Source organism: Pseudorasbora parva, chromosome 14 (assembly GCF_024679245.1).
Source record: "Pseudorasbora parva isolate DD20220531a chromosome 14, ASM2467924v1, whole genome shotgun sequence".
NCBI lineage: Eukaryota > Metazoa > Chordata > Actinopteri > Cypriniformes > Gobionidae > Pseudorasbora > Pseudorasbora parva.
This window is the reverse complement of record NC_090185.1, coordinates 31,746,383-32,323,098: the sequence shown is the minus strand read 5'-3', so window position 1 is coordinate 32,323,098 and position 576,716 is coordinate 31,746,383. Positions and strand designations below refer to the sequence as shown.

Below are 576,716 nucleotides of genomic sequence, written 5' to 3'. Positions count from 1 at the left end.
CCATCACTGGTCTTTCAAAGATATAAACACTACGATCAGTTTTAACCGTATATCGACATGAAATATCAATTCAAAATCACCTACATGCATTATAGCTGCATATTTATAATCGAAAACGTTTTTACTCGCGATCACAGCGCTTGATGCCTAAGGGAACGTCTGCCAATTCCACCAAACGGTTGAAACGTTTAATTTTATTAATTAAATTAGTTTGTTTTGTTTAAATGTTCAAATTCCAATGTTTTGCATTCAGTCAGTTTTTTAGAATACAAAACAAACTGTGGGATTTTAACATGTCTGTTTTTAAATGTTAAAAGTAATTATAATTCATAAAAATTACGTTTCAACCATAGACCGTAAAAAAATAGGGACGACTCGGCATCATCCGTTTCCGCTTGCCAGATTTGAAGCTTTCAGGCAGCCTGCACGGCGCTGACATCTTGGGGCAGAGTCTGCGCAGTATGGATTTCGGGACCGGAGTTGCGCAGTAGAGCGCAGGAAGTAGAGCAGATATCAAAAGCCCGCCCACACTCTAGCAGATGCAGAACAATTAATTATGTTGGTGTGAAATAATAAGTTATGGAAATGTAGAAATTAAAGTTAAAGCTCCAGTCTGCTCCCAAAATATCAGAAAAAAGTCCGTTCCAGTCGCACAAATGTAACAGGATATTCAGTATGCTTCATTCTTCGTTAATGTTTTTCAAAGATTCGCTTTCGCAAATCGTGGATTGTGAATGCATTGCCAAAGATTTCGCTTATGTTCCTTAGTTTTTTCCGTTTGCTGTTTCGACACAAACCTCTCGTGGGGGCGGGCTTAACAGTGATCTACTCTGATTGGATAAAGAGCTTTTGATGGACAGGTGCTCTCTGACCTGCACATATGTGAATTATCTCGCGGTGCTTTGTATTAGTTCGTAAAGATGAGCCCTCAGGAGAGAAATGGAGCGGCGACGGCTTCATCTTTATCATCTTCTTCACCTGCTTGTTCTTCAAGGCAGCAATAATTTGTGTTATTAAAGTAACCAATAATATATTTACTCATAGAAATCAGGTTTTAACGTACTACAATTAAACAATTTTATTCAATTCATTAATTCATATTTATATAGTACTTTAGATTAAGCTCACATGGCAAAACATTTAAACATAGGTTATAGCCTAAAATCGCAAACAATTTAAATTAGAAACTTACAATGGGCTATTTAAAAATAGCCGACTTTCATCTTTTCTTTCGTCTTTGAACCCTTTAAAAATAAATCCTGCAGGTCATAAAAACTTTGTTTTTCACCTCCAAGAAAGGACGAGTGCTATCTATTATGGCACTTTCTTTTTTTTAACCTAAATGCCAGGTAAGGTTCATTTGTATTTTTGTGTGTGTGTGTGTGTGATTGACAGCGGGCGCAGGGAATTGTGTTTTTGGGGAGGGCTCCTATTTTATTTTTTTGTTTTTGTTTTCCGTTTGGTGTATTATTTTGTCTTTGTAAGTTTAAATTGAAAAATTCAATAAATATATTAAACACTAAATGCCAGGTAAGGTGTCGTTTCCTTGCTTTAGTCGAGACAAAAAGCCATGCGTTGACTTTGAAACGAGTATATTTTAAATTATATGCATCTGTGGTGAATGCATATAGATTTTCGCGTCAGTACATGTTTATTTCAGTGTTCTGTCACTTTAATGCAGCAGCACAGGCACAGCAAAAAATAGACTCTGTACGGAGGAAACGATCGCCGCACTGCTGCAGACACACCGCTCCTGGAACGGACTGACGGACCGCATCCGCGCGCAGTGCGAAAGCTGTAATCCGTTAACATGGGAACGGGAAAAAATATGCACTGCAAACGGAGTATGTGTGAAACAGGCATGAGATGCCATTCTGCTCCAGCGTATCAACAATGGCGGACTGTGATGATGACAGAGCTCGCTTAGGGCTGGTCTGAGGTGAAACGCTGACGTGGGAGTTGTGTGTGTGAGACGTCACATGGTCGAACGGCTCGATTTGAGACAGGGGAAAACATATAAGGAGATTAATGTTGTTGTTTTTTTTTTTTTATCATTGTAGGATGGTTGTGTACAGGCACTGCCAACACACATTTCCATACAATCAACCTGTAAAAGTGCATGTACCATAATATGACCCCTTTAAGGATGTTATATGTTTTTCAAGGCCTTTGATTTCAAGTTTTATGACAATTTCTTAACCCTCTGGTGCTCTTTGGTCACTTAATTGTGACCAAAATGTATTACAATTAATTGGAACCATGGCCATGCACTATTAATAGTGCACAATTAAAAAGATAATATACTATAAATGTTCTTAATAAGTTTGTGGTGTGGCGAGGGACTGCGAGAGCGGGCCGGTGACGAGTGGTAATGAGTACCAGCTGCGTGACGCACCGGTCTCGTCTCGCGGCCAAGGGACGGGAGCATAAAAGGAGGAGCAAAGGCAGACGAGACGAGAGAGGACCAGGCCTGGATTTATGTTATGTTTTGTTATGTGTGTGCGGGCAGTCGTCCGTGAGGGGCTGCCCGCGGTTTACTTTCGTTTTGTTTATTTTGAAATAAAAGTTGTTAAACGTTTGCCGGTTCCCGCCTCCTTCCTTCCCATCAACGAACTTTATTACAAAGCTGTATCTTACAGTGGCACAACGGGGCTAAATGAGAATTAACAGATGTTTAGATGTTGATGCTTTATTGAAAATGTTTGGTCACCATCAGTGTTTCCTTTAGTTGGGCAGTTTGACTCTTGGCTTTTTATGTCAGTGTGTGATTTTTGTTAGTGTTTGCTAAAGCATGTAATTTGTTGCAAAGAAACTCCTACAGTGTTTATAAAAATGAAAATTAAGAAAGTGGGATCTGGGCTCACAAAATCGTGTTAGTAAAAAAGTATTAATATCAAATAATTACTTTTAATCAGTTATGAGACTAGTCAATAATTTTTTTTCTCAAGGTAATACAAACTTTAATACGTTCTTTTGATCGTATCATGGCTTCCTTTGCAACAAATTATGTTTGTTTTTTTGTAAACAACGTTGCAAAAACCACAAACTCAAAAAGCCAAGTCAAACTGCCTAACTAAAGTAAACACTGATCCCCATAATGGTGACCAAACATTTTCAATAAATCATCAACATCTAAACCTCTATTAATTCTCAATAAGAACTGTAGAGAAAAGACAGAAATAAAGTCAGTCTGGTTTGTAATAAGGGAGATTTAATGCTTCTGCTGATTACATCTAAAGCTGTGCCTGAAGTCAGTATTTCAAGCATGAAAATCAAGCATAGCTTTGTGTCATTACATCACATTTATAGCCTTTTCTCACTAAGCTTATCTAAAACACTAAAATAGACTGGAACCAGGCCCATGTGAAAACATGGATTAAAAGGGCTTTTGAATGGTGGCGTGAACGCCGTATTTTGAAGAGGTTCAAAACGGACGCAGAGACTGTTTTTTTCTGCTGGACAGGTAAGACATTAATGGTTATGTAACAGCATCACACTTGTTCGCTTAATTCATGGAGTTACAGAGTTTTCTTTGTTTCTCTCATTTTGTGCATTATGGTAAATGTCTATTATTTTGTGATAGCTATGAGAAGGAGCTATTCACCTCTCCTCCACATTAATTTGTTGATATTTGAATTAGAAATTAATTAATAGATTCATCACACTGTGCCGTGGCACAATTCATGTGAAGTAATAGTTCCACGAATAACTGCAATTGCAGAGGGTGACAGAAAAAAACATGGACTGCAGCTTTAAGCTATTAATTCTTACTCAATTCTTATTTGTTGAATTTAATTGATATAATATTGCTTGCAATCTGTTGCCACAATTAAGTTAATACCAAGTTTGTAAAATGTTCTGTTTATTTTAATAAATAAAATACTTTATTATTGTTCAATAAATATACTTTCATTAAAATATGTTGAAATAAAAATCTAAAAAAAAAACACTAAAGATTCTGAAAACATTGAAAGAGACCCCAAAATAATATAATAAAGTTTTACAGTAGTAACAAATAAATATATTTATTGATTAATATATATTTTTTTAAATATGATGGTTTCATTATGAATAATGGTGATTATAGGTGTACACCAGATTTACCATCTGAATCTAACCATGTCATGTCAACAAATGGAAAAGTCAGCTGGCTTTTGTGATTTATTCTCTGTATTAAGAGGATACTCAACTGCCTTATAGTGGCACTTTTTTTGGTTTGGGCCACTGAACCTCAAAATGTCTGTGCATGACATTGATCGGAATGCTATGAAAAGTGACTTTTATGGCACTTGGTATATAAACGAACACACACACACACACACACACACACACACACACACACACACACACACACACACACACACACACACACACACACACACACACACACACACACACACACACGAGGGCATGATTTGAAAAGGCTAGACTAAAGAATGTACAGGAGAATTGAGATCTGTATACAGCAATTACATGGTTTTCATTCTTTACTCTCACCAGATAGCGATAATCTGCTTAAAAAAAAAATGTAACCTGTTTAGCAAATCTGGCCCTTAGTCTCGAATCTTAGTCACAAAATCTATTAGATTGATTTGACTGGGGTGACAGTTACATTTCAGGGGTCCTGTCACTTTTGACCGCAAATACCACATAAGTGTAACTCACACATGAGGAGAACCAGAATTAAAGGGTTAGTTCACCCAAAAATGAAACTGATGTCATTTACTCCTCACCCTAATGTCGTTCCTCACCCGTAAGACCTCCGTTCATCTTCAGAACACAGTTTAAGATATTTTATATTTAGTCCGAGAGCTTTTATGTTCCTTCATGAAAGTCCATGCACAATATACTGTCCATGTCCAGAAAGGGAATAAAAACATCATCAAAGTAGTCCATATGTGACATCAGTTAGTTAGTTAGAATCTCTTGAAGCATCAAAAATACATTTTAGTCCAAAAATAACAAAAACTACGACTTTATTCAGCATTGTCTTCTCTTCCTTGTTTGTGTTCAATCCTCAAATTAAGATTCAAACTGTCAGCGTATTGATTCATGATTCGGATCACCAATGTCATGTGATTTCAGAAGTTTTGCAGTTTGACACCAGATCTGAATCATGAATCAATCCGTTGATTCATAATAGTTCAAATTTTTATTTGAGGATTGAAAACAAACCTGGAAGAGAAGACAATGCTGAATAAAGTCGTCGTCGTTTTTTTTTTTTTTTTTGACCAAAATTTATTTTTGATGCTTCAAGAGATTCTAACTAACTAACTGATGTCACATATGGACTACTTTGATGATGTTTTTATTCCCTTTCTGGACATGGACAGTATATTGTGCATAGACTTTTTCATGAAGGAACATAAAAGCTCTCGGACTAAATCTAAAATATCTTAAACTGTGTTCTGAAGATGAACGGAGGTCTTACGGGTGAGGAACGACATTAGGGTGAGTCATTAATGACATCTATTTCATTTTCGGGTGAACTAACCCTTTAAAGGAAGTAAAAAGGGAAACCTTCTATAATTGGGATTACAGTGAATTGTTCTGGCTCTGTGAAGATGAGATTTACCCAGAAATCAAAGTAACGTTTAAGATTAACGTCCTTAGAATGAAAATGTATTCAATGTTTGCTGTCATTTTACCAATTTGTTACAGCAGGAGAATACTAACATGGTGACTTCTGACCAAAAGACTGGGAAATGATAATACTGATGTAGAACTTGAAGAAAACATTCTCAGAAAAATCTGCCCAAGAATAAATTACAAGGGTAAAATCCATGAACAATTTTTTAATGGAGTTCTTTATGGATTTAAAGTTTGTGAAGAAATTCATACTCCATTTAGATCGGGCTTTATGGAGGTTTCTTTGAGTTGAAGAAAGAGTATTTATTATAAAGAAGTCATTGCATTTCTTATCTAAAATATCTTCATTGATTGCAAGTGTAGGGATATAACTGTTTAAACAGCCATATAAAGTGTATGTAAGATTGTGGCCAAAACTGGTACTGCAATCACTATCCCTCTCCCCCTCACCCCTGACTCGAGGTTGTCAGATAGGCTGCAGGATCAGCAGGAACATTTGTAGCTGCAGCTGTGGTAACTAGGGATGATCTGGCAACCCGGACGCCCAAACACCACTGACTTCGTGATTGGTCGATTAGGTGGAGGGTGGAGCTTCAGCCCAAAACACAACATGTCAACATAAACATCAGTTGAGGGCTGAGACAACAACTTTATAATGACAATATCCTGGCCGGACTACTGTTGTCAGAGATATAAGTATCTGAAATTAACATGATTTCTTAATGTCTAGTGACATATCAGGGCCATTGTATGAGTCATTGAAATACATTCACTGCAGTTCCTTTAAATGTGATGTAATCAAAAAAATAAAAATAAACTTACAGGAATACTTTTAATCCCCTTACTTAATCTTTTACTGAAATTGTAGCATCTTTCAAACACAAAATCAGAAAAAGACAGAAGTTCCCCTTGGAGTTCCCCTAGACAGATGAATATTTTGATTTACCCATTCCTTGAATTTTTTTTTATTTATTACACGTTTTCATTATTCCAAATAATATATGTGTGGGGGAAATTATGCTTGCAAGTAATCTTTCAGGATTCTAGAGCTTGTTTGTGAAAATGAGTTTAAAGGTGCCCTAGAATGAAAAATTTTATCAACCTTGCCATAGTGAAATTATAAGAGTTATAAGAGAGAAATTATAAGAGAGTACATGGACATCACATACTGTGAGTCTCAAACACCATTGTCTACTTCATATGTACATCTTGTGAATCAAAAACACCACGGAAAAATAAGTGCTTCTCAACATAAGGCCAACCGTGACGCAAGTGTTGGGGATCATTTATATGCACGCCCCCAACATTTGCATCTGTCCAAACATGCTCGTTGTCAGGCGGAACTGACGGAGCCGAATCATCAGGAGTGCAGGTAAACAAGACACTTGAAGATAGTGAAAATGCAGATCATGGTGTTAGGGGTTAACAGCTTATGACCCAGGACCAGTAGTGAAGAAATGAAGACAGAGTCAGGATTGCAATTAATTAAAAGAAAAATTTACTTAAGAATATTTTGCAGTTTCAAAAGCAGAAGCCAGCTTGAAGTCTCACAAGGAGTTCGTAGGCCGCGCTCCCTTTCTCACCGTCTCGTTGCCTCGCCCTATCGTACATACAGTTGTCCCAACAGTTATACCGTTTTCAAGGTCTTATCCACGTCATTACTGCAATGTGGATGGTTCTGATTGGCTCAGAGACAATGCACAGTCATGGTAAATTTCCACTCGAGTCAGTTAATCTGATGCAAGTTTCCACTGACGTGTCACTTGTTGATGCTTTCACTCAGAATTAGGCCCGTAGTGACCTTCCCGATCTGGAGCAGGCGCCAGCTTGCCCAGAACAACAAGTCCACCCATCTCTTAGGGTGCCCATTGAACACCATTCTGATCTGTAACACAGAATATTGCGCACATACACAGATACACAGTCTCTCCAAGGTTGGAGCTGATTAAGCTCCAGTTCTAACCAAAACATACTGATAACATGAGCTCTCTTTCAGTGAGAGGGACACACAATAGTACAGGCAATATTCATCTTGAGTCTTTAGTGTTTCATTAAAAGGAAATATAAAAGGAATAAAACATAAATTAAATGAAAGACAAATCCATATTCCATATCTGGAAGCTGGGCTAAGTGAGCAAACGCTGTTACTGCACTCCTGACATGTTAGGGGTGTGTGATACCTCAAATCCAAACACACGACCTTGTTGCCAGTGTTTAGTGACACATCACACATCTCTAGGCCAGACCCTCAGTCACTCCTCAGAGACCAAATACACACTTTAGAAAACAAGAAACAAAGCAAAATCATAACTGGATAGAATCATTATAATAATATAGGATAAATATTGATTAAAGTTTTGATTAAGAAGTTAATTAGGATATAAATATATACAGGTATATTGAAGCAGCAGTGGATTTCAACCCCCCCCCCCCCCCCCCCCTTCAATGGACACATAGGCTGCAGGAGACGTGAGACTTTTCATATGTCAACAGTCATGGTTGTTGTTTTTTATAATCCAATACCACAACAATTTAATTCAAAATCATTCGTTTGTTCGGCCCATTTCAAGCAAGCTTCACTCAGCGTCTTAAACTGAAGAAAGGGGCAACTGTATTCCTGCAAGCAGTATGTAGCGATTTATCCTCTTATTAACTGTTTAAACAAGCTTCTGATTAAATTGAAAGTTTCTTAGAGAGACAGCATTGTCTAGATAACGCAAGATGCTAGTACAGTAACAATAGGAAACTCCAAGTACCATACCAAACTAAATACTGTATCTAATGACAAAGGGTAATATATTGTATTACAAAATACAACCGTAGATACTTTGCTTACCTGATCCTTCTAGCAAACGTCACCTTTTCCACCATATAGCAGATCATCTCAAATGGAGATTGATAAAATGCAGCTTACTTGTTTATTGGTGTTTTCAGATCTTCCGTGCGCAAGAGAGCTCGCGTGCATATGGTTGCCATGTTTGGACATGTTTAGGTAAAACACCGGATAGTATACAGGTTTCTTTTCACAGAAAAGCTCTGATTGGGGGATTTATTTACTGAAATCTGGCAACCGTACGGCGCGAGCTCTCTCTCGCGCGCAGATGAGCTGAAAACACCAATAAACAAGTACACTCTAAAAAATGCTGGGTTAAAAACAACCCAAGTTGGGTTGAAAATGGACAAACCCAGAAATTGGGTTGTTTGTACCCATTAAATAGACCCATTCAAACAACCCAATTTCTGGGTTTGTCCATTTTCAACCCAACTTGGGTTGTTTTTAACCCAGCATTTTTTTTTAGAGTAAGCTGCATTTCATCAATCTCCATTTGAGATGTTCTGCTTAAAGTGTCATTCAGTCGGTCTGTGTTTTGTCAGGACGGTCAGGGCGGCAACCTCCCGCGATCTCTCTTGAAGCCAATACGGAAGTAATGTAAACTGCAATTCCTCAACTGGCCACTAGGCACAGGCTCCAGAAGGGAGCAGAATCTCATTGAGCCCCATGTTAAAATTCTCAACTTTAATGCAGAAAAAAACATGTTTACAGCCTGGAACCAATTGTGGTTTTGGCTTATAAGGCTAATTTTGATCTTCATGACAACTGTGAGGGAGGTGAATTTTTTTATAACTCATTCGGAATCCTATGGGTGACGTCACGGACACTAAGTCCATATTTTTTTACAGTCTATGGTCAGGACTCACGAGCCGCGTTGCTGAACAACTGAACTGCGGTGAGCTGCTGAAATAAGCCAATCAGATCAAGCTCAACATTAATATTCATGACTCTTCCAAATAGCCTAGGCACAATTTATAGGGTTATAAATGGACCTGTAAAACTGTATCTGGACAATTTTTGCCCTTAAATAAGCCACATACCTTATGTAGATATCAGAGAACATTTTAATATATTGTTTCAAATCATTCTAGGGCACCTTTAATATGTAATTTGCTGCACTTAAAATTACTAATTAAGGTAATAAGAATTTAAGGTCACCACAAGTAATCCAAAATCAGGGTAATCCATTATACACCAATCAGGCATAACATTATGAGGTGAACAAACACAGATGATTGTGACCAGTATCATTATTTACTTCTACAAACTGATAGCTGTCAGATAAGTACCAATTAAACCATGCCACTGCAATTTCATCATTACCAACATTTTGAGAGTCTATTCAGAAGAATGTTGTGGTCGATAGTATCGAATGCAGCGCTAAGATCGAGTAACAGATCGAGATATACAACCACGGTCAGATGATAAGAGCAATTAATTTGTCTCTAATGAACGCAGTCTCACTATCAGAGTACCTCCCAAACTGCAGCTCTTGTGGGCTGTTCCCGGTCTGCAGTGGTCAGTATCTATCAAAAGTGGTCCAAGGAAGGAACAGTGGTGAACCAGCCACAGGGTCATGGGCGGCCAAGGCTCATTGATGCACGTGAGGAGTGAAGGCTGGCCCGTGTGGCCCGATCAAATAGACGAGCTACTGTAGCTCAAATTGCTCCAGAAGTTAATGCTGGTTCTGATAGAAAGGTGTCAGAATACACAGTGCATCTCAGTTTGTTGCGTATGGGGCGACATAGCCATAATGACCCCCGTCCACCGCCGAAAGCACCAACAGTGAGCATTAGTGTGATGCTTTGGGCAATGTTCTGCTGGGAAACCCTGGATCCTGCCATCCATGTGGATGTTACTTTGACATGTACTTCCTACCTAAGCATTGTTGCAGATGCACACCCTTTCAGTATTCCCTGGTGGCTGTGGCCTCTTTCAGCAGTATGATGCACCCTGCCACAAACAAAAAAACTGAAAATAAAGAAATACTAATCTAGAACTGACAGAAGGACTAAATATTAATAGGACTTGAAAAGGACTGCAAGAGGGAAAGGAGCTCAATATAAAGGGATTAGCACATGAGGAACAGGTGAGCACAATTAGTGAAACAAGGACTAGACCAGACTAAGGCCATGTCCACACTAATACGTTTTCATTTGAAAACGCATATTTCTCTCTCCGTTTTGGCCTTCCGTCCACACTGAGACAGCGTTTTAAGTCAATGAAAACGTATCATTTTGAAAACGCTCTCCAAAGCGGATACATTTGAAAATGCTGTTTTCGCGTCGTAGTGTGGACTGTGAAAACGGAGGCTTTTTAATACGATGACGCATTTTTAGTATGATTTTTAGCCATGTGATGCAGTCATATGACCAATTCACGCCGTATTTATTTTGGCACATCTCCCAGTCTACATTTTCACTTGCTTTTAGCACTTTATATTCACGTGTTACTCGCAGCAACAACTCCACCTCACTGTCGACCCATTTAAAAAACTCAGTGCCTTCTCTCGACATTGCCGCAAAATTTCAAAGAGTAAATAAACGAGTAGCGGAAATGACGCAAGTCGAAGCGTCTTGGATTTGCTCATGCGCAGTACGGGGATGTAAGCGTTTTCAGATGTTTCAGTGCAGATGAACATTTTTTGGAAAACGATTGAAAATGATAGTGTGGACGAGGAGCGCTTTTAGACGAAAACTCAGTTTTTAAATTTATCCGGATTAGTGTAGACGTAGCCTAAACAAGCGGGCGTGGTAACGGCAAACAAGGAGGCCAAGAGAAACACATGAAAAACACAAAGAGAGACAGATCCATATGCTAAGACACAACACAAAGACTCAAAATTAATCCTATTAAAGGGGTGGTTGCATGCGATTTCACTTTTTTAACTTTCGTTAGTGTGTAATGTTGCTGCTTGAGCATAAACAGTATCTGCAAAAGTTACAGCGCTGATTGTTCAATGCAAACGGAGATATTGTCTTTTAACGTTTATTGCCTACAAAAACGGCCAGTTTGGACTACAAAGAGCCTTTTCCTGGGTTGGTGACATCATAAACCCTTACTAGTCTATGCAGATGTGACTTCTGCCTGTTATGGTAAGGGCCGTGGGGTTTCTGGCAACCTGTGCTTGGCACTTCAGCCAATAAAAATACAGGAAACTACATTTGGCCATCTAACCGATCTAAGAGAATTGCGTTTTTCGGAGGGATGGGCTTCATAGAAGCAGGAAGCAAGCAAGCCGTTCAAAGGACAGTGGAGACAGCTGTGTGGAATAAAGGTCAAATATATAATATTTTAAAAAAACGGAGTATTAAGACATCTTATACTGTGCCCCATAAACACAACCAAGCCTAGAAAAAACCCACAGAACCAACCCTTTAAAACCCCTAATCCTAAAAAGTAAAAAGTACATTTAAAATCTAAAAAGTACATTTACTTCAAAGTAAACTTCTATAACTTTTTTACACTTTTATTTTCTTAAAAGCAATTTCGCTTCATCAATAATCTGCTGAGTGTCTTGTTTAAAAAGAGACCAAACTTAGTTCTGTTAAAGCATCACGGGTTTGAACACCTGATGTTAAAAAACCCATTGACTATACTAAGAATGTAAAAGAAAAATACAACCTATGCACATGCATTGAGGATAAACATGGTTTGTGCTGACCACAATGAGCTAGTGGTGTATCGGCTGCAGAGAGCAATTAACCACCAACATTCAAGAGACGCTTAGAAACAAAAACACAAAAAATTCAGTTTTACTGTTCAGCTTTGACGTTAACAATTTTGTGGATCTATGCAGTTATATCAATAAATGTCAAAGTTTGATTTTAGTTACTTTTGTATACGATACAATCTTTTGGTTCAAAATCTGGGTTCTGAAGTAAAACCAGTTGTGAACGATTGATATAACTAACGTAACTACAACAATGTAATAGTTCATTGCTCACTGAAAGCTAATTGAATTGCAAATATATATGAATAGTGTACAATTTGGCTAATGCACAGTGGAATACTCTACAAAATGTGGTCAGTGCAAACATGACTCTCAACTTCCTCTTGATGTGGCTGAAATTCCCCTATTCAAAGTTCTAGGTTAAAGCTTTAACTCAGTCACAGCAGAAATCAAGACTGCATCATGCTGAAGTGCTTTACCATCATGAAGATCATGCAGCTTCACGTCTGTGAGTTTAACGTGGTTTGTGAATGTTTTGTACGTGCTTTGTATGAACTAATGCCATGATTTATAATGTTTAATGGCATAATCATGTTAAAGGTGTGTGTGTGTGTGTGTGTGTGTGTGTGTGTGTGTGTGTGTGTGTGTGTGTGTGTGTGTGTGTGTGTGTGTGTGTGTGTGTGTGTGTGTGTGTGTGTGTGTGTGTGTGTGTTTATTACACAGATCTGCTCATGTGGTGTGAAGCTGCAGAGTCTTTAACAGATCAACTAACAGATTTGGGTCAAAATGTGACTATAAACTGTGATCTTGATGTAAAGGAGGTTAACTGGTTATCACTGAAGCTACCAGATCCTCCGGTTGTTATATTACTCTCTTCCACAACTTCAGCTAATTTTTACTACAGTAAAGAATTTAAGCTGAAATATTCAGTGCAAAGTAAACATCGTCTTTTCATAAGTAATGTCACCAATGATGATTTAGGACTTTATTACTGTATGACGACAGAGCCACCTCCACAATACAGTGACGGCATCAGACTGCAGATCATTGGTGAGTTCACATTCAGTGATCAAGTTAAACCCTAAATCATTGTTAGGTAAAAATAATTTTAAACCCTTTCAATGATGGCACAGTACCAACTCCAACGTCAACTCCAATGTCAACTCCAACTGCAGAGACCCAGAATCATTCAGCGGTGATGTACATTGTGCAGAATCAGTCACATTGGCAGATTATTAGCCTCATATCTACTCTGTTGAACGCTGTTCTGATCCTCGTGATCATAGGTGAGCTCTTTGATACGATTGTGTTATTCTGTCTGTAAAGATGGGAAGACTTAATGTTAAATCTGAATTCACTCTCACTTTAAGGACTAGTAAAGGTTTATGTTCTTGGAAGCAAGAGAACCAGAAACAACTTGAAACAATCTCAAGATACAAACCTACAACCACCTCCAGTTACTGAACCACAAGAATCAACTCAAGTGCAGGTAAAACAATTATGATTAATAGATCAAAACTAGTTAAAATACTAATATGCTACCTTTCAAAGAATAGTTCCCCCAAAATGTAAACTGTCCCTTGTGCCATTCCAAACTTATTTGTTTATTCTGCAAAACACAAAAGATGTTTTTTTTGGAGAACTCAATGGGGTCCAAAACAACACTGGACTCATGAGGTTTTACTGTATGATCAAAACAGTTCTTTACAGTTTATGAAATAAAGTCAGAATTTTCATTGGGGCAAACTATTCCTTTGAGGTGCATGTTACCACAGCTTTAGTATGCGTTTTTAAATGTGTCCCTTTAAGGTCCTAATATACACCCTTCTGGGGTTCCATTAGAAGAACCTGTTGTACACTCTTACAAATAAAGGTTTAAAAAGGTGGATTTCACAGCAATGCCATTGAAGAACCATTTTGGGCTTCCCAAAGAACCTTTCAGTAAACAGTTCTTTAAAGAATCATGTTATTGTAGTGCATGAAGAACCATCTAAATAATCTAGTCTTCCACTATAAAGAACCTTTATTTTTAAGAATTAAAGCTGTTCATTCTGGCGGTGCAGAGTTGTTTGGATTACATTTCAACCAAAAACTGTAACATTTGCATTGAGGTTAAATGGTATTATTGGTTGTTTTTTCAGTACGCTACGGAAGGCTTTCCCACACGGTCTAAAAGGTTTCAGCCCAGAGAAATAAACAGCACATATGCACTTCTAGAGCTGCCACAACCGAGAACACACAATTAAATCTGACACCATAGTTTCCTTTCTCACTGTATTTAAAAAAAGCATCACATATTGCATAACTACAGATATCTTTTATCAGCACATTTAGCTTGCTATTTTTGACCCCAGGGGTTGTGCAAGGGACACAATTTTATTTTAAATAAGCATATAATGAAGTGTGAACTTTAGCTTTGAGATCACATTCACTTTAACTATGACTTTTGCCTCAAAAACACTTAATTTGCTGCTTATTAATGGTTAGTAAGGTGTAGTTTTTGTAGCGTTTATGTTAAGTATATAGGCTATTGTGTAGGATGTAGATCCTACACAAGCAGTCATGCAGAATAAGAATTAATAAATGCTTTATTAGTACTATTAAACACCCATTATCCTAGTAATATGCATGCTAATATTTTAACCTTAAAATAAAGTGTTACCAAACTTACTTATCTTGTAATACTGTATAGTTAAAATATATATTTAATTACTTGTATTTTATTTACAATAAACAATGCTGTAATGTAGGTACATTTTGATTCGAATTGTGCTAAATAAAAAAGTTTACCGGTAGACGTTAAATGTGAATCTATCGAAAGGAAGTGAAACTACAGAACAACTTCAAGCTGTTCAGTTTGCTTTAAAAATGTTTGTTTCGATATGCTTGTTTGTGATAACTTGCTAATTGGGGGCCATTCAGTGTTCAGAAATCTGTGTATAATGACTGATAAACATTAAACTGATTTCCATTTTGCTATATGCCTCTCTATTCTGGATTCCGCCATAACAAACAAATTTTGTTCAATATGTATTTATTTGGTAAGTAGCTTTGTAATGAGTGGGATAATGAACAACCAGTTAGACTGACATTTCATAATATTATTTCAATATTCAGTATATGTGTTTGTGTGTGTGTGTGTGTGTGTCTGTGTGTGTGTGTGTGTGTGTGTGTGTGTGTGTGTGTGTGTGTGTGTGTGTGTGTGTGTGTAAGCACACAAGGGCATGTATAGGCTATAGATGCAATATACTGTTGTATTTGTTCAATAAAGCTGCTACAATACAAACGGAATGTACTCATTATTTATTTCTGAAATGAAATTGAAAGTGTTGATCTCAAACACAGACAGTTCTCAAGCTTTAGATTTAGATTTTAAGCTATAGGGTAACTTCAAATTGGGTCTGTTCACCACATAAAGATAATGTATGGCTTTAGAAGACTAGAAATATAACCCACACATGTTACATTTACTGGAGGGAGAACAGTTTGTGAAACTTTATTCGTGTTTGTTTTGGCTTATAGAGCTTAACCATGTAGATTACACATCATAGATAAAATCTAATTTTGTGTTCCACAGTAGAAAGCCATTGGAACGACATGACAAAAAATTTTGTGAACGCGCTATTAATTTTTTTTATGAGTACTTTGAAATCAAAAATACCTACCTGTGTGTTATGTGTTGCAATCATCTTTAAGTGTATATGTGTTACAGTAATCTTTGTTACAATCATTTTGCTACAATTATCTGTGTTAAAATGTGTTGCAATCCTCTTTGTGCTACAATGTGATACAATCATCTCTTTAAATGTACAAAAATCATTGGTTAAAGCCCTCAGAATTTCTTTTTGCACTTTTGGTCACTCACTGCACAGCTTTGTCCGTGGGTTTAACGCCTCTTTGGTGTATAGTTTACCTCATGTGTGGTAGCCATATGTAAGTTGTTTAGAAATGTTCTTGTAAAATGTTCCACTGGTCTTGCACCTTACAAGAAAATAACCACAAAGTCTCACCTACTTTAAAAGAGGGGGTGTAAACCAATTTTTTATTTTATTGTATTTTTTAATGTTTTTATTTAAATAATTTGTGTTTCATATTCTCATAGATTTCATAATCACACAAATAAAAAAAGTACAATTATGTTGAACATTTTGTGCATTGAGAGAAAAAAGTTCACCTAGGTTAAATATAAATACACATTTAACCACACACACACACACGACCTCAGTTTCCACAAGAGTGATAATAGAACATGATAGAAGTATTCAAACTATGTGTCTAGTTTTTTTGTCTGAAAAGTTACTCCCTTTTTGTATAGAACAATAATTGAATTAGTAACTGTAAGACTCAACAATTTAAAGGAATAGTTCACTCCAAAATGAAAATTCTGTCATTCGTTAGGCTACTCAAACTCAAGTTGTTTCAAACCTGTATAAACAGTTAACTCTAGCCAGAGCCGGCCTTTCCATTAGGCAATATAGGCGGTTGCCTAGGGCCCCGCCTTATCTTGGGGGGCCCCTCAATCTTAAGATATTCATACAGGTTTGAAACAATGTGAGGGTGAGTAAAGGATGACAGAATTTTCATTTTAAAGTGAACTATTCCTTTAAATACCAAACACCAATGGTTGAAACACGTCTCCAGCATGGATAACATATTTTTAATAACTAGATTCTGAATAATAATCCATCGATTTTAACAGTCCTCTGAAATTATTCTAGCACATTACGGGTGAAAGGCTTTACGGCGTGTTTCCCGTTACTTTTCTCTGCGCTATCCAGAGTGGACCAATCACAGACGTTTGTGATTACTGGTGAAGGATTTTTAAACAGTGTTTTTAGAGAAATTGGTAGATCGAATTTCCATTTCACTGTCAGTTATTAGGAGTTAACACAAATACATTTAAAAGGTTATAGAAGTTAGTCGACATACTTCTCACATACGACAAAAACTTTATAGGATTTTAATGTTTATCAAAGGCGGATTTAGTTTCCTTAGCCTTCACGCGCCCTCTAGAGGAACACTGGTTTATCAGGAAACGCTTACATCCCCAACCATGTCCCCAACAGTGTCTGGGTGCGTCTCAATCAGCTCCCTAGTTCCCTAGTCAGGGCACTTGATCAGGGAGTCAGCCCATTGACTTATGTCCTGATCAGTGCCCTGACTAGTGAACTAAGGAGCTGATTGAGACGCAGGGCTAGTCTGCAACCTGCAAGCTTCTCAAAGGCGGATTCAGTTTCCTGAGTCTTCACCGGGTCTTGACGCGCCCTCTGGAGGAACACTTTGGTTTATCAGCAAACATTCATTTGCCCGCCAATGATTTTGGGAGACAAACGAAAAGCATTTTGGGTAATTTTGAAAGATGGCGGACGACGCTGAGCAGGTATGCTATTTTGTTGCCTTTACAAGAGTGCATGTTTTTTAAAAAAATATATATCGTTATATAATCGCGGAGCTGAAACATAAAGTTACCCATTTGTTTTCATGTATGTCTCGGTGTATGTCAAGGCAGTTAATTCAGCAGGTTTCACACGGTGGCTCAACATGGTCATTCAGAAACAATACTGTTATATTTCTGAAATATTATAACGTTATTACTGAAACTAAAACATTTGCAGCAACAAACCACCAACACTGTCGAAGAGCCTCTGGATCTGATCCGGTTGAGTCTGGATGAGAGAATCTACGTGAAGATGCGGAATGACAGAGAGCTGCGCGGCAGACTGCACGTGAGACAAACACACACAGACACACACACACACGCACGCTGCATTAAATGTTTAATTCCTTTTAATATCGGTGTAATACCACAATGCACAACAACACAATGTTAAACGACATGAAACCGTTTTAACTCTGTCTTGCCAGTGGCAATTCTGGCCGAAAGTTCTCAAAAGGATGTAGACAACAAACTGTGATTGTTATATTATGTGTGTGTGTACACATACATACATTCATACATTGTCAGCTATATGCCTTGCGAAATTGTAATTATAAGAGGGATCATACAAAATGCATTTTTATTTAGTACTGTCCTGAATGAGGTATTTTATATGAAAGATGTAAACATATAATCCACAAGATTTTTTTTTTTTACATATCTTTGATTTTTAATGCTGTTGTTACCTAGATTATTCATGGTTATTTGAAGGCATTTTGTAATTTTTCACCCCCAGCTTTAATGCATTTCATTTTTATAAATATTCAGATTTTTGTTTTGTGAACTATATGTAAACATCTTTCATGTCAAATATCTCATTCAGGACAATACTAAATGAAGCAGTAATATATGCATTTTGTATGACGCACAATGCTGTAGATTTTGTTTCTAAACATCAATGCCAATATTAAATGGTAAAAAAAAATAGAATTTATCATGATTATGTGGTATCAAACGTGTATATTTTCCATTAGGCCTATGACCAGCACTTAAACATGATCCTCGGAGATGTTGAAGAGACCGTGACGACTGTGGAAATCGATGAGGAGACGTATGAGGAGATTTATAAGGTAACTGCTGCTGCGTTCCTCTATGTTCTGCCAAAATTGAATTTCAGAATGCAGGAAGTTAATTTATAATAAACCTTATATTGGGGATAAATAGAAAGTAAATCAAATATTAACGTAACAGCAGCAACTTGTATGGCCCTGCTTAAACATTTTGGTTGATCGGATCACAAGTAGACACATTCCCGTTTACATCTGGAGATTTAATCCATCTCATTTGTCCACTTTCAACCACTTCTGTCCTGATTTCTTGGAGGGGAGGGTCTATGGACGGGTAAATGGACGTCTTTTGATCTAATGAATGAAATAAGCTTTTGCAATTTACATAGGCCCCATTCACACTGCAAGTCTTAATGCTCAATTCTGATTTTTTGCTCAGATCTGATTTTTTTGTTTGGCTGTTCACATTACCTTTTAAAATGTGGCCTATATCTGATTCCAGTGTGAACTGTTTGAGGTTTCAAACTAACCCGCATGTGCAAAAGAACAATATCAATGACATCAGACGCAGCACGCTGTTGCACTAAAGTTCGAGAGGTTATAGAGGAAGTAAGCAAAAATGTTTGTGCAATGGAAGCCATAACAGTAATGAGCATGTGCTGAAGAGGAGAAGAACGAAAAGAAAGAGAGCAAAATTGGTTATTTTTTCCTTTTGTCACATTCCTTTGGCACTGAATCCACGTTTTTCTGTGTCCCTGTTCTTCCATTTCGTGTGCTATTTTTTCAAAAACAGCGGTTACGGCAGAATACTTCTAGCGTAGCTTTAATTAAAGTATCTCCCCATATACTAATTAGGTCTAACACCTCACTCTCCCTCCACTGACTTGCTCCATCGCTGTTCTCCATATCTAGTCTAGTTTTTAATGTTACTGTCTGTGTCTGTTGTGTCTAGGGCTAACTCGCCGGCACATAATTGTGACAAATGTCGACATAGATTGACGTAAAAGTCATATCAAATCCACCTTGGTTGTTCACACTGCAGCCGCTTTGGAAAAAATCAGATCTGGGTCAGATTTAGGACCACATATGTATGTGGTCTAAATCTGATTTGAAAAAATCCGCTCTGGGCTAGATTTGAGTGTTCACACCACCTCTGAAGAGGTCTGACCCGGTCACTTGACCCCAAAAAAATCAGATTCGGGCCACTTTTGCCTGCTGTGTGAACGGGGCCATATGAACACCAGTGTTTCCTATAAGATTTTGTTAAACTGTGGTAGGTCCTCTGTCCCTCTCTGTGGGTCTGTGAGCCCCCAAAGATTATTAATATTAATCCTATGACAATAATAGCCATATATTGCAAAACAAATGTAATGGAAAATGAATGAAACTTTTTTTATTTAGTTTTGTTCTAATTTCTATATTAGTGTTTTTGATGTAGGCCTAAACTGCAGTCAAGCTTTTATTTTGGCAGAAAGCATGTTTACAAATGCTCATTACAAATCTAGTAAAATGCGGTAATCGTAAACAATGCAGTTGTGGAGAAGATGCCTACATTCCCAAATGCGCGCTAACCTCACAACATCCACATATGAAGTTCACCAAATTCATTCACTGTGAACTGAGACAGGCAGCTGATCGCATGAGTAAATATGACCACTGCGTTTATCCGTCCCGGTGCACACACTCGTTTAACTCATATTTGGTGCTGCCTATTGTTACGGAAATTTAAACATTGAAACAGTTCAGCTTACTTTAAAATATATCAGTTCTGTGAACTTGGGGAAAAAAGAAAGAGAGCGCTAAATACTTGTAAAAGTTTATTTGACTGAACTTAATTGTTTAATTTGAGTTGGCTCTACTCAAACCAATTAATTATTTTAAGCATTAGGGTTTACAGTGTATCCGATTCTTGACCTCGGGTATCCGATTCCAGAATTGGAGTTCATTCTTGATTCCCAACCCTAGTCTTCAGCCAGCAAATTTTAAACCCTGTCCGTTCCCATAATGTTTACACATTAGGTCAGTAGGCGGAGAGTAGACAGTCTTTTGTGGCTGTTCGATCATATTTGACCACTTGAGTGTTTACATACGAAAGCAATCCAGTCGAATGTGTTTTTGAATGTGTTTTGAAATTGGACACGCTCAATGTTTTAGACCCCGTCTACACCTGTATTTAACATCGCACACATGTAATATGATTGATCAAAAAACATCTTTAAACTAGGTGTAAACAGAGCCTAAGAAAAGGAGTAAAAAATAAATGCCAATCTTGATGCATGATTTCTTTATTATTGAAAAAGAAAAAAAGTTACAAAAAAAAAATCCTTTCTTCTTTACCTGGGCTGTGTCTGAAAACTTACAAATGCTGCCTTTGAAGGACTCATTTCACATCCAAATTCAATGTTAGCTTCACCCTGTCTCCTGAGATAGTATAGGTATATAGGCAGTATAGTTGCATCCTTCGATCTTTTTGATATCCCATAATACTATCCTATTTGGTGACACTTGAGCTAAAAATAAAAATATGGCATCTAAAAGTTCAGTTTGTGTGTAAATTAAGTTGTTGTCCAATGTTTTCCACTTCTGATGTCATTTCTAGTGAGAAATTACTATTGTAGTAACTAAATATTTGCTGAGTTCACACCAAAGCTCGGTTTATTTAGCTGTAGATCATTCAACTGTTACGCTTCCTCAGAAGTCTGTCTGAAATCATGAGCTACATTCGTGCTGCAAAGGTCTACATAGTCATTGCCGGATAGTGCAGTGAGAAACTACGTCTTAAGTTTTCTGACGCAGCCCTTGTTTCCCCCTCAAAATTATGAGACTTTCAATTTTGCTTTTATTAATCTAGGCCATCAGTCATTGTGTTGACATGCATAACCCGTTTGTCTTGCAGTCAACGAAGCGGAACATTCCCATGCTGTTTGTCCGAGGGGATGGAGTCGTGTTAGTGGCGCCGCCGCTGAGGGTCGGATAAAAAACTTCCTTGTGTTGCACTCAACTTACCTACAGAATTATGCTTTGGACTCTAAATTCTTCAAGTGGGTGGACTTTTAAGTGGATGATGTTTTCGTTTGGATGGAACCACAGAGTTGTGAATCTGTTTATTTTGTAAGTCGACCTTGCATTTTACGTTTGGAAACCCGTACTGGCTGTTCATTTGCGCCATGTTTTTTGACTGTCATTAAAATTCTTGGAGTTTGATCTTTTTTTGATTGACTGCTGTTTTCACTAATGTTATAAAGTTCTTAAGTTTTGTCATGCAGAAGCCTTTCTACCAAACATCTGCTGTGTTGGCCACATAATAAGTTCAACATGATCTCGAGAGGAGTTATAATGGGATATTTTTATGGGAGTAAATACATTTTGTGTATATAGGCATACCATTATGATCTAATATTGTGTTGGTCCCCCTTTTGCGTCTAAAACAGCCCTGACCCGTTGAGGCATGTACTCCACTAGACCCCTGAAGGTGTGCTGTGGTATCTGGCACTAAGATTTTAGCAGCAGATCCTTTAAGTCCATTTAGTTCGGAGGTGTGTCCTCCATGGATCGGACTTGTTTGTTCAGCACATCCTACAGATTCGCGGTTTGATTGAGATCTGGGGAATTTGGAGGCCAAGTCGACACCTCAAACTCGTTGTGCTCCTCAAACCGTTCCTGAACCGTTTTTGCTTTGTGGCAGAGCTAAAATGGCCACAAAGCAAAAATGTGGCCATCCTGCTGAAAGAGCCACAGCCACCAGAGGATACCCTTAAAAGTGTGTACATGGTCTGAAACAATGCTTAGGTAGGTGGTACAAGTTAAAGTAAGGTAACATCCACATGGATGGCAGGACCCAAGGTTTCCCAGCAGAAATTGCCCAAAGCATCACACCCTGTCATCCACGTGATGTAAAAGAAAACATGATTCATCAGACCAGGCCACCGCATTGCTCCGTGGCATTCGCGGGGGAAAGGGGTCAGCATGGGCACCCTGACTGGTCTACGGCTGTGCCGCCTCATACACAACAAACTGAAATACACTGTGTATTCTGACACCTTTCTATCAGAAAAGTCGATCACAATTTGACCCTTGTCAAACACGCTTAAATCCTTACGCTTGCCCATTTTTCTTGCTTCTAACACATCAACCTTGAAGGCAAAATGTTAACTTGCTGCCTTATATATCCCGCCCACTAACAGGTGCTGTGATGAAGAGATAATCAGTGTTATATACTTCACCATATCAAAATGGTCATAATGTTATGCCTAATCGGTGTATTTATATAGTATCGTAAGTTTGTAAAAGTAAAATGTTTTTGAAAAATCTTCAGGTCATCAGGGCTGCATATATTACATCAAAAATACAGAAAAAACACTACTATTGTGAATTTGTTTACAATTTAAATAATTTGTTTTCTATTTTAATATAGTTGAAAATATAATTTATTTCTGTGATGTAAAGTTTAATTTTCAGCTTCATTACTCCAGTCTTTAGTGTCACATGATCCTTCAGAAATCATTCTGATATAATAATAATAATAATGCGTTCGATTTATATAGCGCTTTTCAAGGCACTCAAAGCGCTTTACATAGAAGGTGGGATCTCCTCAACCACCACCAATGTGCAGCATCCACCTGGATGATGCGACGGCAGCCATATTGCGCCAGAACGCTCACCACACACCAGCTGATTGGTGGAGAGGAGACCGAGTGATGAAGCCAATCAGGTTATGGGGATTATTAGGAGGCCATGATGGACAGGGGCTAATGGGCAAATTTGGCCAGGATGCTGGGGTTACACCCCTACTGGGATTTTTAATGACCACAGAGAGTCAGGACCTCGGTTTAACGTCTCATCCGAAAGACAGTGCTCTTTCTCAGTATAGCGTCCCCATCACTATACTGGGGTGTTAGGACCCACACAGACCACAGGGTGAGCGCCCCCTGCTGGCCTCACTAACACCTCTACCAGCAGCTACCTGGTTTTCCCAGTTGGTCTCCCATCCAGGTAATGACCAGGCTCAGCCCTGCTTAGCTTCAGTGGGAAACCAGTCTTGGGCTACAGGGTGGTATGGCTGCTGATATGATTTATTATCAATGTTGGAAACTGTTATACAAGTTATAAAAGAACAGCATGTATTTAAAATAGAAATCTTTTGTACACTACTACTGTTCAAAAGTTTGGGGACAGTCTTTTTTCCCCTCTTTTTTTATTGGGCAAGAATGTGTTAAATTGATAAGTAGTGACAGTAAAGATTTTATTGTAAAATATATATATATATATGTTTTTGAATAAATACTGTTATTTTTAATATTTTATTCATCAAGGAAAAAGTGTCACAGGTTCAAACAAATCCAAAATTGTTAAATCATATCAGAATGATTTCTGAAGGCTCATGTCACAATGGAGACTGGAGTAATGATGCTAAAAATGCAGCTTTGATCATAGGAATAAATTATGTTTGAAAGTATATTACAATAGAAAACCATTATTTTAAATTATAATAATATTTCCACAATGTTACAGTTTTTTCCCCCTGTATTTTTGATCAAATAAATTCAGGCTTGATCAGTATAAGCCCTGTTATAAGCAGAAGAATGTAATTGTCTATATGTGTGTGTATATGTATATATATATATATATATATATATATGTGTGTGTGTATATATATATATATATATATATATATATATATATATATGTGTGTATATATATATGTGTGTATATATATATATGTGTATATATATATGTGTGTATATATATATGTGTGTATATATATATGTGTGTATATATATATATATATATATATGTGTATATATATATATATATATATATATATATATATATATATATGTATATATATATTAGAATTTACAGAGCTGCTAACAAGGCTGAATTAAAAATATATATATATATGAATGCTTTTGCATTCTCGTAGATATATTGAGAAACTTTGTGTTTGCTCGCAGAACATTTGCATTCTCTCGCAATATTGCCGCAGAAACTGTTTGCTTGCAGAATAACTGAAATAGGTTTTCCTCCTACCTCATATTTCCATAAAACAAGTTTTCAAACAGTGAACACATTATTATTATTATTTAATCAGAAAAAAGCATTGAAATGCTTTAATGTCCTTTAATGGTCTGCAAGATCTTAATATGACTGTCTGGTGTTACAATTAAAAATACAGGAGCAAAAAAAAATGATTACCAGTATACAAATTACTGGGGCTGCTTGTTGTGTAAATAGTATAGTGTAAGGCCACTCTATCTCTAAACTTTAAAAAAAAGTTTTACGATCTAGGGTGCACCCCCTGCTTCCTCCCCACCCATCTTTCATCTTTAAACAAAAGTATGCAGTCATGTATATTTTCAGTGCATTGTAGTCATCTAGGGGCTGTTTCAGAAAATAGGTTAAAGGGTTAGTTATCCCAAAAATGTTAAATTAACCCATGATTTACTCACCCTCAAGTCATCCTATGTGAATCGATTTACAGCGAGAGTGACCCTTGACCCATGCATATTGATGAGCGTAGAAGCGCAGAGGATAGACCAAAACAAAACACCGGTCATTTATTAGACTCTAAAACGAGTGCCCAGCCTTATCCGCATGAGGCGTCAAAGCTTACTCCTATACATCACGGCAGGGGGTTACACTTTCGCTGCAGGTCGACTTGCATACCGCTGATTGCCAGAAGTTAGTTATTTTAGTCTAAAGTTTTAAATATGGATATTTTTCTTGCACAAACGCGCCATTTCGCTTCAGAAGGCCTTTATTAACCCCCAACAGCCGTGTGGAGCAGTTATATGATGGATAGATGCACTTCTATGGGCAAACTATAATTTTCATTTTTGGGTGAACTATCCCTTTAAGTAAAAACAGTATGTTAACCCTGAAACGAGGGAAACTCACGTGGAAATACGTCACAGCACTGGAGAAAACTCACTCGTTACTTCCGGTTCACTGGGACTTAAAACACCGCTGATGCTTTTAAAAGGGAGTAGACCAAAAGAAACTCTGGGTTTACCAATGAAATCCTGCTCATGAGCAGGTTAAGTTCACATAGTAAGTTACCTCTCTTTCAGAAATGGGGTGCTTTCTCTGGTTTGATGCATTCCATCAATATTGGGATAACACGCAGGCAGAAATCATGTTCATGATGTGATTATTAACGTTACTGTAGTGTGAAGCAGAGCAGGACCGAGTGTTGAGGAGCTGAGCACGGCCGCTGGAGCGATTGTTGCCGAACACACTGCTCGCGAGCAGCGGGACCTTTATTATGACGGGACACAGTCGCCGGCGCCATTCCTGCTTTGAGTATGAGGTAATGCAGCTCTGTTTATCATCATATTAAGATACATTTAAGTGTGTTTAAAATGGTGTTATGACGTTACTCTGTGCGTTCGCTCAGCAGCTGCTGTGACACTTGTTCACACTGCTAAGAGTAAAGAGCTTCTGCCAAATAAAACCAGAAACCAAGAGTAACGCAGATATGATGGCACTGACAGGCAACTCCCTCAGACGTCTCGGCTCCTGGTTAAACAGCAATTTTCTCACAGTTTACAAATAGTTGGAAACATTTGGGATATTTTAAAACTCAACAGAACAAAATGGCCTGGGGTTTTTCGGATATTTTACTGCAAAAATACTACTTTAACTCAGAGTCAACAGAGTTGAAACTAAATTCTTAGAGTTTCCCATTTTAGTTCAAGTTTAAACTCGGAGTTGAATGACTCTTCTTCTTGAAACGGGCCCCTGGTTGACAAAAACACCACCTAAAATGAGTGTCCCCAATGCGATTTAAAAATCTGGACTTCTCTTTTTAGAGACAGGAGAAGAGATCTTATTACTGTGTCAAGAATTTTCCAAACGCAATGGAACGTGAAGATTTAATCCAACCCAAGCCAACCTAAGAAAGCAGCAGCTGTTAAACATGACCGATTATTTCAGGTGAGGATTCTTCATGAACTTCACCCGGGCGAGTCTGTGGCCGGTTCTTCGCGAGTTGTGTTCGCTAAACGCAATTCTCATGAAGACAATCAAACTGATTAGCTGATTAGTTATCAGCTAATAACCGAATGCTAGTAAAGATGCTGGTAAAACGTTTTACTTTTTAGAAGTAGTTTTTAAATGGTGCTAATCTTAGATATGCCCAGCAGAGGGAGCCAACGTTACATTCAGCCCAAACCTCTTTTGTTCAGTGAGAGCCTGAGGCGCTGTTGTTCTCCGTCCCATCAGCCACTCGCCTGATGATGTCTGTTATCATAATCTCATGTAATTATGTCGAATGTACTCTGAACTTGCCCAACAATTAACATTAAACTCACATTCAATCACATGCTAAACGGTCTCTTGAGTCAAAACTAACAGCGCTATTCTTCAGTTACTTATAAATAGAGCAGCTGTTTGGAGAAAAACACCAAAATAACACATTCCCATGATATGGGTCTTTCCCATTAGCGAGACAGTGACGCAGAGTTCTCAGTGAAGATGGCCTAACTTTTCCCACAGCCTAAAATAGCCCTCTGGACCTGGGGGATAACCAAATATAGCTAGTTTTGGGACTGGACCAGAGGGAACACAGAACTGAGCAGCTGACAAATGCACAAAAACCTGCTGAAACTAAATACTGTTATTGTGCCATCAGACTGGTGAGAAATTAATGGGTTAGAGATTAATAGGATGATGAAAAGGTGAAATATTAGTGAACATATCAATACAATGTTATCTGTATGTTTTAAGGATTATTAGGAACACCATACTAATACTGTGTTTGACCCCCTTTCGCCTTCAGAACTGCTTTAATTCTATGTAGCATTGATTCATCAAGGTGCTGAAAGCATTCTTTAGAAATGCTGGCCCATATTGATCGGATAGCATCTTGCAGTTGATGGAGATTTGTGGGATGCACATCCAGGGCACGAAGCTCCCGTTCCACCACATCCCAAAGATGCTCTATTGGGTTGATTTCTGGTGACTGTGGGGGCCATTTGAGTTTCTGCTCAACTGTGAGTATGAATTGACTTGGTGGCGAAATTAAGCTTCATGAAGCTTTGAAGCTTTCTAGCCAGGTGTGTTGAAAAGGGGTTCATTTCTTGAGGCTTTGATTGCACACTATAGACACCTGCTGGTCAATGCAGGACTTTGACAGTGCCCTTATGTGCTCACACATGCTTGATACACACACACACACACACACACACACACACACACACACACACACACACACACACACACACACACACACACACACACACACACACACACACACACACATATATATATTTTGTTGCCATAGCTTGGCAACAAAAAAAAGCTTAATATTTTAAGCTTGGCAACATAAAAAACAGTATTTTAGAGGGTCCTCTCCTCTTTGTATATTTGACTCTGCCATGTAGTTGAGTCTGCCATGACGCCACCTTAGCTGTTAGCTAAAAAAGACAAAATTGGTTATAAAATGCAATAGTTACATGTCAGAGTACAGCATTAAGAACGTGCCTGATGTTGAAGGCTTTAGATGGTACAGCCTGTGTTGCTGGTGGTGGTGTTTCTTTCAAAATGAATAATGCACTCTCAGAAGTGAGTCTCCTAACAGCCTTATTCCCCTTCAATGGGCTGAGGAAACCTAGCATTTTAAAACGGGGGTCCAGAAGAGTTGGCAAAGTTAGGATACTCATGGACTGCAAATGATGCACTTTCTCTCTGAGTTGGCGTATCATTGTTTCTGCCAGCTGTTGAGCCATTACAGATTACTTTTTGGCCATTTCTCAGACAAAGAATGGTCCACCATTTTTAGTAAGGGTATGATTTTGGAGGCAGACACCTGCTTATCTTCACACAGCTCCACCGTTTCCTCATAAAAAGGAGACACACACTAAGACACTCCCCAATGCAAAAATACTCCTCAGGTGTGAGTGGACAAGTATCAGTCTGAAGTAATGCCACAGCTGCACTCACCGGCTCTCTCGGCTCATAAAGTCACTGAAACAATTGAAAGGTGCTGTTCCAGCGGGTTTCCACTTCTTGAAGTAGTCTCAGCTGTGGTTTCCCTAGGTGTGTCTGCATTTGCACAAGCCTTTCCTTTACACAGAACATTAAAACATATGGCTGAGGGACTCAGTGAAGTGAATTACAAGACCATGGTGTGTAATGCATGTCAATATCATGTAACATACCTTAGCAGTGGTGCTGCATCGGAGCAGACTTACAAGCTTCCTAGACTTTGTTCTCAGGTCAGCAAGTCCCAGAGTCTGGCCTAGTGCCTTTTTGACAATCAAATTGAGCATGTGCAATACAGATGGAGTGCTTTACATTGAGCTCCCTGGCATAGGCCATCATATTGGCTGAAGCATCTGTAACTGGCTGGGTGTACATTATCCCTTACATGTCAAAATTCTGTTGAACCCGTTAGAGTAACATCCAAAAAACAAAAAGAGGTGTTACAAAGTTTGCCTCAGACAACCTAACAAATTAAGCCATGCAGTGGTAATGTACAGTACAAGCAGAGGTGTCAAACTATTCACATTCATTAGTCAGGTAGAAGTATAGATATGGGTATAAACATCAACTCAAGCTTTTTACTCAAGTAAAAGTAATGTAAGAGAAAAAAAATGCCATTAAGGACAAAAGCTTAGGCTGTGCCACCCCCACCTCCTCAGTGTTTTCTAAAGGCCATAATGACTATAATATAAAAATGTTAATGTTGAAAAATTTGGGATGCACTAGGCTACGTGTTTCAGCCGCATATAGTACAATGCAAATGTACATTAAAGAACCATATATGTGTTTCACTGAGCATTAACATGTGTTTCCTGGAGCAGAAGACTAGTTGCCTAAGTATTATACTGGTGCCAAAAGTCAAATTTTAGAGGCATGTTATCAGTAATCTCTACTGGAATGTAAATGTACCAACACGATCTCATGGTAATGCGTATCAATAGTACGAGTGTCCAATCTCGTGGAATGTATACGCCAAAATGAGTTTTGGAGTGCATATGCCACGCAGTTTTTCGCGTGCATATGATACGCACTTTATGGCGTGTATATGACACACACTTTATGGCGTGTATATGACACGCTATTGGGTAATGTAAATGTGATCAGTGTTGCCAGATTGGGCCGACAATTTCCAACCCAAAAGCTCACCAAAACCCACCCACTCCAAGAATGTATTGCCATACAAGGTTGACAAGTGCCCTTTTACATGTACATCATTTTTAATGTCAACAGTAAGAATAAGCCAGTTTAATGCACTTTGCAGAACCCACACTGTTGCAGTACTGAGGAGGTCATGTAGCACGAAGGAGCAGTGACCGCCAGTGGCTGCTCGTTGCTGCTGTTCTCCGATGTCCATCATTGTTTTGTTTTTTCATGTTTCCACTGAAATTGCCCAGAACAGTTTGTCCCAGGAACCTTTTCTGAGGAACTGTTTTTTTTCCTTTAGACCTTTTGCTGTCTGCGTTGCTGTCTGCTGTCTAAAGTACCGTGAAGATTAGTCCAGTGATGTAGGATTTTACAGTCTTCCGCATAACCTTAGCGTTTCAGGGAGTTCAGAAACAGTGACACTGATATAGAGAATACTTCCTTTGGAGTAAATTGGGGCACTAGTTTAGCGATCTGAGCACATGGTCTGAAGTGTATGGCTCAGGTGCACTTAGGGCATGTCAGAATCCACTTTTGCTAGTTTAAAGGGGTACTTCAGCGCTGGGAAAATGAATCTGTATTTAAACTAGCTTATCAATGTAGTATAAATGTGAAATTATTTTTGAATTTGGTGCCTTCTAGACTGAGAAAAGACAGAAAATGTATTTTTGTCTCATGGGGATGAAAGACTACAATTCCCAGAATGCTTCGCCGCCCTGTGAGGCCATTCCCAACGCCACCATCTTCATTACTGTGACTGAGTTAGAGAAGACACTACAATTAAAAACTGAACGTGTCTGTTCAATATAATGAGTGAGTCACTGCAGGAGTGAGAGAAATGAGCTAATGAGCTCGTGATGAGAGCAATCGCGACTACACTCGCGGGATACACTCACAACGCGAGTTCAGTCTGCCGCTTTTCAGTTCATGCCTTTGCAAGCTTAACTTTCATAGAAATTAATTTGAGAAGTTAAAACACTTACATTGCTCACCATAGCTCCGTTTAAATGAGTGCCTGCAGCTGCCTGCTGAGCTCTCCCTGCGAGCTGAGTGTGATCTCCGTCCCCCATGCGCGAGTTCAAAACATGCGGAAATGGCTCCCTCTGCTGGCTGTAGTCTTTAGCCTTATTCCAAACATTCCTCCTATGATGCAAATATCGTCAATTTCCATCAAATATCGTCTTTTTCCAGAAATAAAATGCATAAATCTCTTGTCTCAGGGGGATATAAGGGGGGAAAGCACAATCATTTGAATATACTCCAGGGTTTCTACTGATACAAAGCCATATGCTAATCGCTGAAGGAACCCTTTAAAGCAATACTGGGCAACTTTTGCTCTCGGGTCCCCCTACAGTTGTGAAAAAATAATGTCCTCAACAACTGTCGTAAGCTCTGTCATCCTACAACAAGGGATGCCATCGCACGTGAATTTTTTGACATGACAACCCTGATAGCCCTGAACTAGAGATGCGCGGGTCGTCTCATAACCCGCTGTAGGAATATGTATATTCCAGCAGTGAGTCGACACGACAAAGCATTCCTGAGACCCCCCTCTCCGAAACCTGAACCGATCGTAAAACTAATCAAGGATGCCCAACTGGCCCAGAGACAACAGCTCTCCCCCTTATACCTGTGTTATCTCAAAACTAGCACAAGATGAGTCACATGACATGTTTCCTCTTTGTTCTACAAGCATAAGAGCGGGTAGAATCTCACGAAGAAGGAACTCATTTATTACCGACAGACATAAATTCAAATTTTTATCGGGACACAGAGTCGCTAAAAGCTTTTCGAAGGCTGCCCGACATTACCCAGGACCCTTGTTGTCCTCCCTCCTTTCTTGACCCGCGCATTCCAAAGGCTCTTTGAACATCACAGAAAGACCTCACACCAATGCAGACATGAGGAGTTGACTTAAACCATAGATTCAATAACATTAATTAATCCACCCAACGGCAACTTAAACATATACTAAGGTATTATGTATATTTTCATTTAACTTGTAAAGTTTCTCTGTATGCGAGTCGAGACATGTATTACATATGAATCTTTACTAACTGTCTCCTACTCCCATCATGGGAATAGCCAGCTGTTTGATGTCTATGTGCTGGATAAATGATTCTCGTCATTTTGATGCAAGGTAAATTTGTGTAAAATGTACTGTGATCACAATAGGAAAGTTGGGTCCTTAAAAGTGTTTAATCAGACATTACATTAATGATATGCATGAACAGGAGAAGTGGGCAGGACACCCGCCCACAACAATATCTCATTGGCCGGAGACGCTCCCAAGGAGGGATGACCTTGGGGCCGTTTAAAACTCCCGGGCAACAAGATATCTTTGCTTTTTGTTTTGCTTCACGCTTGACTAATTGCCATGGTTTTGCGGTGACTTCTGCTTTGATCGTGCGGGCCTTCCCTGCCTGCACGCAGCGTCCTCCGAGCTACCCAGAGCTCTTCATCACCACACTCCAAAACTCTGTCTGAACCTCGCCGTAAAAAACTTCCTGGAGTCTGCGCAGTGGCGCCACAAAGATGCCCGTCGTGTAGCAACCAGCTCACGCCATCCAGGATCCGGCTTTTCACCCCGTAAAACCAACTATTCGTCCCTCTGACCACAACAACTGACCACCAGCCGAGCAATGCAGTGCTACGAGGAACCCATGCTCGTAAGAGCATTCAAACGCAAGTAACGTTACATGACTCTTCATTCTGGCTAAACTGGTAAAAGTCATATCTAAGCGAGCAAACTAAGGTTGACCTGCTAGTATATTGATCAGGGCCGGCCCGTGGCATAGGCGGAATAGGCAAATGCTAGGGGTGCCACTCGTCCATAGGGGCGCCAAAATGAGTGATTTTTCCGGTTTTATTACTGCTACTTTTTTTTAACATTAATTCAAAATATTACCACAAAAACCTTAAACAAATCCCCAGACTCTTCCCAGACCACCACATCAATCTCCTCCTGCCCAGCGAGTGCTTTAGTGTGTCCGATATTGAACGCGATCAGTTTAACGTTGGGAACTTGTCGCTTCGCCTCTCGCACATCTAAAAGACAGGAATGCTTTTGCTTTTAATGTGCTTGTTTGCTCGCGCCAGACAGTGAAAGTTGGAAAGTTGCCTAATTATTTATGACGGATGGCCAATGTGTCAAAAAGACCGAAGCCCTCTGATACAGGAAAGATAAGGTATAAGGGGATAAAGACAGGTAAAGTGATGAACTGAATGAACAGTTTATCTAAATATGAATGTTTGCTAATTAATTCCAGTTATTTTTATCTTAAACTTTATGTAAGCAACTGTTCTGGGTGATCAGAATCTGTAAAAAAATCACGTCAATTGTTTATAAACATATATAATTTTTTTTAAATAGCCTATAATGTTTTTACTCAGTTGTGCAATTGTAAGGGGATATATGGCGTTTGTAAAATTTATTTTCTGAAATTAGTAATGATATTTATATACAGGTTTATATAAAATAGGTAAAAAAATAAATAAAATTCACACTAAATATAAAAATTTGGTGAAAACATGAGCATGCATAGTTTAATGGAGGATATACACACATTTTTGTATGTGTGTGTGTGTCTGTCCGTGTTTATATTACATTGTGGGCACCAAATGTCCCCATAAGGATAGTCAAATTTCAAAATGCTAATAAATCCTACAGGATACGTTTTTTTTTTTGAGAAAGTAAAAATGCAGAATGTTTCCTGTGATGGGTAGGTTTAGGGACAGGGGCAGTGTGTGTGTGATGGATAGGTTTAGGGGGCAGGGGCAGTGTAAGGGGATAGAAAATACGGTTTGTATGGTTTAAAAACCATTACGTCTATGGAGAGTCCCCACAAAGATAGAACCAGACGTGTGTGTGTGTGTGTGTTTGTTTGTTTATTTTTATTTTAAAAATTATAAAAACACAACCAACAAATAAAAACCTTGATGCAAGGGGCACCAAGTAAAATCTTGCCTAGGGCAGCAAATTGGTCAGGGCCGGCCCTGATATTGATTCTCAGGTTGTGGCTAAGAAATCACTGGGACTTCATTCCTTTCCATTAACAAACATCCCTTTCCCAGTAACTGTATGAATGTGTGTTTTGTTAGTTTGTGTGTGTTTAGAATAGTTCAATAAACCTTTGTTTACCTTTTTCATACAAGTGTCTGCCGCTATGTGTTTATAAGTTACTGCCTCAAACTGACCGATTGTGTTACCTAAGCTCACAAACAGTGAACATAAAATTTATATTACTGCCGTTGTAACGGGTAATATCCCGATTCAGGATTGATAATGTACTCTAATTTCAACGTATCGCTGGGCGAATAGTTGATAAAGGGTTAAAGGTGCACTATGCAGCTTTTGTCCACCGGAGGGCGCCTATGCAAAACAAATGCGTAGTTTGATGACGCAAAGTGTGAGCGCAGCATCTTGGGAGATGTGGTCTTCTCATCACAGCCGGTGAAAAATAGGACTCGGGCAGACATCACGTTCATGCATGCGGTTATTAACGTTACTGTAGACTAAAGCAGAGCAGGACCGAGTGTTATGGACCTGAGCAAAGCTGCTGGAGCGATTGTTAAACAAATACCCGCCTTGCGAATACCGGGACTTTTATTATGACGGGACGGGACTCATTTGCCGGGCGCCTGCACAGATCCGCTCTTCCGGTTATGATTTTGAGGTAATGGAGCTCTGTTTATCATATTAGATACATTTAAGTGTGTTTAAAACGATGTTATGACGTTACTCCGTGCGTTCAGTTGTTCACACTGCTAAGAGTAAAGCGCTCCTGCCAAATAAAAGCCGAAACCGAGGGTAACGCAGATATGACGCAATTGACAGGCGACTCTCTCAAATGCAATGCTGCAACGTCCCTGTCCTTAGTTAAAATAGCAATTTTCTCACAATTTACAAATAGTTGGAAACATCTGGGATATTGTAGGTACTCAACTGAACAAAATATATAACACTGGCCTAGTGGTTTTTGGATATTTTACTGCAAAAATACTACATAGTTCACCTTTAAATATTCATTTTGAATCATTTTATTTGTATCATGGTTACTTTTACTGTAATTCAATACCCCTTTGAGATATTTTATCCGAATCATTTCCTACACCGCGGATCCCGTATGTCTATTTAATGGTCGCGGTTGCGAGGCGGGTTGTAAAAATATATACAGTGGTGCGGTGCGGGCCAAATAACTTCATAAAAGCGAGACCCGCGGGTTGGTGCAGCACTAACAGTTCCCCTGAACACTGCAGGAGGAGTTCACATGCAGGTGTTTTTCTGGCGTGTCGTGTGAAATGTCTTCATCCCAGGTACAGTCAGTCAGTTGATCCTTTTCCTATTTAGCACCCAAACTCTGGAACAGTCTTACTAAAGCCCCGTTTCCACCAAAATTACCCGGAACAATTTGTACCAGGAACTTTTTTACAGGAACTTTTCTCCCCCCCAGACCTGCAACTGTCTGCGTTTCCACCGCAATAAAGTTCCGAGAAGATTAGGCAAATTAGTCCGGTGATGTAGGACTGCGTGCGACTGAGATGTGATCTAAACAAATCTGGTGTTTACATGTGATGACTTTCAATCACAATCATTTTGTCACATGCAGTTTGTCTGCCGCATCAAAAATGTCAACGCTGTTTTCTCCAGCAGCTGGAATGTGTTAACTGAGGCCATAGCAGCTCTTAATGGCATTATTTAAGCTATTTATTTGTTGTAAAGTGTAATAATCATCTCAGAAAAAAAAATTCTTCTGTCAGGCGCAGTTAAAGTAAAAACTGCCTGGGGCAATATACGCTGTGTCATTATTCCAACATTATCTTCATAACTTACGAAATAAAAAGTTTACCCCTCAAAAAAAAATGATCTTTCCTGTCTTGTCAACATGAGCGTGGCGCGGTGCGGCGCGTGCTGTCTCGTCATGTAAGGACGCACACTTAAAAGTAATCCGTCAGGTCGTTTACATGGTGAAAAAAAAAAGAATAACGGAAGAGATTCAAGCTGTGCTGCTTTTGCTGGTTATGTATAGGTTTACTAAGAGGTAATTAACAATGACAGAAAAGAGCACTAATATGCAGATTCAGCAGCATATTCAGAAAGCTTGTAAAGCTAGATTTAAAATGACAATGTATATTATTATCAGCTATTACGGACATTGCACGTGAGATGGCTGAGACGAACGCGCGCCATCAGACAGAGAGCAAGACTGATATTTACTGAACGAAGACCGCAAAAGACTTTTAAAAATGCCTGTTGAAATAAAATGCTGCGTGAGCTCAACCAATCAGCATGTTCAGCGCCCAAGTCCCGCCCTCGAAAGTTCCTGAACTTTGAAAAAGTACTACCTCACGAGCAGGGCCGTATGGAGGGGGAAATATTTACCCGGAACTTTATTTCGACCCTGGTTCCTGCGGTCTAAACACACCGAGTACCACCCAAAGTTCCTGGTTCCTGGGTAAAGTTCCTGTGGTGGAAACGGGGCTTAACATTGTTTGGCAAGCAGACACACTCTGTCAGTTTAAATCAAGACTAAAAATGCATCTCTTTACTATGGCATACACATAGAACATTTTTAACTTTCATTATTCAAATCAATTGACTGATTTTTAGGCTGCATTAACTAGGTCAGCCGGAACCGGGAACACTTCCCGTAACACCTGATGTACTCATTATATCATAAGAAGAGTGGCATCCACACTAATGTTAGTCTCTCTGTTTATCCCAAGGTTTACTGCAGTCGGCTGGATCCAGGCCGTGTCCGGATCGGATGGTGGACCTGCGTCTGGATATGACCAGCACATCCCGGAGTGTCTGCTGAGACCGTGTCAATTGGTGTCTCCTCTGAATTTGCCTCACCGCCACATCATCCTCAATAAACCCGTCTCCGGCGCAATAACACCGATCTTTCAAATATTCTTTTTCTCGTGTAATCGACGCGCCATCCTAAATAAACCCGTCTCTTGCGTGATACCTCAAACTTTCGAATATTCCTATCTAATATGATTTCTGACCTGTAAGGTTGCCAGAATAATAATCATACACTATTTGTTAATAGGCCAGAGGAGAACTGGCACCCCAACTGAGTCTGGTTTCTCCCAAAGTTTATTTTTCTCCATTATGCCCTGGTTGAGTTTTGGTTCCTTGCCACTGTCGCCTTTGGCTTAGCTGGCTCAGTTGGGGACACTAAAATTATTCAACTAAATATACAACTAGAATTAATTAATTGGGTCATATTTAATTCAATAAACTAGCCAAATCAAACTAGCCAAATCAAAATTTGTTGCAATATTGTCCTGTTTAACACTGTGAAGCTGCTTTAAAACAATCGTCATTGTAAAAGCGCTATATAAATAAAGTTGATTGATTCATTCATTTAGACCCTGGTTCCTGTGGTTGAGTACCACCCCAAAGTCCCTAGTTCTTGCGTAAATTTCCTATGGTGGAAACTTGGCTTTTGTGTTTGTTTACTAAGTAATGTCTTTAAACATTCGCTGGTTCCTGCCTCCTTTTTAACACAACAACATACCTTGCTACAGTGCAGTTATTACATTATGATTTGTTATTGCATTATTGTGAGTTGCTCCAGACCTGCCTCTGCAAATCTTTAGTACTTCTGGCATTACTTTTAAATGCTCTTCCTCATTATCCGTTACTTTATCCCTCTTTTTGTCTTTTAATAATATTCTTTTTTTCCTCTTGTTCTTTTTCTTCAAGGAGATTTATAGTTATTTGGTTTTCTTCAGAAATATTTATATCATTCTAGCTATAAGTCTCCCTAAAACTGGGCTCACAGATTGTATTGTCCTTTCCCCATCGGGGTCATGTATTTTATGATCTCCTCTATTTACAGCTTCTCTAATTATATTTTTATTAATCTGGTCTTTTCTCCAGATTACTCTTTGATACATAGATTTGTACTACAACCAGTTATTACTCCAAGAACCTCTTGCTTTTTTAAGGAATGTCTTTAAGGATCTCTTCTCTTAGACATCCAAAAACTGCACCAACTATTCCTGATCCTTTGCTCATCTGTGGATTTCCATTTACTAGCACCATACCTCTTAAGATATGCTCTATCGCTCCTTCATACATTTGCAACTGTACAGCTAACTGCAGACCGTTAGGTTGAGGTTCTGGTATTGTGATAACACTATCTCAGTCATCCTCTACTGGTGGTAGAGTACAAAGAATCTCATTTGCATTTTGAAAGTCTGTCATTGCCTGTCTGTATCCTAACCTTTTACATATCAGAAGTTTTACACTGAGACTTTTTCAGGTATTTTTTCCCCAGGCTTTTGCCCAGTGATCCCCCCAGGTATGTGCCTGAATTAAAGGTGTGGTTGCATGCGATTTCACTTTTTTAACTTTAGTTAGGGGCCAAGCACCGAAGGTGGGCAGGCACCTATTGAAACCGTTCTCGCACTTTTTTCTTCCGCCATGGAGGTCTATGGCAGCCCATAGCACCGTTTGCGGGAAAGTTATAACGATTTGACATTCTGATAGAGGGCAGTCCCATCATTAAATACACCAATTTTGGTGTCTCTAACTCAATCCCTCTAGCGCCACCACCTGTCCAAAGTTGCACTCATGTTTATGCTAATAACTTTTGAACCTTAAGGGCTAGAAACAAAATATTTTTTCCTCAGATTTAGGACCTCCTGCCAATCCGAAAGCACCCTATGACGTCATTTCCGTCATTATATATTTCCCGCCATTTTGAATTTCCCCAAAAACCTACTTTTGCGAACTCGTCTTAGACGGTTCGTCCATTTTGCACGAAAATTGAACCAGATCATCGGCAGCGAGTGACGACAAAAATGTATGGAATTTAAGTTGATTTGTCAAATCGTTTCGAATAAACGCGCAAACAAATTTTATGCAGCGCTTTCGAAAACAGATGTAAGGCTGTATCTCCGCAAACCTTTATTGTATTCAGACCAAACTTGGTACATGTTAGCACAAGCATGTGGTGAGGCAACGTGCTAAGTTTCGGCACAGCACCACCTACTGGTCCGGAGATTGGAAAAAAATCACAACGGTATGAATTTACCGTTTGTCCAAAATTCACAAAAGTGGTCTCGTCAGATTCGAGACGTCATGCCAAGTTGACTGATATCCAATTTTACCATGGCTGCGTTCGGAACCGCATACTTTCCTACTATATAGTATGGAAAAAGCAGTAGGCGAGCGAAAAGTATGTACGAATCCGTAGTATTCATTAAAGAGTAGGCTAAAAACTAGCAGGCGTTTGGACTATTTCTCGCGAGATTCGGACGTACGTTCACTTAAGTTGCGTCCGAATATGCCTACTAACCTATAATATAGTAGGCGAAAACAGTACGTGAAAGGAGTAGTATGTTCGAAACCTCAGTAATCATAAAAGAGTAGGCGAGAAATCACCGGATGGCCTACTGCGCTCCGCCCAGATTGTGAAGCACTCATCGTCGGATACTTTTCTATCCCTGCCTTCCCATAAGGCCACAGGAAAGGATACGTCAGGCGGAGGAAAGCGATGCGGGTGTTTTCAAACGTTAGTATTACAAACTAAAATCCTGATTCTCTTGTGTTCAAATCACATTTGTTGAGCTTCTGTAGAGTAAACTTTTGAATTGTTTAAGGTGTAAAGTTGTCTAAATAGTTGTGATTGTGCTGTAAAAACACGTTTTATTGTGTATAACAGTGGAGCTCCAGTAACACACATACGTCTCCAACGTGGATTACATATACATCTTAAAGATAAAGATACTTACTAAATGTTTATTTAACACCTGACAGGAATTTTTGATAAGTATTGCAGATGAGCACATCACAACATAAAATAGACATCTGATACATCTGAATAGATCAGAATGGTGTGTGTGTGCGCTATAATGTAGAGTTCACTGTTGACAACTCTGCTTACTTTACATGAACCTCAGCAATGTAAATAAACAAATCGACATTAACTAAACATAAGTTATCAATTTAATTTGTCCATTAGTACTGTTGATAAACTGAGGAACATTAACACATCAGCAACTACATTTAAATGTAGTATTGAACATAAGTCACATAGGTATGTTACAGGGACAGAAGAGCTCGTGTGTCTGTTTATCTGGTGGAGAGCGGCTGATGAAGGAATGCTGTCATCAAAGGCTTTGAGTCAGTATACTACAGAAATAAATAAAACATCTATTTAAATCTTAAGTTTGTTTCAAAGAGTTATTTCAGCACTTTTCTGATTCTTGATGGCTTTGCATTTGCAGAGCTTTTGTGATGGAGCAGGGCCTGCAAGACACGGGTGGCATGTGTGGGGAAAACCTGAAACAAAATTATAAAGTAAGATCATTTAGTTACTTCTAATACAGAAATAAAATGACATTGTGCTGTTTAAATGAGTGCTTTTGTATTATGTTTGTGCATTTTTGTAGGATCTGAGATGTCAGCAGACGGTGTGAGCACTGAGGATCCTGGACCCTTCATCTCTTCACCTGCCTTTAGTGCCTCATCTGGGCCAGATATTGCTGTGGTCTCTTCATCCTCAGTAAACCCAGAGCCAGTGTGACATTAAGAAAAAGACCAAAAGCAGTGCACTTATTACAGGGACGATCCCCCTGGAGCTAAAAGCCTTGCTCAAGGACACACTGGTGGTGACGGCTACGGAGATCAAACCAGAAAGCCCACTACACCGCAAAAGTCAAAACGCTATGAGGGCCATAATGGATGGCTAGGACAGACGAAGGTGTTCACGCTGGTCAACTGCTTCATGAATATAAAGCTGCAGAACTGGCACACCTGTGTTGAGACGGGCAGCAGATGTGGCGTTCACCTTCTGTGATCGTTAGAACAATACATTTGAATAAAGCTTTGTTTCATGTGTTGACTTTTATTCATTTCTTGTGATGTTTACTTTTATTAATTCTTTTACTCATTCATTCATGTTTCCTTAGTTGTCAGTAAATAAAATTATTCACATCATATTCACATTGGCTGCATTTGTCAAATGTGTATTCATTCATGGCATGCATCGCTATGTCATATGACAAGTTGCCCTTTGCTCGTTTTACTAAAACGATATAAAAAAAAGTAATATAATTAAGTATTGCTCAGCATTTGTCATTATTATTGTAAGTGTCTGCTGGTGGGCTAGCAGTGCAGTTCATTCTGGGGGAAATCTTAATTTTTCTTTTCGAGTATAAAATCAACAGTTTCCTCCAAAGGCGAGATCTTCGAGCAGCTGAAAGACGTCTCTGAGCAGACATTACAAACACTGAGGAAAACTGCACCGGTCGGGCTGTGGAGTTACTGATGCTGAGCTCTTACTGCACCGGTCACTGATATCTGTTCTTTTATTGTTTTATAATTGCATGGTGGTATATTTAACAATGAACAATCATAGTGATAAAACTAATGGGTTTGTGTACATTATATACAGAGAAAAAAACAATAACAAGGTTAGATATCTTGAATAAATCATCATAATGCATTCATTTTTATTTATTTTTTTGTTTTAGTTGTTTTATAAGCCTGGGATGAAACATGAGTTAAATTTAACAAGAAAAAGGGAAATATAAAGGAGATTTAGCCCACTTTTGCTTGTGGGTGACATTTTTTTGCATATAAAATAAAGAAATTAACAACATATTCAAGAGATCACGATTTTGGGTTTTTGCAAGGATAAAAAAGGATGAAACTGTCAGATTAGTAGGGTTAAAATTTAAGTCTTATACTACAATGACAAAATAAATGGGCAGCTGTTTCTTAAACAAGACCAAAAAAATGAGCACGTTTAAAACAATATACAGATGAATAAACCTGTCACACGAGTTGTTGCGCTTTTGATATCGTCATGGGTCACATGATAACGTCAACATGGCGCATAAAGTGCGGATCGCATTCATACTTAACAAGATCTGGATATATAGTACCTACTCTTTTAGCGCTCGTTAAGTAAGTACACCTACTCAATGAGTATGCGGTTCCGAACGCAGCCATTGTCGGCCTTTTTGGCTGTTGGACATCTTGAATTATGTGCCAAAATGTTGTATTTTATGAACGCATTGTTACGAAACTTGGTATGGGTCATCACCACGATGCCCTGAAGTAGCCTGAGAAGTTTCAAAACAGTGGAGTATTGGAGTAATGACTCCACCTAGTGGAGTTTTTTTTTATAAAGGGCTTATAACTTTGGGTGTGGTTGACTTATTTTCACATGACTCATCTCCTTAGACTCCTGACTCGTTGTCGAGTCCAACGATACCACACTTGCCAGGTTTCGGCATATGGTTTATGCACCGTTGTAATGTAAGAAAATTAGCTGATATCTTCGAAACCGCTGGTCCGATCGAGACGAAACCAGCGTCAGAAGTTCGGAAACATAGATTGCTAGGCACAATCGCAAGCCCAAATCTCAAAATTTTGATAGTAAGGGGTAGTAAAATCCAATCAAAGTCAGGCATCAGTCTGACACCCTATTGGAACTGTTCATTTTCCCATGATGCATCATTCTCCAGATAAACTTTCAGGGCTGGTAGTACTAACAACGACTGCAGAAGTCACCGAAGGCCGCCCCGATCGGCCTGACGATCAAAGTGACAATTCAGCGATCAAAAGTACAAAACGGCGACCAAAAGTACAAAACGGCTCATAACTCCCCAACTGTAAGGCGTAGCCTTGAGTGTCTTATATCGCTGGAATCCTTGGCTCGAGACGGACAAAATGCATGCCACAGATTTGCTCGTCCTTCATGCGCCAATTTTGAGATATTTTATGTTTTTTGTAAAACGTACTTTTGCCAATCACTCCCAGGTTATTTGACTGAAAAGAATTAAACAACTGCAGAAATGTTCTCTGGAGAGAGACTATCAATAATTATATTAAAAAAATTACATTTTGATTCACGGTCGCTAAGGGGAGCCAAAATATTTGATGTGACCAGGACCTCTTTTAATAAAATGGCTATAATTTGTGAACAGAATGAGATATGTTTACCAAATTAAGGTCACATGTGTGAGATCTAGTCTTAGATCACTTGAAAAAAATTGCAACGATTTACCACTTGGTGGCGCTATAACATGGGAAAAACACATGAAACGGGCAATATACGAACCCAAAGTTTAGTAAGATGAAAATGGGCATTCATTTTCTTCATCTTGGATGCCATGATAGTCTATGAGGACACCGGTGTATCACAAACCCAGTATAAGTCATTGGCACAATGCCCTGAAGGAGCCTGAGAATTTTCAAGCCAGTGTTTTTCACAGTATTCACCTCCTTAGACTCCTGAGTCAAATAATACCAAACATGCCAGGTTTCACCTTATGGTTTGTGAAAAGGTGTACTTTAGCACCTAAAAAACATTTGCGAATGTCTTCGAAACAGTTAGTCCAGTCAAAACAAAACCACTTTATATTATATATATATATATATATATATATATATATATATATATATATATATATATATATATATATATATATATATATATATATATATATATATATAGTATTGTTCAAAATAATAGCAGTACAATGTGACTAACCAGAATAATCAAGGTTTTTCGTATATTTTTTTATTGCTACGTGGCAAACAAGTTACCAGTAGGTTCAGTAGATTCTCAGAAAACAAAGGAAACCCAGCATTCATGATATGCACGCTCTTAAGGCTGTGCAATTGGGCAATTAGTTGAATTAGTTGAAAGGGGTGTGTTCAAAAAAATAGCAGTGTGGCATTCAATCACTGAGGTCATCAATTTTGTGAAGAAACAGGTGTGAATCAGGTGGCCCCTATTTAAGGATGAAGCCAACACTTGTTGAACATGCATTTGAAAGCTGAGGAAAATGGGTCGTTCAAGACATTGTTCAGAAGAACAGCGTACTTTGATTAAAAAGTTGATTAGAGAGGGGAAAACCTATAAAGAGGTGCAAAAAATGATAGGCTGTTCAGCTAAAATGGAAAGCAAAACCAGAGAGACGTGGAAGAAAACGGAAGACAACCATCAAAATGGATAGAAGAATAACCAGAATGGCAAAGGCTCAGCCAATGATCACCTCCAGGATGATCAAAGACAGTCTGGAGTTACCTGTAAGTACTGTGAGTGTGGTCCCAAAAAGTAAAAAAAAAAAAAAAAAAAACTACACCAAAGCTGCAAGAGCAATGAAAGACCCTTGCACCTGTGCCAGCACCACCTTGTGGTTTTAGGAACACAGAGCATGGTGTACAATATGCATTTAATTATATAAAAATAGGAGGACTACATCAATCATTTGTATTTGCCACACTTCCTGCTTCTGGGCTGTATTCTGATCAGAGGGTGGACTTGCACCTGGACATGACCAATGCGTCCCTGAAATGTCTGCAATGTGTGCAGAGAGCGTGTCAGTTAAACTCTGCCCTGTAAATGCCAACTCGAAAAGACATCCTTAATAAACCCATCTATCTCAACCCATTGATCTTTGACCAATCTATCAAGTAATCTTACAAATATCTATTTATCTAATATGACTTCTGAACTGTAATGTTGCCAGAATTATAATCATACAACGTTCGTCACCCAGAGGAGAACTGGCACCTCGACTAAGCCTGGTTTTTCCCAAGATTTTTTTTCTCTCCATTCTGGCCCCGAAGGAGTATTGGTTCCTTGCTACCGTTGCTTTTGGCTTGGCTTGCTCAGTTGGGGACACCTAAATTTCAACCCAATTTTGCAAACCTATCTGTTCTCCATCTTGATATTTATTAAAAACCTACTTTTTCAAACTCATCTTAGACATGCCAACTAGACATGTGCCGATTTTCAGTAATGCGATATATCACTGTAACGAGGTTCGTCGATGGAAGGAAGAAGGCGGGAACCGGCGAACGTTCAAAAACTTTAATTCAAAATAAATAAACAAAACGAAAGTAGAACCTTGGGCAGCCCCTCACGGACGACCGGGACGACACCATGAGAGTGAATTGCAGGAACAGCAATCAGGTAAACTTGTGTTCTCTCCTCTCCAAGTTTGATGTCAGCAAATAACAGTACCCTAAAATTAAGTTGATGTGCATCTCTTCTGTTGCTATGCATCTCTTGGTCTGTCTAGCTAGCCAATGCCAGCCGCTTTCAGGGCTGTGTTCTGTGTCTTTGTGCCTCAGAAATAAAATTAAGTTTTTTTTTTTTTTTGATAAACGGCAACAGTGTTTGTTTACTGCAGCTCGGAAATATCCTCATCGCGCATGAACATGCGTTCATATGCGCGTGCACGAAACGAAACGTGTATTTTCCAGCAGATATATCTGTGTATATCTGCCGGATACCAGACCGACAGAACAATATATGGGCATGATGGTCCTCCTCCTCATCATAAGTGCACATAAGCTACATACTTTTAGAACAATACAATGATTATAGAGAATGTTTAGTTAAAACTCTAAACTACTGCACAAATTATGCAAGATGGAAAGCAATGTATTGACAATTTGACATTGATTGACTATTGATTTATAGGCTATATTGAATGTAAAATGTTGATATTAATTAGCTGGACATACTGGTCAATATGGATGCACATCCCTCAGTAAATAATAACAATAAATCAAATATTGCTTTAACATGCATAATATAAAACACAGTAGCATCCGAAGCCATTTTAGCTTTTATTTATTCACAATTTTTGCTTTTTAATGTCAATAAATAAATGTTCACTATTTACAATATGAATTCTTGATATTAGGTATGGAATTTTTACTAGTAACAATGTCTTTTTGATATCAGGGATTAAATATTCACTTGTACAAAAGTGAATTCTTGATATCAACAATGATGTCATCACTCACAGATTCTTGATATCTGAATCACTAGTTTGTTAAACATTACAAGAGCCAAGCAATAGTATAAATAGTATTTTATTTAAACATGTATAAAATAAATCTGGGGGAGCCAGTTTGAATGGGTTTGATGCTGCTTATAAAATGTATCTATAATTTGCAGGTGCTATGCTTAAGTTTGTAAGTAGAGGAGATGCTGGATCATCAGCCAGTACTAGCACAGACCCAGATGATCCACATCCAGCCTCAGCCAGTACTAGCACAGACCCAGATGATCCACATCCAGCCTCAGCCAGTACTAGCACAGACCCAGATGATCCACATCCAGCCTCAGCCAGTACTAGCACAGACCCAGATGATCCACATCCAGCCTCAGCCAGTACTAGCACAGACCCAGTACAGCCAGATTCACCAACAGTAAAGCCGTCTTTAGCAAGTACTATTTTAAGATTATATGGAAAATACTCTTTAATAAATATTGTTTGTTTGAACCTCATTCTTTGATTGTTTTGTTCAAAGGAGGGAGATTTGTATTGGGAGCACTAAGGTGTCAGGTGTAACTGCATGGCGATGGCAAATGGTTTAAATAGCTTACAGGTCAGATAGGAGGGCCCCTTATCAGAATTTCGCTTAGGGCCCCAGGGAGTTCAGGATCGGCTCTGGTCATGCAGCTGGCACTCATTAACACTCGTCACCGGCCCGCTCTCGCGGTCCCTCGCCCCGCTGCTTGCCACAATCATGATAATGAATATGCACGATATTGTTATCGTCGGCACATCAAAATATCGTAAATAGTAATTTATGAACAATTATAATTTTTTTTATAATGCACTCAAGAATACTTTTGCTCATCAACCGTATAAATGCTAAACACCGCTGTTTTCTGAGTCAAAGGGACATGCGCTCAGGTGTAAATGAGAAGCACATGAACGAGTGAAGGAGACGCGCTCAGATGTAAATGAGAAGCACATGAACGAGTGAAGGAGACGCGCTCAGGTGTAAATGAGAAGCACATGAACGAGTGAAGGAGACGCGCTCAGGTGTAAATGAGAAGCACATGAACGAGTGAAGGAGACGCGCTCAGGTGTAAATGAGAAGCACATGAACGAGTGAAGGAGACGCGCTCAGGTGTAAATGAGAAGCACATGAACGAGTGAAGGAGACGCGCTCAGGTGTAAATGAGAAGCACATGAACGAGTGAAGGAGACGCGCTCAGATGTAAATGAGAAGCACATGAACGAGTGAAGGAGACGAGCTCAGGTGTAAATGAGAAGCACATAAACGAGTGAAGGAGACGCGCTCAGATGTAAATGAGAAGCACATGAACGAGTGAAGGAGACGCGCTCAGGTGTAAATAAGAAGCACATGAACGAGTGAAGGAGACGCGCTCAGGTGTAAATGAGAAGCACATGAACGAGTGAAGAAGTCGCGCTCAGGTGTAAATGAGAAGCACATGAACGAGTGAAGGAGACGAGCTCAGGTGTAAATGAGAAGCACATGAACGAGTGGATGAGACGCGCTCAGATGTAAATGAGAAGCACATGAACGAGTGAAGGAGACGCGCTCAGGTGTAAATGAGAAGCACATGAACGAGTGAAGGAGATGCGCTCAGGTGTAAATGAGAAGCACATGAACGAGTGAAGGAGACGCGCTCAGATGTAAATGAGAAGCACATGAACGAGTGAAGGAGACGCGCTCAGGTGTAAATGAGAAGCACATGAACGAGTGAAGGAGACGCGCTCAGATGTAAATGAGAAGCAAATGAACGAGTGAAGGAGACGCGCTCAGGTGTAAATGAGAAGCACATGAACGAGTGAAGGAGACGCGCTCAGGTGTAAATGAGAAGCACATGAACGAGTGAAGGAGACGCGCTCAGATGTCAATGAGAAGCACATGAACGAGTGAAGGAGACGCGCTCAGGTGTAAATGAGAAGCACATGAACGAGTGAAGGAGACGCGCTCAGGTGTAAATGAGAAGCACATGAACGAGTGAAGGAGATGCGCTCAGGTGTAAATGAGAAGCACATGAACGAGTGAAGGAGACGCGCTCAGGTGTAAATGAGAAGCACATGAACGAGTGAAGGAGACGCGCTCAGGTGTAAATGAGAAGCACATGAACGAGTGAAGGAGATGCGCTCAGGTGTAAATGAGAAGCACATGAACGAGTGAAGGAGACGCGCTCAGGTGTAAATGAGAAGCACATGAACGAGTGAAGGAGACGCGCTCAGGTGTAAATGAGAAGCACATGAACGAGTGAAGGAGACGCGTTCAGGTGTAAATGAGAAGCACATCAACGAGTGAAGGAGACGAGCTCAGATGTAATTGAGAAGCACATGAACGAGTGAAGGAGACGCGCTCAGGTGTAAATGAGAAGCACATGAACGAGTGAAGGAGACGCGCTCAGATGTAAATGAGAAGCACATGAACGAGTGAAGGAGACGCGCTCAGATGTAAATGAGAAGCACATGAACGAGTGAAGGAGACGCGCTCAGGTGTAAATGAGAAGCACATGAACGAGTGAAGGAGACGCGCTCAGGTGTAAATGAGAAGCACATGAACGAGTGAAGGAGATGCGCTCAGGTGTAAATGAGAAGCACATGAACGAGTGAAGGAGATGCGCTCAGGTGTAAATGAGAAGCACATGAACGAGTGAAGGAGACGCGCTCAGGTGTAAATGAGAAGCACATGAACGAGTGAAGGAGACGCGCTCAGGTGTAAATGAGAAGCACATGAACGAGTGAAGGAGACGCGTTCAGGTGTAAATGAGAAGCACATCAACGAGTGAAGGAGACGCGTTCAGGTGTAAATGAGAAGCACATGAACGAGTGAAGGAGACGCGCTCAGATGTAAATGAGAAGCACATGAACGAGTGAAGGAGACGCGCTCAGGTGTAAATGAGAAGCACATGAACGAGTGAAGGAGACGCGCTCAGGTGTAAATGAGAAGCACATGAACGAGTGAAGGAGACGCGCTCAGGTGTAAATGAGAAGCACATCAACGAGTGAAGGAGACGAGCTCAGATGTAAATGAGAAGCACATGAACGAGTGAAGGAGACGCGCTCAGATGTAAATGAGAAGCACATGAACGAGTGAAGGAGACGCGCTCAGGTGTAAATGAGAAGCACATCAACGAGTGAAGGAGACGAGCTCAGATGTAATTGAGAAGCACATGAACGAGTGAAGGAGACGCGCTCAGGTGTAAATGAGAAGCACATGAACGAGTGAAGGAGACGCGCTCAGGTGTAAATGAGAAGCACATGAACGAGTGAAGGAGACGAGCTCAGATGTAATTGAGAAGCACATGAACGAGTGAAGGAGACGCGCTGCTGAAGTGCCGCTCAGTGACAGCAGAGGGCGCTGATGAACTGCAGAATGCTGCGTTTACCCCGGAAACCCCGCAAACAAAAGCAACAGCACTAGTGAAGTTTTTAAAACAGCCATTCATTTTTTGTAATCTCAATGTTGTTCATCACAGCACCAAATTTAATACTTAAAGACTTAATAGGCTATTTATTTTCAAACTTAAATTGCTTTATGTTTTAATCTGGACTACAACATGCCCTAATGATTAGAACTGTTCTGATTATTTGTTATTGTTCAGTAAAACTTTGAGATACGACTTCATTAGTTAACATGTTAATTCATTATCACCAAACTGACAATGAAAAATACTTATAAAGAATTAATTATTCAAAGTAATGTTGATTTCTTAGTTACTGTTTAATAACATTAAAATCAAAATCAAAAGAACTTTTTTTAATGGACCTAAGATAAAACTAACAATGATCAGTATTTCTTAACTAACATTACCAAAAACATTATACTTTCTGTAACAAATGTAGCTATTGCTCAATCTTAATTAATGCATTAAATATTGAGACCTTATATTAATTTGTTACCTGTTGTTCTTTATCGCCTAATTCTTTTGCACTTTAATCTGTTTGAAAATTGTATTCCAGCTCTGGAAAAAATTAAGAGACCACTTAACATTGATTTCTCTTAATTTATCCCAGAGCTGTGTATATATTTTTGGTGCATTGTATTATTGTATTTAAAATTAATTTATTTTTGTTATTACAAAAATAGTTCTTAAAGCTGTTATGCTATGACAACACTTTTTTTTGCAACTTATTTCAATATCGTGATAATATCGTACCACGATAATATCGTATGCACTCATTTCTGAATTATGTAAAATGTAGGTGCAATTTTGTATGATAAATGAAAGTTTAACTATTTCTGAAGTGCTTATTTTATAAATAACATTTTTTTTTTCTGCATAACGCAGTGAAACAGCCCCTGCATAGAGTAAATAATCGATTCTTCAGCCATCGATATAAGCCAATTTAGCAGTGCCGTCATGGACAGCACCCGCTAACGTCACACTTAAGAAGGTTTACCTTAAGCGACCTCCTAAGGTATAGTTCGGGGAACACACCTAGACATGGTATACTTTCAGTTAAGTTATGCCTTTAGAGTCTTCGTAGCGTGCTAAGAGACAATGTTATTGGGAAATGCAGCCAAGAACTAGCCTGACAAGCCAGACCCATATCAAGATGTTTGGTCTGGAAACTCACCATTGACAGCTCAATCTGAGGGGCGGGATAAACGGTTGTCTTTCAAACTCCCTCTGCACGCGGATACGGTACACCAACCAGAGCAACGAAGGTGAAACAGAGCTTGTTGACAGATTAAACATTCGCCGTATCCGGTCGGCAAAACTCCGAACACATCTTCCCTTCTTAAGAATGACTTCAGTGCCGTTCTTTGTTCTTTTCTCAGAGAAAAGCTTAACTCCAAGTCTTCCAGAGTCGCGGTCAAAGCTGATTCGAAAGACAGCCGTTCGCCAGTTTCTGTGTTTACTAGAAGCACGCAAACGCAACTCAGCCGTTGTCATCATGGCCCCGCCCACCGACTCTATACACGATATGATTGGCCCGGCAAGAGTTTGGCGATTACAGCTCAGAAAAGGGTATTGAGAGTTGCTAGACGACACTCGCGGGCAGATTAGATTTGCTGCCGCTAGGGTGTGTCTAGATTTCTAGGCTAGCCCAGAACTAGAACTAGGTCAGAACTAACGCTCAACTTGATTTCTGTTGTGATATTAGTACTAAGAGATTTGAAAATGTATAATTTCACATTGTTTGTGTAAATTGCACAAAAGCAATTAAAAAATATATATATATTTTTTTAATTGCTTTTTGCTTTTGCGCAATTTACACAAACACCATATAATATATATATATATATATATATATATATATATATATATATATATATATATATATATATATATATATATATATATATATATATATATATATATATATATATATTAGGGGTGTAACGGTACGCGGTACGCATTATGTACCGAACGGTTCTTGGACTAATTAATTAAATTTGGAAAATAAACAAGTGTGTGAAATATAATAATATGCGTTCAACAAGGTAGCCCAATAACCAAAACGACGTAACAGCCAATGCCCCTGACACCGCCGAAGTGAAAGAAAAAAAAAACACCAAATATGTTTTAGGCTGCTCAGTCAGGTGCTCGCTTACTCAGTAGGCTACGCGCTGAATGCTCGTGGCAAAATGGCTATTGCGTTTAACAAACCAGAAATAGAAGATCCTCCAATAACCAACAGGTCTGGTGTTTGGGTGAACTTTGGATTCTTTGTTAGCTATGATGGTGTTGGCAAGAGTGATGGATTAAAAAAAAACAACGGTATGTCGCATTTGCTGATGGTACAGCAGCAGGAATAATTAATGTCATGTCAATCATCTCATTTACGCCGACAACAAGACGATAAAAAGGAGAAACAGCCACAAACTATCCCCGCAGCATTTAGACAGACATTCCAAAGTATTCAAATGGCAAAAGACATCACCGCGGCGAGTGGTCCATTTATAGCCGCGGATATGAGACCTAACGCCCGTTTCACACACACTCCGCCTGCATCGCGTGTGCAGTGCGTATTTTTTTCCGTAGGCTACCCATGTTAACGGATCACAGCTTTCACACAGATGCTGTCCGTCAGTCCGTTCCAGGAGCGTTGTGTCTGCAGCAGTGCACGGATCGTTTTAGTACCGAGTCTATTTTTTGCTGCGCTGCGTTGCTGCATTAAAGCGATAGAACATTGTTCGCATTAAAATAAACATGTACTGACGCGAAAATCTAGTAATTTCACCACAGATGCATATAATTTAAAATATACTCTTGTTTCAAAGTCAATACATGGCTTTTTTTTCTCATGTAAAGCAACAAAACGACACCTTACCTGGCATTTAAGTAAAAAAAAAAAAGTGCCATGATGTATAGCACTCATACTTTCTTGGAGGTGAAAAGCAAAGTTCTTTTTGACCTGCAGGATTTCTTTTAAAAGTGTGTAAAAACGAAAGTAAAGACTAGAGTCGGCTGTTTTTGAATAGGCTATTGTAAGTTTCTAATTTAAAATGTTTGTGATTTAAGGCTATAAACTATGTTTAAATGTTTTGCCACTTGTATGAGCTAAATCTAAATATGAATAAATGAATTTAATAAAATGTTGTTTAAATGTAATAGGCTACATAACCTGACTTCTATTAAAGAGTAAACAAAGATAATTGGAATTCTGACGAGGCCTGGTCAGTAAAAACTTTTGGATTTTAAATAAAAAATAATGAATCAATGCTGTGTTTGTGGTATGCAACAGCTAATCAGTTGCAGACTGCAAACGCAGCATATGTAAAGCACTACAGGGTGTGGGGCTCCTGCAACGCACACGCACCGCAACACGCACCGCACACGCTAATGTAAAGAGCTAATGTCTTATTCCTGTAACTACATAGAAGATGGGTAAAGTATAGCTCCATCATTGTTCAATGTAAAAAAAAAATCATACTTTGTTAGTTTTAATAAAAAAATAATAAAAAAAGGTAATTTATCTGCCATTTTTTTCTTTTTGCTGTAGGCCTATCTAAAACATACCGAACCGTACCGAACCGAACCGTGACACCAGTGTATCGTATCGAACCGAACCGTGAATTTTGTGAACCGTTACACCCCTAATATATATATATATATATATATATATATATATATATATATATATATATATATATATATATATATATATATATATATATATATATAAAGAAATCTGAAAGTGAAAATGCATATATTTTTCATTAACACAGTGTTAAAGCTAGACTGTGTATACTTTTTTGTTTATTCTTAGCTAAAAACACTTAATTCTTTCAAAAATATATGTGCTCATTAATGTATATTTACTTCTTTCAAGTAATAAAATATTCTCGTAAGTTTATAATATGCCATTGAAAATACATACGGATGAGGGGTTCGAATGCCGGTCGCCATGTTGCCCCTCCATCTTGAAAGTGCATTAGCCAAAGAGGGACACACACATAAATTCAAGCTTCACTTTTTGCGTTTTAACCCTCGATGGCACTCATTGACAAGGTCGAACTGGAAGCCATGTTAATCTTGGACTAAATCGGCCACCGTAGGAGTTAAAACGAAATCAGAATTGAGAGGAACAGAAACTAATATTCACTGGATTGCCATATACCTTTACACCGCTAGATGGGGGAAAATATCACACAGTGCAGCTTTAAGTTTTTTACCTTGATCACATTGCAAAATACTGAGTGCAAGCTACCGAAAGCCAAAATACAAAATACCTGAAGACAGGGCAGGAGCAGGGCTACCAACCCATCCAAAACTAACTTCCGTTATTCCTGTACAAACTTTTGGCAATGACCGTTTAATTAAGCGCTTGATTTACATGGACTGTAGATACAGCATGCAACTATGCAAAGATTAGTAAAGTGCAACGGTACCTTTGGGCTAAGTGCAAATATACCTTTGGGCAAAAATTAAAAACCTGAAGATCAGGGCAGTGCTTATCTTAACACCCTGACCTATAAAAACATCCAGCATTCCTGCAGGACAACAGTGCTCTTACAGGTGCTGTCATTCCATAAAGGAAGCCTCCTCAGGTATGGGTCTCCTTTATTTTAAAACGTTGTAACATTGGTTATTAGTAGAATTAATTCGTTATTAGTGTAAAATCAAACTTCAGATTGATCCAGTGGTTGATCATTGCTGTGTGAGTACTTCTTTACATATATGATATTAAATTGATAATAATAATAAAAAAGTGAAATAGTTATATAGTGTATTCAATTATTTGGAAGTTGCCTGTTATTTTTGGTAATGTTTTCCACTTTTTGAAATCTGTATTAAATATTTTTAAAATTCTGCACCCACTATGGCTATAGTGTATAAAACTGCATTTTGTCTCTGCTCCTACCACAGCTAGATAATAAAGTGGTTACACTTACTTCCAATAGTCCACATTTTACTATCCATAAGTAACTTTGCAACTACATGTCAACTTACTCTCATTAAAGGGATAGTTCCTCCCAAAAATAAATTATCCCATAATTTACTAACTCTCAAACCAGGGTGTATTCTTCTTTCTTCTCTCATTTTATATATACAGTCCTGGCTAATTTAGGCATTTCATAATCAATTATATACTGCAATGTTAATTATAATGACTACAGGATTAAGAATATATTTCTTTAGTATGTATGTACCTTATGTAGTTAATTATGCATTTACTATTCTGACTTTAATGATAATGCTACATGATATCCAGTATAATTAAATATAATTAAGTGAAATATACAATTAAACTGGTATTGATAGACCACACTTGTGAGTTATTTGACACACAGCAAAAATATATCTTTGTCTAAAACATTATCTTTTAAAATTAGTTTTTTCAGTATTCAAAATGATATAAAACATCATTACATTTTTGTTAAGACCCACATGCACACACACTTTTGACATCTGAAGAAGTAAGAGTTCACCAAAAATAACAATTCAAAATTGTGTTATCACTCAACCATCAAGTTGTTCCAAACATATAATGACTTTCGTTCAAACTAAAGCAGATATTTTAACAAAATCGAGAAAAACAAGACATTTCTGTTTTTCAAAAAATCTTACTTTTGAAAAGCAGTCTGAAGCATGTTCATTATATAAATGTTTAAAATGTATTTTAGAAGGCCAACACTTCAAGTTAAGGCCACTAAAAGATTAATCATTTTGCTATGCTTTTACACAAAGTACACAAAAAACAAACTTTGAGTTAGAGTAAAATAAATGTTTTCTGTCAATACACTAAAACTTCACTTATGCTATTGTCAAGCATATTTCTTAAAAGCTTAATTAAAAGTACTTGGTGAAAATATTACATTTTTTTCACCTGGGTCTCCAGGGATAGCATCTTCCATCCCATTGGTATAGAGGACTATTTTTCCTTGGACTTACCACTCAAATAAATGATTGCATGATGCTGTTCACTTTATTTAAGTAACTCATCTTGATTTAACACCATTATATCAGGTTTCTGGTTCAAATGTCACTGATTCATGTTATATTGACATAAAACCATTACTCTTTGACATAACTTGATGTTTTTATTTTAAAATAACATGATTCAATCCAGTAACCCAAACAAACTGGACATTCACTTCCCATCATGCTTGGCAAAGAGGCTAATTTCAGAGAGTAAACGTTTAAATACAGTGCTATTTTATGCATTTTTAACAAGATGATAAAATGGAGACTTTTTAATGTTTAATGTTGGTATTTAAAAGTTTGTGTTATGCTAGTGTTTTGGACATTACCATTGTGGTGAAGTGTAAAGCATGTGCTCAGGGTCAGGACCTGCTAATAACAATTAGAGAAGTTTAATAATAAGAAACAACTACTTTGGGCATGCCATGGATGTAACAACCATCTTCTGGCTAGCCAATACGGTTTTGTAAAAGGTTTTCTTGTTAGATAGCATTTGTAAATTTTTAATTACACTTATAGGTCTGTACAAAGATGAGCTTCTGTTGGTGTGCTCTAGTGCTGTTGACTCTGGTCCCAGTGGTTACAGGTAACCATGTTGGAGTTAAAGTCAAACTAACTAGGCATGGACTTAATTATGGTAAGTGTGAGCAAAATATAACTGTACCCTATGATATTTCAAATAAAACTGAAAGTATAATTATGGCTGATTGGTATATCACTGTCCACAACGGTTCTTATAATGACATTGCAACAATGTAACATCACATCCTTTCATGCTGTTTACATAGTGTAAGTTAGCAGTGAGTTCTCACATACTGTATATGCACAGTCACATCACCAATTGTGGTGAATTCAGAGATGAGGGAGGGTTGAATTAGACTGGGTAAACCCAGCCTGATCCGCTGGCAATTTGATTTCACTCTGCAACTTAGTCTAGAAACCTGTACATGAATTTCTACTGCCTCTTTTACACTTTTGCGGGAACCAATCACAGATTGTCTTATCCACCTCATGCGCTATTAGCGGGTTTAACACATTGACGGATAGAGACCCCAAGTATATGTCTCTGCAGGTTAGTAGGCATTACCACATCAGTGGGTCTGGCCATAAACAGAGAAGCAATGGGTTGTTGCCTGTTGATCACGCCTCTTGTGGTCTGATTGGTTGAAGGATCCAATTGCATACAGAGTCATTTGAATTATGCCTGTTTATCACACAACTTGTTTTCTCATTTGTTGAAGAACTATCTAATTGAGTACAAAGTCCTTTCAATTATGCTCATCAATCACACCTCTTGTGTAGTAAAAAATACATAGCAGACTCCCCAGACCAATGTTTAATCTTAAATTGAGCTTGGTCTGATGATAGCCAGACAAGGTTTGAATACAAATGCAGGTTTATTAACTATTTCCCTGCTGTTGACGGAATTTACCAAAATTTATGACACAACGCTTCCACATTGTTGATTGAATTTTTAGGCAATCCGTATCCATAAGATTCCGAATCCAAGCAAAGAAGAATTAGAAACAAACAAAAGAAGCATTGCTTACACACATGTATAATAAATATTTGAATTCAAATCAAAACTGCCTAATGAAATGTCAAACCTCTACAAGTCTCCACAAGCTTTGGGGGTGTTGATGAACTTGATCTACTTAATCTAATCATCTCTTGAATCCGGTCAAGATGTTGTCTTTGACAATAATTAAATTGTATTTTTTTCAAATGTAAATGTTTCAAAATGTAGCTTTTTAAACTCAATTTGAAAATGTCTATTATAGAAACAGCGTTATTTTAGTAGTTTAGTATTTTAATACTGTTATAAAATACTATAATATCGTTCCCTTTCGATACAGTCTCACTTATACTGCGTTGCTAGACACAATAGGAAAAACACATTTTCTCTGATTACTGAAGCTTATAGAATATCGTAGTGAAACTGCGAGCCTAAGGTCATGCAGTGGAGCTGAGTGAACTAATTGCAGACCGGCGAAGTTGCATGAATCTATTGTATAAAAGTCCACCAGTGCCTGCTGAAATGGGTGGTGCAATCCCTCTATATAAGTTGCCATTCTTCCATAGGGAATTATCGACGATCTTCTTCTCTTCGCTAGAACTCTGAGACTAAAGATGCCTTTCTCGCGTTTAAAAGAAGCCTTGCAGCGGATCAAGCTGATTTAGCAGCACCCTGACTCAGCTATCTGTTGATTAATATAAAGGCGAATTTCGTGTTCACCAAGATGGACGCTCTTACTGTGAGAGCACAAGTCTTGCATCGCTGCACTCATGTTCCGCGGCTCAGCAGCATCCCAGTAGGTCAAGTGCCTCCGCCCGGCCAAACGCTACCAGTTTTATCTCAATGCTGTAACAGGCACTGTTCTCCCACCTCAGCGTGAGATGCAGGATGTAATACTTCAACCTTTGCCACTCAACTCGGGGCATAGCAGGCCACCCCAGGAGTGTTGAGCTGGATTTTGGGGACAATCAAATTAGGTTACACCTGTGGGCGGCAGTGGCTCAGTGGTTCATGTAGGTTGTCTACAAACCAGAAGGTTGGTGGTTCAATCCCCGGTTCCACCTGACCAAGTGTCGAAGTGTCCATGAGCAAGACACCTAACTAACCCCAGCTGCTCCCGACGAGCTGGATGGCTCCTTACATGGCTGACATCGCCGTCGGTGTATGAATGGGTGAATGTGAGGCAAAAATGTAAAGCGCTTTGGATAAAAGCGCTATATAAATGCAGTCCATCCTTCCTCCATATAACTTCCTTCCAGTTGTGCTGCCATCAGACAGAGCAGAGAGGACAATCACACATACCGTCTGGTAGCCTCCCTTTGGCAGAACCAGCCATGGTTCCCAGAGTTGACACAGATGCTCTCAGCAACCCTGTGGTCAATTCCCCTAAGGAAGGACCTCCTTTCCAAAGCGAAAAAATCTGACACCCCAACCCGAGTTGTGGGCTGTTGGTGCACATTTGAGAGTGAAGACCTAACGTCCTGTGACATTTCACTGGTACTGCCATTCCTTCAGGAGCTCTTGGCTTCAGCACACTCCGCAAGTCTATGTGATGGCCATAGCAGCCGGCCGGTCTGTAAGTAAGAACAACCTGGTTGTTCGCTTTCTGAAGGGGTCCTGGAGGCTAAAACTAGCTCGCACTCTCGTGATTCCTACATTGGACCTGTCTACGGTCCTCAGGGTCCTCAAGGTCCTAAAGGGCTGAGTCCTGAGATGTGCATGGCAGAGCAAGTTATTCCATGTAACAATGACACAGAATTGCCGCTAAACCTACAGCCCATGGATACACCCTTCATTTCTGCGGGCTGGTGTTCCCCTAGAACAAGTGTCCAGGCATGCTGTGGTCTCCACAGATGCATGTCACCGGCTGGGGGGCCACGTACAATAGGCTTGCAGTTTCGGGTCTGTGGATGGGGCCCAACTGCAATGGCATCTCAATTGCTAGCAGTCCGTCTTGGACTGTGACCGTTGCGCACATCAAAAAACAGGGTGGTCTACACTCCCGTCGCATATTGGAACTCACATTTCGAGTCAGAAGCATAGAGGTCGCTTCATGCCACTAGCATCCCCGGCCTGCTCAATCGTGCAGCTGACGAGCTCTCACAACAGCAAGGGCTCCTGGGAGAGTGGAGACTCCATCCCCAGGTGGTCCAGCTGATTTGGAGATGCTTCGGGACCTCACAGGGAGACCTGTTTGCCGCCTAGGACACGTCTCACTGCCAGTTGTTTTGCTCCCTGCCGAGGGGACCCTAGGCATGGACGCACTGGCACACAGCTGGCCCCAGGGCCTATGCAAGTATGCATTTCCCCCAGTGAGCCTTCTCTTCTCGCACAGACACTGGCCCTCATTTATCAAAAGTGCATACACCAAATTTCCAGCGTACACATTGCGTACACCCAAACCCACGGTGACTTTGAGATTTATCAATATGGACGTTGGCATACGGCACGCTCCAATCCTAAGCCAGCTCAGGAGGTGGTGTACGCACGTTTTGAGTTAGTGCGAAAATGCACAGAAAAACTATTCCTAACACCACAAAACGCACTGACAAAGATATGCTATATTATGACCCACTGTAAAAAACAACAACATAGTAATTATAAGCTTCGGTGTTTATTTTTGTGCAACGTAGACTTTGTGTGACTATAGGCTACCAACGCATTTGAGGCATGTATTCCTCCAGTTGCGAGCCTGTGCCCAGCTGCGCACGGACTGAATAATTCAGACTGACAAAATAATAAAATTACATTCTTCTTTTAAATAATAATAAAATAAATAATAACGACATTCTTCTTCTAAAGAACAGCGTTAATAATAAAAATCATAGGCCTAATAATAATAATAAAAAGAACCGTACAACTTGTCATGCAATTATTAATGTGAATGAATGGTAGGCTACTCCACATCACATTATCATATCGTGCACCCCAATACATGTGCTGTGATACGAAATTAAATGCTAATTGTTTCAAAACATGTGCTGTAAAATAATGCATTTTGATAGGTAATTTATCATCCAAACAGCTATTTAAACTGCTGGAGTGTTGTGCTTCTCAACCTCCACACTATTAACAGTACTCATAATTTGGGTAGCCTACATATTTGTTTGTTTTTGGGTGCCTTTAATCCCACTCTTTAAACTCCCAAAATAAAACAATTTAATTTTTTTCCACTTCCCTGGTGATGGTCTCGATGACCTCTCGATGGTCTCAATCGTCTTACTAGTCAGGGCACTGATCAGGGAGTCAGCCCATTGACTTATGTCCTAATCAGTGCCCTGACTAGTGGACTAGTGAGATGATTGAGCGTGCCCGATCTCCACGTCGGAGAAGTTTCGCTTCTTTGCCGTCTTCCGTTTGTCCATGGCATAAAATGAGGGCGTGGGGGAGGCAGAGACTTGAATATATAGGGGCGTGTTATTCTAATAACGATCGTTTTCAGCCGCGGGATTTATCAAGGGCAGGTATTGCATACACCTGGATTGCAGAGGTACGCACAGTTTCATAAATCAGGCGGTGAGAGGAGTGTAAGCAAAATCTTACGCCAACATATACACCCGTTTCTACGCAAGATTGATAAATGAGGGCCACTGTGCACCATCACTTCTGCTAGAGCCCCCTCTACGAGGCGTCTCTATCCCTTTAAGTGGAACCAGTTGCTCAAGTGGTGTTCTCGGTCACCCAGAAACAGACTGAGGCTATTAAACACATTCTGCCCCGGAAGCCAGCTGCTGCCTCCAACCAGCTGCCGACTTAGTCACCTTAGCCTGTTCACCGTCGAGGGTGCCCTTCTGTGGCCCGTGCCCTTCCCGCAAGTGCTACTTTGCTGGAGAAGGGTGCGATCGAGAAGTTATACGTTTAAATAACAGTAATGCAACAGTATTTAATAGAAAGTAATACAGTTAAATATTTAGTGTCCCAAACTGAGCAATCCAAAAGCAAAGGCAAAAGGGCAATGATGACAAGGAACCAAAACTCCATCAGGTGACATAATCAAGAAAAAACCTTGGGAGAAACCAGGCTTAGTCGGAGTGCCAAACGAGCAAACACTGATGATTATGATTCAGGTAACATTACAGATCAGAAATCAGCAGGTAACATAATACGAGATTGCCAGCATCCTTCCTTATACCCACAAGGTGGGTGGAACTACGCTTTGCAAATTCTGCAGACCCATGGCATTTCAATGACATTGGCTCGATTTGCAAGAACTTGAAGGGGATAGGCTTCTTAGTGAAACCCCCATTCATCAGGTCACTGACATAACGTCTCTGTTCCCTCCTCAGGGAACGAGGGTTACATACATAACCCAGATGTTCTGAAACTTACAAAACATTCTTATAGTATGATGACCTTATGTCAAAAGTTTGTTTGCTTGTTTGTTTTGACAGTTGCAGACAATGGTATTAAAAAGATGATCAAACACTTGAAATTTCCAGACCTAAACATCGTGTGCAATGAATTTACAGGGTGAGACCAGTGTTCCTACAACGTTCTCCAACTAAATCAAATTTATATTAATTTATACAAATTGTATATAAATGTATATTTTGTATTAAAATGTGAATATTTTCTTGACAGAATGCAGATTCAAAGTTGGGATACCCTTAATTCAGTGCTGACGTTTCATCCTACAACTGGAGTCACCATAACAATTGATAGTACCAATTTACACATCACAGGAAACTGGAAAATTGTGTTAGTATAATGTTCATATCAACAATTTTCATCAAAGAAATCATTACAAAAAAGGAATAGTAACAAACTAGTACAATCCTTCACACAGTTCCATTTTTAATAATAACAACACAATAAGCAGACAAAAAAGGGATCAAAATCAATTTTCACTTCCGAAATGTTGCAGCATCCAATCGGCCATCGATCCTATTAATGCCATGAAAATCAATAGTTTTATTCAATGAATGTTATAGACTGTAGCCTCAAAAGCAAACCAAGATTGCTCACAAAAATGCTGTTGCTTTGTCAATTCATCCCAATCCCACAAAGTTCCATTATAAAAATTAATTTGTCAACAATGCACAATAAGGGCCTTATCTTGCACCCAGCGCAATTGACTTTGTACACCGACGCATGTGTCATTCCTATTTTGCACCTGCGCAAAGCACACTTTTCCCTCCACAGAAGCACGTTGCTAAACTAGTGAATGAACTTGCACATGTAATCTACAAAGATGCAAGTTATTTTTGCAAATCATAAATTGTTACACTAAAAAAATATTAACACTTGAGATGACGGAAATCATTGTGGTGTGCCATGAAGATGTGAAAAAATAGGCATAAATCTAGCTTACAAATTATTCAGGCTAATTGTAGTAATTAAGGATCAGACCTGTTTGCCCAATAGTGGCAAGACATATATGTTTCTCCCATCCCCATACAACACAACTTCTCTGTCTTTCACTGCTCTTACAAGAACATCAGTCTCCTCGGCTGTGAACCGCTCCTGGCGTGCACCTGGTAAATACGCATTGATAATAGCAATCCATAATGGAACTTGCACACCTGCTTTTAAAGGGAATGTTGGATGCCGCTCTGATTGGTTTATTCACGTTACGCCCAAACCACACCTATGAATAATGAAGCTACTTCAGACCAACCCATTTTAGATTTGCGCCGGGCGCAAGAGCCATTTATCCCGCCGGGAAAATAGCAACAGCGCCGAGACCCGCCCACAAAGTTACTTGGGCTTCGCGCTTTGACACTTGTGTTTCAGATCGTTAAAATAGGGCCCTAAATCTCTTGCTTAGCTACATAGTGTCTTCACTTTGTTAATGAGAGGGCTCGCGAGCCTGCATTAATGCAGCACTGAATAAAAACTCTGGCATTTTGAGCGGTGAGATCGGACTAACTTAAATGCCTCCGATTAGACATTGCGTTTGAGAGATCACAACTAATGTTATATCTCTGATTAGCTACATTATTCACCGCTGCAAAAACACGTGGTAATAGATGCATCTGACACTCTCCAATCTGCCAAATCTGTTTCGCCAGTATATTATTACAGTATTAACTGAGGGTGCTTTTGCTTGTGTTTGAGGGTGCTTAGCACCCGTGTAGAACTGGGCCTGGAGAGACTTTTGTGCTGTGATTTGATGATAAAATACTCGTAAATAATTACAGACTCCCATGACACATGATTTTGCAGTTAGTTGGGATTAATGTTGAGATTTTGTAAAATAGGATAAGAATCCTAAATCAAGTTCAGATTTGCTTCTGTAATACGAAAATTGTGAAAAATCCTAAATGAACTGATCTTAAGTTAAGATAGTAAGTTTCTGTAATATGCCCCCTGAACTCTATTCCGCAGAAAAAAAGGTCCGTTTGATCTGACTTTGAGTGCACTGAACATCAGTGCCACTACTGCAGTCCAAACTGATGGAACCGGCCACCTAACACTCAGCATGAAGCAGCCATGTGATGTAAAAATGGGAAGTTTCAGTGGTAACAGGTAATTTTGTTCAGCTCACCACATCATAAATATCAGCTGGCTAACAACTGGCTAAATCAGGATTATATGGTCAATAATAAAATATACGTATATCCATTTGGTTGAATATTCTGCATATATTACATAACATTTAAGAAGAGACCAATTTATTCTGGTTTATGTTCCCAGAGGGCATGTCATAGAAATGTAAACAAATACGTTTACAGCTCATGAGAACTAACACTATAGATATTGTATTTACAGTGGGTGGGAACAAGCTTTAAAAGGCTGTTTAAATGGATTAAGGAGCTATCTTGAGGAACAGGTGAGATACTTAATTAACATTTACTGTTCACAACAGAAACCAGGATTTTCATTCCATGTCAGTACTAACTATCTGCTGTTTCAGATGTGCTCCATCATGGAAAAATCCATTGCTGATGTTAACACCATGCTGGGAAAATTAAATGGTGATATGAACCACAATTAAAGGGTTACTTCAGCGATTAGCATATGGCTTTTTATCAGTAGAAACCCTGGAGTATATTCAAATGATTGTCTTAAATGACCCAGTTTAAATACAGATTTATCTTCCCAGCGCTGACGTATCCCTTTAACCACTGACTGCAATGATTATGGAAATTAATTTCATGGTAGTCTTAATGACATCCAAAAATATTGTTCTTTCTGTTGTGACCCTTTAATTTTAGACAATCTAAGTGTATATTCTGGGGTTTTCTTCTGGATGGGGCCTACTGTCATCTCTAGTGACAGCATTGAGTTCAGTTTAAAGGTGATATTTATTTAAGTCTAAATTGTAATACAGAAATCAACACGTGACATTACTCTGAAACATATTACAAATTATTTGTTGAAAACAAAGAAAATATCTGAATTTGGATGTTTGTTACAATTTTAGGACATGTCGCGCAGAGGACACCAAGAAGAAACCGGCCTCTCCCCCACAGATTTCACATTGCCTTCTGAGAATACACAAATGCTCTACATTGGAATATCTGCTTTCACCATCAACTCATTAGCTGCTGCTTTCGAGCAGTCTGATTTCTTAATCAACATGATCACTGATGACATGGTGAGCTTCAAATGCTGTCACTCCTTAAGATTGTATGAAAAAGTGGTTGAGCTGTTTTTGATGCACACAAAGTAAGGTTTAGATTTCAAATGTAAATGATATTGCATAAGACTTCGGATCTGAAAAATCATTGTCATTTTAATGAGTGACCTTCTGTCACTTTTACTCAAGCGCTATTCTATTGTGATGTGTCTTGAGTGTCATATACACTCTAAAAAAAAGGGTGCTATTTGGCACTAAAAGTTGTTCTTGTCTTGTAATCATAGGGGAACCACTTTTGGTGCCAAATAGCTCCATATCTTTAAAGGTTCTCTATAGCACCTTTGTCAGATGGTGCTATGTAGAACCCATAAGAGGTGCCATATCGCATTTTATTTCTTCCTCAATAATGGTGCTAAACGGCACTAAAAATAGTTCTGAAGAACCATACAGGGGCTTAACAGGTTCTGGATATGGTAACGGTGCTATTTAGCACTTCAGTCATCCCAAAGAACTGGTGAAGAACCGCTGAAGAAACAAAAATTGGTGCTATAAAGCACTTAAAGTGGTTCCCCTATGATTACAAGCCAAATAACCACTTTTAGTACTATATAGCACCTTTCTTTTTAGAGTGTACATTTGGGATAATTTAGAGATAACTGTTTTCTTAATAATCTAATCTGTTTTCTTGCACAGGATTACTTGTTGATTGGAACCAATATTCAATTCCAAAAAAACACCTGAACATAACTGAAGACAAATATGTTTGTAAAGGTGATTTATAGTGAAATAAAATGCATTTTTCTCTTCAATAATCATGTTTTGAAATTTGCATAAATAAATATATGTTGCATTCTCCCCCAGATAACTGCATTTATTTCTTTCCTATGTTATATAAATGAATTCATGCATGCAAACAGTGAACGCTTGGGGAATCTGTTGGTCAGCATGATGCTGTCTAAGAAGGTGCTCAGGGCTTGTTTTCATGAAAAGTATTAAGAGTAGCTCCTAATGGAAAAAATCAACAGAAACTCTTTCCACTTGAAATTAAATAAATGTTAAAGTAAAGAAAAAAAAGTAATTCAGAAAGCATATGATCCCTTAGAGTTGTTTTAGTTCCAAAATTCTTAGGAGTACAGACAAGGACTTTGAAGAGGCTTAAAGTTTCTTTAACAAGCGGAGAAAATGGATGAAAAGTGAAGAGGGAGAAGAAATGTGTTGCAATGAGTTGATAAGACACTACACATTAGATCATGCACGGATCATGTTTGATACTGATCCTATTAGAGACCTCTTATAGGGTCGCTTCATTTCCTATCAAGTACATTAAAGGGTTAGTTCACCCAAAAATGATTTCATTAATTACTCACCCTCATGTCGTTGGACACATGTAAGACCTGTTATGGGAACACTATACTGACAAATACCCCTTTTCCACCAAGGCAGTGCTGGTGCTAAATCGGAGCCAGAGCCTAGTTTCAAATCGGTTCTTTGTGTTTCCACAGCCAAAGCACCAGCTCCGAGCCAGGAAAAGTGGTTCTTAAGTAACACCAAAACATTGCTGGGCTAGAAGTAAGAACCGCTTGCGTCACCGGCTGGGGGCGGCGTTACCGTGATCAACAAGATGAACACAAACCTGTGACCGCCATTTTTTCAATAGCAGCTAATCAAGCTAACAGCTGCTGGATTGTAATCTCCGTCTATACAAATCATGGAGAGCTGCACGAATGCGTTGGATTTGCGGCGTTTTAATGCTGATGTAGTATCATAAAGCCATGAGCCACTGAGGGAAGGCTTGTTCGAGATGCATCGGCGCGCGCTGTGCAGACTGATTGTGTATGACATCAAAGTAGAGCGAGCGCCAACGACTCCTTATGCTTTTGAATCGCTCACGCGGTATTTTAATATCATACACGGATCAGTCTGCGCAGCGCCAATGCATCTCGAACAAGCCTGGTGTGTTTGTATTTCCCGCTGCCTCGCTAGCATTGCTAAAACGCTAGCGAGAAAGATGAGACGTATACAGTGACGTAAGACCTAGCTCTGCGGTGGCTCTCTTACATGTGGAAAGCGAAACCGGTTCATAAAGGCTCTCAAGTCGAACCAACTTAGAACTCACATTAGCACGGGCTCTGAACTAGCACTCGGTTCATTCTGGTGGAAAAGGGGTAAAAGAGTACCATCTTTCGGATGAGACGTTAAACCGAGGTCCTGACTCTGTGGTCATTAAAAATCCCAGGATGTCTTTCGGAAAAAGAGTAGGGGTGTAACCCCGGCCATAAAAAATAAAACAATTTGAATAAAGATAACCGCGACAAACTATTTTTTTCTGTGTATTAACTTGCATGGTTTAATGGTTCACCCTACATTTTGGTTTCATGAGGACTTTTAAGTCCACAAGACTAGGGTGTCCCATTTATCATTTAAAGGTTCCCTGGAATGAGTTGAAACAATATTTTAACAGTTTACAGGTTATGTGGCTTATTAAAGGTAAAAAATTGTCCAGATACAGTTTTACAGGTCCATTTACAACCCTTATTTGGAAGTGTCATGAATATTAATGTTGAGCTCTGCTCTGATTGGCTGTTTCACTCCACTGCTGCTCAATGACAGCTAACACATCTATACCAATCATGACAATGATTTTACAATGATAGCTTCTCAACTTTGAATCACAAACTGAACTGGGTAGCGCGTAAATATGTTGTTTGTACAGAAGCGTTACACTTTGACAGTAGAGTACTGATTTAAATGTCAATTTATTTAGCCAAACAAATGGTGAAGCCACTCAAAATAGTCAGTGTCATGTTTAATACTCAGCCGCTGCAATATATTCATACTTCAGTTCTCAAAAATTTATATTTATTTAACAAATTGACTAAGCCTTGTCAAATGACTGTCGTTTCAACTTAGATGGTGGAGAAGGTGATGTTAAATAATCGAGTGAGCGATCTGTAAGTAACTAAACAGTAGTAGTAAACGTAGTTAGCTTTTGAGTTATGTGTTAATGATGAAATATAGGCTAATTTAGATTTCAATCCGTCAAAAGGGATTAACATATGTATCTACTGTTGTATTTTATGACAACACTGGCAGGAAATAATATTAACCTTTGTCATTTGACAAACTGTTACGTGTGCTACTATGAGTTTCCAATACTAGCATCTTGCATTAGATCTAGACAACACAGGGGATATTATCATATTGTCTTACTAAGAACCTTTCGATTTAATCTGAAAAGGGTTCGACAGCCAAGAAGTGGATAAAATTGCTACTTACTGTTTGCAGAAATATGGTTGGAATCAGTCCTTTCTTCATTATCAGACGCTGAGCGAGTGTTTTTCACAAACAAGATTTACATATGAAGGAGGAGGCAATGGTGTTTGAGACTGTATGTGATGTCCATGAGGTCCATGAACTCTTTTTATTTAACTATGGCAAGGTCAATTACAATTTTCATTCTAGGGCACCTACCCTCTAAGGTACGCAATATGATTTAAATGAGAAAAAAATTATGTGTGGTGTTTTTCCTGCTTAAAATAGGACACTTTAACAATAGCAATAAAAAAATTCATAATTTTTATTTTTATTTATTTTTTAAAAGTTTGTTGCCTCAAGGCAACATTGTACCACAACGGACAAATTTAAACTTTTTACGTTTTCATGTAGAAAAAAAAATAAATTTATTGAAAAAATCAATTTCTTTAACCAGAGACCTGAACAAACACATTTATCCAGTTTATAATGTATTACAAATTTCATATTTAATAAAAAGCAACATTTCAAATTCAGGTGTTGCTCTCAGGCAACATTGTACCATCGTGGAACATGTATTACCAAACCATTACATCAAGCCATCACATCAAGTTATTACATCAAGTTATTATATCATATCATAACCATCTTCATCCTCATTTCCATCTTCGATCTCACCCTCACTCTCTCCCTGCCGGATTGTCACTATGGCCTGATCTTCCTCATCACGACACCTCATCCTCATCCACTTCAGTGGTGTTTTATACCTTTTTTGAGTGCTATAGAAAATGTGCAGATCATAATAAATGCAGTTATAGTATGTGTATTACTATTTTTATACATGCATTACAATATTGTGCAAAAATGCAGATATATTTAGATAATTCTAACTCTTTTCCTTACAAATATGCTGTATTTGTATCCAACCTAGTGTGTCTGCTATGGCCTTACACGATTCCATTATGGTACAATGTTGCCTTGAGGCAACACACAGTTTTTTGTTATTTACTTTAAAACATTTGATGATATATAATGTAAAGTTCTTGAAAATACTTCTTTACTAACCAGTGAAGGTGACTCATATTTTTGTGGGTGATTATCTGGACAGGAAATTAGTGAAAAATGCCATTTTCATTGGAGAAAATATGGAGTCATGTGACCTGTGCACATGACTGAAACAGGACACAAAATGGACCCCTGTGGGTCATGTGACCCATTTTTTTTACACTTTCATTGGTTAGTATTTGAGTTCTTCTTCCCAGGGATAGGTTTGAACAATACATTGGTGTTTCATTTGATTAAGAATAATCTAAAATAGACTATGTTGCCTGGAGGCAACACCGTACCATAGAGGGTTAAGCTAAAAAAAGGGTGCTTGTGAGTGCCCCCTTTACAGCTGCTATGGACCCCCAATTAGCAGCATGCAAGATCGCGAGCTACGCGGAGGAATTCTATCCGACAGTCAAAGAGGCATTATGTCGTAAAAGTGCGGACTCAGAGGAAGACCATGAGGGTTTGGGTGCCATTAGGGACAGGGCTTGGTGGATATGAAGTCTGCCATTTGGGACAGGGCCATTGATCACGGCCTGGCAAAGTAAGCGACGATCGACACGATACAGTAGGCCAACTTGGCCCCCCTATTCAGGCTGTGGTTGGTGGGGGCCAAGAGGTTCTCGAGATTTGTAGTTGTTAAGTAAGGGATAATGTACACCCAGCCGGTTGTTTATCGCAGAATAAACCCCGACAGTGAAGTGGAGGGGTCTTGTATCATTCTGAAGGGGTTTATTCTGCGATAACAACCGGCTTATTACACGGCAACTAGTCTCAAATAATTATTAGACACAAAATATTGTCTTGAGATTAAATATTTTATTAGCTCTTACGCAAAGCTTCCGCGAAGGAAAACAGTTCCAACCTGCTTTAAGCCTTTAAATTGCTGCTAAATGTGGAAAATTAATGCTGAAAGGGTTAGTTCACCCAAAAATGAAACCAAGCCTATGATTTACTCACCCTCAAGTTATCATAGGTGTATATGACATTCTTCTTTCAGACAAATACAATCGGAGTTATATTTAAAAAGTCCAGGCTAACGTTAATCCAAGCAGTAGTTGTAGCTTTTTTTGAAGTCCATAAAAAATGCAGCTGTCTGTCAAATAACGTGCTCCACACGGCTCCGATTAATAGAGCCTTCTGATTCGAATCGATGCGTTTGTGTAAGAAAAATATCTATATTAAAAACGTTATAAAGGAAAACTGACTTGAAGTTAGGGCTGGGCGATATGATGAAATATATCGTCTGGACGATAGAAAATGTCACACCGTGACACCGTGGCACACCAGCCATATATTGAAATATTTTAATGGCAGGTGTAGGGATGGCGAAAACTAAACATTTTCTTGACCGACCACCGAGCCTCATTAGCCGGTTGAAACCGGTTAACCGATTAGTTTAAAATATGCTGCGCTATTTGAAATAACAGCCGCGAGCCGCCCTCCTGCTCTCTCTCTCTCTTACACACACACACACACACACACACACACACACACACACACACACACACACACATACACACACGCACTGTCCTAGCGCTGCCGCCTCCCTTCCACTCACGTCACTTTTTTAAAATCCCCCACAGCGCGAAACACGAGTCCCGCAAATGCGGCGCCGAGGAGCTTGTTTGTGATCGGAGGACAATGGCTCCTTAGTTTTCGAAATGGTTTGGGTACAAGGTGATCGCGTTGAAAATAAAGGCATTTGTCTAGCGTTATGAGCTCATTTGTAACATTGCCGCGGCTCATTTAAGAAAATGACAGCTCCGAAGACACGCCGCTTTAGTTCGAGTTAGAGCTAACAATAATAAAGAAAGACGATCAACACCTTATGTGTTACCGCTGAAATGTAGATCTAATATACATTTCCAAATGTAAGCCCATCTTAAGCGAAATGCACGCTTCATACTGTCGTCTGCTCTGGCTCTAACCTCGAGTGTTTACCCTGTTTACTTTTTGCAAACCTTGTGAGCGCGCAAACCCAAACGCTGTGACCTCGCGCCAAATGTTTTTATTGGTTTATTAAGTAGCCTACAAACAGGCGAGTTATGAAAAATTGAGAGCGAGGGATATGTTCACTTCACACAAAAAGATTTTGGAATGAGATTGCTAACTGTAGTAGCGTTGAGTCCACTGTCTATAAAAGCCTAATTTAGAGATCACTTTTTTTTTTTCAACCGACAACTTTGATCGGTTAACGTTGATACGGTCAACCATCGGTCAAACGGTCATCGGTTAACATCCCTAGGCAGGTGTTAACTTTACCAACTGTCTTGCTTGAAAAAAGGTTCTAAATAAAATAAAAATGTAGTCCATACTACCTTTATTTGTTTTGTATATCATTTCAAACTGCATTTCCACATTGCAATTTTGTATAGACTATTCATAAACTGAATTAACAGAAAAATTGCTATATTGTTATACGTATCGTTATCGGGATATCAAATTAGCTATATCGGGATATGAATTTTTGGCCATATCGCCCAGCCCTACTTGAAGTCTTCCATTGTAACCCACGGTTTATGTTTAAGCCACAAGATGGTGCCAGCGTTAAGCATAGAAGTAGTACCGGTCAAGATAACTCGTACCCGTATGAGCGGCTGTTATCTGGAAATAACATACCGCTGGAATGCGCGATTGACCAATCAGAATCAAGTATTTCGCAGAGCCGTGTAATAATCACTGTTAACACCTGCTATAAACCCCCAATAATGACATATTGTGTTGTTCTCTTTATTCTAACACATATATAGTTATTAGTTATCAGCTAATAACAAAATGCTAGTTAAGATGCTGGTAAAACTTGTTAGAACTCTTTTTAGAAGTAGTTTTTCAATGGTGCTTATCTCAGATATGCCCAGCAGAGGGAGCCAAAGTTACATTCAGCCCAAACCTCTTTTGTTCAGGGAGAGCCTGAGGCGCTGTTGTTCTCCGTCCCATCAGCCACTCGCCTAATGATGTCTGTTATCATAATCTCATGTAATTATGTCGAGTGTACTCTGAACTTGCCCAACAATTAACATTAAACTCACATTCAATCACATGCTAAACGGTCTCTTGGGTCAAAACCAACAGCGCTATTCTTCAGTTACTTATAAATAGAGCAGCTGTTTGGAGAAAAACACCAAAATAACACATTCCCATGATATGGGTCTTTCCCATTAGCGAGACAGTGACGCAGAGTTCTCAGTGAAGATGGCCTAACTTTTCCCACAGCCTAAAATAGCCCTCTGGACCTGGGGGATAACCAAATATAGCTAGTTTTGGGACTGGACCAGAGGGAACACAGAACTGAGCAGCTGACAAATGCACAAAAACCAGCTGAAACTCTAAATACTGATATTGTGCCATCAGACTGGTGAGAAATTAATGGGATAGAGATTAATAAGATGATGAAAAGCTGAAATATTAGCCAACATATAAATACAATGTTATTTTTGTATAGGCCTATATCTATCTATCTATCTATCTATCTATCTATCTATCTATCTATCTATCTATCTATCTATCTATCTATCTATCTATCTATCTATCTATCTATCTATCTATCTATCTATCTATCTATCTATCTATCTATCTATCTATCTATCTATCTATCTATCTATCTATCTATCTATCTATCTATCTATCTATATCTATATATGACTCATTTGAGATTCCTTTGGAGGAATTGAGGAACGCTGTGTTGCTCCACGAAATACTGGATAAAATATTTTGTCCAAAATATTTGGATAAAAATATAACCATGGTCTCAAGATGGTTTAAATATATTTTAACATCTTCCAAATGCGTCTTAAATTTATTGTGCTGTAATATACAATGGAAACCCAGGATGTTTTTTTTTTGAGGATACATTTTTTGCATGCAGAGAATATTTTATACCTACTAATTCACTCACTTTGGCCACCTGTCAGTAACTTTATCCAGTAAATAAACTCAGATTTCTGTGAGAAAGAAAGTCTGGCAGTTTGCATGAATATTTTCTGCCTCTGTACTTGTGTGTTGATTCATATTGCAAACATGTTCCTGGGCTTTGCACTGATTACATAAGAGAAACACTGGAGCATCGGCATGTGATCGTTCCCTGCTCATTCAGTTAGCTGAACCTGAAACAATTCAGCAAGAATGGCCTCCAGGTGAACACGTATAACGGACAAAATACATCCCATATAAAAATGATGAAGGCTAAATGTATATTATTGACCAGATACTGTACTACTGTACGTTACATATAGTGACATCTCAGTTTACATACAACTTGCAGAATCAGCAAAATATAAATTTTAACAAAATAGGGGTATCATACAAAATGCATGTTATTTATTTATTAGTCTACATAGTTCACAAGACAATGTCTCAATCAGCTCCCTAGTTCAGCAGTCAGGGCACTGATCAGGAAGTCAGCCCATTGACTTGTGTCCTGATCAGTGCCCTGACTGATTGAGACGCACCCAATTTGTTCTGAATTTATAAAAAAAATACCCCTTTAAAGAGTGAACATGCTCTTGATTCTTAAAACTATGTGTCGTTCCCTGGATGATTCACTGCTTTTTTTTGTGTGTGACTGTTGTTCTTGTGTCTGTTGTTTGTCCTGAGCAGTTAAACTGTCCAATGCTCTTCAGAAAAATACTTTTTTCCAGCATCTTTTGCATATTTGAAATCTTTCCAGCAGTGAATGTATGATTTTGAGATCCATCTTTTCCCACTGAGGACAATTGAGGGACTCAAACACAACTATTACAAAAGATTCAAACATTCACTGATGCTCCAGAAGCTCCATTTGAAACATATAAATGTCCAATTTTTTCTTATTTAGTTTAATATATATATATATATATATATATATATATATATATATAAAGAAGACAACTGAAGATACTTAGATGTTTCCTGGAAGACAAATTAATTACAATTTACCTTGACTTCAAATTCCAATTGTCCCCTACCCCTTTCGAATTGTTCTTGTGGTTTTTTGATGTCGGTCTGCACAGACTCATCAAGGCGAACACCTTACATCTGCAGTGGTCAGGTGAAACAGCGGCTATGTGGTACAAGTCGTACACGTTGTGCATGTGAAGGCTTTTTACAGTTCAGAATACCTATGGTTATAACAACATGAATTGAATGCACCTATACTACTCTGCTGACAAGTTTTTTGCATACATTACGAGAACGAGACAAGTTTTGCACAGTATTTTTAAGAAATGTAAAAGGTTTTGCCACAAGCTCAACTGACTGGCCTCTCTCCTGTATGATTCCACATGAGTCTCTTCAGATCTTATTGTACATGAATTATGAGCTTCCAGTCCAAAAAAGAGATCAGAGCTAAGAGGCGGTTACAACTACACAGCCCAGCCTAAGATAGCTTTGATGTTCGGAGACAGGCTATTGCATGTAGCCTAATTTGCGCAACATCAGGGAGCTTGCGGTTTAATTTCGCGTACGAATTTGCAATTGCAAATACTCAGTGTACAGGGAGCGGTGGTGCTGTGCGCGCATTCTACAAGATAATACATTTATCAGACGTTTAAGGTTTGTTGCGCAATCCTCTGCCATGGTCGTGTCAGTCATCTTGCCTTACTCTCGTCACATGATCAGTGAACTGCGATTCCTGCTGTACTGTGTGCACGTGTGCGACTCGTGCTGAATGAGCAGACATTTACAAAAGTTTACAATTGAAGCAACCGTTATCCAACTGAATTAAATGGCTTTCATTTCTATATAAAAAAGCTAAACGACAGTGGAGCTAATATAAATTTGGCATTCTCTATGCTAATGTCACCCTCACGCTCCAAAATCAGGAGACAACCTTGATGAGAAATCTTGTCATATTTTAATATTGCGAGATCTAGTTACACCCCGTGTATATAGTAGGGAAGTATTCGATTTCAGATGCAGCATAAATGTGTAATGTTTACAAAATGGCCCCATTCAGTGCTACTGTAAGTATGTAACCTGAAACCATTTTTTGTTGTACTCAAAAACCTGGAATACTCCTTTAACACATAGCTTTCTCTTTGGCTGAGAACTGCTGGGCTTTGAATCCACGCTCTTTTTACATCCTTCAGGATCAGTTTTTCCTACTAACTAATGTGAGGAGCATGTCTCAGGCTGCCGAGAATGGCTTACGGACGTGAGGGACATGACTTCAAAGATCTGCGACTCTAATCTTAGACTGGCTGGAGTGTCCAGCAAATCCTCCTAAGCTGGAAATAGCAGTGCTAAACATAGACACACGGACTGTAAGATGTTATACTAATGTGCAAATAAAGATGTTGGCGAGTCAGTGCAAAGTCCATTTCGGGCCTAGGCCAATATAATGATCTCAGAAACATATTTGCACAGGTGTGTCGATTTACACTCATCTCTGGAAGTGTCTTTATTACTGGTGAATCAATATCGCTGGTTATTCATTTGTTTTAGTGTGTCCATATCTTATTATTGACATAAATTATTCTAAACCTCATATTATTTGATGTATTTAATGCTGTTAAGTGTGTAATGCAACATTATGCTTCTAGCTGTATAAAGAAACAAATTTCAGTGTCTGTGGGATAAACGGTAAACAATTATATGATCAGTAAGTTATGACATGTTTTTACTTTGCTTTAACTTATCAAATTATTAACTTTTATACTAGATACTACTCATTTTCTATTCAGTTTAATGTCATTTAAATTGAAATTACTTAAACATCCAAATTGATTGTACTTACAAATTTAAGGGAGCAACTTTTTTTACAGTGTAAAATATAGTTTTATTCTTCAAAATGTCTTTTTTGTGTTTTAAGGCAAAGCAGCCAAACATACAGTATGTGTTTAGATTTTTTTATATAGAAAAATGAACCTTCTAAAAGGAGTAATTATTGATTTGAGCTTTTAAGATTATTTTAAGCTGATTAAACCTACTTTTTTACCTTCTCCAAGGGCAAAGACTAATCCTTTGTTCAGTATGATTTTGTTGTTCTACATTTTTTGATATTTTCTTTGGAGTGGCATTTGATTGATTATTAATATGCATATGCATTGCACAAGTAGTTCATCACAGATTTCTGACTGCTGTGCTGCTTCCATGTGTTTTTTATTTGTACAATCTGTTGATTATCAATATGTCCATAAAATGTCAGCCTGAAACCGTTAAAGCATCCAGGCAGTGTTTGTATCAGTATCGCATCCAAAGAAATGAAGTAAACAAATTATTCTCTCATAAAGTCAGAGATTTACTTCTCTGCAGTGTCAAACAACAGTAGCTTCTGCGGTCTCCTTGTTTTTTACTCACAAAAAAAAGCCATAAAAACTAATTCAAACAGATTCCTCGACATACAATCGGTTTGAGTTTCCCTGCTTTTATTTCTTCTTAAATAGCAGACATAAAATGAGAATTTTGCTGTTATTGAAAACAGTTGTTTGGCAAACTGATAAACAATGGCACGCTGTTGTTTCAATGATTCTTTTGCTGCTCTGTATCTTAATTTATTTAATTTTGCTTGAACAGACAAACAGGCCTACAATCAGATTTATCATCTTGGCCGGTGTTCAGACAAGATCCTGATGAAAAACAGCCTTGAGATGAGTGCCTTCACAAACACGAAACTTGAACAAGAACTTCATATTTCACTCACAAAAGCACTTTATCAATACATGATGTGTGATTTAAAGCCTAAAGAAAACATGTGAAGCATATACACTTTCCAACTTTTATGAGATTTTTCTAAGCAACCAACACCCTAGCAGCATGTAAATCCTTAAACCTATTTTAATTGAGTTAGTTGCGGCCAGTTTAATTACAATCTGAATTAAAAATGTATAAAAAAAATCAAAAACAAATCAAATCGACACAACAAAATTTATAAAACTTAAAATAAAATAAAAACAGAACCTATTATATATATATATATATATATATATATATATATATATATATATATATATATATATATATATATATATATATATATATATATATATATATATATATATATATATATATATATATATATATATATAGTAAATGGACTGCATTCATATAGCGCTTTTAACAGACCCTATGGCCATCCAAAGCGCTTTACATCTTGCCTCACATTCACCCATTCACCCTCTCATTCATACACCGACAGTATAAAATGAAATTATCTAAATAAGAAACTAAAACTGACAGTAGGTGGCAGTAAACGTCTTAAAGGAATAGTTCACTTTAAAATGAAAATTTTGTCATCCTTTACTCACCCTCAAGTTGTTTCAAACCTGTATGAATTTCTTTCTTCAGCTGAACACAAGGGAAGATATTTTGAAAAATATCAGTAACCAAACAGTTAATTGGAGCCATTGACTTCCATAGTATTTTTTTTTTCCTACTATGGAAGTCAATGGCTCCAGTTAACTGTTTGGTGCTGGCAGATTACATGGTAATGACAGCATGGCGATTGTATACCATTTAATTTATACTACACACATTCATACTATATAGAACATAATTGTTTAGCAGTTGTGAAGTAATTAAAAATTAAAAATACACTAAATTGCCAAAAGTATTGGGACACCCCTCAAATTCACTGAATTTAGGTTCCAATCACTTCCATGGCCACAGGTGTATAAAATCAAGCATCTAGGCATACAGACGCTTCTACAAACATTTGTGAAATATTGGGACCCTCAGGAGCTCAGTGAATTAAAGTGTGGTACTGTGATACTTGATAAGTCTATTCGTGAAATTTTCTTACTACTAAATATTCAACTGTTAGTAGAATTATAACAAAGTGTAAGCAATTTAACAAAACAGCAACTTTGTCACAAAATGGTAGGCCATGTAAAATCAGAGTGGGGTCAGCGCATGCTGAGGCGCACAGTGCGCAGAAGTCACCAACTTTCTGCAGAGTCAAGAGTTACAGATCTAAAAGCAACATGTGGCCTTCAGATGAGCTCAAGAACAGTGCGTAGAGAGCTTCATAGAATGGGTTTCCATGGCCGAACAGCTCATCCAAGCCTTACATTACCAAGTGCAATCCAAAGTGTAGGATGCAGTGGAGTAAAGCAGCCGCCACTGGACTCTAGAAAAGTGGAAATGTGTTCTCTGGAGTATCCAATTACACTTCTCTGTCTGGCAATCTGACGGACGAGTCTGGGTTTGGTGGTTGCCAGAACGGTACTTGCTTGACTTCATTGTGCCACGTGTAAAGTTTGTTGGAGGAGGGATTATGGTGTGGGGTTGTTTTTCAGGGGTTGGACTTGGCATCTTAGTTCCAGTTAAAGGAACTCTTAAAGGAAGTATATGTAAGATTGTGGCCAAAACTGGTACTGCAATCACTTTTAAATGACGTATCCCCTCTCCCCCTCACCCTTGACTTGAGGTTGCCAGATAGGCTGCAGGATCAGCAGGAACATTTGTAGCTGCAGCTGTGGTAACTAGAGCAGATCTGGCAACCCGGATGCAGAAACACTCCTGACTTCGTGATTGGTAGATAGGTGGAGGGCAGAGCTTCAGGCCAAAACACAACATGTCAACATCAACATCAGTTGAGGGCTGCAACAACAACTTTTAAATGACAATATCCTGGCCAGACTACTGTTGTCAGTGATATAAGTATCTGAAATTAACATGATTTCTTAATGTCTAGTGACATATCAGGGCGATTGTATGATTCATTGAAATACATTTTTTACATACAGCTCCTTTAATGCTTCAGCACCAAGACATTTTGCACAAGTTCATGCTTCCAACAGTTTGGGGATGCCCCTTTCCTGTTCCAACATGACTGCTCCCCAGTGCACAAAGCAAGGTCTATAAAGACATGGAGAATTCCTTTTAGCATTCCTGAACTAAACCCGATAGATCACCTTTGGGATGAATTAAAGCAGAGATTGCAAGCCAGCCCTTCTAGTCCAACATCAGTGCCCGACCTCACAAATGCCATTCTAGAAGAATGGTCAAAAATTCCCATAAACACACTCCTAAACCTTGTGGAAAGCCTTCCCAGAAGAGTTGAAGCTGTAATAGATGCAAAGACACCATATTAAATCCTACAGATTAAGAAAGGGCTGTCATTAAAGTTCATGTGCATGTAAATGCAGGCGTCCCAAAATGTTAATAACATTTATAATATACATGTATAATGTATAATATATGGCAATATAGTGAAAGTACCTACTCAAGAGAGTATGCGATTTCGGACACAGCCTGGCTGTCTTTATGAATGGTTAATTAAATCGGTTCACCCGATTGAGTCGTTCAAATTGCAGATATATTCAGAAACCAAGCAATTGCACTGTCACATGGTTCATGCAGTTTACTTTACTTAAGGTTAGTAAAGTGTGTTGACATAAAGATACAACAAAGATTTGTGGTACACATTATCTTTAAGGTATCTAGTATTAATATATAAATTCACAATTATTCAGTTTTGTTGAGTTTAGTCATAGAATGAGTAAAAAATGTGTAAACATAGAATAGGTTGCATTAAAAGGTTGCAATGTCAAAATGACAGTGAATAATGCATTAAAACAAACATTTAAATGGTAAAAATAAGTTACAACATTGATGTTTTAATACTGGTTACTAATATAACGATGTTATGATATATGTTACAATAAAGTAACAATTTTGAAATACATTGATGGTTGTATTCTTTTCTCTCAGTATTCATATCAGTGTTGCATACAGGTTTTTATGTATAATAGAAACCCTAGAATGGGATGAAACTGAGTTTAAAATGTGTTAATAACTGAGCTGAGAATTTTGATGACTGCTGAAATATGTTAATTTAGTAAACAAGTGATAAGACAAATTTTTTCCCACACTTTTCCATAAAAAAATAAAAAAATAATAATAATTGATTATCTTGAGGGGTTACTAATGAAACATAATTTGGATTATTATTTTCATGTCTGTGAAAAATGTGGGTTTAAATGGGTTAATGTTGATTACATTTTACTCTTTTATTTGTTTCATGTCTTTCATGTTTTAAAAACAACAATAACAAGTATTTCTTATTTTGGGTAAAAAAAAGAGAAAGGATTTTTTTATATATAATTCCAATCATCCGCATGTGTGCTCAAAAATTTACCAGCAGCATATTTGTTGACCCTCAAATGGGCATATTTGAGCTAATACCCAAAAGGAATTTACAATTCGAAAACAGCTCCTTTCCACAACTTTATTACACACAACTGCCAGAAGGGTCTGGAGAGACTGCGGACGTTTGCCAGGGATTTCTTATTTAATGACTTTCCTAGACATGCTGAGAGTTTTAGGTTCAACAGTGTCGTTTGGAGGCCACGTTCGGCGTAAACAGAGCAATTTACATTTCTCAGAGAATATTACGGTAATTTTTTTGTTTTCAACGCCTTTAAATGAGTGACTTTTAAGTGTCTTGCCTACGTATAAAATGACCACAATTAACAGAAGCCTCGTTTGTGAGGTTTTTTTTCCACTGTATGTTGTTTTGATGCCTGCACGGGGAGCGTTCTATTCTGGAAACTGACTAACTCTCACCAGGAATAATGTGAAAGTCATATCATTTCCTATTTCGGTCGCAGGTGGCACGTTGAAATGCTCTCCAAAGCCCATAACAAATACATCAGATACTTTCACACTACCAGTCTGTAATGACAGTTTATAAAGCGATTGTCTATTTAATGACGGTACAATGGAGGAAATAGGCCCGAGTCCAGAGAGCTTGACATACAGGCACCTGTGAATTCTCCCTGACTCAATGGACAGCTGCGCTTCCCTTTAAAAGTCACAGTGACGGACTGCAGAAGCTGCGCACTTGCAGCCAAGGGAAAATAAATGGCCTCTGTGACCTTGAGTGGATGCGTGCGTCAGAGATCCTGTTCAAAACGACGAAACACGACACGGCTAGATTTCGGTTACATTTAACGGGGAATAATATCAACACTGCATGGTCTCTCAGAAAAAAAGGGTACAAAAGCTATTACCCTTATTATTACCCTTATAGGACCCTTTTGAAACTTACCAATATGCGCCCTTTAGGGGTAAATAAGGTACAAAGATATACCTTTACCTCCAATGTGACAGCTTTTGTACCTTTTTTTCTGAGAGTGTTGACAGCAGCGCTAGACTAATTCCCTGCATGTATTTCTGGTGCCTTTGTCCAAATCATTAGAATGTGAATGGCAGTGAACAGCACCTTTTGTGCTTAGTTAATCTAGCGAAAGCATTGTTCACATAATATTAATCGTTCCCTGTAGGATGTTTTTCGCATCTGGCAGTGTACCCATATTGTATCTGTGAACAATGGGTAAACATTGCGCCGTATTACTGGAGTACAAACTGTTGCACCTGTACATAACAAATGATTTCCAATGGGCTTTCATTGGTTGAAGTGTATTGTGCTGAAGTGTTAGACTTCTGATCTGAATTACCCACTCAGGTGTTGTTTATCCATGCTTATTTCCTTAACCCTATGCGTACATATAACATGCTCCATCAGTTTGATTTTCATCCAGTATCTTTACTATTTTTAGACTTTATGTTTAGGGTAGAATTAGAAGAGATTTAAAATCAAACATAGGCTGCACTACTGGTCAAAGGTGTGGGCCGGTGATCTTTTAACACTTTTACTGGTGAGAATAGGCGTCATCCTCAATTATCTGAACAAATGTGCATTAATAAAGACATAAGACTATAAGTCTTATAAAATATATAAAATATAATGCGTTTCTAATACAGTGCATATATTTAAAGGATTAGTTCACCCAAAAATGAAATTCTTTTATTAATGACTCACCCTAATGTCGTTCCACACCTTTAACACCTCTCTTCATCCTCGGAACACAGTTTAAGATATTTTAGATTTAGTCCGAGGCCTTTCTGTCCTTTGAATGTAAGTGTGTGCCCACTTGCTGTCCACGTCCAGAAGGTAATGAAAACATCATTAAAGTAGTCCATATGTGGCATCAGTGGGTTAGTTCAACTCTTTTGAAGTGTCGAAAATACATTTTGGTCCAAGAATAACAAAAATACAACTTTGTTCCTCAAATAAAAATTATGTGTTCCTTAAATAAAGAATCAAACGGTCATGATTCAAGATTCGAATCGCGTGTCAAACTGCTGAAATCACGTGAAATTGGCGATACGAATCATGAATCAATCTGCTGATTCACAACCGTTTGAATCTTTGTTTGAGGTTTGAAAACAAACGCGGAAGAGAAGACAATGCTGAATAAAGTCATATGCTTTGTTATTTTTGGACCAGAATGTATTGTCGACGCTCCAAAAGAGTCGAACTAACCAACTGATGTCACATATGGACTACTTTGAGGATGTTTTTATTACCTTCTGGACGTGGACAGCAAGTGGTCATACACTTACATTCAAAGGACAGAAAGGCCTCGGACTAAATCTAAAATATCTTAAACTGTGTTCTGAAGATGAACGGAGGTCTTACGGGTGTGGAACGACATTAGGGTGAGTCATTAATGAAAGAAATTTCATTTTTGGGTGAACTAACCCTTTAAGATTTAATCAAATTGCTTGAGTTATTTTCTTATAGCTAACTAACAAGCTTCAACATTGATGTACTTTCCTGAGGTAAATGTAGGCTAATGTCAGGGGATGTTGTTCACAGGCTGTTTTATTGATGTATTTCCTCAGTTAAAACACTGACTGGGCGATTTTACAAGAGATACATTTCGATAAGTGATGGTAAGGACTGAGGATGTTTGTGTGTTATTGCTATAATCTGTAATGATGAGGAAGATATCATGCTGTTGTCCATTGAACTGAGGCAGCTATAGAGTGGTGCAGGTATGACATCACTTTGTAGGCCAAAATGCGGACGCGAGTTAGCATTTTAGCCCTTCCAGTCCCCTCGTCCCGAAGTCAATGTTTTTTTTGAATGGGATTATTATTAAATGGCTGAAAAAAGATATGTGGTGAACACAAGTTCAATACACTTTTATGTTTTATCCTACAACATAAAATGCATTACCCCACTCATGATTTTGTGAAGCTGTTACGTGTTTTGAAAATGGTGGTTGTTAACAAGTGTACACAACGTACACATTCACGGGCATAACTGCACTCTGCTTACTAGCATTCACTGGAGCACTTTTACTGCATCCCCACTTAATTTGCACCGTACAACTCAGAACTGACTCTCCCACTATACTTTGTTTACCCCTCCCTGACCCACTACGTCACACATACGCATTTTTCCCCACACAGCCACAAGAGGGGGGCGGGGATAGCAACACACGTGACACGTCACTTTTATTTTATATAAAAAGATTGTCCATGTTCTTAATTGTTTAAAATAAACAATAATCTTAAGGGGAATTTTAATCTTGTGTCTGACGTTTAAATACACATTTTAAATAGCAAATTCTTACGATCAAAACATTATAAATTAGAACATAAAGAACCTGCAATGACGGTAATGAAATTACGAGCACGTGACGTTGCATTCACGTTGCCAGTAAGTCATGGAATTACCAATATTTTACGAATTCATAACGTATCTGGGACGTCCTTTGTTATCTAATATAACATTAGGAGATTGTACTGGCAACGTATTTTTACAGTATTACAGGCATGCAATGTCAGTGAGTCATAAAATTACCAAAATATTACGTGTAGAGTACGTATCTGCAACATTGTTGGTAATATTGTAACGTTCAGAGATCGTACTGACAACGTTGTGAGAAGGTCATTTTATGGTAAGAAAATTACATGCATGCAACGTTGTAGTTACGTTGTCAGTCAGTCATACCAAAATATTACATGTAGAGTACGTATCTGGAACGTTGTTGGTAATATTCTGACGTTCAGAGATCGACGTTGAGACTACGTTGTCAGTTGGTAATCTTGAAATGACCAAATAGTACGAATAAATTACGTAACTGTTACGTTGTGTGCTAGGGAGTTTCTTTAAGTAGGTGAGTAGATGTTAGATGAAATGGGGCTCTCCATTCGTGCATAGATGCTATGTGGCGCTGTCCGTTTTTTGTTTGTTTTCCATTTTAGTGTTGGTGTTCGGAGATATATTACAATGCGTCATATTTATAGACTCCCGTATGGGCATCGTTTGGTTAAAATTGGATACAATGAGCACAATATTTCATTGTTAGGATCAATATTAATCTACATATAGTTAAAAATGAATTCCCTCATGGACCGCCACAAACACCATAGCAACCGCACAGCAAACGGCCACTACATTTGCGTTGTACTTGGCGGCAAGCTGTGCAAGGTTAAGCACCACCTTTGGTTATTGCACATTATAAGTTGCAAATCTTGTAAAATAATATACTACTTTGGATAACCACTATTTGCTCTTGTATATCTACTGAGGTAAAGGCCAAAATGCAAACATTGCAGTCGCTCCTGTGATCAACAACAACTCTATTAAAACAATAGTTCAAATGCTCATGCAACAATAAAGCAGACAGACCACAAAACTTGATTATTATACCGACGGGAGAAGCTAGTAAAAGTGTTATTAGTTTTCAGTTCGTGTTATGCCTCCTGAAGAACCGCTTAGTATTAATTTGTTCCCAAGGCGATCCTCATTCCTTGGCTATTTTTGTCCTCTTGTTGCTCATTAACAGCTTGGTTATTTTGCTCATAAAATAAATATTTTATACACTTAAATGCGTCCAGGCAATATTATGATCTCCTTTAAAAAAATAACTATGATCTTTAAATAGCTTTCACTGATGTTTGTGTTGATGAAGGTATTTATAGCAAGCTGTCAAGTGCTCTCCATCTTGATTTGTCCCCGAGTAGGCCTAGTACTACCCTCAATGTATTATCCTAACTAAACATTTAGTCTATGCAAAACCACAGCACCTTGGATCAGCTTTGCTATTTAGAAAACTGACTTGCTTTATGGATAGGCTGACACCTTCTTAAAAGCAGCATAACTGAAATGCAGTGTTTGGATTTAATTGCTTGGCCTAAAATAAAAGAGATGAGTCCCAATATCCACATTTGCGGAATAGGCCAGTTGACACCACATATGACACCAAGAGAGTGCGCTGACTGTCCTAGGTCTTAAAGGGATAGTTCACTTTAAAATGAAAATTCTGTCATCCTTTCCTCACCCTCAAGTTGTTTCAAACCTGTATGAATTTCTTTCTTCAGCTAAACACAGGGGAAGATATTTTGAAGAATGTCAGTAACCAAACCATTGGAAGCCGTTGGGAAAAAAATACTATGGAAGTCAATGGCTTCGAAATTAAAATTTCCTGATAATTTACTCACCCCCATCTCATCCAAGATGTTCAGCAAAACCATCGGTCATTTTCCCCCAAAAAAACAAAAACATATAGGCTACTTTTTAACGTCAAATGCGTGACTTCTCTGTTCTTCACGGTATATGGCATCATCACGTCGGAAAGGTCTTCACACAGGTCTTCTTCACACACACTAAAATATGCTACTTTGCACACTTCATGTCACAGTCCTTAAAGGATGACAGAAAATTTACTCAGATTTGCTATCCTGCGGCAAAACACGAGTTGCGTTTTTAGACCAAAAATAATAATGGTTCACAGAGTGCGACCTGGACACATCAGTGAATGGTGAGATATGTTATCTGCTTATCCCCAGAGTAAAAAAAGTGTTTTTTTTTAAACTCTATTCATTCAAATCCATATTAAACCCTGTGGCGACACATTGATGTCGTAAGACACAAAGCGATCGTTTTTTTTTACCTCATATCACAATAATCTCATCTAGTATTCCCAATGCCATTACTTCCGTAGAGTAAGGTCAAAAACCTGGCGCGAACATAGATTCCTCATTAGTGCCTGCGCAGAACGCGGATTGGCCGAATGAGGCATTTATGTAAATATAGATTCTCGCAGAAACTGATTGATTTGTGTCTTAAGACATCAATGCGCCACAAGTGTCGCCACAAGCCGCATGGTTTAATATCAATCCGTATATGTCTGTGTGTTTTTTAATCTCATAGAAAAACACCCCATTGACATGGATTATACGAGCAACGGTTGGAGTTAAAAATCTTCATGTGTGTTCTACTGAAGAAACAAACACACCTACATCTTGGATGCCCTGGGGGTACGCAGATAAACATCACATTTTCATTTTTGGGTGAACTATGCCTTTAATAGGAGAACTGTTTTGGGTTTTTTCACAAGTTAATTTCCATTACATTTTCAGTTTGTGATGGAATTCTGTTGTGGAAATGGCAGTTTTGTATTTTGAAAAGATGGGCCGAGCACCGAACCCTGAGGCACCCCAGTAATTAGCTAATGGGACATGGGCACTGTCCCAAATAGCAAAGTTGATGTGGACTTGGAGTCTTGTGGCCTTCACTTGCAAACTTCCATTAAGTCCAAGTAACAGTAAATTGTCCCATTTATAATTTCAATTTTGTCATTGTCAAGCTTCAGAATGGTGCTTATGAATGCTTGTACAGTAGAAAATGTAAATTGGTTTTTAAGGTGTAAATACTTGCCGTCATCCATTCTCATCCTGTTTTTCTGGCAGTGCCTGAGCCGAACCCTTTACGGTAACCATAAACACAATAACAGGGCCTGGTCTCAGCCTGTCATTGAAGTCAAACCACAAACTGGCACCAACAAACGTGTAACCCACTTGGTGCCATGGCACATTAACGGTTTTACCCATGTTGGGACGACACAATGCTCTACACACAAAAATGCAATGAGGTTGCTATAATAATGCCATTACTATCTGCAGACCATATGGAACCCATCTAGTGGAAAGGTTTAGGAGAAGGTCTGCGTGCCCAGTGAGTGTCATTTCCCGTACTTGCTAAGAAGTTTATGCCAGTGGCTTGAAAGATGCCTGCAATAGTGTTAGCATGCCATACCGCTAGAGACATGTTTTTCCTCATACACTCCAGTGGCAGTTCTGGGCCCATTAGGAGTTCTCTTCCGCTTGTTGTTGACATGCATTGAAAGTACTTCCTGTCCCCTTAAGTGTGCCTTCTCTTAGTTTGTCTCTGTGGACAACATTTGGTTTCTCAAGGCCCTAATTTAATACAAGAAAGCTTGTTGTCCTCTATTGGTGGTCACAGCAACTATATTGTTTGCTCTTTTCTTAAGCTTGGATTTATTGGTTTTGGGGTTGGGCCAGATGAGTTTCTAAAGGAGGGAAATTTGGGTGGCTCAGGTTGTGTCCTTGGTAACCTGTTTTAGTTATTGTGAGAAATGCCAATGAGAACATGTTGCATGTATACACAGATGGGGAAAAAAGCTTTACATTTTGTTTATATGGAACCTAAATAGATCCGGGGAGGAATGGCAATGGGGTTTTTCTTACAAGAGAATATATAGGCTTGGCTAAGACAGGCTTATAAATATTTCTGTGCCAAATGGGTGAATGATCTTCCCACAAGATTCTTCACATAAAGTTCAAAAGAAAAAGTATAAAGTAACTATTGTGTTCAGTTTCAACATTTACTTGTACGTTTTAGCTAATGCACGGTGAAATAACATTAACAATGTATTTTTTTTACAAACATTAACAAATATTAATAGAGGTATAACGATTCCCGCATGATTCGATACATATCACAGTAGTGAACTCACAATATGATTTTATTGCGATACTCAAAGACATATGAAATAAAGGTTCACAAAAAATGTACTGTTGATTAAAATGCTAAATGTTGGTATTAAATTGGCCAAAGAAATTAATAGGCTTGGACAATGGTGACAGCAGGACTTGATTATGAAGCTGAAAATACTGTACAGAAATATTTTAGATTAATTTGTTTGCACTCTGTCACTGACTATATACACCTAAAGGATCATTAGAAACACCAGTTCAATTTCTCATTAATGCAATTATCTGATCAACCAATCACATGGCAGTTGCTTCAATGCATTTAGAGGTGTGGTCCTGGTCAAGACAATCTCCTGAACTCCAAAATGAATGTCAGAATGGGAAAGAAAGGTGATTTAAGCAATTATGAGAGTAGCATGGCTGTTGGTGCCAGACGGGCCGGTCTGAGTATTTCACAATCTGCTCAGTTACTGGGATTTCCACACATAACCATTTCTAGAGTTTACAAAGAATGGTGTGAAAAGGGAAAAACATCCAGTATGCGGCAGTCCTGTGGGCGAAAATGCCTTGTTGATGCTCGAGGTCCGAGGAGAATGGGCCGACTGATTCAAGCTGATAGAAGAGCAACTTTGACAGAAATAACCACTCGTTACAATCGAGGTATGCACCAAAGAATTTGTGAAGCCACAACACGCACAACCTTGAGGCGGATGGGCTACAACAGCAGAAGACCCCACCGGGTACCACTCATCTCCACTACAAATAGGAAAAAGAGGCTACAATTTGCACAAGCTCACCAAAATTGGACAGTTGAAGACTGGAAAAATGTTGCCTGGTCTGATGAGTCTCCATTTCTGTTGAGACATTCAGATGGTAGAGAATTTGGCATAAACAGAATGAGAGCATGGATCCATCATGCCTTGGTACCACTGTGCAGGCTGGTGGTGTGGTGGTGTAATGGTGTGGGGGATGTTTTATTGGCACACATAAGGCCCCTTAGTGCCAATTGGGCATTGTTTAAATGCCACAGCCTACCTGAGCATTGTTTCTGACCATGTCCATCCCTTTATGACCACCATGTGCTTATTCTCTGATGGCTACTTCCAGCAGAATAATGCACCATGTCACAAAGCTCAAATCATTACAAATTGGTTTCTTGATAATGACAATGAGTTCGCTGTACTAAAATGGCCCCCACAGTCACCAGATCTCAACCCAATAGAGCATATTTGGGATGTGGTGGAACGGGAGCTTCATGCCCTGGATGTGCATCCCACAAATCCCCATCAACTGCAAGATGCTATCCTATCAATATGGGCCAACATTTCTATATTCCAGACTCGTCCATTGGATTGCCAGACAGAGAAGTGTAAGTGGATACTCTAGAGAACACTTCTCCGCTGCTCTAGAGTCCAGTGTCGGTGTGCTTTACTCCACTGCATCCGACACTTTGGATTGCAATTGGTGACGTAAGGCTTGGATGAGCTACTCGGCCATGGAAACCCATTCCATGAAGCTCTCTACGCACCGTTCTTGAGCTCATCTGAAGGCCATGCAAAGTTTGGAGGTCTGTAGCTTTTGACTCTGCAGAAAGTTGGTAACTACACTGTGTGCCTCAGCATGCGCTGATCCCGCTCGGTGATTTGATGTGGTCTCAGCCACTTTGTGCACAGATGGCAACCTATCACGGTACCATGCTTGAATTCACTGAGCTCCTGAGTGTGACACATACTTTCACAAATGTTTGTAGACACGTCTGCATGCCTAGATGCTTGACTGGTGTCTCAATAATTTTGGCAATATAAGCCTATTGCAAGATATTTGGCATTATCAGGACACACACATATTCCCCTATTGCTTTATTATAGATTATATTCAGCATTATATTCATTTAGTAGTTATGTAGTATTGACCATAACACACTGTACACTTTTTTTTCTTTTTTTTACTATAACCTATATTATCACTATCCACGATAGGCTACATATTGTTGCGTTTGTTCATTGCGATATATTGTGACATATTGTTACACCCCTAAATGTTAATTAAAACTAACACATGTATTTCTCTTAATGTTAGCTAATGCAATAACTAATGTTAACAAATTAGAAACAAAATGTTTATACATTTTCTATTTAGGCTGTATTATTTCAATCACCATAACTGAAGGCATGTAAATACCATTATATAAATAATATATCATATCTGTATTCATGATTACAATTATGAAAGTATTTTTTTAAAGGTAATGTCAAATTCAATAGTTATTGTTCTTTTTCAGATTATATTCCTTTTTTCGTGATTGACACCAGTGGAACATTGTCTTAGAACTAATAGAATGACTCATATTTACTCTAATGCACCTGATTGTGAGCAATAACAGAATGTTCCTCTTCTAAGGTCTGTGATGCAGTGTTAAAAATATGTTCTTGTTCAACACAAGCCCTCGATGTTTGCTCAACACAGAACAGTCAACTCACAAGTATGTCCTATTAGGCCACAGTTTTCTGAAGTAAAATGCAGACTGAATTACTAAATGTATTGAGTTGAACTTAAAGGGGGGGTGAAACACTCAGTTTCAGTCAATCTCATGTCAATCTTGAGTACCTATAGAGTAGTATTGCATCCTTCATATCTCTGAAAAGTCTTTAGTTTTATCATATTTATAAAAGAAATATGGGCTGTACCGAGTCTTTCCGGAAAAAACCGAGCGCCTGGAGGCGTATCGTGTGGGCGGAGCTAAAGAATGACGAATGTGCACAAAGCGGTGATGTCCTCAAGCGTGGAGAAACCCATCTATCTCAGCTAATACAGATAATGATCCACAATCAAATCTGAGGCTGAAATAAATTGAACAGGAGAAACGGCAACATCAGGATGTCCGTCTCTGTGGTATGTACTGTATTTAGGGGCCTTTGTGTGTCTTTACGCGCAGTTTATGAGGACATGATTCGGTTTATGGACTATTGTATGTGACTAGACCTTAGAGGTAGCAAGCAAAACGGTTTTGCACCTCAGAGTCAGACTAGTGTGACGTTATACAGAACAACAATGGAGTAACCGTTAGCGCATTTGAATGACGAAGCACGCGATCGTATCGTTTACTGATGTTTACTCATGCGTCGGTAGCCAATAGCAGAGACATTTGAAGTTGATTTACTCACCGGCTGCTTCCAAAGCAGGACCGCTCTGTCAAAAACACACTTCTTTGGTATGATTTGGTGAAGTCCTGTGACAGCAGTGACCGTGGAAATCCACTTTGCGACGCGACTGAAGCGATGCCTTGAAGCTTCCCGTCATTTCTGCGTTCAAATCGGTTAAAATGCAGCGCTGCCTTCCCGGAATGCGAGTCATAAGTGTTCACGGACGACTGGATCTGCACCTGAGAGACTGTTTACAGCGTGCATTTCCTCTCTCTCCCTCTAGTTACGCGCGCGCGCACCCTACCGGGAGAAGAGCCCGTACAGCCCATACAAGGACCTTACGATCTATTTAACGTCAAGTAGACCCATACTCGAAAAAAACTCGCCGAAACTTGTGAGAAACCGGAAGGAGTATTTTTAACACAGAAAAACTCCATCAAACGTCCAACATTAGTTTTTGAAACTTTGTCTATGTTTAGGATGGGAATCCAAGTCTTTAAAGGTGTAAAAAGCTCAGTATGCATGAAACAGCATTTCACCCCCGCTTTAAATTGCAATATTGTCACAGACAGCAAGCATCATAAAATGAATGCATTAGCAAAACAGGAACAACAGGTAAATGAAAAATGTTCATGATTGATTGCTTTGTAAACATTAGGAGATAAATAAATGTATTGGTCCTGTCAAATCAATTAATCATGATTAATCAGACCCAAAATAAAAGTTTATTGTATATATATACACTCTTTCAATACATATTTGCATGTGTGTGTGTGTGTGTGTGTGTGTGTGTGTGTGTGTGTGTGTGTGTGTGTGTGTGTGTTTGTGTATATATATATATACATATACATATACATGCATGTGTGTATTTAATAATTATTGTATACACAGTACACACACATATGTAAATGTGAACTTTTATTTTGGATGCAATTAATCATGATTAACCAAACTGACAGCACTGAATTGTATATTATATTAATATCACTTTTTATAGAGTTCTGTAAATATTTTTTAGGTAGTGTTACATTTAATACAAGATTAAAACACAAATTTTGCAAATTATATGTCTCACTATATGGAAAAAAATAAAAGGAAAATAGGTGTGCTAACTGTATTGAAAGGTCTGATCACATTGAAATTACATAAACTGTAATTTGGGAAAGTTGTAGCATCACACACACACACACACACACACACACACACACACACACACACACACACACACACACACACACACACACACAAATCTATAATGTAGGCATTTTTACCAGTAAATGATAAATCTACAGTGACACTGGTGTGAATGTGCTTTATCTGCCTTCATCGAACGGAGGCTGTGCAAACTCACTCCTAGAGACTGTTTGCCAGCTTGTGAGTTAATATTTGAATAAATCTGTCACCTACCAGCGAGCTTCCCTCTAGGATCTGGGATTTATACCAGTATCCTGAAAACAACCCCGTCTAAGCCAAATAAAAGGCTTTCACTGGGTGTCGACTGATGCTTGCATTTGTTTCCAAGTGGTACAGTTTGCATTACGCATATAGAAAACAACAAGCCGCAGACGGTTAGCGTGGTTCAAAGTTTTCGTGATTTACCCAAGTGTGCCATGTTAAGTGCTGCGCTGGACTGTTTTGAACTGGAGCTTTGCATGCTAAAAAAATGTGGTCTGTGGTTTTAAGGCAACATTTGGGGACTTTCCCAATTGTTAACCAAAACCTTTTGCTTAAAGTCACAGTCAATTGTCGCACGACTCGCGCAGCATGCGGCTACTGGTGCTTGAAATGGATGTTGACTGTACATACACAAGACCAATTGGCAGGAAACTCGAGTCCTGAAAATAAGGTGAAGTATATCATTTTTTTGCACCACTAACTGCACCAAACACAAATAAGCTTCATACACTGCCATCTTCTATTGTTAAAAAAAAAAGGTAGACTTTCCCCAAACTCACGCTTGTTATTTCAAGCCCTGTTGTTCTGTTTGGTGCTGCAGTGACAATGAAATTAAAAACTTCACAGATTGTGACTATTGTCATGTCATTTCTTGTGTACTGTAAATACATTTTTAAGCAACCCTATTTTAAAGGATTGTCCAATTTGCAATTCAATGAGATAAACTAAAAACTCCAAAAAACAAATTCCACTTAAATAAATATCTACTTAAATAAATATAAAATATCTGCATCGACCGTTAAAGGGATACTTCAACGCTAAACTATGTTATTCCCTTAACTATGAGTTAATACATACATAGGCTTTTCTAAGGAGAAAATCCCGGCTGAAAAATTTCCCTCAAAACTCCCCTTTCCCCCTATAAACATAAATGAGAGTGTGAGAAGATGTGAGGGAGGATTTTTCAGCCGGGACTTTTTACTGCATAGTGTCGAAGTACTCTCAGAAGTGCTATTCCACCATACATTATAGTTCTCCTTTTAAATTTTCTTAGAAAAGCACCAATTTTTTTTTTCAGTCACCATACTTGGTCGTCCAGCTATTCGTGTAACTGTATTTAAATATGGGAAACGTGGAGGTGTTTGGTCGCTTCTAACTTGATCTTTGTTTGGTACCACAGTGAATGAACTGGGCTTAGTGGGCTAAGCTAAATGCTATCAGATCGTCACCGCGCGTCAGAGAGATTAAGAGCACGCACTGAGATGAGAGAGGTATGTATCAACTCGTATTACTTAAGGGAATAACATAGTTTAATATGAAAAAGCTGTGAAATATCCCTTTAAGTTTTTCTGACTGGACAATACTCTCCGAACCCAGAGTACCCCCATGAATACAAGTGGTTAGAACTAAAATTGTGTAGAAGGGGTGGTGGAGGGATGCTGATAAACTGTTAACAAATGGAGGTAAGACTGCTGTGTAAATATACACTCCTGAACAAAATCTTAAGACCAGGGGATGCATTGCAAGTTTTACACATTTTGCATTTGTGGATTATAACCGGGTTGTAAGTGCTGCTTCAAAATGCCAAAAGAAGAAACAGGAGCAAGAGACAAAAAATAGAGAGTAGGCAATTTATTGAAAGCTGCATTTAAACTCAAACAGGCCGTTCATCAGCTGATCAAAAGTTTAAGAACATAGCCATAAAAAGGTCAAATCTGCACAAAAATATGGCTTTCATGTCATTGTCCTTCAAGCAGTCATACTGTCAAGATGTCCTGATGGCAAAGGCAAAAAGGCTTTCTCTCTTTGAACGTGGCAGGACTGTTGAGCTGCACAAGCAAGGCCTTTCGCAACGCGCCATTGCTGCTGAGGTTGGATGCAGTAAGACAGTCATTTTACATTTCTTAAAAAATCCTGAGAATTATGGGACAATAAAAGTCAAAGTGGTAGAACCAAAAAGATTTCACCTGCACTGAGGCGCAGGATCCGACGGGTTGTCCGTGAAGACAAAGGTCGATCCTCAACCCAAATGAAGGCCCTTACTGATGCTGACCTCAGCCCAATAACCATAAGACGTCATCTGCTAGAGAAGGGCTTCAAGAACAAAAAACGTCTTCAAAGGCCACGTCTCCTCCCACAACACAAACTTGCCCGCCTGATGAAGGAACATGATCCTGCGTGTTCCCCTGATTTAAATCCCATTGAGATCATTTGGGGATGGATGGCAAGGGAAGTTTACAAAAATGGACGTCAGTTCCAGACCATGGATGCCCTTCGTGAAGCCATCTTCACCACATGGAGCAACGGAACGATAGTCACCAGCCTCCTGGAAACAGTCGCATCAAGCATGCCGAAACAAGTTTTTGAAGTGATCAACAAGAACAGTGGGGCTACTGACTACTGAGTCCTTTTTTGACACTTTTAGTTGTGCGTATATTTTTATGGCTATGGTCTTAAACTTTTGATCAGCTGATGAACGGGCTGTTTGAGTTTAAATGCAGCTTTCAATAAATTGCCTACTCTCTATTTTTTGTCTCTTGCTCCTGTTTTTTCTTTTGGCATTTTGAAGCAGCACTTACAACCCGGTTATGATCCACTAGTGCGAAATGTGTAAAACTTGCAATGAATCCCCTGGTCTTAGGATTTTGTTCAGAAGTGTACCTCTCCCTTGTTGATTGGCTGAGTGCCCTCCCGAGCCTTGTGACTAAAACATCATTAAATGTTATTTTTATTGTGATGACCAAAGCATTATTTCATCATTCTTCAAATACTATCCACATTTTTGAACCTAGACGTTTCAAGATGTAGGAAAACGCACACTTTAGACGCGTTTCCACCGCAGGAGCTTTCCCTCGGATCTAGGGACTTTGGGGTGGTACTCGGTGTGTTTCGACGGCAGGGCTCAGGGTCTAAATGAAGTTCCGGGTACAAATTTCCCCCTCAAAACGGCTTTGCTTGCGGGGTAGTACTTTTTCAGAGTTCAGGAACTTTTCGGGGGTGGGACTTGGGAGCTGAACATGCTGATTGGTACATGCAGTGTAAGAGTCGTTTGCTTTTCAAATCAACAATGAAGTTGAAAAAATATGACAGATGGACCGACGACGAAGTTCAGGCTTTATTACGTGTATTTGCGGAGGACTAAATCATAACGGCTCTGGAAAGACACGTGCAGTTCTATGTCATCGGAATAATCTTCACGGTACTTTAGACTGGGATGGAAATGCAGACAGCAACAGGTCTGGGGGGAAAAAAGTTCCTGGGACAAATTGTTCTGGGTAATTTCGGTGGAAATTTGCCTTTATTAAAAAAATAGAGCAGAGCACCTCTTATTGGCTCATTAACAATTTCCAGTCCCTAATATACACTCAAAAAAATGACTTTGTGGCACTGTTCCTTTTACCCAAATATTTTTTGTTAAAATAACACATATATATTTATTTTGCCACCAAAACACTATTGTATTGCGTTAAATTAACTTAACCTGCATCACTTTACACTATACTTAATTATCAATCGTTAAAGTAATGTAAACGGTTTCATTTCGCAATTCAAAAAAAAAAAAAAAAAAAACCCAGATGTGACGATTTCCAACGTATTGGATGAACTTGAAGACGACGCGCAGCACGAAGGTGGCAAGGTAAGAAAATATAAAGTTTATCTAAAGGCAAAGTCTTTTATTTCTGTTAATATTTCGTTAAGTCTGTTCTGGGATGTCTGTTGTTTAACTATCAAGTATTGTGGGAAATAATGTGCCATTTTTGGGAGTTCATTCATGCGATTGAAAGGTGAGTTTAATGTGCATGTGATTCTCTGTAACGTATATTAACGTTAGTGTATAACACTTATATATGTAACGTTATGTATGGACGTGGAAAAAATGTTTGGACAACATACTAAAATTCTTAAATAGTTTTCAGTTAACCTAGTTTTAAGTTAATGAAACGAGCAGTTAAGTTATCAGGCATTCAAAAACGCTTGAAGTGAAAAACATTTAAAGTGGCTTAATGTACTAAGACTGTAATACTATAAAAATCAAACTCCGGGAAAACATACAAATAAAGCATAGAAATATGAATGCAACGCGTTTAGTTACAGGCATTTTCACGTGGCATGCATGCTGCCTTCACGTGCTATCGTAAATGTATTATGTTACGTTAATTCCCATTTCTGATGTCGTGGTTATTAGCTATTTACGTTGAAATAAGCGACTTCGAAGGACGTGTGTGTGAAGTTTATAACTATGAAGTTAGTGTACACCTTATTAATAAACCGTACTACATGCAGATAAGCAGATTAAGCCTGCTAGTGAATGCATTGCAACACATTCAGTTTACTTAACATTAACGTTACACATCATGTTAAGAGTTCATTTTCTGGTTAATCTGTTTATCTGCGCACAGCCTGTGGTTTATTAATAAGAATTTGATCTTGTAATATTACCCTCTCAGTATTATTAGCCACCTTAAGCATTTATGGGAGGAAAATGCTTAGAAATTACACATTTTATATATATATATATATAATGTGTAATTTCTAAGCATTTTCCTCCCATAAATATGTATTATATATCATATATATATATATATGAATGAATGACAGTATGTTTTTCATCATGGCTTTTCCAGTTCATCCGTACCTATGGTGAAATAAAGAAATGTCACTACTTCATTGATAGAGAGCTACGTTTTTTGGCTAAGGTAAGTGAAGCACTCTATTGCTTTTTAAGATTTTTAAAAAGTAGTAATATTTTTGCTGACTTTTGTTACAATCTATGGTTTGGCTCAATGATAGTATTTAGCCTAAATTTTATGAATTCTGCTACAGTACGTATTGCACTGATATAGTATTAGCTGTGAGCAGACTGTATCAATTAGTGCATTAGAAAAATTGTTAATTACAGATCAATTATTTTGCACTCCTTACATAAATTAGGAAATTAATTTCACTACAACCAAGTTTTATCAAACTGTGGTCAAATATTACTTTAATCTGTCTAATGAGTGCGTTTTAACGAGCAGTGAATGTTGATTAACCATCTGGGGTCATACTTGACAACGATACTTGACAGTAAATGGGTTAATATATATATATATATATATATGGGTGTGTGTGTGTTTGTGTGTGTGTGTGTGTAAAATTTGGTGCAAAATGCAGTTTCATCAGTTTTCCTAAATTAGATCGTTCGAATGTTTTACACAATTACATGTGGTAGAGAGCTGAATGTAAAGGCTATATTTTGTTAATGTTCTTATTTGTATCTTTAGACTGATGACATTGAAGTGAAGAGACAATGCATAATTGAATCTCTCGGTGTCTACCTGAATGAAGACCCTAGCAGTCTGATATGGGAGTATATTGTGAGTATATGTGCTTTTTAAATGTTTTCTGCATTTTTCAGGATGCTAAATGCTTTGTTAAAGTTAATACACAAGAATTTAAGAGTATTGTATTCTTTTTAAATGTCCCCTCTAGGATGCAGACATTGCCAGCACTGAGGAGGCGATCCAGAAGACAGTGATGGGAATTTATGTAATAAGACTTGAAGGTGCAATACATAGAAGACAGCCCAGCAGATGTGGGAGTGGTGTTAGAGGGTCAACATTTCTTCAGGATCTTAGCAGTGTCCCATATGCAACAGCCATGACTGATATATGGACTGAACTTGAGCTACCCTCCTGAACTCAGGTACACATTCAATGTACTGCAAAAGTTAGTTCTGGAGCTGGATGTCAACAAGTTATCCAATAAAGTGCAACACTGAAGACCAAGCTGTTAAACACTGAAGACCAAGCTCTTCTCTGATATGTTTGCGTAAGGACTTCCTGGAATGCCAAAATGTTAATGTAACTGTCTAAATTTTGTAAAAATCATTAAAAGGGTTAGTTCACCCAAAAATGAAAATAATGTAATTTAATTACTTACCCTTATGATGTTCCAGACCCGTAAGACCTCTGTTCATCATTGAACACAAATGAAGATATTTTTGTTGAAATCCAATGGCTCAGAAAGGCTTCCACTGGAAGCAATGACATTTCCTCTCTCAAAACCCATAAAAGTTACTAAAGAAATCAGCGATTTTAAAACCCCGCGATCCGAACCGCTGAATCGATCCGCTAATTCATAACACTCCGAAGCTTCAGGAAGAAATGTTTTCGGCCGTCACGTAGTTATTTAGGGTTTTTTTTTGCGCACAAAAACTCTTCTCGTTGCTTCATAAAATTATTGTAGAGCCACTGTAGTGATATGGGCGTTGTAAAGACATATTTAGTGCCTTTTATGGGTCTTGAGAGAGGAAATGACATTGTGGCCAATGGAGGCCTTTCTGAGCCATCGGATTTCAACACTAATATTTTCATTTGTGTCTGAAGAGGAACAAAGTTCTTAGAGGTCTGGAACGGCATCAGGGTGAGTAATAAATTACATTATTTTCATATTTGGGTGAACTAACCCTTTAATTTAATTGTATTTATCCTTTACCAAGTTTTATAGAGGTTATTATTTTTATTTTTTAACTTTCAGTGACTTTGCTGAAGAATGACTCGACTCTTAACAGTATGACGTTGTAAAAGTCATTTAGCTAATGTTAATGCATTTCCACAGGTGTCTTGAATGTACTTGCAACCCTGTAACAAATACAGTTTGATTCTTTGTTACGCATCTTGACTTTTTTATGACTCGAGAAGACAAACACACACAAACAAAATGCTGATTTGAATGGCATAACTTTAAATAGAAAACATTGAGTTAAAGTAACAAAAACTAATTGGATGGAACCACTGTCCATAATTTAAATGAGTTATTTGAGACAAATCTCCTTGTGTTGGTTGAATGAAACATATTTAGCCAGTTTTAAATGAACTAAAGCAAGTTCACTGAACTTAAAAGGTTTAAGTTACATGGAAGCAATACCATTGATTTGGTTGGACAGTACAATTTCACTTAGATTCTCTCTCATTCAATTGTGTTGTCACAACACAAGGAGCTTGCATAGATTCAAAAAAATCTATTAATGTTAATAAAACATAATTAGCTTGTGTGGAACCACTGTCCATAATTATATTAAGTAAGTTTAAAGAGAATTTTTTTTGAGTGTATCTATATGTTTCACTCTTTTTGCTTTTGAATTAAATTAAATTAAAGGGATCCCTTTAATAATTCAAGTTAATTTTATCTACACACCTCAAGCATAGTGTTTTATTGTCAGCCCCCCAGTGCAACCAAATACTTACTGTAGAACTTGGCACCGGTGCTGCTGCCCTCAAATGTTAATCTGTAGGCATGTGAATGTAAAATAAAACTGCACATTGTAATGTCTGGACGTTAAGTCTATTTATTACCCAGCCATTTGTTAATAATACAATCAAAATGGGGTAGATGTGAATAACTGCGTTGCAGGTCAATTTAAGCTGTGCTGATAAATGTTTTGCTTGTGCTCCTAAAAATTCTTAGTAAGGGGCTACAGGGCTCCTAGCAAAAACACGTTTGCCTGGAGACCTTTGTTTGAAATAATGTTGAATTCAGTGATCAATTCACTGAATTCAGTTTTTTTTAGGCCATTGGAATGGATATCTTTCATGTTGAGTTTCCTGTTGATCAAATGTAATGATGAAAAATATATATATTTTTTTCTTTAAGACTCAGATTATTCCTCGACAGGTGATGCATGATAATCCGCTGAAGAATTGTCTGCGAGCTGACCTGTGGGGGGATTTATATATTAATTCCCTGCTTAACACAGTTATGAATGACTCATGGTTTAGAGCTTCTCATGAAGCGACGCAATCCACTCACTCCACTTTCAGCACTGTGTCAAGTGACGATTTGCGGCCAACAAAACCAGCCAATGCCCAAACTGGCTCTCATTGTTTGCATTTCCCACCTTGTGGAAACTCTGTTCTAGTCGCAATGTTCTTTATAGCTGACTGTCTCACAAGTGAGGACTCTTGGAACAGTGTAGTGTAACAGGAGGAAACGTTACAGTATGTGAGATGTGAATAGTGTCTGGGTAAATCTAAATGATGTGACGAAGAGTTAAAAGAGTGAAAGTTTTAGAAAAATTTGATAGTCGGGAGTTGGTGCTCATTCAAGTGAATTTTAAAACAAATATGCCAAAGTATTTTAATTAAAGTCCATATTCCAAATAATTGTTTTTTTTTTTTTTACTAAAATGTTGTTTTTAATCAAACTAAAGCATCACACGTCTACATTTTTGAAGATTATGTATCATAAAAAATAGGATTAAGATAAATAAATTCTTGTCTGGCTATCACCAGACCAAGCTCAATTTCAGATTGAACATTGGTCTGGGGAGTCTGCTCTGTATTTTCTACTGCACAAGAGGTATGATCAATTGGCATTATTTGAATAACTCTGTACGCAATTGGATAGTCCTTCAACCAATCAGACCAAAAAAGGTGTGATCAATGGGCAACGACCCATCGCTTCTTTATCTGTCTTCGTGATAAACCTGCCAATAGCGAGCCAGGTGGATTTTGAGACAGTCTGTTATTGGTTCCTGCAAAAGTGTAACAGAAGCAGTAGAAATGAATGTATGGGTTTCCTGAATTGCCGGCGAAATCAAATCACCAGCAGATCAGGCTGGGTTTACCCAGTCTAGGATTTTTCCATTTTGGATCATTGAAGAAACTAAGTTTATCAGTCTTACATTTGGTTCATCATGATAGTCTTCACAAATTAACTCAAATTTGATGATTTTTTAAGGTCTAAATATAATAACCATTAGTAAAAAGATAAACATAGGAAAAAACGAACCGTACACATGCTCTCCAAAAAGCTTCCAACAGCTCTTTCAGTCTTTTATTTTAAAAAACATTTTACTTTAAAATTTGATCTTTGAAATCTTGCAAACTAAACCAATACAATCTCATGGTCATGCGTATAAATAGTACGAGTTTGCAATCTCGTGGAATGTATACGCCAAAATGAGTTTTGGCGTGCGTATGGTACGCGTTTTTTTGCGTGCATATGAGACGCACTTTATGGCGTGCATATGACACGCTCTTGGGTAGGTTTAGGGTGGTGGGGTGGGGGGTTCGTATGTATAATACGCCATAAAGTGCGTCTCATATGCACGCGAAAAACCACGTACCATACGCACGCCAAAACTCACTTTGGCGTATACATTCCACGAGATTGCAAACTCGTACTATTTATACGCATTTTCGTGAGATTCGGCTCAACTAAACACAAGAAGACTGTGAAGGTGGACTAGTGGGAAGATACATTTATTTGTTTAGTGTGAATGTCCCCGACAACCTCTGTAGTCCCATTTATCCACTTGATAACAACCGCCTTTTTCAAAGTAAAAGTTTAAAAAACATTAATGATGTATTTTATGTTGTAGAATAACGTGCAAAGATATAGAGCTTGTGGTAACCACTGCACTTTAATTTAGGCATTTAACCCCCCCAAAAAAAACATAAAACTATTGACTTCTATTGAAGTGCTAAGATTCTCGTTTGTTTCCCAGTTTCTCTTTTTCTTTTGAGTCGACGACGGGCGTGATCATAGAAACCGAACATCTATTTTTTTTAATGCTTTTAGAATAGAATGTTCCATCTGACAACACTTGTATTTCTCTGTCAGTGCACATTAATTTGTTTATGAACTGAACTCGCACGAACTCACATGTTGTCCTCAGCAGGCACACCACAGGCATCTCCAGGATTTCCAGGAAGAGAGGTGGGTAAAATTAGTTAGTTTGTGACACCCTGACAAACCAGGTTAACTTGATCTTGTAACTTGTGTTTAATTTAACAGTTTCTCGGAAACAATAAAACTGTGGTTTCGAGATTTCTTAAGATGTCTTTCACAGCTCTTCTCAATGGATATTGTTTGTGCTATCATTCAAGGTGTCAGATATAGGCTTGACAAGTTGGGACAACGGGGCAAAGTAGTCATTCAGGAATCCCAACCTAAACCAAAAAAACTAAATGGAAACATTCAGCATATGAGACCTGTTCAAAAACCTTGACCTTGCGTACATGAATTGCTCCTCGCAGCACACACAATGAATCAGCTGTGGATTGGCCACTCGCTTTGGGGAGCAGCAGAGCGGTTATGGTATCTCTCCCACCAGACATTGATAGTCACTAAGGACCTCTTGTCTTGAATCACTCCTCTGGCTGTCCTCCAGTGCATGATCATGTGGAAAAAAGCACTCAACTTGGCACCGTTACCCTGCGGGGAAGCATGCCTTCCATTCTTCGCAAAGTTTGATTTGCCTCTCCCGGTTCCATTGCGTCAAAATTAGGGCAGAATTGAGGTGTTGCTGGACATAGCCCAACTTGAGTCTAGAATCATGCTTGAATCTATTTTCTGATTTTGTTTGGTGAAAAACTTGGAAGATGATGGGAAATAAAAACACCCCAGATAATATAATCTGTTTTCATCAATCTGACGTTGAATGAGACGGCATTATAAAAGTGCATACATTTTAAAAGTGCTAAATCAGTATTTGCTAATTTCAACTTTTTTTTAATTTTATTTTTATTTTGGGGTGTTTTCAAAATTGGTCTGAAATAAGTCTGATTAATTCAAATATTTAATTATGAACTCTTGCCAAATGCAATCGTGTACTGTGTACAAATGTTCAGATAGAACATCTATCCAGAATATCCATAAAAACAACCCATGAAGTCTTTTTTGGAAAAGCTGAAATTGGATAGGCCTGGGAACCCCGTTGTGGCCAGTCCTAAGATTCTTTGTATTGTTTTGATTTTTTCTCTCTCTCTTACCAAAAACATGTGGGAACAAATTTGTTTTGCCATTAATCTCACATGTTCCGTCTCGCATGTTTATATGTTGGGATTTATCGTATTCTTGCCAATTGGATTGTTTTGTAGCCTAATGATGCTTACTGCAGGAGTTGAACTTTGACTGAATTCCATCATGACTCAATCCATCATAATTGCATAATGTTTTAATGAATGTGCTTACATTTTTCAGAAGATGCTGTTGTGACTTGGTTGGTTGCCAGGGTGTTGTTAGGTGGTTTCTAGTGTTGGAGATTGTTGCTCAGACCTGTGTTGCTATGATGTTGTTGTTTTTTGACCATTACTGCTGTTCAGAGTGTTTTTATTGTGTTGCTGTGATATTCAGGAGTGGTTAAAAAGATGTTGGGAATTTTGCTAGGAGGTTGCTAGGGTGTGGAAGGTAGTTGCTAGGTTGTAGGGACATTTTTTAAATGCATTGCTATGTTTTTTTTAATGTGGTTGCTAGGCTGTTCATGGTAGTAACCAGGGTGTTCTGATTGAATTTTACAAATCTGTTTCCAAAAAAGTTGTAACACTATACAAATGTTGTAAATAAAAACAGAATGCAATGATGTGGAAGTTCCAAATTTCAATATTTTATTCAGTATACAACATAGATGACATAGCAAATGTTTAAACTGAGAAAATTTATAATCTTAAGGGAAAAATAAGTCGATTTTAAATTTCATGGTATCAACACATCTCAAAAAAGTTAGGACAAGGCCATGTTTACCACTGTGTGCCATCCTGGCTTCTTCTTTTTATAACAATCTGCAAACGTCTGGGGACTGAGGAGACAAGTTGCTCAAGTTTAAGAATAGGAATGTTGTCCCATTCTTGTCTAATACAGGCTTCTGGTTGCTCAACTGTCTTCTTTGTCGCATCTTCCTCTTTATGATGCGCCAAATGTTTTCTATGGGTGAATAATCTGGACTGCAGGCTGGTCATTTCAGTACCCGGAACCTTCTTCTACACAGCCATGATGTTGTAATTGATGCAGTATGTGGTGTGGCAATGTCATGTTGGAAAATGCAAGGTCTTCCCTGAAAGAGACAACATCTGTATGGGAGCATATGTTGCATATGTTGTTCTATAACTTGGATATACCTTTCAGCATTTATGGTCCCTTCCAGATGTGTAAGCTGCCCATGCCACACGCACTCATGCAACCCCATACCATCAGAGATGCAGGCTTCTGAATTGAGCACTGATAACAACTTGGGTTAACCTTCTCCTCTTTAGTCCGGGTGACATGGTGTCCCAGTTTTCCAAAAAGAACTTCAAATTCTGATTCATCTGACCACAGAACAGTTTTCCACTTTGCCACAGTCAAAGGCTTTAAATGCGCCTTGGCCCAGAGAAAACACCTGCGCTTCTGGATCATGTTCAGATATGGCTTCTTTTTTGACCTATAGAGTTTTAGCCGGCAATGGCGAATAGCACAATGGATTATGTTCACAGAGAATGTTTTCTAGAAGTATTCCTGTCATCAAATGTTGAAAGTGAAAGTCAAATATTGCCAATGTAAGGAATACAGGAACAGATATACAGTAATGTAAATTACAACATGGGCTATGTTGTAATTTACAATTCTGTATATCTGTTCCTGTATTCCTTACATTGGCAATATTTGACTTTCACTTTCAACATTTGATATGGTATCTATATTCTATTCTGAATAAAATACAAGTATATGAGATTTGTAAATTACAGCATTCCTTTTAATTCCCAATTTGTACAGTGCCCCAACCTTTTTGGAATTGGCTTTGTATCCCATTTCTATGCTGGCAATTTGGGGAACTTTCACACTGCTTTTTTTCCATTGAAGAAGCTCAGAAAAATTTTATTCGGAACTGAGAATGACAGAAATTAGACACACAATTTTTGAGAAGTACATTTTTTAATATCTCCACTTAATAGAAGAGGAAACGTGTTTAAAACAGGGTCTTTTTTAGGCCCTCCAAGAGGTCACCCAGTTTCCCAGTGTTAGTTCTAATATCATGGCTCTGTGGCTTAACAGCTGCACCGAAGCAAATAAATAATTGTTGTGGATCAGTACAAGACATTGTTATTTTTCCATCAGCTCTAGAGAATGTGTGTATTGCTTTTGGTGCCTGAGATACTAATGCTGGACTGGAGCATTTAGCTATTACATCCACTGCGCTTGAACTTGAGTTGTTTTCGTGTGCAGGAGTCACTGGGTTCAGAGGGATGGAAATAGTCTATCCCCCCAGGATCGTAATCATAAAATATGGTCCAAATTTGGAAACTCAGAACTCATTCTCATGGAGTTTGTGTTGGTTATTTGGCATTTAGCAGATGCTCTTTATCCAACATGCAGTGCAGTAATCAAAGAGACAGTCCCCCGGGGCTCAGTGACTTATTCAAGAGAACAATGGTGACGGACAACCTTTGTGTGACTAGCTCAAATCCTTAATTTCTAGACCTCTACTGCCCTTAAAAATCTTAATTTAATATATGCGGATCTGAAACTAGATACAACTTTGTATTATTTCTAGTATTATAAATAATAGTATTGCATTGTTACAAGGAGATGTGATTGGTTCCTGCTTGTGCTAGGTTGCTCTCTGCTGTGAGCGAAGAGGTGGACATTTCAACAAATAATTACATTAACTGCAAAGTAAGGTAGAATTACAAATTGGTTGCCAACAGAAGCTATCAAATGCACTGTTCTTTTGTTGACTTATTAATGCACTTTAAGTCCAGGTTTGGTCTAGTGTTGCAGTATTATATCATAGCCTCCTGGGTTCAGGAATGCAAACACTGGACAGATCTTTATTACTGACCTTGAGTAATAAACTTATCATAGCATTCAAAACCTGAGTCATGCTGACATACAGGTCTCACGTTTATCAATGTCACTGTCCTCGTTTCAACAAAAGAGTCTGCATAGTTACATTTTGAAATTACCCTGATTTTATTTCTCTCATAAATGTAGCAGACAAAGACTTGAACTGCTACAAATATTTTATGACAAAAAAAAACAACTTTTTTCAAAATCCTCTTAGACTGGCTCAGGTCACCTTCAGACAATGCTGGCAAAAAATGTATCAATGCTTTTTTTGACAAACCCAACCCTTCTCGAAAAACGTGAAATTGACGAAGAACATGCCAAATTGGATGCAAGACTATGGGTTTCCTAAATTTTCGAACAGCTTGTGTCAGCTTAAACCGTCTTTTGCCGTTAAAAAAAACTACTGTTAGGATTTACTAAATACACGCAGTGATAAATTAGCGCCGGAGAGGTGTGGGCAGGGTTTTTTTTTGCTTAATACATTTGTAGTATTTTCATGAATCATGCAGGGTGATTTACTAAGGTTTGCGCCCGTTAATTTACTGGTATTTGCATCATTATTAACCTCCCAAAAAATAATGCCTTAAAGGTGCACTATGTAGTATTTTTGCAGTAAAATATCCAAAAATCACCAGGACAGTTATATATTTTGTTCAGTTGAGTTCTTACTAGGGATGCTCATATTGACCATTTAACCGTTAACCGATAGTAAGAATTTTGTGCGATTAACACTATCAGTTAAAGTGTTTTTTTTTACTCATGGGCGCGTCGGCACATGCAACGAACCACCTCTTGGCTTACATTGTTGCAGCCATTAAAATAGTTCAGTTTTGTTTTTAATGCCAAAGTAGTTATATTTCGTTTAGTTTATTTGTTAAGTTGATTTAGAAAAATGTTTAGAGCAATTTGTTATTTACATTTTGTTAAGTGACGACCAAGCGACCAGTGGCTGACAGTGAGCTAACCACATGTTTATTCAATTTAGCCTCTCAAGTCAACTCTTGACTTGTCTTGCCTATAATACAATCCATAGATTTAACCCTTCAAGCATCACAATGTTAGTTAATTTAGCCTAGGCTACTACTATAATATTAACTCCACAGTAAAAGGCATTTTTGGCGAGCTGAGGCAGACGGATAGCCTACAGCTCGCAACGCTGCTTGCAAACGAAACGAGCTAATTGTCTACCTGACTACAACATAACACGCTCTCACACACGTTTATTTTTTAAACCGTTTGCCAGGAGTAAAATTTACACATGTGGTTTAAACAACCAGATGCATTTACACTTGTCCGGTTTTGTCTGAAATGCTTTTGAGTTTGAGTAATCGGAATCAAATACGTCTCGAAAGAATCTCAGTAGGCATTTAGGCCTACTCCTGGTCATTTCGCAATCAGATAGATACCTGGTCAGAGAAAACGAATAAAGGAACCAGTTGTAGAAAGGCCATAACTCTAGCAGCTGAAGAAACACGCGCCCCTGCTGTGCAAGCCTTGTCTTGACAGTCGCGTAAGCTTTTATGGTCTCATGTTGTTTCCACCAGTGCAGCACATTGTTTCTTTTAATTAATAAACTAAATATAAAACTAAGGAGAAGCCTAAAAAAGGTCCGAAGCCCGGCCCGCTTTTAGGTATGACATGAAAATTGGCCTGAAGCCCAGCCCTTTAGGAGCGTAAAAAAAGCCGGGTCCCGTCGGGCTCGGGCATGAATACAGGACTCTAGTGTGAATCTAGGTTCTGTTGTTGCGCTGTTCTTTATTCTGCTGTTTGCACAATAAAATAAACACGTGAATTATTTATTTTAAATGGGTCACAGACACTTGTCAATTGTATTTTTATGTAATGCCAATTATAATCTTACCAGTTAACGGTTAATAATCGATTAATGAGCATCGGTTGTCGGTCGGGAAAATTAACCAAAATGAGCATCCCTTGTTCTTACAATATCCTAAATGTTTCCAACTATTTGTAAATTGTAAGGAAATTGCTATTTTAACCAATGAACCAGGAAGTCTAAAGGGGTCACCTGTCGATTCTGTCATATCTGCGTTACCCTCGGCTTTATTTGGCAGAAGCGCTTTACTCTTAGCAGTGTGAACAAGTGTCACAGCAGCCGCTGAGCGAACACAGAGTAACATCATAACATCCTTTTAAACACACTTAAATGTATCTGATATGATAAACAGAGCTGCGTTACCTCATACTCATGACCGGAAAAGAGGAAATGGCGCCGGCAAATGTGTCCCGTCATAATAAAAGGGAGCTGCTCGCGAGCAGTGTGTTTGTGTAACAAATGCTCCAACGGCCGTGCTCAGCTCCTCAACACTCTGTCCTGCTCTGCTTCACACTACAGTAACGTTAATAACCGCATCCATGAACATGATTTCTGCCCGAGTCCTGTTTTCCATGAGGTGAAGACCACATGTCCCAAGATTCTAAATAGGCCTGTTTAGAATAGGCGACCTCTAGTGGATGGAAAAGCTAATTTGCTCTCGGTAGATGGCATAGATCTCTATGTAGATGATGTGGCTGTGTCTGTGTTCTTTAAAGGGATCCCCTGGTGTTGAGACTTGTATGGCTTAATATAACATAAATGATGTCTCTTACTGAATTATGTAGTAGAAAACCCATGAAAGATCTACGTTATTTTAAAAATCGATTTTATATTTGGACCATGGGCGGCGCCATTTTGTTTGCGTTCTAGGTTGATGACGTAGAGTGGTTGAACTCCTCAATCAGCTGGCATTACCCGTAGCTATTTTTACCACAACGCAACTCGAAAATTGTTTCAGAGTTAAACAAAACCAATGAATTCCTTTGTAATTATACTTAAAACACACTCAAACATACATGTGCACACAAACTCACCTACACAAGTCACAAACAGATCGGCGGGCGCGCACACGACAGGCTCTGTCTCAATCGAGATGTTGGGCTGCTCAGTCTCCACGACAGGGGCTGAATCTGAAATCGACCCTATACCCTTAAATAGGGCATTATTTGAAGGGACGGACATATAGTGTTGTCCGACACCATAGTGGACATGTTCGAGTGCAGTCATTCAGTCTCACGTTCCACCGCAATAACGAGTAAAGCCGATTTACAAACAGCTGTCCGACTTCACGCACTCAAACATACATGTGCACACAAACTCTCTCTCTCACACAGACTCTCACACACACCCCAACAGATCGGCGCGAACACACACACACACACACACACACACACACACACACACACACACACACACACACACACACCCCAACAGATCGGCGCAAACATACACACCCCAACAGATCGGCGCGAACACACACACACACGCACGCACTGCGCGCGCATACATAACCCTCAATCTATTCCCTGTGTTGATATCCTGTTCAACACATCCTGTTCCCTAGACTGTTGATAGTAGATTAACTATAATGCCTAATGTGACCAGCAGAGGGAAATATCTAGGTAGGACGATGGGATAAAGTAACGTGAGGAAGAGAGGCAGGATGTTTTGGTGATGATGCATGCGATTGAGACAGAGCAGTCAGGTGTGTGTGTGCGCGCCCGCCGATCTGTTTGTGACTTGTGTAGGTGAGTTTGTGTGCACATGTATGTTTGAGTGTGTTTTAAGTACAATTACAAAGCAATTCATTTGTTTTGTTTAACTCTGAAACAATTTTCGAGTTGCGTTGTGGTAAAAATAGCAACGGGTAACGCCAGCTGATTGAGGAGTTCAACCACTCTACGTCATCAACCTAGAACGCAAACAAAATGGCGCCGCCCATGGTCCAAATATAAAATCGATTTTTTAAATAACGTAGATCTTTCATGGGTTTTCTACCACATAATTCAGTAAGAGACATCATTTATGTTATATTAAGCCATACAAGTCTCAACACCATGGGATCCCTTTAAATTGGTCAACAGTAGATCACTGCCAGAACTCCCATCGGCACTTTTTTTTTACTTGACTTAAAATACTGTTGCACACGTGCTCTTTCTCAGTGTTTACATTCACTTAAGATGTATCTGAGCATATACGACATTTCGACATATTTGTGTGTTACCTTCGCGGCTTAATGCCTTTTTAATAACAATGTTTAATATCAAGCACAATCCCGCAGTTTAGCAACGGTAGACTGCATTTTACTTCGCTCACTTATTCAGCTGATTTGGATGAGTTTGGCTTAGGGAGGAACGAAAGCGTGCCGCTGTGAAGGAAAGGACTGAACTTTGGCAGAGGCACAATAATCGTTTTACCTCGATTATCCTGTTTTTATAATTGTTGGAAGCCAAAATCGAAATTTAACACAGCTATAATCTCAAGCATGACCAGAACCTACATGCATTTCGGCACAGCGCAACCTGCTGGTCAGGAGATAAAAGTATCATGGCATTCAAACTACGGGTCTTCACAGGTCCAAAAATTCATACTCGAACCCGATGAGACCTGCGATGTTTCACACAGAACCGACCCGGACCCGGCAATTATTTCAAAAACTGGACCCGGACCCGTGCAGATCCGAGAAATGCCAAAAAATAGTACCCGGAACTGACATGGACCCATCCATTACTTGATAGCTGGAACCGAACCCGGCGGGAAGACACAGACCCGACTGAACCCGATTGTCTCATATTACACAATAAACTGCTGTAAACAAGTTAATAAACAAGTTCTCAGTCAGCCTACGTACCTAACGATATATACCCGTTGTCTCCCTTCCTTGTACCTTGATTGTGATGTATTACAATATTCCTCTGTAATTGTTCCAATTACAGTTTCAGTCTCAATTTACACTTTCAATTTTCAGTTTCAATTACAGGGCTCAGTTTCAGTCAATCTCATGTCAATCTTGAGTACCTATAGAGTAGTATTGCATCCTTCATATCTCCGAAAAGTCTTTAGTTTTATTATATTTATAAAAGAAATATAGGCTGTACCGAGTCTTTCCGGAAAAAACCGAGCGGCTGGAGGCGTATCGTGTGGGCGGAGCTAAAGTATCACGAGCGCGCAGCTACTGCACGAGAGCTTCTGAAAGCTGACGTCCTCAAGCGTGGAGATGAAAACGTTACCCTAGTAAATGGCTATCAATCAGATTTAGCTAATACAGATATGATCCAGAATCAGATCCGGAGGCTGAAATAAATTGAAAGGAGAAACAGCAACAGCAGGACATCCGTCTCTGTGGTATATACTGTATTTGGTGGCCTGTCAACATTTGCGTTTGTTTACTTGTGGATTGTGAGGACATGATTCGGTTTATGGACTATTGTATGCGACTAAACCTTAGCAGTAGCAAGCAAAACGGTTTTGAACGTCAGACTGTGTTATAGTGTTACACAGAAAAACAATAGAGTAGCGCATCTGAATGTGCTTTGTGTGAACCCCCTAGGTTTATGTTTGGGTGGTTTTACAATAAACAAACTGACACCTATATTGGTCAGCTAAATGTATTTAAACACACACCATACATCGCATGCTCCATTGATAAATTAACTATACTACCGTGTTGTTTACTGTTGTTTACTCACGTGACGATAGCCAACAACATGGACATTTGAAGCAGTTTTACTCACCGTCTGCTTCCAAAGCACAACCATAAACCTTTATCGTCACCGCTCCATCAAAAACACACTTCTTTAGTGACGTTGTTGATTTGGTGTAGTCCTGAGACAGCAGTGAGAGCAGTGTTTATGGGCGCCGTGCATTTCCTCTGTCGCGTCTAGTCACGCTCACGCGCACCCTACCGGGAGAAGAGCCCGTACGGCCCATACAAGGACCTTCTGCACTGTCGACGTCAAGCCGACCCATATTGGAAAAAAACTCTCCGAAACTTGTGAGAAACCGGAAGGAGTATTTTTAACACAGAAATACTCCATCAAACGTCCAACTTATTTTTTTGAAACTTTGTCTATGTTTAGGATGGGAATCCAAGTCTTTAACAGTGTAAAATCTCAGTATGCATGAAACAGCATTTCACCCCCCCCCCCCCCCCCTTTAAAGTCATTACAGTCACTGCGGAAGCTCGGGTTACCATAGAAACATGACGCGCTTGAGACTGCACTCGCGCGTCAGCTGGAGCAACCTGAAATATGAGCTTTTCTACGCAATTTGAGCATCACAGAAAACATTTATGTGACAGTTCACCTGAGGTCTTGTTGCTGATTTCAAATATATTCTTGAGTACACCGCGCGCATGCATTAAATCTGCCCGCTTTCTAAACGGCTGAGAGAGAGAGAGAGAGAGAGAGAGAGAGAGAGAGAGAGAGAGAGAGAGAGAGCTTGTGTTTTTGTTGTTGTTGTTGTTGTGTATTTCTAAACCTCATTTCCCGGCTCCGGAGTCCGATTGACATATTACATAGTCTACGACGTTAACAGACCCAGGACCCGAAGTAGCCTAATAGATTGGGACCCGACCCGTACCCGGCAGACCATTTAAAATATAGACCCGAACCCGTACGGGTCCCGGGTCGTATCCCGGGTCCACGGGTCCCGGGTACCCTGTGAAGACCTCTAATTCAAACCCTGAGTCATGCCGATACACAGGACAACGGGTTTCAACAAAGAATAAAATACAAAATATACAGTTTGATATAAACCTGTTTTATTTCTCCCATAAATGTAGCAGACAAAAACTTGAATTTCTAGAAATATTTCATGACTAGTGTAAATTGATACTGTAGTAGATGAAAGTCATTCTTGTTTCTCTTCTGATGAGTTGGAGATGTTTCAAAAATCAAAAGTGTATTTATTTGTTCCTTTTAGATTAAAACTTGTGGTCTATTTGCTGGTCCACTCATAGATGTTGTCTAAATTCACTTTTACCAGTATCCTTTGGGCGAAAAAAAGAGAAAAAGATATCAATGAATTTTCCTGGACTATAGATATTTATCCAATAAAATGCTGTATGGAATGAGGATTTTTAAATTTTATTTTATTTTACTGTGTTATTTTTTTATTATTTAGGCTGTTATGTTGTCTAATTTGTCATTTTATTCATGACACTACTTTGTGTTAAGAACAGAAGGCTGTCTACAGTTTTTGCTTTTCATCATATTATATTCATGTATATTTGTATCGGCTTTCTATGTATTTTGTACTGTTGCAATATTAATGTCAATGTCAAGTTTTTTAAGGACATTTTTGCATAGTATCTTCATTATTTAATCACTACTGTCTTATGCTTGCAAACGTTTTGCTGAAATAGTGAGTGGAAATTTACCAAGTTCAGGCACTTGTTTTTTTCCACCTTATCTGTAGCACTGACTCACCCTTTTTACAATAAAAAAAAGAAGGAAAGAAAAGAGCTTATGATTGCCCAATTCAGATGTGTAACGGAGCATGAGTCACCTCATTGTATAATACAGTATGAGATGAATCAGATAACCTGTACAACATAATGTCTCAAAAATGATTGTTTGTGCCAAAGCTATAAAAGGCTGTTACACGTTTGCCTACCATGGAAACCATTGGTTTTACATCCATATATAATGTGTAATACTCAAACATCTAAAGGGAATAAGCTGCACAAACAGCTAACCTTGATCGAACCATGAAAAATGGGAACTTAAGTCAGAGTCCTAAACATCAGTTAATAGCTTGGGGGAGAAAGCACTGAGTCAGAGACATATGCAATAAATATATTCTGACTGCACACAGTGCACATGGGTTCATTTATAGTTAGTTCAGAAAATTCTGATTTGAACTTGCATTGAGTACCATGCAGCTTGCACTAGGCTATGATTCAAGCTTTATCAAATGTTGTACAGTTTTGTACGAATGGACTGTTTTAGAACCTAGATCTGACCTAAGAATAAGATTTACCAAAAAAATGCACTACTTGGTTTCTTTCATTCTTGATAAGCAATCATCTGACTTGATCATGGGATTGTTATACAAATCTGTTTCCAAAATAACAGCTTTCCAAGAGGCACAAATCTACTCGTGATATCTTGTTAGTGTTTGAAGAGAACTTTGATTTTGGTTTTATTTAACATTAAAACCCTTATTATGAGAGCTTGGCACATTTCAGTCAATGGACTTTTGTCCAAATCATCCGTTATGAATGTTCTCAGTTTTTGGAGTTCTTTTCATAGTTACTTTTGTTATCTGTTGCAGATACACCAGATTTATATTGTCCTGTAAGTAAATTCACAACCTGTTTGGCAGGACTATGTTGACTATTTAACAGGTTAGTTTCTTCTACACCCAAAAAAAAAGAAGTGTGTATTTGTTTATCTGTGTAGGTCTGTTAATGTCCTAGACCTTTAGGGACCACCATTCAGTATTAGGAAACCTACAAACATTCCCAATATTCAGATTCTCTGCCATTTCCTTTAATGGCAGATATTTAAACTATTACCCTAAATGCTAAATATGTAGTCTTGCAATGTATGTTACTAAACCTAAAGCTATTGTTGTTATAGTACACTCTAAAAAAGATGGTTCTTATAAATGTTCTTTACACATAAGTTATATTTAGTATCTTGAGGAACCCTTAATATGCTGAAATGATATAGGGTTCTTTTTCCCGCCTTTTTCTTTTTCAAATCTGTAACTGTCAGAGCCTTTCTGGAGCTCAGCTATACAACTGCACAGACTGTCATCACACTCTCACCAGGTTCAATATTTCTTTCTGAAAATATCTATACATTTTAACTTTGAAATTGTTTGGTTACCTACCAACCATGTATTTGTCTTCTTTTAATTTAACAAAATATGAGCAGCTCTGTTCATGTATTGTCTCTTCTCCACTAACAGAACTATTGAATTTATGATGCATATTGTTAGATTTTTATTTTAATTTTTTACGCATAAACACACCTTCAAAAGAAAAAAAGTTGACTTTATATCACTTTTTCCTTTCAACATGGTAAAGGGCATGCATTATTGCTAATTATTGGAAGAGACACACCGTAACTCTAAATTAAATTGTGTATTTCAGATGCGGTCACATACCAAAATATCATCATCTGCAGAGAAACTACCAGAATACTCACACAAAGATGGACGTGAAATCATCATGGAGGATTGTGAAGATATTAACTTGGTCTTCATTACGTGATATATCATGTTCATTGTCATTGTGTTCATTGTGTGTTTATTGTGTGTTTAGTTAAAAACTGTTGTTAGAGCACTGTCATTTTTGCCATGTCAATAACAAATAACAAAACAAATTTTTTTTTTTTACTTAATTGACACATGCCATTTTTAATGTAATTACTAAATTAATGCCACAATATTTTTTAAGACATTATAAAACAATATCAATAAATAATATATAAAAACAATATGAATAAAATGTATACACTAATATTAATGACACTTAATACAAATATTATTTCAAAATATCCCTTGTTGCTTGTTACATACAGTAGTGATAACAGTAAATGATGTGTAATTGCATGCAACTAACTCTAAACCAAACTCTAATTCTAACTTTAACCATACAGCGACATGTAATTAATTAATATTAGGTAGTGCTTAAATGTATAATTACACTGTAGTACTTTTAAAATAAAGGGTTACATTTTATTTTAAAGTGTCCACGTTAAAGTGTAATTATATTTTAGGAGTATCGTTCCATTTCCATTTTTAGAATTATTAAAAATAAAATAAAAAACCCGTAACATTTTCTTTTTTCTTGTGCTATTTGGTGAGAACAATATTTTCTTCTGTAAAATGTATGTGCAATGTTTTTTCCCCTATAACAGAGCGGAAATATAGAGTTTCGCAAGGCCATTGTAAATGTAAACCTCATTAAATACAATAACAAAAAACTAACCATGTAGTTAAAAAATGTGTAATATTAAATGTGATTTCAGAACTATTATTTTTATAGAGGTATGTGACAGCACTGCAGGGTTGAATTAAATATTGTTTAAAGAAAATGCATAAAGAATTGTAGAAAAAAAAACTGTAGTTGATTACATGTTAATTAAAGCTAAATGTATATTTAGTTGTATATATTATTCCCCATACATTTTTGTAACATTTAATGCCAATTGGCTCATTTTACAATAAAAAGTAAATATTTAAAATGTTAAAATTCAAATGTTTATTCTCAAAAATGTGATACAACTCTGTATAATATTAGTCGTAAGTAAAACAGCCCCTTTTTTGCAGAGTTGAAATTTCTGTGTCCTGCTATGAACTGCTGTCTCAGCAAATGTGAGTAGCATCTATTGTGAGAAATGTGAGTAGCATCTATCGCTAATGAAATATTACACCTGTTTACGTAAACTCGCGAATTACGCTGTCGACTTCATTACAGACCCCTGAAGAATAAAGCTAGAAAACCTGGTATTACTATTTCAACGCTCCTCAAACGCTTTGCTTTGTACACTGTACACCAGTCTAGCCCTCTTTGTTGTTCATTGTTCTCATTCTCTGAAAAGTGAAAAATGGGCTGAACGCAGAACACGATCGAGTGGAAAGACTCTCAAGCAGTTGCTGAGGGAGGTTTCGGTTATGTTGTGGGGTAATATGTCTTTTGTAAACATTGCAGCCATCCATGAAAGAAGAGATTTTTTTGTGGGATGTTAATGGTGTTTTGTATAGAGTAGTTTGTGGTGTTACACCTAGTGTTTTTTCTTCTTTGGCTATTTAGATGAATATGCAAGCCTGCAACAACAAGTTTCCAGAGGAAAGACGTATGTTAGAGCCTCAGTAGATGTTCTCAGTACCTACCTGAGGCTATATGTAGCTCCCAACCCTGTTCCTGGAAGTCCCTCAACAGTGCACATGTTGGGTGTCTCCCTTATCTGACACACCTGTTTTTAAGTCTTAGTGTACCATTGTACCAGACTATGGCTTAAATCAAGTATGATAGATTAGGAATACATCCAAAATGTGCTGTTGAAAAGCCTCCAGCAATAGGGGAGGGAACCACTGGCTTAGATTGAGGTACAATGCATGAGAACATATGAACAATTAATTAAGCTATAGGGTCATTACGTCTCAACTCATGCGTTTATATGCACATCAGTAAGCTGATAACTCACAAATATCAGCTTATTGAAATTACCAGTTTTCCAACATGGGCTGGAGTGACCTTTGTATTTGAGTTGGTTCATTGTCCTGCGATTCGGGATCAGACTCTGGGTCGAACATGTATGGCCGAATCATTCCGGTTGCCATTTTTTCACATTGGAAGTTTCCAAAACAATTCCCCAGGTGAACTGACGGGGGAGCCTAAGCTCATTATAATGTGCAAAATTTTATCCAATCATAGCAGTGGCCGTTTACTCCAAAGTCTTCAATGCGGGCCGAGCGTTTCAGGAGCTAGGCTCAAAACCAGGGTAGAAAATAACCCATTACTTACTCATTATGTTTTTGAATGTAAAAACGGCACAAATGTCGTAAGTTGACCTCAGACGACAATATATATATTTTTTTAAAAGCCAGTTCATGACCCCTTTAATAATCAGAATATTCTTGCCACTCTTGTCTTTCACTGTCCTTGCCCCTCCTTTAATGCTCCCATAGTTCCTCCGTTCTCACAACACTCGGCCTCATCCCATCCTTGATCTTTAATAGTTTGGATTTCTTCTTCATTTATGTTTGTCAGACAGAAATTTTAAGCAAACGAGTTTACCTCGGAGGAGCTATACCTTGAAGGGCTAAACGGCATCCACCAGGCATGGCATCAAATCGATTTTATCCAATTTCCCATGAATGGGCTGTTCAATGTTCAGTACTGCAATGTCCAAGAGAGTTTCTCATGCATATTTTCAGTCAGCGCAAGCAAGAAAAATGTCTTGCACAATGCAGTGTTCATCTAGCCTGTCTCCGCCCTCCTTCATACTTCCGCTCAATTTTCATTTTCCTTCAGTACTCCGTCTGGGACTGCAGCAGAGGTAGCAGAGCTGAAGGTGTTGAGGTTCTCTTTGGGAGTGACGAGGATGGATAGGATCAGGAATGAGTACATCAGAGGGACAGCACATGTGAGATGTTTTGGAGACAAAGTTAGAGAGGCCAGGTTGAGATGGTTTGGACAAGTTCAGAGGAGGGAGAGTGAATATATCGGTAATGCTGAGGTTAGAGCTGTGAAGGAGGAAATGAAGGTAGTCTGCCTGAGAGAAGAGGATGAGGGGTTAGGGCTAGATTGAGGCAGATGGTTTGCTGTGGCGACCCCTGAAGGGAACTGCCGAAAGAAAAAGAAGAAGACTTCGTCTGGGACTGTGAGTTAACCACCTAGGTTTGGATAAGATTATTCCCACCCTGGTCCCTTTACCCAGGATCACACACGTCCAAACTTCTCTTAAAATGATGGCCACCCCTGCCCCCCTTTTTACCAGGATTATGTCTCTGCTAGTCCCTTTCACTATTCCTACCCTCCATTATTCTCAACCGACCATACACCCCTCTTTCCTGATACCACACCTCCAAAAACCTTCACTAACCTTCAACCTCCACCCTCTCAACAGGGCCGCATTGGCTCTAAGCCAGTCAGTTCCCCCCAGCCAAATCCAAACATCCCAGAGTTACAATTTTCATCACTCCAGCCATTAGAGGATGACTAGTCATTATCTTAAGTTTTTCTTGTGTTTTCAGGGTAACTATATTGTCAAGTTCAGACTAACCTTTAGTTAATTTATATTTCTGGAGAACATTTTATTTTTGTAATGCTTATTACATTTTTGTGATGTTCAGTAACATTTAATAACATGTATTTTTTTCATTTATATATATGGGTGTCTGCACTGCCAACTGGACCAGCAGCCTCTTCTGGTACGTCAGGAGGTCCATCTGCACTAGAATCTTCACTGTAGGCCTCATTGTGTTTTTCACAGATGTCATTCAGTGTGCAGCATGTGGAGATAATTGTAGGGACCAGTGGTATGTCCATATCTAGACGTTTTGCCAGACACCTCCACTGACCTTTTAATCTCCCGAAAGCACACTCTATCGTCATTCTAGCACTGCTTAGTCTTTTGTTAAAATGACGCTGGCCTTCGGTCAGATTCCCACTCTCCGGGTACCCCTTCATTAGCCAGGACCGAAGTGGGAAAGCTGGGTCCCCCAACAGCAAGATTGGCACTTGTGTGCCCTGGATTTCCTCAGTGGTCTTTGGTCAAGAATATATATATATATATATTCTTTCATAGATAACAGAATTCCGAAGAACCCTGGAGTCATGGACACTTCCTGGCCATCCTATGTTGATGTTTGTGAAACTGTTGGGGCGGAGTTATTGCTCATTATTACAGAGAAAAACACGACATATGAGTAAAGACAGTAAAAAAACAAAAGACAACACGTCCTTACCAGTATTTGTGGTCCGCGACTGCTTGTAAAATTACTGAATAATGTCACCCCTTGCGATTAAAATAATCTGAGTGGATCTCAGGTGGAGTGATAATCGGGATATGACTCCCGTCAATAACCCCAGCACACTGAATCCAAGAAGGATGGTTTGGAGCTCCTCACTTTCTGGCAGCTTGATGTACTCGCGCATCATCTCATCTCGTACGGCATGGGAAAACTCATGGAGTATTAGGCATACTGATGCATCACTTATGCCAAACAGATGTGCCAGTGTTCGATAACCAGCACCTGTTGCAAGCCACCATAATCCAAAGCCAACGCGCTTCTGCACCGAGATTGCCTGACGAAATGCCGTGTCCTCATAAGAAAGCCTCGGTGACAACCGCTCACATATCATATCAAACGTTTCTCATTTCATACGGAAGTTGCTGACCCACTCTTCCTGATCCCAGGTTCCAACAACTCGTTCCCACCAGTCTTGAGACCTTTGGCGCACCCACACATCACTCTGAACCGATGTTGCCGCGATAATTGCTAAATTTGCCCAGGCTGTAACAAGGGTTCCCCTCTTTTTTCTCCGCTTTACAAGTGCACTGTTTTGCTGACCTTATACATTAAATATAGTGTGGACAGCAAAACACATAATCAATTTTTCTGCATCCATTTCATATCGCGCCGTTTTTGGCTGCTTCCTGTTCCGGGTCAGAACGTTTTGCCAGTGTATAGTATAAATGCAAATATCGGATACGGGTCACTTTTAAAAGATGATGTTACCGGGTCGTCAAAAAAATCGGATAGTCACCAAATCGGAATTGTGCATCAAGACCTGCAGTGTAAATGCAGCCTAAGTTTTATTACTAAATTAACTGTATCTTTATTACTGATCTGCCCACATTGTCGCTAAATTGAAATGAGCTGATAACATCACCTTTTTCTCCAGAACAACTGTACAGACAAATCATATTTTGTTGCAATATTTTCCTGTTTAACACCGTGAAGCTGCCTTGAAACAGTCGTCATTGTAAAAGCACTATATAAATAAAGTTGACTTGACTTGACTCAGCAGACAAGCAGACTCTTGCCACAAAAGAGCCAGTATCAGCAGATATCACAATTTGCACAGTACCTCCAATGGATCTAAAACCAATAATTCATTTCTATATTAATAAAAAATGGCAAACAGAATGGGATCTATATACTACGAAGAAACTTCATAAAATTAGCCCTGATGTTAGAAGTCGTTTTTTTCAAATCTCAAACTGATGGGACCTGACTGTTTATACTCATTGCAGAATAGGCCATTCCAGGATGGCACACATGTTTTTAATACTAGGAGAAGATCCACCAGCATGTTTTTTCTGTCACAACTCTTTATCATTGAAGCATATTTTATTAGATTGTGCTGGTTTTAACCCTGTAAGAAATACTTCTGAAGAAATGATTAACAAAGTTAAACCAAATATAGTTTTAAGGCAAAAATAAATGGTAAAAACCTGTTTTACCATAACATTTTCTCCCTATGCAAATAGCCACTGAAGCTGGCATGGCATTAATAAACAAACAAACTAACTAACTAACCTGTTTTTATTTTAAGGTTCAAATATTAAAATATATATTATATTTTGTATTATGATAATGTTGTATTATACATTTTGTGTGTGTGTGTGTGTGTGTGTGTGTGTGTGTGTGTGTGTGTGTGTGTGTGTGTGTGTGTGTGTGTGTGTGTGTGTGTGTGTGTGTGTGTGTGTGTATGTTTGTATGTTAAATGCAGTAAGGTACTTTATAATTTAACTGACTACTTTTTATATTGAATAAATATGTAATAATTAATGTGTACAGTATGCCTCTGCTAGTGGTAATGCAGCCCTGTGAAGAGGCAAAATGGGTCGGTATTTGGATATAAAGGTTAATACAGTGGCATTTAGATTTTTGTTTTTGTTTTTACCTCATAAGTTGTCTCCATTGACTGCTGCTTGCCTGCTTCTGTAGTTGTTTAATTCAAAACATTAAGTTCATATCAAACTGATACGTTTTTTTTAAAAGCATATCTTAATTCTGCACTCTTGCAATGAGGCACGCTGCCAGATGAGATGTTGCTAGCCATGTCCCCGTCTCTCCACCAAGCTCTGCTGTTGAGTAAGTGGCACCATAGAAGACTTTGCTGAAAATGGACATTTAGACTTAAAGGTGAACAGTGCACCAAAAACAGTGCACTCCCATCCCCAAACTCATGCCATTGGTTGAAACCAATATTTCTATTTTCTGCAATTCTGCTTGGTGACCCTAGTGGTAGGAAAATGATACACTACACTTTTACTTTTAAGTGTAATTTACTATTCAGTGACATTTACTATTCCCAAGAGAGTCTTTAACGTAAGACTAAATTTAGACTATCATATCTGTATAATAATAATATAATAATTTGTTACATTTATATAGTGCTTTTCAGGGTACTCAAAGAAGGGGGGAAATCTCCTCAACCACCACCAGTGTGCAGCACCACCTAGATGATGCGATGGCAGCCATATTGCGCCAGAACGCCCACCACACACACACACATACAAACCAGCTGATTGGTGGAGAGGAGACAGAGTGATTAAGCCAGTCGGGATAGGGGGATGATTAGGAGGCCGATGGACAGAGGCCACTGGGCAAATTTGGCCCGGAGGCCGAGGTTACATCCCTTTTTTTTTTTTTTTTTTTAGAAGGACATCCTGGGATTTTTCATGACCACAGAGAGTCATCAGAGGGAGTTGTTGTGGTTCATATTTTATAATTTTATATTAGCCTGACGTAGTCATACTCAATTCTAGTCAGAATATGAGTCTGAAACTGCTCCATTGGGCTGTGATTATGAGGCGTGTTTCAACCGAACCAGGAAAGACCTCAACTGGATAGACCCACAACCAATCAGAGCAACGAAGTGACGCATTGTCAAATGTCAACAGAGCTCAACTGCAATGTGTTGCCAAGTCTGCGTTTTTCCCCCGCGAGTTGTTTTCCATGTCCGCCGGTTGAAGCGACTTTTATATGATATATAGACCCATGATTGCAAATTTTAGCAGGCAACCTTGCCAAAATAACACATTTTACCCCCCAAACACCATTTTTTTTCTGGAGAACCCCCCCGAGAAGCTATTGTTTTGGACTAGTAGTTGGCGGGTTTTGTTGTAAAAACTTGGCAACCTTGTCTGCACGCGCGCTGGAATAAACGATCTTTGCCGGTGTTGTAAAAAAATACAAGAATATAATGATACACAGAGTGCTTACCCAACATGATCATTATTTTTGAGAGAAATAGTGAAGGTGAATGCATATATGAACAAGCTTTCCGTTTAGGATTCGAACAAATATAATCCAAGCCCCTTTGATGACGTGATGATTACGTTACCGTTTATCATCTGTCTGTCATCGTCTAAATCCCGGCGTGATGATTTCATTGGTCTGAACAGTTTCTGTTCGGAGATAATCACTCGTCCATGGAGTGAGGCCAGACCGAACTGCCCAACCTAAAAATGTTGTGGGCGGGGCTAAGTTCGGCTGGCATCCAGGCTAATTTTAAATAAGATGTCAACTTTAAACTAGACTAAGTTAAACTATAGTTTAAATTTATTATCTTGATTATTTATTAACTGCATAAGACTACATTAAGATTTGAACTTAATTTTACATTCATAAAGAGAATTGTTGTGGTTGATTTTAAAAGTTTATATTCTACATTACCTTAAGACTAGACTAACTCTAGGCTACATTAACTTTTTCACTCATATAAATTGGTTATTTGGTGTCCTTTTGCAGTGTTCAACTGAGCTTTATTAGAAAAAGCTTACTGAAAATACAGTTTTATGAGAATCATCATTTAATCTAATGGTTTACTTGAATGTAGTTAATTATGACAAAATGATTTTGTTAAACAAGATGCATGAAAAGTATGCAATTATTAATTATTTTTTCATCTTTATTTTCCAGTTTGTTGTTTCTTTGTCACGTTTTGTCAGTTTTTGCTGTTCACACTGTATCTTCACACCACTCATGGACATGTGTATATCTTAGGTGCTCAGTTGTGTACTTAAAGGTGCACTATGTAGTATTTTTGCAGTAAAATATCCAAAAACCACTAGGCCAGTGTTATACATTTTGTTCAGTTGAGTACTTACAATATCCCAAATGTTTCCAATGATTTGTAAACTGTGAGAAAATTGCTATTTTAACTAAGGACCGGGACGTGTCAGCATAACGTTTGAGCGAGTCGCCTGTTAATTGACGAGTGAACGCACAGAGTAACGTCATAACATCATTTTAAACACACTTAAATGTATCTAATATGATAAACAGAGCTGCTTTACCTTATAATCATGACCAGAAAAAGCGGAAGTGCGCGCGCCCGGCGACTGTGTCCCTTCCCGTCATAATAAAAGTCCTGGTACTCGTGAGCCGTGTGTCTGTTTAACAAGCGCTCCAGCGGCCGTGCTCAACTCCTCAACACTCGGTCCTGCTCTGCTTCACACTACAGCAACGTTAATAACCGCATCCATGAATGTGATTTCTGCCTGAGTCCTATTTTCCACCGGCTGGGAGGTGAAGACCACATGTCCGAAGATACTGCGCTCACACTTGGCGTCATCAAACTACGCCTTTGTTTAGAATAGGCGCCCTCTAGTGGAAGGAAAGTTGCATAGTGCACCTTTAAAGGGGTCATCAACTGGCTTTTTACAATTTTATTATACTGTTGTCTGAGGTCAACTTATGATGTTAGCGTGGCTTTTACATTCAAAAAACGTCATAATGAATAAGTAATAGGCTATTTTCTACCCTAGGTTTGATCCTAGCTTGAAACATGGCATAAGCTTTATTGCTTGGAAGTTCAAACCGGTTTAACTCCACATAGGCCTGTGTTATTTATCTATAACATGCCAGGCACGAGTCAGTGGGCGGGCTACAGAATCAGGTGTTCGTCTTCTTCGGTTAAGGCTGAGTTTCACTGCACTCTGACATCACAGGGACGTCACACATTTGGGACAATTGTTTGCTGAGCGAGCTGTCAATAAAAGCTTTTCTTAAAAGGAGGTTTTCAGCTCTGAATCATGAATCACTGATTCATAACGGTTCAAATCTTTGTTTTGAAATTGACCCATCACTATACTGTATAAGTGGTTATTTAGGGTTTTTTGCGCACAAAAACTATTCTCATCGCTTTATTAAATGATTGTAGAGCCGCTGTAGTGAGATGGGCTTTGTAACGATGTCTTTATGTCTTTAACGCCTTTTATGGGTCTTGAGAGAGGAACTTCCATCGGATATCAAACCATCGGATATCAACAAAAATATCTTCATTTGAGTTCCGAAGATGACGGAGGTCTTACGGGTGTCGAACGACATTCGAGTGTGTGCATGACCAATTGCGCGAAATGTCAGTTACTAATGACGAGTTTTAGGATTGATTATTGAAAATGAAAATCATATTTAGGTCTCGACTTTCAGTTGTTTGTGAACTAAATCTGATCTATAAGGGTGAGCTGTAATGTCAATGCATGTCCGTATGACCATCTCAATGATGTAAAAATGAAATAAGAAAACACACACACACACACACACACACACACACACACACACACACACACACACACACACACACACACACACACAAGCAGAGGTGGGTAGAGTAGCCAAAATCTGTACTCAAGTAAAAGTAAAAGTACTTATGGAAATATTTACTCAAGTAAAAGTAAAAGTAACAATTGTAATAGCTACTTGAGTAAGCGTAAAAAAGTATTCGATGAAAAAACTACTCAAGTATTTAGGTACTAGTTACTTTCGATCTGATTGATAAGAAGCGGAAACCCTGAATTCCAGACTAGAGCTTTCACAGACCTCCATATATATATATGTGTGTGTGTGTGTGTGTGTGTGTTTAATGGTTAAACAATGTAATTTAATGGTGTGCTGGGCTAACCAAAGCTCTGTTTAAAACTTGTTCTTATGTTTTTATAAGTATATGCATTCTTTAGGTAGGAATAAAATACAATCCTGTTTTTATTTGTATGTATACACTTCAGACTGTTGTCTGTCTGGATTTGTGTATAAATGCAAGAGGTCGAATTAGGCTATCTATTTGTTTCGTTTTTAGCATGGTCTCATAGGAAAAATGTAGCTCTGGCAACGGTTTTGCAAACCACAAAATATGTACCAATACTTACATATTGTTTGTGGTTTTATGCAATAACCAAGCAAGGGCTGAATCAACATGTGTCTTTATTGACATGGCAAGAAGCGCCAGAACCAGCTTTATACTTTGCATTAGCCAATTAAACTGCATTCCTGGTGCGCTAGTCAACTACGACCTTAAGCGAATCTCACAGGTCAAGTCTCTGTGGTGGCCGTGATTGACGGCCGCTGCGTGTAATGATAGGGGTTCCGAACTCTGTAGACCTTTCAAACACCTGCTGCTGCCTTCGTTCTTTAGCTTGCTCTGGCTCACATTCAGTGATGTCCGATGTGTCACCTTCTTTGATTGCTGTTTCACCGTTGCTAGACGCTGAGCACCGGCTGCTCTCCTTTCTCGCTGCCTCTTGATTAAACTGGGTGGAGCGCTCAGCTCTCTGCAGATCCACACGGTTGCGCCTGTATAATGTGCCGTCCACATCCACCACATAAGACCGTGGATTCACCATACCCAGACACTGGCCCTTCCGCCACTGTCCCGTGCGGACTTCCAGGCAGTGGTTTCATTCGGACGTGTTCGCCAACGTTAAGCTTTGGGAGGTCTCTGGCTCTTGCATCGTAATGGAATTTCGTCATGCGCCGTTTCCACCGCAGCTTCTCTGAAACTCCTTCGACCACCTTGGGGAAAAGCAAACTGTTTGCCGTGGGAAGTCCTGTCCTAAGTCTGCGGGACATAAGTCGCTGTGCGGGACTGCTGTCCAATCCATCTGTGGGCGTGTTTCGCCAGTGTAGAATTGCTAGCCATGGATCTGTTCCATCTAGTTTTGCCCTTTTGCAGAGTGATTTCGCAATCTTCACCGCAGATTCAGCCTTTCCGTTAGATTTTGGGTGCTGAGGTGAAGATGTGACATTTATAAATCCCCACTGTGCCGCAAATTTTCTGAACTGTTCGCAGTTGAGATCGCAGTTCGCAATGACTGTGTCCGAAGTCAGATCTGGCAGCTGATCAATTTCCCAGTAATCTGAGTAGTGGTCCACTATGATAAGAAATTCTCTGCCACCATAAGCATAGAGATCCATGCTAACAATTTGCCAGGGGCGCACAGGGATTTCATGGGACATCATCGTTTCTTTTTACTGATTGTGCACATACTAATTGCATGCGGGGCAATTAGCCACATAATCCTTTATTGCACCTCTCATTTTAGGCCAGAACAGCGTTTCCTTCGCCTGTCTGTAACAGGCCTCTCCTCCTATATGCGTGGCATGAATGCGATTCAGCATTGCTGCTCTCAATGGCCCTCATTTATCAATCTTGCGTAGAAACTGGTGTATATGTTGGCGTAAGATTATGCTTACACTCCTCTCACCGCCTGATTTATTAAACTGTGCGCACCTCTGCAATCCAGGTGTACGCAATACCTGCCCTTGATAAATGCCGCGGCTGAAAACGATCGTCATTAGAATAACACGCCCCTATATATTCAAGTCTCCGCCTCCCCCACGCCCTCATTTTACGCCATGGACAAACAGAAGACGGCAAAGAAGCGAAACTTCTCCGAAGTGGAGATCGGGCGCGCTCAATCATCTCACTAGTCCACTAGTCAGGGCACTGATTAGGACATAAGTCAATGGGCTGACTCCCTGATCAGTGCCCTGACTAGTGAACTAGTGAGACGATTGAGACGCGCCCATCGAGACCATCACCAGGGAAGCGAAAAAAGAAAAAAAAAACGAAATTGTTTTATTTTGGAGTTTTAAGAGTGGAATTAAAGGCACCTACAAAAACAAAATATGGACACAAATAACGAGTACTCTTAATAGTGTGGAGGTTGATAAGTGCACTCCAGCAGTTAGCTGTTTGGATGATAAATTACCATCACAATGCATTATTTTACAGCACGTTTTGAAAAAAATAGCATTTAATTTCGTATCACGGCACATGTATTGGGGTGTACAATAGTGATGATGATGTGATGTGGAGTAAGATTCATTCACATTAATAATTACATAACAATTTGTAAGATTCTTCTTCTTCTTATTATTATTATTATTCTTAATGACGCTTGTTATTCAGAAGAAGAGTGTCGTTTTTATTGATTTTATTATTATTTAAAAGAAGAAGGTCATTTTTATTATTTTGTCAGTCTGAATTATTTTAGTCCCAGTCCGTGCGCAGCTGCCGGGCCAGCCGGGCCTGAAACGTCAGATAAAGCACACAGGCTCGCGACTGGAGGAATACATATGCCTACAAATCAAACGCTTTGGTAAAGTCACACAAATTAAACATTGACGTTCATGTTGCACAAAAATAAACACTGAATGTTGTTGTTGTGGTTTTTAACAGTGGGTCATATAGCATATCTTGTCAGTGCGTTTTGTGATGTCAGGAATAGTTTTTCTGCGCATTTTCGCACTAACTCAAACGTGCGTACACCACCTCCTGAGCTGGCGTAGGATTTGAGCGTGCCGTACGCCAACGTCCATATTGATAAATCTCAAAGTCACCGTGGGTTTGGGTCAGGGATGGAAATTAGCACCCGCCACCAGCCAAATGCGGGTGATTTTGAGTTGTGGCGGGTAAACTCGCTTCACCTACCGGCCACCGTGGCGGGTAAATAAAAATAGCATACTGTTTCCCCTCTTTATAAACTGTGTTCAGTGCATGCGAGTGCGGCCGTATGTCCGAATATGACCAGTCGTTTTCGCCGTCATTACCTGGATGTAGTGCCAGAAGACGCGAATAAGAACTTGCGCGCGCTGAGAGAAGATCCGTCACTGTCATCCGGAAGCGCGCACCCGTCTCACAGCGCGCAAATATTGAGTTCTCTTTCAAGTCTTGTGCTTAAACAGACAAACTCACACAAAAAGTATGCCAACATGTTCATCTTGATGAGTAACCTAGCAGACATAGTCTGAATATGCCTTAAGTGAAATTTCGTGAAAGATGACGCATATCCTTCTATTAGGTCTTAAAGGGGCAGTAGCCTTTACTGCTGTCTGTTTAATGTCAAACAAAAGGACATCACTCACTGCTCTTGATTGAATAGCTTTTGTAAGTTTAGTAAGGATTAATCTTTCATTTAAACAGTTAAATATGCAGTTATTTTACATTTGATTACTTTATTAAATTTCTGTACCTTTCTGCAGGCCAGTAGACCTGTACATTATTATTTAATGTACACATGAGTGAGGTCGAGTTAAACATTTTAGTTTGAATTTTATTTTATACTGTGGGTTGTTGCAATGTGCTAAATAAATAGTTGCATAATTTGTAATTGATTTATTATTTGAAACTTTAATATTAATTAATGCAATTGCAATACCTTGATTTTTAGTAAAGTTACACAGTCATAGCATTAGCCATAAATGCAATGGATAATTGGCATAATTTCTTTTAGTGCTTCGGTTTCAGCCAATAATTTTTATTTTGGTGCATCCCTACCGACAATGTTCTGCTCGGTATGTCGTCAACACGCTTCAGGAGATGCCAAAACGAATAGTTTCATTGTTGGGACTAAAAACCTAAAACTGGAAGCCATAAAAGACCACGAATCATCCAAATGCCACATCCAGGTAAAAAAAAAGAGCACAGAGCACAGAGCCCTACTCATTTAATTAAATGTATATCAGTTCATGGTTTGTGTGTGTATAAGAGTGAAAGAAAAAATGTCAGTATTTCATTGAGATTTGAGATTAAATGAACAGCTTAAGTATTGTAGAGCTTGTACTATTAATTTTTCACATGCAGTAACACATTGTCGGTTATAAACAAGAAAGTGGCTGGTTAAAACATTGAGTGGCTGGTAGATTTTGAAATCCACCAGCCACAGTGGCCGGTGGACAAAAAAGTTAATTTCCATCCCTGGTTTGGGTGTACGCAAGGTGTACGCTGGAAATTTGGTGTACGCACTTTTGATAAATGAGGGCCAATGTATTCGGTATAACAACGCACTGACATCTGTATAGCACACCGCTCTGAATGTTCAGCTCGTCTCTGAATGGCCAATACTCGCGCACTGAGAGCGACACATCTTCTTTGCGCTCTGGCCAGCCTGTTAGCATGATCTTTACCAGCTCCTGTAGCGCATCATCAGCTTTGGTCTCAGCTACAATTTGACGGAGACTGGTGTCAGTCACATTGAGGTGAAGTGCTTGGTCTATGACTGAGAACACGGCCTCAGCGCTCTCCATCGTGCACACAGTATGCTGTTGTGGTCCGGGCTCGTTGAACACCTGCTTGTCGAGCGCTGCTCTGCCCAGCGTATCGCTTATGTACATCTCGGGACCAGGCTTGTACACAACATTCAGGTTGTAGTTTTGCAGCTGCAACATCATGCTTTGGAGGCGTTTTGGGGCACTCAGTAGCGATTTCTTAAAAATTGTCACAAGGGGTTTGTGGTCAGTTTCAGACGTGATTACCTCCCTGCCATACAGATAGTGATGGAACCTCTGACATGCGAACACGATACTCAGGCAATCCTTCTCAATTTGGGCATAGTTTTGTTCGGTTCGCGTGAGTGCCCGAGAGGCGAAAGCCACAGGTTGTCCCTGCTGCAGCAGACAGCATCCCAAGCCGTTCTTGCTGGCATCGCTTTGTATTATCACTGGCTTGTCAATGTCATAGTACTTTAAAACGGGCGTGTCCGTAATCATACGTTTTATTTCTTGAACCGCTTCGTCGTGCTTAGGGAGCCAATGCCACGCTACGTCTTTGTCCAAAAGCCTGCGAAGCGGCTCACATACCTCTGAAAGCCGCGGGAGGAACTTGGCCAGGTACGTCACGAACCTGATGAAATGCTGAACTGCTTTTACATCCTGTGGTGTCTGCATTGCCAAGACTGCTTTCGTTTTTTCCGGGTCAATGCGTAACCCTTCTGCTGACAATATGTGTCCATGGAAGTGCACCGCTTTCACTTTGAATTGTAACTTTTTCTCGCTCAGTCGGAGTTTCACAGCTCTGCATCAATCCATCAGGGCACGGAGATTTCTGTCATGATCGGATTCAGCTTCTGCGTCTGAATCACCACAGCCAACAACCAATATGTCATCTGCAATGGGCTCTATGCCGCGGAGCCCCATCAACAGCTCGTGTTGCTTGCGCTGATAGATTTCTGGTTCCACCGAAACGCCGAAGGGCAGTTTACACCATCTCATCTGCCCCCATGGTGTCCAGAAAGTTGTCATTAGGCTGCTTTCATTGTCCAGTTTGCAGTGTAGAAAGGTCTCCCAGTGTGAACAGACGTGCTCCCAGTGTGAACAGACGTGCTTCCAGTGTTGGCATGTGATAGTGCGATCTTTGAAGTGCTTGATTCAGGTGCTTTGGGTCTATACATATTCTTACTTTGTCTGGCTTGGCTATGACTACCATATTGCTTATCCATGTGGGTTCAGTGACGCTTGTGATGTGTCCATCTCTCAAGTACTTGTCCAGCTGTTCTTTCACTTTGGCTTTCAAGGCCACCGGCACGTTCTGTGGCACGCATTCCATAGGGGACACGCTACTGTCAAGCAAATGGACTGCATTTATATAGCGCTTTTATCCAAAGCGCTTTACATTTTGCCTCACATTCACCCATTTATACACCGACGGAGATGTCAGCCATGTAAGGCGCCATCCAGCTCGTCGGGAGCAGCTGGGGTTAGGTGTCTTGCTCAAGGACACCTCGACACTTGGTCAGGTGGAACCGGGGATTGAACCACCAACCTTCTGGTTTGTAGACAACCTACATGAACCACTGAGCCACTGCCGCCCCAGTGCAACAAGCACAAACCGGACCTCTCCTGGGACTGACTCGACTGGGTCGTTAAACACATCCTTAAAGCTGTGAGTTAATTTTTGCTTTGTGAGTGGCGTGTCAGAGCATACAACTAATCTGTGAAGCTCCTCTGGAATGGTAAATTTCATAAGACCTAGCCGCTCACACGTGTCACCCGAGAGTAATGGCTCTTGGTCTGCTTCGACCACTTCAAAAACTAGTTTGTGCTTGGCGCCTTTTACGATGCATTCTGTGTGAAATTGCCCCAGAGAAATCATTGTGGCGCCAGAATACAGTTTCAGTCTTGTAGTGCTCGGGTGCAGGGGGCTTTCCGGATCCAGTTTCTCTTTGGTTGTGCGACTCATGACATTACAAGTCGCTCCCGTGTCTAGCTGACAGGCCTGCTTTCTTTTATTAAGCGTCAGATTTACGAACCATCTTGGACTTGGGGACTTTACTGTGTCAATGCATTCCTCTGCAGTGAAAAGTTGACCTTCACTGTTAGGTCCTTGCTCATCCTGACTATCGTCCAGCATAGCATTCACTCTGCCGGACCTGTCTGCTCTGTAGCGGGCTTTACAAACTTTAGCGAAATGATTCGATACACCGCAAGATCGACAAGTCTTTCCATATGCGGGGCACTGCTCTCTGCCTTTCTTGTGACCACCCCCACAATATTTGCACACGAGAGTTCTGAGCGTTTGCTCATTATTCACTCCACCATCTTGGCGTTTTAGCCTTGCGCTTGTGCAATGTTTACAGTGTCAGTGAATGCGTTGTCGATTGCCTTTACGCGTAGCTCAGTGGCTTCTGCCAGTCGGCATATTTCCACAGACTGTGACAAGGTCAGTTCGCGTTCACGCCACAGGCGCCGCCTGGTGTTCTCATTGGCAATGCCCAGGACAAGTCTTTCACGAATCATTTTATCTTTAAGCTCCCTGTATTCGCAGGTCGATGCTCACTCCCGCAACCTCGTGAGAAAGCTGTCTATAGGCTCATCCACTTCCTGCTTGCAACACCCGAACATATATCTTTCGTAGATTACATTTTTCGCGGGCTTGAAGTAGTCTCCTAATGCATCAAGTATGGCTTTCGGGTCCTTCATTTGTTCTTCGCTCAATACAATGTTGTGACTGTAAATATGACGACATTCATTGCCCATTAATTGCCGCAGTGCTGCTGCTCTCACCTCTTTAGGCTTCTCAATTAGCTCGGTAGCTAGGTCATAGTCTTCGAACTCCGCTCTGAAGTTATCCCAGTTTTTTGATATGTCTCCCAACATACGCATGCCCTCAGGGTCAGGAATGCTGTTTGAGGCCATGTTCAGGATCTAGTGTTCACTTCTGACACCATGTTTGTGGTTTTATGCAATAACCAAGCAAGGGCTGAATCAATGTGTGTCTTTATTGACATGGCAAGAAGTGCCAGAACGAGCGCGTGCCAGTGTTCACGTCACCACAGGATACAAACCATATATGGTATTTCACCATAACACATATCACGACAGTTTCAAAGGGAAATGTCCACAGGGTGGCGCTAAAAGCTTAGTTTTTTTCCGGAACACGTGCGTGAATCTGGCATTTGTTACGTTGGGTTTTTAACACACACCCACACTGAACCCTAAACCTACCTGATATTGTTAACAAAAGCAAATGGGACAAATAAAATTGTATTCATGTAATTTTAGCTTGTGTTTTGAACTCGTCTTTGATCTCTTTTTATTTATTTTATATAAATTATTGCACGTGTTCTTCCCCGCGATTTCAAATGTTATAAAACGAATATGTTTGCATAGCGTTCATTTTAACATGTTATGTATTTAACACATTGTTTGTCAACACACATTTAGCATATTATGTATCTGCATCCACTAATCTTCCTTACTGATTAGTGCTGGCTATTGACAACCCAGCAATTCCCTCTCCTCTAGATATATCGAGTAGTAAGATAATATAACATTAATGTGTATAAGTTTAAACAATTACAAAATAAACTTTAAGTACTTGAACATTAATACACAAAAAGTCAAGTACTTTCAAGTAATTTCTTGAAAATATATTTACAAATATATCACTTGAAATATATTATAATATATTGAAATATACATGAAATAATATATTGATGGTATTATACAATATATTATATATTCCTGTAATATATTGCAAAATATACAAATGATTACCGCTTTCATATATTGCAATATATTGGAGAATATAAATATTAAATCCCATATATGTGAATATATTGCCTAATGTATTACATGATATTTCCCAATATACCGCAATATATTTTTGTTTCGTAAGGGTTTGTACTTGAGTAAAGTTGGAGGAATACTTAAATTTTACATGAGTAATGTATCTTGAGTACTTCATTTGTGTTCTCAAAGACAAACCCTCACACTATCCAAAACGGATCTCCAGGGGTCGCTTTGCGGCAGGTTGGTTAAATGACTTTATCTAGATTGTAAAGTATTGAACTACAGCAGAAACACCAAGGTCTGGTTTAATTCCCAGGGAATGCATACACTGCCAAAATGTATACCTCGGAAAAACTTGATTAGGTTTCCTTGTGTAAGAATGCAACTATCCATTTAGTGTGATGATGAAAAATACGTCATGTTACACTTAAAAAAAAAACAAACAAAAAAACAAATCTGTTCTGATTCCAAATAGACAAATACTGGTGTCATTATCAGCACACATATCCTTATTGTCATGAATCAAGAATGAAACGAGCACTGATGTGAACTCGTGAGGTGCCCATGATTTACCCAGCATGCTTCAGTTTGTTTTGACACCCGTTACAAATGAGGCTAGCTTTTTTCGCTTTGTTTGTTGGGCAACAGGCTTGCTGAGGGTAAATTTCCACAGCTGATAAGGCACGTAGCACGTGTTTGACTGCGCTTCTGCCGGGTGTCGCCGGAGCGACCTTGTCTTACCTAATGAGGAGATCCTCTCAGGGAGATTACAGGACGCTAGACATGATTCACCAATCCTGTCACCGCCAATATTCTAATTCACCTTTAAAAACAGGCTTATTTGTGTGTGTGTGTGTGTGTGTGTGTGTGTGTGTGTGTGTGTGTGTGTGTGTGTGTGTGTGTGTGTGTGTGTGTGTGTGTGTGTGTGTGTGTGTGTGTGTGTGTGTGTGTGTGTGTGTGTGTGTGTGTGAGAGAGAGAGAGAAGAATGGAATGCAAGCTCAAATGAATCATGCAAACCAAAAAATGTCAGTGTAAAAGTAGTTACAGAGATGGTGGTCATAACTTCTTTCTTCAGTCAATCATTCAGACTGTTTATGGCTTTGTAGCACAATTTCTGATACTAGTCTTTCTGAAGTATAGCCTAATAAAGGCATCATGGCTCTCTTTCCTACCACTGATGACCTTATATTGAGTTAGTACAGACTTTGACCAACTCCTCCCTATACTGGCCCACTGACACACAAATGTCAGCTTAGCAGATATGATCCATTAAGACTCTTTGAACCTTATGAATGACAAGCTGAGATACTGAGGTGAAGGCTGGGTGAGGGGAAGGGCTTTAGCCCACTAACACAAAGGTTGCAGGTCCCGTTCCAAGCAAGGGAGACCGAGGAACTATAGAATTACATAGATAGCAATCCTACCGTCACCTATGTGGCCTTGAGAAAGGTCACTCGAAACCAGCTTGATACGATATGGCTGTTGCAGAATGTCCAAGACAACAAGCTTTATTTACAAACTAGCTCCTACAGATTATTATTTTTTTAATTTGCATGACCTTCGGGCACTTGACTATATTGAATGTACACTTGTAGTGCACCTCAAATTTTAAAAGTATAAATAATAAAAATAAATAAAAAAAAACACTAGTTTGCAGATATTATTAATTAAATAAAATGGTCACATATAGGTGTATTTAAAGACTAAACTTTCATGAATATTTCTATACAAGTAATGAGAAGGTGCACTTTGAAAGTTAAAGGGCTAGTTCACCCGACAATGTAAACGTGATGTTCATCTGCTTACCCCCAGGGCATCCAGGATGTGTTTGTTTCTTCAGAAGAACACAAATGAGAAACAAACACACCTACATGTTGGATGCCCTGGGGGTAAGAAGATGAACATCAAATTGTTTAATTGTTGGGTGAACTATCCCTTTAATTAAAATTAAAAGTTTGACTGAAAGGTACATTTTAAATCAGTATTAATGATCTTGCCTTTATATATACTCTAAAACATTTTTGTTGGTTTAACTTAAAAAAGTAAGTAACCTGGTTGCCTTAAAATTTAGAGAGTTTATTGAAAATTAAAAAATTTGAGTTGATACTATGAAGGAAATTTGTTTAATAAATAGAAACTCAAAATATTATTGTATCTGAACCAAATAAAAAATGTGATAAATCATGAAAATAGCACTATTTGGCATGTTTTACTGCGTCATCAGAAATAAAACACACAATTACCCAATATGCTTACAAAATCTTTTAATAATATTTTAATAAAGGTTGTCGAATCCCCCCAAAAAATGTATTAACTCAAAATTTTAATTTCAATGAACTCAAAATTTTAAGGTAACCAGGTAAAAAAAAATCTATTTTTTTTTACAGTATATATATTAGTCATAAGTTTGGAAACATTATGGTTTTTTAAATGTTTTTGAAAGAAGTCTTACCAGGGCTGCAGTTATTTGATCAAAAATGCAGGACATATTGTTACAAATGAACTATTATTACAAGTTATTATTTAAATTACCTAGTTTTGGTTACTGTAATATATTACTATAATATAATACTAATATACGGCAAATGTCACATGATCTTTCAGAAATCAATCTAAGATAAATTCTTATTATTATCAATGTTTTTTTTTTTTTTTTAGAACTCATGATGCACTGCAATTCAAATTTGGAGTAAGAATTATTTAAAAAAGAATTAAGACTTAATATTAATATATATATAAACCTTCTATTCATCAAAGCATTCCAGCATAACTTTGTTTAAACGAACTGTATGTAAGAAATGTTTTCAATGAATCCTATAATGGCCCTGATATGTCACTAGACATTATGAAATCATTTAGAAACATTAAGAAATCGGCCAGGATATTGTCATTATAAAGTTGTTGTTGCAGCCCTCAACTGATGTTGATGTTGTCATGCTGAGTTTTGGCCTGAAGCTCCGCCCTCCACCTATCGACCAATCACGAAGTCAGGAGTGTTTGGGCATCCAGGTTGCCAGATCTGCTCTATTTAGCACAGCTGCAGCTACAAACGTTCCTGCTGATCCTGCAGCATATCTGGCAAGTGAGGGGGAGGGGGATACACCGCTTTACAGTCACTTGAAAGTGATTGCAGTCCAGTTTTGGCCACAATCTAACATACTTAATCGTACACTTCCTTTAACATTAATATAAATAAGAAATCGTATTCATTTTAAAGTAATAAGAAATGTTTCTTGAGCACCAAATCATCATTTAAGAATGACAACTTTGTGGGAACATTTTGGGGATGGCCCGTTCTTCTTTCAACATGACTGCGCATGTCTGTGCACAAAAGATATGGATGAGCGAGTTTGGTGTGGAGGAACTTGACTGTCCTGACCTCAACCCGATAGATCACCTTTGGGATGAATTAGAGCGGAGACTGAGAGCCAGGCCTTGTCCAACATCAGTGCCTGAACTCACAAATGAGCTTCTAGAAGAATGGTCAAAAATTGCCATAAACACACTCCTAAACCTTGTGGAAAGCCTTCCCAAAAGAGTTGAAGACGGTTTTAGCTGCAAAGGGTGGGCAAACGCCATATTAAACCCTACGGATTAAGAATGGGATGTTATTAAAGTTCATGTGCATGTAAAGACAGACATCCCAAAACTAAGGCAATATACATGTTATAATATACAGTGTACATGTTATATATTAACATTGCAGCGCTTAACTTTTTCTACATTTTGTTATGTTACAGCCTTATTCCAAAAATGATTCAATTGATAATTTTCCTCAAAATTTTATAAAAAATACCCCATAATGACAACATGAAAGAAGTTTGATTGGAATCTTTGCTAATTTATCAAATAAAATAAAAATCACATGTACATAAGTATTCACAGCCTTTGCTCAATACTTTGTTGAAGCACCTTTGGCACCAATTACAGCCTCAAGTCTTTGAGTTTGATGCTATAAGCTTGGCATCAGGCTTGTGCAAAATTCAGATTTTCAGAATTGGTCTCAATTCAATTAATGAATTGAAATTTGAATTGAATTGACTTCACCCCACAGGAAGTTGAATTGGAATGACAGGAAGTAGAATTAAATTCATGACAATTTAAAGAAATTCCACACAGTCACAAAACAGAAAGAATGTGTTGAATCTCCAACACACTTAGTGTTAGGAAGGTTACTTTGGAAATGTAATTGCTTACTGTTATGAGTTACCCATTATAAACGTGTTTTGGATTACTTTATCAATGCAAAGCAATTTCCTTTTAATATGATTACTAACCAATTGAATTGCACATTTTACCTCAGTAATACAACAATTACATTCATTTTGTAATTTAATAACACAATTGCATTACACACATCTACACTTTAAAAATATTACACAGTATCTACTTTAAAAAATGATGGTAACAATATTACATAATATTTTAGTAGTTTTTATGATATATTAAATCTTATTAGTCGAATGTGCTTTTTTCAATTTAAGTTTTTATATATATATATATATATATATATATATATATATATATATATATATATATATATATATGCATAATTGAGCTAATTCTCTTAAAATAAACAAGTAATCTTATTTTTCTTAATTGTATTAGCTTTATCGGTCCCTCAATTAAAGTCTCAAAATTGCTTACATTTCCTTACATTTTTTTTGTAAGTGTATTACTTGCTTTTATTTCTATACAACACTGAATCACAATTTTCTTTAGAAAAAATACACACTATTTTTAATTATCACCTTCATTTTTTGTGTGAACATTACCCGTGATTCATTTTTTTTTACAGTGTCTCTCCTCAACCCTGCATACATTTTGTTCTAAAATACAGATAATGATACATTTATTTCCAACAGGTCGTTGTCCTGTAGGAAGATGAACATTCGCCCCAGTCTGAGGTCCAGAGCACTCTGGATAAGGTTTCATCAAGGATGTATCTGTACATTGCTGCATTCATCTTTCCATCGATCCTGACTAGTCTCCAAGATCCTGCAGCTGAAAAATATCCCCATAGCATGATGCTGCCACCACCATGCTCCACTGTAGAGATGGTATTGGCCAGGTGATGACGGTGCCTGGTTTCCTCCAGACATGACGCTTGTCATTCAGGCCAAAGAGTTCAATCTCGTTTCATCAGACCAGATAATTTAGTTTCTCATGGTCTGAGAGTCCTTCAGGTGCCTTTTGGTAAACTCCAGGCAGGCTGTCATGTGCTTTTTATTGAGGAGTGGCTTCTGTCTGGACACTCTACCATACAGGCCTGATTGGTGGAGAGCTGCAGAGATGGTTGTTCTTATGGAAGGTTATCTTTCCACAGATAAAGCTGACCATCAGGATCTTGATCACCTCCCTGACTAAGGCTGTTCATCCCCGATTACTCAGTTTGGCCGGGCAGTCAGCTCTAGGAAGAGACCTGATGGTTCCAAACTTCTTCCATTTACAGATGATGAAGGCCACTGTGCTCATTGGGACCTTTGATTCTGCAGAAATGTTTCTGTACCTTTCCCTAGATCTGTGCCTCGATACAATCCTATCTCGGGGCTCTACAGGCAATTCCTTGGACTTCTCTGACATGAGCGGTTAACTTTCGGACCTTATATAGACAGCTGTGTGCCTTTCCAAATAATTTACACATAGATTTAAATCAAGTTGTAGAAACATCTCAAGGATGATTAGTGAAAACAGGAGCACCTGAGGTCATTTTTAAGTGTCATGGCAAAGGCTCTGAATACTTGTGTACATGTGTTTTTGGTTTTGTAAAAAAAATTGCAAAGATTTATTTCATGCTGTCATTTGTTGACATTTTTGGATGTTCTTTTAGGATCAATCTAATCAAATTCAAGGCAGTTTGATGACCTTATTAGCACCAATGGTGCTGGAATACTTTATGGTTTGAAGCACTGACAGTTCTGGAATTTGAGTCAAACATTCCTTCCTGTTTTGGCCGTACCGACTGGCTAAACTCTTTGACTTTGGGCCCAGAGCTTGCCTGCTCTTGCACAATACAAAACCAAAGTTCTGCCTGCCAAAACCCATAGCTTGCCTCCCGCTGAAAAGACAATTAGCGCGTCTCCCGCTGCAGACTCCACAAGAGTTTTTCTAGGAAACCTGATGGAGATATTCAAGACCTCTTATGTTTAAGTGTGTCGGCGTGGTTGCTTTCACTTCTTTTGTTCATAACATGTTTTTAAAGTCCATCACTTTGAATTACATGGAAAAATAGTTAAATATATGGTGCCTGGAATTTTAATCATTATTATTGTACTCTGCTTAAATAATAACTATGTCTTTCTGTTCTGCACAAAGCGGAGGAGACGGCTCAAATGACCCATCCAAACCTCTGGGGAGTAATGAGGGTTTTCTTCATTCCCAAGGATTCAGAGCAGACAGGCCCAAACAGCGTGTTTTTGAAGTACCCATACCTAAATTGTTCCCTTTAATATGTCCCTGGAGAAGCTGGGAAAAAAATATCCTATTAGCCGCAATCTTGCACACATTCAGATAAGCGGTGGTAAGCCATTGCAGTCATTATGTCCAAGAGACTGAACAAGAACAGCAAAACACCATCAAAAGCCCTTAATGAACAGGAGGAAATGCCACAGGCACGCTCGCTAAATGAAAGCACATTTGCTCTTAATATCAGGACATTTGCTCTTAATATCAGCTGGAAATAAAGATATGGTTAATTTCTTTCATTTATTAATTACTTGCATTTTATGTTCGTAAAAAATACATTTCTTGATTACCAGCTATAAGAAATATATATAGTTACACATAAGACATTCCTCATATAAATAAGATCTTGTTCTGAATCTGATTGATAATATATATACAGGTCCTTCTCAAAAATTTGATAAAAGTTCATTTTTTTTCCATAATGTAATGATAAAAAATAAATAAAAAAACCTTTCATATATTTTAGATTCATTGCACACCAAATTAAATATTTCAGGTCTTTTATTGTTTTAATACTGATGATTTTGGCATACAGCTCATGAAAACCCCAAATTCCTATCTCAAAAAATTAGCATATCATGAAAAGGTTCTCTAAACGAGCTATTAACCTAATCATCTGAATCAACTAATTAACTCTAAACACCTGCAAAAGATTCCTGAGGCTTTTAAAAACTCCCAGCCTGGTTCATTACTCAAAACCGCAATCATGGGTAAGACTGCCGACCTGACTGCTGTCCAGAAGGCCATCATTGACAACCTCAAGCGAGAGGGTAAGACACAGAAAGACATTTCTGAACGAATAGAGTGCTGTATCAAGGCACCTCAGTGGGAAGTCTGTGGGAAGGAAAAAGTGTGGCAAAAAACGCTGCACAACGAGAAGAGGTGACCGGACCCTGAGGAAGATTGTGGAGAAGGACCGATTCCAGACCTTGGGGGACCTGCGGAAGCAGTGGACTGAGTCTGGAGTAGAAACATCCAGAGCCACCGTGCACAGGCGTGTGCAGGAAATGGGCTACAGGTGCCGCATTCCCCAGGTCAAGCATCTTTTGGGCTACAGAGAAGCAGCACTGGACTGTTGCTCAGTGGTCTAAAGTACTTTTTTTCGGATGAAAGCAAATTTTGCATGTCATTCGGAAATCAAGGTGTCAGAGTCTGGAGGAAGACTGGGGAGAAGGAAATGCCAAAATGCCTGAAGTCCAGTGTCAAGTACCCACAGTCAGCGATGGTCTGGCGTGCCATGTCAGCTGCTGGTGTTGGTCCACTGTGTTTTATCAAGGGCAGGGTCAATGCAGCTAGCTATCAGGAGATTTTGGAGCACTTCATGCTTCCATCTGCTGAAAAGCTTTATGGAGATGAAGATTTCGTTTTTTCAGCACGACCTGGCACCTGCTCACAGTGCCAAAACCACTGGTAAATGCACTCTAAAAACTAATACTATGATTTACTCAATTTTTTTGGTGAAACATTTTTACACTAAATAAAATGAGTAAATTTTAAAGCAGTGGAATCAATTATAGACACCATATGAACTGAGTAAATGTAAGTAAAAAAATTAAGTAGATCTGAGTAACTGCATTTGTTACATTAACAAATTCAATTGAGTAGAAAAAATTGGGTAAAAAGCATTTTAAAAACCAATATTTATGACTAATATGAACTGTTTTTATTTATGAGTATTACTAACTTGTATAGTATAACTTTAATTTCCTCTAAACCTTTGTAAAATACTCCACAGTCCACACAAACACACTTATAGGCTACATGACATGGCCTTTATTGTCGACGAGTACAGCAATAACGTTACAGCATATAACAGTTATTAGGCTACTGTTTTGACATGTAAATAATAACAGTTATTTTACAACATTTAAACTCATGTAAAAAACATTTTAGAAGTAAAAATTAAACATTTAAAAGTAATTCAAGTGTAATCAACCGGTCTGTTATCCCATTTCCACCGTATCAGCGCTGTTTCTCGAGCCTGAGATGGACTAACGTTAGCGGTCTGCGGGTGGACTTTGAACTTGAGACCACTGTCCTGCGTTTCATTTGTAGCTGAAAGATGCTGCGAGGCGCCAGACTCCATAACCTGACAATAAACAAACAGTGCCCAGTTTTAATAAGATTTTATCGTCCAAATTCATTATATTCATTATCTTTACGAATAAAGTTGTGTGTTTTGAGCAACACAGCAGGCGTTTCAAAGACCAACGCCACACGTTAACTTAAGGTGACTCACACTGTCCCTGTATGTTGTTTTGAATTAAATAAAATGCCTTTTAGCACAGTAATGATTATATAGATTAAAAAAAAAAAAACATACAAACCTGAATTTCAGAGGAAATGCCCCAATTCTGCGACGCTGAGAAGAAGAAACTGCTCTGGTGACTGAGGAGAATTCAAATATCCGCACTCACTCAACCGTCGAGCTGTCGTCACGTCAGAAGGTGGGGGAGGGGCGCATTGTTTTAATCGAGTAAACTTACTCAATTTCTTCAGTGTGTGTTAAATATTAATAATCTTGATTTTAATTAAGTAATATTTGTGGTTCTTGAAACAGATCGGTTTAATTCTCCATTCTCAAATATTTTGAAATAAATTTCACAAATGTATTAAGTATATTTCAAATAAAGAATTGGTTATTTGAATACTAAATTATTTTAGTGAAAAAAACTTAAATATAACTATACATTTTAGACAAAATTAACTGTTGGATTTTTAGTCAATTATTTTGGTATGTTTAACTAAAACCATCAAGTAAATGATATTGAGAGATTTTATTAAGTTAATTAAGTTAATTATTACTGTGATATTTACTAAGCCACTGAATTATTTTTTAGAGTGTGGTTTACTGACCATGGTATTACTGTGCTCAACTGGCCTGCCAACTCTCCCGACCTGAACCCCATAGAGAATCTGTGGGATATTGTGAACAGAAAGTTGAGAGACGAAAGACCCGACACTCTGGATGAGCTTAAGGCCGCTATCGAAGCATCCTGGGCCTCCATAACACCTCAGCAGTGCCACAGGCTGATCGCCTCCATGCCACGCCGCACTGAAGCAGTCAGTTCTGCAAAAGGATTCCCCACCAAGTATTCAGTGCATAACTGAACATAATTATTTGAGGTTGACTTTTTTTGTATTAAAAACATTTTTCTTTTATTGGTCAGATGAAATATGCTAATTTTTTGAGATAGGATACCAAAATCATCAGTATTATAACAATAAAAGACCTGAAATATTTCAGTTGGAGTGCAATGAATCTAAAATATATGAAAGTTTAATTTTTATCATTACATTATGGAAAATAATTAACTTTTATCACAATATGCTAATTTTTTTAGAAGGACCTGTGTGTGTGTATATATATATATATATATATATATATATATATAATGTATGTATGCATGTATATAATTTTGGTTTACAAAAATAATAACAATCAATCAATAATCAATAAATTAATTGCATGACATGCCAATGTATTCCTATTAACCACATTTATTGCTTTATAGGGGCCTTTCACCCATAGCTGTTTTTCCTGCAATGACTATATTTTGGTAGCTTTTTACATATAAATCTAAAATAGTTCTAGTCCTGCCAATGATTTTTTTAAAAATCATATTCATGATATATACATATCGTGAATAAGATGTGCTAATATATTACAAACTGTTTCTTTGCATTTTTTGTATTTTTATTGTTATTTATCCTTAGCACTGAGCTGGCAGTTCCAGAGTAGACCAATCACAACAGACTGGGCCATCTGACCAATCAGAGCAGAGTAGACCAATCAGAACAGACTGGGCCATCTGACCAATCAGAGCAGAGTAGACCAATCACAACAGACTGGGCCATCTGACCAATCAGAGCAGAGTAGACCAATCAGAACAGACTGGGCCATCTGACCAATCAGAGCAGAGTAGACCAATCACAACAGACAGGGCCATCTGACCAATCAGAGCAGAGTAGACCAATCACAACAGACTGGGCCATCTGACCAATCAGAGCAGAGTAGACCAATCACAACAGACTGGGCCATCTGACCAATCAGAGCAGAGCAGACCAATCACAACAGATCGGGCCATCTGACCAATCAGAGCAGAGCAGACCAATCACAACAGATCGGGCCATCTGACCAATCAGAGCAGAGCAGACCAATCACAACAGACTGGGCCATCTGACCAATCAGAGCAGAGCAGACCAATCACAACAGATCGGGCCATCTGACCAATCAGAGCAGAGCAGACCAATCACAACAGATCGGGCCATCTGACCAATCAGAGCAGAGCAGACCAATCACAACAGATCGGGCCATCTGACCAATCAGAGCAGAGCAGACCAATCACAACAGACTGGGCCATCTGACCAATCAGAGCAGAGCAGACCAATCACAACAGACTGGGCCATCTGACCAATCAGGACAGAGTAGACCAGCAGACTGGGCCTCAAAAGCAAAATATCATACTCAGATTTAGAAACCTTTACATCCTGCACTTTAACATCTTGTGTAATCTCTCCATCATGTTGCAGACACCATGTGCTTGTCTTGACAGGATTCAGATGGCATTTTTATCCTTTTCTCCCCTGTGTTCTATGGTTGGCTTGCAACATCCATCTTTTCTTTTTTTTTGATGGCTCATTATTGTTTTTTCTCTTTGCTCCAATTCCAGAGAGTTTTTTGAGAAAATGTAGACGTGTGTGCCAGTAGAGGATGGACGACTGATATCTGACATGTAAAGCTGCAGTGGAGCCAGAGGGGGATACGGGTGACTCCCGGCCGCTGATAAGAACAATATAAGGTCGGGTAGCCTTTCAGAAACGCCGTATATTTACAGGCTTACTCTGTTCACGCAGCATTATCTCCAGAGGAACATTATAGTGCTCAGACGGTGCTCTTTGACTTCTCTTTAAAAGTTTCTAATTCATCTCAATTCCTTTGGAGGAACAAAAATAGAATCAAATCATTTCAATTCATTCGAAGAATAAAACATGGACAGCACGTCTCCTGCTGAGAGCAGAGCTGTCACGCGACGCCCCCTCAGAAGACCAGCTGATGCTCGTGTGTGTGTGTGTGTGTGTGTGTGTGTGTGTGTGTGTCAGAGAACCTGCGCTCATAATAAACGCTCAGATAAACCGGAGGGTCTTGGCTTGTAAACACACGACTGATTATGATTATGGAAGAGCTGAATTCAGGTGAAAGCAGGTGCCAGTAATCATAGCCATTTCAATATAAATATAATATATAAGAAATATAAGAAAAAATCTGGTTTGTAGCCATGATATAACCAGGAAATTATTTGTGGCATTGTTTTAAATATTTGTTGTACCTAAAATGAACATTTATTAAGGTATAGTTAGTACACATTCCTTATAAAATGCATTATTATTATTATTGCTGTTATTATTATGTTATTAGTGTTTTATTTCATTATTATGTTTTTTGCTCTTAAATAATATTTAAATAGCCTAATTTATAATTTAATTGATTAAACATATGAACGTATGTAAGGGATAATGTACACCCAGCCGGTTGTTATCGCAGAATAACGCAAAGCGGAGTCTTGTATCACTCTGAAGGGGTTTATTCTGCGATAACAACCTGCTGGGTGTACATTATCCCGCTTATTACACGGCTACTAGTCACAAATAAATAGTTATTAGACACAAAATATTGTCTCGAGATTAAATATTTTATTAGCTCTTACGCAAAGCTTCCGCGAAGAAAAACAATTCCAAACGGCTTTAAGCCTTTATCTATTGCTGCTAAATGTTAAAAAAAGTTTGCTGAAAGGGTTAGTTCACCCAAAAATGAAACCAAGCCTATGATTTACTCACCCTCAAGTTATCATAGGTGTATATGACATTCTTCTTTCAGACAAATACAATCAGAGTTATATTTTAAAAGTCCAGGCTAACATTAATCCAAGCAGTAGTTGTAGTTGTGTTTGAAGTCCATAAAAATGCAGCTGTCCGTCAAATAACGTGCTCCACACGTGTTAACAGAGCCTTCTGATTCGAATCGATGCGTTTGTGTAAGAAAAATATCTAAATCGAAACCCGCCTTTAAGCTTCCATTGCAGCCATGGCTGTTTAAGTATTTAACAACCACAAGATGGCGCCAGCGTTAAGCATAGGAGTAGTACCGGTCAAGATAACTCGTACCCGTATGAGCGGTTGTTATCTGGAAATAACATACTGCCGGAATGCGCGATTGACCAATCAGATTTCACAGAGCCATGTAATATAATATAATATAATATAATATAATATAATATAATATAATATAATATAATATAATATAATATAATATAATATAATATAATAACGAAAATTTAATAAGTTATTAGTTATTATTAGTTATTAAATTATTAATATTTTTTTATTTGTTGTTGCTGTTTTTTATTTTTTTTATTATTTACATTACATTATTTTTTTATTATTTATCATTTAAAAATGAATTAAACATATATTTTTAAACATTATCATGTTTATTACCAATTATGTTTATTATCAATTAAATATTTTTACTTTTTAAATATTGTTAAAATAAATATAATTTCATAAGAATTATATTATTATTATTATTATTATTTTCTTGTTGTTGTTGTTGTTGTTCTTACATTATTTTTTAAAATTATAATTTATTTACATTTAAATAAATGATTAAATATTTTACTTAATTATGTATTAAATTAATAATTTCATTTGGAAAATTTTTACTACTATTATTATGTTGTAGTATTTTTAATCACTTATATTTTAAAAAACAATTAAATATTTTTACTATTTAAAATGATAAAATAATATGAACCTTTTTACTATTATTATTGTTGTTGTTGTTAAATTATTACTCTTTAAATTTATATTTATATTATTTAAATATATATTCATTTATAATTGAATACATTTATAATTTAATATAATTTATTTATATTTTAATAAATGACTATTCGTGGCTATGCCTAATATTTTAATTATTTCTGATTAATATTATAACATATATGATACTTAACATTACATATTTCATTTTGGCACATTTTATAAGTATTAATGTTAAGTATTGAAAATGTGTAATACATTTTACTGTACACACACACACACACACACACACACACACACACACACACACACACACACACACACACACACACACACACACACACACACACACACACACACACACACACACACACACACACACACACACACACAGAACTTTAAGTGTAATGTATATCTGCGGCTGTGGAGTAGGTTGGTAATATGAACTTGCCACAGGATTTTCCACAAGTTTTGTGGTAGTGTCCAAAAGAAACAAGCGTAAGACTGTTCATACACATCTCTCATGTCTGCCCTATTAATCTCTACTGAGAACTCATTTTGGATTTTATTTTTTATTACATTTTTTTTTAACTAATTACTTTCTTTATAGTTTGCTTCCTACCAGCCAGTAGAAATCTCTACCCTACTGCAGTACAGAAACCGACAGCACGGTAACACTAGCCACCTTATAATCTCACCTTATAAGGGTCCCGCGGCATGACTCACGGTCACAGCTCTCTGACCAGAGATACGTGACAGCCATGAGCTCACCGGGGGCTTGTGAAGAGGTCACACAATGAGCTTTACAGGTTAGCACTGTAAAAGGCAACGCAGCACACCAGCAGATAAAAAACGCACTTGTAAAACTCAGCAAGGGCCCTTATCTAAGGGAAGTGCGCACAAAATAGGTCACATGATAGCGACGGTGTAAAAATGGAAAGGTTTTTGCAGATTCTACTTTGGCTAATCATCAGTGGTTTCTGTGCTTGTTTTTTGTATTTAGTTTTTTAAGATCCTAAACTCAAAGTACATTAACTTCAAATTTGGCAATATCAACTGAAACAATGGAAGGCAACTTGAACTGTGTCAAAACATTACAGAAGCTTTCTAATAGCGTTTATCAGTGCATAACAGATTACAGATGTGGGTCAGTAGTTCCTTGACTAGAGCATGTAATCTTGAGGTTAAAGTGGGATCTCTTTGAAACCAAATGAGCGAGACTGACTAGTGATGGTTGGAATCTGGACACTCGGTACAAAGGGCTAGGCTAGGACAAGCTTTGCATTGTGCAATGAAGTAAGGAGACATTTTAGTGTCTGGTTTTCAGGTTTCTTGCATGGTTTAGTTGAATTGTTTGCATCTAGTCCCAACTCTTATTTGGTTCATGCAAACTCTTAAACCAAACCACGGGCTAAATGGTTGGTTCACTTGAAAATGAAAATAATTCATCATTTAGACCTTACCCTCCTGTTGTTACAAACCTGTGCGACTTTCGTGGAAAGGTCAAATTATTAGAAAGGTTTTGAACTTGACAGTCATTGGTCAGCAGGCTCATCTCTATGACGTAAGTTCCTGCATTTGGTGTTGCTTTGCATGTTGGTCGCACCACATGACTTTGTTTTGGTCGACAAATATCAGGACACTTGTGCCACCTAGATATTTTTGACATTATTAAAGGGATAGTTCACCCAAAAATGTAAATGTTGTTAGCATCTAACTCTCAAGTTGTTCCAAGTGTTTCTTTCTTCGGTTGAACACATAAGCTATTTCGAAGAATGTTTGTAGATGATTGACTATTTTTTTTTTACTATGGAAGTCAATGGCTATCATCAACACATTTTAATGAACTATCTCTTTAAATTCATTTGATTCAGCTGCTTTATAGCTGAATGCAATTTGTTTCATAATCAGTGTTGGAGAAGCTGTAACTGTAGTTTGACAAGCTTCAAGCTACTCATAAGTTAAATTAGTTAAGCTATAGTCAAGCTACCCTTCTGAATAAGTAACGATATATCATGATATATCGCGATATAAAAATGTGCCGATATGTATCGTTGATTTGTGAGTTGTTTTATCCCAGGCTTGACTTGCTGTAGTCACAAGCGCAACTCGGCCGTCATTATGTTAACCCCCGCCCACCGACTCTATACACGATGTGATTGGCCTGAGTTCGGCGTTTACAGCTCAGAAGTGTATTGAGAGTTGCTAGACGACACTCGCGACAGATTCGATTTGCTGCCGCTAGGGTGCGTCTAGATTTCTAGGCTACCACATAGACATAAACAACATTAAAAACTTCACTTCACCACCTTGGCTTTGGGGGACTCATTCCAAGGTAGGGATGTCCGATTCCAATTTCCGAATCCAATGTTAGCTCCACTTCCTGTCTCCTAAGATACCTTCATCTGATCCTTCGCTGTCTTTGATATCCCACAATCCTGTGCTTTCCATTCTGTACAAAATATAAAGATGGTATCCAAAAGTTGCGGTTGGTGGTCAGTTTGTGTGTAAATGTAAATTTTTTAGGCCAAAGTTTTCCACTTTTGATGTCATTTCTAGATATAAATGTCTACTGTAGTAACTTAATATTTACTTCGTTATCTCCAAAGCTTGCTCTATTTTGCTGCAGACCATTAAACAATGAACGTTATTATGACGCCTCAGAAGTCTGAAATCAGTTTTTGTGAAGTTCCTTCGAGGCAACAAGTAAGCTGCCTAAGTTTTTAAACGCATTTTTCAAAAAGCATCATCAGGAAGGACCGCCCCTAACCTCGCCCCTAAACCTACCCATCACCAGGCTCTGGACAAATCATAATTGAAATGCATTAATCAGGTTGTACAAATTAGCTAAGTCGTAAAAACTCTAACAGCTCATAAACATACTTTATCACTAGAACATTTTGAAATACCCTCTTAGCCAATTATTTTAAAAATGTCTCCAGGACCTTTTGGCGTAAAGGGTTCTTTAAAATTAGTGTTATTGAACTGAATTAACTCTGAGCTGAATAATGAAAAGATTGTATTTATAGAGCTGCTTTAGTGCAGAATTTAAATTCAAATTATTAATATGAAACTGTAAAAACTTAAAGTATGTTGATAAATGTTAATAAGCATTGTTTACCTTTTTTTGTGGAGATTTTGGCATCAGATACGAGGAGACGTGCATTAAGTAAGGACTGTTAAGGTCACAAGGAAACCTTCACTTGACAGAAAAGCAAGAAAGCCATGGTTTTTCCTACAAAAACAGGCCTCCAGATTTCCTGGTCTATAGAGCGGAGAAGAACAAGAGCAAGTTTTATTTTCTCGAATACCCTCCCACGGGGACAAAAAGCTGTGCCAAGTCTAATAATTCCATTTTATGGTAGGCATGCATGCAAAGTTTAATTTCACGCTGAGGAGAAATAAAGGAACAAACGGCTATTTTGGGCCTACACATTTATTGGCCCTAAAATATGGCCTGTCCACAAGGTAGTTTTACCAAGAAGAACATTTAAATTTAGCTTCAAAGGAAAATCAACAACCTGGAAATTCCATTCAGCTATCAACAGGTTCTGAATGCGAGGCCTCTTGCCAACGGAGCTGGACTGTGGTACGAGGCTACGGAGCCAGTGTCTGTCAGCAGAAGTGTTAGCCTTCTCCAGTTCATCCACAATAATGCGTGGAATGTATTGTACGAAAACCACTAGCACTGCCTTTCCAAAAAACAACTATTTGATTGTATAAATGTTGACTCAAGGGCAAGGCAGTTGTCCATCTAATAATGGACATACCAAGAGAAATTGATGCAAATTGCTCCTTTTTTTGTTTGAAAGAACCGGCCTTTAGTTTGTGATAGAAAGGCTTGCAATTAGCAGCAAATGAAAACAGGCTATGACCGTTTTCCCTTTACACTTTTTCTGCCAAAATAAGTCCTAATTGTGTTCCTCAGATCTATAATGATCTTTTATAGTGTTGTTGCACTAAAAATAGTGCACTAAAAATAGCTGTTTCTGGAGAGCATTGTAAACTGAACCCATGAAAATTCCACACAGCGACAACAGCTTTGTTTGTTAGATGCTGTTATCTAAAGTGACTTTACTGCTTTGAATAAAACTTCAATACAATTCTTGAAAATAAAGATGATATATTTACATACAGTTAAACATGATGGAATTGAATTACTTTAACTGTTGAACCAATATTGAAATGTTTTTTTCACAATGGCAAGTTAGGATTAATTTTGGGGTTATCAAGGAATAAAGTTTGTAACCAAGTTTTAGAGCTATACATGGTCCTGCATTTTGCATACCCAAAATCCTTTCTCCTTGCTTAATAATTGTATAGAGGAAAATTACTTGCAACAAGAAGCTGAGCACTTTTTTAAACCTTCCAGTGACCTGTTTAGAACTAATTTGAGCAGATACGGCATAATTGCCTTATTGGACAGACAGCTGGGACAAGTGCCCAGTCTCTTTTTTGATTAGGCCCAGAATGTTCCAGAATAAGAGGTTCTTTAAAGTCAATTAGGCCTCTGATGAGGCACAAGAGAAATGTTGATTCATTAAACTGATTAAGTTATGGCCTTTTACCTAATTAGATTAGTTTTACGTTCACATTGAACAGACACTTGGGGAACTTTACTTCCCAACGGTATTATAATAATATGGTAATTTGTCATTTATATATATATATATATATATATATATATATATATATATATATATATATATATATATATATATATATATATATATATATATATATATATATATATAATGGTTACTTTTGTATCACACACTGCAGTAGGGATGAGTTGCATTTTAGTACATCTGGTTCCATTGTCCATTATTTTTTGAATGAGTTTCTGATTAAAAGCCTGACACAAGATCTGTTGTGAATTCAAACTCTAGATATTTTCATATTTTATTCTACTACAGAAAGTACATTAGGAATTCATTTTTTAAAGATGTATTTATATTGAAAAAAAGCTGTTGCTAACAAGTGACTAAATGGGACTACTACGAAGCCTCTGAAGGAACATGATGGGGAAAAAATTGATAAGAGGAAAAATAATAAGTCAATGCTCTTTGCGTTCCCAGAGACACTTTGCGTAAGCTTGCAAAACGTTTGTGTTGCCCTAAAAAACACTGTGTTCACTCGCAAAATGATATGCGTTGCCCTGAGAAACTTAGTTCATTTGGAAAACTTTTGCGTTCTCTATGAAACTATGCGTTTGCTCGCAGAACATTTGCAAAATAAACTTTTCATTCGCTCACAAAATCTTTGCCTTCCCCCGGGAAACTTTGCATTTGCTTTCAAAACTTTTGCCTACGAGCTGAACGCAAAGGTTTTGTGAGCCAATTAAAAGATTGCAGAGGGAATGCAAAGGATTTTGCTAGCAAATGAAAAGTTTACCAGGGGAACGCAAAAGTTTTGTTAGCGAATTAAAACTTTTTCAGGGGAACACAAAATTTGCATTTGCAAAATGTTTGCGTTCCCCATAGAAACTTTGCATTTGCTTGCGAAACCTTTGCATTCACTAAGAAACTTCGCGTTTGCTCGCAGAACCTTTGCAAAAGAAACTGCATTCATTCTCAAAACCTTTACATTCCCCTGAGAACCTTTTCATTTGCTCACAAAACCTTTGCCTTCCCCTGGGAAACTTTGCATTTGCTTTCAAATCTTTTGCCCCCGAGCTAAACGCAAATGTTTTGTGAGCGAATGAAAAGTTTACCGGGGGAACGCAAAGGTTTTGTGAGCGAATGAAAAGTTTCAAAATGTACATTCGCAAAACGTTTGCATTCCCCCGAGAAACTTTGCATTCCCTCGTAAAACCTTTGTTTACCCCCGATAAACTTTGAGTTCATTCTCAAAACCTTTGCTTTCACCTGAGAAACTTTGCGTTCATTCTCAAAACTGTTGCGTTCCCCTGAGAAACTTTGAGTTCATTCTCAAAACCTTTGCTTTCACCTGAGAAACTTTGCGTTCATTCTCAAAACCTTTGCGTTCCCCTGAGAAACTTTGCAGTTTCCGCCCAAAAACTTTGCGTTCACTCACAAAACCTTTGTGTCCCTTTGATGAAACATCATAAAGGCTGGAGGATTATTGCTATAGCTCTACAAACCTTTCCTCCATCGCATAATTGCACCAACAACATCGGCTCTCTTTCATTTCACCATGTTTGAGAGCTGTGTACGGAAGAGCTTCTTTGCTCCTATTGGTCAACTTTACAAATGCGATGGAACTAGTCATGGTGGACCGTACATTTTTTTTAAACATGCTAGTGTTTCAGACGTGACATTAGGTGTTTCTCAATGTCAAGGATGCTTCCTTAGATAGACTGATCCTTCCAAGTCACTTCCTTCAGAGGCTAGACGAGGCTCATCCTTAGCATTCGGAGAACACGTAATTGGAACAGGCTAGCAAGTGCACTTCATTGCGTCATTACGTCAGTGAAAAGGTCTGTTGGCCATCAATAATGTTATTTCACGAGTTCACACTTACATATAATTATATAGAGTAATATAAATGCGTATTTGGCGTGCTGTCCGGGGGGAGGGATTCGAGCTCGAACTTGGCCCGAACCCAGAGTACCCCCCCCCTTCGTGTAAGTGGTTAGAACTAAAAGAGCAAAATGTGGAGAAGGGGTGGAGGAGGGATGCTGATAAACTTTCAACAGAATGGAGGTAAGACTGCAGTGTATATATATGCACCTCTCGTTGATTAGCTGAGTGCTATCCACCTGTGTCAATTATCTGAAAGCCCTCCTCCCGAATCTTTGTTAATTAACATCGTGTGTAATGTTATTTGTATTTTTTTTATATCAATACAGTAGTAATTTGTACCTGCATTTAAACGTTAAACTTTACTCATATTTACTACGGTTATAACAAATGTTTGGTAACGTAAATAAAAGCATTGTGGCAAGCAGGGAGGCGAGGGACCGTGAGAGCGGGCCGGTGGATTGATAATGAGCGGCAGCTGATCGTCCGCCACACCGGTCTCGGCTCACGGCAGAGTCACAGGAGTATAAATGGAGGAGCATGGAAGACAAGAGAGGACTAGGCCTGGACTTTATGTTATGGTTTGTTTATGTTTTATGTGTGTGCGGGCAGTCGCCCGTGAGGGGCTGCCCGCGTTACTTTCGTTTTGTTTATTATTTATTATAAAGTTGTTGAACGTTCGCCGGTTTCCGCCTCCTTCCTTCCCATCTACAAACCCTGATACAAGAATATTTGCCCCATTCACGCTCTGACTCCGGGAACGTCTGAAGATAGCAAAGCTGCGCGCATAGGATTGTGGGTGATTTGAGAATGCGAAGAGCGCGAAGGCTACTCATATTCATCCTTTCCTGTATATGACATTTTTTGAACGAAGGACTCAGTCCTTGGTTGAAATTCCGAGGATCCTCGACATTGGAACAGTCCTTCGTCGGATGTCGATGACATAGCATCCTTGGAATTCTGGCTTCCGAGGATCCTTCCTTAACATTGAGAAACGCCTAGTGTAAAGGACGAGGTGTCGGTTGTCATCCACTATAATACACTATATGAGATTTGGTTTTCAAAGGATACCCTGTGTCAAACGGAGCATGCCAAAATCAGGCTTATATTGTGTAGTTTGAACTCGGCATAAGAATCATATTTTATATTATTTTAAAAGCCAATATAAAAATCATATTTCGAACCAGAATGATGGAAACTTATGGGTTGGCCTACAAAAATACGGAAGATAGAAATGGCTCATTATAAGGTAATAAAAACATAACAGAACATTATGTAAGGCCTACACTGTAAAAAAAAAAATTGTTGGTTTAACTTAAAAAAGTAAGTAACCTGGTTGCCTTAAAATTTTTAGTTTATTGAAATTAAAAATTTGAGTTGATACAATGAAGGAAATTTATTTAATAAATAGAAACTCAAAATATTATTGTATCTGAACCACATAAAAAATTTGATAAATCATGAAAATAGAACTATATGTCATGTTTCACTGCGTCATCAAAAATAAAACACACACAATTACTCAATATGCTTACAAAATCTTTTAATAATATTTTAATAAAGGCTGTCGAATCTCAAAAAATGTTCATTGTATTAACTCAAAATTTTAATTTCAATTAACTCAAAATTTTAAGGCAACCAAGTAACTTTTTTTCGAAATAATTTTTTACAGTGTATATACACCACTGATTACATCGTTATGTATATTATATTGCATTTCTGTCAATAGAGCCTCATAAATACAACACATGGCACCTTTAAAATTGAGTAAATGGTGTTTTAGCACTAAAATAACACTATCTGCTCAAATCTCAATTTGTACACCATCTAGAAGTATAAATCAAACGTATAAACAAACAGAATCAATGAACAATGCAACAATTCAGTCCAGTCAAATTAATACATAACACCACAGCCCAAGAGCGCACACTATTGCACAATTTGCATACATTTGCATCGAGAGTTGCTGATTCACAGGCTGATTTGCAAGCCAGAGACACCAGAAGGAACATCGGGCAGCAACAGCATAAAAACATTGCCTCTGAAATGGAAAAAATCATTGTTTTGGTTCTTGACCCTGTTTGACCTGCTCAGTGAGTCTGTTCATACTGCATTTTCAGCACAGAAATCCCATGAACTGTCATGAGCTGCGTTGGCAGGCAGATCCTGCAGATGTGCTCACGCATGTTCAGGCGCGTATCATCTGCTGGAGGTACCGCCGCGGGCTGCAGTGGTCACTGCATTATGTAACTGGTTATGCAGGAGCACGTGTGCTGCCGTCATTCTCTTCACTCGCTCCTCTGTTAAACCGTGCGTTCTGCTCTCAGGCCCATGGACCACAATCCTGGATTTTCTTTCATTCTGCTGAATCATAATCTAGTTTAAGCCACCGGAGTCTGAAAATAAATAAATAAATAAATGAAATATTACATGAAATTGGTTTTGATAGCAGAGAGGATTAGTGCATGGTGACGCCCTGTGAAATATTCATTCTGGGGGAAAAAAGAGCTTCTGACAGACAGACAGACAGACAGAGAGAGAGAGAGAGAGAGAGAGAGAGAGAGAGAGAGAGAGAGAGAGAGAGAGAGAGAGAGAGAGAGAGAGAGAGAGAGAGAGAGAGAGAGAGAGAGAGAGAGAGACAGAGAGAGGGAGAGAGAGAGAGAGAGGGAGAGAGATTTTAGATTTTTCACAAAACTTTATTACAATTATTAACACATTATCTAGACAATAAAAAAATCATTTAAAAACAAAACCAAAAAAAAAAAAAATCAAATAAATCACACACAAAACAACAACAACAACACAATATTAATGCAGGAACGGTGCAAAGACTAAGTTATTTTCAACGACCTCACACAAAGCCCCACCATAACACCAAATTAAGTCAAAAGAAAGAAGATCTTCCATGGCTTTAAAATAGCGAAAGTCAATAAGTATTCTAGATTTAACCGAATTGAAAAAAGCTGCCAATAAATTGTAACTCATGTTCCGTTCAATTTTGTTTTTCCTAGTACCATAGACAGCCATTTTAGCTTGACCCAATAAAAAATTCAAAAGTTGACATTTAAACCGTTTTCTTCGAGCATATTTAAACCCACAAATAAAAGTCTTGATAGAAAAAGTCTCACCAAAACACAAAAATAACTTTCGTAAAACAGTGAACAAGGTCTCAAGTCTAGAACACTGTGTAAATGTATGAAACACAGTTTCTCTTTGCAGACAGAAAGGGCAATCATGACTTACATCCGGATTTATTACTGAGATAAAGGCATTGACTGCAACTGCCCCATGCAGAATTCTCCACTGCAAATCCCCAAGCTTTTTAGTCAATGGCGACTTATACAACGTACTCCATTTAGGAAACTCATCCTCTCCCAGCTGTAAAATATCACGCCAGGGAGTATCCACTCTATTATTTAAAAACATTTTGTTCAAGGATTTCACACAAATTTTATACAACTCTTTTCCAGAAGCTGGCTCCAGACCAATTAGTGTCACATCTTTACATTGTAAAAAAACACCTTTACAATCATCTAAATTGGGAGATAGTGACAAGACAGGGAAAGGATCGTCGCAGTTTGGAACAATTAGTCCCTCATGATAGTTCTCCAGCATCTTGAGTTCCTCTGCTGTAAGAGCAGCTCTCCATTGCTCAAGAAGTTTAGCGACTGTACGTTTTGAGTGAAGGCCCAAATGTCCAGCAACTGTATCAACATTTTTGAAGTCCTTTCCCGCTGACTGTAAAAGATGCCCAAGAGTTGTCATTCTAGATGAGAGAAGAATCCCATTGAGTGCGTGGAATGGGCCCTTAAGAGACAAGTCCATGCGTGACCCACAGACTAAAGGTTCTTGTAACAACCAGTGTAAGGAACTTATGCTATAGGGTCTTTGCACAGTAAACAAAGTCCAGACCTTAAAAACATTACGATAAAAAACTGGAAGCTTGGATAAATCCATCTTTTTAGGATTCAACCAAAATAGAGATTTGTCCATGTCTAAGCCTCCAAAAGACTGCAAAACCATAAAAGCTATTGATCTCCAGTTCGAGTCAACGGGTCCAGTCAAAAGTCTCTGTACAAAATGAAGCCGAAAAGCTGCAGTTCTGCTCTGCAAATGCAAAAGACCATGACCACCCTCTTCTTTGGGCAGATACAAAACAGCTTTTGGAACCCAATGTAATTTATCCCAAAAAAAATCAATCAGAATTGACTGAACTTTGAATAGGAAAATTGGTGGAGGATCAACACACATTAACCGATGCCAGAGCGAGGATGCTAACAAGTTATTAATAATCAATATACGGCCCCTATATGACATCTTTGGAAGTAAAAATTTCCATTTATCAAGACGACCCTTTATTTTTTCAACAGCCCCTTCAAAGTTTTTTTGTACAACTCCTTCATTACCTAAAAACACTCCAAGATACTTGAACCCCTCTCTAGTCCAAGATAAATTGTCTGGAAGGTTTATTTCTCCATTTAACCATCTCCCCACCAAAAAAGCTTCACTTTTGGACCAATTTACTTTAGTAGAAGAGAACAATCTGAAATCTTTTAACAATTTTAACAACAAATCAACATCATTTTGACAACTGATTAAAATAACAACATCATCAGCATATGCTGATAAATTGAACACATTTGGACAATTTGGAATACGCAAACCATACAAATCCATTCGTAATTTATTTAAAAAAGGCTCAATTGCTAAATCATAAAGCATGCCTGAAAGAGCACACCCTTGCCTAACACCCCTAAAAACCTTAAAAGGAGCACACAAGTCGCCATTGACCTTCAAAATACTCTCAGCATTACTGTACAGAACCTTAATCATTGAGATAAAAGTAGAACTAAACCCAAACGCACCTAAAACATCCCATAAATATTTATGCTCGACACGATCAAAAGCTTTTTCTAGGTCAAGTGACAAGAAACCAACATCCAAATTAAGAGTTTTACACAGATCCAAACCATCCCTAATAAAAGATATATTATCAAATATTTGTCTGCCAGGTACACAATAGGTCTGGTCAGGATGAATCACCTGCTCCAAGACTTCTCTTAATCTATTGGCCAGAGCTTTGGAAAGCAATTTATAGTCATTGCACAACAAACTGACTGGTCTCCAGTTTTTAATGTCGTTCAGGTCTCCCTTTTTCGGCAACAAGGTGAGAATCGCTCTACGGCAACTTGTGGGTAGCCGCCCATTGGCCAGGCTTTCCTTCAGCACCTCTAACAGATCCGGGCCCACCTCTGGCCAGAAAGACTTATAAAAGTCAACTGACAACCCGTCAACTCCAGGTGCTTTGCCACATTCCATGCCTTGAAGAGCATTTTCTAACTCCTCCAGAGTTAAAACTTTGCTGAGCTCAGCATTAGCCTCTTCAGATAACTGAGGCAGATTCTCAAGGAAGACATTACCAGCAGTTTGTTCATGCAAAAGTTCACTTTTATACAAATCTTCATAAAAGCGAACTGCTCTTTTTCGAATGTCAGAGGGGTCTGACAACAAAGACCCACCCTCAGATCTTAAGGCATGTATAAATCTTCTTTGCCCATTTTTTTTCTCCAAATGAAAGAAAAATTTGGACGGTGCATCCATCAATTCTATGCTCTGAAAGCGTGATCTGACCAGAGCTCCTTGTGTAACTGTATCTAATAATTTAGATAAAACATTTTTCTTTTTATTAACGGAGTCCACATGAGCCAAATTACCTGTACTTTCAGCAAGCGCCTGAAACTCTCCTAATTCTTTCTCAATTGTTTTCATTGAACGGGTTATGTCCCTTGTAACATTGAGAGTATATTGTTGACATAACTGCTTGATTTGTAATTTTGCAATATCCCACCACTGCTGTAAACACTGAAAAGAAGTTTTTGTAGCTCTAACATTATTCCAAAACTCCTTAAAAATATCTTTAAAATGTTTGTCACATACCAGGTTACTATTAAAGTGCCAATAAGCACTTTTTGGCTTAATGGAACTACAAGATACCACACACTGTAACAGGCTATGATCAGACAGACCCACTGGTCAAATTGAAGAACTTCTAAAAAGATTAAACTGATGTTTAAAACAATAAAATCTATCCAACCTTGCCAGTGAGAACACATTATCACAAGCATGGGCCCAAGTATATTGCCTTTGAATACCGTGAAAATTTCTCCAAACATCAACAATCTCATGAGTTTTTAATAATTGAATAAGTCGCTTCCGTGAGGCCATGTGTGGTTCAACATGATTCCTATCAAGGATGCTCTCAGTGCAATTGAAATCCCCCCCCAGAATTAAAAAATTTTCAGGATTACAATTACATAATACTTTACCCAGAGCATCCAGAAAAATCATTCTTTCCAGAGCATTAACTGGGACATACACACAAATAAAAATAAAAGAACGATTCTCAAACTGGGCAACAACCTTCAAAAGCCTGCCTTTTATAATCTCCTCTACCTGATACGAAAGAGGAATAAAATTCTTTGAGAAAAGAATGGCAACCCCACCACTGACTGAAGTCAAATGGCTTAAAACTGATAACCCATCAAATTCTTTAGCCCAGTCAGCACTGTTTAATATATCACTATGCGTTTCTTGAGCAAGCAATACATCAATTTTCTTTTGTTTAATTATCTCATATAATTTAAATCTCTTCCCAATGTCTCTAGCTCCATTCACATTCAGAGAAGCCACAGAAATGTCCCCCATAGATAAGAAAGGATAGAAACAAAATAAACACAACCAAAAAAAACAAAAAAGGAGAAAATATTTATGTGCTCTCAGTACTAGCATTGAGTCTTGGTTGGGCATTAAGTTTAGCCAGAATTTTCTTTAGCCGATACACTTCCTGGTTAGTAAAACCTCTATCACTCCGAAAAGCCTTTGCTTTTTCAATAAATTGCAGAACATCAGGAAAGTATTCTTCGACTCGTACTTTTCTGGAATTTTTGGTCACCTTGAGAAAGGACTTTATATCCTCTACAGTATACGTCCGACTAGAGAATCCACTTGTAGGTAAGCTGCATGAAATACTACATTCAGATAGCTCACTTTCGCTCTCTGTATCTGATTGACTCACGTCACTCATAGACCTGCTTGTTTTTTTAGTATGTTTACCGGTATTCTGTTGCTTTAAATGTCTCTTCTGAGGCATCTTAAAAGCAACATCGTCTAAATCCATGTTAGGAAACTGATCCTGCTCTATATTGAGAGAGGTTTGCTCTGCAGCTGTAACAGGGTCATCGGTATCTCGCGACTCATCTTCTAAAGCCTGTGCTGGCTGTTCATCTAACGGGGGAGACCCCTCTTTTTCCGCAGCATTCTTCCTCTCTTCATCAAGCGTATCAATCGGCCTTACGTCAGTAATTATGTCAACTACTGTCTCCGACACCGCTTTCTGAGGCAGACTTGTGCTAGGCGCATCAACAGTTGCAGTCGCAACAATAACATTCTGCGTCTTATCAACACGCGCAACATTTCGTTCTCCATCAGCCGGCAATCGGTTTTCATCCGGCTGATTTAGTTTGCCTGGACAAGCACGGATCAAATGACCAATTTCCCCACACGCAAAACATTTCATACTGTTTGTCGTGACAAAAATAACATAGTTAAATTCATCTTGACGAAAATTTAAAGCCAAATCCAAATCGTCCACATTACCCTGCAAAATCATATAGACATAACGCCTAAACGAGACAACATGCTTCAATAGCGGGGACTTGCACCCGATTGGAATCATTTTTATCGGAGAAACAAGTTTGCCATAGCGAGAGAGCATTCCAGTCAAAACCTCATTCGAAATAAAAGGTGGCACATTGGACAAAGTCACTCTCTTTGAGGGAGTAGAAAGGGGAAGCACTTGGGTGAAAATACCATTGACCACTATTCCACTTTCAGCTATCTGGTTTGCTAAGTCAACTGTCTTTACAAACACAACAATTGCGTTGTTCATGCGGGACGCAGACACAATGTTTTCAGCACCGATCACTTCACATATTGCCAGACTGCATTCTTCCACACTCACAGCGGAGTCTATTTTGACACCATGACGCCGTGTCAAGAAATCAAAACTCCCGCTACCTGGAGCAGCCATGCTCCCGATACAAACCGGGAGCAGATGCTCAGGTAGGCTACGTTACAAAAACTACCTTACCCTTTCAAACTGAAATGTTGACAAAGTTCAAGGAAAGGAAAAGGAAAGGTTAGAAAATATAGAACACTCGTACCTGACACACACCAAACGCTCACACAACGCCCCGCCCACTCACTCAGCACATGCGCACAGAGAGAGAGAGAGAGAGAGAGACAGACAGACAGACAAACAGAAGGATAGACAGACAGACAGACAGACAGATAGATAGATAGATAGATAGATAGATAGATAGATAGATAGATAGATAGATAGATAGATAGATAAACAGACAGACAGACATAAAGATAGATAGACAGACAGACAAACAGAAAGATAGATAGATAGATACACAGACAGACAGACAGACAGAGAGACAGACAGACAGAAAGATAGATAGACAGACAGACAGACAGAAAAATAGACAGACAGACATACAGACAGATAGCTAGACAGACAGACAGACAGACAGACAGACAGACAGACAGAAAGACAGACAGACAGACAGATAGATAGATAGATAGATAGATAGATAGATAGATAGATAGATAGATAGATAGATAGATAGATAGATAGACAGACAGACAGACAGACAGACAGAAAGATAGACAGACAGACAGACAGACAGACAGACAGACAGACAGACAGACAGACAGATAGATAGATAGATAGATAGATAGATAGATAGATAGATAGATAGATAGATAGATAGACAGACAGACAGACAGACAGAAAGATAGACAGACAGACAGACAGACAGACAGATAGACAGACAGACAGACAGACAGACAGACAGACAGACAGACAGACAGGCAGATAGAGAGATAGATAGATAGATAGATAGACAGACAGACAGACAGACAGACAGACAGACAGACAGACAGATAGATAGATAGATAGATAGATAGATAGATAGACAGACAGAAAAATAGATAGATAGACAGATAGACAGACAGATAGACAGACAGAAAAATAGATAGATAGACAGATAGACAGACAGACAGACAGATAGATAGACAGACAGACAGACAGACAGACAGATAGAAAGATAGATAGACAGACAGACAGACAGACAGACAGACAGACAGACAGACAGACAGACAGACAGAAAGATAGATAGATAGATAGATAGATAGATAGATAGATAGATAGACAGACAGACAGACAGACAGACAGACAGACAGACAGACAGACAGATAGATAGATAGATAGATAGATAGATAGATAGATAGATAGACAGACAGACAGACAGACAGACAGACAGACAGACAGACAGACAGAAAGATAGATAGATAGATAGATAGACAGACAGACAGACAGACAGACAGACAGACAGACAGACAGACAGACAGATAGACAGACAGACAGATGTCGTTCAATCTATTGTTCTACTGTTTTGCTGTTCTACCGTTTTATCATTCTATCGTTCTACTGTTCTATCATTCTATCTATCATTCTTTTGTTCTGTCGTTCTATTGCTCTATCATTCTACTTATCTGCCTTTCTTTCATGTTATCTTTTGTTTTACCGCTCGATTGTTCCTATCGTTCTACTGTTCTGTCGTTCTATCTGTCGTTCTACTTTTTTGCTGTTCTATCACTCTGCTGTTTTGTCATTCTAGTTTTATCATTCTGTCGTTCTACTGTTCTATCATTCAATCTATCATTCTACTGCTCTATTGTTCTGTTGTTCTATCTATTGTTCTACTTTTTTGCTGTTCTATCATTTTATCATTCTATCTTTCTACTGTTCTATCATTCTATCTATCATTCAATTGTTCTGTCATTCTATCGTTCTTCTGTTCTAGCGTTCTACTTATTTGCCTTTCTTTCATTCTATATTTTGTTCTACCGTTCGATCATTCATTCTACTGTTCTGTCGTTTTACTGTTCTATTATTCTATCGATCATTCTACTGTTCTGTCGTTCTGTCGTTCTATAGTTTTATTATTCTATCCTTCTACTGTTCTATCATTCTATCTATCATTCTACTGTTCTGTCGTTCTATTGCTCTGTCGTTCTAGTGTTCTTCTTATCTGCCTTTCTTTTGTTCTATCTTTTGTTCTACTGCTCGATCATTCCTATCTTTCTACTGTTCTATCGTTCCACTGTTCTGTCGTTCTATCTGTCATTCTACTTTTTTGCTGTTCTACCACTCTACTGTTATGTGGTTCTATAGTTTTATCATTCTGTCGTTCTACTATTCTATCTATCATTCTATTACTCTGTTGTTCTATTGATCTATCATTCTACTGTTGTAGTGTTCTACTTATCTGCATTTCTTTTGTTCTATCTATTGTTCTACCACTCGATGGTTCCTATCATTCTATGTTCTGTTGTTCTACTGTTCTGTTGTTCTATCTGTCGTTCAAATTTTTTGCTGTTCTGTCACTACTGTTCTGTCGTTCTATAGTTTTATCATTCTTTTGTTCTACTGTTCTATCTACTGTTCTACTGCTCGATCATTCCATGGTTCTATCGTTCTACTGTTTCGTCGTTCTATCATTCTATCTTTCATTCTATCTTGTTCTACTGTTCTGTCATTGTATTGTTTTATATTTTGATCTATCTATCTATCAATCTACTGTTCTATCGTTCTACTGTGCTGTCATTCTATCAGTTGATCTATCTATTGTTCTACTGTTCTATCACTGAAACATTCTATCTATCATTATATTGTTCCATTTTTTCTTCTATCTTTCTATCTATCATTCTATCTATCGTTCTACTGTTTACTTATTGTTATACTAACGGGCAAGTGAAAGCTAAAATATTTTCCAATTGTGACCCCGGTAGTTTTCGGGGTTGGATTTCCATGATGTTCTTTGGATAGGATTCCACTCGTTTGAAGATGCCAATGGCATGTGATGACATTCTTAACTTTATTTACTGCTACTCGATTGCAAAAATGTCAGCTGTTACCCTAAATGACGGCAGGCCCCTCCGTCCTCTGTCAAGCCCTCTTCTCTTACAGCCACCCATTAGATCACATACTGCACGTACATCGGGCCCTAAACATGACACTTCGCTCATCATGTTTTGATTCTTTATCACGCCCGTCCATCACCACTTCCACTATAAAGACAACCATATGGAAATGGAAAACTTACATAAACATGTAAATGTCATGGGAAAAGACATGTAAATTATACTAAATGTGCATTTTACTGCTCGGAAGTATTTATTTTCATTGGCTAGATGCTATCAGTGCTTGTTTAGAGTATTGTGCATGGGTTTCTGCATTGATAGTGTAAAGAATTCATGCCTGTATAAACTGTGACCTGTTTTAGTTCTGGACTCAGCTGCCTGTACTCTTACAGTATTGTGCATTCTGCATAGCTGCAGTGTTATCTGGCCAGTAGAACAACATGTCTTATTATTTACAACACCCATTTGAGTTTGCAAACAGCAGTAGAGCATTTCCATATTGGTTACAATTCAATTGTTAATGCAAACTGTCTTATGTAACCTCACTCCAGTACTGACTTTATAGAGGCTTTGATTTAGTCCCTTTAGTACATTTTCAGCTTTCTGAGTTCATCAAGGAACAGCATAATCCTATTTTAGAAAGCTCAAATGTACCTTTCCACAGGGCATTTAAACCCTAAACATACCATATGATGCATATATTTCTATTTTCACTTGGTCATTCTACTGGGATATTAGAGAAACAAAGAGTTATGATTTCCTCGATTTAAAAGTTTAACCATCATACACTGATGAAGCATGTGTTTGTTATTGCACTGCTGGCTCTGTGGATCTTGGTGAAGTGCTAGACTGCCAATTGGAGTGGGCCACAGGGAGTTGGGCCACTATGGTTACCATGATATATTGCCACCTCCTGTGCATCATTATGCAATAAGCAGTGATGAGTACATGTCCTAACAGAATCCTTCAGTCAACACCTACACACTTACTTCTGCTGATTTATTTTCACATAAAAATTGTATAGGTCTATTGCAGGGGTGACCCAAGCCATGTTTAGAGACCAAAATATCATACACAGTTAAAAACTTAGGGGGGTGAAGAACCTTTAACATCCAATGAAGACTTTCCATTGCACAAAAGGTTCTTCATAGTGGAAAATTGGTTTGATATAGCCTGACTTGGGCTGTGATTATGGGGCTTGTTTCAACCAAACCAGGAAAGACCTCAATTGAATAGACCCACAACCAATCAGAGCAATGGAGCGACGCATAATGTTAGTTGTCAAATGCAAGGGGGTATAAGCACTCGGAAAGCGTTCCACCTGCTGTTAGCATCCCATTGACTCCCATTCATTTTTGCGTCACTTTGACAGTGAATAACTTTACATCTGAGGTGTTTAAAGACTCCATTTGTCCATTGTTTATTTCTAAAGAAACACGACACAGCATAAAAGGCTCCATTACCTTGTATCTTACACTATCGCCCTGTAGAAGCTGTTTTTGTAAAAATAGGCTAACTATTGCGTCATAACCAACGCGACTCTGTCGCACAGTTGAGAAATTACCGTATAGACCTGAGGAGACGCTCGCAGGCAATCTTTTACTGTCTATGAGACAGTCGGGGGGATGTGGAGACATAAAGTCTGATACAGTCAAAGGAGAAGAATGGGGAGAAGCCGATAGTGAGCCAAAAGCAACGGGAGAAAATATTTAAACAACGTGATTCAGATTTCACTTTCCACAACTACTAGAAGACCTGCAACTTTCAGACGGGAGGCTCACGTCACATCTACGCCGTCAAGCTCAGTCTGAGCCTGCGCAGTTCGCTCAGCCATCAGGAAGTGAGTGCCTCTAATTGACTTAATTTTCCGCCGTTGAAGTCTATGGGAACGCTCTGTCCATTTCTTTTACTGTCTATGGTCAAACGTCAACAGAACTCAACTGCACTGTGTTGCCAAGTCTGCGGTTTTCCCGATTGTTGTTTTCCATGTCCACGGGTTGAAGCGATTTCAATTATGTGATATATAGACCCAGGAATGCAAATTTTAGCAGGCAAAATTGCCAAAATAACACACATGTTACCCCCCAAACACCATTTTATTGCTGGGGAGCTCAAATGTTGTGGGCGGGGCTGAGTTCGACTGGCATTCAGACTAGGTTTTATAGTTTTAGTGGTTTAAACTTTATAGTGGTCTCTTTGATTATTAAAATGCTCTTAAGAAAAATAAGAACTGTTGGTAACACTTTAGTTTGGGTAACACATTTTCACTATTAACTACCTAGCCTAGAAATCTAGACGCACCCTTGCGGCAGCAAATCTAATCTGCCGCGAGTGTCGTCTAGCAACTCTCAATACCCTTCTGAGCTGTAAACACCAAACTCTGGTCAGGCCAATCACATTGTGTATAGAGTCGGTGGGCGGGGCCATAATGACGACGGCGGAGTTGCGTTTGCGTGCTTCTAGTAAACACAGAAACTGGCAAACGGTGGTCTTTCGAATCAGCTTTGACCGCGACTCTGGAAGACTTGGAGTTAAGCTTTTCTCTGAGAAAAGAACAAAGAACGGCACTGAAGTCATTCTTAAAAAGGGAAGATGTTTTCGGAGTTTTGCCAACCGGATACGGCGAAAGTTTAATCTGTCAACGAGCTCTGTTTCACCTTCGTTGCTCTGGTTGGTTGTAGCGCTATCCTATCGCGTGCAGAGGGAGTTTGAAAGACAACCGTTTATCCTGCCCCTCGGATTGAGCTGTCAATGGTGAGTTTACAGACCAAACATCTTGATATGGGTCTGGCTTGTCAGGCTATCTTTTGCCTCAATAAACTCCTAATTTACTGCTTAGTAGTTTTTCTAGCGTTTAAGTTTAGGTATTGGGCAGGATTAATGGATGTAGAATAAAGTCATAAAGAATAAGGCAATAATATGTGCTTTATAAGTAGAAACTAATAAACAGCTAATATTCTAGTAATATGCATGCTCATAGACAACTAGCTAATAGCAAGAATTTAACCCTAAAATAAAGTGTTTCTGAACTGTTCAACCAAATTGGACTTTTTTAAATGTCCAAAAACCTCACTGAATTGTTTAAAAGCACATAAAGCATCTTTGTAATGTATAGTTGTTTGCACTTGCTGATCCTTAACCATTATTAAAAAAAACATGTAAAGTCGCTGTGATTCGATTTGCTAGCATCAACAACAGATTTTGCGAACTTTATCAACAAATGAAAGGGTCAAGATTACGATGTCTGGTTGTTACAGTGGAAAACTAAACCAAAACTATTATGGACAGAAAGCACCTTTTTCCAGTGAGATAAATGCTAATGCTAACAGCATGCTAACACCAAGTTACTTTGCAATGCAGGTCTAATACTTCTTACAACCATTGTATTCAAACCTAAGTAGGAATATATGAGTTGACAGCCTTTTAGTAACATAATATAAGTTATTCTCGTGGGATATTGTTCACATTGTTCGGATCTGTTCGTTTCTCTGTGTGAGACATCGACCTGTGGGAATGCTAAAACCAGTTTTGTTATTGAACAAGCTATTAGTTTAGTGGGGATTTTGAGATGTAATTTGGGCAGGCTGTAATAATACTGTTCGCTAATTACAGCGACTCCATGGTGCATTCTTAAAGTGACAGGCTTTGATAAAAAGCCCCACTGTGATACAGCAGGACTGAGGACAAGTTCTCTCTCAGGACAGAACCTTCGACCCCCTACTGTAACGGCTCATTTGTTTTAACCATTATACTGCCACAATCATTTTGTTACATTTAGGTTTGTGTGGATTTTGACTGTTGCTAGTGCAATGTCTCTTTGTCTTTTCTTTAAGATGTAGGAGTGCAATCAAATGCTTTTTACTGTAATATTGACATAAAGGAAGCCTTGTAATGAGTTACATAGTTAATAGTTTAAAAAGCAACATCCATGAATGACAGACATGGTTGTTGTGTGGAAAAATGTTGTATCATAAAATCTTTTCTTTCTTTTTTTCTTTCTTTTTTTAGGTTTCGAATGACATAAGGGTCATGAATGTTGGCTGAACTGTTCCTTTAAGAGGGATCAAGTTTTGCTCTCTATAAGATCACTGGAGAGACATAATACCGTGATTGTCTATGTGCTAGAGGAGGAGAGGAAATCCTTAAGTGGATTTATCAGCCAAACATAGCACTCTCTTAGACGACGCCTCAGTCTGTGAACTTTGAACTTTTTGTTCTTCTAGAAGACGCAGCAGGAATAAAAACCAGGTGCTTTCCCATGCCATGTCATATTATTAGAGTGACATGTGAGAAAATCAAAACAATAATTGTTGAGGTTTGGGAAACAATCATTAATTGCCATGTGCTAAATTGCTTAAATATGATTTGAATTAGACATGAATTGATATTGTGCGTTCCCACCAAACTTGGACAGTAAGTATAAACATGTTTTGTTCTCATAATATACTGTGATGAGAATGTTTTGTCAAATATTCCCTTGACAAAAGGCTATTTTTATTTTTTATTTTTATTTTACTTAATACTAACATACTACTTACTATTTTTACAAAATGCACTATTTATACTGCACACTGCCTTGAAAACTAATTACATTTGCCAAAATGTGCACAACTGGACTGAAGTACAGTCCCTGACAAAAGTCTTGTCGCTTGTGTACAAATTGACCTAAAGTGCCGCTGAAATATATTTCTAATCAAGATTTTTTTTACAAGAAATGGCTCATTTTAATCCCACCAGCTTTTGTGATAATGTTTCAGTGAAAAACTAAACTTTCAAAAAGTATTCTAATATTCACAGCTTGGTAAAGCCCATTGAGTCAATTTTTTGCAAAGACATAAGTGTTGTCACCTTGTCATATGAGCTTCACCTGTGACTAATAATGGATCAATTAGGTCTCAAGTGTGTATAAAAAGAACCCCAGTACACTAGACCTTCACATCAACTGCAACTAGACCTTTGCAAACATGCCTAAGATTCACCCTGAGACTAAAGTTTTGATTATCATGAGGCTGAAGACCACATCGACTGCTGATGTGGCAGACACCTTCAATGTATCTCAGCGTTAAGTATAGAGGATAAAAAAAGATTTGAAGAGACTGGAGATGTTTTTGACAAGCCCAGGTCAGGCAGACCCCACAAGACAACTGCTCAAGAGGACCGTTTGTTGGCTTGAAAATCCAAGGCCAGCCCATTTTCCACTGCAGCAGAGCTCCACGAGACCTGGTCACCTGAAGTCCCTGTGTCAACCAGAACAGTTTGTCGGATTCTGTCTTGAAATGGCCTCCATGGTCGAATCAGTGCCCAGAAGCCAGCACTAAACAAAAGACAATTGAAAAACCGTGTGGCATTTGCCAAGGCCCACAGCCTGCTAAAAGGATGGATGCTGGAAAAGTGGCAGAAGGTGGATTTTTCAGATGAATCTTCTGTTGAATTACACCACAGTCGCCGCAAATATTGCAGAAGACCTACTGGAGCCAGAATGGATCCGTGATTCACCCAGAAAACGTTTGGTGGTGGAAAAATCATGGTCTGGGGTTACATCCAGTATGGGGGTGTGCGAGAGATCTGCAGGGTGGAAGGCAACATCAATAGTCTAAAATACCAAGAAATCTTAGCTACCTCTTATATTCCCAACCATAAAAGAGGCCAAATTCTGCAGCAGGACGGTGCTCCATCGCATACTTCCATCTCCACATCAAAGTTCCTCAAGGCGAAGAAGATCAAGATGCTCCAGGATTGACCAGCCCAGTCACCAGACATGAACATCATTGAGCATATGTGGGGTAGGATGAAAGAGGACGCATGGAAGACGAAACTAAAGAATATTGATGAACTCTGGGAGGCATGCAAGACTGCTTTCTTAGCTATTCCTGATGACTTCATCAATAAATTGTATGAATCCTTGCCAAACCGCATGGATGCAGTCCTTCAAGCTCATGGAAGTCATACAAGATATTAAATTTGAATCTCACAGCACCACAACTTAATTTGCTGATATATTTTTGTATTTGCAGTAAATTTGTTCCATTTCTGTATAGGCGACAAAACTTTTGTCTTGCCAAAATTTGACCTTTCTGTCTTGATTAAATGATAAATATTTTTTCTGTGAAAATTATTTATTTCAGTGCATTAAACATCATTTGGGAGGGTTTTAGCTTTTCATATGAGCTATTTCTAACACCAATTAATTAATTAAAAGTCAGGTTAATATCAGGCATTTCTAGAAAATAGATAAGCGACAAGACTTTTGTCAGGGACTGTAGATATCACATACATGCAAGGGTAAATGTGTAAAATACGGCTAGGAATCATATGCAATCTCCCTATTTAATTCTTGGAGTCACGATTTTGTTGATTTTAAATCAAATTTCGATTTTATATAGTAAAGCTACACAATAAAGTACAATTTCTGGAGGATTTTGTTTTGCATATTACACGATGATAGCGCTCAATGTGACCATACACCGTAAAAAATTATTTAGAATTTTTTTTACCTGGTTGCCTTAAAATTTTGAGTTCATTGAAATTAAAATTTTGAGTTACTACAATGAAATTTTTTTTGAGATTCGACAACCTTTATTAAAATATTATTAAAAGATTTTGTAAGCATATTGGGTAATTGTGTGTGTTTTATTTCTGATGACGCAGTGGAACATGCCAAATAGTGCTATTTTCATGATTTATCAAATTTTTATGTGGTTCAGAGACAATAATATTTTGAGTTTCTATTTATTAAACAAATTCCCTCCATTGTATCAACTCAAATTTTTAATTTCAATAAACTCAAACTTTTAAGACAATTAAGGTTACTTACTTTTTTAAGTTAAACCAAAAAAAAAATGTTTTTTACAGTGTAGGAATGTGCAATATTGACAATTAAAACAAATTGTAATTGTTGGGGGGAATTTTGCCGATGTTTAGACAATATTTTGATAAGTGTGATTTTTGTGCTGCCTTTTTAATTTTACTTAAAATAAATAAAATTAAAGACGCAAATTATCTGAGAGTTTAACCTTGCAAACTAACAGCTAAAACCCAGTGCCAGCATAATAAGTAATTAAAGAAGAACTGCTAAAATATCTATCTATCTATCTATCTATCTATCTATCTATCTATCTATCTATCTATCTATCTATCTATCTATCTATCTATCTATCTATCTATCTATCTATCTATCTATCTATCTATCTATCTATCTATCTATCTATCTATCTATCTATCCAGTGCCTTGCGAAAGTATCCGTCCCCCTTGAACTTTGCGACCTTTTGCCACATTTCAGGCTAATTTTTTGTGAAGAATCAACAACAAGTGGGACGAAATTTATTAGATATTTCAAACTTTTTTAACAAATCAAAAACTGAAAAATTGGGCGTGCAAAATTATTCGGCCCCTGTAAGTTAATACTTTGTAGCGCCACCTTTTGCTGCGATTACAGCTGTAAGTCGCTTGGGGTATGTCACTATCAGTTTTGCACATCGAGAGACTGAAATGTTTGCCCATTCCTCCTTGCAGAACAGCTCAAGCTCAGTGAGGTTGGATGGAGAGCGTTTGTGAACAGCAGTTTTCAGTTCTTTCCACAGATTCTCAATTGGATTCAGGTCTGGACTTTGACTTGGCCATTCTAACACCTGGATATGTTTATTTTTGAACCTTTCCATTGTAGATTTTGCTTTATGTTTTGGATCATTGTCTCGTTGGAAGACAAATCTCCGTCCCAGTCTCAGGTCTTTTGCAGACTCCATCAGGTTTTCTTCCAGAATGGTCCTGTATTTGGCTCCATCCATTTCCCATAAATTTTAACCATCTTCCCTGTCCCTGCTGAAGAAAAGCAGGCCCAAACCATGATGCTGCCGCCACCAGGTTTGACAGTGGGGATGGTGTGTTCAGGGTGATGAGCTGTGTTGCTTTTACGCCAAACATAACGTTTTGCATTGTTGCCAAAAAGTTTAATTTTGGTTTTATCTGACCAGAGCACCTTCTTCCACGTTTGGTGTTTCTCTCAGGTGGCTTGTGGCAAACTTTAAATGGATATCTTTAAGAAATGGCTTTCTTCTTGCCACTCTTCCAGAAAGGCCAGATTTGTGCAGTACTGTATATGACTGATTGTTGTCCTATGGACAGAGTCTCCCACCTCAGCTGTAGATCTCTGCAGTTCATCCAGAGTGATCATGGGCCTCTTGGCTGCATCTCTGATCAGTCTTCTCCTTGTATGAGCTGAAAGTTTAGAGGGAGGACCAGGTCTTGGTAGATTTGCAGTGGTCTGATACTCCTTCCATTTCAATATTATCACTTGCACAGTGCTCCTTGGGATGTTTAAAGCTTGGGAAATCTTTTTGTATCCAAATCCGGCTTTAAACTTCTCCACAACAGTATCTCGGACCTGCCTGGTGTGTTCCTTGTTCTTCATGATGCTCTCTGTGCTTTAAACGGACCTCTGAGACTATCACAGTGCAGGTGCATTTATACGGAGACTTGATTACACACAGGTGGATTCTATTTATCATCATTAGTCATTTAGGTCAACATTGGATCATTCAGAGATCCTCACTGAACTTCTGGAGAGAGTTTGCTGCACTGAAAGTAAAGGGGCCGAATAATTTTGCGCGCCCAAGTTTTCAGTTTTTGATATGTTAAAAAAGTTTGAAATATCCAATACATTTCGTTCTACTTCATGATTGTGTCCCACTTGTTGTTGTCGCAAAGTTCAAGGGGGCCAAATACTTTCGCAAGGCACTGTATATATATATATATATATATATATATATATATATATATATATATATATATATATATATATATATATATATATATATATATATATATATATATATATATATATATATATATTTTTTTTTTTTTTTTTTTTTTTTTTTTTATAATAATAATTTATTGCTGATATCAACTTGTCATAACAAAAATATTAACACATTAAATTAAAAAAGTATTTTATTTACTGATGGTGCTGGATGACTAATCGACTAGTTTTTGAAATGTTTAACATTGCACAATACCTACAGTTTCAGAAGATAAAGTAATATAATGTAATAACGTAATATAGTGTAAACCCAGCATTTAACTGTAGCATTAAGTAGCAAGATTCCATTCGCTATTCCTAATTTACTCCGTTAATATAGTCCCATGAGTGAGTGAGCAAAAACAAGCCAGCGAACCGCTGAGGGAGCCGCAGATGTTATGATGCCATCTGAGTGGACATTGGTTGTACACTTATTGCATTATTGTGTCAAATAAGTGCACTTCAGACAGCACTTCAAATGACTGTCCCCTCAAATAGTGCACTATATAAGAGTGTAGGGGTGATTTCAGACGTGAAACGTTAATTAGACTAGTGTTTTTACTGCAACAAGCGCATTTCACGCCTGTGCCACTTGCTCACACTTTTCAGTAACGCGCTAATAATAATGCTAATCATGTATTGTTTTCAAAGCCAGTCTCTTATTGTGAAATTTTACTTCTGCTTTAATCCTCTTTAGTCTGAATGGTATCCAAGGCACATACTTGGAACTAGAAAGACAGTCTCGGATATATAGGATTAAAAAGAGCACTTTCAAACAGACTAGGGCCAGAAAAAGAATAAGCAAATAACAAACAACAAACAAGTCCATTCGCCTCGTCATAATGCATGTGACATTAGCAAGTATGCTAAGTCCATCGTAATGCTAAATCCTTAAATTAGGTCTTCTTCATATTCTCCCATCTCTGCTGTTCTTTTAACTGACCTTGGATTCAGGGAATATCCTTAAGGATTTAGTTTGCTGCCATCTCTGTCCTTTTTCCTTGCACTTATTTGTTAATTGAGGATTGCCTTGGGTAACTGGAGACATTTCAAACATGCACATGTTGGATGAGTCATTATCAGCAAACTTTTTGACTCGATTAGAGCATCTATTAGCCTTTATGTTTGAAATTTTTTTTCTTTCTCTTTCAACTCTGTTTATTTAGTTTACTAACCATGCCAAATAGAGAAGCCTATAAGAGAATCCTGCAATTTCTTTCTGAAATGTCATGGTCATTTCCAAACAACATGTAATTTTAAGCATTTTGTAGTCAAAATATATATATTTTTTAAACAAAACGGCTGACTGTCTTGTTTTGCTAAAGTAAATTTCACAGCTAGCATATTATGTAGCTTAAATGAGCACACATTCAATTATGCATTATATAATTGAAATTTATATCAATTAAAATTATATTATAATTTTTTTAAGTTTTAAGAGAGTAATAAGTTGGCCAAAAGCTAATAAGGTGGTATGTAATGGTTGACTCCCTTGTGCTGAAGCATATTTCATAGCTAGCATGTTGTTTAGTTTAACTCTTTCCCCGCCAAACACAGAATTTTTCGTTATTTGTAAGAAAACGCTTCCCAGCCAAAAACAGACATTTCTGTGTTATACGCTAGGTGGCGCTATTACGCATCTGCTGAATGAGTACAGATTCTCCTGATCAAAACACATGTGAGTAAAGCACTATTCGCACAGGATTAGTATTATCTAGCGACCTCTGTGATTTAGAAATTACTCCCCCACATCTGAGTTTTGCGTGGCGCATTCGCACGGGATAAGCAAAGCCTGTGATTTTACTCGAATTTACTGACTTCTCCCGGATATGATGTCAAGACTTCGTTATAGATGTAGCTGTATAAAATCATAAACAGGCATCGATATCATTTTGATTATTTTATAGTAATAAATAAACATAATTTCGTTCAGTTAGATAACAGACGCCATGAACTCAAAGGTTCCTTCTTAAGTTACGCAGCACGTTTGAGCTTCAGCGAGAACCAATGAGGTTCATTCTTGTGTTACGCAGCACGCTTCAGCGGGAACCAATGAGGTTCATTCTGGTGTTACGCAGCACGTTTGAGCTTCAGCAAGAACCAACGAGGTTCATTCTGGTGTTACGCAGCACGTTTGAGCTTCAGCGGGAACCAATGAGGTTTATTCTGGTGTTACGCAGCATGTTTGAGCTTCAGCAAGAACCAATGAGGTTCATTCTGGTGTTACGCAGCACGTTTGAGCTTCAGCAAGAACCAATGAGGTTCATTCTCGTGTTACGCAGCACGTTTGAGCTTCAGCAAGAACCAATGAGGTTCATTCTTGTGTTACGCAGCACGTTTGAGCTTCAGCAGGAACCAATGAGGTTCATTCTGTTGTTACGCAGCACGTTTGAGCTTCAGCAGGAACCAATGAGGTTCATTCTCGCGTCACGCAGCACGTTTGAGCTTCAGCAAGAACCAATGAGGTTCATTCTTGTGTTACGCAGCACGTTTGAGCTTCAGCAAGAACCAATGAGGTTCATTCTCGTGTTACGCAGCACGTTTGAGCTTCAGCAAGAACCAATGAGGTTCATTCTCGCGTCACGCAACACGTTTGAGCTTCAGCAAGAACCAATGAGGTTCATTCCCGTGTTACGCAGCACGTTTGAGCTTCAGAGGGAACCAATGAGGTTCATTCTCATGTCACGCAGCACGTTTGAACTTCAGGAAGAACCAATGAGGTTCATTCTCATGTCACGCAGCACGTTTGAACTTCAGGAAGAACCAATGAGGTTCATTCTTGTGTTACGTAGCACATTTGAGCTTCAGCAAGAACCAATGAGGTTCATTCTTGTGTTACGCAGCACGTTTGAGCTTCAGCAAGAACCAATGAGGTTCATTCTTGTGTTACGCAGCACGTTTGAGCTTCAGCAAGAACCAATGAGGTTCATTCTGGTATTACGCAGCACGTTTGAGCTTCAGTCGGTTTGTTCTCGCGCGTCAAGCAGGTTCGGTTCAGCTTCTATTTATGTTTGCTTTTCAATTTTTATATCTGAATAAAAGTCTGTTCATCATAAAAAGCACTCAAGACAGAAATTTTGGACTGAACCGCTCAATTCATATGGATTTGTTTTATGATCTCTTTATTAACTTTTTTTAATTATATTTTTATGCTTGCAGCATTTTCGACCTTTGTAATAAAAAACAGATAGGTTAGTACGTTTTTATTCCTACTTTTCCCAAACGTGTCAAACAGTAGTAGCATTTAGTGTCTTTCAAATATGTTCTTGAGTTTCTGATAAGCAGGACACTTGGATGTTTTGGGAACATGGCTTGGATTAACATTGGTCAAGTACTTTTGAAGAGAAATGAACCAGAGCATAGAGGAGACAGTCTGACAATGTTTGCATGCGAGCAGCAAAGAGGATTACATCCAAAGCCCGAGTGCCTTTTTTAGGCCAGACATAGGACGCAAGGTCAAGGACTCCCTGATTGTTTGGATGCGGGACTGAGAACATTGAGTGTTGCTCTCCATTGTAAAAGAAACTCCAAGAAAATAGAAACTCGAGCCGCTGCAGGTGTGCAACACTACTTTGGTACCTCTATGGTTTGGTATTTGCCCTAAACAGTGTTCTGTTGTATCATGACAAAAGCTACAGGGTTAGTTCACCCCAAAATAAACCTTCTGTCATCATTCACTCACCCTCATGTCTTTCAAGTCTATATGACTTGAATTATTATAGAACACAAAAGGAGATGTTTAACTGATGTTGCGATCCATGGTTTGTTGTTTTGTGAGTGGCTGTCTAGGAACGTCATCTGATTGGTTCCTGCAGTTTGATTGATGCTAGGTCCTGATTGGTGCACTTCCTCTAGAGACATCTTGTTTTCTGGGAAGGGAGAGTTTTTAATTTAAATGTTGTATTGCTTTGTTTGTTGGCGTATTTGACCCCTTTGTTTTCTGACACTGATTTTGGACTGCCCTTTCAATTTTGCCTTCCTAGCTTTGTAAATATTGCATATTTGGGAAAGTGATACCACTTGTGTTTATTGTAAACTGTTTGATCTCTGTTGTTGGTTATGGAGTAGGGTTTGCATATTGTCTGGTTAGGGTTTAGGATAGAGGTGTTAAAAGAAGAAATTAAGAAAATGGCAAAAAGCACTTGTGTTTTTTGCCTAAAGTTTGCCTGCATGTAACTCAAGAAGTATTACAGCTATCCTTTTAGATTGTGGTTCTGAACAAGCTTTCCTTTTGGTATTTTAATTTTAAAGGCCCCATATGGTTCAATCCCAGATATATGGAGATGTCAATGTCTTAATGTGGCTCCATGAGTAAATAGTAGACATTTCCATTGGCCAAAAACCAACTGTGGGTCAATCAGCTGATTTTTGAGCTGCTCTGAACAACTAATAATATAGAAACTAGAAAAGTGTCTTGTGTTTTTCTCTTAACACAATTGCAACATATCTGTCTGAATGCCATAAATGTTATTTTTCTAAAGTTGTCAACCCTGTAACTCTAAACATATTCAAGATATCTTAATATCCTTCTAGACTCTCCTTCTTAATAAACTTTTCTTTTGGAAAATGTATTTTTAAGGTCCTATGTGGTTCAGTCGCATAGATATGAGGATGTCAATGCGGTACGTCTAATAACGATACTGCATATTTGAACTCTTGGTAGCTTTAAATATATTGATTCTTATAAATACATGTTTGAGAGCAATGTTCCTCAATCAATTTTTGGTACTCACAGTTATGTTTTGTGTCATTCTTTTGATTAATTTCTAATTTAAGCATTATTTGATCTTCTTTCCTCTTTAAATTAAATAAGTATCAGATGTGTGCAAAGTGAACCACATATGCTTTTTGATGACTGAAAATCTGTAAAATTTAACCATATGAACATGGAGCTGCTTTGAGGTCCCCATATCTATGGGACTGTACTATATAATACCTTGATTTCAAAATGGAAGCTTATTTAAAAAAAAGAATATAGAAGGATATTAAGATATCTTGAATACCTGAGTTACAGGCAAGTTTAACTGGAAAAGGAATATTTAGGGCATTCAGGCAGGAATGTATAATGCAGTTGTGTTGATAGTAAAACACAAGATATATTTCTAGATTCAACATTATTTGTTGTTAAGATACTCCTCTTTAAAATAAAAAAGTATCAGCTGCATGCAAACTGACCCACATTTGGGTTTTGACCACTGACGTGTATAATTTACTCATGGAGCCACATTAACATCTCCATATCTCTGGGATTGAACCCTATAGAGCCTTTAAAATCAACATACCAAAAGGAAAGTTTGTTCAGAACCAGAATCGAAAAGGATATTAAGAGATCTGTAATATTTCTCGAGTTACAGGCATGCAAACTTCAGGGAAAAAACCACAGTAAGTGCTATTTCTAATTTTTGATCGGCCATCGTTGCCATAATGCAACAAAGATTGCTAAAGTCAACAGATTTAACTCATAGACCTGGCAATCTATGTGTAAAATTAAAACTACAACGCTGCAATCTTTTTAAAGTCATTTTTACACCCTTTGAATTGACTCCAAATCAAATGAAAATTATAATTTTGACCCTCCTCTACAAAATAGTGCATTACTCATCTTTGACATTTAATATGTTGGCTTTCATCACTATGCTGGTCTTTGTACAGAAAATAAATATAAATTAAATCTAAAATTTGCGCTTGGGAAGTTTCCGAAATTGGACTGATTTGACACGGAATGACCCTGTAGTCATTTTAGGTTAGTGTAGGACATTCAACGTACCAAAAGAAGTGTCATAAGCCTGCATTATGGACACTCACTAAAGTCAAGCCTATCTGTGATAAATAAAGGATTTGTCTGATGCTGTCGGGTCAGGGATGAAGTCAAATAGTGTTCCTTGTTGAATTAATGGCTAAAGACCTGTTCACAACAAGGACAACAACTACAACGATAAAAAACATTCTAGGTATAAAATAATAGGTAAGTCCACACCGCAATGTTAATGGAAAAAAAAAAAAACGACATGGTTGGAATCACTTTCACGATTTTTCCAGCTGATGAACGATAAAAACATTGACAGCCAATCAGAATCCATCCTGCTTTAAAGAGCTCGAGCATTTAAAGTGGCACACCACAAAACTGCAGTGTGCTCATTATAAACAGAACAATATCATCCACTGTTGTGGCTGCTTCTTTATTTTTATCATTCTTGGTGTGAACTGGCCTTAATAGTTATCAAAAAACAGAACTAACTGAGTGTGCTTTAAACAAGGCTCTGTTTTACTGGATTTCTGCTCCAACTTCCTCATTTTAAGAGTCATTTCAGTTCAGGTTTACTTCCTCTCTTGTTTCCTATCTTTGCCAATGACATCCATAAATTGCTCAATAAAACATTAATCTGTTAGTCAAACCATAATAACACTATATCCTGTTTTTCTGCTGACTGTTTGTTCACTCAAATGTATGCTTACTGCGATTTGCCTAATGTATGAGATGTTCCTGTGGTGCTAGCCACGCTGAGGTCATGGCTTTAATGAACATTTTGTCTGCAAAAAGCATAGTGAAATTTCCTAAATTGTTTGAGTAAATCTTGTAACGTAGCTGGATGCATTACGTTTATTTGTAATCAAAATTGTCACAATTTAAAAAAAAGGCTACCCTAATTTTAGCCTCTGATTTGTTTGAAGGGGCGTGTCTGCCGTGAGACTTCAGTGTAAACGCCCACTGCTGTGATTGGCTGCTGTGAGACTTCAGTGTAAACGCCTTGGGATTGGCTAATATCTTTGCATATAAAATAGCTAATTTGACTGATTTACCAAAGAATCCATTGTGAAATGTACCGAATACAAATAAATAATGCTCAAATGAGACATTCACATAGTATTAGGATCCTTTAGAAAGTAACGTTATTTGTAGCCCATCCTGTATCGCTCTTCTCTCCTCGTCATCTCACTAACACGCTAGTGGGCGGGGCTAAAGTTGCAATGATGAAGCAGGCGTCAATATTTGTATCTTCTCAGGTGGTCTTGGCACATGTGGCACATTTCACAATTTGTATAGCTGTAGCATTGAATCCTTCATTCAGCCATTTTGTATAATTCGCTGCATTGAATTGTTCATAAAAACCTTTATTAATTTTTTTGTAAAAGCAATCTTATGCAAATATCTGCCATGAATAATTTGCTGTATTGAATCGTTCATATAAACGTTTGAAACTTAAAATGATACATTTTTTTTTTTTTTTTTTGTCGTAAAAATCATGCTGGCATAAATCATAGCATTGAATCCTGTGTCAATAATATTTTTTTTTTCTAAAAACAAAACAAATAAATTGTTATTGATATATAGAACTGTTGTAAGAAAAAACATTCTTGCCTAAATTGTCTGTGAAAGCATGTTTTGTCACGTCATCTTTGCGGAAGTTTTCATAAGAATGGTTTTGTGTACGAACAATGCAGTAATTCACAGTGCTACAGTTTTGCAAATATTGCCAAATTAGATGTCACCATTTAAGAACAAATACTTTCAACATGAATTGTGTCAAATGTCAGGTCAGCTGTATGTTAGTGGTTAGTGTTCAGGCTTGTTATGGTTGTATACATGACCTAATTTTTTCTGTTTAGGTTACTAAATATGGGTGAACCTTTAGGAGCCATATCATAGTTAAATGATAGAACATCGTGTCACTCTTCCCAGTATCAAGCCTAGAACACTACAACATTATTACAGGTCTGATGTTTTACTATTGCAGCAAATTGTGTAAGGAAACAGTGGGCGTTACTGTTTTTCACATGCTATCACATACCACTTTCATCTTTCTACAAAGCAACTGGAGAGGAAATTACATTTTTTTGGAATAGGAAATGTTTTTTTGTTGTCATTGTTTTTCTTTCCCTGTCTTTTCTTTGGCTGCAAACATGAGGAACTGTGCTGCAAATTCTGCTGAAAAGCTGCTGAAACCTTATGAGGTTCTTCGTAGAGTGAACGTGTGAAAGCCCTCGTCGGTAAAATTTTGCGAAACTGCTAAAGGGCTATCATGTAAACACGTTTGATGACAAGCGTTCGACTTCCTCTTTTCAACTTCCCCAGTAGACAGTGGAAAACTACTGAGCAGTTTAGCCAAACAGACAAGCATTCACATGTTTCAGACGCTGCCGCTCTGTAGAGATCCTCTTTCCACACAATACTAGTCTTACTGTACACAAATTCTGCAGATATTTCACTGTAAAAATGTTCATTAATGAGAATGTAAAAATGCTACAGGTTATTAGGTATGCTAATTAGTTGACTTTAAGTTACCTTCCCATATATGGTACGAATTTATATTAGATTTAAAGGGACAATACACTTATTTTTACTGTGTACAAAAAGAAAGAAAGAAAAGAGAAATACAAAAAAACACCCTAAAATAATTAACAGGGTTAAAATCTATACTAATCAAGACAAAGTGTGTGCTTTTAAAGCAAACTATTTTATGTATAAATAGTTGCATGGAATTTTCCATAGAAGCAGTCTTATTTCAAATTAAATGTAAAATATATCTTATACAAACTGCTGTTCTGAATCGTGTGTTAAACCACTCTGTTATAAATTATTTCACTGAATGCAATTCATAAAATCCTTTGTAATTTAATATGATATATGTTTCACGCTTGCATAAATTATTGCATTGAAGCTTTTGTGATACTACATTATGTCAATAGTCACATTACAAAACATAAATTGTCTGAATTGTCTGTAAAGCAATACTGTCCCATTAACTTTGTGACAGTTTACATTAAAAAAATGCGATATAAAAGAATGTTTATTTACAGAAAACTGCTGTTAAAATAAAAATTTTGGTCAGTTTTTAGATGGCCTTCTTTTTTACTACCTGCATTATTATAAAGGTTAGTTAGTTACTACAAAGCAGATTATAGTAGGTCAAGTAGATTTTTTTTATGAAATAATGAAAGCGTGAGCTGTATTTAATAATAAACTGTATATAATAATAAACAAAATGTAAATCTAAATTAAAAAAAATATATAATTTTTGAGAGCCTGACTACAAAACAAGTCTTACTTTTAACCTGTTAACTGTCACCCTCCTTTTTGAAAATGTACATGAAATTCACTATTCAAACTTAAATGGTTGAAATTCAAGAATGCTTTGGAATATAGACATACATTTATAACACTTAGTATATAAACATAAGTTTATGACACTCGCAAATTCCGCGGTACAAGCTCATCTGGCTTTTAAAGGGAAAGGGAGATCTGATTGGTTTATTGCACGGTATGCCCAAAATACACCCATGACTCATTAAGAGACGAGGTACAACCCTTTTGGACCATCCACCAGGTGCGCTGACCGTTTTTTCTGTCGTTAAACTTGCAAAAATCGATTTGGACATGCCCTAAATGCACTTGCGCTTCAGACCATGCGTCCGCATGTGCAGTCCATACTTTTACATTTACACTCTGTAAAAAATTATTTAGAAAAAAAGTTACCTGGTTGCCTTAAAATTTTGGGTTTATTGAAATTAAAATTTTGAGTTAATACAATGAACATTTTTGAGATTTGACAACCTTTATTAAAATATTATTAACAGATTTTGTAAGCATATTGGGTAATTGTGTGTGTTTTATTTCTGATGATGCAGTGAAACATGCCAAATTGTGCTATTTTCATGATTTATAAAAATTTTTATGTGGTTCAGATACAATAATATTTTGAGTTTCTATTTATTAAACTAATTTCCTTCATTGTATCAACTCAAAGTTTTAATTTCAATAAACTCACAATTTTAAGGCAACCAGGTTACTTACTTTTTTAAGTTAAACCAACAAAAACCAACCAAAATTTTTTACAGTGCAGATGTTTTAAGCTAAATTTGAGGGCCAAATTTATCAGGCCGTTAAAAGATTAACACATCGTCCGATAGCGAACTTTGCTGGTTTGAAATTAAAATAGTTCATGTTGTTTTGGTAAATCAATTTTGGAGATTTTTTAAGCTCTCTAGAACATATGTGCTGTACTTGTATTGATTGCTTAGACAATTGTGTCAGTTGTGGTAATGCATAAAAAAAGAAGCAAAAAAATGGTGTGCACATCCAAAATATGAACAAAGAAAAATAATATCTGCACACTAAAATTACAGTATTTCTGTAATTTCAGTGCAGACATTACTTTCCTTTGGTCACTTTTGGTAATGCCACAAAGCAGCTGAGTAAACTTGATACTGCATTAGAATGATGCAAAAACATTCCCACAGCATGTTTGCATCACAATGCGCTTGAAGTGACTGACAGACGATGCATGATTTTGATCACCTGAGGCAATCGGCTGCGCAAGACACAATGTGACGCAAAATGAGAAAAGAAAAAAAGTGATCTTGTGATCAAATGAGGGAAGTGAAGCGCAAGCGAGGGGTGGTGGAAAATTACAGAAACTTTAGTCAGAGGCTGGAAGCTGTTTTGATATGCAGCAAATGTAATGCCGCATATCAGGGTGGGTAGCATCTTAATTCAGTCAAGCTGATGTAAACATGGGCCAAAACACAGGCCATAATCACAGAAACCACAGCAGGACTCACTGACGGAACACCAAGTCAGCCATTGAGTTGTTTACAGTCAATTTGGGGTTGTATTAGTGTTTTTCCCCTGCAGAAGCAGATGTACACAAACAATATTATTACCACTTGGCCTCGCTGTGCATTTTAGCTTAATTGTGTGATTTATCATGTCAAAGTTTTAGTTTTATAGTCTGTCAAACTGTACTTTGATTCCATTCTCAGTCATCTCAGATAATGAGAAATTAATGCTTTTCAAATTTTCAGACCCGGCACAATGTGACACCAGGCAAGTGTTTTTTGCTAGTTTTAGCCCGACGCAGTTATCATTCTCACATCCGGCGTCACATTGTTTTAAATAGCAAATGTACTCACGCCCATCTGTTCACCCATGGGCGTGCTGGTCCGAAAACCAGGTGTGTTCAGGAGCATTGTTGGCGCTGCTTTTTTGAGGAGCTGAAAACGACTGCGCCATTGACCAACAAAAACCTGCTCTAAAGTCAAAAGCGCAGTATTTTGTGTTATTTAAGGGTGTGGTAGTAAAATGCGCCTATTGGGTGGACAAGGTGTGTACACTCTGCTCATTTCACACACAGGGATGCACAGCACACTCAAAAAAAAAAAAAAAAGATTCAGGCCCTTCATAGATAAGACACATTTAAATTATGTTACTTTACTTAATTAAATTAAGTTGTGTCGAAATTAGATATGTTTGTGTTCAATCAGCCTAATATATTTAAAACTGAAGTTTACTTAATTAATTTGCGTTAAAACTACAATAAATATTTGTTCTGTCATAAATAACTGGGCAGTGGATCTGTAGTTCCCAGCATGCTTTGCAAGAGACTGCGCTAGGAGAGAAAATGTATAGATTAAAGTGTTAATGGAAAGATGTTATTAGTTTGTTTTAGTGTTTAATGTCCAGTTATGTTGGACACTGAGAAGTTTCTGTAATTTTGTGGTTACCATTATGCAAAAGAGTGGTGACTGTGTTTAGGCTGTGCATGGGCACTTATATACAAATTCCTTAAATGGAACTATTACTACTATATGCTCTCAATTAAATACTTTTAGTTTGCCCAATGAGTTATTTTTGCATTTTTTTTTATAAATATGCTTGTTGTTATTTAAAAGTTTTAAAGGCCAATTAAATTGATAACAGTGTTTACCACTTACCTTACATAATAAACTTTTATAAATTTAACAAAACATCATTTAGTAAATGGCACATATAAATAGTATGTAACAGTGACAAATTCAAATGGTTTGTATTTACTCAAAGAAATTGTGCCAGCTTTACTTTTTTTGTTTTGTTCATATAACTACATTTTTATTTGTAAAAATTGCTCAATATAGTTGTGTGCGACCACTTACCACATATTTTTTTAAAGTAAATTCAACAAGTCATTTTTTTGAGTGCAGCATACAAACATTTTAAATATTAAAATTATAGGATTCCTCTCTGGAGAAGCATTCAGTTTTTCCACTTGTAATTTCCTCCATGTAAACAGCGATTCCGCCATTGTTGCGAGCACTACTGGCTTTTAAAGGGAATGGGAGATCAGACTCTGATTGGTTTATTGCACGTTACGCCCAAAACACTCCCATGACTCAATAAGAGACCTTCTGGACCATGCCCCTGCGGCGTGCCGACCGTTTTCCAGTCATTAAACTAGCAAAATTGGATTCGATATTTAAGTAATTTCAACTTAAATTTTATTAAACTGACTTAAATTTAAACTTGTATAACTTGTATAAACTTGTAAAACTTATAAAAAAAAGTGTACAATTGGTTAACTTATTTTGATGAGTTAAAGCAATGCAACAACATGTAATAACTTATTGATCATATGATTTTTTTTTAAAGTGCAGTATGTTTTTAGGGCTATCAAAGTTACAGTAAATCTTCTTTAAAATGATTGTTATATATGTATATATGTACAGTACAGGCCAAAAGTTTGGACACATTACTATTTGTAATGTTTTTGAAAGAAGTTTGTTCTGCTAAAATAATTATTTTTCAATTTATTATACTTTAAATGATCATTTATTTCTGTGATCAAAGCTGAATTGTCTGTATCATTCCCCCAGTCTTCAGTGATCATGATCCTTCAGAAATCATTCAGATATGAGGATTCATTTTCAAAGTTGGAAACAGTTCTGCTGCCTATATATTTTCATAACCTGTGATACTTTTTTATTATACTTTGATGAATAAAAAGTAAAAAAAAAAAAAAAAAAAAAGTTTCAAAAATAGAAATCTTTTGTCACAATACACTACTGGTCAGTAATTTGGGGTCAGTCATTTTTTTTCTTTCTTTTTTTGAAATAAATCAATAATTTTATTCAGCAAGGATGTGTTGATGAATTAATAAAAATGTATGGTAAAGGAGATTTATATTATTTAAAAATATGTTTTATTTTGAATAAATGCAGTTCTTTTGAACCTTTTATTCATCAAATATATTAGGCAGCAGAACTGTTTCCAGCACTCATAATAAATCCTCATATCTGAATGATTTCTGAAGGATCATGATCACTGAAGACTGGAGGAATAATGATGAAAATTCAGCTTTGATCACAGAAATAAATGATCATTTAAAGTATAATAAATTGAAAAACAATTATTTTAATTTATAATAATATATCACAATATTAAAACTGTATTTCTGTATTTTGATCAAATAAATGCAGGCTTGATTAGCAGAAGAAACTTCTTTCAAAAACATTACAAATAGTAATGTCCAAAACTTTTGGCTTGTATATAAATAAATAAATAAATAAATAAATAAATAAATAAATAAATAAATAAAATGTTTTCTGACTTCCACAAAGTCAGAACCATTGCATGTGGGGACTGGGACAAAACTTTTTAAGACTAACAATATTGGACCCAGTCACTTTTATCATCTCTGATTCATCACATATGTCTGTTCACCTTCCCCTAACCGATAAAAACTTCATTATTAACACACGCTAGACACTTTTTCCCCCCACTTTTCGAATATTTTCTTCAGTTTTATTGAAAATAAATGCCTTAACAAATTGATGTGTTCATGGGAAAAGGGAGAAGAGGGCATTCGGCAAAAGGCGGATTCGAACCTCGGGTCGATTTGCGTCAAAGCTTTGTCATGCGCCTTACTCCTACACTATTGCCGCTTTAAATCATTCAGGTTCTTCCATAATTTGCTAACAAGACGGGCTAATTTGCACTTAGTGTAAATGGCATCTAATGTAGTCAAATTTTTCTGTTGGAGGACCAACCCAATTTTTTTTTTAGTTTAATTGAACATTTTTTACAAAACTTTTATATTAATGTAAAATGAAAGTACAATCAACTTGCATGTAAAAGCCCTCGCAACTTAAATTACATTGAACTGACTTTAAAAAAAAAAAAGAAGAAAAGTAAAAGAAAAGTTTACAATTGCTGAGTTAAAACAATGTAAAACATGTTGCCATAACGTATTAATCATATAATCTTTTACAGTGTAATTGTGGGTTAAAAACGATGCACTTAATAAAAAAATCAATATTTTAATCGCTTTATTTGACTTCAGAACTGCATTTAGCCTTTTATTAGACTTTTTGAATCCTTCTTTATATTTAAAAATGGTATTTTGCAAGACAATCATCCTATATTGTATAATTTTTTTTATTTTTTTATTTTTTTAAACCTCTAGTTTAGCTTCCAAAAGTAACAGTCATTGCATCAAATATAAATGTATAAGCTGGCTCTTCCTGCAGCTGTATGTCTGAATCTGACCGCAGCTTTAATGAGACTCTTTGTTGGCTTTCAGTTACCAATGGCCTACTTATTCAGACAGCTGAAATTAAAGTAGAGATGTTCTTGTCTGAGGTTCAGGTAAAGGCTGTCCAGCTCAAAATGCCTGAGGTTCTGTAATGGTTCCCCTTACCTATCAATGTCACCCATGTTAGACAGATGCAGCCCACATGGCAAAAGTAAGCACAATTTTGCACTTGCTCTTGAACTGCTCTAGCAGGAATCACTCTGCAAGCATAAATCACAACCAAAACTTATTTTTTTTTTTTTTAATATTTAATATTTATAGACAGGCTGCTGTCTTTAAGTGAAAGTTTTGACCCAGTAGTACTGCTTGCGGACAGTGGCGGCGCTGTTGAGCGAGCAGACGAGGAGCTGCGGCGGTGATGCGGGTTGGAGGCGCGATTTTCTGAACACAGGAAGCGGGCGCTTTAAGAAGACGCTCTGGTGCCGCGAACGGGAGGCAGGCCGGTGTTTTTCCACAGCTGATGTCTAATGGTCACCCATGTTGAGAGACAAAGGTCAGAGAAAAAAAGCTCATAAACTAAATTTAACGCTGCCGCTGTTATTCAGCAGCCAGTCGCCGCACAATACAGAAGGGACACGAGCGTTTCAAAGGAATTAAAGGAAATACACAGTAAAGGTAACGTTATATTTTCTCCTGTTTGCTGTTTGTGGCAGTCTAATATACATTCATGCGAGATCACATAGGGTTTTATTTTCATTTTTGCTTATTTTAGATATTTTAAGAATCTTTTTTTCAGACATCTGAAAATGAAATCTTTTGTTTTAGTTGTCATACATGCTGAAAGGAGTTTGACTAAGCATCCAGGAAGTAGTTTTACAAGATGTTATTATCGTGTTAAAGTTTATATTTTAAACGTTATGCAGAATACAGCCGTCAGTATTATTATTGTATTAGTAGCCTATTATTGTATAATGATATGCTTAGGTTATATAATATATATATTTTTAAATTATTTTCCGTTATTTTATGCTTTATGATGATTCAACAGCCATGTGAGCTGTGTGATCTACTGCTGATTGCGTTTGTGTGGATGCTGTCACTGTCATTGAGTTTCTTTCACTCCCACTCCAGACAGATATAACGGTGCTGACTGCATGCAGTTAAGAATAGACCGCTTATGTCTCTCGGTGAAAAAAAAAAACGGTTCCCTGGGTGGTTTAAAAACACGGGTTTTACCTGAGATGTGTTCACATTAACAGCGAGCGGTGTACCAACTGTTTTCACGATAAATGCACATTTTTGCGCAGACGAAGATGTGATTCTCGTCGAGGACCGTGCGGCAACAACCTGTTGGATGGGTTAAAAGTTTGTTATATCCATCTTACTGATGCGTCTCTTCGAAGTTATCGGATGTTGATTTGTATGACGTCGGTCTCGTATGAGTCTTTAACGACGGTTCGCACAAGGACGCGTTAGAAAGCGAAACGAAATGGAACTGAAAATAGCATCAAGCGAATTTAAAAACATGCTAAGAATGCGTTTGTGTGTAACGTTATATATATGCATGTTCCTCCCGCTAGACAGACTTGAGGCGCGTCTCTGAAAGTTCTAAAAACGCCGTTAAACGTAGTCAAGCTAATAAAACCCTGTCTCGAGAGACCCGCATTCACTGAGAGAACAGGGTTGCTTTTAACTTCACACGCCGAGAGATGCTATGAAACGGCCGCGTACAGTAGCTTTTCGACGGAACCAGCATCCTAATAGAGATGCAACAGGGAACTCTAGCAGACAGGTTCACCTCGTCTAGTAGGCTACTTGGGGTTATGCGGAAGTCAGGCAGCTCACTGGAGCTCTGCTGTCTGCTCAAACAAACACAAAACAGGATACACAGTTTAGGTTTCCGTGCACATGCCAGCGTGCATAGCTATAACACACCGATAAGGGTAACAACATTTGGAAAGATGCCATTTTATTAGCGGAGACGAAAACAGTTTAGTTATTGAATATGTTGTTTGTATCTTCGGGGTGTCGTAAAAGAGGACTGCAAATATGAGACTATCGGCTACGTTTTAATTGATGTCAATAAAAAAAAAAAAAGTCAGACTTGTTAACAAAGGCAATACTGTTTCACAACTGCCAGCCAACTGCTCTGCCCGGAATTTATTTAGGCTACCATTTAGACTTTGAGCTCTTTCAGCATGTTTTTTTTTTTGTTGATCTCATTTATATATATATATATATATATATATATATATATATATATATATATATATATATATATATATATATATATATATACTTTTTGAATCAAATTTCACATCAAAAAATGCAACAAAAAAAATCACATCAAGGCAGATATTATGAATGCACAGGTCATTGACCCCGTTTAACCCTTTAAAGCATCAATTTCACCACTTTTATTTTTTTGTCGTTGACACGCACCAGTCACTGTACCCTTCATTTTCCACCCATAAATGTGCCGCATTGTGGAAAGATACACATTTATAATGTAGTCCAGCTTCATTCTCTGGGTAGGCTACTCAGTGGGATTTTTCAGTGTCTGGCTTGCCGCTTGTTGTTTTGGTCAGGCGACAAATATTCGACTTGAGCAAGCATGGAGTTGTAAATGCACAAGGGTAAAAGTTCTTAGTGGAAACTGGAGACGAATGACAGGAATCTGATCTAGTCTGGCTACAGTATACTGACAAGTTTAACCAATTGACTTGATTTATGGCATAAACCTCCAGTGGATAAATTATGGTTTTCATGTTTTGAATAAAGGTCCAATCAGAAGTCATTCTGACGCCATTAATGGTTATGATAATAAATAATACTTTAAGCCCTTCTTTGTATAGTGAAAATGTCAATACATGTCATTACTTACTTAGACATGACAGTGTTAACAGTAAAGTTGCCAACAGTGAATAATCTTTAATTATTACACAAAATTCTTCCCTTATACTAGTGTTAAGCTCTGTATTATTATCATATATAAACAGCACAATGACCCTGAATCCACTGGGCTTGATTTTATCTTGAGTTGACAAGATAACATGACAGTCCTACACAAACTCAAATATACATGTACACAGGCATAAATGCATTTAAATGTAATTATATTTACAGCATTGCTAATACAATATTAGTAAAAATAGATACAGTCTCATCTTAATACAATGTAAATATTATCCATTTATAATATTTTAATATTTTATAGCTTTAGTTCAGTGAGACCATAAAAAAACTAAAATTTCACTTAGAAAACATATCTGTCTTTCTTACACAAATTCGACCTTTGTATATGAAAGTATATTGCAGTCATTTTATTTTAGGAAGGCCCCTTGCAAGGAATCAACATTTTGCAAACTTCTGCTTTTGAGGACCATAGTGAGCCTAGTGAATGCAAAAAACATCTAGTGAATCAGTTTGGTTGACTAAGACTAGGCAGTGCATGAGAGCACAATGCATCACGTCATAGATCATATAAGTTCAAGTGGTTCAAACTCTACTGTCAACAACTGACTTTAATGTTCATGACTTCAGCTTCATGCATCATTGCTACATTGCGAGGTTTACATAAACGGCTAAGAGTGTGCTTCTAATGCTCTGGACTCAGTTTATGTGGTAGAACGAGTGCGGAAAGGAAGGAATTTAATGTGAGAGCACTCAGGAAATGTACATGGTTCTAAATGGGGAGGTTACGTAATGTGCCAAGTGCCTCGTGCCGACTCTAGACCTGATGTCTCCCTCGATAGTTGGGACTATAGAGCTTTCCTGGCGTTCCTTTATCTCAGCTGAGATGGCCCAGCAAATCCTTGATGCCACAGGCTACGTGACCTATAGATGTGGAAGAACAAATCACTTCCAATTTGGAGCTTCTTGAAGGTTATATAGATTGATGGGATTCAGGAGTGAAGCAACTACTTCTTCCACCAAAGAAAACCTGAGATTCTCGACCAGCTCTGTGGGATTTGAGTCTATTGTTTCTACTTGGGAATTAAACAGACCAAACAGTCAGTGCCCCAAAGTGGGCTGACATGTGTCACAATTTTCACAGCATTCCAACATTGTGCGTTAAAAGGGATCAAATTGCCAGCAGTTCCATTGTTCAGTTTTTTTTTTTAAACAAATTGCCCGATTCAAAATTCATAGAAATGGTCCTGCAAGCACAAATCACCATTGTCCCTTTATCAGGGCTGCTCTGCCAAATGAGAAAGGCTGAGGGGAACCAGCCGTACAATAGCCTTTTGTTACTTGCCACATTTAGCCCTATACAAATGCATTGGGCCTTGAGTTTGCTTCGCTGCTGACTGGAATCTAAGTCAGATTTGTCACTCAGTCAGAAATTGGGCTCTGCATTCAAATCAGTTTACAAAAAGAGCATAATGAAACTTTGAGTCCTTTGACTACATGTCAAAGTATGTTTAGGTAAGCTACTTGTCGAAAGGAAAAGCTATTAATGGCATGAGGCATGACAACAGCCGGGAAACCATCAGCTGTTCAAGTGAAACGCGACAGAGGTGTGGATTGCCGTCCACATGCTCTTGTTTGGCGCGTCTGCAGCTCGGGTTTCCACAAGTGGACGCTGCACATGCAAAGATAAATAGTTTCAGGTACAACTCTGACGCTTCTGGAGAGTGGAAATTTACCATCGAGCTGACTGTCACTCGGGTTATCCGCTACTCTGAAGCTGCAACCAATCTACTGATTGCTTTTAATTGTCTTAGTCTGTGGGCGGGACGTGGTGTCACCTCGGCTTACACTGAGCCCTGGTGAGATTGGGGCTGTGTGGTCAGAGGTATGGTGTCTGCTGAGAGAACAACATAGACCAATTGGATTCAGCCATGAAGGAAATGTAAGTGAAAGGCAGTGCATGAATTGAGGGAATGTTTGGGTTTGTGGATGATGACAAAGTGGTCAAATTTGAAGAATAAAGGTAATGATGTGACTTTGTTTGTGTTTGTGTTTTCAGAAATATTAGACATTTTAGATCAGACAGGTTTTTACAACTAAATTTGTTTATTGTCAGTTAAATTATTGCCGTTCACTCATGGGCAAAATAGTGGGAAATGGCAAATAGGCATTGGAATCAGTTCAACAAGGTTGAGTTTGTGTTTTTCAAACCAGTAGTTTGCTTGCTTTGACTCTCGGCCAGTAAAGATTGTCAACACAGTGTTTTGAGTGGAAATGGAAAGTGTCTGGAGGATTTCACTCTAGTTATGTAACAGAATGCGTTTGAGTTGTAGTGAGCTTCTAAGCCTTTGAAATGCACAGATTTAACCTATCAAGAGGATGATGGTAATTTCTTGAGCTTTTTTAACTTTCAACTATTGTGTAATGTTCTCATGTCGCCAAGTGAGTAATTGTGTGATAAAATTGAATATATAATAGCAGCATCAGTTAAATGGCAACGGTTTAGTGTAGTAAAAAAAACACATTCTTTTAAAGCATTAGACGTTAATAAACCTCAGAAGATCATTAAAATGTCATTGAACTGGTAGTCCTGGCATGCTGCCATACTTCAGGCTAGTTAGCATGTTTATTCAGTCGTATGTTTAGTAAAGCGTCGGAAAAGAGAATGTACGTGTATTTATTGATTGTCAAACACACCATGGATTTTTCCCCCTCTTCTTCCGTCTCCTTGAAAGCAGGGGAAAAAAGCAGGTTTGTGTTGAAGAAACCGGCCTCACAGTGAGGCTATAGTTTGTTCAAGCGTTGCCAGGCTGTAAGGGAGTCTGGAACGGGTAGGGATGTTGGAGCTGACTTTGGTATCTTACTCTCTGGGATTCATCTTAGGGGCTCCATGGCAAGTTTGGCTCATGCTTTGAAACGGAAGACGCCAAGCCTGACATAATTACTCATTCCTTGAATAGAATCCTTACAGCATAAACACTGAGTTGGTTAAAGGGATATGGGCAGGATAAACGCGCATACCAGTTCTGCAGAAAAACCACAGTGAATGACTTGAGTCGTTTTTTATTAAGATGGCTTTTATTTATGTGCGTAATTGCATTTGGGTTTCATTGTGTGCCATAATGCGATGTATTATGGGTAATATGTGGTATTGTATCTATCAGATTGGATTGTAAAAATTGTTCAATAAAGGGCAAAAAATATTTTTCTTACACTTTTATTTTGTCTTGTTTTCCAGTAATATCAAGTACAAAAGGACTAAATATTTTGTATAAATAGGTTTTCAGGGCATTGTCCTGCTGAAAAAAACCCAGCTAAAACCAACCAACCAGTTTAGGCGGGTCCCCCATGGTGGTTTTAGGGGGGTTTTGGACATTGTTTTAGATGACCAGGATGGTCAAGCTGGGAGACCAGCTTAACCAGCTGAACACCAGCTTGGCCAGTCTGGAAGACCAGCTTAAACCAGCTACTTCCACCTTAAACCAACTAAGACTAGCCAACCACTCTCTGAATCCAAGCCTGGAATCATTCATAAATCAGTCTAAACTAGTTTGTGTTAAGTGCTGATTCTACAAGTCAGCTATGTGGTTATCTCTTAGCATCATTTTATGTTGACTACAAACACACTTGACATATAACAAAGAAATCAACAAATCTTATCAGTTTTACGACTAGTTTTATTGTAATTTTGGTCATAGTTAGGCACCTAGTATCATGATGCAATCTATCTGTTGCTTGCAGTTATGTTGTACATGAAGATTTCCTGTGTTCAAACCACACAAAGCATTATTTTAATCACGTTAACCATCACGTTATCCTCTTTTGTGAACCTTTTTACACATGGCAAAGCTGCTGTTCTAACTTAACCATTAATGTTTGGCCTAATTATGAATGTTTTAGAAATCAGGTTCAGGCATCAAAAAGATTGTCTTCATCAACTAAGGCCTGTGGGGTTTAGTCATGAGTTTTGACCCTTTGTTTTCTTCTCCATTAGCATGGCTCAGAAAGAGAAACTCCAGTGTCTTAAGGACTTCCACAAAGACATTCTGAAACCGTCCCCGGGAAAGAGCCCGGGCACAAGGCCGGAGGATGAAGCCGAGGGAAAACACCCCCAAAGGGAAAAGTGGGCTAGCAAGCTTGACTTTCTTCTGTCAGTCGCCGGGGGCTTCGTTGGTTTAGGCAACGTCTGGCGATTCCCGTACCTCTGCTACAAGAATGGCGGAGGTGAGGATGTTTGTTGATACTTTTGGACTTTGACCACTGATGTGACGGTAATAAAAATGTCATTTCTTCATGACATTTTTTTTTTAATCCGCTGTAGATGAATAGATGTTTTATTTTTGGGTGAATTTATCCAATCTGTACAATCTGTCAATCTGACACCATCGTGTTGTTTCAAACCAAAATCATACTCTTTCTTCTTTGAAAAACTTGGAAGCTATACCGAATCTTAAGCTCTCAAGAGTCACGTTATACAGTAAATCATGGGTTTCATGTGTCTCCTGCCCAATCAAAATGCATTTGCAATCCAATATGTGTGCAAATGAGATTTGAAAGTGAACAACAGCTTACATTTTGGTCTGTTATCAAACAAAGTATTATGAAGTTTTTTGGAGTTATTAGTACACTCTCAAACTTAATTCGACTTACAGTATCTTCAGAAATATAACCATTATATTTTGCCTTAAATTTCAGTCCCCAGCAGATAATTGTCATAACACTTACTTTCTTCATAAAAACAGCAGGGGAAAAAAAGATTGTTAGCAAGTGTGAAAGCCTTAGACTGTACTGGGTGAACTTCATGAGGAATAAGAGTTAAACTCTAAACCAGTGGTTAGTAGGATATAATAATTGACAGAATTAAGTGAATCTTCTCTTGGCTCCATTTAGGTGCGTTTCTCATCCCATACTTCATTTTCCTGTTCGGCGGAGGACTGCCTGTGTTCTTCCTGGAGGTGGCGCTCGGCCAGTTCACCTCTGAGGGAGGAATCACCTGTTGGGAGAAACTTTGCCCCATATTTACAGGTGAGTTTCTTGATAAAGTTTTTTCTTTACCAGATAATACATAAAACTAGTAGTACAATTAAAAATATACCTTGGAACAGAACAAAACTGTTAACAGTTTATTTCTCAACTAAAAGTGAGCAATGAATACTTCATAAACAAAAATAATAACTTGTGGTGAGGGACAAAGAGATCTGTCAATGGAGAATGACATATAGATGGTGTAGTTACAGCATCTACCAGCAGGGGCAAATGGAGCCATGCCAACCACCCTGACCCCTTGGTAAGGACACAGAGTGGGGTGTGTGTCACAGATACCACCAGCTGTATCTGAGACATACAGGTTTCGTGTGGGGTGACTGATAGGAAATACATTTCTCTAATGCCAGAGCAGAAAAAGAATATGTTTACAAAAATAGAAGTTAGGGTTAAACCTATCTTTCTCACCACTCAGAGCCACTGACAAGGACTATCCAGTAATAGTAAATCTAGATAAATCCCTACAATTTCGCAACTTTTTAAATTTCTGTGTCTATGGCCATTTTTATATTTAAACAAGGAAATGCTGGGCTTCCAGGTGGGACACCTCATTATCCAGGCATATCACATACTTTGTCCATAGCTAATAGCATTCTTGTAGCATTCATTACAGTCTCAAAGACTCCCATTGAAGCATGGGTGCATCCACTAATTCCTATGGAGATATTAATGTAGACCAAAGCAGATTTAAGTTAACTGAAATATCCTTCTATGAAATTTGACACCATGCAATATACTGACATGCACAAAGAAAGTTGTCTACATATGTCATTGCCGCATGTTAAAGCACTCACTGTTGGTGTATTTTAATGTCAGCTGTCTGTTAATTGCAGCCTGTCTTCTTACTACTCTAGGGACTCTAGGAGAGTAATTTTTAGCCTAGCCTGTAGTAGAGACGCATCAGCAGCTGTCAATGAATTTATTGGCTAGGAAGGCCAGCTGCTCATGAACAGTAGAATAATTACACATCTCTTCAGCTTGTGTGGTGTAGTGGCTAAAGCTGAAGTCTTAACGATCAGAAGGTTGCTGGTTCGAGCCCCACAAAAAGCAAGTAATATTGTACCTTTAAAAAAGTTACCAAAACCCAGAGAGATTTAGAGGAACTGTCCAGCTACGTTTCCACTTATATAACAAAGAACATAATGAGTCTCACAAAAATGTCTTCTGACCTCAGATGCATTACTTATTTAAACAGAGTTTACCAGTGAGCAATCATTACATGCAAACTGCTGAATTACACACATCCCTCTGCCAGTGAATGAGGTGGCAGCTTTGGTCTGTTTTGCTTTCCAGTCAACCTGGCCAACATTGATTTACACAGTTCAGACTCTGAACCAATGTCTTACATCACTTTCCTCCAACTCTGAACAAGATTATTCCATGTTTATACAGCAAGGACAAGAAGGTCTCGTAGAAGTTTGTCACTTATTTAGCGGTTCTCACGCTCCACTGGAGCACAACTTTTTTCATTGCTTTCATTAACGTTATAATAACAAATTACTACATGCTAAGTCTAGTGTGCCAACATCTTAATGTCAGCATTCCTATCTTTGTATAGGTATCGGCTATGCATCCATCGTGATCGTTTCTCTGCTGAACATCTACTACATTGTGATACTGGCCTGGGGCTTGTACTACCTGTTCCAGTGCTTTCAGCCAGAGCTCCCCTGGGCAAGCTGCAACAACAAATGGAACACAGAAAATTGTGTGGAGGATACTCTCCGCAAGAACAAGACACTCTGGGCGGCTGCGAATGCCACTAACTTCACTTCTCCTGTCACTGAGTTCTGGGAGTAAGTATTGAGTACAGATTTGTTATACATTTTTGAAAGCCATCAAAATACAGAGAAGTTGTTGTGGAGATTGCCTCATATAGCCGTACAGTTGTCTTTAGTCGCTCCCAAAAGCCATGTTTACACTACACGAACTTTTACTGGGAACTAGGGACTTTGGGTGGTATTCTGTGTGTTTTGACCACAGGGACCAGGATGAATGAAGTTCTGGGTAAAAATTCCCCCCCTCAAAATGTCCCTGCTCATGAGGTAGTACTTTAGTTCAGGATATTTTGGGTGTGGGACTTGAGAAATGAACATGCTTATTGGTTGAGTTGATGCAGAGTTTTATTTCAACCACCATTTTCAAAAATCAGTTCCTGATTAGTTATTCCCGGTAATTTCGGTGGAAACGGGGCTAGACTTTCCCCTCTTAGTGGCATTCTCAGTGTAAATGTCTATCTCATGGAATTTGCAACATGGTTAATGCTGTAGATTAGTAGCCTAGAAATCTAGATGCACTCTAGCGGCAGCAAATCTAATCTGTCGCGAGTGTGGTCTAACAACTCTCAATACACTTCTGAGCTGTAAAAGCCAAACTCTGGTCGGGCCAGTCACATCGTATCTAGAGTCGGTGAGCGGGACTTAACATAATGACGGCTGAGTTGCGCTTGCGTGCCACTAACAAACACAGAAACTGGCAAACGGCGGTCTTTCAAATCGGCTTTGACCGTGACTCTGGAAGACTTAGAGTTAAGCTTTTCTCTGATAAAAGAACAAAGAACGGCACTGAAGTCATTCTTAAGAAGGGAAGATTCTGAGTTTTACCGACCGGATACGCCGAAAGTTTAATCTGTCAACTAGCTCTGCTTCACCTTCGTTGCTCTGGTTGGTTGTAGCGCTATCCAATTGCATGCACGCTGTAATTTATCCCGCCCCTCGGATTGAGCCCTGTCAATGGTGAGTTTCCAGACCAAACATCTTGATGTGGGTCTGGCTTGACAGGCTAGTAGGTTAAGGGTATTCAACCAAGATACTTGAGCTCCACTTTCCTGCAGATTTTAGATCCAATCCTGCTCCAACACTACTGGCTGTAATTTTATGCCAAAGTAATCCCAGACTTTGGTAGGTTGTTCAGGTGTATTTAACTGCACAGTTGGTCTTGAGGAGCATGGTGGAATATCCCTGAGGTAGACAGCAATGTTATTTCTTTCAACTGACTGAAGGGTCTAAACCAGTAATAGGCAATTTCGGCCCTGGAGGGCCACTGTCTTGCAAAGTTTAGCTCTATCCCTAATTAAACACCTGCCTGCATTTCCAAGAAATTCTGAAGACATGGGCCCTTTATACCTGTTGCGTTTTGGTCGATCGGATCACAAATGGACAACGCTAAATACAGATCTAAACAGGGTCTACAATGTTCTGAGCTTGTCCACTTTCAGCCACAAAAGACTGCCTAATCTTCACATACTGACCTAACGCGAAAACATTATGGGAAGTGCACTAGCAAGACGGGATTAAAACATTGTTGGCTAAAGACCCGAGGTTTAGTTTGAAAACGAAAAATGTACCAAGCACAATGTTCTCTCATCATTTCTGATTTCTAACAATCAGCGATCTGCATGGTCTTGCAAATGTCAGAGCAAAAACTAAAGCTGCTGTTCTCAGTGTGTTTTTCCGTCATCTCCGGACAGATTCATAATGTAAATTGCGCTACCTTATTTTGTCCATTAGATCTGAAGATCTAAAAAAAATGCATACATTTACCTACCCCATCCTTGAAGAATTTAGGACAGAATGGTTGAAAGGGGACAAATGAGACGTGTAAACGGAAATGTGCCTCCCTCGTCTACTTGTGATCCGATCAACTAAAATGCATCTTATCTTAAGGACTTATCAGGTTTAAACAGGGCATGATGGAGCAGGTTAAAGCTAATCTCTGCAGAAATATGGCTCTCTAGGTGCTCCCTAAATGTGGACACATCTTGATTTAGCAGAAGCTAGTGGTACCATTACTCGTTGGTAGTGTTTCTCAGCATCAAGGTGTCAAGGATTAATTGAGCATTGCGGGCAAGTGTTAGGCAGGTTTGGAATTGAAGGCTTCTCCAAGGTTGCCCTCCAGGAGCTGGTTTTCCTAAACTTCTGCTCCATGATGACTTCTTGTTCTGACTGGAAGTTCTAAAACACTTCTTCTTCTGTAGAGAACTCCTCTGACCTTTGCCTATTGTATTTATTCTCTAATTATTTAAATGCTAGCTCCTTAAACATCCTCAACAAGGGCTTCAGAGGGTCTCATTGGCCAACATTCTTTCCACCACAGGCGAAATGTCCTCAGCATCTCCGATGGTATCGAGCATGTGGGTCATGTTAAATGGGACCTGGCTCTGTGTCTGCTCGCTGTGTGGGTCATCTGTTTCTTCTGTATCTGGAAAGGTGTTAAGTCCACTGGGAAGGTGAGCTTGGTTACATTACATGATTTTTTTCAACTTTAGCCAGTTAATATAAGCACTACTAATATTAGTTTTACAGTGTCATTGGAGTTATAAGTAGCTTGGGAGATTTTAATGCTACCTAAGTCAGTGTTGTGAACATAAACATAGCAGCAATTCCCTGGTGATTAGCAGCAATGGTAAGCTTTAGCTTACCTCATACCTAATAGAGACTGTAAAGTCAATCAGCAAACACCTTCTCTTGACTTGGAACACACATTCTCCAAGCAGTTGAGAATCTTATCATGACTTCTGCCAAGACACTGTCACATTAGATTGCTCTATCGCAATGCTAGCATTACCTACTTTCAGCCAGATTTATTTACACATTAAAAGCTGGTTTATGCTAGCCCAACAAATGGAAAAATTTCAAGTTGGATGATGGATTTTTTATTACGTTGGGAAACATTGATCCTGTAAAACCCAATAACCATTGGAATTTGGGGCATTGTGAACTAGCGTTTATTTACTCCTTTTCTTCTACACTTGAAGCCATTCTGATTTTTGTAAATTAGCTTAATTAGAGGTGGCAAGTGAAATATTACTTTGTTATTCATATAAAATTATGCACTTTTGTGAATGAGGTATTTGGCCTGAGAGCTATGCAATTTTAAAAATACTTATAAATATTGTTTTTATGTGCTCTTTGGCATTGTGTTCAACGTAACATTTTTAAATTTACATTTACATCATTTAGCAGATGCTTTTATCCAAACCAAGCAGCTAAAATTATGTGCTGTTTTTCTCTCATCTAGTGCTCACTCTCTGACCAGACAGCATATAACCATTCTGACCACTAAATTCAATATTTATCTGTTAGTGAAGTTAAGCTGTAAATTGCATGTTAGCCTTGGATGTTGTTCTGACAATGTCATCTGCTGTATTTTTTAAATGGTAAAATCACAAACAAAGCTTGTGGGTTTTTCATACAACTCTAGCATTAAATTTAATCTCAGTTTTCTTGGCTTTTCTGCTTAGGTTGTGTACGTCACAGCAACATTCCCATTTGTCATGTTAATTGTCCTGCTTGTACGGGGTGTCACTCTTCCCGGGGCAGCCGAAGGCATCAAATTTTATTTGTACCCAAATGTGACTCGCCTTGGAGACCCAGAGGTAAGATCTCATAGCTATTTACATGTCTTCTCAAAAAGATTTATAATATTACACACACCCACCGATATTTGATTCAACACCATCTCAAGTGCCTCTAACAAATCTATTTGGTCTTCTTGGCTATCAACCTTGCTGAAAAGAACATCATATGCTGTGGTCCTCATTAGGCTTCTTAACCAGCTTAAAAAAGACTACCTTGGCCAATTGTCTTCAACAGAAAGACCAACTGTTGGTTTATCAACTAGTCCACCAGCTACCAAATTAACATTAACCAATATAAATCAGCCCTCTAAGATGAAATATTCAGCTGGAAAAGTGCTGTTTACACTTGTCAACATAATGTACACTAGTGACCCTCTGCAACTTAACACCAGAATAAACTTTGGATGTACAGTTTACAGAGAGAAACCTAAGATGTGCAAAAGAGTCGACATAAATAAAGCTCATGATGGCCTCAGTCAGAAAGCTACAAATCTAAACATGACATGCAGTTGTTGAAACAATTTATATTAGTTCTTGATGGTGTATACATTTGTGGAGGACCTGCGAGAGGCCAAGCGTATGCAAATATTTGAGTTTGGTCAATTCATGTTGTCAGTCAACGAATGGTTTGGCGTCTTCTGTCTAGGTGTGGATCGATGCCGGGACACAGATTTTCTTCTCTTACGCTATCTGTCTTGGAGCCATGACGTCACTGGGAAGCTACAACAAGTACAAATACAACTGCTACAGGTGGGTTTCGACGCCCCGGGGTGGGAGGGAGGCTTAGTCCAGTGAACGGGCAAAGTGGGAACAAAGTTAATTAACAAACTCCATGACATATGTGTGACATAGGGACTGTTTGCTGCTGGGAGGCCTGAACAGCGCTACCAGTTTTGTGTCTGGCTTCGCAATATTTTCCGTCCTGGGCTTCATGGCACAAGAGCAAGGGGTGGACATAGCCGATGTGGCAGAGTCAGGTACGAGGGTCTAGTAGCAGTGATGGTGGGCACTGCTGCTGCAAATAACAACATGAAAAAGTTTGGTCAACCCTGTAGTGAAAAACATCGGCAAAAAACGACGACAATAAACGATTCGGAGCCAACAAAACTAGTTCCAGGACCTAGGACTAAAAAAAAGTAGAACATTCGGAACCTTCGCCATCATTCAGCAGACAAAAAAGCTATATGAATTAATAATGTAGGCGGTCTCTCGTGGGAACTGGAATTCGCTTGGAATCGACTGTAGATCTTTCTTGGAGCCACTGGAACATTAAGCCTTAGTCCACTAATGGTGAAGAATCAACAGCATTGATTTAGCTTTGATCGCTGGTCAGTTGGTTTCCACAGGTGACCCTAATCGAGAAGCATCTTGTGCCAAGTTCAGGATAAAGGGAAACTTGGAGAGTTTGGGTTTAAATCCTAAAGAACTCTTTATGCAATTTAATTAAGTTCGCCAAGTCAGTTCCTGTTGGTTCCTTTTTCTACCCTGGACACACTATACTACATGGCCAAAAGTATGTTTACACCTTCATCTAATTTATGGGTTTGGCTATTTCAGCTACACCCTATACTTACTATCAGGTGCCTAAAATGAAGCATACAACCATGCAATCTCCTTGAAAAAACAATGGTTTACTAAGTCTGGTGTGGAAGGACAGACCTGAACCTTATCGAGCACCGTTTGGATGTACTGGAACCACGACCGTGAGCCAGACCTCTTCACCCATCATCAGTGCCTGACCTCACTGATGAATGGGTGCAAACATCTTCTGGAATGCCTTCCCAGAGGAGGGGGAGCTTAATGTTAATGCTCATGGTTTTGAAAGTAAATGATCAACGTGTGCACATGGGTGAGATGTTCTGGTTTCTACATACTTTTGGCTATCTAGTGCATATTTCATGCTGTATTAGGATGCAGTAAGTATCATGGTGAGAGGGATCAGTTGATGTATAGATTGCTTTCAAGCTCAAGGTTTTCCAAATGTCTAGTCTTCTGCACTGTTCCTGCTTTGGTCCTCCTCTGTGGAGACATTGGTCTAAGTATGTCTGGCTCGAGCGAGATGCAACATACATCTTTATCACTTTGTTTATAAGACACACAAACCTAAACTTTACTTGAACTTCCGTGCATATCAGCACAATTACGGTTAAACGAAGCCACAGGATCCTTATCAGGGAGTCTTTCAGGATGATTTGGTTGGATACATTTCTAAACATTACAAATGCCAAGAAGCTAAAAGGAGCTTTTTGCAAAAGAGAAGTCCATTTTGGGGAGGTCAGTCTCGGATGCATCAACCTGACTCTGCAGAAAGTGCATTTTATTGTACTTTTACATTGATGCTATGTTTCTATTGTTTTAATTTGTTCAGTGGTTTTTATATGCATTGTGCTTTTTCTTATATTTACTTCTGTTTAACGGATTGAAACCCACATTTGATGTTGCAGTAATGGTAGCAAGTGGAGGTGTTTGTATTGGGGATGTGCCCTAAGTTGAACTCTGAATTTTCAAAGGATATAACGGATCCTATGGAGCCCCTAAAGCAGGGGTCCCCAATCTCGGTCCTGGAGGGCCACTGTCCTGCAGAGTTTAGCTCCAACCTCAATCAAACACACCGTAACCAGCTAATCAAGTCATTGAGTTTCAGGTGTGTTTGATTGGGGTTGGAGCTAAACTGTGCAGGACAGTGGCCCTCCAGGACCGAGATTGGGGACCCGTGCCCTAAAGGTACATGGTGAAGGATTTCATTTTCCTTGCCTTTCCTGATTTGAAATTTGGCTTCAGGCACATCCCTAGTTTGTTTTTTGACAAGTCGAGTTTTTGACTCGAATCTCTGAAGTTGTTCTATGTATTGGAGGAGATATTATGCCGCTGATTAAACCTTTTCTAGATTTGGAAACAGCCAAACATCAAGATGCTAATTTTCCAAGAAGAAGTCATTGAACATTGAACCACTGGCAGTAATTTTGCCTGGCTTGATTGCTTTGTCCTGTAGATACTCGCTCCTTTTTTCTTTCATGTCTCTTTTGGTCTGTGCCAACGACGAAACGCACCGCAAAGGCATAGATCAAAATGTGAAAATATCTAGCATTGCTAATTGTGCTCTCTCCACTTCCCCACCTCCCTCTGTTCTCTTCCCAATAGGTCCTGGCTTGGCCTTCATTGCTTACCCTAAAGCTGTGTCTATGATGCCACTGCCTACGTTTTGGGCCGTTCTTTTCTTCGTCATGCTTCTGCTGTTGGGTCTTGACAGTCAGGTAAGCATCAAATAAATAAAATGGTATGCTAAACAGTTTGAGTAACACTAGTTTGGTGTTAATGAGTAACACAGGGTGTTAATGAAAGCCAGATGCTGATGTTCAACCCAGTCTGGAAACCTTTTAGAAAACATTATAAGAATATAATGGCTGACTGCTAAAGCTTATTTCATAGATTACATTTAATGTAGGCTAAATACAATAACTTGTTTTTTTTTTCCAATACTTTTTCTATTGTTTTTTTTTCCAATACTTTTTCTATTATTTGAAGATACATACAAAGTTTTAATGGAAAAAATTATTTACAACTAAACTATTTCTAAATATTTTTCAAAACTTAGGAAGCTCTCTCTAAGTTCTGTATCCTAGAAAACATGGGCTGTGGTGGACACTTTTAATAAACCATAAATTCGTCCCACAAATTTTTCTTCGGTCAAGTGTGTAGATGGGCCAATATGAATGTTTCGTTTTAAATTTAAAGGTTTATGTGTGTTTTTCAAGCCATCTCTGGGTTTTATTTTAATAGCAACTGTGTATATGAATAATGCAGAGCTTATTGACATAGCCTCTATTACAGTAGAAATTATTAAATATAGTTCATGCCTTATTCTGGGATTTAAAAAGCCCCATGTTAAGTGTTCAAGTAGCTTTAAAACACACATTATTACTTTTTTTGTTGTTTTTAAATCCATGATGATTTAATGCACAAGTGTTTGTAGTAGGCCAGCAGAATAAACTGGTATTACACTTGACTTTTCTGTCCCCCTTACTTCTGAAATAAGGGCTATGCCCCTGCCCTAGAAAACATGGTAACAAACAGGAAAAGAAAAACAAAACTTTGTTGGCAGCTTATTGGTCATACAGCATTTGGAGTCCTGTACTATCGTATTTCTCGGCCCCAGTGAAATTAAACACTCTGCTAAATCAGTATCCAACCACATCCAGGGAGTCCTCTAAACAAGGGTGTTGTGCTTGGACAGTTAAATTAAGTATGCTTATCGAAAATAATATTCACGCAGCTGTGCTGGATATGTTCAGTACAGTACTACTTAAAGTAATAGATACCTTCCACTACAGTATGTCACAACCTCATTGACCATTAAACTGAAGCTGAACCATGCATTGAAACAGGGAGATGGTGTGGGATATTACATTATTCTAAAATTGCCAATAGCCTAGCAAAAGCATGATGATGATGGTATTCTAAATGTGCATCTATTAAAAGTGCACTACCATCAAGAACTAAAAGCCACAAAACTTACTAGGTTTATGATTACAAAACATGGTAACTTTTCCATGGCTTCATTCTCAGAAAACCTGTTTGTGCTAACAGTGTTTCTTTCCTTTTCTCAGTTTGTCGAAGTGGAAGGGCAGATCACATCCCTAGTGGATCTGTATCCATCCTTCCTACGGAAGGGTTATCGGCGTGAAATCTTCATAGCTATAGTCTGTTTTTTGAGCTACCTTTTGGGACTTACCATGGTCACCGAGGTAAGTACAACAGTTGAACACAATTTTTTTACTCCTCATTATATATTTCCCTTCCAAATCCATAGTAATCTAGTCTTTACCACTTTGCCAACATATTGGACCAGCTGGTTCTCCTGGCTAAATAAAGAGGGTATCAAATGCAGCTTAGTTGAATGGTCAGGCACCATATGTTTTCCTGTTAGGATTTTAGTGACATTGTCATTTGATAGTATGTGGCCCTCAACCAAACCCACAGTTCCTGTAATCAATATGAACGCCACACTTATGCCAGATCTACTGCCCAAGCTCTTTCCCATAAGGAACACTTGGCAGGTTTACTGTGATTTTGCAAACTAAGGAATGATCCTTAAACAACATTACTGTCCAAAACCCTAACCCTAGATGTAACTTATCCCTAAAATCAGAGGCAAATGATAGATGAATAACATTTATATAGAAGCTCCGTACCCTGGTTGTAAGCCTAAACTTGATATAACATGTAAACTTGTTTCTTAAATCTGATTGGTTGATCGGAATGTTGTGCCAGGATCAGCAAATATGTTGATCCAGTGACATGTTGTACTTGAAATCATGTTCACCTCCCAGCGGTGCCTTATCACTCCCACTTCCATGTCTTTTTATGGACATCCTGACCTGCTTTGAGCAGTGACAATTCCATAGAGGAGCCTTGCTGCTATACTTGGAGATCCGGCCTGGTCTGACAAAGCACATCTAAGATTCCTCTGGCCCCCTTCAAATCACGGCCTCTGATTGCTAATCCCCCACAGCAGTGGATTGGGAATGCTATTCTGTGGCTTGAACCAGTGTCCCATTTTTTTCCATGACATAATGTCTTATGTCACCCTAAATGCATTGTGCAACAAATGTCTTTGTTACCAAAAGAAAATTAGTCAAGTGTTTAGCCAAGCCCTGGTCCTAACAGTCCTCTATTGTGTCAGCTTTGCAATTACAGCATGTATTAGAGCCTACTCACTTTTCCAATCGTTTTTTTGTCTCTTTTTCAGGGTGGCATGTATGTGTTTCAACTCTTTGACTACTATGCAGCCAGTGGCGTGTGCCTTTTATGGGTTGCATTCTTTGAATGTATTGCTGTAGCCTGGGTTTATGGTGAGTACAACGCATGAACACCGATTATAAAAGTCATAATGGTGTACTGTAGCAGGCACTTTCCATGATTAGGGTACAAATTAAGCCGCGTTTCCACCGCAGGAACTTTTCCCAGGAACTAGGGCCTCTGGGATGGTACTCTGTGGAACTGGGGTTTAAATGAAGGTCCGGGTAAATATTCCCCCCTCAAAACGGCCCTGCTCGCGAGTTAGTACTTTTTCAAAGTTCAGGAACTTTCGGTGGGCGCTGAACATGCTGATTGGTTGAGTTCATGTAGCATTTTTGATTGGTCGACTCGACGCAGCATTTTATTTCAACCACTATTTTTAAAAGTCTGTTGGGTGCGTGCAGTAAAAGTTGATTGCTATTCGAATCAACAATGGAGTTTAAAAAAATAAGACCGATGGGACGAAATCCAGTGGATGCACGCAGTCCTACGTCACCGGACTAATCTTTATGGTACTTTAGACTGAGATGGAAACGGGGCAAAGAGTTCCTGGGAAAAGAGTTCCTGGGACAAATTGTTCCTGGTAATTTTGGTGGAGGCTTCAGTGTGCCATTACTTTAAAACAATAAATCCTGTTACTATTATTTTCAACAGTAAAAACATAAGGTTTGGTTATATCCCACATTTTGTGTTCAATCCTGTAACTGGATGAGCCCCCCCCCCAATAACAAAAAAATATATTCTTAAAATTGTGACACCTAAATCTCATGCCACTTTCTCAGTTTTTACACAAATTGAGTGTTGACTTCATTAAATAAACTCAGCCATTCAACCCTGTTACTGAAGTTATTCTTAGAAAAAAAAGATAAATCAAATATGTTTATTTGTGATTATTACAAAATATAAGTTTATGAATAACTACAAATCGACATTTGACCTTAACTAGCTTGCTTCTGCTGAGTAAGAGAGTCATTTTTAGTTAAATCTGCGACCCTGTTATTGCACAATATTTCCCCTCCCCATTAAAAATAATCTTTAAAATTGTTATTTCAAGTCAGTAAACCTCATTTGGAACCTTTCTACAACATGATCTTATGTCGTTTTCTCCATTTTTAAACAAATTAAATGTTGACGTCATTCTTTAAACCATTCAACCATGTTACTGAAGTTAGTGTAAGAAAAAAAAGATAGAACAAAACATGCTCCTTTTTTTATTGGAAATTAGTTTATCAGTAACAACAAATCAACATTTGACCCCCTAACTAGCTCGCAACTGTTGAGTAACAGTAATTCAAGTAAAATCTGCAAAATTAAGCTAAATTGAGCTGTTACAGAAATGACTTTCGACCCTGATAGAAATGTAGTGGAGTGAAAAGTACGATATTTGTATTTCAAATGTAGTGAAGTTAAAGTCATACGTTCCTAGAAACAATATGACTCAAGTAAAGTACAGATACTCAAAAAGTGTTCTTCAGTACAGTACTCAAGTAAATGTGCTTAGTTAGTGTCCACCTCTGAGCAAAACATGCGCCTTTTTTATTGGAAATTAGTTTATCAATAACGACAAATTGACATTTGACCCCCTAACTACCTTTGCAACTGTTGAGTAACAGTAATTTAAGCAAAATCTGCAACCCTGTTACTGCATGATTACCACACTTAAAATTGCTATACCAAAGCAGTAAAATCTTATGCGGTTTTCTTCTGTGACAATTATTTAAGCCATTCAACACTGTTACTGAAGTTAGTGATAGGATAAAATAGGATGAAAATATTTTTGGGGGAAATTAGTAACTACAAATCAACATTTGATCCCCCTAACTAGCTTCAAACTGCTGAGTTACAGCGCTATTACAAATAACAATCTTTACAATTGTTACACAAATTAAATGTTGAGTTCAGGATAGAGTTGAACAGGTTAATGAGTGAAGTTAAGAAAAAATATATTTTTATTTATGGGAAATGTGTTTATGAAACATTTGACCCTTAACTAGCTAGCTGGGTTGTTAATTTAGGCTAAATTTTCAACTCTTGTTACCTTTAGAAGTTTTTGCTTTGGAACTTGCAAGTTACCTTTAGTTTATGGTTATAAAACTCCACTCACTGACTGATTGTTGAAAAACTGCTCAAATTAGACTTAAGCACAATTTCTTAAGCTTGGAACATACTCTGCAAGAACAAAGAAATGTGTTTTTCTCGAGTTACAAAGTTCGTTCTGGCCAGTACATTCCATACTTCACGAGAAAAGCGGGTGCCGATCATCTGCGTTTCTCCGCATTAACCACGCCCACTTTAAATGTCTGATCAATCACACGATAGTTCTCGGACACTCACAAGAAAAAAGAACAAGCTGCGAGAACTCCCGAACCAGGGTTGCGAGAACAAAATGACGCCATTTTGTTCTCGCAGCCCTGGGAGCGAGAACTTTTTTCTCTGGTCTTGTGGCGTATGTTGAAGCCTTTACTAAATTATTGGGAAGTGGCAGATAGGTATGCTGGTAAATGAGTTCTGTTTTCTTGGGAGATTAATCAAAGGCCTTATTGTTGAGAAATGACTATGACTTATGAAACATTTCAGAGTGTGAATCAGTTAGAGCATATGTTTTCGTGCCAAATAAGAGTTTCTGCTGTACATTTTAGCCTAGCTCTGAGAAAGTGTACATAAAGTCTTTCGTTCCCTATTGCCATGACCTTGATTTCAAAGTCTAAAAGTGTCATGAATATGTCAGTAAATGCGAGCTTCCCTTGATAACCGAGCTGCTGCTGAGGTGGATTAAAGCCTGCATGCAGGTAGATTCAGGTTAACACACTGATATTAATTACTATGCAGATTTTCCTGATAACATACTGCCCTGTTTGCACAATACAGTAAAGAGCTAGAGCACAACATCCCAGCCAAGCCCAAACAAGATAACAAACTGATGAACTATTCATTTAATTCCCATCTTAAACAATGCAGTAACTTTGTTCCAGTATATGTGCACTGTGGGATCATGCTAATGTTAATGCTTTTGAATTTCATACCTTAACACACTCCTTCTCTTCAAAGGCGCTGATAATTTCTATGATGCGATTGAAGAGATGATTGGTTACAGACCAAATCCCTGGATGAAGTGGAGTTGGACTATAATCACACCTTTTCTGTGTGTGGTAAGTTCTTTATAGAGAAAGAGGCTAACTTCAGGCCAACTTGGTAGATTATAGCATATAGATGTATCATGTTAATAAAAAACATGAAATGCACATCCACAGATCACTGATCAGAGGCCCACCACACAATATGTTTCCTAAAACGAGACACTGAAAGAGTATTTTACACAGTTCAATTGGAGATTGTGTGCTTTTCTACCCTCCCCCTTATGGCTACACATGCAAATACTGCTTTTCCGCTTTGGATTTGCTGCAAAAATCCGGCTCCCATCTCACTGTAGCAGAGCTCCAGATGGGGTGACCATCTGCCTGGCCAACAGAATGAATGGAAGGAGCTGAGGACGAGTGCAGGATTAGTTTCCATGAGATCATGAATGTCGTTTTTCTGTGAACATTATAGGTCTATATAGGGAAAAAAGAAATCCCTTCCTTATGTACAGCCATAAAGCTTTTAAAGATTCTTTCTTTAAAATTAGATGGCTCGCTTGCAGTGTATTAACCCGTTTAGTCATTTTGGAAACTTGGTAGACTCTTGCATGTTTGGAACAAAATAGTATTAATATAATAACAGTAACATCAATGGGACGTTTCTATAATTTTACATCTTTAAGGGTGAATCGCACAAAGAAAATCGTAGGTCATAATTCAACTGTGTGTGTGTGTGTGTGTGTGTGTGTGTTTGTGTGTGTGTGTGTGTGTGTGCGTGTGTGTGTGTGTGTGTGTGTGTGTATATATTAGGGCCTATTATTAATAGTTAAATTCTATTCTTAAATAGAAAATAAATAAATATTATGTGTTGCTATCAAGCAGTTAATACTACAGGTACGTATTATTAATTGGTTTATAAATACTAAATAATGATAAAAATGTATTTAATAAATAATACATTATTATTGTTAATAAAAATTATAATAAAAATAATAATAAACTTTAATAAAATGTATTATTATTATTATTATTAAATAAATAAATGGCAAAATAGCCATACATTGTGTGTAGTATTGATTAAATAATACAAATCTAAAGTATAATGATAAAGAATGGTATTTATGTAATTAAATAAATAAATTATTATTATTATTATTATTATTATTATTATTATTATTATTATTATTATTATTATTATTAATACATAGTAAATAAATAACTATAGTAATATTATCGTTTATTATCATGTATAAATAAATAAATAAATAAATAGATAAATAAATAAATTAATAAATAAATTAAGTATTATTGATTAAATGATAAACAACTCTTCTATTTATTAAACAATTCTATGTATTATTTTACATTTATTATTATTACTATTATTAAATAGCAAATAAAATGTTTATACAATTTTATGTATTATTAAATAAATAGCAAAAGTATGTATTTATTATATTGTAATCATATTGTTATAATGTAAAATTATATTGTTCATATTATATATTTATTTAATAATTAATTTAATATAATTAGTTAATAAGTTACTCCGTACGTACATTTTCTATTTATTTAATACATAATATCAAATAAAATAATGTTTATAATATTTTGATTAATAATAATAATAGTAATAATAATAATAATAGTAATAATAAAATGATTTGATTATAAACTAAGTTCAAATAATTAAAATTAACAATGCTATTTAAATAAATAATAATATTATTATAAATAATTATTAATTATTATTATTATTAATTGATTAATCTTAGTTCATAATAATAATAATGTTATTAGTTATGAACATTTTTGTTGGCAATTTTCACGAGATTCACCCCTCAGGAGCTTTACATGAATGTAATAGGAGATGGAGATGGTACTGGGTATCGAGTGTGATGTGGTGACCCCCACTTTGTCTTCTGCCGCAGGCATGCTTTATCTTCTCATTGGTCAAGTATACGCCCTTGAGATACAACAAAATCTACGAGTACCCGGATTGGTCTATCGGAGTCGGCTGGACCCTCGCCCTGGCGTCCATGATCTGCATACCTATGGTGGTTGTGATCAAAATCATTCAATCAGATGGACCCCTCATCGAGGTGAGTCGGTCGCACCAATGACAAGCCTCAGATTAATCGTCAACGCACCGGCCAATAACGTCACTTTATGCGTCCCTTCCAGAGGATCAAAGCCGTGGCGGCGCCCGTAAGGGGAGGGGCGAGTTCCTGCCCCCAAGAATACCTGCCCAAGAGCAACGAGCTGGCGCAGCCCCTGGACCCCAACTGGAACGGAGGCTTGATGAAGCCCACCCACACCATCGTAGAAACTATGATGTGAACACTCTCTGTGAGAGGAATCAAATGACCTGCTTTTCCATTTTATATATATATATATATAAATATATATGTATATATATGATTTCTATATACATATATTAAAATATACTCTGTAACTTTTGACATAGTCGTAGGACCAGGTTTACATTGCTACGCATCTGCACTAGGAGTCCTTGTTTTGTTTTTTTGTTTTGTTTTGTTTTTCTACAGAGAAAGTTACATTTTTCTGTCTGTATTTTTAATATTTTTATCATAATACAATTATATTACTATTATTGTCGCTGTTATTAGACAGAGAACAGATCGCAACCAGCAGTATCATGAACATAGAACCACGCCCGTTCTATTTTTGTAACTTTATCTTGTACATAATAAAAATCGAGCTGAGCTGTGCTTATTTTTAGACGAGAATCATGGGGAAAAACAACTACAAAGGGCTCCGTGAACATGATTCGTGAAAAGTAACGTCGGTCGGTGTACAAAGATCTAAAAAAAGCAACCCTCGTCCCCGCCTATCGTGAATGCTCGTCTTTTTAGACATAATGGTCCCGGATAGTAGTAGCTTTAAGTGTGTCCCAACAAACTGTTAAGATTGGAGATTGTGCTGTCTGTGAGAATCGAGCCACTAGCCCTGCTTGTTTTCAATGCACTATACAACTAGGACACTACATTCTCCACAATGGTGCACCCTTTAAAAGGAGTGTTTGCGCAAAAAAAAAAAAAAAAATGAAATGAAAGTCATTGTTGACCCTTGTTTTTCAGCTGTTGTCCATATAATGGAAGTCAATGGAGTCCAAAAAATTGACTTTCATCGTATGGATAAAAAAAGACACTTCTCGAAATATCTTGCATGTTCCGTAGAAGAAGGTCTAACTGTTTTGTAAGTGTTGTTTCTGATGTCACGTGTTGTACTTCGGAAATGCACGTCACACTAATTCTTTAAAAGTATCTCTTCCTTCTTCGAAAGGCCCGGTATACTTTATTATTGCGTTCCGCTCCGTCTCGCTCACAGTTGGTCGCTCAAAAAGAGTGGACTTTGTTTTCAAGCGCTCAAGTCAAGCACAACACGGACGTTCGCAAACCCTCCTATGGCCGAAGTATACTTTAGTATGCATTAAAATGTATTGATTTTGTAGCAAATACAAGAATAGGGGCAATTCTATTCTATGTGCGTGATTACCGAGAAAAAAATAAATGTTTTGATTTTGTGCTTTGTAAATTAGGGCCCAATTGGGAAAACATTCACTGTTGGTCACCCTCATTGATTCAGAGGCACCAAATGCGGTCATTATCCCAAATGCTTGAACTATCCCTTCAAGTCTAAGTTTCGTAAGTGTTCGATTCCGATGTCACGAGTTGTACTTCGGAAATTGCCGTCACACTAATTCTTTAACAGTATCTCTTCCCTCTTCTAAAGGCCCTATGTACTTAATTTTCTGCGCATTCGCTCCCTCGCACATAGCTGAGCGCTCGGAAAGACATGCTCGGCAAGCGCGCGCTATCTAGTGGACTTTGTTTTCAAGCGCTCAAGTCACTCGCACGAAAGTTGGGCTGCAGGTGGGCGTTCGCGAACCCTCTTAATGACGAAAATGACCACACAGACGGCCAAAGTATACTTCGGGCTTTAAGATAATACAAGAATATTGTGGTCTCCATTCTATTTGCGCAATTACCGGGGGAAAAAACTAACTTTTTAAAAATTATTATTATTGATTTTCCACACTCCGCTTCGTCTCACGCACAAGTGAACACTCGGAAAGACGCGTTTGGCGAGTGCACACTATGAAGTAGACATTTAAGTCACTCGTACATGTGCTCTTGAATATGCTCCATCCGCGCAGTCGCTAAAATTGTGCTGCACGTGGACATCCGTGGACCCTCCTAATGACGAAAATTACATCGTGCGGATAGCCAAAGTATACTTTGGGCTATAAAATGCATTCAAATTAAGTGATTTTCTAGCAAATACAATAAAATGGGCGTCTCTATTCTTTACAATTACAGGGGGGAAAAATTAGGTCCTGATTTGAAAACATATTCAGTGAGGAGTTAAGTCACCCTCATTGAATCATAGGCACCAAATACGTTCTTATTTTAATGTGTCGGGATATGAAGCTGCCTGGCAAGATTTTAAAACCACCCCAAACAGCAACATAGTCTCGGCCCAGATCTGGCCCACATCCAGTTAGGTTGATTCCCACACGTACCAAATGTGGGCCGGATCTGTGCCGACACTGTTGCTGTCTGGAACGTAGGATTTACATTTCGTTGTGCGTTTGTATCGAGTCTGTTTATTTTTATTTCCAATCACATTTGCCTTTTGTGTTCAAAGACATCACTGTATTCTGTTCAGCAATTACCAACAGATCTCATCCACAACTGTTAATCGATAAACAAAAGAAGCTTGCTGCGAACTGTAATGTGCAATACTTTGTAGAATGATATGCATTGTTCCTGTCTTCACCTGTCTTTCAAAAAGTTGGTACTCGGAAGTGTGGAATTACGTATGATTTATAAACCGTTGTAATATGTCAGAAACAATGAACAGGGGCCAATTGAAGCTGCCGTGTATGGTATGCTGAATTAACACCAAAAACTCGATGCAGATCTTCTTACTGTGACAATTTATACTTCTTTTTTAAAAATTAGAAAGTAAAGCTGAAATCTAAGGATTATGCCAATGTTATGGATTGAATTTATTGGATTTAATATAATTTTTTTTGACTTGGCCAAGTTTAACAAAACTGTAGCCAATCACAAAAGGAGGGGCTAAATTGATCTCAACAGCTTCTACTTTGGTACCTTTGGGATACTTTATTACAGAAGTGTAACTGCGAATTAAAATGTTAAAAGAAGCACACATTCTTTAGCAATACAGAGATTTAATTTGCAGTCTCAGGGTGTGTTAAAAAAAGAGACTGATTTCCCGATGTTGCACGTCTCTTTGAACCCTTCCATGTTTTGAAGAAGAGCTAAAGGGGGCAGTGTTTATAAATGCAGGAGAACCTTTTTAACGTAATGATTAGAAATGTTTTATTTTTTTATTTCAAGAATATCTGTAAGTAAAAAAAAAGGAAGTGTATATATCGATAAAAGATTTTACAGTACTCCCCAAAAAAAGAAAAAACTAAAGAAAAAAGGAAAAAAAGTTTATATCTCTTAATAAACATTTATCTTTTAAAAACACTGATTTTGTTGATTTGTTATTTTTATATTAATATGATAACCATGCTGAAAGCTGGGGGGGACTATTTGGTCGGGAAGCGACTGCCCACGAAGCAACGTCTTAGCAACCATTTAACCACCACTCACATTTTCTTCTAAATATGTAAACATATAGTACTATTTCTTCAACCTTTGCTTGTATTTGGTTAAACATTATATTGCCAAAGGTAGTGGGAACATTGAAATCCAAATCATTGAATTCAGGTTCCAATCACTTCCATGGCCACAGGTGTATAAAATCAAGCATCTAGGCATACAGACGCTTCTACAAACATTTGTGAACGAATGGGTCGCTCTCAGGAGCTCAGTGAATTTAAGCGCGGTACCTTGATGGGTTGCCACCTGTGCAATAACTCTATTTGTGAAATTTCTACGGTCTAAATATTCCGGGGTCAGCACATGCTAAGGCGCACAAGTCGCTAATTTTTTTCAATGTCAGTAGCTACAGACCTCCAAACTTTTTGTGGCCTTCAGATAAGTTTAAGAACAGTGCATAGAGAGCTTCATGGAATGGGTTTCGATGGCCGAGCAGCTCATCCAAGCCTTACATCATCGAGTGCAATGGAAGATGTGGGATGCAGTGGTGTAAAGCACGCCGCCACTGGACTCTAGAGCAGTGGAGACGTGATCTGGAGTGACCAATCACACTTCTCTGTCTGGCAGTCTGATGGACGAGTCTGGGTTTTGCGGTTGCCAGGTGGTGTTGTTTTTCAGGGGTTGTTATTGGCCCCTTAGTTCCAGTGAAAGGAACTTAATGCATACCAAGACATTTTGGACAATTTCATGCTCCCAACTTTGTGGGAACAGTTTGGGGATGGCCCTTTCCTGTTCCAAAATGATTGCCCTCCAGTGCACAAAGCAAGGTCCATAAAGACATGGAGGAGTAAGTTTGTTGTGGAGGAACTTGATGGGCCTGCACAGAGTCCTGACCTCAACCTGATAGAACAACTTTGAATTAGAGCGGAGACTGCGAGCCAGGCGTTCTCATCTAACATCAGTGCCTGAACTCACAAATGCGCTTCAAGAAGAATGGTCAAACTCTTTGGGAGCAGCAGTCATAGCTGTGTTTTATCTTCAGTAAAACACCGCTTTTGACAAATCAGAATAAAGGACTGGAACTAACCGTTTTATAAGCAAGCAATAGGTACGAGAGGCTGTGCTGTATCGTGAATAAGTTACAGCTAAAGGGCGTTGTTAGCAATACCTTCAACCGGGACTTATTCAAGATACAGCACTAGTCTTGAGTACCTTATTGCTTTTATAAAATGTTACCATACAATATAAATATTTACACAAAAAATGGATCAGTGCAAATTTAACAAAGTAAAATCACTAAAAGCCTTCCTTCCACAGGGAAAAAATAGTCCCTGACCATAAACCGCAACAAAGGTTACATTATTACAGCATTAAATGGTGACAAAAACTGTCTTTATGAGGGAGTCATTAGCATTTTATATGTAAAGGATTGAAACTTGCCGTGTAAACACAGAAACAAGACACAACTGACAAATGCTGTGACTTTTTTTTTGTTTATTCTTAGCTAAAACCACTTAGTTCTTTCAAAAATATATGTGCTCATTAATGTATATTTACTTCTTACAAGTAATAAAGTATTCTCGTAAGTTTATAATATGCCGTTGAAAATACATACGTGTGAGGGGTTCAAATGCCGGTCGCCATGTTGCCCCTCCATCTTGAAAGTACATTAGCCAAAGAGGGACATACCTGTATATTCAAGCTTCGCCTTTCGCGTTTTAACATTTGATGGCACCGTGTCGAATGTGAAGCGGTGGATTGCCATGTTAATCTTGGACTAAATCGGCCACCGTAGGAGTTAAAACGAAATCAGAATTGAGAGGAACAGGAACTATTATTCACTGCATGGTCATATACCTTTACACCGCTAGATGGGGGAAAATATCACACAGTGGAGCTTTAACTGTTAAAAATTACAAGATATCGCTGTGGACATTCAAACATAGGACTGACCTAAAGGAAAATGCTACATCTAAATGCTGGTCTCTCTCTCTCTCTCTCTCTCTCTCTCTCTCTCTCTCTCTCTCTCTCTCTCTCTCTCTCTCTCTCTCTCTCTCTCACACACACACACACACACACACACACACACACACACACACACACACACACACAGTTCTCCTCTACATAATAGCCTACAGTAAGCTTCAATGAACATTAGCAATGAGAACAAACATATGCTTACTGTATGTTGCTAAAAGTGGTTGCTAAGGGTGTTGTGCAGTGATACACAGAACAGTTGGGTGAAGTAGAATAAAACGCAGCTATTGACCAATCAAAATCAAGGATTTGAAGCATTTCATCAGTAAGCAATGAGGTAGGGTAGGAGAGGCTGTGCTGTATCGTATCACTAGCCTCGAGTATCTTTTATAAAACGGTTACTACAATGCAACTTTCATGAAGTAAAAATCACTAAAACGTTACCTTCCACCGGAAAAAAATAGTCCCTGACCACAACAGAAGTTACATTATTACAAAGACTGTCTTTATGACTCATTCATGTCTTTATGAGTGAGTCACTCAGTAGCGAATATTTTTTTTATATTTAAAGGATTGAAACTTGCCGTGTTAACACAGGAACAAGACACAATTGAAAAATGCTCTGACTAATGCGGGGGGAAACCATGGTTAAATGGATATTGCAGAGGACATTCAAACATAGGACTGACATGAAGGAAAATGCTATATCTAAATGCAGGTAATACCCCGGATTTCTCTCTCTCTCTCTCTCTCTCTCTCTCTCTCTCTCTCTCCTACATAATACATAGTAAGCTTCAATGAATAATATCAATGAGAACAAAGGTATGTTTGCGTTGCTAAGAGTGGTTGCTAAGGGTGTTGTACACAGAACCTTTGAGGTGAAGCGTTCATAGCTGTGATAAATATTGATAAATAATTGTATTATATTGATTTATAAATATTGATAAGTATCAAGGACCATAACTTACCGTTTTATAAAAGGAAGTAATGTTTTGTTTGGCCCAATTTCGTGTATAAACTCTTCAAGTGTTTTTTTCCCCTGACCTCAACATCTTTCACCACGGTAAATATTGAAGTTTTGGCGGCTTACCATGACCTACAAACAAAAATAAACTCAGTACATAGACAGACTGCTGGTGAATGGAAGGAATGATGAATTGTTATGGGACTGTTTGTTCTTGGAGGAACAAATTATCTCAAGACGACAAAAACAGATTTGAGATTTTCTGGATGGCATCATTTCAATTACATTTCGCCTCATGACTCGAATCATCCCTCTAAAATGATTTTGTCCCCATCTTTTTCATCATGTTAAACAGGATTAGCATCCAGTGACAATCCTGTTAAAATTCCAGAACATCAACACTCACAAAAGTCTCAGTCAGACTGATCTAGCACATCAAGTTGGGACACTGTACAAATTGTGAATAAAAAAGGAATGCGATAATTTACACATCTCATAAACTTATATTTTATTCACAATAGAATATACATACCATATCAAATGTTGAAAGTGAAAGTCAAATATTGGCTCATTTTGGATTTCATGAGAGCTACACTCCAAAAAAGTTGGAACAGGTAGCAATAAGATGCCGGATAAGTTAACTGTACACATAAGGAACAGCTGGAGGACCAATTTGTAACTTATTAGGTCAACTGACAACATGATTGGGTATAAAAAGAGCCTCTCAGAGTGGCAGTGTCTCTCAGAAGCCAAGATGGGCAGACGATCACCAATTCCCCCAATGCTGCGGCGAAAAATCTACAATAATTTTTACATTAACCTAATCACAGTGCCTAATATCATCCAAAGATTCAGAGAATCTGAACATTCTCTGTGCGTAAGGTTCAAGGACGAAAAACCAGACTGGATGCCCGTGATCTTCAGGCCCTTAGACGGCACTGCATCACATACAGGAATGCTACTGTAATGGAAATCACAACATGGGCTCAGGAATACTTCCAGAAAACATTGTCGGTGAACACAATCCACCGTGCCCTTCTCCGTTGCCGGCTAAAACTCTACAGGTCAAAAAAGAAGCAGTATCTGAACATCATCCAGAAGCGCAGGTGTTTTCTCTGGGCCAAGGCTCATTTAAAATGGACTGTGGCAAACTGTTCTGTGGTCAGATGAATCAAAATTTGAAGTTCTTTTTGGAAAACTGGGACGCCATGTCACCCGGACTAAAGAGGAGAAGGTTAACCCAAGTTGTTATCAGCGCTCAGTTCAGAAGCCTGCATCTCTGATGGTATGGGGTTGCATGAGTGTGTGTGGCATGGGCAGCTTACACATCTGGAAAGGCACCATCAGTGCTGAAAGGTATATACAAGTTATTTTCCCCTTAAAAATATAAATTTTCTCAGTTTCAACATTCAATGTATCATCTATGTTGTATTCTGAATAAAAGATTTACATTTGAAACTTCCACATCATTGCATTCTGATTTTATTCACAATTTGTACAGTGTCCCAACTTTTTTGTCTGTCTGTCTGTCTGTCTGTCTGTCTGTCTGTCTGTATATCTATTATTATAATAATATGTGAATACGTCTCTATTTCCTACCAATTTCAGTCACCACAAAACTTAATGCAAAAGTCAGAACGCATAATTACCTGGCACCAAAGATAGGCTTGTTAACCAGTCATGTTGGCCTGAGGACCGAACCATAGCAGCAGCATGTCGCTCTAGAATACTCTGTTCAGTATCATCAACATAAAAACTGTCAATATTTCTTACATAAGAACATTTTCTCATAAATGTACACATTAAAGCATCACAAAAATACATTTGGCTAAAAAGGGGCACAGAAAAAAAGTGGTTATACAACACAACAAGAGGCACAAAATATACCTTAGTTTAAAACTCTATGAAAGCGGTTGTATAATTCACAAAATGACCAAAACTGATCCAGTGTGCTTGTGTTGTCCAGCTCAACACCCACAATTCACTTTCCAAAAATATCCCTGTCCATTTTCCCCGGTGTTAAAAAGTTTTTTTTGGAGAAGTAGAGATAAAACAGAAAATAATTTCCAAAGTGCTGGCTACCTGACAACTCACCAGTAAAAAAAACGTCACCAGCAAATCCCCCGCAGAGACAGGGGGGTTAAATCAGGTCCGGTGAGAGAGAGCACAGTACATCTTAACCAAGCTTACCTCTGCTCTATTTGGACATGATACAGCTAACGTCAGTGTAAAGTCTGACGCCTCCAGTTTGTGACAGGGGAAACCTTTAGTCTACCTATTGAAAGTCTTTCAAATAATTATTCACTCATTTCAGAGCCCCTCAAAGCAAATTATGATCTCATTAGATGTCCCTGAGATGTCATTAGATGTTCCTGGATGTCCACTTCACTTTTAAAAACTTAAAAAGCACTTAATACCAAACTTTGAACAACAGAACCGGTGTGCAGTGAACCTTATAAATGAAAAAGAAACTTCTGTAAAATTCTGATATAAATCTGGTCTTTGCAAATCCATTCCTACATACACAGTGTATTTCTGTAAAAAAGGTTTTACCCTTTGCTGTGAATGCATGGTTTCCCACATTTTTTTGTAAAAAGTTTATAGGTTCGTAACATGAGGTGTGCATCATTGCAAGTATATGTGTTCTATAGAACAATAATTGAATCTTTGATGGCTGAATAATGCATTTTACCTTTATTTGACAAGGTGGCAATGTCTGATGCACAATGATGAAGTGACGTTTCACTCATAGTCACCGCAGGCAGAAAACAAAAGAATAGGAAGAATAATCAGCAACACTTGAAATGGCTCAGTGATTTACTGCAGAGCAACTGAACGCTATCAGATATTACTGTCACTGTCACTTGATGGTGGATCTGGTGAAGAAGCTCTCAGCCATCAAAATATTGATTTTGAAGATGCCGAAAATGATAGTTTTGATAATATGTTTGAGATGGTGAATATGAGGCAGATGTAGAATGTACTGGGAAATAAGCTCTGATGAGGACAGTGATGATGGGATAAAACATCTGCTCAATCTGAACCCTTCCAATCTCCAAAAGGGAACAAAATGTGCTTTTATTTATTGTTCTGTAATTGTTACACTAATATCAGGAGAGTTTTATAATACCATGTCAGGTTGAGATCCATCTGTGCTAGATATATATCCAGGTCACTAAAGACCTGAATATGTAATAATGATTGGCAAACATTCATGCATTGAAGGGTTAATGTATTGATGTTAAATCTTAATTTTATGTATTATTAATATATTTATAAGTATAAAACTACACTCACCGAAAGGATTATTAGGAACACCATACTAATACTGTGTTTGACCCCTTTCGCCTTCAGAACTGCCTTAATTCTATGTGGCATTGATTCATCAAGGTGCTGAAAGCATTCTTTAGAAATGCTGGCCCATATTGATAGGATAGCATCTTGCAGTTGATGGAGATTTGTGGGATGCACATCCAGGGCATGAAGCTCCCGTTCCACCACATCCCAAAGATGTTCTATTGGGTTGAGATCTGCTGACTGTGGGGGCCATTTTAGTACAGTCAACTCATTGTCATGTCCAAGAAACTAATTTGAAATGATTCAAGCTTTGTGACATGGTGCATTATCCTGTTGGAAGTAGCCATCAGAGGATGGGTACATGGTGGTCATAAAGGGATGAACATGATCAGAAACAATGCTCTGGTAGGCCGTGGCATTCAAACGAGGCTCAATTGGCACTAAGGGGCCTTAAGTGTGCCAAGAAAACATCCCCCACACCATTACACCACCACCACCAGCCTGCACAGTGATAACAAGGCATGATGGATCCATGTTCTCATTCTGTTTATGCCAAATTCTGACTCTACCATCTGAATGTCTCAACAGAAATCGAGACTCATCAGACTAGGCAACATTTTTACAGTCTTCAACTGTCCAACTTTGGTGAGCTTGTGCAAACTGTAGCCTCTTTTTCCACTTTTTTTGTAGTGGAGATGAGTGGTACCCGGTGGGGTCTTCTGCTGTTGTAGCCCATCCGCCTCAAGGTTGTGCATGTTGTGGCTTCACAAATGCTTTGCTGCATACCTCGGTTGTAACGAGTGGTTATTTCAGTCAAAGTTGCTCTTCTATCAGCTTGAATCAGTCGGCCCATTCTCCTCAGACCTCAAGCATCAACAAGGCATTTTCGCCCACAGGACTGCAGCATACTGGATGTTTTTCAACTCACCAGTAAAAAAAAAACGTCACCAGCAAATCCCCCGCAGAGACAGGGGGGTTAAATCAGGTCCGGTGGGAGAGAGCACAGTACATCTTAACCAAACTTACCTCTGCTCTATTTGGACATGATACAGCTAACGTCAGTGTAAAGTCTTGTGACAGGGGAAACCTTTAGTCTACCTATTGAAAGTCTTTCAAATAATTATTCACTCATTTCAGAGCGAGTATACTGGATGTTTTTCCCCTTTTCACACCATTCTTTGTAAACTCTAGAAATGATTGTGCGTTAAAATCCCAGTAACTGAGCAGATTGTGAAATACTCAGACCGGCCCGTCTGGCACCAACAACCATGCCACGCTCAAAATTGCTTAAATCACCTTTCTTTCCCATTTCTGACATTCAGTTTGGAGTTCGGGAGATTGTCTTGACCAGGACCACACCCCTAAATGCATTGAAGCAACTGCCATGTGATTGGTTGATTAGATAATTGCATTAATGAGAAATTGACCAGGTGTTCCTAATAATCATTTAGGTGAGTGTATATACCAATATAAAAATAAGTTGAACAAAGTGGGGATTTAAAACCTTACAAATAACCAACTTTAACCTCTTCCTAACTTCAATGTTATAATTGTGATCAAATTGACAGAAAATTTAATAAACACCCTGTATTTATGTACACATGGGAGAAATAATATTGATACATTTTGAGGCATAATTTGTCCATTATCTCTAGATTCAGTGGCCTCTCACAAAGGAGGCCACTGAATCTCACTGTGCATTTACAGTGATCAAACACATTGAATTTGACTCAAACTGGTGCATTTTACCTCTTTTATTCAGTTGTTTATAGAAAAGGATATCATTAGCACATTCCTGTATCGATAAGGAATGGGTCTCAACACCAAACCAGTCTAGCCAAACCAGAATAGACCTGATTATCACTTCTCTTTCACCATTGTGCTTCAAATACGCTGTGGAAACAGCAAGGTTTAAAGTTCATACAAAAATACTGTACAGAGAATAGAACTTTCATATTACACATTCAAAAATACACGTTAATATCAATGCATACATTAATCAGGAATTCAAAATGCATAGGGATGAACACATTTGGAGCTTTATAAAGCGTATGTAAAATCCTTTAAAAGCCTGTCTCTGGTCTCAATATTGCACATATAAAAAGAACCCCATTGTCTTTTCTCTTGGAATAGTACGTGGGACATGTTCAAATACTTACAACACTATAATGGTTGAATGTCTCTGAAATGAAAACAGTCCCTTCTTTGAGACTCTGCTTGCTGGCGTTGGCTTGCAATGCAGCGACCTGCAGACAAAATGTGGTCTACCACAAAGCAGATGTCAAATAAGAAATTTCAAACAAATAAAGGTCTTGTTTTTTTGTAGTCAGCTTTTGGAGGCAGTTGGTAGAATTACACAACAGACAGGAAGGTAGTAGGGGGAAAAAAACCTAAAAAACTTATTGGTTCCTAGGAGCGAACCTTGGGTCGACTCCTAATGCGATGGGCCTGAACAGAGACTCTGATTGTTCAACAAAGTCTTGTAGAACAATGAGTGCTTTCTACTTTACTGCAAATAGATTTTGCTTGTGCTTTCCAACATGGTAGTAAAGACTGCAGGCTGAGGAAATAAATTCACCTAATCCACAATTAATTACGGAGTATAAGTGTTTTGGCGTGGACGGGACCACACTGAAGGAGACATAACCCTCAAAAGTTGACTTTTAAGAGTGGGAAAACTGCTTGAAGTCCTTGAGTCAAAATAAAAAGTTCTGCTGACTTTGACTACCGCAGGATATAGCTGCATTTAGGTTCCTGAAATTATATTTGCTTGTGGTTATTATGTAAACCGAGATACATCTTCAAGTCTGCACAGAGACAAAGATAAAGTGGTCTTCTACAGTCCATGTGGGTTACTCTTTATTGTCTTAAGGAGTAGTTCACCCCAAAATCAGAGGTAGACAGTAGTGGAGTATTTTTATTTTCTACTCAAGTAATTTTTTAAGTATATACTGTATCAGTGTTTTTCTTTAGAAAACTTTTACTTCATTGCAGTCCAAAACATAAAATATAATGTCATACTTTTTTACTGCACTACATTTCATAAATAAAAGTTGTTGTTTTTCCTACCATAATACTTAATTACATTAAAAATCTAGTACTTTCTTACTTGTACTCAAGTAAAACTTGCAAACAAAATGTGGTCTACCACAAAGCAGATGTTAAATAAGAAATTTCAAAGAAATAAAATAAAGGTTTTGTTTTTTGTAGTCAGCTTTTGGGGGCAGTTGGTAGAATTACACAACAGACAGGAAGGTAGTAGGGGGGAAAAAACTAAAAAACTTAATGGTTCCTAGGAGTGATTAAAAGTATACAGCACTACGTGTTTAATGTAATTAAGTATTAAATGATATTCAATATGAAATGTATTGCTGTAAAAAGTACAATACTATGTTTTGGAATGTTGTGAAGTAAAAGTTTTCCAAAGAAGAACACAGATAAAGTACATACTTGGAAAAACTAAATTACTTGGAAAGTAAAAATACTTCAATACTCTCTGCCCAAATTGAAAGTAAATAATGACACATTTTTGGATGAACTATTGCTTAAGTTAATAAATCAATTTGATTATAAAAACTACAACTTTCTTCATCTAGGATAAAAAATACTGTGTAATGTCTGTCCCAACTAGGTATATCATATTCAAAATCCAATTTGATTCTAATTATAGTAATTCATTTTTAAGTATTAAGCACAGTGTTTCCTCTGCATCTGCATAAAAATATAACCAGTTCTGAACTAAAACCAGTTCTTGATTCTCAAATTAGTCGAGACACGTCTTAATCAGGGCTTGACATTAACACCTGCCAACCCACCAAATGTGGATGTATTTATGCAGTGGCGTGTAACGGCCACTCTTACTTTGGTGGCTTGAATTTTATTGGCTATATAATATATACATTTTTCAATATGCATACAAAATACACAATACCAGCTGTGTGATCTCTCTCTCAGACATCTCTCTCGATCTCACAGCAATTTGTACGTATTTTACGCTGTAGCAAATTTGTGCTAAATCATATATATTTGACGAGTTGGTCAATTTGTATGATTTCGTATGAAAGACCTGCCCCTAACCCCGTCCCTAAAACCTACCCATCACCCCAATATAGACAAATTAATGAATCCATGTAAGTGAGGTCGAACGAACTGGTACAAATTCTTACAAATTAGCCACTTTGTACAAATATGTACGGATTTGTGAGATATTGTTGAGTTGAAACACAAACCCGCCTCCACTCAGTCGTTTCATTTACTCTGGATGAATATCGTTGGTGTTACAGGGCTTGCATTTCAGTATGGGATTGTGAGAATTGCGCATAATTTTACTCATTCTCGCAGATGCGTGCACATGAAGCCGCCTCTTAGTATTAAATGTAGTTATTTTTCGCTGCTTATTGACCTTAAACAGTCAAAAGTCTTGGCAAGTATTCACGTTAACACAGTCAGTTATGTTTTAAGTGAACATTAACAGTTGAGAAAGAAAACGCATGTGTAGCATGGATCTGTGCGTCAGGTTTTAAAGTGACAGCAGCCTACTATACCTGCTGCCCAACTATGAGAAAATTTTTAAAATATCTATATGGCAGTTTTTTGGCACTTTAAGAAACCACTTGCCACAGTGGCTGGTGAGCAAAAAAGTTCATGTCAAGCCCTGGTCTTAACAGTGTTTTTCTGGAAAACATCTGATCCCATAAATCTCAACGCAACTACAACACAAACACACAGAGGGATCAGACACACACACACACTCAAACAAGTTTACAATAACCGCTTTAACCTGTCTTTTCACAAAATAATTCTGGGGTTAATCGGTTCACATAGCAGCGGAATATTCCACAATCCAACACAGGACATGACAGACGAATCTACGCATCCTTATTTCCCCTTCATATGCCAAGATATATATTCTACCACAGCCCACCGTGCCCATAAATCTCAGATTTGTGAAACACTAGATAACCGTTTAGTGGAGGTTAAAAGACTGTGGGGCCGCATGTCTACAGAGACGTGACCTTTGTAAAAGCTCGATGACCCACAAGTGCGAAACACGAGTTAACGATGGTACGGCTTAACGAACGCTCCAAGACCAAAGTGTCCGAAATAGCTTGTGGTGGAAACATTTGTGATATTTGGCCAGTGGTGGCAAATGGCAGCTTGGCGACAATCTACCATGAAATAACTTGCCCTTAAGGCCTGGATGTTTGCAGGGCTGGAGTGAATGCTACATTGTGGCAGCAGTTTGGTGTCAGAAGATAAAGAGATGTATGTGGAGAGAGAAGTCAGGGGTACCACAGTGCTTGCCACGATGAGCTTTACAAGAAGTCAATGACATGTCTGAAGTCAGGACATGTCAGACCTAGATTGTATTGCTGCATAAGAGTACATGTGGCCGTTTGAGGATGTAGGTAATGGAAAAGTACGTGCTGCTAACTAAAAAGTGTTTGCATGTCATTATCCCAGCTTCTTGTTTCTCATGCCTCTTGAGTAAATGCAATTCACACAAATAGGGTACAAAATAGGTCCTGAAACTCGTGTTTTTTTCCTGTTTAACCTTCAGAAAATGTTGATTCCAGTAAGTATAAAACTCCATGTCTTAATTTCAGACCCCATATAAAAGGTTTGGAAAGTGTTTCAACCTTGTTTTTAAAATGTAGCTTAAATTAAGCCATCACTTAGTTGAGGCTAGTAAGTTTGGGGGGAAATGATTTATCCATTAACCATATTTGCCCAAAAATATATATTTGTCTGATCATATTTTTCTTACTTTAACAGAGTTGAATGGTCTTAAGCATGATCAATGCAGTTAACACTACATTTATGTAAATATTGGTTTGAAATTATTTATGACCATATTTGCCAAAAAAATGAATAATAATTTGACCATTATATCTTAAATTTAAGTTTTTCAATTTTAAGATTTATCAAAGCAGTCACAACTAACATTTATTCAAAAAAAAAAATGTTGGATTAAAATAATTTATAACCATATTTGCCAAGCAAAAAACAACAAGAAAATCAATAAAACTTATTCAGCTATATATGTTTGACTGTTTTGTTCTTGCAATAACAGAGTTTAATGGTTTTAAGCTTGATCATTGCAGTCAACACTAACATTAATGTAAAACATGTTGGTTTCAAATTATTTATAACCATATTTGCCCAAAAAAATCTATAAAAATATTAACTATATTTGTTCGACCATTTCTTATAATAACAAGGGTATAAGCTTGATCAAAGCTTACAATAACATTTATGTAAAAAAAATTGTTGGTTTAAAATTATGTATAACCATATTTGGATAAAAATGCAATAATAATATTAGCTGTTTTTTCAACCATTTTTTTCTTTTAATACTGGAGTTGAATGGGTTTAAGCTTGATCAAAAGCAGTCAACAGTAACATGTATATAAATGTTGGTTTTAAATAAAATAAAAAAAACATTAGCTATATTTCTTTGACCATTGTTTTTTTCACAATAAAGTTAAATAGTTGTAAGCTTAATAAAGGCCAAATTTATGTAAATGTAGTAATATTATTTAATTATCTTGTTTCTGTGTTGAAAGTGTCTAAATAATATGTATAATATGTGTCAAACACGACAACTATAATCATTTGATTTAGTCAAAGAGCTCAAGACCAGACAAAATATGTATTTTAAATGAAAAATAAAATTACCTATTTCTTATTTTTATGTTATATACTATATATTATAACAAAAATATATTATAGCATATACTTTTATGTTTTATATATATATATATATATATATATATATATATATATATATATATATATATATATATATATATATATATATATATATATATATATATATATATAGTTTATATAACTTTTCTATCTAATCAACCTCAGGATAGACAACATGGGATATTGTGTCTCTCTTATATTGAAAACAATAATGTGACCCTATGGTGTACCCTATTCATGGAAAATTTTGGCAAGACTTTATTTTAGGTGTCAGTGTTACAGTGTAATTATGCATTTAAATACTGATTAATGACAATAAACTACATGTACTGGTGTGGATAAGGTTAGTTGCATGTGATTATGCATCATTTATAGTTATTACTACATGCAATGTTTAACAAAGACACTGTGAAATAAAGTGTTACCTAAATGTCTTTCACTCCTGAAAAATAAGAAGCGTGATGTTGACACGAGAGGCTGTGAAGTCTTTGTTGGCTATATCAAACAGCAACTTTCTTTTTAGAGCAGCGGGCGGTCACCTTATGCATTGTTGTCGTGGTACTCATGGCCTGGAGTGGTTGTGTCTGACACAAAGACAAATTTATGTTTGTTTGTTGGGAGTCAATACTGTTTATGCGTGTAGAGGACAAAGAATGGTGGTGTTTTGTCTGTTTATAGTAGAAACTTTTTTTTTTTTTTTTGAGAAAGGACAATGTGTGCCTGAAGGTATTCCTGCAGTGACTCAGCCAGGACTAAAACCAATTATGTTTTTAATTTGTGGTTTGTTGTGTAAGTAAAAACACTTGCTACTGAATATGGAAGTCTAAGACACCGAAAGCAATGTTTACATCTAATAGCGGTCTACTTCAAAAGCTTAATCCTTTTTCTCTTTTGTAAACATTTGGACATAGTATGCTTCTTTTTTTTTCAAAATCTGAAACCAAAAATAACAAAAACAAAACCACAAAGAAAATGAGAAAAAAAAAAAAAAAAAAATTATTTGATAGGGTAAAGTCCATGTGTTGTATGCATTGTAGTAGTCCAAAAAAAAAAAGTTTGGCTCAGATCCTTCGAGTTTTGTACTGAAAACTGGCTCAAATCTTTTGTTGCACTGTTTCCACGATCTGTATATTTCAATGCATTAGAGTTTTGTAATGAAACCAGTGAATCATGGCTCCTTGTGATAGTCTATTGCAACAAATGGCCCGGTGTGGTTACAGTCTGAGTTACCCAATGGTCACAGGTCCAGCGTGCTGGTCTGATGCTCGTGGGAATGGCCTACAGGGTTGAAGTGGGGGTGGCAGTCGTGGGGCTGGGGGACACCCGGCTGTGCTAACGGGTTTCGGCTAATCACCAGCTCCAGTTTGTCTCCGGCCTCTGTGATGAGGGGAACAGCTAAGCAGCAGTCGAAATCTCGTGTCCGCACGTGGTTCACCTGGAGAAGAAACATTTAGACGTGGACTTTAGTAGTCTTTTTAAAATTAAATGTAAATGCCTGATCACACCAACAACGATAACTATAAACTATATTAGCATCCACAGCATCAGATTATGTTTGTCTGTTTATTATTTGTCACCTGCGGTTTTAAATTCTCAAGCTTGTTAAGGCAGGATGAATTCTGATTGGCTGTAAAAGTTTTTACCTTTCATCAGCTGCAAAAATTATTTTGAAAGTGATTCCAGCAATATTGTTCAGGTGTGGTGTGGCTGTTCTTTTACATTAGAACAATTTTTAGGACTACACTCACCTAAAGGATTATTAGGAACACCATAATAATACTGTGTTTGATCCCCAAAGATGCTCTATTGGGTTGAGATCTGGTGACTGTGGGGGCCATTTTAGTACAGGGAACTCATTGTCATGCTCAAGAAACCAATTTGAAATGATTCAAGCTTTGTGACATGGTGCATTATCCTGCTGGAAGTAGCCATCAGAGGATGGGTACGTGGTGGTCATAAAGGGATGGACATGGTCAGAAACAATGCTCAGGTAGGCCGTGGCATTTAAACGATGCCCAATTGGCACTAAGGGGCCTAAAGTGTGCCAAGAAAACATCCCCCACACCATTACACCACCACCACCTGCCTGCACAGTGGTAACAAGGCATGATGGATCCATGTTCTCATTCTGTTTACGCCAAATTCTGACTCTACCATCTGAATGTCTCAACAGAAATCGAGACTCATCAGACCAGGCAACATTTTTCCAGTCTTCAACTGTCCAATTTTGGTGAGCTCGTGCAAATTGTAGCCTCTTTTTCCTATTTGTAGTGGAGATGAGCGGTACCCGGTGGGGTCTTCTGCTGTTGTAGCCCATCCGCCTCAAGGTTGTGTGTGTCGTGGCTTCACAAATGCTTTACTGCATACCTCGGTTGTAACGAGTGATTATTTCAGTCAAAGTTGCTCTTCTATCAGCTTGAATCAGTCGGCCCATTCTCCTCTGACCTCTATCACCAACAAGGCATTTTCATATTGGAATTTCTTAAATCACCTTTCTTTCCCATTCTGACATTCAGTTTGGAGTTCAGGAGATTGTCTTGAGCAGGACCACACCCCTAAATGCATTGAAGCAACTGCCATGTGATTGGTTGATTAGATAATTGCATTAATGAGAAATTGAACAGGTGTTCCTAATAATACTTTAGGTGAGTGTATATCGTTATCATTCTTGGTGTGGGAGTACGAAAATTGTATCTTAATTATTAATGCAACCGAGGCACATGTAGAGTCTCTAAAATACTTTTTATCTGAAAAAGAGTTTATAAAAATGAAACAAAACAATAGAAAAGCAAGGTAAAAGCAACAAAAAAAGTAAAGTGAAAAACAAAACAATAAAGCAAAGCAAAGCAAAAGAAAGGTAAAACAAAGAAAAACAAAACAAAGAAAAGCAAAACAGGAAAGCAAAGTAAAACATAAGTAAAGCAAAACAGACAAAATAAAAGAAAAACTAAAAAACTAAATAAATAAAGCAAAAAAACCCTAAACAAGACAAAAAATAATAAAGGCAAAAAGAACAGCAAAGTAAAAAAAAAAAAAATCAAAGAACAAAACAAACACATGCAGAGTCTCTAAACACTTTTTTTTAGCTGAACAAGGGTTTATAAAAATAAAACAAAACAATAGAAAAGTAATGCACTGCAAAGGCAAAAATAAAGCAAAGCAAACTAAAAGCAAAGATATATATATATACACACACAAACACACACACACACACACACACACACACACACACACACACACACACACACACACACACACACACACACACACACACACACACACACACACACACACACACACACGTCCTTCTCAAAAAATATTCTATAGCATATTGGGATAAAGTTAATTATTTTCCATAATGTAATGATAAAAACTAAACTGTCATATATTTTAGATTCATTGCACACCAAATTAGCATATTCCATCCGAACAATAAAAGAAAAGTGTTTTTAATACAAAAAAAAGTCAACCTTCAAATAAGCTCCAGACTCTGGCACCTTGATTTCCGAATGACATGCAAAATTTGCTTTCATCCAAAAAAAGTACTTTGGACCACAGTCCAGTGCTGCTTCTCTGTAGCCCAAAGTGGCTTGACCTGGGGAATGCGGCACCTGTAGCCCATTTCCTGCACACGCCTGTGCACGGTGGCTCTGGATGTTTCTACTCCAGACTCAGTCCACTGCTTCCGCAGGTCCCCCAAGGTCTGGAATCGGTCCTTCTCCACAATCTTCCTCAGGATCCGGTCACCTCTTCTCGTTGTGCAGCGTTTTTTGCCACACTTTTTCCTTCCCACAGACTTCCCACTGAGGTGCCTTGATACAGCACTCTGGAAACAGCCTATTCGTTCAGAAATTTCTTTCTGTGTCTTACCCTCTCGCTTGAGGGTGTCAATGATGGCCTTCTGGACAGCAGTCAGGTCGACAGTCTTACCCATGATTGCGGTTTTGAGTAGTGAACCAGGCTGGGAGTTTTTAAAAGCCTCAGGAATCTTTGGCAGGTGTTTAGAGTTAATTAGTTGATTCAGATGATTAGGTTAATAGCTCGTTTAGAGAACCTTTTCATGATATGATATTTTTTGACAGCTGTATGCCAAAATCATCAGTATTAAAACAATAAAAGACCAGAAATATTTCAGTTGGTGTGCAATGAATCTAAAATATATGAAAGTTAAATTTTTATCATTACATTATGGAAAATAATGAACTTTATCACAATATGCTAATTTTTTGAGAAGGACCTTTATCTCTCTCTCTCTCTCTCTCTCTCTCTCTCTCTCTCTCTCTCTCTCTCTCTCTCTCTCTCTCTCTCTCTCTCTCTCTCTCTATATATATATATATATATATATATATATATATAAAGCAAAGCAAAACAAACAAAATAGAGCAAAAAAACAACAACTAAATAACAAACAAAGAACATCAAAGCAAAACAAAACTAAATCAAAGAACAAAACACAATAAAGCAATACCAAACCAAATAAAAATAAATCATAATAATAAAAATGACAAAACATAATGATTTTTAGAACTATATCATTAGTGTCCTTGGTGTGAACAGGACTAAAGATTTTTTTTCTTATAATCATTAATACAACCGAGGCACATGCAGAGTCTCTAAAATACTTTCTGAACAAGGGTTTGTTCTGAAAATTCCATCCCATTATCAAGTATGACGCCAAACAAACAAACCATTAAGCAAGCACCTACAAACTAAACCATAGGAATTTTCTACCTCCTTAGGCAAACACACACTGGTTTGTCACCACAGCTGTGAAGTATCTTAACACAGATTTAATCATTTCCACAGCCAGTAAAGCGTGGGAGATTAGCAAGAGGAGGACGTTCTCTGAGATTTGACCACAAGAGATGTGTAACCACGCAGAAGATCTAATGAAATAACTTTTTAACTCGATATGTCCTCCCAGAGTCAAAGGCCTATTGACACTCTCATAGCTCACTCTGGCCCTCTCAGAATAGTTTATATTTAACTGAGCTTGGCAGATCATATAGCTGGGTAATGTGAGGGGGCGCTGGAAAACCAGCATGTGGTGATTCGAGAAGAGGCACCTGAAGGATCCTGTCGTACGGTTTGAGTCCAGCGCGGTCCGCTGGACCGTCAGGTCTGATCATGTTCACGTAAACACCCTTTTCCAAGAAACCGTCCGATACGCTGAATCCAAAGTCATCGCACTCTGGGTCTTTCATCACCGTCACCTGTTAAATACAAAATTATTTAGACAATTTAACCATGAGCTAATTTCTTCTGAATACGTTCAGCAGATGATGTCTTAAAGGAATAGCTCACCCAAAATCAATAAGTAAATATGCAGTGTGTAGTATTTATGAGGATTTATTGACATAATTGTTTAACTGTCAACGCAACCGTGGCAACATAGGAAAAAATGGTTCTATTGAGCTGCCGGATATAAATGTGATTATTTTTTATTTTATTTTTTTTTTTAAATCCGATTTGGCATTTATTTATTTCATTACGTCAAAAGGCTTTGCGCTTTTGCGGAGTCTACCAGTTGGCAACCCCTGTTATAATATTATGCAATACTGGAGGCTGCACTTTTAATGTTAGATGATTTTTTCCAAACTATATAAGCAAAGCAAAAAAGAAAAAAAAAAAAACAGGAAAAAAGTAACAAAAAAGGAAAAGTGAATTGAAGCTAAAGCAAAAATTAAAACTAATGGAAAGGAAAACAGCAAAGCAATGGCAAAGTAGATCAAAAAAAAAATGCAAAACAGTAAAGAAATTCAAAGTAATGCAAGAAAAACTGCATTAAAAAAGCAAAGCAAAGCAGGAAAGCAAATCAAAACCGAACAAAAAGCAAAAGCAATGCAAAGCAAAGTGAAAAATGAAACAATAAAACAAAGGAAAGTTTGTGAAACTAACCAAAAAATCTAAACAAACCAAAGACAAAATAAAGTAAAATAACCAAAACAAAAACAGTAAAAAACAAAACAAAAAGGCAAAAAAAAGAACAGCAAAGCAAAACAAAAGCAAAGCTCAAAACTAAATCAAAACAGCAAATCAAGAAAAGCAAAGCAAAGCAAGAAAAACGCAAAGTAGAGTAAAAGCAAACAAAAAACATTGTAAAGCAAAACCCAAAATAAAATCTCCAAAGCAAACCCAGGAAATGTCATTTCATTTAATTCTAAATAAATTCGTATTGGTCTTGAATTTCTTGAATTTTCTGCATTAAAACAGCATAAAGCATCTTCAGCGAAAACCATAGACTGTAAAAAAATATGGACGTAGTGTCCGTGACGTCATCCATAAGATTCAGATAAGCCGTTCTGAAGCTTAAAGTAGGGGCGAGCTGGGCGTTGCCATCTTGTGAGCGAGTCATCGCGTGACACTCCCGGATAACAGAAAATGGGCAAAAAGGCGGGATGTGGGCGGAGCTTAGGTGACGGAATGACCATAGTCAGCAGATAAATGGCTATCCACCTGTCACTCAAAGTAACCACGCCCTTAATTATGCAGAACTTTATGGCTTTATATAATGCAAACGAATGAGTTATAAAAAAATTCACCTCCCTCAGAGTTGCCATGAAGGGCATAATTAGCTGTAACACATTACGGTAAGGGTACATGAATTATCATGAATTCATGCATTAATTCATGCATGACTTCTGCATTACTACATGCATTTATTGAATCATCAGGGACTAACAGGAATTCAAAGACTTTTATTCATGACTTCATAGATGAACAGCGCCTTAATTAAAACATTAACTAAGGTGAGTAAATCATCATACATCATGCATTATGGTTTATTACACATGATCATGAGGTTTTCTATGTTTAAAATTTGGTCTAATTCAAGCATGTAAGACTACTTTCGAAACCAGAATTTATGTATGTTTGAACGTATTTATGTAATTTGTGTATATTTTACCTACTATGATGTAATGTTGTTGTAGTTGCAATGTAACATTTGAGAATGGCAACCATGAGGACTAGCTGATTGCATAGACTTTCAAGCTAATAGGACCCATTAAAATAAACAATTAAATAAAACTAAGACTACTTTAAATTATGTTTTATTTTATTTTACTAAAGTTTTAACCATGTCATTTCACAGTGCCATCATTAATAACACATCATCATTGTTTCAAAGGACCATGTCACCACTTTAGTAGTACCTATAGAGTAGTATTGCATCCTTCATATCTCCGAAAAGTCTTCAGTTTTATTATATTTATAAAAGAAATATAGGCTGTACCGAGTCTTTCCGGAAAAACCCGAGCGCCTGGAGGCGTATCGTGTGGGCGGGGCTAAAGAATGACGAGTGCGCACAAAGCGGTGACGTCCTCAAGCGTGGAGAAGAAAACGCTACCCAGATTCAACTAATACAGATATGATCCAGAATCAGATCCGGAGGATGAAATAAATTGAACAGGAGAAACGGCAACAGCAGGACGTCCGTCTCTGTGGTATGTACTGTATTTAGTGGCCTGTCAACATTTGTGTGTCTTTACTCGCAGTTTATGAGGACATAATTCGGTTTATGGACTATTGTATGCGACTAAACCTTAGCAGTAGTAAGCAAAACTGTTTTGCACGTCAGACTAGTGTAACGTTATACAGAGAACAGCAATGGAGTAACCGTTAGCGCATTTGAATGACGAAGCATGCTTTGTGAGAAAGCTAGGTTTATGTTTTGTCTGGTTTTACATTAAACAAACTGACACCTATATTGGTCAGCTAAACAAATGTATTTAAACACACACCATAGATTGCATGCTCCATTGATAAATTAACTGTAACGTTACACGATCGTGTCGTTTACTGATGTTTACTCACGCGACGATAGCCAACAACATAGACATTTGCAGTTTTACTCACCACCTGCTTCCAAAGCAGGACCGAACCTTTATCGCTGGGACCGCTCCGTCAAAAACACACTTCTTTGGTAACTGTTGATTTTGTGAAGTCCTGACAGCAGTGAACGGTGGAGATCCACTTTTGCGACACGACGGAAGCGTGATGTTGTGAAGCTTCCCGCCATTTCTGCGTTCAAATCGGTTCAAATGCAGCGCTGCCTTTCCGAAATGCTGTGCTGAAGCGTTGAAGTCGCTCGACGTCACCCATAGGAATAAAGTGGAGCGCGGCGCGACATAAGTGTTCACGGACGACTGGATCTGCACCTGAGAGGGTTTATGGGCGTGCATTTCCTCTCTCGCTCTAGTCACGCGCGCGCACCCTACCGGGAGAAGAGCCCGTACGGCCCATACAAGGACCTTCCGCTCTTATTAACGTCAAGTAGACCCATACTCGAAAAAAACTCTCTGAAACTTGTGAGAAACCGGAAGGAGTATTTTTGACACAGAAATACTCCATCAAACGTCCAAGTTTTTTAAACTTTGTCTATGTTTAGAAATCCAAGTCTTTAACAGTGTAAAAAGCTCAGTATGCATGAAACAGCATTCACCCCCCCCTTTAATGATGACTAACGTTACTGTACTATAATGTCAACAGAATTCATGTGCTATGTGCTGAGCCTGTGGCCAGATTTGGGGTCTGACTATTTACCTGCAGGCTACTATGAAGAAGACATGAACATGCTTAACTTAGAGATCATGATCAATACAAAAAATTTAGTTAATCACATGAATTGATATAACGTTACTGGTCTAGCGTGTGCATGCATAAGGTAACGTTGATTTTTGTATATTCCTTTAATAATTCACAAGTTCACACTTACATTACACAACTAGAGTAAAGCAAATGAATTAGGTTAATTGTCAGAATGTGCTCCTCCCGATAAATATAATAAAACATAATTTAAAGTCATACATGCATGAATTAGATCAATGTTTTTTGTTAACACTGAAAACATCATGATAATGTGTAATAAACCATAATTCATCATGAGGTGCTCACCTTAGTTAATGTTTTAATTAAGGCGCTGTTCGTCCATGAAGTCACGAATAAAAGACTTTGAATTCCTGTTAGTTCCTGATGATTCATGAGATATTAATGCATAAGTCATGCATGAATTCATGATAATTCATGTACCCTTACCGTAAAGTGTTACCAAATTAGCCTTATAGGCCAAAACCACAAATTGTACCAAGCTGTAACCATGTTTTTTTCTGATGTAAATTTGAGAATTTAACATGGGGCTCAATGGGATTCTGCTCCCTTCTGGAGCCTGTCCCTAGTGGCCAGTCGATTGCAGTTCCATTACTTCCGTATTGGCTTCGAGAGAGACCGTGGGAGGTTGCCACTTGGTGAAAACACATTAGAATTTGGGAAAAAAAACAAAAACTTCCCTGTTAAACCGCAGAAAAAAACCACATACATTATTAACCAATGTGACACATCTTCATACACTTGCCTTCTCATCTTTTCTGAGAAGATGAATGCTGTTCTTATACTCCCAGTGGTTACTAATTAGTGGTTACAGTTGGCCAACACCTTAGATGGAAGTGGAACTTGTCACATTTTCTAAGGGAATGCAGACATACTGTTAAATAGTGCGTTGAGTTTATGATGTTGTGAGTTTGTTCACCTTGTGCAGCTCTAACGGTGTGGGCGACAGGATGTCCTGTATCTCTTCTTTGATCCTCCGTGATTCCCAGGTTTTCTCGGACATGCGGAGTGTGCTCTTGTTCTTGGTCTCGTTGAGAAGATGTGGGGCCTTACGTAGAGGGCTGAGGTGAGGCTGGCTGACTGTCTCACATTGGGTCTTTCCACCCTCCACGCCCAAACTCAGGGCACTGCCGGTCATTATCGATGCCTAGAGATGGAAAAGAACCACAAATATTGATTCCTGCTCTATATTGAGGCCTTTTCACATCTCTTGCCCCCGTTCCCCAGTGCGCTGAACTCCTGATGCGAGTCATGTGAAAGGACTCATGTGTTTGCTTGTTCAAAGGAGTCATTTCAATCTTTGTGATTCTTTTGATAATAAATTTACTGTACATTATTGGTTCTGTGAAATTAACTGCTCATCGATATTCCTGAGGCCGATAACTTTCATTTGATATATGACTTGTCTATTTTAGGTGTGTTTTTGAGATAAAAATATGAAATTTTATATTATTAAAATAATAATATAAAATTTCATATTTTTATCACACAATAAATGGGGGGGGGGGGGGGGTTGAATTCGGACCGTATTATTTTCTTCTATGTAATATAAATGCAGAAGTTATTGGGTTATTAAGAAAGCTGGGGTTCTAATCTTTCAAATTATACCATATATGTCTAGTTTTGTGGTGCGCGAGTTATAGATTTTTTAAAAAGATTATGATAATGCAATTTTGGACCCACGGGTCCAAGGGAGAGCTGAAGTGGCAGAGCTGAAGTGGTTAATTGAGAGTTTGGACATTTCTGACTCTTTGAAGCAGTAATTCAAAAGGATTTAACTCAAACACATAGGATCTACGCTCATGAAATTACTTTGAAAACGCAGTTAGCGTACATTAAAATGACAGATTAGTTGGAAAGCTGAGTCCTAGTACAGCTGTAATGACATTTTTGTTGGCGTTTACGTGATTTTAAGGATGTACTGTAACTAAAACAGATACTTCTGTAAAGCCCCTCAACAACCAGAAAACACTTCCTTTAAAGACAGTTACTCTAAATGCAAATCAGGCTTTTTATCATTAACCTAAACTAAAACAAAACTAAAACAATAAAAAAAAAAAAAAACTTTTGTTACTTGAAATAAAATACGCAGTCCCTAAAGGGACATTGCTATGGAAAAAAATATGAGATGAGAGGAGAACATTCCTCCAAAAAACTGTGTGTGCAACAAAATCAAAAAGTGTTTAAAAAAAAGGTCTTGCAAGTGAACGCCAAGTGTCTTGGGGGAATGCAAAATATTTGCGAGACAGCACAAAAGCATTAACATATATTTTTTTAAATCACAACATGGTTTAAATCACATCCTTTAGGGGCTCAATAATATAACAGGTTAAAAATTGATTATAAATATTTTTTAACAACTAAGGTAACATTTCTTATCTTTATATTAAGGTTTCCTTTCTTTTCTTAGTTTAGTTAATAAATAAATAAATAATAAAGCAAAAAACCAGGCAAAACATGAGGGCAATGTAGAAATATCAAGGCAAAAAAAAACTAAAACAAAACTAAAGTTTAATTTTAATTAGTTTAAGTTGAAGTACTTCAATAACTAACACTAAAAAAAATGTAAAAAAGCAAAAAACAATATAAAAAACAGCAGAACAAAGGCAAAGGAAAGCAAAAGAAAAAAAAACTATGTTTCTTAGTTTAAGTTGAAGTACTAAAATAACTAAAACTGAAATAAAAATGTAAAAGAGCAAAAAAAAAAAAAAAAAAAAAAAATCAGCAACGCAAAACAGAGGCAAAGTAAAGCAAAACAAAAACCAAAGCAAGGCAGTACAAAAAACAACAAAATGTGATGGCAAAGAGAAAAAAAAGCAAAGCAAAAGAACTAAGACAAACAAAACAAGTTTTATTTATAAAAAAATAATAAGAAGCAAAATAAAGGCAAAGTAAAGAAAAGCAAAAAAACTAACAAAAAAACAACAAACAAAGGCAAATGCAAAGTAAAAAAGTAAAGCAAAAAACAAAAAAAAAGTTTTATTTTTCATTAGTTTAAGTTGAGGTACATAACTAACACTTAAAAAAGCAAAACAACAACAACAACAACAACAACAACAAAAATCAGCAGAACAAAGGCAAAGTAAAGCAAAACAAAAACAAAGCAAAAAAAAAAAACCCACAAAAAACAAAAGCAACGTACAGCAAATTCACAAAACAAAGACAGACAGACAAAAAAAAATCTTAGTTTGAGTACTAAAATAACTAAAACTGAAATAAAAAAATAAATAAAATATATATATATAATTATGCTGAAATAAACCAATCCAAAACACTAACCGTCATTATTTAGTCACCTTCATGTTGTTCTAAACCTGTTTGACTGACTATGTCCTGGCTGCTCTTTTCCGTAGAAAGGTTTTAGTGACCAAACCACAGACTTCAGAAGTTTAGAACCAAAACGTTTGATGTCACCAAAATGAAACCTGTACGGCATATTTTTTAATGAGCATGAATGCAAATTATATTTAAATTTTGTTATCTTTTTCCCACACGCAAAGCTATTATGTGGCTTCAGAAGACTTGACAGCAGCCCATTCACTGTTATTATACTGAAAAGAGTGCCAGGACAGGACAAAACATCTCCTTTTGTGTTCCACGGAATGTCAAGTACCAATGGAGGAACATGTCATCCATGGCTGACCGCGCTAGCCAATGTCATCAAAAATCAGATAAAAACACTTCCCCATACTTTCACAACTCTCCTCGGTCGGTTGTGTAAGAACAGAGCTCATTGTTTAGAGCAAGCATGCATAAAATGAGACATCAGTTGCCATGCAAACTTCACAAAGAACGATCAGTGCCTGCTGGTGGCGGTGTTTATTTGCATGCACTGTCTGTGTTGTTTTAGCACTTGACTATCTACATGTAGAGGATATTGGTACAAACACAGTCCTCAAAAAAAGTGCTGAACACAATTTACATGAGATATTTTCTCCTCTTGATCGCGCACCTCACAAAACCATTCAGTAGCGCAGAAACGCATCGTCAACATTGTTCTGTGATTTATCAATAAAATAGCTTAGAAACTGAAAAGTTCTGGCATATATTACTTGATAACTAAAAAACTTACAGCTTCACTATTAGTAGAGAGACGCTGGCAGGTAGAGTTAATTCACACACAATCACTCACTAATGCTTTCACATGTAATCTTTATTGTGCTACTTTATCTGTGTCTTATTCAGAACGAGCAGAAATCTGTGAGAAATATAACGACCATAAGACAAAAGAACTGATACAAAAGCTGTTATGTAGGAGCAATAACCTTATGGGCAGTGCTGTGTCATATGCTATAGCTGTCCTGTGCACAAGAAGACCCGAGTTCGCGTCTCAACTCGAGGCTCAGGCTTATTTGTTCATTTGTGTGACCAGTCGACGTCGACTAAACTTTCATCACATAAATGTCGACTTTAAAAAATTGGAAGTCATTCAACCCCTAATATATATATTATTATGAACACCTGTTCAATTTCTCATTAATGCAATTATCTAATCAACCAATCACAAGGCAGTTGCTTCAATGCATTTAGGGTCCTGGTCAAGACAATCTCTGTTGGTGCCAGACGGGCCGGTCTTGAGTATTTCACAATCTGCTCAATTACTGGAATTTCCGTGCACAACCATTTCTAGGGTTTACAAAGAATGGTGTGAAAAGGGAAAAACATCCAGTATGCGGCAGTCCTGTGGGCGAAAATGCCTTGTTGATGCTTGAGGTCAGAGGAGAATGGGCCGACTGATTCAAGCTGATAGAAGAGCAACTTTGACTGAAATAACCACTCGTTACAACTGAGGTATGCAGCAAAGCATTTGTGAAGCCACAACATGCACAACCTTGAGGTGGATGGGCTACAACAGCAGAAGACCCCACCGGGCCACTCATCTCCACTACAAATAGGAAAAAGAGGCTACAATTTGCACAAGCTCACCAAAATCGTACAGTTGAAGACTGGAAAAATGTTGCCTAGTCTGAAGAGTCTCGATTTCTGTTGAGACATTCAGATGGTAGAGTCAGAATTTGGCGTAAACAGAATGAGAACATGGATCCATCATTCCTTGTTACCACTGTGCAGGCTGGTGGTGGTGGTGTAATGGTGTGGGGGATGTTTTCTTGGCACACTTTAGGCCCCTTAGTGCCAATTGAGCATCGTTTGAATGCCACGGCCTACCTGAGCATTGTTTCTGACCATGTCCATCCCTTTATGACCACCATGTACCCATCCTCTGATGGCTACCTTCAGCAGGATAATGCACCATGCCACAAAGCTTGAATCATTTCAAATTAGTTTCTTGAACATGACAATAAGTTGACTGTACTAAAATGTCACCAGATCTCAACCCAATAGAGCATCTTTGGGATGTGGTGGAATGGGAGCTTCATGCCCTGGATGTGCATCCCACAAATCTCCATCAACTGTAAGATGCTATCCTATCAATATGGGCCAACATTTCTAAAGAATGCTTTCAGCACCTTGTTGAATCAATGACACATAGAATTAAAGGAGATGTTCACCCAAAAATTAAATGTATGTCATTAATGTCTCAACCTAATGTCGTTCCACACCCGTAAGACCTCCGTTCATCTTCGGAAATACAGTTTATTTTATATTTAGTCCGAGAGCGTATCTAAGTGTATGCACACTATACTGTCCATCTCCAGAAAGGGAATAAAAACATCATCAAAGTAGTCCATATGTGACCTCAGTTGGTTAATTAGAATCTCTTGAAGCGTCGAAAAAACATTTTGGTCCAAAAATAACAAACACTACGACTTTATTCAGCATTGTCTTCTCTTCCACGTGTGTTTTCAAACCTCAAATAAAGATTCAAAAGGTCATGAATCCGCGTATTGATTCATGATTCAGGATCGCTAATGTCACATGATTTCAGCAGTTTGACATGCAATCCTGATTGATTTAATTTAATTTTTACATTTTAATTGATTTCTGATTGATCCTGAGTGATTTAATGTTAAATAAAAAAATATATATACATATGTGTTAGTATTTGTTTATTTTATTTTTTATAAAATTGTCAAAGAATACTGTCTCAAGCTAAATTATTAAAACAATCATATTTTTAGATATTCTGAATCCTGTGAATCAAGGTTTTGGCCTCCTATCATTAGGCAAATAACATGGCTTTTCTCTAAAATGTAGGAAAAATACTGTAATTAAAAACACCGCCTCCAGGCTTGCCTTCTTCCCATAGTGCATCCTGGTGCCATGTGTTCCCCTGGTAAGCGACATGCTCATGGCCATCCATGTGATGTAAAAGAAAATGTGATTCATCAGACCAGGCAACTTTCTTCCATTGCTCCATGGTCCAGTTTTGATGCTCACATGCCCACTCTTGGTGCTTTCGGTGGTCCATGCTTTAATAATTGCAGTGAATGTTGCTCTGTTTTTGAAGTCCATAAAAGTTAATCTGTCCATCATATAACTGCTCCACACAGCTATGGGGGGTTAATAAAGGCCTTCTAAAGCGAATCGAAAAATATCCATATTTAAAACTTAAATTAAAATAAATTAAAATAAACTAAAACTAAATTAAAATATCTTGCTTCCGGCTGATCGACTTCCGTATTTAACTTACGGAAAAAGTGTAGTGCTTCTCCCATTTTAAAGGATATTTTACTTACACAAATGCACCACTGACATAAATCACAACGTCACAAATCTAGCAGCTTTTTTAATATTCAAATGTTTTCAGATTTAATAGGAAAATGTACATGTATTTAAAAGTCTATAATTTCTGTAATATTACCTCGAAATTATATTATTAAAACTAGTTAATGCTGAATTAATGCGTGAATGACGCAATTTTTACAACATTTATGAGAGCTACATAATGAGAATGACATAATCTCACAATTACTACATGGCACAAGCTGATTGGCCTGTGCTGATCCTGCAGCCAATGAGATTGTTTGGTCAACATTTAAATAGTCTGGTTCAATGTTTGCTGTAAGTTCACTGCAAAAAATGCTTTTCTTACTTAGTATTTTTGTCTAGTTTCTAGTCAAAATTTCTAAAAATTCTTACATTACGAAACATTTACTAGACAAGTAAAAATCATTCTCTTGTTTTGGGAAAAAATAACTGAATGCTTAAAATAAGCAAAATCATCAGTTAGTGGCGAAAGCAAAATAATCTTCAAATTATCATACAGTCTTGTTCAAAATAATAGCAGTACAATGTGACTAACCAGAATAATCAAGGTTTTTCGTATTTTTTTTATTGCTACGTGGCAAACAAGTTACCAGTAGGTTCAGTAGATTCTCAGAAAACAAATGAGACCCAACATTCATGATATGCACGCTCTTAAGGCTGTGCAATTGGGCAATTAGTTGAATTAGTTGAAAGGGGTGTGTTCAAAAAAATAGCAGTGTGGCATTCAATCACTGAGGTCATCAATTTTGTGAAGAAACAGGTGTGAATCAGGTGGCCCCTATTTAAGGATGAAGCCAACACTTGTTGAACATGCATTTGAAAGCTGAGGAAAATGGGTCGTTCAAGACATTGTTCAGAAGAACAGCGTACTTTGATTAAAAAGTTGATTAGAGAGGGGAAAACCTATAAAGAGGTGCAAAAAATGATAGGCTGTTCAGCTAAAATTATCTCCAATGCCTTAAAATGGAGAGCAAAACCAGAGAGACGTGGAAGAAAACGGAAGACAACCATCAAAATGGATAGAAGAATAACCAGAATGGCAAAGGCTCAGCCAATGATCACCTCCAGGATGATCAAAGACAGTCTGGAGTTACCTGTAAGTACTGTGACAGTTAGAAGACGTCTGTGTGAAGCTAATCTATTTTCAAGAATCCCCCGCAAAGTCCCTCTGTTAAAAAAAAGGCATGTGCAGAAGAGGTTACAATTTGCCAAAGAACACATCAACTGGCCTAAAGAGAAATGGAGGAACATTTTGTGGACTGATGAGAGTAAAATTGTTCTTTTTGGGTCCAAGGGCCACAGGCAGTTTGTGAGACGACCCCCAAACTCTGAATTCAAGCCACAGTACACAGTGAAGACAGTGAAGCATGGAGGTGCAAGCATCATGATATGGGCATGTTTCTCCTACTATGGTGTTGGGCCTATTTATCGCATACCAGGGATCATGGCTCAGTTTGCATATGTTAAAATACTTGAAGAGGTCATGTTGCCCTATGCTGAAGAGGACATGCCCTTGAAACGGTTGTTTCAACAAGACAATGACCCAAAACACACTAGTAAACGGGCAAAGTCTTGGTTCCAAACCAACAAAATTAATGTTATGGAGTGGCCAGCCCAATCTCCAGACCTTAATCCAATTGAGAACTTGTGGGGTGATATCAAAAATGCTGTTTCTGAAGCAAAACCAAGAAATGTGAATGAATTGTGGAATGTTGTTAAAGAATCATGGAGTGAAATAACAGCTGAGAGGTGCCACAAGTTGGTTGACTCCATGCCACACAGATGTCAAGCAGTTTTAAAAAACTGTGGTCATACAACTAAATATTAGTTTAGTGATTCACAGGATTGCTAAATCCCAGAAAAAAAAAATGTTTGTACAAAATAGTTTTGAGTTTGTACAGTCAAAGGTAGACACTGCTATTTTTTTGAACACACCCCTTTCAACTAATTGCCCAATTGCACAGCCTTAAGAGCGTGCATATCATGAATACTGGGTCTTGTTTGTTTTCTGACAATCTACTGAACCTACTGGTAACTTGTTTGCCACGTAGCAATAAAAAATATACTAAAAACCTTGATTATTCTGGTTAGTCACATTGTACTGCTATTATTTTGAACAAGACTGTATGTCTATTCAATTTTTAGATGTTTTGACTAGAAACAAGACAAAAATACTAAGTAAGAAAAGCATTTTTTTTTTTTTTTGCAGTGTTATTCCTGCAGTGTGCTATCAGAGTTCCTCTGAACCCCTCCACCTCCCCCAGCTCCACCTGCCTAGATCTGTTACAGGAATTATGTATGTCTATTCATTCAGCAGCAGTAGCTCACAGAATATTACATATTCAGCAGAGAGTCTGTGTATCTATTAGCAGTAGCAAGATATAGTCCACCAAGACCAAACACATTAACATTGCCATATTTAATAACATGCTAAAAGTATTCAGAGAGTTGTCATGGTTAAACTAAATATCAGTGCACGCTGCTTCTAAAACTCCCTGAAATGCCTTGATTGTAGTCTTCTTATTTATGTCGTTTTCTTCTGGGAATGAACACAATATTCCTCATTTAAATAATTCACGCTCAAGGCATAGGCAAAAAAAGGGGCGTGGCCTGGTTGAGTTAGTTAGTGGTGTATTGAAACGATTATAGTAAGGCTCCTGAAAACATTCTCAAAGTGATTGACCAATCACAACACACTGGTCCAGCCGACCAATCAGAGCACATTGTGCTTTTCGATAGGAGGAGCTTCATAGAGACAGCTACTAAATGGAGTGTTATTGACAGACTGGAAAGAGAGGTGCTGCAACAATGTCAAATATGTGAAAAATATGTGTTTAAACACACACAAAAAAACATTCCAGTAGAGCTCAAAACCAAGTCTTTGTGAAGGGGCTGTGTACACAATTGTTTCTCCTACATGAAATGTCTCTTACATAACTCATGTTGACATCATCATAACACTGTAAGTGCAAACTAGGAATTTTTCAAGGGACAAATGCCATGTTTCTTTTTATGTGTTGAAGTGTATCTATTACACTAGATGATTCATGGTTTGTAAGCAGCGAGCTCGTTATTTGAGCGGTTTACCTCAATCTCGCGCAGCAGCTCGGACTGGCCACACGTCTCCAGGTCTTCCAGGGCTTGGCACCAGAAGCTGTCCTCCTGCTCCATTATGAGACCATCGGCATGCGTCTGGCTGCTGTATCTGCGGCAGACGCACAGATTAGAGCCAATAAGGCATGAGGCACTTAAGCTGGCACTGACATCCGGCACTCTGGCACCAGCCTTGGCACATTAAGAAGGACCGCAAGGATAGGTGGAGAGGGGACATCTTGCGAAATAAACCGTAGGCCTGAAGCCCTGGTGTTTAAAGGGACAGTTGACAGAAAAATAACATTTCAGCATTAACTTTCCCTCACGATTGGTGATGAAAAATTCATCATGTGTAAATAAAAAATGAGGCAATGCTTTATTTTGATGGTCCACTTTAGACTTTCTACTGACTATACGTAACTTTGCAACTACATGTCAACTAAATCTCATTAGAGACTGCTTAATATCTGCAAACTTCTTTATTTTGATGGCAATCCAGCAGTCATTGGAGACACTTTGCAACTTCTTTTAACCTTATTTTACTAACCTGAACCCTAACACCTAACCTAGCAGTCTACTACAGTCTACTAATACTCTAATGGCCGTTAGTTGGCATGTTGCAAAGTTATTTGTAGTTAATTTATCATGATTTATTAGCAGCGGCTACTTTCACTAAGCGAAAATAGTGACAGATTATATTTACACTATGTAAAGATCTGTATTTTCTTTGTAATGAGTGTAAATTGTAGTTAATAGATGCTATATATACTTATAAATAGTGGCAGATGCTCTTTGCACCTTAGTGTTGTTGTACATTAAAAGGGATGTAATAATACCAAAGAGTTTAAATTATTCTATTTATTAAAATTATTAAATGGATGCCGTCTAATTGGGACATTAAAGTTCTCTCTACACCTACCCCTAACCATAACCAATATATTTAACCACTACAGAGACATCGAAACTAGCGGCAAATTTCAGAAGGTCTAGCCGAGGTAAGGCTGCTTTTGTCGGGGTTCACAAGTGCTGAGCGACTGGATCTCACAACTCCGAAATTTCAGAATAGGCACTCAAATAGGCGCTCTCTTTATAAATAAACCACAGATTAGTACTTTAAACAACTACATTCTCATCTGAAAAAGACTTAAAAGTACATTTTGTGACAAAATAACAGTAGTATTTTTAAATTACGCAGGGTTTCTCATCCGCTATTGACTTGCCATTAGTTTATCATGTCACTTTACCACGTGACAGCAGCAAGCAGGCTAACGCATTGATATTGGTTAACGCGGCGCGAACAGAGGCCAAAGTTCAGATTTTTAAACCCGGGCGTCAGATGCGAATTCGCTTCAAATGCGTGAATGCACAAAAAGCACCAAATAACATCACTCGCACAAGACGCTCAATTCACGGCTAACGCGCCACAGTACCCCCAGACACTCGTCAACCCATCTTTAAATTGATTTAACATGGATATCACTCACTCTAGATGCTCTAATCTCGTTCGGTGTGAACGCAACATTAGAATGAACTAAGAAGTGACGTGCTTTAGTCTGGTGACTGTGGGTCAGTGTTGGGTGTAATGCATTACTCAGTAACTAATAACTCATTTCAACTTTTCCTTTGAGAAAGTTAAAGGTGCACTATGTAGTATTTTTGCAGTAAAATATCCAAAAACCACCAGGCCGGGGTTATATATTTTGTCCAGATGAGTATCTAAAATATTCCAAATGTTTCCAACTATTTGTAAATTGGGAGAAAATTGCTATTTTAACTAAGGACCGAGATGTTTCAGCATAGCGTTTGAGCGAGTCGCCTGTCAATCGCGTCATATCTGCGTTACCCTCGGTTTCGGGTTTTATTCTGCAGGAGCGCTTTACTCTTATCAGTGTGAACAAGTGAACGCACGGAGTAACACCATAACATAATTTTAAACACACTTAAATGTATCTAATATGATAAACAGAGCTGCATTACCTCATAATCATAACCGGAAGAGCGGATCAGTGCAGGCACCTGGCGACTGTGTCCCGTCCCGTCATAATAAAAGTCCCGGTGCTCACGAGCCGTGTGTTTGTATAATAATCGCTCCAGCGGCCGTGCTCAGCTCTACAACACTCGGTCCTGCTCTGTTTTACACTACAGTAACGTTAATAACCACATCCATGAACATGATTTCTGCCCGAGTCCTATTTTCCACCGGCTGTGAGGTGAAGACCACATGTCCCAAGATACTGCGCTCACACTTGGCGTCATCAAACTACGCCTTTGTTTAGAATAGGCACCCTCTAGTGGACGGAAAGTTGCATAGTGCACCTTTAAGAACTACTCTTAATTTTTCTAACAACAAGTATTGGCATCAGCATCTGATTCAAACATTCAAGCAAGGAAAATGGGCTGTCGAACGTTTAATCGTGATTAATCGCATCCAAAATAAAAGTTTGTGTTTACATAATATGTGTGTGTGTGTGTGTATATATATATACACTATACAAAACTCACACACACAAATATTTTATGTAAACACAACAAATATATAAAAAACTAAATATAACAAAATTTTAAAAATATTGATTTATATTATATAATATAATACTTCTATTTATCTTATTTATTATAAAGTTTTAGTAATTGTGGTATTTTAACTTTAACTATGCCGGGTTTGTCACTTGATCTGGTGGTCAGTGATCAAAATATGGATTGTGAAGATGTAGAAAATGATAGTTTTGAGAATGTGTTTGAGATGGTGAATATGAGGCAGATGCTGAATGTACTGGGAAATGAGCTGTGATGAGGACAGTGATGATGGTATAAAACATCTGCTCAAATTGAACCCTTCCTAATATCAGGAGAGTTTTATATTATCGCGACCGGTAGAGATTCAACTGTGTTAGATATAAAGACTCGAATATGTAACATTGATTGGCAAAACATTCATGGAATAAAGTGTTAATCGATGAATAATTTTAGTTCACTGAATAGAATACACAGTATATGACAGAATATCTTTCTTCCTTTTTTGAGCTTGGACACTTCCTGACTTACCCGGCAGCTTTATCCCAGTCGTCTTCACTGAACCCTCCGTCACTGAAGGGGTAGTTTTTGCGGCGGGTGGGAGGTGGAGTGCTGTTTCTCTGCTTGGTGTTTCGCCACTCGTGAGGGTGTAACGCAATCCCAGCAGCCTGATGGATGTAGGCACCTTCGGAGGAGGGCATACGTTTTACTACAGCTGTCAATAGATTAACAGCATAGAGATTTACGAGCTCACCTTGGCTGCTATAACCAGCATCAATTCCCGAGCCGTCCCATGATTCCATCGCTGAATCCACGCTGGGGATGGTGGTGGAATAAATGTCGGACAGTTTATTGGTCTTCTGCGAGTCTGTCATCTCGTCCTCGTTATCGCTGAGGTCGTTATCGAGATCGTTCTCTTTATTTTTGTCATCTGGGGCTGAAGGGAGAATGATAATTATCATGCACATATATAGACATTTTTCCATATGTAACATAAGGCCTATTTTCGGCCTGTTAATTGCATAGGATCCTTGTGTTTGAGACTCACTGTCAGTCTGTTTCTTGATTTTGAGGGTGACGGTTTCTCCAGCCATCTGCAGCAGGTGTATGGCTTCACTGAGCGGTTTGCCCTTCAGACTGACGCTGTTGATGGCCAGAATGCGATCTCCAACATGAATGGCTCCAGTCCTGAGAGTACAGACAACACCGTCACAGTGATAAACAAGGACACATGGGCAATCTGGCACAGAGGACTTTTAGGAAAGAACCTCACACTTTAAAAACCGGTCCTCAGGGACATGAGTCTGTAATTGGAGAAACAAGTGTATGTTTGTGTGCACTTGATGGATTGCATGTAGCACATTAATTTTCAAAATGTTTTGACTTAACTGTGTGTTAGTTGTGTATGTGTGTTCTGTGAGTGTGTGAGTGAGTGAGTGAGTGAGTGAGTGAGTGTGTGAGTGAGTGTGTGAGTGTGTGAGTGTGTGAGTGTGTGAGTGAGTGTGTGAGTGTGTGAGTGAGTGAGTGTGTGAGTGAGTGAGTGAGTGAGTGAGTGAGTGAGTGAGTGAGTGAGTGAGTGAGGGAGGGAGGGAATGAGTGAGTGAGTGAGTGAGGGAGTGAGTGAGTGAGGGAGTGAGGGAGTGAGTGAGTGAGGGAGGGAATGAGTGAGTGAGTGAGTGTGTGAGTGTGTGAGTGAGTGAGTGAGTGAGTGAGTGAGTGAGTGAGTGAGTGAGTGAGTGAGTGAGTGAGTGAGTGAGTGAGTGTGTGAGTGAGTGTGTGAGTGAGTGTGTGAGTGAGTGTGTGAGTGAGTGAGTGAGTGTGTGAGTGAGTGAGTGTGTGAGTGAGTGAGGGAGGGAGGGAGGGAATGAGTGAGTGAGTGAGTGAGTGAGTGTGTGAGTGAGTGAGTGTGTGAGTGAGTGAGTGAGTGAGTGAGTGAGTGAGTGAGTGTGTGAGTGAGTGAGTGTGTGAGTGAGTGAGTGAGTGAGGGAGGGAGGGAGGGAGTGAGGGAATGAGTGAGTGAGTGAGTGAGTGAGTGAGTGAGTGAGTGAGTGTGTGAGTGAGTGAGTGAGTGAGTGAGTGAGTGAGTGAGTGAGTGAGTGTGTGAGTGTGTGAGTGAGTGAGTGTGTGAGTGAGTGAGTGTGTGAGTGAGTGAGTGAGTGAGTGAGTGTGTGAGTGAGTGAGTGAGTGAGTGTGTGAGTGAGTGAGTGAGTGAGTGAGTGAGTGAGTGAGTGAGTGTGTGAGTGAGTGAGTGAGTGAGTGAGTGAGTGAGTGAGTGAGTGAGTGAGTGTGTGAGTGAGTGAGTGAGTGTGTGAGTGAGTGAGTGAGTGAGTGAGTGAGTGAGTGAGTGAGTGTGTGAGTGAGTGAGTGAGTGAGTGAGTGAGTGAGTGAGTGAGTGAGTGAGTGAGTGAGTGTGTGAGTGAGTGAGTGAGTGAGTGAGTGAGTGTGTGAGTGTGTGAGTGAGTGAGTGTGTGAGTGAGTGAGTGAGTGAGTGAGTGAGTGAGTGAGTGAGTGAGTGTGTGAGTGAGTGTGTGAGTGAGTGAGTGAGTGAGTGAGTGAGTGAGTGAGTGAGTGTGTGAGTGAGTGAGTGAGTGAGTGAGTGAGTGAGTGAGTGTGTGAGTGTGTGAGTGAGTGAGTGAGTGAGTGTGTGAGTGAGTGAGTGTGTGAGTGAGTGAGTGAGTGAGTGAGTGAGTGAGTGAGTGTGTGAGTGAGTGAGTGAGTGAGTGAGTGAGTGAGTGAGTGAGTGTGTGAGTGAGTGAGTGTGTGAGTGAGTGAGTGAGTGAGTGAGTGAGTGAGTGAGTGAGTGAGTGTGTGAGTGAGTGTGTGAGTGAGTGAAAAGAGACATGCAGAAAGAGACATGCATGCAGCATTGGAAACATCAAACCAAAGAGCAAAAGATGAAAGACAGAAACATATTTTCTTGCTTCATAGATTTCAGGAAGGCTTCTGATTCCATTTGGCATGAATGATTGTTTTATAAAATCATTCAAAGTGGTATTGGGGGGAAAATATGACAATTAAAACATGTATAACAAAAATAAATGTGCAGTAAAAATTGGTCAACAAAGAAAATAATATTTTCCCAACAGCGAGGGGTCAGACAGGGCTGCTGCCTCAGCCTGACTCTATTTAACATTTATATTAATGAATTGGCAGATCTATTGGACCAATCAGAGAGTCCAGGACTGCATCTGTTTGACACAGAAGTCAAATATTTACTGTATGCAGACGACTTACTAATTCTGTCTAAAACACCAGAAGGTCTCCAAAACAACCTAGATATTTTAACTAAATACTGTTATGACTGGTACTTAGAAGTCAACTTCCATTAAAAAAAATCATGATTTTTCAGAAGAAACCCAGAAATCTGGAACATAAACATGACCACTATTATAAACAACACCACAATTCAACATTACAATATAAATATCTTTGTTTGGTTTTAACACCCACGGGAAATTTCAAATAAGCTATTAAAACATTACTTACAAAAGCCAGCAGAGCACTACACGCCATACAAATTAAATGATTTAAATTAAAAATTAGAATCTGGATAAACATCTTTGATAGTGCCAAACTGCCCATAGAGCTGTATGGAAGTGAGGTCTGGGGCCCAGCGAGAAACTACAGCCATAAGATTGTGTAAGGCTGAGACAAACACCCTGGAGAAGGTCTACATGTAGAGTTCTGCAGAAACATCCTCCACGTCCACAGAAACACACCTAATAACGTATGCAGGGGGGAGCTAGGCTGTCTTCCCTTTAATTGAATGATTAAAAAAAGAGCCTTAAAGGTCTGGATTCACCTACACTCTAGTTCTGAAGACGATCTTTATTTTAAAGTACTACAAACATGGAAAAGTAATCTTTGTGGAATGGTGTCAGAACTGATTAACAAAGCGTACAATATAACTGCCGGAAAAATCTGCAAGAATCAAAGAAATTATGGAAAATGAGAAAGAGTTACACATGCAGCATTGGAAAGAACACAGTAGAGAGAAAAGTCTTCTCCAATGCTATCTGGGACTAAACAGAGAGTACAGTCTGGCTGACTATCTCATCTCGGTCAGGAACACAACACACAGAGTGTTATGAACCAAGTAGAGACTGAGTGACCACACACTGGCCATAGAAAGAGGGCGGCATAAGAAGATGTGGTTACCTAAAGAAAAGCATATCTGAAATGAGTGTAGATCAGGAGCAGTGGAGACGGAGGCACACTTCCTCCTCTACTGTGATGAATACACAGCCCTAAGAGACTCACTATATAGTCAAATCCAGCAGATTATTCCTGACTTCCAGTGATCCTGACTACATGATCCTGAAAATTGAAAGTCTTACTTTGTGAAGGACCTGCTTCCTCTTATATAGCACATCATATTTATACATTCCACAAACTGAGATGTACTGAGTGAACACATGATGATTCATTATTACTAATATTATTAATGTATTAATATATGTGCATTTATATATGTGAATGTGATTCATGTGTTTTTGTTTTGCTTTGTGCAATGCTTTGGCAATATGTACCAATGTAGGTCATGCCAATAAAGCAATATAAATTGAGTGAGTGAGTGAGTGAGTGAGTGAGTGAGTGAGTGAGTGAGTGAGTGAGTGAGTGAGTGAGTGAGTGAGTGAGTGAGTAAATGAATTAGTGAACGAGTGACTGAGTAAATGTGAGAGTGAGTGAGTGAGTGAGTGAGTGAGTGAGTGAGTGAGTCAGTGAATGAGTGAGGGAGTGAGTGAGTGAGTGAGTGAGTGAGTGAGTGAGTGAGTGAGTGAGTGAGTGAGTGAGTGAGTGAGTGAGTGAGTGAGTAAATGAATTAGTGAACGAGTGACTGAGTAAATGTGAGAGTGAGTGAGTGAGTGAGTGAGTGAGTGAGTGAGTGAGTCAGTGAATGAGTGAGGGAGTGAGTGAGTGAATTAGTGACTAAGTGACTGAGTAAGTGTGAGTGAGTAAGTGAATGAATAAGTGAATGAGTGAGTGAGTGAGTGTGCGAGTGAGTATGAGTGTGAGTGAGTGTGTGAGTGAGTGAGTGTGTGTGTGTGTGTGTGAGTGAGTGAGTGTGCGAGTGAGTATGAGTGTGAGTGAGTGAGTGAGTGTGAGTGAGTGTGCGAGTGAGTATGAGTGTGAGTGAGTGAGTGAGTGTGAGTGAGTGTGTGAGTGAGTGAGTGTGTGTGTGTGTGAGTGAGTGAGTGTGCGAGTGAGTATGAGTGTGAGAGAGTGAGTGAGTGTGCGAGTGAGTATGAGTGTGAGTGAGTGAGTGAGTGTGAGTGAGTGTGCGAGTGAGTATGAGTGTGAGTGAGTGAGTGAGTGTGAGTGAGTGTGCGAGTGAGTATGAGTGTGAGTGAGTGAGTGAGTGTGAGTGAGTGTGCGAGTGAGTATGAGTGTGAGTGAGTGAGTGAGTGTGAGTGAGTGTGCGAGTGAGTATGAGTGTGAGTGAGTGAGTGAGTGTGAGTGAGTGTGCGAGTGAGTATGAGTGTGAGTGAGTGAGTGAGTGTGAGTGAGTGTGCGAGTGAGTATGAGTGTGAGTGAGTGAGTGTGAGTGTTTAAGTGATTAAGTTAGTGTGTCAGTGAGTGAGTGATTGTGCGAGTGAGTGAGTGAGTGAATGAGTGTGTGAGTGAATGAATGAGTGTATGAGTGAGTGTGTGTGTGTGTGTGTGAGAGTAGGTGAGTGAGTGTATGAGTGAGTGAGTGAGTGAGTGAGTCTGTGTGTGTGTGAGTGAGATAGTGAGTGAGTGAGTGAATGAATGAATGAATAAGTGAGTGATTGAGTGTGTAAGTGAGTGTGAGTGAGTGACACGTTTTCACTTTTTATAGTGTGCTGTGGAATAAAGTGTATTAGGAAATGCATCACCAAAAATCATTCAGAATGTGGCTATTAAAAATTCAGGCTGAGAGAGAGACGGTTTGGGAGTCGACCCGTCTGACCCGAGGCTCACCTCTCAGCGAGACCTCTCTTGGTCAGGCCTGAGATGATGATGGGGTCAAAGGGCTCCTCCGTGCCGGAGATGGTGATGCCCAGCGGGCCGCCGTAGCGCTTCAGCTCCACTGTGTAGATGATGGAGCCGGACGACTCCTGCTCGTCTGGACACACAAAATGACAGACAAGTTACCAACTGGATAGAGAAAGTTTCTACTTTTATATATCATTTTGAGGATGCTGGATTCAAATCAACATATTATGAATATTCAATAGTGAATATAATATAGTATGATATTCAACAGTGAGCAGAGGAGCTGGGTATTAAAGTGTTCTCTTTATTTGCTCTTGGAGCTGGAAATAGTGCCATCTCAGACTCAATCTGCTTCCTCTGCTGTTCGGACCACACACTGTGTTTCACCTCATAACAAAATCTGAGCTTTCTAACAACATGCAAATGTCTTAAGGCTGAGATGTTGAAAGAACTCACAGAAAGTAAGAGAAATGATACATAAAGGATACAGACTGTATGTGACTACATAATTCCTATTTATCATTTTTACACTTTTGATGACTTCAATATTATCACTGCAAAACAATAAAGAGTAGGAAAGGCCAAATGTTCGACAGCGTCACACACCAGGGTTTCTTTAGTTGCACCCTTAGATAAGAGCATTTTATAAACATTTTATGTAGTTATACTGACACCTGCCTGCCGAATGTTGAATGACATGCTTTGAAAACTATTTTCAAATTGATTTGAAATGCTTTAAAATCAAAATAGAGTTGGCTGACTGAATAACTTTGATTTAGCGGGATTAAATTAAATGCATTTAACCAGGTCATATTTTATTTTTCCTCTTATATTTTTTCTAAGAGGCCAAAAAAAAAAAAAAATAATAATAATATATATATATATATATATATATATATATATATATATATATATATATATATATATATATATATATATATATATATATATATATATATATATATATATATATATATATAATATATATATAATTTTATTTTATAGTTTTTGTGCTTTTAGAAATATAAATATATTTACATATAAGCCCTATATTTATTTAGTCTTAGAAATTATTTATTTATTTATTTATTCTTCGAAAAATATTCCTTTATTTATTTACTTTTATTTTTTTTATATATATATATATATATATATATTATTAATATATATATATATTATTATATATATATATTATATATAATATACATATATTTTATATATATATATATATATATATATATATATATATATATATATATATATATATATATATATATATATATATATTAAAATAAAAGTAAATAAATAAAGGGATATTTTTCGAAGAAGAAAAACTAATTATATCTATTATATCACAAATTAAATAAATAAATAATTTCTAAGACTAAATAAATATAGGGCTTATATATAAATATATTTATATTTCTAAAAGCGCAAAAACTATAAAATAAAATAATTTAAAAAATAAAATATTTATATATCTACGAGGCAGAACAAAATTTTTATTTTATATTTTTTAAATTTATCATAAATGATAAAGAAGATGTAAAAACATATACATATAAATCCTATATATTCTTTAGTTGAGTGTATATATGCACTCTAAAAAGTGCTGGGTTAAAAACAACCCAAGTTGGGTTGAAAATGGACAATCCCAGAAATTGGGTTGTTTGAAAGGGTTCATTCTATAGTGATGGGAAGTTCGGATCATTTTACTGAATCGGATCTTTGAATCTCGTTTAGCAAAATGAACGAATCTTTTTTCAAGTCATTTTGTTCATTTAAGCAGAATCTAATTAAAATGTTACATTTTTCAACACATTTGGTACTTTTGGAATAAAAAATAAACGAGCTAATGCAGTCATGGCCAAACTTTGAGAATAAAAATGATTAATTCATTGTGCTTGCCTTACCTCCCGATCCAAATCGTTACTTCTTTAGTCACTTCACATTTAATCACGTATGTTCCAGAAAGATTAGTAACATGACACCACTCGTGACTTCTGGTTCGAGCCGTTAGATTTGCCATCATGTCTGATCTGGGCCGTGACAGACTCATATGTTATGCGTCCGGAAACAGAAGAGATTAGTTCAACTCTCGAGTCTTCTAGTTCAAGTCGTTCGTTCAAGTCCCCATAGGCTGAATGCAGAAGAGTCTTCTCGTTCAAGTCGTTCTTCGGGTCTGACTCTGAGTCTCATTGTTTTGTCACATGACCGCGCTGGTTCAGTGTCTCACAAGTCACAACATATACAACATTACATTACAGTTGTATTATTGACTGCATGCTGTAATATACTTATTATTATAAAATAATCAGAAGATATGGGCAATAAACTGTTATTATGCCTAACCATTCTGACCAGCCCAGTGTGTCCAGGATTCATAGGAAAAATTATTATAGGCCTATACTAGCTAAAAAAAAAAAAAAAAAATCTACGCACTCTCTGTATCCAACACGGCTATCACGTGACAAAAGAACGAGACTAGGACCAAAGACTCAAAAGAACGAATCATTTCTGTTTCTGGTACAGACTGCATAGCCTTGTCTATGGGGCTGGGACTTGATGAACAAATGACTCAAACCCGGATTTGAAAAATGAACTAATCAGTTCTGTTTCCTGAACAGAACATATGGGATGTTGCGTATGCGCGGTCAACACAAAATGAACGAATCGCTCTCTGAGAAAACCCGTCGTTCGAGTCATATTAAAGACTCGTTCAAAATGAACGAATCGTTCATGAACGACACATCACAAGTTCATTCACTGCATTCAAACAACCTCATTTCTGGGTTTGTCCATTATCTTCCCAATTTGGGTTGTTTTTAACCCAGCACTTTTTAGAGTGTATATATACACTCACCTAAAGGATTATTAGGAACACCTGTTCAATTTCTCATTAATGCAATTATCTAATCAACCAATCACATGGCAGTTGCTTCAATACATTTAGGGGTGCGGTCCGGGTCAAGACAATCTCCTGAACTCCAAACTGAATGTCAGAATGGGAAAGAAAGGTGATTTAAGCAATTTTGAGCATGGCATGGCTGTTGGTGCCAGACTGAGTATTTCACAATCTGCTCAGTTACTGGAATTTCCGTGCACAACCATTTCTAGAGTTTACAAAGAATGGTGAAAAACATCCAGTATGCGGCAGTCCTGTGGGTGAAAATGCCTTGTTGATGCTAGAGGTCAGAGGAGAATGGGCCGACTGATTCAAGCTGATAGAAGAGCAACTTTGACTGAGATAACCACTCGTTACAAACGAGGTATGCAGCAAAGCATTTGTGAAGCCACAACATGCACAACCTTGAGGCGGATGGGCTACAACAGCAGAAGACCCAACCGGGTAATTTGCACAAGCTCACCAAAATTGGACAATTAAAGACTGGAAAAATGTTGCCTGGTCTGAAGAGTCTCCATTTCTGTTGAGACATTCAGATGGTCAGAATTTGGCTTCAACAGAATGAGAACATGGATCCATCATGCCTTGTTACCACTGTGCGGTTACAGTTACCACCAGGTGGTGGTGGTGTAATGGTGTGGGGGATGTTTTCCTGGCACACTTTAGGCCTCTTAGTGCCAATTGGGCATTGTTTAAATGCCACAGCCTACCTGAGCATTGTTTCTGACCATGTCCATCCTTTTATGACCACCATGTACCCATCCTCTGGATGTGCATCCCACAAATCTCCATCAACTGTAAGATGCTATCCTATCATTATGGGCCAACATTTCTAAAGAATGCTTTCAGCACCTTGTTGAATCAATGCCACTTAGAATTAAGGCAGTTCTGAAGGTGAAAGGGGTCAAACACAGTATTAGTATGGTGTTCCTAATAATCCTTTAGCTGAGTGTGTGTATATATATATATATATATATATATATATATATATATATATATATATATATATGATAAATGATCACATAAAATTAATTTAAAAAAAAAGATTTACATTTATAAGCAAAATATCCAGTTAAAAAATATAATTTTATCATATAGGTATTTATATAAACAAGTATTATATATAAGATAAAATAAAATAATAAAATAAATTAAATAAAATGTAAATTAAAGGATTTATATTTCTAATATGAAGGAATAACTATATATCAGATAAACATTGAAATAATTAAATAATGTGAAATAAAATATATGAAAACATATAGACTTATATATATATATATATATATATATATATATATATATATATATATATATATATATATATATATATACAGTCCCTGACAAAAGTCTTGTCGCTTGTGTACAAATTGACCTAAAGTGCCGCTGAAATATATTTCTAATCAAGATATTTTTACAAGAAATGGCTCATTTTAATCCCACCAGCTTTTGTGATAATGTTTCAGTGAAAAACTAAACTTTCAAAAAGTCTTCTAATATTCACAGCTTGGTAAAGCCCATTGAGTCAATTTTTGCAAAGACATAAGTGTTGTCACCTTGTCATATGAGCTTCACCTGTGACTAATAATGGATCAATTAGGTCTCAAGTGTGTATAAAAAGAACCCCAGTACGTTAGACCTTCACATCAACTGCAACTAGACCTCTGCAAACATGCCTAAGATTCACCCTGAGACTAAAGTTTTGATTATCAAGAGGCTGAAGACCAGATCCACTGCTGATGTGGCAGACACCTTCAATGTGTCTCAGCGTCAAGTACAGAGGATAAAGAAAAGATTTGAAGAGACTGGAGACATTTTTGACAAGCCCAGGTCAGGCAGACCCCGCAAGACAACTGCTCGAGAGGACCGTTTGTTGGCTCGAAAATCCAAGGCCAGCCCATTTTCCACTGCAGAAAAATGGTGGATTTTCAGATGAATCTTCTGTTGAATTACACCACAGTCGCGGCAAATATTGCAGGAGACCTACTGGAGCCAGAATGGATCCGAGATTCACCCAGAAAACAGTGAAGTTTGGTGGCGGAAAAATCATGGTCTGGGGTTACATCCAGTATGGGGGTGTGCGAGAGATCTGCAGGGTGGAAGGCAACAACAATAGTCTAAAATACCAAGAAATCTTAGCTACCTCTTATTCCCAACCATAAAAGAGGCCAAATTCTGCAGCAGGACGGTGCTCCATCGCATACTTCCATCTCCACATCAAAGTTCCTCAAGGCGAAGAAGATCAAGATGCTCCAGGATTGGCCAGCCCAGTCACCAGACATGAACATCATTGAGCATATGTGGGGTAGGATGAAAGAGGACGCATGGAAGACGAAACCAAAGAATATTGATGAACTCTGGGAGGCATGCAAGACTGCTTTCTTAGCTATTCCTGATGACTTCATCAATAAATTGTATGAATCCTTGCCAAACCGCATGGATGCAGTCCTTCAAGCTCATGGAAGTCATACAAGATATTAAATTTGGATCTCACAGCACCACAACTTAATTTGCTGACATATTTTTGTATTTGCAGTAAATTTGTTCAATTTCTGTATAGGCGACAAAACTTTTGTCTTGCCAAAATTTGACCTTTCTGTCTTAAATTAAATGATAAATATTTTTTTCTGTGAAAATTATTTATTTCAGTGCATTAAACATCATTTGGGAGGGTTTTAGCTTTTCATATGAGCTATTTCTAACACCAATGAATTAATTAAAAGTCAGGTTAATATCACGTATTTCTAGAAAATAGATAAGCGACAAGACTTTTGTCAGGGACTGTATATATATATTTGATTGGTTGCTAGGCAACGTGGGGGAGAGGACGCTGGCGTTGTCTGTTCGCCGCTTCTCCACCCACAAATGATCATGTTAATGTACTATTAGATTTACATTTTATTTTATTTCCTTATGTTTGTGACTAGTCTAACAGTCAGAGCTACAATTGGGACTGTTGCTGATTGCTGGCAGCCACTGAGAGGTCGTTGTTCGTCGTTTCGCCGTTTTCAACCGCTTCTTTAATGTTTACGTTTGAATTGCTGCGGTTGGTTTCTGGTTTGGAGGACATTTGATGTTTCTCGCCGCGGGTGCTCACTGGTGGTCTCCCTTGGGCTTAAGCTGCATGGTGGCTGAAGTTTGCACCGGGCTAGCGTCATCCGGGCTCTCGTCGTCGGCGTCCGGCATGATGTTGGGATGTTCTGCTTCTCGGCTGCGCCGCTGTTCCGTCCTGCATTGCGACCGTGGAGCGACATCTGCGCCGGCCCCGGTGTGTCCACAGAAGTGCCCGGAGGAATGTTCTGCCTCCTGCATGGTGCTGCAGCGATCCCCATCGTTTGAATCATCATGAAGAAGACCCATCATCTGGTCTTCAGCTGTCGTGCCTCGGCGATGTCATCGGGACACTGCCGCTGGGAGAAATCTGAAACATGGAGTGGACCACAGTGTGCTGCGGAGCTAACAGAGACTTCCACCATCAGCTGTTTTCTGTCCACCATCAGCTCTGTTTCTGTTCACCATCAGCTCTGTTTCTGTTCTGTTTTCTGTGTTGGTTGATTGTTTGTAGTATTCTATATTTTTACTTGTTATTCATTTTTTGTTGTTATTTCCCCCCCCCCCCCCCCTCTGTTGCACTTTGAGATTCTTCGGAATGAAAAGTGCATTATAAATAAAATCTATTATTATTATTATTATTATATATATATATATATATATATATATATATATATATATATATATATATATATATATATATATATATATAAGCATCATATAATTCCCCATTTCTTTCTTTTAAAATATGAATTGATGAGCTTCACGTGTTCTTCACAGGTTTCGTGAGATTCAGCCAATCCTGAAAGTGGACTGCAGGTCCACCTCAGCACACACACACCTGAGTTGTCCTCATCCTTGCGGATTTTGAGTTTGACCAGGTCTTCGCTCAGCTGGAGGATCTGGACGGCGTCTTCCATGGAGCAGTTCTCCAGGCGGATGTTATCTATGGCTAGCAGCTTGTCTCCGGGCTCCAGAGTTCCTGTTCTGCAGGAAACAACCATGAAATGTGCTTCAGTCCCACAAACAAACACAAGACAAGCCTGCCGAGTGAGTCCACAACAAACTTTAGAACTCTTTAGCACAAACTCTTCTTTTCCCATACAAAGTTGTCAAGACCAAACAAGAAAAGAGAACAAGTACATATTTACAATATAATTATATTATAAAATATTTGTATGTGTAATTCTGATGATGAAATATACATTTTATATAATAAAGCAAGTAAAGAAACCCCACTATTTGGCATTAATAAATAATATATGGAGTTTGTCACCCTCTACTGGACATTGCAAACGCACTCATACTTTCTGGTTCTGTATCTATAATATTTCTGTCTGTGGAATATTTCAGCATTCTATATCATGTTAAAATGTTATAGGTTTCATATATAATATGAATATTCATATTTTAAGTCTTAAAAAATGTAAAAAAAAATGAAGGGATATATATTTCTAAGAATTTATCAAATAAAACAGACATACACCAAACACATTAAAAATAATAACATTATCAATATTTATATTTCTGGAAAAAAAAACTATTATATATCAAATTAAATAATAAAATGCATCAGGACAGTATCATTCCTGTATGTGATGCAGTGCCGTCTAGCGCCTGAAGATCACGGGCATCCAGTATGGTTTTCCGGCCTTGACCCTTACACACAGAGATTGTTCCAGATTCTCTGAATTTTGGATGATATTACGCACTGTAGATGATGATAACTTCAAACTCTTTGCCAATTTTCTCTGAGAAACTCCTTTTTGATATTGCTCCACTATTTTTTGCCGCAGCATTGGGGGAATTGGTGATCCTCTGCCCATCTTGGCTTCTGAGAGACACTGCCACTCTGAGAGGCTCTTTTTATACCCAATCATGTTGCCAATTGACTTAATAATTTGCAAATTGATCCTCCAGCTGTTCCTTAAGTGTACAGTTAACTTTTCCGGCCTCTTATTGGTTCCTGTTCCAATTTGTTTGGAGTGTAGCTCTCATGAAATCCAAAATGAGCCAATATTTGACATGACATTTCAAAATGTCTCAATTTCTATTGTGAATAAAAGGTAAGTTTATGAGATGTGTAAATTATTGCATTATTTTTTTATTCACAATTTGTACAGTGTCCCAAATTTTTTGGCATCTGGTTTGTATAATTATATGTTTTAGAATGAAATGAATGAACAGATATTTTCCTAAGAGGCAAAACTAATTATATTAGAAAATTAAATATAAGACCATATAAATATATTTATATTTATAAAAGGGCAAAAAAAAAAAAAATATATATATATATAAAATAAGATAAAATATTAGATTTTATATGTCTGAGAAGCACAAACAGAAAGCCTTTCTATGGGATCATGAGCATTTTATAAGTGTTTTTGCCAGTGTTTGTTCATACCTGTGGGCCATGCTGCCTTTTTTAATGTCAGAGATGATAAGAGCCTCTCCTGGTTTCTTACTGGCTGTAGAAAGATAAAAACGCAGTGTTTCAGTATGACACACACACACACACACACACACACACACACACACACACACACACACACACACACACAAAAAGAACACCCCCCCACAAACATGGTTTCAAGGCAAAAACTGACACTGACACACACACAGTAAAACACACCCCCACAAACACGATTTCAAAAACTGAAGCTGGATAAGCAGAAGCATGAGCCAGACGTTCAGAGAGAATATTTTGTGCAGATGGAATAAAACATTTTAAGACCAAAAATCCCAAATTCCAGTGGGTGCTTGGCTTGATAACAGATGCAAATGAACAAATTAAGTGTTTTCAAGAGAAATAAGGTTGTTGTTTTTTTCACAAGGTGATGCAAAATATCCTTCATGAGAAAGTACTGTGGCAAATATTACTTTGATATCATGTTATTAAAATTATACTTAAAGGGGGGGTGAAATGCTGTTTCATGCATACTGATCTTTTTACACTGTTAAAGACATGGAATCCCATCCTAAACATAGACAAAGTTTCAAAAGTTAAGGTGGACGTTTGATAGGAGTATTTCTTTGTCAAAAATACTACTTCCGGTTAGAAATAAGTTTCGGCAAGTTTTTTGAGATCATGCGTCCCCTTTGACGTTAATGGGGGCGGAATTTCCTTGTATGGGCCTTACGGACAATTCTACCGGAAGCGCGTGAGAGAGAGAGAGGGAGAGAGCGAAAGTAACAGGCTACCCCCATCAAAGCGCTGGCTCGTAGGCTGCTGGACAGGTGATGTGCACATAACAATGTCACCAAAAAAGTGCGTTTTTGGTTGCCAGACCAAGACAGTCCTGCACAGATTCCCCAAAAACCCCGCGTTAAGGCAACAGTGGATGGAATTTGCTTTTCCGGATCAGCAACTGAGTTGCGTGAATGTTTATATCTGTTCGCTGCATTTCGGTGCCGACTGTTTCATAAACAAGGCCCAGGTTGACGCCGGCTTTTCCAATCGCCTAATGCTGAAGGATGGAGCAGTCCCAACGATAAAGGTCCTAACGTTAGAACCGCAGGTAAGAGTGCTTCAAATGTCTATGCTCATCAAGTAGCCCAAACATGATCACGTATAGTTAATTGATCAATGGAGCATGCGATGTGTAGTGCATGTACATTTGTTTAGCTGGCCACTATATGTGTAACTTTATGTTTGTGTATTGTAAAAGCACTCCAAACAACAATACACAAAGAGTGGGGAAATATGTTGAACTAAATAAGCATGCTTCTTCATTCAAATGCGCTACTATTCCGTGTCTTTCTATGTAAACACTAACTTAACCTGCCGTGCAAAACCAGTCCGCTTACTGTCTACACAAACCACGCGTAAACACACAAACACACGTGCACAACTGCACTTCCCACATGTACACCTTCAAAGACAAAAATACGACGATATAATTCGAGTATAAATATGTAAATAACACAAGCCGCTAAGCATATTATATAGTTAGTGTATAACTTGTACCACATAGAGACGTCCTGCTCTAGTCGTTTTTGCTGCTGCTCCTGTTCAACTGCAGCCTCTGGGTCTGATTCCGGATCATAGATGTATGGCTGTATCTGATTAAAAGCCATATTTTTATTTTGAATAAAGTTTTTTCCCGCTGTTAGGGATGACACAGCTTTACGACGCACTCGCTCGACTCAACACAAAAGCAGCAGCGGGCACACGTCATTATTTAGCTCCGCTCACACGACACGCCCCCACCCGCTCGGCTTTTTTCGTAAAGACTCGGAACAGCGCATCTTTCTTATATAATTATAAAAAAACTAAAGACTTTTCGGAGATATGCAGGATGCAATGCTACTCTATAGGTACTCAAGATTGACATGACACTGACTGAAACTGAGTGTTTCACCCCCCCTTTAAAGCTAATTCAAAGAATACCACGGCAATATAGGGTCCCAAAAGTTTAACATCTCAAGAATTGGTCTGAAGAGCTGGAATACACACAATGCTCTATGCCTGCGGCTGCTGAAAACACATGACACATCATCTGTTATGTTCAGGTACTCAGCAGAAAGTATTTCTGGGAGAAAGATTCGACTGGGTGAGAGATGAAGAGAGAAAGCCAGAGGAAAGAGGATGATCTTACAGTCACAATCAAGCTTGACTGCAGTTCACAGGCCGTCGGCACAAACAGACGTTCAAGCTGGGCCATAAAGAATTAATCGTGTCAGAGGAACCAAAATTATATAGCAAATCAGCCATATCAAATGTAATAAATTGCATTAACTTTTAAAATAATAATTATCGTTGCACCAACATGAAAATGCTTGGCAGAAAGGGTTGAGATGCACTTGGGTGAAAACCCAAACCGACTTATTTAAATAGTAGATTTTAATTCATTTCATGAATTTAATGAATTGAAAAAGAAAAATTGATACATGATGCAATAGCATTATTTGTAATAGTATTGAATATATTTGAACAAAATTAATTTGTCATTGAATCATAATTCAAGAGATTTATTCAAAAACGCAGATTCATAGTGAGTCATTGATTCATTCATTCAAGAGATTTGTTCAAAAACGCTGATTCATCCAGTAATGAGTCATTGAATCATTAATTCAAGAGGTTTGTTCAAAAACGCTGATTCATCCAGTAATAAAACAAGTGCCATTATGAGTGAGTCATTGAATCATTCATTCAAGAGATTTGTTCAAAAACGCTGATTCATCCAGTAATAAAACAAGTGCCATTATGAGTGAGTCATTGAATCATTCATTCAAGAGATTTGTTCAAAAACGCTGATTCATCCAGTAGTAAGTAATTGAATCATTCATTCAAGAGATTTGTTCAAAAACGCTGATTCATCCAGTAATAAAACAAGTGCCATTATGAGTGAGTCATTGAATCATTCATTCAAGAGATTTGTTCAAAAACGCTGATTCATCCAGTAGTAAGTAATTGAATCATTCATTCAAGAGATTTGTTCAAAAACGCTGATTCATCCAGTAACAAAACAAGTGCCATTATAAGTGAGTCATTGCATCATTCATTTAAGAAATTTGTTCAAAAACACTGAATCATCCAGTAGTGAAACAAGTGCATTTATGAGTCATTGAACCATTCATTCAAGAGATTTGTTCATAAACACAGATTCATCCAGTAATAAAACAAGTGAAGCATATAAGTGAGTCATTGAATCATTCATTCTAACATTTTTACCAATTCAAATAGACTGCAGCGATTAACATGTAGTAAGAACCTATTGTAAAAGACATGTTTTGTTTAGTTAGGAGAATCATGATCTCATTTTTTTTTAAATTATATTATACTTACTGTAACTCTATGCCAAATACAGTAAGATGTCTAAAATGTCTGATGGACAAGATAAGAATTGTACTTAAACAGGCTCTGACTCTGTTAGAAGGGGTTCTGCATTAGTCCTTTGACTGACGGATGGACTTCTTGTGGCAAAGCCTGTGATTCATATCAACCCTCATGCAGTTTAATGGCCCCTCATCCCTTAGTGTAAAGAAGCTTCAGAGGAATGTCAGATGGAAAGAAGCCAGACAGACGCAAGAGCGCTCTCAAGTAAACAAGCCCACGGAAAGCCTGGGAGAGCGGTGTAAACACTTCCTCAGAGAAGGGGCTCGGTTTATCAGGGCTAATATAACTTCATGACATGGACGAGATCGGATGTGCCGTATCGGGTGGTCTGGATGTGAACACTCTGCAGGAGGAAAACCGATACACAGACGTGTTTGGTGACACAGAGCATGACGGCTGTAGTGGATGTCAAAACATTGGTGCAGGGTTTATTTTCCATGTGTTTAGGGATATAAAGTTTAACTAAATCTCAGCGAGCTTGAAAAGTGAAATGGAGAATGGTAAAATAGGCCAGGGAGAGAGGGATCTTTAAATATCCTGAATAAATTCAGAGGGAATTGCTTAAATGAAAACATCAGGAAAGCAAAAAGAAAAATTCTACCATTTTTCATTAAGTAATACGATTAGTCAAAAATCATACAGTAATCCTATACATCCTATACTGCATACACTGATCAGATATAATATTATGACCTCTTTTGGGTGTTTTGTTTTCTTTGTATTTTTGGTTTTGTTTTTCCCTTGGTTGTTTTGTAGGTGGCATTGGAGATGAACACCTGATTCAGATTAGAAGATGGAGATATACGTGTTTCGATTCCATGGATGGGAGGTATGGTACAGAGAGGGGGCCTCGAGCCGGCCGTAGCAACCACTGACTGGTGGAGTGAATTACACTGATGATCTCTTCATCACGGCACCTGTTTGAGCATCTCCAAAACTGCAGCTCTTGTGGAGTGTTCCCGGTCTGCAGTGGTCAGTATCTATCAAAAGTGGTCCAAGAAAATAACAGTAGTAAACTGGTGTGAGGGTCATGGAGGGCCAAGGCTCATTGATGCACGAAGGCTGGCCTGTGTGGTCTGATTAAACAGACGAGCTACTGTAGCTCAAATTGCTCCAGAAGTTAATGCTGGTTCTGAAAGAAAGGTTTCAGAATACACAGTGCATCGTAGTGTTTTGCGTATGGGGCTGCAAACCCGCAGACCAGTCAGGGTGCCCATGCTGACCCCTGTCCACCACCAACAGTGGGCACGGGAGCAATCGACCACGGAGCAATGGAAGAAGATGGCCTGGTCTGATGAATCACATTTTTTTTTTACATCTGTGGATGGCTGAGTGTGTGTGCGTGGCTTACCTGGGGAACACATGGCACCAGGATATACTATGGGAAGAATGCAAGTCGGCGGAGGCAGTGTGATGCTTTGGGCAATGTTCTGCTGGGAAACAGACATGGTTGCAGACCATGTACACCCTTTCATGACAACTATACTCCCTGGTGGCTGTGGCCTCTTTCAGCAGGATAATGTGTCCTGCCACAAAGCAAAAATGGTTCAGGAATGGTGTGAGGAGCACAACAACGAGTTTGAGGTGTTGACTTGGCCTCCAAATTCCCCAGATCTCAATCCAATCGAGCATCTGTTGGATGTGCAGAACAAACAAGTCCGATCCATCCGACTTACAGTACTTAAAGGATCTACTGCTAACACCTTGGCGGCAGATACCACTTATTCAGGGGTCTAGTGGAGTCCATGCCTTGATGGGTCAGAGCTGTTTTGGCAGCAAAAGTGGGACCAACACAGCATTAGGTCATAATGTTATGCCTAATCGGTATGCATATACTGTGTATATATATATATATATATATATATATATATATATATATATATATATATATATATATATAAAGTGATGATGTGATGTCTAAGTTGTTTTTATTTTTCTGTCTAAAGCCCTATTCGGATGGGATTAGTTTAACATGGGGACGTGGGGGTAAAGAAATTTTACCTCAGGACGTCAGTAATATGAATGGCCAATTCGTACGGGATAAGACATCTCAGTAAAACTAGCAGAAGTGGGAGGAGTAACTCGCTTTACGCACCACGGTAACCTCCTTGACGTCATGTGTGTATGACGTTACTGTTATCACGTGAGCAAACACAACCTGAGCGCCAGTCTCAACTCCGTCTCCAATATAATGTGTGTTTTAATAAACAGTTAGGTCCAGTCTAACGATTCTGATTGGATTATGTTGGTAATAGACACTTTCCTAGAGCTAAAATAAGTGTTGTGCCTCTAATAAGTGCTTTTGATCTTCTTTTTGCTTTAAATGATATGCGGAAAATACTGGACATTTGCCACAGATTTGTCCCACCACCTACAACGCAACCGAATGATTCAAGCGCCTCCAAGCTCGCAAAATTGTTTAACTTTTAAACAGGAAATGACGGAATTTTACCATACATTTTACAGCGGTTCTACTTGAACGGGATTAGTATTACCCGAGGTCATTTTTCCGGACCTTTTTACAGAAGGTAAACAGATTAACAGGTCTTTGTTATCTTTACTGACATTGTCCGTAATGATTACCAAGATGGCACATTCAGACGGGACTAAAATCACAGAGAACCTCTGGTAATAATTAATTTACCCCCACGACCCCATGTTAATCTAAATTTATTCAGATCTTACCACTGATAGTGATGCCTAGCTCCACTCCTCTTTTCTTCTGCAGCTTCACATGGAAAGTTCCGCTGCTAGGCACAACAGATTCTGGGCAAAGTATTAAAAACAAAAAGTAATCATGTTGAAACACAAATACTTTTATACAATTGTCAATCAAATACCAATAAAAACTGAAAAAGTTAATATTTTATGAATTCTTATTGGAAAACACAGTACAGCTCACTTACCCGCCACATCAAACTCAATCTCGAGTGTGACCTTATTGGCCAGAGCAGCATCTCGGAGCAGCTGATTGGCCTCTTCCAGCGTTCCATCTTCTGTAGGAATTCCATTAATGGATAAGACTCTGTCTCCAACCTGGAGAAGCCCACACCTGCCAATAAAAACAAGGGAAGTACTAAAAAGCTCTAGACATATAAGAGGTTTCTTGTTTCCTTCATCCATTGACTGACTTTAATTGAGCGGTTCTTGGCCAAAATAAGGTGTAAAGTGGACCAGACTTCATGCCAATAGTCAAAAGTCTGACAGTAAAAAACTAATGTCAATTTATTCGATTTTATCAAACACGAACAACAAAAATGCATGATTTACAATAGGCATGTTGTATATGCAAGCCCAATGTCACTGTGAGAAGCCGTGTATGTATGGATGACAACAACTGACCTGACATTTAGTGACTTCCAGCCCAAACACCACAAATGTCACACAGTGCCACAGTACAATACAGCTCAACACACATCAGATCACTCGCTTCACGGTACAACAATCTCACACCGGGACTGACTAATGCACTGAGCTACAAAAACAAACAGAAACAGACCCATTTACAGGTTTGAATATATGGGGAGAGTTTGCTTAGGGTCTCATCCAGTGACAGTAAATAAAAATTCTAGATGACTCTGTCATGGTGAGGCATTATCTTTAGCTGACATTAGAGAGAATGTGTGGATGAAGTTAGCATATTGTTAGCAAAACAGCTGAAATAGCACCCTTTGTATTTGGTCTCAGGTGTTTTCCTACAGAGATTTAAATTGTTGACATATAGTAAGAGTTTGAGAGCGCAATAGTTAGCAAAGCAGCAGATGTAGCACCTTGGTGTCAGATGCTTACCCTAAAATTCCTTTGGATGAGTAAACAGGAACAAACCCATTGTTAGCCTACAGTAAGAACTTAGATAGCTTAACAGTTAGCAAAATGCTAACAAACTGTTAACAAAACAGCTAAAAAAACACTTATTGCCTCAGATTTTTATTTAAAATTTATTTACAGAGGCCTTAAGTATGGACATACAGTAAAAGTTTTAGAGAGCAACAGTTAGCCAAACGCTACCAAAAGTGAGCAAAGAAGCAGCCTTTGGCTCAGATGCTTACCCTAAAATTCCTTTGGATGAATAAACAGAAACAAAACCATTGTTGGCTTACATTAGAGACTTAACTATAGTTAGCAAAATGATAACACATTGTTAGCAAAACAGCTAAAAAATGGCACCTTTATTAACTTAGTCTTAAAGGTTTTTCCTACAATTCCTTCAGATATTGACACACAGTTTGACATACAGTAAGACGTAGAGAGAGCAATAGTTAATAAAATACTAGTAAAAATTAGCAAAGCAGCAGATGTATCACCTTGTATCAGATGCTTATCTTAAACGTCCTTTGAATGAATACAAATACACAAAACCATTATTGACATACTGTAAGAATTTAGAGCTATGGTTAGAGAAAATGCTAGCAAAATATTAGCAAAAGAGCTGAAATAGCACCTTAGTTTAAGACGTTTCTCCTAAAATTCCTAAAAAGAGACCTAAATTGCTGAAATGCAGTAAGAGTTACAGAGAGAACAATAGCCAGCCAAGTCCAGCAAAAGTTAGCAAAGCAGCAGACGTAGCACCTAGACAAATAAAAAGACTCAACAATTGTTGCCATACAGTAAAGCTGTGTCCGAAATCGCGTACTATGCGAGTAAGTAGTACATATGAATTTGAAAGAAACTTTGTTAAACAACCGTTAAAAAATTATGTTCTATATAGTATGAATGAATTTAGTATGAATGTAATTCGGACGTACTACATCCGCCGTGTTGTCATTATCATGTGACCTACCAAGGTCAGTTGGGTCCCATCTCCTCCATTTATAAATCCTCTCCCGTGGCTTTGTATGATAGTAAAGTGTCGTTTGTATGCACACTTCAGAATCTTGCCAGAAGTAGTAGGTCATCTTTTCACCTACTGTTTTTCGAATCCTAAGAAATTCAGACTTACTACTCTGTTGGCGTACTGTGTTTATTTTATTTTTTTACATACTGTATAAAAGAGAAGTATTCGATTTCGGACGCAGCTTCAGAGTTTAAAGCTTGTTAGCAAAGCAGCGGATGTACTGTAGAACCTTCAACTTCTCAGACATTTCTTCTAGACTTCCTTAGGACAAATTTAAAGGTCCCGTTCTTCGCGATTCCATCTTTCAAACTTTAGTTAGTGTGTAATGTTGCTGTTGGAGCATAAATAATACCTGTAAAATTATAAAGCTCAAAGTTCAATGCCAAGCGAGATATTTTATTTAACAGAAGTTCCCTTTCAAAGCCTACAGCGAACGGCCGGTTTGGACTACAGCCCCGCACTTCCTTCAGGAATGATGTCACTAGAACCGTTTGTTGACTAACCCTCCGCCCACAAGAACACGCAAAATAGGGGCCGTGGTGTTGTTGCTCTCCGCGTGGAGAAGAGCGCGCATTCAGCGCTTGCATCTCCCCGTTATGGTAAGAGGCGGGACCTTTCCGGGCAAAGTGCTCTAAGCTGCTGTCCAATCACAACACGGGAAGCGCTGGCCCAATCAGAACTCGTTACGTGTTTCTGAAGGAGGGACTTCATAGAACAAGGAAATCATCAGGCCGTTTTTAGGACAGAGGAAACAGCGCTGTACAGATAAGTCAATTGTGTGAAAAAATACTGTTTTTTTACACGCGAAACATGAACTCATGTTATATTGCACACTGTAAACATAATCAGAGCTTGGAAAACACGTGAAGAACGGGACCTTTAAGAAATCAGACAGTCACACAGTAAGATGTTAAAGCTATAGTTAACAAAATGCTAGCAATCCTTAGAGTAACAAATCAGCTGAGAAGACACATTTGTATTAAATTAGTTTTAGATGTTTCTCCTAAAATTATGTTTAATAAGTGGCAAAAAATAAGTTGATCCACGAGACAATTGTTGACCTGCAATAAGCGCTTAGAGCTATAGTTAACCAAATCGTAGCATAGCAAAACAGCTGATACAGCAAAAGCGTCTATAGCAACTTCTCCTATGATTTTCTGGATAAATAAAAAGAGGCCTAAGTGAGACAATTGTTGGCGTGCTGTAAGAGATAGAGCTGCAGTCAGCCAAATGTTAAAAATTAGCAAAATTATTTTAAAGAAATTTCTTCTAATAAACTCCTTTGGACAAATCCCAAATGAGACAAGCAAAAGTTAGCAGAGGAGCTGATGTTTCTCCCAAATGTCTTTGGACAAACACAAAGAGAGACTAAATGAGACTTGTTGTAAGAGTTTGGAGCTGTAAACTGAAAGTGGGTAGCATAGAGCAGATAAGTGGAGCTCGGAAGAATCTGGTGAGAAATGTTCATGTTGAGATTTTGAACTTCTGATTGAAGACTTTGGTATCTTGGCAAATCCAAGTGCAGTTTGAGACGTTATCGAGATCTCTCTTGAAACACCAGGTGTGACGTGAGATCATGGGGTCGTTTTCTCAGGAGAAACATCTGAATATTTGCTCTCCATTTATTACTAATGCTGTCTAGGAAAAAGCATGTTTAGGTGAGATGCTAAAAAGGTTCTTTTGTGATTTTTCTTTCCAGTGGATTGAGTTTAGTTTTGGAGACCCTTCCTAAACTTTTCCCTCCCTTTTAACACATAGTATGACAGTGACACATTCCAGTCTCTTAATATATTAAAAATTAATGTCTCTTTCTTAAACGTTGCCCATAAAAGGCGTGATTTTTGCCGTGTGAGTCTCCAACTGAGTGTTGACCCAGATTCTGAGGTAATATTCCAGTCACATCCAGCTTGATCATTTTCAAGCTCCTCTCTCTGAGACAGTGTACGCCGGCTCTGTCGTATGGCATAATCTTAAAAAATATAGAAGTCTTTACAAGATCTGGTTGCATTATTAATGGATCCTCAGTCTGTTGTGGCAACGAATAGTGTTTTTATTTATGAGCGTGGATATCTCAAACGGTTGAGTTAAAGTTCGAGACGTACCTTTCAGCCGAGCTGTCTGGCTCGATGAAACGTATAAGAGGGGGCGCAGAGAGGGTCTCCGTCGCAAATATTCCACCTTGAAGCTGAACCCCGAACCCATTGAGAGGGTCTCCTTTCAGAGTGACCTCACTGGACTCTGTGTGGACTATCTGACCGCCAGGGCCCACAGAACTGGAGGCTAAAGACACGGCTAAACAGAGAAAAATATCATAAATGTACTGGATTTCACCCATTAAGATGGGATGCCTATTAAGATTTAATGCCATTCACAGAACATGCTTTAACACTTAAAAACACGAGGCACAGGCAAATGTATTCTGTGTGAAAAGTCTCTAAAAGTAATACTTTCAAAACCTAGTGAAAAATCTATCCAAGATGGAGGAATGAAGCGAGATGTGTTGTTAGTGCTTTGTGTTGTTACCTTAGCAACATGCTAACATCTTTACCACAAAAAAATTATTTTATTGATAAATAAAAACAGTATAAAAATGTACCCAACATTTGTGTTCACAGCATTTCTAAAGACCAAAGAATACTTCACTTTTTACGTGTATGCGCACATGAACATGCGTATTTAATTTTTTTGCATATTGTCAAAAATATGTTTTAGCAATAGTTTAAACATTTCTTGGGTCAAATGATATGTGCCATTCCTTAATATTCACTTGTGAGTGCTAATATATCATTATTCATTAAAAATATTAGGATGCAAGTTTTGAAATTTCATATTTAAAGAAATCTAGTGTTTGATCATCATATCTAAATATTTATTAGAATGCAAAAACTGCTATATATTTTTGAGCAACTAGATTACATAAATGTATATTTATTAAAGAGCCATAAGGCACCTACTGGGTAATGACATTACAAATAAACATTAATATTTTTTAGCCACAAAATGACTGTAATTTGCCTCTTTGTATTGGAATTCTCTATTTTAACCTTAATTACTACACTAATTGTAAAATAAACATTAGAAGAAATATCTACAAATATTAGAAGAAAAATATTTGAAGTGGTCATTTATTGACAATAATTATTGCACAAGTAGTATTTAGTACCAAAAGATCTCCTCAAAATGTTCAATAAATATAATTTAACTAAAATATAGAACTTTTATTTAATTGAAAAATAGTTACGGTGTATGGTCACATTTGACCATCAATGAGTATGAGTGTGACCAATTAGTAAGGAATACCTGAGGGCTAAATACAAGAATAAAATTAATGTTAACAATGTTGCATCTCTATCACTCTCCGTAATGAAACGATCCTGTAAATATGGCTGACTTAATAATCAATACACAATAACACTATACTGTACTGTTTACCAAAACTTGCAGCAAACATCTGTATAGTGAAACTGTTGTGTATCCGTTTAAGCCATTCAAATGCATTGACACCGCGCTAGAAGTATTGAGCGCTTATGGGCCACGTGACCAGCGCAGGGAGACGAGAGCATGCAACTCCGCTTTTCAACGCCTCTGGCTCTAACATTATGCCACATTAGCGCCAAAACGCTATTTATTGTTTGAATTTCACATTAAAACATATTGAAAAAAATTAAAGCTTAGCTTTGTTTAATATCAAAAGCAGGTTTGGCAATTTGGCGTGAGATTGAGTTAGGCGGAGTGAGAGCGTGACACAGAGCCTGAAAGCGTGAGTCTCACGCCAGATGCGTGAGAGTTGGCAACCCTGCTATGTGCGTTCAACTGTGCAACTTTGGCTTAACAGGGCTTATAGTAGTGTGTTGTTAGCTTAGCAACATGCTAACATCTAACTAAATAAGTCAATATCTAATTTAAAAAGTGATTATTTACCAAATTATTGTGCGATAGGTATTGCTTAGCAGTGCCTATAGAGTTATTAGCTTAGCAATATGATAACAAACGTTGTAGATACGTTCAAATGAATTGACAGTTATAAAAAAAATAATAGTTCAAGCTAATTAAAAACACACTCTTTAGCCAATATTGTGCTACGTTGCCTAACAGTGCTTATGGTGCATTCAAGTCCTTCTGGCAAGTTTGTATTAGGAGTTGGGAGGTTGTAATTATGATGTGAGGTGCACTTAAATCAGTTTGTCTCAGCAAGACCTTTTCTACAAAAAATATAGAAAAATGCTTTTAAAGCCCCACTGTATTTATTAATTTCATCCCTTAAAACTCATCTTTAATCACCAAAGATTATTTTTTCCAAACTAAAAAAGATATTCATGCCTTAAAATAGCTTAAATATAGGCAAACCCTGCACCCTAGCTTCATTTAGTATGCGTGGACTTCTGAAAATGCAAATTAGCCCCGCCTCCACTCACTCACACAAGCTCAGAGATCCACTCAAGTTACTGTAGTAAACACTGCACAATGGCGTTCTTTACAACATTGGACACATAACAATTGATATGATTAGCCTTTTGCTTGACTACATTATCAAACAGCCAAATAACGTGTTTCTAATGTTACACAAACCATGTTCCTGTACACCATTTCAGTCTGCCTTCTAAAAAATAAGGATCCTTAGAAACGCTTTGAAAATCACAGAACTTCAGTGGAGAAAGGCATATCTCTCGATAACATCGTCATCATATATGTTATATATATTCATTAGCTATATTACTAAACATATTCAACAGAAAAAATATACCAGTATGGCTTCTCTTGAGACTCCCTTGCTTCACAGCATAATTAATGATGCTAAAGCCCCGTCTGCACACGGAAGTTATTGGTTACAAGGTAGTTTGTAATGTCAGAATCACCAGCGATTTCAAACTGTGTTTGTGAGACTGTCTTGGTTCACTGGAGAAAATACTCAGCAATGGTGTTGTCTGAAAGTACATTAACAACACCACATAGACATACACCGATCAGGCATAACATTATAACTGGTGAAGGGAATAACGCTGATCATCTCTTCATCATGGCACATGTTAGTGGGTTAGATATGGCGGCAAGTGAACATGTTGTCCTCAAAGTTGATTTGTTAGAAGCAGAAAAAAAGGGCAAGTGTAAGGATTTGAGTGAGTATGACAAGGGCCAGATTGTGATGCCTAGACGACTGGGTCAGAGCATCTTCAAAACTGCAGCTCTTGTGGGGTGTTCCAATTTGGAAAATGACCCTGTCGCCGGTTCTCCGCTGTTCCTTCCTTGGAGCACTTTTGATAGATACTGACCACTGCAGACCGGGAACACCCCACAAGAGCTGCAGTTTTGGAGATGCTCTGACCCAGTCGTCTAGCCATCACAATCTGGCCCTTGTCAGACTCACTCAAATCCTTACGCTTGCCCTTTTTTCCATCTATTAAGGTGTAATAAACTAGTTTGCTCTATATTTGTGATATAGTATCGTATCATGCAACTTAGCTAGATTTAAATGAAAAATAAATAAAAAAAATTACATTCAATACAGTCGCTGCATCCATTGAAGCCACCAAGTTTTCTTTCTGACAGGCCATCCTGAGTTTCCCCACTTGTAATTACGAATTTGTGGTGGCATTCATGTGCGTTCAACCTGTAAATACGATCTTTCCATCATGACTTGAATGCACTATTAGAGTATTGTGTAATTAGCTTAGCAAAACGCTAATATCTAACTCTAATGTAATCAGTCAGGTGCATAGTCTTTTCATAAAGCCATTTAAAAGCCTACGCAGAACATTATAAATTATTCATTTATAAGACATCATTTAGTCAGTATGCTGTTTTAGGCCATTTCAAGCAGATGATATTACACAATTCAAACCGATCCAGTCACCTACAGGAGCTTTTGAGCTCTTTTTTCCTCTGCCTTCTCTTTAGCATGGAGTTCCGCGGGCTCATGGGAGGAGCGGCCCGGGGCAGCGTGCTGGAACCCTGGCTGGTCATGCCCGATGTGGTGGTGGACCCAGGGGAGAAGTTTGTGCAGACTATCGCTAAGGAGAACAGAGTGAACAACAGAGAGAAAAATCAGGCGATGTAACTGCATAAAAAAATAAAAAAATAAAATATAAATATAAATCAAAGAGATGGCAATGGCCTAAGTGACTGAGTGGTTCACTGCAGGTTAATGATCTATATTCTATTGGTCCCTTGCTAGTCTTTGCAGATCTATCCACTCCTCTAAACATTTATTTAAGTGGATGTTATATTCGATTTGGAGGAAACCACTGGGAGGTGGATGTCTGGGTTAAGAACAATTTGCCATATTAACGTAATGCCATTTAACCTTTAAATGAAGATGGATGATAGAAAAATGGATTTCATTAAGAAAATGTGAGTTGGTCATGAAAAACTAAATTATGACTGTTGTGGTGCAGGAAAAAATCCAAAAAAAAGGTCCATTCTCAGGTATCCAGCGCAATTGGGCCAAATCGCGGCTGAGTGACGGCTCAATTTAAAGGGTTAGTTCACCCAAAAATTAAATTTATGTCATTAACTCCTCACTCTAATGTCGTTCCACACTCGTAAGACCTCCGTTCATATTCAGAACAGAGTTTAAGATATTTTATATTTAGTCCGAGAGCGTATGCAAGTGAATAGACACTATACTTTCCATGTCCAGAAATCATCAAAGTAGTCCATATGTGACATCAGTTGGTTAATTAGAATCTCTTGAAGCATCGAAAATACATTTTGGTCCAAAAATAACAAAATCTACATCTTTATTCAGCTTTGTCTTCTCTTCCTTGTTTGTGTTCAAACCTCAAATAAAGATTCAAACGGTTATGAATCAGTGAATCGATCCGAATGATTCGGATCGCATGCCTAACTGCCAAACTGCTGAAATCACGTGACACTGGCAATCCGAATCATTGATTGATTCACAGATTCATAACTGTTTGAACACAAACAAGGAAGAGAAGACAAAGCTGAATAAAGTCGTAGATTTTGTTTTTTTTGGACCAAAATGTATTTTCGATGCTTCAAGAGATTCTAATTAACCAACTGATGTCACATATCACTTTGATGATGTTTTTATTCCCTTTCTGGACATGGACAGTATAGTGTGCATACACTTGGATACGCTCTCGGACTAAAAATAAAATATCTTAAACTGTGTTCTGAAGATGAACGGAGGTCTTACGGGTGTGGAACGACATTAGGGTTAGTCATTAATGACATCAATTTCATTTTTGGGTGAACTAACCCAGTCTTGGACCATTTCTAAGTGTACCGTTTTTGTTGGCGTGATTGTGGCCCCAGGTACCAGGTAAGTGTTTAGTTCTTGCTGGTGCGATTGGGGCTCAATGCCATCAGTTTTGGCAGCCGGAATCATGCCAGGGTATTTGGGCCGATTCTGGGGCGTCATTCATCCTGGTCCACCCCAAGTCTTGCAACCTTCCCGTGGCCGAATTACTTCTTCCGGCCAGCCAGATATGGGCCGTTATCGGGCTGAACTGAGCAGTCTAGCGATGAACCAAGCAAATTTACTTTGCTCAATGTGGCAAAGTGTGTGATTAACTTGTCATGACGAATGTCACGTATAATATAATATAATATAATATAATGTAATATAATATGTAACGGATTACAGTTAGATTTATTTTGTAATAAAATGACGTAACTCCGTTACATGTAGCTAGTTACTCCCCAACACTGACCGTTACACCCCTAATGTGAATAAACCATTTATAATAAGCAATTAAAAATTCTGTAGAAATATAAGAATTAACAATTTTGATTTCGCTGAAAATTTTGCAGAACAACGTTAAGTGTGACTGCATCTTAACACCCATTTACAATTTACAGTATTTTTACTGCTTTCAAGAAGACTCATCTTAAAAGGTGATGATTGTAGCTGTAAAAATGAGGTAATGTGGTTACATTTGCAGTAATCCTGAGAGCTGGATGGGTTACTGGAAGCAGAGGTCCATGTCGATGTCTTGCAGTGACCTGGATGTTGAGAATGGCAGTAGTTCACACAGGGATCCCAGCAGTGCGGGTGGTCACTTTTCTGAACTTTCACTAAACACACAAAATGAAACTAAATTGAATTGGGAAAAAAAGGACTTGCATACATTAATTACATAATGACAAAATGTTTAAAAACATTTTTTATATATGCATATGCAAGTTCATACTCCAACTATGTGGCGTTCTTCAGATATTGTTCTCATTAATACTCATTAGAACACTGAAATCCATCATTTGGAGTCTTGAGGGTCTGTTGAAGTCGCATTCGAGTGATATTATCCGTCTCTAATACTGGTCTGTGGAAAATGAATGTGCATGCAAAACAATGAGAAAGCTCATTAGCAAAACAGGCTAATGAAGTCCTGCTGCTAGAGGCAGGCCGTATAATTGAGTGCCTCTGTTTGTGCTTGTTCTCATTTGTTCTGCAGGACTGCAGTATCTCCAAGCTCTTATAATGCAGTGGCTCTGACAGAAGCAGAGGACTGAATTTAAGAGACAGTCAAATTAATTTGATAAATTAAACAAGCACACTTGAACTTATTACAGGGTAGTGGTTCTGGAGCCAGATTCTGAACATCAAGTGGTGACCCAAAGCAGCATCAAAAGTGTTTATCATACAAAATTACTAAAAATGTACAGAAAAAAACAAATTTTAAAAGGGTTTATTAATTACCATATATTGCGGAAGTAACTGGCAACATTAACAAAACATAGGCTGAATGTTATGTTTGTAATTATGACTGCCTCACAAGTGCAATTGACTTCTATAACTGCAACTTTAAATCTTGAAATTTTGACTATTTCTTCTAATTGTAACTTTAGCGCGTAACACAGTAGTAACGTGTTACTTCTTACTTTAGTTACTTTTTCCAGTAACGAGTAATCTAACACATCACTATTTCCAAACCAGTAATCAGATTAAATTAATTTATCCAAGTCACTGAGTTACTATTTTAGTCATTTTCCTTAGTAAAAATATATATATTTGCTTTATTCTTGCGTCTTGGGGAGAATATTTTTTTCAGGACACATTTTTTAATTTCAACTTAAAATGTCAGGAGATACATTGTTGACGTTACTGTTAAAAATGCACTTCCAGTAAAGTGAGTGTTGGCAAAACTGGTTGTCATTTCTATGTTGAGGCGGCAGGGGTGTTGTCGGCAACTGCTGAATGTAACTAATAAAGTAACTTGTAATCTTACTTAGTTACTTTTAATATCAAGTTATCTGTAACGTAACTAAATTACTTTTAAAATAGTAATAAGTAATCAGATTACTTTTTCAAAGTAACTGTGGCAACACCATCCATGACAGGTATGAAAGCGAGGCTGTGAGGACTTACAGTAATGGTATCTGCGGTAAAAGCTGTGTAAAGCTCCTAGTTCTACCAGTAAGACTCGGGAGGCCAGATGAAGTATGACAAAGTAACAATGCATTAATTAAAAGACCAGCAAGTATTATATTAAGAGGTTCTTTGGCATAGGCCCCATCCATAGCTCTCGTCTCAAGGGGAACGGACTCTGCATTTCCTGCTTGAAGATGCAGGCAGGGGCGCAGCCGACCCCATGGGAGGAATGGCCAGGGACCATCCTGGTGTATGTCCTGAATGTTGGCGTCAGCATCTGCGAACTCAGACGTTTAAGTAACAATATTTTATACACCAACTATTATTGGTTAGATCTGAAGGTAATAAGTGACGTAACATTTGAGTCTTCCTTGCAGAACTTGCGTATCTTTGCTTTCATATCTCTCATAATTTTCCACAGCTCATGTTGTCTGGAGTGATTTTTTTTGTTGTTGTTGTTTCAGTAGAATAATCCAAAAACAGATTAAATGAGCCACTGAAGAGATACATGTCTATCCCTCACAGCCTTGCATTCATTCCCATTAACAAGCAAAAATGGCCCTGCTGTAAATAATGTCTATATCTTGTAATTGTGAATTTATTTCTCATAACTGGTAATTTTTATATATATATCTGACTATATCAAAATTGCTGCAGCATTTCTCGTAATTGTGATTATCTTTTACTTCTGACTAAATTTCTCATAATTGGAACTTTATTTTACAAAATTTGACTTTATTTCGAATCGTAATTGCAACTATATCTCATGATTGCGACTTTATTTTTAATTGCGACTCTATCTCATAAATGAGACTATTACAACAGCGACTATATCTCAAAAATGTGACTAACGTAATTGGGACTGTATCTTTTATAAATAGACTGTCGATATGGCAATCATGTCATAATTGTGACTATCGTAATTGCGAATAAATCTCATAAATTCAACTTTATTGTAATTGTGACTATATCTCATAAATGTGATTGTAATTGCAACTCATTGCGACTTTATCGTGATTGCGGCTATCTCATAACATGTGACTAACGTAATTGACTATATTTTAAAAAATGGATTATCATAATTGCAACTATTTCATAAATGTGACTATCCTAATTGCAACTATATCTCATAAATGTGACTTTAACGTAATTGCAAATATATCTCATAAATGTGACACTCACAATTTAATCACAATTGTGACTGTCTCGTAAAAGTGACTTTATAGTAATTGTGACTATCTCATTATTGCGATTTCATCAAAATTGCGACTATCTTATAAATGTGATTGAAAATTTGCCTGTCTCCTTCTCATAACTGTGTTACAATCCTAATTTTGACTATATCTTTATCATAATTGCAACTATATCATAAACACAAATTTATCATACTTACGGTGACGGGTATCTTAAGACTGAATCTCATAATTGCGATTATCTCTCATAAATGTGACACTATCGTAATTATGACTATACAGTATCTCATAATTGTTACTTTATTGTGTCAGGTAGGCAGCTAATTTGTTGGTACAAGGTGGTGTACAATTTTGGACCATATAGAAACTAGCCACCATGTTCCAAAACACAGGACCACCTCGAGATGGATTTTCCAGCAGGGTTTTAATGATGTGAAATGCCCTAACTAAATTATATGACATTTAAAAACTTAGCTTAACTGTACCCTCCTCCATCTCTAGAAAACCATAAGAAGCTTTAAAACGTTTGGGGGATGTGTGTATTTGTGTGTGTGGTTACACATTATGGTTTTAATGAAGTTTACTCGCTACTTTTTTAATCTTTAGTACATTACTAATCAACCATCATTCTCCAGAACATGCAACACTACATATTAGCATTATGTTTCTTCTTTTTGCCACACAGAATGTGATGAGACGCTAAGAAATGCCACATTCAGACAGATTTTTGCAAGCCAGGTTAAATACTACGATCTGTTCGTCTGAGCACCAATGAAGCGTCGTCTGACGTTTGAGCGCTAAATCCCCCTCGCTTGTGGCTTATGCTAAGCTCGTCTGCTATGTCTTGAAGAAACACAACTCTGTCTCTTGATGTGGGAATTGAGAACACCAGGAATGACGGCGGTAAAGTCTCCCACACAGGCTGATGTGACGGGAGCTTAATTTGAGTAAGGAGATTACAATACTGCTTTTTTAAGAGCACATAATTAATCTAAAACACGAATTGAACCAGCAGGTGACTGCCACTGAGTTATTAGCAGTGACTTGGGCTAATTTGTTACTAGATTTGGATTAGTTCATTTCTGTATGACACATATTCTGCAAATGAATAATAATATTTTTTTTTTAAATCAGTTACTATCTGGACTACTATGTAAATGTTGCTAAATTCCATCGAAAGTGAGATGTGCAATATCATCATTTTTATTCAAACATACATAAAAAATGCAATTCCTACATAGAATGAGTTTAAAGTGAAATTAATTTTAGATATTTTTGGGATTAAAAAGCTTCTGTGGAGGAACTGTTATACGTGGCACTATTTGAAAGCTTAGAGTCTCTACTTTCTGGAGATATGCATCACTTTGGCATTTGTTTAACACAAAGTAATGTATTTACACTAAATTACTCTGGTGCCATTTCCGCCTGAATTTGGCCTACCCAAATTATAAAGCTTCCCATTCACACATACAGTGGTCTAGGTTCAAAATGTTGGTGTCATTTTCAGGAAACCCTTTAAAGTTACATAAAACACTGCTAAAAGTGATAAACATGTAAGAATATGTTGTCTAAGCTGTTATAACCCCCCCAAAAAGTAAGCGCTTTTTGATTTAAAAAATAAATAAATTCATTTTTGTAAGTGTGTGTAACTCAGGCCCTGTGAGCTCTGGGGGTGGGGGGGGGGTGGGGGGGGGGTCATCCCTTCAGACTCATTTGAATAAATCTTGCATACAACATGACACAGACAAACTTCTTTTTCCACTATTTTCTGGAATTTAGTGGAAACAGTCTGCACAATTGTAGAGCACACAGAGTTACACACTTTCAAAAATGAATTTATAAAAATAACCATCAAAAAGCACCTACTTGTTGGGGGGTTATTACAGCTTGGACAACATATACTTACATGTTTATCACTTTTAGCAGTGTTTTATGTAACTTTAAAGGGTTTCCTGTAAAATGACACCACAATGTTGAACTTAGACGAATACAAAATACGAAACTGATGTGGTGTCGTTAGAGTAAGGTGACAATGATACATGAAATAAAATAAAAAAAATGACATCTATTGACATAAAATCCCAAATTTTTTGTTGACAGGGTCTGAAGAGGATACATTTAGATTTTGGTGAAAATCTGAAAAACACTAGGAGGAGTAAAAAAAAAAAGTAGGTTTATAAAGAAAATAAATGGCGGACAGGAAGTTTGGGCAACCATTGCAAAATCGGTATGTTCTCGCCCTGAACCAATTGATCTATTAAGACATACAATAGTTTCATCATAACAGTCCAATTTAATCAGAAGGTATTGGCATTTTTGCCAATTGCATTGTGACTTTTGACAACAAGGTGGCGCTGCCCCAAAACTTGTTGAGTACTGTCAAGGCACGGTGCCGAAGACACAAACAGAGTTCTGTAACGATATGCCAATGAGTTTGTTATATATAGCATTTCAACGCAAAATTAAAAATGGCAAAATTGGGTATTGTTCGACTCGTCATGCTGCACTGAATTTAAAGCAAATTTCGTGATTTTTGGCCAAACAGTTTAATCCTGTAAAAAAAAAAAAAAAAATCCTGATCACTAGGTGGCACTGCACCGAAACTTTGCAGGTAGCCTCAAGTTATGGTCTTCATTACACAGACCAAAGCTGTGTTCGAAATCGCCCCCTATACCTTTAAATAGGGCATTATTTGAGGGGACAGCCATATGTAGTGCTGTCCGAAACCATAGTGGACGTTTTTGAGTGCACTAATTCAATCCCACAATGCACCACAATAATGAGTGTACAGCCGATGTAGTACGAGCAATGGAGGAAGAGGCTAGTTCGATGCACCGGCGCTGCGCAGACCAATCGGCTCATACCGCGAAAGCTTTTCGATAGCGACTCCTTATCCTTTTGAAACACTCTGACTCTCAACCTATGCTCTTAACGCACTGTGAGAGTCGCGCGCTGAATGAATTACCGCTGTCCGATTCGCCCTTTATACCCTCAGTCATTCCCCATTGCTCCACTAGTTCACTTAAAGGAGTGAATGAAAACGAGTGAGCGAATTCTGACACTGAAGGCGCTGGAGATAATGCTGTTTAGTTTGCTTGTTTACGAGTATTTCCGCAAGATTTTTCCTCAGAGAACAGCTGCTGCGTCTTGTCGTGCTTTTAAAAAATATTATTTTAAATTGTTCCTCAAATTATAGAATTGAGAGAACAGCAAAATTAAGAACTTTTAATACAACAACTGAGACGTCCTATTATCTAATGCAATGGTCTTTGCATATACATATTTGTATGTATGTATGTATGTATGTGTGTGTATATATAGCCTATATAGAAGCCTTATATTATATACTCTATATTGCATGGGCATCAGAAGCAAAAAAGTGGATGATCATGTCACAGACAATTTTTGGATGACATTTACATTAAGTATAAATCCGGCTCAGTCAGTGTCTCAATTTCACAGACTTGTTTTCCTTCACTCCTTCAAGTGGACTATATTAGTGGACTAATGTAGGGAATAGTGAATGAGGGTATAGGGGGCGATTTCGGATTCGGCCCAAGTTTGCTCAGAATACGCTAAAACTTTGCAAAAATGTTGTTGGCATGGTCTAAAGATGATCTTGTTCCATTTATGTGAAAATCAGAGCAATGGCCAAGGACAAGTTAAAAAACGTAGGTCTTTCATGGAAAATGTAGCATGATGGAAAATTACATCATAGGGTGCAATCGAATATCCTTGAGCTTCCAGCCCTTGCAATTTAAAAGTTACTAGCAGAATCGTAAAAGCAAATTTGGACAGTTGGTGGCGCTAGAGAGATTGAGCTGGAGACTCCAAATCTGCTATGGGGACAGTTCAGACAGTCCTTTATCTGTGTGCCAAATTTCATAAGACTGTCATAGACTTCCAGAGCCGAAGAAGAAAAAACTGAATAATAATATTAATAATATGAACGCCAATGAATACAATAGGTGCCTACGCACCTTTGGTCTGCTGTCATATTTATCATACCTTAATTACTAAAACTAGGTGTTTTAAACTAGAATTTTATAATATATGGTCAATAATTGACAAGTTTCAATGTGATTGGCTAACTTCTACCTCAGATAAAAGTGTCCAACGAATATGTATATCTATCGAGAGTTCATTTCTATCCTTCCTCACTTTAAATCCCACGATCTCAAAGACAGCAATCCCAAATGAGCCGCTACCAGACATACCAGCGTACTTATTTTCTTCCGCTAACAAGGTCAGCTGTAATATTTGCATATGGAAAATGAGAATAAAAAATGTAGGAGTCGTATGGCAAAATATCAAACTCCATTTATTTCCTGGGTGAAGTTTCTGTGTAATTTTGACACGGGCCCAGCGAGTGGGTGTCAATTCTTGATTGAAGTCATGCCGGAGCTTATAGTTCACACACACAAATATATTTCCCCATCATTACAGCCTTCCACCTCCTCTCTCGGGTTCTCAGCGCGGCAGGGAATGACCTATATAGTGCCGTGTGATATTTCGACAGGACAGATCAGATGCTAGAAAACTAAACCACTTTACTTTTCCGCATGCGTTAGGGACGTTTGTTCCTGTCTCCAAAAATCTGGGCACCAAGGCTGTCCTGGAATCATAAACTCTGTTTTATGATGTATGCAAGCAATGCATGCGATTCAAGAGGACATCTCGGAGCTTTGGCAGGCGTCATGAAATGCTGAGCAGCAAAAAAATGGCGGCAGACGTGGGCCAAGAATTGGACTAGATTGAAATCGATGGGCATCTAAGGTTCTGGATGACTGCAGAACCAAAGTAGCAAGAGCTTCAAAGTCAGAACAACCGTTTGAAGGTTCGACCTCTTCTATAATTGGGCTAATTATTGGGTGCATCCAATAAAGTCCTGGAATTACAGAATATGTTTATACACTCTATGATAATACTCTATTGATTAGACTCTCAGAGGACCTCATGCATGCTGTAATAGCGTATACTAATTCGGCCTTTTAACGCAATGTGGTCTGCCCCATTGGACATCTGTTCATCTCCTGATTTTGCATATAAACGGTGCTGAAAATAACTAATCTGGGTCTTCGTCCGCTGCGTCTCGGTTTGATATCGGGGGCCGCAGTCTGTTGGTTTTCTAGGGTGAGCAGGTCTCTGTGATTAAATCTGTCCTCCGGTCTAAAACTCGCGGGGCTACATCAAGCGGAGCGAGAAGCTAATTAAATGAGATGACAGCAGATGAGATGACAGAGCAGTCTCGGCATCCATGTTTTCTCGTCCTCATTTGGGCATCCGAGGAGGATAAATGTGACGTTTGTATTGCTATAATTAGCAAGAAAATATTTTGACCTCCTTTAAAATAAATAGGGAAAGGATTGCCGTACCTCTTGTAAAAAAGCACCGTTGTTCAATATGGTTTTGAAGGATTACCATGATAAAATACAATTACATTTACATGGTAATAAAATTAACCCTTAAATGCATACCTCGGGTCTTTAGTCAATCAATCAACTTTATTTATATAGCGCTTTTATAATGACGATTGTTTCAAAGCAGCTAGTGACCCGGGATGTCATTCACTACCCTACTCCGCATACATTTTTTAAAGTTAGACATTAATCTTATTAGTATTCCTCAATCAATTAATTATTAACAAAAGAAGAAAAAAAAGGAAAAAAAATTCCCATACATTTTTTAAAGTTAGACATTAATCTTATTAGTATTCCTCAATCAATGAATTATAAACAACATAAGAAAAAAAAGGAAAAAAAAAATCCATACATTTTTGTAAAAAAAAATGTATTGGGTCGCTAACGACCCGAGGTGTGTAATAGTGTAAGTATTTTTTTTTCTTCACAACAATAATTGAATCTTTGACGACTGAATGTGCAGTTCACCTTTATTCCAAAAGGTGGCAATGTCTAATACACAATTAAGTGTTTATACTTAAAAAATTTTAACTATAATGTAACTTTTTGGTCCACTAGAGGGCGCCTAGCTGGATGACGCCTTCACCTCACAGCCGGTGGAAAACAATCGGGATAGGACTCAGAAATCATGTTCATGGATGAGATTATTAACATTACTGTAGTATGAAGCAGAGCAGAGTGTTGAGGAGCTGAGCAAGGCTGCTGGAGCGATTGTTACGCAACAAAACGGCGGCTCGCAAGCAGCAGGACTTTTATTTTGAAGGGACATAGTCACCAGTGCCATTTCCGCTTTGAGTATGAGGTAACGCAGCTCTGTTTATAATATTGGATACATTTAACTGTGTTTAAAATGATGTTATGACGTTTCTTATGCGTTCGCTCAGTGGCTGCTGTGACACGGCTGCTGTGTCACACTGCTAAGAGTTTCTGCCAAATAAACCCGGAAAACAAGGGTAACGCAGATATGACGCCACTGACGGGCGACTCCCTCAGACGTCCCAGTTCCTTGGTTAAAATTCCAATTTACTCACAATTTACAAATAGTTGGAAACATTTGGAATATTGTAATTACTCAACTGAACAAAATATATAACACTGGCCTGGAGTTTTTTGGATATTTTACTGCAAAAAAAAACTACATAGTGCACCTTAAAGGCTGCATTTTTTTACAGTGCATAAATTACATTCACAGACAGTTTTCCAGACACAGTCAAGGCCTGTTCCAAGATCAGATTTAGCCATCTGTTGAAGACGCCTTTGATTAAGCCTAATCCACGTCTGGAAAACTGCACCAGATTCCAGATTTTCTCCCTTCTCTCACCAGTGTCCTGGGGTTTTCCGGGCAGGCGTGTTTGGTGTGCGGGTAGGATCTCTAGTTTGGTTTGATCAGAAGTGCTGGCCAGCAGCTGCGTTGCCTCTAGAACCGAGCAGTGCTCTGTGCTGGTGCCGTCTATAGACAGGATATGATCACCCACATGTAACGCTCCTGACCTGAGAGGCAAACAGAGAACTGCTAGAACTGTCATAAATGTGGGAAGTGTTAGAGACAACATTACAACTGATCCAAATGACCATATAATACAACAATATGGACGTTAAATACATTGCGAATGATGTTTCACCTCATCTTTAAGGGTTAGTTCACCCAAAAATGAAAATTCTGTCATTAATTACCCCTATCCTCATGTCGTTCAACACCGGTAAGATCAATGTCATTTCCTTTCTCAAGACCCATAAAAGGCAATAAAGACGACATTACAAAGCCCATCTCACAACAGTGGTTCTGCAATAATTTAATGAAGTGACGAGAATAGTTTTTGTGCACAAAAAACCCCTAAATAACAACTTATATAGCGATGGCCGATTTCAAAACACTGCTTCGTAAAGCTTCAAACCATTATGAATCAGTGTATCGAATCAGCGGTTCGAATCGCCAAAGTCACGTGATTTCAGCAGTTTGGCGGTTTAACACACGATCTGAATCATGAAACGATACGCTGATTCATAATACTTTTGGCCATCGACCATCACTATACAAGTCGTCATCAAACGTCAATTTTTGCGCACAAAATGATTGTCGTCGCTTCATAAACGATTGTAGAGCTGCTGTAGTTAGATGGGCTTTGTAATGTCGTCTTTAGTGCCTTTATGGGTCTTGAGAGAGGAAATGACATTGTGGCCAAAATATGTTATTTTTCTGAGCCATAGGATTTCCACAAAAATATCTTAATTTGTGTTTTTATTTTTGAACGGAGGTCTTACGGGTGTCGAATGGCACAAGGAGGAGTAATTAATGAAATAATTTGTATTTCTGGGTGAACTAACACTATAAAATTGTAACTGCATAACACAAAATAGACTATAAAGTCTATAAAGTTTTTTTTTCCAACGGATTTAAGTTAAACTGTATTCAACAGAAGAATAAATTCTTTGTCAATTGTTTGTGAAATGATTACATAAAAAAAGAATTACTCAATATTTTGAATAAGATTTCTTTTTTTTCTTTCTTTTTTACAGAATGAAATAAAATCCATTAGGCCTACCCAAAATGGTTTAACAGAAATACAATAATTTACGTAAGAATTGTTTTACTAAAGAATTACGTGAAAATAAATAAAATTATATAAAAATGGTTTTACGATCAATTTAGTCTTACAAAATGTATGTATTTTTTTTTATTACGTAAAAACAGCTTTGTGAAAATTGGTTGTACAAACAATGTACGTGAAAATGCTTTGACAAATATAAAATCCTTTATATATGAACAGTTTTACAATCTATTTATGAAGGAAGATTTAAAAACATTTATGTATGTTTACAATTTAGGTAAAATATACATTTTCAGAAAAATGTTTTTACAAACAATTTCCATTAAAAGATATCAAATTATGTAAAAAGCAGTTCCCTTTCAGTAGTTAACGTTCAACGTTATGTCTAATCATCATTGATGATATGGCGCTTTAGACATCTGAAGGCGAAGACTGGGCTTCCTCCACTTCCTCTGACCCTCTCATCGGCCCGAGGCAACGCAGCCGAGTCTTCACCTCCAGATGACGGAAGCTTCATAACTTATATGACGTTCCGGCGTAACGTCTCTCGTTCCCTCCTTTAGGGAACGAGGGTTACAAACATAACAGAGACATTTTACTATCAATTCGTAGTTTTCACGTGGTATCACACGCTTATAGAAACTCCCACCTGGAGGGCAAATCAAGGCTATCCTCCATTGCCTGCCAGTCATTTTTACCAGGTTTGTAGTCAGTATTAATGCAGTAAGAGTGATATTATAATACCAAATTCAATTAACAACTTATTGATGTTGCATATAAACAGAATATTAATGCAACACAAGGTTTCTTGTTAAAGGGTTAGTTCACTTAAAAATGAAAATTAGGCCATAATTTACTCATCCTCAAGTCATCCTAGATGTATATGACATTCTTCTTTCAGACGAATAAAAGTTGATTTATATTAAAATTGTCGTGGCTGAAGTCCATAAAAATACAACGGTCCGTCAAATAACGTGCTCCACATTGCTCCGGGGGGTTAATAAAGGCCTTCTGAAGCAAATTGTTACGTTTGTGTAAGAAAAAAATCCATATTTAAAACTTTTTAAATTAAAGTTCCGGCCGATCGCCTTACGTGGAAAAGTGGTGAAAGTAATTTCTCGGAGTTCAAGATGCGTACGCGTCGTCTGACGAGGGTAACTGGTTGTGTAAGCCTTTGAACTGCAGAGGCACTTTCAACACTTTTCCAATTAACTGAAAACAGAAGGCAATCGGCTTAAACCATGGGCGTAGGTTTAGGGGGGGACGCTAGGTACTAGTCCCAATCAACATTTTAAGACGGCAAAATTGTCCCCACCAGTATTTTAGCAAACTCCTTCGTGCTGCTATATATGGTCCCGTATTTACAAGCAAAACGACGTGTCCCGCCGTATCAAACCGGGAAGCGATGCACAAGCTTGGGTTTTAGCGTCTTTGCTGCTGCCATAGCGACGGAGTCTCGAGAACATGCGCTGTAAACTTGCTCGGTTTTTTAAAAACATGAGCTCGAGCTCGCGTCCACCGTTTAAACGCAAGAGGATTTCCAGATATAGGGCTGAATAGAAAAAAAGGTATCAGTGGGTCTGTCCAGTAACTTACGATGAACCTAAGACAAATATTCCATACATTATCAAAGCTTGGCAGACTTATTTTTCTAGACATTAGACCGGTTAATTAATAGATTATAGCCTAATTAATGTTATTAATTTTTATCATTTAGCTATAGGATATATTAATAATAAATAATCCTGTCATATAAAGTTTGATTTAAAAAAAATATTTAGATAAAAATGGGACAAATAATTGCATAATAATATAGTCATAATAGTAAATTATTAAGGAAAATGTAATTTAATTTTTGAATTTCAGAACATTTTTGTCAGTAAAGTGGTTACTGGTTCAAAATGACTGTTTAAAGAGACAGTGCACCAAAAAATTAAAAATCTGTCAATTTCCTCACCCTCAAGTTGTTCCAAACCTGTATGCATTTCTGTTATGTTGAATTCCTACCATGGAAGGAAATGATGCCCCCAAAGCAGCCTGGTTACAAAATTTCTTCAAAATATCTTCTTTTGTGTTCAGCAGAACAAAGAAACTCATACAGGTTTGGAACATCATGATGGAGAGTAAATGATGACAGAATTTTTATTTTTGGGTGAGCCATCCCTTCAAAGTGCACCAATATAGGCTACTAAAGAGTTATTTAGAAATAAATAAAATAATCAAATGTAAAATAATATAAAATGTGTTCTGTTGCAAGCTTGCATAGGCCTAGTTTTTTCCATGTTTATTGTTGAGCTGTTGTCATTGTTTAATTGTCACTCTTATCACTACTATCACTCTTTAAATGCCAAGTTCATAAATGATTTTCAAAAACTGATTCAAAACTGATTTGGACAAAAAAATAACTTACACACAAAATAACTTATTTTCAATATAAAAAGTGATTGGGCATGATTATGTAGCATTATGGCTTTACAATCAAAAAATGTGGTTATAATGGAAGTCAATGGGGCAAAAACAGCCACGAACAATAAATGAGGGAGAAACAAAAACTGATCCTGTACAAAAACTAACAATGCATCAAATCTAAAGTTGTTACTAATCTTTGACATGCTCAATAATGTGATAAGAGGTAAAAAAAAAAAAAAAAAAAATCCAGTCCACAATCATTTTTTATATTGAAAATAAGTAATTTTGTGTGCATGTTGTGTTTTTTCCCAAATCAATTTTGAAAATCATTTATGAACTTGACAAGTAAAGAGTATTTTGTTTTATTATTATTATGGTACTGGATTGGGCCGAAAAGCCTCATCAATTAATAATCGTATTAATTCCTAAACTATGGTGCATTTCCATACTCAGTAATAAATAATAGACTATATAATCTGGGCAAACCTGGTGGGATGTCCCCACCAAAGCTGAGACCAAACCTACGCCCTTGGCTTAAACGTTATTTTATCAAGTTTAAATATGGATATTTTTCTTACACAAACGCATCAATTCACTTCCAAAGGCATTTAGTAACCTCCCGGAGCCGTGTGGAGCATGTTATTTGACGGACAGATGCATTTTTATGTACTTCAAAAACAGAACAACAATCCCTGCCATTATATATTAGCCAGGAGTTTTTTTAACATAACTCAACATTTATTCGTCTGGAAGAAGAATGTCCCAAACACCTAGGATGACTTGAGGGTGAGTAAATCATGGGCTAACTTTCATTTTTGGGTGAACTATGTAACCCTTTAAGTTTAAAATTAAGTGGTGCAACAACTTGATTTAAAATAAAACCCATATCAGCAAATCCTAGATTAGCATTAAACTTTGCTTAATTGAATCCTTATTGGTGCAACTCACCTTATAGTGTTTTTCACGTTAAGCATTTTAAAAACGTCCCGCTTTTTTTAGTGATTGAAATACTGCAGCAGGTGCTGTATATGGATCATAATTGCCCAAAACGTGCATCTTGTTCACATATTTTTGTTTTAAGATTGAAATTTGATAGGCTTGTGCTGCAGTTCAATGGAGATCAATGAAGTTCAGTGTTGCCCTCCATGGCTCCGCCACAGTCACGTGACTGAAAACTATGTACGAAAAATGTAAAAAAACTACATTAAATGTGCTTTGTGAAAAATGGGTTAAAAAGATATTCGCATAAGAATGGTTATACTAGCAATTTACATTAAAATAAAACTATTATGTGAAAACACTTTTTGCGGAAAAATAACAAAATTAATTAACAAAATAATAATTTACATAAGAATGGCTATGAAAAACATTTATGTAAGATTTTTTCAAATATATGTAAAATTGGCTTGGTACGTGAAAAATTGGTACGGGAATTTTTTTATTAAAAACAATTATTCACGTAATAATGGTTTTACAAAGAATTTATGTGAGGGCAGTGTATTCATGGTAAATTTGTTTTACGACAAGTTTACATAAAATTTGTATAATTTACAGAAGCATGGTTTATAAACATAAAATTAAGTTTCATAAAAATAAATAAAATTCTTTACTTAATGACTATGTTTGTGTGGGCTCGGTTTTAAAAACTATTTAAGAATTAAAATAATTCAACACATTTTACAAACTATTAACATAAAAAAATGATCATACAATTTACACTAGAATTTTTAAGTTTTACACACACACAAAAAAGCTTAATTTTTTATTTATTTATTTTTACACAAAAAGTTGTGCAACTTCTCCTGTGTTTGATGAATGAGGCCCATTGAGTGTGTACCTGTCCACCACGCTGCCGGATTTGATCTTGTCGATGACGATGGCCTGTTTGTTCCTGTGCATGGCAGAGGTCAGAGTAATTCCCAGACTCGCTCCGGGCGCCTTGGCAATCTCCACCAGCAGAGGACCTGAAGCGTTCGTCACCGAGTCTGGAAGGCAGGCGATAAGGACAAACAGGGATAGCACTGTTACGGTGGGGTTTAGCTGTGGTTTCTTAACAGATCATTTTTGCAGCTTAGATCCAATAACGACTATTTTTGGACTGAGCAGGAAGTTCTGAGCTCTTAAAGTTTATCTCAAACTTCTATTTCCTAAGATATGGCTCTTTTAACTCTACGAGGAGAACAACAGTGGGCGTTGTGCTAATTGTGGTTCACCTAAACTAGCCTTCTCCGCATTAGTACAGTAAAAGGGTTCTTCTCTGCTCTTGCAGGTCAACAGCCTGCCGTTCCAGAGAGAGCTCTCTAGAGGGAAGCGGTGCTTCTGGAAAATGTCTGAGAAAGGACAAGCACCCTCTTAAAGTGCTCCTATTATGCAATTTTAAAGGTTCGTAATTTAGTTTTGAAGGTCTCCTACAATGGACTTACATGCAACCAAGATCATTAAACATTTTTAAAGGTGCCCTAGAATGAAAAATTGAATTAACGTTGCCATAGTGAAATAATGAGAGTTCCGTACATGGACATCACATACTGTGAGTCTCAAACATCAATGTAAATCTCGTGAATCTATAACACAACAGGAAAAAAAAGTAAACAGGCCAAATAAGGCCAACAGTGACGCAAGCATCGGGGATCATTTATATGCACGCCCCCAACATTTGCATCTGTCCAAACATGTTCATTGTGAGGCGGAAATGGGAGCGAATCATCAAAGCAATCTGCTCGCATGGACACACTTCATGTTCCAGGCTGTTCAGTAGACTTGTCTACCCTTCCCACAGATAAAAAATGTCAACAGTCATGGTTGATGTTCATAATCCGATACTGTGACGACCCTGAGTCTCCTGTATAATATCTCCGGATAAAGACATCTACTCTGCTCTGATTGGTCAGATGGCCCAGTCTGCTGGTCTACTCTGCTCTGATTGGTCAGATGGCCCAGTCGGTTGTGATTGGTCTACTCTGCTCTGATTGGTCAGATGGCCCAGTCTGTTGTGATTGGTCTACTCTGCTCTGATTGGTCAGATGGCCCAGTCTGTTGTGATTGGTCTACTCTGCTCTGATTGGTCAGATGGCCCAGTCGGTTGTGATTGGTCTACTCTGCTCTGATTGGTCAGATGGCCCAGTCTGTTGTGATTGGTCTACTCTGCTCTGATTGGTCAGATGGCCCAGTCTGTTGTGATTGTTCTACTCTGCTCTGATTGGTCAGATGGCCCAGTTTGTTGTGATTGGTCTACTCTGCTCTGATTGGTCAGATGGCTCAGTCTGTTGTGATTGGTCTACTCTGCTCTGATTGGTCAGATGGCCCAGTCTGTTGTGATTGGTCTACTCTGCTCTGATTGGTCAGATGGCCCAGTCGGTTGTGATTGGTCTACTCTGCTCTGATTGGTCAGATGGCCCAGTCGGTTGTGATTGGTCTACTCTGCTCTGATTGGTCAGATGGCCCAGTCGGTTGTGATTGGTCTACTCTGCTCTGATTGGTCAGATGGCCCAGTCTGTTGTGATTGGTCTACTCTGCTCTGATTGGTCAGATGGCCCAGTCTGTTGTGATTGGTCTACTCTGCTCTGATTGGTCAGATGGCCCAGTTTGTTGTGATTGGTCTACTCTGCTCTGATTGGTCAGATGGCCCAGTCTGTTGTGATTGGTCTACTCTGCTCAGATTGGTCAGATGGCCCAGTCTGTTGTGATTGGTCTACTCTGCTCTGATTGGTCAGATGGCCCAGGCTGTTGTGATTGGTCTACTCTGCTCTGATTGGTCAGATGGCCCAGTCTGCTGTGATTGGTCTACTCTGCTCTGATTGGTCAGATGGCCCAGTTTGTTGTGATTGGTCTACTCTGCTCTGATTGGTCAGATGGCCCAGTCTGTTGTGATTGGTCTACTCTGCTCTGATTGGTCAGATGGCCCAGTCTGTTGTGATTGGTCTACTCTGCTCTAATTGGTCAGATGGCCCAGGCTGTTGTGATTGGTCTACTCTGCTCTGATTGGTCAGATGGCCCAGTTTGTTGTGATTGGTCTACTCTGCTCTGATTGGTCAGATGGCCCAGTCTGTTCTGATTTGTCTACTCTGCTCTGATTGGTTAGATGGCTCAGTCTGTTGTGATTGGTCTACTCTGCTCTGATTGGTCAGGTGGCCCAGTCTGTTGATTGGTCTACTCTGCTCTGATTGGTCAGAAGGCCCAGTCTGTTGATTGGTCTACTCTGCTCTGATTGGTTAGATGGCTCAGTCTGTTGTGATTGGTCTACTCTGCTCTGATTGGTCAGGTGGCCCAGTCTGTTGATTGGTCTACAGTTTACAGCATGTGATGAAAACAAAACACCCATTACTCCAAAATTCCTCAGCACGATACACAGTGATATGAACAGACACAATGGCGTCAGTTTTATTATAGAAATGAGTCCTCATCCTAACTTTATTTGTCATGCACTTTAATCTTAGAAACTTTGCAGACCTTTTACATTCACCAACATTTAGTACGCACTACATGAAAGGCACTATCCAAAGCATAATGGAGCTCACAGCTCACCGCAGTTCAGCTGTTCAGCTCATGAGTCCTGACTGTCTTGACAGAACACAGACCGACTGAATGGTGTTTTCAGATCACCCGCACACCAGAAAGAGCTCGCGTTCGTGCGGTTGCCAGATTTCAGTAATTTAAATCCCCCAAACAGAGCTTTTCTGTGAAAAGAAACCTGTATACTATCCGGTGTTTTACCTAAACATGTCCAATCTGGCAACCATATGCACGCGAGCTCTCTCTCGCGCGCGGATGATCTGAAAACACCAATAAACAAGTAAGCTGCATTTTATCAACCTCCATTTGAGATGTTCTCTAGTTAATGTAAGAATTTTGATTAATTCATTATTTCCTTTTAAAGTGCAACATATAATACTAATAACATTCCAATCCACTGGGACATGTGGGATTTTCATCCTGTCAACATATCAAAGCATTGCAACTGAAGTAACTCACCCATGATGGAGACGTCGTACTCGATCTGGAAAATGGCTTCCTGTCCACACTGGGTCAGTACAGTAAGGGCTTCGCTGTGAGTGGCGCTGTGTAAAACCACTCCATCCACGCTTAAAATGCGATCACTTGCTTTAAGAGTCCCTTCTCTGCAGAAGAACACATGTGGAACGTTCACATTTTATTGCCGTATGAAATGCATAACACATACTCATTTACATTTAGAAGTTTAGCCGGTGTCAATAGCCTCATATAATGCAACAGTGCCTCCTATGGCCCGGGTTCGATTCCCAGCTTGAGGTTTCTTTGCCGATCCTGTTCCCCTCTCTCTCCACCCTACGCTTTCCTGTCAAATCTCTATTGTCCATTAGGCATAAAAGGGCCAAAAACATAACTTAAAAACACATTTAAAGGTTTAAGTTTTGGTGAGATTAAAAAATAAATAAATACAAATAATAATACTTTAATTCAGAAAGCAGTTATTTTGAACTTTCAGGAAAAATATCCTAAAAAGTGATTTCAAAAGCAGTTTAATGTTAGAATAAAGTTGATGCAAGATAATCAGCTCACTAGGTTTTGGAACACAGCTGACTTTTTTGAGCTTCTTTACAAGTCTCTCGGTATTCTACAGTAATGATTAATGCTACATGTGAGAGAACCTCTTTGAGAGCACAATATTTTCCACATGACGTGTCTAGGGGCCTTCAGGAAAGACAATGTATACAATTTTCATACAACAGTCAAGGCAGTCTTTGTCTCTAACATCAAAGGTTTCTTATGGAAGAAGTTCTCTCTCTAGAAACATGTTTATTTATTTCTCTCTTTTTGCAGGTTGCGTGTTGCTGATATAAGTAGGGAAAAGTAATTCCGAAGAGAGGCATGGAAAATCCAAAAACTTAGAACAACTTTCCATCCAAGATGAGAACGAAATCTTTCTGCATTTGGTTATTGTACAATTAAAGGTGAACTATGTAGTATTTTTGCAGTAAAATATCAAAAAACCACTAGGCCAGTGTTATATATTTTGTTCAGTTGAGTACCTACAATATCCCAGATGTTTCCAACTATTTGTAAATTGTGAGAAAATTGCTATTTTAACTAAGGACCGGGACGTTGCAGCATTGCATTTGAGGGAGTCGCCTGTCAATTGCGTCATATCTGCGTTACCCTCGGTTTCGGCTTTTATTTGGCAGGAGCGCTTTACTCTTAGCAGTGTGAACAACTGAACGCACGGAGTAACGTCATAACATCGTTTTAAACACACTTAAATGTATCTAATATGATAAACAGAGCTCCATTACCTCAAAATCATAACCGGAAGAGCGGATCTGTGCAGACGCCAGGCAAATGAGTCCCGTCCCGTCATAATAAAAGTCCCGGTATTCGCAAGGCGGGTATTTGTTTAACAATCGCTCCAGCAGCTGTGCTCAGGTCCATAACACTCAGTCCTGCTCTGCTTTAGACTACAGTAACGTTAATAACCGCATGCATGAACGTGATTTCTGCCCGAGTCCTATTTTTCACCGGCTGTGATGAGAAGACCACATCTCCCAAGATGCTGCGCTCACACTTTGCGTCATCAAACTACGCATTTGTTTTGCATAGGCGCCCTCCAGTGGACAAAAGCTGCATAGTGCACCTTTAATGTGTTCAAACATGGACGACGCCTACAACAAAAACGTATACATGTTGCTTATGCATGTTGTTCGTAAAATGTAGCGTTCACAAATAGGTTTTACACCAATAAATAGATAGTACCTGGTAAATATGTTTTAATAGCTGCTTTATTATAAATTGGATGGGTAGTCCCTCATGATGGCCGCCATTTTGAGATCACATGACCTGGCAAATACTACTAACTGGCTGTCGGTCATCGCCGATGTAATTTTCAGTCAGAACACATTTCACACACCAGGAGTTTGAATCGCCGACAGCTCCAGATATTTAGTTTGCCAAATATCTCACGGGCATCTGCGGCTTGTCGGCGATTCTCTCTGATCGCGTCTTTGATCACTCACACTGCGAGCACCGATTTGCCTATGATCTCGGACGTTTGTCAGTGATTTCGCGAAACCTGTCGGCGAGTCACAATCGTAGCTAAAATCGGGCAGTGTGAACTCGCTGTTAGCCTACTAAGCTAACATATCGACTGCAAATTACTTCACATATTCACATAAAACTTTGATTTTGTGAAAAATACATCATGAACTGCCAAGTTTTCCACAATGGAAAGATACAACATCATATTTTTTTCTTCCTCTCTGTGTAAAGTGTGTTCAAAATCTTAAATTTTGGTAATGCAATTCATTACCTGTCGGCAGGACCACCTGGTCTGACATGTGTGACCACCAAAGGGCGAGATTTGTGCCAGTCCTCATGGGATCCACCTGTATTATAACACATAAAAATCTGTAACATTTTGTTCTTAAAAACATTACAAGAAAGATTAGAATAAATAAATACAATCAAATTAAATGAGGGAGAACAAAGCCAAGAAAACCCACCTCGCATAACAAATCCGAAGCTATTGCCCTCTTTCTGCAAACAGATCTCGATTGTCTTGGAAATAACACCTGAGGTACTGTCTGGCGCTAAGAGGGACAACAGAGACAGGAGAGAGGCAATAGCATCTCTAAATCAGCACCTTTTACTGGGCGAATGGCCAGAACAGGGGGACAATCAGATAAATAAACCCAGATGCAAACTGACGTTCAGCAGAAGGTCAGCCAGAAACACTGAGCTTATAAACCAGACAATTTATCTGTCATGCACAAGATATATAGGCTGGCTGACGATCACAATATATCATCACACATGTCAAACTGAGACAGAAATCTAGAAATGGAATGGTCAGCAAATAGTCAACCTAAAATGCAGATATACATTGAGCCTTAATGGTGGCATGGTTTCGTAATTAAAGACGATTTAGACAAATACTTTTTTTTTTTTTAATTGAAAAATTCCTGTTCCAATCAAACAACCTTTCAGTGCTGTTTGTGAATTTCCATTTGAACTATGAATTCGGGAATCAGCGAATCGTTGAACCATGATAGAACTAAGGTGTGGAAGAGGGCAGCCGCTGCAGGTGGAGAATGAGTGCAGGGGAATTGAATGGCAAGGAAAACGCCTCTGGTTAATGAGAACTAACAGGTGTTTGCACTTTGCGGTGGTGAAAAGGAGCGGTGTGAGTTCAGAGTAGGCACCTGGGATATGAGCTGTGCATATTGAAAGCCACATAAATGTACTGATAGACAATAGGCGGAAATTATGAGTTTGAGCTGAAAAGGTCTCGTGCTTTATCTCTGTTTGTATAACGCCGCATCAACACGGGGCGTAGGCGTTAACGCTTCCCATTTACTTTGAATGGGTGACATCATCAATTGCCGAACTGAATTGTGGGTTCCGTCGCGTCGCTTCACTCGCGTTGCAAGCGGCAGAAGTTGAAGATTTCTCAACTTTTCAAGCGCCAGCGCAGGGGTCATCCAATCAGATCTCCGTATGCAAATATCCTTGAGCAGGCGCTAGCCAATTGCGTTCATTACTGCTCCGTGAACCATCCAGATGCAGCTCCCGGACCAGTCCGTGATATTCTTCCCGCTGTCGGGCTTGAACAGCTTCGAGCACCTGTGCAGTGCACTGACAACAACTACAGGGGCATTCGCACATACAACAAAATCAGCATCCATTTCGTCTCACAGACTAGCTGTCAAAAAAGGCCTTTTTTTGTGTTGTGTTTTGGTCCAAGCGGCAAGTACATTTTAATGTGATTGGCTGTTGTCACGATGACGATCGCGTTAGCACCAAGCTTCAGCCACGCCCTCCGTCAAGAGTTAACGCCTACGCACCGTGTGAATGCGGCGTATGAGACGTATGTGTGCTTCACATACACTTCTATGTCTTCTGTTTCCTTCATTCCCTTCATCTCAAGGGTGAGCTTTCCCACATATGGTTAGAAATTATTTTTGGTAATCATTTTTAGCTCATGTTTTGGGGAAATGCAAACAAGGCAAATTTATTGGCAGAATTTTGGTCAGATGGATCTACAGCTCTCGACAAAATAATAATAATAATAATAATAATAATAATAATAATAATAATAATAATAATTCATTACATTTATATAGTGCTTTTTTAGGCACTCAAAGCGCTTTACATTGAAGGGGGAATCTCCTCAGCCACCACCAATGTGCAGCATCCACCTGGATTATGCGACGTTTGCAATATTGCCATATTGTGCCAGAACGCCCATCACACACCAGCTGATTGGTGGAGAGGAGACATGATGGACAGGGGCCAATGGGCAAATTTGGCCAGGATGCCGAGGTTACACCCCTACTCATTATCGAAGGACATCCTGGGATTTTTAACGACCACAGAGAGTCGGGACCTCGGATTAACGTCTCATCCGAAGGACGGTGCTCTTTGACAGTACAGTGTCCCCATCTCCCATTCAGGTACTGACCGGGCTCAGCCCTGCTTAGCTTCAGTGGGAGACAAGTCTTGGGCTACAGGGTGATATGGCTGCTGGCACATGTGGTCTTTTTAGTATTAGCCAACTATGGTTGCAAATTCCGCCATCCATTAGCAACATAGTTCAACGATTCACTTATTCTTGAAACTATAGTTCTAACAAAGATTTAGAAATACGATCATAAATTTGTGTTTGGAACTGCAGCTCTCGACATGTGGTTGGTTGCATAGTTTAATTTAAGTATCAGCCAACTATGGTTGCAACTTTCCCTTTCCAGCATTGTTCAACGATTTGCTAATTCCAGAAGCCCAAGTTCTAACGAACATTCGCACACACCATAGGAAAGTTGTTTGAGTGTAACAACAGCTCTCAACCTGTACGTGGTAGATGCATAGTTTCTTTTTAATTCACGCTTAAAAACAAAGGTTTCTTAAATGGCTCTTTGGCAGGGTTTATGGTTCCATGAAGAACCTTTGATATCTAAAGAACCTTTCCATTGCACAAAAGAGTAGTGCAAAAATGCTCTGTAGACTATAAAATGGTTAGAAAAAATGGTTATTTAAAGAACCTTTCACAAAACGGTTCTTCTTTGGCATCACTGTGAAAACCCATTTTTGGTTCTTTCTGGCACCTTTATATTTAATTGTGTATTAGCCAATTTATCAAAAACATTGCATAGAGTTTTTGTAATGTCATGTAATGTTTTGTAATAAGTAGGCTAATACCGCCAAAAATGTGGTGCTTTCAAGACAATGCTTGAGCATCGCGACCAACAACAATGGTTCAATCAATGGCGTGAGTTTGGGGCTTGACTATCCATTTGCCTGACCAATGGCAAACAGGGGTGACGTGTGTTAACCCCAACAACAGAATGCAAAAAAGCGGTTTTGTGCCCTTAAAGGGCATTTTGGGAAGGGGATGCCATATGTAGGGATGTTCCAAACAAAATTTTAATTGTCTTTCATTGCTCCCTTTGCCAAGTGCTTTCCAAATTACTACATTGTGATCCACAAATGCCCCAATCCCTACAAATTCCCCACTTCAAAAGTTCTGCCCTTCGAAATGAGTAGTCCCTCCAAATTAGGGTTGGGTAATGTTCGCATTTTTTACAATACTGGTGCCGAACCCATACTTTTAAAACAATACCGGTGCCTAAATGCATATACACTCATCTAAAGGATTATTAGGAACACCATACTAATACTGTGTTTGACCCCTTTCGACCTTTGGAACTGCTTGCAGTTGATGCAGATTTGTGGGATGCACATCCAGGACATGAAGCTCCTGTTCCACCACATCCCAAAGATGCTCTATTGGGTTGAGATCTGGTGACTGTGGGGGCCATTTTAGTACAGTGAACTCATTGTCATGTTCAAGAAACCAATTTGAAATGATTCAAGCTTTGTGACATGGGGCATTATCCTGCTGGAAGTAGCCATCAGAGGATGGGTACATGGTGGTCATAAAGGGATGGTCATGGTCAGAAACAATGCTCATATAGGCCCTGGCATTTAAACGATGCCCAATTGGCACTAAGGGGCCTAAATTGTACCAAAAAAACATCCCCCACACCATTACACCACCACCACCAGCCTGCACAGTGATAACAAGGCATGATGGATCCATGTTCTGGTCTGTTTACACCAAATTCGGACTCTATGATCTGAATGTCTCAACAGAAATCAAGACTCATCAGACCAGGCAACATTTTTCCAGTTTTCAACTGTCCAATTTTTGTGAGCTTGTGCAAATTGTAGCCTCTTTTTCCTATTTGTAGTGGAGATGAGTGGTACCCAGTGGGGTCTTCTGCTGTTGTAGCCCATCCGCCTCAAGGTTGTGCGTGTTGTGGCTTCACAAATGCTTTGCTGCATACCTCAGTTGTAACGAGTGGTTATTTCAGTCAAAGTTGCTCTTTTATCAGCTTGAATCAGTCGGACCATTCTCCTCTGACCTCTAGCATCAACAAGGCATTTTCGCCCACAGGACTGCTGCATACTGGATGTTTTTCCCTGTCCACAAGGGTTATTTGTAAACCCTATTATTGGTTGTGCAAGAAAATCCCAGTAACTGAGCAGATTGTGATATACTCAGACCGGCTGTCTGGCACCAACAACTATTCCACGCTCAAAATTGCTTAAATCACCTTTCTTTCCAATTTCTTTCCCATTCAGTTTGGAGATTGTCTTGAACAGGACCACACCCCTAAATGCACTGAAGCAACTGCCATGTGATTGGTTGATTAGATAATTGCATTAATGAGAAATTGAACTGGTGTTCCTAATAATCCTGTAGGTGAGTGTACATATGCATATACACCTAGGATGACTTGAGAGTAAATCAGTGGCTAATTTTCATTTTTGGGTGAACTAACCCTTTAAATGGCACCAAAATCTGCGTTCTGATTCGGTCCCATTACATACCGGTTATATAGGTACCATATTGGCCATATTGGCACCAGGTTTCACTACCCAATACCTAATCCAAATTCACCCCATTGGTCAGGTTAATGCTGCTATTCCCACCATGATTTTGATACAAACAAAGCATGTAACTTTTAGCGTTTACTTCTATATGTCTCTGCATGATAAGGTGATGTATAAGAAAATATTTTAACATCAAGAAATGCTTTCAGCATGCAGCCATGCGCTCTGCTGACACAGACATTTTCATGAGGTCTGGGATTAGTTCATCACCGAGGTTAAATTGACAGGGACATGCCACAACACAGGCAAAAGTCAAAATACTCAACTTCCTACCAGCTGAAGGCAGCTCATACTCCACTTCCAGCACAACGCGCTCGCCTACGTTCTTTAGCAGACTGATGATCTCGTCATGACGCAGCTTGGTCAGGTTGATGCCATTGACTGACTTGATGTAGTCGCCCACATTGAGTTGATCGCTCCTGAGATGCATCAAAATTGAACTGAATAATCACAATAGTACTTAGGAGGATTATGGGTTTGTTGAAAACTGTAATATTAGCAAAAGTTAGACATGCCTTAGCAAACACCACAGCTTTGTATTATAATTACTGAAAATATAGTAATTAAACAGTTTAGCTAATACGAACAAACATATTGGCAGACTATATTTTGTTTAACAATGTAAAAGGTGTCTTTTCGAACATTTCACTTAATTAGCTTTTTTTGCATTCAACAGTTATTGTAGAGAAATTAACAAGATGACGTCTGATGGAGAAGCTTTCCGTCAATGGTCAAAAACAAAACAATTATATTTTGAATGGAAAGTAAAGGCAAAGTAAGAACTCCTTATCTGTTGTTGAACACTCCACAGGGAGTATATTCTCATTTAGATGCTAATTAGACAAATGAATGCTATTCATTCTCTTTGTCCTCTGGGCATACATGAGCTTGCACAATGATGCCTGACAAAAATGTGTCATCAGCCTAGACGTGCTCCATAACATCCTCATACCAGCCACAAAGAAAGAAGAAATGACGATAACGGATACATCCTACATGTCGCTGAATAAGTTTAATTAATTGTGACTGTCAGGGAAAAGAAATGTATCACCATGTATCACAATATATCTACGTATGTAAGTAAATGACGCTTGGTTTAGTTTATTTAAGTAATTTAACAGGGACCATGCATAACAAAAATGTTGTGCCAGAGTTAGCTAAATAGCTCATTTGCACTATTAATTTTGCTTCTAGCTACACGCTCAATTTTACGCACTGTTGTGTTTCGAAATGTATCAGAATATTGTTGGCTAATGCAACACAAGTCCACATTGCAGAAATTGGCAGAAAGAGTAGAGGCAGGTAAGTTTATTCATTCTGGTCAACTACTGTAATGGCAGAACAGTTTGAATCTTGTTGAGCAAGTTACATAAAGCTAGCTAAATAGCTACTATGTTTAGATTATAGCTAGCTACCTGTTTAATAAGATAATTTGAAGGTAATTATATCAGTTATTTGACTACTGATGCTTATACTGCCACAGTAACACAAAAATGCTAATGCTAAACACTAATGTTAAGTATGTAACGTAGCACAACTACATGTTGCTACATTAGCAAACATTAGCATAAAATAGCTTTTTCTGCGGTCAGTTCGACTATGGCAGAACAACAGCTTGCATCTGAGCAAGTTACATAAGCTAGCTAAATTCCTGATATGTTTAGCTTATAGCTAGCTCCTTGTTTAATAGCTTAATTTGAAGGTAATTCTAGCAATCATTTAAGTATTGGTGCTCATTGTCATAGTAACACAAAATGCCAACACTAAACACTAATGTTAAATAAGTTATGTAATACTGCATTAGCATAAATTAGCTGCTTCTACGGTTTTCATTTTCAGGTCGACTATGGCAGAACAGTTATCGTATGTTATCGAACAGTTATCGTATACCGCAATACTATCGTATGAACAGTTGAGCAAGTTACAAAAAGCTAGCTAAATTGCTGCTATGTTTAGCTTATAGCTAGCTACCTATTTATTGAAGCTAATTCTATCAATTAATTGATGCTGACTGCCACGGTAAAAAAAAAGAAGCTAATTCTAAAAACTAATGTAACATAGCACAACTATATTTTTAATGAACTGCTTCTATAGTCGACTATGGCAGAACAGTTTGAATCTTGCCAAACAAGTTACATGAAGTTAGCTAAATAGCGGCAATGTTGAGTTTATAGCTAGCTATCTGTTTAATAGGATAATTTGAAGGTAATTCTATGCTGACTGCGACAGTAACATTAAAATGCTAACGCTTAACACTATAATGTAGCAAAGCTACGTTAAATTAGCAAGCATTAGCATAAATGAGCTGCTTCTATGGTCAGTTTTCTTTTTCAGGTCAACTAGGAAAATAACAGTTTGAATCTTGAGTAAGTTAGCTAAAGTTAGTTAAATTGTTTATATGTGTAACTTGCTAGCTTACATGAATGAATCCTGAATTAGTTAGCCTTACAGTTTGCACTAAATAATATACGCTAAGACTTTAGCTTTTCATCTAAAACAAAATTAATTTCCTATTATCACTGTAAAACTGCTTTGAAGCAATGTTTTGTAAAAAGTGCTATATAAATGAAGGTGACTTAAAGCTTATGCATATTCTGAAACTATGAGAATGTGACCTTTTAAAGTTGTGTGCAAAAAAACTTTCTGCACACTTAAGTTGCACTGTTGCAATCCGAAATGTGTCAAAATCTTAAGTCGTAATGTAACGTAACGCAACGCAACAACGTATGTAATGTGTTGCCACTTTAGCAAGCATTAGCGTAAATTAGCTTCTTCCATGGTCAGTTTACATATTAGCTAATGCAAACAATACACAACTAAAGAAGTTTGTAACAATACATTTTTTTAAGTTGTTGTGGTGCATAGAATTCCAAACTTAAATTGCGCTGCTGCATTCCGGAATGTGGCAAAACACAAGTCGTAATGCACACAAGTACATGTTGTCGCATTAGCACACTTAAATTGCAAATGCAAATTGCAACCTAACTCACTATGTTAGGATTGGTGTTTTTCTAGGGTGAGCTGATCACTTTGTCATTCTGTGATTGGTTGAAAAAGTGCATTCATATAGATGTTATTTTCTGCATGAATTTGTGAGGTTGCACTGACTTCAGATTAAGGCCTTACCTTGCCGCAAGTCCTCCCGGCCGCAGGTTGGAGACGCGTGGTTTGCCGTCTTTGTCTGTGCCGCCTGAGATGGTGAGACCCAAAGTGCTTCCTTCTTTCTTAATCAGCTCAACCAGAGTAACCCCACGCAGTTCTTCTGCCCAGAAACACAACACACACACACACACACACACACACACACACACACACACACACACACACACACACACACACACACAGCACACAGACACACACAAGAGACAGAGTTGGCGCTGATGATAGCATGGTTTTAAGACACTAAATCTCTCAGATAGTCCCAAAAATTATATTAGATATGCAAATCAGCTGTATTTTTCCCATCTAACTAAAGATGAGAAATGTTATGAATTCTCAATATTAAAAACGCTCGAGATTGTTTTAAAATGTTACACCACAACTAACTTGCACTAATCTTTAACTCATGCTGTGACTATATGAATTCTTAAACAGAAAATCCAAACCGAGAGATACATGAAAGAAAACATCTATCAAACACCAGTAGTGCAGCAGAAATGGTAATGCCACACTTCTAAATCCAACTGTGTCATGCAATCTCTCACAGAGCCTAATCTAATCAGTGTCTGTGTGGGTTTAAATGTGAACAGATTGGAACTGTTTTCCACAAGTACAAATGTAATGGATGATTGCACACATCTTTTGAAACTATGATAATGCTTCCTGAAATTTCCTTAATCTGTCATTTTGTCAATTTTGGTAAAAAACTAAAAAATATATAATACTAGGTCTGTATATTATAATATGATATCAATGTATTAATATTTATGTAAAATAAATCATAATTTTACTGAACAAGGATCCATTAAATTCATCAAAAGTGACAGTAATTATAATTTCAAATAAACACTGTTATTTCAGCTTTCTATTAATCAAAGAGTCCTAAAAAAAATCACAATTCCACATCAATATTAAGTAGCACAACTGTTTTCGACATTGATAATAAGAGAGCATTTCTTGAGCATCAAATCAGCATATTAGAATGATTTCTGAAAGATCATATGACACTGACGACTGGAGTAAAGTTGATGCTGAAAGGCCCATTCACAGGAAAACATTACAAAAATTTTATTTAAGTTTTACTATATATTCAAATAGAAAAATTATTTAAAATTTTAGTAATATTTCACAATATTGCTGCATTTACTGTTTTTATTTTTATAAAATAATTATAGCCTTTGTGAGAATAAGAATAACAATTTAAATATCAGTATCAATCAAAAGTGGTCCAAGGAAGGAACAGTGGTGAACCGGCGACAGGGTCATGGGTGGCCAAGGCTCATTGATGCTCATGTCAGGGGTCTCTTTTTAAAGGGGTACTTCAGCGCTGGGAAGATGAATCTGTATTTAAACTGGGTCATCAATGCAGTAGAAATGTGAAATTATTTTTGAATTTGGTGCCTTCTAGACTGAGAAAAGACAGAAAATGTATTTTTGTCCCATGGGGATGAAAGACTACAATTCCCAGAATGCTTCGCTGCCCTGTGAGGCCATTCCCAACACCACCAACTTCATTACTGTGACTGAGTTAGAGAAGACACTACAATTAAAAACTGAACGTGTGTGTTCAATATAATGAGTGAGTCACCGCGCGAGTCTCACAGCACTGAGCACTAACTGCAGGAGTGATGAGAGCTGAGGTAATCGCGACTACACTCGCGGCATACATTCACAACGCCAGTTCAGTCTGGCACGCGTTTCAGTTCATGCCTTTGCAAGCTTAACTTTCATAGAAATGAATTTGAGAAGTTAAAAGACTTACATTGCTCACCATAGCTCCGTTTAAATGATCCTGTCTGCAAGCTGAGCTCTCCCTGCCAGCTGAGTGTAATCTCCCATCCCCCATGCGCAGATTCAAAACATGCGGAAATGGCTCCCTCTGCTGGCTGTAGTCTTTAGCCTTTGGGCAAGCATTCCTCCTATGATGCAAAAATCGTCATTTTGCATCATAGGAGGAATTTTTCCAGAAATAAAATGCATAAATCTCTCGTCTCAGGGAGATATGAGGGGGGAAAGCACAATAATTTGAATATTCTCCAGGGTTTCTACTGATACAAAGCCATATGCTAATCGCTGAAGTAACCCTTTAACCACCAGTGTGCAGCATCCTGGATGCGGTCATACTTAGGCTACAGGGTGATATGGCTGCTGGTTTGGGGCTGTATAGCTGCAGACCAGTCAGGGTGCCCATGCTGACCCCTTTCCACCGCAGAAAGCGCCAACCGTGGGCATGTGAGCATCAGAACTGGACCACGTAGCAATGGAAGAAGATTGCCTGGTCTGATGAATTACATTTTCTTTTACATCAAGTGGATGTCCGGGTGTGTGTGTGTGTCGCTTACCTGGTGAACACATGGCACCAGGATGCACTATGGGAAGAAGGCTAGCCGGCGGAGGCAGTGTGATGCTTTGGGCAATGTTCTGCTGGGAAACCTTGGGTCCTCCCATCCATGTGAATGTGACTTTGAGATGTACAACCCCTACTCCACCTACCTAAGCATTGTTGCAGACCACGCACACCCTTTCATGGAAACGTTTTTTTCCTGGTGGCGGTGGCCTCTGCTAGCAGGATAATACGCTCTGACACAAAGTAAAAATGGTTCAGGAATGGTTTGCGGAGCAGAACAACGAGTTTGAGGCGTTGACTTGGCCTCCAAATTCCCCAGATCTCAATCCAATCGAGCATCTGTGGGATGAGCTGAACAAACAAGTCCGATCCATAGAAGCCCCACCTGACAACTTAAAGGACTTAAAGGATCTGCTGCAAACATCAGACCTTCAGTGGTCTAGGGCAGTGGTTCTCAAACTTTTTACACCAAGTACCACCTCATAAAATATTTTTCTCTCCAAGTATCACCATAATGACCAACATTTAAATACAGTAGCGTAGTAGGCCTAACTATTTAGCTAAAGTTAAAAAACAAGGCAGTTTATTCCAAATAAGTATATTTATTATTGTTAAACTGTAAAAGCACAGTTTGAACATCAACCAGCCTTTTAAGATCATTAATAATGGTCTTAAAAAGGTCATAAAAAGTCTTAAATTTGACTTGGTGAAACCTGCAGATACCCTGATTCAAAGTCCACCTTCGGCCCAAGAACAATGGTCTTAATCAGGGCTGAAGGTGGACTTTGAATCAGGGTATCAAGTCAAATTTAAGACTTTTTATGACCTTTTTAAGACCATTATGAATTAAATTTAAGACCTATATTGCGCATTTTTTTTTTTTTTTTTATAATAATAATAATTTGTTCGATTTTTTAAGCACTTTTCAAGGCACTCAAAGCGCTTTACATTGAAGGGGGAATCTCCTCAACCACCACCAATGTGCAGCATCCACCTGGATGATGCGACGGCAGCCATATTGCGCCAGAACGCTCACCACACACACACACACACACACACTAGCTGATTGGTGGAGAGGAGACCGAGTGATGAAGCCAATCAGGATATGGGGATTATTAGGAGGCCATGATGGACAGGGGCCAGTGGGCAAATTTGGCCAGGATGCCGGGGTTACACCCCCTACTCTTTTTCCGAAGGACATCCTGGGATTTTTAATGACCACAAAGAGTCAGGACCTCGGTTTAACCTCGGTCAGGACCTCTTGGTCTCCCATCCAGGTACTGACCAGGCTCAGCCCTGCTTAGCTTCAGTGGGAAACCAGTCTTGGGCTACAGGGTGATATGGCTGCTGGTCCATGTTAATCAAAATAATTTTTATTTTTATTTTGTGGTAGTCACAAATTTGGGATTTGGGATTTTCATAATTAGGATGCCACATTAACCATAACAATAGTCACACATGGCAATAATACAAACAAAATGCATGAATCTCGTTTGGTATTAAAAAAAAAAAAAAAAAAAAAAAAAAAAGGCTGGTCCAGTGGAGTGCTCTCTCTATCTTTATAACTCGATCGCTTGGGGTGGGAAATATGACTAAAATCTTAAAAGTAAACCACAGAAATAAGCAATTGCTTAATATCAGTAAAAGGTTTTCAAGCAATTAAGTTATTAAGTAAACTGGTCATTAAAGGGGGGGGGGGGTGAAACACTCAGTCAGTTTCAGTCAATCTCATGTCAATCTTGAGTACCTATAGAGTAGTATTGCATCCTTCATATCTCCAAAAAGTCTTTAGTTTTATTATATTTATAAAAGAAATATAGGCTGTACCGAGTCTTTCCGGAAAAAAACGAGCGGCTGGAGGCGTATCGTGTGGGCGGAGCTAAAGAATGATGATCGCGAACAAAGCGGTGACGTCCTCAAGCAAGGAGAGACCCATGGCTATCTCAGCTAATACAGATAATGATCCAGAATCAAATCTGATGTATGTACTGTATTTAGTGGCCTGTCAACATTTGTGTGTGTTTACTCGCAGTTTATGAGGACATGATTCGGTTTATGGACTATTGTATGCGACTAGACCTTAGAGGTAGCAAGCAAAACGGTTTTGCACGTCAGACTAGTGTAACGTTATACAGAGAACAGCAATCACGTTTCCGTTAGCGCATTTGAATGACGAAGCACGCGATCGTGTCGTTTACTGATGTTTACTCACGCGACGGTAGCCAACAGCAAAGACATTTGAAGCAGTTTTACTCACCGGCTGCTTCCAAAGCAGGACCGAACCTTTATCGCTGGGACCGCTCCGTCAAAAACACACTTCTTTGGTATGATTTGGTGAAGTCCTGTGACAGCAGTGGCGTGTAAATCCACTTTGCGACGCGACTGAAACGATGTTGTGAAGCTTCTCGTCATTTCTGCGTTCAAATCGGTTCAAATGCAGCGCTGCCTTCCCGGAATGCTGTGCTGAAGCGTTGAAGTCGCTCGACGTCACCCATAGGAATAAAGTGGAGCGCGGCGCGCCACATAAGTGTTCACGGACGACTGGATCTGCATCTGAGAGACTGTTTACAGCGTGCTCTAGTCACGCGCGCGCGCACCCTACCGGGAGAAGAGCCCGTACGGCCCATACAAGGACCTTCCGCTCTTATTAACGTCAAGTCGACCCATACTCGAAAAAAAACTCCCCGAAACTTGTGAGAAACCGGAAGGAGTATTTTTGACACAGAAATACTCCATCAAACGTCCAACATTAGTTTTTGAAACTTTGTCTATGTTTAGGATGGGAATCCAAGTCTTTAACAGTGTAAAAAGCTCAGTATGCATGAAACAGCATTTCACCCCCCCCCCCCCCCCTTTAATAAAATATATACTTACAAATAAAGGACAATAGGCTATTGTCAGAATAGAACAAATTAATACAACATAGAGATACATATCTACAAACAGTGCTTTAAAGGTGGGGTAAGTGTTATTTCAAAACCATTTTAGAAAAAGGACTCGGGCTGAGTGGAATAACAAACTTGTAGCCAATCAGCAGGTAAGGGGCGTGTCTATGGTGAGAAGAGAGGCTCAGTGTACAACACTATTCAAAACACACGACAGACAGGACGGACATTAGCCAAAAAAGAACTAATATATGCTGCTTGACTATGCTTGTTTGTCATGTTCGCTTGTTTGTCCATTTGCGATCATATTGTGGCTCACTTCAGCGATGATAAAACATTTCCACCCCGTATGGAGGATCTAAATCCCCTCACTGTTTCAAGGTTTCAAGTGTCAGCTCACAAAATGTGTTCGACAGGTACGATACTATACTCCTAATATACAGGTATGTTTGTTTCCTCTTTTCATCTATATTACCCATCCGGTCATAATTGTAATATGTCGTTAGCTGGACTATCGAGCTTGAATGGTAACGTTATCGAGTTGTTCATGAAAACTGTTTGTGTTTTTGTGATCGCTATAACTCTAATCTGGTCATAATTGTAATATGTCGTTAGTTGGACGGTCGGCTCGTGTTCAGTCGAGTTGTTCATGAGAACGGTTTGTGTTTTTGTGATAGAAGGGCTGACTTTTTCATTGAATATTCGACCTGGATTAGTTACACACAGATTCTGCCGTAGTCATTGCCTGGGTTACGTATGTGTGGGGCGGAGCTATCAATATAGGTCCGAGACCCTTTTTGGGAGTAGAGGCGTGTTTGTTTTGGTGATTTGAAATATCAACAACGGTTACCAGATATCACTTACCCCACCTTTAACATCATTAACATCATTTTAGAGGTGAACTGTCCCTTTAAGAACAGTGTGTTCACTAGGCTGCTGCTGTCAATTGAAGACCTGCTCGCATCTCATATACAGACGCACACGATTTTACTTTCACTTTAGATATAACCGACTGCGTTAACCTTGTGTGTATTTGATAGTATTAGTGCAGTAAGACTGTCCAGTAATCATGTGTGTTTGACAGACGTTTAGTGCGCGCGCTCAGTGCAAAACAGTGCATGCATTGAACAGTCCGTGCCTTGCCGGTTAAACATTTCATTCGCGTGCATGTTTAACTGGCAAGGCTTTAAAACGCGGGTAAACACCCCTTAAAGGGGGGGGTGAAACACTCAGTTTCAGTCAGTGTCATGTCAATCTTGAGTACCTATAGAGTAGCATTGCATCCTGCATATCTCCGAAAAGTCTTTATTTTTTTTATAATTATATAAGAAAGATGCGCTGTTCCGAGTCTTTCCGAAAAAAGCCGAGCGGGTGGGGGCGTGTCGTGTGAGCGGAGCTAAATAATGACGTGTGCGCGCCGCTGTTGTGTTGAGTGCGTCGTAAAGCTGTGTCATCCCTAACAGCGGGAAAAAAACTTTATTCAAAATAAAAATATGGCTTTTAATCAGATACAGCCATACATCTATGATCCGGAATCAGACCCAGAGGCTGCAGTTGAACAGGAGCAGCAGCAAAAACGACTAGAGCAGGACGTCTCTATGTGGTACAAGTTATACACTAACTATATAATATGCTGAGCGACTTGTGTTATTTACATATTTATACTTGAATTATATCGTCGTATTTTTGTCTTTGAAGGTGTACATGTGGGAAGTGCAGTTGTGCACGTGTGTTTGTGTGTTTACGCGTGGTTTGTGTAGACAGTAAGCGGACTGGTTTTGCACGGCAGGTTAAGCTAGTGTTTACATAGAAAGACACGGAATAGTAGCGCATTTGAATGAAGAAGCATGCTTATTTAGTTCAACATATTTCCCCCCTCTTTGTGTATTGTTGTTTGGTGTGCTTTTACTATACACAAACATAAAGTTACACATATAGTGGCCAGCTAAACAAATGTACACGCACTACACATCGCATGCTCCATTGATCAATTGTGATCATGTTTGGGCTACTTGATGAGCATAGACATTTGAAGCACTCTTACCTGCGGTTCTAACGTTAGGACCTTTATCGTTGGGACTGCTCCATCCTTCAGCATTAGGCGATTGGAAAAGCCGGCGTCAAGCTGGGCCTTGTTTATGAAACAGTCGGCACCGAAATGCAGCGAACAGATATAAACATTCGCGCAACTCAGTTGCTGATCCGGAAAAGCAAATTACATCCACTGTTGCCTTAACGCGGGGGTTTTGGGGAATCTGTGCAGGACTGTCTTGGTCTGGCAACCAAAAACGCACTTTTTTGGTGACATTGTTATGTGCACATCACCTGTGCAGCAGCCTACGAGCCAGCGCTTTAATGGGGGTAGCCTGTTACTTTCGCTCTCTCCCTCTCTCTCTCTCACGCTCTTCCGGTAGAATTGTCCGTAAGGCCCATACAAGGAAATTCCGCCCCCATTAACGTCAAAGGGGACGCATGATCTCAAAAAACTTGCCGAAACTTATGACTAACCGGAAGTAGTATTTTTGACAAAGAAATACTCCCATCAAACGTCCACCTTAACTTTTGAAACTTTGTCTATGTTTAGTATGGGATTCCAAGTCTTTAACAGTGTAAAAAGATCAGTATGCATGAAACAGCATTTCACCCCCCCTTTAAATTTAGTGCATATGATTGGATATTTGCTCAAATCAGCACATAAACTCACAGGCACACTCAAACAGAGCCGAAATAAACTGAGAGGAATATTTCAAACGGAAGGAAATGGAAAAAATTTATTATATGCAAAACCGGAAAAAACGCAATTCACCAGCGCGTATTGAACCGTGAATGTCATATTGAGTATTGTGACATCCCTAATATATATATATATATATATATATATATATATATATATATATATATATATATATATATATATATATATATATATATATATATATATATATATATATACACTGTAAAAAAATATTTAGAAAAAAAGTTACCTGGTTGCCTTAAAATTTTGAGTTCATTGAAATTGAAATGTTGAGTTAATACAATGAACATTTTTTGAGATTCAACAACCTTTATTAAAATATTATTAAAATATTTTTAAGCATTTTCATAATTTATCAAATTTTTATGTGGTTCAGATACAAAAATATTTTGAGTTTCTATTTATTAAACAAATTTCCTTCGTTGTATCAACTAAAATTTTTAATTTCAATAAACTCAAAATTTTAAGGCAACCAGGTTACTTACTTTTTTAAGTTAAACCAACAAAAAACAACCAATTTTTTTTACATTGTATATATATATATATATATATATATATATATATATATATATATATATATATATATATATTGTGAAAAATTATTTAGAAAAAAAGTTACCTGGTTGCCTTAAAATTTTGAGTTCATTGAAATTAAAATTTTCAGTTAATACAATGAACATTTTTTGAGATTCGACAACCTTTATTAAAATATTATTAAAAGATATTGTATGCATATTGGGTAATTGTGTGTTTTATTTCTGATGACGCAGTGAAACATGCCAAATAGTGCTATTTTCATGATTTATCAAATTTTTTATGTGGTTCAGATACAAAAATATTTTGAGTTTCTATTTATGAAACAAATTTCCTTCATTGTATCAACTCAACTTTTTAATTTCAATAAACTCAAAATTTTAAGGCAACCAGGTTACTTACTTTTTTAAGTCAAACCAACAAAAACCTACAATTTTTTTTACAGTATATATATATAAAATAAAATTTTGATCCCTTCTATGTACAGGTCACATTGAATATTAGTATTTTCCAACATGTAAATAAGATTTGAACATGTCTGTTATGCTTTAAAACCTCATCTTGAAACTTTTCCAAAGTAACACTTTGAGTTGACTCAGCTAATCCAATTAGCTTTAAAGAAGAAAGAGGTCTTGGATCAGCAAGCGCTTCCAGCTACAGTAGCAGAATGACTCAGACAGACACTTCTCGAGAACCGCAGGAAACATCTGGATAAAGCCGTAACAACACCCTCAAACCCCCTGTGTTCTGCATCTCAAACAGCCATCCAAACCAATGTGGCAAGAAGAACTCAAACATCCCCAGTGGAAAAAGATATAGACACAATCCCCAAGATCAAAAGACGCTGTAGGAATTGGAGCGAGGCTGGATCAGCCTACGGTGGGAGTATTTGTGTGGGATAGACAGGAAGTCAGGCGTACCTGGGATGCTTTGTCTTCTAGATGTGAGCGAGTTGTCTGGCCCCATCGAGTCCTTGTTCCCCTTAGAGTATGGCCCATCATCTGTAGGGTGAGAGATGCATAATTAATAAAAGACCTTAGAGGAAACAGTCCACAATGAACGCAGTGCATTCAATTTTTTTCACCGCGTATTCATACACAGATGAACTGTCTTTTTGACTGTAGTAAGTATCAGCATCCAGGGACACGCTAATAAGGATTTGCCATCTTTTGACGGTAATAATCACAGAAACCACATCGTTTTTTATAGAAAGCATTTGTATGACAAACGTTTTCAGATTGTTTTTTGTCAAGACGAATGCCTGAATGCACTCGCTTCATTTTGAGCGGATAAAATATTCATGAGCAGCATAGTTTTAATTTCTTCAAAGTTCCTACATAAATTAGGATTTCCCCTCATGCACTGGGCTCATCAGCACTAAGCGTCTCTGGAGCTTCCTTACGCTTGGCACAATTCAGTTCATGTTTTAACGCCAGCAGGACAAACACTATTAATGTATTCAAGCCAAAATAAGGTAACACCAGTGGCCGCCATTGTTATGATACTAATAAGCTCATAAAACTTTTGCTTGTGACTTTCCTTCAATTAAAGACAGTCTTGAAAGGGATATTTTCCCTTTCAAGATATAAATCGCTTTTTAAGGACTACAACAAACAGCTGTCAGGGACTACACAAGCTTCTCTCGGGTTGGTGAAATCACAAACCCTAAGATTTACATAAACCCCGCCCTAGGAAAATGCAACAAAGTCCAACTTGAGAAGAGGGAAGAGTTGTTGTAGTAGAGCACATTTGAGGGTCTGCTCAAGCTGTCTTTTCTCATTTATTGCAATATGGTACGTAACACAAATGCAATAGCATGTCATAAAATCAAGATGACAACATAAGTTATAATCGTAATTAAAATATACTATATCTGTTCTATACTCTGGCCCTGTGCATCTTACAACAGTTCCCACATGAGTGATTTAGGGATTATCATGACCGAACAAGCTGATCAATTGAAGTGAGTTAACGCCACATCAGCTTCATAAATTCATCAACTAAGGTTCAGAAACGTCCTGTTGCATTCTAGCCTGGATGCCAGCCAAATTTAGCCCCGCCCACAATTTTTTTAGGTCGGGCAATTTGGTCTGGCCTTGCTCCATAGAGGAGTAATTACCCCCGAACAGAAACTGTTCAGACCAATGAAATCATCAGGGCGGGCTTTAGACGATGACGGACAGATGATAAACAGTAGCGTAATCATCACGTCATCAAAGGGGCTTGGATTATATTTACTCGAACCTAAACGGAGAGCTTGTTTGAATATGCATTCACCTTCACTATTTCTCTCAGAAATGATCATGTTGGGTAAGTACTCTGTGTATCATTATATTCTTTTATTTTTTTACAACACCGGCAAAGATCGTGTATTCCAGCCTGATTTCAGCGCGCGTGCAGACAGGGTTAACAAGTTTTTACAACAAAACCCGCCAACTACTAGCCCTAAACAGTAGCTTCTCTGGGGGTTCTCTGGGGGAAAAATGGAGTTTGGGGGTAAAATGTGTGTTATTTTGGCAAGGTTGCCTGCTAAAATTCGCATTCATGGGTCTATATATCACATAATAGTCGCTTCAACCCACGGACATAGAAAACAACTCGCGGGGGAAAAAACGCGGCCTTGGCAACACAGTGCAGTTGAACTCTGTCTGTTGACATTTGACAATGTGTCGCTTCGTTGCTCTGATTGGTTGTAGGTCTATCCAATTAAAGGGTTACTTCAGCGATTAGCATATGGCTTTGCATCAGTAGAAACCCTGGAGAATATTCAAATTATTGTGCTTTCCCCCCTCATATCTCCCTGAGACAAGATATTTATGCATTTAATTTCTGGAAAAATTCCTCCTATGATGCAAAATGACGATTTTTGCATCATAGGAGGAATGTTTGCCCAGAGGCTAAAGACTACAGCCAGCAGAGGGAGCTATTTCCGCATGTTTTGAATCAACGCATGGGGGATGGGCGATTACACTCAGCAGGCAGGGAGAGCGCAGCTTGCAGACAGGATCATTTAAACGGAGCTATGGTGAGCAATGTAAGTCTTTTAACTTCTCAAATTAATTTCTATGAAAGTTAAGCTTGCAAAGGCATGAACTGAAACGCGTGCCAGACTGAACTCGCGTTGTGAATGTATGCCGCGAGTGTAGTCGCGATTACCTCAGCTCTCATCACTCCTGCAGTTAGTGCTCAGGGCTGTGACACTCGCGCGGTGACTCACTCATTATATTGAACAGACACGTTCAGTTTTTAATTGTAGTGTCTTCTCTAACTCAGTCACAGTAATGAAGTTGGTGGTGTTGGGAATGGCCTCACTGGGCAGTGAAGCATTCTGGGAATTGTAGTCTTTCATCCCCATGAGACAAAAATACATTTTCTGTCTTTTCTCAGTCTAGAAGACACCAAATTCAAAAATAATTTCACATTTCTACTGCATTGATGACCCAGTTTAAATACAGATTCATCTTCCCAGCGCTGAAGTACCCCTTTAAGGTCTTTCCTGGTTCGGTTGAAACACACCTCATAATCACAGCCCAATGGAGCAGTTTCAGACTTATATTCTGACTAGAATTGAGTATGACCACGTCAGGCTAGTTGCATTCTACATGTTGTCAGTTCTCCATCATTGTCCGACTCCGGTTTGAACATAAAAAGGCTGAACAGTTATCTGAGCTCTTGCTAACTGCTAACATGAGCTCTTAAAGCTCTGCCCTCTTTTTGGAAGCGGCCGGGAGCAGCAACTCATTTGCATTTAAAGGGACACACACAAAAACAGTGTGTTTTTGCTCACCCTAAAAACATGCTATTTTTAACATGCTATAAAAATGGCCTGTGTGTATATTGAGCTAAAACTTTAGCTCATCAGAGCCTTATTTTACAAAAAAAAAAAAAAAAAAAAACATGAAACCAGATATTTTTCCTTAGTCAAACCACATATAGGTTTTTTTTTTAATGATCTGTGGGTATGGTATGAAGCGCACGGCGCAGGTGCACTTAGAGTGTGTCCAAATCCACTTTTGCTAGTTTAACGACGGAAAAAATGGTCAAGAAATAAAGGTAATTCTTTCTGAAATCAAACTGGGTGTTGACATTTTTTTTCTTTTAATGGAATAACACAATCAAACAAAATGTTGGAGAAAACAGCAAAAAAAAACTATATCAGACTCATTTGAAATAGGCAAAACAATTACGCAATGCCAATTTATGATATTTATGATAATAAATGCTGGCATAATATGTGTGCATGTGTGTCAAGTGTAATTTCTTATTTGTCACCAAGTTTAGCCTGTGATGTAGAGCATGCTCATGCAGAATAATGCATTAATATGTGTTTTATAGGTACTAATAAACAGCCAATATCCTAGTAATATGCAAGCTAATAAGGAAATGGTGAGAATCAGACTTTAAACTAAAGTATTACCGATATTGAATAAACACAGACTCTGACAAGCCCATTGGGATGAAGGGAAGCTGCACTGAATGAAGCATCTGGCAGCAGAAAGGACTGATGGCTCTATGACACCAGACTGAGGTTATTCTGTGCGAGGCAGTACGAGTTTGTTGTTGGGAGATAAGAGACTTCTGACAGCAGTTACTAGTATTTTCTTTTTATCTGATAACAGATTGGTTGTCCACATCGCTGTAGTGCAAGCTGATACAGAGGGCAGAAACATGTTTGCAGTGTCTACTTTTCAACTGATCAAAATACTGATTTAATTTCAGCCTTACAGCCTTACTAAAAAAAAACGTAAATATAAAAGCAACCTATAAATCATTTATAGCTGAAATATATGTGGTGCACAATTGGGCTAAATGCCGCTGACATATGCTTAAGTGTGGTTATGAGCGAGTCACGATGTCATACTATTGTTCAGAGTGTCTTTTAGCAGTTTTCCATGAGGGTGTTCTGAGGGACAGCATGTTTAAAACGTTATGTGATTGTTGGGCTTTTAGCATGATAACATTTTTATACAGTTGCTCAGGTGTTCTAGTAAGTTTTAGCATACTGTTGTTAAGGTGTTCTGAGGGGAAGCATGTTTAAAATGTTGTTATGCGGTTTTTTGGGAGTGGCTTTTTAACATGATTAACACATTGCTATAGATACAGGTGTTCAGGTGTTCTGAAAAGTTTTAAAATGTAATGTTATTGTTAATGTGTTGAGCTTTAGCTTGTTTCACATGTTATGTTTTTGCTAGGGTGATCTGATCGACTTTAGCATTTTTAGCATGTTAATTAGGTGTTAGGAGCTTTAGCATGCTGCTATGCTGTTGTTAGGTGTTCTGATGGGCTTTAGCATTTTTAGCATATTATTTAGGTGTTAGGAGCTTTAGCATGTTGCTATGCTGTTGTAAGGTGTTCTGATGGGTTTTAGCATGTTGTTTGGGGTTGTTAGGAACTTTAGCATGTTGCTATGCTGTTGTTAGGTGTTCTGGTGGGCTTTAGCATTTTTAGCATGTTGTTTGGGGTTGTTAGGAGCTTTAGCATGTTGTTTGGGGTTGTTAGGAGCTTTAGCATGTTGCTATGCTGTTGTTAGGTGTTCTGATGGGTTTTAGCATTTTTAGCATGTTGTTTGGGGTTGTTAGGAGCTTTAGCATGTTGCTATGCTGTTGTTAGGTGTTCTGATGGGTTTTTAGCATTTTTAGCATGTTGTTTGGGGTTGTTAGGAACTTTAGCATGTTGCTATGCTGTTGTTAGGTGTTCTGGTGGGCTTTAGCATTTTTAGCATGTTGTTTGGGGTTGTTAGGAGCTTTAGCATGTTGTTTGGGGTTGTTATGAGCTTTAGCATGTTGCTATGCTGTTGTTAGGTGTTCTGATGGGCTTTAGCATTTTTAGAATTTTGTTTGGGGTTGTTAGGAGCTTTAGCACGTTGCTATGCTGTTGTTAGGTGTTCTGATGGGTTTTAGCATTTTTAGCATGTTGTTTGGGGTTGTTAGGAACTTTAGCATGCTGCTATGCTGTTGTTAGGTGTTGTGGTGGGCTTTAGCATTTTTAACATGTTGTTTGGGGTTGTTAGGAGCTTTAGCATGTTGCTATGCTGTTGTTAGGTGTTCTGATGGGCTTTAGCATTTTAGCATGTTGTTTGGGGTTGTTAGGAGCTTTAGCATGTTGCTATGCTGTTGTGAGGTGTTCTGATGTGTTTTAACATTTTTAGCATGTTGTTTGGGGTTGTTAGGAGCTTTAGCATGTTGCTATGCTGTTGTTAGGTGTTGTGATGGGCTTTAGCATTTTTAGCATGTTGTTTGGGGTTGTTAGGAGCTTTAGCGTGTTGCTATGCTGTTGTTAGGTGTTCTGGTGGGCTTTAGCATTTTTAACATGTTGTTTGGGGTTGTTAGGAGCTTTAGCATGTTGCTATGCTGTTGTTAGGTGTTCTGATGGGTTTTAACATTTTTAGCATGTTGTTTGGGGTTGTTAGGAGCTTTAGCATGTTGCTATGCTGTTGTTAGGTGTTCTGATGGGCGTTAGCATTTTTAGCATGTTGTTTGGGGTTGTTAGGAGCTTTAGCATGTTGCTATGCTGTTGTTAGGTGTTCTGATGGGCTTTAGCATTTTTAGTATGTTTTTTGGGGTTGTTAGGAGCTTTAGCATGTTGTTCGGGGTTGTTAGGAGCTTTAGCATGTTGCTATGCTGTTGTTAGGTGTTCTGATGGGCTTTAGCATTTTTAGTATGTTGTTTGGGGTTGTTAGGAGCTTTAGCATATTGTTATGCTGTTGTTAGGTGTTCTGATGGGCTTTAGCATTTTTAGTATGTTGTTGTGAGGTTGTTAGGAGCTTTAGCATGTTGTATAGTTGTAAGGGTGTTCTGAGGAATTTTAGCATGTTGCTATGCTGCTGTTAAGGTGTTGAATGCAATGAGCTCATAATTACGACTTCAGAAGTGGGATGTCCGAAATGTATGATATCACGTGTAGGCAGCATTAGTGTGTTCTGAGGGGTTTTAGCATGATTAGCGTGTTGCTATACTGTTGTTGGTGAGTTCTGAGGGTTTCTTTAGACTGATGGACTTATTGCTACTGTTGTGTTCTGAGGGTTTTAGCATGATTAGTGTGTTGCTATACTACTGTTGTGTTCTGAGGTTTTTTTGTTTGTTTGTTTTTTTACATGATTAGCTTGTTGTTTTACTGTTGTAAGTCTGTTCAAATGGGATTTTAGAATGATGGGATTGTTGCTACTGTTGTTATTGTATTTTGAGTTTTTTTAAGCATAGTTAGCACATTGCTATAGGGTACTGTTATTAGTGTGTTCTGGGTTTTGGTATGATTAACTTGTTGTTATACTGTTGTTAGTGTGTTCTGTTTTTCTTTTTCTTTTTTTGGATGATTAGCACATTGCTATGCCGCTGTCAGGGTGTTCTGAGTGGCTGCTAGGTGAGTACTTAATGGCCTAACGCAGCACACCTTCAAATCTCAATTATATTCTGCTCTCTAGATTGCTGTATTCCCTTCATTGATGTCAGTATGTTTCAAAAACAACTTTTTCGTCAAACGTTAATGCTTAGGGTTAGCCTTAGCAAGCACCGCTAAATAACCATAATTGACTTTGACTGTTTTTCGCTGAACTGCATGCCTCAAAACACAACCTCATTTACACAGGACACAACGGAACAATACACACTCAAGCAATTGCAATCATGAATTCCCTTATGTGGCATGTTGTGTGACCAAACCAAATAAAAATGGAATAAAATACCTTGTACAGCTCACCAAGGAGGGACAGAATGAGACCAGACAAGTGCCAACAAACATAAGCCTTAGTGAGAATGTGAGGACAGTCTGTGGGGAGCAATCTAAAGTGTTTATTGTTGTATTTGTGAATGCTATTACTGACAGGGCTCAACGGTGGGATTAGCTTCCAGCGCTAGCACAAGACCAAACCAACGAAACTCCCTCCCAGCCCACAGAAAACTCCAGCATATCGGCATTCACAGTGATGAGCGGCATTCGTCTAATCCGCTTGCTCGAGGGTTTTGGAAACCTTCACGAGTCACCTATCAAAGGAAGCGATTTAGCTGTGACGGGTACCTAACTCGCAAAGCACGCAGTCATCCGTTTTTGTCATGCACTGAAGTGCCATTCCACAAAAATAGGTAAATAAAATAAAAAAATAATCCTATAGCTTAACCTCAAGGGCCTGGAAGGAAAGTTACATGCATAAATATTTTTACAGCCATAACATACTATGCCAAATAACACCGTCATGGACCGTTTCTGTTTTGGGAGGTATAAGGAGAAATTCTGGATAACTTCATACCCTATTTAACATGACATTTGACCAAAGGGAAAACAACAACCTTTAACTAACTTGGAATTAACTTTTAAGTGATATACATGAGAGTTAATTTCATCATGGCACCTGTAAGTGCCTGAGATACATTGTACAGCAAGTAATCATTGTGTCCTAAAAGTTGATATATGTATATGGCAAGCGTAAGGATTTGAGCGAATTTGACAAGGGCTAAATTGTGATGGCTAGACGACTGGGTCAGATCATCTCCAAAACTGCAGCTCTTGTGGAGTGTTCCCGGTCTGCAGTGGTCAGTATCTATCAAAAGTGGTCCAAGAAAGGAACAGCGGAGAACCGGTGTGAGGATCATGGGCGGCCAAGGCTCAATGATGCACGTGAGAAGTGAAGGCTGGCCGTGTGGTCTGATTAAACAGACGAGCTACTTTAGCTCAAATTGCTCCAGAAGTTAATGCTGGTTGTGATAGAAAGGTTTTAGAACACATGTGCATCGCAGTTTGTTGAGTATGGGGCTGCATAGTATACTGTATATACATTAGAAAGCATCACTAATTAATGCACATTAAAGAACAAAACCATATTACAATATACAGATTATGATACACAATTTTTTTAACTATTCAAAGTCTATTGTGGATGCAGGCTATTCAGCAAGAACCCCCTTTAGTGACTTTTTCAGTGAAGTAAACTGCTCAAATGAATGGCTCTAATTAAACTGAAGATACGGTAGCTATAATCTGAGAGAGCTCAAGTCTCTCATTGTTTAAACTCCACATGTCCTTCCGTAATTACTCCCCATTATCTGCACCAAACAGCTAGAAGCTTTGCCCAGGAAAGAAACCTGCAACTTGGGTGATATGTGCTTCACACACTGATTGCAAAAACACACATTCACAAAGATACTAACACATTCAAACTTTCCAAGAAACACCAACAAAATGCACGCACATGATAGTAACTAATCTTGCAAACTGAATGCGCACCCACAAACACATTTACATACAAAGGCTTTTCTTGTACATGGTACAATCGATCACATGACTTCGCCTTTGGTTGATTAATGATGCAAGGTAACAATATGGCGCAAAACTAACATTCAGATCACGTGTCAAACTGCTGAAATCACGTGACATTGGTGATCAGAATCATGAATCAATCCGCTGATTCATAATGGTTCAAATCTTTGTTTGAGGTTTGAAAACAAATGCGGAAGAGAAGAGAATGCTGAATTAAGTCGTAGTTTTTGTTATTTTTGGACCAAAATTTATTTTCAATGCTTCAAGAGATTCTAACTAACCAACTGATGTCCCATTGGACTAATTTGATGATGTTTTTATTCCCTTTCTGGAAAGGGACAGTTTACCGTACATACATTCAATGGAGGAACAGGAAGCTCTCGGACTAAATATAAAATATCTTAAACTGTGTTCCGAAGATGAACGGAGGTCTTACGGGTGTCGAACGACATTAGGGTAAGTTATTATTGGCAGCATTTTCATTTTTGGGTGAAGTAACCCTTTAACTAGTTAATTCAATAAATACCACCTTGCTTATTGTTTACAAAATGCTTTGGTAGCATTAGCATAGCATAGCACTTGCTGGATATGGACAGCAATATAATACATTAAACATATATCTGTTCTCAAACTAAACTCATGCTCCACTCGAAACCATGATGGTAACCCTACAAAAAAAAAATAAAAATAAAAAAATAACATAACAGAAACTGTTCTAAACTAGCATATGAAAACATTAAACACTACTAGTTTGGCCAATCAATGTACACTTACATCACTGGTAGTTCCTATTATGGATTAGATCCAACTCTGAAGTAGGAGCTAATTTCGTTTCCCCCAAAAGCGTTACAATAGCTAAAATCAATCCCACACCAAAAAAAACGGGTACTTTTGCCAATGGTTATAGGCACTATGAAACTATAAAAAGGTTCCTCCAGGGTAAAGGCCACTATAGCCCCATTTCCACCAAAATGACCCGAAAAATGTATCCCATGAACTTTTTTTCCAGGAACATTTTCCACCAGACCTGTTGCTGTCTGCATTTCCATCATGGTCTAAAGAATGGTGAAGAGGAATGGACTGCGCGCGACTTTTCAGTTCGCATATAAACTTAATAAAGCCTCAACCTCATCGTCGGCCCATCTGTCATACTCCATTATTGATTTGAATAGCAAACAACTCTCACTCCAAGCAACGCAACAGAATTTACAAAATGGTGCCCAAGTCCCACCCCCAAAAGTTCCTGAGCTTTGAAAAAGTACTACCTCACGAGTAGGAACATTTAGAGGGGGACATTTTTACCCAGGATTTGTTTAGACCTTGTGGTGGAAACACACAGAGTACCACTCCCAAGTCTTAACTAAAAGGGAAACACGGATGATTATAGTAATTGTTTTTAGTGTGAACGGGCCTTTAAACCATATCTACACCATATATCAGCATATCAAATTCTTCACATTATTTCTGACAAAGCATTGCCCTTACGGAAATTAACCATGTTTTTTTATTTTTTTATGTAGTAACTATGGTTTAACCGTAGTTTTTGCAGTAAAGCCATAGTAACTACAAATTAACCATGTTTTTTTTTTTTTTTTGTAGTAACCATGGTTTACCCTTTTTTTTTTTTTTTGTAGTAAAACCATAGTAACTACAAAATTAACCATTGTTTTTGTAGTAAAGCCATAGTGGTTTTTACTACGATAACCTTGGTTTAATTATAGTTTTCTAGTAAAACCATAGTAACCATAAAAGGAACCATTCTTTTTATAGTAAAGCCATAGTAACTACATGGTTTTTACTACTGTAGCCATGGTAGTTTTGTAGAAGAAAACCATAACTGGAAAAGGCCAGAAATATAATTTAAAAAGAAAAGAAACGAAAAGAAAAGAAAAGAAGAAACTGACTGCTAACACCCGTATATGTCAAGACTATGAAATAGCAGCACACTGTTGTTTAAACCTACTGGAAAAGGCTTAAAACACTGTCAGGGCTAACCACCATAATCATCCAGGGTCGTGTTCAGAGACACTCTCAGGGAGCTGAAACCATACCGGCGGGGGCGTGTGTGTTCTGGAACATCACGGCAGCAAGGTTTCACCACCCTTATGTCTAGGCCTCTGAAATAAATGTTCTTTGAAACCATGTGGAGGTGAGTAGGAACTAGCATTTCAGATCAAAGCACATCTGCACAAACACCACGCTGGGAACTCTGTGCAGTGTGCCCTATGAGCGGTGCCACATTGTCATTATGCACAGGAAGACATATTTCATGTTCCTAGGGATTATGGGTACAGAGCACTGCGGTAAAGGAATTTCGCAGGGTTTCTGACCATGAACGAACTGGGACTGAACGTTTTTCGGATGATTTGGGTTTAGGGTCATTTTAAGTTCAGCAATCCAGAGGGACGTTCCTTGAATAAGTATAATACAATACTTATTCCGTCCCTTCATTCCGTAGTTAATGATCCAAACCTTGCCATTATCTGCTTTCTTGAAGCATTCTGAGGCTAAAATCCTGATGGAAGTGTACTCGGTATAAGGGTTAATTGCGTATGAAAGCACTGTTTTGTTTTAAATACCGGTATCCATTTGTTTAATGTAAGGCAATAGCGCTTAGCAATATTTACAGGTACATTAACCCAAACCGGTGTTTTAAAGTACGCCATTAAGCCTCACAGCTGCCAATCACATCCTTTCATGTGTGCACAGCTGTTCCTTTTAAATATGCATTGGACGTGCTTTTGACTAAACAAATAAGATGGCTTTCAAAGCAAACATGCTAATTAGAATTGCAGTGAAGAATAGTGAAGATTTTTGATCCGTTACAAAACCTAGTGTGCTGCCTACAAGACAACACTTGGCAGGTCCCTATTCCAAAATGTAGGTGGCAAGCTCATGGTTGTTTTTAGCTAAATTACAAGCAGGATTGCTTGTTTTTATTATAGTCAATCTCAGACTGCATTGCAAAACATTCATCCAATGGTGGACAATGCAATACTGAAAAGTAGCAATAAACATTATAAAAGTTCACCTGATATTTGTATGTGCTCTGTATTTATAGAATACTACGTTGTTAGCGTAGCAATAAGCTAGCATCAAACCATACTGAGAGTTGAGTCTCATGTCTCAATATTTACCCAGTACAGAGGCGGACAGAGTACACATCTTACAGACACCCCTTGCTAAGTTTTACTCAAGTACAAGTAAAAGTACTACTGTCAGATGTCTACTTAAGTAAAAGTACTGAAGTACTTGTTTTTAAAAGTACTTGAATATCAAGAGTACATTTTCTAAATATTGCATTACTATTGCCACAGTGCTTACATTATGTGCATAAACTACATGGAGTTATGAAAAATGTTAATACCTTGGAGAATATAAAAGGAATTGAAAGTAAAATCAAGTCATTTTCATCTTTTTAACATGTCGCTTTATTTAACATTTCTCACTTGCCCACAAGGCAAAAGCAAAATGGCAACGCTCTGACAACCCTCTGCTAGAGTTTTAATGGATGTTTTGCAGCCACATTTAAACCTGACTGTGTTAAACACACACATACTCAAGAACATCACGGGTCGGCACATTCCCAGATGGACCTGCTGCGTCTTCATCCATTGTTTCGTCTCTTATTTAAATCTGACCATGGAGTTGAATTTGTCGGAAAGCTAGAGCTTATTGCTGTTAGGCCGTCCAAATCAGTGGTGCCTGCACAATCCAATCGCGTTTGAGAGGGAAACAACAAATTTAGGGTTTCCAAGAATGTTTTTTTTTATTTTTTATTTTTTTTTTTTAAGTAGTAACGGGTAATGTAACGGGTATGTACGGTTATGGACAGAAATTTAGTGTAGTAGAGAGTACAATATTTGCCTCTCAAATGTACTTTACTCATGAGTAAAGTCATGTCATGAGTAAACCCTGAAAATGATACTCGAGTAAAGTACAGATCCCTCAAAATTGTACTTAAATACTGTACTCAAGTAAATGTACTCTGTTATATTCCAGCTCTGACCCAGTATTTGTGTACCACATTGTTAGCTTAGCAACATGCTAACATGCAAAATAGCTAGAATCAATTAAGCCAAATTTTGCTATGAATTTTTAGAGCACTGAGATAAGAAGGACAGTTTTGTCTCACTATTTACACAATAGGTGTTTGTGTGCTATCAAAGGATTAATTTACTTATTTCCTGATACTTTACTCACCCCCATCTCATCCAAGATTTCCGATTTCGACGTGATTACATCATCCGTGATGTGTTGCAGAGCGGAGCAAGATGAACAATTTAGGTTAAAAAGTATATAAATGTTTACTTATTACTGAAAACGACAGATGGTTTCGCTAGATAAGACTGTATTCCTCGTCTGGGATCGCGAAGAGCCTCCGAAGCACTTTGAAACTGCATTGATTTGGACCTTCAACCCATTGGTTGCCTTCAAATTCCATTATGTGGAGAAAAATTCTGGATTTTCCTCCAAAAAAAAGAGGTAATTTCTTTTTGACTGAAGAAAGAGAGACATGAACACCTTGGATGTGATGGGGGTGATTAAAATATCAGGAAATTTTCATTTTGATGTGAACTTGATGTTGATGTTAACTTCAGACAGTACTGGAATCAATTTGCTCAGTATTTGTGTGGGCTACATGAGCTCATTGTACCACATTGTCAGCTAAGCAATATGTTAACATGCAACATAGAATCAATTTAGCCAATATTTCTGTGAGCTATAACATTTTTTAAGGCACTGCGTCGATGTGCGCTTCATGAGAAGGATGGTTTTGTTCCTATATTAATTTAACGCTTCCCCCGCCAAACATAGAATTTTCTGTTATTTATGAGAAAACGCTTCCCTGCCAAAAACGGAATTTTCCGTGTTTTCACTGTCAGACGATAGAGGGGCGCTATTACGCATCTTCTGAATGAGTACTGAAGGAAGACGCAGTAAAACAAGTGATCATATGCAAGCAGATATGCAAAATAAAGTGATCATCATTAAAAATCATATAAATGTTACAATATAAATCAAAACTATCTAATGTCACGGAATGCAATTTTGACCCAGGATGAGCTACAGGTCTCTACAAGTATTAGGGGTGTTAATGGACTCGATCTACTCCATCTGTGTTTGATCAGAGCTCTGAATCTGATCTGGATCTAGTCTTTCACAAAAACGGGATTTTTAAAAAAAAGTGTTGCGTTTGTTTAATAAAACTTACCCATATTCAAGTGTTGATAAAAAAGGAATGCATGAAGCTAGAATAAAACTTTTTTTGTTCGTTTAAAAGAAAAGAGTCCGCTCTTTCTTTGATAGTTACGTCACAAACAAAGGAAAACCAGTGTGAGGACTCAAGTGCAGAAAAATGCTAATTTATTATAAAATAAAACATAAATCCTAAACAAAACACCCACAAGGGGGCAAAACACATAATAAACATAAAACCAAAAACTCAATAACCATACCAACAGAAGTCATGGGGGAACAGGAGACGTAGACAGTACGCCGATCCGACAAAGACTGACAAACACCAGGAGCTTATAAAAGGGAACAAATGAGGCAGGGACCGAGGGAACACAGGTGGGAGAAACCAAACACTAATTAGATAACAAGGGGGGAGGGCTCAGACAATGACAAAAGCACAATGGCCATACTTACAAAACCCACATGTGCACACAAGATGGGACAGGCATGTGACAGATGTTGCATGATAGGCTCAGATATTCATAAAACTAAATCTTCTCTGGGCTATTACATTTTTGTTAAAATGTTCAAAAAACCCTGGCGGTGTTTTACATATTTATTCCTATTAGAGTACCACTTTGTTAGCTTCATGCTAACATCAAACCTTCAATTGCAAGTATAGTTTAGGAACTTGTTGCGGATTTGTATTTCGCATTTATTGGACCACTGATTCAAAACAGCTGTTCAAGGACGTATTTTAGATTGCTCTGTTGAAAAATGCTCAAATATATTAATCTATGGTTATATTTAATGTCAGTCGATCATCTTTGATTGAACAAAGTGGAAATGGTGCTAACTTCAAAACGAACCGCTGGTAAAATGGCGGGACATGTTTTCTCCCTTATTTTAAGAACCAGTGAAACCCATTTCATTTGGCAGGATATTTTTACAATGCTAAATCTCCAAAGGAACAGTTTAAATTGCCCTGGCAAAAATGTAAGATGCAGATGCCGTTTTCATGACCGTTATAAGGTGATGTTAGACAGCTTGGGCTATTCGTCTGACAACAGGGGTGTAGGAAGTTTAACAGCGAACAAATTTCAGCACGTTAACCCCCGACCCCTCCTTCTGGCTGTCTCCAGCTCACACCGGGAGATGTAATACATTCCCACCCTCGAGACATGACCATAATTCACAGCCAATTTAAACAGACAGACTAACAACCTGTCATCAGGACATAGCCTAGTAGATGGCCAGATAGGTACAAGCAAACCCCTGTCGTGTTAATATCGGCTCTACAATTCAGTGTTGTATTTTGCGAGATTGAAAACCAAGCTGAATACTAATTTAAGTGACAGACGTAGGCCTATTAATTCACAGAGCTTTTATGATACACAAAACACTATCCTTGGCACAAAGCTTGTTTCATATTCACCAGGAGATTCTTATTCTAAGGAAAGACTATTAACTGAGCAAAGAGTTGAGGTGCTTGGAAAGACAAATCGTTCTAATTCAGGGCACGTTCAACACTCGCTTCATCTTTTCACATCAAACTTGTCATTACTTGCCAGAGCACTACAAATATGCAATGATTACGCCCATGATTATTTAAAGAGTTATACTTCAGAAACATATAATTACACCTAGTCCACCTTCCATCGCTATAACTTACTTTCATCTGAATTTCAACTCAATGGAACAAGCAAAGCTGCATCTGGACAAACAAGGCACAATTAGTATAATGAGCGGTTTCAAAATGCCAGCGACGTAAATGAGAGATTAGTCACAGGAAAGACAGCAAAGGAGGACGCTGTGCTCTTCCACATTATACGTTTCGGAAAACCACTGTGTGGGCGTTGGAGGCTGTTGGCGTAATCGCTGTTTGTTCAAGTGGAGATGCTTAAAGATGGATTATTTGATTGCAGTTATCATGGATATTCACTGTTATTGGGTTCAATCAAATGTTGGGCTTCATATGACTGAAAAAATAAATCTCATTATTAGGATGTGCTATTTCGAAAAATGTAAGAGTTTGGATTATAAGAACATAACAATACAACACAAGCGCTTAGTAAGTGTGTGTCAGAGAAGATAAAAAAAAAAAAAAAAAAACAGAGAAAAATAATGATAGAAGTTTGAAGTTTACTGTAAATCAAATCTACTAAACATGCTATTTTATTCAAAATATATATGTTACAAATGACCTGGACTCTAAAATTGCTTTAAAATCAAAGCCATATGTTAAATTGGAAGTTGATATGAGCAAAATGTATCTCCATCTATTGAAATGTTTGATGCCTTCTCCTGCATAAATTAAAACATTTCTGTCAATCACCTCACAAAACAGTGTCCAAATATGGAGCCGTGAGTGTCTGACCTTTGCAACCATATGTGTTTTGTCATGATTTGATTTTTAAAATGGTGAGTAAATTTAGCAAAACTCTGTTATTTAGGATTTGATGTTGATTATTTTTTTCAACCAATGGTGTGGTTTTGGGGTGGGTCTATCAATTTGACTTAAATTACAGAAATAAATAGTATCTTAGTATAATATTTATAAGACCACATAATAATTATAAGACCACATACACATGAGATAAAGTTTCTATTTATATAATATATATATATATATATATATATATATATATATATATATATATATATATATATATATATATATATATATATATATATATATAAACAAAACTGAAAAGGCTAGAAAAAATGTTTAAAAAGAATTGGTCTTTCTTAATGGTGGCGGCCATTTTGAGATCTCATGACAAGCCAAAAAGAAAATAGCTTTATCTTGCTAAAGCTCGCTGTTATGATGGATGACTGTGAATCAAGTATTTCTACAATGGCATCGATTATACTGCAAACTATTGATTTTGCGTGATGAGGCATCCACACAACTAGGTGTCAGGATAAGTCTGAGATGACAATTGTATTTTTTCCTTAGCATTTTTCGTATACAGACGACAGCGTTGTCAGAACGATTCCTGTTCACACAGATCTGCGAAAACGACAAAAAATGCTGTATTATTCATGCCAGGCCAGTAGGTGGCAATATCACTTTGTAAAGAAACACTACGTGCCTATAGACTGAACATGTAATACACATGCATATGACGTCACGTTTTCACAAATTCACGTTTTTGTAGTTTACACGGAAACAATAACGTTATCATTTTCAAAAACTTGCAATTTGAATCCCGTTATAAAATGTTTGCATTTTCAGGCCCCCAAAATGGCATCGTTGTGTAAATAAACGGCCAAAGCGCATAAAAAGTTTCACGGTTTTAGTTGAAAACGGTGTTGTGCATCCTTACAAATAAAATTGTGAGGTACAAAAAAAAAATACAGCTTTTTAAACTCTACTTCTACAATACTAAAAATGCTAATCAGGCGTGTTTTGGATTTTTCATGATTTTGTTTAATTTATAAAGGTGCTGTAAGCCAAAATGTTTTATATTTAATCATAATTGTACAACATTATTATAGGGTTCAATAAAATGTTGTGTTTTTCAGACAGAAAAAGCTAGCTCGCTGTTAGGATGCTCGATTTCCTAAAATGTACATGTTTTAATTAAAAGAGCATAATGGTAAAATAAAAGTACAGTAATTATGTGTTTTTAATTTTTTTTTTTTTTTTTTACAAATTTAAAGTTTCGTGATGAGGAAGGTTAATGATGCACAGTGCAAAGCCCAAAATTACTTAATTATTTTAAGTTCTAAAAATGTTCTGCAAAATAATATTATAAAAAAAAAATGTTTTGCTTTGTTTTTATCCACTTTATAAAGGTGTAATTTTCCATCATAACTGTACAATATTGTTGTATTTTGTTCAGATGATTTAGCTAGTTTATTTTGAATTAAAAAATAATAATAATTTCAACCAATTTACCATCAATACAGTCGCTGCATCCATTGCGTCCACCATGTTTTCTCACTCACATGCCATTAACTCAGAAACTCAAGGCCTGAAGAAACTCAAAGACAAACGAATATATAAAAGATGCGAGAATGAATAGCTATGCAATGAATAGTTTGTACTGTATTTGCAAATTTATGAGCTGAGAAGTCACAATTGAGGAGTATTTTTACATGACAATGTACTAAAACGGAAAAGTTTTTACTTTGCTTTTTTCGTATATAGAGGTCAATGTTTTTAGAATGATCCCTGTTCACACGGATCTGCGAAACCGACTAAAAATGCTGTATTATTGATGCCAGGCCAGTAGGTGGCAATAGTACTAAAGAAACATACAAGCCTGAACACATAATAAACGACATCATGTTTTCACAAATTCACGTTTTTATAGTTTACACGGAGACGATAACGGTATCATTTATAAAACTTGCACTCTTAAATGCATTTTTAGGCCCCAAAATGCTGTTGTTGTGAATGACCACATTTTTTATGGGGTTGAAAATGTTGTCGATTTAGTCAGGTGCATTTAATTCACATTGATGGGAGTAAAATGGTGATGTACAAAAAAATTCAGCTTTTTTAACTGTTTGTTTTTTGTTTGTTTTTTGCTTTTTCACGATTTCAATCGATTTTTAAGGGTCCTGTAAGCCAAATTGCAATATTTAATCATAATTGTACAATATTGTTATTGGGTTCAATAAATTTCTAGTTGTAATACAGCGAACAACAGTTGGAACTAGCGAAAGAAAGAACATCAACGCCGCGGGAGGCGATAGAGTTTCAATGAGGTAGCGTTACACGGACGTAGGAAAATTAAGACCTGTTTAACATTATTTAAGACCTAGAAAGCAATGTGCTTCAGTGAATTTAAGACCTTTCAGGCCTTACATTTGTTTTTATCCAAATCCAGACGTTTTTATGACTTTTTATGGCCTTAAATTCTTATTTTTAAATGTATGACTTTTTATGACCCCACGGAAACCCTGAATATAATGTGATTAAGCTGCTGAGGGAACGTCACAGCACAAACGCTGCAGGAGTCAGATTACATTCACCATCATGAATGAGCTGATGAGCACTCGTGATGAGAGCTGAGGTAAACACGACCGCGCTTGCGGCAAGCATTCACAGCGTGTGTTCAGTCTGGCGCATTTTCAGTTCATGCCTTTGGAAGCTTAACTTTCATAGGAATTCATTTAAGAAGTTGAAACACTCACTTTGCTCCGCATAGCGTCTCCATGAATGCCTGCAGCTGCGAGCTGAGCTGTGAGTTTGATCCCATCCCCCATGCGGGTTGAAAACATGTGGAAATGGCTCCCTCTGCTGGCTGTAGTCTTTAGCCTCAGGCCAAAAAAATCTGATTTTTTTCTAGAAATAAAATACATAAATCTCTTGTCTCAGGGGGATATGAGTAGCCTAGAAATCTAGACGCACCCTAGCGGCAGCAAATTTAATTTGCCCGCAAGTGTGGTCTAGCAACTCTCAATTCCTATCTGAGCTGTATTCCTCAGAATCTGGACGGGCCAATCACATCTTGTATAGAGTCGGCGGGTGGGGCCATAATGACGATGGCCGAGTTGCGTTTGCGTGCTTCTAGTAACACAGAAACTGGCGAACGGCGGCGGTCTTTCGAATCAGCTTTGACCGCGACTCTGGAAGACTTGGAGTTAAGCTTTTCTCTGAGAAAAGAACAAAGAGCGGCACTGAAGTCATTCTTAAAAAGGGAAGATGTGTTTGGAGTTTAGCCGACCGGAGACGGCGAATGTTTAATCAGTCAGCGAGCTCCCCTTCACCGTCGTTGCTCTGGTTGGTGTAGCGCTATCCTATCGCGTGCAGAGGGAGTTTGAAAGACAACCGTTTATCCCGCCCCTCGGATTGAGCCCTGTCTATGGTGAGTTTCCAGACCAAACATCTTGATGTGGGTCTGGCTTGTCAGGCTAGGATATGAGCACAATCATTTGAAAATACTCCAGGGGTTCTACTGATACAAAGCCATATGCTAATCGCTGAAGTAACCCTTTAATTAAAAGGTTAACATTTCTTTACTGAGGAAGGTTCTTGATGCGCACCGCAAAGCCCCAAATGTGTTGATTATTTCAACCAATGGTGTGTTCTACAACCAGAACATAAATTATTAATTATTCAATCTTAATCTGTATATCATTATTGGGTTCAATCAAATGTTTTAAAACAGTGCCATATTTTGTTTATACAATTTAGCTATTTTCGATTTAAAAAAATATGTAATTTCAATAAAATACAGTTACTGTTTTCATGTTTTTTCACTGATACGCCTCTAACTCAGAAACTCAAAGCTCTAAGAAACTCAAAGACAAAAGACAGCAAAAGATGCGAAGATATAGCTGTAAGTCCATCACTCCTAAAAATAAAAATTCCAAACGTTTTGGTAAAATACCATAAAAGAGCCATTTTTGGAACCATTCAGTGAACAGTTCATTCTTAGTGTGAAGAACATGTTAATAATATAAAGATTCTTTTGTGGAATGGAAAGATTCTATGGACGGTAAAGGATGTCCATCGATTCAATGCCAATGACGATTATTTTTAGGTGTGTAAAACATCAGATTCTAATGCAGATGTTTTACAGGATTGTATTTGTTCACAGGATTATAGGATTGAAAACACTTGCTTCAGCTCAGGTACAGAAAAGCAACGCATGCTTATGGACGATAAGATCTCTCAATCTCAGCTAGTGTCTAAGCATCATTACTAACACACACACACACACACACACACACACACACACACACAATCGTCTGGTCCCCGCTGGGAGAACATTAGACTGAGCTCTGTTGCGTGACGGCTTCCTCTGCTCCTCTTCATTAGATCAGCGTCCCCTGACTCGCTCAACTGAGCCCATAAATATGGTTTCATCTCCAAACACTGTCATTCATAAGCAGCAAAAACAGATCACAGGGGGATTCAACATACATGTTACTGTATGCCGATCTGAACGTATGAAACAGCAATTACAATGTACACACACGGAGAGAGACAGCTTCATGCATTTAATATTTAAGACCCTTTATTGCCATAGTAACAGCAGCTTTAAGAATTTGTACACATCACACAATCCTTTCACAAAGTGGAAATGTAGTACAATGATGGAATCATGGTACTCATATACCATGGTACGGGATGATTACCATATCCAAATGACATTTAAAACATGATACTCCAATTTACTTTTAAAAAGTAATTATCTACATCCAGTAATGTTTATGATAACACATGGAAGTCAAATTTCACCCTAAAAACTAAAAAGAAAAAAAAATATATATATATATATTTTGCTTAAAGAAAAATAAGTCTGTTTTAAGGCATTTTGTGACATTATTTTCACAAAAATCTACAATATTTTGCTCTGAATTTCGATGTTTTACTCTTTTCTAAAGTAATAATATTAAACATATATCTATTTATTATTATTATTATTATTATTAAAATCTGAATACATTAAAGGCATAATTGACAAACTATTATAAATGACATTATATTATGTTCTGCATTATAGTGATAACTCTAGTTATCATTATCATTTGTCTAGTTCCTTTCTTTCAAATTTGGGGTGAAATATGAATTGTTTTAGACTTATTCGGAGGGTTTACCATTGTATTATATCTGAAAAGCCATGGTAATACTGGTACTTTGTGGTAGTACACATTATTTAAAAGGTAAAATGTCATTTATACAATTACAGCAAATGGAAAAAAAATATCAGTATGTGTAAAATGGACAATATCTGCAAGAACACACTATACAACATATGTTCAGTGTCAGCCTTCCTATTCCTGAATGTCCTTCATTAGGCAAAACCTCATGAAGAACCAACCCAGTCCAAATAACAAGATTAAACTGACCACCTCGAAAGCAAACTTTGGCTAACTTCACCTCACGTTTGTCAGATTTCTCAACTGAGAATTCACACACACACACACACACATCTCTATTATAAAACTAAAGGATCCACTTGTATTTTACAATCAATGATGAATTCAATAAAGAGCAATTCTCACCAAAACTGGTCTTCACTTCTCTCCGTAGCCCACAGAGCATGTTGGCGTGCTTGATTCAAACACACATACACACACACACTAACCGAGAGACAGAAATGCAGCAACAGAAGCGCCCCCCTGTCTGGTCACACGGTTCAGCGCTGTGTGTGTGTGTTTAGTCTCTCTCACACACTCGCATTAGGGACACACACACTCTCTCTCCCCTAACTCTAAGCTGTCTTTTTGTCGTGTGGGGCTATACAGTGCCTCCTCCCCTACATATTTTTTGGTTTCTCCTTTGATTTGCTTCGCATGGATGTAAATCTTTGTGCTGAATGAGGAATTCATTCTGTTGGATGTAAAAGACAGCTAAAAACGCTTTGGAGCGGATGTCTTTTCTGTTATCTTCAGGTTATTGTTTTTGGAAAAAGCACATTCAAATGTCAATTCTTTTCATTTCACTTGAAAGGTTACTGCTGAACTTTCAAAAAAAAAAAAAAAAAATCCCACCTCAGGCTCAGAGTATCAGGGACGGTTCCTCAATGGTTTTCCAATCTTATAAATTATGAAGTAAACTATATACTCAATATGTGCAGTTGTCACTTGGAGTAAGTAGTTCTTGATCTAATAATTGAAAAAAAATTATACTGTTGCTGCTGTAAAGTGATGAAATAAAATGTAGTTTGAACGCCCAAAGTTTGAACGTCCATACTTAATTATAGATAAATGGTTTAAATTCAGGTACTATCACATTGTAATAAATACATTTTACAGGAAGATTTGTGTAATAACATTTAACTAAAGATGCATAATATAGTATTTTTGTCGATATGCTGATAATCCCGCAACTGAATAAAAAATAAATACGATAATTTGCGACTTTTTACCTTGCAATTCGGACCTTTGTTCCTCAGAATTTGACTTTATAATTTGCAATTGCAGGATTATATCTCACAGTTCTGAGGGAAAAAAGTCAGAATTGCAAAATAAAAATAAACTCACAACTGCAAAAAAATATCACAATACTAAGTAATCGCAGACATTTCTCAATACTTTGTTGAAGCACCTTTGGCACCAATTACAGCCTCAAGTATTTTTGAGTATTGTGCTACAAACTTGGCACACATATTTTTGGGCATTTTCTCTCATTCTTCTTTGCAGAACCTCTCAAGCTCCATCAGGTTTGATGGGGAGCGTCAGTGCAGAGCCATTTTCAGATTTCTCCAGAAATGTTCAATCGGATTCAAGTCTGAGCTCTGGGTGGACCACTCAAGGACATTCAAAGAGTTTTCCCGTAGCCAATCCTTTGTTATCTTGGCTGTGTGCTTAGGGTCGTTGACTTGTGTCCTGTTGGAAGGTGAAACTTGATCCTGGTTTTCATCAAGGATGTATCTGTACATTGCTGCATTCATCTTTCAATCAATCCTGACTAGTCTCCAAGTTCCTGCTGTTGAAAACATCCCCACAGCATTATGCTGCCACCACAATGCTTCACTGTTGGGATGGTATTGGCCAGGTGATGAGCGGTGCCTGGTATCCTCCAGACATGGTACTTACCCTTTAGGCCAAAGAGTTAAATCTTTGTTTCATGAGACCTGATAATTTAGTTTCTCATGGTCTGAGAGTCCTTCAGGTACCTTTTGTCAAACACCATGGCGTTCATGTGCTTTTTACTAAGGAGTGGCTTCTGTCTGGACACTCTACCATACAGGCCTGATTGATGGAGAGCTGCAGAGATGGTTGTTATTCTGGAAGGTTATCTCCTCTCTCCAGAGAAATGCTGGAGCTCTGTCAGAGTGACCATCAGGATCTTGATCACCTCCCGGTCTAAGGCTGTTCATCCCCGATTACTCAGTTTGGCCGGACAGTCAGCTCTAGGAAGAGACTTGATGGTTCCAAACTTCTTTCATTCACGGATTAGGAAGGCCACTGTGCTCATTGGGACCTTTAATGCTGCAGAAATGTTTCCCCAGATCTGTGCCTAGATACAATCCTGTCTCTGGGCTCTACAGACAATTCCTTGGACTTAATGGCTTGGTTTGTGCTCTGATGCACTTTTAACTGTGAGACCTTATATAGACAGGTGTGTGCCTTTCCAAATCATGTCCAATCCACTGAATTTAACACAGGTGGACTCCAATCAAGTTGTAGAAACATTTCAAGGATGATCAGTGGAAACAGGATGCACCTGAGCTCAATTTAGAGTGTGATGGCAAAGGCTGTGAATACTTATGTACATTTTATTTTTTATATTTTTTAATAAAATAAAATGAATCCATTTTGGAATGAGGCTGTAACATAAAATGTGGAAAAATTGAAGCATTGTGAATACTTTCCAGATGTCATGTAAACTCACAATTGCGAAATAAAAAGTCAGAATTGTAAGAAAAAAATTCAAAAATGTCAGTTATTAATGCACAACTGTAAAGTAAACAAAGTTGTAAAGTAAAACAAAACCTTTTGTGTAACAAAGTTGAACTTTAAAGCTTAAGAAGTCCATTAAAAGTGCAATTATTCTAAAATGCTGGTCAAGACTGTAAAAAAAAACACATACTTTGGTTTAAAACATGGTCAAAAAGACTTACAATTTCGGAAAGATCAAACGATTATTTTAAGAGGGACAAATATTGCAGGATAACAGGGTTGATCCACAGAGATCAATTCTGTATTTTCTCAGTGCAACTGCAATTTGCTAGCCTGACAAGCCAGACCCACATCAAGATGTTTGGTCTGGAAACTCACCATAGACAGGGCGCAATCCGAGGGGCGGGATAAACGGTTGTCTTTCAAACTCCCTCTGCACGCGATAGGATAGCGCTACAACCAACCAGAGCAACGAAGGTGAAACGGAGCTTGTTGATAGATTAAACATTCGCCGTATCCGGTCGGCTAAACTCCGAACACATCTTCCCTTTTTAAGAATGACTTCAGTGCCGTTCTTTGTTCTTTTCTCAGAGAAAAGCTGAACTCAAAGTCTTCCAGGATCGCGGTCAAAGCTGATTCGAAAGACCGCTGCCGTTCGCCAGTTTCTGTGTTTACTAGAAGCACGCAAACGCAACTCGGCCGTCATCATTATGGCCCCGCCCGCCGACTCTATACACGATGTGATTGGCCCATCCAGATTCTGAGGAATACAGCTCAGACGTGTATTGAGAGTTCCTAGACGACACTTGCGGGCAAATTAAATTTGCTGCCGCTAGGGTGTGTCTATATTTCTAGGCTAGCAATTTGCAACATATTGTATTATAAATTAAATTATGGTCAATTTTTATTAATAAAAAATATGCATTTTTGGACAAATAATGGATTCTTTTAAAATATCTTTGTAATTAATATAAAATGAACATGGTCACATCAAATAGTATGACTAAGTTCTGTAAGGTACACTATATTTCCAAAAGTACTGGGACACCCCTCCAAATCATTTAATTCAGGTTATAATCACGTCCATGGCCACAGGTGTATAAAATCAAGCACCTAGATATGCAGACTGCTTCTACAAACATTCGCTCAGTGAATTCAAGTGTGGTACTGTAATAGGTTGCCACCTCTGCAATAAGTCAGTTTGTGAAATTTCCTCACTACTAAATATTCCACGGTCAACTGTTAGTGGCATTATAACAAAGTGGAAGCGAATGGGAACAACAGCAACTCAGCCAAAAAGTGTTAGGTCTTGTAAAATCACACAGTGGGGTCAGCGCATACTGAGACACATAGTGTCTCAGAAGTCACCAACTTTCTGCAGAGTCAATAGCTACAGACCTCCAAACTTCAGATTAGCTCAAGAACAGTGCATAGAAAGCTTTATGGAATGTGTTTCCATGGCCAAGCAGCTGCATCCTTATATCACCAAGTGCAATGCAAAGCATGGGAAGCAGTGGTGTAAAGCACACCACTATTAGACTCTAGATTAGTGGAGACATGTCCTCTGGAGTGACCAATCACCCTTGTCTGTCTGGAAATCCGATGGATGAGTCTGGGTTTGGCGGTTGCCAAGGGAGTACTTGCCTCACTGCATTGTGCCAAATGTAAATTTTGGTATAGGGGTTGTTTTTCAGGCGTTAGGCTTGGCCTTTTAATTTCAAGTGAAAGGAACTCTTAATGCTTCTCTATCCTTATAGCTGGTCTCCCCCAGGACTCCTTTCAGACAGATACTAACAATGACACCAAGACCGCTCCTGCTACAAAATGCTCCCTTACGATCTAACATGCCCCTCTGACACAAATGACTAATAAAACCTCTTTCCCTCCATCTGCCTCTGTATATCAGTCTCTCGTATTCCAGGAATTTAGAAAAGATCTGCAACGGGTACATTATTTACATACAGTTTATAAAACTGAAAACATTTTGAGTACCAAATTTAGACACATACAAACCAATTGACCAAAGAGGATTGTTAGAATCGCTGGAACCTTCTTGAAGGTATCGGAGTATACTAATAATGACTCGAAAACAGGATGCATGAATCTTTTAAAGACCCCATGAAATAAAATTGTTTGATACAGGCTAAGCTAGAATTTTGTGCTAACAGAGTGGCCCTCTTTACACCTTGAGATGTTTTACACTACAGAAGCAATCCGGTCAAATGTATTTTCTACATCTGAAAGCGGTCGAAAGTGGACAAGCCCAAAACGTTTTAGACGCCTGTATTTAGCAGCGTCCACTAATGATTCAATCGACCAAAGCGTTTCTTAGTTTCAGGTCTAAACAAGGCCTATGCTAAGCTAATATGCTAGTATGGGTTGCTTGAAATAGACAATGACTCGTTCTTAGTTTGATGCAGACTAAATTAAAATACTTTGTTAGCAGGATGCTAAGCTAGATCACTGAATGATTAATCTTAAAACTGCTTAATTTCACAGTCTATAGCTTATGTTATATGTTAGCATGTAACCATTTAATACACACTAATGGTCATAATAATAGTTCGGATGTTTACCAAGATTTGTATTAGCATTGGTTAACATTTAGCTATATACAACTGGTCAATTAGCCATATACACAAAAGAAGAAGACATTTTAATTATAAATCCAAAATATATTGATACCATAATGGCTGATATTAGAGGTTTTTATTTCGTAATGGTTGAAATTAAATGTTTAATTGTGCATACTCAATTGCATGACATGTGAAAGAAAAAATACATATTGTCGCCACAAATTAAGAATGAATTCCCGCAATTTATGAATTCATGGCCTTGTTTTATTAATTTGTTCCATTGTTTGAACGGTGCCCACTTTAAAAGAGGGAACAAATACATATGTTGTGAGAACCAAATCTTGTTTGTTTTTCTTTTTGTTTGTTTTTTGTTTGGGTTATTGCGATCCCTTAAATCACTTGTATCGTATAGTTTTTAGTTTTCTTCTTCTTCTTTCTGAACCACATAAAAAATTTGATAAATCTTGAAAATAGCACTATTTGGCATGTTTCACTGCGTCATCACATATAAAACACAAAATTACACAATACACTTACAAAATCTTTTAATAATATTTTAATAAAGGTTGACGAATCGCAAAAAAATTTCATTGTATTAACTCAAAAATGTAATTTCAATGAACTCAAAATTTTAAGGCAACCAGGTAACTTTTTTTCTAAATATTTTTTTACAGTGTAGCTCATCCTGGGTCCACATTGCATTCAGTAACATTAGATAGTTTTGATTCATATGTTGTTAAATGATCGCTTGTTTTACTGCGTCTTACTCGGTTGTGTTTTGATCAGGAGATTCTGTACTCATTCAGGAGATGCGTAATAGCACCCCCTAGCGTCTGACAGTGAAAACGCAGAAACCCAGAAAATTCTGTTTTTGGCCTTGAAGTGTTTTCTCACAAATAACGGGAAATTCTGTGTTTGGCAGGGAAAGAGTTAACTGTGATGGTAACACCGGTGGGCCCATTTGCCACTGCATGTTTTTATATATTTTATATTATCCTATAATTATCCTGATCTATTGTTGACAAACTATATATCAAAGTTTACGAATTCAAGATTCATCCTGTGAAAATCGTTTTGAAATCGGACCTTGTCTTACCATGGAAACTGAGCTCTAAATTCTTCTAGCAGGCTCCTCCCCTAGTGGGCATCTTCTTGTTTCATATTATAGCATTTATTTCATTACTTTATAATAAAAACCTTTTCTATTCTTGACAAAACATATATCGTCAGAAAGGTTGTGATATTTGGACAAAAATATATACATTTGATACAGGAGTTTGCATAAACAAAAATCTATGGGATTTCAATAACACCCGGTGTCTATTTGTGGTACAGCGCCTAAACAAAATCTCATGGGTACTTACATTTTTGTGATATTAACTTCAAGTTTGGAAAACAAATTGATTAGACATATGGCTTTTATTTGATAGTAATTTTAGAGTACAAATATTTTTGTAACATATATTTTATACAAAATATTAAATATCTAATAGAGTATATTTGATGTACGGTAAATTTAAACTTTTATAACTTTTTAATACTTTAATTTTTTGAAGTGACACTTGAGCAATAATCTGCTGACTGTCTTCTTTAGAATGAGACCAAATGTATGTCTATATTACAAAGCATTCTTGAATTGTAACCATTTAAGTTTGGATAGTGAGTTATAATGTATATTTTCAAATGGGGGGGTGACAGTTAACAGGTTAAATTAGCTCCAAAATATACCAAATAGCAACGATTAATTACAATCAGGTGCAATATCATTAATGTTTTTTATTAATCATTTCAAGGGGTGTTTGGGTCTAAAATGGCTGTAAGCCCATAAAGATACACTTTACACAAACTGCAACCAGTAAAACAGCAAAGTTCTTCATCAGAGTATCATTAAATTCCTCTCGCATCCTGGTCATCAGTTATTAAGACTAATTTCTTGTCTAAAGTAATCTAGGTTCTCCAATCTGTTACACAACACTCCTGAAATATACGTTATCTGGGAAGTTGAGATGTTATTTGGATTTATTGGTGCGCCAGATCCAGTTTTCATATCTAATGTGATATTCAGCACAATTCTCTTACCTTGATGGAAACGTTTGATGTGGTTGAGGATTATTCATCAAATAATCCGCCATCCATCAAAGAATAAAACAAACATACTGGATATAGAGAACTGGGGCAGAATACAAGATAAACCAGAGCTGGGTGATTACAGATACGTTTCTTTGTGCGTTTGTTGTTTTTTCCTCAAATAAAATAGTAGCCATAACATAGAGACTATTAAATGAACATTACATCTTTGATAATGACTCTTATTTGAGGTTCTTTGATGATGGAAAAGATAAATAAATGCCAATCAAAACATATAATATCGATTCATGGATTTTCTTTCAAGTGCCAGTTTATAGGTCCCACAAATAATGTCAACCTTTCTGGTTTAGCTGAGAATAAGTTAACATTTTGCTATGGTAATGATGCAATTGCAAAGGACTTTTACAGAAGAATATCTGATATATTGGATTATTAACAGTTTAAGGGACTGGACACTGTTTAGTTTAACTATAAATGATTAAACATTACAAAAATAGTTATGGCCCTTTATATGACTGAAAATGTAGCAGTTGTTGATTATAGGAACAATATCTAACAAAAATGATGATAAGAATAAATGTTAGCTTCAATAAAGCTGGAATGATCATTTTTAAAATGATTTTTTTTTCAAAATGTCGTTATTACTTGCCCCATCGGAAAATATAGAGTTTTTAAGGTATTTATTATTATTTATTTTTTTAAATTAAACATTTTATCTTTTTTTAAATCACAAATAAGGTGTTTTTAAAATAACAACAGGAAACTAGATTAAAAAAAAGTTAATTAAGACCAACTTTGATGTTGGATTAAAAAAACCTGGCTAGGAAGTAGTTTAAACAGCTTTGAAGTTTTAAGGTTTTAAGGCCATCAAAGTAATAGATACAGCGATTTTCAGCTAAATTTGATGCTTACAGATAACTTAGTTTTATCTGTTATTTTTTTCTGACAGTGAAAAATTAACAACAAAAATAAATCTTGAAAAAAATGTACAAACTGCCTATATTTACTGCCTATATATAACTGCCAAAAGTTGCATGAATGCATATTACAAACTCGTACAGTGCCATCCACTAAAATTGGCACCCTTGATGAATGAGAGCAAAGATAATCTGCATTGTTATGTGCCTTTTATTCTTCACACAATTCTAACCTTTCATTGAAGTAATTGAAAGTGGGTGGAAAATCTCATTATGAAATGAATGTTTTTCTCTAATTTACACTGGCCGCAATTATTAGCACCCAATTATTGCAACGTCCTTTTGCCAAGATAACAGCTCTGAGTCTTCTCCTAAAATTCCTGATGAGTGTGGAGAACACCATGTTTGAGCTTTTTCCTCTTCATTTCACCCCACTAATTTTCTGTAGGGTTCCGGTCAGGGGACTGGGATGGTCATGGCAGAAGCTTAATTCTGTGCTCATTTAACAGAGGCCAGCTAGTAGTCACTGACTCACTCTGACCTCAAGAGACGCTCTAGCAACTGACACTAGAGGTTGCAGCCTTTAGCCTCCTTGTTAGAGTGTCTGACTCATGCCGACAGACCCGGATTCGAGACTTGCTTTAGAGCGGGCGGCCCGAACAGGAGGAGTTAAACTCCATGTTGATTTTGATGTTTGTTTTCGATCATTGTTATGATGGAAGATCCAGCCACAGCCCATTATAATATTTCTAACAGAGGCCACCAGGTTTAGATTTTTTATCTGTTGGTATTTGCTTAGAATCCATGATGCCATGTGTCTGAACAAGATGTCTAGGACCTCCAGCAAAAAAAAAAAAAAGGCCCACAAAATTAAAAATCCAGTGGTATTTTTAACCATGGACATGGGGAAGTTTTTTTTTTATCCATGGACATGGATATGGGACATGGACATGGGGAAATTTTAGCTTGCTGCCCAAAAACTCTTTCTTTAGTTTCATCGGACCACAGAATGCGGCCCCACCTGAAGTTCAAGTCGTTGTTTTTGGATGAGCGAGGAGGATTTTTCTTGAAATCCTCCCAAACAACATGTGGTGATATAGGGGCTGTTTGTTCAATTTTCTTATTGGTTTTCTGACCCCAAAACTCAACTAATCTATGTGATTCTCCCTCTGTGATCATTGGAGAGTACTCATTGTGATGAGTGATTAAGGGAATTTTGTGGCTTTTGTGTTTCCTCATATTTATACTCATGTGGAACAGGAAGTCATGGCTGGACAGTTTCATGCTCATAGTCACCCTGATGTGCTAAGAAAAACTTAAACATAAATGGGAATATATATTTTTTACTCATAATAATTTCTAGGGGTGCCAATAATTCTGGCCAACAAATGTGTGATAATGTGATTTACCCACCACTTTCAGTTCTTTTAAATCAATAAAAGGTTCAAATGTTTACATTTTTATATGAATTATCAAAAGGATAAACCATGCAGATTTATTTATTATTTATTACATTGCTCATATTTACCAAGGGTGCCAATATTAGAGGAGGGCACTAAGTCTGAACATTTTACCTCCAGTTAAAAACAAATTTTATCAAGCACGCACACACACACACACACACACACACACACACACACACACACACACACACACACACACACACACACACACACACACACACACACACAAAGGTGTAGGATTTACTTTTAAACTTTTTGCACTCGGAAATCGCTAGAAAATTTCGCAAATAATTACAGCAATTAACACATTCCACTGAAATAGTATTTTCTTGTAAAACGTACCACAATAATATATGTTTTGTTTACAACTTAGAAACATTTTAAAATTTACATATTTGTCTTCCCGGAAAACAGACTGAATTATTTAACCGTGTCTTTAACCCAGAAAAAAAGGGCAGCAAAGCATCATAGGATGCTTGTTTTCAGTAGCTAATTCAGTTCTCACTGTTCTACAGCAGTTTAATGACTTAAAACATTCGAGAACGAAGAATCGCCCATTAGACAAGCAGCATGTTACCTTTTCAAAGTTGCACTTGAAATGCAAATAGATCCCCAAAACCCGCTTCTCTCCTTTTCCCATGTTTCCCTCTTATTCCCTGAAATTAAAGCTGTTGTTGAATCTCTCGCCTCTCCGCAGATAACATACAACAGCCTGACACAATGAGGGCAGGCGCACACGTCTCCACAGCTTTACACATTTCGTTTTGTATGATGCAGCGAACACTTGCCCTGAAAAAATGCTCGCCCTGGTGTAATCTGGATTGCTTGTGAGTGTAGAGAAGCTCAAAGAAGAATTAGGCAACGACTGAACCTTTTTTCATAGCTAGAAGGCAGTTAAAGGGCCTCAGCATCTTTGGGGAAATGAGCTTCACTTCGCCAAACTACATTTAGGGCGTTGCTGTTCAGAAGGCCAACATGAGGTAACAAAATGTTTTTCAGAAAACTGCCAATTCTAAACTTAGCCGTTAACCTGTATTAAGACATTAGCTCGAAATCTCTTCCAGATTTTGGGTTCCTCAAGGCTGTAACAGCAGTAATGTGCCACAGTAAGAATTCACCCTGCCAATAAAAAATAGTTTTGAATATTGAACGCATTAAACAACTTTTAGCTCCAACACCAGAGGATTTTTTGTTGAGAAGTTGCTTTAATAGCTTAGGAAACTTACTTGAAGGTACGTTTAACTTTAACTTAAGATGTTTTCATTTGTTATCATTAGTTAAAGTAAAGGAGCATTTCACCCAAAAATGTAATTATCGTATAATTTACGATTTCCTGAAGCCTTCCTAATTGTATACCACTTGCCTTTCAGCCGAACACATTCAGAGTTATATTAAAGTGCACCTATTATGCTATTTTAAAGGATCTAATTTAGTTTTGGAGGTCTCCTAAAACAGTTATACATGCATCAAAGGTCAAAAAACAAACGTCAGTTTAATTTTCTCATGATATATCACCACAATGTTCAAACGACTCAATGAATTCTCGAAATCTCTCCAAATCCCTTTTCGCAAGCTACTCTACGCTAACTGACCAGATGGCCAGTCGGTTGTGACTGGTCTACTCTGCTCTGATTGGGCAGATGGTCCAGTCTGTTCTGATTGGTCTACTGATTACAGCGCGTTAAATTACCAGTACTGTACTTTAGCTCCGGATGCTTCCTAAAGCTCAGTGCTTGTACACACTCTATAGACAGTGATAATGACGTTGATTTTACCATATCAATCCGAGCAAGAGTCTGATGATGAAGCATTGGAAGAACTAGTTATTCAACCCGAACCTCCATTGCATGGACAACTCGAGCAAGGTTGTTTCTCAGTGATCAGTTTGAGGTACATTATGAGATGTTTCAGCTGTAATTCCTCTATCAGCATTTCAAGTGTACTCACCTATAAGGATTATTAGGAACACCATACTAATACTGTGTTTGACCCCCTTTCGCCTTCAGAACTGCCTTAATTCTAAGTGGCATTGATTCAACAAGGCACTGAAAGCATTCTTTAGAAATGCTGGCCCATATTGATAGGATAGCATCTTGCAGTTGATGAAGATTCGTGGGATGCACATCCAGGGCACGAACTCCCGTTCCACCACATCCCAAAGATGCTCTATTGGGTTGAGATCTGGTGACTGTGGGGGCCATTTTAGTACAGTGAACTCATTGTCATGTCAAAGAGACCAATTTGAAATGATTCGAGCTTTTTGATATGGTGCATTATCCTGCTGGAAGTAACCATCAGAGGATGGGTACATGGTGGTCATAAAGGGATGGACATGGTCAGAAACAATGATCAGGTAGGCCGTGGCATTTAAACGATGCCCAATTGGCACTAAGGGGCCTAAAGTGTGCCAAGAAAACATCCCCCACACCATTACACCACCACCACCTGCCTGCACAGTGGTAACAAGGCATGATGGATCCATGTTCTCATTCTGTTTACGCCAAATTCTGACTCTACCATCTGAATGTCTCAACAGAAATCGAGACTCATCAGACTAGGCAACATTTTTAGTCTTTAACTGTCCAATTTTGGTGAGCTTATGCAAATTGTAGCCTCTTTTTCCTATTTGTAGTGGAGATGAGTGGTACCTAGTGGGGTCTTCTGCTGTTGTAGCCCATCCTTCTCAAGGTTGTGCATGTTGTGGCTTCACAAATGCTTTACTGCATACCTCGGTTATAACAAGTAGTTATTTCAGTCAAAGTTGCTCTTCTATCAGCTTGAATCAATCGACCTATTCTCCTCTGACCTCTAGCATCAACAAGGCATTTTCGCCCACAGAACTGCTGCATACTGGATTTTTTTCCCTTTTCACACCATTCTTTGTGTGAAAATCTTTTAAATGGTTGTGTGTGAAAATCCCAGTAACTGAGCAGATTGTGAAATACTCAGACCGGCCCGTCTGACACCAACAACCATGCCACGCTCAAAATTGCTTAAATCACCTTTCTTTCCCATTCTGACATTCAGTTTGGAGTTCAGGAGATTGTCTTGACCAGGACCGCACCCCTAAACGCATTGAAGCAACTGCCATGTGATTGGTTGATTATCAAAGTTTAGAAAACAAATCTTTATCCTCCATCCTTTATCTTTACTCAAAGTAGTAAGAATGACAGACAATCTGCATTAATAGACAGTTTTAGGTAATAGTGACCCACAACTGATGAGCAGAAGTATTTCAGTAAGACTGTGAGTTAAGAATGTGAGTTGGATGGAAACTTGTACAATATAAAACACGAAAATGTATTTTAATGAAATACAAAAAGAATATATACATCAACAACTATTTAGTACATTATAAGTACTGACCCATCTTTTAAAGAGCGAGCATTTTGCGAAACCCACGTTAAACTCAAAGATTTGAGAAGCAGTCATCAGTAAAATTAAATTTGAAGACCGGTCTAGTTTTTCGAGAGTGGACAATGTACAACATGGGGCTATTATGCAAATCTATTTTGTAGTAATGTAGAACCATCATGCAGTGAGATTCAAACGGCTCATTTAGGCAGTTCAGGGATGATTCTTTCTTTTGGGATACAATAACTTTGACTTTCGACTTCACAAATTTGCAGAAGGTTTACATTCACAAACAGCAATATTACACACTGGATGAAAGGGAATATTCAACAAATCATGAATAGGGCCCCTTTAAATAATATTCCAGCATTATAATGGGAGTGAATAGCACACAAGCACATCCATCCATCGTAAAAACAATCCATATGACTCCAGTGGGTTAATAAATGCCTTCTGAAGCAAAGCGATGGATTTTTGTAAGAATCCATATTTAAAACTTTATAAACTATAATCACTGGCTTCCAGCAACAACCTTACGCGTGCTCATGAGAGAGTCTGGCGGAAGGGTGACCTTTGACCCGACGTATGAAGTAAGATGCTATGTAAGCTTAGGTGAGAGCAAATTATGGGATACTTTACATGTTTGTGCGAACTATTCCTTAAAGTAATATTAAGAGAACCTAAAATCTGGAAGAGATTTCAAAATCTTGTGATCACGCATATGACCAGTGCAGAGAGAGAGAGAGAGAGAGAGAGAGAGAGAGAGAGAGAGAGAGAGAGAGAGAGAGAGAGAGAGAGAGAGAGAGAGAAAGAGAGAGAGAGAGAGAGAGAGAGAGAGAGAGAGAGAAACAGACATTCCTCAAAATATCTTTTTTATGTTCCACTGAAGAAGGTACAAATGAAATGTAAATGACAGAATTTTTGTTTTTGAGGCGAACTCTCCCATTAAGAAAGTCTTTCCAGCAGTTGTTCGTCGCTGCATTCCTCTGAAACTCACATTCGATTCTTGAAACTCGTGGAGTTCATAGAAGGTTCTTACATCGATGCGGCTCTTCCAGCATGCAAGAACGATCACCAATAAAATTTTAATTAATCTCCTGTGGAATCGGGCAAAAATTAATTAGCAGTGCAGAGAAGAGTGGAGCTACAACTGCTATATATAACAGCTGTTAATTACAGGAATTTAACACTGTGGCCAAAAGGAATCATTTGCATTATTATCAGTTAATGAAGCATGTTTATAAATTATTTGAACAATTGACTCCATTGTTTCTAACTCTCGCATCTGTGTGCCGCACACGTTTGGGGGAGGAAAAAAAGAAACCACGAAACTAAATGTCACTGATGTGAGCTAATTTGGTTTAACTCCTGACAGCATACTATGTGCTATTGAAGGTATTTCAGTCTCTTAATTGGGAGAATGTCTGTGGGTGTGACACCACAATGCAACATATCGGCACTAGCTTGGTCAATTCCCAGCTGTATTCATTAGGTAAAAAAAGAGGGTGGTATAACACCTGTAATGCTTCAAGGACCTGCTGCGAACTCTGAATACCATTAGGGATTTTGATTCATCCCAGTCACTCCGATCTATAGGATTCTGTTCAGCAAATAGACAAATCAATTTCCAAATCGGAGCTGTTTCATTTGTTCTGTCCTAATTTGTTTGCTCAGAAGTGTCATGTCCTAAACAGCCCCAATATCGAACAAAGAAAAAGCTCAGCGATGTATCCGCGTGTTATTCTACAGTGAAACCTTCACTACTTTGTGTTTTAAAGGTCCATGTTCTCACCTTCAGTTAAAAGGATGCGCATTGCTTCCAGACATTTGCTATTCCTTTTGGAGTGCTTGACCACGATCACACGGGGTGAGGGAAAGACTTCAGATGCAAGCTCATGAAATCTGCCGTTTTAAAGCTTCACATCAGAGCAGCTGAGGTTTGGAAGACGAAGCCTTCCACATGAGGGACGAGGAGCATATTCACACGCATACTTTAGTGCATACGCTATGTGTATTCTTAAAACATTCACATCCAAATGAACAAAAACAAACAAAAATACGGTGTGCTTAACCCTTACTGCACACCCTCCATTTTGCCAAATGGGGCATGAATGACATACCCAAAATAAAAGGTTGTTGCTCATATGACCTTCTGAATACACACATAAACAACATCTATTTAGAGCGCTGACACTTGAGAGTTTATAGTTCAAGACTCAGAATTACTCTGACGGTTAATTAATGTGGAGATATACGTGACCCTGGACCACGAAACCTTTCTGAAATTAAGATTTATACATCACCTGAAAGCTGTAAATAAGCTTTCCATTGATGTGAGGTTTGTTAGAATTGGATATCTGGCTGAGATTCAACTATTTGAAAAATCTGGAATCTGAGGGTGCAAAATAATCTAAATATTGAGAAAACCACTTTAAATTTGTCCAAATGAAGCCCTTACACTGTAAAAAATTATTTGGAAAAAAAGTTACCTGGTTGCCTTAAAATGTTGAGTTCACTGAAATTAAAATTTTGAGTTAATACAATGAAAGATTCGACAACCTTTATTAAAATATAATTAAAAGATTTTGTAAGCATATTGGGTAATTGTGTGTGTTTTATTTTTGATGACGCAGTGAAACATGCCAAATAGATGATTTATCAAAAAAAATTATGTGGTTCAGATACAAAAATATTTTGAGTTTCTACTTGTCACAAGATGTTTTGGTGTAGGTTCATGTTTCATGTTTTAGGTCTTCATGTTCACTAGGCGTTTCTCAATGTCAAGGAAGGATCCTCGGAAGCCAGAATTCTAAGGATGCCACGTCATCGACATCCGACGAAGGACTGTTCCAATGTCGAGGATCCTCGAATTTCAACCAAGGACTGAGTCCTTCGTTCGAAAAATATGTCATATACAGAAAAGGACGCATATGAGTAGCCTTCGCGCACTTCGCGTTCTCAAATCACCCACAATCCTATGCGCGCAGCTTCGCTATCTTCTGACGTTCCCGGAGTCGGAGCGTGAACGGGGCAAATATGCTTGTATCGGAGTTTGTAGATGGGAAGGAAGGAGGCGGGAACCGGCGAACGTTCAACAACTTTATTATAAATAATAAACAAAACGAAAGTAACACGGGGAAAACCCTCACGGGCGACTGCCCGCACACACATAATAAAACATAAACATAACATAAACTCCAGGCCTAGTCCTCTCTCGTCTTCCACGCTCCACATTTATACTCCAATCACTTTGCCGTGAGCCGAGACCGGTGTGGCGGCGATCAGCTGCCGCTCATTATCACTCCATCAGCCGGCTCTCACAGTCCCTCACCTCGCTGATTGCCACAATGCTTTTATTTACGTTACCAAACATTTGTTATAACCGTAGTAAATATACGTAAAGTTTAACGTTTAAATGCCAGTACAAATTACTACTGTATTGATATAAAAATATATACAAATAACGTTACACATAATGTTATTGATGGCCAACGGACCTTTTCACTGACGTAATGACGCAATGACGTGCACTTGCTAGCCTGTTCCATTTGCGTGTTCTTCGAATCCTAATGAGGAGCCTCGCCTAGCCTCTGAAGGAAGTGACTTGGAAGGATCAGTCCTTCCAAGGAAGCATCCTTGACATTGAGAAACACCTACTGTCATGTTGTCATGCACTTCCTGGTTTTGTCATGTGATCTTTTGTCATGTGATTCCATGCCCTCATGTGTTCCTGCCTCGTGTTCCTGTGTCTTGTTTTCATTGGTTTATTGGTTAATCATTGTTCACAGGTGTCCCTCGTTTTGTCACTAGCCCTTGTGTATTTAAGCCCTCATGTTTGCCATAGTCTTTGTCAGTTATTGTTGATGTTGTAACGCACTGTTGGTGAGTGTTTCGTATAGTCAAGTCTAAGTCTAAGTCAAGTCTAAGTCAAGTCTAGTAAAGTTTTATTTTGTTTTGCCAAGTCTTTTGTTTATGTTTGGAATTTTGTTAAATAAACTGCACTTGGGTTCATCAACCTCGCCTTCAGTGGATCCCCGTGTTACAGAATAACTGACCTTCAAAATGAACCCAGCAGTTGGCCTGCCTGGCTTACGCCAGGGGACTCGTCCCCTAGAGGACTATGTGCAGGACTTTTTATATTTTATTGACGATTTGCCATGGGACGAGATCTATTTGAAGAAGTGTTTTTGTTTGGGTTTGGATGCAGACCTCGCAGAACTCATGCCTTCAGTTGAGAATCCCTGTACCCTTTTCCAGTTTATGGATTTTATTTTATTCCTGAATGGTTCCTCTATGACTGTGGAAACTGTGGAGGAGGAATCCCACAGTCCCGATCCAAGTCACGTCCATGCTCCAGCCCAAGTCCATGCTCCAGCCCCAGTCCAGGCTCCAGCCCATGAACCCGCTCCAGCTCCAGCCCATGAGCCCGCTCCGGCTCCAGCCCCAGTCCAGGCTCCAGCCCTTGAGCCCGCTCCGGCTCCAGCCCCAGTCCAGGCTCCAGCCCACGAGTCCGCTCCGGCTCCAGCCCCAGTCCAGGCTCCAGCCCACGAGCCCGCTCCGGCTCCAGCCCCAGTCCAGGCTCCAGCCCACGAGCCCGCTCCGGCTCCAGCCCCAGTCCAGGCTCCAGCCCACGAGCCCGCTCCGGCTCCAGCCCCAGTCCAGGCTCCAGCCCACGAGCCCGCTCCGGCTCCAGCCCCAGTCCAGGCTCCAGCCCACGAGCCCGCTCCAGCTCCAGCCCACGTCCAGGCTCCAGCCCTTGAGCCCGCTCCGGCTCCAGCCCCAGTCCAGGCTTCAGCCCACGAGCCCGTAGCTTCCCCCAAGAAATTTTTTTGGGGGGGCAAGGGGCACATCGAGGCCACACCACCATGGCCCCTTGAACTGCCTGAACCGCCATGGCCCCTTGAACTGCCTGAACCGCCATGGCCCCTTGAACTGCCTGAACCGCCATGGCCCCTTGAACTGCCTGAACCGCCATGGCCCCTTGAACTGCCTGAACCGCCATGGCCCCTTGAACTGCCTGAACCGCCATGGCCCCTTGAACTGCCTGAACCGCCATGGCCCCTTGAACTGCCTGAACCGCCATGGCCCCTTGAACTGCCTGAACCGCCATGAACCGTTTATGTATGGTCGTCAGGGGCCGCCCATAGAGGGGGGGATCTGTCACAAGGTGTTTTGGTGTAGGTTCATGTTTCATGTTTTAGGTCTTCATGTTCACTGTAATGTTGTCATGCACTTCCTGGTTTTGTCATGTGATTCCATGCCCTCATGTGTTCCTGCCTCGTATTCCTGTGTCTTGTTTTTATTGGTTAATCATTGTTCACAGGTGCCCCTCGTTTTGTCACTAGCCCTTGTGTATTTAAGCCCTCATGTTTGCCATAGTCTTTGTCAGTTATTGTTGCTGTTGTAACGCACTGTTGGTGAGTGTTTCGTATAGTCAAGTAAAGTTTTATTTTGTTTTGCCAAGTCTTTTGTTTATGTTTGGAATTTTGTTAAATAAACTGCACTTGGGTTCATCAACCTCGCCTTCAGTGGATCCCTGTTACACTACTTATTAAGCAAATTTCCTTCATTGTATCAACTCAAATTTTTAATTTCAATAAACTCAAAATGTTAAGGCAACCAGGTTACTTACTTTTTTAAGTTAAACCAACAAAAAAAATTGACAGTGTAGCGATACATATTAGTACTACTAATAGGACATTTTTTTAAAATGTATTTAAGGTAGGAAATTTACAAAATATCTTCATGAAACATGATCTTTATTTAATATCCTATTGTTTTTTTGGCCCATGCAATGTATTACCACAAATACACCCGTGCGACTTATGACTGGTTTTGTGGTCCAGAGTCGACTATAAGCTCAAACATACATTTAAAAAGAAACAAATATTAAGAATATAATTTTAAATGTATAAAAAGATGATCTGCGTCTGTTTTACAGAACCTTAGAAACACAATGAAACTGAAGCCGCAAATCTGATCAGGCCTCATATCCAATCTGATGATTTCATCTCTATAACTATATATTTTATGAAGCATTTTGTAAGACCATGTCAGGTGAGTTTCTATAGAAGGCTGATAAGATGCTAATAAAACATTTTATTGCCCTGTAAACACCCATTTGCAGTCTATTGTCTAAAGTCAGGTATAAGTGTATACTAATAAAAAAAAAAAAAGTATATCATGAATGCACTGTCATGCTTTTAAAAGTTGTAAATGTTATGCTAGTCTGGAGAACTTGCACTTGTACACAACACCCTAAGTCCTAAATATGAAAATTATAACACAGCATCTAAAACATAATAATTCATCAATCTGTCACTCAATTTCAAAACACCCGAGGACATTTTACTAACAAAGTATATCAGAAAATGTTGTCTTGTATAAACAGATCAATACTTTTTCCTCCAATTTAACATTTTTTAATGTGCAATTTAAACCTTGAGCGTGTCTCTTTTCTACAATAGAAGTGGTTTTAAATGACTACAACCTACAGCTTTCAGGATCAAAGGCAGTGCTTACTACAGACAAATTCATTTTTATTAGCAAATCTGCTGTTTTGCAAATGTTCTTTTTTCACCAAAGAGCATAATTTGAGGACTAATAAATTAATTACTTAAATAATCCTAGCATATATAACCAAACACAGGGCCATGTCAGGTTAATTCACACCACATGCAGGCTGTGAGACAATTATTTACACTGCCTGATTCATCTTTGATAGGATTAAACCAACGCAAATAAAAATGCTCGGCTGCCAGTGTGTTTTTACATTACTGTGGCGTAACAAATCTCCGTTCTCAAGGGGGCGATATAGTTCCCTTCAGGCATCTGTACACTGAAAAAAAGGTAACCTAAAAACCTGCTTCATGCACTTATAAGTCATGGTAACATGTAAATGAATTGATTTTATTCAAATAAAACGTTTAACATTAGTGAGTCAACCTAAATGCATCATGTTACACCAACAAAAATACAACTATTAGGTATAAATAGCTTTTTAATATTGCAGGTTATCCCTAGCTACAGTGTACAAATGAAATGATCTCTAAGTAATGGACTCTCCTGCTTATGAGTTCTCACTCCTGTTACGTGAACTTATGTAAAAAACTGGAGTGAGAACTCATAAGCAGGAGAGTGTGATTTTATAACAAAAATAAAACATAAACACAAAACAAAACCCACGAGGGTGCAGAACATATAATCAAAATGACAAATACAAATCCAAAACATACCCAAGGGAATCACTGGGAAACCCGAGAGACGTAGACACAACAACGATCCGACAAAGCCTACTTCTTCTTCTGATTTTTATTGGTGGCTGGCAAACCAACAAACTTAAAGATGCATTACCGCAACCTACTGGACTGGAGTGTGGACATCAGCTTATTATGAGAGAAGGATGAGATAACGGACAAAGCCTAACAAACAAGGAGCCTATAAAGGGAAGAAATCAAGAGGGAACAGGTGGGAGAAATCAAACACTAATCAGATAACAAGGGGAAGGGATCAGATAGAGACACGAGCGCATGCCCAAAATAACAATGGGTGTTTTGTTATTTTGGGTCTTTGTCTGATCTCTCCCACCTGCTCCCTCTTGATTTCTTCTTTTAAACTATAACACATTTTCATTTAAATGCAATTAATATGCAATTAAGTGTCTGAAAACATTACATTCAGTTACATGCACTCTTTTTAAAGCTATACCGTATATTTATCTTTTACATGCAGCTTGGGTTATATATGTGACAATATATTATCCGTCATATTTTGTCATTAATTATCATATTACATATTTAATATTCAATAGAATCCCTTTGGGAGAGATGGGATAGCCATGCAAAATTCTTGCCATGCTAAACAGGTTTTTCTAGCTTTAAGGCGCAGACAGAAGAGTGTTAAAGTGTGTAAACTGCTTTTGTTCCCAGCAAACTCCTAGAATAAAACATTAACTAATTAAAATCAAACATCTTGGGGGCCGGTTTTAATGACAAAACCAAGGAAACAAATCAGTTTTCCAAGTATTATCCACACTCTTTTCATTTTGAAAGCGGCGTCAAAGCGAGAAAGAGAGCAAACGAGAGATGCTACCTCAGCATCTTGGATGAAAAGGAAAGATATATGCATACAAAGTGTAGCTGATGGGCATTAAGCACAGAGCACTGTATTCCCAAATGAAATACTCCATGACAGGAGATTTATACTCCGAGGCAGCAGTATATCTACAGTAGTGCAGCCCTGTGCATTTTCTAATTAATCTTATCCATGCCGCTTGTGACAGTTCTTGGACTTCCGAAACAAATGCACGCGCACCTGACTCACAAACAGGAGTTCATTATTGCTCTTAGGGAAAGAGCGTGAACATCTATCGTAAACTGAACAGCGCGTGAACCTGACCTCTCGCAGCTACGTGACAAGAGCAGGTGCCGTCACATATCTGTGCAAATGGGAGCCGCTCCATAACAGAGCGAATATGTGTGGAGAATGGGAGACATCTGGAGTTTGTGAATGTGGAAGATAAAAGCAGAGCGTATCGCTCTCCTTTATAGTGTCTCTCACACACACACACACACACACACACACACACACACACACACACACACACACACACACACACACACACACACACACACACACACACACACCCCCCAGACTGAGCCAAGATGCAGTTTCTCTCTAAACACAAGTGTGCACTGAAACATATTGTTAGTATCGTATAGTATTCGCTAAACTTAAGACAATGTCACAGAAATGGTTGCAGAAAGAAAGATTCTCTGTATTGTACTCCACAAGTGATGGTAAAACAACACTAATCATGACAGACATTGTCTTCATAAACAGGTCAAAGTAATTTTAGGATTATGAAACAGTCTGTTGGTTGTCCTCGTCAACTGCCTGAACACAGGTGATAACAATGAGGCAATATTGTCATAATATTTCACTGGAAATGTTTTAAGTGCCATATTTTACAGAATATTGCACTGAAAGACTTTTTATTTAGGTGCCATATACTAACATTAAGCGTGCACACACACACACACACACACACACACACACACACACACACACACACACACACACACACACACACACACACACACACACACGTTTGTTTTGCTATCTAAGTATAATGACATTTCATAAGCATAATGGTTTTCATACTGTACAAATTGTACATTCTATCCACTGCCCCTAAACCTACCCATCACAGGAAACATTCTGCATGTTTACATTTTTAATAAAACGTTGTTTAGATATTTCAGATTAGAAATTTCATTTTACGTTGTAATACCAGTGTAATACCTGTGTCATTATACAAATTTGTGTCCTCAAAAATCACAAAAACAAACACACACACACACACACACACACACACGCACGCACGCACACATTGTGTTTTCATGTTTTATGGGGACTTTTTATAGGCATAATGGTTTTTATACTGTATAAACTGCATATTCTATCCCCCTACACCGCTATCCCTAAAAAACTAAAGAATATTTTCAAAAAACATCACTTAGTATGATTTATAAGATTTTTTCCTCATGGGAACCAAAACATTTCGGAAATTTCGGATATTGCCATCTTTGTAGGGATTTTTTGTCCCAGAAACGTAGGGTTTACCAGGCCACACACACACACACACACACACACACACACACACACACACACACACACACACACACACACACACACACACACACACACACACACACACACACACTCACACACACACACAAGCCTTGCACAAAAACAAGTTTGTTTGGTTTTACAACTGTGAAAGAAAATCAAAAATCAAAAAATTAAAATAAACACAAAATAAAATAAAAAACAAAAACAAAACAACATAAAAACAAACAAAACATAAAACATAAAATAAACAAACAAAAAAACCACAAACAAAATAAAACCACAAAACAACATAAAAATAAACACAAATAAAAAAATACAAAACAAAAATAAACACAAAATAAGATAGAAAACAATACAACATAAAAATAAACACAAAATAAAAATACAAAACAACATAAATAAACACAATAAAAAATCACAAAACAAAACAACAAAAAATAAACACAAATAAAAAAAACACAAAACATAAAAATAAACACAAAATAAAATAAAAGACACAAAACAACATAAAAAATTACCATAAAATAAAAAACACAAAGCATCAAAATAAGCAAATTAAAAAACAAAAAAATAAACACAAAATAAAACAAAACAAAACCACATAAACAAACACCCTCTTCATGCTATCAAGAAAGACTGGTGAAGACATGACACACACGAGGACTTCACAAGCGTGTCCGTTCGATCGCCTCACCAACAGGTGGCAGATTCCTCCTGCGTCTGAAACCTCATGGACATTTCAAAGCTGTGATCAGCGTCTCATAAACGTTTGAGCACATTTCACCCACGAGACTAACAGAAGCGTGAATGTGACAATAAACACAGATCTGACTCCAGTGGCTAAGAAGAAAGACAAACCTACCCAGAAAAGCAAATAATCAAACAAACGGGCGTTCTCCTTCTCAAATAAAATATAAATATTTGTACATGCATGCAAAGAATATTCGAGGATTGGAACTGAGCCTGTTATGTAAACTCGTCTCAAATGATCCTAATCCAGAGTGCATCCAGTGTCCATCCCACTCCGCAGAAACCCCAGCCCTCCGCAGCAGGGATATGCCTTATTTGCGACTGCCGGGTTGAATTATCATAAATTCGTAATCACATTTGGAACAAACCCGAGCGGACACGCACTTGATGACCTGAGCGAAAATGACCGAGAACGTCGACTTCACGGCTTGAACTGCATTGTTTCGAGAAGGCTATTCACAGTGCAATGCCTGGATCGAACATTAGATGGGGATGAAAGAAAGCCTTTGATCGCAATTAACACTTTAAAAGAGTTAAAGTACCTTTGAGTATCCGTTTCCTTAGGATAGCCTGTAGGAAGAGCATAGTCCTTCTCCTTCTTTCGGCTCGGCAAATATTCCCTGATTGCTGCTTTGCCCCGTGTCTGGCGCGTCTTCCCTAAGCTTCCCCAGCTGCGTCTGAGCCAGCGAGGTACTTTTAGCTGTCAGTCAATGTCAAAATCAAAGATTTGGGATAAAAAAAAAAAACCTACATCCACAAGGCGGCCGCTGTGCACAACGACACCGCAAGAAGTTTCAACCTTTGTCCCTTTACATTACTCATCCGAGCCGCAATCATTAGTTGTTATTAACCGTAATTTTATGTAAAGTCACCATCTCTCCATCTCTCTCTCTCTCCTCTCCACACGCGCGCTGTGATTAATAAATGCAAAATGTATGCTCAAAGCCTTCGGGACTTTTGATGCCCTAGTTTTTTTCTGCCTTTTTTCTCTCTGCCCTCAAACTGCTGCCTTCCTGAATAAACTTGAAGATAAGGGGGTTTACACGAGTGTAAGTTTGCCTGTTTTGACTCCTCTTCGGCACCTACACAAAAACCGCGGCTTGCAACCGCCTGATGGATTTTTCAGTCACTGTTGCATCAGTGCTGAGGTTAATAAAACATAATTAGCCCAATCAAGATGATATTCAAGTAAGATTGGGATACTGATACAGGTTAATCCCTTTAAAGGTTTTTAAAGGGAACCTATTATGCAAAATTCACTTTTATCCACCCACTCCGCTTTTGTTAGTTTCCCCATAAATCTGAAACAGTGTCTCCAAATTAGCTGTTAAGGAATGTGCTTTGTCACATCTGGCTTAAAATTATGAACTAATATGTCGGTCCCCCTTTTGCTGCCAAAACAGCCCTGACCTGTCGAGGCATGGACTCCACTAGACCCCTGAAGGTGTGTTGTGGTATCTGGCACCAAGATGTTAGCAGCAGATCCTATAAGTCCTGTATGTTGCGAGGTGTGTCCTCCAGGGATCGGACTTGTTTGTTCTGCACATCCCACAGATGCTCGGTTGGATTGAGATCTGGGGAATTTGGAGGCCAAGTCGACACCTCAAACTCGTGCTCCTCAAACCATTCCTGAACCATTTTTGCTTTGTGGCAGGAGCATTATCCTGCTGAAAGAGGACACAGCCACCAGGGAATACCGTTTCCATGAAAGGGTGAACATGGTCTGCAAAAATGCTTAGGTAAGTGGAGTAGGGGTTGCACCGACTAGTTGCACTAGTGTAGTTAATGCTCTGCCATGACACTTTAAGCTTGATGTCGCCTAGTCGCTGGCCTATAGAGGGCGCAACAGGATAAACAATTTCCTGAAGCAGGCTCTGTTTTGAACAGTTAAAAATGACAAATAAATGCATACTTCGAGAGATTATACCATCTGGATGCTCAAAATTGATCGGGAGAATGCAGGCTTATTGTACAGGTAAGTTAATCATCGCGCTAAACTAATGAGTGATGCATTGCAACACACACACACACATAGCTGATCGCACATCACACGGAGATCGCGTACCTCACTAAACCATTCAGTAGCAGAGAAATGCATTGTCAAAACTGTTCTGTGATTTATCAATAAAATAGCTTAGAAACTGAAAAGTTCTGGCATATATTTCTTGCAACCCAGGCTCATTGGAAATACGTGACTCTGCCTACATTTTTGCAACACCCAAAATATGTACCTCCAGGTACGTTTACCTGCACTTTTTGGGTTAAACGTCCACCGGAGGCGCTAAGTGGTAATATTTTTTCTCCCTTCACAAACTGATCTCATGAAATGGCGCATGTATGACACGCCAATTCGTATGCCATTTTGGCGTGCTATCAAGACGCATAATCGCTTTTTAGCGTGTTTATCAACGCCTTTACATTCTATCCCCCTACACTGCCCCTACCCCTAAACCTACCCATCACACACACACAGCTCCTAAACCTACCCATCACACACACACAGCTCCTAAACCTACCCATCACACACACACAGCTCCTAAACCTACCCATCACACACACACAGCTCCTAAACCTACCCATCACACACACACAGCTCCTAAACCTACCCATCACACACACACAGCTCCTAAACCTACCCATCACACACACACAGCTCCTAAACCTACCCATCACACACACACAGCTCCTAAACCTACCCATCACACACACACAGCTCCTAAACCTACCCATCACACACACACAGCTCCTAAACCTACCCATCACACACACACACACATACAGCCCCTAAACCTACCCATCACAAGAAACATTCTGCATTTTTACATTTTCAAAAAAACAATTTAGTATGTTTATAAATCCATTTACCTTGTGGACACACACATATTCAGACACATTTTGAAACCGTAACTCAAACTCTTCCCTAAACCTACCCATTTGTGTATTGTAAAAAACAGGATAACAGGCAGATACGACTGCAGGCACAATTTATTCAGAAAGTACAAATACTCCAAGTGTTCCGAGGCCAAACTATTGATTTGTGTGAAGAAAATCCCCAAAAGCGATCAGTAACGTCGAGTCCATCCGCCAAAGATTAATAAAACATTTCAAATATTTCCGCCGGAAGAAACAACAGGTCAGCTTTGACAGCATTGGCTTGTCGTGTGTCTCGTGACCAATTGCGTCATTACGTCAGCTTTGATTGTGAAATGCCATTGGCTCTTGTGTGTCTCCTGACCGATCGCGTCACTTGCCGTGTGTATCATTTGAATTAGAAATATGAATGAACGAGTGCGTGTGTGTTTTGTGCTCAAAGGAGCGCGATCATCATTTCAAACATTACATTCAGTTATATGCACTCTTTTTAAAGCTATACCGTATATTTATCTTTTACATGCAGCTTGGGTTATATATGTGACAATACAGCAGTTTTGGAGATGCTCCGTCCCAGTCGTCTAGCCATCACAATCTGGCCCTTGTCAAACTCGCTCAAATCCTTACGCTTGCCCATTTTTCCTGCTTCTAACACATCAACTTTGAGGACAAAATGTTCACTTGCTTCCTAATATATCGCACAAACGTACAGGTTCCGTGATGAAGAGATAATCAGTGTTATTCACTTCATCGGTTATAATGTTATGCCTGATCTGTGTATGCTTAGGCCCTGTCCACAGCTGCTGACAGACTTCGCCCTATTAGCTTAGCTCCACCCCTGAGTGAGCTGACACAGTCCGCCATGTTTATCTCCTCGCCAGAGCATTTAAAAGCAGCATTCAAGGAAGAACTATACTCACGTGCGGCCATTACCGGAAGCCAGTGATTATAGTTTATAAAGTTATAAATATGGATTTCCCCCACCCCACAAAACGCACCACTTCGCTTCAGAAGGTCTTTATTAACCCTCTGGAGTCGTATGGATTACTTTTATGATGGATGGATGCACTTTTTAGGGCTTCAAAATATCAGTTACTTGTTACTCCCATTATTAAGCTTGGAAGAGCCAGGATATTATTTAATATAAATCTGATTGTGTTTGGCTGAAAAAAAAGAAATTCATATACAAAGAGGATGGCTTGAGGGTGAGTAAATTTTTTTTGGGGTGAATTAACCCTTTAAGTTAGTCTTGTAACTTTCCTAAACTTCAGCTAGTAATCCAACGAAAGATTGATCTAGATTCATTCATATTTCATCTAGTCCAGAGGTCTTCAGCCCTGTACCTGGGGACCCACTGTCAGCGGCGTAGCACCAAATTTTGGGCCCTGGGTACAAATCATCTTGCTGGGCCCCCATACCAAATACCATAGTGATACCAATGGGTGGGGTATTGCATTTTTATCATAAAAAAAACACTTAAAGCTTAAACAAAATAAGCCATACTCTGATTAATGTATATGTATGTATAGAAAACTGACTTCTAAGGATTAGACCTGCCTTTGGGCCCTGGGTACTCGGTACCCTTTATCCCCCCAGTCCGACGCCCCTGCCCATTGTCCTGCAGAGTTTAGCTATTAAAGTCAGGTGAAGCTAATCAAGATCTTCAGGATCACTTGTTGAAAATACACAGGCGGGTGAGTTGAAGCAGGATGGAAAAACTTTGCAGGACAGTGTGTCCCCAGGAGCAGGGCTGAAGACCGCTGATCTAGCATGACTGACCGCCATGGGCTGATGTGTGTAGATGCACTGATGGTATTCTGGCAGCTCTATGATTTAGTAAGAAAGCGTGCTGTGGACTTCAGACACTTGAGGGGATTTCTGCTGTTATGAAATGATAAAATTGCCGATCTCTGTGAACAATCCAATCTAAGTACAAAGACTCTAGAGAAACCAGCACAGCAGTTTAATGAATCACCCACACAACCCTTTCATGAACTAACAACAACGGATGCTGTGTACTATAGCGGACACTTTTCAAATCCAAACGGTTTACTTGTGATATATATAGATAGATATAGATAGATATACACATAATATATTTTTATATTTAATAATAATAATAACAATCATCATCATAATCATCGTCATCATCATCATCATCATCATAATAATAATAATAATTATTATTATTATTATTATTATTATTATTATTATTTTATAAAAAAGTATATATTAGTGTGCAAGTAAATTAGAATATTCAGTTTATATTAATGAAAAAATAATTATAGTTACAAATATATTATACATTTAAATAATAATAAAAGTATGATAATATTAGTATGTACTACTACTGCTACTACTAATAATAATATTAATAATAATAATAATATTATTCATATTTTTATTTTAATTAATTACTTATAATTATTATAATCATAATTATTGTATCATTATTATCTTAAAATATGTATATATTTAAATATTTTAATACTAATATTAATAATACTACTACTACTACTACTACTAATAATAATAATAATATGTTATTTGTTGTTGTTATTAACAATAAACATATTTGCATATCTATTTTAATAATAATATGAATTATAATAATTATTATTACATTAACAAATATAATATCATTATTTAATAAAAAATGTCTCTGTGTGCACGCACACGCACACACACACACACACGCACGCACGCACGCACGCACGCACGCACGCACGCACGCACACACACACACACACACACACACACATACATGTTGGTCTATGTGGTTTACAGGGACTTTACAGGGTTATTTTAAATATATGTACATATATTTTTTTTTATTTTTAGCTTTAATAATAGTTATTTATTATTTGTAGTCAAACAAATGCTGGGAAGATGAATCTGTATTTAAACTGGGTCATTAATGTAGTAGAAATGTGAAATTATTTTTGATTTTGGTGCCTTCTAGACTGAGAAAAGACAGAAAATGTATTTTTGTCTCATGGGGATGAAAGACTACAATTCCCAGAATGCTTCGCTGCCCTGTGAGGCCATTCCCAAAGCCACCGCTACTGGATTACTGTGACTGAGTTAGAGAACAGACACTACATTTAAATACTGAACGTGTCTGTTCAATATAATGATTGAGTCACCGCGCGAGTATCACAGCACTGAGCACTAACTGCTGGAGTGAGATAAATGAGCTCTCATGATGACAACTAAGGTAATCGTGACTACACTCGCGGCATACATTCACAACACAAGTTCAGTCTGGCGCGTTTCAGTTCATGCCTTTGCAAGCTTAACTTTCATAGAAATTAATTTGAGAAGCTAAAATACTTACATTGGTCAGCATAGCTGTTTAAATGAGTGCCTGCAGCTGCGAGCTGAGCTCTGAGTGTGATCTCCATCCCCCATGCGCGGCTTCAAAACATGCGGAAATGGCTCCCTCTGCTGGCTGTAGTCTTTAGCCTTTGTTTTGGCCAAACAATTTTTCCAGAAATAAATTGCATAAATCTCTTTTCTCAGGGGGATATGAGGGGGGAAGCACAATCATTTGAATATACTCCAGGGTTTCTACTAATACAAAGCCACCTGCTAATCGCTGAAGTAACCCTTTAATTCAAAAGTAATTATGATTGTATTTAATACATCTATTTTACAAATGTATTGCTGTTATCATAATACTTTTTATCCTTATTCATCTCCTCCATTTTCTTCTTCTTATTCATTGATCCCAAGTAACAAACTATTTAGTTTAGATTTGAATTATTACTATAATATAATGTTTTAAATACAATAGACCTATAATTTTAACCTGGATCAGGCTCCTGTAGTTTCCAGTGCAGCGATAACTATTCCCAGAGAAGCCAAGAATCATTACAAGTTACAGTGTCAGCGTTTTAACATGCAGCGCTGCGCTCTTTATCACATGAAACAGGAACAAGAGGATCATGGGTAGACTGTGGCTTTTATGCCTCGAGCTGTAGTCTCTGATGTAATGACTTTAATTTCATCAATAGTCCAAATGTGATTCAGAAGTAAGTGGTTCGAGAAACAGCTTTAAGTCGTGGAAATGTTTCACTCAAGAGAGGAGAGTGAGTGCCATTCTCACAGCAGTCATTTCATTGATTTCAATTTGAACATGTAGGGTGATCTTATCGTAGTCGTTCACTCATGTAAATGTTGATGTGTCCCTGAGGCTAAACGTGTTACCATGAATCTGAGAGCTACTAACTAAAACTCCCAGCTTCAGGTGTGACATTATGAGTGCATCTGTAAACCTCTGGAGAGAAGGAGTTTATTTAGGAAAACGCTGTCTGGTTTGTTTAACACTGTTGTATTAACTGGGACACACACCGCAAATATGTAGGAGCTGAGGATTCAAGTTTACAATGAATATATTTAATGTGATGTAATCTGACTGTGATGAGAAAATAAATGTAAACAACAACAACAACAACAACAATAATAATCACTTGTCAATAATATGACTATATACTCCCTTTTGCCAAAACAGCCCAGGCCCGTTGAGGCATGGACTCCACTAGACCCCTGAAGGTGTGCTGTGGAATCTGGCACAAAGATGTTAGCAGCAGATCCTTTAAGTCCTGTAAGTTGCTAGGTGTGTCCTCCAGGGATCAGACTTGTTTGTTCTGCACATCCCACAGATGCTCGGTTGGATTGAGATCTGAGGAATTTGGAGGCCAAGTCAACGCCTCAAACTCGTTGTGCTCCTCAAACCATTCCTGAACCATTTTTGCTTTGTGGCAGGAGCATTATCTGCTGAAAGAGGACACAGCCACCAGGGAATACCGTTTCAATGAAAGGGTGTACATGGTCCGCAACAATGCTTAGGTAGGTGGTACGTGTCAAAGTAACATCCACATGGATGGCAGTAGAGGTTGACCGATAGTGGATTTTACCGATACCGATAGCTAGGTCGGACCACGCTTGCCGATAACCGATTAATCTACCGGTAGTTTTTAAAAAAATACTAGATTAAAATAAAAATAATAACAGTAATAATAATAACAAATGAATAACAATTCTAAATTGCATATGTAAATATGAATATATTACCATGATAAGTTCTAACAGAAAAAAATCTACAGAAAATAAATAAAACATTAAAATATTACAAATAACTGTTTCTTTAGCTATAACCTAGAAACATGTAAGTGAATGTCAGGTAACAGACTGCAAGTCTCATTTGTTAACAAGAATGTATTAACTTATTTAGCTTACATGAATAATATTCAATATACATTTTACACCGTGTAATAATAGTTGAGCAATACAATCATATCTTAATCATTCATGTTAGTTCATAGTGCATAAAAAAAGGTTAACAGATAAAACTAACAATGAATAATACTTCTACAGCATTTATTAACCTTACCTAATCTTACAAATGGAATATTGGATATAATGTATTATAATGGATTACTGTATTATATTAAGTCTTATTTCATATAAATCCAAATGTTTGCTTTTTTAGAACACTTGACGGTTTTCTTATCAAAATAACAAAATATGTATTGAAATCGAAAGCGTTTCTGATGTGTTTATATTTCTGTCATTTGCATGACCATACAGTTTGGTTTCTTAGTAAGTTGTTACATCGCTTTAACTCCTTGAGGTAAATGTTACTGCTAATGTTAGCATCCTCTCAGCCTCGACGACAAAGTAAAGTACATCCATACTGCTTTTCTATCGCTGCTAAAGCATCTAGTCACCAAAAAAAAAAAAACACTTTATAATGATTTGGCATCATGTACTGAAGTGTTCTGTATTCATACCGTTTTCCTTTTTTTTTTGTCAGCGTGCTCTGGGCAGCGTGCTCTGGGCAGCGTGCTGTGCTGCGTAGCCTCACGTTTCCTCACGTGTTAAAGGTCCCATTCTTTGCGATTCCATCTTTCAAACTTTAGTTAGTGTGAAATGTTGCTGTTAGAGCATAAATAATACCTGTACAATTATAAAGCTCAAAGTTCAATGCCAAGCGAGATATTTTATTTAACAGAAGTTCCCTTTCAAAGCCTACAGCGAACGGCCGGTTTGGACTACACCCCTGCACTTCCTGCTTTAATGACGCAACTAAAACCGTCTGTTGACGAACCCTCCGCCCACAAGAACACGCAAATTCGGGGGCGTTGTCCTTTTGCTCTCGCAGGTCGAGAATAGGAAGCGTTTTTTTGTAGAGTGTGTTTGTCGCCATGCCACTGAAACGCTGTTATTTTCATCCCGGAGTCAAATCACCTTTGTTTGGCCTTCCCACGGACGATGTACGTAGAGATCAATGAAACTGTGTGCAGCACATTTTGCTGAGGACTGCTTCCTCAATCTCAATCAGTTTAATGCCGGATTCGCAGAAAGATTATTCTTAAAAGATGACGCAGTTCCCTCTTTGTCTGGAGAAGGCGTTGTTAATGAGCTACAACCGGTAAGTGTATTTTATTATTTAAGTTGGTCCGTTTAACAGTTTATGTAACTCATGACACAAAGTGCAACACTGTTTAGCTTTGTTAACTAATGTTAGATGGTTATTGAAACTAATCCGAAAAACTTAGGATATAAAAGTGTAGTAATTCATTCAGACACCATTGATTGTTGGTGTTTGTAATGATCAGTTTAAACTACTGGAAAGACAGCTTACCATTCTGAAATATCCAGCAAAAGTCTTATCTGAGCAGGTTGTAATTGATCCTCTTCGATATTCTCCGGGTCTGATTCCGGCTCAAATTGATAAGGCAATATAGACATTTTTGCAATAACATTGAGCGCGTTATGGTAAGAGGCGGGACCTTTCCGGGCAAAGTGTGCTAAGCTTCTATCCAATCACAGCGCAGGAAGCGCTGGCCCAATCAGAACTCGTTACGTGTTTCTGAAGGAGGGACTTCATAGAACAATTGTGTAACAATTGAGTAAATTGTGTGAAAAATACTGTTTTTTTTTACACGCGAAACATGAACTCATGTTATATTGCACACTGTAAACATAATCAAAGCTTCGAAAACACGCAAAGAATGGGACCTTTAATGTAAACAGTGATCTTTTTTAATTTGTCCTCTAGAGGCCACTCTCACGCTATATAATGCCAGCAGACACTTCTCAGAGCTCTCGTAGGCTACTGTGTAATGACTGCACCCTTGCCGCTCTCGCAATGGACGCAAAATGGAAAAACTATGGGTATTGATTTTTGACGATAACCGATTGTTTCACCAATCAGCTATCGTTGCCGATTAATTGGCAAATCCGATGAATCGGTCGACCTCTAGATGGCAGGACCCAAGGTTTCCCAGCAGAGCATTGACCAAATCATCAAAGCGTATGCAGTCCCATACGAAACAAACTGCACTGTGTATTCTGACACCTTTCTATCAGAACCAGCATTAACTTCTGGAGCAATTTGAGCTACAGTAGCTCGTCTGTTTGATCGCACCACACGGGCCAGCCTTCGCTCCCCGCGTGCATCAATGAGCCTTGGCCGCCCATGACCCTGTCGCCGGTTCTCCACTGTTCCTTCCTTGGACCACTTTTGATAGATACTGACCACTGCAGACCGGGAACACCCCACAAGAGCTGCAGTTTTGGAGATGCTCTGACCCAGTCGTCTAGCCATCACAATCTGGCCCTTGTCAAACTCGCTCAAATCCTTACGCTTGCCCATTTTTGGGAATTTTGACAACTGAACTTTGAGGACAAAATGTTCACTTGATGCCTAAATATCCTACACACTAACAGCTGCTGTGATACATAGAGGATCAGTGTTATTCACTTCACCTGTGGTAATGTTAAGCCTGACCGGTGTATATTTCAATATTAGATAAATATTTATTCATGTATGTTCAAGCATTTGCATATTTTGCAGACGATATCAGATATGTATTGTTATAAAAGAACATTTGATCTACATTCTCAAACAGCTGGTAGTAAATAATTCTTAGACAAGAAATAAAAGTTTTTATTAAACGTAAAATGTCCGCATGCATCATATCCAGAAGGATTTCCAGTGGGAAAGATGTAGTGAGATAGTTAAAAGACATCAAAGTGTCAGTGTGATACAGCGACTTCATAGACTGGCAATAATGGCCATGATACAGCACAGCATCGTTTCAAAGCCTCAGGACTCCTAAAGCAGTGGGGAGCAGTGTGTGTGTGTGTGTGATCTTCAGCAAGCTATTATGTGTATGGAAAATTAGATGACAACTATTAATTCAGCTCACAGCCAAAAGAGAAAAGCCACAGGGTGGACATGCTTGTGAATTATAGCATTACTGCATCTGTTCATCACCCAACATACTGTCTCTCACTAGATCTGCCTCATCCTGCTTCCAAAGTTTGGATAGCAATGACATGAGCAGTCTTAAAAGTAATGTATTACAACATTGCGTTAACGCCTAAAAAAGGAACTAATTGCAGTACTAAGTTGCTTTTTATGAAAAGTAATGGAATAAGTTACTTTTGCATTTTTCTGACCTGGGCTGGGCTTGCTTGTTTGTTTTTTCATAACAAAAAAAGGTCTATTTTTGGCAAATGTTAAGGCCCGTTCACACCGAAACACCAAACAAGCCTCATGCTGAAGAAAAAGCTAATTCATGCCTGTACAGTAGAGGGCGCAGCTCAAACTAAGCCTTTTAGCTGTGCTGCCAGAAGAAGATGGATGCAGGAGAAGAAACTATACAACACTCTTTGGGCGGTACGGTTCAGTATTTCCACCACCAACAGTATGCTTATGAAAGGTTTTGTGTAGAGATCAACATCATTCTCGCACGAAGAAGAAAAAGGCACAGTAAACAACAATGGATGACATACAGCAGATCTTGTTCTTGCTTCTCGACATGTGACTGTTGGCACAAGAAGAAGACACAGTTTGTTTGAGCCAAACTGCAGGCTGCGAGTTAAAACAAAGCCGAAAAAATCACACACAACTGACGGTTGTCCCCAGAATGTGCCTGTGTAGTTTCATCTTTAAATACCTCACAGATCATTTATAAATCAGTCAAGAACAGGCTGTTTTTGTGCATGTGCCTTTAAAGGTGCCCTAGAATGATTTGAAACAATATGTTAAATTGTTCTCTGATATCTACATAGAGGGTATGTGGCTTATTTAAGGGCGAAACTGGTCCAGATACAGTTTTACAGGTCCATTTACAACCCTATAAATTGTCCCTAGGGTGTAATGCTCTGTTTTTGCCTTATTTGGAAGGATCATGAATATTAATGTTGAGCTCTGCTCTGATTGGCTTATTTCAGCAGCTCACAGCTCACAGCAGTCCAGCGAAGCGGCTCGTGAGTCCTGACCGTTCTGACAGAACACAGAATGACACTTTAAGCAAAGCATCTCAAATGGAGATTGATAAAATGCAGCCTACTTGTTTATTGGTGTTTTCAGATCATCCCCGCACGAGAGAGCTTGCGTGTTTGCGGTTGCCAGATTTAATTAATTAAATCCCCCAAACAGAGCTTTTCTGTGAAAAAAACCTGTATAACTATCCGGTGTTTTACCTAAACATGTCCAATCTGGCAACCATATGAACGCGAGCTCTCTCTCGCACGCGGATGATCTGAAAACACCAATAAACAAGTAAGCTGCATTTCAGAAATCTCCATTTGAGATGTTCTGCTTCAAATGTCATTCAGTCTACATTTTAGAGTTGTCTTTTTTCGTCAACGATATTGCATGTTTATATAACATTTGTTACAATGCAGGCTACTCAGTGACTGTGATGCACTCTTAATACAAGCATGCGGAAATATCATAGGCCTACTTCAGTTCTCAGAAATATAAATATAAAACTTATATTTTTACAAAATCAATAGCCTTGTTAAAAGACTATCGTTTTAACTTATATGGTGGAAAAGGTGACGTTTACTAGAAGGATCGAGTGAACAATCTGTAAGCAAAGTATCTACGATTGTATTTTGTAATACAAAATTATATTACCCTTTGTCATTAGACACACTATTTAGTTTTGTATGGTACAGCAGCCATATCACCCTGTAGCCCAAGACTGGTTTCCCACTGAAGCTAAGCAGGGCTGAGCCTGGTCAGTACCTGGATGGGAGACCAACTGGGAAAACCAGGTAGCTGCTGGTAGAGGTGTTAGTGAGGCCAGCAGGGGGCGCTCACCCTGTGGTCTGTGTGGGTCCTAACACCCCAGTATAGTGATGGGGACACTAAACTGACAAAGAGCACCGTCTTTCGGATGAGACGTTAAACCGAGGTCCTGACTCTCTGTGGTCATTAAAAATCCCAGGATGTCCTTCGGAAAAAGAGTAGGGGTGTAACCCCAGCATCCTGGCCAAATTTGCCCATTGGCCTCTGTCCATCATGGCCTCCTAATAATCCCCCTATTCTGATTGGCTTCATCACTCTGTCTCCTCTCCACCAATCAGCTGGTGTGTGGTGAGCGTTCTGGCGCAATATGGCTGCCGTCGCATCATCCAGGTGGATGCTGCACATTGGTGGTGGTCAGGGCTGGACTGGGGCTAAAATTCGGCTCTGGCATACCCAGCACATCTGGCCCATGAGGTCCCCGTGAATGTTTTTGCTGGGGTTAGGGCCTTAAATTGGCGTATATAAATAAAACTAGGACAAGGACAAATAAGGATGGATATTATCGAATTTGCTGCAAATGCAGATAAACTTAATATTGCTTTTTTTTTGTCACACAGAAATGCCCTTGACAGTAAAGCACTGATGATTCTGAGCTAGGATGCAGTAAAGTAAATTTACTGCTTTTAAATGCTGTCATCATTTACTCACTGTCGTGTCGTTCCAAACCTGTATGACTTCTGTGAAATACAAAATAAGATGTTTTGAAGAATGTTGGCAACCAAGCCATTTTGGTTAGGCTACCTTTTGAATATTGTATGAACAAAAAAACAGACTCAAATTATTTTATTTTATGCTACACAGAAATAAATTCATTTAGGTTTGGAATGATATTAGGGTGAGTAAATGATCACATTTCTGGGTTGAACAATCATATTTTTCAAGAGTTAACACATCATTTCAGTAAGACACTGATATCTATCCTTCATGAGGGTATTAAATTTAATTAAATCTATTAAAAAAAGTTAATAAAACTTTTAAAGAGGAAAAAAAGCTTTGTCCTTAATTTATGGGATCTAGACTTAAAGCTGTTTTATAGACTGTAGTTTAACTGTAGGCCAGTTTCATTTAAATTTAAGATCATGGCAGTCACAGGGTAAAAAACAGACTGTACAAACCGTGCTCCTTATTATATGGCTATATGGTTTCCAAAACTATATAAAACATATATAATAAACTATTATATTTGTAAGTAAAAAAAATGTAAACACCTGTAGAAAATACGAAAATAGCCTCTATAAAAGTGCTTTATATTCTGCAATATTAATTTATGTAATATAGCAACATTTTTAATAAATGTTTCTTCCAAAACCCCATATTTCTTCGCTGTTAATAGCTGAAGAGTAAGTTGTGGTTCTGCTAAAGTGAAACGTTTGTGTGTGTGTTGCCGTTTTCCACTTTACCTCGTCATGAATAGGCCTACATGCTCGCGGCTGTTTTCAGCTGATTCACCACAGAACTGTAATGTTTCCATATCACACGATTGTATGAAACAAAATAGTCAAAGTGCCATTCATAGAGCAGTATTTAAACGCAGCGGCTGCGCTGTGCGAATATTCGCCTTTTGCAGTTCCATGTGCTCAAATACTACATAAATAAATAGAAAAAAGCGCCTAATATGGAGGGGAGGTCTCTCGCGCTTCGGCTTGTCAATTCAGAAGACAAACCAATGGGCCGCTGTCGCTGCATGTTGCCAGTGGTACAATATATATATATATATTTTTAACACTATACCGGCCCCAAAGTGCATCGGCCCACCGGGCAAATGCCCGGTATGCCAGATTACCAGTCCAGCCCTGGTGGTGGTTGAGGAGATTCCCCCTTCTATGTAAAGCGCTTTGAGTGCCTTGAAAAGCGCTATATAAACTGAACGCATTATTATTATTATTATTATTACTTGGAGTTTCCTATTGTTACTGTACAAGCATCTTGCGTCATCTAGACAATGCTGTCTCTCTAAGAAACTTTCAATTTAATCAGAAATTGTTTAAACAGTCAATAAGTGGATAAATCACTACTTACTGCTTGCAGGAATACAGTTGTAATTGCCACTTTCTTCAGTTTAAGACGCTGAGCGAAGCTTGCTTGAAATGGGCCGAACAAACGAACGATCTTGAAATAAATTGTTGTGGTATCGGATTATAAACTTCAACCATGACTGCTGACATATGACAACAGTCCCCTGCACAGCCTGAACATGACATGTGTCATGAGAGCCATTTTTGCTATCCTCAAGTGTTGTTTGATGATTCGGCTCCGTCAGCTCCGCCTGAAAATGAACATGTTTGGACAGATGCAAATGTTGGAGGCGTGCATATAAATGATCCCCAACGCTTGCGTCACAGTTGGCCTTATGTTGAGAAGCACTTTTTTTTCTGTGGTGTTTTTGATTTACGAGATTTACATAAGAAGTAGGAGGCAATGGTGTTTGAGACTCACAGCATGTGATGTCCATGTACTGAACTCTTATTATTTCTTTATGGAAAGGTTAATGCCATTTTTTATTCTAGGGCACCTAGAATAAATGCAATTTAATTTAAATGCAAATGAGCTGCTTGGTGCCGCCCCTTCTCCACACAGTTCCTGCCTCTTTCTGATTCTCTGGCAGACATCTGATTGGTTTATTATCATCTATATTGCGATCACTGTCACTGATAGCTTATTTCTTTTTTCATCATTAAAGTTGATTTCCATGCGTTTTAAAGCTAATTTAGTTTAAACGTCTAATTGATAATTTTCCGAGTGCACTTATCTGAAGCACACCCACGCACACAACTGGCACACAACAGGTAAGACTAGTGAGCAACTTCTCTTTCACATTTTTTTGTTGTGTTTAAACTGTCAAATACACACAAGGGTCTTGTTCACAAACAAAATAGCAGCGCTGTGGCTGGAAACGTGCAGATTAAGGGGCGGTTATATTATATTAAGAACTGCTAGAACTGCAACAAGCATCATGTTCACACAATGTCTCCGCACTTATGATTTCTGTCAATATTTGCATAGGAGAGCTCAGTCAATACATGGGAAAACAAAGTAGCTTGCATTACTTATTTGAAAAAGTAACTTAAGTCAATTTAAAAGTTATGTGTCACTTTACTAGTTACTTGAAAAAAGTGATCTGATTGCGTAACTCAAGTTACTTGTAGCGTGTTACCCCACACTGGACATTAGAGTATTGGTGTCAAAACATCTTCAGAAAACTGGGTATTTACTTTTTCTGTGGGAAATATATAAAAATATTAACAATGAAGGTGGGCATTTTTGACCTCAAAAAGTATGCAACTGGTTAAGGTCAAAAGTGCCATCCTTCACTGCAACTCTTTGAGATTTTTCTACAAAAGAATTTAATTTTGGATTCAGGCTTGTTTCTTCGGCCTCAAAGCCTGACGAACTTGAATTCCATCTGCTATGATGGTTGAGCCTTAAGTCTACCTTGAAATAAAATAATGATCCAAGAAATGAAGGGTTGTGGAAAAGCCAAGTTAAGTCTAGATCTTGACCCTATTAATGTGCAAAGAACTGAAGCGGGCAGGCCAAGTCTTCAAACAAGCTAAAGGACAGCAAGGAGTCAGCAAGGAGTCAAATCTATTTTAATGCAAGTCATTGTAGGGCAATGGTAATTGGATGAATGTGATTCATGAATAAAAAATTATGAGTAAATGCCTGTTCACATTTAGTCTAGAACTGTAACAAGCATCATGTTCACACACCGCACACAACATCTCCACACTTACTCCTGATTTCTCTGATGAACATACAAATTTTCCTCTTTTAAGATGAACATATTTGTAATTTTTTAATTAAAATAGATTTTGATCGTTTTGGGGGCATAAAATGTCAGGGTGATACAACTCTCCTGCTCTATACATAAACAAAATATTGAAGGAAAAAAAACGCACAAAAAAACAAACAAACGTGTAGTAAAGCATTATATTATTTTTATCCATTATGCCCTGACGGAGTTTTAGGGTGCGTTCACACTTGTCATGTTTGGTTCGATTGCTCGGTTAGTGCGGTTCATTTGAACATATGTGAACGCTGCCACCTGAACCCTGGTGCGCACCAAATAACTACTAACGAACTCTGGTGCGCACCAAACAAGTGGGCCGAGACCGCTAAAAAGATGGGTCTCGGTCCGCTTCCAAACGAACTCTGGTGCGGTTCGATTGATATATGAACGCAACACACACCAAAGACATGTAAACGGACCAAAAACCGGACCTAATGTCACAAGATGCGACGCATAATGCAGCTGATTTGACGACCCGGAAAGATCGGTGTATCCAAAATGAATAACTTTAACATTAGAGGGCAAACGTGAAGCAACGAGGAAGTGCCTCATCAATATTTGGTCTGACGAGCATGTTTAGAAAATGCTAGAAAAAAATGCACAAAAAGCATACCTGGTTATTCTCATCAAAGTTCCTGTGCTGCCCATTAGCAGGTAGCTACAGACGACAGAACTGCGCCGTCTCTTCTCTGCATACAACGGAGGAAATACTGCTGCTGTTTTGAATGTTTTGAACATTTTATGAGCTCTTCATGAGTTATCAGCAGGTAAAATAATGCCACATGTACATGCATAAAATGGCCGTGTGTAATCCAGCACACGGCATTGTTTTGAATGTTCGGTAAGCGAGCTCCTACGTCAAATAAGCCGACCAATCAGGTTATGTCCGTCTCCCTGTGCCTTTGGTTCGGTAACTTTAGGTTCGCTGTTAAAAATGCCAGTGTGAACGCTAAGCGGACTAGGACTATATGTTTTGTTTTTGTTTTTTGGTCCGGACCAAACGAACCAAACGAACCGAACTACAAGTGTGAACGCACCCTTAGTTCCTTGCCACTGTCGCCTTTGGCTTGGCTTGCTCAGTTGGGTTCACAACATTTTCAACTAAATATCCAAATAAAAGTAAATCACTAAACTGAATTAACTATATCAACTAAATTACTGATCTGCCCACATTGTCGCTATGTGACAACTGAAATGAGCTGATGACATCACCGTTTTCTCCAGAGCGGTTATACAGCCGAATACAAATTCTGTAGTATTATTTTTCTGTTAACACTGTGAAGCTGCTTTGAAACAATCGCATTGTAAAACGTGTTATAGAAATAAAGTTGACTTGACTTGCCTTGCATTTTAACAGCTCTCTCCATTTACCTGACATTACCTCTGAACTCTCATAAACCCGTGGGTTCATTGGTCTTCCTCTGGCCCGAGCTGAAAGCTTCCTCATGGGAACAGTATGAGGGAATTAAATTCGTCTGATCCACCCTGAGGATACTGAACACTAGAGGCAATAAGCCTGCACTGCTAAGAAGAGGCCATTGCTAGGACACTGAAATGAGTGGCTATTTTTTTTGAGAGTAATGGAGGTCTATTGAAAGGCTATTGTCTTTCTACTATAAATGGATTCACTGTAAAATTGCTGTACTGTGCATACCATTGGAAAATGGTTATACTTATTTACATTCACAGTGGCTGGGTTTCCATCTGTGTATTATGCACCGAATGTGGGATATTTTATATAAAAAAGTGCTATATGAAAACATGCTAATAAAAGTGTAAAAATGCGCAATATTTGTATTTGGATAAAAAATGTTTATGCACCTCTAATCTCTGATTAGAAACACTTTCTGAATAAATACATTGTATTAAAGTCATGTAATTGATAACTCACTTATGACTGGCTACTACTACCTCACAAAAAATACATGATGTTACTCTCTGACATATAGCATCTGTTGCCGCAAGTTTGAGCTTCCACAAAAACGAATGAGATTAATTTGCATGTTACGCAGCACGTTTGAGCTTCAGCAGGAACCAATGAGGTTCATTCTTGTGTTACGCAGCACGTTTGAGCTTCCTCAAGAACCAATGAGGTTCATTCTTGTGTTACACAGCACGTTTGAGCTTCAGCAAGAACCAATGAGGTTCATTCTCGTGTTACGCAGCACGTTTGAGCTTCCTCAAGAACCAATGAGGTTCATTCTCGTGTTACGCAGCACGTTTGAGCTTCAGCAAGAACCAATTAGGTTCATTCTTGTGTTACGCAGCACGTTTGAGCTTCAGCAAGAACCAATGAGGTTCATTCTTGTGTTACGCAGCACGTTTGAGCTTCTACAGGAACCAATGAGGTTCATTCTGGTGTTACGCAGCACGTTTGAGCTTCTACAGGAACCAATGAGGTTCATTCTTGTGTTACGCAGCACGTTTAGCCTTCTACAGGAACCAATGAGGTTCATTCTTGTGTTACGCAGCACGTTTGAGCTTCTACAGGAACCAATGAGGTTCATTCTTGTGTTACGCAGCACGTTTAATGCTCCACAAGAACTAATGAGATTTGGCCTTGCATGTCAAGCAGGTTCGGTTGAGCTTCTGTTTATGTTGGATGATCAATGTTTCATGTGAATAAAACCCTAAATTACATGTTTGGAATGACATGAGGGTGAGTAACTGATGACAATACTGTCATTTTGGGATAAACTGACCCATTAAAGGGTTAGTTCATAGGTGTCTTTGTTTCCTCAGTCGAACACAAATTAAGATTTTTAAGAAACCGATTGTTTCATGTTTTAAGACATCAATGCATCATCACGAGCTGCAGAGTTTAATACGGATTCGTATGTATGTGTTTTTTACTCTCATAGTGGCTCTCATATAAAAACAAAACATTGACATGCATAATAAGGCAACGGTTGGAGTTAAAAATCTTCATTTATGTTCTACTGAAAAAACAAAGACACCTTCATAAACATCTAATTTTCATTTTTGGGTGAACGAACACTTTACTATGTGGTTACATTTTAATAATTTATTTCTTTGTTTTGGTGAAATCATGGCCATATTATACAAATTCATCCCTGATTTTGGTTAAATTGTTGCCACATTGTTCAAATGTGTTCCCTTATTTTACTTTAGTTAAATTACTTAATTTACTAAAACGGGAACTAATTAATTAGTACAAAGCAACATGGCCACAATAGACCTAAAACAAGGAAATAAGCTATTCTTAATTTGTTACCATGATATCTAGTTTTTTGTCATGTGGACTGCCCCGTAGGATTAAATGTGATCTGAATTCAAAATATCATTGCCCACATTAAAATACCAAAGCTCTTTTTTCATAGCTTATGTGCTTTTTTCTCCAAAAATAAGGCCACAATTCTGCTTGCATGTTTTACTAACGCGGCATTGTTAGCACACAACATTGTGATTCCAAAATAGAGCTATCTCCTTTTGAAGAGATGGAAAATGGTGCAGATGGCATCAATAAACAAATAGGACATTTACGTATTCCCCTCACTTTTCCTTGGCGTGTCTTTTTTTTGACAAAGAAAAAAAAAATAATATATTGGTGGGCGCCAGACATGAGCAGTTTTTTTCACATGCTGTTCCAAATTGTTGAGCTGCTGCTCTTTGGGTTTGCGCTAGTTGTGTCAAGTGCAACCCCGGATGGGATCAAATATTCATCAGTCTGTGCTTGTGTCATCACAAGTCAACAAGACGGCGGCGGGGAAAGAGAAGCCGCTTTGATCAGCTCCTCTCTGGAGCGCTCCCTTGTTCCTGCAACATCCTGATTGCTCCCATCCACCGGGACTCAAGCATATCGCTTTCACAGAGAGAAAAACCTGGGCTGCGTTGAGCTACGCACATCACATGGCCACACGCTCAAGGTGGAATTGTCTCTTGTTTTGTGTCACCTTCCCTGCAATGAGAAGGAACGGAAAGTTTAAAGTCTTGCCAGATCTTTTGTAGTTGCTGCTTCAAACCCAGCTTGGCACGCCGCCCAAGGACCGTTGGCGGACCACCTGATGCGTAGAGCATGAAAAAGTAGCAAGAGCTTTCTCAAAGAGGATTGGTCTGAATTTTTGTAAGTCACTGTGCACAGTCATACAAAGTCATATTTAATCTGTAGTCTGCTACAATACAAACTTATAACTAGATGTTCCAAAATTTGCAAGGTTTGTGATTCTACTTACTTCAAAGGCAACAGAGGAGGTTTCCTAGAAAGAAACCTGGTTGGGATGCCAAAGCACAAACCTGTAATGGAATATTTTTTTTTTCGAAAAGGCTACAGTACATGCTAACTCTCATTGATGGGTCATTTCTATATTCCCAGGGTCCCATGTGTCACACAATAAACACATAAAAAAGGTCCTATGCTCCCAGGGTCCTATGTTTCCAATGTTTATATAACACAAAATGCGCTGTCTCTCAATACAAAATATCCAGACTTGAGGTAACTAAACAAATAGTTAAAGTAATGGAGTCAAAAAAAGGTTTAGAAAGTTGTTAGGGCCCTTGGGAAATGAGTTCTGACCTTATATAAAAAAAATTATTAATAATTATTTGTTAACAGACCATTGACCTGTGGTACACAGGACCCTATTATCACCATGTACCATATACGGTAAATTGGGAGCACATGCACGCCACCCGATAGTGTTCATCAGGAAGTGCACGCATGATTTAAAAACAGTTTGTCGTTATGTTGCTATGCTAACAATGGATGCTAATATTGGATGACAGCATTATGCTAGGTGCACACTTAATTCAAAAGTTATATGAATTAAGGTTTTTTAGCATGTTGCTAACCTAACAACACAAAATGCACAGTAGGCTTGGTTCAATAGTCATTTCAATAAAGTTGAATGCTGAGTTATACTATTCACATACCTATTACGAACAACAAATGTGCATCTATGTTGTTTTGCATTTGTATTTTGTCAATTTATTACTTTTTTTATAAAATTAAACACTCAGCAAGAATTAGTTCACTTTAAAATAAAAGTTTCCTGACATTTAACCCACCCCCATCTCATCTAAGATGCTCATGTCTCTCCTTTTTTTTTTTTAAAAGAAATTAAGTTTCTTTGAAGAAAACTTTTTTCACCACATAATGGCAGCCACTGGTTGAAGGTCCAAATCAATGCAGTTTCAAAGGGCTCTACTTGATCCCAGCCGAGCAAAAGGGTCTTATCTTGCGAAACCATTGGCCAATTAAAAATATATATATACTTTTTAACCTCAAATGCTCGACTTCTGTGTCCTGCTTTTGTATGTGGAAGCACCGGCCCAGTGTTAAAATGAATATGCAAAGATTAAATCAAATGCCCTTTGTAAAAATAAAGGTAAAACAACGATATTGGATGATTTTGAAGTTGAAGGAGAACATGAGATGGATTTTTTTCGGCCCTAGGTTGGTACTTCCACCTACGTCACGGACGTAACCTTTTAAACGGGATGATGTCATACACTGTGAAGAATCACAACACCAAAGTTAAGCATTTGTGGTTAAAAAGTATACATTTTTGCCATTAAAGTCACCCTTAAAGTCCATTATGTGGAGAAAAATCCTGGAATGTTTTCCTCAAAAAACATAATTTCTTTTCGACTAAAGAAAGGAAGACTTGAACATCTTGAATGAGATGGGGGTGAGTAAATTATCAGGAAATTTTCATTTTGAAGTGAACTAATCCTTTAAGAAAATCTGTTGTTAACATGTTGCTAAGCTAACAACACAAGTGCACAGAAGCTAACTATGAAAAACACAAAACCTGATTCAACAGTGGCTTCAGTCAAGTTTAAATGTTAGAACTTTAAATGTTAAAGTGGGATGCTAACATGAGCCTGTTATGCAAAACTTAGATTCAAAAGTAATTTTTTAAAAAGTTTATTGTTAGCATGTTGCTAACAATTCAAAGTGCACAGAAGACTTGGTTCAATAAAGTTTGATAAAATGTTGCTAACTTACAAAGCATTCAAATAATAAAAGCTTGCACCAAATATTAACTAAAATAGTCCAATTTCAGATAAGAAAATCAGTATCAAAGCATTTCACAATTAAATGAAATCTTGAATTGTACAGTCAATATACTGGATGAATCTGGAAGGGTAAAAAGGAAGGGTAAAACTGTAGTAATGGCTTATAATGGCATTGCAAGAGCAAGCAGATGAGGTCTAGCAGGTCCATCAACAGCCTCTTTGGTCATCCGGACCTGGAAGCCGCAGTAATGTGCTGATGTTTGTTATTATCAGCCTTGTATGATGCCATTAGTGCTTCAGTTAGAGGAGAGGACACTCGTAAACACTGATATATTTTGGATCTTTGACAGCACAGTGTTTTTATGAGCCATTTTAATTCACTCTCAGTTTGCCTTGAACCTCACCGCTTTGATATTGTTTGTTCACTGAACCTCGACACACTTAACCTCCTGCGTCTGTCATTGACATGTTTGTGGTTCAACAACCACAAAACAGAACTTTCATTTACCCTCTGAATAGCGTAGAAGGACCATCACTTCTTGTGGACTCTGAATAACTAAGCAGTCGCGCCATCTTAACCCACAGGAATGAAAGCTCACACATGCGATATTAAATATCTCAATTTTAGACAATGAGATTCAATGGAGATAAAATGGAGATTATAGCTGACCAAATATTCCCAGTTATGCTAATATATGTCAGAAAAACCTGTCAGAAAATGTCTCTTCAACATCAAGACGATCCACAAATGTGTATTTATGTTTTGCACTTGTGAGAGATACTTAAATATATTCATTTGGAGACTATTTTGACCTAAATTAGATGCAGACTTCCCAAGCATTAAATGAAATAAGTCTTTGAGGAAGAGCCATAAATATTGCATGACAGGTATTAATCAGTAGAGGGCAGTAAGGGTGCACACATGTCAGAAGAAACCCAACTGCAAAATGAGACGTTTGAGGTGAGTAAAAGGAGGGGTTTATTTTACTCCAGCCATATATTTGAAATGACAATCATGGCATAATGAAAAGGCATAAACCTGTCTTTAAAATGATAAGCTGGGCTAATTTGAATACCAATCCATTCAGATGAAGGACTGCATGTGGACAGGGAGGGGAAAGTCACTGGAGGAAGTAAGGCCAAATACTTTTTATCCAGATCATTCATTTTAGCATCACATTAAACATTAATAAACACATAAACTGAGATTTGAGAGTGACATGGAGTATTAGCTACACTACAAGCTACAAACAGAAAGTAGCAATTAAACTGAATCTATGTACGTATATGCGCAATGTTTTGTAAATATATAAATATCAGCAATTTATGAAGCACTAAAAAACTTTTCAGCTTCCTAAAAACATGGAAGCTAATAAGCATTTTAGCTATGGGTTACCTCAGGAATTTCTTGCATTTATTGAAAAGTGGTTTTGTGTTTATGAATATGCAGGTCTGTGACTGTAAAGAGACTTTCGCAACATAAATTATATTGAATTTTGAAGTGTCTATGCCTTCAAGCTGGTAACAAGTTTCAATATACTATAAGTTGCTTGTCCAATTTGTCAAACGTGTAAACTCAAAGCCCTGTGGGAGTCGTGGACCTTTTTTCACTCATAATTCGCAAACCGTTATTGTAAAAATCCATTAGCAATCACCAAGGGAATCTATGGTCAATTAGACTTCCGGTGTGGCCTACAAATTGACTGAACAGCTCTAATAGTGTGACAGCATTAAATGGGAACATATACACTGTAAAAAATTACTGTAAAAATACGGGACATTTTGTACAGTAATTTACCGTTCTTCATTAATACAGCTGAATACTGTAAATGAGGCAGAATTTGACGAGCAAATGAATAACGGCAAGCTACTGTTCAGTTTTACGGGATAATACAGTATTTTTTATATTATAGTCACATGCTTGAGTCTGCTCACAACTCATAGGAAAATCAGAAAGCATCACATCTCATCAACAGGCGTGCAACCAAAAAGGATTACCATAACATTTAAGGTTTAACATTACATTACTTTAATATTTTATTGTGAGAAAAGAAGAATGAGAAGAGGATTAAATTAAGGAAGAATTTTTGCTCCGATTGTGACCCTGCCAGCACACATCAGACGACGGTGCATCACCAGCATGTGGCTTTTCACTTCACCAATTTATCAAGGTAAATGCAAACTGAAAAAAAAGTGTTCTTTTGTAACTGACTTGATTTATTATCGAATCTACATCAGGTATTGTTTTTTTGTTTTAAATGTGAAAAAATTACTAAAGCAAATTACTAAATTACTCACTAAAGCAATGAGACTAGCAGTCACTGCTGGCTGCCTCTGTTTTACATAGTCCTACCATTCGTTGAGAGATTAAAGATTGTCTGTGTTAAAATGGTAAGATTATTTTGTTGTGTAGGTCTGTGGATTGTAGTATAAAAATGCTAATGTGCAACATATGTGGTAAGACCCGCAGCAATGTCATAGTTTTTTGCTGAATGCAAAGTGTGGTATCCCCGAGTGCATAATACATTTTTCTATGTTTTCAGCCATCAAGTGTCACACATAGAGGCAATGATACTCCGTGCTGATGTGAGTTTTGCTTAGTATTCCACTTGTTTAGTATTTACTTCATGCCTATTGTGACTGTATACACATTTTCATTTCACTACATAGGCCACCATTTTTCTGTTCTACAGATATCTGCCACTGCAGCAGATGCTGAGCACACCCTGACCCTCCCTGCGTCCACTGATACTGCTAGGTAAGTGTCACAGGCAAGCATGGAGTATAAAACAATAAAACAGAATAAAACATACTCTCTAGTTGTTCTTTTTCTGTATTCAAAGAATATTTTAAAGAATGTTGGTAACCAGACAGTTGACAGTAGCTATTGACTTCTATTGTATTTTTTGTTTCTACTATGATAGTCATTTGGGTCTGTTAACTGTCTGGTTACCATCATTCTTTAAAAAAAATCTTCTTTTCTGTTGAACAGAAGAAAATAACTCATACAGGTTTGGAACAACATGAGGATGAGTAAATCATAACATTTTAATTTTGGGGTGAACTATCCCTTTAATACTGCTGACAAAGTTATAAAGTGCTGTCTACATTACTCTAAGATACTCAGGTCTCTTAATGCCTCAGATCAAACGTAAACTAAATTTGATGCAAATACTGTCATAATGTCAACAACCTAGAATATTAAGGCCTATATTTGAATGCAGTGTGTTTATGTCTAAAGTGCAATTAATATTTACTTACCTCACTAATATATTATATTTCTGTGTAATTATATTGTAGATGCTCTATTTGTGTGAACCCCAAGAGAGGAACAAAAGCCAGCCAGGCAAAGGTGGTGTCCAAGCAGACAGGGACGCATGTGCATGAAAAAGGCAACAACTGTGAATCTTTAGTCACCGTCTTAAAAAACTCATGGAGTGGGGCAAAGTCAAAGCATTATGTTCTGTTCAGCCTAGCCTCACTGGTGAAGCAGAAATATTGTCATTCTATGAATGGATTTTATGTTATTAGCTTTAATAAAAGCATGTTTTAAAGTTATCTTTTGTCTGAGCCATTTGTTTGCCAGCAATTTTCAGTGTTTTTTGTTTTAAAATGTAAATTATACATCATCAGTTTCTTGTAGTGTTGCAATATAAATATCACATTTGATAGTACTTTAATAAATGTTATAGTATTAAACCATTTATGAAAATTACAGCAGGAACACTAAAATAACATTATAACGGGAGGGAAACACCTGACAGTATTATACTGTACAGACTATATTTTCTACAGCACAGTACTGTAATATTTTTTACAGTATTTAACTGTTGTTTCAGATTACAGTAGGTCCACTGTAAAATTACAGCATTCTACAGGTCACGTAGCTGCCTGCAATCTACTGTAAATTAACGGGGAATTTTTTTACAGTGTACATTGAGACTAAAAACAACTAGAAGACACCCTAAGTCAAAAACTGCTAATACAAAAAAAAAAATGCAATAAAATAGAGCTTGCTTGGCTGTAAACCTGCCTTTGCGATACAACAAGGCACAAAAATCGTGTTATCAATTGTTGGGGAAAAAGGCCAAACTACTCTCATTACTAAACAAATATAGTTAAGTTAGTAACATTGCTTCTGCTAGTTGCTCCCCAAGACTCTACCAAATCCAGCTATGATACAAAACCATGAGTGCCAAACAAAGAAAGATCCCAACAAAACTTGCACCAAGAACTTTTTAAAAGAACTTAAAAAAAAAAAAAAAAAAAAAATTGTCAGCCACCGCCAGCATTTTTGAAAACGTTCACAAAAGTTTAGCACCCAACATGAGTTCAGTTATTAAAAACCCATCAAATTACAACCAAGTATTTTCTTCTTATTGGTGTTTTTTTCAGTAGGGCTGTCAATATTGAAAGGCTAAGTCAATAAATTAGATAATATGCTGATTAATTAATCAAAGTAACTACAAATATTTGCATATATCAATTTCTAAGACAAGTAAAGAATTATGACATACAGCCATTAAAGGGATAGTTCACCCCGAAGTGAAAATAAAGTCATCTTTTACTCAACCTACTATTGTTCTAATGTCCAGTGGTGTACAGTATTGAGCAAATGTAATTAGTTACTGTACTTAAGTATCTTTTTGGCTACTTTGTCGTTGTACTAAGTATCAAAGATATAAGCAACTTTTACTCTTAAGTAAATGTACTTTTATCAAACTTTGTACTTTGTACTCCAATACATGTGTTGAGTAATGCAATTACACATTTTGCATGGCACCTAACTTTTTCTGCAGCTGTTTGTTTCTGTTATAAAGAAGCGATATCACCATCTAAAGGCACTGAAAGAACTATATTTTGTGCGTTTTGCCTTTACCCGCTCAGACTTGTCATTAAGGCTATAATTCACATGAATGCGAGTGCATTAGCAGGGAGTTGATGAATCGCAGGTGTTTGATTTATGAGGTGAGCTCATGACAGCACCCGGTGATGAAACCAGCACATCCAGTGCAAGAAGGCTATGACTATTGTAGTTTATTTTATTTTAACATTTTATTTATCCACTTTATTGACAAGACCTTTTTGAACGATATTGGTTTACTTATGGCCTTTTTGTGCACTTGAGCTTAACTGGGATTAGAGAGTTTGTAGACATTTTAAAAGGCTGTTGTGTCTACCTTGATTTATTGCAATATTGTGGTGTTCAGTTTTTTTTTCTATTTCAGAAAGTAAACATGATTTCTCATCTTAGAAGTCAATTGTTTCTTCTTTTCACTGGCATGTCCCCTAGTGTCGAGGACTAGTGCATCATTGAGCCTATATTCAGTATGTGTAAAATACTTAAGCTCTGTTAAAATCAGATACTTTAAGACTGTTACTCAGTTTGTATTGGATTTGGTGACTTGTAACTTGTAATGGAGTCATTTTTGCTGTAAGGAATCTGTACTTTTACTCAAGTATGCTTTTCAGGTACTCTTTACACCTCTGCCTATGTCCTTTTGAAGGCTGCTGACGGCTCACGCACTCCCAGGAACGTGCACAGAACAGCCGATCTTAGTATTTTGACTGAATAATAAGGTTTCTTTCTCACAAAACCTTATAGTATGCCCCCTGAACACTTTCCATATATGGCACACATCCCAGTGTATCATTACATGTTCATTTTGTATCCTATTTGTAAAGTTTTAGCTAGAGGTTGACCGATTAATCGGCACCGATAGCTGATTGGTGGAACAATCGATATCAGCAAAAATCAATACCGATAGTTTTTCCGGTTTGCGTCCGTTGTGGGAGTGGCTGAGAAGGATGCGCTGTCATTACACAGTAGCCTAGGAGAGCTCTGAGAAGGGTCTGTGGCATTATATAGCACGAAAGCGGCCTCTAATTACTCCAAACAGTTAACTGGAGCCATTGACTTCCATAGCATTTTGTTTTCCTACTATGGAAGTCAATGGCTCCAGTTAACTGTTTGATTACTGACATTCTTCAAAAAAATCTTCCCTTGTGTTGAGCTGAAGAATGAAATTCATACAGGTTTGAAACAACTTGAGGGTGAGTAAAGGATGACATTATTTACATCATTATAAAGTGAACTATTCCTTTAATATAATACAATAATATTCGATTTGTAACATTTAAGTAAGGTTAATAAATGATGTAGAAGTATTATTCATTGTTAGTTTTATCTGTTAACCTTGTTATGCACTATGAACTAACATGAATGATTAAGATACAACTGTATTGCTCAAATATTAATAGATGCTGTAAAATGTATATTGCATAATGTATTTAGTTCATGTAAGCAAGCTAAATAAATAAGCTAATACATCCTTGTTAACAAATGGGACTTGCAGTCTGTTACCTATGACATTCACATACATGTTTCTAGGTTATAGCTAAAGAAGCATTTATTTGTAATAATTGAATGTGTTATTTTTCTGTAGATTTTTTTCTCTTAGAACTTATCATTTTAATATAATATGAAATTTGAAATTTCTTTCTTTCTTTCTTTCTTTCTTTCTTTCTTTCTTTCTTTCTTTCTTTCAGAGGCTCTGTTTTCTCTTTTTATATGCATGTTCAGATATTCATACAACAAAATATTCCTGGGGCCATGAACATTTTGTGAAAATTATCAACAATGCTAGCAACTTTTTTCAAAGACGCAGGCAGCGAAAGAGTTAAAATGGCTTCAGAGGTCAACATTGTTAATGTCCATGTCATTGAACATAAGCTGATGATTATAGCCTACACTCCAAAACAATCTATTTTGTAATCGAGTTTCTCAATCTGTCCAAGATAGAATAGAGACCCCAAGGCATGTTGCTTTAAGTTACAGCTGTATCTAGGCGGACTGAAGAGTTTCCAAATGTTTAAGAACATCTGCAAAACACCCTAAAACGCGGTACGGGTTTACAACCCTGCCCCTAGTTCCTGCAATTCGCAAACCTCATCAGTTTCCACGCAGTCTATCAGATCGGCAGACTCGGCTACTCTGCCAAACCTCATTCGCTTTCCTGCCTCTCAAATAGAGCCAAACAAAGCTAGATCAATACAGATCCGCCTCAGGATGCCAACCGTGGTCTCCGCAGAGCTTCAAACAAACCTCGGTACCGAGGAGGAGGTCTGATAGCCATCACTGCACACTGAGATATGGCTCTCGAATGCTGGAGCTCATATCAGCACACGGGACACATGCCACCATCCTCTCAGTATTCTGCGCCAGCGAGCAGCTCAGACACAGTGCCTGATTAACTGAATGCACCATCACTGCCTCTTGAGAATGAACAAGTGGGCCGCACCAGAACAGGGGATGGGAGTAAAAAATGAGCATGAAGACACTGATTGTAAGGGGTCTTTTAAAATAGGGGAAGTTAAATAGGTTGAAGGGAGACTTGTCTGAAAGGCTGCCAAGCAGCGGCATAATTAAAAAGGCGTTAGTAATGTGGGCCACCGTGGAATGAATTATGATGATGTGAGGAAGATGATTTCATTACCTTCATTAAAAACCACGGCTGTCAATCGATTAAAATGTTTACACGTTTACAATGTTACAATGTAATCACTTGCGATTAATCGCAACTTATTTATCACACATTTTTATCAGTTCTAAATGTACCTTAAATTAACATGTTTCATGTTTTTAATACTCTAATCAACATGTATGGACAAATATGCATGCTTTATGCAATTGTATGTTTATTATTAGTGAAACCACACTCAGAGCATGAAGATTAGACATGTATCACATAGATGCGCACCGGTACTACACCATACCTGGAGGAGGTTGTATCGAGCACTCCCATGTGTGCAGATTTTCGGTTTTCTGTAGCTTGCATTTAGTTATGTTGTTTGATTTAGCATCGCTGTGGACGGAATAGAGTTTGTTACGTGAGTTTCATGGGGAATGAAGTGCGAACTGTTTATTGTGAATCACATCCCTGAACTATCCCTTTTTTTTTATTTTTTTCCCATCCGGTCACAACGTGTTACATTCTATGGTTACAAGGTGCTCTGAGTTCGGCTGCACGCAAACTATTCACGGGAGCAGCGTGCGAAACACGGACTCGCGACTGCGCTTGTTCAGAAAAATAACCTGTATTCATTTAAGCCGATTATATTGTATTTAGTTCAATAAAACACATGTACTGTAAGTGGTGATGGTGTTAATGATTTACCTTGGATATGAGCAAAAGTGAGCTTGCAGTGTATTTGCGCATCGCGCACGGACTGCAGAGAATGTGCTCAGTGTAAAAAAATCACTTTTCTTTCGACCTGGAGTCGATGGTTATAAGCTACATGGTAGCTTATGTAGGCTATAACTGCACTTCTTTCAGAATAGTAATGTTAAAGGGTTAGTTCACTCAAAAATGAAAATGATTTCATTAATTACTCACCCTCATGTTGTTGGACACCCGTAACACCGTTGTTCATCTACAGAACACAAATGAAGATATTTTTGTTGAAAGCTGAGAAAGGCTTCAGAGAGGCCTCCATTGGCATTCAGTTTATTTCCACTCACAAGACCCATAAAGGCACTAAAGACGACATTACAAAGTCCATCTCACTACAGTGGATGGACAATAATTTTACAATGCAGTGAGAATAATTTTTGTGTGCAAAAAAAAATCGAAATAATGACTTTACCCGCCAAGATATTGTCTTCCTTGTAGGTCTCTGACGTGAACTCGCGCGATAGCGGCGCTCCTCCTCTCCCGGATCATGAACGGTGGAGCTGCGTCATATTCTCGCGCACGCGTCGAGTTCACGTCAATAACTTGGTGGATAAAGTCGTTATTTTTATTTTTGTGCGCACAATAACTATTTTCGTCGCATTGTAAAATGATTGTACAGCCACTGTAGTGAGATGGACTTTGTATCGAACCTCTTTAGTGCCTTTATGGGTCTTGTGAATGTACTGAATGCCAATGGAGGCCTTTCTGAAGCCTTTCTCAGCCATCAACTTTCAACAAAAATATCTTCATTTGTGTTTTGAAGATGAACGAAGGTCTTACGGGTGTCCAACGACATGAGGGTGAGTAATTAATTAAATAATTTTCATTTTTGGGTGAACTAACCCTTTAATGTCCACCTTTTTCTTTCCCCATTTCTGTATGCTACTGCATCCTTTACGTCTATGGTTTATCTCAATTTCTCCAACTACGGGCTAGGCCACGGATCAAACAGAAAATGCAGCAAATGCGAAAATGCATTAATCGTGTGTTAATAAAATTAGTGCCGCTAAAACGAATTTGCGTTAATGCATTAATTTTGACAGCCCTATTAAAAACCTATTAATAATCCTACTTATGAATTATACTTGATACTTAAATGACTGCCCTCCCAAATCAAAAATCAAAGACTTAAGGTGATGATACACGGAGCAACTTTTTGAGCAATGTTGCCGTAAATGGGCAACCAGATAAGGCATAGGGCCCACGGCCGATCTAAAGTATGCAGATCAAACTTTGTTGCCCATTCTCAATGAGAAAAGTGCCCAAGAAACATCACTCAGCAACACTGCTCAAAATGTTGCCCCATGTATAAAGGTAGAAACACACCAAACCGACGCCAAAAAACTGATTAAAGCTGATTGTGTTGTCGCCTCGTGTCGCATTTGTCAAAGAAAAAAACAGCTCCTGAACACACCAAAAGGACTGCAGGTGACTACATGTTTTGGGTCTGCGTGTAAAGGAGATAATTGTCTATTTAAGCAGATATACTCATCTATATTCCTTATTCAAAAAGGTAAAGCAAAAGACTGCAGGTATACGAACCATAAACAAAGCAGTGCTTGCTTACCGTTTTGAATATCAGTCACTCTGCTCATGTTCTTTATTCCACTCCGTTAATGTTCCTATGAAAATATTCGCTCAGTGTTGCTCAGGTAAGATGATGTAAAATAATAACATCCTTCTGACTGTGCCATCATGTCTTCTTTGCTTGCTTTCATCACTTTTGCTCTTATTCTTGTGCATTGACTTGCTCGCTAAGATCAACAGCCAATCAGCGTTCTCTCTCTTACCAATGCTGATTCTACATGTTGACTAAATGTTTACACGTCTGACTAGAGTCAATGGTGTAGAACACACCGGAAAAACTAAGATGGCTGCCGCTCAAAAATGGCCCGACGTTGCCTAACGGCTGACCGTCGGCTTGGTGTGTCCCTGGCTTGAGGTATGAATGTAAATTTTGCCATCATTTGCTCACCCTCATATTGTTTCAGATCTGTTTGAACACAGTGTGGAATACACAAGATGATATTCTGATGACATTGCTGTTCGCTGCACAAAAATAACTGGGTAAGTGATCTGATCTTAAGAATCGGCTCAAGTTGTGGACCGGATCAACTGATTCACAATGTAAATCAACTGATTTAGCAATGAAAACTCTGCCATTTTACTCACCCTGGTGTCATTTATGACTTCCTTTCTTCTTTGTTCCATGATAATTTTTTTTTTTTTTAGAACTGTCTCAGTTATCGTTTTTTTGTTTCTCCACACAACACACAATTAATGGTAACCTAACCAAAATAAATTGGTTACTAACATTCTTCCAAAGATCTTCTTTTGTGTTCCACAGAATAAAGTCTTACAGGTTTGGAATGAGTAAGGCTGTGTGTCCACCGAAGCTTTTTTTCACACAGCTGGCTGGCGTATTCAATTGTTTTCAATGTTTTTAGAACAGCATGAGTGTACCGAGGCACTGAGCGAATATTTCACACTCAAACGCCAAGATCTCTGTTTTTTACTAGTCGCCAAGAGTTGAAGAATGGTCAAGTTTGGGTAAAACGCAGCGCTCATCACTGTCAGTTTTTTACCCAGCAGTCTAATCACACAATACAACACCGACGACCTCCACATTCTGCTTGTACAACGTCAACAGATGACAACAACAAGCTAAAATAATTTAAAACAAAAGCCAGAGCAAATACTTTACATTGTATCTTCATTTTTATATAGGATTAATACTGAAAACAAACTGTGTGAAATGAGATACTAGTAACGCTGATTATCCTCAGATATTCCATATCATAAGCAAAGAGTCTGGAAACTGGCAAAAACGCTGCACTGCCAAAACGCTTCGCAAGGGCCCACAGCGAGGCGTTTTCAGCAGAAGGCCTAGCGTTTTCAGTTGGCTAAAAACGCTTTGGTGGACACACGGTCTAAATGGTGACAGAACTTAAATTTTTGGGTGAATTACTTTCACTTTTAAGTAGGAAAGGAGTGTAATGTCTTCAGACACTTAATTGCATGTTAACTACAATTAAATGAAATAAATACATAAAAAAATGACATTGTGGGGCAGATCATACACAAGACGTGACACATGTTTTTTGCCAATTTCATCCTGACGCAGTTATCATTTTCATGTCCAGCGCCATATTCTTTAAATAGCAAACGTGCCCATTTGTCCATGTGGATTCTTTGGTAAAACAGTCAGCTATTTCGGTGCAGGCTTTGCAAATAGACTTTTAAGATTAAAAAAAAAAAAAAAAACTTTTACAATTGCTTGAGCTGTCAGTCTGCAAGTTTATCAGTGACTGAGTTCCGGACTTGTGCCAAAACTTTGCAAAATAATCAACAAATCTCTTATTTACATTGTGTTTGCACAGTTAATTATGAGGAAAACATTAGGGAACAGAAATCAAACACTGCATTCATGAAAAAAACCGAGATCCGGAAATGACTAATATTGAATAAAGGGCGCGGGGCGCGGGGCGCGGGAGAGAACAAGCGCGCAAATATCAGATGGAGACGAACAAGACAGACAGTGACGCTGACCCAGGTGAAAGCAAAACGCCGTCGTGAACTTTACATTATAACCAGGGCTTGACATAACACCCGCCAAATGCGGGTAGATTTCAGCTGTGGCGGGTACGGCAGCCACTCTCACTAGCCACTTTGGCGGGTTGAATGTAATTTCAGCCTACAGCCAAATGAAATGCCAAGACCGTCGTATCACAAAATTAAATTTTTTTTACTATTCTTTATCGATCAACTTGCAGTAAGTTAAGGCGGGATAGGCGGAATCGCGTGAATGACACACAACAGAAGCATATGCTCTCTCTATGTCATACGTGTTTTTGTTTGCACTTTCCCAAGCATTTCTGAAGATCAAGCTCAAATTGGAAACAACTTTCAAGTCGCCGTTATACTTCACATTCTATGTTCCTTTCTGCCTCGCGCCGACGCGCACAGATGCGCGTGAGCCTTCCAAAAGACTCCTTTGGCAGTGAGCGCGGAAAGACGGGTTCGGCGCGTGCACTGGATACGCGCACTATCTAGTTGACGTTTGTTTCCGAGCGCTCAGTTCGCTGTTGCACGCGCGGTAACAAAAGAGAAATCGTCTTCAGTGCAAAGTTTTAAAAGAATCTATTGTGTCTGTTGAATAAACACCTCTTATTAAATGCATAGGGGTCCAGCATGGCCGTGCACCTCTTGATATTAATTAATTTTTTTTTTTTTCCATGCAGATAGAACACACACACACACACGTCTGGTTCACTATCTTTGTGGGGACTCTCCATAGACGTAATGGTTTTTTATACTGTACAAAACGTATTTTCTATCCCCAACACTGCCCCTAAACCTACCCATCACAGGAACATTCTGCATTTTTACTCTCTCAAAAAAACTCATCCAGTATGGTTTCTAAGCCTCCTGAAAAGTGGGGACCGCTGGCTGGTTCCCACAATGTAGGTAATCTCAGGTTTTACTATCCTTATGGGGACATTTGGTCCCCACAATGTAATATAAACAAGGGCACACACACACACACACACACACACACACACACACACACACACACACACACACACACACACACACACACACACACACACACACACACACACACAGATATAGGCACGTTTTGTTTTTTGCCATGTTGGTACTGTTTGCAGCAGGTCTTAATTCTTTTGCTACTGTACTTTGAGCTTAATTGAATTGTAAATTAACTTACAGTTTCCTGCAAAAGTGCCCAAGTCTAAATTGAGCATAAACATGCAAACACAGGTGCGTATGCATATCATACACATACAGATGAACATAAACACACTTTTGACACCTGGTTTTGTTAATATTATGGATCACATGTTTTTGTTGCCAAATTGATTTCGAACAAATTTTGAATAACTGAAAAAGTATGCATGTCAATCTGCTTGAATTATATTGATCACAGAGATAGCATTGATTGGAATGAAGGTGGTTTAATATAAAATGAAATAAATAAAAATAGCTCAGATGTTGTAAATTACTTTTGCCAAATTGCTGTAGCTTAGCTTGCTACATTTCCTATACCCCCAGCTTCAGTGTAGTGAAGCTTAATTTAATGTAGAGTAACTGGTATCTTAGCTCACTACATTTTCCAAGTAGCTTGCCCAACACTGCTCCTTGTGCCTGAATAATTAAATACACATGCACACGTGTAATTTGCTGTAGTTGTCCAGCCCTTGCCCACCTGCACATCCCAGCTGATATACAATGTAGTCTTGATTTGGGTGGTCACTCTGCATGTGAAAGTTTGAAAGGGTTTTAAATCTTCAAAATCAAGTAAAATGACTCAAAATCAAGTAATTTAAGCATGCCAAAGTCAATTTTAATCATATAAAATGTAATTTCCAAACTGCAAAATTGTGGCCGGTGAAAATGCTGAGTGGCTAGTTATTTTGGAAAACCACTAGCCACGGTGGCTGGTGAGCAAAAAAGTTAATGTCAAGCCCTGCTTATAACGTAGAATTGGTGTAATACACGCAAACTGGTGGATGAACGAAAAACTCGAATGTAGAGCTGTAGGCCTTAGAAATAAATCAAATCGCGACATGGTCTGTGAACATTAAAGCACAAAACACTGCTATATGAATATATGATCTGCTTGTTCTCTCTCTGTGAATGAGCTGCTCCGTCTACTACATATGGACTCTATTATTCTTAAACATTTTTACAAATTAATGATAAAAATAAGTTGTTAATCTAATTCATAGTAATTTATTGAATTTAGTTTATTAGACATGTTTTATTGAAATTTTGATAAACAAAATAAACAAATGGTTTTAAGTTTGTTATAATAAAGCATTTGTTCAACCAAATAAAAAAAGACCAATCTTCTTCATTCATTTAACATCATTTTAACAAGTGATAATAACCATCATTGAATAATAGGTACAGTAAATGTTTAATTGATGTTTTCTGAGATAGTTGTCATATCGTGAAAATCTCATTCTATCACAACCCTACAGGGGAGAGTCCCCCACCACCATTGTTAAAAAAGTAACTAAGTAACTTTTACTCTGAGTACATTTTAAATGAGCTACTTTTTACTTTTACTTGAGTAAATTTTTAGACCAGTAATTTTACTTGTACTTAAGTAAAATTTCATTGAAGTAACAGTACTTTTACTTGAGTAGAATATTTTGTTACTCTTTCCACCTCTGCTGATCGGCTACAATGCTCATATCTGCAACCTTTCATTGATCCATTGATCTAAATATAATGCTATAATCAACACTGTTAGCCTAAAAAGAAACTCAAGGAACAAAACAAGGAACTGACCATTGGCAGGGATTAATCTGAGGGACGGGATAAACGGCTGTTTTTTAAATTCCATCTGCACGCAATACGATAGCGCTACAACCAGAGGAGTTGGTTAACTCAGTTAGTTGACAGATTAAACTTTTGCCGTATCCGGTCGGCAAAACTCAGAACACATCTTCCTTTTTTAAGAATGACTTCAGTCTTCCACAGTCATGGCCAAAGCCGATTCAAAAGGCCGCCATTTGCATGCTACTTTTAAACAAAGAAGCTCGCGAACGGCGGTCTTTCGAATTAATGATTTGATTTGAATGGTGCCGAGGGTGTCTAACTCCCTTTAACGTTTACTGTATCCCTTTTGAAAAATGAGATACAGTAAACGTTAAAGGGAGTTTGACACCCTCCGCACCATTCAAATCAAATCATTCATTTCAAATTACCAATAAACGCACCTTAAAGGGTTAGTTCACCCAAAAATTAACTTGATGTCATTAATGGGGCGGCAGTGGCTCAGTGGTTCATGTAGGTTGGCTACAAACCGGAAGGTTGTTGGTTCGATCCCTGGTTCCACCTGACCAAGTGTCGAGGTGTCCATGAGCAACACACCTAACCCCAGCTGCTCCCGACGAGCTGGATGGCGCCTTACATGGCAGACATCGCCGTCGGTGTATGAATGGGTGAATGTGAGGCAATATGTAAAGCGCTTTGGATGGCCATAGGTCTGTTAAAAGCGCTATATAAATGCAGTCTATAATGACTCACCCTAATGTCTCACCACACCCTTAAGACCTTCACACTTCACCTTCCTGTTCACCTTCACACACAGTTTCAGATATTTTATATATTAGTCCCAGAGCATATGCAGTCAATGCACACTTTCTGTCCATGTCCATGAAAAGGAAAGGGAATAAAAACATCCTCAAAGTAGTCCATATGTGACATCAGTTGGTTAATTAGAATCTCTTGAAGCGTCGAAAATACATTTTGGTCCAAAAATATCAAAAACTATGAATTTATTCAGCATTGTCTTCTCTTCCATGTTTCTCCTAAAAGATTCAAACGGTTAATGTATCAATGATTCGATCAATGCTTCGGGTCGCCAATGTCACGTGATTTCAGCGGTTTGGCACGATCCGAACTTTTGAATCCGAAAGTTTGAATCTTTTTGGAGGATCGCGGAAGAGAAGACAATGCTGAATAAAGTCGTAGTTTTTTATATTTTTGGACCAAAATGTTTTTCAACGCTTCAAGAGATTCTTGTTAACTAATTTAATTGATGTCACATATGGACTACTTTGATGATGTTTTTATTTCCTTTCTGGACATGGACAGTAAAGTGGGCATTGACTGGATATGCTCTCGGACTAAATATAAAATATCTTAAACTGTGTTCTGATGATGAACAGAGGTGTTACGGGTGAGGAACAACATTAGGGTGAGGAGTTAATGACATAAATTTCATTTTTGGGTGAACTAACCCTTTAACTTTAGCTTCTTCAGCTGAATACAGACTAAACATATCTTACACAGATGATAGCTTTTTGTGATCCGTTTTCTCCTCATTCTATATCTGGTTTACAAGATATTTCACATCACATTTTAACTCGTATTACCATATGTTGGGCTTAAAAAGCTAAACAATGACTCTGAAAAAGACTTGAATGTATGTGAGATTACTGTTTAAAAATGAGCCGCAATGCTGTATGTGCAGTAAAATATGCCGCCAAAAATAACTTTCCTTTCACTTTTTAAGCCCTGCCCTTGGCCAACACCATCGCCACACTGACAACAATATCATTAAAAAATAATTGTTACAGCAAACAGCCTTTCGCTGTGCTAAATACCTTTTCTGTGCTAAAATAATTTACTTTGATAAACACATGAAAGAGCAGAGTTGTTGGCTTCTAGCCATGAGGAAAACATATTTACAACTCCCATTTGCAATTTAATGAAAACACCATCTTACTCTTGACTGAGCAAAAGAAAGGTCTGGGTCATGGTTTAATTTGCTGAAATGTTTTCAGATTAATTTAGGCTTACAACATACAAAAGGTCCTTTGAATATTGACTCTTTGTGACTACAAACAATTAACCTTAGAGTCAAAGGATTTGTTACGCTTACGACTTGACACTGGAGACAAAAGAAAAAGTACAAATCTTTTGAAGACTTTCCCAGACTTTGTTTTTAAACTTCCCCATCCACGAACCCTAGGTAGACACAATAACCCAATTTCAAAGGCAAATGCACTTCGTGGTGAACGTAAACAATAACATCTTCAAACAATGCTATGCAATCTTTTCGCCTTGCATATATTCCCTTAGCAGAAAGTTTGCAGAGCAAGGCCCCTAAAGCATTCCCAGGTAGTCAAATAATACATGCGCGAGAAAGCAATAAATCACCCCATCTGGCAACATCCTCTACGCTAGCGACTTGTGACAGGGATCAAAAAGGAAGAGCTTTTGTTTGTACTCATTATCCAGAGTCTTGTAGCTTTCATTTTCTTGAAAAAGCACCGCACCATGCAAACACCCTCAACATGTATGTCCTTTTCTTTTGTAAAAAAAAATCAGGGAATGGATGTACTGTGCAAGGTCTCTTATGAGCCACTTAGAGATGAACATCTACAATGTCACTTCCATCTTTCATCTCCTCGCTTTAATCTGCCTCTTATTCCATCTTCTTCAATCAGTTGCTGTTCAGAATTCTGGCGTTAACAACGTAGCAATGTAAATCTTTGCAATTTCAATCCTTAAATGTACTTTCATCCTCTATACTCATATTATTGGGATGAGAGGGCAGTCATTCGGGAGGGAGACTATCTTCCTCTTTTTCACAGTCATACTTTTCTTTGATCTGTTCTTCTTTGCTTCACTGAACTTTTACCAAAAACGGCAAAAACTCAAATGGCATGAAAAACAGTGGTGCACTGTTAATAATTACTTTCAAGTATTTATATTTTAATTATTTTGTATTATTATTATTAAACTAAACATCCTTAAAAGAAGCAGTTAAGTATAAATACTTACATTTAGGCTACTTCCTAATTTTCCAAAAATATACACTATATTGCCAAAAGTATTGGGACACCCCTCCAAATCTTTGAATGCAGGTGTTCCAATCACTTCCATTCCACATTCTGCTCCTAGGAGCTCAGTTAATTCAAGTGAGGTACCGTGATAGGTTGTCACCTCTGCAATAAGTACATTTTTGAAATTTCCTCACTACTATATATTCCACAGTCAAAGGTTATTGGAATCATAACAAAGTGGAAGCAATTGGGAACAACAGCAACTCAGCCATGAAGTGGTAGGCCTTGTAAAATCACAGAGCAGGGTCAGCGCATGCTGACGCGCACGGTGCGCAGAAGTAGCCAACTTTATGCAGTCAATAGCTACAGGTCTCAAAACTTTGTGTAGCCTTCAGATTAACTCAAGAACAGTGCATAGAGAACCTTATGCAATGGGTTTCCATGGCCGAGCAGCTGCATCCAAGCCTTCTATCACCAAGTGCAATGCAAAGTGTCGTATGCAGTGGTGTAAAGCACACCATTACTGGACTCTAGAGCAGTGGAGAAGTGTTCTCTAGAGTGACCAATCATGCTTCTCTGTCTGCCAATCCAATAGACGTGTCTGGGTTTGGTGGTTGCCAGGAGAACGGTACTTGCCTGACTACATTGTGCCATGTGTAAAGTTTGGTGGACGGGGGGTTATGGTGTGCAATCGTGCTCGGGAACGGTACAAGGCAACCGTGCCTAGTGTGAGTACACCCTTAGTTCCAGTAAAAAAAAAGAACTCTAAAGGCTTCAGCATAGTTTAGGGATTTCCCCTTCCTGTTCCAACATGACTGCGCACCAGTTCACCAAGCAAGGTCCATAAAGACATGGATGAGCGAGTTTGGTGTGGAGGAACTTGACTGGCCTGCACAGTGTGCAATTTGAGTGAATTAGAGCAGAGACTGCGAGCCAGGCCTTCTCGCCCAACATCAGTGCCTGAACTCACAAATGCGCTTCTCGAAAAATGGTCAAAAATTGCCATAAACACACTCCTAAACCTTGTGGAAAGCCTTCCCAGAAGAGCTGAAGCTGTCATAGCTGCAAAGGGTGGGCACACTCCATATTAAACCCTATGGATTAAGAATGGGAATATTTACGTTCATGTGCATATAAAGGCAGGCGTTCCAAAACTTTTTGCAATAAAGTGTATCTTGAGTGAATGTTTATTTTCCCACCCAACAGCCAAATAATTTTTATTTTAAACATAAATTTTAAGTTTAATCACTAAACTTACGCTTAAAACAAGAAAATGTATCTTTTGTAGATCATTTGGCTTCTGAAGTAAACATTTTTTAAATTTTTAATGGGCCATTCACATTGCATTTTATGAGATTTAAAAAATGAGATGGGTAGGTCAGTGGAGAGGAAAAATGCAAGGTCTACTGGCGCAAATGAGTTAAACCTATTTTAACTTAAGTGCCACATTTTTAAAATACTGGTCATGTGTGAGAAAAGCAATTACACATTTTTTTATGGAAAACATAAAACAATGTACCCATGCTGGCAGAATGAGTCAGAATGACTCAAAAACTAGTTTGTGTTATTTTCACATTCTCAATAAAATAAATCAATAAAAAAAAAAAAAAAAAAAAAAGATGTATGATTTGTAGAAATGTGAAACACACACACACACACACACAAACAACAACTAATGAGCTACACTTGTTTGAAGTTGACTGAGTCAATTTTGAGAAAAATCTAGTTCATTTTTCTGAAGGTTCCAAAACCGTCATCTAGCAGTTATACCTTTAAATCTCTGGTAATAACACCAAATGTGGCACACACCAAGTCAAAACCCATATCTATATGAAAATATATTTTCAGCTTTATTGAAAATATTGGTAACACTGCAATACGAGTGAACTAATATGCATTAATTCATGCTTAACTAATGCACAGATAATCATGAGTTAATATATTACTAATGGTGAACTAACCCATTTATTAATGATTACTGCATTAGCAAATAATGAAGATTATATATGATTAAGAGATTAAGTAATCATTAGCTAATGATTTACAAAGGTGACATTATGTTATGACTTTACTTGTTGGGGCGCATGACTATTAACTAATTCAAAGTTAATTCAAAACTCATAACCACAATTACATATCACTTAATCAATTAGTTTAATAGTCATGTGCCCCAACAAGTAAAGTCATAACATGATACCTTTATACATCATTAGCTAATGATTCATTAAAGCAGACAACTGGAAGTTAAAATGCATGGCTTGGACCCGTTGTGGTAGTTAACACGTTAATTTAAATTAATAGTTAATATGTTATTAAGGAGTTAATACATTGTGACATATTTAACTAATAACCATAATAAATGGGTTAGTTCAACATTACTAATACATTAACTCATTATTATCAGTGTATTAGTTAAAAATGAATTAATGCATATTAGTGCACCCGTATTGTAAAGTGTTACCAAATATTTAAAATTGTTACCTAACAGATTTTTCTGCTTAGCAGTCAGTTTTCGAAGTGTGCCACTGGTGCCCAGGGCTAACTCATGAAGCAATCCATGTAGCAAATTTATGCAACAAAATCAATAATAACAATAAATAACGACTTGCTCCAACAAGATTCGCTAACCGAATCTAAGCGTAAGCCACCGATTGAGCTAACATTAGCCACCGACTGAGCACTCTTACCATCATCCATATCCATTACACAACAGGTATTGACTGATTTTGCCAGCACGGGTCACAAATAAAGGAAATATTCAGTGTGCCCAGAAGGCATAGCTGCTTTCCTGAAAGACAGGTAGGTTTTTCCTGTCAAAGTTGTAGAATTTACACAGCTGTCTTCAATCTGATCAGTCTACAATACATTTTTTTAACAATGGTTTCTATATCCCTTGTGAAATTTTTGCCATAATTCAATCAATGTGACATGTATCTTCTCAATGAATGTGAATAGGATAGCTAAAAAAAACCAGTCTAATATAATTGCAAGTCTCCCGCTCGCTGCTTTCAGTTAGTATCTTGGCTGCATAGTTAAATTGAGTGAGAAGTTGATTTTCAGCTTGAAATCTCAAGTGTAGTCAGCCTAGTCTCAGCATTTTTATCAAGCTTGTCCTGAGCCCACCTCTCCATATATAAATCCAATGAAACTGCCACGGCTGATCAACAGTCTTCTCTAGACTGAGTCTTCGTGAAGCTAGCACATATTGACATAAACATGGAATATTCCACGGCAGATCCAAGAGCGTGGATAAACCATGCGGACTAGGAAAGGGATGTTACTGGAAAAAATTATAATTTGCATGAGGACCACAGGCCCAATTGGTTGTATGTTCCAATCCATGAAATTCTATGAAATTTCATCAATTATTCATTCACTTGGACATTGGAAACAATGGTTTTATTGGTTTAACCTAAAGGGCCCTAACAATCTGAGCACATGCTGTGTTCCAGTTCGTATTATGCCCTTTACTTGCTAACTTCCCTCCGTCTTGCTCACTCAGATGTGCGTCATTGCTTATGTTGCGTGAGTGCCCACTACTGACCGAACCTTTGCAATGAGCTGAACTGGAATGCCCTAAGCTCTTGATCACTTGGAGTCCACTAAGTTTTTTTACTTTACGAAACTGTTTAATGCAGCATTCTCTACATATATAGGTGTTTTTGGGTTGTTTTGAATGTTTTTAATAATAATTAAAATATCATAGAGTTGTTTGTGATGGGGTAAATAAAACGCTATATGTGATGTCATAATCGTGTTGCATTGTGGTATATGAAGCTGCATGAAGTGTACATATGAAGAGTAGACTCGCTGCCTCGGTCAAAATCAAGGGAGCGAGGGTCTGTCCATATAAACTTCCCTTGTCCGCTTGACGAAGCGGAACACACTTCAAAATGGTAGCAGGGATTCCCCCGAGGGGAAGTTCACAAGTGTGTGTCTAAAAGTGGAGTGGAACGCAGCAATAGTCTGAAGCACAGGGCGCACGTGCACATAGGACATGTCTGAATCCACTTTTGCTACTTTAACAACAAAAAATATGCCTGTGCACCAGGTGCATGGTCCAGAAGGGTGGTACCTAGTCTCTTAATGAGTTATGGGTGTGTTTTGGGTGTAACGTACAATAAACCAATCAGAGTATGGTCTCCCATTCCCTTTAAAGGCCAGTTGCACTCCCACCATGGCGGATTCGCTGTTTACATGGAGGAATTTGCAAGCGGAAAAACGGAATGCTTCTTTAGAGATCTTTTTATTTTTAATATTAAAAATGTTGTTTGCTGCTGCGCATCCCTGTGTGTGTAATAAGCATATATAACTGCGTTGTTGGTCAATGGCGCAGTCGTTTTCAGTTGCCAACACACTAACGATGCTCCTGAATACATCTCGTTTTCAGACAAGTACACCCATGGGTGAACAGATGGATGTGAGCGTGTTTGCTATTTAAAAGAAATGTGAAAATGCTAACTGCGTCAGGCTAAAACTAGCAAAAAATACTTGTCACCCCTGGAGTTACATTGCGCTGGGTTTATGATAGGGCCCAAAGTCTTTCCCACCCAATTTGTGGACATTGCATCATTAATCACTTTATGAATGTGTATTCCTAGCATTGTTCCCAGCTGCCGAAATCTATTTGCCTATATGGCTAGATGGCCAACTGGGATTCATTGTGTGTGGTCAACTGTTTCTTTTGTCTGAATACATGATATGTCAGTTTGAGGAATGACCATGAAGAAACAGAGAATAAAATGTCTCTAACATACATGTTTTCGAAGAAAAAATGGATTATGCAAAGCAGGAAATGGGACAAGGAAAGAGTAGGAACCCTAGAGAAAGCTCATGCGCATCACCCACCATTGATACATAAACTTGAACTTCCGCCAAGGACCAAAACATTGAAACTATCTGCACCCCCACACACAAGCTTCTACAGTCTTGAACTTTTGTAGGCATTGCTTTACTGATTTCTTGCATAGTAGCTTAAGGCTAGAGATCCTGAGATGCATAAAAACGAGTTCTCCTTAATGGATGGATCAGAAGAAGTGTCAAACTTATCAGCTTTATGTCTGCCCAGGCCTGTTAAATTTAAGATCACAGCCGAGAGCGGTTTTACACTTTTGGGAATACTGTAAGTGATCTGTACACTGTTATATAGATCATAACTCTACATGTATTTTTTTCCATGCTGGCAAAATAAAGGGGTTGAGGAGTACAACAAAACAAAAAAAGAAGAGATTTTTTTAGCACAACACAAAGATGCTTTTAGGTTTTGTAGTAAAAAAAAAAAAAAAAAGCTGTTTTTGTGCCTCTAACGTCACTACAAAGTGTGAAGGCCTTTTAATTCCAGACTAAAAATATCACTCACTGTAATGAAACATTAATGAAAAGAAATGATAAACATTTGAGCACTCTTGATGTTAAGAATAAATTATAAATAAGCCAAAGAAAAAGACCAGAAGAGGTTTATCAATACCTACGGCAAACACAATTCAAGCACACCATAAGTTATCACCGTCCTTGGATTTTAAAGGAATGTCTATAATAGACTTAAGCAAACATCTTTTTGGATTGGCTTTCCTGCTTCTTGGGGGAAAAAAGCATACTAGACAAGCCTGATATTAAGTTTCAAAAATCAGTAGGCAAGGCAAGATTACATGCACACAAGACAGACAGTTAATTACACACACTAATTACACAGTAATCCTGAAACTCAACACTTGGAAAGGTTCGGACCCCCATCCCAAAAAGCTTTTTGTTAAAGTGGTGCATTGCACAATACCCTTGATCCTGCGTCTGATGACCCCCATCCGGCACTTGAGCGAAACGGAAAACATATCCTCCTCTTACCGCCTCCTCTCCTCTTCAGCGACTCATCGTTGGAAGAAAAAAAAAAGAGAGGGAGAGGGGAAAATAGCTCCAAAGCACTGTGGTAGGAGTCACATGGCACTCTCAGGAGCGGTCCGCCACTCCACAAAGGCAGGGAAACAAAACAAGAAAAGGCAATTTCTCATTCTCTACCTCTCTACACGTTACATACCCATCCTAGCTGAGGAAAGTTGTGGCGCTCTCAGGCAAGGCGGCATCTGTCAGAATGACAGAGCGAGTGAGGGAGTAAAAAAAAAAAGAGCCTGGGAACAAACGAGTTGTTCAAGCTCCTGCCAAAGAACACCTCGGCATCTGAGTACTTCCTTGTCATGTCTTTGGATCGGTACAAGAATGGTAATCAATATTTATAACTCCGACATCACTCCCTCCTTTTGCAGATATCTTCTTTTTTTCCCTTTTCATATCCTCCAGTATGCTACTTGCCCTTTGTCTTTTTTGCACTCTTGATCACTTTTTCCTGTCTCTATCATTTTCTCGTTCTAGCTCGCGCGCTCAACCGGTAACATGGAAAAGCCTTTGGGAAATGAATAGAATTACTCCTCTCTTTTCCCATATTGGAATTCTGCTATAATTAATCATAGCGGTGCAGAGTTGATCGCTCCATGTAATACAGCGGTGGTTAAGGGATGATAGCAATACTCCACACAATGCATCAACTTCATAACACTCCTAATAAGTGAAGCAGTGCGGTGTAGATGTATGAGGAAGGGAGGAACGCAACCGCACTTTATGGAGATAAAAGCTCACTTGCTTGCATTGTACTAAATATAAGTTCAGTGTACCAGATGCTAACTTCAATTGTTGCACACCAAAACGGCTTAGGAATATCTCTTCATTAGTAGGGTGATGCTTGGTTTCTAAAATAAAATGTTACCCAGAGAGGCATGACTTTTAATCATGATTTAAGGAGTGCCCCTGGGCTCTGTACTTGGCCTAATTAAATTCTGTAAAATGGAATGTATGCTTTGACAGATTTCACATAGGACATACTTCACATTTATTTTAAAGGCGATTTTGATGCAATCAAAATCGAGATAAACCGTCAAGGTAAACTAATAAAACACGACTTTGTGTTGCATTCTGTATTGTGCGTCATGTATTATGCATTTATGGCATGATTTGATACTAAATGTCCTACATAGGATCCTACCAGGCGCGACGTGAGTGTTTTTTGGTAGTTTCAGCCTGACGCAGTTATCATTTTCACGTCCAACGCTAAGATTTGATGAATCATGCCAATACACACATGTATTTAAACTGACTCGTCAGGTTAAGGGTTTCTATATTCCGCCATGTAAACAGCGAATCCGCCATGGTGTGAGCACAATTGGCTTTTAAAGGGAATGGGAGATCAGACTCTGATTGGTTTATTGCTTGTTACATCCAAAAACCACCCATGACTCAATAAGAGACAAGGTACAACCCTTTTAGATAGGGCTGAATGATATTCTGTTTTAACATCGACATTGCGATGTGCGCGTGCGATAGTCACATCGCCGAAACAAGGGTAGTAGCCCATGGTGTATTAAGAGAACAGTAGCACACAGTAAACACGCAGAGTTTGTTGCTGGAGTGACATGCACCTTCCTCGTGCCTGCACAGTGATTGGTTCGCTGTGCCGCTGCTCACCGCTCACGGCCAAACATTCACTGCTAAAAATGCGCGACAAAGAGGATCCGAAGAGGAAAAAAAAGGTTCATACCAGAAATCATCTTTTTGGGACTATTTCGGCTACATAAAGGAGGATGTTGAACAAAAAGAGGTACTTTGCATGGAGTGTCTTGTGGCGACAAAACAAGAAAACCAATTTGTCTAATCACTTAAAACGGCACCACAAAGATCTTTACGACGAATACAAAGCAGGGCTCGACATTAACGCTTGTCCGGGACATGTGGGTGTTTTGAAGGGACAAGTGAAAGAGAATTTTACTTGCCCGACGGACAAGAGCCTGATTAAAACAAACGAAAAAACGATCGATTGTGGATAATATATAATGAACTGATGATAATAAGGTCGCGCTGTTGACGCTCGTGCAGCCTCTCGAGGAGAAATCACAACACTAGAGCGTTTTCCTGAATACCATCACGACTGAAAATGACACTGATTTCATATGACAGTTTCATAAACAACTATTTAACATTCACTTTAGATTTTAGATGCAAATTCACAGCAGACCCGTAACAAATCTTACTCATAGCAACAAGTCTGAACAATTCAGCGTTTGAATGAATCGTTTGAATGAATGACTCAGTGACTCACTCATTAAGACGGTCACCTGCTGCCACCTACTGGAGGTTTAGTTTCATGTTTAAACATACTTTCCAACATTTCTTAATAGCACGGAATGGTAATTATTGACTTTAGCCTGGATTGATTGCTCTCAATATCGCAATATATATCGTTTAGGCGCAAAAATATCGCAATGTAATTTTTTTTACAATATTGTGCAGCCCTACTTTTAGACCATGTGCCTGGCACGACAACCATATTTCCTATTGTTAAACTAGCAAAAGTGGATTCGGACATAAGTGCACCTGCGCGATGAGCTTCAGACCATGCACTCAGATCGTTAAAAAAGACTAATGAGATACTCTAATACTTATGAGATACTGTAATACTAAAGTTTTTTTTTTTTTTTACTTTCTGTTTTTCCTCATTCTAAGACACCTACAGTATATACACATATACAAAACACCACATCATCCTCCTGGCCTTATTCTTGCACGCTTGCAGGGTTCGCGTCACACACACCTTGATTTGGCAAAGATTTTACGCCAGATGCCCTTTCTAACACAACCCAGCACAACCTGGGACAAATTTACACACACACGACATTTTGGCATATCCAGTCCTAACCTGCATGTCTTTTGACTGCTGGTAAACCGGACAACCCACTGGAAACCCACGCTGAGAACATGAAAACTCTCATCAAGAGCTTGAACCGAGGACCTTCTTGCTGTGAGGCGACAGGACTACCCACTGTGCCGCCCCATAAACACCATAGTTCTTCATAATTAATGAAGATATGCAAATTATTGGCGCTTTTTACTGAAACATTAATGATCTGCCTATGGTACTCCATATTGACGTCGCCTTTTGATGTGTGCTGCTTACCTGAAAGTCCAGATACATATTTTCATGCAGTTTATCATATGCATTTCAAATTCATTCACATGCATAATGTAAAACAATGAAGTCATGAGGCATTAAATATAATGATTATCTGATATGTCCTTGCTTCAAGCTCATAGATTCATTTTAAATGTTACATTATAATTGCTCTGTAATGTAATACTGGTTTAAATTTACACCGTGTCTTAAACTGAGTAATCAAATTAAACTGAGCCTCATCTTTAGAAGAGAGCGCACTTAAACTCATCAAGGCTAGCACAATTGCCCAGAGATTACCTTTCTCAACTATTACATTTCATAGACTTAGCTTTCAAAATAGCTAAAGGTCACAGATTACCACAATACGCAATTATGTTATTGCACTTCTTTAAAAACAATGGCTGATCGATTACCTTGACCTCAGCCATTATTTGCAATGTACTAAGTTCTAAGCTAACCACAGCCATTAACGTTCAAGACGTTAAGGCTTCTATTATGCCCCATTATGAAGGAACACTACATCTGCTATATCTAGATGCCACAAAGAGTTAAAAAAATATCACTGTCTATGATGCATCTCCAGTGGATTAAAACCCTTAGGCCATAATCATACAGTTCTTCCCAAAAATACGTAAATGCAGAAGCAAATGCTTTGCCAATGTTGCATATAGTCCCCTAGTACATAAAGCTGAAGTTAAAATACTTTACTATTCTATCATAATATGCCGAGACATTTAGCTGACATTTATGTAAGGTATTATCATACCCTCAGACCTGGACAAGTGACCCAAATGAGATCTCAAATGACCAAATAATGAAAATGACCCCGTGATTTACTCACCCTCAAGCCATGCGTGTATATGACATTCTTCTTTCAGACGAACACAATCGGGGTTATATTAAAAAATGTCCTGGCTAATCCAAGCTTTATAATGGCAGTGAATGGCAGCCCAAAATTTTGAAGCCCAAAAAGGGCATCCGTCCATTATAAAAGTGCTCCACACGGGTTAATAAAGGCCTTTTGAAGTGAAGCGAGGCATTTGGATAAGAACAATATCCATATTTAACATCTTATACAGTAAAATATCTAGCTTCTGGCGGACCGTCTTTCGTATTCAGCTTATGAATAAAGTGTAACAGCACGACAATGATGTCGAACGTAGCACAAGCGTTTTTAACTGCGAGATTTTTTTTTTTTTACATTTTTGGGTGAACTATCCCTTTAATGCAGATTAAAGCATACACATCCTGAAATGGATAAACTAATTAAATGAAAAGTCAGTCATGAAAGCAAAACGTATTTGAAAAAAAGATATGCTGTCAGAACTCTCACTTCTCTCATTCTTTTATAAAAGTGGTGGCCCCGTTTCATATCTCTTTATTAAAAAAACCTGTTATATAACGTCCTTCAGCTCATTATTAATTCTACCTCTTCCCCGAGTGCAACACTTGACAAAAAATAGGGTAACACATTATTTTAGGGTTCAGTTATGATCTATTAACTAGTGGCATGCATATTACTAGGATATTGTCTGTTTATTAGTACTTATAAAGCACGTATTAATGCCTTATTCTGGTTGACCTTATTCTAAATCCCTTAATCCTACCCAATACATAAACTTAAATGATACAAAAAAGACCTTACTAACTATTAATAATCAGTAAATTAGGAGTTTATTGAGGCAGAAGTCGTAGTTAATAATGAATATGTGCTCCCCATACTAAATTGTTACCAAAAATAGAAATGAAACAAAAGTAAAATAATCATTTGCATAAAACAAATGTCAATACTTTTTATAAATATTCAAAAAAAGAAGGTATTTTACTGAAACGGTGTGCATTAATTGTGTTTTTTATTTTCCCTATAAGGTGTTGCATCACATTTCCATCCGCTAGTACAGCTAGTGCTGCTAAAGTAATAATCCACTTTTTTTTTTCTTCTAAAAAGCATCCTTCCATCTTTCCATGCTACAGATTTTGTTTTCCTATACACAAAACTTGTAAAGTTTTGGTTCCACTAAAGATTCATGAATTTCACAATACAAGTTCAATTTTTGTTTCTTTTAACCTTTTATAGCACTACTACACAGGTTTCCCAATTTACACAGTTTTAAGGTAACCGTATTGCCTCGTCTACAATTGAAAGATGTGTTTTTCATTCTTTTTGCTCAAAGAAATGCGAAGGAAATATAGCTGCATTTTGATCTCTGGGCTTGCTGTGTAATTTACTCGTAAACTCTGATTAAAATGCATGCTTGCCTCCTACCCCAAGAAAAAACAGACCAAAAACTAGGCCATTTCCAAAATAGCAGCGTTCAGGCCTATTCTGTGCTTCATAATAAAGTTGCTAAATAGAAAATGATTCAGCCATTAATAAAGCATGTGTATGCTTTCCTGTTACATGACCGTTTTTTTTGTCTTTTTTTACTCTCTCTCTCTCCCCCTCTCTCTCTATGAATTAGTGCCAAGCAATATAGATACAGCCACGCTAAATATATTCCAAATGCTAAAAATGTTAATTAAAAAATCAAATAAAAAAAAATTAATCTAATTAATAACTAAACGTATACCATTTGAATTAAATATATTCAAACTTTTAATGTGGCATGTTCAGTAAACAATTTGGAGTGATGAGGCAAATTAATCATTGAATCAGAGTTTTCAAATCTGTTAAATCAACATAGTGTACAGATTCACAGAAATCACCCTCACCCTCATCTGACTATTGGGTCGCTTTGAACCGAACATTTTTTTCTGGATTTTTTTTTAAATTGAGTGTTCATCGGAGTGGTCCAAAACCTTAGGACTTTTGTCGCACTTGAACTACGACCTCACACAAAAAAATTGACAGGATTCGAAGAGTTTATGTGGTTGAAATTAATAAAAAGTAACAAATCAGTCCCTCACGATTCAATTTGACCCCCTTAGGAACGAGTGGAATGCAAGGAATGCTTCATTATACATAGAAAACCCCCCCCAAAAAAATTCAAAATTAAAACTAAACTTTACCAAAAAAAAAAAAATTATAATGTCTACATTATAGAGATTGGCAGAAACACCCAATGTGAGATAACCAAATTATGTATGATTATGTAAAAAATATATATATTATTTATATAAAATATATATAAAATAAAATATATATTATATATATATACTATATATATATATACAGTCTTGTTCAAAATAATAGCAGTACAATGTGACTAACCAGAATAATCAAGGTTTTTCGTATATTTTTTTATTGCTACGTGGCAAACAAGTTACCAGTAGGTTCAGTAGATTCTCAGAAAACAAATGAGACCCAGCATTCATGATATGCACGCTCTTAAGGCTGTGCAATTGGGCAATTAGTTGAAAGGGGTGTGTTCAAAAAAATAGCAGTGTGGCATTCAATCACTGAGGTCATCAATTTTGTGAAGAAACAGGTGTGAATCAGGTGGCCCCTATTTAAGGATGAAGCCAACACTTGTTGAACATGCATTTGAAAGCTGAGGAAAATGGGTCGTTCAAGACATTGTTCAGAAGAACAGCGTACTTTGATTAAAAAGTTGATTAGAGAGGGGAAAACCTATAAAGAGGTGCAAAAAATGATAGGCTGTTCAGCTAAAATGATCTCCAATGCCTTTAAATGGAGAGCAAAACCAGAGAGACGTGGAAGAAAACGGAAGACAACCATCAAAATGGATAGAAGAATAACCAGAATGGCAAAGGCTCAGCCAATGATCACCTCCAGGATGATCAAAGACAGTCTGGAGTTACCTGTAAGTACTGTGACAGTTAGAAGACGTCTGTGTGAAGCTAATCTGTTTTCAAGAATCCCCCGCAAAGTCCCTCTGTTAAAAAAAAGGCATGTGCAGAAGAGGTTACAATTTGCCAAAGAACACATCAACTGGCCTAAAGAGAAATGGAGGAACATTTTGTGGACTGATGAGAGTAAAATTGTTCTTTTTGGGTCCAAGGGCGACAGGCAGTTTGTGAGACGACCCCCAAACTCTGAATTCAAGCCACAGTACACAGTGAAGACAGTGAAGCATGGAGGTGCAAGCATCATGATATGGGCATGTTTCTCCTACTATGGTGTTGGGCCTATTTATCGCATACCAGGGATCATGGATCAGTTTGCATATGTTAAAATACTTGAAGAGGTCATGTTGCCCTATGCTGAAGAGGACATGCCCATGAAACGGTTGTTTCAACAAGACAATGACCCAAAACACACTAGTAAACGGGCAAAGTCTTGGTTCCAAACCAACAAAATTAATGTTATGGAGTGGCCAGCCCAATCTCCAGACCTTAATCCAATTGAGAACTTGTGGGGTGATATCAAAAATGCTGTTTCTGAAGCAAAACCAAGAAATGTGAATGAATTGTGGAATGTTGTTAAAGAATCATGGAGTGGAATAACAGCTGAGAGGTGCCACAAGTTGGTTGACTCCATGCCACACAGATGTCAAGCAGTTTTAAAAAACTGTGGTCATACAACTAAATATTAGTTTAGTGATTCACAGGATTGCTAAATCCCAGAAAAAAAAAATGTTTGTACAAAATAGCAATAAAAAATATACTAAAAACCTTGATTATTCTGGTTAGTCACATTGTACTGCTATTATTTTGAACAATACTGTATATATATATATATATATATATATATATATATATATATATATATATATGTATATGTATATATATATATATATATATATATATATATATATATATATACCCTTAACAAATTACCATTTATTTAACATCTGTAGTTGTTTGATAAACTTTAATGGCAGACAGGTATTTAATTGGGCTGCTGAATGCATGGATGTAATATTTGTGACACATCTTAAGTTAATACCTACCTGTTTATGTACACTTAAGCCATAACTGACTGTGTTCATGCAATGGACATTTTGACATTAGTGTGCGCGTGTATTTGACTTTTCAAGAGCAAGGAGAACTGATCACTCGTGTGAGAGAGAGCGCGCACGCGAGAGAGCACTTTTGTTGTGTCATTCAGTGCGATTCCGCCTATCTCGCCTTCACTAAGTATAAAGAGTTGTAGTTGAATTGTTGCCAATTTTGTGATACAACGGTCTTGGCATTTCATTTAGCTGTAAATTATATTCAACCCGCCAAAGTGGCTAGTGGGAGTGGCTGCCGTACCCGCCACAGCTGAAATCTACCCGCATTTGGCGGGTTGGCGGGTGTTAATGTCAAGCCCTGTATATATATATATATATATATATATATATATATATATATATATATATATATATATATATATATATATATATATAATATTCTGTACCCGATTTTGTTTTTGTGGTACAGAAAACTTAGAAAAGAAAAATATATATATTAATCTAAGTTTTCTGTACCACAAAAACAAAATCTGGGTAATTTTGACCTGTGAGGGACAGGTTGTTGTCCTAGTCCTTTACTGTGCATTGTCAGACAAGAAAGGATCAAGTAACTTCCCAAAAAAGCAAAAAAGTTCTTTTAACTTAAATAAAAGAAGGTAAGTTTTTGTGCTTTTGTAAGTTTAGTCAACTCAAATATCCAAGCTGTCACTTAGTACAACTTCAAATTTCAAGTCGAATAAACATTTAGGGCAACACAAACACTTACTTTTTTAAGTAGAACAAACAACTTTTTGTTCTTTTGTTTGTCTGTTTACAGTGTATATAAAATATAGCATGTTATGCATATTTCCCTCTGTTTCCTTTCCTCCCTTTACACTTGCTTGATCTCTTCCTCTTATCTCATGAGGCATTAAAGATGAAACTGTCACATTGCACACAGTAAACAAGAACACAAAGCCATAGTTTACTCCAGGTCCTGAAACAGATGCTGCATCATTTCTCTAATGAGGACAGCGGTTCAGCCCCACGTCTCTGCAGTGGTAGGAGGACCGACCGTCCTACATGTCCTGCTTCAACACTGAGGCTATCGGCTATCAGACTTAATGGAGAAAGTCTGTTCGGTAATGATATGGAGGAGCCAAGGTGAATGTCACCGGCGACTCCCAGATATTGATCTATGATTGGCCATAGCTGATTTTGAGGAGAGGTTGTGTGTAGAAGTTTAGTGGGAAAAGGCTTATTTTTAGTCATCGCAAATGACAGGTTTCATGAAGTTAATTATGTATATTAACGGCTATACATATTATATATAAATAGCTATATGTCTTGGTAAATTGATTAAATATTATGTAAAATAATAGCTTACAACAGGACTAAATTATAATGAAATCTTAAGGAGAGAACACCCAGTTGAATAGGATATAGATATCACCAAACTTCCCCAGTTGATCGATTACATTGCAATTTGTTTTTTTTGTTTCTGCAATGCTATATTCAAATATGCAAAAGAGTCATTGTCTAATTAAATAAGCTCTAATGTGTGTTCATCTCCAGAACAGATCTCTGAACTATGCATAAATGCATGTTCTTTTTTTGACATATTGACATTTTGTTGACATATTAGAGTCAAAAGTTTTTTACAGAGGGAATTTTTTATATATCTTTTTATCACCCCCATAAATCAGAAAATACTGTCAGCAGCCAGAGAAAAATAAAATCACAAAGTTTTTAGGGAAAATAAATCAAGCAAATTAAACATAAACAAAAACTTTAGTACAAACTCTCAGAATATAGAAAAAAATGCAGGCAGCTATGTTTTTTGAGATACGCCATTGCCCTCATAGACAATCATGGCACCTTGACACTGCATGGTAATTGTCAAGTCAATCAAATTACTCATCCTCATGTCGTTGGACACCCGTAAGACCTTCGTTCATCTTCGAAACACAAATGAAGATATTTTTGTTGAAAGCTGAGAAAGGCTTCAGAAAGGCCTCCATTGGCATTCAGTACATTCACAAGACCCATAAAAGGCACTAAAGACGTCGATACAAAGTCCATCTCACTACAGTGGCTGTACAATCATTTTACGAAGCGACGAGAATAGATTTTTGCGCAAAAAATCTAAATAATGACTTTATCCGCCAAGTTATTGTCTTCCGTGTAGGTCTCTGACGTGAACTCACGCGATAGCGGCGCTCCTCCTCTTCCGGGTCATGAACGGTGGAGCTGCGTCATATTCTCGTGCATGAGTTGAGTTCACGTCAATAACTTGGTGGATAAATCATTATTTTGATTTTTGTGAGCACAATAACTATTTTCGTCGCATTGTAAAATGATTGTACAGCCACTGTAGTGAGATGGGCTCTGTATCAATGTTTTTAGTGCCTTTATGGGTCTTGTGAATGTACTGAATGCCAATGGAGGCCTTTCTGAAGCCTTTCTCAGCCATCAACTTTCAACAAAAATATCTTCATTTGTGTTCCAAAGATGAACGAAGGTGTTACGGGTGTCCAACGACATGAGGGTGAGTAATTAATGAAATAATTTTTGGGTGAACTAACCCTTAAAAGACATGTTTTACCTATACCCACACATTTTGTCAGTCCTTAACGACTGTGAATTTAAACTTCTGGTGATGTGAAGGCCCTACCCACAGTGGCCGATTTCTTCCGTATTTCTTACAGGACCCTAGGACCGTGAGCCAAACAGACCCACCGTGTTTCGTTCCGATCTGCCTCCGTTAACTTTCACTGACAGCCGCTTTGACATCAATCAAAATTGCGACATTTTTTGACAACCAGACTCCAGAGAATCTTTCTCCAATAGTATAGTTCCGATCAGTGGAAATACCTAGGACTCGTTTGAAAAAGTAGGGTTTTTTTTTAAATTCCAAAATGCCCCAACATTTTTTTAGGGTGATGATCGAATCTAAACCATGCATTTTGTTGGTCTAGAACCAATGATATAAGACAATGGTTCCCAACCACGTTCCTAGAGGACCCTCAACAGTGCATATTTTGGATGTTAGACAAGACATCAGGTCTTGGAGAAGCTACTAATGAGCTGATGACCTGAATCAGGTGTGTTTGATTGAGGAGACATGCAGAGACATGAGGCATGTTTTGGTCTGCCTGATCACTTTTTAGGGGGGGGAAATGCTGATCCTTGGAAATTTTAACAATTACAATAGGGTTTCAGTAGAAGATGTTGGGTCTGGGAACACACCATTGGCAGGGCTCAATCTGAGAGGCGGGATAAGCAGATTTCTTTCAAACTCCCTCTGCACGCGATTGGATACCTTCAATGAACCAGAGCAACAAAGAAGGTGAAGCAGAGCTCGCTGACTGATTAAACTTTCGCCGTATCCGGTCGGCAAAACTCCGAACACATCTTCCTTCTTAAAAATGACTTCAGTGCCGTTCTTTGCTCTTTTTTCAAAGAAAAGCTTAACAACAAGTCTTCCAGAGTCGCGGCCAAACAGATTTGAAAGACCGCCGTTCGCCAGCTTCTTTGTTTTCAAGTAGCATGTGGAACCGTCGCAAGTTTGACATCATGTTATGCCCCGCCCACCAACTATATACACAATGTGATTGGCCTGACCCTAGTTTGTTTTTTCCAGCTCATAATCCAACAGAGAATTGCTAGAATAGGCTGGCTGCAAATTAGATTTGCTGCCACTAGGGTGCATCTAGATTTCTAGGCTAGGGTTTCAGCAAAACATGCTTAAACCCCTAATAAAAACAGTACATTTTGTAGGTATCCTAATATTTGTAGGTTCTGGTGGATTTCCTTCTGAATTCAACTTACGAAGAAAGTGTAATGCCTCTTGCCGCTTGTGCTACGTCTGTCGTCATCGTTGCACCAGTTACGGTTTTTTTTTTCATAAGTTGAATATAGGGGTGTCCATGGTTAACCGATTGACCGATTAACCGTTAAAAATTGCGTAACCGAGTGAAACATTTTGCTCGGTTATGTGGCGTCAATGACGTGCCTTGAATTTAGTTGTAATATATGTTTGCACCCCTAGAGACCGCCAGAGCGCTCCCAGACATTTGTAATATCCACAAGAAGAAGTCATGACCAGCTTTCTAAGCGGCCAATGAAGCGGGCAAAGAAAGCGTGGGAGCACTTTAAAAATGAGAGTGACGGGGCAAAATGCAAGTATTGCAATGCAGTGCTTACCGCATTTTTCAGGCTATAAGTCGCTCCGGAGTATGAGTCGCATCAGTCAAAATATGCGTCATGAAGAGGAAAATAACATACGTCGCATTGGACTAAAAGTCGCATTAGGGCAGAAGCAGAGCGCGAGCCGCGCGCGCTGTGCATAACGGAGCAGAAGAAAGAAAGTTTGAAGTGAGAAACTTGTGAATGACTAGAGAAAAGCAGACGTTACTTTAACTGTAATGAAGAAAACAAAAAAGCTAATCGCGGACTGAAAGCAAGATGGCCAGAGCTGAAGGGACGAGACCACAGATGCTTGAACTCTGCCGGGAGAGGCTCAGCCGTGCGAGTCAAACGTTGTGTGAATCATTCTCGGCTGCATATTTCACTAACGTTACATGCTCTAATCATGCAGGCGCCCTCGCGGCCACTCGCATTGCTCGTGAACTGGAGCGCATCTCATCCTAATTTAACGAAACTCAGCGTACGCCTCGCAGACATGAAATAGATCTTAAGAAACTTAAAATGTCTTTTAACAATTTAAAACGAAAAGAAATAGGCTACTCTCTGATTACGTAATCCATGACGTGCATTTCTCTATATATGCGTGTTCACTACGGAGATGGTGGTCGTCAAATTAATAAGCTAAAAATAACCCTGACGCACACTATGGTTAACCGAGTATCAACCGCTAAGGGCTTCGGTTAACGGTTAATGAAAAACTTGAAAACGTGCAGCCCTAGTTGAATACTGAAGGTGGTCTGCCGGCAGCTAGATATTTTACTTTATAACTTGTTAAATATGGATATTTTCCCTACACAAACACATCACTTCAGAAGGCCTTTATTAACCTCCCGGAGCTGTGTAGATTACTTTTACAATGGATGGATGCACTTTTTTTGAGCTTCAAATTTTGGACTGCCAATCACTGCCATTAGGACATTTTTTTGTATAAATCTAATTGTATTCTTCTGAAAGAAGAATGTCATATACAAAGATGGCTTAAGGGTGAGTAAATCATGGGGTAATGTTCATTTTTGGTGAACTATCCCTTTAAAGATGGAAATAGTGCAAAAATAATATTTTGGTTGTTTTCGTTTCGCTAGTCTGAAATGACAACGTTATGTGTTAACAAGTTGAGTGCCTATAATTTCAAAATTGACCAGATGCTTGAAAATGTTTTGCCTATAGAGTTTTAGTTTAATATATTATTCAAACAAATAAAAATTCATTTAAACTGAAATGGAATTCAGAAATGTTGTAACTTTTTTCTATTAAATTTCATGTGAAATTTGTATTCTGCTCTATTTTCCCTATTCTGCCCTGTAGATTTGTGTGTGTGCAAATGAAATGCATCATTCAGGAAACTTCATTATTCTCTTTACTTGATACACATTCAGGTTCTCCACTCATTCATTCATATTCCCATCTTAATTTTCCCCTGAGCTAAAGACCTCATACTCTGACGCAACTGCATGAAACAGCAGTTAGACACTAATCTGTTGCTTCTATCCAACACATTCTGGAAATCGAGAATTATTGATATGCTCTGAACCGCTGTCATTAGCAAATGATGTGAGGAATCCTAAGGAATATCGGAAAAAAAGCGAGACCTCGACCGTCCCCATCCTAACATTCAGGCTGTTTGTTCATGCTGTCGGCTGGTTTACTGAATTCCCTTGACAAAGGTTGAACATCAGAGTGGAGATCAGTCATGTACAAGAGCTGGATTGCTCTCACGGTGGGTGAATCGCAGCTCTTTGATCAGAGCTTCTGGCTACTCGCACCCTGCCACCGCGATAAAAGAGACTTGTGGGATTCTGTACTTCATACCACAGAAAGACAAACAGAGACCTGGTGCCTAGAGGAAGATCCCAGTGTTTTGTACAGGCGCTTCTTTGAAAGTGATCCATTTGCTAGGAAGACAGAAGAGAATTCAAAAGATCGAGAAGAAAAAACATAAAAGAACGAATGGGGAATGAAGTCGATGCCTGCCCGTCCAGCAGAGTGCCGATATGCTACAATATTTATGACAGGAATGATTATGAGAAACTGTTGGAAGAAAAAAATGGCACATTTCTGGATTGTGCAACAAAGCTATGGCGATGAATACTTTGAAGCTTTGGAAATGTCAGAACGTATTTTATAAAAACAACACTTTGAGTTTAGGATCAATATGAAGCTGACAACTAGAAGACGCTCAACTTGCATCTTCATCTTCTTAGGTGCATTTTAGAGGCTGACGGGTGTATTGTGTAACTTTTAATATCAACTTGAGAGGAAATTCCTTCATGTAGGCAGATAAAGGCATCAGTTAAACTATAGTCAAGCTAAAGGTAGTTAGATACACTGCTTGCTGCTTACAAGTAGTTAACCACAATAAAACTACTTAAGGCCCGATCACACAGAACGCGTTTTTGCAGCGAGAGGCGCCTTTTCTGAATGGAATTCGGTTGGCAGAGAGTGTTATGCGCGCTGCTTATGCGCCCTGGGCGCCTCGCGTTTGATCCGCTTGCTGCGCCTCGCATTTTTGAAGGAGCGCTCCGAGCGCATGAAGTTGAAAAAAAGTCAACTCTGAGTGGAAAAGCGCGCAACGTCATCATGCTTATTTTCTGTTGTCCAATCGAACTAATGAAGAGGCAGGTTTTACGTTGTGTTGACCTTTACATTGGTTTGACTGACAGTACAGGTGATTCGGTGATTGCCTAGAAACATTACAGCGCACTGCTCTTTTTTGAATGAAAAAAACGCCTACCAAAAAAGGGAGTGCAGTGCGCCTCGCGTTTTCGAACCTGAAAAACGCGTTCTGTGTGATCGGGGCTAAGGGTGAAATGTCTTTTTAAAATGTATAGCAAAAACAATTGTGGCTCAAAATCAGTAAGGGTTGGGGTTAACTTTCTTCATGTGTTATGTTGCTGTTTAAGTATGTGAAGGGTATGCAAAGTTACAAAGCACAAAGTCACATTATGTCGCTTCTCCACTGCATGGTACGGCTCGGTACTGCTCACTTGTTGGTGCTTTTCCACTGCATGGTGTGGTTCGGTACAGCTCGGTATGGTTCACTTTAAGGGTTAGTTCACCCAAAAATGCTCTGATATTTAAGTCAAAACTCAAGACTACTGGAAAGGAGCCATGAGACACGATAGCTCATTCATAGCTGCGATAAACTCTTTTAATATTGCTTCAGAGCTTTTACCTCTGGATATAAAGGCGGTGATCTAAAGATTTAAAGCGCTGATCTCTTTGTATTGCAGTGCAGGAGACAAATAAGGTCAGATGTAGTTGCCGAATGCACATTGAAAATGTTCTTTTCAAGGTCTCAAAAGTGAAAAAAATCTAAAGTGATTAAAAAAGAACTTCCACAGAACATGCCCAATGAAAAAAGACATTCGATTTCCAAGCTTCTCAAGCTTCTTTTCATCGAGTCCTTGCAGCTTTGTGCCATTTCATTCAGGAATGAAAGAAGAGATGGCAGGAGGCTTCTTTTACTAGCGGGATCCTGTAATCCTGTCAACAGTATGTCGTCTCGCACTTCCCGCAGCTCACAATTATTGCTCAGGGAACAAGCTGAGAGCGGAGGAATGACGAGGCCGTGTCCCTCCAACAAACTTTAAAAAGTTGCAACTGTGCAGATTTTCAGATTCGGTCAAAAAGCTAGTTTTTGTTAGCCTGACAAGCCAGACATCAAGATGTTTGGTCTGGAAACTCACCATTGACAGCTCAATCCGAGGGGCGGGATAAACGGTTGTCTTTCAAACTCCCTCTGCACGGCGTGCACGCAATTGGATAGCGCTACAACCAACCAGAGCAACAAAGGTGAAGCAGAGCTTGTTGACAGATAAAATTTTCGACGTATCCGGTCGGCAAAACTCAGAACAAATCTTCCCTTCTTAAAAATGATTTCAGTGCCGTTCTTTGTTGTTTTCTCAGAGAAAAGCTTAACTCCAAGTCGCGGTCAAAGCTAATTCGAAAGACCGCCGTTTGCCAGTTTCTGTGTTTACTAGAAGCACGCGCAACTCTGCACTCATTATATTAAGCCCCGCCCACCGACTCTATACACAGTGTGATTGGCACGTCCAGAGTTTGGCGCTTATAGCTCAGAAGTGAATTGAGAGTTGCTAGACGACACTCGCGGCAAATTAGATTTGCTGCCGCTAGGGTGCGTCTAGATTTCTAGGCTAAGTTTTTGTCACTTAATTCTGTCAAAAATTAGGCAACTAATGTATATAATATAAAAACTTGTAGATAGGTCTAAGTATTCAAATATTAAATCTTAAATGGTAATCATTTTATAGTGTGCATCCCAATTCCTGAATGAATCAGTGATTTGAATGAATCAGTTGAGTGGATGATTCAATGAAACATTCATAAACGCAGTCACTTGTTTAATTCCTGAATAAATCAGTTGCGGAATTCGGAACTGCATACTAGCATACTAATCTTACAACTTTAACAACATCTTTCCATGACAGAAATAGTAGTAGCAGTATGTGAGTATGCGGTTCCGAATTCACCAAGTGTTTTGAATGAATAGGTTGAGTGAATGATTGAAACTCTCGTCAATGAAACTCTCATAAACACAGGCTGAATCCAAAATCGCCCTCTATATCCTCAAAAAGGGCACTATTTAAGGGGACAGCCATTTGTAGTGGTGTCCAAAATCATGGTGGACGTTGTCGAGTGCACTCATTCTGTCCCACATTGCACTACAATAATGAGAGTACAGCCGATGTGCACAACAGCTGTCTAAATTCCCTCACTGGTATTAGTGTATTTAACTGTATAAATGGACTATAGTGTAGGGAATAGGGATTAAGGGTTTAAGGGGCGATTTCAGATTCAGCCACAGTCACTTGTTTAATTCAATGAATCAGTATTTTGAATAAATCCTTTGAGGAAATGATTCACGAATTAATTGCACGTAAACACAGTGGCTGTGTCCGAAATCACATTCTCTCTTGAGTAAGCACTTGTTTTGAATGAGTAGTTACTTTGCGAGAGCTAAAAACAATGAAAATTTGTTGTAAATTTGAGGCATATAGATGACTTGAAAATGAACTAGTCCACTGGTTTTCAGTCTAAGTTTCATAATTCCTTGGACATCAACGTGAAAAGTGCAAGGGAAAATAATAATTCTGCAAGCTATGAATATTCAAAAGTAACTTAATTAAATACAATGAACATTCCATTATCACGCTTCTGTCGATTTAATCTAGCAGCTGATGAGTTCCCTCCATAAAACAAGGAACTCAAGGCCACGGATATACAAAATAATTATTAAAAAGAGTGAATCAAAGCTAGAGAGAAAAGAAGAGAGGGAAAAAAAACATGTACTCTGACCTAATTTCACTCGACACAAGCTGGATATGACTGGTTAGGATTGAATTAAGTCAAGCACTTGCAAATGTATTCACGGTTGGTAAGAGATGACACATTCTTGCCATATTTATCTATCGTTTTTTTGGCTCCATTTTTGGCACAAATTCCTGGCTTGTCAGCAAGAGATCTCACTAATGTCTCAATCTGGGCTCCAAAATATACAATTAAACACCACATATTTCAATATGAATATAAAAATGTCTTATTCACGGCCTATTTTAACTTCTCCTAGAAAGGAATTTTAGCCAAAAGTTCTGAGTCAAACCAGGAATTCAAAGTCTTCTGAGGTATTAAAAAGAGCAACCTCTGAGCAATAAAGAAACATCTTGCCTCATCTTAAACCTGATCAAAACCTCCTCACCTGTGAGACGGATCAAATCTTATATGATAGTATAATACAGCACAGCTATATAAAACAGGATTACTTATTTCCTGCAGCTCCAAATTGCAGCTGGCATTCTTCATTCTATATTTGCTGTGAAATCAAATTTGTTCTGATTTCTTCCCACAAATCTTGAGACGCCTTCGCCATTCCCATGATGCATCAGAAACCTGCTGGTAATTTTTTATTTGTTTTTCCCCAGAATGTGGACATTCTGTGAGATAGATCCGATGACATATCTGAAAAGCATGCGACAGAAGGAATGTTGCCGTTTCTCGATGTGTAGCGTTCATAAAATATTCAGTGCGGGGTGTATTATGTGCACTGCCGAGGAATGAGACCACACTGATACACAAACTCGAAAACTTCAAAGGTCAACACTGGATTCGTGTCATATCGGCCTCTGGCATCCCCAGAGATTCTGGTCTCATATTGTTTTCTTTGCTGCCTGAATTCACAGGATCGTTGACCTGAAGAACTAGTCAAATGTACAGCTGAGACTGTGAAGATTAAGAACACAAATCCAGTGCAGTGCAAGATACAACATATTGTTTGTCTATAGAACACATTAGAAATATTTGAAAATGATAATAACATTTATTTTATTTTTACTAATGTAAAATATGCCTTGATGTTATTTTTAAAGTATATATTCCTCATAAATATATTAAGAACTGGATGCTAAAATGGCTAGAATGTAGTGTGAAATTGCAACGCATTTTTATCTGCCATTTTCCTTATTGGAATTATTAAATTACACAGTAATAAGATTAAAAACTGTGAAGACTGCAAATTAGAATAAAGGCAAAAGCTCCTCAAAGTCAAGTGAAGAGAGAAAAGCCTCATTATAACTGTTAAAAAGACTGTAAGATAACAGAACTGTTTCTAACACATTCATTATGGTACTGTGAAATGTTGTTACAATCAATGCTACAAAGACCTGGATCAATGTAACAACATGCACAAGAAATACTTAAGAGATCTGTGTAAGGTTTCCATGGGCAAAAAAGACGGGGGAGATGTGTCCCACATCCCCCAAATCGTCCCCCGCACTTTTTTTTTTGCCAAGTACGTTCACATAGAGGTTTTCATGGGCCAATTAATGTAAATAAATATAGATTTAAATTAAATTTAAGATAAAAGAATTATGTGCTAAACGCACTTATGTAATGTACTGCTGGATTCAGAACAGCATGCTAGTATACTTATCTTACCACACTGTAAGCAATGTTCAGCTCTTTTATACGTTATACAGGACTCAATGATTCACTGACTTTAATGTCATTTAAGTTGAAATGATTTAACCCTTAAATGCATGAATGTTTAGGCAATCATTATTACATATTCAGGTCTTTAGCGACCCGGATCAATATAGTAAACATCATAAACATTCATAAAATAATAATCTTTAACAATATTCCGATGTTTTACAGCTTCTTCACCAGATCAACCTCGAAGTCAAGGGTTGGCAAGTTCGGTCCTAGAGAGTTGATGGTAGGGCTGCACGTTTTGGGGGAAAAAATATAATCGCGATTATTCTGGGTAAAATTACGATTGCGATTTAAAATGCGATTATTGTTATTAATATTTTTTTTCCAAATGAAAAGTGTGTGTCTATAACATTTGTGTTTATATATTAATATGACTAATAATAATTATTATGATTATTATTACTGCTAAAAATATTTTTACAAATAATAAATATTACCATTACATTAACATTTTCATAATTACAAATAAAAAATAGAGTATGTCAAAATAGATATAACAATATAGTAATACTAATACTAATTATTATTATTATTATTTTGTAACATTTTACAGAAAACTTACTTTACAAAAAAAAAAACTTCAGGGTTACCTGTTATTATGCAGATAACCTATGAATAAAACACATTAGAAAGGTCTAAGCCTAAGAAGTTATTGTAAAAAAAATAATAATAATACAATTTAAAAAAGATTCATACTGAAAGCCAGAGGGTGCCCTCGAGCGGAAAAGCTACATTTACCTCAGAGAAGTAATGACGTTCGTTTTCAGGAAGTCCCTGATGTGAAACTAACGCGGTGTAAACAGAAGATAGAAACACTATGCAGTGCTGATTGACATAGACGTCATCACTGTATAGAATACTATAAAATAACACATCGTCTGCCTTAGTCTGTGATGAGAAGCCACATTAGCTCACTAACACTGGACTGAGGATATGAACTGAGGTAAAACATGTTATTAAACGTTGTCTTTTGTTGAACAGGGACTCGAATTTGCAGTCTTTCAGACGGAGCAACGTTTACTCCTGATGCCGCTCTTCGCTAACACACTGGGCATTCCTTTATTTCATTAAAATCGCAGGCTAAAGCTTTCATAATCGCACACAAGCGAAATCGCGATTGCGGTTCGCTTTCGATTAATCGTGCAGCCCCAGTTGATGTCCTGCAGAGATTAGCTCCAACCGTACTAAACCACCACAGTATACAACTCATGGCTCCCAGCAGGCATTGCAACATTAAGTATGTCACTATTGTTGAGATTCATATGCTGATATCTGTGTGCATCTAAACTTTTTTCCCCCAATAATTGGAATACAATTTTTTTTAAATATATATCTGATCTGTGGCAAAAAAAGTATTGTTGGTGAATGTTATTTATTGACATTTGCAGTCAGTGATGAGTTTAGTCAAACATTTTTTTTCATTATAATTTTTGTTTTATGGCTTCTTTTGATTTGAACAGATTATGTGTTTTGTTAACACTGTAACAAAACCACAAACTCACATAAAAATCTAAGAGTTAAACTTCCCAACTAAAGGAAACACTGATCACCATAATGGTGACCAAACATTTTCAATTAACCATCAACATCTAAACCTGTTAATTCTCAATAAGAGCTTCTATAGACGTCTTTCAGGGTTGGAGCCGAACTCTCCAGGTCAGTGACTCACTATATAAAATACAATAAAATAAAATAATAAAGCAGTGCTTTATTACAGCATAAAAACTATAAAATATATGTATGCCTTATTCTGTGATGAAAATGAATTGCTTTACTTTGTATAAAGTCCAATATGACTTAATGCACAAGTGTTTGTGGTGCAAAAACCAATCATAAAATTGCCATTAGCACAATATATGGGGGGAAATTATTGGTGATACTTGAAGCTTTTGAACTTTTATTATAAATACATTTATATCATACAATTTGAATACACATTTTTATGGGTAGAATTTCAAGAACTAATTATTAATATAATCAAATGTTTCTTGAAGTATTGCATAAATTGTGTGTACATGGATAATTCACACTTTACAGCAATTTTTCTGTGAATTTCATTCGATTTTAAACTATGGTAATTTTGCATCCTGCTTGCTAAATCAAGTCAAAACTAATTCAAACTGTTCATTAAATGGTGGAATGCAACAGTTGCTATGGTATGATTGGTCAATGACGTTTTAATGCGGGACTTAAGGATTAAACCGATTTTGTTGGCATCAAACATGCAAAGCTCAGAAGCAGAATTTCTTTGTGAGTTCCCAGTCTCTCTGCCTCTTACAGCTTTCCTTTTGTAAGGTTAGGGAACAGTTCCCAGGTGCACTCGGTGTGTGTTCAGAGAGAGGGGGTATATTTAGCACTCAGCTACTGAGCTGGAGTCGATCGCACTTTCTTTCTTGTCACGCTGACTTCATCCAAGTTACAAGAAACCAAGTCACTTCGGCTGCCATATTTAGGCCTCACTTTGCTGTAATACAATTTATTTTAACATATCTGAGCCGATCGGATGAAACTGGCTTTTAAAACACTCCAGAAACCTTTAGAGCTGTTGCACATAATGGCAACAACATATCCATGGAATCAAAGCAGGCCTGACTGGAAACCTGTACACAAGATATTGAAATGCGTTTGATGCGCAACTCCTATCGGAATCTATAACTGCTATTTGAGGACATTATGTGTCTGGAACAGACAAAGTGTTGCATTCAGCAGCAATATAATAGAGATACCTAATAGTACAGTTTTGCTCATAATTACAGAGTGTCGCGGGGTGCAAGACAGCCTCCCCTGTGTGTAAACGTGAGATGCCTCATTAAAGACACAGGGCCTCTCACGAACACATCAGAGAGTATATTCCACCAGGTTTTAAATAATATATCAAATGTAAAGCAATGTAATCTTCCTGGAGTGAATGGAAGATGAAATATTTGAAAACAGCTCAAGATGTAACAAATCTCACGTTGTGGATCTAGTCCAGAGAAACACGAGAGAGATTGCATCATCTGGAACATTTGTATTCCTTGGAATATACAACGGAAGATAAAAACGGAGAGATGTGCAAATCATTTCTTTCTGATGCCAGTAAGGCCTATAATTGATTGCACCATATACACAGAACTCAGCACAAACGTTGTGCTAATGGAATTTCATTTAACAGATTAGTTTATGTATATTTTTTTTTGATCACGGCAGCATCAAATGATGGAGAAGACTATGTTAGCTGCCATATATCCAACCATGTAAACTTCCGTTAGTTTAAAGAGCAAATTTAGGTGTTTTAAGTGATTCTGAACAGTCCTGATAAAATTGCGTCAAACTGCATTCAGAGTTATTTGCACCCACACATGCAGTATGTTCAAAAAAAAATTTGGTCTGACTTTTGCATGCGATTTGTCTATTTGGACTAATGTGTAAAGACAGAAGACGGGCTTAACTCTTAAAGCTACACTGTGTGATATTTTCCCCCATCTAGCGGTAAAAAGGTATATGACCATCCAGTGAATAGTAGTTTCTATTCCTCTCAATTCTGATTTCGGTTTAACTCCTACGGTGGCCGATTTAGTCCAAGATTAACATGGCAATCCCCCTCTTCACATATGACAAGGTGCCATCGAGTGTTAAAACACGAAAGGCGAAGCTTGAATTTACGGGTATGTCCCTCTATGGCTAATGTAGTTTCAAGATGGAGGGGCAACATGGCGACCAGCATTCGAACCCCTCACCTATATGTATTTTCAATGGCATATTATAAACTTACGAGAATACTTTATTACTTGAAAGAAGTAAATATACATTAGTGAGCACATATATTTTTGAAAGAACTCAGTGTTTTAGCTAAGAATAAACTAAAAAAAAGTTACACAGTGTAGCTTTAAACGCATACCTCGGGTCGTTGGTGACCATGGACATAATTCACTACCCTCCACCTCATTCATTTTTTAAAGTAAGTATTCCTCAATACATTTTAAACAATATATTCCTATTATTTTTTTTATCGTATATATGGGTCGCTAATGACCCAAGGTGTGTAAGAGTGTAAGTATATTTTTTCTACACAACAACATTAAATCTTTGATGCCTGAATAAGTGCAGTTCACCTTTATTTCACAAGGTGGCAATGTCTAATACACAATGATGAAGGGATGTTACACTCAAAGTCACAGCAGGCAGAAAACAAAAGAATAGGAAGAATCATCAGCAACACTCAAAATGGCTCAGTGATTTACTGCAGAGCAACTGAACGCTATCAGATATTACTGTCACTGTCACTTGATGGTGGATCTGGTGAAGCTGTCAGACATCAAAATATTGCTTTGGAGATGCTAAAAATTATAGTTTTGATAATGTGTTTGAGATGGTGAATATGAGGCAGATGCTGAATGTACTGGGAAATGAGGACAGTGATGATGGGATAAAACATCTGCTCAAACTGAACCCTTCTGAGCTCCTAAAGATAAAAAATATGCTTTATTTTATTCTTCTGTAATTGTTACTCTAATATCAGGAGAGTTTTATATTATCGCAACAGGTAGAGATCCATCTGTGTTAGATATTGATCAGGGTCGAATGAAGACCTGAATATGTAATAATGATTGGCAAAACATTCATGCATTTAAGGGTTAAAGAAAATGCAAATACACTCTCTTACAGTAGGTGGCGCTTATAGACGAGCAGCAAATGTTTATTGAGCCATGTTTTTGTGGCTTCTTGTCTGCTGCTTTCTCCACAATCCAATGTTCAGAGGTGACCTGGAAGTTCTGGAATATATATTTATAGTGAATAGGGTACTATAACAAATTAACCCTTAGTAAGTTCCCCTCACATTTTATTTCCAAATCTTTAGTCCAACTTAAAGAGATAGTTCCCCCAAAAATGAAAATTCAATCATAATTTACTCATCTTTGTGCCATTTTCAAACCTGTATGGCTTTTCCCCTTCTGTTGAAGATTGAATATATTTTGAAGAATGTTTCTGCATTTTTTTCGTCTGTACAAAGAAAGACAATGTGGTCCAAAACAACATAGATTGGACCCTGCTGACTTTTATTGTACTATGAACTGAAATTGACATTTCTCAAAATATCTTATTTTGTATTCCACAGAAGAAAGAAGCTCCTACAAATCTAGAATGCATGAGGGTTAGAAAATAAGGAGAATACATTAAAAAAATCAAACTGCAACAGGAACTAAAGAGATGGTACAATGATGTCTAGGAAATGATTTATGAAACCCTCATGAGATGAAAAGCTAAAAAGATTTCAAAGGACAAATTCACCTCTTCCAATCGATTCGGACGCAGAATCAATCACACAAACTTAAGTGTCTTCAAACTTCCTGGAGATAATAATGCAGCGGTCAGTTCTCTTGTTAAAACAGCCATTACTCAAACTAGTCATAACTCAATGAAGAGTCATGATCTCTACTTAATTAATATCAGTGAAGCTTCGCTGATCTCTGAAGACCCTACCATATCGAAAGCAGACAACGAGTTGAGATGATAAATAAAGTCGAGAATTATGATTGTGCCTCGCGGAAACATCCATTTCATAAAATATTTAAAACCCTAATACAAAATCAATTCGGCAGGAACAACATTAGGAACAAGAACCCGCGTCCTCCACATTAAGTTCAAGAGTTTCTCCATTAATTCAATCCCTCTTCCCCTCAGAGGAAACATGATGATAATAACTGACGGAAAAAAGAGAGGGAGAGCGTTTTCCCTCCTTGGTGTATGTGGCTGAACACCACAGGTCAAAGTTAATATCAAACCCACAAAGCAGTAATGAAAAAAGGATTAGAGTGGGAGGAGGGGGAGACGGAGAGAGAGACAGAGAGCGAGAGAGAAAGTTTGCCAGGGGTGGTCTTACCGCTGATGCAAAGGCTGAGAGAGCACAGACTCTCCTCGCAGGTCTCCGGGCTCTCCGCCTCCCAATGAGACCCTCTTTCCCTTTTCCTGGGAGACATCTGTCTTACGATGTTTAAAACACGGTTTACTCTATCCATCCTTCCCTTGGCTTTGCGTGACCGAATGTCCCACGATTCCACCCCAACGTGTCACATTAGACACGGAGAGTCTTCTGAAGGAGCACGTTGAGGAGACGCTTTGGCTGTTAGGATGCTAAATTTGTCTTTTGCATTTGATTTGCAACAAGCCAAGAAACGGGAACAGAGGGGGAAATAAATAGAAATATATCCCAGTTTGCCTCTCTCTCACTGTGAAGCTTTATCCCACTGCTTCCACAGCACAACTAGCAGTGAGTTGATCTTTTTTTACCTCCCTCCCTCTATCCAGCTTGCTCTCTCCGACTCGCTCACTCTAGCTTTCATCTTTTTCATGAGGGTCCTCTCTAATCAGCTAATAATACCTCATTAGAATTGGGAGTAAGAGGGGGGGTTAACCTTAGGATGGAGGACGGACCTACAGCTGTGAAGTGGCCACATGGAAAAGTAAATCCACCTTGATGATAATATAATTGGAGTTTTTTAGTGTACGTTTGTTAGCCTTGGAGCTATCTATATATGCTAATGTTCAGCTAAAAGTTGTGAAAATTGCCTTTTATCAGATGTACACCTTTACAGTACAGTACACCTTTACAGTCTTTTTCTCTTGGGAAATCAGACTAACAATATTGATGAGATCATCTTGTACTTGGGGGCGTGACCAAATATTTGACCAATGAAATGTAGTCTTCTCTTTAATACCACCTGCTGCTAGCTTACATTAGCAAGTAGCATATTATAATCGTATTGGTCTGCTGGCTATTTTAAAAAGAGACAGACCTTGCGTCCAAATATGCATACTTGCCTACTATATAGTAGGTGAAAAGCGAGTAGTATGTCCAGATTCGTAAATGTGACAAACACTAGCATGTCTTTGAACTGCAAGAGGTTAATCCCGACGCTCAGGTAGAGTTAAATAGTCTGTAGTAGGTGCTCTTGGGAAAGGGAAAAGTCCAATGGCACAAAAAAGGGCAAAACTAGTATGTCTTTGTTGATCCTGGAACAACATTCTAATCAACCAATCAGATTTGAGGGACAGGTTTACAGTTTATGTCAAGTTTAGGCTTCCAACCATAGTTAGGTGCTTCTACGTCAATGTTATTCACTTATTTCCCTCTGATTTTAGGAATAACTTATGGCTTATTAAGTCGTCCTATATTAAAAATACTTTTTTTAACATTGCGAAGTTTGTTTCACATTAAAATATAGTACCTGATTTGACAATATGCAATTTCGGAAGCACCTTAGCTCTTCGTTGAACTCAGTCCAAACTTCCTGTTTGATCAGGAAGCAGGTCAACAAAGGTAAGAAACTGTTCGTCAAGCCATTTCATATGGTTTTTAAAAACTGTTGTGTTAGATCAAAAACTCTCTGGGTTAATGACGTCCCTGTCAACAAACAGGAAGTCCCGCCCCCAAACTCATACCATCGGGTCTTTCTAACAACCTACAAAATGACGCTGCTAATCGCAGACAAACGCAATGATGTTGGCAGCTTGCCTTAACAAACAAATGTTTGTTGATGTGGCCCGAGAAGGCGTTAATCTCTTTGTAATTCCCTTTAAGACATTTTGGGAAAATCATCTCTCAAGGAAATGCCACATCACGAGTCTCTAAACAGTTGTTCGCTCTGCATCCCTCCCACACAGAAGAAAAAGGGGAAGGGGAGAGCCGAGGAGAGTGGCAGAGAGAAGAAAGCTCTTTAAATTAAGTATTAACATCATTATGTTCTCCAGAGGCCGTGGAAACACCCACAGGACACTGCACTAATCCGACAAAGTGGCTGCACATGTACAGGAAGAGTTCATTACCTACTTTCCTTCAAAAAAATAACACACAGCGGGAACCTAAAATCAAATCAAGTAGGAAATTTACTTCCTGTTGAGGAGCTGAAAAGCAGATAGATGATTTTAAAATGGATTACCTGTTAGCCGATTTGTTGTTGTCAATTTGAATCAGAATTATGATATCAAAACGGACCCCTTTGAGCTATAGCAGTGTGTAAGGAATATTTTTTATTTAGTCGTAGCAGGTGGCCTTTCAACACGATTCTGAGAATACATAATTGTATGATTTTGTGTGAATTAGAATGATGTGATTTGTTAAGAAACTCTAAATTTGGCTAATTGATTACCATTTATATAACCACAGTTTTACCACAAATTCCATGGTTAAACTATGGTTAGAGTAGCAAATCCATGATTTATTTGTGGTTACCATGGTTACATAGTTTTATTTGTAGTAAAACCATGGTTCATTTTTGTAAGGGAGAGGTCCTGACCTCCACCCGATAGAACACCTTTGGGATGAATTAGAGTGAGACTGCAAGCTAAACCGTCTCAACCAACATTCCTGACCTCAGAAATGTGCTTCAAGAAGAATGGTAAAAAATTACCATAAACACACTCCTAAACCTTGTGGAAAGCCTTCCCAGAAGAGTTGAAGCTGTTATAGCTGCAAAGGATGGGTCAACTCCATATTAAACCCTATAGATTTTTGAAGGTAAATTACTGGTAAAGGTAAAGATATAGATCATTACTTCCATTAGATCAATACAACTTAGCAAGTATTTTCAAAGTGTACTTTTTTATTTCTGTAAGTGTCATATAGGATTTCCTGGAAGAAAAAACGCAACGAATTATATATTGTAAAGGTTTCTTTCAGACATTTTGTGTTACTGTCTGCTTTCCAAACATTAGTTTTGCTCGGAAAAACTTTGCCTTGCATACATACAGAAGTTTAAATGTTGTCAGGACTATTAGTTGGGTTTCAGGTTTTTGATAAATTATTCACAAAGAAGAATTTGTGTTGAGGATTTAGCTTCATAGAGAATAACATTTCCCACTGCACATACTGAAGCAATGAAACAGTTAGCAAACAGCATCTTAAACTGCTAGCATGAGGTGAAAAGCTCAGTATGCCCAATTATAAAGTCTCACACACAAATACATAGATCAGAGGTAGGCTACTCAACAGGCGGCCCGCGGGCCGCATCCGGCCCGTCGGTATTAATTTTGTGGCCCGCATCATGCTGAAGATGAATGCAATAAAAAAAACAAAAAATCAACTAAAATGTTGCACGAATATTAGACAGTTTTACTTATAGGCTATGATAATACCACGGACGCTGCCGAAAATCCACGTCGGGCAGGTTAAGTAGGCTAATAAAAAAAGAACACTTGTTTTCAGTTTTCAGCTCATTTCACGATCAAAGACCATAATAGGAGAAAGATCGAGCTTGAGCGGAATCAGCACATTTTAGTCTCTCTTTCTCTTTTTATGAAGACAGCTGTGTGTTTAACTTCTGGATGCGACACTGAACATTTAAGTTAATAATATTTATTATTTTTTTTCATTATCATGAGGTGCGGCGCTCCTCCAAACAAGTTCACGGAATGGAAACCCACGACGGAAAGCAAATCGTGTTTTCTTTATTTTACAATTGCACAATGCAAGTAAACACTTTGCAGTTTTGAACAATGTATTTCTCTTATTATCTGTATGACCAAAATGACAGATTTTTCCTCTGCTCGTTCGCGCGGCCGCCTCGCGCTCGCACATATTCCAACATCGCAGTCAGTTCATTATCAAAATAAAATAGCCAACCTAATATATAAGAAGTTACACAGCTCAGTTTAAATAGTCAGTAATAGCCAACATTTCGTGCCATTCAGCGTGAGCACTGCACCACTGTGGTGTTTCCAAGTAGAGACCTGCGCGGGACGGATTTTATGTTATACCTTCTCTTAACCTTCTCCCGCTCCCGCCCGCAACATTCATGTTTTGTCCCGCTCCCGTCCGCATAAAAGTATAAATAGTTTTTCTCTGTACGTCCATGACACTATTTCAAGTAATTTAATGTAAAAGCAAGCGTGTGCATGCGTGGGTTGGCGTTATCAATAGAAATGACTGCCCAATGAATCTTCCAAAATGTCAACACTTTCTTTGCTATAATCAGACGATTTGTCAGCATATAGAATTCAGTACTGCGCAAAAAACTACTTTGAGTGGATTCTATCTTAAATCAACCCGATCACACATAAATGCGTATAAATAGTACGAGTGTGCAATGTCGTGGAATGTATACGCTGAATACGTGGATATGAATACATATCCACGTATACGCTGTATACGTGGATATGATACGCTGTTTTTCACGTGCATATGAGACGCATTTTATGGCGTATATATGACACGCGCTTGGGTAGGTTTAGGTTAGTGGGGCGTATATATGACACGCGCTTGGGTAGGTTTAGGGTGGTGGGGTGGGGGGTTCGTATGTATAATACGCCATAAAATGCGTCTCATATGCACGCGAAAAACCGCGTGCCATAGACACGCCAAAATGAGTTTTGGCGTATACATTCCACATATGTTTGGCCATAACGTTCCAGAAATAAACACATATTGGTTACATTGCACAATGCAGCAAAAACGTGTTATACTCTGCCTGCGTGCGCCTGTAAATCTTTTTTTATTTCGTTTTAGTTGTTCTTTTTGGTTTTGTGCAATAGATGAATAACAATTTATTTGTTTCTAGATGTTTTATTTTTAGATATTTCTATTTTGCGGGAGTCCCGCAAATAGTTTTATTCACCCGCAATCCGCACACACGCGAGTAGCACACACACCTTAACGCCCGCGCTCAGCCAAATCTAGTTAAAAGCATTTATTTCACACTGGTTTTAGTTTTCTTTTTTATAAATCATTACTATGAATTTTATAATTAAATGAAAAGATATATGGATTTTTGTATACATTTTTATTAATTTACATTAGTAAGCTACAGGACATCGTCTTTCAATCCAGCTCAGACATTTATCTGTAGCTTACTTTGTTGTTGCCATTAAACAATGTTTTTTCCTTCATATTTATGTTTAAATATTATAATATTATTTTTACATTTCATCTGATTATGATGAGTGAAAAGATGCGAGTGGGTCAGAAATGATTTTGGAGGTTATATTTAGTTAATATTAAGTTATGTTTTGTAGAAAGCATTCTTTCGTTTTGTTTAAATTGTATCTTAATTTTAAAAAAGGTTTCTAAAGCCAATTGCCTGGATTTAATAAATAAAAAGCAAATAGCAGACTATAATCGCGAGGTGAAGTCGTGGGAGTGATTGCTTTCATTGCTCATGAACTGGAGCGCGCGTCTCATAAATAAACCGAAACTCAGCAGCTACTCGCCTCACAGACATGAGAAATAGAAAGCTTGAAATGTCCAGTTTTAAACGAAACGATTCGAAGATATTTAATTAAGCAAAGTGCAGTGTTCGCGAGCAGCTCTTGACACAGCGTTTCTGTTTATAATGCTGCGCTCCATCAGTGCTCCAGCTGTGAGTTTAACACGCATTTTTACACTAACCCTGACTTGTGCAACTTTGTAGCTTACACATTTGTTTCTTAGTTGTTGTATTAGTTCTTACTTTGCTTGTGTGTACAATTTTTATATATTTTAATATTTTTAATACTCTGTTTGAGTATGAGCCCTTTTTTGCATTAATATTGCAAAAAAATGTTAATCCACTTTTTATTCCAGATTTAAATTTACATTTTCATGTTCAGTATTAATTTAAATAGGACAAATACTAGCAAGACTTACATAGCAAGATAAACTGCATTTCTAATGTAAAAACTGTAAATATTGTTTTAAATAAAGTCGTACGATGCAAATTTGTGGCCCTTCACATTTTGTATGATTTAAATGTGGCCCCCTTGGCCTTTGAACTTGAGTACCCCTGACATAGATAGTAGTGTCAGGAAGTAACCAACTGAATGTAGCAATGCTAAATACAATACACTTATCAGTAGCGTGACATTAGTTTGGCTATTTTCGAAACTGTAACTTTAAAATGCTAAATTAGGGTGACCAAGCGTCCTGTTTTCCCAGGAAATTTCCTGTTTTTAAGTCCTGTTCTGGCCCTAATATAACAATTTTCTATCCATACAGAGGGGGGCATACATTCAATTTATTGAAATTAATAAGGAATCTTTGAGTAAACTTTGAGAATCATTTGAGTATTTCATTGCCGGGCTGAGTGTCCTGGTTTTCAGTAATCAAAATATGGTCATCCTAGCTAAATTAGTTCTACATTGTATTGCACATGTACCCTTACAAGATAATCAAGTGTGCCTTCTTAAAATGTTCCATCTCGCATGTATAATTGGAAAGTCTGATTAAGTTTAATGACACTCACCCCTGATCCTGCCATCCGAGTCATGGCACCAAAATGACTAGTCCTACTCGCACTGCTCCAAGCGGGTGCGCTAAAAAGGACACAAGACTGCACCCTCTAGTGTTAGTCGCTAATGCACCTCTTCAGGCCAGGGAAGTGAGGTTTACTTCCACAGCTCTTACTAGCTGGCCTCCGTTACACTCACTCCATTCAAGGTTATGGTACCATTGTGACTGGTCCTACTCACAACGCTCCAAGTGAGATCTGAACCAGCGTCACCGGTATGGGAGGCATGTGGGCGCTAACAAGGATACTAAAGACCACAGCCTCTAGCATCAGTCGCTAATGTGCCTCTTGGGGTCAGGGGAGTGAGGTTTACCTGCACAGCTCCCACTAACTGACCTCCGTTATACTCACTCCCTTAAGGTTCCCTCCCATCCAGGTCACAGCACCAATGTAACTGGTCCCACTTGAACCGTTCCAAGTAAGATTTGAACCAGTTTCACCGGCATGGGAGACAGATGCGCTAACAGATGCACATTTCATTTGTACAGAGTCTGGCCGCTCTCAATTGACAAGCGTTTACTTCCGCGAAGGCGGGAACTCTGTTGAGGTTTAAAACTATTGGATCTGCCCCGAGCCACTCTGGATCTGCCATAACCAATCGCTAATGTTTGGTCGTGACGTATGTCATGCGCCCTTCGCCTGTTTTTTACTTGGAAATTCGTCAAAATAAATGTGCAGGCCACCTCAGTGATAAAATCATAGGATAAAACTTAAAACTTGTGCATTCGGATTGTTATTTATTCATAGTTGACGGGAGAGTTTTGTGATTGGAAACGCACTGCTCACGTGCTCTGTAACATGATTGTATGCCCTAAATAATGTCATATGCTTAATTTGATAAGAATAAATGCTGTCGTAAATAACGGCCGAAATCAAATGTTTACATGCTTTTAGTTTAATTTGTTTGAGCAGTGATGAAATAGATTGCTCTTGTAAATATTTACCAGCATTTTAAAGAAATACTTAAAGAAGTCTAGAAATGCATCCAAATAACAGCAAAGCGCAACCGTACGGTGCTCTGCCATGTGCTCTGCAGTGGTCAAAAATGATTATAAACAGTGAATTTTGAAGTGATATATTCTTAAAAACTCAGAGATGTGGTTCCGGACAGCTATTACATCACCACACGACCTTGGTGTTTGTCAAAAGAGTAGGTAACTCGGCCGGGGATATTTACGCAGGTGGGAAACGGACGGCAATAAAATAACTGACTAGCTCCTGTAATTTAAATGATGGCAATACCTTCTGACCACACGAGTGACAACTACCGTCCGAATAGGGCTTGAGCCAACTCCTTCACGACTAACGGAGCGAGCTGGAAAAACAAACTTTTCCCGAATTTACCCTGTTGAGGAGGAGGGCCACAACATCCTGGCCACCAACAAACCCCAGCAAAGATTGTTATTGCTCTGGCTTTAACTTCTGGATATTCGGCAACGGTGCCACAACGGAATGAATGGTTTCGTTCGCATCTTTCTCTGCCGCCATTACTGAACTACAACTCAAACTAGCGCATGACATCAACGTCATCGTTCTCAGCCACTCCCTCTGTTCGCTGATTGGACCGGTAAAAATGTACTCAGAGAAAACCTCAGACTACACCACAGTCCCAGATGGAGTACTGAAGGAAAATGAAAATTGAGCTGAAGTACGTAGGAGGGCGGAGCAAGGCTAGGGTTTTACCTCAGCGCTCCTCCTTTCCATCGATCGCTCATAGCAGACTAACGGTTGGAGGGGAGTGGTTAAGCATTTTCAAACCTAAGCCGTCAAACTGACATCAGCTGAGAAGGAACGCCGTTTCCAGACCGGAAGTTACTTTTCAGATTTTGATTCAAGATTACAGAGACATTGTTTTCTTTGTATTAACTTGCACGGATGAATTGCTCACTCTAAGACCTGTAATATGTGATTAACAGATTAAATATGGATGAAATCAATTTTGATTTCATAAGGACTTTAAAGACCGCACCCTCTAGCATCAGCGCCATGCGCCTCTTGAGGCCAGATAAATGCTACTGTTTATTGCTATGTGTTCGAGAGTGTTTTATTCTTTTTCTTTTTCATTTTAGCTATAGCTGTGTTAAAGTATATAGTTGTGGATTCATAGTTATAGTTTAAACCAGTGCCACTAGCATGGGAGGCAGGTAAGCAAACGAGGACACTAAAGACTGCAGCCTCTTGCGTCAATCGCTAATGTACCTCTTAAGGCCAGTGGAGTGAGGTTTACCTGCACAACTATTACTAGCTGACCTCCATTACACTCAACCCTCTAAAGCTTACTCCCATCCGGCAGCACCAAAGTGACTGGTCCTACTCGCACCGTTCCGAGTGAGATTCGAACCAGCGTCAGTGGCATGGGAGGCATGTGCGCTAACAAGAAAGCTAAAGACCACAGCCTCTAGCATTAGTTGCTAATGAGGCCAAGGAAGTAAGGTTTACTCCCACAGCTCTTAGGCCGTGTGTCCAACAACATGTTTTTTTCCCACAGCTGGCGGGCATATTCAATTGTTTTCAATGGGAGGGACACGTTTTTAGCATAGACTGTAAATAAATATGGACGTAGTGTCCATGACGTCACCCATAGGATTCTGAAGAGCAGTTTTTGAAGCGTAAAGTAGAGACAAGCAGGCTGTTGCCATCTTGGCAGCGCATCATCCCAGCAGGGTTTTAAGAACGCCATGAGTGTAATGAGGCGCTGAGCAAGTATTTCACGTTCAAGCGCTGAGCATTCAGCATTTTTTACTGGTCGCCGAGAGTTGAAGAATGTTTAGCTTTGAATAAAACGCAGCGCTCATCACTGTCACTCTTCACCAAGCCGTCCAATCCCAGTGGAGAAGGGGCGGGAAAAATACAACACAGACCAACCGCCACATTCTGCTTGTACAACGTCAAAATAACAGATGACAACAAGCAGAATAATAATGGGGGAAAAAATTAAAACAAGAGCCAGAACGAAAATTTTACATTGTATCTGCATTTTTAAATAGAATCAATACAGAAACAAACTATCTGTGAAATGAGATTCTAGTCACACTACTGCAGATATTCCGTATCATAACAAGCAAAGAGTCTCAACTGGAAAAAAAACGCTGCACTGCCAAAATGCTCTCAAGCGCCCACAGCGAGGCATTTTCAGCAGAGCGCCTAGTGTTTTAAAATGCTTTGGTGGACACGCTTTCTTACTATCTGGCCTCCATTACACTTGTAGTTTAACTTGTGTCACTTAAATCAGGATTCATTAAAAAAAACATAGTTTTAAGAAATACTTTTGGGATTGAACTATAAATTATACACTAAAAAACACAGAATTGTTGACATGTTTTGCAGATTTCTTAAAAAAGAAAAACTGAAATATCACATGGTCCTCAGTATTCAGACCCTTTGCTCAGTATTTAGTAGAAGCACCCTTTTGATCTCATTCAGCCATCAGTCTTTTTGGGAAAGATGCAACAAGTTTTTCATACATGGATGTGGGGATCCTCTGCCATTCCTCCTTGCAGATCCTCTCCAGTTCTGTCAGGTTGGATGGTAAACGTTGGTGGACAGCCATTTTCAGGTCTCTAGAGATACTCAATTGGGATTAAGTCAGGGCTTTGGCTGGGCCATTCAAGAACAGTCACGGAGTTGTTGTGAAGCCACTCCTTCATTATTTTAGCTGTGTGCTTAGGGTCATTGTCTTGTTGGAAGGTGAACCTTCGGCCCAGTCTGAGGTCTTGAGCACGCTGGAGAAGGTTTTCATCCAGGATATCGCAACACTTGACCGCTTTCATCTTTCCCTCGATTGAAACCAGTTGTCTTCCCTGCAGCTGAAAAACACCCCCACAGCATGATGCTGCCACCACCATGCTTCATTGTCGGGACTGTATTGGACAGGTGATGAGCAGTGTCTGGTTTTCTCCATACCGCTTAGAATTAAGGCCAAAAATACCAGAGAATCTTATTTCTCACCATCTTGGAGTCTTTCGGGTGTTTTTTTATTTTTTTTTAGCAAACTCCTTGCAGGCTTTTATGTGTCTTGAACTGAGGAGAGGCTTCCGCCAGGCTGCAGTGATGGTTGACTTTCTACAACTTTCTCCCATCTCCCGACTGCATCTCTGGAGCTCAGCCACAGTGATCTTTGGGTTCTTCTTTACCTCTCTCACCAAGGCTCTTCTCCCCTGATAGCTCAGTTTGGCCGGACGGCCAGCTCTAGGAAGGGTTCTGGTCGTCCCAAACGTCTTCCATTTAAGGATTATGGAGGCCACTGTGCTTTTAGGAACCTTAAGTGCAGCAGAAATTTTTTTGTAACCATGGCCAGATCTGTGCCTCGCCGCAATTCTGTCTCCGAGCTCTTCAGGCAGTTCCTTTGACCTCATGATTCTCATTTGCTCTGGCATGCACCTGGTGAGCTGGTGTGTGGCTTTACTAATCAAGTCCAATCAGTATAATCAAACACAGCTGGAGTCAAATGAAGGTGTAGAACCATTTCAAGAATGATTAGAAGAAATGGACAGAGTTAAATATATGAGTCTCACAGCAAAGGGTCTGAATACTTAGGACCATGTGATATTTCCATTTTTCTTTTTCAATAAATCTGCAAAAATCGCAACAATTCTGTTTTTCTGTCAATATGGGGTGCTGTGTGTACATTAATGAGAACAAAAATTAACTTTTTTGATTTTAGCAAATGGCTGCAAATAACAAAGAGTGAAAAATTTAAGGGGGTCTGAATACGTTTTGTACCCACTATATATATATATATATATATATATATATATATATATATATATATATATATATATATATATATATATATATATATATATATATATATATATATATATATATATATATATATATTCAAAAATCCCGTTTCTTGTTTCTTGTTATTCAAAATAACACCATGACTTAACTACTTTAAATGAGTTACTTGTCAAGCTCAAAGTTTCTTCCTCAGCACTGCTATCTAACACTGTTGCAAGGGATAGTGTGCATGAGTCATATGGACAACTTTCCCGCTACTTTTATGTCCCTGTTGGAGCTTGACAGCCAGAATTCCTATCCAATTTTGAATGTCTTTCAAAAAGAGCAGCCTGAATATGCAGCCTAGCCTCTTCCTTTGTGTTCCACAGAAGAGGGGGAAAATATATCGCACAAAGTGACACGAGGGTGAGAAGATGATGACATTATCATTATTTTTGAGTGAACTATCCCTTTAAATCTATTTCCTCTGTGTCCTTAGGTTAATTACTGCAGTGATAACCCAGACATTGGCTAAGACACAGGAAACTGTGAACATTTTAATACGACTGCAAAGTGTGGCAGCTGAAATCGGTGTGAAAAGTGGAACACTGATTAAATGCTTAAAATCACTTTTCGAAACTCCATTCTGCTGAGCAGCTGTTTCCTTTGAGTTCACCTGTCTCGCAAAGTTCTTCCTCGGCAAAACGGACTGATCTGAAAATCTAGGGCATATGCAGCGGTGTTCATCAGATTAAACGGTTTGCACGCATGGAAAATGGTGGAATTAATAGTTATTTGAAAAGGGAAAGGAAATGTGCTTTAAGTATAGATAAATACAAGCAAACAAGTATTTAATAATTGTAAGAAAGTGAAAAAAGAATATGTCTGGGTCATAAAAGTGACATGATTTCATAAAGCCTTGTTAAAAGAATGAACTTCCTGGAAAGAAAATGTCATTACATTTGTCATAATTCTAATATTATTATATTTCATATCAGATGAGTTGATCTTGTTATGACAAGGCAAGGTTATTTCAAGTTGTAAAATGCCATGTGGTGCAACACCTCAAAAAATATTTACAAATGATATCAGTTGAATAAATAATTACTAATAAATTATTGTTCATGTAAATTATGGAGGTTATGATTCATATTTTATGCTTAATATTTGAACACTCACTTGACTTCTTTATTACGTTCACTTGATGGTAACACCATATTCCATTTTTATAGTCATTACATGTTTAAAACAAAACTTTGACTACTTTAAAAATCAATTTTCCCATTCATTTTCATTAAGGATAAAAGTGCAGGATGTGCATTCTCCTAAATATCTCCTACAGTGCTCCAAAGGAGACAGAAAGCCATAGAGGTTTAGAACAATATGAGGCTGAGTAACAGAAGACTGAATGTTTATTTCTAAGTAAACTATTCTTTAATGAGTTGTGCGATGCAAACCAATTCTTCTGATGCATGTCATTTCAATCACGGACCACCTTTAAATAGTTGCCATGTTCCTGTGGAGTTCCCATATGCTCGCTAAAGTGAGGGGAGAAATGAAGTTTGCCAGTTTTCTTAAATTGTCATACTTTTTTAGAGTTTTAACTGGGTCAACTGTGTGCTGAGGAAAGATAATACGGTTCCTTTTCATCCCTGACAGAGAGAGATGGAGAAGAAGTGGAAGAGAGAAAGAGAGCAAGCGCGTCTGTATGGCTACATCTGAGCTGGGTAAAAATGGGATCAGTCAGTCAGTCAGCTCACACACACACACACACACACACACACACACACACACACACACACACACACACAACTAGCACCAAACTAAAGAAGACCAGTCAAAGTGATTCCCTGTGGCATATTAGAGGAGTATGATATATAGTTGTGGAAGGATGTTCAAATGTGTGTGAGTGTGTGTGCGCGTTCATAAGATTCTCCCAAGACTATCTCTCTCTGATTACGGTCCATGTATGCCGCCCCATAACACAGAGAAATAAAAGGCAAAAACCACACAATGTGTCTGCTCCAAACCCTAGTAAACTGCGGTGCTGTCTACTGTCCACATAGGAAGCTTCTAATTGATAAACCACTGACTTAAAAAGCTCTTTACGGTATGGGAAACAACCTTAACGGCTATTATCTACCACGCATAAATCTTCGCACAACCACACGGTCAACTAAAGCTGTGTTTCCACCGCAGGCACTAAGGACCATAAGGCTCAGTGCTAGGACCTTTACTTTTCACCCTGATATCATAACTGTGGCAAGCAGCAGGGCGAGGGACCGCGATAGCGGGCCGGTGACGAGTGTTAATGAGTACCAGCTGCACGACACACCGGTCTCGTCTCGCGGCCAAGTGACGGGAGCATAAAAGGAGGAGCAAAGGCAGCGGAAGACGACAGAGGACCAGGCCTGGACTTTATGTTTAGTTTTGTTAACGTTTTATTATGTGTGTGTGGGCAGTCGTCCGTGAGGGGCTGCCCGTGGTTTTCGTTTTGTTTATTTATTTTGAATTAAAGTTTGTTGAACGTTCGCCTGTTCCCGCCTCCTTCCTTCCCATCTACGAGAGGTGGAGAACGGCGGCCGAGTCGGTGGTAGAAGGGGGGACGGCCCGAATCTCCCGGTTCATCCAGCTCCGGAACAGCTCCCGGTCTTCATGCTGGGCCTGAAGGAGGGCTTCAAAGCGTTTCTGTTGCTCCTCCCTCACGGCCAGCAGATCTTGGTGATGTTCCTGGTGAAGACCGGCGAGCGATTGAACAATGTCCGCAAGCGGCGTCGATCTTCTTCCCTCCCGGGATTCGGCACCAGTGTAACAGGGTTCGTAGATGGGAAGGAAGGAGGCGGGAACCGGCGAACGTTCAACAAACTTTAATTCAAAATAAATAAAAAAAACGAAAGTAAACCACGGGCAGCCCCTCACGGACGACTGCCCGCCCATACACACACATAATAAAACGCGGGCAGCCCCTCACGGACGACTGCCCACACACACATAATAAAACGTAAACAAAACTCAACATAAAGTCCAGGCCTGGTCCTCTGTCGTCTTCCGCTGCCTTTGCTCCTCCTTTTATGCTCCCGTCACTTGGCCGCGAGACGAGACCGGTGTGTCGCGCAGCTGGTACTCATTACCACTCGTCACCGGCCCGCTCTCGCGGTCCCTCGCCCCGCTGCTTGCCACAATAACATTTCATTGTTATGCTGACAATAATCAGCTCTATATTGCTTTAAGCCCTGACGAGACATACCAATTCACAAGATTGACTAATTCTTAATTCTGGAAAAAAAAAAGTTTTTTTTAATTATTGGACAAAAAAAAAGTAGTAAGTCCTACTAGAATACTGAATACTGACTAGAATACTGTCTAACACTTGATGACTGCTCCGTCAAGCCCTCGTCGTCAGTGAGGAACCTGGGTGTGCTCTTTGATACCAATCTTTCATTTGAAAGCCACGTTCTAGCATCTGTAAAACTGCATTCTACCATCTTAAAAATTATATCTAAACTACAACAAATGCTCTCAATGCAAAATGCTGAACAGTTAGTACATGCGTTCATGAGCTCAAGGTTAGATTATTGTAATGCTCTACTGGGTGGTTGCCCTGCTCGCTTAATAAACAAACTCCAGCTAGTCCAAAATGCAGCAGCTTGAGTTCTTAATAGAACCAGGAAGTATGATCATATTAGTCCAGTTCTGTCAACACTGCACTGGCTCCCTATTAAACATCGCATACATTTTAAAATCTTGCTTATTACTTAAAAAGCACTAAATGATTTAGCGCCCCAGTACTTAACCGAGCTCTTAACACATTATACTCCATCACGTCTATTGCGGTCTCAAAACTCTGGCCAGCTGATAATACCTGGAATATATAAATCAACTGCAGGCGGTCCATCCTTTTCCTATTTAGCTCCTAAACTGTGGAACAGTCTACTAATATTGTTCAGGAAGCAGACACACTCTGTCAGTTTAAATCTAGACTAAACTACACATAGAACATTATGAATTGATATTATTTAAATCAGTTAAATTATTGTTTTCGTTTTTATTAACTAGGTCAGCCAGAACCGGGAACACTTCTCATAACACCTTATGTACTTTTCACATCATAAAAAGAATCTACACTAATGTTAGTCTCTCTGTTTATCCCGAGGTTTACTGCGGTCGGCCGGATCCAGATCAGATGGTGGACCTGCACCTGGGCAGCTAGACTCTCTTCTGTAAAGGCTACCTTCACTTCCCCTCTATACAGATAAAAACACATATGCACACATATGTATTCAAACACGCTTGTCTATAGGCTGAACACAATCGGATAAAAGTGCTGCTCTTCACACATATTGACTAATGTTGCTTTTTTTACGCAGCCACATAATTATCTCGCATTCACGATATAATCTAATGTTAACATGTTGCTATGCAAACAGTTCAGTGTGCAATTACACACAAAATGTTAACCTGGCATCTCTTGAGACCTTCCTGCTTTAGAGCGGTCATAGTTAATGATACGCTAAAGCCTGCCCGCACGCTGACATGATTGGTTACAAGGTAGTTTGTGATGTCAGAAACACCAGTGACTTCAAACAGCAGTTTTGAGACACTTCTTTGGTTCACTGCATTTTTAAGGAGAAAATACTCAGTTATGGTGTTGACTTATGAATTTGCAGATGTTTGTCTTCAAGGATATTAAAAGCACCACATAGACATAAACAACATTAAAAAGTGTTTTCACAACAGGCTACTTTATTTAAATCAAATCAGTTTTATTCATACACTTCAATACTCCATCCATCATCTTGGACTGTTAGATAAGCTTGCTGCAATGCATTCTAGGCTCGCCTTATGCACTAAAGATACAAGCAATTACACAAAATCTGTGTAAAGCAAGGCAATATAATTAGGTTTGGAACAGCCTTTGTAAAGGGAGACCATGACACCTGTGGTGCCTAAAAATGTTCTCAGTTCAGTTTAAAAAGAGAGAAGTTTTCCATCAGGAACTTCCTCCATCATGATTCAGATAACAACTACACCAACATCTTGTAACTTCTGATAAAAAAGAATGTGTGGTATATTTGTCTTTCTCAGAGTTTCTTAATCTTTGTGACACACCATCCTCGCGTAAACCTAAGATTGATTTTGGCACAGGATCAACACTGATATGTAGGCTCAGTTCCAATCCAATTTCAAGGCATCCGGCTCACAGACTTTTCCAAAGGATAGTGTTATTGTTCAAATAAGGATTTCTGTTTAAATACCAGTTTGACATAGGCTTAAAGAAAGATAGATAGATAGATAGATAGATAGATAGATAGATAGATAGATAGATAGATAGATAGATAGATAGATAGATAGATAGATAGATAGATAGATAGATAGATAGATAGATAGATAGATGGATGGATGGACGGACGGACGGACGGACGGACGGACGGACGGACGGCCGGACGGACGGACGGACGAAAAAGTGTAACTGATGCAGGTTTGAAGTGATTTGAATTGCAACCGGAAACTTACACTCACTTTCTTTGTAAAGTGAATACGAAAAGGCAGCTTGAAGGTTTTGAGGTTAAAACGAATCACAGATTTTGATGACATCATCGCAGACTTCACCTTCTCATAAAATATTCTGTCCAATCAAAATGCTGTCTGGAATCTAAAGCCCGCCAACTACGGCTGAAATTGGTCAGTTGTTAACACACATTTGCTCATTTCTACATGGTTAAAGGTACATAGCACACTATTTATGGGAAAGGAGATGATTCAGTGTAAATATGCTTTCATTTGAGGCAAATTAAGTCTGTTTTCACGTTAGTTTCACACACTGCAGCAGCGCACACATAGTCTAGACCAGAGCCGTATGCGCGAGTCGCGCAGACAACAAACATATCGGACCCATTTGAACTCTGCACAGAATGCTGCATTTCAAAGCGATATGGAGGAGATTATGATGATAAACGGTTAGAGGAAACTGGCTTTACCAAACAGACAGGCTCTAGTCAAACTGACACGGTGTGTTAACGAAACGCTATTGGCTGTTTAGAAAAAGGGGAGGAGCTGCAAACAGCTGGAGCTGTTTCAGGGGAAATCACGTCAACACAATGAATAATGTGGCGCGTTTCAAGGCACTTTAGCACTTTTATGGGATTGCTCTCTCATACTAATTTGCCCTGTTTAGTAAACGGTTGTCTTTCAAACTCCCTCTGCACGCGATAGGATAGTGCTACAACCAACCAGAGCAACGAAGAAGGTGAATCTAGTTGGCAAAACTTCTTCCCTTCTTAAGAATGACTTTAGTGCCGTTCTTTGTTCTTTTCTCAGAGAAAAGCTTAACTCTAAGTCTTTCAGAGTCACGGCTAAAGCCGATTCGAAAGACTGCCGTTCGCCAGCTTCTTTGTTTACAAGTGGCACGCGGAACATCCGCAACTCTGCCGTCATTATTTTAAGCCCACCCACCGACTCTTTACAGGGTCTGGAGCTGATTGGCCTGACCAAAGTTTGGTTTTTCCAGCTCACAAGCCAATGAAGAGTTGCTAGACTAGCCTAGAAATCTAGACGCACCGTAGCGGCAGCAAATCTAATCTGAGTGTCGTCTAGCAACTCTCAATACCCTTCTGAGCTGTATTCGCCTAACTCTGGTCAGGCCAATCACATCGTGTATAGAGCCGGTGGGCGGGGCTTAACATAATGACGGCCGAGTTGCGTTTGCGTGCTTCTAGGAAACACAGAAACTGGCGAACGGCGGTCTTTCGAATCAGCTTTGACCACGACTCTGGAAGACTTGGAGTTAAGCTTTTCTCTGAGAAAAGAACAAAGAACGGCACTGAAGTCATTCTTAAAAAGGGAAGATGTGCTCTGGTTGGTGTAGCGCTATCCTATCGCGTGCAGAGGGGGTTTTAAAGACAACCGTTTATCCCGCCCCTCGGATTGAGCTGTCAATGGTGAGTTTCCAGACCAAACATCTTGATGTGGGTCTGGCTTGTCAGACTATTGCTAGACTACTCTGGCTGCAAATTAGATTTGCTCCAGATAGGGTGCGTCTAGATTTCTAGGCTGTGCTTACAATAACCTTTGTGAGGTTAGCAACATGCTAACAACAAACTCTATTGGAACCAAGTCTTGAACAGAGCTGTAGACTCCAAGATCAGCTATAAAATTACACTGAATTAAATAACAAGCAATAACCTACAAATCATACAATTTTATCTCCAGGATAATTTAACTGCTGCTCTCTACGTTTTAAAATCTGGGGTCATTGTTCCAGTGTCTGCCTTTTGGATGAAGACAACATCATTAATAGGACAATAATGTTCATAGTGGTTTAGCTGTGGAGATCAATTCATGGAAATATAATGCTACATAAAATCTCCACGGTGCTTATATGCAATTCAAATGAAAGTTAATTTTTAATTTGAAACGTGTTTCTAGTTGCCACCAGGTCTCTAAACTTGCTGACTTGTTATTCAGTGCTGAAGTCGCACTAATCCACGAGAAGTCATACACCATGGCAAAGAACATTTTCCCCTATGCTTCATTTCTTTGCTTCCTGCACTGCACTGCAGGAATTAGGGCGAAGTTCCCATGAGGATCTCATGCAGTCTTGTTCCTTTATAACCTGATGTTAAAAGGCCATTCACATGACCCAGGGCTAGTGTACTAAATCAAAATTAATCATCAGGGCTTCAGCGAACCCCTTTTAACTCAGCCGTCATGTCTCGCTTTGACCTTTCTGTGATAAGTGTTGCAGATAAAGTCAAAGAACGGAGGTTGCTAGGTAGCAAGAAAGCAGAAAGCATAAATAATAAACAGTAAAACATGCGATCAAGTAAATAGGGATAAATGTATATAAACAGTAGAGCCATCCAGAGTACTTTCACCACTGATCGTTTGATGCATATTGCACACAAAAATTGTGGGTCAAAAGTGAAATTCTTTGCATCACTTAAAGGTGCACATCAATGTGGTGACTTCATGTGAGCCCGATGCAAAATCTGAGTTCTTTTGCCCTTGTGTGATTCTATAAGTGCATAATTGCAGGTACATTTGGTGTCCAAAGTGATCTTTTTTCTGCCTTTTTCAAATGGTTATTTTTATTTATAATGTGTTACTCATTGTCATGGATCACAAGATGTTACAGGCCATAACAATATAATATTTTCTGTAAAAAGCACCTTATATAACTAAAAAATAAGAATTATTTCCCATATTTTCCACTATTTTTTTCCATAATGTATCATAGTGTAATCTTACTTTTCTTTTGGTATCATTTCATTTATTTTATTTATAAAAACCCTAAATAGTATTTTATTCTAATTCTACAACATCAGAACTTTTATCCTATAAAATTTGAGTCCATAAATCGTGCGTCAATTCTGTTAACGTACCATACTTTGCCTTTAAATTGGTGGAATTATCTAACTATATAAGATACAGGAAATGATGTCACTGATAAGATCTGAAGCACTGAAAGGTGTGCTCTCTCTGAGAAAAAAAATGTATCTAAAAAATTTCTGACACCAAGAGACTTTCTGTAAAACGTCAAATCTCTTACCACAATGTCAAAAGGTAAACAGAATTATTATTTGTTTAAAAGTCTTTTAATCGTGCTGTCATTAGTGCTCTTAGCATTTATGCTAGCAAGTTAAGTTTAAAATTATCAAGTCTGTTACCGTCAATCTCTGTTACTAAGCTAGGGTAACAATACAAGACAGTGTGTAACAGAATTGACAGTAACAGAGTTGACAAACAATACTATAAATAAATATTGTTTTCCCTAATAAAGGTTAAAAAAAAAAATAGCTTTGTGTACTGGTGCGCTGTCATGTTGGAACAGGAAGGGGCCATCCCCAAACTGTTCCCACAAAGTTGGGAGCATGAAATTGTCTGAAATCTCTTGGTATGCTGAAGCATTAAGAGTTTATTTCGCTAGAAAAAAGGGGCCAAGCCCAACCCCTGAAAACAACCACACACCATAATCCCACCTCCACCAAACTTTACACTTTTCGCCAACAAATTGTATGTGGTCCTGTTGTACATACTTAACAAGCTGTTGTGGTAAGAAACTCCATTACTCAAGGGGGCAATAGAGTTCCAATGTTAGTGCCATTAATCAACATGTTATTTAGATATCTAGCATTTTAACCAATTTACTTAGCAAACTCTGTCTTCAGAATGTTGCTCACGCATGATACCAGTTGACCTGAAAGATAAAAATGACTCTAAAAGAAAAGTTTACATAAATATTAAAGCTACAGTAGAAGCAAGGCTAAGAATGCAGCTCATACTTACATCGTGATATGAATCATGGTCTGAAACACGTTGGAACACAACAACACAAAATCAAGCTTGTGCAGCTAGAAAACTGTGTAGCTAGAGCCAGTTTTGGGGGTTTGAGATATTGCTTCACTCGCACACAGCTTCAACAGGGCATAGTAAGCTTGAACAAAATTTTGCAGAAAAGCTCCACAGCGCAAATAAACTTACTTTAGTAGTTGATGTAGCTATTTTACTAGTCACAGACTAATTTAGTTGAGATTAAGATGAGATAAAACACTTATACTCAATTTCTCTGTTACTGGTTTGTCGTATGGATACTTAATATTTGAGGCAGTGCTGTCAGTCTCTGTCCCTTGTTTGTATGTTGTTTGGTGTGGTTAATTTATGTTTATGTTTTGAACGTTTAATAAAAAAAAGAAAAAGGTTTCGCATGGACAAATAGCTTTTAATCTGCAGTCCTGAAGCAGTCCATTGCCGAGGCCTATTTTTCGTTCTTTCATTGTGCGAGTTGTTTATTATGCTATTAAATCTGTGCCTCTGCATAATGTCAAGCCACATTTACTTTTGCATATTCCATTTATATGTAAATACTGACCTCTGATTAAGCCAGGCAAGTTACATTTCCAAACAGATCTTTAGTGTTGCAGTGCTGATTACTTTACAGGTACTCTTGCCTTAGTGCATCAAAATATGACTGTTGAGTGACCAGGAAAGAGCTCAGTTTACAATAAATATTATTGTAAAGTTGTTTATGCTGGTTGTGCTGGAATTGATGGTTGTGACCTCAATGTGGCGCCCACTGTGGGGCAAATATCACTGTACTTACAGGGAAAGGAACTGAACAAACATCAAACATACGTTTATTTTTTTATGACATGGAGCCTCAAATATGACAAAAACCATTGCGAAGTGCCCATTCCTAAAAAAATAAATAAGGTAGCTATATATTTTCTTGTACAAAGACACATATTTACTGTGAAGAAATAAAAATATGACAATTATTATCAGGATTTAAATCCTACTGAATTTTTCATTAAAGGGGGGGTGAAATGCTGTTTCATGCATACTGATCTTTTTACACTGTTAAAGACTTGGAATCCCATACTAAACATAGACAAAGTTTCAAAAGTTAAGGTGGACGTTTGATGGGAGTATTTCTGTGTCAAAAATACTACTTCCGGTTAGTCATAAGTTTCGGCAAGTTTTTTGAGATCATGCGTCCCCTTTGACGTTAACGGGGGCGGAATTTCCTTGTATGGGCCTTACGGACAATTCTACCGGAAGCGCGTGAGAGAGAGCGAGGGAGAGAGCGAAAGCAACAGGTTACGCCCATCAAAGCGCTGGCTTGTAGGATGCTAAACAGGTGATATAACCAGTAGCTACTGACTTACCCACTGATAGGCCGGCGGTCGATCTGTATTAGCACTTTCCTCACGCGACGGGCGAATCACTTTCCTCACAGAGCGACTCACTTTCCTCACGCGGCAGGCGAATCACTTTCCTCACTGAGCGAATCACTTTCCTCACAGACCGACTCACTTTCCTCACGCGGCGGGCGAATCACTTTCCTCACAGAGCGACTCACTTTCCTCACGCTGCGGGCGAATCACTTTCCTCACTGAGCGAATCACTTTCCTCACAGAGCGAATCACTTTCCTCACAGAGCGACTCACTTTCCTCACGCGGCGGGCGAATCACTTTCCTCACTGAGCGAATCACTTTCCTCACAGAGCGAATCACTTTCCTCACTGAGCGAATCACTTTCCTCACAGAGCGAATCACTTTCCTCACAGAGCGAATCACTTTCCTCACTGAGCGAATCACTTTCCTCACAGAGCGACTCACTTTCCTCATGCGGCGGGCGAATCACTTTCCTCACAGAGCGAATCACTTTCCTCAAAGAGCGACTCACTTTCCTCACGCGGCGGGCGAATCACTTTCCTCACTGAGCGAATCACTTTCCTCACAGAGCGAATCACTTTCCTCACTGAGCGAATCACTTTCCTCACAGAGCGAATCACTTTCCTCACAGAGCGAATCACTTTCCTCACAGAGCGACTCACTTTCCTCACGCGGCGGGCGAATCACTTTCCTCACTGAGCGAATCACTTTCCTCACAAAGCGAATCACTTTCCTCACTGAGCGAATCACTTTCCTCACAGAGCGACTCACTTTCCTCACGCGGCGGGCGAATCACTTTCCTCACTGAGCGAATCACTTTCCTCACAGAGCGAATCACTTTCCTCACTGAGCGAATCACTTTCCTCACAGAGCGAATCACTTTCCTCACAGAGCGACTCACTTTCCTCACGCGGCGGGCGAATCACTTTCCTCACTGAGCGAATCACTTTCCTCACAGAGCGAATCACTTTCCTCACTGAGCGAATCACTTTCCTCACAGAGCGACTCACTTTCCTCACAGAGCGACTCACTTTCCTCACGCGGCGGGCGAATCACTTTCCTCACTGAGCGAATCACTTTCCTCACAGAGCGAATCACTTTCCTCACTGAGCGAATCACTTTCCTCACAGAGCGACTCACTTTCCTCACGCGGCGGGCGAATCACTTTCCTCACTGAGCGGATCACTTTCCTCACAGAGCGAATCACTTTCCTCACTGAGCGAATCACTTTCCTCACAGAGCGAATCACTTTCCTCACTGCAGCGCGCTGCTGCACACGTCATTATTTAGCTCCGCTCACATGACACGCCCCCACCCGCTCGGCTTTTTTCGGAAAGACTCGGAACAGCGCATCTTTCTTATATAATTATAAAAAAAATAAAGACTTTTCGGAGATATGCAGGATGCAATGCTACTCTATAGGTACTCAAGATTGACATGACACTGACTGAAACTGAGTGTTTCACCCCCCCTTTAATATTTTTTTATTTCCCACAACAATATAGAGTTCCTTTGAGATTTTTCTATGGGCTTTATAATGGGGGTTTTCAATTTATGAGTAAAATAAAGCCTGTGGTAAACACAGGGGTGACCCCGAATAGTCGAAGATTCGATGCATCGATATGCGGAGCCGGATTCGACCACAGCTCTTACAGTCGAATCTTCGCAAGTGTTATGAAATGAGGATCATACCATTTTGGCAATATGGGGGTTCTCAATATTTTCAAGGCGTGGCGCGGCACTGAGCTTCGCGTCCCGAAGCTCAGCCCTGCGCCACGTCTTTAAAATTCGAACACGTTTTCAATGATTGTAAGCAAACCTGTGCCTTCTGTCAGAAGTCAATTCAAAATTGAGCTCGCACGTATATTGTGCGCGTCCGGTGTGAGATACCTAAGGCGCTGTGCTGAGTTTAGTGTCCGATGTGTGACCCCCTTTAGGCACAATCAGCTTAAGAAAGTGCATGTAAACACACTCAAAGTGTTTTTTTTTTCCTTTCTAGGCAGGTTTTTTTGGTTTATTTATCAAAATGTTCTTTTATATATTTGTGTGATGTTGTGTACTTTGATCGCAGCTTTAAAATGTTATGAGAAAAAGTTTTATGAATGTTTATCCGCCACATTACCTTTTATTTAAACCTAAATAAGAAAGTCATTGTCAGCTCGTCTGTCAGTTGGCAGGCAGTTTTGGTTCCTTTATTAAAAGTTGTTGCTGTGTGCAGTGTGTAAAGGAAAATAAATAGTTTTACCCTTCTGCTGACAGTGTCGTGCCCCACCCAACCCATTCACACACACACAGATGATTCGACTATCAGTCGACCATAGAAAGATTCGACTATTCTTATTCGAATGTGTAAATCCTTTGTCGGGGACACCCCTAGGTAAACATAACTTGATGATACTTTGAATTTTTTGTCTAAATTGTTTAGTCCGTCTCTTTTTGTAAACCACTTCTGCCCTGATTTCATCGAGGGGAGGGTCTATGGGCGGGTAAATGTATGGGCTTTTTTAGGGCCCGATTTTATCAAGCTTCTCAAAGTGCTATACTCTTAGGTGCTGAGAATTCATGAAATTTACTCCTACTTTCAAACTTAAGTATAAAAGCAAGTTATCAAATTTCTTAAAGCTAAGAATCACTCTTACTCTCCCAGTTATTTGAGACAGCTCGAGAGGTATCTCAAGTGGTTAGGAGTTACCAGTAGGGGCTTGAGATGGCGCTGAGGAGACAGAGACGTGCGCAAATCTTCAATAGAGGGAGAATGTGTTCGAAATGTTTGACGACAAATAGTTAATCAAACAGTATCGTTTGGGCAGAGCAGACATCATCTTTTTCAGCGCTGGCTAATGTTGGGTTTTATAAAAAAATGTATAAAAAAAACACTGTTCGAGTGATTCAGCAAGCAGTAGCGATCGCTTCTTCCTTCCTCCATTTCGGTTTTCTTTTGGAATCCATGGTGGCTGATTATATTTAAAAAAAATCTAGGCTATATATAGGCAGGTCCGTTAACAGCACACCAGTTTAAAAATTGTTATTAAGACATGGATGAAAACATGTTTATCTTTCATTTTAAATGTGTATATTATAATATATTCTCTTGAAAACTCTTTGTCAAATGTGTGTTGAATGTAAACTCCTTTTAGGAATTTCACGATTCAATGAGAATTTATCTGAGGATATTCTTAAATAAGGACATCTATTCAGTGATTGGCTCATGCCTATGACATCATCCAAAATCCCGTTTGTGACACAGCAAAGTGTCGTAAATCCACTCTAAGACTAGCACTTAAGATTTAGTCCTACACTTTACATAAAGTATGATTGGGATGCTTGATAACTAACTTTTACGCGCAGCTTTGAGCCAAGAATTTGTTTACACTTAAGTCAATTCTTTGCAGTGTTCTTGTGTGTAATTCTAAGATGCTTGATAAATACGGGCCCAGATCTTTCAATCTAATAGATGAATTAAACCCGTGCAATTGTCATATATAAACGCGCACGGAGACAAGGGAAAAACATACGGAGAGCATCAGCTTTCGTTTCTGCTCTGACAGCTGCAAGACCATGCCTAAGTCGTGAGTGTGTGTAAGAAATCAGAAATGGTGAGAGAACATTGTGCTTGGTATGTTTTTTCATCTTCAAACCATACAGCCAACAAAGTTGAAATCCTGTCTGGCAAGCGTGCTTCCCAAAATGTTTAGGGGTTAGGTCATTAGGCGGAGAGTAGACGTCTTTTGTGGCTGTTCAAATGAATTTGACCATTAGTGTTTACGCTACGAAAGCAATCCGGTCAAATACGTGTATGACTAACTCTGGAAGTGGTTGAAAGCGGACAAGCTCAAAACGTTTTAGACCCCGTTTACACCTGTATTTACCACCATCCACTTTTGATCCAATTGACCATAACATATCTTAAAGGGTTAGTTCACCCCAAAAATGAAACTGATGTCATTAACTCCTCACCCTAATGTCGTTCCACACCCGTAAGACCTCCGTTCATCTTCAGAACACAGTTTAAGATATTTTAGATTTAGACCGAGAGTGTATACAAGTGTATGCACACTATACTGTCCATGTCCAGAAAGGGAATAAAAACATCATCAAAGTAGTCCATCATCAGTAGGGTTCATTAGAATCTCTTGAAGCGTTGAAAATACATTGTGGTCCAAAAATAACAAAAACTACGACTTTATTCAGCATGGCCTTCTCTTCCTTGTTTGTGTTCAATCCTCAAATAAAGATTAGAACGGTTATGAATCAGTGAATCGATCAATGATTCGGATCGCCAATGTCACGTGATTTCAGCAGTTTGGCACGCGATCACTGACACCTGTCATTATCCAATCACAGCCCCCCTTACACGCATCAGTATACGTTAAGTATACACACAACAAAAAGACTGTGTAGCAGGCATATGAGTGTAAATAGACCATACAAATAAAAAACTATCAAAAAATGGAGAATTAATCATTCTTTTGGGACAAACCATCATTTGAATCCTCTGCCATCTGGTCGCCCCCACTTCGAGTGGGACTCGCAAACTGCAAATTCAATTAGTTCACTGTCCGCGTTTTAATTTCGGCAAATCCGTTTGGATTTGTTACTTGGTTCTGAATATTGTTCAATATGCTGGTGTGATTTTCTGCTCTAGAATCATTTCTGACCATTATTAATGTGATGTTGCTATTTTTTTCAGGTATTTTATGAACACACAGAACAGATTTATCTGAAATAGAAAGCTTTTGTAACATTATAAATGTTTTTTACCATCACTTTTGATCAATGTAATGCATCCTTGCTCAATAAAAGTATTAATTTCTTTCTAATTTTCTTTAAAAAAATAAAAAAAAAATCTTACTGATTCCAAACTTTTGAACGGTAGGCTAGTGTATAACGTTACAAAATCTTTCTATTTCAGATAAATGCTATTATTTTGAATGACGGTTTGTGTAACGTGACATTTTTTGTATGACATTAACATTTCTTTTAGAATTAAATTGTCCAGAAATAGGTGAAGCAAAACACAATTTGTTTATGTCTGAAACCTTTTATACAGTAGTCTACATGCTGGCTATTTAACTGCAGACCTGAAATAGCATACAGTGTACAGTACAAATATTTATAGTGTCTCTTATTTTCCTGTAAAGAACCATGATTGTCCCTTATTTTCCTTTTCTGAAGTTGGCAACCCTGTGTACAAACCACAACCAACCAGATTTTTTTTTTTAAATAATTTGCATTAATGAAAAGCAGTGTCTTCAAACGAGCTGAGAGCGAAGCCCCATCTACAGCCAATGACAATCTGACCTATTAGCATAGACACAGCCCTGAGTGAGAGTCAGCCATTTCTGTTTCCTCGCTGTAGCTGGGCCATCTGCGCCAGAGGTTGTGTTTTGGGATGTACCAATGCACATAAGAGTCTCTATAGACTCCCGTCATACCGCCTCAGATGTCATGCCCACAGACCATTTTCATCTCTGGGGGTCCTTGACCAATGAAAGCTACGATAGAGTCCAGACCTTCTGCTGTAAATTTGAAGGTCTGGCTACACGAGACTATAGGTCAATACCAGAGGCGGACAGTATTGGAGTATTTTTACTTTCTACTCAAGTACATTTTTCAAGTATATACTGTATCAGTAATTTTCTTTAGAAAACTTTTACTTCACGTCATTCCAATGCGTAATACATAATGTCATACTTTTTACTGCACTACATTTCATAAATAAAAGTTGTTTTTTTACCTTTAAAGGTGCACTATTTAGTATTTTTGCAGTAAAATATCCAAACACCACTAGGCCAGTGTTATACATTTTGTTCGGTTGAGTACTTACAATATCCCAAATGTTTCCAACTATTTGTAAATTGTGAGAAAATTGCTATTTTACCTAAGGACCGGGACGTGTCAGCATAGCATCTGAGGGAGTCGCCTGTCAATCGCGTCATATCTGCGCTACCCAAGGTTTTATTCTGCAGAAGCTCTTTTCTCTTAGCAGTGTGAACATATCACAGCAGCGCCGAGCGAAGACACAGAGTAACGTCATAACATCATTTTAAACACACTTAAATGTATCTAATATGATAAACAGAGCTGCTTTACCTTATAATCATGACCAAAGCGGAAGTGCGCGCGCCCGGCGACTGTGTCCCGTCCCGTCATAATAAAAGTCCCGGTGCTCGTGAGCCGTGAGTCCCTCCAGCGGCCGTGCTCAGCTCCTCAACACTCGGTCCTGCTCTGCTTTACACTACAGTAACGTTAATAACCGCATCCATGAACGTGATTTCTGCCCGAGTCCTATTTTCCACCGGCTGTGAGGTGAAGACCACATGTCCCAAGATACTACACTCACATTTGGCGTCATCAAACTACGCCTTTGTTTAGAATAGGCGCCCTCCAGTGGACGGAAAGTTGCATAGTGCACCTTTAACTCTTAATTACATGAAACATATAGTACTTTCTTACTTGTACTCAACTAAAAATGTAATTACTTTTACTTTACTGTAATCAAGTATTAAATGATAAAAACTGCAACACTATGTTTTGGAATGTTGTAAAGTAAAAGTTTTCCAAAGAAAATCACCAATAAAGTACATATACTTGACAATTAAATTATTTGGAAAGTAAAACTACTCCACTACTGTCAGTTTCTGGTCAATACCAACGCTTCTTGCGTAAACTTCAGATCCAGACAAAGTAAGCTTGTTGGCATTCTGTATGGCTAATGTTGCTAAAGCTACCATTGTCTCTGCCTGTTTTCATTAATGCTTACGAGTTTCCTAGTTAAAGGTTGCACAAGAACGCCCTTAGAGGTCGCCCACTTGAATGTGACGAGCTCGACTTAAAAAGTGGGAATTATGAAATGTCATTATTTTTATCCCACCATGCTCTCCATCTGGTTAATTCATAAACGCACATGTATTATGCACAGTGCAGATAGATGACTGAACATATTAGGCTGAACACCGCTACTGACAGTTTCTGACATCTTCAGTGCGTCAGATTGTTCTGTTTTGTTGTTGCTCTTCTTGAAAGGGGGCAGGGAGCACCAGCTCATTTGCATTTAAAGGGACACAGAAAAACGTTTTTTATCACCCTCAAAAAGCATTTAACATGCTATAAAAAAAAAGGCTATACACACTCTGGAGACCTATTTTGCATCTTGTAAAAAGGGGTAAAATTGGGCACCTTTAAAGAATTTATTAGTACTATTATGAATTGCTGTTTATTAATCTAAATGTAACTGTAACTGCTTATCACACATTCAAGGTCCCGTCTTAGCATTGTGTTTTTCTAATTGACTTTCTGTTTTATAAGGAGAATCTATTGTCTTCAGTACATCAGTATCAGTCAGGAACAGGCTAATGCTAATGTACTTAGCTAATGAAGAAACCCACAATGAAAGGAACAAGAAAAACCACAAGTCCACTCACATTAACATGAGTCTGAAACCCATAGGAGTCACACTTCTATGAATGTGGCACAACATGGAAATATTTTAGCAATGCTACTCCTCCACGTTTTTAAACCAAAATAAATATATAAAGCGCTGGGTGATGAAATCAAGATCATGGTTTGTAGGAGCAGTATAAATTTCAGCCTGGTTTCTTATACTTTTCTACACAAGTTTGTTGAATTTTTCCGCTAGAGATGTTGTTTGAAGTCTGTCGTGAATGATTCATATGGTTTAGCACACTTAGTACGTATAAACCCTCTCTTCCCACGTCAGAACACTCAACAACAAAAAACACAAAAAAGTCTTCTTTTTAAAGTGAGGGGGGAAAAAATTGAAAAATGCCAAGCCAACTTTTCTACATGCACACTTTACTAGCTAAAAATCACTCCCAGTGTTCTTCTTCTACAGCAACAAGTTATAATTCCAGTGTATTAATAATTAATCCATGTAGACAAGGAAGCTTTAATTTGTTCTGCCTCCTGGGTAGGATGTCAAAGAATTATAAGACTGCATTAAATTTTGTTTATGGATTATTGATGACTTGTGTGTCGACAATGCATTTTGAATGCTATATAGGCAATACCCCAAAATGTCACTTGAGTACCTGGCATACATACAGAAGGACTCCAAATACGAATGAAGGTGTAAAGGAGATAATGAGGTAATTACAGCAAACATTAGGTTATGAAACGATAGTAATTCTTCCACAATGAAGGCACTGGCATATTTACGAATGCAACAATTAAAGACCAGGTTGATAAAAATCCTAAATGGCCAAATATGTTCTCCTAACGGTGGGCATATCTCACCTATCTTCATAAACTGAAACGTAATCTCAGTTTAATATGCACAGCATTGATTATAACTGAAAGTTGGCATGAAATGGGGGTTGTGATACTCTTTTCTTCCCTAATGTGACTTACATTTCAGTGAAAGAGAAATTACATGTAGGGCGGGATTTTGTCCATGGGGAATTGATTGGATTGTTGTAGTTTTCTAGTGGTCATGTGCGTGACCGTTAGCTCCGACCACACATCAGTAAACGCATCATCAGAGAAGAGAAGAGATGTCAATGCAAGAGGAAGGCAAAGTTAAGGGAAAAATTACGAGGGCACATTGATAAAAAAATAATAATAATCCACGTATGTCATTATTTAACTCTTTCCCCGCCAAACACTGATTTTTCCGTTATTTGTGAGAAATACTAGCCTGACAAGCCAGACCCACATCAAGATGTTTGGTCTGGAAACTCACCATTGACAGCTCAACCCGAGGAGCGGGATAAACGGTTGTCTTTCAAACTCCTTCTGCACGCGATAGGATAGCGCTACAACCAACCAGAGCAACGAAGGTGAAACAGAGCTCGTTGATAGATTAAACATTCGCCGTATCCGGTCGGCAAAACTCAGAACACATCTTCCCTTTTTAAGAATGACTTCAGTGCCGTTCTTTGTTCTTTTCTCAGAGAAAAGCTTAACTCCAAGTCTTCCAGAGTCGCGGTCAAAGCTGATTCGAAAGACTGCCGCCGTTCGCCAGTTTCTGTGTTTATTAGAAGCACGCAAACGCAACTCAGCCATCGTCATTATGGCCCCGCCCACCGACTCTATACACGATGTGATTGGCCCGCCAAGAGTTAGGCGAATACAGCTCAGAAGGGTATTGAGAGTTGCTAGACGACACTCGCGGGCAGATTAAATTTGCTGCCGCTAGGGTGCGTCTAGATTTCTAGGCTAGAGAAATACGCTTCCCGGACAAAAACGGAATTTTCTGTGTTTCCGTATTTTCCCTGTTATACGCTAGGGGGCGCTATTACACATCTTCTGAATGAGTACAGACTCTCCTGATCAAAACACACATGAGTAAGACGCAGTAAAACAAGAGATCGTGTAAGCAACTGTAAAATAACGGGATCATCAACATTAAACATCATATAAATCAAAACTATCTAATGTTAGTGAATGAAATGTGGACCCAGGACGAGCTACAGGACTGTGAAGCATTAGGAGTGTTGATGGACTCGATCTACTCCATCTGTGTTTGATCATCGCTCTGAATCTGATCTGGAGTCAGTCTTTCACAAAAACATGATTTTCTAAGCTTTTTGTTCAAAATGTTGTTTTTGTAAAAAAAATAAAAAATTACCCATATTCAAGTGTTGATAAAAAAGGATGCATGAAGCTGGAAAAAAATTTATATAATTTTTTTTTAAGAAGAGGATCAGCTCTTTCTTTTGATATATTGCGTGCTGAGATATTCATAATAAAAAATATTACATTTTTGTGAAAATGGTCAAAAACCCTGGTGGTGGCTGTCAACTTTTTTTTAAACGCTGGTGGGGAAAGAGTTAATAATAATAATAAAAGCCGCATTATTCCTAAAAAAAATTCATTTTTGATTTCATGGTGACTTAAACCAATAAGTTAATCCAAACAGGTAGTTCCGCCTCAAGTTCACACGATTAGTTGAGCCAGAAGTCAACAGGTTAGCCCGCTAAATCCAGAGTAATGTTTTTTAAAAGCACCACAGAACAACAGTGATTACACGCTTCATAAGTAAATGAATGAATGACATATTTATAGTTGTCTCTGTACATTAAGCTAGCCTGAGAGAAAGTATTTTACATCTAAAAAATTACGCACATCAGCACCAACAAGAGAAACAGTACATTAGCATAATGACACCGATATGCTAACTTTAGCTAAGCCAGAGGCTACAATGACTCCACTGACATAGAGACTAAAATATTCCTGTTTAAACCATCACACCCTCACTTTCCCCTCCTCTCGAATCTCTCATATCCTACAGTGAGCGAACGAGTGCTCACTTTGATTTAGTGCACTTGGGATGGGGGGACTAGATATTTGAGGCCGCGAGTCTGCTCCGTCCGTGTTAGCTCAGTGTGAAAGCTGCTGAGAGCCTGGGTACCTCAACGCGGCTCGGTTCCTCTGATCCGGTGCTCTTTGATGTTCCTCCAGCTGGCTCCTGTTAGCCTCCTTTGGTAATTGCAGAAAGGGGCACTCATCTTTGCCCGTGTCCTTGCTGTGGAGCTGGGCGTCACTTTAAACAGCTTCACTACAGAGACACGGGCATCTCATGCTGGCATGCTTCATCTGGGGATATGGGTAGAGTTAAAAGTGAACCCGTAATCAGTGAAGCCTGAAGTTGCTGTGATAAAGGTAGATGACTAGCATTGTACGAGGAAATGACACTGAATTAAATAATGTCGCTGATGGTCTAGAAGGAATATTCCAGGTTCAGTACTGGCAGTTTTCATTTCAATTGGCATCTAAGGCCCTATTATACACACGATGCAAGTGTTTTTTGCTGGTTTCAGTCTGATGCAGTTCTCATTTTCACGTCCCGTTGTTTAAATAGCAAATGCACCCATGCACATCTGTTCAGCCATGGTCTATAAATTAGGTATGTACAGGCGCATCATTGGCACATTGGCGCATTGGATCCGAGCACGACTTCGCCATTGACCAACAAAAACCTGCACTAAAGTCAGTAGCACAGTATTTTTGCTATTTAAATGGCATGCAAAGAGCACACAAACATTTTTAAAATTATGTAAATAGCGAATCCGCCACAGTCTAAGCGCAACTGGCTTTTAAAGGGAATGGGAGATAAGACTCTGATTGGTTTATTTCATTTTATGTCCAGAACACAGCCATGACTCGTTTAGAGACGAAGTACAACCCTTTTAGACCTGACGGCAAGCGATTTTTCCGTCATTAAACTAGCGTAATTGGATTCTAAGTGCACCTGTGCCGAAAAATTTACACAGAAACCGTGTAACCATTGTAACATATATTTTTTCAATTTGTGTTGCTATACTAATTAAACAGTGATCATTTTTAACATTTACAAAATTTAAAAATATACATTTATTATATAAAATTATAAATATTTATTAAATAAATATTTATATTTAAAAAAAATTGATAAAGTATTTTTCTTTTTTTTAATAACATGAGGAAATTCATTTTTGTGGTGTTTTAATTATGACATAAAAAGTAAAAAAAAAAAAAGCAATACTCAAATATTAATTAAAAAATATTAAGTAAAAAATATGATATATAGAATATAGAATAGATTATATAGAAAATTGAAATTATGAGATGTCAATTATGATATAGCCTAATTATGAGGGGGAAAAAGTTTTTTCAAAAGTTTTTTTTTTTAAATTAAAAAAAAATGTAATCACAATTTCAACTTTGGCATAACTGACTTTTTATCTCAATTTTGACTTATCTCGTAATTTTGACGTTTTACGGCATAATTTAAACTTTTTATAATGTATTTTTATCTCATCATTTTAACTTTTTAATTATAATTATAATTTACCGAAGCAAGACTTTGTTTCCTTCCATGGCAGATGTGGGCTTCCATACCCAAACCTGTATGACTTTCTTTCTTCCGTGGTACACAAAAGGAGAATTTTTGGTTACTATAGTTACCCAATCATTCCTGTGAGGAAAAGGAGAAATATCCCAATACATTTAACCCAATCTTTTATGCCAATTTTGGATGAGCGTTTGTCCTTTCAGGAGCTTGACAACCATTTTATGCTTGTATTGTATGGAAAAGAGCAGCTTTGACATTCTGCTAAATATCTCCTTTTGTGTTCAACGGAATAAAAGAAAATCCTATACGGATTTGTAACAACATAATGGTGAGTTTGGCTCATCTAGATCCAATTCACCACGCATTCGCCTCCCAAATACCCCCAAAGGAACGAGCGTCTCCAAGATAAGGCTATGAGTGCCAGAAAATGCTACAGGCTTCAAGAGGCAGTAAAAGAAAACTTGACGTCGAAGGTTTACATGTTTTTATATTTTTTTTCTAAATATGTATCAGCCAGGAAGCAGATTTAATTAACACTAATTTCTGATACAGTTTAAGCCTAGACTTAGACTAAACTAATGGCAATCCTCCTGTGGAAACATTTGAATCTGTTCTGGGAAACAGGCCCGATGTTTCTATGCTGTGAAATGTTTCGCTGCCTAACACTATATTTTTAAAAATAACATATATTACTCTAGACTACCACGACTGCAGCAGTTTTAATCCGTATTTCCTTTTTTTACCCTCAAACAAACAGCTGATATCTTAAACAATCAGTCCAGAACATCTAACATTTCATAAATTGGTGACAAAATCGATATTGCATCATGTTAATTTAAATCATTTGGCTTTTTGTGATTTACGTTCCATGCGAGGAGCTATCATGTCAGATCCTGAACCCTGCGGAGAGCTAAATCGACCTGACAAAAAACGCTGTCGAACACCATATGAATGATGCCGTTTAACAGATTACCCACTTGGGCGCAAACACATCGATTTGAGCCAGTGAGGAGAGTTAATCTTCTGTAAGCCACACACAGCTGAACAATCTGTCATGAATCTTCTCCCCGCAGCTGAGAGATCACGATCTCAGCTATTTAGGTTTAACCAAGGCCAAAGATGTATGATAATGACATCATTATTTCATTCAAAATCTAGCTTTAAATACTAAGTTATGCCATTAAACTCTACGGCACAGCCTTTCTGATAGGTCCTTAATTCAATCTGCTATCACATGGTTCCCTAGGGCACAGCTGATTGGTTCCTGCTGTATCAGCAGCCAATGATCTTGCTGTTCAAATTTCAAATATTATCCCACTTTTAATGTTAAAGGATTAGCTCACTTCAAAATGAACATTTCCTGATATTTTACTCACCCCCATCTCGTCCAAGATGTTCATGTCTTTCTTTTTTTAGTCGAAAAGAAAGTTTTTTGAGGAAAACATTTCAGGATTTTTCTCTACACCATTGACTTCCACAACAACCAACATGTTGAAGGTCCAAAACAATGCACTTTAAATGGTTTCTTTTCTTTTTAAGCACTTTTCAGTTTTTTATTTTAACTTTTTCTCTCACCTTTACATTTTTTACAGTATATCTTACGAAAAATACATTTCAGCAAAAACTCAAAACATGTTCATCATTTAAGCGGTTCATCCAAGTTCATGTCTGTAAGAACAATATTTTTAAATATGAATAATGTATGAATGAATAAATGAATCGATTTGGACACACACGAAAAATAAGCCGCACATCACTGACCCGTAATTAAACGGAAATAAGGCTACCAGAAGTTTGAAGTCGAGTAACTGATCGCAGTTTCCTCAGCAGCAATTACGGAGTGTGTGACAGGGTTTTTAAAAACGAACTAAAAATACAGCTTTTTAATGGGAAGCTACGAAACCCCATCAAACCTCTCATGTGTAAGTTCTGTTTTGATGGTGCTCATAATTATTGAGAAGAGTCTTGTTTTTGTGCTAAAGAGTAAAACCCTGGAGATGAAACTGCAGGCTGAGGAAATTCTAATTAACCTCTCAGACAACACACACATAAACAGACACATGAAAAGAGCTGTTTATGAACTGCACAAGTGTTTCACTGTCATTAAATCAAAGAGACTTCAATGGCACACAATTCCCCGCAGAGTCACTGCGATGAGGAGAAAGGACATCTCCAGTTATGTTTGATATCATCAGGCTATTGTGAATACATATAGTGACAAAGAGCACTGAGAAGTGATCGTGCCCGTGCAAACTCTGACCTGGTTAACATGATAAAATGGAGTCCAGATTAAAATTGATCAGATCAGAAAATTGGTTCAAGTGTGGACGCAAACAAACGGACCAAGACCACTAAAAAGATAGGTCTCTTGGGTTCACACTTGTAGTTCAGGTTCTCTTAGTTGTTTTCAGAGGTGGACAGTAGTGGAGTAGTTTTACTTTCCAAGTAATTTAATTTTTCAAGTATATTATACTTTATCAGTGTTCTTCTTTGGAAACGTTTACTTCACAACATTTCAAAACATAGTATTTTAATTTTTACTGCACTGCGTTTTGTACTGAATATATAATTTAATACTTAATTACATTAAAAATGTAGTGCTGTATATGTTTACTCAAGTAAAAGTAATTAAAATTTTACTTGAGTACAAGTAAGAAAGTACTATATGTTTAATGTAATTAAAGGTGCACTATGTAGTATTTTTGCAGTAAAATATCCAAAAACCACTAGGCCAGTGTTATATATTTTGTTCAGTTGAGTACCTACAATATCCCAAATGTTTCCAACTATTTGTAAATTGTGAGAAAAATGCTATTTTAACTGCGGACCGGGACGTGTCAGCATAGCGTTTGAGGAGACGCCTGTTAATTGCGTCATATCTGCGTTACCCTCGGTTTCGGGTTTTATTCTGCAGGAGCGCTTTACTCTTAGCAGTGTGAACAAGTGAACACACGGAATAACGCCATAACATCATTTTTAAACACACTTAAATGTATCCAATATGATAAACAGAGCTGCATTACCTCATAATCATAACCGGAAGAGCGGATCAGTGCAGGCGCCCGGCGAATGTGTTCTGTCCCGTCATAATAAAAGTCCTGGTACTCTCGAGCCGTGCATTTGTTTAACAATCGCTCCAGCGGCCGTGCTCAGCTCCACAACACTCGGTCCTGCTCTGCTTAACTACAGTAACGTTAATAACCGCATCCATCAACATGATTTCTGCCCGAGTCCTATTTTCCACCGGCTGTGAGGTGAAGACCACATGTCCCAAGATAACTTTGCGTCATCAAACTACGCCTTTGTTTTGAATAGGCGCCCTCCAGTGGACGGAAAGTTTCATAGTGCACCTTTAAGAGTTAAAGGTAAAAAGAACTTTTATTTATGAAATGTAGTGCAGTAAATAGTGTATGACATTATATATTATGCTTTGTAATGTAGTGAACTAAAAGTTTTTCAAAGAAAATCACTGATACAGTATATACTTGAAAAATGTATTTGAGTAGAAAGTAAAAATACTCCACTACTGGTCCGGACCAAAAAAGAAAATGATACATTTAGTCCTGTTTACTTAGCGTTCACACTGTCATTTCTAAGACCGAACCTAAAGATACAAAACAAGGGCTTTTATGATGTATGTTTTGCGACGGAACTTGTCGAACATCCAACACAATAATGCCGTGTTGTGGGTGTATGACAAACAGAATCTCAGAAACTTTGATGTCCTGAATTATAGACAACACAAACACGTACAGCCATTTGTCTCCACACCCCACAAAGTGAAGCTGCAGGGAAAACGTCTTTCCCTCATGTCCTTCCTTCACATTTGTTCCTCCTCCCCCACTTCCATCCCTTTACACATTCTTCTCTTCACTCGGTTCACTTAGAAAGATTTTTTCAAAATTATAATGTCAATGCCAGTCAATTAACCGTCATGTTTGATATAATTTGAAACGTCTCAGTGCGACTGGTAGAATGGTCTCTTCTCCAAAGTAGTAAACCAAAAGGTCTGAAGGTCTGGACTCGCAGCTTTCATACGTCAAGGACCTCTCAAAAGTAGCCTGAGGTGGTCATACTCAATTCTAGTCCGAATATGAGTCTGAAACTGCTCCATTGGGCTGTGATTATGGGGCGTGTTTCAACCGAACCAGGAAAGACCTCAATTGGATAGATCTGCAACCAATCAGAGCAACGGAGCGACGCATAACGTTAGTCAAACGTCAACAGAACTCAACTGCACTGTGTTGCCAAGTCCGCGGTTTTTCTGAGGGTTGTTTTCCATGTCTGCAGGTTGAAGTGACCTCAATTATGTGATGTATAGACCCAGGAATGCTAATTTTAGCAGGCAACCTAGCCAAAATAACACACCTTTTGCCCCCCAAACACTTTTCCGGAGAACCCCCCTGAGAAGCTATTGGGCTTGTTTTGGGTTAGTATGTAATGGGGTGAACCTTCTGTTACGTGAATGGATGGAGCTGGGCGGAAGTTAAGCTTACGGCCCCTTTAAAAACGCGAGGATTTCTCTTGCTTCCGTTTTCCCTGGCATGGTATGCAGACTGTGTTCGTGTCGCGAGAGCTGTCTGGTTTGCGTTAAGCATTGAGCGCACATTTTAAGCGCCGTGGACCTGTAAAAGGCTGAGATTCCTGTCTAATTTGTGCCGTGGGCCTGTGTGTGTACATCCACTACATCAACGTCGGGGTATGTTGTTGCACTGAATTGTTGTTGCGTTATTTTAATAAAGGCGTTTTTTTTTAATGGTGACTCACTTATTTAGCGTGACCCAGGCAGAAGTGGTGGGTCGTTCAATACACTTACCGAGGGCCAGTCAATTGTGCTGCAGGTAGGTTTTAAATGCTGTTTGGTGAATTGTCATTTAAAGATGTAATTTTTAGATTTAATGTATGTGATTTAATGACCAAATGAAGGGATTATTTTGTAGAAATCTGTCCGCTGCTGTTTTGCTGCTGTGCGGTAATTCGCCTGGGTGACCAGCTGTCTTGGACTCTCTTCAAGTTCACACGATTGTGTGAATGCTCAAGTTGCACCGGCGTGATTCGTGAGCGCGTTTCTTTTTGCGCGCGCGTCTTTGTGAGCGCATCTCTTTGGGAGCGCATCTCTGTGAGCGCATTATGCGAGTGCGCTTTGAGCGCGTCAGTTTGTGAAAACGTGAGCGTGTGTTTGTATGTGTGTGTGTGTGTGTATGTATGTGTGTGTGTGTCAAAATCAGTTGGTTATTTTCTTTGTGAATGATTTAATTGAATTTTCTTTCTTTCTTTCTTTTGTTTAAGTATTCCTGAATCCTGTAAGTGGCAATTGTCACCTTTTGAGTGTATCTGTACTATCTGATATCAATTTATTGTACCATCAAGGTTCATTATTTATTTGTGATTGGGAGGGTTAATTTTACATTTATTTATTTTGTTTGATTTGTGGTTTTGGTTGTTTATTTTGAGTGGGGTTAATTTTGGTTGTTTTATTCATTTGTATGAAGGTGATAATTGAGGTTATTGTTTGAGTTGAATTGTTTTGGATTACTTTTCCTCCCTTCACTAATATTGAATTGTCTGGTGTCTTATTGATATTTAAGATATACTCTTATAGGTGACCACTGGATGGTATCGGAATATTATTTTACTTAAAATTATTTGTATTTGTATATTTTCTTTTGAAGTCTTGTCTTTTGTATGATTATTCTTTTAAACTGTTGTGTGTAAATTAAAGATTTGTTGTACACACCTCTGTTTGCTCTTTCCATTTGTTTGGAAAACCTGCAAGAGTGAATATTCGTAATTTATCTGATATCGTAGGTGGCAGTATTGTCCTCCGCTCACAAGTAGTTGGCGGGTTTTGTTGTAAAAACGTAGCAACCCTGTCTGCACGCGTGCTGGAATAAACAAAATTTGTCGGTGTTGTAAAAAAAGAATAATATACACAGTTACTTACCAACATATTCATCCTTTCTGAGAGAAATAGCAAAGGCAAATGCATATACAAACAAGCTCTCCGTTTAGGATTCGAACAAATTCAACCCAAGCCCCTTGGTTTGGTGTCACTGCATTTGTTTCCAGGCGGATTGTTAAATAACGTGACACACACACCTCGCGGACATCCTGTAGAATTCATCCAACCAGATAATGACTTCCAGATAAGTGTGCCATATGCATCAGACGTTCAGCCAACGGTCCGTGGGCATGATGTCTGAAGCTGAGACTAAAGACTCTATAAAGTAGGAATATCTAGCTTACAGAGTAGGGTGGATCCTCTCCCAGGATCTCCATCCAAATTACCCTCTGTTCCTCAACAAGTTGCAAACTCTCGAGGTCTATGTCCATTTTAATGCAAATTCCCATTGTTAGCTCATGTCTAAATTTGTAGGAGGTTTCAGTCTTGGTCTGGTATTTAAAGAAACATTTCTAAGGGTTCAGGGCAATTTGTAGTCAGATAAGCCTCTTCTTAAAAAGAGAAAGAGGAAATATTGGGTCCATCTAATCCTGAGATTGCGTAGAGAGGAAGGAGCATTCCACCTCCTTATCAAGGAGCTTCGGGATTATCCTGAGTGATTCAAAGTTTACTTCAGGATGTCAGTGGCTCCGTTTGATGCTTTGCTAGCGATACTGGATGAAGTGGATCAACTTGTCAGACGCCATTCTGGATTTTGGCGTTAACTTGTACGGTGGCTCTGAATTGTCAAATCACCTCTCAAAATTAGTGTGCTACGGATGCAAGAAAAACATCAAATTTGAACGTTTTGGAGTTATATCGAGCTGAAATGCCTATCATTTATATTTTGCAGCAAATGTTTAGATGTTGTTGGTTTATCTTCATCCCAGTCTTTCAATCTTATAATATCAAAATCCATCATCATTTAGTTTTTTTTAGTAATTACATTTTTAAAACTATTATGATCTAAACAGAGCGCAAAACTAATCATAAATCATTGCAATTTTTATTATTCATACGAATTACAACTGTCTATCGAAGGCATCTTTTTTTTATGGCAACCAACAATTTTGCCAAATTAAGTTTGGTAACACTTTAGGGTCCAATTCTCACTATTAACTTGTTGTTTATTAGCATGCCTATTACTAGGATATTGGCTGTTTATTAGTACTTATAAAGCATATATTAATACCTTATTCTGAATGACCATACTCTACCCTCCCAACTGAACTACTTTACTAACAAATTATAAACAGTAATAAGGAGTTTATTGAGGCAAAAGTTGTAGTTATTAGTGAGTGAGAATTGCACTAAACTATAGTGTGTCCTACATTTTTATTTATTTTTTTCAAATATTGTCATACTGCTTATTAAAGGTCCGGTACATACGTTTTGGAATAAAGCATAAAAATACCACAATATGTTTGCAGATTTTTAGGAATCATGCTGAGTTCACACTCGTTTCTGCTTAAAACAATGCTACAGCCAGTTATTTTACTTTGAAAATTCTCTGTAAGAATGTCTGCTTTTGTTTTGGTCTGGGTTATAACGCATGTTGCCAGTTTACTCAATAGAATTTCCAGACCATGGGTTGCCAGTTGGCGGAAAAAACAGCGTATTGCTGCCATGGAAGCCAGCAAACAAACTGGGTTAGAGATCACAGATTCTACCCGACCTAAAAAGCCTCTGCATTCATAGAGATTTTTACATGCATCCCTATGTAAAATTCATCCCTAGCCTGACGTGGTCATACTCAATTCTAGTCCGAATATGAGTCTGAAACTGCTCCATTGGGCTGTGATTATGGAGCGTGTTTCAACCGAACCAGGAAAGACCTCAATTGGATAGACCTACAACCAATCAGAGCAATGGAGCGACGCATAATGTTAGTCAAACGTCATCAGAACTCAACTGCACTGTGTTGCCAAGTCCGCGGTTTTTCTGAGGGTTGTTTTCCATGTCCGCAGGTTGAAGTGACCTCAATTATGTGATTTATAGACCCAGGAATGCAAATTTTTGCAAGGCAACCTTGCCAAAATAACACACCTTTTACCCCCCAAACGCCCTTTTTCCCAGACAATAAGGAGCATTCATGAAATGTTGGAAGAAAAATCAAGGTAAATACATGTAAAAGGAACGTTTTAATTGTGCGTCATTAATTTTGTGAAATAATGCAAAAAGTGTTAAAATATTATTTAACTGTGTATATTTAGCTGCATTTAATACTAGCCATGAAATTACTATTAGGAAGACAAGAGTTGTCCATTTTATTTATTTAAAAAAAAACATTAACAGTGTAATTTCCATCGCTGGCATTTCCACAACAAAATGCTTATCATACACATTTTTAAGAGAAACACTCTTCTAAAAGTCCATAATAAAATCATGCAAAATATTTTATCATTGCATAATGTGTTCTGTTTTGCATATTTCCTGTAAAAAAAAAAATACAATAGCAAAAACAGAAGAAAAAAAAAGAAAAAAAAAGGTGCAACAGCTCAAACTCATGTGGCCTGTGAGTGGGAACAAATGTACTATCTGTCCGGTTGAGGGTTTTTTAAATGCCATATGTATTCCAGTCAACTGTCCTTCGTATGGATCTGTGTTGGTTTAAGAGCTTTTCCCTGACCTCTAAGATGAACTCCATCATAGCAAAGACGGCGGAACTGGCTTTACTAGAGATTCATGAATTAATCATTGCATTTACATAGAGATATACCAGGGAAGTAAAGTGCTGAAGAGGTGAAGCCGGCTATATTGCAGCCCTGACTAATGATTATCTACATAAAGTCTCGTTCATTTACTGAGATATTCTATACAAGTGCTCCCAGACGTGTAATAATAGACCAGGATGTGGCAGAATCATGACGAAGAAGCCCACAAAAAAAGACTAACTTCAGTGACGTTTCCAGTGAAGCACCTGGATGGAGTCCTGCAGGGTTTGTGCAGTTTGGAGTAGAGATTTTGCCAAAATTCGACCAGGACATAGAAGGTTATTGAGGTTCCCTCTTTTTGAGGGACTTCAGAATGTCTGAAATCCTTAAAGCCAGTGGTCAGACTGATAAATTATTGTGGAAAGGTAAAGTTTGAAGGGATTAATTTTACAAGTAAGCAAGCAATTATTAAAGGGATAGTTTACCCAAAAATTAAAGTTTCTCCAGGGTAAGTCATCCTAGGTGTATATAACTTTCTTTTTTCAGACAAATACAATCCAAGTTATATTAATAAATGTCCTGACTCTTCCAAACTTTATAATGGCAGTGAATGGGAGCCCAAAAAAGTGCATCCATCCATTATAAAAGTAATCCACACAGCTCCGAGGGAGTTGCTCAAGGCCTTCTGGAGCAAAGCGATGTGTTTTTGTAATTAAAATGTCCATATTTAACACCTTCTAAAGTAAAATATCTAGCTTCAGACAGACTGCCATCCGTAACTTACGGAAAAAAAACTTAACTGGCACAACGATGACGTCAGACGTAGGTGGAAGGCGGTCTGTCTGAAGCTAAATATTTTACTTTATAAAGTGTTACACAAACCCATCCATTCACTTCAGAAGGCTTTTATTAACCAAGGATCATATTTTCACGTGGAGGCTGGCCAGTCAGGGTGCCCATGCTGACCCCTGTCCACTGCCGAAAGTGCCAACAGGCACGTGAGCATCAGAACTGGACCATGGAGCAATAGAAGATGGTGGCCTGGTCTGATGAATCACGTTTTCACGTGAATGGCCGGGCGCGTTCCTTTGTTTGAGGAATACATGGCACCAGGATGCACTATGGGAAGAAGGCAAGCCTGCGGAGGCAGTGTGATGCTTTGGGCAATGTTCTGCTGGGAAACCTTGGGTCCTGCCATCCATGTGGATTACATTGACACATACCACCTACCTAAGCATTGTTGCAGACCATGTACACCCTTTGATGGAAACGGTATTCACTGGTGGCTGTGTCTCTTCCAGCAGGATAATGCTCCTGCCACAAAGCAAAAATGCTTCAGGAACGGTTTGAGGAGCACAACGAATTTGAGGTGTCGACTTGGCCTCCAAATTCCCCAGATCTCAATCCAGTCGAGCATCTGTGGGATGTGCTGAACAAACAAGTCTGATCCATGGAGGCCCCCACCTCGCAACTTACAGGACTTAAAGGATCTGCTGCTAGCATCTTGGTGCCAGATACCACAGCACACCTTCAGGGGTCTAGTGGAGTCCATGCCTCGACAGGTCCGGGCTGCTTCGGCAGCAAAAGGGGAACCAACACAATATGAGGTCATGTTGGTTATGATGGTCATAATGTTATGCCTGATCGGAGTAAATCAAAACCTAATGTTAGTGATTGAAACTTCGACCCAGGAAGTGCTATAGGACTGTGAAGCTTTGGGGGTGTTGGTGAACTTGATTTGCTCCATGTGTGTTTTGATCGTTCTGAATCCGCTCTGGATGCAGTCTTTGACAAAAATGCGATTTTCTCAGCTTTTTGCTCAAAATGTTGCTTTTTAATAAAACGTACCCATAGTCAAGTGTTGAGGGGGGGAAAAGAGTGATTTAAAGGGTTATTTCACCCAAAAATGGCATTTCTATCATTAATTACACACCCTCGGCCTTGTCATTCCAAAAAAGCAACTTCAGAAAGCATCTTCAGAACACAAATAAAGATATTTCTAATGAAATCCGAAAGCTCTCTGACACTTTCAAGCTCCAGAAAGGTAGGGAAGACACTGCTAAAATAGTTCATGTGACTACAGTGGTTCAACCTTAATGTTATGAAGGGACGAGAATACTTTTTTGTATGCAAAAGTAACGACTTTATTCAACAATTTCTTCTAGGCTGTGTCACTGCCATATGAAAATTATAAAACTAAAGTAAAAGTTTTCCACAAATCATATTTACTGAAAGCAACTCTATATACTCTTTGATCAGGATGCAAATCAGCTTTCCATGGTTTATTCGATCAAAAATGCCCACTTACCAAATGTATTAAGCTGACGTTGTTGTCACTGTTTAAGATGAGACAAGTTGTATCTTTTCAAGGGCGCGCGGGACATGAGAAGGATTAAGGCTGACTACAGTTTTCAACGATGCCCGCTGGCAAACTTCTGACAGGATCACATAAAAACAAACAAAATTATTGACTGCAAAGTCCAGTTGAAGGGCGAGTTTTTTTCAGATGAAAAAGACATTTACTGATACAACATAATCGCTAACAAAGACAAATAGCTATTATAAAGGCTTTTAAAATGAAATGGGCCACAACAAACCCTTTGTTACCAAACAAATCACATAAATTCTGTAGAGGCCCTTTGTAGCCGACAGACTCTTTCAGCTTTTCAGTAATCTATCAAAGATATCTGACAGACACAGAAACCAGAGAAGCATTAGATGAGAGCGCACATAAAGAAAAGGAGAAAAAAAGTCCTAAAATGTTTCTCAATCAAGAGCGCTCGTTTTCATATGCGCACAGCGCCACCTTGTGGTCAGCAACTTCTAATGCACTGGGAAATGCTCCTCAACTTTAAACAGCCAGGGGTAAAATATATATTTTTTATATTGTAATAATTTCACATTGTAATGGCATCTTTTTATGTTTTTAAGGCCAGTATAAATGATACTAATGTTGCTACTGATGTCTCTGTGAAAATTAATTAGTTTTAACCATTAATGATAGGCATTCATTACAACATTACAGTATAATTGAAAGCTATATTAATTTTAACATCTATTAGGCTTTAAAAAATATATATTTTAAAATTAAGAGAACTAAATTAAGAGAAAAATCTTCACATAAACTCATTATAATAAATGTCACTTTTACTATGATGCCCTTCCTACCTGTCTAACAGGAAATATACAGAAACTGAATAAAGTTATCAAAAAGTCTGCACTGCATAAATAATCCATCAAATTTAGATGAATCTTTATTAAACCTACAAGTTTCTGTCACCTTTGTTCTTTGATTAACATTAATTACTGACATCACAGCAACTGGTTTATTAGGCTGCTCTCACTTTAAGACCTGCCGCCGAACATGCGGATCTGCTGTCGTCAGATCTTTAAGTTAATTTAAGACGTTATTTAACTTATTTAGGACTGCTCATGTGAGGATACTCGACAAAACTGACATTTTGGCATAATTCTGTGTTATTTTTCAAGCAGCGCATGTCATTCACAGACAGCACGTTGTCTTTTGTCTTACATTAAACTGAAAGAAACACATAAACACAAAATGTAACTGTATGTTAAATGCGATTTGATGTTATTTCACATATACTTCTTGTTTTTAATTGTATAGTATTCAAAATAATATAGATGAATAATAATACTGTACCTCAGTGAGCCACAGTTGATTTTAGGGAGCCCAATGTACAGCAGAATAAATGTGACAAACAGGCCCTGTGATGGAATCCCTCAGCTGTTTCAATCAAAGAGCTTGTTTTCTGATTGTATCCATCAAAAGTAATGCAAATGATTGCTGGGGTTTGTAATTGAGATGAACGCATGTGTCCTGCACGCAGATGTGTTTGGTGATTCATTACACTGATGAGGACACTGTGCAAACTAATTGGAAAGAGATTTGATCTAACGCAGAAGCTTTTTGGCACCTTATGTTCTTTCCTAAAATTCAACAGCACACCATAACTTAAAAGGATAGTTCACCAAAAAAATGAATTCTCTCATCATTTACTTACCTTCATGTTGTTCCAAACCTGTATATGTTTCTTTGTTCTGCTGAACTAAAAAGAAGATATTTTGAGGAATGTTTGTAACAAATCAGGTGGAGCAACCACTGACTACAATAGTAGTAAATTATAGAGTAAAATATTTACAAAAAGGTAAAAATATTTTACTTTAGAAGACAGGACATCCAGGCTATTCCACCATATTGTGTGTTGCAGTTTAGCCCATTACTAAGTAATAGGAGTTAATCGTTGTAATGTCTAGTGTTTTGGTTTGTCCAGCGATAACTGTTCACATCCAGAGTCCAGTGACGTCTCCTGTCCACGTGTAGAGATGCCTCCACAACCAATTCTAGGGTTATAAAGAATGGGGTGAAAAGCGAAAAACAACAAGGATGGATCCATCATGCCTTGTTATCACTGTGCAGGCTGGTGGTGGTGGTGTAATGGTGTGGGGGATGTTTTCTTGACACACTTTAGGCCCCTTAGTGCTAATTGGGCATCGTTTAAATGCCACGGCCTACCTGAGCATTGTTTCTGACCATGTCCATCCCTTTATGACCACCATGTGCTTATCCTCTGATAAGACTGAACTTCCAGCAGGATAATGCACCATGTCAAAAAGCTTGAATCATTTCAAATTGGTTTCTTGAACATGACAATGAGTTGACTGTACAAAAATGGCCCCCACAGTCACCAGATCTCAACCCAATAGAGCATCTTTGGGATGTGATGGAACGGGAGCTTCGTGCCCTGGATGTGCATCCCACAAATCTCCATCAACTGCAAGATGCTGTCCTACCAATATGGGCAAAATTTCTATAGAATGCTTTCAGCAGCTTGTTGAATCAATGCCTCTTTAATTAAGGCAGTTCTGAAGGCGAAAGGGGTCAAACACAGTATTAGTATGGTGTTCCTAATAATCCTTTAGGTGAGTGTATATCTGTAGTCTATGGTTGGATCTAAGATTTCGAAGTATTAAAAAAATAATGTTGTTTCATCATGTTCTAATAACAAAGAAAAAGCGTTTTTAAAAAGACCTTCTAAACATTTAGAAATAACATTTGGGAACCTTAGCAAAATGTTCTTAGTACATATTTTTGTTAGCTGGGAAAGTGATAAGATTATAAATAGATAATAATGCTTGAAACAGGCACTGCAACGCCAAACAAAACTGAAGCCGCAAGTAAAGCAGAAACAAAACTATGAAAGAGTGGAAAACAAACACGCTGAGGCGATCTGAGCAGCTGGTAGACACTGCAGTGACTGTACTGTATGAGCAGTGAAGTGTGCAGTAATCTGTGTTTCTCTCTCTCCCGCTAAGGAAGAAACTCATCAAAGTGGAGATTAGCCGCGCGGCCGTGATTATTTTCGGGTGCTGTAATGTAACGGTTCAAAGGTGCCATTAATCTTAGCGTTCAGATGCACATCTCATTCGGTGGAGTCTCCTTGATTCGCTCACAAAGGGTGAATGCAGCAATTTCTGAATTGCTTTCGTGCATCTAAGCAGACTAATCTAACCTTCTACGTAACCTCCATACTAACTTGTGCATAGATTTATTATCATTTGAAATCACAGCCTTCAATGTCAAACGTAACGTAACAGCTCCCCCTGTAGGCCAAAGGGGGGTGGTGCCTCAGTGGACCGTCAGGGTCTCCCAATCATTACACAATCGGCCTCCAGGGGACATCTGAACTTACAAAGGCCCCAAATCAGCCTGTTGACGTCATTTTATCGGTCAGATCTCTGTTATTCAGAACAGAAAGTCTCCTAATGAAGCGTGTCATAAGCAGATATGGGAACAGGCTATAAATGAGCTATATTTCAAGGATCATTCATATATGGAATCAGTCATGGAACACATTGTATATTAGAAAGACAGACAGACAGACAGACAGACAGACAGACAGACAGACAGACAGACAGACCAAAACTGCAAAAATAATGACAGTAAACAGTTCTCTGTGTTGGTGACATGTGCAATGCAAAACTGACACTCTTGCTAATAACCCTACATGCTAAATCCACACTATAATCACCACTGAAAATATCCCACTCTCTACCACTGCCACATCATGCTAAATAAGTTGAGCTTAAAAAAAAATCTGTGCCCAAGCACCAGCCTCCTCCTAGGTATTGTTGAGATATTTCCAAGTCTAATCCTTAAGGCAGAATGCATTATGCTTAGCGGGGAGCAGTGAGCGTCTGTGATAAGCGCTCGCCACCTCAAAGACACAAAGTAAAATATGCCAATAGAAGCCTGACTGCAGGGTTAAGGGTATTAGCAGACCTACAAAGGAGACATTTCACATAAAAATACAAGCAATTTTGGTTATTTCAGTCTTAAGGGAGGAATTCAGCACCTACCCAGCTAACTGGGAACATTCTCAAAACTTGAACTAACGTTCTGGCAAGATTCTGTCATCTTATGAACAAACATTCTTCCAGTAACATTAAAAAATATAGCTGCGAGCAGCCATTAGCGGGGCCAAGCGCAAAGAAAGCAATAAGACATACCAACATAGCTCGGCATGTCAAACCAACTTAAACAGCAATCAAAGGCATTTTAAAATGATTTTAGACAAAATAGCTTAAAAATCATGATTTAATGCTTTATCACTTTTGACCAATAGGTGGCGCAGTTACGAAACTGATGTGGTTTGGTCAGAGTGAGGTGACAATGACACTAGCAAATTTTGGTGTCATAATGTCAAAGCAGTGCAGAGATACAGCCTCAATACCAAGTTGCGTAATGATACGGCAATGCGTTTTTATAATATAGCATGTTTTGACTAAATTCAAAATGGCCAACTCCCAAAATGGTTGGTATGGGAAAATTGGCTATGCTTTGGCTCGGCATGATGCCACGAATCTAAAGAGACCAGTTTTGTGATTTTTGGATAAAGCATTGTGAAGTTATCATCAAAAAAGTCACATTTTTGTATCTCTGGACCACTAGGTGGCACTGCGCCGAAACTCTGCAGGCAGTCTTAAGTCATGGTTGGCATAACACATACTAAGTTTGGTTAGAATATGCTAAAGCATTGCAGAGATATAGCCTAATTTCATTTTTGTGTGAAGTTTGTCGAATTCATTTGCGTGTTATTCGAAAAACATTTGACTAATCATCTAGATTCTAATATTGTTTTGTCAGCATAGTCTGAAGATGATCTGGTTTAATTTTCATGAGAATTGGGGCTATGGCCTAGGAGGAGTTCGAAAAAGTAGGTTTTTAAAGGAAATCAAAACGGCGAACATAAAGTTTGGCCAAATATGGCAAAATTGGTATCTGTGTTATTGGCATGACTCAAGGAATCTATTGTACCACTTTTATGATGATAGTCAAATTAAATAATAAGTTATTAGCATTTTTGGAAAATTAATTATAACTTTTTTCCACAAGGTGGCGCTGCCCTGAAACTTTTTGAGTACCTTCAGGGCTTGGTGCCGAAGACACATACCAAGTTTCGTAATGATACGCCAATGCCTTCGTAAAATATAGCGTGTGGTTAACAACGGTGTGGTTAATGTTTGGACTGTCTTCTATCTTTGTGCCAAAGCTCATAACTTTTTACCAAGCGGTTCTATGGGCTGCCATAGACTTGCGGCGGAATAATAAGAAGAAGAAATCTAACGGTTTCAATAGGTGCCTCCGCACCTTCGGTGCTTGGCCCCTAAAAAATGTTTGTTCTAAGTTATCTGGTCTTTAATAATCTCAAAACGTTTGAGTTTACTAGTTTCAGAGTGCTCAGAGATCATTCAAAAGTAAAGTTCACATACTGTTTAAATGATAACCAAGAAAACATAAAAAAAAAAAACGAACTTTTGGAACATTCAGAAACCATTCAGAAATAACGTTTTCTTAACATGATGGTAAAAACGTTCTTAGAACATGCTTTTAATAACTGGCTGACTACACTCTTTTAGGGGTACAACAGGTACTCATATGAACCTTTTAGGTATAACAAAAAAGGGGGCTGCCCCAGTGACAAGCTGAGATTCTGAGTGTTCATACAGACAGGAAAAAAAGAAAAAGTAATTGAAAAGACGTTATGAACACTTTCACCTTTTAAACAGATCTGACGGCCATTCACACAATGTGTTCTTTGCTGTTAAAAACATAAAACACAAGTAATAGAAAGAAATAAACGCAAGGTCTAGAGACGTGGGGTTTTTTTTCAGAGGTGTAAAGAGTTCCTGAAAACCATATTGAAGACAAGTGACAAGTTGTTCCATGACAAGTTACAAGTCACCAATTCCAATGAGATTTGAGTAAAAGTCAAGCTCAAAAACCCACTAGTCTTTAACACCCAAGAGACATGCCAGTCAAAAAACAAGAAATGGATGATTTGTTAGGAGAGCCGTCACATCAAAATAAAACTGAACACCTCAAAGTTGTAGTAAATCAAGGTTGACACAACAGCCTCTTAAACGTCTACAGATGCTCAAGTGTCAGTTAAGCTCAAGTGCACAAAAAAGGGCATAAGTAAACTAATATCCTTCAAAAGAGTTTTTTTTTATATATATAACAGATAAATAAAATAATGTTAAAGAGATAGTTCACCCAAAAATAAAAATTAACCAATGATTTACTCACCCTCACGCCATTCTAGGTGTATATGACGTCTTCTTTCAGACGAATACAGTCAGAGTTATATTTTTTATAAAAATGTCCTTGCTAGTCCAAGCTTTATAATGGGAGTGAATGGCTGAGTCCATAAAAGTGCATCCATCCATCATAAAAGTGCTCCACACGGCTCCGGGGGGGGTTAATAAAGGCCTTCTGAAGCGAAGCAATGAAACCTTAGTTAATCTCTAACTTCCGCTAACTGTAACACGCGTGTTCATGAGAGACTGCCATTCCAGCGTATCACGCAGGCGTAGTGTAAGTTTCGGTGATGACCGTAGAAGCGGAGAGGATAGAGAAAAACAAAACATGGTTCTCGTGAGAACTAGCATATTGTCACCGGAGCGTCCTACGTCATACGCTGGAACGCCAGTCTACCGTGAACGCGCGTACGACGGTTAGCATCATAGCATAAACATGATCACTTTTACAAGCTAGCGAGACAGTGACTTTATTTTCAATTCTATCGTGCACATCTGCTAACCTGTCCAAATTTAATAGTACATGAAATGTTGGTCACCTCTTGAATCAAAACTGAGGTTTTGCGACTTTTAGTCCATTAGCTTTGAAGCTAAGTGTTCTCCTAAGCATTGACAAAATATGCTATTGTTAAAAGTAAATATGTCTTTCTCTTCCAAGAAATTTGATTAAGAATAGATGCCTCCTCTTGTTCATAGGAATGGATACAAATTATTGATTTTTAGATAGCTAATGTTAATAGCCAATCCCCCTCATAACACTTAGCAATAGCAGCTATCATGGTTTTGTCAGGCTATAAGATTTAAGCTAAATGCTATGCACTCCAGCAAAGGAAATAAAATTACCTTCCTCCTTTTTCTAAAATAAAAATAAAAGTTGATACTTCATTAGAAATATAGCAATTTTCATTCAAAGGCACCTGAAAATAAAAAGATTGTGTCATACCTGTGCCACAGCGATTAGCAAACATGCTACAGAGACGCATTTAGCTATACAATGTAAAATGTAAAAATGCAGCAAGTAGTGTGATGGGTAGGTTTAGGGGTAGGGTTAGTGTAAGGGGACAGAATATACAGTTTGTACAGTATACTGTAAAAACCATTACGCCTATAGGAGAGTCCCAACAAAGAGCGAGCCTGACTTGTGTGGTGTGTGTGTAATTCTAAAGCAACCCTTCGAAGCAATAGCTGTAGGGAAAAATCTGATACGGGCAACTATACAGCACAGAAACCGAGTTTGAGTGTTTGAGTGTGAAACCCAGGCTGATGTCTTCAGCAGATATGACATGGCTGCTTGTCCAAACACTTTAATATCTTCTTGAACAAGGTGGATTCTGACAAGCAGCGGTAAGCCGACCTCAGTAAACATTAATGTATGGAGAGAGAAAAACTCTTCAGTAGATGCAGATAAAATGAAACAAAACATCTTGAAATATTTGTACTGTATCCATTTGAATGCATTTGTTGTGATTGGTCCTGGAGGGCAAAAGTTGTTTTCATTTAAATGACAGCACTGCTGAACAATAATATTTAATATAATGTAGACCGAGTGTGTTTGTTCCCGGCTGAACAATTCCACATCGAGCAGCATTTCATTTCACAAACTGAAAGCGCATGCAGTGAATGGGCTGTAGGGATTACCCAGACATCCTCTCCGTGCGCAAAAATAGCAGTCTAAACCTGCAAGCTGGGAAAGATTGAGGAGAGTTCAGTCAAATGTGTAGAGCTGGACTAAACCAGATGATGTCCAGCGAGACACAGTTTACATCTGAATCAGAGATTTGCAGTTGTCTAGTTTTAGTGTCCATAATTAGTTTTCCGATTAAGCATTGTGTAGTAACACCAGGTAATGGTTTCGATTTTGACAATTATGTGTTTATTGAACTATATAGTTAGTTGCTGAGCATAAATGTGTGTGGGTCCATATTTTTGTCCAGATCTATTAAAGAATATATCAGTACATTAAAAAATGCCATTCATGCATTCAGTGACTTGAAAACCATTACATTTGGACCATAAACAGATGGGTGGGTGGGGTGATGGATGGATGGATGGATGGATGGATGGATGGATGGATGGATGTTGGTTGGATGGGTGGATGGATGGATGTTGGTTGGATGGGTGGATGGATGGATGGATGGATGGATGGATGGATGGATGGATGGATGGATGGATGGATGGAACAGTGGATGTCGGATGGATGGATGGATGGATGGATGGATGGATGGATGATGGATGGATGGGTGTTGGTTGGATGGGTGTTGGGTGGATGGATGGATGGATGGGTGTTGGATGGATGGATGGATGGATGGATGGATGGATGGATGGATGGGTGTTGGTTGGATTGGTGGGTGGATGGATGGATGGATGGATGGATGGATGGATGGATGGATGGATGGGTGTTGGTTGGATTGGTGGGTGGGTGGATGGATGCTGGTTTGATGGATGGATGGACAGATGGATGAATTGATTGATGGAACAATGGGTGAATGGATGGATGGATGGATGGATGGATGGATGGATGGATGGATGGATGGATGGATGGACGGAGGTTGGTTAGATGGATAGAATGGTGAATGGATGGATGAAATAATGGATGGATGGAATAGTGAATGATGGTTGGATTAATGGATAGAATGATGGATGGATGGATGGATGGATGGATGGATGGATGGATGGATGGATGGATGGATGGATGGATGGATGGAATGGTGAATGTTGGTTGGTTGGTTGATTGGATGGATGGATGGAAGGATGGATGGAAAAGCAATTGATACATACAGTGACTTGGATGGATGGATGGATGGATGGATGGATGGACAGATAGATAGATAGATAGAAAAGCAATTGATAAATACAGTGACTTGGACGGACGGACGGACGGACGGACGGACGGACGGACGGACGGACGGACGGACGGACGGACGGACGGACGGACGGACGGACGGACGGACGGACAGACAGACAGACAGATAGATAGATAGATAGATAGATAGATAGATAGATAGATAGATAGATAGATAGATAGATAGATAGATAGATAGATAGATAGATAGATAGATAGATAGATAGATAGAAAAGCAATTGATACATACAGTGACTACAGTGATGGATGGATGGATGGATGGATGGATGGATGGATGGAAAAGCAAGTCATAGTGACTTAAAGACCATTAAAAATGTCAGGGTGATAATTGATATCATAATGAAGAAAATCAATCAAATTAAACAAAATAAATCCTTATTGTATAGTTTGACAGTGTTGTATTATTATTACTCAGAAAGAAATGCTGATATTTTGTTCAAATATTATAAATATAGCAAAACCATGTTGTGAAACCAACATGAAGAAACATGCAGGAAAATCTAAAATAGGAAATGATATCAAAGTAACATATTGCTGCCTTTTTATAACAAGGCATAATTGTAAAATATGTGCTCTCCAAAAAAATGAGGGGTGAGATTGAGAAATAAACCAGATCCAAACCCTTCTACTCGATGGTACTGGAAATCTATATAATGCTTCCTAAGTCTTTCATTTCTCCAACACTGGTGAATGAGATGTTCCTGACCCTATCATTTCCATGTTCCACTTTATTCAGGACAAATACAGACCAACTACCTGCCACAATATAACAGAGTCCATGTGGCAGTGTTTGGGAAGCTTTCATTGATTAAACCATTCAAGAAACAAGAGAGGGGAAAAGAAGAGTGAAAAGGGGTTGAAGATTGGTTTGACAGATTTAAGGCTGATGGGAAATCCAATCTACAGCCATAACGTCCTCAAGGGGACAGACAACTACTAGAGGACATCAGTGTCCACAATCAGAGATATCCAAGCTCATGCAATCTGTGGGAAATAACCCAGACCCCAGAAAGATCAGCTCCGTTTTAAGATTTCTGGAAGAATGTTAAAAAATTGGTGAATATAAAATATAAATGTTGTTACACCCCGTAGAACATGTACAAGTGGAAGGAAAATTGATTTAATAATGCAATGTATGTTGGGAAAAATACCATCAGCAGTTCATTAACATCAAATTAAATCATTCCATTCATCAAACGCCATCATTTATAATCACACATTTTTAAGCCTCGCTGCTTCAAAGTATTTTTTTTTTTTTATGATTGCTTAATCACAATTTAAAAAACAAGGCTCATTTTGTCAAAACACTCCTGGTTCATAGGTGTGGTATTATGGAAAGCAGTGCCTTGAAATGGCAAAGAAGTGACATCATGTTAGATTTGTCTAATGTAGGGTTAGGGAAGTGTGTGTAGTTTTTTGCAAAAAGTGTGAAGCTGAAAATGTTCTTATAGTTGTGCAGATCTGGGGGGGTTTTCGGAGGTTTTGCTCCTTGACTGTCAGGTTTCACTATTGGTGGGTGGGTTGTTGGTTGGTTGGTTGGTTGGTTGGTTGGTTGGTGGGTGGGTTGGTTGATGGAGTGGTTGATTGGTGGGTGGGTCGGTGGGTTGGTTGGATTGGTTGGTTGGTTGGTTGGTTGGTTGGTTGGGTTGGGTTGGGTTGGTTGGTTGGTTGGTTTGTTGATTGGTTGGTTGGTGGGTGGGTTGGTTGATGGGTTGGTTGATTGGTGGGTGGGTCGGTGGGTGGGTTGGTTTGGTTGGGTGGTTGGTTGGTTGGTTGGTTGGTATGTGGGTTGGTTGGTTGGTTGGTTTGTTGGTTGGTTGGTTGGTTAGTGGGTGGGTTGGTTGGTTGGTTGGTTGGTTGGTTGGTGGGTGGGTTGATTGGTTGGTTGGTTGGTGGGTGGGTGGGTGGGTGGGTGGGTTGGTTGATTAGTTGATTGGTTTTGGGTTGGTTTGGTTGGTTGGTTGGTTGGTTGGTTGGTTGGTTGGTTGGTTGGTTAGTGTGTGTGTGGGTTGGTTGGTTGGTTGGTTAGTGGGTGGGTTGGTTGGTTGGTTGGTGGGTGGGAGGGTTGGTTGGTTGGTTGGTTGGTTGGTTGGTTGGTTGGTTGGTTGGTTTGGTTGGTTGATTGGTTGGTTGGTGGGTTGGTTGGTTGGTTGGTTTTGTGGGTGGGTTGGTAGATTGGTGGGCTGGGCTGGGTTGGTTTGTTTGTTTGTTTGTTTGTTTGGTCGGTCGGTCGATCGGTTGGTGGGTTGGTTGGTTGGTGGGTGGATGGGTGAGTGAGTGAGTGGGTGGGTTGGTTTGGATGGTTGGTTGGTTGGTTGGTTGGTTGGTTGGTGTGTTGGGTTGGTTGGTTTGATTAGTTGGTTGGTGGGTGGGTGGGTGGGAGGTTGGGTGGGTGGGTGGGTGGGTGGGTTGGTTGGTTGGTTGGTTGTTTTGGTTGGCTGGTTGGTTGGTTGGTTGGTTGGGTTGGTTGGTTGGTTGGTGGGTTGGGTTGGGTTGGTTGGTTTGATTGGTTGGTTGGTTGGTTGGTTGGTTGGTGGGTTGGCTTGGGTTGGTTAGTTTGGGTGGTGGGTGGGTGGGTTATTTGGTGGGTTTGTGGGTTGGTTGGTTGGTTGGTTGGTTGGTTGGTTGGTTGGTTGGTTGGTTGAATGGATGGATTTGGATATTGTTGGATTTTTTCTTTGGGGCATAAAGTCAAAGAAATGTCAGGGGGTTTCGCCTGTTCTAATATTAAAATAGATGAATAACCCTTAAAAGAATTACACAATCAACAAAATATAGGCTAGTATAACAATTTTGTGATAATATTATAAATATTTGTCATGTCAGACTACAAATCAGAGTCATGTGGTGGAACCAATATGTAAAAAACAAACAAACGATGGATGGATGGATGGATGGATGGATGGATGGATGGATGGATGGATGGATGGATGGATGGATGGATGGACGGTGGGTGGGTGGGTGGATTGGTTGGTTGGTTGGATGGATGGATGGATGAATGGATTGTTGGATGGAAAAAAGTATTATTAAATTATTGATATAATATAAAATAGTATAAAATCTAATTAGTTTCAAGTATTATAATTAGGGTTTGGAAGAGAGCTATTATCTATCCAGTTGTCGTATATGCTGCGTGTATTCTGAATGTCAAGTACACATGCATGTCCTGAACTGTTTCCCAGCAGGGTCAGTGACGCGATGACTGTAAGCTCTTCTGGCAGGGAAATGAACGGACGGCATCTCGCAAGGAAAGATTAAGTTGTGCTCAGGGGTTGTTGAGTAATAGGACAGTGGGGTGAGACAGTGATCCTGAGCAACATTCATAGGGCATGGATTCAGGATTCAGGACAGAAGCAAAAGCTCCATGCCCAAAGTCATTTTGTTCATTAGCATAGATTTTCCACACAGACATTTGCTTCTGTTTGATCTGAGAACATGGCTAATGTTTATGTTAATTAACTGATTTTAGAACCTAAAACCTCAGAAATGAGTCACTGCTTTTAAATGAGAACCAGCCAATCAGATCTATGACTGTAATTATGTATCAATTATATATAAGTATTCTTTTTCATTAAGCCTTGATTTATTGTGAATTATTCATTTGTGTGTTGTTGTAATGATGTCACACTACATGAGCATTTTTGTATCTGTAATTAATATGAATACATTTTAAAATGTTAACGCAGAAACGTTTCTAAAATCCTTTCATATAAACTAAAATACATTCCTTTAAATATTTACACGTTTCAGCTGAGGCCAAAAAACACATAATGCTGAATATGACTGCACTGTGTAAATCACAGCTGGAGTGGGAGAGAGAAAATTGCTTTTATTGCCTTTCCAAATTATGCAAACGATTAGTTGGATAAAATAATTGTGAGGCCCAGCAAACTGGCAAACAGACACTTGGCTGTCGCTCGGCAGAGGAAATAACATCAGGAGGGAAACACCGGCTGAAATATTAATATAATTTAAAGCTATAACTGACTGAGAAGAAAAACAGCCCGTAATATGGCAATATGTTCACATGATGCCAGCAAACTAATGTAGATAAAACAGGAAAGATGCTAATAGAGTACATTTATTCTATACTTGTATTATTATGATATATATTGTATTATAATTTGTTATATATATTTTATAATTGGCTATTAAGGTTAATTGAATTTATAAATGTTTCGCCAATCGTTATTACACCTTCGGGTCTTTAATCTGATCAATATCTAACACAGATGGATCTCTACTCAATTATATAAAACTCCTGATATTGGAGTAACAATTACAGAAGAATAAAATAAAGCATATTTTGTACCTTTTAAACCTCAGAATGATTTGGTTTGAGCAGATGTTTTATACCATCATCACTGTCCTCATTTCCCAGTACATTCAGCATCTGCCTCATATTCACCATCTCAAACACATTATCAAAACTATAATTTTCAACATCTTCAAAATCAATATTTTATTCGCTGACAGCTTCACCAGATCCACCATCAAGTGACAGTGACAGTAATATCTGATAGCGTTCAGTTGCTCTGCATTAAATCACTGAGCCATTTTGAGTTGCTGATGATTCTTCCTATTCTGTTGTTTTCTGCCTGCGGTGACTATGAGTGAAACGTCACTTCATCATTGTGTATTAGACATTGCCACCTTGTGGAATAAAGGTGAACTGCACTTATTCAGGCATCAAAGATTTAATTATTGTTGTGCAGAAAAATAATACTTACACTTTACACACTTTACACCTCGGGTCATTAGCGACCCTATACAATGTTTTACAAAAAATTAATGGAAAACTTTTTTCTTGTTATATTGTTTATAATTAATTGATTGAGGAATACTGAGAAGGTTGATGTCTAACTTAAAAAAAAAAATGAACAAGTTGGAGACCCGAGGTTTTGAGCATTTAAGGGCATTTAAATTATAATTAAAATGTCAATAAAATCAAAATATTAATAATAAACTGTAATTTGTCTAAATGATACGAAGGGTACCTTTACACAACCTCGATGCACTAAAAACTGAAAAAAATTTCCCTCTCGTTTTCCATGTACAGACGACAACATTGTCAAAATGATCCCCGTTCACATGGATACGCAAAAACATCTAAAAACGCTGTTTTATTCATGCCAGGCCAGTAGGTGGCGATGTCACTTTGTAAAGAAACACTACGCACCTATAGACTGAACACATATACACATGCGCATGAATTCACAAATTCAGTTTTTTGTATTTTACACTGACTGAGACGATAATGGTGCATTAAAAAAAAAGTTTGCATTATCAGGCCCCCCAGATGCTGTTGTCGTGTAAATGAATGGCCAAAATGCATACAAAGTTTTCTATTTTTGTACAAAACAGTGTCGTGTAACTGGCCCCTAAAACAACAGCTATTTTATATGGATATATGTTTTGTATTAAATTATATTGTATGCATTTTAAATATATATATATATATATATATATATATATATATATATATATATATATATATATATATATATATATTATATATATATATAAATATATATATATATATACACACCTAAAGTATTATTAGGAACATCTGTTCAATTTCTCATTAATTATCTAATCAACCAATCACATTGCAGTTGCTTCAATGCATTATGGGGTGCGGTCCTGGGCCGGGTTTCCCAATAACGATGTATCTTAGCTATAAAGAGCGCGTTCTACGAACGAAGTTACGATCACTCGCAGCAATTCCACGTGCATTTCCCAAAAATGTACTTAACATGAACGCGCAAGAACGCGCTTTAAGTGCGACTTAAAGAGTTGCTGTCCATTTGCTAAGTGCTTAAATATAACCTTATATGGAATTGATTCCTCTGAACGGTTCACCTAAAAATTATAAGCCACTTTTATATATATTATAAGAAAATAAGCAACTACATACAGGCTGAGGCAATGACAAAATGGCTGGGGGAAAAAAAGAAGAAAAAAAAAAGAAAAGATACCTTTCAAAAAGAGGAAATCAATATCCTTCTAGAGGAGGTGGAGCGGGAAAAGATATTATTTTTTAACAGATTTAAAGGGCATCGTACAAACAAAGAGAAATAAAACATCTGGGAGGACAGCTAGCAAATTAAAAGTTAAAAGTTAAATTATTAGTTAAAAGATCGGGTAAAGCGGTCTGCAAGAAATGGCAGCATTTTGCAAGCCTGACAAAAAGTAAGAGGGCACTGCAGAGGAATGTCCAATACATGGCTGGTTTTCGTGCACGTCATATACGTTCATCTCTATTTTTCCCAGTTTTTGAAGTAAATTTTCTACATTACTTATTTTATTATAATTTTTTTTTCTGTCATTTAATTCAGATGTGTATTTTTATTTTTTTGTTTGTTACCTACCCTCATAAAACAACAACAACAAAAAAATGTATTATCACAATGCACTTGAATAAAGTTAAAGGTGTAATCTGCTGTAATCTTCTTACGATACACTTAGAGCTTTACGATTACTCCAGAGCACTCGTAGATCTACGATCATTTTCAAGTGCTACTTAAGTTACGATGCTTTTGGGAAACAGACCTTAATATTAAGATCACTCGTACGATCGTTTTTACGATCAACGTAGGCTTACGATGCTTTTGGGAAACACAGCCCAGGTCAAGACAATCTCCTGAACTCCAAACTGAAATTTTGAGCGTGGCATGGCTGTTGGTGCCAGACGGGCCGGTCTGAGTAATTCACAATCTGCTCAGGATTTTCACGCACAACCATTTCTAGGGTTTACAAAGAATGGTGTGAAAAGGGGAAAACATCCAGTATGTGGCAGTCCTGTGGGCGAAAATGCCTTGTTGATGATAGAGGTCAGAGGACAATGGGCCGACTTATTCAAGCTGATAGAAGAGCAACTTTGACTGAAATAACCACTCGTTACAACCGAGGTATGCAGCAAAGCATTTGTGAAGCCACGACAAGCACAACCTTGAGGCAAATGGGCTACAACAGCAGAAGACCCCACCGGGTACCACTCATCTCCACTACCAATAGGAAAAAGAGGCTACAATTTGCACAAGGTCACCAAAATTGGACAGTTGAAGACTGGAAAAATGTTGCCTGGTCTGATGAGTCTCCATTTCTGTTGAGACATTCAGATGGTAGAGTCAGAATTTGGCATAAACAGAACGAGAACATGGATCCATCATGCCTTGTTACCACTGTGCAGGCTGGTGGTGGTGGTGTAATGGTGTGGGGGATGTTTTCTTGGTACACTTTAGGCCCCTTAGTGCCAATTGGGCATCGTTTAAATGCCACGGCGCACCTGAGCATTGTTTCTGAACCATGTCCATCCCTTTATGACCACCATGTACTCATCCTCTGATGGCTACTTCTAGCAGGATAATGCACCATGTCACAAAGCTTGAATCATTTCAAATTGGTTTCTTGAACATGACAATGAGTTCACTGTACTAAAATGGCCCCCACAGTCACCAGATCTCAACCCAATAGAGCATCTTTGGGATGTGGTGGAACGGGGGCTTCGTGCCCTGGATGTGCATCCCACAAATCTCCATCAACTGCAAGATGCTGTCCTATCAATATGGGCAACATTTCTAAAGAATGCTTTCAGCAGCTTGTTGAATCAATGCCACATAGAATTAAGGCAGTTCTGAAGGTGAAAGGGGTCAAACACAGTATTAGTATGGTGTTCCTAATAATCCTTTAGGCGAGTGTATATGGTTAAGGGAGTCTAACAGTATAAATTTAAGTGCCACAAGTGTAAAAAACAGGCCTACTGATAAAACTGGATGTATAAAGGTGGAACAGAAATTTCACACTTGGCGAATGAGCAGATTCATTTTTATCTCACAATGAGCCGGCGAATAATGAGCTTGTTTTAGCATCCCTAAAAAAAACACGAGAGAAAAATCAACCATGCAAGACAGACTCGCCTGAAGCATCCGTTTTAAACAGAGACAAAGTCTGTAATTGAGTCAGAAAGCTGCGTTTTAAAAGGTCAAACATGTTTTAAACACAGATCAGCCTGAAGAAAGAATCCCAGGCGCATCTTCTTGTTTGAACAGGCATAAACCCATATTCAAACAGAACGTTAACGTGACAATCATGAAATAATTAATGTAGTAAAATCACTGACATCACATATTAATTGCAGTCACTTGCAAACACTCAGACCGGGTTGAGATCTTAAAGGCTTCTCAAGTCCTAGAGAGCCATGAGAAACATCTGAGACTTGACAACAAACACCAAAAAACACCATATTTAGCTGTCAATTTCTCACAGCAGATAGATCTGATCCTTACTTTTCATGTCTGATAAAGAGATACATTGTTGTGGAACTGTTTTGAAATTATGAGATGACTGTCAGTATAATGCTCCGCGCAGATAAGCGTACCGTCAGCACATGACTCTCCCGCTATCGGTAGACGGCAGCTGCTCGCCGCAGCCCAAAGAAAAGCAGCTTTCCTTTATTTTTCCCTCTGCCTTCTTGAAATTTCATTAACACCTGATAGTGAGAGTGCTTTATCTTTGTTGAGTTGCTACATTGAATGTTTGCTTTTAAAACCAAAGTTTTTTAATGCATTTTTGAAGATAAATGCACTGTTACACTCAACCACAGAATATAACTTACACATTTATAGAAAACTCTCGGATTTCATCAAAAATACCTTCATTTGTGTTCTGAAGATGAACGAAGGTCTTACGGGTTTGGAATGACATGAAGGTGAGGCATTACTGACAGAATTGTCTATCATTTTATTATGTGTTTAGTGTGTACATTATATTTTATTGTGTCATTTATTTCAAATGTTTAAATTATGTTATATTTAATTATGTAATTTATGTCTAGTCCGAGTCAACAGAAGGTCTACTGTGGTACAAGTCACACAAATTTGAATGGTGGTTATGGGAGAAAGTGTCACTGCGAAGACCTGGATCTTGGAGGGTGTGTAAGAAGGACGCCTGGTCTCATGAGTCCCATTTTCTTCTACATCACATGCATGGCTGTGTACATGCACTGTTGACTGGGGTAAGGGATGGGACTAGGACGCATTGTGGGATGACGACAAACCAGTGGAGGGAGGATGATGCTCTGGACAATGTTCTGCTGGGAAACCCTGGGTGCCACCTACCTAAACATTGGCCCAGTTTACATCTGATATAAAGACACGTGTCCGTTTACACCTGGTGTTTTAATTTGTCTCTTTTGTCCACTTTCAATCACTTCTGTCCTGATTTCTGAGTCGAGGGTCTATGGGCGGCTAAATGTATGCGTTTTGTCAGATCTTTCGATCTATTGGAAAAAATAAGCCCGTGCAAGATGAGCAAGGCCGGAAATGGAAAAACATACGGAGAGCAGCAGCTTTAGTTTCTGCTCTGATAGCCACAAGACAATGCTGAACACGGTGAGTGTGTGTTAGAAATCAGGAACGATTGTGAGAGAACATTGTGCTTGGTACATTTTTCATCTTCAAGCTAAACTTGGTTCTACAGCCGTTAAAAAAAGTCCCGTCTGGCTAGCACGTTTCCCATAATGTTTACGCGTTAGGTCAGTAGGCAGAGAGTAGACGTCTTTTGTGGCTGTTCGACCACATGAGCGTTTACACTACGAGAGCAATCCGGTCAAATGCGTCTTCCACCTCTGGAAGCGGTTGAAAGTGGACAAGCGCAAAACATTTTAGACCACATTTACACCTGTATTTTAGTCTAGAAATCTAGACGCACCGTAGCCACAGCAAATCTAATCTACCGCGAGTGTCCTCTAGCAACTCTCAATACACCTCTGAGCTGTAAACACCAAACTCTGGTTGGGCCAATCACATCGTGTATAGAGTCGGAAGGCGGGGCTTAACATAATGAGGGCCGAGTTGCGTTTGCGTGCTTCTAGTAAACACAGAAACTGGCGAACGGCGGTCTTTCGAATCAGCTTTGACCGCGACTCTGGAAGACTTGGAGTTCAGCTTTTCTCTGAGAAAAGAACAAAGAACGGCACTGAAGTCATTCTTAAGAAGGGAAGATGTGTTCGGAGTTTTGCAGACTGGATACGACGAATGTTGAATTTTTCCACAAGCTCTGCTTCACCTTCGTTGCTCTGGTTGGTTGTAGCGCTATCCTATCGAGTGCAGAGGGAGTTTGAAAGACAACCGTTTATCCGCTCCTCGGATTGAGCCCTGTCAATGGTGAGTTTCCAGACCAAACATCTTGATGTGGGTCTGGCTTGTCAGGCTACCTGTATTTAGCATCGCCCACTTGTTCTGATCGACCAAAATGCATCTTAATACCAGGTGTAAATAGGGCTATTATTCTCTTCATCACAGTGGTGTTCCCTGGTGGAAGATTACTCTTTCCGCAGGAATGGTTTGAGGAACATGATGAAGAGTTCAAGGTGTTGCCCTGGCTTTAAATTTCCCCAGATTTAAATCCAGTTGAGCATCTTTGGTGTGTGCTGGACCAACAAGTTTAATCCACGGACACTCCACCTCGCAACCTATTGGACTTGATAGGGCTGGACGATATGGCCTAAAAAAATTATCATGATATAATTTTCCATGTCAGTCGATATCGATAAATATCACGATAAATGTAAAATCTTTATTTCTTTAAAGTTTAAAGGCATATTTTTGCTCCTGGGTGAAAGATGTAGAAAACAGACAGTTAACTGTGGTTTTAAACTATCCTTTATTGTCAAAACATGACAAACACTTCCCAAACCGGTGAACAATTTATTAAAACTGAGGTAGATTTATTTATTAAAATCATAACTGTGGTCAGCATTATTTTACTCTACACTATATATCAATAATATCATTATATATACTTAATTGTGTAAGTAGTAAAACACTAAAAAGGCAAAAGGGCAAAAAAAAAAGAAAAAGCATTTTAAGTTAAGAAGCATTTGAGTCCACCTTCTCTTGCCTCACAGCGGATTGGACCACCGTGCATCTCTCTCACACACACACACACACATCTCCCCGTCACACACATCTCACCGACAGTGGTCGGGAAATGAGCGAGAGAGCAAAGTTCAGTATTTCTGGATCTCCAGTAAGGGCAGCCTAGTCTATTTTATTCATTTTAAACATCGGATTAAATTATTTCTCTTTTGATACAGGCGATGCCGAGTCATTAAAACGTCACCAAAGACAAACAATTATGATAGCGATGTACAAGTCCGATGTTTTAGTGATTATAGTTTGGTAACGTTAGCTTGTTGTCAGTCACCCACTACAACTAACAAGGTGAAAAGCCTGTGTGAATGTAGTTAATGTAGATTTACCGCTGTGTTGGGCTCAATGTTATATGGAAGAACTTCGAAGAAGCACGATCATTTAATAATTCAATTCCGTGCGGTGAACCTATGATAAGCAGTGCACGTACGTCGCTCTGTTTTATGTCAGGTGGGATCGCCAAAATATCTCCAAACCACTGAAGTTGAGCGAACTAACTTGGCAACGATATATGTGTCCTCTAAGCTGGTCGTGAGCGCTGAATTTATTCACTATTGCTCATTTTTCTCGCTCCGCTTCAGTGTGATCCTCCAAGCCTTCAGTCACTGACTGTAAACAACAGCGCGTGCGGCACCCAGAAGCCCGGTCTGCAATACGCATGCGCAGCATTACACATAACGCGTAAGCATTATATAGAGAATTTATCGAACTGTTGTTATTGTTTTATCGAGGAAAATTCTATTGTGATAATTATCATTATCGTTTTATCGCCCAGCCCTTGGACTTGAAGGATCTGCTCCTAACATCTAGGATGGATGGATGGACTCAATTAGCTTAAAGACTGAGTCTCAGACATCTGTGGTGGATTCTGTTCCAGTCAGTGACAGTAATGCACAGGCTCTGTGAAAGGAGTGTATCAAGTTGCCCATCAGACCTGGAGGCAGGGCTAAATTTGTGTTGGAACAAGTCAAATCCAGATCTGGCACCTCTGGAAATAGATCCGAAACCCTTTTAGATACCCTGCTTAATTCATCATTAAAATAGAAATAAATGCTAGAGTTTTTTTTTGTTTTGTTTTTTCAAGTAAAATGACATCAAGAGGTCATCACTCTTACTTGAGAACACCCCAAATCATAAGGTTGTAGCTGAGCTATAACTTTTCAAAATGATCCCACTTGATTTTAGACAAAAAAAATTACTTTAGACTTAAGGTGCAGCCACATTTACTGTTGTTCACACATTTTTGTGAGTGAAATCCAGTCTTGTGAAATGATTTGAAAGCTGCTTGTATTCTATGTGTGTGAGTTAATAATAGATTTTATTTATAATGCACTTTTCATTCCGAAGAATCTCAAAGTGCAACAAAGGGAAAAAAATAACAAAAAAATGAATAACATGTAAAAATATAGAATACTACAAACAACCAACACAGAAAACAGAACAGAAACAGAGCTGATGGTGAACAGAAACAGAGCTGATGGTGAACAGAAACAGAGCTGATGGTGAACAGAAACAGAGCTGATGGTGAACAGAAACAGAGCTGATGGTGAACAGAAACAGAGCTGATGGTGAACAGAAACAGAGCTGATGGTGAACAGAAAACAGAGCTGATGGTGAACAGAAACAGAGCTGATGGTGAACAGAAACAGAGCTGATGGTGAACAGAAACAGAGCTGATGGTGAACAGAAACAGAGCTGATGGTGAACAGAAAACAGAGCTGATGGTGAACAGAAACAGAGCTGATGGTGAACAGAAAACAGAGCTGATGGTGAACAGAAACAGAGCTGATGGTGAACAGAAAACAGAGCTGATGGTGAACAGAAACAGAGCTGATGGTGAACAGAAAACAGAGCTGATGGTGAACAGAAACAGAGCTGATGGTGAACAGAAAACAGAACTGATGGTGGAAGTCTCTGTTAGCTCCGCAGCACATTGTGGTCCACTCCATGTTTTAAATTTCTCCCAGCGGCAGTGTCCTGATGATGTTGTCAAGGCATGACAGCTGAAGACCAGATGATGGGTCTTCATGACGATTCAGACGATGGGGATCGCCGCAGCACCATGCAGGAGGCAGAACATTTTTCCGGGGACTTCTGTGGACACACCGGGGTCGGCGCAGAAGTCCAAGCCACTCCACGGCCGCAATGCAAGACGGAACAGCGGCGCAGCCGAGAAGCGGAACATCCCAACATCATGCCGGACGCCGATGCAAACTTCAGCCACCATGCAGCTCAAGCCCGAGGTAGACCACCAGTGAGCAGCCGCGGCGAGCAACATCAAATGTCCTTCAAACCAGAACCAACCGCAGCAATTCAAACATAAACATCAGAGAAGCGGTGGAAAACGGTGAACAGCAAACAACGTCCTCTCAGTGGCTGCCAGCAATCAGCAACAGTCCCAATTGTAGCTCTGACTGTTAGACTAGTCACAAACACAAGAAAATAAAATAAAATCTAAATCTAATAGTACAGTAACATGATTTGTGGGTGGAGAAGCGGCGAACAGACAACGCCAGCGTCCTCTCCCCACGTTGCCTAGCAATAATCATTGTTCAATAATCAAGTTGTGCCTTATACATCGCTAGACCATTGATAAAAGACAATGGACATTTTTGGCATGCGAAATGTCACTAAATTTCTGGTTCAGTACACTGTAAAAAATTATTTAAAATATAAGTTACCTGGTTGCCTTTAAATTTTGAGTTCAGTGAAATAAAAAATTTGAGTTAATACAATGAACATTTTTGAGAATCGACAACCTTTTTCAAATTATTAAAAGATTTTGTGCTATTGTGGCATATTGTGCTATTTTCATGATTTATAAAAATATTTGATGTGGTTCAGATACAATAATATTTTGAGTTTCTATTTATTAAACAAATTTCCTTCATCATATCAACTAACATTTTTAATTTCAATAAACACAAAATTTAAAGGCAATCAGGTTACTTACTTTTTTAAACCAACAAAAAAAAAATGATAGTGTAGTCCATGCAGTAAGCAACCACTGAGAACACCCCAGCTAACCATTAAACCAATAAAAACACCACCAAATTTTTCCAGCAAAAGTAAATGAATGTTGTCTATACATGCAATATCTATGTCAACACAAAACTGTGTAAAAATAATGTCTGTCCACTTAAACACATTTATTCAGAAACACATTCCTTGTCCTCCCCTTTCTATAATCAACCTGACAGATCCGTCATTACTTCTTCCGCAACCTCGTAATTTACAAATGAAGCAGTGACTGGAAGAGCAGACGGATGAGGAGGCGGATCTCTGAAGGTCCGATTTAACACGCTATAGTTGTGACTGTCAGTGGCCTGAATAGTTCCCCGGCGTCAGTCATGCGTGTTTGCACAGCTGGGCGCCAGCGGGCTCGACATGGGCACCAATGGCGCTGAAGGTACCACGGGGATGACTGAGAATAATGCCAATCAGATCCGGTCCCAACGGCAGGATGGTGGTAAACCACTGAACATACTGACCTCAGTTTAATGACTTCAGCAGGTAGGCTATATATTGTACCCACAGGCCTTTCTTCTAAACATATTAACTTATACCTAGATTAAAATTATTAATAAAATATTACTACTACTAATAATAATTATTATTATTAGTGCTGTCAAATCGAATAATCACACACACATGTGCACATATATATTAAACTTTTATTTTAGATAATTTTTTAGATTAATAATCAATTTGACATTATTACTATTCATTTAAATATTTTTTATAAAAATGGAAAACTATATAGTGTTTAAAAACAAATTGTTACATTATGCTATTGTGTCTTTTTATTTACTTTTATATTATGATAGAAAATTGACAAAATTTAATAAATTATATAATTTATATAATAATTATAATAATAATATAATATTATAATAATATTAATATTTTTATATACACATATATTTTATATTTTCAATATTGTATCTTACATATTTAATGCATATAATGCATATTTAATTTATAAGGGGACATTTTTTTACAACTTTGTTGCATTATACTGATACTATTTTACCTTTCATATTTATTTTATAAATAAAAATTATAAATATATAATTTGAAAAAACAAAAAAAACTAAACTAAAAAAAAACATTTATGATTTTTTTTATTTTTAGATTCACAATTTTTAAGTTAAAATCTAATATTTTAAGTTATATAACAGTCAATTATAAATATAGAATAAATAATGAAAGGTATAGTAGTATAATGTAGCAATGTTTATATATATATATATCTTTCATTATTTATTTTATATATATATATATATATATATATATATATATATATATATATATATATATATATATTTGTTTTTCAATTGATATTATAATCCATAATCCAATATTTACATTTATTACAATTCTATTTAACTGTAATATGATTTATTTTAGACTATTATCCAACAACTGTTCTCCATAGTGCTCTTTTAGATAAGCAAAGAATCTGTTATATTAAAAAATAAGGGCAACATTTTATTTTACAGTGTTCTTTTTACACATGTTGCATATACTTAAAATAATAACATCAAATTATGCATAATTACATGCAACTAACCCTCAACTAAATCCTATTCCTACCCTAGGCCTATAGTAAATATAAGTACATGTACCTAATTTATATTAATCAGCATTTAAATATATTATTAGTCTGTAACAATGACACTTTAAAATAATGTGAACCAAAATATGTTATTGTAATGTACAATATACTGTAAAACAACAGCAACAATTCTACCAAGAGCCGAATGCAGTAACCCACTGTGAAAAGTTTTCCCAGCGAGGTGTTTATTGGTTTCTTCATGCTGGGTGAGGATATGGTTACTGAAGGGGTGGGAGACACAAGCAACAAAAGGCATGAAGGCTAAGTTCCTCACAGCTAAGCCCTGAAGAGATTTTGTTGGGGAAAAAAGGAAGGTATTAAATAAAAAAGACAAAAAGAACAGACATAAAAGGAATATAATTCATCAAAGGATCAAGTAAAATCCAATCCTTGTTGTTTTGTGGTTATTTTCAATCCAAGGCAAAAAAAAAAAAAAAAATGTGACGAGAGCTTTAGATTATGATCGATGTCACAGCAAATCGTTTCTTCAGACAGGCACTATTGATCACATAAAGAGCTGAATGTTTCAGAGCAATCATCTGTCATCTTCTGTAGGTCTAATATGAACCTGCTGAGAAAAACCTTTATAGTCATGGAAATTATAGAAAGGATACTTTGTCACTACTATATATATATATATATATATATATATATATATATATATATATATATATATATATATATATATATATATATATATATATATATATAAAATTGACCTAAGAAGATGGAAATTGATCCTCCAGCTGTTCCTTAGGTATATGTACATTTAACTTTTCCGGCCTCTTATTGGTACCGGTCCCAACTTTTTTTGGAGTGTAGCTCTCATGAAATCCAAAATGAGCCAATATTTGGCATGACATTTCAAAATTTCTCACTTTCAACTTTTGATATGTTATCTATATTCTATTTAGCCTGACGTGGTCATCCTTAATTCTAGTCAGAATATGAGTCTGAAACTGCTCCATTGGGCTGTGATTATGAGGCGTGTTTCAACCGAACCAGGAAAGACCTCAATTGGATAGATCTACAACCAATCAGAGCAACGGAGCGTCGTCAACAGAGATCAACTGCACACAGTGCTGCGGGTTGAAGCGACTATTAGGTGATATATAGACCCATGAGTGCGAATATTAGCAGGCAACCTTGCCAAAATAACACACATTTTACTCCCCAAACAAAAATTTTTTCCCAGAGAACCCCCTGAGAAGCTATTGTTTAGGGCTAGTAGTTGGCGGGTTTTGTTGTAAAAACTTGTCAACCCTGTCTGCACGCGCGCTGGAATACACGATCTTTGCCGGTGTTGTAAAAAAATAAAAGAATTTAATGATACACAGATTACTTACCCAACATGATCATCATTTCTGAGAGAAATAGTGAAGGTGAATGCATACAAACAAGCTCTCCGTTTAGGATTTGAAAAAAAAAAAATCCAAGCCCCTTTGATGACCTGATGATTACGTTACTGTTGATCATCTGTCCATCATCGTCTAAAGCCCGCCCTGATGATTTCATTGGTCTGAACAGTTTCTGTTCGGAGATAATTACTCCTCTATGGAGCGAGGCCAGACCGAACTGCCTGACCTAAAGAAATTGTGGGCGGGGCTAAGTTTGGCTGGCATCCAGGCTATATTCTATTGTGAATAAAATAAAAAAACTGAAATATCACATGGTACTAAGCTCAGGCAGCCAAAGCCCACATATTGCACAAAAGCGAACACCAGAGCCCACCGCAGACAGAGAGCTTGAGTATGCCGCGATGCACAAGCCACATAAGAGGACTGAACCAACCATCGACCTGGAGCCTGAGCTCCACAGTGACCAGGTACGTCAGAAGGCAACATTGTGTGTTTAACCCAGTGTCCGCTTTTGGAGTCCGTGGGCATGGAGGAAAGCCCAAGCAACCACACTTCGCCATTGAGGGTGAGCTGGCCCCTGCAAATAGTTATTATGATTCGGAAAGGGAGATAAAAGGACTGAACCAACTATCGACCCGGAGCCCAAGCCAGTGGCCATGTTCTTCAGCCTGCAACACTGTGTATCCCAGTGGCCGTGCTTGTGGAGTCTGTGAGCATGAGCGAAAGCCCATCGACCTGTCGGCTCACAGGGCTTCACAGGCCTCCCTCGTCCCTCTGGCTTCACCTTGGTCAGACATCGCTCTGCCTGCGCCATGGACTTACGGGCCTTCAGCTATGCTTTGTCCTTTCGGCTCTGTCGGGCTCTACCTTCCCTCTGGTTTTACCTTGATGTACCCTGGGTCCACCTCGGATGCTCGTCACTGCGGCTCTGCCTCAGCCTCCAGGACCATCAGGGTCTTTTATGCATTGTAGTGTTTCTTTAGAAATAAACAATGGGCAAATGGAGTTTTTAAACACCTTAGATATAAAGTTATTCACTGTCAAAGTGACGCCAAAATGAATGGGAGTCAATGGGATGCTAACAGCAGGTGATGGCTTGGTTAGCAATGGCCGCCCCTATGGGAGGTACGCTTTCCGGGCGCTGGATTACCCCCTTTGGTTTATCAGTGAAGGTTTGTGCTTACTTTTCTATTACACATTGTACATTGTGCTATTAATCACATTGTATTAATTAATTCATCCAAAATTTTGCCATGGACAAATGGAAAGAATGCTGAAAGAAAAAATCTAATACTAATACTATAATGCTCCTTCTGGTAACACTGAGAAATCAGTGCATACTTGCTTTGATGCAATCTGACACAATTCGGAAAGCAACACCAGATGAAAATAAACCTATGTAGCAAGAAGTATGTACTTTTACAGAGTATGTTAACTTAATAATCTGTGCAAGCTAAAAGCTAATCTACTAGCACTTGTGCATTTTGTGCCTATTGGACTGCAGCAACACACAAAAAAAATCGGTACACATGCTAAAAACATGTTTTTCTATCCCTAAATGCGCTATATTCTTTCACAAAAGTATGTTGAAGCCTACCGGTGCATTTCAGCTTGGATAAGAAAGCCACATAGCCAAAAAAATGCTTTTGCTGCAGTTTCTGTGGCCTCCTGCCAGTTTCACAGAACAGTGAATGGGGTTAGACACATGCCGTCTCAACACAAGCTTTCATCTTGGATTATATTCTTCATCTAGAGTGGAGAGTCTGCTACTCCTGCCCTAGAGCTCTCTTTAACGTCCGCCCACCATCGCGCAAAAAAAACAGAAAAGGTCCCCACAGACATCTCTTTTGAACATCATCACACCGATAATTCAGATTTCTCATGTTCCACTTGTGTGGCGTAGGGGCAAATCAGGAAGCTGTGAGTGCTCACATGAGACAGATCTGCCAGTTCGAGTCAAAGGTTGAGAGGGAAAAGATCCTTTTGCACTCCACTGGGCCGCATGGAAGCGCTCCACCGATCATGAACTGTTAAAATCACGAGCGCTATGATGTATTACCGTGGTCGTCTGGAAACACACCTGCTTGGCTGCTAAATCTCATCAAAAATCATGACATGATCTCATTTTGTGATTAACAATATTACTTACACATCACATGTGTGTAAAGGATTAACCACGACCAAAATGTACCATGGTTTACCTTCTTTTTGGATGATACATTTAGCAGTTTAACTGTTAACAACTGTTTTTCTCTCAAGCAGAATTATCTATGTTGGATTTGGTTTCTTAGATATGATACCATGATAATAGCATACTTTTGTTTTGTACTGTACTATAGTAACACCATGGAATTTTGGAAATCTAGAAAAGTAGTACAATGGTTTCTTGGACATGGTAGCATGGTAATAACATGGTTAATGGTACTTTAAAGCAGTGTTTCCCAACCGGGGTGTTGTGGCGTGCTCTTTTTTCCCTGAACATAGCAAATACCGAACCGTACCAAAAACAGTGAACCTAAAACCGCGATACAAACTGAACCGTGAGCAATCTGTACCGTTACCCCCCTAGCGTAACGTATGCGAGGGGGTGCCACAAGCACCACAAGCAAGGACTGTGATACAAGCATTGTTTTTACTACTACTACTACCACCACCACATTATTTTGCAAATGTAGAATGGTAGAATCCCGATGTAACCGAGGCTAGCTGGTAGTAGTTGCTGTGCGAGTAAACCTCACTCCTCTGACCTCAAGAGATGCTTTAGCGACTGACGCTAGAGGTTGCAGCCTTTAGCCTTTTTGTTAGAGCGTCCGACTCCCATGCCGGCAGACTAGGGTTCGAGTCCCGGTCCGAACAGTAGGGGTTACATTGGTGCCGTGACCCGGATGGGAGTGAGGTTTAGGAGGGTGAGTGTAACAGAGGCCAGCTAGTAGTAGTTGCTATGTGAGTAAACCTCACTCCTCTGACCTCAAGAGACGCTCTAGCGACTGACGTTAGAGGTTGCAGCCTTTAGCCTCCTTGTTAGAGCGTCCGACTCCCATGCCGGCGGACCGGGGTTTGAGTCCCGGTCCGAACGGTAGGGGTTACAATGGTATTCTTGAAAGTATCATATGAAACCCATGGTACATAAATTTTAGTACTATTGTATATTTTAAAGTACTATAGTATTACCATCCATGGCACTTTTTACAGTAAGAGATGGATTTTTGCACATCCACCATGATTTTACACTAGCCTTTTGTACATGTATTATTATTATTATTATTATTATTATTATTATTATTATTATTATTATTATTATTATTATTATTATTATTATTTTAAAGTACCATGGTATTACCATAATCGCTACCATGATAGTATTATAGGCCGTTTTGGACTTTAAAGGTATTTCTTGAGATATCTTTGTTTAACCTATACCACTGTATATTTTGCATGAATGGCGTATTAACCCGTATTGTACTGTATATTGTAGCGTTTTGCTAGGGGATTCAATTAGTTTGAACATCTGAAACATTGGAGCAATATATATAATAAAAGATGACTTCACTGAACATCATTTGAGGGACAGGTGTAAGACTCCGACTGTATGAAAACTGAAGGTTTGTGCTGAAGAGATGAGAATAGGTTGAATGTTCTTTTAAATGACACACATTTAAACATAAACGTAAACATAAAGCGACAGACCCCTGCAGCCAGAATGACAGAGTGCATTGTGGTTTCGCCTTCTTGATATTGTAACCTGGAGCCACAAAGCAAGTCATCTAGAAAGGCAGAATAACGCTGAATAATGACCATTATGTAGGAAGTAAACAGCAAAAAAGGCACAATAATGAGAGCTAAACGCAACTACTGCATTGAAAACGAAGGTTAACGTCAAAAGCTATTTGAATCAGGTTCACAGAAATATGCCTCTTAAAAAACAAATCTCTGTGGGTTTTAGTCTAGTTTTGTTAGATTTGAGGCTGTCAATATTCTGGTGTAGTTTAAAAAAAAAAAGTTTACAATGAAAATTTCAGGTAATTTTCCAGAAACTTTCCAAAGATTTCCCAAAAAACGTTTTATAGTCAGACGCTATGTGTTCAATCAGCACACCAAATGTTCTTAGTGTTTGTACGATTGTCTTCAAGCCCTTGATTGACCAATTTGATTCAAGAAACAGAAGCAAATCAGCTTATTTAAAAGCCTGTTTATAGGCTAACAGACAATGCTAACAATAATAGGTTACATAAAACATCTGTTAACAGACTGCAAAAACGCTTTGAGACCAAATGACTGCAATAAAGATGTAATTAGCCATCAGAGTCACAAGCCTTAGCAAAGCTAAAAGCACTGCTAAAGACATAGCCATGTAGTTTTGTCCCACCTAATGGCCATCTGCCTTATTTCTCAGAATAAGAAATAAAAGTATCTGTTATGAAAGCTCATGGTTGTCTTTTGATATCATTCCCAACAAACACAAATATGTTCCTCTAAGACGTCGTGCTAATGTTCAAGTTATGAAAACGTTATTTCTGAAAGATATATAGACTAATGTTGAAAAAGATATAAAAAAAATTGTATCCATGATCACATGCATATCGCGGGTCTCTCGTGACCCAGGACGTCATTCACTACCCTCCTCCTCATTCATTTTTTTAAAGTTAGACATCAACCTACTTAGTATTCCTCAATCAATTCATTATAAACAATATGACGAGAAAATTATATTTATAAAAGAATACCTGTTTTCCCATACATTTTCTGTAAAAAAAATTGTATAGGGTCGCTAACGACCCGAGGTGTGTAACAGTGTAAGTATATTTTGTCTGCACAACAATAATTGAATCTTTGATGAATTAATAAGTGCATTTCACCTTTATTCCACAAGGTGCAATGTCTGATACACAATGATAAAGGGACGTTACACGCATAGTCACCGCAGGCAGAAAACAAAAGAAAATAGTTCCAAACAAAGACAGCGTCTCTGAGCCACACATTTCATTCTTGAATGAATCAGCGTTTTTGAGCGAAACGATCAGTTCAGCTTCATCCGTTAACGAATCAGTGTTTTCTAAACAAAGCCATTCAAAAATCACTCAAAGATTGTTTGAATGAATCAATGACTCATTCAATGATTCACAGTCATTTATCGTCACTTATTGGTATAACAATGTAACCTAGCTAAACTGTTGTATATCAGACAAGAAATAATACTGATGTTTCAATTGTCAGCTGTGTTTACTTTTATTACAGTGCAAAAAGTTGTACGGCATAACTTTGAATCAGAAAGTCACAGTGAAGCTAAATTAAAGTTTTCCAAAAATGTGGAGGTTGTTGGTAATGACTAAGCTGAATAAGTATAGACTCAGGCCAATGCAGGAAAGATAAAGAGCGATATGGCGAGTGGAAGTTAGAGGAGATGTAGCCTGTCCATAAATTTAGTTTTGGAGGCATTTATTGTCTGTGCCCAACATTGGTTTAGGTCATTGCAGACACTTTATCTCTAGAGATAAATGAACTGAGGGCAAATGTATTGAGCCACAGGAAGTGTCAAGCGTTAGTATCTGTGTTGACTATCGAACTGTTTCTAGTAATTAAAGATTGTGTAACTGCAAGTGATTTCTCTGTGTGTGTGTGTGTGTGCGTGCGTGCGTGCGCGTGCGTGCGTGCGTGTGTGTGTGTGTGTGTGTGTGTGTGTGTGTGCGTGCCCTTGTTTATATTACATTGTGAGGACCAAATGTCCCCATAAGGATAGTAAAACCTGAGATCACCTACATTTTCAAAAGGCTTATAAATCATACACGATGAGTTTTTTTTAGAAAGTAAAAATGCAGAATGTTTCCTGTGATGGGTAGGTTTAGGGCAAGGGCAGGGGCAGGGGCAGGGGCAGTGTAGAGGGGATAGAATGTACAGTTTGTACAATATAAACTTGTTAAACTTGTACTTGTTTATATTACATTGTGGGGACCAGCCAGCAGTCATCACAATGTAGATGGATTTTTAAAAATATTAAATTATGTTTTTTTGAACTTGTACTTTAAAGCAGCACTATGCAACTTTTCAACCTTAATAATATATTTTCAAGACTCTTGTGATGATACATCGACTTACAATAGGTTGAATGACACGTCTGCCATAGCTTGATGTATATGTATCGTTTTTAATCGTACTTTTAAACTTTGGGTTTCGGGTAGTAACCCGAGAACAAAAAGAACTACAAAATTTGACTGCTTTACGGCATATACGTCACTTCCACCAACACCCACACACAAATTCGGACGTGCGAGCCTAACTTTGTTCGTCGGATAATATAGTCATGTCCGAAGCAGCACAGACACATAAGAAAGAAAAGGTTTTGTTGGAGGAAAGCAATAAGAGGAAACGAAAAAGTGATGTGATTAAAGGCAGGACGAGGATCAACATGTGACCAGCGTTTGCTCGTTGGCGTGAGCTGAAGGAGGCGTGCCCGACCGATGCTGTCCTGCTTGTTATGGTGATTACCTACCACTCAAATATTGAACTGAAGTATCATATAGATTCTGTAAAACGGTAACCAATAGACTACTATAATGACGCTGGCTTGTAAACGTGAGCATCGCGATTATTTGGCGTTTGAAAAAATAAAACCCATGAAATTATATTCATATGACATGCTGAAACATATGCCACTGACTGTACCTGGGATGAAGACATTTCACACGCGACGCCAGAAGAACACCTGCATGTGAACTCCTCCTGCAGTGTTCAGGGGAACTGTTAGTGCTGCACCAACCCGCGGGTCCCGCTTTTATGAAGTTATTTGGCTCGCCCCACACCACTGTATATATTTTTACAACCCGCCCCGCACCCGCGACCATTAAATAGACATACGGGGTCCGAGGGTTATGAGACGACCCGCGCATTACTAGTTCAGGGCTATCAGGGTTGTCATGTCAACAAATGCATGCGCGATGGTATCCCCTGTTGTAGGATGACAGAGCTTACGACAGTAGTTGAGGACATTATTTTTTCTCAACTGTAGGGGGACCCCGAGAGCAAAAGTTGCCAAGTGCTGCTTTAAGGTAAGGAGAATGAGATGAAACTTAAACTAATGTGATAAAGGTAACATTCATTATATTTCCTGACACTTTCTCTCCACTGAGATTAGCAAGCATCTATGACATAAGGCCATACAAATATTACAACAACAAAAAGTTGTCCAGTATATAATATCATCATAATGATATTACTGAAATGGTGTCTTGAGAAATAACTGACAGCTCTGGATCCTATAAACTGTGTTTTTAGCCAGACCAGAAGACCAGCCAACCAGAGTTGTAGACATTGAGTTTCATGACATGGGGAGCACGATTTTGGAGACGGTGGTTGACATTAGCAGAATGGAGCAATTTGGCATTGGCTGAAATTGCTTACTAAACCCTCAGATTTACATAGTAAAAAAATATCACTTGTTGCTCTTTGGTGTCACATCTGGCTAGGTTTATAACACCTGAAGAGAACCGTTAGCATTCTTATTGATCTCAAAGGCAGTTAGCCTAGCCCTAGTTGTGGAGTTAAAAGATTAGTTCACTTTAAAGAGAATTAACACGGCTACTTACATGTTGTGTCATTACTGTTGAGTCCATATCTTAAAGTCTGTTTACAAAGCCTGCATTAAAATTGCGACTGATTTACCGATGAATCCACAGTGAACTGTACCGAACAGACAAATAACGCTCTACTGAGACATTCACATTGTTCAAAATAAATAACCACTTTCCTAGCATTACAATCCTTTGGAAGGTTATTTTTAGTCCAGTGATCCTATATTACTCTTCTCTCCTAATCATCTCACTAACACTCCAGTGGGCGGAGCCAAAGTTGCAATCATGAAATAGGCGTTGATTTTCTTCTGCAGAGGCGGTCTTTTTACAAAAGCTTTTTTTGACTAAGGAAGTTTTCATTTCTGAAACTTCATACAGGACAGGAATTTCATATAGTATAATTACCTCTTATATGCCAATTGATTTCGCAATTCATGACCCCTTTCGCAAAACCAAGAAAAAATATTTAATGCAGATAACAATGGGAATGTTAGGAGAACATCCTTAGAACATTTTGGTAGCTGGTGTTATTGATACAGAATTTTGAACTGGCTTTTTTTTCTTTCTGGCTTGTTGTCTGAGGTCAACGAGGTTTGCATGGTTTTTACATTCAAAAGCATCATAACTAATAAGTAATAGGCTATTTTCTACACTGGTTTTGAGGCTCTCTCCTGAACGCTAGGTTTTGATGGGTGTGACGCACTGGAGACTTGGAAGTAAAAGCCCACAGCTAGGATTGGATAAAATTTGCATATTTAATGAGCTTAAGCTCCCTTGTCAACCACATGCACACACACACACGTCTGGAAGCGCCCTCTTCAAATATCAAGTCTAGAGAGTGAACAACCCAGACAGAGAAATTAATGTTATTTCACTATTTGAGATTTACCGGCACTCCGACGTGCTTTCGTGCTTTGATAGCCCGTCTGGAAAACACATAGCCCTGAGATGTTGGGATTTGCGAGCCCCCTAGCCCATAACATTACATCTGTTACATTACAGTCTGAACCTGAATCGCAATCAACCAACAAATAAGGGATTCTCCAGCCTGTGATAGCGTGCTAAGGAATGTTCTGTTAGACACATAATCAAAACGATCTGTAACAATGCAATGCAATCACATATAAGAACATGCTTTACTCAAATAAGTGTGTTGCACCGTTCCTGTCAGATCCAATAAAGAAGGCACATCATTGTGTTCTAAACTGAATAGTTCTAATCCAGTGTCGACCGGTGTCTTGTTTACAAATGATTATCTTGCTTTCTTCACCATGTTTATCGTTCGTTTAGCTCCACGAGTCAGTGGGAGGGGCTACAGAAGCAGCTCTCTACTAATATAATGATACACTGAACCCTGTTGAAAAACAGCATACCGTCACTGCCCGATGAAACTCACGTATGTCCAAAATGGTTACTTTTCAGGAAGTGAAAAAAACACTATTTCAAAAGCAGTTTGTGGTGTGACAGGCAGCGGGACGAGGGACCGCGAGAGCGGGCCGGTGATTAGTGTTGACGAGTGCCAGCTGCATGGCACACCGGTTTCGTCTCGCGGCCATGTGACGGGAGCATAAAAGTAGGAGCGAAGGCAGCGGAAGACGAGAGAGGACCAGGCCTGGACTTTATGTTATGTTTTGTTTACGTTTATTTGTGGGCAGTCGTCCGTGAGGGGCTGCCCGCGGTTTACTTTCGTTTTGTTTGTTTAATAAAAGTTGTTAAATGTTCGCCGGTTCCCGCCTCCTTCCTTCCCATCTACAAACTTTATTACACAGTTGAATGTAGCGATGTCATACTTGGTACGGGATCTGTACATGTAACCATATTCTTGCCACTGTAATGATATAATCCACATTTGACCAAAATTGAGTTTAAATGGACATACGTGCATATTTTACAGTAACGGTGGTCAATATGCGTTCTTCCGATCATTAATTAGAATGGCCAAGTCACGTTTCATATTTCATATTCATTTTCAGCGTTTATTTGCGCATCTTGTCAGTTAACAACGGCTCTGTGTAGTAACAGCTGCTCTATGTGAAATCACGCACCTGAGGGAGTTTACCGCTGATTAGAGAACCGGCTTTACTGATGAGATGCGCATTAACGACCGGCCGATCTTCCTCCTCATTGTTGACCTCAATAACAGCCCTACCATAGTTAACTTTCATCAATTCACACAGCTCCTTTACAGAGAAAGACATCCTGAAGGGAAGGGAGAAAAATAGATCAGAAAAAATATAGCGCTATGCCCAGTCAACATTGTTTCACTTCACTTCGGAAATCCGTGTATTAACATCTTCACAATACAATGAAACTTCACGAGACCAGCGAGATGCTTCCTCAGGGTGGGAGACATGTGGCGTGATTGACAGCTTTGACACCAAATGGTTAGAGATGAAAATCAGATGACATGATTTCAAAACTTTTCATTGGTCATTTAGATATTTAGATAGCCATTCAGATAAGTGAAGCATACGGAAATGAACCTCGGCATTCAATCCGGCGAAAAATCTTAATATCGGCAAAATGGACATACGTGGTTTTCATCGGACAGCAACAATATGCTGGTTAGGTAGGTTTTCCAACCTTCGACCCAAAGGAAGTGCACTGGAACGGCATTCAAACCCGTGACCTAAAGTTATGAGCTCTGACATCATAGCCCGCAAAACAACAATGGCAGCCTCTACGGATGCAGGGTTTATGAAAATATACAAATAACATTAAAAAAGGTATCTTATCTTATGCGCCATTTTTTCTCCTACGTTTCCCTCAAATAAGCAAGAAGTAAGCACTTTTGGCCATAAAAATTATTGTAAATGAGCATAAGCCCAGTACGTCATGCTTTGTTTACATCTAGCTACCACAATTCCTTGCGCTCAGGCAGTTTGGCGTGACTGGAACACTACAAAGTCGTGGTTTGAAGGCGTAACTTACGGGCTCAAAAACCAGCCTGGAACGTAGCATAAGGACCATCTTAAACCAGCTCGTGTCCAGCAAAGGACCAGCTTAAACCAGCTCAAACCAGCTGCCACTCTTCAAAACATACCTAACTAGCATATGTTGTTTCAATAGTGAAATGTTTTTTCAGGCAGATATAGAAAGTGTATCTGGTGTAGTTATGACAACAGGCGCTAATCTGGCTAATCTGGCTATGCTTACCTCAACCCTATGTTTAGAAAATGTTTTTTCGGAATGGCATCAACAAAGTATAACCAATACATGTGCAGTAGGGTCAAGAAAGATGTTATTCTTGTTTACAAAAAATGTCTAACAGAAAAAGAGCATTTTGTCTCTGAACACAATACAAGCAGCAAATCATAAGTGAAAACATGTTAACGGTTAAATGCTGCAATTCATCATAAAACTCTGCAGATGCCACAGCAAAAGAGATTTGTGAACTAGTGGACCCCAAAACTCTGACTAAGTGATGACGGTGAACTGTCTTTCACGGGAGCTGGCCTTCCTGCGGTCGTCTGCGTTTACAGGCCACTGCCTCGCAGAGCAATCAGGCCCCAGCAGGCTTTACTACGCAAAAACCAAGCAAGCCAGATAGTGTGTGTATGAAGGGGCTGTAGATCAGCCATCGGTGTCGCTCATCACAATGTCAAGTCCGAGCGGCGTGAGTCACGGGGAACAACATTCACTGTCACAAAACACTGACCAAACTACTCATGAGAAAGAAACAGGCACAATCCTGACAGGAAATTCCCTAGCATTATATATTATACTTCACAAAGGCATCACGGATCGAAAACGAAGCTGTTTTTTCTGCTTGGGTGAGTCATCAAATCACATTACCCACAATTCCAATGAGTGACCTAGATGAAGATTAGCTTATACTGCTTGCATGCATGTCAATTAACACGGCGTCACGGCATTCAACACAGTCTGTTTTGAGGTTGGTATATATATATATATATATATATATATATATATATATATATATATATATATATATATATATATATATATATATATATATATATATATATATATATATATATATATATCCCGCCCACCTACCCCTCCCATCTCATGATGCTCAAATATGGAAATAAGTATGAACATATGACAAAAGGAAACAACATTAATGGTTGTGTATCATATTTGTTTGATGATCCTGACTGTTATATGCTTGGTAAGCACACAAGCCTGTGGGACAATCTGGCAAAATGTCGGGCTCAGGAAAAACCAGCCAAGCAAATGAATTAAGCACTTTGCCACATGCTGAAACAAACCCATGATTAGGACGAATCTGGCCAGCATCAATGTGAATATGGTAATTCTGAAAAAATTATCAGAGAAAAAAAAGGTCAGGCTATTCCATCTTCATTAAAAAATTACTAATATAACATAATTATCATTCAGGGTCCAAAAATAAAAACTTACTTCAGCCAAAAATGAATATTCAGATCATTTCCTAACCCTGATGTTGTTCCAAAAGCCCTGTGTCTTTCTTTCATGGAATTGATCTGAATTTACTGAATTTGAGATAGTAACTCATGTAACCAGATCATTGATTCAGTGATATTTATAGAAAAATACATATTTAAAAAAAATATGTTTTTTCCCGTATAGCTTCAAGACTTAGCGCATGTATAGCGCAAGGCATGTGGACTGATTATGATACTTCATATTGTTTTTTTTATCATTTTGAAGCTTGAAAGACTCAAAAGGACTCTTCAAAAGAAAGACTCTTGTGTGTGTGTGTGTGTGTGTGTGTGTGTGTGTGTGTGTGTGTGTGTGTGTGTGTGTGTGTGTGTGTGTGTGTGTGTGTGTGTGTGTGTGTGTGTGTGTGTGTGTGTGTGTGTGTGTGTGTGACATATGAGGACACAAATGACATGTGTATAATGACATGTGTATAATGACATGGGTATGACACAGGTATTACAAGGAGAGGGTGAAATATGAGGACATTGGCCATGTCACCATTTTTCAAAATGCTCATAAATCATACAGGATGAGTTTGTTTTAGAAAGTAGAAATGCAGAATGTTTCCTGTGATGGGTAGGTTTAGGGGCAGGGGCAGTGTAGGGGGACAGAAAATACAGTTTGTACAGTATAAAAACCATTACGCCTATGGAATGTCCCCATTTGTCACAAATACAAACGTGTGTGTGTGTGTGTGTGTGTGTGTGTGTGTGTGTGTGTGTGTGTGTGTGTGTGTGTGTGTGTACACTCAAAGAAATGCTGAGTTGCTCAAATATGGGCAAACCCGACCACTGGATTAAACAGTGTATTAATAATGTAACCCCACAGCTGCGTTTGTCCATCTTTTACCCAAAATTGGGTTAAAACAACCCAGCATTTTACCCATCAGATCCTAATCCCAATATTCCTAATATTGTGTTGGTCCCCCTTTTGCCGCCAAAACAGTCCTGACCTGTCGAGGCATGGACTCCACTAGACCCTTCAAGGTGTGCTGTAGTATCTGGCACCAAGATGTTAGCAGCCGATCCTTTAAGTCCTGTAAGTTGCGAGGTGTGTCCTCCAGGGATCGGACTTGTTTGTTCTGCACGTCCCACAGATGCTCGACTGGATTGAGATCTGGGGATTTTGGAAGCCAAGTCAACACCTCAAACTAGTTGTGCACCTCAAACCATTCCTGAACCATTTTTGCTTTGTGGCAGGAGCATTATCCTGCTGAAAGAGGACACAGCCACCAGTGAATACTGTTTCCATGAAAGGGTGTGCATGGTCTGCAACAATGCTTAGGTAGGTGAAGCGTGTGGTACGTGCCTTCTTCCGATAGTCCCCAGGTAAGCAACACACACGCACCCAGCCATCCAGGTGATGTAAAAGGAAAAAAACCACAATGCACTGTGTGTTCTGACACCTTTCTATCAGAACCAGCATTAACTTTTTGAGCAATTTGAGCGACAGTAGCTCGTCTGTTTGATCAGACCACACGGGCCAGCCTTCGCTCCCCACGCTGCTCATTGTGCCTTAGCTGCCCAGTCTCCAGTTCACCACTGTTCCTTCCTTGGACCACTTTTGTGTCCAAGGAATAAAATAAATTATAATGTGTTTTGTTTCCATTGCTTATATGCATGAAGAGATTTCATTCCATAAAATGAATATGAAAAATTACACTCATGAATAGAAATTAACCATAAATATTTATTAGTTCAGCCAAACTGATTATGTGAACCACAATGTGACAAAATATTTGACTCAAGAAAAACCTAAGGGCTTTATAAATGATATGATACATACTGTCTAATGAAAATCCAGAATTAAACCTGCACCCTCAGAATTTCAGATTACATTATTTTAATTATATTGTATTATATTATAAACAAAGATCAAGAATGAAGGTTAAGTATCCCTTTTTTTCTGCTTGCAGCTACTAACCACTTACATAGTCTATTACAGAAGATGTGTTATGAGACGTTCACAACTCTTCCGTACGTGATAAAAACATCTTTGGGGAGTGTTTTATCACGCTATCGCTCACTGCATTTAGTCCTAATTCTCATTCATAAGATAGCGTGCGACAGATCTCTTCATAACCGCTTCTGCTCATCCCAGCCAGCTCTAAATATACAGCACTTATAAAGGAACACCAAGCGCTTCTGAGGATGAGAGTTGAAGAGGCGTGATGGGTTTGTCATACCGTTGCGTGAGGGCAGATTTACACAGAGGGCGAATCATGCGAGAAATGTGTATTGCCGCTGAGGACCTGCGAGGGGACGTACACGTTTTCAGGTTGAGCGCAGACGCTAATGTGATGAAGGCCTGATGCTGCTTGTGTCGTTTGTAAAATCAGCGAATTGCGAGGAGCGGTGTGTTAGCCGGAGGGATTTGTAAATGTGGCACTAAAGTAGATTATGCAAATTGGACACGTTATCATGATCGCTTCTGAAAATAGATGGGAAACACTGAAAAATGGAGAACTTAAATGAACTTGAGTGGAGTTTGGGGTTTGTAGTGAGTTGATTGCCTCAGTCTTTGATACTTTAGACCTCAAATGACTCACATGGACCATGCATGTTATCAACAGTTTTGCAGATTTATGCTGCTGACTGCAGAACCAGTGGGCGAAGTTTGATGCTCCCCTCTCTCTGGGCTTAATGGGGGGAAATTGAAGGTCCAGCACACCCTAACCCTCCTCAATAGCCCTATCCCTAAACATGACTAGGTCAAGCTCCACCCATTAGGTCCTCAGCCTCAAGGGGCGGTTACACTGCGTTTTTCATTCCACTGACGTCCACGCAAAGGCATGCGAATGCATCAGACCGGAAACACAAGCCCATGTTGCGCATTTTGTTGCGTTCCAAAGTTCAAGCCTGGGCTGAATCCGAAATCGCCCCTATACCCTCACTTAGGGCATTATTTGAGGAGACAGCCATTTGTAGTGGTGTCCCAAACCATAGTGAACGTTATTGAGTGCACTCATTCAATCCCTCAATGCACTACAATAACGAGTGTTCAGCTACAAAGTACAAGATCGATATATCAAGGCGTGACCTCTTGGCGGAATTAAAAGTAGGGCTGTGTTGAAAAAAATCGATTCACCAATTCTGAATCGATTTTCATATTAATTTCTAAAGATCGATCCGTAACTCAGAGGATCGATTTAATATTAGGCCTACATTTTCCCCGTGAATTTTAATGTGCCGCGTCATTGAATTCACGCATGCGCGCGAGGTGGAAGGACATTAAAACAACGAACATGGCAGCTTTGAAAACTCCAGAACCGCCGCGGACAGAGAATACTAGAGTAGGTAAACAAACTCAAGCCGAAGCTCTCGTCACTATACCGCCGCCGCCGTTCTGAAGAAGCGCAGCGGAGTTTTCCTCACTCTTCCTCTTCTTCCGTTACCGCGGTGGACAGAGAATACTAGAGTAAGGTAGACGAGTGAACTCGGGCTGCTGGATATGTCGAGAACGCGGCTTACGTCACAGCCGTTCTCACTGCAGCGCGCGCTTACAGCCAAGGAAGTTGTAATGGCTGGCTTGTCATGACAGCACGCGCCCTCTCCACAGCGCACAGTTGTTCTTTACAACCATCAATACTCCATTAATTTGCAGTTGAATGTCTATAATAATAGTATCAATATGTTGCATAACTACAGTCCTGTAATATTCAGTCAACAGCTGGAAAAAATGCTTTCTTTAAAAACACTTATCTAAATCTCAAAGATCGATCGGATCGAATAATGATAATCGATTCAAGATCTTGAGAATCGGAATCGAATCGATTCTTGAAATTTGAATCGAAACCCAGCCCTAATTAAAAGAACTATATTTTTTGCAGTAAAGTTGAGTAGATTGTATATTTGTTTACATTTTGAGTGTAGTAATATTTGTTATATGTTGAATCCATGTTTCTAAAAAAAGACGCTTCAGAGAGTGACATCATATCACGACCTTTGCTGAGTGCGAAGAAATCCGCTGTCGTATTTAGATGGGCGTCGAAAGCAAATAAAAAGTGGGTGGGTCACTGGGTCCTCTCTCTCAGAATTTTTTTTTTTTTACTGCAGTAACGTTAGATGGCATTTACAGTCTTGTTCAAAATAATAGCAGTACAATGTGACTAACCAGAATAATCAAGGTTTTTAGTATATTTTTTATTGCTACGTGGCAAACAAGTTACCAGTAGGTTCAGTAGATTGTCAGAAAACAAACAAGACCCAGCATTCATGATATGCACGCTCTTAAGGCTGTGCAATTGGGCAATTAGTTGAAAGGGGTGTGTTCAAAAAAATAGCAGTGTCTACCTTTGACTGTACAAACTCAAAACTATTTTGTACAAACATTTTTTTTTCTGGGATTTAGCAATCCTGTGAATCACTAAACTAATATTTAGTTGTATGACCACAGTTTTTTAAAACTGCTTGACATCTGTGTGGCATGGAGTCAACCAACTTGTGGCACCTCTCAGCTGTTATTCCACTCCATGATTCTTTAACAACATTCCACAATTCATTCACATTTCTTGGTTTTGCTTCAGAAACAGCATTTTTGATATCACCCCACAAGTTCTCAATTGGATTAAGGTCTGGAGATTGGGCTGGCCACTCCATAACATTAATTTTGTTGGTTTGGAACCAAGACTTTGCCCGTTTACTAGTGTGTTTTGGGTCATTGTCTTGTTGAAACAACCGTTTCAAGGGCATGTCCTCTTCAGCATAGGGCAACATGACCTCTTCAAGTATTTTAACATATGCAAACTGATCCATGATCCCTGGTATGCGATAAATAGGCCCAGCACCATAGTAGGAGAAACATGCCCATATCATGATGCTTGCACCTCCATGCTTCACTGTCTTCACTGTGTACTGTGGCTTGAATTCAGAGTTTGGGGGTCGTCTCACAAACTGCCTGTGGCCCTTGGACCCAAAAAGAACAATTTTACTCTCATCAGTCCACAAAATGTTCCTCCATTTCTCTTTAGGCCAGTTGATGTGTTCTTTGGCAAATTGTAACCTCTTCTGCACATGCCTTTTTTTTAACAGAGGGACTTTGCGGGGGATTCTTAAAAATAGATTAGCTTCACACAGACGTCTTCTAACTGTCACAGTACTTACAGGTAACTCCAGACTGTCTTTGATCATCCTGGAGGTGATCATTGGCTGAGCCTTTGCCATTCTGGTTATTCTTCTATTCATTTTGATGGTTGTCTTCCGTTTTCTTCCACGTCTCTCTGGTTTTGCTCTCCATTTTAAGGCATTGGAGATCATTTTAGCTGAACAGCCTATCATTTTTTGCACCTCTTTATAGGTTTTCCCCTCTCTAATCAACTTTTTAATCAAAGTACGCTGTTCTTCTGAACAATGTCTTGAACGACCCATTTTCCTCAGCTTTCAAATGCATGTTCAACAAGTGTTGGCTTCATCCTTAAATAGGGGCCACCTGATTCACACCTGTTTCTTCACAAAATTGATGACCTCAGTGATTGAATGCCACACTGCTATTTTTTTTAACACACCCCTTTCAACTAATTCAACTAATTGCCCAATTGCACAGCCTTAAGGGCGTGCATTTCATGAATGCTGGGTCTTGTTTGTTTTCTGAGAATCTACTGAACCTACTGGTAACTTGTTTGCCACGTAGCAATAAAAACTATACTAAAAACCTTGATTATTCTGGTTAGTCACATTGTACTGCTATTATTTTGAACAAGACTGTACATTAAATACAAATTTACTGCCGTTTGCTAAACGATTAATTGGGCCAGACAAAATGACAGAAATCTCTGAGTTATTTACCGTGGCAGTGTAGGGGTAAGATGCATGTCATCAAGTTTTGACACAAATCGATCAGAGGTTCGAATCCGCCTTTTGCCACACTCGCTCTACTCCCTTTTCCCATCACACATCAGCTCGGAAAGGCATTTATTTGCAATAAAATTGAGAAAATATTAGAAAAGTGGAAATAAAGCGTCTAACATGTGTTTAATAATAAGTGTTTATCGGTTAGGGCAGGTAAGCAGGCATGTGCTGAATTAGAGACGATAAAAGTGATTGAGTCCAATATCATTGGTCCTAAGAAGTGTCCACACACAATGGTTCCGACGTCCATGCGTGTTTACAACTGTGACAGACCAAGCAGACCAAAGTATATATATACATATATATAAAACCTTATATGACTGCCTTCATAATCACATTTTCAAAACAAGCCATTAAAAAAACTTGCGTCAAAAGGTTGAGACAGTCTTTCTGTGGTTTGTCAAACAATGTTTGCTATGACTAGACTTCAGCAACAGGGCACAACCCTTTGATATTTAACATACATGTGATTCCAGAGCTCACTAAAAATAGGAGGAGGAAGATGACGGCTCTAAAGTGGAGAGCAAAAGAGCATTCTGCTCTCTGACCTCATCCCGCTCTGAGACACAACACAGAGGAAATATCCCTCAAGTGCCATTTCAAATGCCATGGCATACAGGGCCTCATTGATGAAACACACGCACAACAAAAACCTAACAGAAATTTTCGTCACAATTGATAAGAGTTTAAAAGCAAATGGACAAAAGCCTGGTGCAGAACTCAGTTTAAGCAAGGTCTTGAGCAGTCATGCAGCTACGATCAATTGTGCTGGAGCTAAGCGCGGGATTCTGTCCAGATATCCTGCTGCAGCCACCAGATATGATCAGGCAATGCTCTAGCAGTGCTACAACTTCCTCCAAATGCGCACATACACACACACACACACACACACACACACACTTTGTCATCAAATCTGCAAATTCATCCTCGCTATTCTAATGTAACTGAGTTCTTATGATTAATGGGATCTCGAGTCTTGGAATTCACATTATGATAAGAGGATTAGCTCTGAATGAGAGACAGAAAAACAATAAAAAAACTAATTTTCTCCTTGTTCTTCTGAGTGTTTCAACAACATTTTGGTCAGAGGTGACCAACTTTGTTTATTGCCAAGTAAACAATTTTACCACAATTAAATAATATAAACCTATCCCTTTTTTGCTATTTTATAATGAATGACATCATTTAATATCATTTAAGTTAATACGTTCATTTTAATCATTAAAGGGGGGGTGAAATGCTGTTTCATGCATACTGATCTTTTTACACTGTTAAAGACTTGGAATCCCATACTAAACATGGACAAAGTTTCAAAAGTTAAGGTGGACGTTTGATGGGAGTATTTCTTTGTCAAAAATACTACTTCCGGTTAGTCATAAGTTTCGGCAAGTTTTTTGAGATCATGCGTCCCCTTTGACGTTAACGGGGGCGGAATTTCCTTGTATGGGCCGTACGGACAATTCTACCGGAAGCGCGTGAGAGAGAGAGAGAGGGAGAGAGAGAGAGAGAGGGAGAGAGCGAAAGTAACAGGCTACGCCCATCAAAGCGCTGGCTCGTAGGCTGCGCTGCACAGGTAATGTGCACAATTAACAATGTCACCAAAAAAGTGCGTTTTTGGTTGCCAGACCAAGACAGTCCTGCACAGATTCTCCAAAAACCTCGCGGTAAGGCAACAGTGGATGTAATTTGCTTTTCCGGATCAGCAACTGAGTTGCGCGAATGTTTATATCTGTTCGCTGCATTTCGGTGCCGACTGTTTCATAAACAAGGCCCAGCTCGACGCCGGCTTTTCCAATCGCCTAATGCTGAAGGATGGAGCAGTCCCAACGATAAAGGTCCCAACGTTAGAACCGCGGGCGGTGAGTGAGACTGCTTCAAATGTCTGTGTCTATGCTCATCAAGTAGCCCAAACATGATCACGTATAGTTACTATATATATTACTATATATAGAAATTGATCAATGGAGCATGCGATGTGTAGTGCGTGTACATTTGTTTAGCTGGCCACTATTTGTGTAACTTTATGTTTGTGTATTGTAAAAGCACTCCAAACAACAATACACAAAGAGGGGGGAAATATGTTGAACTAAATAAGCACGCTTCTTCATTCAAATGCGCTACTATTCCGTGTTGTCTACACAAACCACGCGTAAACACACACACACACACACACGTGCACAACTGCACTTCCCACATGTACACCTTCAAAGACAAAAATACGACGATATAATTCAAGTATAAATATGTAAATAACACAAGCCGCTAAGCATATTATATAGTTAGTGTATAACTTGTACCACATAGAGACGTCCTGCTCTAGTCGTTTTTGCTGCTGCTCCTGTTCAACTGCAGCCTCTGGGTCTGATTCCGGATCATAGATGTATGGCTGTATCTGATTAAAAGCCATATTTTTAGTTTGAATAAAGTTTTTCCCGCTGTTAGGGATGACAGCATTACGACGCACTCAACACAACAGCGGCGCGCACACGTCATTATTTAGCTCCGCTCACACGACACGCCCCCACCCGCTCGGCTTTTTTCGGAAAGACTCGGAACAGCGCATCTTTCTTATATAATTATTAAAAAAATAAAGACTTTTCGGAGATATGCAGGATGCAATGCTACTCTATAGGTACTCAAGATTGACATGACACTGACTGAAACTGAGTGTTTCACCCCCCCTTTAAATGTTTATTCAAATAAGTACATATGTGAACCGGAAGTAAAAAGTGGTAGATTTTGAATCAACTTCAAAGTAAGTTATACAAGATTCAGCTCATTTTTTAAAGTCAGAAAAAGTTATATTGGGGTGGCGATGACGTCGGACGTAGCATTTATAATAAGTAATCCACACAGCTCCGGGGGGGTTAATAAAGGCCTTCTGAAGCGAATCGATGGGTTTGTGATTATAAGCGCTTTGAACTGCGAGGGCCATTACACTTTCTTCGTAAGTTGAATATGGACGGCGGTTTGCTGGAAGCTAGATATTTTACTTTATAACATGTTAAATATGGATATTTTTCTTACACAAACCCTTCGATTCGCTTCAGAAGGCCTTTATTAACCCCCTGGAGCTGTGTGGAGCACTTTTATAATGGATGGATGGACTTTTTGTTTTCGAATTTTGGGCTGTCATTATAAAGATAGGATTAGCCAGGACTTTTTTTTCTCAACAAATTAAAAAAAAAAAAAAACAGCAGCTGCATTACAATATTTTTTGGAACAGTAATACCGGAATACAGGAACAGTTCAGGAATACCTCAAGGCTGATAACCTAGGGTCATTCCTTTTATGCAATACCTGATAACTCTGTAATTTATTATTAAATACAATTTTGAATTTAAGGCAGCGTTATACTAAAACGGTATAAACGACAAGAAACATGTTTTGGTCAAGAATGGATGCTTCAACTTTAAGGATTATAGCATGTTCATTTTTAACAGGGGTGAAACATATTATTAATTATATATTATATATTTTTAAATGATATTATAAAGGTAGTATAAAGTATAAATTATTTATTTCTGCAACTAAAAAAAACTTTTTTTAAGATTTACGCAATTGAATTAACAGTAAAATTCCATCATATTGAACTGAATAATCCTTACGTAATTTAATTGAATAATTGATATATTTGATAGAATTTTACTATTCAACTGCGTAAATCTTAAATAAGGCTTAATTTTTTGTTTATAATAAATATTTTTATTTAATATTTCATAATAAAATGCCAGTTTTTAATGTTAAAGGCTGCATCTTGTGGACATGTCAAAAACTGCAATATCCACTTAAAGCCACAATGTCATTTTTTGTCGCTAGGGGTCGCTTATTAAAAAAAAAGCATAGCTTGATGATGCCAGGATTTCGCAGAGCTTTTATTCTGCCACAGATGAGTGCTTCCACTTCTTCTGCTTAATGTTTTATCATATTACATACATTTGAGTGTGTTGAAAGTTATGTTATAACGTTACTCTGTGCGTTCACTTGATGGCTACTATGAGACAATGTTCACTGCAGTGAGCACACGCACACTCGCGGTAAATCAAGAAAACCAGATTTAAACAATAAGACTAACGTGTTGAGCTGTTTCCCAATCATTAGTTTTCTGTCTAAGAATGTATCCAAACAGTTGCTCACCTGTCTAATAAAACATGCAATATATTAAAGTGTCTTTGGTTTTTTCATGATTTCTGCTAAATAAAATTTGAGGAATTCAAGAATAACACAAGTATGATGTCATTGATAGGCGACGCATGGTAGGTCCTGGTTAAAATAGCTTATATCTCTGGATTTAAACATTTTTGGAAACATTTGGGATATTGCAAGTACACAATTCAACAAAATATATAACACTGTTCTAGGGGTTTTGGGATCTTACATATTGTACCTTTAAATCAATTCAGTGAAATTATTTAAAATGCACACAATGCTCGTTTAACTGTGATGTTATAGAAGAAAACAAAATTGATTTCCATCTTAAAACAATTTTAATATTTACCCATTAAATTTTACCCATGAAAAAGTACTGCAAAATGGGAATCCCCCAACATTTATCGAGGAGTACCTCAATGCTATGACCTGGGGCACTACGCAATTGGTTTGAAACACAATGTTAGGCATAATTATAGATACAACGCCAGGGAAAACACATGCCACTTCATTGACACGTGGGTTCAGAGCAGAAAACACAGATTTCACAGAGCTAATGTCTATTAGGCACACACCATATGCGCATCCAACATTAGAACCGATGAGGAGTATACGCACCAAACTCGATTCATAAGTGTGACATCAGTTCACTTACCTTCGTCGTTTATTCTCTGCAGGCAAAAAGTCAGGTTTCTCCTCCAGCTTGGCATGGCAAATAACTAAGAGTAATGCGTTATGCGGAGAGAAGCAGAAACGGACGCTCGTTTGTTATGATGGTGGTTAGGGAACACGCCGAAGATGTGTCGGAGATCAGGTGTACCGTGGACAGATCCTGTGGTGTTCATGCAGTGGTCCATGAGCGGGCATCAGCTGTCACTCCTCCTGAGACCGGAGCGCAAATGACTCACGGAGTGTCACCGCCTCTCCAAAGTGTGTGAACGCGTGGACCGCCGGCACACTCTCAGATCCGCGCAATATGCCACAGCGAACGGATTAACCCTTACCTTCTGACAGACAGACTTTGAATGCTGCCATTCAATCCGCGATAGAATGTTAACATATTCATATACCTTGGGTTATATTTCAAAGATTGCCATGGTTCGACTGCAAACATTGTATTACCTACTTTTTATTTATCAGAAAGATCATTCGAAATTTTAAAGAAGACTTTTCTTAATTTATGAGAACATTTTCAACTTTTTCTTAAATACAATTATATTTTGCATAAAGAATTCTATGTAGTAAAAGGGATGATCAAATGACCACACATTTTTAACCCCTTAACTGTCACCCCCCCCCCCCCCCCCCCCCCCTTTTAGAAGTAAAAATGCACTATCCAAAGCTGCAGTCCGTAAGTTTTGTCGCCATCTCTGTTTGAAACCTGCAATTGCAGTTATTTGCGGAATTATCATCTTGAAGGGTTAGCTCACCCAAAAATAAAAATTCGGTCAATAATTACTTAGCCTAATGTCGGTCCTCACCCGTAAGACCTCCCTTCACCTTCAGAATACAGTTTAAGATATTTTATATTTAGTCCGAGAGCTTCCTGTTCCTCCATTGGATTTTATGTACGGTATACATGTCTATGTCCAGAAATGGAATAAAAACATCATCAGAGTAGTCCATATGTTACATCAGTTGGTTAGTTAGAATCCCTTGAAGCATCGAAAATACAGCTTATCGATTCATGATTCGGATCGCCAATGTCACGTGATTTCAGCAGTTTGACACGCGATCCGATCATGAATTAATTCGCTTATTCTTAACCGTTTGAATCTTTGTTTGAGGTTCGAAAACAAACGCGGAAGAGAAGACAATGCTGAATTAAAGTCGTAGCTTTTGTAATTTTTGGACCAAAATATATTTTCGACGCTTCAAGAGATTCTAATTAACCTGATGATGTCACATATGGACTACTTTGATGATGTTTTTATTCCCTTTCTGGAAAGGGACAGTATACTGTACATACATTCAATGGAGGAAGCTCTCAGATATATAATCTAAAATATCTTAAACTGTGTTCTGAAGAGGAACGGAGGTCTTACTGGTTACTGGTTAACCGACATTAAGGTTATTGACAAAATTTACATTTTTGGGTGAACTAACCCTTTAACTTAGGTTGTGTATTGGCACTGCTCCTCCACACAGATGTTTTTAAAAGTATGTGGGGCTGTCATTTATTCACTCCACCAGTGTTAATATTAATGTTAACAACATCTAGCCTAGAAGACGGCCCTAGACGCACCCTAGCGGCAGCAAATCTAATCTGTCCGCGAGTGTGGTCTAGCAACTCTCAATACCCTTCTGAGCTGTAAACGCCAAACTCTTGACGGGCCAATCATATCGTGTATAGAGTCGGTGGGCAGGGCTTAACATAACACCAGATTTGCGTTTGCGTGCTTCTAGTAAACACAGAAACTGGCGAACGGCGGTCTTTCGAATCAGCTTTGACCGCGACTCTGGAAGACTTGGAGTTAAGCTTTTCTCTGAGAAAAGAACAAAGAACGGCACTGAAGTCATTCTTAAAAAGGGAAGATGTGTTCGGAGTTTTGCCGACCGGATACGGCGAATGTTTAATCTATCAACGAGCTCCGTTTCCTTCGTTGCTCTGGTTGGTTGTAGCGCTATCCTATCGCGTGCAGAGGGAGTTTGAAAGACAACCGTTTATCCCGCCCCTCGGATTGAGCTGTCAATGGTGAGTTTCCAGACCAAACATCTTGATGTGGGTCTGGCTTGTCAGGCTAAACAACATCAGCATTGTGTGACTATTTGTATTTATTGTTTATTGGCGTTACCTGTAGATTTCAATGTCTGTACAGTCTAATCTTTTGCTTTTGACTACGGTGAATCTCAGTTGTCACTGATGTAGACCCAGTTGTAGACCTTTCTGGATTACAATCCGCCATCAAAATGGTTCATTTAATTAATCCAGCTGCTGTGAGAAAATGCAGTAAATGATCCACCACCTGCAGCAACCTCACATACGATGCTACTACTATTCGGACTCCTTCCTTATGTTTATAGACACGACGTAATGACGCAAAGACATGCTGGAATTTCCCACTGAAAGCCAGTACCACTCAACTTATAAAATATTATTATAAGCTTACTGCTGTGAATCTGGCTGAGATAGTTTGAAACAATGGCTGGTTATGTACTTGCTCAAAAATGTATTTTTAGCCAAAAAAAGGTAAAGGTAAAAGGTAACCCCCCCCCCAAAAAAAAAAAAAGCTTTAAATGGTCATATTTCAAGAATGCACGTATGAGAATGCACTTTTATGTACGTATGAGAAATAAATGGCAATGACAAATTGACTGTAAATCAAAAGTACTGTAATAAAAAAAACTTTTTTTATATAAAATATATTTTCTAAATTAATATTTACTCTAAAATTATGATAAAACCAAAGCCATATATCTAACCAATTTGTATTACAAATTTGAAGTTGATATCACAAAAAATTAGATTTCCTATGAGATATTGTTTAGGCGCTGTACCAAAAGTAGCCACCAGGTGTGAACCACATTCCATATTTATTTTTTATGCATTATCCGGTAATTAAGAAATTTCCATCCAAATTTAAATTTTATCACCAAATACGGAACCTTGAGAACTTTCCGACGATATGCGTGTTGTCAATATTAGAAAAGGTTTTTATTATAAAGTAGTTCAAATTAATTTTGTAATATAAAACCAGACAAGCTCACTATAGGGGAGGAGCCCTCTAAAAGAATTCAGAGTACCTTTTCCAGGGTAACGCAACATCCAATTGATGAATTTTAAATAAAAAAATTAAAAAGAGTGCAAAGCGTCCCACTAAATTAATATCAGCTTAAAGACAGTGCAAAAATACTACAGTAAAATTACACAAACAATTCCGTTTTTTTCACTATTTAAAAACAAATATGCAATTTATTTATATGTATTTAAAAAAGTTTATATTAATTATTAAACATTTATTCAAATAATGTGAATAGGAAGTAAAAAGTGCTATTTTTTATAAAATAATGTCACAACGTAAAATACACTGTGAAAATAATGATTGTTTTACATTGCTTTAACTTGTCAAAATAAGTTAAGCAAATAAAAAAAATTATGTTATATAAGATTCAACTCTTTTTTTAAGTCAGGTTGAAATTATTTGATTGTACTTAAAAATAATTAAGGTAGCAACTTTTTTTAACAGTGAATACAGAGTTAAAATGTAAACAATATCAGTCTGCAAGTTGTGAAAATAATTTAAAAGAAAGGCAAGAACTGTGTATTGAAAAAATATGGTGAAACTTACATAAGATGAGGGATTTTGGCTTTGTAGTGAGTAAGGAACTTGCCATAACTGCAAGCACTAAGCTGATATGTAACCCTGTCTGTGAAAATATGCATTTCTCAAAACAATATTAACACTTTATTCTAAGTGACACTTCAATTGCGCTAGTTAGAGGCTGGCACACATATGGAGGTTTTTCGCCATCCCAGAAGCGAACTCATAACTGGAGGCCGAGGCAGGAGGGGGAGGGAGGGGGGCTCTGTGTTGATCTTCTAACCCCTTGGGCAACCCCGCCAAATCTGTAACCGTGGGATAATTTCATCTGACAGTAATGGAAACAACTGCCATAGTACGTTCACACTGGATGTTTAGACGGCATGTTTACTTGACAGATTATGCAGGTGATGCCAACGGTTTTACTCATGCTTTAGTTGTTTAATGGTGCTCCAGTTATTGAATTTTGAAATATGCCTTAAAAGCCAACTTAAAGGGATAGTTCACTTTATAATGAAAATTCTGTCATCCTTTACTCACCCTCAAGTTGTTTCAAACCTGTGTGAATTTCTTTCTTCAGCTGAACACAAGGGAAGATATTTTGAAGAATGTCAGTAACCAAACAGTTAACTGGAGCCATTGACTTCCATAGTAGGAAAACAAATACTATGGAAGTCAATGGCTCCAGTTAACTGTTTGGTTACTGACATTCTTCAAAATATCGTGAGTAAAGGATAACAGAATTTTCATTTTAAAGTGAACTATCCCTTTAAGAAATGCAATTAATAACCGTTTTACAATTTGGCAAATTGATGACTAATTCGTATGAACTAATTTACTTAATTTTCACCCAAAAATAGTTACATTTTCTCATGAGATCAGGTGCAGTATTGTGTAATCAGAAGTATTTTCCAGCATAATTTGATAATTCATTGACAAGATTAACTAGATAGCTGTATTTCCAATCACACAATTTAGCTTTCGGAAACACAGAAACCTTAAACTAAGTTGGTAATGATGGAACTTGCGACCAGTTGGCTAACAATGCTATCAGGAAACACAGATTGCAAAAACAGATGATATACACTGATCAAAATCAACTTCTTGAGCAATTTGAGCTACAGTAGCTCGTCTGTTTTTTCCTCGCGTGCATCAATGAGCCTTGGCCGCCCTTGACCCTGTCGCCGGTTCACCGCTGTTCCTTCCTTGGAGCACTTTTGATAGATACTGACCACTGCAGCAAAAAATTAGCAAATTAGGTCAATAATAGAGCAAGTAAACTAACGAACAAAGTAAATCACCTTGCATGATTCATCATTTAAATACTTTCCTCCCATAAACTCCTAAAAATGCTTATGCATTAAAAAAAAACCCTGCCAATGCCTTTTCCGGCACAGTAGTTTTTTGTTTTTTACACCGATCAGGCATAAACATAATGGTGATATTTATCTCTTCATCACGGCACCTGTTAGTGGGTGGATATGTTAGGCAGCAAGTGAACATTTTGTCCTCAAAGTTGAATTTTTAGAAGCAAAAAAAATGGGCAAGCGTAAGGATTTGAGCGAGTTTGTCAAGGGCCCAATTGTGATGGCTAGACGACTGGGACGGAGCATCTCCAAAACTGCAGCTCTTGTGGGGTGTTCCTGGTCTGCAGTGGTCAGTATCTATCAAAAGTGCTCCAAGCAAGGAACAGTGGTGAACCGGCCACAGGGTCATGGGCGGCCAAGGCTCATTGATGCAAGTGTGGAAAAAACAGACGAGCTACTGAAGCTCAAATTGCTCAAGAAGTTAATTCTGGTTCTGATAGAAAGGTGTCAGAATACACAGAGCATCAGTCAGGATGCCCATTCTGACCCCTGTCCACGTGAGCATCAGAACTGGACCACAGAGAAATGGAAGAAGGTGGCCTGGTCTGAAAAATCACGTTTTCTTTTACATCACGTGGATGGCCGAGTGTGTGTGCGTCGCTTACCTGGGGAACACATGGCACCAGGATGCACTATGGGAAGAAGGCAAGCCGACGGAGGGAGTGTGATGCTTTGGGCAATGTTCTGCTGGAAAACCTTGGGTCCTGCCATCTGTGTGGATGTTACTTTGACACGTACCACCTACCTAAGCATTGTTGCAGACCATGTACACCCTCTCATGGAAACGGTATTCCCTGGTGGCTGTGTCCTCTTTCAGCAGGATAATGCTCCTGACACAAAGCAAAAATGGTTCAGGAATGGTTTGAGGAGCAACAACGAGTTTGAGGTGTTGACTTGGCCTCCAAATTCCCCAGATCTCAATCCAGTCGAGCATCTGTGGGACGTGCAGAACAAACAAGTCTGATCCCTGGAGGACACACCTCGCAACTTACAGGACTTAAAGGATCTGCTGCTAACATCTTGGTGCCAGATACCACAACACACCTTCAGGGGTCTAGTGGAGTCCATGCCTCGACAGGTCAGGGCTGTTTTGTCAGCAAAAGTGGGATAAAAAGTGTCATAATGTTATGCCTGATCGGTGTATAACAGAAGGGAGCAATGGAAAAAAGAAATTTCTGAGGCAACAAACATTTCTGTTCTGTAAAATAACAATGACTCGGGCACAAACCAGATGCATCCGGATCATTTCTATAATGACCAAAACAATCTACCAAGAGCAGCGCAAATTAGCTCAATAATAGAGCAAGTCAATTAACAACTGAAACCCTTAGGAAATAACCTTGCATGATTCATCATTTAAATACTTTCCTCCCATAAAAACTCTAAAAATGCATATGCATTAAAAAAATAACCCTGCCAATGCCGTTTCCTGAGTTTTTTAAGCCAAGAGTGTTTACACTGGAGCAAGCCGTTAGTAAATCTGGCCCTGTCTGTAACCCTCTGGTGTTCCTCACGTGGTTCTCAAAAAGGACAGATTTCATTTTTATTTCCATTAAATTAATGTACTATATTTTAGTTCCATCATGTTTTTTTATTAAATATTATGTATTTTATGACACCAGATTATATTTATGCAGTTGGTATTTTTCATTGATTCACTTTTTGAGCAATTTCCAACATAAACAAAAGTTTGGTCTCTTTTTAAGACTACCAGATTATTACTAAAGCAAAATACAACATTTATACTTTAAATTTAAAAAAAAAAATTATATGAAAAGTATATTTTCTAAAACATGTTTACTCACAATTTATGAAATTCAAAGCCATAAATGTGAACAATTAAAATCTCTAAAAGTAGAAATCAGTAAGATTTTGTTTATGCACAGTACCAAATGCTTCCACTAGATGAAATGAGTCTCCCATTCATTGCCAATGCTGTTATTTTTGACTATGAACAATACAAGTGACTGTTATTTTCAGGATCATTTAACCTTCTTGAATCATGTACATGAATTTTTTTTTTTTTTTTTTGTGTGTGTGTTCACACTGCAAGTGCCAAAACCTTTACCAAGTCTTTCCAATGAAGTAAAGAATTAAAAAAATAAATAAATAAATAAAAATATTTGTTGGTCAAAAATGACAGAAGAAAACGTCATTACAATATATTTGCATAATTTTTGGGACACCTGCCTTTAAATGGGTACATGGAATTTAATGACATCCCATTCTTAATCTGTAGGATTAAATATGGAGTTGGCCCGCCTTTTGCAGATTTTAAAGCTCTTCTGGGAAGGCTTTCTACAAGGTTTAGGAGTATGTTTCATTAAAAATTCCCATATTCTTCTAGAAGCGCATTTGTGAAGTAAGGCACTAATGTTGGATGTGAAGGCCTGGCTCTCAGTCTCTGCTCTAATTCATCCTAAAGCTGTTCTGTCGGGTTAAGGTCAGAACTCTGTGCAGGCCCATCAAGTTCCTCTACACCAAACTTGCTCATCCATGTCTTTATGGACCTTGCTTTGTACACTGGTGCGCTGTCATGTTGGAACAGGAAGGGGGCATTCCCAAACTGTGCCCACAAAGTTGGGAGTATGAAATTGTCCAAAATGTCTTGGTATGCTGAAGCGTTAAGGTTCTTTTCACTGGAATTAAGGGGCCAAGCCCAACCCATGAAAAACAACCCACACCATAATCTCCCTCCACCAAACTTTACACTTGGCACAATGCAGTCAGGCAAGTACGGTTCTCCTGGCAACCGCCAGACCCAGACTCATCCATCAGACTGCCAGACAGAGAAGGGTGATTGGTCTCTCCAGAGATCACGTCTCCACTTCTCTAGAGTCCAGTGGTGGTGTGCTTTCCACCACTGCATCCTACACTTTGCATTACAGTTGGTGACATAAGGCTTGGATGAGCTGATCGGCCATTGAAACCCATTCCATGAAGCTCTCTATGCACTGTTCTTGAGCTCATCCGAAGGCCACATGAAGTTTGGAGGTCTGTAGCTACTGACAGTGCAGAAAGTTGGCTACGTTGCACTCTGTGTGCCTCAGCATGCGCTGACCCCACTGTGATTTCACAAATGGACATATTGCACAGGTGGCAACCTTTCACCGTACCACGCTTGAATTCACTGATCTCCTGAGAGTGACCCATTCTTTCACAAATGTTTGTAGAAGCGTCTGCATGCCTTTATACAGCTGTGGCCATGGAAGGTAGCCTGACAAGCAAGACCCACATCAAGATGTTTGGTCTGTAAACTCACCATTGACAGCTCAATCCGAGGGGCAGGATAAACGGTTGTCTTTCAAACTCCCTCTGCACGCGATAGGATAGCGCTACAACCAACCAGCGCAACGAAGGTGAAACGGAGCTCGTTGATAGATTAAACATTCGCCGTATCCGGTCGGCTAAACTCCGAACACATCTTCCCTTTTTAAGAATGACTTCAGTGCCGTTCTTTGTTCTTTTCTCAGAGAAAAGCTTAACTCCAAGTCTTCCAGAGTCGCGGTCAAAGCTGATTCGAAAGACCGCCGTTCGCCAGTTTCTGTGTTTACTAGAAGCACGCAAACGCAACTCCGCCGTCGTCATTATGGCCTCGCCCACCTACTCTATACACGATGTGATTGGCCCGGCAAGAGTTAGGGGAATACAGCTCAGAGGTCTTTTGAGAGTTGCTAGACGACACTCGCGGGCAGATTAGATTTGCTGCCGCTAGGGTGCGTCTAGATTTCTAGGCTACATGGAAGTGATTGGAACACCTGAATTCAATGATTTGGAGGGGTGTCCTAATACTTTTGGCAATATAGTGTATAAGGGTTAAAGTTAATTAACATGATTGTTGTATAAGATATTTTATATAGAATTAATGTCAAATTGTAAAAAAAAATTATAATATAATAAACAGGTTAGTTACAGTTTAGTGTAGAAAACTTTATTCTTCAATGGTCGTCCAGGTCTTGAAACACACCGATGTCCAATGCGGCCGATACATTTGAACAAGCTTTCATTTATCATAATTTTTTTCCTTCTCAAAATAATTGACATGTTAAGATTTTTTATAAACAATACAAATTAGCTCAAACATCTGGTTTAGAGATTAACCAATGGAAATGATCTTTAAAAAAAAAAAAACATTTTCGGCACTGCCGCCTGGGAGTGAGATGCCCTTTTAATGTTGGAGAAAAGTCTTTGAGGGCAGAAGGGTGTCACCCCGCTCTGATTGAAGGTGCTCCACCACCGGCGAGAGAGGAGATGGGCTTCACTGCTCGTTCTGTTGGCTGTCTGTGATGGAGGTCACGGCACCCTGGCCTTTGTTGAAGTCACTGATACAGGCCCACTGTCCATCCACTGATTCCTTCCACAGGGTCACCTATGAGCAGAAGACAACGGGAAACAATGTAAACGACAGTTTCTTTAAAGCAACATTCTTTGATTCATAATGATGGTAAAATTTACTAACAATTTCTCAGGAAAAATTGTTTCAACACAATTACAGCGAGCTAACAAGGCATCGAACGCCTCCTAGAATCCCTGCGTACACATCATTAGTTAAAAAAAAAGAAAAAAAAGTGCCTACTTTAGCTCTGTGGAAGCACCTAAAGAGGACTGCATTTAACCTGTGTGTATTTACAAAGCCCTTTTGCATTATTAAGCTGTCTGTTTTATAAATGCATCAGATAATGGCACGTTCGTCTGAGAGTAAATGGCTCGACCCGCCGCTTGCCGCCGTGAATAATTACAAGCCAGAGCATCTCACCGAAAGCGTAACAACCCAGTCTTCATTTAAATAAGGGCCGATGTCGGGGACAGAGTGCTGGGTGATATAACCTCAGTCATTAATTCCTGAACCTGAGAGTGCTTTAATACTCAGGCGCTGTAAAATGAGTAATGACGCTGGGTAAATCGCTGCTCTGCAGGGCTGTAAGCTGCCCACATGCTCCAACGGCAGCATCTTTATTCCGTAATCCCACGGGGACGAGAGCCAAAGACTGTCAACATAAGTTTCATGGTGAAAAGTCAATGAATCACAATGTCAAAGCACATTCATGGCCTGTCCTTTAGTTGGTGACCGGGTGAATCATGTTTGCGTTTGACGCACAACAAATAAACAGTGTTGATATCACAATGAGTGTGCGCTTTATTTGTCATTGGACTAGTTTGATGATTAATTTTTGAGGATGATTCTTAAAGGGACACTTTAAAATGAAAATTCTGTCATCCTTTACTCACCCTCAAGTTGTTTCAAACCTGTGTGAATCTCTTTCTTCAGCTGAACACAAGAGAAGACTTTTTGAAGAATGTCAGTAACCAAACGGTTAAAGGTGCACTATGCAACTTTCCGTCCACTGGAGGGTGCCTATTCTAAACAAAGGCGTAGTTTGATGATGCAAAGTTTGAGCGCAGTATCTTGGGACATGTGTTCTTCACCTCACAGCCGGTCGAAAACAGGACACAGGCAGAAATCACGTTCATGGATGCAGTTATTAACGTTACTGTAGTTAAGCAGAGCAGGACCGAGTGTTGTGGAGCTGAGCACAGCTGCTGGAGCGATTGTTAAACAAACACACGGCTCGCGAGTACCGGGACTTTTATTATGACGGGACGGTACACAGTCGCCTGCACTGATCCGGTTATGATTATGAGGTAATGCAGCTCTGTTTATCATATTAGATACATTTAAGTGTGTTTAAAATGATGTTATGACGTTACTCCGTGCGTTCACTTGTTCACACTGCTAAGAGTAAAGCGCTCCTGCAGAATAAAAGCCGAAACCGAGGGTAACGCAGATATGACGCAATTGACAGGCGACTTCCTCAAAATCTATGCTATGCTGAAACGTCCCGGTCCTTAGTTAAAACAGCAATTTTCTCACAATTTACAAATAGTTGGAAACATTTGGGATATTTTAGGTACTCAACTGAACAAAATATATAATACCAGCCTAGTGGTTTTTGGATATTTTACTGCAAAAATACTACATAGTGCACCTTTATCTGGAGCCATTGACTTCCATAGTAGGAAAAAAAAATACTATGGAAGTCAATGGCTCCAGTTACGTGTTTGGTTACTGACAGTCTTCAACATATCTTCCCTTGTGTTCAGCCGAAGAAAGAAATTCACACAGGTTTGAAACAACTTGAGGATGAGTAAAGGATGACAGAATTTTCATTTTAAAGTGAACTATCCCTTTAAAGCACCTGCTATTTAACTTCAATAGCAAAAAAGATGTACATTGTAATGAACCGTTTTTTTTCATAAGGCTATGGCCTTGTTTTGCACTTTGTGCAGGTGTATTGAATGTTGCTCAGCTGTGTCCATGAAAAGCAAAAGCTTTGTTGTAAAATCCTTGTAACGTTTAAGGGTATTTCCCATGAATGGCGTCAACGCTGGTGAATGCATTGAATCAATGTCATTAATTTCTAAAGGGAATTATGATGCTCCCCACGTGCATCAGTGAGCCTTGGCCTTCCATGACCCTGTCGCCGGTTCTCCACTGTTCCTTCCTTGATCAACTTTTGATAGATACTGACCACTGCAGATCGGGAACACCCCACAAGAGCTGCAGTTTTGGAGATGCTCTGACCCATTCGTCTAGCCATCACAATTTTGCCTGTGTCAAACTTGCTCACTTCCTTACGCTTGCCCATTTTTCCTGCTTCTAACACATCACTTTTGAGGACAAAATGTTCACTTGCTGCCTAATATATCCCACCAAGGTGTCGTGATGAAGAGTTAATCAGAGTTATTCACTTCACCTGTCAGTGATCATAATGTTATGCCTGACTGGTGTATAACAATAGCCTAACGAGCTTATTGTCAGATTTTTGTTCTGTTTACTTCACTTTCTGTTTCAACGTTCTGTTTGGTTTCAGTTTCTGGATACGTCCGTGTTTTTGTGCCAGCTGAAACATAACACTTATTAATGTAGCAATAAACAAATCGAAACAAATGCCGATAATACCGCAAACCGCGCTATTGAGCCACTCAAAATTACAGCAAGGGAAATTCCTTCACCCCTACTTCACCCCACAAATATTAAAAAGTAAATAGTATGCAAGTAAAATATATTTGGGTAAACATTGCTCATTATTATAATACTATATATATATATTAGTGGATATAAATAAAATGATAATTTATTAATATTTAAAATATTTTTAAACTATAGTGTATTTTTTGAGTTCTCACTTTAAACATTTTGAATTTAATTTGTGACAATGGCTGATTAAAAAAAGTCATTTTTAGTTTCATTCAAAAGTTTAGAGTTTTTTTGATTTTATTTTAAAGAACTTAACACTTATATTAAGCGAGGATGCATTCAAAAGTTTGCCAGTGACAATAAATACAAATACATTTATAATTACCAAAGATTTATATTTCAAACAAATGTCCTTTCAAACTGTTTTATTTCTTAAAGAATCCTAAGAAAAAGTATAGTTTAAACAAAAATAGGTTTAGTGTTGATAATAATAATCAGAAATGTTCCTTGAGCATCAAATCCTCATATTAGAATGATTTCTGAAGGATCATGTGACACTGAAGACTGGAGTGATGATGCTGAAAATTATTTTAGATTGTAATAATATTTTACAATATTACTGTTTTACTGTATTTCTGCTCAAATAAATGCAGTGAACATTTTTAAAATGCTTTTGCAAGAAGTTTCATTACAAATGTTTGCATTTGTGCTCCACAGAAGAAAGTCTTAATTTGGAACAACACGAGAGTGAATAAATAATGCCATTAAAAGAAAACGCCACCGTTTTTAGAAATAGGGCTTATTCAACTCCTTTCCTACATTTAGATATGTGGGCAAATGCATTTGTCTCAGTGCATGCATTGTTTTAGTTTGGCAGGGTCGCCGCTAGCTTAGCTTAGCATAATGAATGGAATCCTATGTTGCCAGCTAGCATGTCCCGAATAAAAGTGATAAAATAAAATAAAAACTAATTACGCTAAGCGAGTGGCGACCCTGCCAAACGAAAACAATGCATGCACTGAGACAAAAATGCTTTTGCACACATATCTAAGTTCACACTGCAAGTCTTAATGCTCAATTTAGATTTTTTTGCTCAGATCAGATTTTTTTGTTTGGCTGTTCACACATTACCTTTTAAAATGTGGCCTATAACTGATTCCAGTGAGAACTATTTGAGGTTTCAAACTAACCCGCATGTGCAAAAGAACAATATCAATGACATCAGACGCAGCACGCTGTTGCACTTAAGTTCGGGAGGTTATAGAGGAAGTAAGCATTTTCGCTTTTATTTAAAAATGTTTGTGTAATGGAAGCCATAACAGTAATGAGCAGGAGCAGACGAGGAGAAGAACGAAAAGAAAGAGAGCAAATTGGTTATTTTGTCCCTTTGTCTCGTTCCTTTGGCACTGAAGCCACGTTCTTCTGTGTCCGCGTTCTTTCATTTTGTGTGCTATTATTTCAAAAGGGGAGCGGTTACGGTAGGAACCTTCTAGGTTAGCTTGAAATGAAGTATCTCCCCATATCCTAATTAGGTCTAACACCTCACTCTCCCTCCATTGACTCGCTTTTAATGTTATTGTCTGTGTCTAGGGCTAACTCGCCAGCGCATAATTGTGACAAATGTCGAGATTGACGTAAAAGTCGCATCAAATCTGCCTTGGTTGTTCACACTGCAGCCGCATTGGAAAAAATCCGATCTGGGCTAGATTTGAGTGTTCACACTACCTCTGAAGAAGTCTGACCTGGTCACTTGACCCCAAAAAATCAGATGTGGGCCACTTTTGCCTGTGTGAACAGGGCCTAAATGTAGGAAAGGAGTTGAATAAGCCCTATTTCTAAAAACGGGGGAGTGTTCCTTTAAATCAATATTTGAACGGTACATACTTTGTTGTCCCCTCCTGACACAGCCAGAATGTTTCCTGTGATGGACCAGCTCACGTGCCACACCACGTCGTTGAATTTGTGAAGAAGTTTGGCAGTCCAGGTGTTACCGGCTGGGTCGTCACACGTCCAGATAAACACACGACCATCCTAGGTTATAATATAATATAATATAACAGACGTATGCGTTATGCAGACGCCATTATACAACGCAACGCATATTGCATTCAAGGTATACATCTTAACAAAAGCATTCCTTAAGAATCAAAACACTTTAGCGGTTTGAACAAAAGCACTTGGCTGTGATTACCTGTGAGCAGCTGGCAATTGTGCTCGAGGGCAGACCAATGGAAGGAGCCCAGCCGACATCTCTCACCCAATCACTGTGCGCCTCCAGCTTCTGGTCCTCTTTCCATTGGCCGTCCTCTTCTCTGGGGAGAAAGTATGAATGTCAGCACATAACTCGACTCAAAGACAATGAAAGGCACTGTATTTCCTACTCAAATTATAATAGAATTTCCCATTTCACTTTTGAGTGGACTATTCATTTAAAGTGCCCCTATTATGCTTTGTCAGATATTACGTTTCATTCAGTGTGTAAGAGCTGTTTGTGAATGTAAAAGGTTTTAAAGATTGAAGTACGCGACAATTTAAGTTGTCTCCTAAATGAAATAATCGATTCTGAACCAATCAGAGCAGAGTAGACCAATCAAAAAAGAGAAAAAAAACCAACATTTTTACATATTATTGACTACTTTGATAAAACAGTCAGCACCAATAAGAATGTAGCGCACTCAGCACCATTTATATTATATTTCAATATATATCCCCCCAAATCAGCATAAACTAGCTTTTAAATCTTTTTTATTATTATTATTCTATTAAAATCTGTGTGGGTCTATTTAAGTGTAGTCGCTGACAGCAGGTGCTCGTCACGGTGCGCTGTAAAATAAGAGCTGCACTCACTTCCACAGCTTGACCAGATTGTCACAGCCTCCAGACACAAATCTCTTGATGTAGTTGGGCTTCTGTCCTGTTGGCTGCTCAATAAGACTTCCTGGGACAACAGCTGGGGCCCAACTCACAGCGTTACAGCCGATCTGCCATAGAGAAACCACGGAAAAACTCAAAGGCCAGGATGAAGAGCAAAAATTGGGTCAGTCTTGTATGACATACACCGTACTCGACAGAAGCCTCTATTTTGAATGTATTGTCCAATCAGCATTCAAGAAATCAAATATTCGTGATTAATTGCATCCAAAATAAAAGTTTGTGTTTACATAATATATGTGTGTGTACGGTGTGATTATTATGTATAGGCCTATATAAATACACACATATGCATGTATATAAGAAAAATATGTTATATTCATATATAAAATATATATATATATATATATATATATATATATATATATATATAGTATATGCAAATATTTTATAATGAAGGTGTGTATATTTATATAGGCCTATACATAATCACACATAGTACACACACACATTATATGAGACAAACTTTTATTAATTGATTTTAAAGCACTAATTTAACATTTTCTAAAGAGCCTACACAGATCAAGCCCCTATAAACATATTAAATACAATTTCTCATAGACAATAAATAAATAAATAAATATATAAGGATTATTTTCTGCTATATTTTATCCTTTCAAAGAAAGAGTATATACACACACATTACAGATTAACTGCAAATTATATACAGCTGCAAGAAAAAGTATGTGAACTGCTTGCAGAATCTGTGAAAATGAATTCATTTTAACAAAATAAGAGACGTTTACGTTTTTACATTCAAAAACATCATAACTAATAAGTAATAGTCTATTTTCTACACTGGTTTTGAGGCTCTCTCCTGAACGCTGGGTTTTGATGGGCGTGACGCACTGGAGACTTGGAAGTAAACGCCCACGGCTAGGATTGGATAAGATTTGCATATTTAATGAGCTTCAGCTCCGCTGTCATATCTACCCCCTGTCAGTTCAGTTCACATGAGGGAGGGATTATTTTGAAAGCGCCAACCGGAATGATTCGCTCAACCACAGGGCTGGTAAACTTCTTAATCAAACAAACACAATGCTTTATTTCTCATCCACCTGATTGATTAGAATAATATGATTGATTATAATATTATTTTTGTATTACTTGTCCCGCCCGATCAGTGGATACAAGGACGAACCACACACACACACACACACGTGAGTGCACCCTTCAAATGTCAAGTCAAGAGAGAGTAATGTGTCTGAGTCCAGCGTGCTAAAGGTATGTTCTGTTAAAAACAGTACGCATAAGCAAAACGATCTATAACAATGCAATACTATTGCATATAAAAACACGTTTTACTCACATAAGTGTGTTGCACCATTCCTCCTGTCGGATCCAATATAGAAGAAACAGCATTGTGTTTTAATCTCAATGTGCCTACAAATCCAGCTCGACCGGAGATTTGTTTACAAACGATCCCGCGGTGAAATGAAGGGAGCAACCCTAATGTCTTCCCCACGTGAGCTCAAACTTCATTAAAAATAAAGTTCAACCACGCATTCCTAATATTTGGATCCGAAGGAAGCTTATGCAACTACTGTTCTTCCCCAACCAGGAAAAGCGCAATATCTTGCTATCTTCTTCAGCATATTTACTGCTGCTGGCTGGCGTGATCCGATCAGGTCCATGAGTCGGTGGGCGGGGCTACTGAGTTAGAAGTGCTTATTATTCTGTAGAGGCGGCGTTTCACCACTAGATGTTGTCAGGATGAAGCACACGATCGTTGTCTGGGCCTGGTGTCTATAAAAACTTTTCTTTGACTAACAAGGAAGTTTTCAGCTCTGAAACTTACAGGATATTATTATTACCATGACTTTTTATATATCAAAAGCTCAAGGGAAAGTTGTTTTCCCAATTCATCACCCCTTTAATACAGTGTGTCGTTTCCTGATAATCCACGGCTGTGTGAGTGTGTCCCTTGTTTGTCCTGATCAGTTAAAGGTGCAGTGTGTAATATGTATGACTATTGACAGAAATGTAATATACATAACTATGTTTTCATTGGAGTATAAAGACCTCACATTATATGTTTTTATTACCTTAGAATGAGACTTTTCTATTAGGGGTGTGCACGAATATTTGAATATTTGATCTGTAATTAATATTCAAAAACTAAATATATTATTCGAATTTTACTGCGTTGATTTGCTGTCTGCACATGCACTAAATCCATGATAAATCCCTCTAAATCTCGCAGTTATAACTATATCCGCTGGGTGGCCCTGTGGAGCGGGTTAATAAGTTGAGTGTATTTGATCACAATGTCCTCGTCTGCCTCGCGGTGTTTGGAATTGCTTAGATGAAAATTTAAAATGATCTAACAAAATGGAGTTACTTTTGATGAAATCAATAAATGAAACAGAGTTAACATAATATCACCACCACAAACGATAATCACATGACATCCAAACATGAGGAAAGCCAGCGATCACTGCGTTCACGAGTGCAGGAAAGCCCATCTGTATGTACCCCGAGTGAGAGAGAGATAACTTTTGATTGCAAAATGATCTGGAGACAAATGCTTCCTTTAAAGTTTGTTGAGGGTTTAAAAACAGAAAGTGCTTCACTCAAACTTCACTTAACCGTTATCTTCGTCTCCGCAACGTCTGTCAGTGGCGCATTTTCTCACCCAAGAAAATCATCATCATAATGTTATAGTTTCTCTCAACATGAAAATGTGAAAATACAAACACGACAACCGTATACCGACTCGTGTGTGTGTGTGTGTGTGTGTGTGTGTGTAAGCTATGTACGTACGTTCTGCATGATAACTAACACGCTCTGCTTTATTGGCGTTTCTTTACGCTCGCGCTTCTTGAGCTTATAATGCTTTTGTTTTTTAGGCATTTTTTTTTTTTTTACACACTGTTTAATGTTTTAAAAAACGTAAGATATAACGCAAGCGTGTTGTGTATATTGCCTAATCATAAGCTTGTTCAGAAATGGTGAAGACATGTTGATAAAAAAAAAGTCTAATTTTCTCAAAAAACCCCAGTCAAATAATCAAATATTTATTTTTATGAGCCCAAATATTCGAACACAATATTTCGGGAAAATGCCCATACCTAGTTTCTATCTACACACACCACGGGTCCCCTTCCAGTGAAATCGCCCTTTTGCATTGTGTTTCTACAGTAGACCTTAACAAACTGCCAGATGCTCTCACCGACAACTGCATTTTTGTTCTGTGTCGGACCCCGTAGCTTCTTTATGTGTTTTGAAAGCGAGGGGTAGGGGTGGAAGATTGCAATTCTCAACCTCACCCCTAGATAAATTCACACACTGCACCATTAATTTTAACTTCCTCTTCAGTTTTTCAGCATCATTTGCATATTTCAACCCTCTCCAGCAGTAACTGTATGCTTTTTAGATCCATCTTTTCACGATGAGGACGATTGAGGGACTCAAACATTCACTTATGCTCCACAAAAACATTAAGAGTTGGGGGGTGAAAACTTTTTGAATTTGAAGATCAAGGTAAATTCTTGTGCTTAATCTGTCTTCCAGGAAACATCTAAGTATCTTCTGTTGCTTCAGGAGGGCAGTAATAAATAAAAGAAATTGATAATTAAAATTAAAAAATTGACATAATCCTGTGCAGAAGTTTTCACCCCCAGGCTCTTAATGCGTCTCGTTTCCTTCTGGAGCTTCAGTGAATGTGTGAACCTTTTTTAATAGTTATGTTTGAGTCCCTCAATCGTCCTCATATCTCAGAATCATACAGACACTGCTGGAAAGGGTTCACATATGCAGAAGATGCTGGAAAACTGAAGGATTTGCAGGACCTGGAGGATTTTTCAGAAGAAAGTTGGTCAGTTTAACAGCTCAGGACCAACAAGAGACTCAAGAACAACTATCACAACACACACACACACACACACACACACACACACACGGTTCACTATTGTACAAACTGTACATTCTATCCCACTACACTGCCCCTATCCCTAAACCTACCCATCACAGGAAACATTCTGCATTTTTACTTTCTAAAAAAAACTCCTGTGTGATTTATAAGACTTTTGAAAAGTAGGGGCCAATGGCTGGTTCCCACAATGTAGGTGATCTCAGGTTTTACTATCCTTATGGGGACATTTGGTCTCCAAAATGTAATATAAACAAGGACACACACACACAAACACACACACACACACACACACAACCGTGGATCATCAATAACGACACACGTTATTAAGAAGCAACCGTTCATAAACTTTTGAACAGGGTCATTAGAATAAATTCTGCTTTTAGGACAGACTTCAGGATAGGACACATTCAGGACGGACCTAAATAAAAAATAACAAATTTTGTACGATCCTTCTTATTTTGTTAAAATTACTCACATTTTCACAGATTCTGTAATCTGTTCAAAAACTTTTCCTTATATATCTTTTTTTTTTTTAAGATGTCACATGAAGGCTAAACTCACGGTATGTGCGTTGTTGATCTTCTTAATATCCCAGTGTCCGTCTCCAGAACAGGTCAGCACTGAAATCGCACCGTCTGAGCTGCCGCAGGCCAGAATCAACCCGAAGTCGTACGGTCCCCAGCAAACGGAGTTCACTGCAGGAGAACAGAACGTGTGATTGCCCACAGCGGGATGCATTCTACGGCACAGTGTTCAATACGAGAACCAAAAGCGTGAAGTTACCCGAGGAGTCGTGGCCCGTGTACTCGTACATCTTATCCCAGGTGCCGTTCTCCTCCTTCCAGACGATCACCTTCCTGTCGTACGAGCAGGATGCCAGGAGGTTGCCGTACATTGGGTGGGCCCAGGCCACCTGCCACACGGGACCTTCATGGCTGCCATAAGAAAGTTAAGGTTAAAATCGACTTCACAGAAACCCTAGTTTTAGTTCTTCGCGCTTCACATACCCCCTCAGATCGGCCACAAGGATCTGCCCTCCGTTCTTGACGTCGAAGATCTTCACAGAGCGATCAGAGGAGCAGGTGGCCAGTCTGGTGCCGTAATAATCCATCTGAGCGTCATGCTGGACACAGAACGACAAATCAGAGTCACGGTGTCCAGAAAGATGCAGTAAAAGTAAAGATGGATGGAGATACTCACGATCATGTCCTCGTGCGAGGTGTCCACTGTGTTAATGACCGAAACCTGAAAGACACAAGAGCACAGATGTGCGGACATGTCAGTTAAATGGATATTGGCTGAAAACACATTAATGATTTTTTACTTTAATGTGCATCAGATTAAACTGTGATATCAAGAGTTAAACAATTTGGACACGTTACTATTTGAAATGTTTTTGAAAGAAGTATCTTATGCTCATCAAGGCTGCTTTAATTTGATCAAAAACACAAACCAAAAAAAACTGTAATTGTAAAATAGTATTACAATCTAAAAAAAAAAAGTATTTTAATATACTTTAAAATGAAATTTATTTCTGTCATCAAAGCACTTTCAGCATCATTACTCCAGTCTTCAGTGTCACATGATCCTTCAGAAATCATTATATGATGATTTTTAAATAAATCATCATATAATGATTTCTGAAAAATCATGTGACACTGAAGACTGGAGTAATGATGTATTATCATTGTTTGGAAAAAATGCGCTGCTTAATATTTTTATTTTTTAATATTATTATTTGTATTGATATTTTATGACCAGTGTTCATTTTGTTCAGGATTCATTGATGAATTAAAATGTTTAAAAAAGCATAATTTATTCAAAATAGAAAGCTTCTCTAACAATATATCTCTTTAGTATCACTTTTGATCAATTTAACACATTTTTGCTGAATAAAAGTATTCATTTCTTTCAAAAGAATAAAAAAATAAAAAAATACTGAATGGTAGTATATATATTGCTAGTTTAAATAAATGCTGTTATTTTTATTCATCAAAGTATCCTGAAAAAAGTATCACAGGTTATGAAAAAATACCGTTTCCAACATTGATAATAAATCAGCATATTTGAATTATATTTTGGCGTTTTTTTCTGCCTTTACTGATATTTTATTTAATAATTTATATAACCTACTGAATAAAATGTTTGAATTAACTGACAGCAGCATACATAATAAATATAACATTTAATTAGTTAATAGCTTATTAAACTCGGTTCCAACATAGCCAAAACTGACCGAGAATAATAAATTGCGGTAGAAAACCTGAACCAACATACCACCTTTTTTTGTTAACGTAATCCTTGTCCTTAAACATAATCAAACATAATTGTTATATATTATCAGAGCTGTTTTATAAAGAGTTGAAAACCGAATCATATCTAGATAACGTTAAGTCTTTTGACACGTAAAAAAATAAATGTCATTTTCCATCCGGTCGTTTATTATGAAATAAACAGAATCCGAGCATAATCAAACCCAAGTCAATAAAGTAACACTCACCATATTTGCCTATATCCCTCCTACAAACACCTTCAACACCTAAAAACCGTTCTGATCTTCAGAAATGTAAATACTGATAATATTTCCGACGTGGCAGACTGACCGCCCAGTGCGGACTGTATTTCCGTTGCTAAAGTGTCCGGGTGGAATAAAAACAAGGTTCCGCTTAATTCTTCCGTCCCGTCCTGCAGTTCACATTGATTGCTGCAGAAGGCGGCAAAGCGAGTTAAATTAATATCACCCATCTCTATTTATAACTTTCCGAGAGTATCATATGTCCTAGTCTGTCCAGTGTCCAGCCAGGCGCTATGATCTTCATCAAGCTCAACTTTCTGTATTAATTTTTTCATCGCCATTCAGTGCAGTAGGCTACTTTAAAAAAGTCAAGATGTCGAGTGTCCCCTTTTACATTTCCAATCTTTTGGAAAAAATGACATCAACTGACAAAGACTTTCGGTAAGGCAGTGTGTGTTAGACGCATGTTTCAGTCTCACGACTAATGTTTACAAAAATAGGCCAATGACAAAGCAAAGGCCTGGAGTTGTATGTGTGGCTTAAAAACATATTTTTCAGATTTATATTAACCCTTTGAAAATAGTGAAATGGAGTAAACATTGGCTACTTTGTAAAATTCTATTTTATTTGTGTTATGGGGAATAAATGGAAACGTAAACCTAATCATTCTGGATTCAATATTAAATTAATCACCATTAATGAGTCACGATTCCCACAAAATTCAGTTTCTAATTTGCTGTTCCTAAGTTATGGGAGCACATTTCTGGCATAAGAAGAAGAAAATCACGCTTTGGTAAATCTTATTTATGACAAAAAGTTGTATGCTATGTCGAAATTGTGACTTATACTAAATCATGATTATTAGATTAAACATACTTCGTCATAATTATGACATCAAAATTATTATGCATACTATGCCTAAGTCAATTACAAACTAAGTCATAACGACTTATTATTAAATAAAATAAAGTTGAAATGATGACAAGTCTTAATTTATGACATAATTGTCATATAACATGAAAAGTCGAAATTCTGACATGTTTCCACAGTCATAATTATGAGATGAAAAAAAAAATTATGACATAAAAGAAATTACTTTCTGTCATTAGTATGACGTTTTATGTCATAACTATAAATTTGACTTTGTATGTCATATTTAAACTTTATATGAATTTCAACTTTTTAATGTCATAACTATAAATTAAACTTCGTACGTCATAATATTAACTTTTTTATGTCATAATTTTGACTTTTAATGTGAAAACTATCATTTTGACTTTGTTTCATTTAAACTTTTTATGTCATATTTTTTACTTTTTTAATTTCATTACTATAAATATGACTTTGTCATATTTCAACATTATGTGTTATAATTTTTACTTTTTAATGTCAAAACTATAATTTTGACTTTGTATGTCATATTTTAATTTCATAACTCATTTTGACTGTGTCATTTCAACTTTTATATCATAACTTTGACTTAAAATTCACTCCAATAAATATGACTTTGTATGTCATATTTCAACTTCATCCATCATAATTTTGATTTTTTAATGTCAAAACTATAATTTTGACTTCGTATGTAATTTTAATTTACAACTAATTTCGACTTAATGTCATTTTTAAACGTTTTATGTCATAATTTTGATGTTTGAATGTCAAAACTATCATTTCGACTTCGCATGGCATTTTATTTTCGAACTAATTTTGACTTCATGTCATTTTTAAAGGTTTTTTGTCATAATTTTGACTTTTTAATTACATTACTATAATGTCATATTTCAACTTTTTGTGTCATAATTTTTTACTTTTTATGTTATAATTTTTCGACTTTTATCACAATTATGACACGTTGTAATTTAAAATTTTCATCTCATACTATTTAGAAAAGCATGATGTTTTTCTTATGTGGTAGAAATATAGGTCTCCATTCCAAACAGTTTTGCTAACTAAGTACTACTATCTCAATAGTATTTACTATGGTAATACCGTGTGTTTTGGACATGTGCCATGATATTTGAGTAAAGTGGTTTTGAAGCACATCAAAACTGATGGGCACTATGGTTAAACAAATGAAAGGTTTATGGCAGCCAATGACCTGATGATGGAGCTCCAGAAGGACTCGATCAAACTGGACGAGGAGAGCGAGAGGAAAGTGGTGACCATGCTGCTCAAACTTCTGGAGGACAAAAACGGAGAAGTGCAGAATCTGGCCGTCAAATGGTATCTTCTCACTCGGATTTTCCTCCGAACATCAACGTTGTGGTTTGTGTTCACCATTATTTCTGGTTTGTGTAGTCTTGGTCCTCTTGTGGGAAAAGTGAAGGAGTGTCAGGTGGAGACGATGGTGGACACTCTCTGCTCCAACATGGTTTCCAACAAAGAGCAGCTGAGGGACATCTCCAGCATGGGCCTAAAGACTGTCATCGCTGAACTGCCATCTTCATCTGCTGGTATCAGGCTGAAATAATAGAGAAGTACCACATTTTCTGATCCTTTTGGTCATAGTTGTTGTGTTGTATTTAAGGTTTGAGCCTCACGGTCAACGTCTGTAGGAAGATCACGTCCCAGCTGATTGGAGCATTGGGAATGCAAGACGACGTGTCCGTTCAGCTAGAGGCTTTGGATATTCTTTCTGACATGCTGGGCAGGTTGGTCAAAATGCCTTGTACTTGCATGAAAAGTGTGTATGAACGTTCGACCATCGGTCTAATGGATTACTTGACAGGTTGAGCACTGCTCTGGTGAGCTTCCATCAGTCGATTCTGAGCGGTCTCCTCTCCCAGCTCATGAGTCCTCGTATGGCTGTAAGGAAACGCTCTATTATCGCGCTGGGTCACCTGGTGCCGAGTTGTAGCCCTGCTCTGTTCACTCTGCTCACCGAACACCTTATGGGCGAGCTGTCCCGCGGACCGCCCACAGCCAGCGTCCGCACTTACATCCAGTGCTTGGCCACGGTCAGCAGACGAGGAGGACACAGAATTGGTGAGAGATGATTTTACTTTTAAGCTAGAATACTGTCCGTCAATGTTGAGGGACTGTAGTATTACCAGCAGAGGGAGCAGAAGAGACTATCAATCAAGCGGCATCCTCGCCCAATTTCTGTTGAAGCCAATACGGAAGTGACTTAAACTTTAGTTCACCGACTGGCCACTAGGGACAGGCTCCAGAAGGGAGCAGAATCTCATTGAGTCTCATGTTAAAATGCCCAAATTTAAAGCAGAAAAAAACATGTTTACAGCCTGCTACAAATTGTGGTTTTGGTCTATATGGCTAATTTTGACTTTCATGACAACTGTGAGGGGGTGAATTTTTGTATAACTCATTCGTTTACATTTTATAAAGCCTTAAAGTTCTGCATAATTAAGGGCGTGGCCACTTTGAGTGACAGGTGGATAGCCATTGATCTGCTGTCTGTTAGTCATCGCATCATCTTAGCTCCGCCCACGTCCCGCATACAATCCAACGCTCTCCATTGACTTTGTATTGCGTGAAGCGGTCGCGTCATCTTCTTTTCCTTATAACAAACAACAGTGCAATGTCTAAAAGCTGATATGTGACAAGGTGTATAGCACACAAGCTAAAAAAACACATAACTACGTTTTTATAAGCTGTCGACCTCAAAAAACAAGCTTTTAAGGAGACAAAAGTGGATACAGGCAATAAGACGTGAAGCTTCAGCAGGAAGAATAGATCAATTTTGGGATCCTGAACCTCAGTGTGTCTCATATGCCTACGTGTGCAGTAAACATTTTGTCAAATATCCAAATGTCAGTTTTATATATTATATTTCCTGTCGCTGATTACTTTCCCCTCCAGTGAGGGTAGTTCTCAGTGTAATATTGTGAGGGCTGGATGGAAGAACAGAACCCAAGAGCAGATCAGTTCAAAATATTTATTAGGACAAAAAGCAAAGTAAAAGAAAACAATATTTAACTGGGCAGCCGAGCTGCCACGTCAGGGGAAATAGCTGTAGACACAATCCAAGAACAGGCAGAAGTCAGCAACAGGTAGACAGTCCAGTGAGGCAGTAATGCAAGAGGGCAAGCCAGGAGAGTGATCGAGGGACAGGTAGGTTCAGGACCAACAAAATGACACAGCAAGGTGCAGGGCAGGGAAAAGTCCAAGAACTGGCACAGACTCAATAACAAAAAGCCAATCCCCAAAATGGAGATGGCAACACAAAGCTGCAGGGCTGGACCAGACTAGGGAAAAACAAAACAGCATCAAAACTTGACAGGACAGAAAATAGATTTGACATCTAAGAGGCTGGAGCATGACAAAAAAGCAGTCAAAACACTCTGGCAGAGAAGGCAGATAAGAGTGGAAGCTAAATAGTGTGAGAAATTAAACGAAAGGAGAAACAGGTGAGAAGTGTGCAAGAGCCCTGATTATAATGCAGCACAGCTGCCTCCAAAATCAAGAGCGGGAAACTCAAATGAGGGACAGGTGAGAGAGTGGTGTGCAGTAGTGCTGATTAAGAATACAGCACAGCTGTGGTGCAATGGAAAAATACAGGGAAACAACTGAGAGAGCAGGAAAAGCAATGATCAAACCCGAGTCCTGACAGTACCCCTCTCCCCAGGAACGCCTCCAGGCGTCCTGGGTTGAGGAGCAGATCGGTGGAAATCGTCGATCAGCGAGCGGTCTAGGATGTCCCGAGTCGGGACCCAACATCTCTCCTCCGGACCGTACCCCTCCCAATCAACCAGATACTGGAATCCCCTTCCCCGCCTTCGGCTATCAAGGATCTTCCTGACAGTGAAGGCAGGAGTGCCCTCAACCATCAGGGGAGGAGGGGGGGAAGTAGCAGAAACAGAAGTAGAGGGACGGGAAACAGAGGAACGAATAAAGGGTTTGATGCAAGAGACATGGAAGACAGGGTGAACACGATGAATAGGGTGCGGGAGCCGAAGCCGTACCGCCACCGGACTGATCACCTTGACAATAGGGTATGGCCCAATGAACCGCGGTGCCAACTTCCTAGATGGCACCTTAAGAGGCAGGTCCCTAGTGGAAAGCCACACCCTTTGCCCACAGATGTATTTAGGTGCTTCAGCCCGACGACGATCCGCCAATCTCTTGGTGCGTTCCCTCGTTCGCAGCAGTGCCTCCCTGGCCCGCCTCCAGGTCCGCCGGCACCGATCAATGAATGCCTGAACTGAGGGAACCGCAGCTTCGGGACCCTGTGAGGGAAACAGAGGGGGTTGATACCCAAGACAGCAATAGAAAGGAGACAATCCAGTAGACGACACCGGCAAGGTATTATGGGCGTATTCAGCCCAAGTGAGTTGCTGGCTCCAGGATGAAGGACTGTGAGAAGCAAGACACCGGAGAATCCGCCCAAGATCCTGGTTTGCTCGCTCCGTCTGACCGTTGGTCTGTGGATGGAATCCTGACGACAGACTAGCAGTAGCACCAATCTGCCGACAGAACTCCCTCCAAAAGTGAGAGACAAACTGGGGACCCCTGTCGGAGACCACATCCTCCGGAAGACCATGAATCCGAAAGACATGGTCCACGATCACCCGAGCAGTCTCTTTAGCAGAGGGGAGTTTGGGAAGGGGAATGAAATGAACCGCCTTAGAAAAACGGTCCACGACTGTGAGAACCACAGTATTGCCACTGGACTCTGGTAACCCTGACACAAAGTCCAGTGCAATATGGGACCAAGGACGGGAAGGAATAGGAAGGGGTTGGAGCAGACCAACGGGCATAGCATTACCAGATTTGTTTTGCGCACAAACAGAGCAAGAAACCACAAACCGATGGACGTCCCCTCCCATGCCCCGCCACCAAAAACGCTGCCGAATAGCAGCCAGCGTTCTTCTCACCCCTGGATGACACACTAACCTGGATGAGTGGCCCCACTCCAGAACCTCTGGCCGGACCGATTCCGGAACAAACAATTTGCCCCCTGGACACCCCCCTGGAACCTCTATCCCCAACTGGGCCCGCCTGACGCGCTCCTCGATGCCCCAGGTGACGGACCCCACCACACAACCAGGAGGGAGAATAGTATCAGGCGGCACCACGTCCTCTGGGGCAGAGAACTGACGTGAAAGCGCATCAGGCTTACCATTTTTGGAACCCGGCCGGTAAGACAGGCAGAAATTAAAGCGACCAAAAAAAAGTGCCCAGCGGGCCTGCCTGGAGTTCAGCCGTTTAGCTGTTCTAATGTACTCCAGGTTCCGGTGATCGGTCCAGACCAGGAATGGCTCCATTGACCCCTCCAACCAGTGCCGCCACTCCCCCAGTGCCAGGCGCACGGCCAACAACTCACGGTTACCGATGTCGTAGTTCCGCTCTGTGGGTGACAACCGGTGAGAAAAGTATGCACAAGGGTGTATCTTGTGATCATGAGGGGATCGTTGGGAGAGAACTGCTCCCACACCTATTTCTGATGCATCGACCTCCACAAGAAACTGTTGAGAAGGATCAGGAGTAATTAGAATAGGTGCTGAAGAAAAACGTCTCTTCAGTTCATTAAAAGCAGCCTGAGCTTCTGGAGACCAGCAAAAAGTTATTTTCGTGGAGGTCAATGCAGTCAGAGGGGCCGCCACCTGACCGAAATTACGAATAAACCTCCGATAGAAATTGGCAAAACCAATAAAACATTGCAACGTCTTTCGGCTATCAGGTGTCGGCCAATCTGAGACAGCTCTCACCTTCGCAGGGTCCATGCGGATCCCCTCCACCGAGATGATATGACCCAAGAACGGAACTGACTGGTTATGAAATGAGCACTTCTCCGCCTTAGCATAGAGTTGGTTCTCTAACAGCCGCTGCAGCACTCGCCTGACGTGCTGAATGTGTACCTGGAGAGAACGAGAAAATATCAAAATGTCATCCAGATACACAAAGACGAATTGGTTGATCATGTCTCTCAGCACGTCATTAATGAGAGCCTGGAAGACAGCGGGGGCATTAGTAAGTCCGAAGGGGAGGACCCTATATTCAAAATGCCCTGTGGGGGTATTAAATGCCGTCTTCCATTCATCCCCCTTCCTAATCCGAACCAAATGGTAGGCGTTGCGGAGGTCCAACTTCGTAAAGTACCTTGCTCCCTGCAAAACCTCGAAGGCTGAAGACATCAAAGGTAGAGGATACCTGTTCTTAATAGTTATGTCATTCAGCCCCCGATAGTCTATGCAAGGACGCAAAGAGCCATCTTTCTCCTTTACGAAGAAGAACCCCGCCCCTGCCGGTGAGGAAGAGGGACGAATGACACCGGCTGCCAGAGACTCAGACAGGTAACTCTCCATGGCTGCCCGTTCAGGAGCGGACAGGGAGAACAACCGTCCTTTGGGCGGAGAAGTGCCCGGGAGGAGATTGATGGCACAATCATAAGGACGGTGTGGAGGAAGGGATGTGGCCCGGGACCGACTGAAGACCGCCCGCAAATCACGATAGACCTCAGGAACTCGAGACAGATCCACAGGCTCCTCCTGTAACACAGGAAGAGAAGAGACAGGAGACAAGGCAGACACCAGACAATGGGCATGGCAATAAGAACTCCAAGATAAAATTGAATTTTCTGACCAATTAATATGCGGGTTGTGTGTGGTAAGCCAAGGGTGTCCTAAGACAATAGGAGCAAGGGGTGAATGACAAATAAAAAAAACTAATTCCTCTCTGTGGTTACCAGAAGCAACAATGACTAACGGAACAGTGGTATGAGAAATAGTGGAGAGTTCTCTGCCATCGAGAGCATGAGCTGTGAGAGGGGGAACAAGAGCCTGAAAAGAAATACCTCTCCTAGAAGCCCAGGTGGAATCCATGAAATTTCCCTCAGCCCCTGAGTCTAAGAGAGCAGATAGATGAACATTAGTACCTTGGACCACTACAGAGATAGGTAGCATGGAACGGGAACCTGCAGATGGGGTAGTAGAGGTAGCGCTCGCCAGTATCCCCTTAACTACTGACGAGCATTGGCTTTTGCTGGACAGAGGGCTGCAAAGTGCCCTGGCTTCCCACAATACAGACACAGTCCCTTGGTGAAGCGTTGTTGTTTCTCTGTGGCTGATAGATGATACCTTCCCAGCTGCATAGGTTCAGGAGAAGGTAGATGAACCAGAGCGTCGGGAGACATCCCGGCCGGAGGGGTGTCCTGGAACGATGTGGGCACGAAGGTGCGAACTCTACGACGGAGATCCCGCCGATTGTCCAACCGAATGGCCAATTCCACCAGCCTGTCTAGACCCTCAGGCAGTTCACGTGCATAGACCTCGTCCCGTATATCCTCTGCAAGTCCTTCTGCGAATCTAGCCGCCAGGGCTTCATCATTCCACCCACTCGATGCAGCGAGAGTACGGAATTCTATTGCAAAATCCGCCACTGAACGCCTTCCTTGTTGAAGGGCTGCCAAGAGCCGAGATGCTTCTTTCCCAAGAGCTGACCGATCAAACACCTTCATCATTTCCGTCTTAAACAATGAAAATTCCTTGCAGCAATCAGCCTTCTCAGACCAGACAGCCGTGGCCCATTCCCGAGCCCGTCCGGTCAAGAGGGAGATAACAAAAGCTACCTTAGAAGAATCCAAGGCATATGTGGTGGGTTGCAAAGAAAAAACCACCTCGCACTGGATGATGAAGGGTCGGCACATAGTAGGCTCACCAGAATAAACAGGTGGGTTGTTAATCCGTGGCTCGTGGATGGTAGGAACACATTCAGTGGCAGGCGGCTCAAGGTCACGGTCCCTTTGCATCCGTGAGATTGTCTCTGTAAGCTCAGTGACCTGGCGCATCAAAGTGTCAACAGCATGATGTGCTGCTGTGAGCTCCTCCTGGTGACGTCCAAGCATAGCACCTTGCGCTTCCACTGCTGCACGCATAGGTGACTGATCCGCTGGGTCCATCTTGGCCAGAGTGTGATGTGAGGGCTGGATGGAAGAACAGAACCCAAGAGCAGATCAGTTCAAAATATTTATTAGGACAAAAAGCAAAGTAAAAGAAAACAATATTTAACTGGGCAGCCGAGCTGCCACGTCAGGGGAAATAGCTGTAGACACAATCCAAGAACAGGCAGAAGTCAGCAACAGGTAGACAGTCCAGTGAGGCAGTAATGCAAGAGGGCAAGCCAGGAGAGTGATCGAGGGACAGGTAGGTTCAGGACCAACAAAATGACACAGCAAGGTGCAGGGCAGGGAAAAGTCCAAGAACTGGCACAGACTCAATAACAAAAAGCCAATCCCCAAAATGGAGATGGCAACACAAAGCTGCAGGGCTGGACCAGACTAGGGAAAAACAAAACAGCATCAAAACTTGACAGGACAGAAAATAGAGTTGACATCTAAGAGGCTGGAGCATGACAAAAAAGCAGTCAAAACACTCTGGCAGAGAAGGCAGATAAGAGTGGAAGCTAAATAGTGTGAGAAATTAAACGAAAGGAGAAACAGGTGAGAAGTGTGCAAGAGCCCTGATTATAATGCAGCACAGCTGCCTCCAAAATCAAGAGCGGGAAACTCAAATGAGGGACAGGTGAGAGAGTGGTGTGCAGTAGTGCTGATTAAGAATACAGCACAGCTGTGGTGCAATGGAAAAATACAGGGAAACAACTGAGAGAGCAGGAAAAGCAATGATCAAACCCGAGTCCTGACAAATATAGCATCTCGTGCTCTGTCTCAAGTGCTTGTATCCACTCTTTTGTCCTTAAATGTTCGTTTTTTGGGTCAACAGCTTAAAAACATCTGGGTTTTTATTCCTGGGTTTTTTACCTTGTTTTCTGTACACCTTTTCACATATCAGCTTTTAGACATGTTTGTTTTTTTTATAATAGGTCTGAAATGACAAGGAGGTCGCTTACCGCAATAGAAAGTCAATGGAGACAGTTGGTTTGTCCCCCCCCCCCCCCCCCGATGGGCGTAGCTTTCAGATTATGATGTGTGTCGCTCTGTCTCTATTGTGGATTACTTTTTTATAGTCTATTTTACAGTCTACATTACTCCACTAATATAGTCCACTTCAAGGAGGAAGGAAAAATTCGGACACTGAATGCACCGGAAGAACATGCATAGTTTCTGCATGCTGTTTAACAACAATTTGAAACTCAGCAGACGGCAGCTCCAGTAGTAATGAAATGATTTGTCTTGAACTAGCATGTATAAACCATAATTAAACAATTTAATAATCAATTAAATAGGAATTTACACCTGTATGATATTACCATGGACCCACATTGGACTGACGCAGAGGTCTCAACCCTGCTCCTGGGGACACACTGTCCTGCAAAGTTTATTTCCAACCTGCTTCAGCAGACCGGCCTGTGTACTTTCAACAAGTGATCCTGGAGAGCTTGATTAGCTTCACCTGTCTTGATTTGGAGCTAAACTGCAGGACAGTGGGTCGCCAGGAGCAGGGCTGAAGACCTCTGGAGTAGCAGTTTGGAAAATGAGTGGATTGATGATTCAGCTGCGGGCGGCATCTTCTAGAGCTATTTAATTTGGCACGACCGTCACAGTGCATTATGGGCATTCTCTAGCCATTAAGCATACGTCGGTTGGACACTTGTTATTGTGGTATATTGTGGGATTGAATAAGTGCAGTCAATGAAATCCACTATGGTTTCGAACAGCACTACAAAAGGCTGTCTCCTCAAATAGTGCCCCATTTGAGGGTATAGGGGTCGATATCCGACACAGCCATACTAAAATGTCTTGTGGTGTACCGTATTTGAATATATCATGGTCGCTGTATTAATATTTAGTCTTATGGTATGAAGGTGAACACCTGGAGAAGATTGTACCCATGGTGGTGAAGTTTTGTAATGTTGAAGATGATGAGCTACGCGAGTTCTGCTTTCAAGCTTTCGAAGCTTTTGTTAGCAGGTAAAACTACTTCTATATTGTTTGGTTTATAAGTAAAAATCAAGTTTTTTCAACATGACACAATACTCTCTCTTTCTATGTGTACTTATTTGTCAGATGTTAATTCAGAAAATCTTTCCTGTATTTTTTTTTTTTTTTTTTTTTTTTACAGATGTCCAAAGGAAATGTCCCCTCACATCCCGACAATTATCAAGCTGTGTTTGAAGTACATAACCTATGACCCCAATTACAACTATGATGCTGACGATGACCAGGATGACAGTATGGACATTGAGGAAAGAGAGGATGAAGATCAGGGTGATTTATTTGAAAATCCTTGTGCAATTTTAAGAGTTATAATTCCATCTTTAAGAGTACATCAATATAATCTTTTTGGAAAGAATAACAAATCATTACTAATGGTTCATACAAAGTCAAGTTCCTCTAGCTATGTATGAGATGAGGCAGATGGCGGATGTAGTGCTGCCCACTCTGAGTGTGTTATTCACAGTCAACACACTTGTAATCTATAGAGTCTGATGATGAATACAGTGACGATGAGGACATGAGCTGGAAGGTGCGGCGTTCCTCTGTGAAATGTCTGGAGGCGATAATCAGCAGCCGCAGGGATCTGCTGGTGGAGCTCTATGGATCTGTAGGCCCAACGTTGGTGTCCCGCTTCAAAGAACGTGAGGAGAATGTTAAGACTGACATTTTCTCAGCCTTTGTGGCTTTGCTCAGACAGACCAGGCACCCTCACGGTCCCATTTTGGACACGGGAGCCAAAGAGGAGCCAGCGGTCTCTCTCTTGAAGAAACAGGTATGCTTGTTTGCAGGCTATTGATCAAAACTACGTGGTGCATATCTTCTAAAATTAGCTCTCACCTGCTCTCACAGGTACCGACAATAGTAAAAGCCTTACACCGACAGCTAAAGGAGAAGAGCTTGAGAAGTAGGCAAGGTTGCTTCAGTCTCTTGACAGAGATGGCTAATGTACTGCCCAGTCAACTAGGAGAACACATACCAGCCCTCATTCCAGGTCAGATTAAAAGACATTTAGCATGAAATGCTATACTAACACCCGGTCTAAACCTAAACATCTAAACATCTAAAGATGTAAGTGGTGTGACGCATCAATAAAACATTATAAACACTTATACTGTCTATGTCTAGTGCAGGGTCACAAGTTACCGACATTAAACTGATCCGCAGCATAAACATTCTGGCATTCTGAGAAGAAGAACAATTATTTTGTAAAGTTCACTTTGACATTCCATCTTAAATATGTATATAAATTATGACAGATTCTCTCAATGACAAATGCAAAGTAGAAAAGGTTTGAGAAAAATGAAAAGTTAGTTCATGTGTTCATGACCTCTAGGCTAGATTATTGTAATGCTCTACTGGGTGGTTGCCCTGCACGCTTAATAAACAAACTCTAGCTGTTCCAAAACGCTAGCCTGACGTGGTCATACTCAATCTAGTCAGAATATGAGTTGAAGCGACTATTATGTGATTTATAGACCCATCAGTGCGAATTTTAGCAGGCAACCTTGCCAAAATAACACACATTTTACCCCCTAAACGGCATTTTTTTAATGTTTTTTTTTAACACACATCTCCCTCCACGTTTTCCCTATTTAAATACAGTTACACGAATAGTTGAACAACTTAGTATGGTGATATAAAATGGCCATGTTTTATTTTATGTCATCATACTTGATCGTTCAACTATTCGTGTAACTGTATTTAAATAGGTAAAACGTTGAGGTGTTTGGTCGCTTCTAACTTGATCTCTTTTTGGTACCATAGTTAATGAACTGGGCTTAGTGGGTTAAGCTAAATGCTATCAGATCGTAACTGTGCATCAGAGAGATTAAGTGCACGCACTGAGACGAGAGAGGGATGTATCAACTCGTTTTAGTTAAGGAAATAACATATAATTAATCGCTAGTCTCATTTGACATTTAAGTTGTAATAGGTGAATACCTGATACTTCAATTATCAAGTTGCCTTGCACCTTTGGCATCCAATTACACTCTTTAACCAGTTTTGTGGAATATTAGTTTCCATACATTAATGTCAGATTTTCTCTCTTTTTAGGTATTATTTACTCTTTGACAGACAAGTCGACCTCTTCAAATATGAAGATTGACGCCCTTTCTTTCCTCAATGTTCTCTTGAGTAGCCACAACCCAGAGATCTTCCACCCACACATTAATGTCATCTTACCACCGGTGATCCAATGTGTCGAAGACCCGTTTTATAAAATCACATCTGAGGCCCTCCAGGTCACCCAACAGATTGTCAAGCTCATGCGGCCGCTGGACAAGCCCATCGCTTTTGACGCCAAGCCTTACATAAAGACTGTGTTTGCTTGCACCTCGAAGAGGTTGAAGGCGGCTGACATAGACCAAGAAGTGAAAGAGCGGGCCATTTTCTGCATGGGCCACATTTTGAGTCATTTGGGTGATCAGCTTGGTGCTGACCTGCAGCCCACCTTGCAGATATTTTTGGAAAGGCTTAAAAATGAAATCACCAGGCTTATCACAGTGAAGACTTTGACTCTTGTCGCTTCCTCGCCACTTAAAATTGACCTAAGACCCATTTTAACAGAGGGGATTCCAATGCTTGGATCCTTCTTGCGTAAAAACCAGCGGGCCCTTAAGTTGAACACGATAACAGCCCTGAATGTGATGGTCACAAACTACAGTGACAGCTTCAAGCCCCCTATGATAGAGTCCATACTGAGTGAAGTACCTGCTTTGATTCAGGAGAGTGATATGCATATTTCACAGGTAGCCATAACGCTGATCACGTGTATGGCCAAAGTTTGCCCGTCCTCTTTGAGCAAAATTGGGGGGACGATCTTAACTGAAGTGCAAAACTTAGTCCATTCTCCACTGCTACAAGGTGGTGCTCTAAATTCAATACTTGAGTTCTTCCAGGTTCTTGTAGCAACAAAGGCCAACAACATGGGTTACAGTGACCTTCTCAAAGCCTTGAGAGGGCCATTCTATGATTCAAAGTCAACAGACTCCATGTCCTTGCATAAACAGTCCTACTACTCTGTGGCCAAATGTGTAGCAGCGTTGTCGACGGCCTGTCCCAAAGAAGCATCTGGAGTGGTTACCAACCTTATCCAGGAGGTAAAGAACCCCAAATCATCCGAGTCGGTAAGGATTCTCTCGTTGTTGTGTCTTGGGGAAATTGGGCGGTTTATGAACTTCGAAGGGCACAAGGAGCTGAAGGGGGTCATAATGGAAGCCTTCAGTTCTCAGAACGAGGAAGTTAAGTCTGCCGCATCTTTCGCCCTGGGAAACATTTGTGTTGGAAACTTGGGGGAGTATCTGCCATTCATGCTCAAGGAGATCGGCAGCCAACCAAAGAGACAGTACCTGCTTCTGCACTCCCTCAAGGAAATGATCACTGCTCTGTCAGCCGAAAGTCTCAAGCCTCATGTGGAGAACATCTGGGCTCTGCTGTTCAAGCACTGTGAATGCGCAGAGGAGGGCACTCGAAATATTGTAGCCGAATGTTTGGGGAAACTCACATTGGTCAGCCCATCTGAACTTCTACCAAGGCTAAAGAAACAACTGTCCTCAGGTAATTTGAGATGAAATGTTACCTTGACTTTAGTTTCAAATGTATAGTTTTAAATTGGAGTTTTAATCAAGTGAAGAGTTTGATATATATGACTGGGCTGCACAAATATAAGCAATAAGCAAGCGTTTATTGTTCTTCCAGGGTCTCCTCTTTCCCGCAGTACTGTTGTAACTGCAGTGAAGTTCACTATTGTAGACCACCCTATGGCCATAGACTCACTCCTCAAAGGATGCATTGGTAAAATTTAATTTTGCTTTAATAAATGTAAATTATATATATATATATATATATATATATATATATATATATATATATATATATATATATATATATATATATAGTTTTTTGTTTTGTTTTTGGTGAATGTATGATGGATACCATCTTAGCCCCTTGCAATAATGGCCTAGTTTGTAATTCTGCTATTAGGTGAGTTCCTGAAAACTCTCCAGGACCCTGACCTCAATGTTCGGCGAGTAGCTTTAGTCATGTTCAATTCAGCTGCCCACAACAAACCTTCCCTGATCCGTGGTCTTCTGACATCACTTCTCCCGCATCTATACAATGAGACCCAGATCAGAAAAGACCTTGTTCGAGAGGTACAAGTTATGAATATTAAAAGCACATTATATGTAAACAGTTGTGTAAAAATTGGTGTGTAAAATACCATAAAATTATTTGTGGATTTTACCTAATTATGGCATGTTAAAGGGATAGTTCACCCAAAAATCTAAATTCTGTCATTAATTACTCCCCCTCATGTTGCCCCACACCCATAAGACCTTAATTCAGAACACAAATTAAGATCTTTTTAATGAAATCTGAGCGCTTTCTGTCTCTCCATAGACAGGTAAACAAATTAAACTTTGTCGCTTCAAAAGGTTAAAACCAAGCCTGCAGTCTCCCTCTCATTTACTGAAACTTTCGCGCCTCGATCGCCCCCCGGTGACCGGTCCCAGTATAGCCGCCCCTCTGTGATTTCTAATGGACGCGAGGCAAACTAAATAATAAAATTACACTTCAAAATTTTTCCCCCAAAGTTAGTTTATGTCAATGAAGGCAGTTATCATCATGATTTCATTTCAGGTGTTCATTTTAAAAATAAGTTTAGTTTTAGTTAGTTATTTGATGCTATAAAAACGGGGGGGGGTGACGTCATGATTGACAGCTGAGACTGACGGCTTCTCTGAGTGAAGTTGTCACTGAGGCACTAACAGACTTTTTTCGAAATTTTTGGGAGCAGATTAGAGCTTTAGCTTTAATTTCTACATTTCCATAACAGTTTATTTCACACCAACATAATTAATTGTTCTGCATCTGCGAGAGTGTGGGCGGGCTTTTGATATCGCGACTGTACTTCCTGCTCTACTTCCTGTGCTCTACTGCGCAACTCCGGTCCCGAAATCGCTACTGCGCAGACTCGGTCCCAAGATGTCCGCGCCGTGCAAGGCCGCCTAAAAGCTTCAAATATGGCAAGCGGAAACGGATGATGTCGAGTCGTCCATATTTTTTTACGGTCTATGGTTAAAACTAATAAAACGAATTATTAGTTATTTGAGCAGTTTATGTATATTTTCTGAAGAGACTTGATCCCCTTATTAAACAGATTGAATTTAGGCTTTTATTCACATTTAAACATTGATCAGCGAACATGACCCTCATTGGTTCTTGCTGAAGCTCAAACGTACTGCGTAACACAAGAATGAACCTTATTGGTTCTTGAGGAAGCTCAAACGTGCTGCGTAACACAAGAATGAACCTTATTGGTTCTTGAGGAAGCTCAAACGTGCTGCGTAACACAAGAATGAACCTCATTGGTTCCTGTAGAAGGCTAAACGTGCTGCGTAACACAAGAATGAACCTCATTGGTTCCTGTAGAAGGCTAAACGTGCTGCGTAATACAAGAATGAATCTCATTGGTTCCTGTAGATGGTTAAACGTGCTGCATAACACAAGAACGAACCTCATTGGTTCTTCACGAAGCTCAAACGTGCTGCGTAACATGAGAATGAACCTCATTGGTTCTTGAGGAAGCTCAAACGTGCTGCATAACACAAGAATGAACCTTATTGGTTCCTGTAGAAGTTAAAACGTGCTGCATAACACAAGAACGAACCTCATTGGTTCTTCACGAAGCTCAAACGTGCTGTGTAACATGAGAATGAACCTCATTGGTTCTTGCTGAAGCTCAAACTTGCTGCGTAACACAAGAATGAACCTTATTGGTTCCTGTAGAAGCTCAAACTTGCTGCGTAACACAAGAATGAACCTTATTGGTTCCTGTAGAAGCTCAAACTTGCTGCGTAACACAAGAATGAACCTTATTGGTTCCTGTAGAAGCTCAAACGTGCTGCATAATACAAGAATGAACCTCATTGGTTCTTGCTAAAGCTCAAACCAAACGTGCTGCGTAACACAAGAATGAATCTCATTGGTTCTTGCTAAAGCTCAAACCAAATGTGCTGCGTAACACAAGAATGAATCTCATTGGTTCCTGTAGAAGGTTAAACGTGCTGCGTAAATAGAAAATGTTGGACTAAACCGCTGAATTCATATGGATTAGTTTTACGATCTCTTTATGAACCTTATGAAGCATCAAAGTTTAATTTGTGTAGCTGTCTACAGAGCGACAGAAATCTCTCAGATTTCATCAAAAAGATCTCCTGAAGGCGAACAAAAGCCGAACGAAAGCCTTACAGTTTGGGAATGACATGAAGGTGAGTAATTTATGCATTTAAATTTTTGGGTGAACTAACCCTTTACATCACATCTCAGGTTGAGATGGGCCCCTTCAAGCACACAGTAGATGATGGGTTGGATGTCCGTAAGGCGGCGTTTGAATGCATGTACACTCTGCTGGACAGCTGCCTGGACTGTTTGGATATCTTTGAGTTCCTGAATCACGTGGAGGAAGGCCTGAAAGACCACTATGACATTAAAGTAAGTGTGTTTTTTAGGTGAGGTAGGGATCGGACACGATTGCATTATGATTTAACATTGTCCAATACATAGGATTAAAGCAAGCATATTTTCACCATTCATTCCCTTTAAGATGCTCATGTTTCTGTTTTTTTTTTTTTTTCAGATGCTGACCTTCATTATGCTCGCCAGAGTTTCTAAACTGTGTCCAGCTGCTGTGGTTCAAAGGCTGGACAGATTAGTGGAACCACTGAAGGCTACGTGCACTACAAAGGTAAGACTTAAGTTTGTAACAAATTATGGGATGTTGTCTTCTCAGCAGTGCTGGGTAGATTGCTTTGTAGTCATTTACCGATTTTCTAAATTGCATGGCAAAAATAGTAGTTAGCAACGTAATACACATAAGGTAATAATGGTAATATAGTCTGACTACTTTTTGATCATCTTTAGATTACTTTTGACCTAACTCATTTATCACATTGATTCACTCATGTGATATCATGTGATTGATATCACATATTGATGCAGAGAATGTAAGCAGAATTTGGGGGTTTGGTCAGGGTTGTATTTGTCCCGCCCCTTATCCACTGTGATTGGACGGCTGGGTGAAAAGTTGCATTTTACTCTAAGTTGAAAATTGTTCAACTCTCGGCGACCAGTAAAAAACGCCCAGTGCTCAGCGCTTATGGGGTGTGCCCACTCGTCAGAGGGGCGGTGCCTGCATTGCATGCTTGTGAGTTTGGGGGCGGAGCTTTTTTTTCAGAAATTGCTTATTACGCCAGGGTTTCCCAGACTGGGGTTAATATAGAAGCTGAAATATCAATGAATTATGATTAATTTACTGCCATCGTGAGAATAACATGGAATGTAATAAATAACTAGTCTGATTACCAAAGTATTTTAAACCCTAAGATAAACCAATTACAATTATTTAATTTTAGGCATCTGATTACATAACCCAGATTACATGTAATCAGTCACTACCCAGCACTGCTTCTCTGTAATCAATTATCTTTTGTTTAATATAAAGGTAAAAGCTGGGTCAGTCAAGCAAGAGTTTGAGAAACAGGAAGAGCTGAGGCGCTCTGCCATGCGTGCCGTCGCTGCCCTGCTGTCCATCAGCGAGGTGGAGAAGAGCCCTGCTATGGCAGACTTTGCCAACCAAATCAGAAGCAATGCAGAGATGGCCACCATCTTCGAGAGCCTTCAAGGAGACCCCTTAACAGGGGCCGTGGAATCGATGGACACTAGTTAGGGCTCGATTTGTGTTATCATTTATGGTTACAGAACCTGCAATGGACTAGTTTTGTTGTGAAAATAAAAACTTTTAAAGCTTTAAGCTTATTTCCTACAGAATCTGCAACTGCGTCCCAATTCGAATACTATCCATCCTAAATATCAGTAGTATGCCCCAAAACGTAGTTTCACGAGTTCACACTTATATCACAAACATAATTTATAGAGTAAATTTAAATGCGTATTTGGCGTGCTGTCTGGGGGAGGGCTTCGAGTATCTAACCTGACAAAAAATATATATATTTAACACTATCCACATATTTCATCTGCAACAGCATTGGGAACATTCATGATACGTTTGGCCATTCATTTTTAAATGCAAATTGCAAACACAAGTTCTCCATGAAAGAGCCACAACTGGCAGATCAACGTACGATTTTACGACATAAAATTTAACATGGAGGATTTTAACTGTGACAAGATGGTTGACGTGACGCACGTAACAGCAACAGAGCTGTCCATTATAGATGTCCTAAAGCTTGCATTATCTTCTGCTACGCGCAAAAGTATGTATTTTTCTCAACAAAACCAGTACATCACAGTACTTTTAGGGCATAGTATAAAAGGATTCTGCCTGTTTAATGAAGGTAAATTTAACTTTTATTGGAAGACAGGACAAAAATATTGTTTGTTGTTGTTGCAATGTATGCAACATTTAATGCCATGACGATGAATTTTAAGACATTCTGCTCTGCTTGAAGACCTTTTTAATGCCTTTATCTGTGTAAGGGTGAACAGCCCATTTGTTTGTTAGAAAATAGCAATGACATTTTGAGGGCAGAGCCTACCAGGTGGTCTTAGGTAACTAGGGAATAAAAGAAAAAGGTTATGGAGTTCCTCACATTTTCCAAGTTTCTCTCACAATTATGAGTAGAAAAAGCCAATTTCTTTTTTCCTTAGAAAGGCAAGTTTAAAGAGTCCAAATCAAGAGACCATCTCAAATGCGAGAAAATATTGAAATATTACATTCTGTACATTATGCCCTCTATGAACTGTGGACTAACTGCAGGTTTAATCAGTTCAGACCATACGTTTAATGGCTTAGAACCAAAAATGTCTGTTTTGAGTCAAAGGGCATCTTCAAATATTATATTTTATAAAAATGAAGACCTTTTTTTTGCATTCCGACACCCAAAGGACCAAAACTTTATTTAATTCTGTGGATTTTGCCCGTTTTCCTCCAGTTGTCACCAGTTTTTCCTGCCTCCACAATGTGTGCAGAGCTGCAAGTGACGTACCCATGACATCTGCTTCAAAATGGACCCAAGACCTTTTTAAGATCCACAGAAACCCTGTAAACACAGCACGCATCTCAACAAAAACAAATGAGACCGAACACACAAGTGTGGTTTTCTATTTTTCACTTTATTGAAAAGACAACAAGATAACCAGATTATTCGTTCTCCTCGCTGCGGAGTCTGGCGTTGGGGTTTGTGACCTTAATGGCCAACTGTGCGGCCCTCTCCACAATCAGCTTCCTGTTCTTGGAGGACACGTTGTGGGCGATCTCAGCACAATGGGTCCTAGAGAGAGAAAGAAAAACCGTAAGGTTATCACAAATTCATTTAAAAAAAAACAATGGGAATGCTAAATTGTCCTCCGCAAAAAGACAAGTTACACTTGTAATATTTCAAAGTCACTCAAATACAAGCGCTAGTCACTTGTTGCAGATTATCTTCCACCTGCTGGCTATGGGAAGAGCCAGAGGTAGAATGGGTATTTCCTCCGCCATGCTATTTCTCCGAATTCAATACCTGGGGTGAATACGGACAATTCAGCAGGTATGATCGCAGAGATCTTTAAACAATTTAAAAAAAGTCTACAAAGAACCACCATATTAAAAGGATTTACACAAAGCAAAGTAAATTCAGATTGGGTACAAAAGTGGCAATATAAAAGTCCTTTTGCTCTTACTTGTTGCTCATCATGAGGACTTCAAGTTCTTTGACATTGTGGACCAGGAACTTCCTGAATCCAGAGGGCAGCATGTGTTTGGTCTTCTTGTTGCTTCCATAACCGATGTTGGGCATCAACATCTGCCCCTTGAAGCGTCTGCGCACTCTGTTGTCAATACCCCTGGGCTTTCTCCAGTTTTTCTACAGAGAGATTATTCATATTAGATCATACATGGACAGATATTGCATTTGAAAACATTTTCTGCATTAAATATGGCTAACTGTTTAAAGATGACCAGAGAACTTGCTGCAAGTGTGCAGCAATTATGCAATACAACATGAATATATATTGCGTTCATAAAGCTAATAAGATATTGCAGTGTTAAATGTCACAATGAAACCGCAGGAGATTTTTTTTTTCTTTCTTCATAAGACATACAGGGCTGTAACCACCATAGACATCGATGGGACCTCAATAATTAGAAATGGCCAAAATTGTCCTCACAATATTTGAAACTCTTGAACTGCACTTCCTTACGTTAGGATGAAAAATCATTACGTTTGTCTGGTCTAACGGCGCTCGTGAATGTCAAACTGACTGAGATGGCCAATCAAATCAAAGTAGGCGGGGTTTACGTTCTCTTTTGGCTTGTGCAGTCTTCACACAGACGAGCTCGTCAATCTATCGCTTAATGCCGTTGCGAAGACTATTTTCGGAATGCACACAAACCTTTATACAATATACCATTATTGATAAATATCTTTAATTATAATGAGGGGAAAAAAACTATATGGGGGCGGATCAGAACCTGAAACCTTTGACACAGCAAACGTGTTTATTCACTAATGGGAAGAATTTCAGGACTAACTGTTTTTGACAAATGAATGCATATATTATTTATATTTCCAAAATGGGAGACATTTGCAGACCCAACTAGAGTTAGACCTAGAATTTCATTCACTCTGCTTCTCTATGCTTTATATATAAATAAACCAAAAAACTGGTCCTCCCCAATGTTCAAGACATGGTTACGGCTTGTACCGGACACATTTTGGAATAATCTCTTATATGCTCATTTAAATACAGAAAAAAAACTAATGAAATATTACTACATGTTTTTTTCTATTAGAATATTTTACATTCAGAATTCAATAAAGAATAGAAAGTTTTAAAAAAAATATTTTTTAAGTTTTAGCATTTATTTAAAACAAATCTCTAGTAACAATCTACCACCCAAAAGTGTGGGTTTGCTGCTCTCTTTTTGTAAGAAATGTATACTTTTATTCAATAAGTTGTTACATTTATAGTACAGATTAATATTGTTAGAAAATATTTCTAATTTGAATAAATGCTGTTAAATTTTTAACTGTTCTTAACTTTTATATCTTAAGTCACAGGTTGCAAAAAAATGATAAGCAGCAAGTGTTTCCAATTAATAAATCATATTAGAATGATTTCTGGAGGATCGTGTGACACTGAAGACTGGAGGAACTATGCAGAAAATACAGCTTTGATCACAGAAATTAATTTTTAAATTGAAATATTTCACAATAATGCTGTTTTTTTCCCTGTATTGTTCATCAAATAAACCAGCTTGATGAGAAGACTTTTTTCAAAAACATCAATAGTATGGTAGATTTCTTACACTGATCTTGACATAGCGGTCCGACTGATGTCTGATAAACTTCTTGGTCCTTTTCTTGACAATATTAGGTTTGGTGAGGGGTCTGATGGCTGCCATGATGCCTACAAAATGAACAAGCAAACATTAATAAGATTAGGAGTTGGAATACGATATAAAAAACACTTACAAAACATTGTCTAAAGCATGTTGACATGTAGCATGTACATTAGCAATTAGCAGTCTTCTACAAGACATGTCAACAAAATCAAGTGACAGCGTGCAATAAAATAAAAGTCTAAAGCATATTTATCGTTTAAAACGACGGCAGAAATGTGAAGCATATGCTAAACGGCGACCGTGATTGAACATGCACAAAACGCGCAACTAGCACAAGAACTAAACACACTTTATCGAGTCAAGATCCTCTATTGTTAAGCATAGGGCACTCTGTTGTAATGTTAAAGCGAGCAGTGGTATTTATAATATTTCGTGACTTCAGTGTCCCTCTCACACCAATGGCCGCCATGTACAGAACCCGTGTGGTAATTCATACAAATACGGTGCGTTCTATCGCGCCATGAGTCGCAATATCAGCCCAGGTAAATGAAATGAACACTGCGCAAAGCGACATGGGCTGATAATTGTTTATTTTCACCAGAAAGTAAAAGGATGATTTGAGATTTTATTCCGCTTACCGTTTGGCCTGTCTCTACCGAAGACAGTCCTGAAGAAGAGGAGGAAGTGACGCAGCGACGGCCTGGAAATGATCTCAGGCAGCGGAAGTCGCTCCTGCGCTGAAATGTGGCCGTGCACAACAATGCCGCTGGTGAAATGTAGAACATATTAAAAAGTACAAGAAGCGATCCAGCAGGTTGAGAAGTGAGGAATAAAGTGAAGAGAAAACTAATGTGATGTTTTTTACAGGGAAGAAAATCAAGGACAATATTCATTTAACTATATAGAAGTAATTTGGAGAAAGTTAGAACATTTCGCTTTTTAGGATTAGGCTACACTTTGATGCAAGGTTAACATGGGTAAAGCATGTCAGGAATGTGGAGGACAAGTGGTAGAAAGTAATAATATATTGAGATGTTTAACAGGACTAGAATGGGGAGCAGATTATAAATAGCTGAAGTATATATATATATATATATATATATATATATATATATATATATATATATATATATATATATATATATATATATATATATATATATATATATATATATATATGTAAGTTTAATAAGATCAAGGATGGATTATAGAAGTGTGGCATGTGGATCAGCAGCCAAATCTGAAACCTGAAGCCCGTTTTGGAATCTAGAAACCATGGAAGTTGATTTTAAGTTACGGCAAGTCAAACCAGCTAGCAATAGTACAGATTTAGCAGCTGAATTTTATATACAGGAATAAATATAAAGATCACGTGCAGATCTATACAGATGGATCAAAGGATCCAGAAACAGGGAAAACTGGATCTGCAGTTTACATTTTTAATCAAAGCGGTGAGATTAACAGACAAGCTACAAATGATAGTAGTATATACAGTGGAATTATTCGCTATTATGATGGCATCAGAATGGATCGAGGAAAACAAAATAATAAAGCTTTAATTGGAAGTGACTCTTGTCAGCATTGTACAGTCTCATGATAGGCAAGTCAAATAGTCATCAGGACTTACTGCATTCAATATTGACACTGTACACAAGAATAAGGGAAAACATTGTAAGATTCAACTGATTTGGATTCCAGCACATAGCGGCATTGTGGGTAGCCTAATGAGAGTGGACAAGTTAGCAAAACAAGCTGTTAAAAAAAGAGTATTAAAACAAATATTAAGTTGTCAAAATCAAAAGGAAAGAGTATTATATGGAGAGAAGCCATTAAAGAATGGCAACAGTGGAACAGGGAAATTAAAGAGAGACATTTGTATAATATTCAAAATAAAGTTGGGGCTGTGAAGAATAGGGGAGGAAATAGAAAAAAAAGAAATAGTTATGACCAGATTAAGGATGGGTCACAGTAATTTGAATAGCACACTGCACATTATAAGGAAGCATCAAAAAGGATTTGTGTGTGTTTTTTTTTTTTTTTTTTCAGAAACAACAGAGCATGTGCATGTGTAATATCTGTCTGCAGAGCTGCGCATGCGCAGTTTCACTACAGCGGTTTTGCCCGCGCATGCGCAGTTTCACTACAGCGGTTTTGCCCGCGCATGCGCAGTTTCACTACAGCGGGTTCACGCTGATACATTTGTTTAAATCTTATTTCTGTCCTAAAACTATCTATTGATTATTGTTGCTCCTGCTGTTATTTATTTTTTTGCACCTGCTGTTGCCCGGATGCCTTTAGGCTCCTTTACTGATATAAAACAATGTTGACTACTAAAACATGTAATAAACATTAATAAAACATGCTGTCATGAACATTTCTTTTACGTTTTTTCCCCAAAAACGATCAGCCTGGTCAGCCTGGTATACCAAACACACAATGTATTTTCAAAACCTGGTATAAAAAATTAACTTTCGAATAGACATTTCAAAGGTTTTTATAATTATTAAATTATTAGTCTAAGATAACTAAATCCTCAAGTTGATTAATTCTGCCTGGGGTATTTGCATAAAATTGAACACAAATAAAACAGGGCTGAAAGTCTGAGCATATTATTAATTTGTTGGAGATATTTATTACATTTACAATTTACATTTTAAACATTTCATTATTTTACCATTACAGTTGATCACTAACTAATAACTATAAAATCAAACAATTAAAATAAATAAATAAATAAAATTGTAGTTGTATTCCCTTCCAGTGCTGTAAGGTGCATCTCGAAGACATAATGACACAACGCGCATGCACGGTCAGAACTGCTGTGGTAAAACTGTGGCTCTGCAGTCAGACCCTTCTCAGAGAGTCGGCTGTCAGTTGCATCATATCTGCGTTAACCTCAGTTTCCGGTTTTACTCTTAGCAGTGTGCAAGTGTCACAGAGTAATGTCATAACATAATTTTCAACACGCTCAAATGTATCTGATATGATAAACCGAGCTGAATTTCCCACGGGGGTAATCTAGCACTCGGAAAGCATTCCACCCATAGGGGCGGGCATTGCTAACCAAGCCATCACCTGCTGTTAGCATCCCATTGACTCCCATTCATTTTTGAGTCACTTTGACAGTGAATAACTTTACATCTGAGGCGTTTAAAGACTCCATTTGTCAATTGTTTATTTCTAAAGAAACACGACAATGTATAAAAGGCAAAGTTCGCTCAGCCATCAGGAAGTGAGTGCTTCTAATTGACTTTTCGCCGTTGAAGTCTATGGGGTCACTGTGTCCATTTCTTTTACTGTCTATGGCATTACCTCATGCTCATGACCGGAAAAGCGGAAATGGCACCGGCGACTGTCCTGTCATAATAAAAGTCCCGCTGCTCGAGAGCCGTTTGCTCCGGCGGCCTTGCTCAGCTCCTCAACACTCGGTCCTGCTCTGCTTCATTCTACAGTAACGTTAATAACCGCATTCATGAACATGATTTCTTCCGAGTCCTTTCCCGATTCTTTCCCACCGACTGTGAGGTGAAGACCACACGTCCCTAGAATTTGCTCTCAAACTTGGTGTCATCAAACTACGCCTTTGTTTTGAATCGGCGCCCTCTAGCGGATGGAAAAGTTACACAGCGGCGCTTGTAATAGCTGCGGCCCGGAGGCTTGCTCCAAACGGCATTTCATTGCAGTGTACTTGTACATTTGTAATGACAAATAAACTTCTATTCTATTCTATTCTATTCTATTCTATTCTATTCTATTCTATTCTATTCTATTTAAGAAATCATGCATTGTTTATTTATTTATTTATTTATTTATTTATTTATTTATTTATTTATTAACATGTATGTCTGCATTAAAAGTATTTTTTGGTAGCAAGAACAATGCTGAGCCAAATGAAGATAAAGATGTGTTCTGGTGTCTGTGGTGTTTATTGAACCAATCAGATAAGAGTAAATCGAGAGGCAGCGAGCAGCTCTTGCAAAACTCAGTGAGTGAGAGAATTGTGCCAAGACTGTAAGTGCAGCTAAAAGAAAGACGGAATTGTAGAAATTGTACTTTATAGGCTATCAGTAAGAAAAATTAAAAAACATTTTTACTAGAGTATAGTGATTTACAATTGCGTGTTTTCTTTTAAATATAACTAAATATTAGCTTGATGTCATTATACTCAATTCTAGTCGGAATATACTCCTCCATTGGGCTGTGATTATGGGGCGTGTTTCAACCGAACCAGGAAAGACCTCAATTGGATAGATCTACAACCAATCAGAGCAACAGAGCGACGCATAACGTTAGTCAAACGTCAACAGAACTCAACTGCACTGTGTTGCCACATCTGTGGTTTTGCCGAAGGTTATTTTCCATGTCCGCAGGTTGAAGCAACCTCAATTATGAGATGTATAGACCCAGGAATCTGAATTTAAGCAGGCAACCTAGCCAAAATAACACACATTTTCCCCACCCCAAACGGCATTTCGCAGCTATTGAGCCTGTTTTGGGCTAGTAGTTGGCGGGTTTTTGTTGTAAAAACTTGGCAACCCTGTTTGCACGCACGCTGGAATAAGTAACGTTAGAAGAAAAAGATGAGTGTAAACGATCTTTCCTGGTGATGTAAAAAAAAATGTTTTTAAGGATACACAGAGTACTTACCAACACAATCATCATTTCTGAGTGAAATAGTGAAGGTGAATGCAGGTGAACAAATACGTTCTCCGTTTAGGATTAGAACAAATTCAACCCAAGCCCCTTTGATGACGTGATGATTACTTTACTGTTGATCATCTGTCCGTCATCGTCTAAGGCCCGCCCTGATGATTTCATTGGTCCGATCAGTTTCTGTTCCGGCATAATCACTCCTCTATAAATCAAGTCCAGACCGAACCACCCGAGCTCAAATGTTGTGGACGCGGCTGAGTTCGGCTGGCATCCAGGCTAACTAAATATGACCATTTCTGTTCTTTAGAGGCACACTATGTAGTTTTTCACCACTAGAAGTCAACTATTCAAAACAAAGGTGTAGCTTGATGACACTCGATGGTTACTGCAGTATAAAGTAGAGCTTGGCCGAGTGCTGTGGCAGCTGAACGAGGCCGCTGAAGTGATTGCTTATGAGAGATGAGTGCGACACACGGCTCGAGAGCAGCGAAGCTTGTATTACGCCGCAGATGAGCGGTTCTGCTTCTTCCTGTCAAGCGTATGTGGGGTAATGCAGTGCTGTTGATCATGTTGATCCACTTGAAAATTATGCATTTAACGTTAGCGGCTACTATGAGACACTTGTTGCACACACTGCAGTAAGCTAGATCGATATTGTCGTATTTATAAGTTCCTCACTTGTAATTCATTCACAATGCGTAAATTCATCACTTGCAGGTACAGCAAGCAACAGTATTATGAATATTACGAGTTGCTCACCTGTGTAATAAAACACATAATATATTAAAGCGTCTTTGGTGTTGCCATGCTGTCTACAAAATAAAATAAAAATCGAGGGTAACGCAGGTATGATATTATAGGCGACAAACGGACATGATTCATATCCTAGTTAAGATTCCTTATTTCTCTATTTAAACAGGAAACATTTAGGATAGTGTAAGTACACAATTCAATATATGTGTGTGTGTGTGTGTGTGTGTGTGTGTGTGTGTGTGTGTGTGTGTGTGTGTGTGTGTGTGTGTGTGTGTGTGTGTGTGTGTTGTTTTTTGGATATTTTAATCCAAAAATCTTAAATATTGTGCTTTAAACAGTTGAAAATGTAGATTTTGAAAAGTAATCAAATGTAATCAGTTACATTACTTTAATAAAGTAATTGAAAGAGTTACACTACTTGTTACATTTTAAATAGGGTAACTTTCTAAAGTAACCCAACACTGGTTGTCTACAACCGAATCTGTTGAAGGAACCATCAAAATAAAGCGAAAACAAAAACTGTAATACAGTTGCAAACAAAATTTGTATCTAGCTGGATTTAAAACGTAATGTAATGAGGCCATGTTTTGAATGTCAATTGCACAATAGTCTGTCACATGCTATTATTTAAATAATTTGAAGCCTCATCAAAACGAATGTGTTCTTGAATTGTTCGTTCATGTAGGAGAAGATTAATTTAATCCATGTTTTTTTCTTCTTCATAACTATTATGCTTATGGAACACTGTGTTATTTAGAACTGCTTAGAAGACTAGCTAGGACATAAACTGGTAAAATGTGTTTGTGAGGAAATATATGTGCGCCAGGCTTTGAATTTTAGGGAAGAGGAACGGCTGGATTAGTATTTGACACTGCTGACGTCTTCACATGACCCCAGAGGTCACTACCCTTACGCAACAAAAATATATTTCTCAATATATTAGTTGACAATATATTTCTCAATATATTAGTTGACAATATATTTCATGTGTCTCCATATATTGTGAAATTTACATGGTAATATATCATATGATATATTATATAATAATATATTATATATGCAAGTCATATATTGCAATATATGGGACAATACTGCAATTATTGCCGTTTTCATATATTGACTAAATACATATCATTATACTATTCAATATATTGCTATGTATATTGAAATATATCCTACAATATATGAAATTATATATTGGAAGAGTCATTGTATATGTATGTAAATATATATGTAAAAATATATGAGATAATATACCTCAATGTACTGGATAATATAATCAGATTTATATGGGAACATATGTCTTAAATATATTAATTTATATTACATAGTATATAATTATCATATATATTGTATACATGGTAAATATGAAATAATCTAATGTACACTGTCTGTCATATATTTTAAAATATAACAGATTAAAATATAATATAGAAATTAGGGCCGCGACTCGATTAAAAAAAATTAATCTAATTAATTAGAGGCTTTGTAATTAATTAATCGCATTTTAATTGCATATAAATATTTGACCTGAGAACAATGAGAAGTAATTTTTCACATGTATTTTTAGTATACCATTGAATAATGACTGAATACATAAGCTTAATCAACAAAATATTGTTTATTTATTTCAGTCCAGCAGACCAGTGCATGTTTGCCAGTTTAGCAAAAGCATTTTTGTGATATTTGAGGCTCAATGTGCTGCGGTGATACGCGAATTCCTTGTTGTATAGCTTGCACACAACCATGCTCTTGACGACGCTTCCATTCTTTCGTTTTTTAAAACAAAATTTCCCATCCACGGGGCCAAGCAAAGCGGTCTCATCAGCTTGTTCCATAGCTTCGTTCATGTTCACATGGTTCGTTGTTGTCGTGACTCCGGAGCGCTAGTTGGTGTTCCAGTATAATTGGTCCGTCGAAACTCATTCATTGAAAAACGTTCCGCGGTGCAAAAATAAGTGTGGTAAATTTTTTTTTTTTTTTTTTTGCGTAATTAATTAACGCGTTAAAGTCACGTAATTAACGCGTTAAAGTCACGTAATTAATTAATCTTAATTAACGCGTTAAAGTCCCGGCCCTAATAGAAATATTTTCTAAATATAGAAAATATATTGAATGTCATGCACCATCATATTTTCTAAATATAGAAAATATATTGAATGTCATGCACCATCTGATTTGGGCTATTGTTAATCAACCTCTGTAAACATATGCAGGAGCTTGCTTAACTCACAAAAAAATACTTTGTTTCAATAAACATACATGAAATAATTCAGTTTTGTTTGTATATCAATGTATTTTAATATATGAATCAATATATAGCAATAGGCTGTCCATCCATATATTGCTATATATTTTTAAATATATGAGGAAGTTTCTGATACATTGAAATATATTTTCTAATGTATTGCAATATAAATTCTAGTATATTGCAATATATTTTTGTTTCGTAAGGGTAGGGGTTCAGGTGTAAAAGAGTGTAATATATGGGGATGTTTTCGAACTGTTGTAGCCTACCATGTGTGGAAAATTACAGCAGAGCTTGATCTTAAAGGCCAACAAAAGATATATAAACGAGAAGGATCATGTGGGAGGCAGCTAGGACCCATTCGAAGCGATTCTCGTACTCGAAATGTACACAATCTGTTGTCGACGTACGCTAAAGCTTATTGAATAAACAAATAATCAATTAACATTTTCCCCCCTTTACAAAGTTTAGCCCATGGTTTAGCGAGTTTAGGGAGAATTTTCATGTTTGCCATGTCAAATGTCCTCTGAAAGTCTCAACTTGAAATGGGCTCTGAAGAACTGATCTCAGGTTACACTCACTGTTCCTCTGACTCCCTTCCGTGACTCTCGCTTCTCACAAAACGAAAGTTAAAGTTCGCCACTCGCTCGCGCTGAAGGAAGGATGGACAGGACGCATCTGCTGAGGTAATATGGTCAAAAAAAAACTTAACGAAATTACGAAGACAAGCCATCTAGGAAAACAGAAATGCTGGTTTTATCAGATAATTTACATTTAAAGTAATTTTACTATAAACGCAACATCGTGTAAAAGTCTTATCTCGTGAATCTCGATAAAAATGATGACGGT

At 38.5% G+C, this 576,716-nt stretch overlaps 7 protein-coding genes and 3 long non-coding RNA genes across 18 annotated transcripts in view; 6 read left to right on the top strand and 4 right to left on the bottom strand.

The window, feature by feature from the left end:
• Positions 1-13,237: 13,237 nt before the first annotated feature.
• LOC137039602 (uncharacterized) lies at positions 13,238-15,299 on the top strand. Its single transcript, XR_010897718.1, has 3 exons — positions 13,238-13,381; positions 13,466-13,584; positions 14,237-15,299. It is a non-coding gene; the product is annotated as an uncharacterized lncRNA (long non-coding RNA).
• Positions 15,300-17,320: 2,021 nt separating this feature from the next.
• lsm3 (LSM3 homolog, U6 small nuclear RNA and mRNA degradation associated) lies at positions 17,321-21,743 on the top strand. The gene is made up of 4 exons (XM_067414901.1): positions 17,321-17,475; positions 17,711-17,821; positions 18,507-18,602; positions 21,436-21,743. Exons 1-4 carry the CDS (start codon positions 17,455-17,457, stop codon positions 21,514-21,516), a joined length of 309 nt encoding a protein of 102 aa, XP_067271002.1. The 5' UTR covers positions 17,321-17,454; the 3' UTR covers positions 21,517-21,743.
• A 164,815-nt stretch (positions 21,744-186,558) lies between these two features.
• Positions 186,559-213,801, top strand: slc6a6b (solute carrier family 6 member 6b). Of its 2 annotated transcripts, none has more exons than XM_067416268.1 (14): positions 186,559-186,763; positions 192,996-193,225; positions 193,892-194,026; positions 195,603-195,837; positions 198,137-198,269; positions 199,284-199,418; positions 200,047-200,150; positions 200,253-200,377; positions 202,542-202,654; positions 204,008-204,145; positions 205,150-205,252; positions 208,248-208,348; positions 210,208-210,378; positions 210,461-213,801. In XM_067416268.1, exons 2-14 carry the CDS (start codon positions 192,997-192,999, stop codon positions 210,614-210,616), a joined length of 1,878 nt encoding a protein of 625 aa, XP_067272369.1. In that variant the 5' UTR covers positions 186,559-186,763; position 192,996; the 3' UTR covers positions 210,617-213,801. The 2 variants fall into 2 exon arrangements, with proteins under 2 accessions (XP_067272369.1, XP_067272368.1); XM_067416267.1 differs by lacking the exon at positions 186,559-186,763 and adding an exon at positions 190,923-190,943.
• A 4,165-nt stretch (positions 213,802-217,966) lies between these two features.
• LOC137040551 (uncharacterized) lies at positions 217,967-218,915 on the bottom strand. The gene is made up of 3 exons (XR_010897930.1): positions 218,705-218,915; positions 218,467-218,548; positions 217,967-218,166 (listed from the first exon to the last, which is right to left on the bottom strand). It is a non-coding gene; the product is annotated as an uncharacterized lncRNA (long non-coding RNA).
• Positions 218,916-226,941: 8,026 nt separating this feature from the next.
• Positions 226,942-525,033, bottom strand: grip2b (glutamate receptor interacting protein 2b). Of its 8 annotated transcripts, XM_067416282.1 has the most exons (24): positions 431,543-431,894; positions 315,723-315,803; positions 306,249-306,381; positions 303,396-303,541; positions 298,673-298,759; positions 298,480-298,555; positions 296,172-296,317; positions 293,038-293,185; positions 287,564-287,733; positions 278,195-278,335; positions 276,151-276,303; positions 272,398-272,587; positions 268,368-268,513; positions 268,147-268,227; positions 262,027-262,090; positions 260,464-260,609; positions 253,652-253,796; positions 248,757-248,896; positions 248,463-248,645; positions 248,240-248,393; positions 245,189-245,306; positions 236,352-236,579; positions 231,892-232,038; positions 226,944-228,260 (listed from the first exon to the last, which is right to left on the bottom strand). In XM_067416282.1, exons 1-24 carry the CDS (start codon positions 431,676-431,678, stop codon positions 228,063-228,065), a joined length of 3,357 nt encoding a protein of 1,118 aa, XP_067272383.1. In that variant the 5' UTR covers positions 431,679-431,894; the 3' UTR covers positions 226,944-228,062. The 8 variants fall into 8 exon arrangements, with proteins under 8 accessions (XP_067272382.1, XP_067272385.1, XP_067272389.1 ...); XM_067416281.1 differs by having other exon boundaries at positions 226,942-228,260; positions 245,189-245,300; positions 248,240-248,645; XM_067416284.1 differs by lacking the exon at positions 431,543-431,894 and adding an exon at positions 524,742-525,033 and having other exon boundaries at positions 226,943-228,260; positions 248,240-248,645.
• LOC137039600 (uncharacterized) lies at positions 385,286-386,512 on the top strand. The gene is made up of 3 exons (XR_010897717.1): positions 385,286-385,661; positions 385,769-385,833; positions 386,376-386,512. It is a non-coding gene; the product is annotated as an uncharacterized lncRNA (long non-coding RNA).
• An 8,591-nt stretch (positions 525,034-533,624) lies between the features above and the next one.
• On the bottom strand, positions 533,625-546,154 carry sec13 (SEC13 homolog, nuclear pore and COPII coat complex component). Its single transcript, XM_067416289.1, has 9 exons — positions 546,000-546,154; positions 544,700-544,744; positions 544,507-544,622; positions 544,283-544,434; positions 544,061-544,194; positions 539,542-539,675; positions 538,886-539,006; positions 538,579-538,725; positions 533,625-534,084 (listed from the first exon to the last, which is right to left on the bottom strand). Exons 1-9 carry the CDS (start codon positions 546,000-546,002, stop codon positions 533,974-533,976), a joined length of 963 nt encoding a protein of 320 aa, XP_067272390.1. The 5' UTR covers positions 546,003-546,154; the 3' UTR covers positions 533,625-533,973.
• Positions 546,155-546,261: 107 nt separating this feature from the next.
• cand2 (cullin-associated and neddylation-dissociated 2 (putative)) lies at positions 546,262-564,679 on the top strand. Its single transcript, XM_067416265.1, has 15 exons — positions 546,262-546,455; positions 548,094-548,237; positions 548,313-548,467; positions 548,542-548,665; positions 548,743-548,999; positions 556,734-556,839; positions 556,991-557,136; positions 557,352-557,638; positions 557,716-557,857; positions 558,922-560,424; positions 560,566-560,661; positions 560,851-561,020; positions 563,197-563,361; positions 563,507-563,614; positions 564,371-564,679. Exons 1-15 carry the CDS (start codon positions 546,388-546,390, stop codon positions 564,593-564,595), a joined length of 3,696 nt encoding a protein of 1,231 aa, XP_067272366.1. The 5' UTR covers positions 546,262-546,387; the 3' UTR covers positions 564,596-564,679.
• A 1,303-nt stretch (positions 564,680-565,982) lies between these two features.
• Positions 565,983-568,965, bottom strand: rpl32 (ribosomal protein L32). Its single transcript, XM_067414900.1, has 4 exons — positions 568,852-568,965; positions 568,178-568,278; positions 566,551-566,732; positions 565,983-566,159 (listed from the first exon to the last, which is right to left on the bottom strand). Exons 2-4 carry the CDS (start codon positions 568,271-568,273, stop codon positions 566,030-566,032), a joined length of 408 nt encoding a protein of 135 aa, XP_067271001.1. The 5' UTR covers positions 568,274-568,278; positions 568,852-568,965; the 3' UTR covers positions 565,983-566,029.
• A 7,316-nt stretch (positions 568,966-576,281) lies between these two features.
• The window catches only part of LOC137040548 (protein SSUH2 homolog), a 19,997-nt gene continuing 19,562 nt past the window's right edge, over positions 576,282-576,716 (top strand). The window contains exon 1 of the mRNA XM_067416263.1: positions 576,282-576,553. Within this exon, the coding sequence (XP_067272364.1) occupies positions 576,531-576,553 (23 nt within the window). The 5' untranslated portion in view covers positions 576,282-576,530. The remainder of the gene's footprint in view (positions 576,554-576,716) is intronic.

Bases quoted from the DNA above. Each gene is read 5' to 3' on its own strand.
- sec13 (XM_067416289.1), bottom strand. The intron at 539,676-544,060 runs GTGAGTTTAGCC...TCTCTATGGCAG, and splicing joins AGATCAACAACGCACATACC to ATCGGCTGTAACGCTGTGAG. The intron at 538,726-538,885 runs GTAATCACAGCC...ATTATAACCTAG, and splicing joins CAATTGCCAGCTGCTCACAG to GATGGTCGTGTGTTTATCTG.
- grip2b (XM_067416280.1), bottom strand. From the start codon at position 431,678: ATGGATAGAGTAAACCGTGTTTTAAACATCGTAAGACAGATGTCTCCC. The intron at 248,897-253,651 runs GTGAGCCTCGGG...CTGTACTCTCAG, and splicing joins AAGAGAGGTCTCGCTGAGAG to GACTGGAGCCATTCATGTTG. The intron at 228,261-231,891 runs GTGCCTCTTCTC...TTTCTTCTCCAG, and splicing joins CGTACGACAGGATCCTTCAG to GTGAACCACGTGCGGACACG.
- slc6a6b (XM_067416267.1), top strand. The intron at 200,378-202,541 runs GTACGAGGGTCT...TCTTCCCAATAG, and splicing joins AGCCGATGTGGCAGAGTCAG to GTCCTGGCTTGGCCTTCATT. The intron at 210,379-210,460 runs GTGAGTCGGTCG...CGTCCCTTCCAG, and splicing joins CAGATGGACCCCTCATCGAG to AGGATCAAAGCCGTGGCGGC.
- rpl32 (XM_067414900.1), bottom strand. From the start codon at position 568,273: ATGGCAGCCATCAGACCCCTCACCAAACCTAATATTGTCAAGAAAAGG. The intron at 566,733-568,177 runs GTAAGAAATCTA...ATCTCTCTGTAG, and splicing joins ACCGCTATGTCAAGATCAGT to AAAAACTGGAGAAAGCCCAG. The intron at 566,160-566,550 runs GTAAGAGCAAAA...TTCTCTCTCTAG, and splicing joins GTCCTCATGATGAGCAACAA to GACCCATTGTGCTGAGATCG.
- lsm3 (XM_067414901.1), top strand. From the start codon at position 17,455: ATGGCGGACGACGCTGAGCAG. The intron at 17,476-17,710 runs GTATGCTATTTT...AAACATTTGCAG, and splicing joins TGGCGGACGACGCTGAGCAG to CAACAAACCACCAACACTGT. The intron at 18,603-21,435 runs GTAACTGCTGCT...TTTGTCTTGCAG, and splicing joins CGTATGAGGAGATTTATAAG to TCAACGAAGCGGAACATTCC.
- cand2 (XM_067416265.1), top strand. From the start codon at position 546,388: ATGTCGAGTGTCCCCTTTTACATTTCCAATCTTTTGGAAAAAATGACA. The intron at 546,456-548,093 runs GTAAGGCAGTGT...AACAAATGAAAG, and splicing joins TCAACTGACAAAGACTTTCG to GTTTATGGCAGCCAATGACC. The intron at 557,858-558,921 runs GTCAGATTAAAA...CTCTCTTTTTAG, and splicing joins CATACCAGCCCTCATTCCAG to GTATTATTTACTCTTTGACA.